The 576,716-nt window shown below is 38.9% G+C and overlaps 2 protein-coding genes and 3 pseudogenes across 6 annotated transcripts; 2 read left to right on the top strand and 3 right to left on the bottom strand.

Moving 5' to 3' along the window:
* Positions 1 to 19,591: 19,591 nt before the first annotated feature.
* Positions 19,592 to 50,272, bottom strand: ARHGAP36 (Rho GTPase activating protein 36). Of its 2 annotated transcripts, XM_045537663.1 has the most exons (12): positions 50,215 to 50,272; positions 27,249 to 27,401; positions 25,950 to 26,015; positions 25,206 to 25,444; positions 24,772 to 24,964; positions 24,496 to 24,551; positions 24,099 to 24,249; positions 23,435 to 23,583; positions 23,091 to 23,267; positions 22,751 to 22,848; positions 22,498 to 22,604; positions 19,592 to 20,835 (listed from the first exon to the last, which is right to left on the bottom strand). In XM_045537663.1, the coding sequence occupies exons 1-12, from the start codon at positions 50,270 to 50,272 to the stop codon at positions 20,681 to 20,683; spliced, it is 1,602 nt and encodes a 533-aa protein (XP_045393619.1). In that variant the 3' UTR covers positions 19,592 to 20,680. The 2 variants fall into 2 exon arrangements, with proteins under 2 accessions (XP_045393619.1, XP_045393618.1); XM_045537662.1 differs by lacking the exon at positions 50,215 to 50,272 and having other exon boundaries at positions 27,249 to 27,495.
* A 148,969-nt stretch (positions 50,273 to 199,241) lies between these two features.
* LOC123627955 lies at positions 199,242 to 200,888 on the bottom strand (annotated as a pseudogene). Its single transcript, XR_006731557.1, has one exon. The product of XR_006731557.1 is annotated as an etoposide-induced protein 2.4 homolog (transcript).
* A 719-nt stretch (positions 200,889 to 201,607) lies between these two features.
* Positions 201,608 to 502,462, top strand: ENOX2 (ecto-NOX disulfide-thiol exchanger 2). 2 transcript variants are annotated; one of them, XM_045537544.1, is made up of 15 exons: positions 201,608 to 201,809; positions 203,126 to 203,185; positions 338,962 to 339,105; positions 422,659 to 422,793; positions 435,484 to 435,639; positions 445,608 to 445,814; positions 458,980 to 459,213; positions 461,451 to 461,663; positions 463,460 to 463,566; positions 471,362 to 471,476; positions 482,432 to 482,613; positions 491,370 to 491,477; positions 494,840 to 494,948; positions 498,385 to 498,470; positions 500,907 to 502,462. In XM_045537544.1, the coding sequence occupies exons 4-15, from the start codon at positions 422,697 to 422,699 to the stop codon at positions 501,036 to 501,038; spliced, it is 1,746 nt and encodes a 581-aa protein (XP_045393500.1). In that variant the 5' UTR covers positions 201,608 to 201,809; positions 203,126 to 203,185; positions 338,962 to 339,105; positions 422,659 to 422,696; the 3' UTR covers positions 501,039 to 502,462. The 2 variants fall into 2 exon arrangements, with proteins under 2 accessions (XP_045393500.1, XP_045393501.1); XM_045537545.1 differs by lacking the exon at positions 498,385 to 498,470 and having other exon boundaries at positions 500,907 to 501,006.
* On the bottom strand, positions 331,881 to 332,604 carry LOC123627985 (annotated as a pseudogene). Its single transcript, XR_006731562.1, has one exon. The product of XR_006731562.1 is annotated as a ubiquitin-conjugating enzyme E2 C-like (transcript).
* On the top strand, positions 428,130 to 428,538 carry LOC123627986 (annotated as a pseudogene).
* Positions 502,463 to 576,716: the final 74,254 nt, after the last annotated feature.

The raw sequence follows: 576,716 nt of genomic DNA, 5'->3' as shown, positions 1-576,716 counted from the left end.
GTCTCGGGATACAAAATCAATACACACAAATCAGAGGCATTCATATATGCCAATAACAGTCAAACGGAGCACCAAATTAAGGACTCAATACCCTTCAAAATCGCAACAAAGAAAATAAAATACCTAGGAATATATTTACCTAAGGAGGTAAAGGACCTCTATAGGGAGAACTACGAAACATTGAGGAAGGAAATTGCAGAACATGTAAATAGGTGGAAAACCATACCATGCTCGTGTTTCGGAAGAATCAACATTGTTAAAATGACTATTCTGCCCAAAGTTATCTACAAATTCAATGCAATTCCTATTAAATTACCAACATTATTTTTCACAGATATAGAAAGAATAATTCTACGCTTTGTGTGGAACCAGAGAAGACCCCGTTTGGCAAAAGCAATTTTAAGCAACAAAAACAAAATGGGAGGTTATAATTTACCAGACTTCAAACTATACTACAAAGCTGTGATTATTAAAACTGCTTGGTATTGGCACAAGTGCAGGGACACAGACCAATGGAACAGAACAGAAAATCCAAACATGAAACCATCCTCATATAGCCATCTAATCTTTGACAAAGCAGACAAAAACATACTTTGGGGAAAAGAATCCTTATTTAATAAATGGTGCTGGGAAAACTGGATAGCCACATGTAGAAGACTAAAACAGGATCCACAATTTTCACCTCTCACAAAAATCAAATCAAGGTGGCTAACAGACCTAAATCTTAGGGGAGAAACTATTAGAATTCTAGAAGAAAATGTAGGAAAGACTCTTACAGACATTGGTCTAGGCAAAGAATTTATGAAGAAAACCCCTAAGGCAATCACAGCAAAAACAAAAATAAACGAATGGGACCTGATTAAATTAATAAGCTTCTGCACAGCCAAAGAAACAGTCACGAAAATAAACAGACAGCCTACAGAATGGGAAAAAATTTTCGCATACTACACATCAGATAAAGGTCTGATAACAAGAATCTATTTAGAACTCAGGAAAATCAGCAAGAAAAAATCAAACAACCCTATCAAAAAATGGGCAAAGGACATGAATAGAAATTTTTCAAAAGAAGACATAAGAATGGCCAACAAACATATGAAAAAATGCTCAACGTCCCTAATCATCAGGGAAATGCAAATCAAAACCACAATGAGATATCACTTAACTCCGGTGAGAATGGTCTTTATCAAAAAGTCCCAAAACAACACATGTTGGCGTGGATGTGGAGAGACAGGAACACTCATATACTGCTGGTGGGAATGCAAACTAGTGCAACCCCTGTGGAAAGCATTATGGAGATACCTTAAACAAATTCAGATAGACCTACCATTCGATCCAGCAATCCCATTATTGGGCATCTAACCAGAAGAAAAAAGTCATTCTACAACAAAGACACCTGTACCCGAATGTTTATAGCAGCACAATTCATAATTGCAAAGATGTGGAAACAACCCAAATGCCCATCAATCCACGAATGGATTAGTAAACTGTGGTATATGTATACCATGGAGTCTTACTCAGCTATAAGAAATAACGGTGATACGACATCTTTTTGGTTCTCCTGGAGAGAGTTGGAACCCATTATATTAAGTGATGCATCCAAAGAATGGATAAACAAGCATTACATGTACTCCACAGAAAATTGGTTTCCCTGACCATCACCTAAATGCACATCAGGGAAGGGTACCATTTAGATATCAGATTGAGATGGGGGGTGGGAGGAGGGGATGGGTGTATGCCTACATGATGAGTGCGTTGCGCACCGTCTGGGGAATGGTCATGCTTGAGGATGAAGACTCCGGGAGGTGGGGGGTGGGGGGAGGGGATGGAGGTATGACTACATGGTGAGTGCCAGGCGAACTGTCTGGTGAATGGACACGCTTGAGGCTCTGACTCAGGGGGATGGGCAGGACATGGACATTGTATATAACCTGAACTTATGTACCCCCATGATGAGCTGAAATAAAAAAAAAACTCAGTTATGTTTCTATACACTAACAATAAACTATTCAAGTAAGAAATTAAGAAAAGAATCCCATTTATAATGGCATCAAAAATAATAAAATACTTAGGTATAAATTTAACCAAAGATATGAAAGATCTCTACAATGATAACTATAAAACATGGATGAAAGAAATTAAAGTAGGCATAAATAATCCAGTGTTCGTGGATTAGAAGAATTGTTTAAATGTACATACTACAAGGCCGGGCGCGGTGGCTCACGCCTGTAATCCTAGCACTCTGGGAGGCCGAGGCGGGTGGATTGCTTGAGGTCAGGAGTTTGAGACCAGCCTCAGCAAGAGCGAGACCCCGTCTCTACTAAAAAAATAGAAAGAAATTATCTGGCCAACTAAAATATATATACAGAAAAAAATTAGCCGGGCATGGTGGTGCATGCCTGTAGTCCCAGCTACTCAGGAGGCCGAGGCAGGAGGATCACTTGAGCCCAGGAGTTTGAGGTTGCTGTGAGCTAGGCTGATGCCACGGCACTCACTCTAGCCCCGGCAACAACAGAGTGAGACTCTGTCTCAAAAAAAAAAAATTATAAATGTACATACTACTAAGAGCAATGTACAGATTCAATACAATCCCTAAAAAAAAATCGCAAAATTCCAATGTCATTTAGAAAACATAGAAAAAACAATCCTAAAGCTCACCTGGACCACGAAAGATCCCAAATAGCCAAAGCAAACTTGAACAAGAACAAAGCTAGAGGCATCACACCTCCTGATTTCAAATTATATTACTAAGCTATAGTAATAAAAACAATATGGTACTAGCATAAAAATAGACATATAGAATAGAGTGGAACAGAATAGAGGTCCCAGAAATGAACCCACACATATATGGTCAACTAATTTTTGACAAAGTTGCCAAAAATATGAAATGGGGAGAAGATAGTCTCTTCAAAAATGATGTTGGAAAAAGTGAATATCCACATGCAAAAGAATTAAATTGGACCCATATCTTACACCATACACAAAAATAAATTCAAAATGGACTAAAGACTTAAACATAAGATGAGAAACTATAAAATTCTTAAAAAAATAAGGAAAATCTCCTTAACATTGGTCTTGGCAATTATTTTTTGAGTATAATACCACAAACACAGGCAACAAAAGCAAAAATAAACAAGCAGGATTACATCAAAGTAAAAACCTCTACACAGTAATAAGAAAAGAAAATCAACAAAATGAAAAGACAACCTACAAAATGGGAGAAAATATTTGCAAACCATATATCTGGTAAGAGGTTAATATTTAAAATATACAAGGAACCCATACAACTGAATGGCAAGTTATAAAAATGGTAACAACCTGATTTTAAAATGGACAAAGGAGCTGAATAGACATTTCGCAAAAGAAGACACACAAATGGCCAACAGGTATACGAAAAAATGCTTGACCTCACTAATCATCAGGGAAATCTAATCATCAGGGAAGTACAAATCAAAACCACAATGAGACATCATCTCATACCTGTTAGAATGGCTATTATTAAAAAAACAAAAACAAAAGTTAACAAGTGTTGGTGATGATGTAGAAAAAAGGGAACTCTTATACACTATTGGTGGGAATATACATTTGTAGAGCCATTAAAGAAAACATTTGTAGAATTTTGCTTACTTCGAAAACTTCAGCTTCTTGGTCTATTTTAAAATCTTGCCATTTTTAAAAACTAATTTGGTCATTTATATTTGTCTGGAAATGTATCCATTTTATTTATATTTTCAAATTTAGATTCCTGAATTATTTAATAAAATTTTTTATGATTTTTAAATTCTAAATGTACATGTAGATTGATTTAATGTCTTTATTTTATACTCAGTATTGAATTTTGGTGGTATCTTTTATGGTATTTGTTTGCTTGTTATGTTTGTTTTGGCTTTGATTAATCTATTCAATAATTTTTTTTTCCTGTTATGATTTTCAAAGAATTACATTTTAGTTTTGTTCTACCTTGGAGGGCAAACATTTTTATTCCTTAACTCATTAAATTTATGCATACAACTTAAAAAAAAAGAAAACAGTATGAAAGTTCCTCAAAAAGTCAAAAATAGAAGTATCATAGGATCCAACAATCCTCCTTATGGGTATGTATCCAAAGATATTGAAATCAGAATATCAAAGAAACATTTGCACTCCCATGTTCATTGCAATATTGTTTACAATAACCAAGATTTTGAACCAAATCTAATTGTCCAACAATGGATAAATGAATAAAGAAATTGTGGTATATACTTACAATGGAATACTATTCAGCCTCAAAAATGAAAGAAATCCTGTCACTTACAAACAACACAGGTAGATTTAGAGGGCATTATGTTAAGTGAAATAAGGCAGACACAGAAAGACTTATACTGTATGATCTCACTTATACATGGACTCTAAAATATTAAAATTCACAGAATCACAAAATAGAATGGTGATTGCCAGGGGCTGGAGGAGGTGGGATGAAAAGATGTTAGTCAAAGGGCACAAAGTTTCAGTTATGCAAGATAAATATATCTTGGGATATAGTACATAGCATTGTGCCTACAGCTAACAATAATATATTGTATATTTAAAATTTGCAACGAGGGTAGATCTTATATTAAATGTTTTTACCACAAAAAAAGTAGAATAAAAGAAGCAGAATGAAACTTTAGGAGGTGATGGATATATGTATGGCCTTGAATTTAGTTCTTGTATAGGGATAAATATTTGAATCAATTGAATAGAATTGAGAATCCAGGAATAAACTCTATATACATGGTCAATTGATTTCAACAAGAGTGTCAAGACGAAGATGGGCATAGAATAGTCTCTTCAAAAACTGGTGCTTGAACAACTGAATATCTACATGCAAAAGAATGAAATTGGGCCTCTACGTCACACCATACACAAAAATTAACTCAAAATGAATCATATACATAAACATAAGAGTTAAAACTATAAAACTTTCAGAAGAAAACTTAAGAGTAAATCATAACTTTAGTATTAACTGGTAGTTTCTTTAATATGAAACCAAATACAAATGACAAAAGAAAACAGATAAATTGAACTTCATCAAAATTAAAAAAAAAAAAAACCTTTGTATTGTGAAGGCTATCATTAAGGAAGTGAAAAGACAACATTCAGAAAGGGAGAAAATATTTGAAAATTATATCTGATCAAAGACTTGTATCCAATATTTATGAAGAACACGTATCTCAATAATAAAAAGACAAATCAATGTAATATAAAAATGAACAAAGGCTCTAAATAGACATTTCCCTAAAGAAGATACACAAATGTCCAATAAACACATGAAAAGATCTCAGTACCATGAGTCATTAAATAAATGAGATTCCACTTCACACCCACCAGAATGGCTATAATCAAAAAGACAGAAAATAATGAACATTGGCAAGGATATGGAGAAATTGAGTCCCTTTTACAGGGCTAGTGGGATGGGGAAATGGTGCAGCTACTTTGGAAAACAGTGTGACATTTCACCAAATGTTACCCATGAGTTCTATTTGACCCAGAAATTCCTCTCCTAGTTATCTACCCAAGAGAAATCAAACATACACCTGCACAAAAATTTGCACAAAAATGTTCATAGTAGCACTACTCACAGCAGCCCAAAGTGGAAATAGTCCAAATGCCAATCAACTAATAATGGGATAAATAAAATATATGTCCATAAAATAAAATATTTATTGCCAATAAAAAGTGAATCCAGTATGTATGCATACTATAATATAGATGAATCTTGAAAACATGTTAGTAAAAGAATCCATGCACAAAAATTCACACATATTAAGATTCCCTTTATAGGGAATGTCACAATGGGCAAATTTATAGAGACAAAACTTAGAGTAGTGTTTTCCTAGGGCTATGGATAAGAAGGAATGGGGAATGACTGCTAAGGTGTGTGACTTTTAAGAGAGAGGTAAATATTCTAAAATTAGGTAGTGGTGAAGGCTACACAACTCTATTAATTTACTAAACCATTGAATTGTGCACTTTGAATGGATACATTTTTGTGGTATGTAAATCATATCTTTATAAAGTTATTTTCAAAAATGAAAAAAGAAAACTGGAATAGCCATATTAATATCAGAGAATATAAACTTTAAAACAAGCAGTATTAATAAGGATGAAAAGGGCCATTATATAATTATGAAAGGGTCACTTCATCAAGGAGACAAAAATCCTAAATGTGTATGTACCTAACAGCAGAGATTCAAAATAGATGAAGCAAATATAGAACTTAAAATGAAATAAACAAATCCACATTTATAGTTGGAAATTTCAATACTCCTTCCACAAGTACAGAGAAATAAATACATACAGTACATAGATGACTTGAGTGATACTATTAACCAACTTATCTTAATTGATTTATAGAAAATACACCACCCAAAAACAACAGAAAAACATTTTCAAGTACACATGCAACATTTATCAAGATACACCACCCAAAAACAACAGAATAAACATTTTCAAGTACACATGCAACATTTATCAAGATATTTCTGTTTGATAAGTCAAACTTCAACAAATTTAAGATTTGGATAAATCAGACAAAATATGTTCTATGACCAAGCAGAATTAAATTAGAAATAAATAACTCAAAGATATCTAGAAAAATCCCTAAACAGTGTGAAATTAATAAATACTTCTGGTTTTCCTTTTGAACAGGAAAGAGTAACAGAGACCAAATTTATCATCCCACTTGACACAACTTAAAAAAACCGTCAAAATATATGCAACAATGGTTCTCAAGGGGTTAGATATCATGCAACAAAGGATATTGATCCCTGAAAGTTGAAAAACGTATCAGATGAGCCCAACAATTGCTCCATCTTGCTGCCCAGAAAAGGTACTAGGGTGAACTGCAAGGGATAGAAATTGAGGCATTTCCCAGAATCCAAGCATTCTCCCTGAGTTGAGATGGAGATGGAAGTCCTGGGAAGCCAAGACAGCTGAAGTTCACAGTGCAGTGTACCTGAGAGGAGAGAGCTCTACAGATAAAGAACTGAGATCTACAGAGTCCTTATCCATTGTTTAGCTCAATGGGTTTGTGCATATAAGGACCTGAAGGGATTATAGAAAATAGTACCTGATATTCACACAGGACAAGAAATAATTCCTGTACCTACCAGCCAGAGTGGAAAACCTAATAATTCACGGGACATAGAGAGAAGTACTCAGAAGGGTCTTGCCTCAGTAGTGAAAAAAATGAACCCTAGACTAAATGTTGCTCTGGTCCACCTAACAATGTTTAAAAGCAAAACCTGTAAGTACCATCCTTTTTCCAAGTAATTTAACTGCATCCTAGAACAAAGCTCGAGAATATTTATAGCAATGCAAAATATACAGCACCTACAGGTCAAAATTCACACTTGGCATCCAATCAAAAAATTGCAAGAAGACAAATGTAGCAGGAAAATACTATCCATAATAAGGAAAAAATGCAGCCAAACAGAATAGATACAAAACTGACACAGATGGTAAAATTAGTAGACAAGAACATTAAAACAGTCAATTTGCTTGTATTCCATATGTTCAAGAAGATAAAGGAGAGACTGAACATGTTAGCTAGAGAAATGGAAGGTATAAAAAAGACACAAGTCTAACTTCCAGAAATGTAAACTACAATGTCTTTGTTAAAAAATACAGTGCATGGGACTAACAACAGATTAGACATCTCCAAATAAAAGATAACTCAACACAAAAATACAGAAATCAAAACTTTCCAAAATGAAATGCAAAGAGAAAAAAATGGGAATAAAATAAGGAATATCATTGAGTTGTAGGGTAATTTAAAGCAGCATATATACATGTGATTGGAGTTTTGGAAGAGGAGGAGAGAAAAAAAAACAAAATATCTGAAGAAATAATGGTGGAAAACTTTCCAGAATTAATGAAAACTATAAACCCACAGATCCAAGAATCTCAACACACCCTAGCACAAGGAACATGAAAAAACACCCTAAGGCACATCATAATAAAATCAATCAAAGTAAATGATAAAAAGAAACTCTCAAAATGCACCACAGGGGGAAAAACACATTATTGTAGAGGAAGACAGATAAGGATGATAAATAAATTCCCATCAGAAACCAGAAAACCTAGCAGACAGTAAAGCAACACCTTTAAAGTACTGAAAGAAAAACAAAGTGAATCTAGAATTCTATACCCAACCACCAAAATATGTTTCAAAAAGGAAGGATAAATAACATTTTAGGACACAGGAAAGCTGAAAGAATTATTCATCATCAGACCTGCACTAAACAAATTTTATAGGAAGTCCTTGAAGTGTGTGTGCGTGTATGTGTGTGTCTGTAAATATGGATAAGTACTAAAGAATGAAAAGCACTGGAAATAGTAACTGTGTGGGTACTTATATTATATATTTGTTTATTACTAGTTTATTCTTTCTAAAAGTAGTCTCTTCAAACAAAAATAATTACAATGTAACATAAGGTTTATACCACATAAAAAGTAAAATACATAACATTTGCAAAAGGATCAGGAGGGGAAAATGGCAGTACACTATTTTAGGATTTTTATGTGACAGGGAAAGTTTTAATACCGTTCCCTTGTTTTTATGTCCTTTATAATCCTCTGCCCTTGAGTGTGGATGGAACACATGATATTCTTCTAGCCAATGAATATGACAAAGGCAATGGGATATTACTCCTTTGATCAGGTCACATTATATGGCAAAGATGATGGGCTGCCACTCCTATTATTACATTGTGTTGTAAAAGTCTCTGTCTTACCAGACCAGTAAGTGAGATTCTCCTGCTAGCTTTAAAGAAGAAGACAAACATGTTAACAACTGCCTATGGAGATAGGCACATAGTAAAAAGTTGCAGGTGGCCTCTAAGACCTGGGGGCCACCTCCAGTTGACAACCACCAAGAAACAAAGGCCCTTAGCCATACAGTTGCAAGGAAATGAATTATGCCAACAAACTCAATGATCTTGGAAGCATAGTCTTCCCTAGTTGATTCTCCAGGTCAAAATACAGTCAACCAAAACCTTGATTGCAGCCTCATGAAACCCAGAGCAGAGAATCTTACTAAGCCATGCCCAGACTCCTGACCTACAGAAATTGGGAGATAATAAATGTGTATTTCTTAATGCTGCCTCACTAGAGTTTGCAGACAATGCAACGACAAGAAAAATAAGAGGTGACTCTTTATTCCAGTCTTCAAAGGAATAAAGAATACTTTATTTTCAGATACCATAATCATCAATATAGAAAATCAAATAGATTTCACAAAATGAAACTACTATAACTAATTATATGCAAGTTCAACTTACAAAAAATAATTGTATTTCTATTTATCAAATACTAACAATGAATAATCAGACGTTAACCTTTTTAAAATACCATTTACAAAGGTGTCAAAAATGTGAAATACTTATAGATAAACCTGACAGAAGAGCTATAAGAATACTGAAAATTATAATATGTTGCTGATAGGAAATAAAGAAAATCTAAATAAGTGGAGATTTTCCTTGATAGTGGGTCAAAAGATTCAAAATTGATCTACAGATTCAATGCAATAACAAGGAAAATTCTATGAGGCTTTTTTGCATAAACTGATAAACCAATTCTAAAATTCATATTGAAACTGAAAGAATCAAAAATATCCCAAACAACTCTGGAAAAGAAGAATAAATTTGGTGCCTAGCACTACTCAATTTAAAGATTTATTATAAATTTACAGTAATCAAAACAGTATGATACTGACATAAAAATAGACAAATAGATCCTTTGAACAGAGAAAGAATGAAGAAATATACACAAAGTGAATGACTTACACAACCTTGAGAGTGAATTCCTCCTTAAATTTTGTGCTCTAGGTCCCTCATCTTCTCATACTTATGTTGACCTGAGAGAGACTGCTTGTTACTTTCAGTTGGCAAAGATTTCTTAAAAATGACACCAGAAGCAAGATTCATAAAATTGAAATAATAAACTGAATTTCATTCAAATTAAAAAATTCTGCTCTTTAAAAGGCCTAATTAAGAGAATGAAAGTCAAGTCACAAACTGGAAAAAAATTATCCAGATTGTATAAAGAATTATCATCACTCAATCAAAAATCTCAGTTAAAAATGGGCAAAAGATTTAGACAGATAAATGACCAAAGAATAGGGGAAAATATTAAAAAATTACCTACATGATCATTTACTAGGTAAATGAAAATTACACATGGTATAGTCATACAATGAAATATTATTCAGCATTAAAAAGGAATGATGTTCTGATACATGCTACAACATGTATCAAAATGAATCTTGAAAATATTATGCTACACAAAAGAAGCCAATCACAAAAGATCATACATTGCATGATTCCATTTATATGAAAATCCAGAATAGGCAAATCAATAGAGATAGAAAGTAGTTTGGTGGTTTCCTAGGATTGGGGGATAGGGAGGATAGAAAATCACTGTTAATGAGTACATTGCTTTTGAGATGATGAAAATATTATTAATTTAAATTATGGCAATGGTTGCACAACTCTATGAGTATAATAAAAACATTAAATTGTATACTCTAAATGATAAATTGTATATGGAAATAATATCAAAATAATTTTTTAAATAGCCATGAGACTGCTTCTCAGGACAAGATCACATAGACCTTTTATTCCAACCTCCTGCACACTAACTATTATATAAACCTGGAAATAACTAAAGAAACAACCAAAGGAGCATTCTGAAAGGTAGAAAGTGTCCTGATGTGGGACCTTGGGACTACAGAAACAACACAATGGTAGAGCATCTTATGACTTCTGATTCAACATATAAAAATAACCCAGGACAGCCATTTCCTCACTACCAGCTTAGCAACAGAAGGTGGCCCACATAGGCTCATTCTTCCTTAGGATCAAATAGAAGTGCCACCTACAACAGGTGAACCAGATGACACTGCAAATCAATAACAGATAACAGAAAAATCTTCAAATTCTTGGAAACTAAACTAAACTTCTAAATAAACCATGGGTCAATGAGAATATCTCAAGAGAAATAAAAAATGCATCAAACTGAATGAAAGGGAATATTCAATATATCAAAACTTGTGGTATACTGTTAAAGCAGTGCTAAAATGAAAATATATAATCTTGAATGCTTACATTAGAAAAGAGAAAATCAATATTCTAAGTTTCTACCTAAAGAAACTAGAAAAAAAAGAGGAAAATAAACCAGATGCAAGCAGAAATGAGGCAATAATAAAGACACCAGCAGAAATCAATGAAATTGAGAATAGAAATACAATAGAGAAAAATCAATTAAACAAAAATCTGGTTCTTTGAAAAGAGCAATAAAATTGAAAAATCTCCAGCAAAATTGATAACCAGAAAAAGAGAAAAGACACATATTACTAATATCAGGAATGAAAGAGATTATATCACTATAGACCCTGCAGACAATCTAAGACTAATAAGGTAATACTAAGAACAAATTTATGCCCATAAATTCTACAATATAGAACAAATGAATGTAATCCTTGAAAACACCAAAACTCAACCAAAATGAAATAGATAATCTGAATAATTTTATATCCACTAAAGAAATTAAATTCATAATTTAAAAATTCCCCCCAGAAGAAATCTCCAGTCTCAGATGGTTTCACTGGAGAATTCTACCCATATTTTTTTTATTTCAGCTTACTATGGGGGTACAAAAGTTCAGGTTATATATATTGCCCATGCCCCTCCATCCCCCCAAATATTTAAAGAAGAATTAGCACCAACTCTACACAATCTCTTCCAGAAAACAGGAGGAGTTAACAATTCCCAAGTCATTTTATGAAGCCAGTATTATTTTGAAACCAAACCCAGATAAAAACAGAACAAAAAAAGAAAACTGCAGATCAATTACAGACTATTAATCTAGGCACAAAAATCCTCAAAAAACATTAGCTTAGTTGCCAAAAACAAAGATTAGCATAGTGAATCCATCGATGTAAAAAAAAAAAAAAACTTAAACACCATGACCAAGAAGAATTTATTCCAGATATGTAAACTGGCTCAATATTCATAAATCAAACAATCCAAACTATAGTATCAACAAGTTAAAAGAAAAATCATATGATCACATCAACAGATACAGAAGAAACATTTGACAAAATTCCACATTCATTCACGATTAAAAGAAATGCTCTCAGCAAGTTAGGAACAGAATGACACAGCCTCAACTTAATAAAAAGCATCTACAAAAGACCTACACCTACCATTATAATTAATGGTGAAATGCTGCATGTTTTTCCTCAAAGATTAAGAAAAATGCAAGGATATCTTCTCTCATCACTCTTATCCAACATAATATTAGAAAATCTAGTTGCTGCATGTAAAAAAGCAAAAGAAATAAAATGCATATGAATTGGAAAGGAAGATATAAAGCTGTCACTATTTGCAGTTGACATGATTGTACATAGAAAATCCCAAGTAAAAAAATACCCTCTTAGAACTAATAAGGAAGCTCATCAAGGTCACAAAATACAAGATCAACACACAAAAATCAATTTCATCTTTATATATTAACAACAAATGTGCAAAAACTGATATTAAAAATACAATATTAGACATCTGGCTTCAGTTCCAACATGTAAAGAGCTTGGAATTTGTCACTCCTGTCCTACAACAAGAAAAGGCTGGATAAACTAAAAATTAACAACTTTTCTTGGACCCATCAGAGAACCGAGTCACAGGGAAAACTACCATCCCCTAAAGCTGGAGAGACAGGCACATTAAAAAATATACAGGAATGGGTACAATGCACATTATCTGGGTGATGGGCACACTTATAACCTTGACTCAAATGGTACCAAAGCAATTTATGTAACCCAAACATTTGTAGCTCCGTAATATTCTGAAGTAAAATTTAAAGAAATAAATGACTGAATAAATAAATAAAATATTAGCTATTAAAATATACAGGAACTTAAATCTGATTAAGTAGAACAAAAGCCACTGGACCCAAGTGGAACTAGAAATATTTAAACGGTAATTTGGAAAAATTGCTGGAGGCTGAGTATAGACTAGAGTAAGAGTCAGAAAAAACTCGTGATATTCAAGTCTTAGGAGGGTCTCCACATTTTTATCTGGTTTCCCTCCAGGAACCCCATCAGGTTCTCACTATAAGGATATAGGATCCAATAAAAATCCCCTTATGGCTCTGGAACTGAGAATAGAAGAGTAACCATTCTGAAATACATCTAGGCCCTTCTCTGTAACAAAGACTAACTCTCTGGGTTTCTCCTTTGCCATAGCAAAATTCAGAAACTTTATCCCAACTGAGAGAAGAGAACTCTCCTCTGCACTCCAGTACTTTCCAGCCTTCCTGTCTCTTGCAAGGGAAAAATAGTCAACAAGGATCAGGCTTTGAAGAAAATAGATTGGAAACATTGCAGCCAAGGAAGGGAGCATGGAACAGTAGAGGAAAAGCTCTATCACCGGAAAAACACTTGTAAATGTCATAGCCCAAAGGCATAGGCCCATTAAAAGACAGATTTAATCAGAAGATGATAAAATGCTTCCCTGCTCTACACCTTAACACCACACCAACAGGACTCCAATATAACAATAGTGGATTACAGCTGAAAGAGCTGCAAGACACAGACTCTCTCTCAGAGGAGTACTTACGAAAGCATGACTGTCAACTGGGGAGACAAAAAGAAGAACACTAGAAAATTTTAAGCCTGAGGCACCTATAGCAAGAGGAAGATTAAACAAAACCCAATTCTTTTTTTTTTTTTACTTCATCATGACATCCTACCACTGAAACCAAAACCCAGTTCTTGCCAGATTAACATAAATCCTCACACTGGAGGCCTATTTACCTTAATTCATAATAACAGATAAAGTATGTTCAGCTTTAAAAAAAACTCACAAGGCACACCAAAACACAAGAAAAATTAAAGTCTGAAGAGACAATGTAAGCATCAGAACAAGACTCAGAAATATTATCAAGGTTGGAATCATCAGACAGGAATTTTAAAATAACCATGATTAGCATGTTAAGGGCTTTAATGAAAAAAGTAGACAATATGCAAGAAGAGATGAGTAATGTAGGCAGAGAAAAGGGAATCTAAGAATTTTAAAACGCCAGAAATGAAAAATTATCACAGAAATGAAGAATGCTTATAATGGGCCCATCAGTAGACTGGGCACAGCCAAGGAAAGAATGAGTAATCTTGAAGATAGGTCATAGAAACTTCTCAAACTGAAATTCAAAGAGAAAAAAAGAATGAGAAAAGAGAAGAGCATCGAAGAACTATGAGACATTTTTACATGATGTAACATGTATAATTGGATTACCAGAAGAAGAAGAAAGAGAGAATGGAGCAGAAAAAATACTTTTAATAATGGCAGATAACTTTCTAAAATTAATGATAAACACTAAGCCACAGATGCAGGAAGCCCAGGTCACACTATGCCGGCTAAATATTCAAAATGCCATACTTAAGCATACCATATTCAAGTTCCTTCAAAAAACCGAAGGTAATTAGAAAATCATGAAAGAAGCGAGAGGGGAAACACTTTGCCTATAGAAGAACAAGAATAACAATTACAGTGGACTTCTGCCTAGAAACCATGCAAGAAGAAGTGAGTGGCACAAAGGCAATTCAATGGAGAAAGGATAGTCTTTTCAACAAATGACACTGGGGCAACTGGACATCCTTACAAATAGACATTTCACTGGAGAGTATACAGATAGCAGATAAAGACATAAAAAGATGTTTGACCTCATTAAGCATGAGGGAAATACAAATTTAAAGAATAATGAGATATTACTATGCAACTATCATGATGGGTAAGATAAAAACTAATGACAATACCAAATGTTGGCAAGCATGTGGAGCAACTGTATGACTCATGCATTGCTTGTGGGAATATAAAGTTGTATAACTACTCTGGGAAACACTTTGTCAATTTCCTATAAAAATTAAACATGCAATTACCTAGGACTCAGCAGTTGCACAGCTGGGCATTTATTTCAGAAAACTGAAAACATATAAGTACCATGTGCTGGATTGAGCTTGAGCCCATTATCTGCAGTGAGGTATCACAAGATCGGAGGAATAGTCTACACAAATACATGCCGTCAAATTGGTACTAACTGATCAACACTATGGTGCTCACATGGTAGTAATACTCTCCAGGGATTAGGGGTTGGGGGGACAAACTCTCAACTAAGGGTCACAGACATGGTGAGCATTGCAGAGGGAAAAGACATGCATCTAAACCTCACTTGGGTGATGCAAAGTCATAAAACGTAATCAGAAGATATTTGCACTTCAGTGTTTATTGCAGCATTATTCACAATGGCTAAATTATGGAATCAGCTTAAGGGTTTATCAAGGGATGAATGGATAAAAATGTTGTGGTGTATATACACAAAGGAATATTATTTAGCCATGAAAAAGAAGGAAATTTTGCCATTTGCAGAAACATGGATAGATCTGGAGGACATTATTTTAAGCGAAATAAATCAGGCACAGGAAGACAAATATTTCATTTTCACACTCATATATGGGACCTAAAAAAAATTGATCTAAAGGAAGCAGTGAATAGAATGGTGGCTACTAGAGATTGGTAAGGGTGGTGGGATGGAGTAATGAAGAGATGTTGGTGAAGGGGTAATTCTGTTTAATACAAGGAGGAAGTTCTGATGTTCACTGGTACAATGGGGCAACTATAGCTGACAATAGTTTATTATATTTCAGAATAGCTAGAAGTTTTCAAATGCTCCCAACATAAAGCAAGGAGGAATGTTTTAGGTGAATCTTGTCCCAGTTACCCTGATTTGATCATTGTTTGTTGTGTGCTTGTAGCAAGATGTAACATGTAATCCATGAACATGTACAATTATTATGTATCAATAAAAAATTAATAAAAAAACCTGAAAACATATGTCCACTTGAAATCTGTACATGAATGTTCATTGTTCATGGAGGTCTTATCTTTATAGCCCAAGGCTGGAAACAACGAAAATGTCCTTAAGCAGGTAAATGGTTAAGCTAACTGTGGTACATCTATACCAGGAAATACTACTGAGCAATAAATACGGATGAAGTATTATTACACACAACAATCTGGATGAAGCTCTAATCATGCTGAGTGAAAAAAGCCAATCCAAAAGTCACATATGTATGATTCCATTTATATAACATTTTTGAAACAACAAAATTATAGAAGTAGAGAACAGATTCATTGCCAGGGGTTATTAAGAAGAGGGGGTAGTGGGGGATGAAAGGCAGTTTTTTCCATTTTACTCTAAAATGGCAACAGGAGGAATTCTCATGGTGATGGAATTTTACTGCATCTGGACTGTATTAATTTCAATATTTTAGTTGTGATATTGTACTACACTTTTGCAAGATGAGATCATTGGGGAAACTGGGTAGAGGGTACACAGGATCTCTCTGCATTGCTTCTTAAAACTGCATATGAATCTACAATTATCTCAAAATAAAATGTTTGATTTTAAAAAGTTTTAAATAAAACATCAGGAGATGATAGTGTCACTGAGATAAAAGAGAATAAGTAGTACCACCAAAGATTATTGAATGTGTATTAGGGTCATTGGTGGTGACCACTGCCACCACCATTTTACTGGAGTAGTGGGAACAAAAGTGTGATTGGTATGGACTGAAGAATAAATGGGAAATAAGAAAGGAGATGCAGAATAGACTTCTTTCAATGAGCTTAGCAAAGAGAGAGATACGGTAATTGGTACAGGGTGATGAATGAGAAGGAATAGTTTCTAAAGATCAAGATACCAGACCTAAGGTAAGGGAAATAATAGGGAAGGAGGGATTGAAGATTCAGGCAAGAGAACTGATAATAGTGTAAGCAAAGTTTTCGGGGAGGTGGGAAAGGGAAAGCAAAGGGGAGGGGCGACAGAGCAAGGGTAGAGGAACTATAATAGACTGAAGGAGTGTTAGCAATATGAAGTCAGAGCTAGTGAAGCCAAAGAGATTTTGTAGGTGTGGGAGCAAGAAGTCGAAGTTAGCCTCAATTTCCTTTATGAAGTGAGAGTGTAAGCCATTGTATGGGGTGAGGTGAGTGTAGAATGAGAGGGGCTGTTATTTCAGGGGAATGATGAAGAAACTTGGAGTACAGGTGGGAGGAAAATTGGAAAGAAATGACTCAGGGCATGTGAAAGGATTGCTGAGTGGCCTGAGGGCCCAGCTGAAGTTGGAAATTCTGACTTTTAGAGGCACCCATGTATGGGGTGCTGCTCCTTTCTCCCATGATGGTCATTATGGGATTGGAGAAATCAGGTCCTTGGAGAGACCCAGAACTGGGACTAAATACTGCAGACATGGTATTTGGAGGACCAGGGGTGAGGATGCAGTCAATACTAAATCAATATGCTCAAGATCCTGGCTGGATAAGGGAAGAAGGGAAGAGAAAAGGAAGGGCTTGGGAGGCTGGACCCCTCAATGAGGCCAAAGAACAGATGGCATGGGACCCAGCCAGCCTTTTCCTAGATTCCTAGATTTTGTCCCAGTCGGATGTTGGCACTGATCCTTTTTGAGGTAAAGCCATGCCCAGTGATGCCAAGTGACTGGCCAGGAAGTTAAAGGTCAGAATGGTGTGAGGCCAGGGGGTACGTGTGGCTCTTCCACATGGATATTGTTGAGGGCACCCAGGATGAAGACAGGACTTGGAGTGTCAAGGAAGCCTGTGAGCTGGTCCCTAGAGTAAGAGGATGAGTGAAGGTAATGCCCACATCTATGAACACTCTCAGCCTCGGTCCTTTGGTTAGTAGCCAGCACTGGGAAGGAATATCAGATCAGGAGAAAACCTGGTTTTAGGGAAGGCCAGAAAGTGAAGCGAATGTTCTGAAACAATCTACTTTCCTGTTTGTTATTAGCTTTATTTGTTTGTTTTTAAGCTGAATGAAGAAAGTGCAGATCAACTCTACATGGGGGACACATTATATTATTTTGACCCCATGAAGTCCTAGAATTGCAGTAAGAAGCCTATCTAAATCTTACCCCCAGATCTCTGACGTCAGGTACATTTTTTCCCAGCCTGAGCCCTAATATGACCATTCATATAACAAGAGAATTGGAATGGATGAGATCTACATTTTCCTCTGGCTCTAATATCTGTACGCTCCAGATACAACTCCTAGGGTCTTCCTGAGATACCACAGTTAATGCCTAACAGCTTGTCCTATCTAGAGAGAAAAAGCCTATAAGAAGAAACCTGAAGCTTGGTTGTTGAAAATGCCAATCCCAACCCCCCAAAAAATATTACTGCAGACATCACAATGCATCTTTGTGTCAGAGACAGAATCCCAAGATGAATAGGCTGGTATAATTTATTATTTAAACAATCCAGCTTTCGAAACTGGCTGCTTTTCCAGTAACAAGCTGCGTAATTTGGGCAGGTTATCTAACCTTTCTGTATCTCATGTCCCTCAAGAATAAAATGAGGATGACAGTAGTGTGTACCTAACACGGTTATTGTGAATATTAAATTAAATGATGAATGTAAAGTTGTTAACACAGTGCCAGACACTTTGGAAGAACTCAATGTGTTAACTATCATAATTATTATAATAATAAATTTATTATTATAAGAGGGCCCCAATGCTACATGTCTGCTGTCTGAAAATCTCCACACAAAGAAATATCTTAGAGCAAAGTGTATAAAAATAAATAACACACACCATTCCAAGTTCTCGGGCCCTGTACCTGACATGAGAGATTTCCAGGTATGTCATGAAGCCATAAACTTTCAAGAAAGGTTGGAGGTCCCATCAGTCAAACAGCAATACATTCTTCCTCTTTTACCCTTGGAAGTCATATATCTTCAAATGTTTCTAGGTTTACATTGTTCGAGGATTCATGGGAAATTCCTCAGTTGAGAATATCTAGTGGTCTCCCCCTTTATTCCCTTCCCTTCCCGCTTAGAGGCCCTCCTTTTAAGCTTCCTTCCTTTCTTCTACTTCTCCTTCATCCTCCTTAAACTTTTCTTCTACTTTAACCCTTTTCCTTTATTCCGTTTTATTTCCCTTTATTCCACTTCACTCCATCCCCTTTATTCCATATCACTCCTTCGCTTGTTCCACTGCACCTCTGCCCTATATTCCTCCTCAACCCTCCCCTTTATTTCACTTTACCCCCCTCCTTTTTTCCTTATCATCTTTTCCCCTTATTCTACCTCACTCCTCCCCTTTAATCCTTATCACCTCTTCCCTTATATTCCACCTCACCTTTTTCCCTTTATTCCATATTACTCCTCTCCTTTACACCCTGCCCCTTATTCTATACCATCCCTCCCCTTTATTCCTTATCACCCTCTCCCCTTCCTTATTCTTTATTCTACCTCACCCTGCCCCTTTTTTCTTTATCACCCCTCCCCTTTCTTCCTTGTTATCCCCTCCCCTTCATTCCACCTCACTCCCTCCCCTTCATTCCATGTCACTCCTCCCCTTTATCCCATATGTCACCCCCTCTTCTTATTCTACATCACCTCTCCTCTTTATTTTTCTTCCCCATCCCCTTTTCCCCTTTAGCTCTCCAATCAGAGCTTCCCAACTCACCCCCCAAATTAAAAAAACACACACAGTAAGCCATGAATATGCTGCTGTCACAATACAGATGTTTATTAATGATTAAATGCCAGAGAAGTTTTAACAATCACAAATCTTTGAGCTCTGCAGTTGTTACCCATTGTATGATCAATTTCTATCCCTCAATACAATACATACTTTATTCTATGGACCTTAGCAGTTGTTATCCATCAATATCAGCTATAATTTTGGATGTCACACATAACCCATATCTGTGTTACCAGAGTATGTCCCACAAATTTGTACCACTCTGCATAGGGGAACTACAGAGATGATAAAGAACATTTGTAATTAGGTGATTTTAACTACTTGGAACTATGTGTCCTTACCTAACTAGCTGTTTTGCTGGCAACAGGGTGTGAACACCAGCTGTCTTTAAAACAAATCCAGGTATTAAAATCTAATTTTTCCTCTAATTTTGACCCCAAAAAAGCTAATTAGACTTATACTTGAGGTTTCCCTGTTGGCACAACCTGAGCAAAACTGCACAGAATTTTGGGAGTGGCTGTTTGATGAGCCATTGGTCTAAATAATTTGGGAAAAATATCCTGAGGTGGTGGAGTTACTGTGGGGGACACGGCTATGAGTTGGTGTGACATGGTTTAGCATCAATTGTTTGTCAGCTGTCAGTAGGCTCACCTAACGTTCTAGCATGCCTCTTGAGGGCCTTTCCAATTGAGCTCTTGAGAGGAGGGTAGGAAAGTCAGGAAAAACATGCAATCTCCTTTGGGGGAGGGAAAGCACCTCAAGATTTGTGAGCTTCTCTGGGACAGGTGTTTACCACAAATGTCACATCCATTGAAGGAAGGGCTGTAGTGAGAGACAGCCAGGATCAGGAGTAAAAGAGAAAGGCAAGGTAGCACCAGGGAATCTGGGCATGACACAGAAACATCTCTGCTTTTACTAGCTGAAGGACCAAGCATACCCAGTGAAGGGGCTGGCAGTGTGTTTGGAATTCCCCTCCTGCCCTGAGCATCAGGTGGAACACCTCACCCTCAGATCTTTACCTTCAAGACTCTCTTTAATGTTTCCTGTGACATCCCAGGTCTACCCCCACCCTTTCCCCCTGTCCGGCACTGTATAGAAGGGAAAACATCTAATGAAAGAAGTAGCTGATGCCAGTTTTGGCCTTCTTCTCCTGGGGCACACGGAGCAATGGGCGGTCTTGCTCTGGAATGGGGAGTTTACTCGATCCTTCCTCATCATCATAGGAACGGGCAGTGCCAGGAGGAATGGGGAGTTTACTCACTCCTTCCTCATCGTCATAGGAACAGACAGTGCCGGGGGGCACAGTTGGCTCTTCAAAGCAACCTGGAAAATAGTAACAATGTTAACTCCTTGTGTTTCTAGACTTCATACTTTGCACAGCACCCAAAACACTAAGACCTAATTTTGAGTTTCAAATACAGTATGAAGCAAGAAGGTAAGGCAAGAATGATTATCCCCATTTGACATGTAAGAAAACTGCAGCCTAACAGTAGAACACAGATCTCTAAATCTAGGAGAGCACTGTGGAAGCTGAGGGAAGAGCTCAGTTAGGGAAGAGAAATACTAGACAGATACCCTGTGCTCATAGCAAATGGACAATACCACCATGGGGGAGATGGGGAAGAGGACGACCTCCTAATAACCACCACCACCCTACAAGTAGCCTGACTAATTGCACCAAACAAATGAGTAACAAAGCTGGAGCCAAAAGCTTACAATACTATATGGAAGGGAGAAAGAAAGTGTCATTCTTTAATGACTCTGGGGAGGACTTGTAGTCTATGACTGGGCCAAACTGAGGCTTGTTTTTAAGGACAGTGTCATCTACAGGAAATGCAACATCTGCATCTTCTTTATGAAATTGAATTGCCTTTTGGATTCCAAACTTCTTTAGGGTCGAGATCTTTAGGCACTGAGACTTCTTCCACATTCAAGACTTATTCAAGATTGACAACCAGGTCTTGTGGAGGGTCTGAAATTGTATTGAAAATAGAGACATCTTCAGTCTCTGGAGCCACAGTGGTAAACTCATCTTCAAACTCATTGTCTCGGTCTTTCTGGGAATCTGAAATTTCACTGTGAATTTGGGCATCCTCAGGCTGTGGGACCACATTGAGAACGGAGTCTTCTTCAAGATTGGGATTTTCTTCAGAGTCTTGGTTTCCACTGACATCAGAGGCTTCTTCATGTCCTGGAATTTGTTCAGCAGTTGAGGCTTCATCATTTGGGACTTCATCAATAGCTGGGCCCTCTTCAAGATTGGGGTCTTCTTCAGAATCTTGAGTTTCCTCATATCTGAGGCCTCTGTGTGGTCTGGGATTTCATCAGTATCTGAGGCTTCTTCATTGTTCGGGATTACATCAAGATAGGGAACTTCTGCAAGGTCAAGATTTGGGTGGTCTTCAACATCTTATCCTTCTTCAAGGTCACGGTTCAGGTTTTCTCAAGAGTTCAGAATTTCTTGCACATCTGGGGCTACTTCAGGGTCTGGGACCATATCAAAATATGGTACTTCTTCAAAGTTTGGAATCTCAATGAGTTCTGGAATTTTGTCATCAGGTTCTAGAATATCTTCAAGGGGAGGAAGATCATCAAAATTTAGGTTATCATCATCATCATCATCATCATTATCATCTTCTTCATCCTCATCAAGCTCTGGTATGCCTTCAAGATGTGGGCCTTGAATCTCAAGGTCATTTGGGATCTCAAGACCTTGAACTTTCCCAAAGACTATACCTTGATTGAGATATTCAAATACTAGCTCTTCATTGACTGACACATCTTCCTCAGAGGACTCATCTTCCTCAAGGGACCCATCTTCAGCAAGGACCTGGCCTTCAGGAAGGGCATGACCTTCAGCAAGGGACTGACCTTCAGCAAGGGCCTGATCTCCAGCAAGGGCCTGACCTCCATCAGGGTACTGACCTTCATCAAAGGACTTGCTTTGAGCAAGGACAGCAGCCTGGACTTCATGAGAAGTTTCCACCAGATCAGAAAGTAAAGAATCCTCTTCCATCATTATGTGTGCACTCCTGAATGGGAAGAAATTTGAAAATGTCAGTTAGTTTGTGGACTTGCATTAATTAATATAAAGATGATCTGGAGTTGAAAGATCCCGTAACAGAATGTGTTTCAGGCTAAGATAAACAAACCCCCCCCCCAACAAAAAATAACTCACTGGATCTTCCTCAAGTTCCTGCGTCTGATAAAATCAAGGGCTTCTGGGCTGGATTTCCACACACTCTTAGCAACCTGATTCTGAATATGGGGAGGCACCTGAGGGTAAAATTAGTAACATTATACTTTATTACACAGCACCTTTTCATTTAGACTTATCTCCTCTCTATCAGGTACTCAGGACTGAAGGCACCACGACCAGCTAATGCTGGAGGAATTTCTAGACTGAGATTTTGTGGCAGCCTGCTTTGGCTACCCTCAATGATGCAAGTACAACTGTCCCCTGCCTTGGGAACAGGAGAGGAATGTGTACAATAAGTGCATTCAAAACTTTCACCTACCTGGAAGAGGACATCCCAGTTATCAATCATTGCTCGGACCACATTGACAGAAGCAACATAGGGGTCAATCCCCGTGCTTGTTTTCCTGGTCTCCCTGTGGCCAAACTGTCCCCTCTTCAGAAGAGCAGATCCAAATATCAAGGCCAAATTGGTGGAAGTCATACGGTTGCCTGGAACCTAGGTAAAGGGAAGCAGAACGTGATTGACCCTGAGGTATATTGGAAGTTGTACAAATAGATATATCTCTCTCATTCCCCTCACCACCACCACCCCCGCCTTGCTCATATACTCCCACACATATCCCACACTACATTCCTCACTAACCCTTTCCCAGATCTTTTTACCAATTGTCCATCAATGCCAATGGAGTCCTCGCAGTGTTCAGTGATTTTATGCAAGGCCCTCAGCAGACGCTCCAGGGTGTCACTGTGGCAGGATGGCAGCATGTAGACCAGCAACTGCAGGGCAGAAAGCTGATCCTGAGGCTTCAGACCTAGAGGAAGGAAATAGGGGCTGGCTCAGGGGGCTAGCCTTGGCAGCAGCCTGATACCAAGGGGAATGAGATTCTGCTTGAAAATTGCTAACAGCTATAGAGAAAGTACCCAGGCAAATTGCCTTTGCTCATTTCCAAAGCTTGAGCTCAGGAGCCCTGAAAGCAAGTACTCCCATCAAAATCCGACCTCCTCTATAGAACCTGGGTTTTCCTTTGCCCTGAGAGGGCACACACAGCTTCAAAAAGCTCTAGAGAAATTTCCAAGCAAGAGACTTATAATGGAGTATTAAGAGATACAAAGGAAAGTAATCTGCAGAGGGTTTTTATTAAAATTTTTATTTGTAATTGACAAATAATAATTGTATATATACAGGAGAGGTTTTTTTTCTTCATCTTATGTTCATTCTGCCTTGGTTTCTTGAAGTCTTGCAGCCTGAGCTCTGTCCTTAGACCCCGCCCCCAAACCCCTGTAATATTTCCTTTCCTTGCCCAACAAGGGAGGGCAGAAGACTCACTTGCTGTCATGAGGAAGGACATGTACAGATCATCTGGCAGCACAGAGTCCTTCATGTCATGGAAGAACTCCTTGAGGAGTGCGGCCACATCATGCACATTCTGATTGTCATCCAGCACTACATCCACACCTTTATCAAATTCTTCACGGAGCTAGAGAAAGGGAGAGAAGACATGGACTGTCTGCCTGGCTCATGACAGGCTCCCTCTTAGTCATTCCTTCAAAAAGTTCTAGGCTTCAGTGGAGGTAGCTGGCAATATGGTGTGTCTGAGTGACTAGAAAGATCTCTCTCCCCCCCACACCCAGGTATAATGCTCCTCTCAAGTGTATGGGTGAGCCCCCACCTCCTCCTGCTTTTTCTCACCCAAGGAACAAACATGTAAACATAGTCAACTTACCTTACTCACTCTCTGCACAGAGTATTCAAGAGTGAAAATGCCCACTGTGTGTAAGCCTGAAAGAAAAGACGAGGGGATACTAAGCATCTCTGATCTCCTTCCCCCAACCCCCGCCCATGGCATTTCTCTTTTCCTCCCCCACTACATCCCAACCTCCACTGGTGCCAACGGAATGTTATCCAAGCCCTTTTCTAGAACCCAAGTCCATTTCTAGAACACCCCTTCTTTCCCCTTAATTGCCTCCTTCTTTGATTTAACCATTTGCAGCTCTCTTACCATGCTCCTCAATGAAATCGCAGCAAGCCTCAACAACCTGTGGGATCTGCTTAGCAATCGGATTGAGACTCATCTTCCTTTTCGATCCCAGAAGCCTCCTGCCGATCCCGATGGAAACTTTTGAAAGATGCAGAGTCTGCAGCAGGAGTGCCCCGTCTTCCAGTTCAGCCAGGGAATCCACTGATATAGCACCCTGTGGAGAAAACCAGATCATCTTAAAATGAGGGAGAAGGAGGGTCAATTCCAACCTTCTTGAGCACTGCCTGACATTCAGAACAGGAGGCATTTTCTCTGTGGCAAGCCAAACACGTCATTTCAACATGTTGTGTTAAGCTCCCCCCTCCCCGTGAGGACACAAGCCTTAACTCTCTGGCCCCATATTCCTGCACACCTAAGGAAAGGTCCCTGCCTGACACCTGGAGGATTTAACTTACCCGACGCCCACGGCGCGTGAACTCCCGGGGCAAGGTGGGCTCTTGCCGTCTGCGATTGAAAAAGTGCCTGATGCGGCCAAACATCCTCTGCACCACGTTTCCCCGACGACGACGGCCAGCTGGCTGGCCCGTGGCTTCTTCAACCTGCATCGCGGCTGTCAGTTCAAGATACTTGCGGCGGGTAAGCTCATTCACAAGCACCTCTTCCAGGCGAATGCCAAATGTCTTGAGTGATGCAACTGGGGAATAAGGGAGAGGAAGAATGAGAAACGTCAAAGCCCTGCAGCGCCTAAATGAGGAGGAACTGCAGAGGCTGTTGCACTCCTCCAAGCAACCACCCACAGTCAACCCCACCCCTTCAGAGCCGCAGCGCCCCTCCCAGAGGAGCGAGCCAAAAAGACCCTGCAATGGTTTGGCAAAAGGAATCAGCTCCACTCAACTACCCAGAGGGGGCTCAAAGTCCCTGCCTTAAGTCTTACCAGGGGGTGACCACCTTAAAGCAAAGATTTCAAGTTGATCTGGCTGGGTTGAGTCCACTAGGAAGGCTCTGGAAGGTCTGGGAGGATCACCCCATGTACCTGCCGCTATTGTGCAATTTCCCCGATATCACCCCCTATGGGGTTTTTTTTTGGGGGGGGGGAGAAGCGGTAGTGTCACCTGGAGCAGTGGGCACTGCCCGGTCTCCAGTAGCCAGGGGGTGCTGCATTCTATTTCTTTCCCAAAGAAAATACAGGAGGCCCTTACCCCTCTGTTGCCCTCTCAGAATCACGAACCACTTCTCCAAAGTGTTTGGACGGTCATTAGGTACAGCTATGGGAAGAGAAAAAAAGACACACACACGAAAATAGGACTTGATAAGTGACTAAAACATAGCAATGCATTGATCTGCAGCAGAGGGAGGGGCGGCGGGGGTAGGGGGGAGCTCAGCCCAGTGGGCAAAAACTGTTTTGCTTTCTCTCAGCCTCAGTTTCCCCGCCTGACAACAGAACCAATCCTATCTGACACATAGGAAACTCCAAGAATTTAACCAAACCAGACAATCTAAGGCGCCACGCGCACACCGCGCATCTTGCTACGCACCAGTAGTCTCACATCACAACACTTAAAAAAGAAATTCGAGAGCTCTGCGGTGCAGGGATCATGCAACAAGAGAGGGGAGGGGCTCTGGGGGTAGGGGTCGCCAAGTTACTGGGGCGCGCTCACACCCCAGTTGCCGTCGGCTCTCCTCGCTGCGGCATAAGCGGCGACACCTGGCCGAACCCGGTAGAGGTGGCTGTCCGCGGGGTTTCCTCGCCTTTCTCTTTATCCGGTTCAAGCTGTGTCCGCTGCGCTCGTCTTAACGAACCTGCCGCACTTTCCAATCTTGCTGGGACGCCCCTCGGCCCGCGCTACCCCTTCTCTCCTCCCTTTGGCTCCTCCTTGCAGATCCGCGCCCTTACCCTTGAGATCCCCTGGTGCTCTCGAACCCGATCCTGCGCAGTGTCCCGCTCACTCCCCGCCGCCAACTGAGGTGGGCAGCGCTCACGTCGCACCTCCCGCCGCCACCCCTCCTCCCGCCCCCGCGCCCCGCACAGCCCTCCCTCTCATCGCATGGCTTGGCGTGTTTTACCCTCTCTCTCTTACCGTATCCCTATCTCCCTCTACTCTCCGACTCTCAACTGTGTTGTCTCTGTCCCAGTCCTCTCTCAGAGTGTCCCTCTGCACCTCTTTCTTGCCCTGACTGATTCTCGCACCACACCTGGTGCGTCTATCTCTTCACCTGCCCTCTGTCCACCTGTCTGTCCCTGACATCTGCCTGTCTGCTTTACTGCCTCTCAACCCTCAAGCTTCGACCTAACTCAGCTGATCTTTACCTCTTGTACAATTCAACAAACAGCCTTCAACTCCTACTTTCTGGGTTTCCCAGGCGCCAGGAGAATGGACCAGGTCCGAGACCAGGCGCGAGCTCCTCCCACTCTCCTGGACGCCTGATCCCTCCCGTCCTGCCTAGAGGACCAACTCACCCGAAGGTGAGGATGCCACGCTCCGAGGGATACAGCTTACCCCTGTCAGGTTTGAATTCAGAGAGGAAATGTCTGGCCACGAGTTCGTGGTAAGCAGTCTCTTGCAGCTTCAGACGCTCCAACTCCGAGAGGCTGTGTATAGATACCATCTTCATCCTGCCGTTGTGTCCTGGGGCTCCTCCCAGGACATTCACTAAAAAAATGAAAGCGGACAACAACAGCAGAAGAGGCATGATTCTGGAGCATAGTGTCCTTGCTGCCTTCCAAAAAGGAATGCAGCCACCCATTCTGGAATCGGATCATTATCAAGCCTGCATCATCCAATTGTCACTGGACCTGGTGGAGGGAACTATAAGGGGAAAGTGAAGGGGGAGGGCAAACTGGGAGGTGGCCTCACCCTCAAGCAGAGCAGCCTCTGGTTGCTTATTTTAAAAAATCCAACTTAAAAAAAAAAATCAGCCCTGAACGGATAGTCCAGAAAAGAGAAGACATAATTAACAAAAAATGTAGAATTAAATAAAGAAAAAGAAAAGAAAAACAATTTCTTTAAAAAGACACTTTAAGACAAGAGAAATATAGCATTTTCATTAATTAATTAGAACATTGATAGAGCTTATTTTTATTTTTTCATGATGCTACTCGATGCTGTCCATGTTAAGTCAGAAGGAGACTTTCATCTAGGTTTGGAGCACTGCAAATTTATACAACTCTTCCAGAAAACAAACTGGACACATGGATATGGAGCCAAAAATTGTACCCAGGCCCATTGACCCAGCAATTCCCCTTTTAGGAATCTATCCTAATGAAATCTTCCTCCAGACAGGAGAAACCATATGCACATGAACCGTAACAGTAAAATAAATAAATAAATAAAAATAAGGAAAGAAAAGCTAGCACAGTAATGAGACTAGTTAGGTAAATTATGTAATGACCACAGTATGGAAAATTATGTAACCGTTAAAGTGATATTTACAAAGAGCTTTTAAACAACAAATAGAAAATGCTGAATTTGCATTAATTATGATTACAACTATGTGAAGAAAAACATGCATAAAAATAAAAGACTGAAGGAAATGCACCTAAATGCTAAACAGCATCATATTAAGCGAGGAGATTTTGTTTGCCTTTTGCCTTTTCTCTATTTACCAAAAACTGTATGACTTGGTTATATTACTTTTTCATGAAAAAAATTGATTTGTACCAAAACAAACATCATTTCCAGTCCATTGCCAGTGAGACTTCTTATACAGAATCAGTGATAAAAGTAGAGTTTGTCTTAGTGTAATGGTAAACTTGTCTTAGTGTAATGGTAAACCTCTTTTATATGGTAAGCCTTCTCCATGGTGCCCACTATCCCATGCTGCTTCCAGACTTCATAGCATCTCCCACTGGGCATCTCCTTGCACCCCACATAGAATCTTTTCCTGAACATTCTTTATTACTTATTTGTTCTTTCATTCATTCATTAAAAGAAAAAAACAACCTGTATTAATTGCCCACTTTGTGCTGGGTGCTATAGATTCAAAGAATGAGCAAGATAATTCTACTCCTTTCATAAAAGATTTAACAGTACAGTGAAGGAGATACACAGGTTAGCAACAATTTACAAAACCATGTGGTAAGTCAATCTGCCAAGATATAAACAAAGTACTGTGAGAGCAGAAAGGAGGAAACATCTATGTCTGCCTGGAGACAGGGAGGGGGGAGTGTCCAGAGAGAGAGAACAGCTTGTGCAAAGGCAAAGAGATGGGAGAGAGGGTGTCATATTCTTGAAGCTGTATAAAGGGATTGGAAGGAGATAAATTTGGATAGGCAGGGATGAGATCATGAGTGGCCCTGTAAGCCACATTAAGGAGTTGGACTTTCTCCTAAAGGCAATAGACAGCTACTGCAGGGTTTTAGGCAGGGAGTGACAGAGTCAGAGCAGCACCTTGGAAAAATCACAGAGAGCCTTGAAAAAGCCTGGTTTAGGTAGAAAGCCTGAAGTAGGTAGCAGCCAGGAGGCAAGGGATGCTGACACAAGTCAGTGTCACTGGGGCTGGAGTAGGGGATGAATTTTACAGATGGAATTGACAGGACTTAAGGCAATAGTTTAATTATAATGGAAAGAAAATAATATAGGATAGCTCCAAGTTTATGTTTTGGGTGAATGTGTGTATGCAAGTGCCTGATAGAGAAGATACTTCTGGATATGGGGAATTAAACTTTTTGACAAGAAGAAAAGTAGTTGTTATATGCCACTTTTCTGAGCTTCCTTTTCCCATGAAATTTTACAATAATATTCTATATATTATGGGGGAGGCTTATTATGGGGAGCAGAGAAAAGCTAGGTAAGGGTTTATAACATAATCATCTAAATAAATGAGCTATCCTCTGTCAAAAAACAAAAGAAAAACAAAAAAAACAAAAACCTCACACCTTGTATTTTTTTCCCAAAATTCTTTTATGCCCACTTTCCTTAATGGCCAAAGTCACAGATGTCAGAAATAAGTGCAGTATAAGAAAAGATGAGGCATTTTTCTATGGCTTTTGAACTAAGCTAAGAGGAAAACCCCTACTGTATTTTAAAGCTCCTTCAACTGCAAAGCATCATCCTCTGGACCCAAAGTGAACACCTAAGCCCAAGCACTAAACTCCAACCACAAAGTGACCATTTTAACTAAAGGTACATGCATCTAACCACAGTCCCAGACTACTAAGCCTCTAGCAATGCCCCTTCGAGATAGCAGGTCCAGAGTCTATTAGTCAAAGATCTCATCCATTACAGCCTTGTTCTGGCTTAATTTTTCTAACATCTCTCCCCTCTCCCCAATCCAGACATTATTTGGTATCAGTCTTGGTACCTAGGTATCTAGGTACCTAGGTATCTAAGCTTGCCAGATCTGGCCATCCAAAGAACACAGCTGGTTCTTTCATCCAAAACCAGGATGAAAATCAATCCCTTCTCTCCACCCAAAATAAGGTAACAATGAACAGTAAAACCCCCAAATCAACAACAGCCCAAAAAAGAGAGAGAGTGACAGAGAGAAAAACCTTTGAGAGATGAGTCAGCCTAGAAGCTTACAATTCGAAAGGAAATCAAAGGCCTTAGAATAAACCATTTGTCATTGCCTCCCTGATCCTACATACAGGGCTAAACTTAAGAGCAGTTATACCAGCAAAACTGTCACTGTCTTACTTGCCTTCAATCCTCTCCAAGGCACCAGTAGGATACAAGACAGAAGCAGAGTTAGGAAGATCAGTGTGCCCAGAGGAGAAACAGATGGGTGGGTGGAGGGGAGATGAATAGGCTCGCTTCAGCACTATGGGAGGTTCTCCAATTTGAATACTCATCCTTGGGCCTGACTTTGCAAGCTGAACACTAAAGGAGGCTTCCCACAGAGAATGAGGTGCCAAGGGACCTCTCTTGCTGCAAAGTGTCTTCCCCTTTCCCCTTTAGCATGCCATGGCACTAGCCTGAAGTGACAATGAGATAAAAAAAGATATTCAAAAAGGAAGGTGAAAGCAATCTGACTTAGTTTCAGTCTAGAATTCAAGACATCTGCAAAAACACTATCTTTAGACAAATATCTGTACTGGGCACTGGAGTTAGAGGCAAATAGAACTGATTTTGAAGCCAGGCTTTATAGTTTTTGAGCTGTGTGGCTTTAGGAAAGTTAGTTGAATTCTCTAAAACTCAGTGGTTTCCTCTATAAAATGGGGAAATGACATAGTACTCATTTCAGTGGTTGTGTGAGAATTGAATGAATAATGTATATGTGATATTTAGCATTGGTTTTTAATAAACATATTAACATTGAAGGTCCTTTGCAGAGGACCTGAGTTTACCAGGTCTTTGCATTGACTGACCTACTCTGTTCAATCTCTACTAAATTTGAATTAAATTAATACAGAGTATTAACACAGTATTAATACAGAGTAAAGAGATCTTAGAAGACTATTGGAAATATATTTTTCTTCTTCACTCTCCAATTTCATCAGGGTCAAGTATTAAAAAATCATCTTATAAAATTTAGAAAAAACTAACTGCATAGGTCAATATTTCAAATGTTATCATGCAGATTAGTAAAATGCCTGTATGTCCCAAAATTTATTTCTCTTTCAAACCATCCAAATTTACATTGTCACTACTAAACATTTGGATCAGTAAAGGGGCTAGAATATTAGCAGATCCCAAGAGGGAGCATTTGAACAAAGAGTAGAGAGACACCCAAATCAAGTCCCCAGCAATACAAAAAGGGGAAACACATTTGGGTGGCATCAAGCTTACACTTTAGGGCTTCCCAAAATGCATAGCACAGATGGAGAAACACATTAAGGTCAGAAAGGTCACCCACTTTGACATTGCAAGGAAGGAAATGCTTTCAGCTAGGCATAAATCCAGTCTTCACAATTTGGAGGACTCATTTACTCCATTGCCTTCATCAAATCATTAGAAATGTTGCAATGCTCATATGTAAATACTTATGAGAAAAAGACAAGGACTGCATTGACGCTGTGGCTTGAATCTTTATAAATTAGGGCACTTTATGGCACAACAAGAATTTTGCTCTAAACCTCTGAGAGCTCCTCAGAGTTTAGGTCATTGATAGTAAATGGGGCTGGATGCCTAAAATGTATTGCATCTACATTATTCAAATGTCTACAGGCAGTGACAATGGATAAAGACATCCCTATTAATATATCACAACATGGGAAAGAGATATGGGTCTCTATATGAAAATATTTGGGCACCAATTTGGTTTGCTAACACATTACCTCATTCATCTCTGAGCATTAATGAGTTAGCCTTTAAGTTGTTATCCCATAACCTCCATTTCAGCAAAGGCTGCAGATGCAATGAATAAAATGGATAATTTTATGCAATGTGGTGGGTGGTGATATCCCAAGAAAATTAAATCTGGGGACAGTGTTCACCAGTACATGGAGCCAGCCCATCATGTCATAGCAGAAGCTCATAAGCTGGAGGTAGTACTGTTAAATTATATTCAGAAAAGCCTTGGCTTCACACACATACACAAAAAGAGTGTTTTGGGAACTACTTGGAATATTGGAATGGTTCAGAAATAAAATGGACCTTAGCCATCACCTAGTCCCAAACCTCTGTTCTAAAGTTCAGAAAACTGAAGCTGAGAGAGGAACAGGGGTTTTCCCAAGGCCATATAGCAATTTGACAGCAGGGCCTGCACAAGAACCCAGTTTTCTTCAGTCTCAGGGCTCTTTCTATTGCCCCATCCACCTTTGCTCTCAGTAGCTGCAAGATTCTGCAACACTAAATAATGAAATCAAAAGAATATAAACATAATCAAAGCCTGATTCCATAAGCCAGGGGAGGTCATATCCGAAGGAAGGCATCCACCACAAATTACAACATCTTTATAAAATAAGTACAGTCGTCATTCCATCGAATGTGGAATGCTCTTTTTAAATTTCATTGACTAAGGAAACAACTCAAGCTCAGCATGGTGAAAAGCAATTTTATGCTATAGAGCATAGTGTAAATAAGGCAGTGTGACATCAAATACAACAAGATATAGATATTGTCACTATTATTTGCAGTATGTGTCAGGGTGCCTAAGAGTGCTGGCATCACAAGCTGTGGCACATATATCTTTTTTTTCCTTTTGATTGCTGCTTCTACTAAATTGTGGTGGAAGAAGTAAAAAATAAGATGTTCTATCAATAGGAGGTAACATGTTTTAATGCCTAATTTGTCTTGTATTTTTCATTTTCTTAAAAGCTTTCCATATGTCCATTATCTCCAGATGCTAGCACACAGTAGGGTGTTCAATAGAGTTTGTTGGGTGAATCATAGGATTAAAAACTCCAAGCATTTGAGAGAACATAAAGCTCTTATAATTAAAACAGCTACTCATGATTCACAAATAAATGAATCATGCTATTTTATTCTCACGACAACCCCTGGGAAGGAGGTAGGTTGAAAATTATTTCCCCCCATTTTACAGACAACAACAAACTAGGGCTCTGGAGAGATTGTGACTTACCTAAAATTGCACAAAAATGCCATGGAGGAATTTCATCTGGGAACCAGCTATCCCTTCCTATTCCCTGGGCCAGGACTTGCCCTTCCCACTAAACCATTGGTATTTCTCACCAACATCTGCTTTCTGGAACTCGGAAAGTCCAAATCAAGACTACCTTCTTTCCTAAGGAAGTGGCTGGATTTTTGGGAAATGGGAATGAAGATAGATGGAGATACATAAGTATGTATGTATATAGCTTCAAAAAAGACTATTATGATAGGTAAGGTAGAGGAGGGGGCTGGATAGAAGGATAAAGGCACCAAAGGGCCTATGTATTCATCCCTTCACTTCTCTTAGCCCAGCTCACCCCCAACCTGACATCATGGTATCCTGGAAAGCTCCTGAAGTATGGACTGGAATTTGGGTTCAAATCTCAGCCTCACTACAATTAAGTTCACACACTCACCAACTATGTGATTGAAACCAACTTATCTCACTTCTCTGAGCCTCAGATCCACGTCCTTACAAAAGAAAAATCATGATACCTACTAGGTATGGCTGTGGTGAAGATTACATGAGGGACAGGGAGGAATGAAAGAATCCTCCAAAGTGTACAGTGCTGTACCAAGGTGAGGGACTATGGCCCCAAAGTACCGGGGAGTCAAATTTGAGAGGAAGACTGAACAGGAATGCTACTATCTGGAATGAGACAGATAGTACACCATGCTGAAGAATGCCCCTGCACCATCCTTCGAAGGTGAAAATGGGTACTCACTCATTGTCAGCAGGAAACACACTTTTCAGATGGGATGAGATGAACTGTTTCTTCACTGGGTCTTTCATGATGACAGACACAAGGCAGCTAACTGTGGGGTATGAGGGTATTAATCTAGTCTGTGAAATGTAGAAAAAAGCTAACTGGCCCACAAAAGGGATTTAGTCCCTACCTTTGGCTTCCTCAGCACAATAAGCAAGCTATCCCTGCTGGGGATGGTGGAGGGAAGGGGAAAGCCATCTGGAGTGGAAAGCCCCAGTTCCTGCCCTTGGGATCCTGAAGCCTAATTGAAAGTCACATAAATGTCAAGTGTCTGAAAGACTATTAGGAAAGGCCTGTGGATCTATCATCATCCTTCCCTGCCCTAATATAAATATATTTCCTCTTTTTTGTTTCTTTAAGGAATATTAAGAATTGACTATTTCCCCAGGCCCACCAGCATTGGGCAGACACTTACTCAGCTGTAGATTTTTAGTAAATTCTGATTCATTGTTCCCATCTTCTCAACTCCCCTGCCTCCCCTCCCACAAAGCTTCCCTCTTTGAGACACACTCCCTTTCAGACACACACATACACACTCCCACTCACAGACATCCATCTACACAAATGCATCCTCGCACTATCTCACATGTGAATTTTCACACACATACAGAACACTCCCTCCAATAGGCTCACTACAAAAGAGGGAAAGGGGGAAATGAGACTCTGAATTAAAGGCAAGGCCATCAACATTTGCCTCTCCAGACCACATCTGTGGCTTCTACAGAGTGGCATGAGAAAGACAGACCAATGGGGAAACTCCCCCAAACCGTCTGAACAGAGGCCATGTCAAGGAAACCTTCAGAATAAAGAAGTTCTCAGAATCTGTGCCGAGAGCTCCTTCTCCTCTACCTTTCCCCCCCAATTCCCACCAGCTTCTCTTCTCCCTTGATTGTATCTTCCCCAACAAGCATCCAATTTTCTGCCGGTTTTCTTTTTCAAAATCCTGTCTGAGTGGCTGTCATAGGGAATTAATTGGTACTGTGAGAGATGTTTTTCCCTGTAATTTTCATGTTAGGAATGGTATTTTAAAACGATACTAAAATAACTATATTTTTAAAATATCATTGTCTGTCTGTCTATCTATCCCCCTTCAAAAGTAGACCACTGTCTTGGCTATGTGGTGAAAAAAAAAAAAAAAAAAAAAGCCCTAGACCAGGAGTCAGGAGACCTGCTCAGTTACTAAGCAGCTGGGGTGGCCTTGGGCAAGTCACAGAGCATCTCCAAACCTGAAACACAACTGCCATAATTTATTATTATCCTGTTTATTTAAGAGCCCTCTCATCTACAGAGGCCTCTCGATTCTTCTAATATTACAGGACTTAGCCAACTCCAGGACATAGGGCCAAGAGGCTGCTTATCCATAGTTGGAGAGAGAGTCCCCCAGCCTTTCTGCAAGCCTCTGGGCGACAGAGTGCCGAGGGAGGGGGGTCTGAGCTGATCTCCCTCCTCCTCCCTACCTGAGTCCTCGCCACCGCAGGCCCTAGGCCCTGAGCTAGGGAGGAGCAGGGAGGTGCGGACTCTGCGCCCTCCATGGCATGGGCGTGTGGGCTTGTCCTCTGCCTCTGGCTGCCCCCGCCCCCATCCGCTGCAGAGCACGGCCTTCAGGCTGGGTTGGGTGGCGCCGCACGCGTGAGTCCTGCCCTTTATGTAGTTCAAGAGATCGCAGTACTTACAAAGTTAAACCAAGCCCCCCGCGGCGCAAAAACCACCCTCCACTGCCTGCCCCTCTGAGAATTCGAAAAATTAAATCTTTCTTACGAGTTCTGTGTTTCAGCCATTGAATGCAAAAGCTTAGGCAACTTGTTCAGCACTCTCAGACCTCCTCTCCCTCCCTCCCGTTGGGGTCTCCACTTGGAGTGCTCTCATCTCCGTTTCTCGCCCCGCAGGGGGAGGCACTCAGGCTTCTGGTGTCCTGCCCCTGCACTACCTCTTGGAGACCCTCCTGATGTGGGCAGGGAATAAGAGGCTGCATGACCTCGACACCGCCAGCACTTGGCTCTGTCGCTCAGACTTTCCCCCACCCCTCGCGCGCTCTGCAAAGCTTTCCGCGGTGGGGAGGGGGCTGATTCAAAGCAATTTTCTACACAGCAGCTAGCTCAATGCCTTAGGCATACTAGTTTGCTGAATTCCCTGGGCCACTACCACTGTGTCTTGCTGTACCCCACGATCTTCTCTCCCCTTATTCAAAGCTGATCTCTTCTTCAGGATTAAGCCCAAAGGTCCCTTCCCTCTCAGTGCACCGAATTTCCCCTCCCCTGGCCATGCCACACAATCTCACAGTACAGGTGAAGAAAAAGCAGAAGTGGAGGTTCAGATGGCTAAGAAACTTACCCAAGGACACAGCTAATTAGTGGCAGAGCCAAGGTGAAGGCCCAGAATTCCTAGATCCCAGCTGAGTACACTTTTTGCTACACCATATTGATTCCCTTCTGCCCTGACTTATGTAGCATTCCAGGGCAAGGAACATGCTTTGTACACAAGGACTGCACAAGGAACAGCCCCTTCCCCTCCTTTCCTCACTCTTTCTGCTCCTTGCTTCCCAGTCTTGTCCAGGGCCTCCTTTGCTCTTCCAAACTCAGATACAAAAAGGTCATTTTGTTCAAAGTTCAATGAATGAGCAGCAAGAACAAACAGAAGCTGACTTCACAAAGTTCTCCACCCACCTGGATGGCAATGGTTTCAGTAACTTCTCTCCTCTCCTCCCCTCAACACACACACACCACTACAGTCTTCATTTTTCATGTTTTGTCTTCTTTGCATATCTAGGCACCTAGGGAAGACAGGCCATCCACACCCACTCAAACCATCTTATCTTTTAATACTTCTAATCTGCAGCCCACTAATCATATATAAAAATCACAATTCAACCGAGCAAAAATATATTATTTACAAGAGCTAAGTGTTTTTATCTGATGCAACAAGGGCAATATGGGGTTATAAATGCAAGATCTCAAGAGAGGGAAATTTCAAGTACATAATTACACCCCCTCCCAACTGAATTCTCTCCTCTCTTGGGCCAAGTAAATGGACAAAGGGAGAGTGTTGTTGACAAAGAAGGACAGAAATGGAGAAGAAAGAGGAGAGAAGAGTCAAGAACGTCAGAAACCAAGGGCCAGCCCAGCAAGAGGTAAGAAGGAGAAACAGATTTAGGCTCAGGGAGAAGGAAGAAAGGGAGGGGAAGGACAGAGTTCAGCTGCTGGCTCCAAACATAGCTACTGTGGAAGCCCAGAAAGATCTAGACTTCTTCCCTAAAGGTTCAGAGATGTGGCTCTTGGGTTCTGGATTGGAAATGAGATCCACAATCCCAATGGCAAGTTTTTCTTATCTCCTAGTAAAGAAAGAGCTTCTGGCTCTAGCTACAGCTTTGGTGATGCTCTTGTCAATTTAAGTGCCACCTCGCTATCATCACTACCACCACAATGCCCTTGCCCTCCTCCCTCCTGGAATTAAATAAATCTTACCCAACACAAGAGTGTAATTTGAAAGCTCAAGACAATTTCTTTTTCCATTGAGGGACAGGATCTCCCCCTCGCCTCCTGTTGGAAATGGGCTGGGTACTGCCCCTTTATACATTCTAGAGCGCCAGATCAGGAGAAGGGGAGAAAGGGAGGAAGGTAGCAGAGTTTGAGGCTGGTCCAATTTGTCACAGGCACTCATATTCATATTCATATTCTATTTCCTATTTTTCTCTCTCTCCCCTTCCCCTCCACTGGATTTTTCTGCAGCCCCTCCTTCTGGCCCCAGCAGCTCTGCTCTCCATCCTCACTGCAGCATCCTGCAGCCAGTCTCTCCAAACCTGTGATAAGGGGCTGATATTTGGGTGTATCTTTCTGGTGATGCTTGCTTTTTAATGTGGGATTTTACACTGATATGCCAGGAAAAGACTTGTGTTGGGGGGGGGGATGTTTCATAGGAGATGAAAGAAAGATCAATCCAGGTAGCCAGCAACATGGGTTGGTGTTGGGGGCAGCTGGGAGACATGACTTGAACATGAGTGCACAGAGATCCAATTTAGGCAGAGGACTGGCAGGTTATTGGCTTAGATTACAGCAATTGCCATGGTAACATAAATATACAAAGACCTCATGATATGTAGAGAGAAGGTAAATATCACTTAGCCTCAGTTTTTTCCACTAAAAAATAGAGGAATAAATGCTTCCCTCATAGCACTATGGAGAAGAGCATGTGAAATTAACATAGGTAGAGTACTTAGCATTTACCTTGCTACTGAAGCCCAGAGAGGGAAAAGAGCTTGCCCAAGGACACAGAGTCAGGATTAGAACCCAAGTCTCCCAAACACTCCCCTCTGCAGAAGGGGTGCTTTCCACTCTACTTCCTCCTCTGCCACTGCTATCCTTGGGGACTTGGCGGGGGTGGAAGTGGGGAGGTGGGTTAGGAGCTCACTCTATGCATGTGAATACAGACACTCTATCCCTTAGTGCCAGCCTCAAGGGCTCAGGTTCCTGCCTCATCCCCCTTCTCCTCATCACTCAGGTACTCTCCCCATGCCATCTTGGACAGATCCACTGTCATTTTCAGCACTACCTCTGCTGCCCAACTCTGATGCAGTGACTCACCCTCTAGCTGTCCAGGGCCTCTGCCCTCCAGGAAAGAGGCTTTTTTCTTAATTGACTGCAGAAGCCTCAGCCGCAGTGAAACAACACCCTTCCAGACAGGCTTAGAGATGGAAGGCTTTGAGGAAGAATGCAATAGTCCCTTATCCAAAGCCACTGGCCTCCATTCCCACGGTGCCTGGGGTGCCACTATTGGACTCCTCTCTCTAGGTTCCTTATGATAATTCCTCATGTACACTCAAGTCTCAGTGTTTCCAAGGGATTTCACCCCAGACATCTCTTTGCTGCATGTATAAAGCCTGTGCTGTGTGTCTGGCACTGTGCTAGGCACTGGCAGGGCATAAGGTAACAGGAGACATCTCTAGCATCCAATGAGTGCTCACAAGTTTAAAAATATTAACGTGGTACCTTGGTAAGGAGGTGAATGAATCCAAAGTGGTGAGTTAGGAAATCTCTGTGAGGAGGGGAAGTGATGGGCAGAAGGGCTTTATCCCAACCCCAAGGTGTGGAGGTGTGACCTGAACTTTCTTGTAGCCAGTAAGTGGCGTCACTAAATCATTGGTTCCCTTAAACACAATACATTGCAAGTTAACTGAATCCCTGCCCATCCTCTGCCTTTCTGGCTTAGTTTGGGGGCGTTAGCTGGTGGCCATGACCCCCTCCCAGCCTCTGGTTGCCTTTACTCCAAACTCCCATATCTTTATCTTTTTAATGAGGGTGGGGGAAAGAGGGAAGGAATAGGCATCTTCAGTATCTTGACTGTGATAAATACTTCATGTATATTACCTCCTCTAAACCTCATAACTATCCCGCGACCTAAGCCAGTGACTTGCCAAGGTAAACAGCTACGAAGTGGCAGAGCTGGGATTCGAACCTATAGTAACTCCGAAGTCCGTATACTTTGCGCAGCACTTTAAACAATGCGCCACTGGGTAGTGGAAAAGGGAAGGGCTCCTTTTCCTCCACCTCCCTTTCCCCTACTATCCAAGTCCAGATCCTCCAGAAAGGAGACAAGCGGAGGACAGGAGCCAGACGGTCATCTGGCCGCGGACCCTCCTGGAGTGACCCCTGTAGCCCACCTATGGTGGGAGGGGACCTCAGAGTTTTCTGCGGGGTTTGGGGGTGGTATGCAAAGCACCTTCAGTCACTCTAACGCCCCCTGCCGCCAGTGACTCCCTGTCCGAAGTCGCTATTCTTAGGAGGGTTTGTGTGCTAAGAGAAAAGCCCATCAACTGCCCAAGAGCTGTCGTGGGCCGGTGCTAGGCTGAAGATAGCCTCGCCAGATTTGGTGACATAATTGGGAAGGAAGATCATTTCTAGCGCCCTACTATGTGTCCAGCTAGGGGTCAATGATTTCTAATAGTCATTGCCTTTTTTATAGAAAATGTATTGCTTTGCAAAATAGTGAGCTCTCCATTAAGAAAAATCTTCAAGCTAGATTAGAACCGGTTTCGCAAAAAGCTTTTCTGCTGATCTCAACTTCTTACTTCTTGAAATCAACAAAGCTCTCCAGCCCTAACAGTCACCCGCTCCCTCCCGTAGGGGAGGAAGAAGCAAGTGGGGAGGAGCGGAGAACAGAGGTCTAGGCGGTGAAGGGGCAAAGGGGCCAGAGGGAGGGTGCGGTGAGGAGGAGCCTCCCGTGGGTCGACCGCACTCGGAGTCAGGGTCCCCGCAGAGCCCTCTTTCCCACCCGCTGACTCGCGGACCTTCTCCTTTTCCCGGGTTCGGACTAGATTCTGCCTGCACGCAACTCATTCACTCCGCTTGCTTGGCAATGGGGAACATAGGGGCAACACCCCTGGTCAAAGGAAAAGAACATCTGTGGCAGCCCCGCCTTGCCCGCCCATCCCCCCTCCCTTATTCCCCCTCCTCTCCTCGCCCCCCTCTCTTCCGCCTAGAGAGATGGCGGGGGCGAGCGGTGTGTGTATGTATGTATGAATGTACTTGTGTGTGTGCGCGCGCACGCGCGCAAGTGCGGCACGTTTGTGTGTGCATTCGGTGTGTGGCCGGGTGTGTGGGGGGATGTGTGCGGGTCACGTTTTAGCCGAGTGCTTGGTGTGGTGTGTATTTGGTTTGCTTTGATATGGAGCGTGTGTCTATGTGTGCATGCTTGTAGGTTGTATGTTTCTGCCGGATTATAGTGTGACTGTGTGGGTGCGGTCTGGATGTGGGTGTGTTTGATGTCTTTGCCGGGGTTTGTGGTCGTGCTGTGCTGAGTGTATATATGTGCTAAGTGTGCAGTGTGTGTATGTGTGTGCTCCCGTTGAACCTGGGGTGCATATGTGTGTCTGGTGTGTGTTTATCTTTAGATGCAGGGTGTCAATGTGGGTTTACAGGTGGCGTTTGTTGAGGTGTATAGTGTGCATGTTCGTTAGCAAAGTGTGTCTATAAGTAAGTCTGCTTTAGGTGTGTGTGTTCAGAGGTTTATGCATGTGAGGGTGCAATGTGTCTTTTGGTGTAAAGTGTTCATGTGTGTGGTGTGGACGCATGTGGCCAGCGTATGTGCTCGGATGGAGGGCTAGAGATGGTGTGTGTCTTGAAGGAGATTGCTGCGTGAGTGTATGGGTGCTTTGTGTGAGAGTACAGGGTTGTCTAAAAGAACTCAGGTGACCGTGTGTGGTTGGGGATTTGGGAGGAAGGAACGTTGGGTCAGTACTGGAACAAGGAAGGAAACAGGGGTCTGAGACCCCGGCAGCGATGCCGGCTGACCTGACTGCCTGCCCACCTCGGTGCCTGCAAGACCTGCTGGGGCAGGGGGTGAACTTACCAGCTGCTTAGAAGAAAGAAGAAGAGGGCACCGGACGTGATTGGCCAGGTAGGGTGCCTAGGGTGCGGTGGAGGCGCTGGTGGGAGTAAGGTGGAAAGATTCTTGTTCATTGACTTGACACTCCCCATCCCCCAGGAGATTACCACTTGGTGCCCAGCTGAGCCCAACTATTTGCTCAGGGCCTGCTGTTTCACACCTTTTTGGCTTTGTGTGGGCAGATCCAGTTGCCTGGAAGCCCTTTCCCCTGGGGCCTTGTAACAAACTCCTACTTATTTTTTTAAGACCTAACTTAAGAATCACAAAACTTTCTCTGCTATTGGGTACCTTTCTCTTCCAACTGAGGGCTCCCTCCTTTGAGCCACCACAATTACACTCTTCATACTTCTCATGACGTGATCATACATAACTGCAATTATTTGTTTCTCCTTTCAAACTCTGAGCTGCTGTAGAGAATACCTGGTATATAGTGCAAATAATAGTTGTAATCATAATAATGTTGCCATCTATTAAGTACTTATTGTGTACCAGGCACTGTGCTACGTGCTCTTACTTGCATTATCTCCTCGAGTCATCACAATGCTCCTGTGGGGTAGATAGAGCTATTGGTTGTCACTATTTTACACTTTGCACATCAGGCTCAGTGTAGTTAAGTAATTTCCCCAAGGTTACACAGACCATAGGATTCAGAGTAGGTATTTGAACTCAGATCTGCCATATTCCCTAAAGGTTTCTTCTATACTAAGTAGCATGATTAAGCGTCCCCTGATTCATGCTAGATGCTGAAGTCTCAGTAAAAGAGTACCATTTCTTGACAAATCTTTCTTTTGAGTTTACTGACAGTACCAAGAGTACTCAGCATAATTACTTTCTTTGTCTCCCAGACAGCTGATACTTTCTCCACCCAATTACCTGCTTTGTTGACACCTCAAAGTCTAATTACTCTAGGCACAGGAGCACCTCACCAGCTCCAGTTCTTGGAGCTCTCCTTAGGCTGGTGCTGAAAGAAAGAGCTGAAAATAAGCATTTTCTAGCCATAGGGTTAGGGGAATTGGGTTTGGAGGGAAATTGGGTTTGGAGGGGAATGGGATCAGGACGGAGTAAGGGAATGATTTCACAGCTCCCACTAGACCCGTTTTTACAGCATCACTACCAGAAGTTGGTATTCAGTGAATTTCAAACAGACCAGCCATCTCCATATCAAACTGTATGTAGAAAAACATGCAGAACCCCCTCAGAAAAGACTACCAAATGGGTCCCATTTCATATTATTCATGAGCGTGGGGAGCACTGTGCTTGTCTAATGGGGCTCATGCTGCTTTAATGCCTTCCAAGCAGCCTCATCTGAGAAATCCAAATTAAAACAATACATCGCATTTTGGGGAACACATTTATGGGGGGCATGGTGTCAGCCCAGTCATAGCTAAAAAGCCCCTGGAAGCACTGGCTTCCAGATCAGCCCCCAGGGACCCAGCCTAGACTGCTGCAAAGAGGTCAGGGGGTGCATAGAGAAGGACAATTCAACAGTGGTGAGTCACTTCACCACTTTTCAAGGGGGAAAGCGAGAAGCACGATTTAAATTGCCACTGTTATTATTGTGCCCTTTCAGCTGGCACAAATGAGCCTGGTGCCTGGATGAAAAGCAGCTGGAACATCCATAAAGCTTCCCCCCCAGCTGGGCCTGGGTCAGCACCTCATCCCGGGTGGGCAGGAAAAGCATTGCCTAAAGTATTATGTAGCCAGAAGGTCTTTTTCAGAGGAAATGGTGGGGGCTAGAAAGGCCAGTCTAAGTCATGCAGGGCACAGACCACCTGAAGCCCCTTGGTTTTGTCGCACTTAAGTCCATACAAGGAGTTCATGCACACTTTGGTATCTCCCAGCATCTGGTCTCAGGCACTCAGCTTTTCTGCTGCTGTGGGGCTGGTCTGACACCTCCTCTCTTTCCTCTGAGTATACCAGCTTCACTTCCACTTCCTCACAGCCCCTCATGTGAGCCCTATCCATCTTCCTGGAAGGTTCTTTACCTGCCTCTCATCCCCAATAGACACACACACACACACACACACACACACACACACACACACACCCTCTAGACTACCTGTCTAAATCCAGTTGGGTAATTTCCACTTGGATTTGTGAAGACTGTCTGGTTCACTCCAGCTCAGTGCTCAGTACACAGCTCAGTACCTGTGAAATGGGGGCAAAGCTTCCAACTTTAAAGAAGCCAAAATCTCCAGGCTATGGCTCCAAAGATACAGCCCTGGGCCAGAGGCAATTAGCATAATGGAAAGCTCCCCTTACTCCTCTGACTCCTACCACCCATATAAATGACGGGATAGGAGGGGATACCAGAACCCCTGTCAACACTACTACTGCTACCACCATGGGATGAACAGACACACACACACACACACACACACACACACACACTTTCCTTGGAGCTTAAAATCACCACCATAAGTCAGTCTGTCTCTCCCCGTCCCCCCCTTCCGCTTTCCCCAGAGTTCAGGGAATGTGTCCCCATAACATGAAGATAATATGAAGAATTGTAAAGGTGTAAAATGCTTTAATAAACCCCATTACTGTCCAATATAAACAGAGATTTGCTTGTTTTCACCCTAAAAACAAGAATCTGTAGGGGCAGGGCACCAAAATGTGAATTTTATTGAGGAGAGAGATCTTGGTCTCCCCATGAGTGTAAAACCCTTTAAGATCAGGTCTTTTATCTTTTCCATGAGGGAAAAGAAAGAGTACAGGCTTTGGAGTAAGACAAGTTTGAGTTGGTATCCCAGCTTGATCACTTACTTGCTGTGTGATCTTGGGAAGGTTACTTCACCTCTCTGAGCCTCTATTTCCTCCGCTGTAAAATGGAGATGTTAACACCTGCCTTAGAATTGCTTAGGTGACTAAAGGAGGTAAACCATGGAAAATGTCAGCAAGTGCCTAACCTATACAGTAAATGTTTAAGAAAAGCTTAGTTAATTCCCTTACAAATTTTTTATTTTTCCTTCACATGTGGCACAATGTCTCAACCTGGGTGTTCAGGGAGTGGAGCCAACTGACTAAGCTGCCAATTTTCCTCATTACTGGTTTGTCTGACACTCTTGAAATAGTTCCTCTTCTTTTAGGATGATGTTTTGATCAGCCTAATGCAGCCCCACGAGAACTGGACCTTAAGTCCAATTCTCACTCTGCAGTTTTTTCTCGCGGTGTTAATGAAAGCAAGGTTTCAGATGTAATACTCCATACAGGAAAGTTTCAAACTTTCTGCTCAGTGTCTAGACTTCCCTTCACCTCAGCTGCAGACCCAGCCCCAACTCTGTCTCCTAAATATGTGCCTTTGTGCTCAAGAAAAGGAAAGAATGACTATTTTCTAGCCAAGATTACCTTATGACTTTTGGGTTGTTTCCCCTCACCTCTACTCTAGAAATTAAGAAAAGTTCCTAAAGCCACCTAATTTCTAGCAGCCACCTAGATGTAATGATGGGGAGAGAGACGACGGTTCTCTGAGTTATGCTATGCAGCACCTAAAATACATCTCCAATTAGTTCCTATTTGTTTTTCTCAGTTAAAGGAAAATAAAGTCTGTCTTTTGCTAAAACTGCTGAAGACCCCAATCTGTGCCCCTTCCTCCCTGATGCTGTTGCCTCCCTCTAGAGACAAAAGCAAGTTACTACAAGCTAAAGCTGCATTTAAGCAGGGAGTGGTAAGGGAAGGTTAAGAAGCTGGGGGTAGGGTGGTGGATATAATCCCAGGGAAGGATAAAGAGACTACAGAATAGAGAAGTATTGAGATTCATGGCAGAAAACGCTCTGAGAGACTGGCCTTCAGATGTTCCCAGTCTCTGGAAGATGCCTTCAACTCCTCCCTCTCTTTCACCCCTCTTATTCATCCTGCATGCTACCCTCACTGACCCTAGACTGCTCCCTTCAAAATAATCTATTAGTGAGTCCCACTGAGGATTTAGGAATGTAGAAAAACTTCTCTAGCTCCTACCCCCGTCTGCTTCTATGTAAGTCCTGTAGTCCGCGCTTTGGGAAGGGCAACTGGAGGGGTAACAATTAAAGATCAGCCATATCACACAGAGAATAGGTGGAGCAGGGGTTCAGGATAGGCTCATACCCCTTAAATTTCCATAATAAGCAGGCACCTACCGGCTGCTGGGTATTTACTGGGTGCCCATCCGGAGGAAGCTTTGTGATTTCTCAAGAAGTGCATCTGAGACGTGACAGTAGCTGCCAAGACTCATCAAATATGCCATCTACCTACTTCTGCTGATACATGTGAGAACAAATGATACTGCCAGAAGGAAACAAAAATCGTTTCCTAGTGACTCAGAGCCCCAGCTATGAGGACACAGGTGGTGTTTGCATTGCATCTTCCAGTTGAAATGTGGACCTTTTCACAGAAAGGAATCTATAGGTAATCAAATAGATCAAAGACCAGAGTTTGGGCTCTGGGCAAGGGATCACTCACAACATCATATTGACCACCTAGGAAATGTCTGTTGTATGTCAGCAGAGTGCTAGGAGCTTTGCAAATGTTTATCTCTTTTAATCTCGTTCAAGCTTTGAAGTCAGACCAAAAGGGATTGCAATCTTTGCTTAGCCACTGTGTAGCAGTGGGCAAGTTACTAAACTTCTCTGAGCTTTTGTCTTTAAAATAGAGATTAATAATACTTACCCCAGAGAGTTGTTATGGTTAAATGAAATAGTTTATGTTGGATGACTGGTATTTGAAAATGGCAAACATGTGAATAAAAAATAAAACATATCTTTTGATACCTGAGCCATAGAAGACATTTAATATAATGACATCTACAACAATAATAACTGTTGTTATTATTTATAACCCAAAAATATAGGCATAAAATATATCACTTTAAGAGACGTCAAGTAACTTTCTCACAACAACACTATAAGAGCAGGCCTAGGATTCAAACCAGTTGTGTCTCTTCCCACCCAGCATTAGTGGATATTTCATGATCATTGGGAAGATCATGTTTGGCTGGCCTGATCTAGTCATTACATTTAAACTAAAATTTGAAGAAAAAAAAGTCCTTGGATTAAACTATGTAGAGTGGGAATCTAGATCACTGTATAGGTTATTTGCATATCATAGGTCCTCAATTTTCCATTTTAAAACCTTTTTAAATTTAAATTATAATAGTATTTAAGAACAAATTTTATACAGACTTTAGAAAACAGAGAAAAAAAATAACTATTATCCCACCACCTTACTAGAATCTCTAACTTTATCTTATTGCTGAATTGTCTTCCAATTTTTTTAAAAAAACATATTAGACACAGCTATAATAGCACTATTTTCCATGTTGTTACATATTCTTCAGAAACACCATTTTAATGGTTGTATAATATCTAGCAAGTGGATATGTCACAGAGTTTATTTACATTCCACTATTGTTGAACATTTAGGTTGTCTTAGTAGATAAGTGTGAAAAAAGGAGTGATGTTGTTTTTACCATTGCCATAATCACCCTCAGTAACCTGGTTTCATGCTCTATCAATGCTCAATATGCTTTCAGTCATTTGATATTTAAGCTTGATGCATGTCTGCTCTACTGCTGGAGATACATTTGCAAAAGTATTATTTTCTGCCAGCTTTCATCACGCACATGCTGTATTTTATCCTCATGGTGGTAAAATGTGAGCTAACCTGGGAACCTAAGCTCTAGAGCATCACATTATTTTGCTAGAGAGGAATGTCTTTTGAGGTGCAAACAAGTAATTCACAAAGGAACTTTGGGACGTCCTCCCATTGGTGAATGGAGGTGTTTGTCTGACACCCTGACCAGGGGAGTGGTGTGTCTCATTGGCAGTCTCTCCCCATTTCTGGAAAATGATTCTGCTGCAGCACAACCAGGACTGGCCTCAGCAAATCGATTGTGTCCCATCTCCAAGAAAAGATCAAATTTGTATGTAAAGTGGGCCCCAGGGTCCCTTCCACTTTAGTTTTGGCTGCTTTACAGAAGCCTGATTGTTTGAGGCCAAATCCAATGCCAAGAGTGAACTTGGGAGAGAATTTCAAGTGGGTCAATCGTGCTCTTTCCCTGGGAAAACAGGCCTTTCCGGGGCCCCATTCCTCCAGACCTCAGTGATGCCTCTCCCAAATGCCTTCATATGGTTGGCCACTGCCCACTGTCACTCTCAAATATTGCTCTGACATACTATCTCTTTAGTAAGGGGGACGAGGGTGAAGGAACATTTAGGATACCTCCCCCATTTTGCCCAGTCAGTGCCAGCTACTCCCCCTGACCCCCACCCACCTCTGATTCCTGAAGATTTCTGAAAGGCATTTGAAGGGAGGCACCAAGGGCAACTATAGACCCACAGAATATCAATAGTTACCCACAAAGTCACCCTTCACATTGTACAGTATTTCTCAGGGGGAGTGCAATGAAGTGTGCTCTTATCTGGTCAAAAAATTGTACCCAAAGATTATTTATTTCAAAGTGATGTTGTGTGACTTAGGTAAGATCGTACATGTAAAGAACTGAGCCTAAGGGTCCAGCATCTGGGAAGTACTTCACATAAATTAGCTGCAATTGTACAAGTAATAGAGCTGGTGTGGGCAGTGGTATGTTGCAGGGGTATGTTGGGAGACAGATCTCACCAGACTGGAAATGCAGCAGCAGATATAAGGTTTTGCACTAGAGTTCAAAAATCAACTAAATACAGAATGGGAATTCTGAAAAGAACTTGGGTTTACTTTTTTTTTTTTTTTAAAAAAAGAGTAGCTTTAGTTGAAAGTAATCCCAATGTAAATAAAGTCTTTGTGTGAACTGTGTGGTATGTGCATGGGATTTGTGAGTGGTACAGGCATATGTGATGGGAATATATTGTGCTATGTGTGGAAAGTATGTGATGCATATAAAATGTGTGTGTGTGTCCGTGGCTTTGCATGTGGGCATGCATGGGTGTAGTAATGTGTATGTATGGGTGGGTTTATGACTATGTATGTGTGTATCTTGGGTGTGCCATGGGCTTCCAAAAGAGGGAAAGTCAGCCATCCAGGATGATATTTATAGGGGCATAGCTGGAAATCCTCTTTTGGCCAGGTCATTGGGCATTTGTAACTTGCAGCATGTTCAAGAAAAAGCAGCTAGACGCGGGTAGGGGCCTTGCAACCATGTGGCATGTTAAACAGATGAAGGAAAGATTGGCCTGGATAAGAACAGGCTTGAGTGGGGGATGGGAAAATGAGGAGGGCTGGCACTGTCCCCTAGGAAGGAGGATCATGAAGGTCAGCACCAGGGCCAGAAGGTGGAAGCTCCCAGGACATACATTTGGATTCAGGTTAAGGAAAAGCATTCTAATTCTTATAGACATTGTTGCTTATAGATGGGGGTGGGCTTCCTTGTCTAACACAGACTCCCTCCCATGCAATTATTCATAAAGGAGCCTTCATATCCTTGATCTCATTGGAGTCACACAACAATCTTCTAGTTCAGGCAGGAATAAAATGGTTCCCCCACCCTCTTTTCAAAAGTAGGGTGTTAGAGCAGTAAGGCCTTAAGAGGCATCTTATCAAACTCCCTTATTTTTCTGACTCACGAGGATCACATAAACTTAAAAAGTATACGAAAGAAAATAGTAAATTCTCTGTGTGTATGCACATATCTTTTCTTCTCGGAGACTTTGTGGCTGGCCAGAGACTGTATTAGAACTGGTTAAGCATGCTGTAGTCTCTAAGCAGGAGGTCAAACTCCTATGATGGTTCTCAGCAGGGTGTTGGGGCTGGCAAGGACTAAAAACAGGTCTCTGCTGAATTAAGTTGCTGAGGTCCCTCCTCTCCCTGCCTCCCCTCCCCTGCCTGTGAGGGGGCAGAGGAAAGAGGAGACAACCCCAGGTTTGGTCTATGGCTGGTGACCAATGACGCACTCTAACCAATATAGATTTTGGAGGTGGAGACTATGGAAAAACAGGTGGCTGTGGGGGCAGGTGGCGGGCTGGAGGGGGTGGGGCTTATCAAGGGGGAGTGAAGGACAGTGTGGGTGGGGGTCCTGGGAAATCTCAAAAAGAAAATATCAGTCTCCTGAAACTTTAAGGAGGAAAAAATTATAAGTTTCTAAAATGTTCTTTGTAGAACCAGTTCCAGCAAAGGGGTGAAATGTGACCCACGCACCGGTGCTGTGATCTTTGAACGCTTATGCTCTCAGTTCCACAGGTATAAGGGAACCAGGCGTTGATCTCAAGTACCCAAGGAAAGACCCAGACTAAAGACTCCAGACCTCTGCCATCGGGCAGTTTGAGGCAGTGGGCAGTTGGCAGACCCAGATGTGCTGCCAACTTTCTGGGTGACCTTGGGCAGGCCTTTCCCATCTCTGGGCTTCAATGTCACCATCTCTTAAATGAAGGAGTTGAATTCGATGACTCCAAGGGTTCTGTGCTGATATTCTGTGGTTGACATTGGGACAGAGCGACAAGCTTCAAAGCAAAAAGAATCCCCACCTCCTTCTTCGGGGTCCCCGGGGGTCTGGCTGCCCTGCCAGGGACGTTCATCCTTAGGCCTTTAGGGCCCTTGGGTTGCAGAACAGCACTCCTGAGTGTCTGGCCCCAAGGCTCTGGCTGTCCCTGCAGGCGACTGAGCCAGGGACTCCGCCCCCGAGCTTGCCCCGCTTCCCGCCGAGCCATTAGCGCGATTGCTGGCTGTTCCCGGCATTGCTGGTGATTTATGCGGGGCCTCGACGGGGCATTCCCTTGAGCCAGGAACAATTAGCTAAAAGCCAGCGGGAAGGGAGCTGAGGGGGCGGCGAGTCAAGCCCAGGGCGCCCAGCCGGGGCTGTAGCCGCCAGTCGCCCCCCAGGCAGAGCACTCCAGCCCCCCGACTCGGTGGGCCCCACTCACCACGGCGGGGGCGGGGCTCAAAGGCCGACGCGAAAAGGCAGTCCAGTATCCACGCCATGACCCGCGCTGAGTGCCCTGCAGCTCGCAGCTAACCTCCGCGCTAACCTCCGCGTCGTCCCCGCACGGGCTGCCTTAAGTAGCCCATGGTGACCACGCCCTGGGCCGCACCCTGCACCCAGCTAAGAGTGTCTTGGTCACCGGACACCTCGAGCATGTCACAAAGGGGGCAGGGCCTCAGGAGAGCCCCCCCCCTCCCGCTGGAGGAGAGGCCGTTTGTCCCGCAGCCCCTTGCCCCGTGCAGAGGGCGGCCAAGACACAGCTCCTGTCCCGGGAAGCTCTGACTCTGAGGGCAGGACCCTGCCCCTACCCCAGGGAGCTCAGAGGGTAAGGGGAGATGCCATCTCAGCCCTGGTGAGCCCCGAATCTCAGAGGGAGGGAAGGTCTCTGCCCGCCCCCCCAGCCAGGCGCCCTTAATCGGGCACTTAAAAGCAGGCTTGTACCCAGAAGCTGGAATTTGAAGACAAGGTGGTGCACCTGTCCCAGGGAACCTAAGATCTGAGGGTGAGACTGTATCCCAGATGTAGAAAAGTCTACGGTTTAGCGGAGATGTTATCTCAGCCCTCAGGAGGCCCAAACTAAGCGAGAAATGGTGCCTGTCTTAGGAGCCCTGAATCTGAAGGGGAGGCATCACCTCAGCCCTGGGTAGCCCCAAGTCTGATTTTAAGTCACTGCTCCATTCTAGAGGACCAAGAATGTGAGTAGGAGAAATGATTTTTGCCCCTCGCCCCCCCCGCCCCCCCACGCCACAAGGGGTTCAGATCTGAGGGTAATTTTACTGCCCCTGCCTTAGGACTCCTTCAGGGAAGAGGGAGATGCTTTTCTGCCTGGGAACTTTTATTTTGAGAGGGTTGATCACCAACTGAGATAAAAGAATGCAGTGTCAAGTGGGCTTAAATGTGGGGTGCCCCCCCCAGTTGCTGCTGTCTTACAGATTCCACTGCCTATACTTTGTTTGGGGCACTGGCATAGGAGGGGGATCAACATTTATTTTTAGAAAGAATTTGATATTTGATATTTCAATGGGAGGTGGCACTGTGTTGGATTTTCTTGTACTTCTTTTATGGCTTTGTATTTTAAAATTTTAAATTCATATTGGGGCACATGCCACAGCTGGTTTTGGGCCTTGGGTGGTGGTAAACTATCCCTGCCCCCCAAATCCTGGGGTAGTAGCAGCCACCAGAGATGGACCACATTGGGCAGGAAGGGCTTCTAAACAAAATTTTCTTTTCTCTTCAAGCCCAGGGGCCCAAATTAATTTCTCTCCTGATTCTCCATTGGTAGCTGTACAGATGTGACTCCATGCCTTGTTTTCCTCCACTGGGAGAATGGGGCTCTGTCGATCAAAATGCTAGCGAGGAGGTAGAAAGAAATATGGAAAATTCTCTTCCAACAGCTCGATTGTCGGCAATCACGGTTCCTTTGGGGAGAGCAGTTATTACATTTGCTTTGCTAACCACTGATATTAGCATTAACGCTGCAAAAGGGGCACATAAAATGGAAAAATTGCCTATACTTTGCCATGCAATTCTTAGCAAAGCAGAGCTGCAGTCAGAGTTTAAAGGCCTTCCACTCATTTTTCTTCCTTTCTGGGAAACATAGTACCTCTCTGCCTTTGCACCAATTTCTAAATCATTTCCAATTTTCTCTGTTTTCTAAAAGCAATCAAAGACAACAAACATTCACCAGACCTGCTCTTTTACCAATTTCTGCTTTACAAATACTTAGTCTTCCAAGCCAAACAAGTCTGACATGTAGAAATGTCCAGTTTCAGGCTATAGATATAGAAATCTCAGCCTAACCTCTTCCCAGGAGCTTATCCAGCACCAGCTTTTGAAATAGCCTCAATGGGTTCCTTTTTTTCCAACTGAATGAACTACTTCTTCTTTTTTTTTTTTTTTTGGCTCCCCCATGGCACAAAGGCTGCCTGGTCCAATCCCAGGGTCCTCAATAACTGAAGTTTCTCTGCTTCCAGAGCAGCTCCACCTAAGGGACAAACCCATGACAGCTATCCTTCTTTGTTGCCTTTTTCTCAAAAGATGTGATGTGTAAATAAACAAAGATAAGGACATTCAAAACTGGATTGGAAGCCCAATTCCACTACGTAGTAGCTTGTAATCTTGGGAGGGTTATTAATCTCTTTTAGGCTTGGTTTCCTCATCTGTAAAATGGGGATATTAATACTTATGAACAAGCTCCAGGCAGGCCAAAGTATTTAATATCTACTTTTTTGGAAAAAAAGAAAAAGAAAAGGGAAATATATAGATCAGAATTCTAAAAAAAGTTATTTAGTAACCAGGTTAGCAATTCTCCCCTCTACTTTTTCTTTGACCTGCCTACTCTGCCACTTAATTACTCAGTGTTAAATTCCCTTTGAAAATCTTTATCCCTAACTAAATGTCACATAATAGGAGAATGCATTCATCCATCAATCCATTAATTCAACAAATATTTCTCCAATGTCCTCTAGGTACCAGATATTGAGCTATGCAAATAATGTTGATTCATTCAATGAATTATTGTGCAATTATTTTTAAGTGTATAATTTGGAAGCTTATATGATAATCCAAAAATACATTTATGATACTTTTAAATGAAAAAAAGTAGGATGCAAAATGTGTGCACACACACTGTAATATAAACAGTACAAATAAATAATAAGCCTATACATAGGGAAAAAAGGCTAAAAAGAAACACACCAGAATCTTAATTGTGATTGTATTTAGGCAATGCAATTATGGGTAATTTTTAACTGTTTTATTTTCATATTTTAGCATTTTCCAATTTTTCTTTAATAAACATATTATTTTCTGGATTTGATTTAGAAAACACTACTAATAAAAAAATCTATAACTTTGTCTCTGCTGAATAAAAGACTAAGCTAGACAGGGGAATGACTGGGGCTTTTAGGTTGGGGTTGTGCTAGCAGCACAGGGCACTTGGGCTGGCTTTGGTGACCCAGCAAAAGTTGAGGAAGTTGGTCTGTGAGTAAAATGCAGAACTCCCTTCCTGTGCAGGGGCATATAACCAGTTATGGCTCCTCCTTTCCAAGGATGCAAGGGTCCTTAGTGGCCCCATCAAGCAGCCAGGAACCTGCTAGCCTGGAGCTACAACCTCTCATCCCAAGGTGTGTGCTCACAAAGGGCACATGGGGCATCTTTATCCTCACCCTGACAGTCAAAAGCCTAGAGCTAGACAGCTTGCTGCATCTCAAGGGTCTCCCATTGTAATTTCAGTTAAGAACCAAGCACCCTGCTCCTAACTTAGGTCATTGTCTGCCTAGAGGTCTTTGGCCATAATGATGAAGTCAATCTGGAGGCTTGTTGGCCTTGAAAAGATAGGCTTCAAACCTTCCTATCTTTTTTCCTGAAGCCCAAAAGTGCTTGGCACCCAGGCAAAGGATTGCTACTAAAATGGGACTCTAGGAATCAGAGGCTTTTAAACCTTGTCATGGATCAGTGTTTCCCAAAGTGTGGTCCATTGAGCCAGATGTATCAAAATTACTTGGAATGTCCTATAACAATGCAGATTCCCTGCTCTCACTCCAGTCCTATTGAACAAAAATTTCTGGTCATGGGGACCAGAAAATAGCATTTTTAACAGCCTCTCCATAAGGACCTTTATGCCCACTAAAGTTAGAGATACTTTAATATAGAGGAAAGAAGTCCATGCCTGAAAACCCTCCACAACATCTCTTCCTGTTGCACCCCAGCTACAAGGAACACTGAGGCCACTATCTGGGGAAATGGATCACTTTAATCTCACTCTACTTCCTTTGGGTGCATGGGCAAATACATAGCATGCAAAATTGACCAAACCTTAAAACTTGACTCCTGATAGGGTCTAGGTGTGTTCAAAATGAGCATACTCCATATTGGTCAACCATTTGGATTTTCTAAGAATCCTTATGTATATGTCTACATAGTACCTCCCAGTCAGATTATTGAACTCCCTACTTGTTGGGATCCTTGCATCAGGCAAGAGACAGCTGAAACACAGTGGAAAGAGCAGTTAAAATATCAGGAGCAAGGCTGGACTCACTGGCTGACTGGCTGGCTGAATGTAAGTATGTCTGCTTCCCAACCCAAGCCTCAGGCTCCTTCTCTATGAAATGGGAAGCTCAGTCCTTCCCCACCTCCCTCTGCAGGTTGTTATGAAAGTCTCTGTATTTTCAGCAGTGAGATAACAAAGTACCCCACCAGGGGACCCATGGAGGGAATTGGCCGAGTAGCAACCCTGCCTCCCAACATCTCCTTTTGAGAAAAACCATCAGAAGGTCCACATGGAGTACACAGGGACCATGTGTACTCTCTAAAGGGAACTCCAAGCTCCAGGACCTCAAGACCTTGCCTCCCTGCTTTTCTGTTTAGGAAAGATTTAGCTGCTATCATGGTGAACATATCATTGAAATCATGCGGGACCTTTGTGAGACCTCTTCGAACCTCAGAAGTGTTCCCTCATTTCTCAAATGGGGTTGTACAAAGAAAACTTGAATTCATTTCTAGCTACTTAACAGAATTCTTAGGATATACTGGTTCCATAGCACTTCCTTTTTCTTCTGTAGCTCCATTACTTCCAAACATTTTCATATCACCAAAGCCTGACAAAGTCCTGGCACCATCTTTGTGAGATAGAAATGGGAAAGAATTATTCCCACCTTTTTAAAAGTTAGAAAAGTGAGGCAAAGTAAGTGACTAGCCCAACATCAGCCAGGGGAGGAGAGATGAGCTGAGACCAGCCTCCACATGTCTCTCCCCTTGCCCATTCTTTTCCAGTACTCCTCGCTAGATCCCAGGAGCTGTCTGTCAGTGTGCTGACACCACTCCGGAAAATGCAAGTTTCATCCTGACACCAGAAAGACAGCTACGATTACACTTCAGTCCCCAAGGAGGCAGAGAAATTGCTTTTAGTTGACAAGTGCATCTCCCACACACGTACCCCTCTGGTTGAATGAAAAGATAAAAATAAAGTTAAAAATCCCAAATGCTCACTTAATTTTGTAAAGCATTTTGCTCTTTGAGCTAGGGGTAGGCAGGATGAGAGAATTTTTAAACTCCAGGAGTCTCGACAGGGTGGGGTGGGAGGAATAGTAGGAATTAAGGAGGCACAGAAAAAAAAATGTCAGAAAGAAGAAAAAGTGGGGATTGATCTTTTAGTTTTGTGCCATAATCAATAAGAGAAAATGGAGTTATCTGAAAAAAAAAACTAGAAAGAACCGAGGTGTGTGCCTATGCTTTTGAAAAACTACTCGAGATCTAAGACACTGAGATTTCCATTCTAGATGAAAATCCTGTGCCTTCCAGTAACAAGGGTCTGGGGGCTGAGCAGGGGGAACATCCACTTTCATGTGTTATGAGAGACTCCAGGCTTGTGGCCAAAGAAGCATTGCTTTTGAGCTTTACTAGCTCATATCACTTGCCTGCATATGTTTAAGTGTAGCAGCTCCCAGTGTGCTCTCATATCTATTTTCACACCTGACTCTCATATAGTTTGGGAGGTTAATAGGACAGAGATTAGCACACCATTTTATAGATGAAGCGATTGAAGTTCGAGGAAGGGAAGTGACTTGCCCAAAGTCATTGCCTTTTTGTTTGTTTGTAACCTGTGCTTGAACCACTGTCTGTGCCTCCTTCTCTTGTGCTCAGCTCCCTCTTATATTATTCATATCCAGACTGAAATCTGGTCTTTAGACCTCATATATCTCCTGACCCCCTTTGGACTCCAGAGACTGTAGACTTTCCCCTTGCTGAGAATTCCAAAGCCCTTAGAAAGTCTGAGATTCATCCCAGCTAAGAACATCCTTATTCTTAGAAGATACATTCTGAAGTATTTAGGGATGAAGTGCAACATATTTTCAAATGGGGGGGGAGGGGTATCACGAGAGCGAATGGGAGAGAACAAGAGAAAGAAAGCACACAAATGTGGCAAATTGTTTATGAGAGTATGTACAAGTATTGATTGTGCTATTCTTTCAACTTTACTATATATTAAAAAGTTTGAAATACAAAATTAGGGGAAATCTCCTCTTAGGCAGAAGCTACTAAAATCTGGGAGTCAGTGGTGCATCCCCTCCCACAGGGCTCCACCTGAGGACTCCATCATCGTGGCCCCAGCCCCCCACACAGAACTAGCTCACTAGCTCAGCAGGAGGGGAAGGCTAGATCTATAAGAGGTCTTTTTTTTTTTTTTCTGAAACAGAGTCTCGCTTTGTTGCCTGGGCTAGAGCTAGTGCCATGGCGTCAGCCTAGCTCACAGCAACCTGTGAGTGGTCTTAATTTTGTAGCTGGAGCTTAGGTGCTGGGAAATGGCTGCATGTACTGAGTGGGAGTTTAGGGTGAAGGATTTGGTGACAAAACAGCTAAATTGGAGCCCTAGAGAAGGAGTCCCAAAACAAATTCAAAATAGAGCTGGACATTTTCCAAAAATAATTGATTTTTTAAAACTTCACAATTTGCTTACCAGGACTGAAAGTGTCATTAGGGATAATCTAGTACAGCCTCCTCACATCACGATGGGGTGGGAAGAAACATTGAAATCCAGAAAGGGAAAGCGACTTACCCATCGCCTAGCAAGTTATTGGCTGATAAGGGACTAAAAGCCAGGTGTCCAGCATCCTAGTCCAGGGCTCAGTCCATTACATCACACTACCATCCCACCTTGGGTTCGTGGGCTCTTGAAAGGTCATCTGCCCACCCCAGGGCTTGCTCTCTTCAGACCAGCATGGCAATAGGGGGATTTGCAGTCAGCGACAGTCCCTGCTGCTGGGAGCAGAGCCAGGCGCCTGAAGATGGCACCTGTCACATCCCATTGGAATGAATGACCTCCCTCTGAAACTGAGACAGGCCAGGCGGAATCTGGGAGCGGCACCTCGAGAGCAGAGTCAGTCCTGGCCCTCGTGGCTGGTGCACCATGGACATTCAAGGCAGAGAAGGTCATGGAAAATGTCCTGAGCACTGTTTGCTGGGAAGTTTTCTACCTCTCTTGGACCCCAAGTGATTTATTGATTATTTTGGGGGCAGCCACTCTGGTTTATTGGTTTAGCTGCCATTACCCTGAGGGGGTGGGGTGGGGGGCTGTCTGCCTGCTGCTTCCCCTGGTCTGTCCACTCACAGGATTCATTTATGGGACACCTTAGCTGGACCCTCGTGAGCCTGTCGGGATTAATGGCATTTGACCGTAGATCATGAGAAATCACATCAGTAGCTGTGAGTGGGGGTGGATGGAGCAAGCAGGAGGAGGGCAGGGGAGAAGCTGGGAGAAGAGCAAAAAGGGGAGGCAAGAAAAAGAGAGGGAGAAGAGGGAGAGGGAAGCACAGTGAAGGAATTTTCTTGCACACCAACCGCTGACACTTTTGAGCCTGTAGCTTCTCTCACTTTTAATAACCCCCTCCGTTAATTGCCATTTGTCAATGCAAATAAGTCTTTCTCCTCCACTATAACTCAATCCTAGGGCAACCCAATCTTTTTTTTTTTTTTCAGCTTATTATGGGGGCACAAAAGTTTAGGTTATGTATATTGCCCATGCCACCCCACCCCCACCCCCGAGTCAGAGCTTCAAGCGTGTCCATTCCCCAGACAGTGCACATCGCACTCATTAGGAAGGCATACACCCATCCCCTCCCCCCCCCCACATCTGCCCAGCACCCAATTGGTGTTATTCCCAAATGTGCACTTAGGTGACGATCAGGGAAACCAATTTGCTGGTGAGTACATGTGGTGCTTATTTTTCCGTTCTTGGGATACTTCACTTAGTAGAATGGGTTCCAGCTCTATCCAGGAGAACATAAGAGATTCTATATCACTGTTATTTCTTCTAGCTGAGTAATACTCCATGGTATACATATACCACATTTTACTAATCCACTCATGTATTGATGGGCATTTACGGAGATATAGGGCTAGCTCCAGAGCCCTGGTTTCCCTTAGCTATGGGGTTGTTTGCCCTTCCCTCCCTGTGTTTCTCCCTCCCAGGCACCATAGAGACTGCTATGTGAACACCAGAACTGGCCCTGGGACAAAAGATGCCGATGACTCGTTATCTTCTGAGTTGCTTTTGATCTGGTGTTTGCCCAAAGCCCCCCTCTCCTGCCTTCTGGGGCCCAGCACCTTCCTCTACTTTCAAGCACCTAGAGTTTGTAACTGTCCTGTGGTTTTATCCTCCAGATCCCAAGGGATTTGTCAGACTAAAGCTTAGGGGCAAGGCAGGAAGGTACCATCAGAGATGCATCTGCCTAGGACCAGAGAGCAGCCATGCTAGGGGAGAGGGGCTGTAGCTGGGGCCAGATCAAGTGGCAGGAAGGCCATTTGACATATTCAGCAGGCTGTGTACACATGTCAAAGAACAGAAGACCAGGTTATACTCAGAAAGTCCTTTCTCTTGCCTTCAGTGGAGGAAGCATTTGGTCAAATCATAGGACTCTAGGCCCCCAGTGCCTTAGCAAATAACAGAAAAACAAGTCTCTGAGAGACTGAACCCTGACTTTGTTTTCAAGAGGGGTTCTGGGGTGCCAATGTCAGCAACAGGGAAGGAAGAGACTGTGTAGCATGGGTACAGGTCATGAACTGTAGGCTTTCCCCACTAGGCCAGGGTCTGGGGCCTGGTATCCTGGGACTGGGGCTACAGCTCTCTCCCACCTCCCTAGGGAAAGAGCCACCAAAATATCCTCTAAATATATTGCCTTATCTTGCTGTCCTCAGAGGCTGTTCTTCAAATTTACTCAGTGATAGTGAGATACCCTGAAAGGTATGGGGTCAGAAGTGGTGATATTAGTGTTCAAGGCAAGGTTCAGGGACTGAATGCAGAACCTTGACCCCTCTGCTTTTATTTACCCTTCCTTCCCACATCAATGGAAGAAGGGACCCTCTCTGGGGCCCCCCTCACTGGTATTCTGAAACTCGGTCCCTCCTTCTGCTGCCATCTCAGCCACCAAGGAATTTCTTACCCTCTTGTACCTTCAGCCTCTCCACTTCCATTGACTCCCTCCCTCTGCCTATGCACATCTTAGCCTTCCCCATAAAGTATAATAATTCCTTCAGCCTGTTCTACCTGCACCTGGGTCTGCAAAACTTCTCAAATGTGTGTTCTCTGCCATCGACACACTATTTTACCTCTTCCTGCTCTGGAAGGCCTTCATAGCTTCCTAATTCTACGTGCAGTGGCCCCTTGTCAGTCCTCAGTTCTCTTGGCCACTTAGCAGCATTTGCCACCCTGCGATCCCATCTCCTTATTGATTGCAAGTCCCTCTTCTCTTAGCCGAAGCTCCCAGGTATTAGCTCTCAGAATTCTTCTTCTGCCTGTTTAAAAATCCTCTCTCTCATTTGCTTATTCATCTTCTCTTCTTCGTCCCCATAGCCCACAAGGACATTGAAACACTCTTATATGGAAACAACCTTCCCATGACCCTGACTCCCCTTCTAGCTATCATGCAGCCTTACTTTCTCAACATTAGCCTTTAACACCTTGAAAGAGTATTCTAGATGTGCCCTCCTCACTTCCCCCCACACTCTTTCCTCTGTCCACAGCTAGATGGCTTCTGCCCCTGCCACACATGGACATACACACATACTTGGCCCTTCTCAGTGCAGCTACCAATGTCCTTTTGGAGGCCTAACCCAAGGGCCACATCTCTGTCCTAATCTGATTTGCATTCTCTGCAGAATGTCACATTGTGAATCTCTCTCTATTTATCAAAATTCTCTCCTCCCTTGGCTCTGAGGACTCTGCACTATACTAGTATTCTTACCTCTCATTTCTCCCCATGGCTCTGCATTCTCCTCTAGTACTCTGAATGGACATATCCCTCAAGGTCCTGTCCTTAATGCCGCATTCTTGTGTGGAGGGGCTCATCCACTCTGATGGCCCTTATCTCTCTGGATCACTTGCACTGCCTAAAACAGTGTCCTGCATATAGTAGACACTTAATCAATGTTTACCTAATTGATTAACATTTGTTAATTGCACGGTGCCTGGTACATAACAAATGTCCTATAAAGACTATTATTGGGGTTTTACAGTTTACAAACATTTCCTGTATATTTACCTAACTTCATCCTCACAATAACCCTGTGAGGTTGACACTTTCTTATTCCCATTTTTATAGATGAGAGAAGAGGATTGGAGCTAACATTTGTTGTCTGCCTATTTTATACCAAGTGCTTTATACACATTTTAATTTAATTTAATTTTCACAATAGCACTGTGAAGTAAGTGTTCTCAGTCACATTCTACAGATGGAAAAACTGAAGCTCAGAGAGGAGTCCAAGATCACAAGGCATATATAATTTACCTCCTCTGCTATTTCATTGTTCTGTAAATTTGATCACACCAATTTAGTGAGCAATACTGGGAGGCATACAAAAGGTATCACAGAGTGATATTATAATTATTGTTTATATACAAGTATATTTTTTTTGGTTTGCATTCCCATTAAATTTAATGTCAAGCATATAAAGATCTGAAGAGGAAAATAAAAACCTTCTATTTCTAAACATTTCTGCCTTTCCTCCTGTATATTATAATATTAATAAAAGAAACTTATTATTGAGTGCTTACCATGTGCCGGGCACTATGCTTAATGTTTTACGTGTGTGTTTTCATTTAATCCTCACCACAACCCCAGGAGGTAGGGGCTGTTATTATACATAAAGTAATTGTGCCTCATAGGAGTTAAGTAACTTGTTCAAGGACCTCTAGTTAGTTTGCGAAGTAACTGAAATTTTAAGTCAGGTTGGTCTGACTCCAAAGCTAATATTATTTCAATGATACTCGACTGCTTTTCCAAGACAATTGGGAAACCAAGACTCAGAGAGATTGTGACGTCAAGTCTCCTGACTCTATATATTTTTTCCACTTTGTTCCAGCTGCTAGCATCTCTTTGTTGAGGGGTCTGTTTTGTATTGTCAATAATGCTTATATATCCGTGGTCTGTCTCCTCAACCACATTGTCACCTCTGCCAAACCTCTTTAGATCCCCCACAGAGGGTTCTCACTAAATACTTGTCAACTGATAAACATGGGGCTCTCTTCAGTGGAGAGAATTATTAATAAACCATCAGGCTTAGACAAAGCCTTTCTCATCTCCAAAGGAGTTGAGCCCTTGGTGCTTAGGAGATGTATCAATTACTCGCGTTCCTGCAGCTTGAAGTCAGGAGCCCACACTGACCGCCTCCGCACAGCATCCATTCTCCAGGGAGCTTCAATAGCATCAGCATCATTTCACCAAAGGCTAAATTATGTGTGTGACTCTGGGAGGGTGAGGTCTCTGTAAAGGGGGAGAAGAATGTGGGCTGTGCTTCTGCATACAGATGGGCCCTGGGGATGTTCGTCACCATCTGAGATGATGTGTCAACCTCTCACAGCCACACTCTGTAGAACCAGCTCTACTGTTATTGTTGGGAATATTAATAATAGTTCTTACATTTGTACAGTGAACTTCCACTTACGCAAAACGTTCCTGCACAACCTTTCATTATTTTTAGCCTGTGTTGGCCTTCTAAAATATATTTTGGTCTTCAATACTTCCCAAAGAAAAAGTCCTCTGTCCAGATTTTGGGAATGGGACCCACCCTAGGGAAACAGAAATAGCTAAGACCCTGAGAAGGAGAACCTTACTTAGCTGGCTGGAATTAAAGGCCAGCAATGGGTCCTGCTGAGCCATGAAACATGTTTGGAGCCTCAACACAGATCCCCAACCTCCTTTCTTCTCTTTGCCTGTTCTCAGAGCTGGCAGGATCTCCCAGTCCGAGCAGAATCCTTAGTTCCTCCCTCAGCAATCAGAATTCACCCTTCTTTGTCCCTTCTTCCATCAGTGGCCTCAGGGAGACTTCTGTGGAAGCAAGCTCATCAATTATCTCTTCCCCTCCTCCAGACCAATTTTCTCATGCATTTGTATGAGTTCTCTTAGCATCCTGCAAAGAGACAGGCAGTAGTAATAATCATTGCTAACATTTACACAGCTTTTACTATGAGCCAGGCACTATAATAAGCTTACATATATAATCTCTCTTCATCCTCATGATAGCCCTATCAGGAAGGTTTATTGGGATCCTCATTTTAAGTTGAGGTTCTGAGTGAGTAACCAACCTTTCCAAGGCCACACAACTAGCTAATACAGAGACAGGATTAAAATCCAGGTCTGTCTATGAGCCCCTTCAGTATTCTGTCTCTTGGTATTGGCTTTCATTTCCCAGATACAAATAGTGAGACCCAGAGATTGGAAGGCCGTATGGCATTCAGAGGAAAGAGTCTCTTCCCATTTCTGCCAGTAACAGGCTAGATGACTCTGGGTGAGTAACTTAAACTCCCCCTTTTCTGAATCTGTAAACAGGGTCCACAGTGTGTGAGATTCAAAAGAGATGAGCCAAGGAAGGTTAATCTCCTCCAAACCTATAGAGTTTAAAAACACCATGCAAATGCAAAGTGTTCTTACCATAATCCTTAACATTATTATTCCAGCCTATTCATCTACCAATGAACTTGGGATAGATTCCTAGCTCTGCCCCCGGATTCTAGTGCCATTTAAGTGCCAAGACAAATGGTCTCAGGGAGTCAGGGGTGATCCATTATCTGGATATGGATTATTTCTCAGGAGTAAATCGTTAGCCCTGTTGGGTGGCTGATGAATTCTCCCACTGCACCTGGGCGCTCATCGCTCTGCATGGGATGTGCAGGGAATACAAGCAGCACAGCGGCTAGAGTCACAGTGTGACTCTGCAGATGGGGTTCTGGGGGCAGAGAACAAGGATGTACTGGTTAGGTTCCAGGGAGCAGCAACAATCCCACCCAACACTGACTGAGAAGACAGATGATGAACCCCATCCATGCACAGCCCAGTCCAGGGCAGAAAGGGATAACTCCTGTTCCCTTCTGATGCTTGAAGCATCTTTGCAGAGAACAAAGCACAAAAGAAGCTGACAGATTCATATACAAGCAGCTACTGACAGAGAGATGAGAAGAATGGGCAACAGAAAGAGAAAGGGAAATAAAGAAATGGAGAAAGGGATAAAAAGAGGGACAGGGAAAGAAAGAGAGAAAAATAAATAAAATAAAGCACCAGAGAAAAGAGACACATAGAATAAAAGGAAAATAATAAAAAGAAAAACCCAGAAAAAGGAGCTAAGAAGAAAAGGAGAAAGAAAGAGAAAGAAAAATAGACTCAGAAAGAATCCCTCCAAAAGGAAAAAGATCCATAGAGAAAGGAAGAAAAATAAGAAAAAATGAAAATACATGGGAAAAGACAAATCTAGAGAGAAAACAAATAGAAACGGAGGAAGAGAAAGGGGGAGGAATAAATAAAATAGAAAAATAAGAAAAGGATTTAGAGAAAATTTTGAAAACTTTTAGTGAAAAATGCCACTGTGTAAAAAGTGAGTTTGAAGAAATGCGGATTTTTTGCCCTTGAAATGCTTTTTAATGAAAAAAAGCTAAAATTTAAGCAGTTCAAGTTGTATGATATAATTGACTCTCTAAAGAAGAAATAAAAGATCTTTGGGGAAAAAAGAAAAATAGAACAACCAGAGACAAAAAGACATAGTAAAAAAAGGGATGGAGAAGGGAGGACGACTGGAAATAAATAGATGAAGTAAGTTGAGAAACATGGAAGAGACTGAGGTCTATAGGGGGACCAGAAATGTTTTTTCCCTTCCCTCACTGCCTCCCGCTTTCACTACTGGTCATTCTTGTTGGGTAAATCACTGAAGACAGAAACAGAAATGTAGAAACAATCATTTACAAGAAAAAAAAAGCCACAGATAGAGTTCTGAGCACATAGAAGAACACATGCACACACAAGCATGTGCACATACACACCCCAGCAAAATCAGCCAGACACAGACACACATTCTGAGAGAAACAGGCACACCTGGAAATACTTGAGACATAGGCAGAGATGGACTCACAGCAGACAGGTATCAACAGAGCCAACCTGCACACAAGGATGGATATGGGCAGAAACTGACAAGGATAGGTACACTGCTGCAGAGGATGACACAGAGCCATGGCAAAAGATGGACATATGAAGAGATAGGTACAGAAGCAAATAACAGCCAGGGTGGGAAGAGGAGGTTTGGCCTAGCTCTGTTCCTCCTCTCTTCTCTTTGCCTTCATGAAGTACCCTAATAAAGGACATTTATCTCCCAGGGTCTCCTGCCCTCAAAATTTTCCTCTGGGCTTTGTGACAACTGGTAGCAATGTGTTTTATTTAAGTAAACTCACTCCTGCTAACAAATCTGTTAGTTACTATGTCACTCTCCCCAGGGAATGGATGTCCCTTACCAGTTTAAATGACCATATCCAAAAGGCCCCTTCAGGCATGAGTTAAATGGTATAATATCAGGCCATGTGGCTAGGACAGAGTTGGAGTCTGTCTTGACTCTTACTTCAAGACTAGGACTCTTTTTCCCCAGTCTGCCATGATCCTTCTTAACTTCATTAGACTTTCTTTTACTCCTCTGCTGAATGAGAGGACTGTCGTAAGAGTCCCCTAGCTACAAAGTGTTTCTTGCAAAAGGAAAGTTTGAAAACCTCAGGGTTATACAGGGCCAGACAGGTTATAAGGGTCTTTCCAGCTCTGACATCTGGGATTCTATGACTAAGAGCTAATTCGTTCAAACCTAAACCCACAATAATTGGACAGAACTTGATTGAATTTTCCAAGCAAACATGGCGTCACTGTCTGCCCCAATAAATATTTAGCTGTGGCCCCAGTTTATTGATTTTTGCAGAATCAATATTTCTTGGTGTAGTTTCCAACACTAACTGGCATACCCATGATGATATGAGACATGCAGGCTCAAAATGCCCTCCCAGGAAAGCCACAGATGGTTGTTGGTGTGTCCATCTGGCTTGGGCTGACACACAGACTGCACCACCCTCTCTGGCTAGTGCTGAGCACATGGAGGGGTGAGAAAACTGCCTTTGAAAGGGGCATACTGCTTGGGTGGGTGGATCAGTTTGGCCTAAAAGCTCAGGGACGCTGTAGCCAACTGATCATAAAGAGAACCTCAGTGAACAGGGCTTGCCTTGTGCAACTCAACTTTGATAATGAGAAACATTCCAGAGAGCATCTGCCTCACTTAATATCCATTCATTAATTCACTCATTTATTCTACAGAGAGTGCTTTTTTCCATGCCAAGCTCTGTGCTAGAGCTAGGGAAACAGACACAAACAAGATACAGTCAATATCTCTGAAGTATCTCATCTAAGAATCAGAATTGTGATGCAGTCAGGGGGGCAGTATATGAGCCAAATCCAAGAAATATTGATGCTGCTCAGCATTAACAAACTCAGGCTAAGGATAAATATTTATGAGAAGAAATAATTTGGTAGGGTTATTACTGTATATGCACACTTTTAATTATTCCCACTGGCAAAAACAGAGACCTTTTTTGTATGCAATATTCAAGATGCATAGAAGTCTTGTAATTAGTTCAGGTAAAATAACTTGATTGATTCCTAAGTACAAGTCTAAAAAGTACAAGTTAACTTAATACTTTTTGTTTATCTTTTAGTTACACATTCTTGGTTTGTTTATCTTCTAGTTACACATTCTTGGTGACAGGGTTTCATTTGTTGGTGATGGTTTGAGAGCATTGTTTTTTTGGAGAGAATTAAGGCATTACTGGAAGAGAAGAGATTAATTCCTCTCTTTGATGCTGCCGTGACACTAATCCTGTCACTCCCAAACAGACACACTTGTGTAAGTTTGTGAGTTTGTTCTCTTGGTCACTCATTCTTATGCTTATTTAGTCTTTCATATATCCACCAACCATACACTAAGCACCTTCTCTGATGAATGCACTGGGCCAGGTATGGGGACACTGGAAAGATTGAGACATAGCCCCTGCTCTTGAAGGCTTATGCTCCATAAGCGGAACCAACAAATCACTTGAGGGTCTTATGATGAGTGCTGTAACAGAGGTGTGAACAAAGGGAAGCTGAAAAGAATAGGGGCTAAGAGATACGAGGTTAGGTAGAAAAGCTTTAAAAGAAGAGGTGATCCATGGCGGGGCATGGTGGGGGAGGTCTGAAGGTTGACCTTATTCATCATTGTGGGGCTATACAGAGCCATCCCCATTCCCCAAGCTCTTTTTATTTTAATTAGTAGAATGTATTTGTAAGAGCCACAAAGCTACACAACAAGCAGGTCTGTCTATGGCTAGGATTAGCCCAGTAGCCTGTATCAGTTTAAATGTTTTGATTTAGGATGAAATATAGCCACTCTTTTTGAGAAACACAATGGGAAGGGGAGGATGGTTAGAGTCTGGTTTCTATCCCCTAATCCAGCTTCTTGAAATCAGACTTTTCTTGCCCACCCAGCACCCTTATCTAGAAGAATTCTTCTTTCATGGGGGAAAAGCGGTTTGAATAGTACTGGGTATGATGGTGGCTTTCAAATTATTCACATTCCAAAGGAGCTTTAATGATTTCTAAGATAATTGGTTGTAGAAATAAGTCCTTCTAAAAACCCAGCAATAGAATGTTCGTGATGCCACAGGATGATTCAGAGCATTTGGCCTTAATTACTTTGATTGTCCGCCAGGATTTAATATATGAATATTACATTGCGATCTTCAATTTAATTTCTTGTGTAAATGGATTGTGGCAGAATCCTGTAGTCCTGGAACTGGCACATAATTCAGCGTGGGAGACACTATCTTAACTCATCTCATTACTCAAGCCATTTATTGTCCTTCAGGCTTTGACAGTTGGGAGATGGGAAAGTAGCAGAGGTGATGTGATCTCTCAACCTGGGTCCAGACAGACATGAGCCATAGTCTCTACCGATTACGTTGTTACACAGACACAGATGGCACTTATTTTCAGAAGAAAAAAAAATGTTCCAGTCAACGTGCAGCTGTGTGCCCTGATCTTTCTTAGCATAATGAAGTGGAAAAAGCTGGAATGTGCATGCAAGAGACCTGAGTTCTAGTCTTAGCTTGGCCACTGACTTGCAGTATGACCTTGAGCAAGTCATTTGGTATCTCTGAGCTTCAAATTCCTCACCATTAAAGAGAGAACTGTATGATCTTCAAGTGCTTTCCAGAGTGAAAGCTTTCTGACCCATTAGTAGCACATGGCAAATCTGACAGTCTTGGCACCATGGGTGAAAGAAGGTTGTTTCTATCCATCCTGTGAATAATAAGCAACCCCCCAAGAATTGGCAAGGTTTGAGAGAAGGGAGGTAAAAAGGAAGGGAAGGTGGAGGGAACAGCCCTTTAACTTCAGTGAGGTGTCCCTCAGGGCCCAGGTGAGCTTGTTAAGACCTTAGCAAAATGGGGATCATTTGGGTTTGGGAAGAATGATGGAAATTAGAGGAAGAAAATTAGACTCAAAAAGTATTAAATGGGAAGCTACAGTGCTGGAGAATTTATTTATGACACATATAACAAAGAACTTGCATCTAGAATGTATAAAAACTCCTATAAATGAATATGAAAAGGGCAACCCAATAGGGAAAAATGGACAAAAGACTTAAACAGGAATTGTACAAGAGTATATCCAAAAGGCCAATGAACATATGAAAAGATGTTCAAACTCATTAGTCACCAGAGAACTGCAAATTAAACCACAATGAGATACCACTACACACCCACCAGAATGATTAAAATTTAAAAATCTGACAATAATTAGTGTTGATAATGATTTGGCAGAATTGGAGAGTGTAAATTGGTACACACTTTGGAAAACTGGCAGCATCTAGCCAAGTGGAACATGTGCAGACTCCATGGCTCAGTGATTCCACTACCAACAGAAATGCAAGTACATGTGTACCAAAAATCAAACAAAAATAACCATAGTAAGTGTTAATCATTATAGCCCCAAACTGGAAATGGTCCAGATACCCATCTATGGTAGAATTGGTAGAATGGATAAATCAATTGTAACATATTCACAAAAGGGAATATTATACAACAATGAGAAGGAACAATATAAGCTTCATGTAACAACATGGATAAGTCTTATAAACATAATGTTGAATGAAAGAAGCCAGAAACAAAAGAGTACACACTTATTGGCAAAACTATAATGTCTAGGGATGCATGCTAAGATGTACATGTATAAATAAAAGCAAGGAAGTGAATTATGAAAAAGTCAGAATGGGACTTTTCCCTTTTAGGAGAGAGAAAGGAGCTGTGATTAGGGAAAGGGCATAAATTGAGCATTGGGGTGCTGATAATACTTTATTTTTTAACTGGGTAACAATTAACACAGGTGTTTCATTGAATAAGCTGTACATTTATGATTTGTGCACTTTATGTGTGGTATATTTCACAATTTTAAAATATAGCTTTAAAAATACAGAGATAGGAAACAGCCAAAGACAACTTTTGTCTCAGACTAATGTGACCCCAATTTCTATCCATCCTCTCAGGACCCTGCTCCCAGATAATGGAATTCTACACTTTAGACAAAGATAGGGCAGAGATTGTGTCTCATTCCTCTCTGTATTTGTCTGCCACAATTCTCTGTCTTTAAAGCCAGCCTGACCCAAACTTGTACCTTATATCTGTCAGCCAATTGGCTGGAGTCCCTGCTGCAGTCTAGATCCCTTTTCATTTCCATCATTCTTAAACTATTCTTGTTCCATTTGAGTTCTGTCTTTCTCCTGAGTTTTTATTCTGTTTTCTCTTTGCAGCCTTGCCCTTTGGAAAAATGGCTGAGTGACTCAACTGGGTTTCCTTGGTTGAACTTCAGTAAGCCCTCCCTCTCTAAAAACTTGGATACCTACTACCTTCACTGTGTGTGATTTCCTCTGCTCCTGGCCAACTCAGGTAGGGTATCCACTGTTATTCCTCCCCCAAGATCTTACAGGGCTAAAATGCCTTGTCCAAAATCCTTGGGGCCAGATATGTTTCAAAATTTGGGGAATTTTATCAAGGTACTCATGTGCATTTGCCTATATCACATAATACCTCTAGCAGGTATTATGCTAGCAGGTAACATAGCTCCCCATCATTAAATACATTAATATTTTTGTCATGAAATCTATGAGTATTCACACTAAGTGGCTTAAAGAATGACTATCGATATCTTAATATAAGTTAAAACGAGTTTGAGCCTCAAACTTATGTGAAATTTTCTGGTTTTCAGAGTTTTGTGGATTGGGAAATGCAAATAAGAATAAATGATCTGTAGTAGGAACCCAGTGCTTTTTTGGTAGATGGATGGAACCATGGAAGCATGGATGGATACAATGCATTACACGTGTTTATCCTCCAAAATAAGTGGCAAATGTACATTTAACAAGAGTCTTCATAGCCTTATCCAAGAGTGCCCAATTATAGGCACATTAGATTCCACTGCTGGCAAGAGAAACACTATTAGAAAACTCCACCACCTAGGTCTACTGCCAGATTATACATGGCTTGCCTTGCATCAGGTGGCCACACCTGGCCCAATCAGTGGCCACTCCTGTGCATAAAACAGCCAGCCTTTTTTCTGGCTGTGGATGAGGTAGGCCTAACTAGAGAAGGGAAAGTTATGGGCCTGGCAGATATCTGGGTCTAGTTTATTGGGTCCAGTGTGAAACAAATTGATGGGCTGCATATATTACTTTCAAGTGGCCCTCCTTAAATAGTATTTCTCTTAGCCAGGCTTTGCAAAGGTATGGAGTGGCAATGAGTTCAAGATTACCCTTCCCAGCAAGGATTCAGACTGCTGAGTTTATGTGGCTAGTAAAGAGTAGAGCTAGGTGTTTTTCACTTCCAACTACTGGGGGTGGGTATACTATATCCTATTGTGCTGGGATGCTCCAGAGGCAAAGCAGAGAGTTACAGGAGAAGCTGGCAAAGGACTGAAGAGTGAGTTAAAGGCAAACTTTCAGACTTCCCCACCCAGGAGACATCAAGTAATCATGGGAAAACTCAGCAGGAGAAAACTACACAGTCACTTCCAGGACCAATGCCTGGAGGGAAAACCCAGAGAGGAAGATGGATTTGAGGAGAGGGTAGGGGGCTCAGCCTTAGAGCTCCAGAACACTGGGCTGTTTGCTGCTAGAGAGTGGAGACTGTGGGGTACAAGCTCTGTATCTCCCATGGCAGGGCCCCAGGCTTTTCAACCTCAAAGCAATAGGACAGGACTTACACAAACTCTACAGTCTCTTCCTGTTCTACCTTTCAGAACCTATGAATCTATGATTCCCTTTTAAATAATGCTTATTGTTTCTCATAAGGGTAGTGCATGCTCCTTGTGGAAAATCTGGAAAATCATGTAAATAAATGAAAGTTTAAGCTCACCTATCATCCCACTTCTCGCACATTTTAGTGTATTTCCTTTCTGCTCATTTCTGATTGTTTTCTATCTCTTTATAAAACTGTAGTTATAGAGTATTGTATTTCTGGTTAGACACTTAAGTACATCATGAGCATTTTCCATGTCATTACAAAAGCTGATGCTAGTCTAATTTGAACATCCTCCAGACATTGTGGGGTACACTTAAGTATAAAATGTGTACCCTGCCCTATGGAACTTACAATCTGGTTAAGAAAATGAGACTAATATACGTGAAACCAATAGTGAGAAATACAAAATGGAATATAATTGAATGTCATTTGGGGGGGTTGGTCTGGAAGGACAGTAAGAATTCAAAGGAAGGAGAGATTAATGTGGGCAGCACTAGGTGAGGAAAGGCTCCTGAAGAAGGCAGGACTTAAATTGACCTTTAAAGGATAAGAAAAGGAGAATGAGGAAACCAAATGGGGGAAAGCTGGATTGAGCAATCAAAATCTCTTTATGCTTATTGTTGTTGTTGAGGATACAGAGCTACTTATGGCCAGGATTTCAGGACTCTTCAGGGGCTCGTGTTACATATGAACAAATAAACCCAGGTCTCTAACCTAAAGGGGATTTGGAGGATAAATGCATGACAAATGAAGCACTCATAGTAATGTGGCAGTAGCTTAGGCTAGACCGTTTTCCATTTAGTAATTGACTTGTTTCTTTGCTGCATCTCAAACATTGATGGCTCAAATGTCAGGATGCTAGTGTTCAGAGTCCCCAGTTGGACAACTTCCTAGATAGATAGCTGGCTATATGACTCCAGAGCCCTTGTTACAGTCAATTAACTACTGTGGGTTGGTAATCACAAGAAGAAAGTAAACAATGAGAGAAAGCCCATGGTGCAAGTTTTTTTCTTCATCCACTGAAGGCATAACTAAAAACTTGTTGGAAAAGTTAATTAAGCTATATCTGTGGTCTGAAGACCTTCCCAGTGGGACTAGGAGCTTCCCAAGGGAAGAAAACCTGTGGTTTGAAGAACAATAGAAAGGTCCATGAAAACAACTGTTCAAGATTCATTTATGATGCGTCAGAAATGCCTTGCTTATGATCAGGAGACTTGCCATTAACTAGCTGTATGCTTTTGACCAAATTCCATTACCTCTTGGATTTCACCTCAGTTTTCTTCCTCATCTATAAAATGAGAACTATTTCAAAGTTCTCTTTGGCACCAAAATTCTATGAACCTACGATTTATTTGGACCACCACATCCTTTCAGATTTCAGAAATCCCCTACAACAATGCAAATAACCCTGAGAAAAGGCTACATCTTACCCTGTGTTGCCAGTCACCACCATACCTGGGAATCGAAGTCCTTTGGGGAATAGGACCAGGAGAGCAAGCAGGCCCAGCCTGAGGGGAGAGGCACGGAAAGATGTAGGTGGGCCCCAAAGATGTCACCAGTTAAGCAGAGGGAGGATCTTGATATCTCCTTCTCTATCTGCCTGTTCCCTGACTGCCCAGCAGCAGACTGTGCCTGACTGCGTGCCTACGTAGGTGCCTGCTCACCACAGAGTGCCCTGGCTGCCAGCATGCTATTCCAGACCAATAGGAGAACCCTGAGGTGAAGTACCCTGGGGCCAATCATAGGTGGAAATGTCTCTTTAATGGCCAGAGAGACTGTATCTTTGGCTCCTTTTCATTGGTTCAGGCCAACTGAAGGCTTTCTCGACTCTCAGCCAATGCTGAGCCATCAGCCAACAGGAGTGGGCTTGGCTCCTGGATCTTGTTTTCCTCTGGGGCTGATGGGTATCCCTGCCTTAAGGGCTTCCCTGTCTCTTCATTGTCATCCCTGACTGAACATTTTTGACATGAACACAGAAGGCATGAGCAGCAGGACCTAATCAACGCCACCCAAAGAGAGGTAGGCATGCTGGGGGCCAGGGGCCATGCCTGGGCCTGGCCCCTGGAGATGAGTGCAGGTGAATCAGCAAAGGGAGAGAACAAGCAGGTAGAACTTATGAGAGTGGGCACTCTGAGATTGAAGCTAAGGGCATATCCTGACAGGTCAAACTCTTATTCCTTCCTTCCCACAAGCCATGAGTATCTAAGTGGCTCCCTCAAAGTTTTCTGACTTGGAGGAAAGAAAAAAGAGAAGAGTATCTAAGTGGCTTGTCCAAAAGCTTATGGTGCCCTCTCTGCTCTTGCCCTATAGCCCCAACCACAGCCAAGGAAAGGTTCCTCCCAAGAGAGTGAGAGAAGCTTGTTGGATAAAGTGTGTTAGCTCCCAGTTGGGAGTTGCATTCCCTGTCTTAGGATGCCCACAATACCCAGAGATAGACTCTGCACTCCAAAGACACATGGATTCCATAATATTTTCTTCTAACACATCAGACTATAGCTTAACCAGCTCCTCATATGCTTCAAGGAAGTCTAGGATTGTGTATTCAAACCTGCATAAACTGGGCAGACTTCATTTTGTTCTCTGACCACTGACACAATTATTAGTCCCACCAAAAGTCAAAGTCCCTAACCTGACCAGCTATTTAAGCAACCTGACCACAGGAGGAAGAATGAGAGAGAGAGAGTATGAAGGGTTCCATGAAAAGCCCTTCTCTATTTTTGGATATATTCAGTCTTCCATCAAACACCTACTGAGTGTCTTTTATGAGGCAGGCACTCTGCTAGATGCTAAGAGGACAAAGAGGAATAAGGTACATAAGTTTTGGTGACTACCACAAGAGCAGAGCAAAGGAGGAGAGTGTGTTTTGAGAACTGGTGATAGACTACCTTAATTCCTTTAATGGTTGACCTGCTGTTATAGTTGGCTTTGCAATGCTCCATAACTGGCCCTTGGCAAAACTGGTCACAAACGTCTGTCTTCAATGCCTTTAAGGTGCTCCCCTATTAAAACTTTCTTTCAGGATAGAATTTGCTACAAATTTGCTGTAAGACCTTGGGCAAGTCAATTATCAGTTCTCTTCTCCTTAAAATAAAGACTCTGCACTCGGGGCTGTGAAGTCCTTTCCAAATCTAACAGACCACCTAGGAATCTGTAGTAGCAGTCATTTATTCCTTACTATAAATTTAAATAGTTATGTTCTTTCTAGATTTAGTTACATTTTAAGCTTTATCTCCAACTGTAGAATGAAAGACTTTGTCATTTAGTAAATAAATTTCAGGGATCTGCCTACAAGAGGGAGAAGTATTTGTGGAAGGGAAATGAGGAGGAAAGGAGTTATAATAAACCTCCCCAATATCCTAACATCCTCTTTTCTCGGGCTATAGGACCCTGCATTCTATTGAGGCTAATCCCAACAGATTACTTAGTTCCTGATAAAAATAATCATTAAAAAATAATCCCTTTTGGAGGATTACAATGCTCGAACACCAAGGAACTGTTGCAACAATGAGCACGAAAAGTTCTGAGCACATATTACACAGGCTCAGGATACAGGGATTTCAACAGCATCTTTGTGACTGCTCTTCCCTCCTGCCCATTTTGGGTTCTTTTGGAGCCTGGATCTCAGTCCTACTGGCCATGAATATTTTGAATGATGCAAGGTCAGAAAAAGGGACAATGATTCAGAAATGCACATCATTCCTTAAGTATACTTAATTGTAAAAGACACCTAATCCATCCGATCCCCTGTACAAACGTGGCAGCTTAGAGAGGCAAAGGAAAGCTTTCGCATTTCATGCCAAACCAAAATAAGGAAACAAAGGGGGGAGGGAAGAGGTGAGGATCAATGAATCCAATCACTGGTCTATATTAATGTTTCTTATATGATAGTGCTGATTTTCAGCTCTTCAGGTGCCAAATGGCATCTGGGAAACATTACTCCATCTCCCAATTGACGTAATAATTAGATTGCATAAATGGCTGCTGTGTGCTCACTGCCAACCCAAGAGACAAATGTTATTGGTGAGCCAATCAATCTTTTCCCCCGTTAAAGTTTCAACCTGCGTCAGCAATTATGCTATGGAGGTCGAAAGCCACCCAAATGAGTGAAAACTGGCAAAGATGAATTTCAGGAGTGGATTATAATGTACTATTATTTCCCAGCAGGGTGTATAAGATCAGAACCTGAGCAGGTACATGAACAGATTTTCAACTAGACATATCCCCTAGGGCCAGAAGAGGAAAGCACAGGCATCTTCTGCAGGACTTTGCTTTTTCTCTATTTCAGGTGTCTTCATATTTAAACCAAGGGGCTGAGAAGAGCATGGCAGGGGAAGGCATTAGACATTTGGTATTAGTCTTTGTGATAGGCTGAATAATGTCCCCCCAAAATATCCACATTCTAATTCCAGGACCTGTGGATATTATCTGCTATGAGACTTTACAGATGTGATTAAATTAAGAATCTTGATATAGGGGGATTATCTTGGATTATCCAGCTGGGACCTAAATGCGGTAAGTGTCTTTATAAGTGAGTCAGAGGGAGAGACAAAAGAAGAGAGGAAGGCCATGTGACCACAGAGGCAGAGACTGGAGTGATGCGGCCACCAGCCAAGGAATGCCAGCAGCCCAGCAGCCACCAGAAGCTGGAAGAGGCAAAGAACATATTCTATCCTAGAGCCTCTGGAGGGAGCTCAGCCCTGTCAGTACCTTGATTTTGGCCCAGTGAAACTGATATTGGACTTCCGGCCTCCAGACTGTGAAGTAATAAATTTATATTGTGTTAAGCCACAAAGTTTTCAGTCATTTGTTACAACAGCCCTAGGAAACTAATATAGTCCTCCATTACTAAGCCCTGGTTACAGGTAGAATGATAAACAGGCTTCCTGCTGTAGTGTGAAGAGCATCGAAATCCTCCTGTAGCCAAAATAAGTCCTCTATCTATCATGAAGCAGTGCCAAACACTAGAAATAAAAAATTCACATATATATGTCAGCATTTCCACTTTATTTTTGGTAATTCTTTCTTGCTGCTACATTGCAAACAGTTCATATAAGCCCTTGTCTTCCATTAGTCCTTTTGCATGAATTTATATATCCAATTACCTCCAGCCACCAGGCAGGCCTTGAGGGGACAGGGAGGGACACTGAGCAGGTAGGGAAGTACAGTAAATATATCTAAATTGAAACCACAATTGGACTCAAATCAAATCTCTTTTAGTAATAACACTAAGTAGGGCCTTTAGGAAAACAAGTCATGGCAGAACTAACTTAATTTACTCTTTTGATAATGTTACAAGGCTTGTAGATCAGGAGAATGTTGTAGACAAGATGTATCTGGATTTTCACAAGGCTTTTGACTTTGACTTCCATGAGCCCATTGTAGATCAAGTGAAGAAATACAGACTGCAGGTGAGACTACTGAAGTAGTGGACAGCTGCTAATATAGTGAATCAGGGTATCTAGTGACAGGTCACAGGTCTCTACATCAGTCCCATTCAAATCACCCTTATCCAATGGCTCATGTGAAAATGAAGACAGACAGCATGCTATCTGAGAGTGAGGATGCTGGGAAGCTAGGGGTCCAGTTAACAGATTGAATGGGAGAGTCAGAATCCAAAACAATCTCAGTAGGCTGGAGCAGAGCTGACCTCTGTGAAATGTAATGTCTGGCATTAGGAATCCAAAACTCACATGTACAAAGACAGGTTTATATACAGAGCAGCCTTCAGGGTACGGAGGAGATCAGCAGGAAGACAGCTGGATGAGTCGGAAGAATGGTGAGGCTGGTTAAAAAAATGAAGTTAGAATGTGTCTCTCCAGAAACAGAAGTGAACTATGTTCCCACTTGATTATTTCTCATTGTCTGGGCCATAATGGGGTTCAGTTCTGGACAAGATTCATTTTGCCTCCCAGATGTATGTTTTCTTTAAAAAAGTAAAAAAAAAAAAAAACAAGGGAAGGAGGGAAATGGTCAAAGGGTATGAAGTTTCAGTTAGGATAAGTTCTGGAGATCTCTTGTACAGCATAGTGACTATAGTTAATAATAATGTATACCTGAAAATTGCCAAAAGAGTTCTTAAAATGTTCTCACCACACACATACACACTCAAAGTAAGTGTGTAAGGTGATGAATATGTTAAATAGTTTTATTTAATCATTTCATAATGTATACATATATCAAAACATCACATTGTACACTGTTAATATATACAATTTTTATTTGTCAATTATACTTCAATAAAGCTGAAGAGAAAAAATATTATCAAAGTATATAAAGTAAAAATTGGCAGTCTTACTCCCTTCTAGCCCCTAACCCTAAATGTAATCACTGTTAACAGAATAGTGAATATATTTTGACACTTGTTTTTCTATGAAATTATTTATTATATGCAATTTATTAACACAAATGAAAGTATGCCATACATATTGTTCTTGGCCTTGTTTTTAATTTGGCAATAAACATATCATGGGAATTTTCCCATGTCAGTGATCATAAGAGCTAATAATTATTGAATATTTTCCATGTGCCAAGCACAATTCTAAAAGTATTTCATGTTTTCATTCATTTAAAACTCACAATAACCCATGAGATAAGTACTATTATTATTATGCCCATTGTAGAGAAAAGTAAATAGATTCAGAGAACTTTCCCAAGATTACACAGTTTAAAATTGCATAGGTTGGATGAGAGTTCAGACCTCTCTGGTTCTAAAGCCTTCTCTCTTAACATCTACACCAAGCTGCTTGTTAGTGCTTTAAGGGTTACCTTATTTTAAAAAATAAAGCATAGGAGTTAATTGTATCTATTTCTTAATTTGTTTAATTAATCATATATTAGTGGATATAGATTGTTTTATTATTGAAACACTTCTCAGGACTTTTAATATGCTAATGTGCAATGAATCTCCTAAGAAGGGGACATGGAAGGCAATCTGTCCAAAACTTCCTTAGCCATGGCATCCTTTTTTTCTCACAAAGTATTGGAGAGACTGGAGGTTTGGGTATCAAATTTTGGTGTGCATCTGCATCATCTGGGATGCTTTTCAAATGCAGATCCCAGGCCTCGATTAAAATGCTTCTGATGTGCGTAGTTTATAGACCACACATTGAGAAATGCTGCTGTGTGTTATGGAATTAATCTCTGATGTGCAAAGTGAATGTGAGTGGCTACATAACCACAGTTTTAGATAGACCAAAGGCATGAGTAGCTGAGGGAGAGAAACACTCTTCCCTCCTTGGGCCACCTATCATCAGAACCTTATTCACTCCAATGCCAGAAACCCATAGCTCAGTGAAGCATTATTTTGGGGTTCCAATTGGTCTAAATTCCCAGGGTACCAAGGTACCAGCGGCCATCAAACAATTTCATCTCCCTCAATGCAGAACTGTGCCACCACTGAAAGTATAAGATAACAATAGTTGAAAATTTCTAGGGTGTTCTTTCCATGTAGATTTGAACTCTTACTACTGGGATCACTCTCTTTCAGTTTCTATTATCTATATCATCTATAGAAACATTAGGAATAGTTTCTAATGCAAACATCTGCAGACCAAGAATTAACCCAATAAAGACAAAAACAAATATGGGAGAATAAGTGGTTTTGATATTTTTTTTTCTTAAACAGTGCGCTTGGAAAAGTACAAGATGACCTGTTCATGCTTTCAAGTTATATTTAATATCACCAAATCCCATTTGCCCTTGCAGGTTATTGCTTAAGGGTCACCTGGGGTTGAATTGGAGAAGGAGGACTGAGGGGGAAAAGATGGGAGGGGGAAGACAGAGCCAGACTGACCAAGTGAGTGTTTAGCAGGGAGGCTCCTGGAAACGCTTATCTCAGGTGCGTGGTCAGGGGGCTTAACAGAGAAGGAGCCAGAGTAGCCAAGCCCTGCACTTGAGACCATCTCCACAAATCACATGCTGGGATTTCCAGACTACCCTTACCTTTAGAATCTCAAAGGATTCTCATCTGAGCTGGGAGACCAATGGGACATTGCTACGAACCCTATTTGACACAAGGGAATTTGAAAGTTACAGGGTTTGGAAGAGAATATGCCTAGTATAAAACACATATCCTGACAACCTACACAGATCATGATGCATTAGAAAGTATACTGGGATACACATTTTTATATTTAGCAGAATCTCAAGCATGTCAAATTCCATAGAAAAAAGCTGGAAGGAAATATGGATCCCCTATTGACAGTTATCTCTGGGAGGCTGAATTACGGGTAAATTATATTTTCTTGTTTATACTTGTCTGGGTTTTTCTCTCCCTGAAAAAGTTTTACAATGGGCATTGTTGCTTTTATACATAGTAAAAAGGTAAATATTAAAGAAAAATGGGGCATCAGCCTGAAGTTGAAGTTACAGCTCTGCCCCTTGTACAAGTTGCTTCACTCTCTGAGACTCAATTTCCACAGCCATCCTCAAGGCCTTAAAGTTAGGTGATGATATTGGCTGAGAGAAAAGGGAAAGGGAGGGAAGGTTAAGACTGAGATGCTGCTCTAGTTTGGGGTTACCTTAGAAAGTGGAGAAACTGTTTTTTGACCTCAGAGATGGTGGCTATGAGAATGCTTTGCAAATTGTCAAGAGCTCTTATGCAAATGACAACAGTTATTGCTATCAAAGACCCCTGCTACCCCTCAGACATGTTCATGCACACACACACACCCCTTCCTCAAACTGCTTGAAAATCCATACTTTGGCTCAATTTTCCCTTCCAGTTCCCTGCAATATTGCCCTGATGATCTCATTACCAACTGCAGGCAGTGTCTATTCTTTGCTTGTTTCTAGCCAGTCTAGCTACCTTGGACTCCCCACCATATCTGAACTCTTCCTTCTATAGATTTTTCTGTCATTAACAAATGTCATCTACATAACTTAAAGTCATGTCCCAGGGCTCTGCAGCAGCCAGCATGGTGATTAAAAAAAGCAGCCTGGTCCAACAAGGACAGAATCCAGCTCTCTTTATTCCAAGCCAGATTAATTACCTCGTTAATGGCAATTCCTCACCTGTGTCCAGAGTCTATTGTTTGCAAAGAACCTGTTTACTTCATATCTTTCTGGGGCCTCACAGCAGTACTTGGGGGGAGGCAGGGCAGGAATGGGCACTCTTGTTTACAGTACACAGAGAGGGCAAGTGACCTGTCCTAGAATCACAGAGAGTGGGTAACAGACAATATTAGGAGACAAACCACACCTTATCCCATGCCCAGGTCAGGCTCTTTACATCATACCATGCCATTAGCTCACAGCTGGATGTGGAGAAATGAGATCACAGAAAATGAGTAACTATGCACCTGACCATCAAGAGACTTGGCACAATATGTAGCAAAATCTTTTTCTTATTGAAGTAAGACAGGACACATGACTTAGAATAAGATCTCATTTGGGATCCGGGAGCCAGAGATGGGAAAGTTCTCTCTCTGAGGTTAGCACTGGACTGTTCCACGAACCATCTTTTCCTTCATTCATTCACTCACTTATTCATTCTATAAGCATTTATTGGACACATTGTGTGTGTCAGGCACTGTGCTTAGTGCTGGTAGATGAGACACAAGAAAGGGAGAACATGGTCCAGGCAGACCCTCGAGGAATTCATCATAGTCTAAACTGGAAACCAACATGGCTAACTCCAAATACACAGTAAAGTAGGATTTGTGCCATGAAAAAGTAAAATGCTCTGGTAGTCTAGAGGGAAGATTCAGATTTTTTGGGGGATCTGGGATGACTTTATGGTGCATGATATTGAAAATAAAGGATGAGTAGAATTTGAAGAAATAGGAAATGGGTGGGGGTGGGGAGCTGCCAGGAAAAGAGGACAGCATGATGTCGGCACAGAGGGAAGAAACCAGACAGATTAGATGGGAACTGGTGGATAATTCTATTTCGATGAAGCTGGGATTTGATATAAGAAAGAAAAGATAAGATGGGAAGATATGTTTGGACCAGATTGTATTAATAGTAAGTTTTGAATACTGCATCCCGGCATCAGCTTCCATCCTTCTCAGAGGCCAGCAGTAGTGGCTGCATAAGGAAGAATCTGGGAAAAGCCATGAAGGATGGATGCTGCTCACTGGGATCCAGAAAAAAAAGAAAAAAAATAGTGATGCCTACATGGCTTCAAAACAGAGGAAGCCACACTGAATCTCCTTGGCAGGGTGAGGAATAACAGCAAATTGCTTTCAGAGAAAACTCTTCAGTTTCCTGAAATTTTTGCCTTGTCACCTTCTCCAGTTCCCTTTCTATGCCTTTATTTATGCTAAACTTTATACCTGTAGTTTCTTCCTCAGCATCTTTCCCATCAATTCCATTTGTTGAGAACATGGATTCATTTTTTCAAGGCATCTTCTCTGCCCTTTGCTCCAATGGTCCCCAGTTCCCCATAATTAAAGTCACTGATATCTGTTTCTGCTCAATCTCCTTCATGGCTCTTCCTTGGCTTACCCCTTGAGAGTTAATCTTCTCCAGAGTTTAGTTCTTGGTCCTCTTTTCATAGCCTAATTTGAATATACCATTCCTGGGCAATACGGTCCACACCCATGGTTGCAACTACTATGTCAATTACCTGTCAATCTACATCTCCTCTTTTCTGGGTCCCAACCCCACACCGCCATTTGCCTATTAGACATCTCTACCTTGATGTACCACATTTAACTCCAACTCAAAATATCTTCCACCATACCAGCAGAAATAATCTTCCCACACAAAACAAGCTTTTCCACCTAATCTACCATCATATACTTTGTCACTCAAATCAGGCACCTCAAATTTTTCTTGACACTCCCCACTCATTGTCCCTCAGATATCCAATCAACCAGTAAGTCTTGAAGATTCTACTTCTTTAATATTGGGTGAATATGTCTGCTTCTCTCCACCTTCCTGCTGATATCTCATCTGAATTCCTAAAATAACCTTCTAACCGATTTCCTTGACACCAAATAATGTGCCACAATTCTCATGCAAGCCCTGAGTCAGCACTCTTCTCAAACATCACCTCTTCCAGGAAGAATTTCCTGATTCCTCCCAACCAGTTCTCTCTTCACATAGATCTTGCACAGGAAATAACGGAATTAAATAACATCCCATAGCCAAAGAACCTCACAAATGCTGATGCTATGTCCTGTTTCTATAAGAGGATATGAGGACAAGGGAGATCAGCACTTCCAAAAATGTTTTCCGGGTGTACAGTGCTGTGGAGAATCCTGAGGGTACATGTGTGCCTAAGGGAATAGGGGCTCAGGGCTTAGGAGTAGGCTTTACAGGAGCATCCAACTCTGAAGAATCCACACTAATCCATCTCCAAACACTCTGAATTTTCTAATTTCACCCTTTTTCTTTGGCTTTCTCAATGAAGATGTGACCCACTGCTGCAGGGATTTGGGAAATAAAATGCATCATTAATCAAAAGTTACTCTTCTCTAAAAAAAAATTAGCCTTTTTGGGTAGTTAACTGCATTATCAGAATGAACAGTTCATCCTCTTTTACAAGGGCTTTAAACCCTGATCGTCTAATAAGTGCAGGAATTTTAGTTAATCTAGCTCGAAATTTAATTATGATGAGTCATACATCACAAAGCAAAGCATACAGGGGCAAAAAAATCTCTGGTGAAGTCATGTCCAGCTGACCTTGACCCCAGGCCTGCTGGCTCTTTCTAAGTGAGAAATTCGAAATCCTTCCTGTTTGTGAGATAGCAGGGCCATCCAAACAAGACCCACCCCAGTCTACCCCAGAAGTCTTACAGGAAAGCCTGCCTTAATCCAATCTTACCACGAGAAAGCCCAGAGGCAATTCTCCTTCTGGATTCTGCCTTTCCCAATCTTGTTAGAGTGTTATGCAGTTAGATTTGAAGAACACCACTACAGTAGATCCAGGCTAGGACAGGGTATTGAGAAATTGTGTGAGACCTTAAATTTCAAGAATGCATCTAAATATAGTTTCCAAGACTCTCCAAGTTGACAGGGACCTAAAACGTCAACAGTTCTCCCACGTGATATGACTGTGTGTTCTCAAATTCTCTTGATTGCTCACAGAACTGAAGATAATCTTCCAGGTATTTTCTGAGTAAAAAAGGATAATCAGCCTCCTTCATTTGAAATTTTCCACTTCTAATAACGTGGTTTAAGAAGTTATTATCTCTCTGATCAGTTACTGGTACCTAAATTATTTTCTCCCTGATTGTTTAAATTATTTATTTGTGTATATATATATATATGCAGGTTGTACTCAATTGCATCACTTTTCATTAATGGCTGCTAAATTCTATATTTCATATTTAACCCATTATTCCAGCTTGTCATAACTTTGGGGAATATTCTTTCTGCCTCCAAAATAACTGCTGCCTTTTCTTGCTCCTTGCCATCTGTACTATTGAAAAGCAATCCCTTTGTTTCCTGCCTTTTTGGAAGTCATTTATATTTCATCTCCACCATTTCAAAGGGCACCAAGCTCCATATATTTATTTCCAGCTGAGAGTATTAAGAGAGCCTATTATTTGTCCTTATCTTTCTTTTCAGCCTCTAAGTTGACTTCCTTCTCTTGGTATTTTGAGGCTTAGAAAAAGAAGGTTTTGCTCTAAACCTGCAATGATGATAGACGTGTTAGTCATATTCTCCTCTCCTCCATTTCCCTTATCTATTGTTGTGTAACAAACCATCCAAAATATAGTGGCCTAAAGCAACAATTTTATTTTATTTACAATTTCATGGATGAGGAATTTGGGAAGGCCGTGCCTGGCGGTTTGTCGCTGATTCATGTGGAATCAGCTGAAGAGCTAAGGCTAGACACTCCACTTTCATTATAGCTTCTTCCCCTACATGTCTGTCTCCTCAAGCTCTGGAATCTTGGCCTCTCCCTCTCAACATGACATCTCAACCTCCAGGTCCTCTTAATATGACTTGAGTTCCTCATAGCATTGGTGGTCTCAGGTTAGTCACATGTTGGCTAGCTTTCAAAAAATAGGAAGTGGAAATCACCAGAGCTGTTAACATATATTCCAAGAACTGTCACAGCATCACTTCTATTGTATTTATTGGCCAAAGTGGTCATAGGTCCCACCTAGACTCAAAAAGGTAAAAAAATAGACTCTACCTCTTAATGGAAAAGTATCATTGCAGAACAACATGTGGAATATGAGATATTGCTGGAGCTATCTTTGAAAAATACAAATGTCTATATCTTCTATAGATTTCCAGACTTACTTTAAAATACATGTGGAAAAACTGGACAAGAACAGAGGAACCTCAAGGAAGACAGATTTAAGGAATTGGGGTATTTAACTTAAAAATAGTATAATGTAGTAGATAAAGCAAGGATTTAAATTCATAAAAATCTAGATTCAAATTCTGCCACACCTCTTACCAATTTTATACCCATGGAAAAGTAACACTATATATCAATAAACATCTATTAAGCACCTTTCATATTCTAAGCCTGTAGTCCTCAACCCCTGGACTGCAGCCTGGTACTGGTCTGTGGCCTGTTAGGAACCAAGCTATGCATCACTGTGTTAGCTCTTCCTCCCCAGCCACCAGCCCCCTGACCCCCCATCTGTGGAAAAATTGTCTTCCATGAAACTTATGAACTGGGGCTACAGAGCAAGAGGTGAGCAGCAGGCAAGCAAGCAGATGCTTCATATGTATTTACAGCCACTCAGCTCCCCATCACTGGTATCAGCACCTGAGCTCAACCCCCCACTACCCTCCCCTCACCCCTGCACCATCCATGGAAAAACTGTCTTCCATGAAACAGGTCCCCAGTGTCAAAGAGGTTGGAGACCACTGTTCTAAGCATTCTGCTAGAAACCTAGAGATACATAAATGACTAAAACAATGTTTAAGCATGAAAGAAGCTCAAAGTATAGTAAGGAAGACTGGCATAAATAAATACTTGCAATAGAATATAATAAATAATATAATAGAAGTACATGAAATTTGGTGGCTCAAAGAAAGGAGTTGTTCCTTGGTTGCTGAGGAAGTGCTTCATAGAAAACTGAACTCTTGAGCTGGGACTAAATGAATAAGTAGGAGTTTGCCATACAGAAAGAGGAAAAGAATATTTTAGGCAGAGGGAACAGCCTAAGCAAAAACAGAGGTATGAAACAACATAGCTTCTCCAAGGAACAGAGAATAGTTCATCATGGATTATGTACATAGAGGAGCTGTAAAAACATATATTAGTGAACTACACAAAGGATTATGGGAAGCCTATGTGAAGAAGCTCAAACTGAATCTTGTTGGCCATAGGGAAATTAGAGAGTGACATGATCAATTTTGTGTAATAGAAAGTTATTCTGCAGCAGGCAGAGTGGAAGAAAGATTGGAAGAGGCTTATAAAGGCGGGGAGATTATTGTAATAATATTGATAAGACCCAGAACTTGAGCCAATGCAATGGCAGTTTTAACAGAGAAAAGTAGAACCACGTGAGTTATGTGAAGAAGACAAAATTGACAGAAGTTAGTCATCAAATAGATGTTGAGGTTGAATAATAGTAAGGGTCCTGAATGAGACCCATGTTTTACCTTTTGCTAACCAGTTGTTTTGTCTCACTATTTACTGTGATAAAACATATAAGAGGAGATAATAGTTTCTGTATGAACTAATGTGTCTTTGGATCAAGCAGGGGAAATGTCAAATAGGCAGTTAGTAATACTGGAATACTGAATTATCTGAGCTAAAGACACAGTTTTGGCTGTGATCAGAATAGAATGGTAACTGAAGCCCTGCAAGTGAATGAGTGGCACAAAAAGATTCCTGAGGGAACATCAGTGTGTAAGGGATAAATGGAAAAAGAAGAACATCCAGAGAAAAGATCACTGGTTTGAAGACATAGTATTAGAAATTTAAAATTAAACAAAGAGAGGAAAAATGAAAAATATTGACATAGAGTTAGTGAGCTGTGAGATAATTTTAATCAGCTTAATAGACACATAATTAGAGTCATCAAAGGAGGAGGGAAGACAGAAAAAATATTGGAAGAAATAATGGCTGAATATTTTCCAAATTAGACAAAACTTATGAATCCACAAATTTAAGAATATGAACAAATCCCAAACACAAAAAGCATGAAAAACTAAACCAAGGCACATCATAATTTAATTATTTAAAATCAGTGATAAAGGTAATCTTAAAAGAAGGGAGTGTAAGGGAATCAGGCGGTGGGGTCAGAGGGTTAGAGACACGTTACACACAGAAGAACAAATGTAAGAATAACAGCAGATTCCTCAATGGAAACAATGCAAGTCAGAAGACATCAGAAAAATAATACCTTTAAAAGAAAAGCTGTTAACTGTGCTAACAACAGATACAGGAAAGCTAGAGTGGCTATTTCAGTACATGCAAAGTAGATTTCAGGTCAATAAGGGTCATTTCATAATGTTAAAGGGGTCAATTCATCAAAAATACACAACAATCTTACATGTTATGCATCTAATAATAGAGGTTCAAAAACACATGATGCAAACACTGATAGAGTTTAGACAGATTCACAATTATAGTTGGAGATTTCAATCCCTTCTGTCTTAGTGCATTTTGTGTGGTTATAAAGGAATACCTGAGCCTGGGTAATTTATAAAGAAAAAAGGTTTATTTGGTTCATGGTTCTTCAGGCTGTACAAGAAGCATGGAGCCAGCATCTGCTTCTGGTGCTGACCTCAGGCTGCTTTCACTTACGGCAGAAAGCGAAGGGAAGCCAACATGTGCAGGGATCACATGGCAAGAGAAGAAGCAAGTGAGGGAGGGAGGTGCCAGGTTATTTTTAATAACCAGCTCTCCAAGGAATTCATTAGAGTGAGAACTCAGTCAGGAAGGGCACTAATCTATTCATGAGGGTTCTGCCCCCATGACCCAAACACCTCCCATTGGGCCCCACTTCCAACATTGGGAATCAAATTTCAACATAAGGTTTGAAGGGGTCATACATCCAAACTATATCACCTTCTCTTAATAAATGATAGAAAAGTAGACAGAAATTCAGTGAGGTTAGGGAATACTGGAAATGAAATTGACTTAAATGACATTTATAGAATACTCTGCCCAAAAGCATCAGAATAAATATTTTTCCAAGTACATATAGAACGTTTATCATTATAGACCATATTCTGGCCCATGAAACAAGTCTGAATATTTTCTTTAAATATTAAAATCATACAAATATGTTATCTGACCAAAATAGAATTGAATTAGAAATCAATAACAGAAAGACATCTGAAAAGTCCTCAAATATTTTTTTAAAAAAACTAAACAATACACCTAAATAACACATAGGTCAAATAGGAAGTCACAAAAAATTGAAAATATTTTGAACTGATTGAAAATGATAAGGCAGGGTACTAAATCCTGTAGATTGCAGCTAAGGTAGTACTTAGAGGGTAATTTATACCATGAAAGGCTATATTCAAAAAGAAGAAAGGTCTCATATCAATGATCTAAATGTCCACCTTAAGAGATTAGAAAGTAAAAGCAAATTAAGCCCAAAGTAAGGAGAAAGAAGGAAATAATAAAGGTAAAGGTAAAAATCAATAAAATATAAAACAGAAAAACAATAGAGAAAAATCAATGAAATCAAAAACTAGTTCTTTGACTAGATCAATAAAATTGATAACCCTCTAGCCAGACTGATCAGGAAAAAAAGAAAGAAGACACAATTCATCAATATCAGGAATGAGAGAGATGACATGACTACAGATAATAAGGGATAGCAAAAGAATATTATAAACAATTTTAGGCTGATAATTTCAACAATTAGATGAACAAATTTCTTAAAAGACATAAACTGCCAAAGCTCACTCGAGAAGAAAGAGATAACTCATAATTCCCAATATCTATTAAAGACATCAAACTGGTAGTTAAAAACTTTCCCACATAAAAAAATTCTATGCTTGGATGGATGTTCTGGTAAATTCTACCAAACATTGAAGAAAGAAATACCATATGTACATAACATTGCTAAGAGAAATTTTAAAAGACCTAAATAAATGGAGACATATATCATGTTTATGAATCAGTATTCAATATTGTTAAGCTATCAGTTCTCTGCAAATTTATGTAGAGATTCATCATTATTCCATTCAAAATCCCAGCAGGCTTCTTTGTAGATATTGACATGCTGATTCTAAAGTTTACATAGGAATTCAAAGGACCTATATATGCCCAAAACAACTTTAGTAAAGAACAAATAACCAACTACTTGTTTCTAAGATTTATTATAAAGGTATAATAGTCAAAACAGTATAGTACTGGTGTAAAGACAGACATATATAGCAATAGAACAGAATAAACAGTCTAAAGCAGACCCACACACATAGGGTCAATTGATTTTTGACAAAGGAAGGTATCAAGGCAATTCAATAGGGAAATATTTTTCTATAGTGATAAAACTATAGAATGACTATGTACAAAAAAATTGGACCCCAACTGTTATCTCATGCAGTTTACACAAATTAACTCAAAATGGAACAAAAACTTAAAAGAGCTAAAACTATAAAACTTCTGGCAGATCACACAGGACGAATTCTAAGTGGCCTTGCATTTGACAAAGATTTTCTAAATAGACTATAGGAAGCATGAACTATAAAAGCAAAATCAATCATTGGACTTCATCAAAATTAAAAATTATTGTTCCCCCCAAAACACTGTTAATAAAATAAAAAGGAAGCCAAAGACAGGGAGAATATATTTGCAAACCATATATCTGATAAAAGACTTGCATCTAGAATATATAAAGAATTCTTATAATTCAGTAATAAGAAAAGAAACAATACAATAAAAATGGGCAATATATTAGAATAGACTCTTCACAAAAGAACAAATACAGATGACAAAGAAGCACATAAAAAAGATGTTCAATATCATTAGTCATTAAAGAAATGTAAATCTAAACCCCAATGAGATATCACTGCATACCCATTATAATGTCTAAAATGAAAAAGGCTGACCAGACCAATGTTGGTGAGGTATGTGGAACAACTGGAACCTTCATTTATTTCTGGTGAAAATATTAATATAAAATGGCACATCCACTTTGGAAAACAGCCAGGCAGTTTCTTAAAAAGCTGAACATATACCTACCTTACAACCTACTCATTCCTCTCCTAAGTATTTATCCAAGAGAAATGAAAGCATATGTCCATACAATGACCCACGAATGTTCACTGCAGCTTTACTAAAAATAGCTCCAAACTGTAAGCAACCCAAATGTTTATCGACAGGTGAGTGAATAAATAAATTGTGGCATAGTTGTACAATGGAATGCTACTCAGTAATTTAAAAGAGCAAACTGTTGATGTATACACAACATGGATGAGTCTTAAAATTCATTATTTTGAATGAAATAAGCTAGACAAAAGAGTACATACTGCCCAAATTCATTTACATAAAATTCTAGAAAATGCAAATTAATCTTTAGTGAAAAAAGTAGATCAATGGTTGTTTAGGGACAGTGTGTGGGACATTTGATTTACAAAGGAGTATCTTGAAACTTTTGTTAGTGATAGATGTTCATTACCTTGATTGAGGTAACAGTTTCATAGGTGTATACATGTGCCCAAACTCATCAAAATGTATATTTTAAATGTGTGCAATTTATTGCATGCCTCAATAAAGCTGTAATAAAAAGGAAGATCAAGACTAAAGAGTAACCGTGGTGAGTGCAGCACAATGGAATATACAACTGAAGGCCAGATCACACTGAGTTTAGAAGAGAATAGGAGATGTGGAAGCAGAATTGAGTATAGACCACTGATTTTAAAACTAAAACGATGGGAACAGCTTTGATAGTAGATGAAGAGGGCAATGGTGTCAAGGAAAGATTTATAAAGAAGAAGAACTGTTGAGCACATGAATAACCTGAGGTAAGGGAAATAGTAGGGAGGGAAGGACTGAAGACAGGCAAGAGAACTGACAATAGGGTAATCAAAGTTTTAGGGGAGGTGGAAAGGGGAAAGCAAAGGAGAGGGGTGACAGAGCAAGGGTAGAGGAACTATAATAGACTGAAGGAGTGTTAGCAATATGAAGTCAGAGCTAGTGAAGCCAAAGAGACTTTGTAGGTGTGGGGGCAAGGAGTTGAAGTTAGCCTCAATTTCCTTTATGAAGTGAGAGTGTAAGCCATTGTATGGGGTGAGGTGAGTGTAGAATGAGAGGGGCTGTTATTTCAGGGGAATGATGAAGAAACTTGGAGTACAGGTGGGAGGAAAATTGGAAAGAAATGACTCAGGGCATGTGAAAGGATTGCTGAGTGGCCTGAGGGCCCAGCTGAAGTTGGAAATTCTGACTTTTAGAGGCACCCATGTTTGGGGTGCTATTTCTTTCTCCCATGATGGTCATTATGGGATTGGAGAAATCAGGTCCTTGGAGAGACCCAGAACTGGGGCTAAATACTGCAGACATGGTATTTGGAGGACCAGGAGTGAGGATGCAGTCAATACTAAATCAATATGCCCAAGATCCTGGCTGGATAAGGGAAGAAGGGAAGAGAAAAGGAAGGGCTTGGGAGGCTGGACCCCTTTAGTGAGGACAAAGAACAGTTAGCAAGGGACCCAGCCTTTCCTAGATTTTGTCCCAGTGGGATGTTGGCACTGAGCCTTTTTGAGGCGAAGCTGTGCACAGTGATGCCAAGTGACTGGCCAGAAAGTTAAAGGTCAGAGCAGTGTGAGACCAGGGAGTATAGGGTGGTTCTCCCATGTGGATATTGTTGAGGGCACCCAGGATGAGGACAGGACTTGGAGAATCAAGTAATCCTGTGAGCTGGTCCTTAGAATAAGGGAAACATTGGCCAAGAATTCAGAAAATGATAATCACAAGGGTGGTAGATTTTGGTATAGTATTATGCCTTATGTCTTAAAGGGGCTTTATTTATGCCTTCATATTTAGTACAAAGAAACAATACTGCTACTGAAAAGATTCATCTTAATTTGATTAAATTGTAGGGGCAGGTTTTTCAATGCAGCCAATTTTGTTTTTCTCTTATGCCAGTTTTTTAAAGAGTTGGTTTGAGGATGGTTTTATATTTGGATTTTCTGTTCTGTTCCACTGGTCTGTGTCCCTGCTCTTGTGCCAATACCAAGCAGTTTTTTTTTTTGACATTATCATAGACTATTTTATTGTAGGGAGCCAAGGACATAACCACAGCCTTGTAGTATAGTTTGAAGTCTGGCAAATTAATACATCCCATTTTGTTTTTATTGCTTAAAATTGCTTTTGCTATACAGGGTCTTCTCTAATTCCATACAAAGTGTATAATTATTTTTTCTATATCTGTGAAAAATGATGTTGGTAATTTAATAGGGATTGCATTGAATCTGTAGATCACTTTGGGTAGTATAGACATTTTAACAATGTTGATTCTTCTGATCCACGAGCATGGTATGGTTTTCCACCTATTTACATGCTCTGCAATTTCCTTCCTCAGTGTTTCGCAGTTCTCCCTATAGAGGTCCTTTACCTCTTTAGTTAAATATATTCCTAGGTATTTTATTTTCTTTGTTGCTATTTTGAAGGGTATTGAGTCCTTAATTTGGTTCCCCGTTTGACTGTTATTGGCATATATGAATGCTTCTGATTTGTGTGTATTGATTTTGTAACCTAAGACTTTACTGAAATCAAACAACCTTATCAAAAAGTCGGCAAATGACATGAATAGAAATTTTTCAAAAGAAGATATAAGAATGGCTAACAAACATATGAAAAAATGCTCAACATCCCTAATCATCAGGGAAATGCAAATCAAAACCACAGTGAGATATCACTTAACTCCAATGAGAATGGCCTTTATCAAAAAGTCCCAAAACAACACATGTTGGCGTGGATGCGGAGAGACAGGAACACTCATACACTACTGGTGGGACTGCAAACTAGTGCAACCCCTGTGGAAAGCATTATGGAGATACCTTAAACAGATTCAAGTAGACCTACCATTCGATCCAGCAATCCCATTATTGGGCATCTACCCAAAGGAACAAAAGTCATTCTATAACAAAGACACCTGTACCCGAATGTTTATAGCAGCACAATTCACAATTGCAAAGATGTGGAGACAACCCAAATGCCCATCAACTCATGAATGGATTAGTAAATTGTGGTATATGTATACCATGGAGTATTACTCAGCTATAAGAAATAACAGTGATATGGCATCTCTTTGGGTCTCCTGGAGAGAGTTGGAACCCATTCTATTAAGTGAAGTATCCCAAGAATGGAAAAACAAGCACCACATGTACTCACCAGCAAATTGGTTTCCCTGATCATCACCTAAATGCACATTTGGGAATGACACCAATTGGGCATCAGACTGAGGTGGGGATTGGGGGGAGGGGATGGGTGTATGCCTACATGATGAGTGCAATGCGCACTCTCTGGGGAATGGACACGCTTGAAGCTCTGACTCGGGGGGATGGGCGGTACATGGGCAATATATATAACCTGAACTTTTGTACCCCCATAATAAGCTGAGATAAAAAAAAGAGTTGGTTTGAACACTTAGTTCATTGCATCTCTGAGAGAACAAATTAAGATAATGGATTTAAAGTGCTCAACGTAGAACCTGGAACCTAGTAAATGATCAGTAAATGGGAGCAGTAGCTATTAATATTATTGTACTTTTGGTTTATTTTACCCATTAATGCTATTCCTTTGAAAATTTCCTTCTATGGGGTAGGGGTTTTCCTTTGGAGCTACAAGGCATAGTTCTGTCTCTGCAAATGACAAATCCTCAGACATCTAGAGACAGCCAAGACATCCCTCAACCCTAGGCAAAATATCCCCAATTTCTTACCTGTTCCTCCAAGGATTGCCTTTCCAAAATCCCAATGAACAAACACATAACAAGTTCAGTCATGGAGCCTGACACATAGTAATTTCTCAACATGTCTCTTTCCCTTCTCCATTACACTGGCAACCACTCATAGCCCTAACCCCTAAAAAGATGGCACTGATATGACTATATGTTGCTTTATTGGCTTCAAAATGCCAAAGTTAGGTTCAATCTTGATAATCTAGAAAATTGATTGACTATAAATTTTTTGAGAATTGAAATCATGTTTTTTTAATCTTTTTAAACTCAATTCTAGGCTTACAGAGGATATTCAATAATGTTCCTTAAAATGAAACAAATCCTGGCTCCATGCCATGACCTTAGGACAAACACTCTTCTCATTAGTCAATTTCGATGGGCAAAGAATGTGCTTTATACTTAAAGTCAATTAACTGGCATAGCCACTCACACTTATGATTCTGGAACTTTCTTGGCATTCTTTGTGCATTTTCTCAGTCTGTCATTACCTCTCCCCCCACCAGAATGGAACCCAGTGAGCTAGAGAAGCCAGCTTTGACAGTGACTGCATGTTCTATCCCCAACAGCTTTCAAACCACATTCTGTTGTCACATGCACAAGGCAAGGAAGAGTAGTAACACTGCACAGTGGAGGGTGTATGTGTATGGAGGGATCATCAAGGTGATCCTCTCAGGCTGATAGGTACCTAGGCATGGGAGACTAAGAATGGATCACTTAAATGTTAGACCCTCAGGTCCTATTTAGAAAAGTCACTGTCTCCCGCTAACCTTCAATCTAGCACAGTTTCTAATCCCCAAGTCTTCTCCTTGATCAACCCAACTTCTACTCTCACTGTTCTTATCCAGAATTATTTTTCTTCACCCTGCTCTCCATTTTAGAAGAATTTCCTCCCTGTCCCAAATAACTTCTCTTTTTCAACAGTACCCATTTCCTTCCTCTCTACCCCCACTCCCCAAGCATAACAGTAGCATACACACTGGGTATCATTTATCTACCTTTTTTGGGCTAGATGCTCTTGAATTGAATTTTGAGATGCTCCTCTTCAGAGATCACTTTCCTATCTACAAAAAACCTTCCATTATTGCAGTGTCTTTGGGAAAAAATGTACCCCTACTTCAAACATCATTCTCATACTGAACATAAGGTAAGGCTTGATTTTTGGAATCCAACCCCTCATTTCCATGGAAGTCACCTTCACTCCTTGCACACCATGCATATGGTCCTGAGGTGGGCACAGAGATTTTCTTCATCTGTAGAATAAAAACAATTCCAATAAAGAGTCCATAATTTAAAGGCTGGGATGTTTTGTCATGTATTTATAAGGCTAGTATTAAACACTTAAGACCCCTTAAGTTTATAAATATTTTTTCAATTATTTTGACTTCAAGATTCACAGACTTAAGTTATTCATATTCCTTGGTTCATGGCACACAGTCTTCATTGCAAAAACTTTCCTTTTTATTTTAATTAATTTTATTTTTTCCTCTTCACTCTCCATCTCTAATCCCATTTCCCTTCTTCCCCTCATATATATCCATTCTCATGTACTTAAAAAAGATCCTTGTAATCCACCATCCATATATTTATTTAGCTACATGTGTAATCTTAAAATTTTATAGTATTTTGAATAAATTGTATTGTACTATGAAACTTTATTATTTTTTCATCAATATTATATGTTTTTAAATACCTATTTTTGTTGCTATAGGTGTATTGTTATGGACTGAATGTGTTTGCCCCAAATTTATACATTGAAGCCCTACTGGCTTCATATGCTTTTGTTGTTGCTGTTGTTGTTGTTGTTCATTTTCTACTTTAATTTTTGGACATAAACATCATTATGTTCCTGTGGCAAGCATTGTTTTCAATAACTGAAATTTGCTACAGAGATCTGAAAGCTTAAGTTTTAACACCTCATTCATTAAAAACTGTGCTTCAAAATTTCAAAAAGAAGCCAACATTTAAAGGACACATTTACAAAAAGTGCAATTTCATTGTAAATCACTTAAGTTAGTTTAAGTTCTAGCATTTCTAATATCTGATTGTTGGTAGGTAGCACAGGGAGAAAATATGTATTGCCATTTTAGGATTTTTTAATTTAATGTCAGCTTTTTCACACCAAAAATTATAGTTCAGTTATCTAAATGTATATTTATATAACTATAAATTTTAACAACGAATTCCAAATAGAGATCTACTCTATACAATTCTGAATTTTATAAGAGCACTATATATGCCATGACAAGATGCTCCACCAAAATCTGCATTCACAGTATTAGAGATTTTACATTCAGTGCTGAATTTTTAAATTGAATTTACAATAGGCTTCACCATGAGTAGTATTAGCTTCATTCCTAACATCTCCTACCCTAATTCTTCCTCAGAGCCTTGCTTCAACAGAATCTGTGAAAATCCTGAAAATTATTTTTATGTTATTATATAAAAGTTTGAAATTTCCATCTATAGCAACTCTAAATTTTATTTTCTTAGAAATAAACCTAAGTTGAAATAAAATCTTAAATGAACCTTAGCATAGGTTCTGGCACTCGTATGTTGAAACTCTAATCTGACTAGGACAGATTTTGGTACTGAGAAGTGGGGTGTTACTGTAACAAATATCTAAAACTGTGGAAGCAGCTTTGGAATTGGGTAACAAGTAGAAGCTGGAAGAGTTCTGAAGTCGATGCTAGAAATATGGATGTTAAGGGCAATTCTGGTGATGTCTCAGATAGAAATAAGGAACGTGTTATTGGAAACTGGAGGAAAGACAATCCTTGTTATAAAGTGGCAAAGAACTTGGCTTAACTATGTTCTAGTGTTTTGTAGAATGGAGAACTTACTAGCATGAAATTGGATACTTAGCTGAGAAGATTTCAAAGCAAAGTTGTGAAGGGGTGGCTTGGTTCCTCCTGACTGCTTATAGTAAAATGCAAAAGGAGAGAGTTGAATTGAAAGAATAGCTAAGTAAAAATGAACCAGAACTCAGAGATTTGGAAATTTCTCAGCCTATCCGTACTGCAAAAATTGAGAAAACTTATTCTGAAAAGAAGAACACTGAGGATGTGTTTGAGCAATGGTTTGATAAGGGGACCATAGGGGTGCCTCATGGATTTAATCAGCCATCTCAACAGAAGCCAAGAACAGAGATGGGATTATACCAGCAGAGTATAGTTTGAATTACAGGGGACAGAGAACACAAAATGGAATGAAGGAAGGTTGTCAGACATCTTGGATTTTACAGGACAGGACCATAGGGCTGTTTTACTGCAAATATGTGCAGTTCTTCAAGAAAGGGAAAAAATGAGCCCAAAAATATTTCAGAGATCATCAGGACTGCTTCCTCAGTTTCAAAGGGTGTGGCCATTGCCTTGGTTTCATCAAGACAGATGATCTGTGCCCTGAAGCCTTGGGTGTGAGACTGTTCTGCAAAGCCTTGGGGGCAGGGTGCCTGCAGCCTTGGGGACAGGACTCCCACCCTAACAGCCTTGGGCGCACAATCCTAACTAGGCAGGGCAGTTGTGGGCAGGACCACCACCCCAGTGGGTCCAGAGGACAGAGCTTCAAACCAGAGAGGGTTATTCTTAAGCCTTAATCTAATGGAATTTGCCTTGCTAAGTTTTGAACTTGCTTGGGCCTTATCACTTCTTCCTTCTTTCTTATTTCTCCCTTTGGAGTGAGAAAGTCTATCCCATGCATGTCCCAGCATTGTATTTTGGAAGCACAACTTGTCTGGTTTCACAGTTTCACAGGTAGAGAGAAATTTAGCCTCAGGATGAATTGTACCTTGAGTCTCACCCATATCTGATTTAGATGAGACTTTGGACTTCAGATTGTAGAGATGATGCTGGAATCAGTTACGACTTTTGAGGCTGTTTGGATGGAATGAATGTATTTTGCACATGAGAAGGACATGAATTTGGGAGGATCAGGGGCAAAATGTTATGGAATGAATGTTTATGCCTCTCAAAAACTCATACGTTCAGGCTCTAACCCCCAAGTGATGGTAGTTGGAGAGGGGCCTTTGGGAAGGGTTAGATGATATAATGAGGGTAGAGCACTCATAATAGAATTAGTGCCTTTATGTAAGAAGAGATACCAGAGAATGATCTATCTCTCTCTCTCTCATTCCTTCCCTGCTGTGTGAGGACATGTGAGAAAGCAGCCAACTCAACCATGCTGGCACCCTGATCTTGGACTTCTAGTCTCCTGAACTGGGAGAAAATTAATTTCTGTTGTTTAAGCCACCTAGTCTATCTATGGTATTTTGTTATGGCCTCCAGAGCTGACTAAGATATGTATCTAGACTAGTGTTCTGACCTTACATAGTATTTTTAGCCTGTGTATGTATCATATTTTACTTATTCTGTCTCCTAGTGACATATATCTAAGTTTCTTTCATTGCTATTGCAAACAATGATTCTATAAACATCATTGTACATGTCCTGTAAGGTATCTGTTGAGAATTATAAACTCATTTTTGCATATTTAATTTCATTAAACATCTCCAGATTACTCTTCAGAGTGGCTCTACCAGTTCACATTCCAACCAGAAAAACATGAGAATATATGATTTCTTATGTCATCACCAGCTCACAATATTATCTGACTTTCTAAGTTTGCCAGTCAAATGTGTGTTAAGCAATTTCTCATGGTTTTTCAAATTTGCATTTATATGAGTACTACTCCAATAGGGCACCTTTCCATAAATTCATATTTCCTATTCTGTGAAATGCTATTTCAAGTATTTTTCTCATTTTCTACTGAGATTTTTTCTTATTTGTAGATTTTTGAAATATTTATATTTTACATGTCACTAGTAGATCCTTGTACATCCAAAATTGCTTTGAAGCAGATTGACATAAAGTTCAGAGAAACAGGGAAGATAAATAAAGATCAAATGAGTGATAAGAAAATCATGTAGAGGGTTTCACCAAGGGTGAAATAGTTACCTCTACCTAACATAGCTCTGAGTCTCCTGACAGCCAAGACAAAAAAGAAAAGATGATTCATTTATTCAACAAATGTTTTAAGTTGGAGCTTCAGATTTTCTTAGTCTCTTCACTGAGTCTGAAGATAGAAAATAAATATGGTTTTGAGAAAATAATTTGGCTAAATCAAGGCCCCAAAATACAATCATCAGAACACCACTAGAGAAAATATTCTTTCAGGCTGAATCATCTCTCTAATCATCATATCTGCAAAAAGCTTTTGAGACATTTGTTTTAGTTTGAAAAATATTTTCAAGACATGTTGATTTTTAAGATTTTTTTAAGAAAAAACTTTTGTTTTGAGCAGTGGGAAGCAAACTGCATAAAACCGTTTTGAAAATGTTTTCTCAAAACACTGTGATGCTGAACAGTGTTTAAAGAATTTTGATTTCCAAATGTTGGTTTCAATGGCTGTGAAAATTGCACTCCTTAGGAAAAACTATGGAGACAGTAAAAGCATCAGTGGTTTCCAGGGCTTGGGGGGAAGAGAGATGTACAGAGGATTTTTAGGGCAGTAAAAATATTCTGTGTGATACTATAATGGTGGATACATGTCACTATACATTTGTCCAAACCCATAGAATGTATAACACCAAGAATGAACCCTAATATAAACTATGGACTTTGGGTGATGAGGTTTAAATGTAGATTCATCAATTGTAACAAATGTACCACTCTAGTGAGAGATGTTGATAATGGGGGGTGAGGTGCTGTGCATGTATGGGGGCAGTGGATATATGGGAAATCTCTGTACCTTCCTCTCAGTTTTGCTGTGAACCTCAAACTGCTCTAAAAAGATTGTCTTTATTAAAAAGAGTTTTTGTGCTTTGTCACAAATGAGTCCATTACTACTGGGCCGGGGCCAGCCTGCCATTGCTCCTGCCCAAGGGCTACACAGGGTCCTAGCTGGGAGCATGGATCACTAGATATTAAATCTTATGGATAAGAAAAGAGCAAGTTTGGGGTGCTACAGAGGTAGTCCTTAGCCCAATGGCCATTGGTATTGTCAGGGGTGTCTACTAGAGAAGGGTAGAGGGGCAAATGAAGAAGTGGCCCCTTGAGCATCAACAGTCATCTCAGGAGCTCTGCTACTTGTTCAACTGGAGTAGGTGAGGCCTTGTAAGCCACTTAAGTAACCCTGGTTGACTAGTGCCTCTGGATTTTTATGAATCCTTATATCCCAAAGCAGAAAAAACCCTCATCAAGTGTATACTGTGTTCCAGTTCTATACCAGGCACTTTACACGTGTTGTCATATTCAATGTCACCAGCAATCCCACGAGGTAGATAATAGTATTATTCCCATTATCCCATTTTACATATAAAGAAACTGAGGCTTAGAAACATTATGTGACATCCCCAAGGTCACACAGCTAGTAAGTGGGGAAACTGGAGCTAGAACCCAAGTTAAAAGACTCCAAAACCTATGTTTTTAACCATTTCACTGTATTGCCTGCCTCCTCTCCACTCTGCAGTGGAATTGGTAATTAACATTATTATATTCATTATATTAATAATACCTTACATTCATATTGTCTTTACTTCTTACCAAGAACTTTACATACTTGTCTCCCTACCTATTATAGATTATAAACCCTTTCTTTAAAGGTTATGGACTACTGCTATAGTTTGGATGTTGATCCCCTTCAAACCTCATGTTGAAATTTGATCCCAATGTTGGAGGTGGGGCCTAATGGGAGGTGTTTGGGTCATGGGGGTGGATCCCTCGTGAATAGATTAATGCCCTCTCTGGGAGAAGGTGAATGAGTACTCGGCTCGTATTAGTTCCTGTGAGAGCTGGTTGTTAAAAGAGTCTGGTACCTCCCTCCCCTCTCTCTTGCTTCCTCTCCCATCATGTGATCTCTGCACACACTGTCTCCCCTTCCCCTTCCATCATGAGTGGAAGCAGCGTGAGGCCCTCACCAGATACAGATGCCAGTGCCATGCTTCTTGTGCTGCTTGTATAACCAAATAAACCTCTTTTCTTCATAAATTACCTAGCCTCAAGTACTGCTTTATAGCAATACATACTGAGACAATTATCTTCTATGCTTCCCTTATATCCCAATAGCACCTAGCACAGCTCTAAAAACAGAAAGAAGAGAAGGGAAGGACGGAAAGGACTAATATTTGTTAGTATACACTATATCTCAGGCACCATTTTATGTGATTTATCTCATGAATTCTCCACTCCTCTCAGATATAAGTGCTATTCATATTCCTATTATAAAGACTCACAAAACTGAGTCCTAAAGAGTTTAAATGACTTGCTCAGAATGAAGCCAAATACAAGAATACATTCTGTATAATTCTATTTACATGATGATTACAAATAAGCAAAACTGCTACATAGTAATAGATTCTATAATAGTGGCTACCTCTCCAGAGGGTACTGACTGGAAGGGACATGAGGGAGCCTGTTGAGGTGCTGGGAATGTTCTACCTTTTACCTGGGAGATGAATACATGGGTGTACGCATCTGTAAAAAATTCATCAGGTTGTGCACTTAAGATTTATATACTTTTTCTTTATAAGTTGTACCTTAATTAAAAGCAAATGAAACAACTAAAAAATGCTTGTTCTGAGGACCATAAGTAGTAAATGGGAGAGCTGAAATTTGAACCCAGATCCATATGCTACAACTCTCATGCTTCAAAAATCTTTGCCTCCTCTCACTTCTGCGATTTTAATAAATATCAGCTTGGTCCTCCTCTAGATAGATTTCAGTTCCCCTCACAACTTCCCTAGCTGAACGTGAGCTGAGAGAACAGGATTCATTCAATATCCCACCCTCAAGCACTCTCCAAGCCCCTCACTCAACATATGAGCTTCTTTTTAATTAAAGGATCACATTTTAATCCTCATGATGTCAATAATTCAAGCAGAGGCATCCATCAAGTGGACTTCAGTAATTAAAAGCTGGTGATGCTGAAATAATTTGTCTGCTTACTTTCTAATGATTGGAGAATTTTGCAACTATACACTGAATGCAATAATAAACAGCTTCAATTTAGTTAATCTATTCAATCTCACCAGTATTTATTGGCCAACTACTCTGCATAAATCAATGTACTGGGTCTGGTAAAGACTGGAAAGATGACCGTGACAGAGTTTCTGAGGAGGTCTAAGTTGAGTGAGGGAGGTAGATGTGTACAGGTCACTCTGTTCTGCCAGAAGGTAGAATGCTTTCACTAGCACTATAGAACTGCAAAGTGATATGGGCATCCAGGGAGAGACACTGATTTCCATGGTGGGAAGGTAGAGAATGTCAGGGAGGGCTTCCCGGAGGAGATGGCTTTGAACTGAACCATGAAGAATGGGACTTTAACTGAATACAATCCTCAGAATCATCCCTGATTCCTCTCTTTCTCTTTCTCTCCTACTCTACATCTAAACTGTCCACAAATCTGTTGGCTCTGTATTCAAAATATATCCTGATTCAACCACTCCCTCCTAACTTCCACTACTAACACTGGACCAAACTATCGTCATTTGTCACATGGCTTATTGCACTAGCCTTCTGACCAGGTTTTCTCCTACTCTTGCCTCCAGGATTTTCTTCACCAGGGTTCACAGACCTATTAAAAACATAAATCAATAGATGTTGCTTGCTTGCATTAAAGTCTTTTGTTGGCTTTAAATTTTACATAGGACAATCTCTCAACTCTTTCTTATAGCCTCCATAGCCCTACATGATCTGGCCCCTTCTCAGCTCTCTGATCGTGTCTCCTGCCCATCTCCTTGCTCACTGTACTTTAGCCATACTGGCCTCCTTACTATTCCTGAAACTTGCCAAGCACATGCCTGCATCAGGGCCTTGGCACTTTTAGTTCCCTCTGTTTGGAATGCCTCATCACTCACCTTATTCGGGTCTTGTTCATGTGTCAGCTTCTCAGAGAGATTGCCCCTGAAGTCCCTAGCTAAAATAGGAATCCCCTCCACCATTCTCTACCCCTTTGCCCTGCTTCATTTTTCTTCATAGCACTTATTACTTGACATTTGCTCATATGAATGTGTCCATTGATTTATTGACTGTATTCCCAATAGAATATAAGCTCCATGAAACCAGGGGCTTTTGTCTGTCTTGTTCACTGCTAAATTTCCAATGCCTAGAGAACAGTCTTGCACATAGTAGGTACCCAATCAATAACTGCTGAATGTGCAATCAGAGATGGAGGGAAAATACATTCCCAGTGAAACACTGATTCATGCATTCATTCAACACAGTGCAGAGTGCTGGGTGTAACATATGTCAGGAAAGGTAAACCTGACAGATGTGGTTCCTACCTTCAAGAATCCCTAGTCTAGGCCGGGCGTGGTGGCTCACGCCTGTAATCCTAGCACTCTGGGAGGCCGAGGCGGGTGGATCACTCAAGGTCAGGAGTTCGAGACCAGCAAGAGCGAGACCCCGTCTCTACTAAAAAAAAAAAAATAGAAAGAAATTATCTGGCCAACTAAAATATATATAGAAAAAAAAGTTAGCCGGGCATGGTGGTACATGCCTGTAGTCCCAGCTACTTGGGAGGCTGAGGCAGTAGGATCGCTTAAGCCCAGGAGTTTGAGGTTGCTGTGAGCTAGGCTGACGCCATGGCACTCACTCTAGCCCGGGCAGCAAAGCGAGACTCTGTCTCAAAAAAAAAAAAAAAAAAAAAAAGAATCCCTAGTCTAATAAACAAGCAGTTACAAACTGTGGGATAAGTTCTTTGATGGGGCAAACACTGTGGACTGTGGGTGCACATGGGAGGACCACTCTATGATGACAAGTACAGTGACTGGTCCATGGTATTTATTCATTCACTGATTCATCTATCGAACATTTATTAAGCACCTTCTCTAAGAAAAACATGGCATTTGGCAAAAGGAAGTATTAATTAACAAGATGACTCAATCCCTTCTCTCACATAGCCCACAGTCAAGAAGAGGGGACACATGATCAATGTTGGGATATAGAAACATAAAGATGAAGGGTGGTGAATGTAACAGAGGCAAAAAGCTAGAGGCAAAGAGGCTTGGGAAGAGGCTGTTGCAATAATCCAGTCAGAAAGAAGAGCTGGTCTGGGCCAGAGGGGTTAGGAGTGCAGAGGAGGAGATTAACCTTGCCCATAACCAGTCAAGTAAGATATGGCCACTTTTCCCCAAGGCACACTTAACTGACCTGAATGAAGAAACCCATATCAGGCCTTTGACTCTGTCTCCCCTCCCACCATCATGCATGCTGGGTTCTCAGTCAGGAGACCCCATTAATCCTTCCTGACATTTCATGAGGTCTGTAACACTGGCATATTCTGTCATGCAGAACTGAAATTTCCGACTGGAAATAAAAATGGGGTGTGCAAGCATTTCCCCCACTGCAAGGCAGGCTATATCAGCCCTAGTAAGCAATGAAGTGGAAGGGAGGTAGACAGGAGCCAAGAGGGATGTGAGAGGTGGAAAGCCCCTCCCTTGAGCCAGCCAACTGGGCCAAGAGGGCCAGACTCAGAGCTGAGTTTCTAGGGGTCCGTTCCATGTCAGTCGACTTATTTAGGCATTACTTTATTTGTACCCCTGCCTCATTCCACACTGTCTTCTGATCTGATCTGTTGATCCCCTCCCCTCCCCTCATGCTTTCAAATTAAAGGTTATTAGGATAGATTTCCTTGGGGGCCCAAGCTACACCTGTTTCTTGCATGTGCTCAAATGGGAAAGTGGCCAAGGACTAAATACAACCACTTCGTTGTTGGGAAGGAAATTGAGACACAGAGAAGTTGACTAAACATCTCAAGGCTGCAGAGCTAATAAGTGGCTACATCCTGATTTTGCATAGATGTGACCCTAGGTCTTCTGGTATTCTTTTTTTGGGGATGAATTTTCTTATGGTTCAAATTACAGAAACTCATTTCCCAGTGGAGACCTTTCCTAAATGAAGTGAGAATGTCCCTTAATGGAAAAAGAGGATTCCCTTTATAAGGAGTTACATTCAACTTTGCAGGAAGCTAGGCTTGTAAGGAGAGTGTGGAGAAAAATTATACACATGCCTATGTAGTAGTTTCAGTCAACTCCACACATGTAAATACACACACATGCACGTGCACATACACATACATTCACACCCTTCAGTTGCCCAGAATACTAGGCCAATCACCAATGCAAAAAGCTATCTTTTTAGGATGCAGCAACAATTTGAAGCCTGATTACACAGTGGTCTGTAGGGCCAAAGTGGCTGAGAAATGACCTCACCTCTTCAGCCTCCTGTCCAACTCCAACTTCAGGCTCCAGCCTCTCCCTTTTCTCTCTCTCTCTCTCACTCCCTCTACTGTCTCATTTTGTCTGTCACTCTTGTCTGTTGCTCTGGTCTCTTTCACACTTTGTCTCTTTCCTCTTTCTTGCTTTCTACTCTTTCCTCTCTGTTTTTCTCTTTTTTGCTCACTTGTGCATTTGTGCTCTCTCTCTCCTCCGTCCCCTGTCACACTTTCGTGCTCTCTTACTCAACTGCACACTCTCTCTGTGTCTCTCTCCTTCCCTTCCTCTCTCTTCCAAGAAGACTTCAAAGAGTCCCAGGCTTCTGAGTTGACCAGCCAGAACTGCCCTGTTCAGCTCTTAACTGGCTATCTTCCTTAATCTTCCCACAAAAATAAGTCCCATTTCCAACCTAGATTAAAAGCTTCCTTGCCTGGAGAAAAAAAAAAAAGTCTTTCACTGCTGCTGGGCACCTCCTCCCAGGACTTGACACATGGTTGGTACACACCAGGTACTCAAAGAATACCCATTCTCCTGCCTTGGCTCACCCCATCAACTGCTTAGCAATCACAAAGCTATTCTTAATCTCAATACCTCCTCTTTGGAGCTGGGATCATTCATGGCAGCTTGGAAAAGAAAAGAGCCTCCCAGAATCCAATGAGCACATGTGCCTAGAGAGGTCTCCTCGGTTCCCCTCCCTCCAGCAGCAATACAGCATTTGCACCAGGGCCTGGCCTCCTGGAGTCACGCTAGACCAGTCATGAGCAAGAGTATACTGGTCTGATTCCCACAGCACCTATCACCTCAGCCCCCTCCCCATCCTTCCCCTACACTAGATCCCAGTCCTCATCTCACTGCTTACTAGTTGTGTGAGCTCATGTTTAATGTTTGTCTCTCCCATTAGATGGGCACCATGAAGGTAAAGTGTGTGTCTGTCTTTTTACCATTAAAGCTCCAGTGCCTAGTGCAAAGCCTGGCACAGAATGGGCATGCAATACACATTTTTTACTAAATCAGCAAATAAACCAATTATGTCCTGTAAACCTCCATTTTCTCTCCTGTAAAATAGGGAAAATACCAGTTACTTCCTAGTATTCTTAGAAGGGTTGAAATACAGTAATATATGTAAAGTGACTGACATACAGCAGGTGCTTAATATGTAAGCACCTTATAGTGTCATCAGGGGGACAAAATATGGTGATGTGTGTAGAATTGACCAACACAGTACCTGGCTCACAGGAGGCCCTCAATAAATGTCCATGCCTTTCCACGTCTTCACCACAGCCTGAAGCCAGAGCTGCAGGGGGACCAGCTGGGAATGAGCCCTCTCCAAAATGCCTCCAGGAATTGGGGTCTGTGCCCTCTGGTAGTCTCTCTCAGCAACCCTAAGTGGGTGGACAAAGTCTGTAATCTCCAAGGCCCCATCTTCAGCTTCTGCCCAGCCTTTCCTGGCTAATTAGATGAGTAATGGTGTTTACTGTCTCTGGCTGGGCAGCTGACGGATGGTCAAGGCTGCAGATCATTAACCTTTCCCGGGTTCCCAAATGTTCTCATTAAGGAGCCCTGTCCTATGTCTTTTTCCAGCCCTGAGCTGAGGACTGTGGAGCTGGCTGGCATGGGGAGCGAGTGCTGCATGGGACATGACTGCAGTGGTTCTGGGCAGAGTTCTCTGCTATAGCCCCAGGATTCTTTCTGCTCTTTCCCCCCCTTACACCTTTGTTCAGAAAGCTGCCTCCTCCTAGAGACATATGCTCTTGGAAACCCCCCACCAAGAGGCTTATCCTGATTCTGCCTCTGACTGGCTCTGAGATTTTGGGCAAACCATCTTTCCTCTCTTGCCCTGTTTCCCTACCTTTGGAATGAGCCTCTTTGCTCTTTAAGGGCTCTTCCAGCTCTTGGGATCTCTGTTTCAGGGGAAGGAGTGGTGGCAGATTACTACAAGACAGGACCCAAGAGATGGAGCTCACCAATGGTGACCCCATGCCAGTTCACCAGCCGATCTAGTTTCTAAGCGAGTGCTTTACCCCCTGATACTCCTCAGGAGGGCTCTATGCAGGAGCCTCTGGACTAGATGAGAATGAATGAATAAATGAAGGACTCCCTGGACTAGATGAGAATGAGTGAATAAATGAACGAATATAATTCTCTAAGCACTCATGGCAGAAATATGCTTCCAGGTTCTGCATCTAACGACTTGTATGATTCTGAATGAGTTGCTTAACTTTCCTGGGCCTTAGTTTCATTAATTGTAAAGTAGGAATATCAACCTGAGTGGTTCAGGATATTAAATAAGACAATGGATCTAAAACTAGCCCAGGGCCTGCATTTTCACAAAGGACATCAGGACGCACCCCATTTTATCTTCATCAGGACATCTCCTTCTCACTGAAATTGAAGGGACAAAATTATAGCAGAGCTTCTCTCAACATTTCCCCACCAGTCAGCCACAGAGGCTTGAAATTTCTACCAGAAGAGCTACTCTTTGAAGGCCTCTAGGACATGTATTTTTTAGCTGGGGATAGCACAAGGGGATATGGAATGCAGGGAGCTAACACTTTTGCAGGAAGTTTAGCTGATCAGCCTATTAGCACCCAGAGAATAGCAATAGGATCCAAATCAGTGAAGTGGAAATGACCAAAATGAAAGTCATAGAAAGGCTATAATATGGAACATGAGAGGAGAAAATCTTTCATGGCTCTTCTTTCCCCTTTCCCCTCACCAAATCCAATCCATTATAGAGCCCTGTCTACCTACTGAAACTCAACATGTCCAAAGCTGAATCTGTGGTCCCACCCCCAGCCTGCTCCTCTTTCCTCAGTCCTCCGCATTTTAGTGGTGGTACCACCATGCGCTATAAGACCCAAGTAAGACACTGAGCCACATCTCTCACTCTCTCCTCTCCCTGTAGTCCACAGAGAGTCTCCAAACTCAGGATATTCCACATCCAAAATACCTCTCACATCTATCCACTTCCCTCTGTCTTCATTCCCAATGCCCAGGCTGTACTATAGGCCAACTGAATCAGAATCTAAAGAGGTGAGACTCAGGAATCAGTAGTTTTTAAAAAGCTCCCCAAGTGAGTACAATGTGCAGCCAAGGATGATAACCACTGCTCTACATATTAGGAAAAGTGCTATTTTCATACTCTGCCACTGTCTCTTCAAAAACCCTTTGTTTTATTCCCATTGTGCTTAGAATAAACTCCAAGCTGCTTCTTGTGGCCTACAAGACTATCTAAAAGATGGTTCTTGTTGTTCTTTCTGACATCATCTATATCCTTCCCCTTTTTCCCCCTTACATTTCACCCATATTAGCCTTGTTCTGTACCTACAACACACCAAGTTCATTTCCATCTCAGAGACTGGCATTAATAGTATCATCAATATTCTGAAGCTAAAAGGCCAACTTTGAGGTCCTGGCTCCATTCCAAGGAGAGAACTATCTTGTCTGCACAAGGGAGAATGGTGAACCAAAAAAAATGAAGAAGCTTGGATTTTTTCTTGAATATTTACCTACCCTTTCTCCATCCAGTGCTCCACCATACCATTTGAGCTGGTATGTGCAATGTTCATGCCATCTTTCACTTGTTTGAGGACCCTGTACTGGGCATTCCCATTACTACTAATAGTTTTACACTGCGTGATCTAGTTAAATCCAAAATGCAAATTAAAACCACGATGAGACAGCACTACACACACACACACATACACACATTGAATAAGCAGGCTAATTTTTTTTAAAAAGTACATTGATACAATATTGGCACTGATAAGGAGCCCCTGAAAGTCTCATACTCTGCTGGTAGGAATACAAGTGGGCATGATCACTTTAGAAAATTGTTTGGCAGTATCTAACAAAATTTTATATATAAATATATATATATATCCCTAACCTATGATCCAGAAATTTTATACATAAGTATTTAGGGAAATAGTGTATATGCCCACCAAAAAGCATGTACAACAATGTTAATACCAGAAATAGTATTCATAATAGTACCTAACTAGAAATAACTCAAATATCTATTAATAGTAGAATAAATAAATAAAATAGCACATATTTATACAATGAAATGCTACAAATACAGCAAAAAAAGAAAAATAAATTACTGGTATGCTAAATAACATGGATAAATTTTACAGGCATAAGAATGAGTAGAAGACAGACAAAAGTATATGGAAGAACAAGCAAAACTAATCGATGCTGATAGAAATCAGACTAATACAGTGGTTCTCAAAACACCAGCAGCAATGGAATATTTGTTACAAATGCAAATTCTGAAGCCTCACTCAAACAATGAATCAGAATCTCTGAAGGTGGGGCCCAGTCATCTGTGCTTTAAGCCTTCCAGATGGTTCTGGACTAGTGGTTACCTCTTGGGGGGGTATTAACTGGTAAAGGGCATGAGAGAGCCTTCTCTATGGTGCTTAAATGTTCCACAACATCTGAGACAGTAGGTGTTATAATATATTCAGGGAGAAAAAATTCAGAAAATAATGGGGAATAGGCTAGGGTATGAAAACAGGACATAGACTGACTGAGGGAATTGAAAGCAGCAGGGGTGAGGAGTAGAAGAGGGTAGTTCTGATTGGTGCTAACTACATTTGCCAGGCTGGTGCTCTCCACTCGAGCTCAGCTGCCTTCTTGCTCTCCAACTTCCACCACCAAGCCTGGAGAATCCCCCCATTTGTTCAACCCACAGAGTAATGCTTAGCCATGGGCCTTGGTTGCTGACCTGCCTGCCTTTGAAACTTTCTTTCCAATTAATAGAAGAACTCTCATCTCCTTAATGTAATGAACTAGTTCTGTTCCAAGAGTCATTTCATTTGGCTGTAGCTCTGGGTGGTAGGGAGGAGAGTAAAGGATCTCACTGAAGTCTGCCAGAATCATCACTTTCCTCTCCATTCCATCAGTCCACTTACTTTAAGAGCCTTTCAGGAAGAAGATAAAGCACCCAAATTGTTGTGATGTCCAAAGCTGCTGCTTGGGTATTTGGCCCTGCTGACAATGACCTGGGAGCTGGCTGGGGAAATTCACAGCACTCAACATGTTAGCAAACAATGGGTGTTGGCTTCTTGGGGACCTAGAACTATAGAAGGTTTCTGGTCTATCTCCTCACTGGGTTTATGGGAAAACTGAGGTCCAGGACCACACAGGGAGTTAGTGGTGCCTTCCAAAAAGGATGCTTAGTATATGTTCCAGCTATTAGCATTCGTGTGTCTCCCAAAAGAGGACCATATGGAAAAGGAAGTGGCTTTGGTTCTAGCTCCTATCCCTGCTCAATTTTTGCCAGAAGTTGTCTCCCAGAGCAATAGGCTTGTAAGGGTAATATGTTTCCTTGTTGAAAACTTACTTTATTCCCAGGGAAGTAGCTTCCCCCTGAAACCCTGAGAGTTAAAGATGCTTACCTCAAGGACCTGAAGAGGCAAGTCCATGTGCTGCAAAATGGCCTGGCTCTCCTTAGGACTGCTTTCACATCAGTGCCTGGCCCTAAAGTTTGGATTGGAGCATCCTGGCTTTTATACTCTTGTTTGTCTGTACTTCATGCAAAGCACCATTGTGGATAATGATTCTTCTTGCCATGGGAGACACAGCCCTCCTGCTTGAAGGACTCTGGTCTGATGGGGGACAAAGAGACTATGTGGTGTGGTTGAAAGACTGCTGGGCCTAAAGACAGACATGGATTCCTCATCCCAACTCTGCCCCTTACTAATCATGAGATGTTGATCAGATCACTTCATCTCTGAGCCCTGTTTTCCCCATCTATAAAATGGAGATGATTATATCTGCTTTTCAGAGTTTTATAAGATAAATAATGTCCATAGAGTACTTTACATAGTGTCAGGCACATAGTAAGAACTCACAAAATGATATCTGTTATTTTTATTAGCTGAGTAATCTTGAGTAAGTCCTTTCACCTCTGGAGCCATCAGGTTTCTTATAATATTTCAAACTGAGATGATAATATCCACCTGATAGGGTTGTTATGATGATTAAATGAAGTTAAGTTTCTAAAATGCCTTGCACCATGCCTGGCACATGATAGGCACTCAACACTTATCTGTTGAATTTGAATACAGACCAGAGAGAACATAAAACTAGGTAGCTGTTGAGCAGGGATGGCCTAAGCTACTGGTTTTCCAAAAGCAGGGGTCTCAACTTTCAATTAGAAGAGCTGGTAATTGCAGAGCCATCAGCACCAGGTCATTTATCTTGAAGGCAGGAAGCCGATTAGGGTTTGTTATGAGAAGATCTTATCTTACTGCACCACCTTGTTCAGTATCAGTTCCTGTCACCTGGATTTTCTACATTTCTCAAGTTCCCTGGGGGACTGTGACAGGGTTTGTTTTGGACTCACTAGAGAAACAAGTAGAGCAGAGTCCAGAATATAGACCAGCCATAGCCAGATGTCCCGATTCTATTCTTTGAACTATGGCAGCTTAGTGTCACTACTGCATGGAGACAGGGAGCACTCAGAGCAGTGGGATACATAAATACATCCTTAAACAACTTTTAGATAACAAGAGAAGTGCTGGACATGGGGCCTGTATGAGCGGTATAAGAGTATAAGGAGGAGACCAAAACGTCCACTTGGGAGGGACAGGAAGGGCTTCCCAAAGGACGGCACATTTGAACCTGGCTTTGGATGAGGAGTTCAGCAGGTGAGAATAGAGGAAAGAAGCAACCTATTCAAAGGCATGGAGAAGTGAGAGAGCATGGCATGTTTAGGGAAGAGACTCAAATGAGGCTCAAATGCACAATGTGTGAGGAGTGGATAGGAGGCTGGAGAGGAAAACAACTGTGAATTTCCTTGTAGGACAAAATAAGGAGAGTAGACTTAATCTTTAGGGAAATGGAAAGTTTTAGAATTTTTAAGCTGGAGCACAGTGCCCTGATCAGATTCACACTTTAGAAAGCTTATCTGGGCACACTGTGGAGAATGGACTGCAGAGAGGAGAGACGGAGGCATAGAAACCAGTTAGGAGGCTGTTGCAATTGTCTGGGCAAGAAATGATGAGGGTCTATACTAGGGGCAATGTGGGCTAAAAGGGATTGAGAAGAGGAACTAGACCTCAGTGTTTAGTTGAATGTGGGGGTTGAAGGAAAACAGGGGAACTGAGAATGTCTCTGAAGTTTATAGTTTAAGAAACTGAGTTAATGGTGATGCCATTAACTGAGATAAGGAACAGAGGGAGGGCAAGTAATGAATTATGTCAAGATCAAGGTACATGAAATATATCTGGGTAGAAATGACAAAGGTTGCTATTTATTTTCCATAATCCAGGCATAATATATTGTCTATGTTTTCTAATCTAATCCTTAAGGCAACCATATGAGGTAGACACCATAATTACTCCCATTTTGTGGATGAAGAAACTAAGGTTGGGTGGCATGTTTGTATAACTCCAGATTTCTAGTGTCTGTACTTTACCGCTCTTCCAAAGGACAAAACCTTAAGGACAGCCTCTACTGCAGAGGTCCCTGTATACAAGCTGTGAGATACCTATCATTGCTCCACAAATGATCACCCAGAACCTAAATTGTTGCTGTGGCCATTTCCAAAGTCACATCCTATCATTCCATTTAAAACATCTTCTGGGAGCTAATCTGGGGAAAGGTGCATCTAGACTGGGAGGCTCTATGCCACTTGGCTATTGACAACAGAGAAGACCGTCAGATTCCCTTCCACTTGACCAATATCTAGGGGCTTTCATGGGGCATCATAGCTCCTCTCATTTGCTCTGGACATAGGCCCACACTCATTCCCGGTGGCTATTAGGAGAACAGCTACAGTCAGGCATCACCCCATTTAAGGAAACATGAAAAGGTTGGGGAGGTTTTAATACCCAGGGGAGGCATATCAGGGAATATGTTTTAGAATTGGAGTATTTTGCCTTTTTGCCTATTCTCAGTCTTAGATACCTCTCCATGTAAGAGACATCCCTTCAGTGATTACCCCCCAAATGGTCTTTCTTGGTTTTATTCTTTATTTGCTGCCTATCAACCACTTCCATCCTCAGGGGCTTTTAAGAATCACTGTAAGACCTCTGTGGTTTTAATTAACCAAGTGGTTTGGTGCCATCAGCCTCCTTCCATCAATTTATTAGTCATTTCCTTCTTGGGCTCATTAATGAACATGCTTAATAATACTGTTTCCAGCCCCAAGTCTCTGGAGCCCTCCCCTCCTCCCCACAATGCCATTCTCCTTGCCAGGAACTGCTGGACACTCATCCCCTGGCCCTTCCTTCTACATCAGTTTGAAATTCATAAATACGAATTTATTCTCTGGAGTTGGAAAGGAGTCTCTGGGCATGTGTGTGGGTGTAGGGATGCATATGCATATGCGAGAGGGGGAAGGAGGGAGGAGCCAGAGAGAAACAGTCATAAAGAGAACAACAGGGAAAGATAACGAAAAATTTTCCATAATAGGGTTTTTATCCACAGGCCTTTTGAAAATCAGTCAATTACATATAATGTGTATTCTTTATCCCTTCATCCACAACCTGCTCTCACTACTGTCGCTGTGTCGCCTCTCCCCCAAAAGCATGAATCACAGACACATAAAATGTCACAACTGGAAGGGGCCTTAAAGACCATCTAGCCCAAATTCCTAATGGTATGGATGAGAAAATTGAGGCTTAGGAGGGGTCAGGCTATTACTCATCTGAGATCACCACGGAAATTACTCTTCCAACTTCCCCCATGGAGGCCCCCCAACCAGCTTCCCTGCCTGGGTGTGAGATGTAGTAGACAGAAGGAGTTAAGAAGACAGACTCAGGAGCCTAATTGTTTAGGTTCAAATCTTAGCTCTGAAAGTCACGGCATTCATTTCCTGGTGTAACAAATTACCACAAATTGGGTGGCTTAAAACAACAGAAATTTATTCTCTCTCAGTTCAAGAGACTAGAAGTCTGAAATCACAGCATCTGCAGAGTTGGTTCCTTGCTAAGGCTCTGAGGGAGAAACTGTCCTGCACCTCTCTCCTAGCTTCTGATGGTTGTCTGCAGTCCTTGTTGGTCCTTGGCTTGCAGACACATCACTTCAATCTCTGCCTTCATCTTCACATCCACCTTCTTCTCTGTGTCTCTCTGTGTTTTCTCCTTTTCTTATAAAGACACCAGTCATTAGACTTAGGACCCACTCTAAATCCAGAAGGATTCCATCTCAAGATTCTTAACTAATTAAATCTGTGAAGACTTATTTCCAAATAAGGTCACATTCTGAGGTTCTGGGGGGACATGAATTTTGGGGGATGCTATTCATTCAACTCACTAAAGTCATGAAACCTCTCTGAGCCTTAGCTTCCTGATCTGTAAAATGGGAATAGTATTCCTTATATTCCTTGTATCATGATATTTTGAAGACTAAATAAGTTAATAGATGGTAAAGCACTCAGAACAGTGCCTGGCATGCTATAAGTACAGTACTGGCATTTTAGTCCTATTGAATCATGAACTCCTTAGACAATTCTTTCTGTTTTTTCTTTTCTTTTTTTTAAACTGTGCGTCTTAGACTGAGAACTGTGTTTGGCACATTAAATATTTTTGAAATGAATACATGGGTGTTTTGGACTCACACCCAAGGGAAGCCCATCTCCATGAGCTGATGGGACCCCAGAGAACACATCCACACATTCCTCCAGCTAGAGAACTAGAATTCATCCACCCCCTTGGGGAAACAACTGAAATGGCATGGGGGGTGTTGAGCATGCAGGGTAAAAGCTCACAAACAACACTGGGGAAGGGCACCTCTAGGCCACACACAGCACTAAGGGAGACCACAGATTAGCGGTATTTGAATCACTTATCTCTGTTGGTACAGATACAGCCATTGGGGTGGGAAGAGAGAGCTAGAGGGAAGACAGGCAGGCAAGCAGCTGCTGGCTGACCGGGTCAGTGAGTACCAGCAGGTCTCTAAATACATCCCCCAAAAGGGTTCTGGGGACATTGCTAGCCGGGCTAAGAGAAACAGTCATGGAGCTCCCTGGGCTGCATCTTCAATTGGATATTGTCACCCAAAGGATGCCCTTACTAAGAAAAGTGCCTGGCAGGGGCTGAGCCAGCTGTCCAGCTATCCTGTAGGGCTCAGTTACCTTTTACTCCCACCCCACTGGGCAGGGATTTGCTCCTAGAGTTTGGGTGGAAGAGGCCTCTGTGTGTGTGTGTGTGTGTGTGTGTGTGTGTGTGTGTGTGTGTGTGTGTGTGTTAATATGTGTCAGTATGTATGTGTGAATGTGTGTGGCATACATGTACCTGTCTGTTTGGGAGTAGGAGAGAGCTTGATCTCCAGGGTAGGCACATGTAATCTAAGCCTGCCTCCAAGACCAAGGCCAGCAGGGGAGCTGAAATCCAAAATTAGCACACTGACCTGAAGCCTTAGCCTGAATACATAAGGGTGCACATGGTAGGAAGCTGGCTAGGGTGGAGAGGCATCAGGAAACCTCAAGTTGTATCTCCCTTAGTGGGCATGTAGGGTCATGGAGCCTTCGCCCACCATTCTTCCCACTACTGTGCAATGCGAGATGGCCAGTTGAGAGACAGTCTGTAGCTGGAGCTCACTGTATGACCTGATTAAGTTGCTGGCCAGGACAAGGGCTCAGAAATAGCTAACATTTATTGAGAATGTACCAGGTGCCAGGCACTGTGTTAAATTCTTTACAAACATTGACCCATTTGTTCCTCTGAATCTTCCTGAGATAGTTACTGATAGTATTCCCTCTTTTCAGTGAAAAATCTGAGGCTCAAAGTGCAGGCTGCTGGGAAGTGATAGAACCAGAATCAGAATCTAAGCAGGTTGACTCCAGAAGCCATGCCCTTAACCATTTAGCTGTAGTGTCCTGAGAATACAGCACATGTTGAGGCCAGGGTACAAGGCTGAGGCTGTGGCTAATGTTAGGGGTTTGGTCTCCAGACAAATTTGGGGGTCTGTTTACACGTAGTTAATATTCTGCCACTGTCTCAGGTTTTGATTAATTGCTGCGGCAAAAATGTAAGGATTATATGTGAGGTAGCACCCCCTTGTGGGTAGAGTGGTGGTAGCAAGTAAATAAAGGGTTTTGAAGATTTTTTTTCACTATGAATTTTTAGTGCGTAGTTGGGCCTAGGTTGCTTGTAGTTCCAGGAGGGCGGGCTGATGGAAAGGACAGAGTTGCCATGAAAGTACTGAGAGAAAGGCCTTAAAATGAGTTGAACTGAAGACAAGGGCCTGGGGCATCTAATGTGCTTTAAAACCAAAGATGCTAAGAGAGTTGAGAGACAGTCAGTAGCTGGAATTTGGAGCTCATTGTCTGACCTGATTCAGTTGGTGGCCACTCTTTACAAACATTGGCCTGTTTTTTCCTGAGAATCTTCCTGAGATAGTACTAATAGTGTCTATACTGATAGTAGCCCCAAGATATCAGGCTGAGTTTCTCAGGGAAACTAAGAAAGCAGAAATGAAGAAAAGCCTAGTTGAAAAATCACTAGGTCCCACCTGTTACAAAAATAATATGTTACTGTAAATTAATCAGTAAGTATAAATATTAATAATATTAGATGTTATTAATGACAATAGCTCTAATTTGTGGAATCCCTACTATATGCCAGGATTTTGACATATATAATCTTCACAGCAACCCTGCATAATGGAAATTGTTTTTTTCATTTTACAATTCAGGAAGCTGAACCCCAGGGGATTCAGATTGCCTATGTTTGAATCCTGCCTCTGCAATTTACCACCCATATGACCCTGGGTAAGTCATTTAACGTCTTTGTACCTTAGTTTCCTTATTTTTTAAATGAGGATAATAAAACGTCAACTTCATAGGGTCACCATAAGAGTTAAATTAGAATCGTTAATCCACATAAATCTCTTAGAACAGTGCTGGTACATGGTGAGTGCTTAGTAAATGTTAGTTATTTTTATCTATATGGTGAAGAGTCCCCAATCTCTCCTCTGAGTTTCAGACCGCGTATCCATCTGCCTTCTTGGCATCTCCAAATGGATGTCTCAAAGACACCTCAAAGTTGATATATTCAAAAGCCAAACTCACGTCCACCCCACCCCTATCTCAAACTAGTCCTCTTGTAGTTGTCTTCATGAATAGCACCACTAAACACAAACCACGTCCCAGGAATTGTTATTGCCACATCCTCTGGCTCAGTCCCCAATCCATTCACAAGTCCTATAGTAATGAGTGTAAGTAGCTTAGTACCATGGTCAAGAACAGAGATTTTGGTGTCAAACATGATCAAACATACCCAAAATTCTAGTTCTACCACTTACGAGCTGTGTAGCCAGCTCTCTCTGAGTCTCAGTTTCCTCATCTGTAAAACAGGGACAATAATGGCATCTATTTCATTAGATTGTTGTGAGGATTAAATGAATTAATACATACAAATATCTTAAAACAATGTCTACTACATGAAAAGCCCTTGGTATCTGTTAGGTACTTTTTTATTATGTGAGTTTGTTTTCTGGGTTTTTATTTCGGTAGCTGTAGCCTTGGCCTCCTCATTACTGTGGTCGTCCCTCCATGTGATTCCTTCAGTAGGAAGCAGAACTACAGGAAACAAATGTATGAAATGCTAGTGGTGAAATCTGGATGGTGAAGCCACAGATGACCTTAAATCAAACACAACAGCACAGATGGCTCAGACCCTCATCTATATTCTATATTTGTTAGAGGGAGGTTGGTGCAGACCTGGAACACGACAAGACCTGGCATTTAGAGCACAAAGCCAGACCAGATGAAAATGATCATTAGAAACAGTCATTTCATCACCAAAATGTGTGAACTGAACCCCTACTATTAATATGTATAGACAGTGGGAGATAAGTGGATCGGAATCAGCCCTACCCTCAAAGACCTTATAGCATCTGAGGACTGGCACAAGAACTGTGGAGGCTTCAGGTCACTGCTCAAATCCCCCACAGGCTGTGACTTAAGCTAGTCATTGGAGATTTCTCAACATCAATTCTGTCATCTTTGCAATGGGGCAGTTGTTAGAAAAATCTCTCTATTAAAACCCTTACTTAGCTGCTCCAAAAACCCTGCCCTGAGTAGTAGATAGCAACTCCAGATCTGGAGTCACATAGGCCAATCCTAGTTTTGCCACTTAGTAGCTGTATGACTTTGTAGTGGTCATTCAACCTCCCTGAGCCTTTATCACTTCACTTGCACAATAGAGTTAATAATAAAACCTACCTCATAGGACAGTGGAAGAATAAAATAGATCATCCACATACGTCAGTGAACACAGTGCATAGCACAGAGGAAGAGCTTCATGCCCATTGCCCATTATTCTTAACCTGAAAGCATACAAAAATATTCCAAAAGGAACAGAAAAGACCATGAAAATGTTCATATATTGAAAATATGGAAGGATGTTCACAAAGGAAAATATCACCACAGCCCAGGTTTATCACACGACAGCTATTCGTGTCATATCAGGGCTCCCAGCGTGAAAAGTTGAGCTAACCTATGGGTTTGAAATAATGAGATTAGAGGTCAGGAAAGCCTAGGTTTGAATCCCACTTTGGTATTTCCAGACCCAGCTTTCTAGAAGTAACATACTTGTCCCATGGTACTTTACAGTGTCATTAAGAAGGCAGTAGCCCTAGATTGGGGGGTCTCATGGGCCATAGAACCGGGATTATCATACCTCTTTGGTGGCAGGACAGAAATAGAATGGTTTTTCATTCAGTTTTGTTTTTGTTGTTGTTGTTTTGTTTGTAGGGAGGCAGTCACTGTCGGGTAATTGCTATAAGTGTGTGGTCTCTGGATCCAGACTGCCTGAGTTCAAATTCCAGCTCTGCCACTTACTTGCTCTGTGACCTTGGACAAGTTACTTAGCTTTTCTGAGCCTCAGTTTTGTCACTTATCAAATATTGGAGTAATAAACGTCACAAGATTGCACTGAGGATGAAATGAGATCCCACACAATAGTACATATAAAAATCACCTAGTCCGATGACTGGTACTCAGGAAGCTGACAGCTCTATCATGCAGGTGAGAAATTAGAGGCAGGGGAGGCTGACAAATCCTCTTTATTTCAAAGCCTCTCCTCAACAGTGCCTAAAATTCTGTGAGTTTAGTCTCATAGCTGAGTTTTCCAGATGCTTCCTATTGAAGGTAAATACACCGGGGAGAGACCACATCTCAACTGGGCCCAATCTGAGCAGAGCCTGCATAACTGGCAGCATCTTGATGGCTGGGCACAGAGCTAAGGTAGTCACCAAGGGGAGAGGGATCCAAAAGAGAGGTGATCAGGTCTCAGAAAAGAATTTCACCAACCCTTCAACTGTACCAGCAGATGCCCTGATGAGAGGGCCCTAGTGAGAGGATTGGAAAGGACTCTGTGCTAGATGAAGGTCCAACCATCTGCCTGCCAAGCTCAACATTTGTCCAATTATGAGAGGAAGTGATAAAATGCAATATTTCCCTCTGCATATGCAGGGCTTTTTTAATTAACTTGTCTTTGCACTATTAATTTTTATTGCTTGTTCTCTCCTGACCCTCAATGCCCCTAATGTGGGTACACCAGCCTGGCATTTTTAATCTTGTTCCCACAATTATTCTTTCCTTGGAACTGCATTGTGCAGTCCCCTCACCCTTGCTCTGGTGGGTCCTAAATGGGCAGAATTTCATTCAACAAGTATTTTTTTCAATGTACCTGGGATTCTGTCTGGCACAGTGGAAAGAGAATGGGCTGAGTAGCCAGGGATTTCTAAGTTTGAGCCTCAGCTTTGCTGTGTTATCTTGGCTAAGTTGCCTAACCTCTCTGAATTTCAGTTTCTTCATCTTTAAAATAGGTATTATGATATCCAACTCAAAGGAGTGCTGTGAGGATCAAATGGTATGGCATATATTAATATGCCCTTCTCACAGACTACCCCATCTAAGCCTGGAATATTTGCATGTAATAGGGAATGGAGATTGGATAGGGGGCAGTGAGTAGAGCCTGGAGGGAAAAGAGAAATAATAAAAGGAGATGTAGAATGATTTTGTCAGACTAATTAACATATCTATCACCTCATACATTTATTCTTTCTTCATAGTGAGAACATTTAAAATCTACTCTTTTAGCAATTTTGAGATATATAATTATTACTAACTATAGTGACCATGCTATGCAATAGATCACTAAAACTTAGTCCTCTTGTCCAACTGCAACTTTATACCCTTTGACTGACATCTTCCCTTTCCCCACCCACCCCTTCCCCCAGCCTCTGGTAACCCCCATTCTACTATCTACTTCTATGAGTTCAACATTTATATCCACATATAAGTGAAATCATGAGCTATTTGTCCTTCTGTGCCTGGGTTATTTCACTTAGCATAATGTCCTCCAGGTTCATCCATGTTGTTCCAAGTGACAGGATTTTCACCTTTTTTAAGGCTGAAAATACTCTCATGCCCGTGTGGGTGTGTGCAGTGTGTGTGTGTGTACATGACATTTTCTTTATCCATTTATCTGTTGTTGATAGGCACTTAGGTTGTTTCCGTATTGTGAATAATTAGCCTGACTTAATCATTCTAAAATGTATACATGTATCATAACTTCACATTATACTCCACAAATATATATAATTTTTATTTGTTGATTTAAAAAAAGAAAAGGAGATATAAGTGTAAATAGAGGAGTGACAGGGGTTGTGTACCACCTGACAGCTTCCATGTTCTTCATGAGAGAGGCCAACCACTGAGTATGAGGGAGTGGGGCATGGTGGGCAGGAGGACAGAGGAATGAATCAGTCTTCAGCGAGAATTCTCACATGGTTGATTGTGTATGACTGTTGGCCTACTCCAGTGGCCTCACTTCCCACAGCTCTAGAAATTACCTTCTACTCCAGAAAACCTTCTTGGGTTAGGCACAGCATGGATTCTCCATGACAGACATTGTCTGTACATGTACTGCTACTCTTTCCAACCACTTTGTCCCAAAGGCAACTTTGGCCCCATCCTGAGCTCTTCCAGATACCTTGTATGCTGTGGCTTGTCATGAATTTGTCTCATACACTGGACTTATGCTTATAAATGCAGTGACTCATCAACAGGGTTGTTTGGACTGGAAGCTTCCTGAAGACAGGATCAGGCTGGTGTTGTTCTCTCCATGTAGGAAGCACAGCACAGACTGGATGACAGCATTGCCTCCTGTCATCCTCTTTCTCAACACCTGAGGCAACACAGAGGCCTAGAAGCCTCTCCCTGCCTTGCACTTGACTTTTCTATAAATTTCAGTGTGTCTTTTACATTTTCTATTACACTTTCTTCTCTCTCCTCTTTTCTCCCTTTCTACTTCCTTCACTTCTTTCTCTTTGGTTCTTTTCCTGTGTTTCTCCATCTCTCTCTCAATAAATATCTCTCTTCTTCTCTCTCTGTCTGTTTCTATTTCTCTCTCCAGATATATACCATCTCTCTCTGTAAATAACTTTCTCTGCCTCTCAGTCTGTCTTGCTCTCTGTATCAGTCTCTTCACTGATTCTCCTTTCACCCTGATAGAAGAGCCATTCTCAGAATTTCTTGAGCCCTATGGAATTCCCTCACAGCAGGTGGAGAACACAAGAAAGTGCTCCAGGGGAGTGGCAGGGGCCAGGGCTGAGGAAGATTTAATGCTGCCACAGAAGGAAAGAGAAAGAGCTTTTCTTCCCTCCATCTGTAATTGACCTAAAACAAGCATTTTGGAAACAAACCCCCACACCCCAATTCCACAGCTTCAAAAAAGACCCTACTTTCTCTCACAGCCCCTCTGCCCCATGATAAACAGACTACCCACTAGGTTACAATACAGTGAAAGGAGCTGTGAAGGACAAACATCATCGCAGGCCAAGGGGGGCCATGGCAGGTGGTCGGAGGGTGGAGGAGATTACTAGGGACAAAGGAGGGGATACATTTCCATGCACTTGGCCACAGGACCTTTTCTGCTTGTCAAATGTTCACATGAACACAGCCAGAAAATATCCCAAGGAATCTTGGTTGTCAAGGGACATAATGTTTGAATCAACCTTGCCTGCCCCAATATGTTCCATGATGTCACCAAACTGCCAACCTCATCCTTACCCACTGACCCAGGCACTTGGCTTATAGAGAGGCTCAAGCTTCAGTCAGGGGGCATTCCATGTGACCTTTATGCACACTTCCAATGTTAGACTCCTCTGATCACATGCTATGTTTAGGTTCAACACCTGTTTTGCAGCACTGTTCTACCTCCTCCTCACCATCTCTGGGGTGGTAGTGTGAAAAGAACCCTGATTTTGAAACCAGAAGCCTTAGTTTGGGGTTTCAACTCCCACAGTCCTCCTGTTTGCTACGATGGTCCCCAGTGGCTTCAGGAAGCATTTCCCAGCTGAGTAACCCCTTTAAAAGGATCTTAATTATTGACTCATTTTCATTACAGTGTTAAACTATGAACAAAGAAAATAAGCTGCAAACTTTTTATGCTTATGGCTGATCTGCATTATAAAGCTGAAACAAACTTCCAAATGAAATGTAAACAAAAATACAAAACCAATAAAAATCAAATGAACAGCAGTTATTTTAACAAGGTAGATGACGTTGTTTTTCTAAAATTAAACTGCTGTTCAGATCGTGACTATGGTGCCGACTGGGACACAGATTCTTTTGAGTTCATCAGTTCGTCGTGCTATATTACTGTGAGCCAGGCAATGACTCAGCTCTCGCACCACTTTTATTTCCATCAGATCTACTGCTAACTTGTCATTCCTACAGCCCTCAGGGACATCATTTGGACTTCACTGGGACTCAGACATCATTTATGTATTACGTCCTCCTTTGTTCTTTTCTCATTAGTCCTTGACAATGCAAATAGAACATTGTGAAGCTAATGAGTTCTTTTACACAAAATGTGGCAGAGATTGCTAGTTATCCATCTCACAACCCACCCCCTTTCTCCCCTAATGTGCCCAACTAAAATGTGTACTATATTCCACAGGCTTCCTTGTAGCCATACCACAAAGTTCTGACCAGTGAGATATAAGTGGAAGTGTCATTTGGGATTTCTTGGAGACCTTCTAAAAGGGGAGAGGGCTGGCCCTTCTTTGCCCTTTCCCCCATCTTCCTGCTTGGAATGAGCAAGTATTAGCTGGAGCTACGTCAATCAGCTTGGATCACAAGCATGAGGCCATATCTTTAGGATGGCACAGCAGAGCTCTGGGAGGACCTGTAGTACCTAACAACTTCATGCAGCTACCACACCAAACCTGCACATCTGATCTCTGAACTTTTTTGACATAATAGAGAAGTCATCTTCTATCTTGTTTAAAGCACTGTTATTTTGGATTTTTTTCTGTTACGTCTGATCCTAATACATCAAGGCAGTTGTAAATGAGGGCCCAGAAATCCTATGGCTGCCCTTAGTTATAAGGTGGCCATCAAGATGGATGACACAGAACAGGCTTATATCATTACATTTAGATTTTAATTGTAATAAAAACACAATTTTAATTGGTATAGCCATTCTGGAAAACAGGATGGAAGTTCCTCAAAAAATTAAAAATAGAACTACCATATGATCCAGCTATTTCTCTTCTGGCTCTATGCCCAAAGGAAGTGAAATCAGTATGCCAAAGAAATATCTGCAACTCTCAGGTTCTTTGCAGCTATTCACAATAGCCAAGATATGTAATCAACCTCAGTTTTCATCAACAGATGAATAGATAAAGAAATTGCGATATATATATATATGTATACAATGAAATATTATTCATCCCTTAAAAAGGAGATTCTGTCATTCATGACAACATGGATTAACCTGAAGGACATTATGCTAAGAGAAATCAGCCAGAAACAGAGACATGTGTGATATGTGATCACTTATATGTGTGATCTTAAAAAAAAAAGAACAAAAAAGCCAAATACACAGGAGAGTAGAACAGTTAGTTGTTACCAGGGGCACGGCAGCTGGGGGATGGGGAGATGTAGGTCAAAGGGAGCAAAGTTATGTAGGATAAGGAAGTCTAGACAGCTAATGTACAGCATGAGGATTTTAGTTAGTAATATTGTATTGTATACTGGAAATTTGCTAAGAGATTTTAGGTACTCTTTCCTCAAAAAGATAACTAAGTGAGATAATAGATACGTTAATTTGCTTCACAATAGTAACCATTTCACTATATATGTATATCAAAACATGTTGTACACTTTAAATATATACTATATACATATGTATATATACACCAAAAAAAAAACACAGGGAAAAAATTCCACACTTTAAAAATTATCACAGAAAACTCTTTAACATCTAAGAATATTCCATATACCCAGAAGTTGTCAGAGCCCAGAAGAAACTTTGGCTTAGTGGATTCCTAGTTGTCACCCAGAAAGGATATAGGAACCTGACATTGAGGTGATGAGATACACACCATGGAATTTCTGTTGGCAACCCCCAGACTTTGATCTTGTGTCTTAGGCAGGCCCCAAAGGAAAGAAACCAGAACAAGGCTAAGTGGGAAGCTTGGATGAGGAGGGCACTGGTTTGGAGAAGCCAAGCAGCAACTGGAGGAGGAAGGCAGACATCAGGTCCATCTGCCTAAATCTACTCCTCGGGCCTTTCTCAGACCAGCTCCCTTTGTCCTTGCCTCACATAGCTGCCCAGAAGGCTGCTTCTGATGACAGGAGAGACTATTAGCCAAAAGAGTGACTCTCGTTGCTTCCTAGAACACCAGGAGCATGGAGCAGGTGACAGAAAGGTTGGGGCCAAAACGCTAGCCAGGAAGGGTCAGCTTTCTATCCCTCCGTGGGGCCCCAGCTGCTGGACATAGCCATGGCCCTGGAAACTTGACTCCTCTGACTGAAATCTCCATGTTAATTTCAAATTTAGCCCTGGGCCTTGGGCCACATCATAAACCGCCTCCTCGTTTTTTCCCCACCCCACCACTTCCTCAGGGTTCAGGGCCAAAATTTGGTAGGCAGCGGGGGGAGGGGGGAGCTACGAAATATGAACCTCAGTTTGGCTTGTTCAACCTGTCTCCAAATAATAAATCTTAATCAAGTCGCTGGAGATAATTCCTCCTGCCTTTGCCACAATTCTTTCTCTCTCTGTTCCCCCTCTCCCACTTCCATTCCCACCTCTGCCTCTTTGGAGTCTTTGCCCTTGGCCAGCCAGCCTTCCCTTCCCCTGCAGTCTTTTCTAGGCCCCATCAGGTGAAGGAGTGGAAAAAGCACGTGTTTGGGCTACAGAATGAAAGTTAATCCCAGATCTGTCACTAACTAGCTGTAAGATCCAGGGCAAGTCACTTCAATCCTGAGTCTGTTTGCACTCCTGGAAAATGAGAATAGCAATTCTCCTAAGGAAGCTACCATCATGACTTAATTAAGTGAGACAAATATGTAAATGTCCCTTACACCTAGTAGGGGCTTTTAATCAACATTAAAAGTGGTGTATCCCCCACCAGCCACAGCTATTCCCCATACCTGACCCTCCTCCACTGCCGCTGGCCTTGGTGAATGGCACTTGCTGCCAGCCAGAAACAAAAGAATGATTTCTGGCTCATTCCTCTACCTCACTTTCCAAGTTCAATCTGTCACCAAGTCAGTCCTGTCAATTTTACCACGTTGTCTAGGTCAGATACTGTCTCATAATACATGTACCTCTGTCACTACTTTGAACAGTTGCAATTTTACATTTATGGGTATTAATATTTGTGCTTATCTCTCCTCTCATCATCATATTCCTAGTGCCTAGCATAGTGCCTGTCATGCAGTTAGGGGCTTAATAAACATTGTTGAATAAATGAATGAGATAGAGCTAAACATTATTTCCATTAACTGGTAAGCCACTTGAGATTCAGAGAGGTTAAATAACTTGCCCAGAGGCATACAGATAGTAAACAGCCAAGCCAGGATTTGAACTAAGATTTGTCTGATTCCAGAGTTGGTGCTCTTTTTTTCAGCTTTATTGAGATATAACTGACAAATGATATTGTATAAATTTAAAGTGTACAACATGATGATTTGATATACATATATAATACAATTGTCCCTCACTATCCATGGGGGATTGACTCCAAGAACCCTGGTGGATACCAAAATTCATGGATGCCCAAGTCCCTGATATAAAATGGGGTAGTATTTGCATATAACCTACAAATATCCTCCTGTATACTATCATCTCTAGATTACTTATAATACCTAATACAATGTATATGACATGTAAATAGTTATTATGCTGTGTTGTTTAGGGAATAATGACAAGAAAAAAAGCCTATACATGTTCAGTAGATTGCAACCATCCATTTCTAAATATATTTGATCCACAGTTGGTTGAATCTATGAATGCAGAACCCACAGATATAGAGGGCCTGCACATTGTGAAATGATTATTACAATTAAGTTAGTTAACTCATCTATCATCTCACATAGTTACCTTTTTTGTGGTGAGAATATTTAAGATCTACTCTCTTAGCAAATTTTAAGTATACAATACAGTATTGTTAACTATAGTCATTGTATTATGCATTAGATTCCCAGAACTTATTCATTTTATAACTGAAACTCTGTACCCTTTTGTAGTAATAGAAATGCTTTATCAACAGCATAAGACATGGCACAGGTAGGACATATGGCAGGAGGGCTCAAAAGTAGCTTTTTGTATACTTTTGTTTAGCGAATGGTCTTTATAAGTTGAACACTTCCCCTTTTCTGGTTAGGGCCTGTGTCAGTATTTAAGTCTGAGTCAGTATTCTAATCTTTTTGAGATGGGGTCCTCATCCTTGTTCTTGTCCATGCCACCTTGACCCGGGTATAGGAATATATGCGTGTATGGAGGGAACAAGGGAAAGAGAGAGGCAGGCTTAGACCGGTAAGATGGAGCGAGATATGGACCTATACAAACAGGCTGCCCTGAAGCCTGAAGGCAGTGGCGATGGGGGTTAGCTCCACCTGGAAGACAGATAGAAATTCCTCAAGGTTCCAGTTTCATTTCAAGTAGAAAATGAATGGTGAGAAAAATGTTGGGATGTCTCAGGTGGAAAGGTAAGAGTAGGAATAAGAGTTGTATTCATTATTGAAAGTTTAGTGTGAGCAAGGCACCATCATAGATGCTAGTTTAATCTTCACACTATCCCAGATAAGAAAACTAAAAGTCAGAGTGATTAAGTGACTTGTTTGAGGTCCTACAGCTAGAGGGGAAGGCAGAGCTAGAACTTGGACTCAAGTCCGTCTCTACAGAGCTCATGTTCTTTCCACTATGCACTAATGATGTATGCTAAAACCATGAGGAGCATGGGAGGGAAATTTGAAGGAAGAACAGAAGTCAAAACCCAAGCCAGTTCTGCCCAAGAAAAGCACCAAGCCACAGGATCCCATACTCTGAAGAACAGTTGGCAGTAATGTCAGGATGACCTGTCATGTTCCAGGCGTCTTCCACACTGGCTCAGCACCCTATCCCTAGGCTACCCCACCTCACTCCTCTCATTTGAAGCATGTTCTTGATGCCCTAGTGTCTCAAAATGCTAAGGGATGCTATCTTTGACCCCCTTCTGTCCTGGCATCTCTAGGCTAGGAAAATAAAGAAGGTTTAGAAAGGCCACCCATAAATCAGAGGAATTTGAATTAAAAATAATTTTGTGTCTATTCTAGTACAGCATTCTAATTTGTGTTTATATGGTCTTTAAGATTATGAAATAGACATGTACTTGAAAAAAATTTGTCCTGGCTCTACTACTTACCACTGTGGGATCTTAGGTAAGTCATTTCCTTTCTCTGATCCTCGGCCTCATCTGTAAGTGGAAATCATCATTCCTTCCTTTCAGGAGCATTGGGAAAATAAGAAATAATGTGTATAGAGCATTCTTGCACAGTACCTGGCACATAGTAGGTATGCACTGTTGTTATTCATAACCAGCTGCATCCAGCATAACATCCTGTTTCAGTAGTTTTTATTAATCAAATGTGAAAGGGTTTCATTTATTTATTCCAGACATATCATTGTAAACACAATTAACGATCTTATTCTTTTCAGATACAATCCCTCGTGAACCCAATGATCAAACTTCTGAGTGATCAGACTCCTGAGAGACCAGTGTATCCATGACAAAAGATAGATTTGGATATAAGCACTTTCTGTCAAAGTTCTGTGATAGACTCAGAAATACATATAAGGCTATAAATGCTTTTATGCACTTATTAGTTTTCAAATAGGTAAAGCATATTTAATACTACACATCATAGGGAAATTTTCTGATTAATTTTTTAGAACAATAAGAAAATAATTGGTCAGAAAGATCTTCAGTCTCATACCTACAATCTGTCAGTATCAACATGTACAAATTGGAAGGCTTGGTTTTCTCATGATCACTGGATACTTGGCACACATATTGGCTGAAGAGATCCATGAAAACCTCATCATTCAACCTAGCTGAACATCAGGGACTACATCTGAATGTTTTATCTTGCTAGAAGAAGATAGAAAATTGGCACACTGGAAGCTCCCAGTGATCACAGCTCAGCCTGTAGGCTTTCAGAATGGGATGGGAAGGGAACTTCTGGGTTGAGGGATGTGGCCAGTGTAGTTGAGCATGACAAATATGAATGAATATACAGAAAGATACACAAGTGAAACTGCAGAACAGAAGCCACCATATACATTAGTAGCAACTCCAGAGGCACCATTTATATATACTATGAAATGAAATGATGCCCTCTGGAGTTATGCAGTGTGGTGGTCCTGTGCAGAACAACAGAGGAAAAGGGAAGATATTCTAGGTGAACAGATAGAAAATATATTATCTAGAATGTGTGACTTGTCTGGGCTGGCCAGGGTCTAGCCTGACCATCCAGACCAGTCCATGGGTCTGCTTGGTAGGTAGAGTTATCTTTTTTGTATGTATGGAGTTATCAGTCTCTCTAGAGTAGTCAATGTTTCTAGTTTGTGTGTCCAGAGCGGATTGTTTGTCCAGCAATCCCAGCCATTGGCCTTACATCTGGATTTCTTCTGTACCTTTCCTAGGCCTGTGTGATGTTTCTCCAGCTGGACATACACGCTGATAGTGGCCATGGTTGTCCCTGAACAGGGAAAGTTTTGGGATGACTTAATAATTCTTTTTGGGACTAAGGCTTCTTTGGCCCTAGCAATGTACCTTTGGGTTGGCCCCTTAAAGGAACTGTCTCCAATGGGAGGCAGTGATACAGCTACCTTCAGAGAGAGGCCCAACCCACTCTAACATGTACTACAGGTGAGCTGGGCAAAAGGGCTCCCCTTCCCCTAACTACAGCTTCACCCCAAACCAGTCTCTTGCTCCAATACAGCTCTGCCTTCTACATGACATCTGTGGACCCAATATCTGCCCTCTCTGAAATTTAGTACAGAAAGATCAGGTTATGAAACAGCCACAGCCATCCAGTTATGAGTGAGCAAGCTTCTGGAGTCAGAAACTCTAGACTTGAGCTCCTTCTTTGCCAGCTACCCAGCTGTGTCACCCTGAGCAAGTTGCTTAACTTCTCTAAGTCTTGGTCTTCCTGTCTATAACATGGAGTAAAAATAGCATCTACTTTCTAGGATTGTTGGTAAGATTAGAAGAGATAACCCATGTAAACTACAGTATAATCTCGGGCAAGTTACTTAGCTTCTCTCTGCTTCAATTTCCTTATCTTTACGATGGAAAGAATAGTAGTCTATCTTATAGGGATATTACGAGAATTAAATAACTTAAAATTTGTAAAGCACTTAGAGGTTGGCACAGAGTAAGTGCTATATAGGTATTTGTTAAATAAATAAATGCCGGGTTCTTCTTCACTCATTCCACAAATATCTGTCAATTACTACTGTGTGCCAGACATTGTTCTAGTCACTAAGGATAAAGAAATTAATAGGATCAACAAGAATCCCTGCTTTTGTGGAGCTCAGAGTCTAGTGGGGGAAGACAAACAATAAATAAGCCAATAATAAAATAAACAAGGTAAATATAATGATTTTCAGGAAGGAAATGAAACAAGGTAATAGGAAAGAGAGTAATGGGGAGAAGGTGCAGGGCACTATTTCATAAGGTGGTGTCTTACTCTGTTTAGTGTTGCTATAACAGAATACCTGAGACTGCGTAATTTATAAAGAAAGGTGGTTTATTTAGCTCATGATTCTATAGGCTGGTAAGTTCAAGGGCATGGCCCTGGCTTCTTGTGTGGGCTTCTGTGCTGCATCATAACAGTTGAGAAAATCAAAGGGGAAGTAGACATGAGAGAGAAAACCCAAGAGGCATCCTGGCTTTATAACAAACCACTCTCAGGGGACTAATCCATTCCCACAAGAACTAATCCAGCCTTGTGAGAGCAAGAACTCACTCACCCATACCCCCATAATATTCTGAAATTTAAAAATTAAAAAAAAACAGGAACCTACTCACTACTGTGAGAACAGCACCAAGCCACTAATGAAAGATCCGTCCCCATGACCCAAAAACCTCCCACAAGGCAGGCCCCACCTGTCAATTTCAACATGAATTTTGGTGGGGACAAAGAAACCATAGCCAAACCATAGCAGGTAGTCAGGGAGGTGACATTTAAGGTGACACCCAAATACAAAAACAGAGCCAGATCTTGGGAGCTAGCCTTCCAGGCAGAAGGAAGAGATAGTGCAAAGGTCCTGAGGTATGGTTGGAATAGAGTAAGGGAGAGGGAGAGTAGTAGGAGATGTGGGTAAAGAGGGAGAGAGAAGCCTGATCACATAGGGCTCTGGAGTCCATGTAAAGGAGCTTGTTTTATTGTAAGTGTAACAGGGAACAAATTTCACAGACCAACCATTCATTTTGTACTTGGGAAAAGTATGGCCCAGTGAGGGAAAGCAATTGTCCAAGATTTCACAAAGAATTAGTAGCAAAATTGGGATTAGGACCAAGATTCCTTCATTCCCCAGCATCATGCATTTTATTCCCAGCCATATCATATTCTCTGCAAATTATATCACAACATTGAAGATTAGCTGAATGCAGTTTCCACAGATGAAACTGATATACCTGAAAATGCATTTCAGGTGATTTGTTCAGCAAACCCTACCCTGCACATGCTACTTCTTAGCCCAGTGCTAGCCAGACACTGGTGATGGGTAAGTGCCACAGAGTTTCTGCACAGAGGGGCACTAAAAACAGCCTGCCCAGCCCCTCTCCTTCCAGTCTCCAGAGAAGGAGCAGGAATTTTTGCATTAGTAGGTAATATGTAGGAGCCTTGTAAGAGGAAACTGGAAACTGTTCTGCACGCAAACAGGCAGATGAAGTTATCTGTCCTCTGGAGGTCAGTTTGCCGTGGGAAACTAGGCTGAAGCCCTATATGTTCATTCCCTTCTCAAGGCAACTAAACGAAAAGCATTGATTTGTAAGGGAATGCCATCTCAGATGGCAGAGTCCAGGTTTAGCCAAAGGAAGAGCATGAGCCTAGCAGCCTGGACTGCTAGTTCCTTCAGGTTACTGCAGCCATCTCCTTGCTGGCCACAGGAGAGCAATGCTGTACTCTTACAATGCTCCACCACTTAAATCAAGCCTATCTAAGGCATCCTGTCATTTCCTCCCCTGAGCTTAAATAATCTGGCATTTTCAAGAAAATTCTGACAAATATTTATTTATAACAAAAAATAAATAAGTTTAGAATGCATGAGGGTGACAATGATTTGGTTTACAAATTATTGGTTTATGACATGTTTTCTTCTCTGATTATTTCAATAATATATCTACTTTGTAAACTATTAAGAAATTACAAGATTGCTTGTAGCCCTGGCTTGAGTGAGACAAATGCATTTCATGTAACCAAAATGTTTGTAACCCCATAACATCCTGAATTTTAAAAAAGGAAATTACAAGATTATTAGGAAGAAATTTAAAATCACCTGTAACTCCATAACCCAGAGATAACCACTTACAGTTTTTCTATAGTTTTTTTCCTATATACAGAAAAAACTAATATTATATTGTCTATACAAATGTGTATCTTGTTTTCCTTATCTAAAGTTGTGAATACTTTCCCAATTCATCAGTCTCCAAAAAACATGATATATTAATATAATAATTAATGAAATTGTTATATAATATTCCAATTGAAATATATGCCATAATCTATGTAATCCAACCCCTAGAGCAACGGTTTCCAAAATGTGAAGACTTTAGTAGTGTTTGGTTAAAAAAACGGTATAAAAAGTGACCATGGTCAAACGAGTTTCAAAATCTGCTTCTAACAGAACTGTACAAGTTTGTTTTCAGCACGAGTGATCTCAGAGCCTTATTACACCAATTTATATTGGACTCTTCGAGGGAATATGGTATGCAGCATTTCTTGTTTATATATGTGGAACATCTCATTGCACTGGTGCTGTGTAGAACAAACATAGTGAGATACCGCCCCCGTGTGGACATTTACGATATTGCAAATCAATATCTTACAAATCATTCTGCAGTGATCATATTTGCACTGACATTTTTATGCACTCATCTGGCTTTTTCCTCAAGAGAGACTCACAGGAAAGAAATTATTGGGAAAAAATAAATATGTAGTTCTGATTCTATCCTACCTAGCTTTTTCTCTGGGTCTCCATGGGCCCCAATCCCACAAGGGATCCAAAAAAAAGTCTCAATCCAACCGAGTTTCTGCCCAGTTCAAGGTCTACCTCCAAGGTTTTTCTCACAAAGAAACTTATTTTTATTCTAGAACTATTTTTGGTAAGAACTTGTAAGATAGTACAAGGGAGTTCCCATATACTCAGCACCCAGTTTCCACTATTATTAACATCTTACATTAGTATGGTACATGTGTTATAATTAATGAAACAATATTGATAATATATAATAATTAAAGTTCATGATTTATTTATGTTTCCTTAGTTTTTACCTAATGCTTTTTTTCTGTTCCAGGATCCTATCCAGAATACCACATCACATTTAGCCATAATATCTCCTTAGGTTCCTGTTTGCTGTGATGGTTTCTCACATGTTGCTTGTTTTTGATGACCTTGAAAGTTTTGAGGAGTGCTGGTTAGGTATTTTGTAGAATGTTTCTCAAGTGAAATTTGTCTGATGTTTTTTTCATGATTAGACTGGGATAATGCGTTTTGGGTAGGAAGACCTCAGAGGTGAAGTGCCATTCTCATCATATCAAGAGTATACACTATTAATATAACATCACTATTGATGTTAATGCTGATCAACTGGCTTGAGATACTGTTTTCCAAGTTTCTCCACTATAAAGTTACTCTTTTTCCCCCTTTCCATATTGTATTCTTTGGAAGAAAGTCACTACACAGAGTCTAAACTTAAAGATTGAGAGTTATGTCCCATTGTTGAGGTTATTTTAAAATATAAGGTATAGCTATCTATTTGTGCCTTCATTAGTTGAATGAATTCTTTGGGCCCATAAAGTTTACAGGATGTTATGATTATATTAAATCCATGCAGTCCTCCTCTATTAATAAGAAATTAATATCTATTTAAGCACATGGTTCAAGGATATCATACAGGCACAATGTATCATTGACAACTACAGATGGTATTTTCCTAAAATTAAGAATTCCCCTCCAGTCATAGAGAAAAACAGGCATCTAAAAAAGTATATGACAATGACAGTATTCACTTCCAAGTGAAACAAGCATAACCGGTAAAAGTTATTTTTAAAAACAATCATTTAAAGTATCTCAAAATTATCCTAAATCAAGACATCAATTGAAGAAATATTTATTTAATAAAATCTACTAAATCTTGGTAAGAATGTGAGGGTCTGTGACACTTGAGCCATGACCCCACTCTCTCCCTATGCCCTTCCCAGCTGAGCCTGCCAGAAACTTCATTCTGGGTGAGTGTGGCCAAGAAAACAGGGCTCCCTCTCTCTTTATCTCCCAGTCAAGGGATTCAGTGTCTCACCAGGAAGGACAAGCCACTAGTCTTTACCATCACCCACCCACCAGCCCCCTGCTATGAGTTACAGAGGTGAGTGTGGCCAAGAGGAATGGTGAAGTTTCCTTTCCTCCACTCAGACTGAATCCTAGGGCAAAGTCTCTAGACTCAGGTATGGCTGGATAAGAATACTGAGACACCAGTTGCCCTTGCCCAGCTCCCTCATTGGGCAGAGGCTCAACACTGTAAGAGACAAGCTGAGAATACCAGAGGCTACTGGTCTGCCAAACATCCTGGTCATAAAGCATGGATGTTTTTCTAAGAAAAGTGGGCCACTATCCCTGCACCCATCTCTGGAGTTGTGGCTCAGAGATTTTGGCCCAGCAACAGAAGCAGGCCATAAAAACAGAGTGATCTGAAGCTCTCCTAAAGAAACTGACTTTATTTGAAACAGACTGTAGAAGTTCAAGCCTAAGGGCACTCTCAAAAACAAGGAATATTTGGTGGTCAGCAATTAAGAGGAGACTGGGAACTTTCTTAAGATTGACAATCTAAAACAGAGGCAAACTAGTTCACCAGCAAGAACTGGAGGAGACAGCAAAGATGAGCCCTCCTGAGACCTGAAAAAGCCTCAAAGACTTGCTTCAAATACTACCTGTGAAAAGGGTCCCAAATTTAATTGGATCTGACTGTGGAATAATTTATGTCCCAGAACATTGTCAAAAATAATAAAGCAACCACCCAGCAAGTAGTGAAGCCTCACAGCTGGGTGTGACTCCAGCAGATGCACATAGCTTAACTGAGAGGTCAAGGAAAGAGACAGTAATAAAGAGCTCTGTCTGCTTTGTCAAAGATTAGATGGCTATATGAGGATGGCTTTACGTTTGGATTTTCTGTTCTGTTCTACTGGTCTGTGTCCCTGCATTTGTGCCAATATCAAGCAGTTTTAATAACCACAGCTTTGTAGTATAGTTTGAAGTCTGGCAAATTAATACATCCCATTTTGTTTTTATTGCTTAAAATTGCTTTTGCTACATGGGGTCTTCTCTGGTTCCATACAAAGTGTAAAATTATTCTTTCTATATCTGTGAAAAATGATGTTGGTAATTTAATAGGGATTGCGTTGAATCTGTAGATCACTTTGGGTAGTACAGACATTTTAACAATGTTGATTCTTCCAATCCACGAGCATGGTATGGTTTTCCACCTATTTACATGCTCTGCAGTTTCCTTCCTCAGTGTTTCGTAGTTCTCCCTATAGAGATCCTTTACCTCTTTAGTTAAATATATTCCTAGGTATTTTATTTTCTTTGTTGCTATTTTGAAGGGTATTGAGTCCTTAATTTGGTTCTCCGTTTGACTGTTATTGGCATATATGAATGCCTCTGATTTGTGTGTATTGATTTTGTACCTTGAGACTTTACTGAATTTACTGATCAATAAGTAAAATGTGGTATATGTATACCATGGAATATTACTCAGCTATAAGAAATAATGGTGATATAGAATCCCTTTTGTTCTCCTGGGGAGAGTTGGAACCCATTCTATTAAGTGAACTATCTCAAGAATGGAAAAATAAGCACCACATGTACTCACCAGCAAATTGGTTTCCCTGATCATCACCTAAGTGCACATTTGGGAATAACACCAATTGGGTATCGGACAGAGGTGGGGGGTGGGGGGAGGGGATGGGTGTATACCTACATGATGAGTGCGATGTGCACTCTAGGGAATGGACATGCTTGAAGTTCTGACTCATGGGGATGGGGGTGGCATGGGCAATATATATAACCTGAACTTTTGTACCCCCATGATAAGCTGAAATAAAAAAAAAGAGCTCTGATAAAAATCACTGCCATCCCAGGGTGATGGTGCACATGCTCAAAACTGTACTTTCTGAAGATCAATACTAAAGACTTCACACTGAGGAGGAAATTGATTTCACTAAAATAATTTAATCAAATCACTAAACAAGAAAATAACAGTAAAAACAAGCCTTGGAGACGGGCGAAGAAAATCAATATCTAGTTGCTACAATGTATTACCTAAAATGTCCAATTTTCAACAAAAAAAAAATTAGGAAACAAGCAAAGAAACAGAAGAGAGTAAACTAAATGCAGGGAGGAAAAACAGGCAACAGAAACTGTGAGTGGGCCTAGATGTTGGATTTCACACAGACTTTAAAGCTACCATTAGAAATATGTTTAAAGAACTAAAGGAAACCATGTTTAAAAAAGTAAAGGAAAAAAGTGGTGTAGTGGGGATCTCCAAAATTTCTCTTCTCCATAAAAGTAATCAGAAAACTAGCAAAAATTGTCAGAATTAAAATTTTCAAAACTCTAGAAATTATCTAAGGATTTATAGCAATCCAGGGTGCATTTATTCAAGAAAAATGGCTGAAGCGCAGTAAGAAGAGTGAGATTTGTGGTGTTTTAACTTGTCCTAGTCTGATCACTACACTCTAGCACCAAAGTAGTCTTGAAAAATAACATCCTGGCAGACACCAGAGAGAGAAAAAGGGGGCTAGAGTTCTCTCTAAGAATTATTCCTAGAGAACTGTCATTATTTAACTGACCTAGTGGTTCCCTGGAAGAGCCCACTTACAAGCTTGTCTGTATTTAAACTTTTTTTATTTTTTATTTTTTTGAGACAGAGTCTCACTCTGTTGCCTGGGCTAGAGTGCCGTGGCGTCAGCCTAGCTCACAGCAACCTCAAACTCCTGGGCTCAAGCAATCCTTCTGCCTCAGCCTCCCAAGTAGCTGGGACTACAGGCATGTGCCACCATGCCCAGCTATTTTTTTTCCTCTATATATTTTTAGTTGTCCAGATAATTTCTTTCTATTTTTAGTAGAGATGGGGGTCTCGCTCTTGCTCAGGCTGGTCTCAAACTCCTGACCTCTAGCAATCCTCCTGCCTCAGCCTCCCAGAGTGCTAGGATTACAGGTGTGAGCCACCGTGCCTGGCCTGTATTTAAACTTGATTCAGTGCTCTCCCAATGCAAAAAGGCTTTCACCTGAAGGCATTTGTCAAAAACAACTCCAGGCAATTGATTAGCTTTGCTGCTATGTCAAATGATGGGTAACAGTTGAGGCAAACAATAGAGTACCCAAAAGTCTTAAAAGCAAAAACTGGGGAATGAGATGTTCACAAGGGCTTTGAAAAGCTTTTTACAAAGGTTCCGAGACAAGTCAATGTAAAAGAATAGTCCTTTCAACAAATGGTGCTGGAATGGCTGGATAATCACATTCAAAGGAAAGATTATGACATCTATGTTTTCTTCTAAGAGTTTTATATTTTTAGCTATTACATAAGGGCGTTTGATCTATCTTGAGTTAATTGTGTGTATGGTGTGTGGCAGAGGGTCTGTCTTTGTCCATTTTGTGCTTCTATAACAGAATACTACAAAGTAAGTAATTTATAAAGAACAGAAATTTCTTTCCTTACAAATCTAGAGGCTAGGAAGTCCGAGACTGAGGGAAACGCATCTGGCAAGATCCTTCTTGTTGCATCATCCCATGAAAGAAGGCAAGAGGGCAAGAGAAGACAAAAGAAAACAAGAGATCAAACTCTCAGCCTCAAGTCCTTTTATCATCAGCATTAATCCATTATCCATTCATGAGGGCTCCACCGTCATGACCTAAATTTCTCCCATTAGGCCTCACCTCCCAACATTGTTGCACTGGGAATTAAATTTCCATCAAATGCCTTTGGAGGACACATTCAAATTATAGCAAGATCTATCTCCATTCCTTTGAATGTTATTATCTACTTGTCCCAGCACCAAAAGTCAGGGTTGGGAGGCAAGCACAAAAATGTCAAGAGAATGGGAGTAAAGATGCTGCCCAGAGGGAAAGGGAAAGTTATAAGAAGGAATTTTCAATGATGAACAGCAGCCTACACTGATCAATTAACAAACCAGTCACTTAGGCCTCAAGTACTAGTTGAAGTATGAATATGCCTCAGTGGTTAAGATAACAGGCTCTACTTTTAGACTGTCTGGGTTCAAATCCTAGCACACCACTTACTGTGTGACCTCTTTGTGCCTTAATTTCCTCTTTTGTACAACATAGATAGTAATAATATACTTACCGCTTAGTGTTGTTGAGGAAATTAAGACATGTCAAAGTCTTAGAACAGTGCCTGCTGCATAGTATGAGCTCATTAAATATTAGCTCTTAATGTATACCTACTGTGTACACCACCCTGGAGTTCTATATGTGCTCTGCCTTTGGGAGTGTGTTGTGGTTGAAATATTCTTACTTAATATTCAAGAGATATTTTGTGCCAGACACCTCTCCAGGTACTATGGGAAATTTAAAAATGAATAAGTTCAGTCCCTGGCTTAACTTACTACTTATTTACTAACAACTCTCAAATCTGTAGCTCCAGGTCAGACATCATCTTTCCTGAACTCCACACACATCAATGGATTCTTGCTGACCTTCTCCGCCTGAATTTCCAACAGGTACCTCCATATCACCATGTAAAAATAAATAAATAAACTTACTTCCAGATAGCTCCCAAACTTGCCTCTTCTCTTGTGTTCTTTATTGAAGTTAATGGCACCATTATTCACCTGGTTACCCATTGGGCTAGATATTAGCAATCATCCTGGAGGCCTTGCTCACTCCCCACATTATATCAAATACTAAATCAATTGATAGTACCTACTAGACAATCCCAATCATAATCCTGAAAGACACAATCCCAAATGTTAAAATCCCTAAAGTCTAAAATCCCTAATGTCTACAATTCTGAAAATCACAATCCTGAAAGATTAAAATCCCAAATGTTGAAATCCTGAGAGCTGAATTCTGGGGAAGGAGTTAGTTTTTGTTTGTACACAGGATAATTGTATCATGTTAGTTACATCATGTTAGGTGGAACTATTACCTTGTTACTGTCTTTATTTAGAAATTAAGTATGATTTAGGGAGATGTGGGTGCCAATTCCCCTAATAAATCAACTCTCAAATATCTACATATCCTATTGGTTCTGTCTCTCTGGAGAACCCTGACTAATACAAATTTAGTATTGGAGAAGCTAAATATCATTCCTTCTTACTGTATTTCTTACAACACAATGGAAGAGATCTGTGAAATTGTCCCTTCACAAAAATGCTGTGATAGGTGTGCAAGGCTACTTAATGGTGAAAGATGAAAATTTAAAAGCTAATTATTATTGGTGCTGCAAAAGCAGAAAAATCACTTCATTGCAATAGCCAAGCAATAACCAGGCTTTTGAATGGACAGCTTATACTTACATAATTTGTAGACCACAACCACTTTTCAAATACAAGTGCAGTGAGTGTTTCAAAGATCATAGAAGTAAAAATGTAGGTGAAAAATACAAGAAATCTCCCCTACTAAATTATTCAATTGTGGATGATTTCTGCCCTTCACGCATAATGCCAATTTACTATGCTATGTATTTCGTTTTTGCATCATGTCCCATACAGGAGGTATAAATTGAGCAAAGACTTTTAGAGAGTTCTAATTTGTTTTATGCATTTTTATTTGCAAATTTGACTCCACAAAACTGCATTATCACAAACTTGACTTTGTGTATAAGCATTGTGCATGTACATAAAAACATTGAAACTTCCTCGATAAATGAAGAGATGTTCTTTTTATACATATGCACCTGTGTGAGGTAAAATTTCTCAAGATCTCAGTTCTTTGGGCAACTGCATATGTGGTGGTCACGATTTTTGATCAATCTCATCAAGACTTTGGTTGTCCATCATAGTTTTTCAGATAACCACAGTTATAAAACTGGGTGCACACAATCACTAACCATGGTAATATGCATTTATACATTTTTCTTTTTGACCTATTTCTTTATGAATCCAGTTCACATGCTCATAACTATTATGCCCGTGCTACTGTTGTTAGTATACCTGAGTGTTTATGCTTGCAAAAATTGTATATCGTTATTGCCTATTTTATTAAGTGGCCAGCCTATGAAGTGTTCTGTTGCATTTTTATGTTCTCAAATAAATCCCCTTTTAAAAATGTAAATAAATGTCTCTTAAACAATCTTTAAATTAATTTTTCCAGAATTAAATTTTTGGGATTTTGATATTTTGGGAATATTATTTTTAGGACTTTAGTGATTTTGATCTTTCAAGATTTCAACATTTGGGATTGTGCATTTCAGGGTCATGGCTCAAACCCCCTACTAGATATTTCTCGAATACATTCACATTTCTCAACATCCCCTACAATTACCCTAGGCCAACCTACCATCATTACTTGCCTGGATTATAATAGTAATACTTGTACTCACTGCAATACATTCTCTAGTGAGAAGCTGCAATGAACTTTTAAAAAATATCATATCACACACACACATACCCTCTATGGAAAAAAGTAAAAATTCTTCAGTCTGGCCAACAAAGCCTTTATCTCTCTCTGAAGTCTCATCTTAGCCATGACCCATTCCACTCCCCTGACACCTTCATTCCTGCTGTTTCAGACTGACTGACTGTCCTTCCTTCACTTCTTCTGAGATGTCAAGCTTTTCCCAGCCTCAAGACGTTCACTATGCTGTTTGCCTGCCTCCATAACTAATTTTTACTAGTCTTTCACATTTCATATAAAATAACGCATCATGAGAGATTTCTTCCCTAATCCTTCAGATTAGGTCAGACCTCCCAGTTAAATACTTTCATTTCTTAACACTTACCATGTGCATTTAATGTCTGTCTTCTTTAGTAGGCTGTAAGTTCACTAGGGCAAAGACCATGTTTTAGTCAACATTGTATCCCCAAATATTTAACACACTGCCTTTGCACATAGTAGTTGCTCAATAAAAATTTGGGAAGAGGAAAGAAGGAAAGGAGGGGAGGAAAAATGAAGGGAGGGAAAAAGGGTGGTAGGAAGGATAAGGAGACATTGTAAGAGGTAGAAAATAAATAAAACATTTTCCTTGACTTTGGGGAGCTTCTAGAGTTGAGTGAGAGTCATGCAAGCAGACAATTCCATATAGGGGTATAAGTACTATGGCAGAGGTGTGTACAGGTGGTAGGGGAATTCAGAAGAAGAAGATACTGCTCTATCTGGGATCACAGGAAATGCCAGAAAAAAGAGATGACATTAGGGATGGCTTTTTTTTAAAACATATTCATTGATATATAATTGACATACTATGCAATTTAAAGTGTAAAATTCAATGGTTTTTAGTATATTAGCAGAGTTGTGCAGCCATCACTGCAATCAATTTTAAAACATTTTTATTACACGCAAAAAGAAACCCCATGCCCATTAGTAATCATTCCAAATTTCCCCTCCCCCCAGGTCCTGACAACACTAATCTATTTGCTGTCTCTATATATGTTTGGCTATTCTGGACATTTCGTACAAATGGAATCACACAACATGTGGCCTTTTGTGTCTGGCTTCTCTCACCTAGCATAATGTTTTCAAGGTTCATCCTTGTTATAGCAGGTACCAACATTTCATTAATTTTTATGGCTGAATAATATTCTACTGTATGGATATACCAGATTCTGTTTATTTATTCATTAGTCAAAGTACATTTGGATTGTTTACACCTTTTGACTATTATAACGCTGCTGTAAACTATTCACGTACAAAGTTTTGTATTTGTGGATAGTTGGTTCTCAATAAACATTTGTTCAATGAATGAAGAAATGTGTGTACATATAAAGTAGCTATTACAGTGCTTAGCATGTGACTGATGCTCAGTAAACATTAGCTGATGCTCTTGTCATTACTGTCATTATCACCATCATTACTACTAGAACTGAGCTACATCTATAAAATCGGACTTTTTTTTATTCTTCACTTGCTATGAACATACTGGATCGACTCCAAGAACAAATGGTATGTGGGACAACTAACTATAGTGGCTTTAGGCAGGTTACATCTCTTTTCTTCCCAGAACCTCTGGTTCATTTGTGTGTGTGTGTGTGTGTGTGTGTGTGTGTGTGTGTGTATGGCAGTATTGGATTGTGGTTCCATGCACAGCTCTGAAGCTAATGCCTGGGTTCAATAATACCACACTTTTTCTTTTACTAGCAATGTGACCTTGGACAAGTTACTAATCTTCCTTAGCCTCTTTCCTTATCTTTAAAATGAAAATAATAATAGTACTAACTCCACAGGGTGGTTGTAAGGATTAAATGAGATGGTGCAGGTAAAATGCTTAGCACAATAGCTGGCACAGAGTCAACATTCAAATGATAACTATGACCGAAAGATTCAGCGTCCAGTGGATCCTGTGAAAAAGTCCTCATCTAACCATGGCAACTCAGGTCAGTAGGTGGAAAACTGCCAACCCTCAAGTGCTGCGCCTGGATTGGAGATTCTGGAGTGTCTCTGCAGCAGACAGTGCTCCTGGCCATTTGATCACTACTTCCTGGTGACCCAAGTAGTCTCACTGCCAGGGCTTCATAATCTGAGCCAAGCCAAAATGTCAGGGAAAATTGCAAGTTATATCCTCCATGCTGATGGCATAGCCCACATCCCTACACCTTTCTCTATCAAAATACCATGGTATGTGTCTCTAAAGGCCAAGATATATCATTTGGGTACTGTTGCAGTTCAAGATATCTGCAAACATGTTTACCTCCAACAGAGGAAATAATTAAAATCTCACATACTTCCTTATAGCAATATTCTTTTACACTTGATTCAGTTGGGTAATCATGATGATAATTCATGATAGAAATCACTGGAGAGAGAGTGCATCCATTTGTTGGGTCAGACCTCTTGAAAATCCATGGAGAAACAAAGACAGACACAGTTTGTTCCCCCCAGCACTGTAATCAAATCAAGGAGACAAACAAGTAACAAGTACATTTGCATAGCTCGATAGCTTTCAATGAAATTTCGTCTTAATCACTTGGAAGCGTATAACCAACTGTGGGATGGGGAGGGTTAGAAATATTCAGCCATTTTGCAACTGAATAAACAGATGTCTCTGAGCTCCTGACTTTTAGTCTGGAGTATTTATCTTTGGTACCCTAATTCTCTGGGGAAGACTAGATCATTTACTGCTCTCAACAGTTGGAAAGTGATCTTTTCATCTTGTAACAAAATCTCCCCACTCCCTTACCTAGCAATTTTTAGCCACCTTCTGAGTAATCCATATCTGGCCCTCAGTGTAGGTGACCCTTCTGGATACTGATGTTCTCTTTCCTTTTCCTTACCACCTCTGCAAGCAAACTGCACTTCATCCCTCTCCGTCTTGATCTCTGTCAGTTTAGCCCATTTGTCAATTTTCAATCTTTAGTTATCACTCTCCACCCAGGTGCTTATTATAGGCTGCCAGTACATTTCCATCTTGTCCATCTTCTCAGCCTCTGAATCCACTATGTGAAAGGTCATATTTCTCTATTCCAATTTCTGCTAATGGCCTTAACAACACTTAATGGGAACAGAAAAGGATTTCACCTTTCCAAAAGTGTCAATCAACTTTCAACAAGTTGCCCATTAATTCCGACTGTGTTTCCAAGGATTAACTGAAATAGGACTATTGATGTCTACTACCATGGGGCTGCTTCATGACATGCAGTGCTCTGTTGGATCCATTCTACTGTCTGTGGGCCAGTTGTAGACTGATGAGTTATATTTAATCATAATCATCTTGCTTGACAAATGGCCTTAGGGGGCCAGTCATCTCTCAAGAACATTAGCTGTCCTCTTACAATTGAATGGCACCCCAGAGCTACCACCAAGTTACCACTTTTCTCACCAAGCTCAGATCAGACTTCCTAAGCTTAGGAATTGGCAAACATTTCCAATGCTCTGCCATGGTTCTTGTGTGTTTGAAGGAGTTGAAGCAAGGAATGGTACTCACCATGCAGTGCTCACTGGGTTGGTGGTGAGAGGCTGGGACATGGAGCAGTATATGCAAGGAGCCTTACAAAGAAACATTTTGGTTCTTGCAAACAAGGTTGTGGGACAAGACCAAAAATAGTTCTTAAGAGTTGTTCAGAAGTAAGTGGCTTGCATCACATTTTGGACACATGTTTCTGCCCTCTGTCTCAACATTTCCCACTAAACAATGGCTCCAGCAGACATCAGAAAGAAATCACTGAAGAGAGAGTGCATCCATTTGTTGGGTGAGACCTCATGCAAATCCATGGGGAAACAAGTTAAAGACAGACACAGTCTGTGCCCACCAGCTCTGTAGTGAAATCAAGGAGACAAACAAGTAAGTAACTACATTTAAAGGACAGTGAGAAAATAACTATTAAGGGTGAAATACAGGGTGCTGTGGGAACACAAAAGAGGGATACCTAATCTGTACTTGGGAGATCATGGATGATCTCTTTGAAGAAGTAACACCTGACAAAGAGCCTCTCCTTCACCAATCTTTAGTCAGGTGCTTCTGAATCCTCTAGGCCTCAACTTTTGAAATTCCATATTTGTCTTTGCATTGCCCAATTTTAGCAAGAATTCTGCTAATTGGTTTAGCCAGAATCCCCCACCTTAAATATATGATCACCCACAATATCTGATTAGGTTCTTCATCCTCCATCACCCCCAGGCGATGTCTGATCCCCTGGCCTGTCTTCAGCAAGAATTCTGTTAGGTCAATTTAGCCAGAATCTCCCTTACCCCTAAGGTTTTCTCTTAGTAATATTCCATCCAATGACCCCCCTCACTCTGCTCCTTGGTTATAAATTTCCCCTTTTCCTTGTATTTGGAGTCAAACCCAATCCCCATCATGCATTGCAAAACCCCATTGCAGTAGTCCCTAGATCTATCATGATAATCCCTGTGAAAAAAGTCTACGTTACCGTTCTTTGACAAGGTTCATGAATAATGTTTCCTTTAACACACTCAGGCTGAGCTCTGAAGCATGACAAAGAGGTAGATTGGTGAAGGCAGGTGGGAAAAAAGTGTTCTAAGCATGGAGAAAAACATCTTCATTGAGCTGAGAGAGAGAGAGAGAGAGAGAGAGAGAGAGAGAGAGAGAGAGAGAGAGAGAGGATAAATGCCTGGCATACACATATATTACTGAATATGGCTGACATTCAGAAATGGGGCTAGTGTAATGTGTAGGAACCAGACCACAGAATTCTACCTTCACAGGCTATGCTGGAAAATTAGCTGGGATTTGAATGGCCCCACAATTTCTGCTATCTGCTGTGTATATAGCATCTACATGAAGCATCTCAAGGCCAGAAGATGAAGTAAAAGAAATTGTTGATATGGTCCCTGTCTTCAAAATGTTAAGAGTTCTTTTGGAGTGAAGAAATATGAAAAAGACTTCAGAAGTCTACAAGGTATAGTGACAGGGATCTGGTGTGTCTGTAAAGCTTAGATAGTTACATAGTAACTAAGGTACCCAAATGAGCCCTAGAGCGTAAGGAAAGGTTTCAGGAAAGGAGGGGGCCTTACTGAGAGATTCAGGCTCCATCAGCCCCTTCATACCAGTCCCTTCATACTAGACCCCTCTCTCCTTTGGGGTCAATCACATAGCTCTAGTAAGCTAACTAGGGTCCTTGTCAACACTGTGATACAGACACTGACCTTCCGTAGCTTCTCATGCTCTGAGCCTGAACATATTTATCTATAAAATTGGTATGGGTGAAAGCACAGTTGGCTTTAGTCACCCTGAAAGTCATTTCCAGAGAAAACTTGCTATACTCTGCTCCTCAAGCACCTCATACTGCTTCCCCATGGTGGTAGTTTGTCTTCAACATAATCAAGATTAATTATGTCTTTCTGTGTATGCTGTTGCCTTTTCCCCAAGCAGAGGTAGCATTTAATCCTCAAGTCTCCTTGAGTGTGGACTGGCCTGTGAGTGCTTTGACCAATTGAAAAAGGTGGAAGTGTCATTACAACAGTTTCAACTCTAGGATTTAAGAAAATTGGCAGTATCCAATTCCTAATTTTGAAGCATTCCCTCTGGGAGTGTAGGTGCCATGCTGTGAGAAATCCAGCCTAAAAGGAGCAGCCACATGTATGTTCTCCAGTCAATAGATCATGATGAGCTCCCAGCTGAAATCCAGCATCAACTGCCAGCCATGTAAGTTGACCCATCTTAAACGTTCAGCCCAGTTTAGTCTTCAGATGACTGTAGCTCCAGCTACATCTGACTGTAAATGCATGAGAGAAACCAAATGAGAACTTCCCAGCTGAGCCCACTCAATCCACAGAACCATTACAGATAATAATATATTGTTGTTTTCGGTCACAAACTTTTGGTGTCATTTGTTAGGAAGCAATAGATAAATCTCAGAGCCTTGGTATATTGGGTAAATCCAGGGCTCAGCAAACTTTTTCTGAAAAGTGTCAGATAGTAAATATTTTTGGCTTTGCTGACCATACAGTCTGTCACAACTACTCAACTCTGCCATTGGAATGCAAAAGCAGTCACAGACAGTACATAAATAAATGGACATGGCTATGTTCCAATAAAACCTTATTTATAAAATCAGATGGAAAACTGAGGCCTCTGCCATAGTTTGCAACCCCTGGGATAATAATTCATAACAGAGTAGGAAAGACTGATAACCAAGTGGGTTTCTACAATAATATTAGCATTTTGGCAAGAGTTTTCTGGAAATCCAAAGCTTTAACAGATTGTTTCCCAAAATGAATTTTGTGAGAGAGGCATGGGGAGTGTTCTGCTGTCAAATAATTTTGTTAAGCTCTAGATTAAATCTAAGTTATACAAAGTTTTATACTGAAGGATTCATCAGAGCCTTTACATGCTTATCCCAAAGAAGTGTACTTCTAGAATTTCAGAGCCAGTGCCAGGCTGCCGGGGGGAAAATTTTAAAATAAACGAATTTGGAGGATGTGTTCTTCCTATATGTAAAACCACAGCTGATGCTGCTTATCTCTCTTCATTCGCCTTTTCTCTCTGATACTCAGTCTCACCTTCAGATCTTCATAATGCCCTGACTCTACCAATAATACACTGTTTCTTATTGGTATTTAATTTCTCCATGCCTTGGCCTCCCTGATATTTAAAGTTAACATTTTTTGCAATAACTGTACCCCGATACCCCATTCCAAAGTGGAGGAGCATTCCTGGCAGAATGAACAGTTAGAGTAAAGGCCCTAAGAAGGCAATGTTCTGCTCAAAGAACATCAAGGAGGCCAGTGTGGCTGCAGAAGAGTGAGTGAGGAAGAGATTAGTAGGAAATGAAGTTGGAGTAATTACCAGGAGCCAGTTTTGTAGAACCTTATACACTATCGTAAAGATTTATTCTATTGTTCTGAATGAAATATGGAATCATCATGAGGTTTTGTAGCACAAGATAAGCATGACCTAACTTAGGATTTAAAAGCACCACCGTATACACACCAAAATACAGAACCTCAAAATATATCAAATAAAAATGCACAGAGCTAAAAATATAAATAGACAAATCCTTAATTATAGTTCCAGACTTTAACACCCTCCTCTCAACAACTGATACAATTACTAGACAGAAAATCATCATCAAGGACATAGAAGATCTGAAAAACAGAATCAGCCAACAAGATCAAATTGACATGTGTAAAATACTCCACCCAACAACAGCAGAATATACATTCATTTTAAGAGCCTGTAAAACATTTGCAAGATAGACCATATTCTGGTGCATAAAACAAGACTCAATAAATTTAAAAGAATTGAAATCACACAGAGTATGTTCACTGACCACAATGGAATGAAACCAGAAATCAGTAACAGAAAGGTAACAGGCAAATGCCCAAACACTTGGAAACCAAGTAACACTTTTGTGAATGATCCATGGGTTGAAGAGAGAGTCTAAAGAGAAATCAAAAAAATACCTTAAACTGAATGAAAATGAAAATGCAACATATCAAAATTCGTGGTAAGCAGCAAAAGCAGTGCTGAGAAGAAAATTTACAACATTAAATGCTTATATTAGAAATGAGGAAATGTCTCAAATCAGTAATCTAAGTTCCTACCTCAAGAAATAAGAGAACAGGCACAAGAACAAATACATAGACCTTTGGAACCGGACTGAGAATCCAGAGATGAAACCATCCGCATATGGTAATCTAATCTTTGACAAAACAGACAAAAATTTACACTGGGGAAAAGAATCGCTTTTCAACAAACTGGATAGCTACATGCAGAAGATTGAAATTGAATCTCCACCTCTCACCTCTCGCAAAAATCAATTCAAGATGGATAACAGACTTAAACCTAAGGCATGAAACCTTAAGAATTCTAGAAGATGTTGGGAAGACCCTTTCAGACATCAGCCTAGGCAAAGTATTTTTTAAGAAAACCCCCAAAGCAATCACAGCAGCAACAGAAATAAATAAATGGGATCTGATCAAATTAAAAAGCTTTTGCACAGCCAAGGAAACAATCAATAGAGCGAACAGACAGCCTACAGAATGGGAGGAAATATTTGGTCTCTACACATCCAATAAAAGGCGGATAACAAGAATCTATCTAGAACTTAAAAAAAATCAACCAGAAAATATCAAACAGCCCCATCAACAAATGGAAAAAAAGGAAATGAACAGAAACTTTTCAAAAGAAGACAGAATAATGGCCAGCAAACATATTTTAAAAATGCTCAACATCTCTAATCATTAGAGAAATGCAAATCAAAACCACAATGAGATATCACCTGACCCCAGTGAGATTGGCCTATATCAAAAAATCCCCAAACGACAGATAATGGCGAGGATGTGGAGAGATGGGAACACTCTTACACTGCCGGTGGGACTGCAAATTAGTGCAGCCTTTGTGGAAAAGAATTTGGAGATACCTCAAAGAGCTAAAAATAGAAGTACCATTCAATCCAGCAATAGCACTATTAGGCATCTACCCAACAGAGCAAAAGACATTCTACAACAAAGACATCTGCACCCGAATGTTTATGGCAGCACAATTCACTATTGCAAGGATGTGAAAACAACCCAAGTGCCCATTGATTCATGAGTGGATTATTCAAATTTGATATAAGTATACAAGGAAATATTGCTCAATTATAAGAAATTATGGTGATCTAGCATCTCTTATATTTTCCTGGATAGAGCTTGAGCCCATTATCTGCAGTGAGGTATCACAAGATCGGAAGAATAGGCTCCACATGTACTCGCCATCAAATGGGCACTAACTGATCAACACTATGGTGCTCACATAGTAGTAATATTCTCTAGGGATTAGGGGGTTGGGGGGGAGGTAAACTCACAACTAATGGATGCAGTGAGCATTGTAGAGGGGAAGGGCATGCCTCTAATCCTCGCTTGGGTAAGGTAAAGACATAAAATGTAACCAGAATTTTTGTACACTCGTAATATCCTGAAATTAAAAAAAAGAAAGAAAGTATATGAGACTTTTTAAAAAAAAGAAGAAGTAAGAGAAAAAAATAAATCCAAAGCAAGGAGAAGGAAGTAAATAATAAATACAAGAACAGAAATCAATGAAATTGATGATAAGAAAACAATAGTGAAAATCAATGAAACAAAAGGCTGGTTCTTTGAAAAAAACAGTAAAATTAACAAATCATTAGCAAGACTGACAGAAAAAAAGAGAGAAGATATAAATTACCAATATCAGAAATAAAAAAAGGAATATCATCACAAACCTTGAAAACTCCAAAAAAGAATAAGGGAGTACTACAAAGAACTCTCTATATTTACATTTGACAACTTAGATGAAATGGAACAACTCCTCAAAAAACACAAACTATCAAAACTCGACCAAGAGGAAATGGGCAATCTGAATATTCCTATAATCATCAAAGAAACTGAAATCATAACTAAAAACCTCCCAGAAAAAACTCCTACCAAACATTTAAAGAGGGATTTACACCAATTTTATAAAAGCTTTTCTAAAATATAGAAGAAGGAACACTTCCCAACTCATTTTATGAGGTTGGTATTATCCTGATATCAAAAACTAAGCAAAGACAACACAAAAAAAGAAAAGAAAGTACAGAATAGTATCCTTGATGAACTTAGATGCAAAAATCCTTAACAAAATATTAGCAAACAGAATCTAGCAGTGTAAAAAAAGCATTATATACCTATAACATGTGGGATTTATTACAGATATGCAAAACTAGTTAAATAGTTGGAAATCAAATTATATAACTCACCACATCAACAAGCTAAAAAATAAAAATCATATGATTAAAACAATTAGTATCAAAAAGATATTTGAAAAAATCCAACACCCATTTATGATAAAAAAAAAAATAGAAAAATAGAAATAGAAGGAGAATTAATTTATAGATCATTTGGGGGAGAACTGACACATCTACTATGTTAATTCTCCTAATCATAGTCTTCTAATCCATCAACACAGTATACCTCTTGATAGGATATGAGCACTTAATAAGAAGCATTTACAAAAAATCTATAACTAACATAATATTTTGTGGTGAAAGATTTAATACTTCCCCCTAAACTCGAGAGCAAGGCAAAGATGTGTACTCTCACCATTCTTATTCAACATAGTACTGGAAGTTGCATTAAGGCAAGCAAAAAGAATAAAAGGCCTACAGACTGGAAAAGAAGAAATTGCAGATGACATGATGGCTTAGGTAGTAAATCCAAGGGAATGTATTTTTAAAACTCCTAGAACTAATAGGTAGTTCAGCAAGATCTCAGGATGCAAGGTCAACACACAGAAATCAATTGCATTTCTGTATACTATCAATGAATATGCAGAAACTGAAATTAAAAACACAAAACCATTTGCAATTGCTCCAAAGAAAACGAAATACTTAATACATACTTAATAAAACTTGAGGATCTGTTTGCTCAAAATAACAAAATGCTAATGAAATAAATCTTTTAAATGAACTAAATAACTGGAAACACATGTCATGCTCATGGATTAGAAGACTCAACATAACAGAAATGTCAATTCTCCCTCAAAATGATGTGTAGGTTTAATGCAATTCCTAGAAATATAACTGTGAGGATTTTTTATAGACATAGACAAGCTTCTTCTGAAATTTGTATTCTAAAATTTATATTGTAGGTACAGTCCCTACAATAGCTAAAACAATCTCGACAAAGAAAAACAAAGTAGGGAGAAGCACTGTATCCAATACTAAAGCTTACTGTATGGCTGCAGTAATCAAGACTATGGCATTGACAAAGGGATAGGCACATAGATCAATGGAACTGAGTAAAGAACTAAGAAGTAGACCCACACAAATGTGCCCAACCGATTTTTTTTTTTTTTTTTTGAGACAGAGTCTCACTCTTTTCCCCGGGCTAGAGTGCCGTGGTGTCAGCCTCACTCACAGCAACCTCAAACTCCTGGGCTCAAGTGATCCTTCTGCCTCAGCCTCCCACATAGCTGGGACTACAGGCATGTGCCACCATGCCCCGGTAATTTTTTGTATATATTTTAGTTGTTTGGCTAATTTCTTTCTATTTTTAGTAGAGACAGGGTCTTGCTCAGGCTGCTCTCAAACTCCTGAGCTCAGACAAGCCTCCTGCCTTGGCCTCCCAAAGTGCTAGGATTACAGGCATGAGCCACCGCACCCGCCCCCTACTGATTTTTAACAAAGTTTGCCAAAATATTTCAACAGAGGAAGGGTAAACTTTTTTCTTTCTTTTTTACAGATAGGGTCTCGCTCTGTTGCCTAGGCTGGAATACAGTGGCACCATCATAGTTCACTGTAGCCTCAAACTCCCAGGCTTCAAGTGATCCTCCTCCCTCAGCCTTCTGAGTAGCTGGGACTATAGGCACATGCCACGATGCCTAGCTAATTTTTTTTTCTTTTTGTAGAGACAGCGTCTTGTTATGTTGCCCAAGCTGGTCTTGAACTCCTAGCCTCAAGTAATCCTCCAGCCTTGGCCTCCCAAAGTGCTGGGATTACAGGTGTGAGCCACTGAACCCAGCCAGGAAGGGTAAACTTTTTAACAAATGGTGCTAGAGCCATTGGACATTCATGGACCAAAACAAACAAACAGAAAATGAACAAGAGCAAAAAAAAAAAAAAAAACACTGAGAGATTATCTCAATTTAAACCTCATACCTTATAAAAAATTCAAAATAGGTCATTAGATCATGAAATTAAATGTAAAATATAAGATTATAAAACTTATTTTAAATGTGGGAGAAAACCTTCAGGGTCTGGGGCTAGACAAAGATTTATTAGGCTTGACACCAAAAATGTAATCCATGAAAGGAAAACTTGATAAGACGTCATCAAAATAAAAGAACTTTTGTTCTGCAAAGGACCCTGTTAAGAGGATGAAACAACAACCTGTAGGAGAAAATATTTGCAAACAACATATCTGACAAAGGACAATATTTAGAGTATATGAATAACTCTCAAAACTCAACAGTTAAAAACAATCCAATTAAATAATGGCCAAAAGACATGAATAGACATTTCACCGAGGATGATACATACATGGCAAATAAGTACATGAAAATATATTCAACATTATTAGCCATTAGAGAAATGCAAATAAAACCACAATGAACTATCACTACACTCCTATCAGAGTAGGTAAAATAAAAAACAGTGACAAAACCAAATGCTGGCAAGGATAAGGAGAAACTATGTCACTCATATGTTACTTGTGGGAATGTAAAATGACATAAAATGATATAGCCACCCTGGGAAAAAGTTTGGTACTTCCTGGACATGTTAAATATGGAGTTTTCATATGACCCACTGTTGTTGTAAATGAACCAGAGATGGCCTCTGTATATTAGCCCAGTGTTTCTTCTTTACAGCAGGCCAGGACTTGTTAGCTCAAAAGCCAATTAGCGTGAAGGTCAAATTTTCACACATAAATGTAGCACAAATAAACAGATTTTTAGTCATTTAGAGTCTGTCTGCTTTGCATACCCCACAAAACTGCACTCAATATCTGCTAGCCATAGATAAACCATGGGGCTATAAAGGCCCCATGCCACTGTTGCTCTTTAGAATCCTCTGACTAAGAGACTCCCCACCATGCTGCTGAGTGACATCACCTAGACGTTTAAGCTCCCTCTTCAATCTCCCTTCTCTCCCAAGAGTTCCCTTGCCCTCCTTCCCTTAATAAAATAAATAGGGGAAATTTGGACACAGAGACAGGCACACACAGAGGAAAGATCATGTGAAGATGCTCATGTGATGATATAGGCAGAGATTGAACTAATGGCAGCAGCGAGCCAAGTATTGCCAGCCATCACCAGAAGTTAGGACTTGGTAAGGAAGGGTTCTACCCACACAGAGATACAGAGGGATCTGACACCTTAATTTTGTACATCTAGCCTCCAGAACTGTGGGGCAATAAATTCCTGTTGTTTTAAGCCACCCAGTTTGTGGGTACTTTGTTATGGCAGCCCTATCAAACTAATACATCATGGAATATTACTCAGCAATAAAAGGAATGAACTATTGATAAACACAGCAACTTGGAGAATTATTCTGAGCCAAGTTACATACTGTATAATCCTATTCATATAACATTTTTGAAATGCCATATTTTAGAAATGGAGGACAAGCTAGTGGTTGCCAGGGGTTAGGGATAGGGCGGGGTGGTGGTGAGCAAAAGGGCTGTATATGTGGCTGCAAAAGAGCAACACAAAGGATCCTTATGGAAATGTGTGTATCTTGACTGTGGTGCTAGATATATGAACCTACACATGTGATAAAATTGTATAGAACTTAATACACACACACTCGAGTATAAAGTAAAACTGAAGAAATCAGAATCAAATCAGTGAATTGTATGTCAACATCCTGGTTGTGATATTATACTATAGTTTTGCAAAATGTTGCCATGTGTGGAACTGAGCAAAATATCAGTGGGTCTCCCTGAATTATTTCTTACAATTGCATATGAATCTACAATTATCTCCATAAAAATTTCAATTAGAATAAAGCCTGACTTAACTATTGAATTAAGAACAAACTTTAAAGAGCAAGGGTAGTATCAGGGAGAAGTTAGGAAACTTTTGCAGAAATCTAGAAATATAAGGAGGGTGTTTTCAACTATGATGTTAGCAGTAGTGTAGAAGTAGGGAGAAGTAGTTGCATTATGGACATAGTGTTTTAAAAATAGAACTAACAGAATTTACTGACAGGTGCATGTAGGATGTGAGAGAAAGAGAAGTGTCAAGGATGATGTCAAGGTGTTAAGATGGAGAATGCTGCAGGTGGAGAAGGTTTGGCAGTAGGGTGTGAGGAAGAGATTAAGATAGTAAAGCTAGGGGACTGGATGAGATCATTAAGGGAATAATAGAGAAAATAAAACCTAAGAACTGAGACTTCAAAGAAGGTTCTCATTGAAGGACCTCAGAAGGGTATCTCAAAAAGTTTGTTACTCAATTACAAAAGTATGGAACATCCAAGTGTGTGGATTCTCCAACTATTTCCAGTAAGGAGTCTACAACCCACAGACTAGGGATTATTAGTCTGGAATACCTTATGTAGGGGCATGGGCATCTGAACTTGAGTTCATGTGCCACCCAAGGAACCCAGGAGGAAAATACTCTCCTTATCTTCCTCAAAAACAAATAAGCAAAAACAAAAAACGAGCAGGTCCAAAGTGGCTGCTTTCATATTCTGCAAAGGGATCCCTGAGTGGGCAGAGACTTACTGTGTAAATATCGTGAAGAATGACTTCATTCTGCCACCTGAACGAATCTTTCCCTGGGAGCTTGGATGCTTCCCCCAGACCCAGCCTGTCAGTCTTATGGTTGGTACAGACCTGCCACCCTTCTCATCATACTTCTAACCCCATCTATCAGCCTGTTCTTAATTCTCTGCACTGGTATTAGAATTTCCCCTTGGAAACCCAATTAGGGCATGCTCACCAAGAAAACTAATCTGTCCTCTGTATGATTCAACATGTTGGTTTGAGGGGACTCAAAGCAGCAAACTGGCAGTGCTTCCATAATGCCTGTCACTTCTGGGCAGGATCAGAGGGGGAGAAGAAAGGAGGGAGGAAGGGAGAGAAGATAGGGACACTTTGGGACACAGCTGCCACCTACTGCTGCTCTGCCAAGCCTGGCAAAGCAATGAAACGCTGAAAGCAAGAACTCAGTTTCCTAGCCCCCTGGTGAGGCAATAATATCTCTAAGCCAATTAGTTACACAGAGCATGGTAAGGTTGCTCATTCCGGAGAAACGAAGCATGGAGAGGGCTGGATGGAGACAGGAGTTGTCTTCAGTTGTTAGGAGGCATGGCTGTCACTGTTGGTGACATGAGAATGAAGAAGAAAACTGGCTTCTGCATTGCAGCTTCAAAACTCAAACCTAGTGATGCCAGTCAGTTATGGGAGGCAGAGAAAGTGGGCTTAGATGGGGACAAACCTTTTGACAGCTGGAGTCTACCTGCCCATCAACCTGCCTCCCCATCCCTGATGTAGGTGGCTGGGGCCCCATAGGGCATTCCACGATTGTGGGCATGGTGGGGCAGGGCAGAGGGGCAGAGGGCCAGAATCGCCTGAGGCACAGGTCAAAGGCACAGATTCCCAAGGCCAACCACAAGCTTCCTGAAACAGAATCTCTGTAGGAGGGGCCTGGGAAATCTGCATTTTAACAAGTTCCCCGATGCTCATGATCTGAAGCCTGTACAAACAGTGGTCTTTGAAAATCCTTGAACCAGAGTCCCTCTAAGACCCTTTCCAGCTTCAAGAGGCCAGGACTATAGTTGATAGCCCCAGTGTTAGCTGATGTAGCTTGGGCAAACGTGAGTCCAGGAGAAGCTGCTTTGCAGAGCCAAGGAAAAGGACAGGAATGACCCCAGGGAAAAGACTGGATTCCTAGGAGGCTCCAGCCCTCCTGGTAAAGGAAAGCACAATTAGGAGCACTGTCAGGAGTCACACACTGCCCCTGCTTTTGATGACATGTTAAGCATGAATAATACCTCATATATATTGAGAATCTATTATGTGCCAAATACTAAACACTTTACACTCTTTTTCCTTCCTTACGATAACTCTCTGAGGTAGGTGTTATAATTGTCCGATTTTATAGAACTGAAACTCAGAAAAAGAAGCAACTTGCCCAAGATCACACAGCTCTTAACCACCGTGCTAGGTCTAAGTTTCCTCACCTAGGTAAAAAAGGAGTGCTTTAACAAAAGCCATTTGGAGTCATTAAAACTAAAAGAGTCGGCCGGGCACTGTGGCTCACGCCTGTAATCCTAGCACTCTGGGAGGCCGAGGCAGGCGGATCGTTTGAGCTCAGGAGTTCGAGACCAGCCTGAGCAAGAGCAAGATCCCATCTCTACTAAAAAAAAAAATAGAAAGAAATTATATGGACAGCTAAAAATATATAAATAAAAATTATCCGGGCATGGTGGTACATGCCTGTAGTCCCAGCTACTCGGAAGGCTGAGGCAGGAGGATCGCTTGAGCCCAGGAGTTTGAGGTTGCTGTGAGCTAGGCTGACGCCATGGCACTCACTCTAGCCCGGGCAACAGAGCGAGACTCTGTCTCAAAAAAAAAAAAAAAAAAAAACTGAAAGAGTCACTCTCATAATTGGACCCTCAAGCTCAGGCAGAGTTGAAGATAAGGTTTGGAAATGGCCTGAGTTTTAGTAACCTAGAAGTCCCACTTGGTTAACCGTATGGGTATCCACCTTTGTGAAGTGGCCTTTCTGTCTGCCCTGAGTCCCACCTCTTTCCTACTGTCTCCACAACAAGACTCACACTAATCCACAAAGTGCCTTTGTGAGAATTAGAAAAAGGTGTCCCTCTAATACATGCATCCCTATGGGCATAGGCCATGGGGAGCAGATTGAGACTCTGGGCAGATTAGAAAAAAAAAAAAAAATGGTTCTTCCTCTGGGTAGATGCAACCCTGAATCAGGTGCATGGCTTGGAGAGTGGAGAATGGGCTGTATTATAGCCCCCTTGAGCTCCCTTGGTCTTATACCCTTGTTCAGAGTTCAACCTGCTCAACTCTGCAGAGCGGACATTCTTGCCACCCTGCCCAATACTTCTGGTCTCTAGACCAGAAGAGAGATGAAAAAGGAGGGAGTTCCTCCATAAAGGACACCTAGCCTTTGGAAAAGAAAACTAAAGGAGATCTTCTTGAGCTTCTTGGATATGTGGATTAATGTTTTTGTAAAATTTGGTAAGTGTTTGGCAGTTAACTCTTTGGAATAGTCTTTCTGACCTTTCTCCCTCTTCTAGGGACTCTCATTATGTATATGGTGGTACACTTGATGGTATTACGCAGATCTCTGAGGCTCTATTCATTTTTTTTCATTCTGTTTTCTTTCTGCTCCTCAGACTGTATAATTTTGATTGATCTAACTTCAAGTTTGCTAACTTTTTCTTTTGCCAGGTCAAACCTGCTGTTGAGCCCTTCTACTGATTTTTTTATTTCAGTGATTTTACTTTTGAATTCCAGAATTTCTATTGTGCTGTGTTTAAAATGTTTATATCTTTATTAATATTCTCTATTTGATGACAAATTGTCACCATACCTTCATTTAATCATTTAAATGTGGTTTCCTTTGGTTCTTTGAACATAATTTTAATAGTTTCTTTGAAATCTTTATCTGCTGGGGCCAATAGAAATTAGAAATAGTTTCTAACGACTGCTTTTTCTCTTTTCGGTGGCACTTTCCTGTTTATTTGTATGTGTCATGTTTTTATTAAAATCTGGATATTTTTGATAGTAGCAATTCTGGATACTAATCGCCCTATGGGGCTTGTTGTTGATGTTATTTGTTCTTTTGTTTATTTCTTTAGTGACTTGACTGGACTAATTCTGTGAAATCTGTGTCCCCTGCAGTGTGTGCCACCAGATGTCCCTGCTGATATTTTTTTTCTCTTGTTTTTTATTTTTAAGACCAACTTTCTAGGGGTTGCTCCTAGGTCAGCATAGCTTAGTGATTAGTCACTGACTGGTCATAAGTTGTATTTAAGTCCCCAAATCCAGTAGTTTTCATCCTTTACCATTAGATCTGTATGTGGCATGGAGACTGCTTTGACAGTAAAGGGGAAAACTGCTCAACAAGGGACTAGCATTTTAGAAGTACTGTCTCTAGTTGTTCTGAGAAATCTTGGTCTTGAGAACAGAAGTCTTCCCAATCACCAGGAATGAGTGTGATTTTAGCAGGGCCATTCTTAGGCTGTCTCTTTCCCTGATCTCCCTGTTAAAGTTATGGCTGGGTCTCCCTCTATTGCTATTGCCACACTATTATCCTCCTCTGATTGCTAGCCACTGTGATTTTTATAGTTTTTCAAACACACCCTTGGGCATGAATTCTTTCACTCTGATGCAAATAAAGTCTCCCTGCCAGAGTCAGACCTTATAGTCTTTGCAGTTTGCCTGCCCACTTCCCACCCAAGGAATAACCCCAGTGCTACGGCATAAGAGGTGTAGGACATTTGAGAGACACTGTTCTTCACTGACTGCTCCACCTAGGTCCTGCTTATGGAGTGAGTGCTATGGGTCGAGGAAACAGACACCACCACCTGGCTGCTGCCACCCAACCAGTGTAGATTTCTGCAGCACAGATATGGGGGAGGTGAGGCAGATGGGGATGAGGGTGGGTATGGGGGTGATTGGGGAGGTGGAATCTGCTGATGTTTACCAGCTTCCACTACCTTGCCAGTATAGATCTTCCATACCAGGGAACTAGGGGAGATACAAGATGCCTACTTGGCTACAGCTGCAAAATCCACCCAGTCCTCCCAGTCTTCCCAGTTTGCCTGGAGTAGTTCTTCCACACACAGTACTGGGAAGGGATGGGTGCAGCCTCTGGCTCAGGTGCTAAGATGCTATGGGCTGCCATTGTTTCAGTCAAATTTGTTGAATAAATGCTTCCCAATCTTGTGTAAACTCTTTGGTCAATCTCCAGAGACTTTAAAAGATTTTCTTTGATAATTTTTACCCATCTAACAGGTGTCTCTGAAGGAAAAGATTCTCTGAGCTCCTCAAACCAGACAAGGGATTGTGCAAAATTTTTCTCTAAACCTGAGATCAAGACCACAGCTACAGATGATTGAGAACCAGAACCAAAGTTGGGTAAGTAGCTGGGTGGGAAAGTAACAGCCACCATCATTAATAGCCTTGATAAATAGAGAAGCAGACAGGAAGAAAATGCAGCCATGACTCATACAAAATGTATGTGCTATAGCCATCCTTGAACTGGGTATAGGCCTATTTTATCTTCATAGGGTGTCACAAATGGTTTTGTTTGTATAGCCAACAACAGATTTATAATCCATTAAACTTCCATAGCCTCTGCCTTCTGGGAAGCATGATGCTTTATTTGGGTTCACCCCCTCACCATCACCAGGGCCAGCACATTCTGGCACATTCCTAGCCAGCACTAGGAAGAGGAAAAAGCTCTTGGAATTTCCACAGTATGATGGGGAGACAAGACACACATCAGAAAAAACAAAAACACAACTCCAAGTTGCATGGAAGAGGCAAGGGAAGCAATATTATGAGGCAAAAAGAGAGCTAAGCCAGGAATCAGATTGATATAAGCTCAAATCCTGGCTTGATTTCTCATTAATTTTGTGACTTGAATAAGACATGTAACCTCTCAATTTCCTAAATTGTCCTGACCTTTAAAATGGGAATACTGATGCTTACTTCACAGCGTTCCCGAGATAATTAGATAATCTGGCCTCTGCTTATCTCCTAAACCCATCCCTTCTTGCTCAATAAACTCAAACCACACTGATTTCTTTGTGTTCCTTGAACATACCAAGCTCTTTCTTGCCTTGGGGTCTTTGAATATTATATTCCCTCTGTTGGAAGTGTATCTTCACCAATTAGTGAGGCTGGCTTTTCTCTCACCCTTTGGGTCACAACTCAAATATTACCTCTGCAGTGTGACTTACCCTGACAATTCAACTTAAAACATAACAAACAAAAAAATTCCTGACTGCTCCATACTCCAGTCATTCTATCACATTTTCTTATTTTATTTCCTTCATAGCACTTATGAATATCTGAACATAGAAGCAATATAGCTTAGTGGGCTAGTGCCAGACTGCCTGGATTTGAATCCTGGCTGTACCACTTTCTAGCTCTGTGACTTTGGGCAAGTTATTTACCCACTCCAAGCCTCAGTTTCCTCATCTATAAAATAGGAATAATGATAGTGCCTGCTTCACTGTGTTGCTGGGAGGACTATGGATGAGGTAATACACGTAAAGAGCTCAGCACAGTGTCTGGCATATGGTAAGACTTCTCTTAGTGTTAGCTATTGTGGTGCCAGTCTCCCAGGTGGCCCTCCAGTGATCCCTGTCTTCTGGAATTCACACCAGGTTTTGTCTGTGTGATAAGGCAGAAGTGATGGAATTTCACTTCTGAGATTAGGTTATAAAAAACTTCAACTTTCATCTTGGGCATTCTCACTCATTGGTGCTCTTTGTTTCACTTGGATCATTCACTCTGGGAGAAGGAAGCTAGCTGCCATGTCAAACAGCCCCATGGAAAAGTCCAAGTGGTATGTAAATAAACAAAGGCCTCTCACAACCACATGATTGTGCTTGGCAATAGATTCTTTATCCCTTGTTGACAGCTTCACTGCAACCTCATGAAAGAGACCCTGGGCCAGAACTATCCAGCTAAGCTGTTCCTGGACTCCTGACCCTCAGAAACTGAGATAGTAAATATTTTTTGTTTTAAGATTCTAAGTTTTAGGGAAATTTCTTATGCAACAGTAAATAACTAATGCAGCTATTAAATTATCTTGTTGGTTTACCTCATTATTATCAGCCCTCTCTTTTCTGCTCTATCCCTAGAACTTATTAGGGGACTGCTGAGTTTAGAGCAAGCACAAGCATTTTATGGGGTGAGTATGCTTCAAAATTTGACTAGCAGGCTTGGATAGGACTTATTTGATTGCTATAATACTGTTTCTGATGTCGTGGAAAGACCACTGAGCTAGGAATGGCAACTACTTTCACTGGATGCATGAGTGATCTTGGATAAGTCATTTCATATCTCTGAACACTCTCATCTATCAAATAGGAAAAATAATACCATTCATACATACTTGTAAAGGTAGTTGTAAAGAGGAAATGAAATATTAAATAGATGAAATGAAATAGATGAGGAATAGAGTAGAAAAATAAACAATGTCAGGACAACTTCATCAAATTCCCTCTAACAACTGCTTTTTGTTGTTCACAGCTATGTGAAAAAAATCTTCTGAATCTTTAAAAAATATATTATTATTAATATCTACATTTGTATATGGAATTACAGACTCTGAAGTAGTTACATTATACCAGTACTTTTCATTTAGCCCCCAACGTGGCAGTTCTACAAGTAGTGATCACTCTACCAAAGAGTGATCAGAGATTTTTTTTTCTAATTAACCAAGGCATCATTCTCTTTCAGTTGTTGCAATTTCCCCCCATCATGTTAATTCCCCTTACTTTAGGCTGGAGTATGCAATTCCTTCTTGCCAGCAAACAGCTCAGGATTGAAACGATGCCTCTCCATTTGAGCAATTTCCTCTTTGAGCAAATAATTGCCCATAATTTGGAATTGACACTTTTTCTTAATGGCCTGGTTGCCACATTTCCAAACTTGCTGCATGACACTGTTCCTATTAAAGTACTCTCTTCAGAGACTGATTGAATAACCTACTTACAGCCACACAGTAAAAAATTATGCAGCTGTATAAAAGAATGAGGAATCTTTCTATGTACTGCTATTAAATGATCTTCAGGACCTACTGCTGAGTTAAAAAAAAAAATTACAAAATAATGTATATAGTATGCTACCTTTCATATGAGAAAGAGGAAGAATAGGAATGTGTATTTATGTCTATATGGTAAAACAACACTGCAAGGATAACCCCAAAATAATAAAAATGGCTACTTAAGAGAAGGGAGACAGCCGAGTAGAAAGAACAGGGAAGGAAGTTAAACCTATGTAAATATGACTTATTTCATAGATTTGTCTTTGGCACCATGTAGTGGTTTTATAAATTATTTAAAAGTTAAATAAAAGAAAATAGCAAAAGAATCACCAAAAATAAAAGCACAAAATGAAATTGATGAACTTAACAGTACCTTGAGATGGTAACCTAACCTAACTGTAACACACAGAAAGGCGTTATTTCAAATGATCATAAAACACAATAATTTGACTATGCATCCCCAGTGGGATATGCCTTAGGAACAAAAGCAGCTGCAAATAAATCTTAAAGTGTTTTCAATAGCTATATTGTTATTAATAGTAATGATATTAGCAATGTTGTAAAACTGTATGTCTTAGTTCAGGTTGCCATAACAAAACACCATGAACTAGGTGGCTTTATAAACACCAGAAATTTATTTCTCATAGTTCTGGAGCCTGGAAGACTGAGATCAGGGTACCAGAATGGTTGAGTTCTGGTGAGGGCCCTCTGCTAGATAGCAGATAGCCACCTTCTCACTGCATCCTCACATGGCAGAAAGAGAGCTAGGTGGATCTCTGGCCTCTTATTATAAGGGCAATAATCCCATTCATGAAGACTATACCCTCATGACCTAATTATCTCCCAAAGGTCTTATCTCCAAATACCGTCACATTGGGATTAGGGTTTTAACATGTGAATTTTGGGCACACAAACCTACAGTCCATAGCACTATAATACATATTTTAGAATAAAGCAAATAAGTAATTTTACTAATGTCATTGGGAACAAAGATTTCCAGCATTTGAGAAAAGAGATATAAATATAAAATAAAATCATTAGTCTGGTGGTAGTGGGTTATCAGAACTTATTAACATTATTGTCACTAAAGTTGGTATACAGTCCCCCACTGCTCAATTTGACTGGCTTAAAATATATATATATAAAATAAAATGATTAAAAAGCCTGTTATTCAATATTTGAATTTGAAATGTTAATATGAATTCATGATATAGTTTTTTAAACAAGCATTTATTTCATAGCTCTGATCATAGAAAATGCTTAGAAAATATGAACATAGTACCAAACTAACTGCCATAGCACTCAGTCTAAACACTGTTTCCTATTAAAAGGAATCAGACTTCATTGAAGAAATAGCTGATACCAAGTCTGTGGAAGGAAATATACAAGATGAGCCTAGAAATATACAGAAGAGCCCAGCTTTCTTGTCACACCAGAAAACAAGAAAACTAACAAACACTATTGAGGTTTTGTCAAAAAGGACACAGAAGCCAATTTAAAGGGTTTCCAATGTAAGATGGAAAAATTTGATCATTAAAAAGAATAATAACAGCAATTTTTATAACACACAAAAATGCTTAAAATATATGAGCTCATGATGATATTAAAAACACATCTATTTGGTCAGCTTTGGGAGATGCTAGGGAGCCAACTCAGCTATTCTAAAAACAGAAGACAAAATATATAAGAAATTTCTACAACTGAGTACCAAAAAGAAAAATATAATGGACAAAGGACTTGAACAGACATTTCTTCAAAGACAACATACAAATGGCCAAGAGGTATATGAAAAGGTGTTCAACATCACTAATCATCAAGGAAATGCAAATCAAAAGCCACAATATGATACCACTTCACATTTGTTAGGATAGTTATTATCAAAAAGACAAAAGATAACAAGTGTTAGTGAGTAGGTACAGAAAAGGGAACCCTTGTAAACTGTTGGTGAAAGTGTAAATTGGTACAGCCATTTGGAAAAACAATAATAAGATTCCTTAAAAAACTAAAAATAGAACTACATATGATCCAGCAATCTCACTTCTGGGTATATATCCAAAAGAAATAAAATTATTAATAGTATTTAAAAGAGATATCTGCACTCCCATGTTCATTTCAGCATTATTCACAATAGCCAAGATATGGAAACAACCTGAATGTCCATCAGCAGATGAATGGATAAAGAAAATGTGGTGTATATGCAATAGAATATTATTCAGCCTTATAAAAGAAGAAAATCCTGCCATTTGTGACAACATGAAGAACCTGGAGGACATTATGTTAAGTGAAATAAGCCAAACACAAGAGGACAAATATTGTATGATCTCACTTACATGTGGAATCTAAAATAGTCAAATTCATAAAAGCGCAGAGTAGAATGGGGTTACCAGAGGTTTGGAGGTGTGGGAAAATGGGGAGATTTTGCTCAAAGGGTACAAAGTTTTAGTTATGCAAGATGAGTATGTCCTGGAGATCTAATGTATAACATTAGATCTATAGTGTCTATAGTTAAGAATACTGTATTGTATACAGTACTTGAAATTTTCTAAGAGGCTGGATCCTAAATGTTCTCATCACCAAAACAGTGGTAACTATTTGAGGTGATGGATATGTTAACTACCTTGATTATAGTGATCATTTCACATATATCAAAGCATCAAGTTGTATACCCTAAATACATACAATTTCTATTTTTCAATTATACCCCCAGTAGAGCTGGAGAAAAGAACCAGAAATTATGTGCCTCCAGGTGTAATGAAATAAGAACTACACAGAATCATCTATTATGTATATGTACCAAAATCAAACCTAAATCTAGTCTAGACTCTACGTCTAAAATGCATTTCACTTTGCATGTAATTGCTGGAATCTCTATGGGAAAAATTAATGAATGAATGAATCTGTTCTTCCTAAACAAAATTGTAAGGAAAAAAGTATGACAGATCAAATTAAAAGAGATGTAAGAATATTTCTGTTTCATGAAGAATAACAGTGGCCACTTAAGTATGAATCTTTCCATATATCCTGTAAAAACAACACATACACACAAACATACACATGCATGTGTGTATATATATACATATATATATATATATATATATATATATATATGTCAAAAAGAAGAAAATAAAACTAACCATAACCCATGCTTGCAGTGTAATTAGGAGACAGAGAACTTTAGCAACTTCAAATTATCTGTAAGTGGGCAAACACCCAAATCCAGCAGACTTCACTTTGGAACCTAAGCCTGAGGGCCGAGTTGAAGATAAATTATAGAGTACACATAAAAGAGAAGAGAAATATGGAGGTCCTAGGGGTGAGAAAACACAGATAAAATCACCCACAGAAAAATAAAATATGATTCAAAGTAAGAAAATATTGAGAATATTTCTGAGATCTAGCATATCAAAATATCGGCCACTGGGAAATCTAAAAGAAGAGAATTAAAATTTCATGGCTTGGACCTCTGCTTCTGGGAAAATGGAGTAAATGTACTTTTCTCTATTCCTCCCAGTAGGCATAACTAAAAATCCTTGACATTATATATAAAAGGGATAACACTCTGAAAAGTAGAAAGAAGTCCAAATGTCAATGAAACTAGGGACTCTAAGAATGAAACAGTAGTGAATTCTCTAGATTTTCTTTTTGCCTTATATTTCCCAGAGGCTCAGCTGAAGAAGCTGGCAACCTGGAAATGCCAATAGGCACAAACAAAAAATACACCAACAAAAGTCTCTCTCTACAGCCAAAGGATCAGGAAACAACAGCCTAGCAAGATGGAAAACTTTTAGAGAATAGCTACTCTATTCCAGCTAAACATCACAAAACAAAAAACTGTGGCCTCATCTACACTCTTCCCAGATTGTAATGAGGTACCCCAACATCCACTACCATGATATCATCAGAGAAGGCTGAGACTTTAATCCCCACTGGGTAGCAGTGATCCCAGCTCACACTTCTGCAGTGTCAGCAAAAACCATGCATGGACTTCCACCCTCCCACCTGACAATAAGGAGGCACACCTCCCCCTCCACACTAGGGTGGTATCAGAGGAGGCCTAATGGAGAATTACAGCTGTCACCGTGACCAAAGTGATAAAGTGGTCACCCCACCCAGTGGAGGCCATGTGGGGAGGAGTAAGAAGGCACTCCTACCCCTCCCAGTCAAGGAGGTAGCAGTTGAATGCTAGTGGGAAGCCAGAACTCCCACTCCTACTCAATAGTAATGGGGAGCCCTTGTCCCTTAGTGTCAATACAGCCCAAATGGGAAACCTGGAATTCTACCATAACCTGGAAGTAATGAATTAATATGCCCTCACCCCTTCCTGACCAGGGTCAAAGGAAGCTAGCTAAAATAAAACATTTTGATAAAAGATAGAGTCTATTCACATAATATACCAAATGTCCAGGTTTCAATTAAAAAATTACCCATCATACCAAGAACAAGGAGGATCTCAAACTGAATGAAAAAAGACAGTCAGCAGATGCCAACACTGAGATGACAATGATTTTAGAATTATCTGACAAAGATTATAAGCAGCCATCACAAATGTGCTTCAGTGAGCAATTACAAACACACTTGAAACAAATGAAAAAATAGAGAGACTGAGGAAAGTGATAGCAACTCTCAGCAAAGAAATGGAAGATACAAAGAATAAAAAATTGGAAGTTTTAGAACTGAAAAATACTACAACAAAATTTTAAAACTCAATGGATGGACTCAACAGTAGAATGGAGAAGACAGAGGAAAGAATCAGTGAACTGGAAAATACAACAATAGAAATTAGCCAATCTGACCAGTACAGAGAAAATAGACTGAAAATAATGAACAGAGCCTTAGGGACTTTTGGAACTACAATAAAAAGATATGACATTTATGTCATTGGATTCTATAGGGAGAGGAGAAAAAGGAAAGGGCTGTAAAAGAACTAAAAGAAATAATAATAATGGCTGAAAACTTCTCACGTTTGTCACAAGACACAAACCCACATATTTAAGAGGCTGAGAAAACCCCAAACAGTATACATCCCAAGAAATTTATATGAAGACACAGTATAGTTAAACTTCTGGAAACTAAAGAAAAAGAAAAATATTGAGAGCAGTGAGAGAAAAATGACATATTATCTATGGGAGAAGCACTATTCAAGTGACATCAGATTTCTCATCAAAACCAATGGAAGGCAGAAAAAAATGGCACAACATTTTTCAACTGCTGAAACAAAAGAACTGTCAACTCAGAATCCTATATCCAGAGAAAATATAAAATCCTTCAATAATGAAGGGGAAATCAAAATATTCTCAAATGAAGAAAAATTAAGAAAATGTGTCACCAACAGAACTACCCTAAAAGAATGGTTTAAAGAAGTTCTCTAAACAAAATGAAATGACAAAAGAAGATATTTCAGGACATCAGGAAAGAAGAAAAAACAGAAAAGCAAAAATATGAGTAAATACAACAGACTTTTCTTCTTCTCTTGAGTTTTTAAATTATATGTAACATGTGGAAGAAAAATTATAATACTGACTGATGTGGTTCTAAATATATGTGAAAAATAATTAAGACAATTATATCATAAATGGGGAAGGACTCAGAAACATAAAAGGAGGTAAGGTTTCTACATTTCACTTGAACTGATAAAATAACAACCTCTGTAGATTTTGATATACAGTTGACCTTGGGGTCCACATTCATGGATTCAACCAACTGTGAATTGAAAATATTTGAAAAAATGGATGGTGGCATCTGTACTGAACATGTACAGACATTTTCCTTGTTATTATTCCCTAAACAATACAATATAACAACTATTTATATAGCATTTACATTGTATTAGGTATTATAAGCAATCTAGAGGTGATTGAAAGTATGCAGGAGAATGTGCATAGGTTATATACAAACACTACACCACTTTTTATAAGACACTTAAGCATCTGTGAATTTTGGTATCCGAGGAGGATCCTGGAGCCAATCCCCACAGATACTGAGGGACCACAATATATATTTATACTCAATTCTTGTTATTCACAGTCGTTATGGTCTATAAAGTTGCCTTGAGCACTGAATTCATGAGTACTGAAACATTGCTCTTACAGCAATAAATTTTACTATGTATTTATAGTATAGTACAATATTCTATACATTGTTGGATTTGATTGGCTGAAAATTTCAGGATTTTTGCATTCATGTTCATAACAGATATTGGCCTGTAAATATTCCTTCTTTATAGTGTCTGTCATATTATGACAAAAAGTTATGCTGGCCTTATGAAACAAGTTGCTAAGTAAACCCTGTTTTGCTTTCTTCAAGGAAAGTTTGTGTTAGATTTTCTTAAATATTTAGAATTCACCGGGGTTGCTATCTGGCCTAGCTTTTTTTTTTCCCCCTGTGGCAAGGTTTTAATCATGGTTTTGTATTTCTCTTTTTTAAATTTATTTTTTATTCATTTGGTTTTTTTAGAGACAGGGTCTCCACTCTGTCACCCAGGCTGGAGTGCAGTGGCATGCTCACAGCTCACTGCAACCTTGAACTCCTGTACTCAAGGGATCCTCCTGCCTCAGCCTCCCAAGTAGCTAGGACTACAGGTGTGCCACCACACTCAACTAATTTTTTTTTTTTTTTGTAAAGACAAAGTCTCCCTATGTTGCCCAGGCTGGTTTCAAACTCCTGGCCTCAAGCAATACTCCCACCTCCACTTCCCCAAATGCTGGCAAAACAGGCATGAGCCTCCAGGATGGGCTGGGTTTGTATTTCTTTAATAGACATAAGACTCTTCACGTTTTCAATTTTTCTAGCATTGCTTTTGGTAAATTATGTTTTTAAATGATTTGTTTCATCTAAAATTTCAAAGTTATGAGCATAAAGTTCTTTATAATGTCTTATTATCATTTTAGTACCTGTAGGAAGTATAGTATCTCCTTTTTTATTCATGAAATTGGTAAATTTTGTTTTTTCTCTTTTATTTGCTTGATCATTCTTGTTAGAGGATTAATCCTTTATCTTCTTGAGTTAGACATGTAGATTGTTGATTTTTTATCTTTCTTCTTTTCATATATATACACATATATATATACACACATTTAACTGTACACTTCCCTATAAGTACTGTTTTAATATCTTATAAATTTTAATGTTACTTTTGTTTAGCTATAATTACATTTTGTAAAATGAATAGATCTTCAGTGTACAGTTTGATGAGTTTTAATAAATGACTATACCTGTGCTATCAAAACCCATATAAATTCATATAAAGACATAGAATATTGCTAGCACCTTAGAAAATTCTGTCATGCCCCTTTTCAGTTTATCATCCTCCTTCCACCCAGAGACAACTACTATTCTGAGTATTATTCAATCATGTAAATACACCGCAATTTACTTACGCATTCTTCTTTTTAAGGACATTTACGTTGTTAAAAATATTTAGCTATTCTTAACAAAGTTGCAATAAGCATGCTTGTTTTAGACTTTTTTTGTGGACATATTTCATCATTTCTTTTAGTAATTACCTATGAGTGGAATTGCTGGATTCTAAGGTAGTTATATGGTTAATTTTATGTGCCAACTTGACTGACTCATAGGATGCCCAGATATTTGGCTAAATATTATTTCTGGGTATGTCTATGAGAGTGTTTCCAGATTATATTAGCATTTGAATCAATAGACTGAGTAAAGACCATCATCCTCCCCAATGTGGGTGGGCATCATCCAACGCATTGAGGGCCTGAAAAGAACAAAAAGGCAGAGAACAGGTAAATTTGCTCTCTCTGTGCCTGACTGCTGAGCTGGGACATACATCTTCTCCTATCCACAGACTGGGACTTGTACCACCAGCCCTTCAGTTTTCAGAATTACACTGCTAGCTTTCCTGGATCTCCTGCTTGTAAATGGCATATAGTGGGACTTAGCCTCCATAATCACATGGGCCAATGATTCAATTCCTTATAATAAATCTCTCTCTCTCTCTCTTTCTCTTTATATATATATATATATACACACACACGTATATATATACATATATGTGTGTATGTATACACACACATATATACATATACATGTGTGTATACACACATACACATATACATATACATGTGTGTATACACACATACACACACATATACACACATACATATTTAATCTCCTATTGGTTCTGTTTCTCTGGAGAACTCTGAGTAATACAGCATGTGATGGTTACTTTTATGTGTCAGCCTTACTGGATTAAGGGATACCCAGATAGCAGGTAAAACAACATTTCTATATTATTTCTAGATGTGTCTCTGAGGATGTTTCTGGAAAAGATTAACATTTTAATCAGTAGACTAAGTAAAGAAGATCTGCCCTCACCAATGTGGGCTGGCATTATTCAATCTGTTACGAGCTCAAATAGAACAAAAAGATGAAGGAAGGGTGTATTCTGTCTTCTCTCTCTTTCTCTTTTTGAGCTGGGTCATCTATTTCTCCTGCCCTGGGACATTGAAGCTCCTAGTTCTCAGGCCTTTGGACTCTGGAACTTACATGAGCAGATCCCTTCATCACTCCCACCCCCCTTCACTATTCTCAGGCCTTAGGCATCAGACTAAATTATACCACCTGCTTATCTGTTCTCCAGCTTGCAGATGGTAGATTGTGAGACTTCTCAGCTCCATACTCACATGAGCCAGTTCCCATTATAATTTGTCTTATTAATATATATCCATATATGTCCTATGGGTTATATTTCTCTGCTGAACCCTAACACATATTATATGTTTAGAGTCATAAGAGTTTTGAAATGTGATTATACCATTTTCCACTTCCACCAGCAGTGTATGAGAGATCCAGTTGCTCTTCAACCTCTGCAACATTTGGTCTTGTCAGTCTTCTTAATTTTACCCATTTTGGCGTGTGTGTAGTAGTATATTATTATGATTTTTAACTCAGTGTCTAATGTCGTTGGGCATCCTTTCTAAGCCATTGGTGGATATTCATCTATGAAATGTCTAAGTATTAAGTTCATTTATTATTGGGTTTCTTATTGTGATTATTGATTTGCAAGAGTTCTTTACATGTTCTGAATGTAAATCATTTATCAGTTTTATATTTTGCAAATATATTTTCCAGTACAATGGCTTGTCTTTTCATTTTCCTAATGGTATCTTTTCATGAGTGAACATTTTTGGATTTTATGAAATACAGGTATCATTTTTTCTTTTATCATTTCTTTATACATTTTAGTATATATTTTTATTGTATTTACTTATGTTTTCTCGACAGACTTGACATTTTTGAAAGTTATTTTTCATAATTATTGTACATATTTATAGAGTACAGAGTATTACTGCAATACTTGTTTACAATCTGTAAAGATCAAATCAGGGTAATTAGCATATCAAGCACGTCAAACATTTATCATTTCTTTGTGTTTGGAACATTCAAAATCCTCTTTCTACCTATTTGAAACTATAGAATATATTATCATTATTATTATTATTAATAGTCACCCTACAGTGCCATAGAACACTAGAACTTTTTTTTTTTTTTTTTTTTGGCAGAGAAAGGGTCTCACGCTTGCTCAGGCTGGTCTCGAACTCCTGAGCTTAAAGGATCCGCCCGCCTCAGCCTCCCAGAGTGCTAGGATTACAAGCGTGAGCCACCACGCCAGGCCCTGAACACTAGAACTTATTTATTACTCCTATTTAGCTGTCATTTTGTATGTTAACCAACCTTTAGCTATCCCCCTCCCCCCTCCCCTTCCCATCCTCTAGTTGCCACTTTTCTACTTTCTATGAAATCAACTTATTTAAGTGCTTAATGAACTTGATTTAAGAAAACTTTGCCTAGCCTCCAGTTCATAAAGATAACCTTTGATGGCTTCCTCTAAGAGTTTTAAAGTTTTAGTTTTCATATTTACATTTATGATCTATATTGAGTTATTTTTGTATATGGTATAAAGGACGAATCAAGGCTCCTTTTTTTCAATATTGATATCTAGCTGTTCTAACACCTTGGGCCTTTGTCAAAAATTGTTTGGTAATATGTGAGTTGGTCTACTTCTTGACTTTATTTTTTTCCATTGATCTATTTTCTTATGTAAATACCATATTGTCATAATTACTGTAGATTTATTTTAGATATTAAAATCAGATAGTGTAAATACTCATAATTTAATCTTTTTTTCAAGATTATTTTGGCTATTCTAGCCAAGATGCATTGATGCATAAATTTTAAATACAGCTTGCCAAGTTCTACCAACAAAAGCCATTGGAGTTTTGATCAGAATTCCGTTGAAAGTAGGGATCAATTTATGAATAATTTAAATCTTGAAATGTTGAGTCTTCCAAGCCATAAACATATTATACTCTTCAGTTTGTTTAGGTCTTCAGTGTTTTGAATGTTCAATGTAGAGGACCTACACATTTTTCATTAAATGTGCACCTTATATTTTTGATGCTTTTGGAAATATTTTTACATTTCATATTCCAACTATTTGTTGATTATGTACAGAAATATAATTGATTTTTATATATTGAGATTTTATTTGCAACTTTCCTATTTTTTGAAGATTCTCAGGATTTATATGTAAATAATTATGTTGGATGTGTAAAAAACAAAACAGTTCAATTTTCTCCTTTTCAATCTGTGTTCTTTTTACTTATTTTTCTTTCTATATTTCACTTATGAGGGCCTCCAGTATAATGCTGAATAGAAATGGTGAGAACAGACATTTTTGCCTTATTTCTAACCTTAAGGGGAAAGCATTTAATATTTCACCATTAAATATTACATTAGCTGTTGGTTTTTCTAGATACCCTTTTCAGGTTGAAAGTGTCCCCTAGTTTACTGAGTTTTTCTTTTCATTCTGAATTGATATTGAATTTTGTCAAATTTTTCTGCCCTTGTTGTGATTAGCATACAGTTATTAAAATCTTTCTTCTGTTAATATTAAGTTGATAGATTTTTGAACAATAAATAGAGCTTTGATCCTTGAGATAAACCCTAGTTGTTCATAATGTATTGTGCCTTTTATATATTGCTGGATTCAAGTTGTTAATATTTTGTTAAAAGATTTTTTTGTCTATGTTCATGAGGGATATCGGTGTGTAATTTGCTTTTCTTGTAATGTTCATGTCAGGCCAAAGCAAGGTACATAATTTGTGGGACCAATTGCAAATGAAAATGGAGGGAACCTTGTTCAAAAAGTAGGCAAAAAAGTATTTATTATGTGTTAAAGGTACTAAAATGTCAATATTTTCCTTAAAATATTTTATTATATGTAAAATGTAATAGAGATAATAATGATACATGAGTATCTCTTGAAGAAACCTCAGCCCTGCTTTTAAGGCTTCCTGATTGATTTATTCAGGCCCACTCAGATTATCCAGGATAAGCTCCCTCACTTAAAATCAATGGATTAATGGCTTTAATTGCATCTGCAATGATACATGATATATGTATGATACATAAACTTACAAGTTGTAAAAAAACTGGTATTGAAATTTTACATAATACAATAAACAATATTTTATTAATGTGATATTTTGATCATAAGATTTTTATGGTTCACATTTATGAAAATTATTAGATCCTCAAAATTTATACTTTTAACAACCTAATGTTTAATTGACATAATGAAAGTAATATGCATTTTTTAGGCTATGATAACATTGGAATAAATTTATGATAAATTATTTTGAAATATAAATTGTATTGCACTTTGAGCTGATGATTCTTGAAGAACAATTTTTCTAAAAAGATATAACTCTTCATATGAATCTGTTTTCTGTATGTGTGAATTTAACTTTAAATGTATATTAATACAATGGTGTGTTAAGCAGAATTTTTTAAGTGGCCACTAAAATGTCATGCCCTAATCTCTGGAACCTGTATAGATATGTATGACTCTCATGATTGTGTTTTATGGCACAGTTGACCTTAAAATACAAAGATTATTTAGGTGACTCTAGTCAAATCACATGAACACATTTAATTGCAGAGAGTTTTCTCTAGCTAGTAGCAGAAGAGGAGGTCAAAGGGATTTGAGGTATGTAGGGGAGTCAATATGAAGGATCCTGCTGCCAGCTGTGATGGTTTCTCCACTGTAAAGTTGATGTTTTCCCCCATTTGGAAGCAAGTCACTAAATCCTGCCCAAACTCAAAGGGTGGTGGTGATGATAATAATTAAGCTTCATCTCCTGGAGGGGAAAGTCTATATAAATTGTGTGGAATTCTTTTGTAAGGAAGATTTGTCTCTATTCTCCCATTTATGTATTTATTCAATCATTTATTTGTACCAGTAAGAACTCAAATTTTATAATTTGAGTTGTAATCCAGTACTACGTTATTTACTTTGTGGTTCAGATTTTCCCATCTTTGGACATTGGCAGCTCTTTCAGATTCACTTCTGTGTCCTTTTGATGTGCTCTACCTTTTTTTTTTACAGCACTTCCTTACTTTCTGATACTACAAGGTGTTCCAGGCTCATCTTGTATTTTTTCTGAATCTTTTTTTCTAAATAGTGAATTAAGCCCATTCACATCTATTGATATGACTGACATGTTTAATTTCAACTCTGTCATACTGTTTGATTTTATATTTATTGTGTGCATTAGTCAGATTAAACAAGAGAAGGAGAATAAGTAGGGGGTGTGTGTGTTTGAGAAGAGATTTGTTACAGGAATTGGCTTATGTAATTGTGGGTGCTGGCTAAGCAAGCCTGAAATCCTTAGGGCAAGCAGTCATAAAGGGAAGATCACCCACAGGCTCAAACTCCACAGGCACAGGCCAAAGGGCCAAAGCTGTTCTCTACAGGCGGAATTTCTTCTGCATCTTGGAGAAAACACAGCCCTGCTTTTAAGGTTTCCTAATTGATTTAGTTGGGGCCACTCAGATTATCCAGGATAATCTCCCTTACTTAAAACTGATGGATTAGGGGCTTTAATTGTATCTGCAAGAACTTTTTGCAGTAACATCCAGATTAGTGTTTGATTGAATAACTGAAGACTGTAATGTAATGAAATTGACATCTCACAAGAGCCATCATGCTGTGCATGTTATATTTACTGTGTTTATATACATGGGCTCTTGTCTTGGCATTTAGGCAGGTTTGTAATTTTGTTGTAGTGGTTACCTTTATACTACTGCCTTTTATAATACCCTTACTCTCTTTTTCTTTATATAACCTTCTACTATCTGGTTTGTCAGATTTATTCTTTATTTGATATCCTTTTACATCCATGTATTCCCTATGCAACAATAAAGCAAAACTGATATTTAAAAGTATAATTAAAAGAAAAAAATCTTCCAGAAATAAAACAGGGCCTGCATCATCATACTTCTGTGGTCCACCATGTACTTGGGAAAATTGATCCAGAACAGTAACACCAAGAAAAATCTCAATGCCAACTATTAGACTTTAAATGTAAAGAAATAATCCTTGGAGCGTCTTGGAAAAAGTTGAAGTAACTTTGAAAGAATGAAAATCAGCTTAGCATCAAACTTCCTAACAGCAACATGGAAAACAGGAAAACAATGGAGTAGCACTTTCAAGAAACTCAAGAAAATGCAGTGTAAGCCAAGGATTCTACCTCCAGCCAAGCTGTCTTTCAACTATCAGTTACAATTTAGTCCTCATTTCTACGATGATTTTTTCTTTAATTACTTCCCTAAATTCAGTCAATTCTTATTTCACATCTTTTTGGTTTTATGTCCACTTCTGCTATGAGCTTTGAATTCTTAATTTAAAGTATTTTTACTGAGGAAAAAAGAGGGAGGGCAAGATGGAAGACAAGAAAAACCACCAGCCAGAGTGTCTCTGCAAGAAAGACAGATTTTAGAAGAAAGTGAAAAAAAAAAATAAACAGGCAGATAAACATAGATCAGACGAGGGTCAGAAGGAAGGGTTCCTGAAACTACAGGAGACTCCACAGGAAGAAGTTGCGGAGATGAACTGGAAGGAGAAAGGCCCCCGAGAGGCTTGGGGACCAGGAACAAGGGTAGGTGGAGCAGCTACATTTCCCCTCCCTTGCCTTTTGGACTGCAGGTGGGCTCCTGAGCAGAGTGACCGGCCCACACCAGCCCAGAGACAGACGCCGCCAGTGAGCCATGAGCCTCTTGCGGACAGGGCACCAGGCTCCCAGCTCCCTCGGGGCGCCTCCCGGTCTGAAGACCCAAGCCAATTGGCAGGTGCCATATTGCTTCATTTGCCCCTCCCCCTTTGCCTCCCGGTGACTGCCGAGAGAGAAAATTTAGCCACCACCTGGAGGCATCTGCAGGGAATGGGACCTCTCCTTTTGGGGACGTACAACAGTCTGAGGGGTACTAAGATTGTGAGCTCCCTACCCACCTGCCCTCCCAGGTGCTGCTTGCCTGGTGACTCCAGGAGAGCAGGGCAAATTCCGAGGTGGAGAGACATCAATCCAGCTTGGGCACCTCGTGGGTGACTTGAGAACAGCACTCCTCTCTCTGGAAGGGTCAGGGATTTGTCTCCAGGGCCCAGGGGACAGGACTGCAGACCAGATCCCATACACCTAGGCCTCAATCGCATTGCCCTGGGACACAGAAGGGTTATTTGTGAATGACCCTACTGAGTGTGTGTGCCTTCAGGGACAGATCAGCATGCCTGAGGGGCAACCCTCCTCTCACAGGAAGGCCGTGCACCCAGCCCAGTCTGCGATCCTGGGCAAGGAACCTCCTGGCCTGCATGACAGCCAGGGTAGATCCACTGTCTTGAGGCCCTGTCTGCTGACAGAGGCCCCGGAGAAACTGCGGAATAGGGGAGGGTGGAAAGGAGCAAGGCCTGCTCTAGACTGTATGTCTCAGACAGCCCCACCCCCCACATGCAGACTTTCCTGCTGAGAGGGGCCATTCTACCCCTCCCTGGCAGCTCTGCCCAGAGGCAAAGAACAGACCTTTGACCCCTGCTAACAGCATTTGTGGAGCTTGAGGGCAGGCTCACTCAACCCAGCTCTGCCCAGACTCACTCCCCGACCTGCCTCCTCTGAGGTGCAGAATAAGGACACACCTGGAAGTTCCAGGGCCTCATCCACCACGTGAGGCACTAGAGTGCCTCTCCAGAGGAAGAGCTGATTACAGGACCCAAAAACAACACTGCAGCCAGCTCCTCCCAGCAAGCGCCACTTACTGACAGGGAGATCATTCTGCACTTCTTTTTACTGCATCTACTGACTCATCATATAGAGTGTGGTCGAATCTCACCCACAAACACCACCTAGTGGCTCAGAGACTAAATAGGGTGTGTCATCATCCAAATGAAAATCTAAAGGCAAGAAGCAGCAGCTGATCCAGATAAGAAGGAATCAGTGAAAGAACTCCGGAAGTATGAAAAATCAAATGGAAAGCATACCTCCAAAGAGGAACACCAGCTCTCCAGCAATGTACATTAACCAAATTGAGAACACTAAAATGACAGAAGAAGAATTTCAAACATGGATCATAAGAAAACTCAATAACATGCAAGAAAAAAATGGATAACCAACACAAAGAAACCAGAAAAAAAAGGACTTGGAAGAAAAATTCACTAAAGAAATTGAAATATTTAAGAAAAATCAAACCAAACTCCTGGAAATGAAGAATTTATTTAGGGAACTATAAAACACAGTGGAAAGCCTCAAGAGAAGGGTAGATCAAACAGAAGAAAGAATTCAGAGTCTGAAGATAACACCTTCCAATTAAGTAAGTCAGTCATAGAGATAGAGCAAAGAAATAAGAGAAAAGACCAAGTCTGCAAGAAATGTGGGAGTATGTGAAGAAGCCTAACGTGAGAGTTATGGGCATTCCTGAAGGTGAAGAAGATAATACGCAAGGGTTGGTTAAGCTATTTGAAGATATAATTGAGGAAAATTTACCAGGCCTTGCTAAAAATCTAGATATATAGGTACAAGAAGCCCAAAGGACCCCTGGGAGATTCATTGCAAATAGGAAGACACCACATTATGCAGTCATCAGACTGAGACCAAAATATCCACTTAAGAGGCCCTTCTTTGAGCTGTAAGGTGAAAGAAACAAATAGCATACAAAGGAAAGCCCATCCAAATAACACCAGACTTCTGAACTGAAACCTTACAAGCAAGAAGAGACTGGGGCCCCATCTTCACTCTTCTGAAACAGAATAATGCACAGCCTAGAATCTTGTACCCAACAAAACTAAGTTTTGTATATGAAGGAGAAATTAAGACATTCTCAGATGAAAAAAGACTGAGGGAATTCACAAAGACAAGAGCAGCCTTCCAAGAAGTTCTCAAAACCGAGTTGCACACAGACCAGAACAAGAAACACTCATGAATGTAAAACTACTCAAAAGCTAAAGACCAAAGGCCAGATACCACAATGGCTCAAGGGAGAAAACATGCCAATGAAGTTCTACCCAAGAGGATGAACAGAAATCTATCCCACCTATCAGTTCTCTCAATAAATGTGAATGGCTTGAACTCCCAACTCAAGAGACATAGGCTGGCCCAATGGACAAAAAAAAACCACAATCCAACTATATTCTGTCTCCAGGAAACTCATCTAATCTGCGAAGATGCATTTAGAGTGAAAATAAAGGGGTGGAAATTTATATTTCAAGCAAATGGAAGCCAAAAGAAGGCTGGTGTGGTGGTTTTAATTCCAAATAACTTACTTTTTAAATCAACAAAAGTAATGAAAGACAAAGATGGTCACTATATAATGATGAAGGGTACAGTGCAACAAGAAGACATAGCTATACTTAATATATATGCACCCAACTTAGGTACACCCAGATTCATAAAGCAAACCCTACTTGATCTAAACCAACTGATAAACAGCAACACCATAATAACAGGAGACATCAACACCCCACTGACAGCACAGGACAGATCCTCCAAACAGAAAATAAACAAAGAAATAATGGACTTAAACAGAACACTAGAACAAATGGGCCTGACTGACATGTACAGGACATTCTATCTAAAATCCACTGAATATATGTTCTTCTCATCGGCTCATGGAACATCCTCTAAGTTTTGACCATAACCTAGGACACAAGGCATGTCTTAAAAAATTTAAAAAAAAAATAGAAATTATACCATGCATCTTCTCAGATCACAGTGGAATAAAAGTAGAAATTAACCCTAACAGAAATTCTCATTTCTACTCTAAGTCGTGGAAGCTAAACAACCTTCTCCTGAACGATTATTTCATAAATGAGAAAATCAAGACAGAAATCAAAAGATTCTTTCAACTAAATGACAAAGGAAACAACAAGTTATCAAAATCTGTGGGACACAGCTAAAGCAGTCCTGAGAGGAAAGTTTATTTCCATAAATGCCTATATCAAAAATACAGAAAATTTACAAATAGACAATCTAATGGATAGACTCAAAGAGCTGAAGAAAGAAGAACAGACCAACCCCAAACCCAGCAGAAGGAGTGAAATTAATAAGATCAAATCAGAACTAAATGAAATGGACAACAGGAAAACCATACGGGAGATTGATAAAAAAAAAAAATGTTGGTTCTTTGAATAGATAAACAAAATTGACATGCCCTTGGCTAGACTAAGAGCAGAAAAGAAAAATTTCTAATAAGCTCCATTAGGAACATGAAAGGAGAAATTATAACTGATGCCACAGAGATACAAGATATCATCTATAAATTCTGCAAAAACCTTTATGCACACAAACTGGAAAATGTGGAGGAAATGGACAAATTTTTAGAAACACACAGCCTCCCTAGGCTCAACCAGGAAGAAATAGAATTCCTGAACAGACCAATATCTAGAACTGAAATTGAAACAGCAATAAAAAACCTTCTGCAAAAGAAAAGTCCCAGACCAGACGGTTTCACACTGAATTTTACCTCACCTACATAGAAGAACCAGTGCGTATCCTACAAAAGTTATTCCACAACATTGAGAAGTACAGAATTCTCTCCAATACATTTTATGAAGCCAATATAACCCTGATACCAAAACCAGGAAAGGATGCACCAAAAAAGAAAAACTACAGATCAATATCCCTTATGAATATAGATGCAAAAATTCTCAGTAAAATCCTAGCAAACCAAATACAGGTGCTTATCAAGAAAATAATCCATCACGACCAAGTGGGCTTCATCCCAGAGATGCAGGGATGGTTCAACATATGCAAATCTATAAATGTAATTCACCACATAAATAGAAGCAAAAACAAAGACCATATGATCCTCTAAATAGATGCAGAAAAAGCATTTGACAAAATTGAACACCCTTTTATGCCAACAATGCTTAACAAAATAGGCATAGATGGGGCCTACCTAAAAATGATACAAGCCATGTATCACAAACCCACGGCCAACATCATACTGAATGGGGAAAAATTGAAAGCCTTCCCACTTAGAACTGGAACCAGACAAGGTTGCCCACTGTCCCCACTGCTATTCAACATAGTGCTGGAAGTCCTTGCGAGAGCAATCAGGCAAGAGAGCAGAATCAAGTGTGTCCAGATGGGGACAGAAGTGATCAAACTCTCACTCTTTGCTGATGATATGATATTATATCTAGAAAACCCCAATGATTCAACCAAGAGACTCCTGGAATTGATAAACGAATTCAGTAAAGTCTCAGGATACAAAATCAATACATACAAATCAGAGGCATTCATATATGCCAATAACAGTCAAACTGAGAACCAAATCAAAGACTCAATACCCTTCACAATAGCAACAAAGAAAATAAAGTACCTAGGAATATATTTAACTAAGGAGGTAAAAGACCTTTCCAGGGAGAACTATGAAACACTGAGGAAAGAGATCGCAGAGCACATAAACAGGTGGACAACCATAGCATGCTCATGGATCGGAAGAATCAACATTGTTAAAATGTCTATACTACCCAAAGTGATCTACAGATTCAATGCAATCCCTATTATATTACTGAATTCTATTTGCTAAAATACTGTTGAAAATTTTTGTGTCTATATTCATGAGGGATAGTTGTCTGTATTTTTCTTTTTTCACAGACGTTGTCTGGTTTCGGTATCAGCATAACACTAGCTTCATAAAAAAGTGTTCCTTTCTCTTTTATTTTCTGGAATAGATTGTATAGAATGCTTGTTAATTTTTCTTTAAACATTTGAAAGCATTCTCCAATGAAATCATCAGAACTTGGAAATTTCTTTTTTGGAAACTTTAAAATTATGATTTCATATCCGTAATAGTTATAAGGCTATTCAATTATCTTTTCATATTTGCTAAGTTGTGGTTGTTTATGCTTTCCAATTAATTGGTCTATTTCATCTAAGTTCTCAAATTTATGGTCGTAGAGTTTTTCATACTATTCTCCATTATACTTTTGATGCCTAAAGGGTTTAAAGTGATATCCTCTGTTTTATTCTTGACGTTGGTAATACTTGTTTTTTCCCATTTTGTTTTTGTCAGTATTGCTAGCTGTTTGCCCCTTTTATTGATCTTTTAAAAGAATCAGCTCTTTGTTTCATTGATTTTTGCTACTGCTTTTCTGTTTTCAATATCATTGATTTCTACCCTTGCCTTTATTATTTCCTTTATTCTACTTACTTTGGGTACATTTTCCTCTTCCTTATCTAGTTTCTTGAGGTGGTAATTTAGATTATTGATTTCCAACATTTCCTCTTTTCTAATGTATGCATTTAGTGCTATATATTTCACTCTCAGACTTGTTTTAGCTGTGGTCCACAAATTTTCATATAATATATTTTCATTTTTATTCAGTCCAATGTATTTTTTATTTTGTAATTTTTGAAAAGTTTGCTTGGAACTTCCTCTTTGGCTCATGAATTATTAAAGTGTGTTATTTACTTTCCAAGTATTTAGAGAATTTTCTATTATCTTTCTGTTATTAATTTCTCAGTTTTTCTCCATTGTAGTTGGAAGACACAGTATGATTTCAACTTTTAAAAATTTTATTGAGGTTTGCCTTATGGCATGGAATATTGTTTATCTTGGTATATGTTTTGTGGATGCTTAAAAAGTTGTGTGTTCTGCTATTGGATGAGATATTCTACAAATACCAATTAGATCCTGTTGGTTGATGGTACTTTTGGGTTATTCTATATCCTGGTGGATTTTCTGTCTAACTGTTCTATGGTTATTGAGAAAGGAGTGTTGAAATCTCCAGTATAATTGTGGACTTGTGTGCCTCTCCTTTCGGTTCTGTTAGTTTATGCTTCATGTATTCTTTTGCGACTCTGTTGTTTGTTGCATGCACATTTAGGATTGCTTTGTCTTGGTGTATTAATCACTTTATCATTATATAATATTCCTCTCTGGAATTTGTTTTTGCTCTGAAGTCTACTTTATCTAATATGTACACAGTAGCAAAAATTTTGAGTCACCCAAAGTATATGTGAGCAACATAAGGCTCCACTGTCTTGTTTCAGCTCTTATACAGAGATGATCAGTGTATGGAGATGGTAGGGGGCAGTGCAATGTAATAGAAGAAGCTCTGGCTCTGAGGCTGGTTGAATGGATGGGGTTTGAATCCCAATTATGGCACCTTTAATGGGGCAGCTGAGGGCAAGTCACTTAACACTTCTGAACCTTGTTTTATCTTTTGTAAAATAAATAGATCCTATCAGAATGAGCTGTTTTTAAGATTTAAGATTATAACCTATGTTAGGTATTTACAAGTATGTACTAGGAGCAATAATTAAATACTTGCTTCCAGTCAATAAATTATACTATCTCAAAATTAAAATATTTTCTCTTTGAATGGCACCAGAAAGAAAATTAAATGGAAAACCACAGATGAAGAGAAAAGTGTGTAAAAACTGAATATCTGACAAAGGAATTGTATCCAAAGTACATAAATATTTCTCATAGTAATAAAATAAGCAAAATATTTTAACAGACATTTCACAAAAAGAGATAATTTGGATGGCAAATAAGCATATGGAAAAATACTCAACACTCACCAAAATTAAGACTGCTAGTACCAAGTGTTGCCAAAGATATGGAGAAAGAGGTAATCTCATCAATTGCTAGAGGGAACGTTAAGTGGTATAACCACTTTGGAAGAGAATTGGAGAATAGTTTGCAAAGTCAAACACACACTTAAGATATAACAGCAATTAAATTCCAACGTATTTACCCAAAAGAAATAAACTCTGAGGATACACAAATACATTTATACATAAATGTTCATAGGACCTTTATTCATAACAGTAAATAACTGGAAACAACCCAAATGTTCATCAACAAATGAATGAATAAACAATATTTTGTATATCCATGCAATTAAAAGGAACATACTACTGAAACATGCAACAAAATGGATGAATCTCATAAACATTTTGCTGAGTGAAAGAAGAAAAAAGGGAGTGCACACTATATAATTCCATTTATCTGCAATTCTAGAAAAATCAAACTATTGTGAAAAAAGCAGATCAGTGACTGTCTGGAGTTAGGGGTGAAAGATCTGACTGCCTAGGGGCAAAATGGAATTTTGGGTGGGGGAGTGATGAAAATCTCCTATGTTTTAATTGTGTTGGTTACACTGGCGAATATAATTGTCAAAACTCATCAAACTGTACACTTTAAGTGAGTGCATTTTATTGTATGTAACTTATAATTTGATAAATGATTTTTTTAACAATTAGAAAAATACTTAGGTATTTCTCAAAAAAGGATATCCAATGGTCAGTAGGGCATATAAAAATGTGCTCTATATCAATACTCATCAGGTAAATGCAAATTAAATCCACCAATGAATTATTAATATAACTACATGACACTAAGAATGACTAAAATTAAAAACACTGAAAATAGCAAATGTTGGCATGGAAGTGGAGCAAATTGGAACTTTTATATGTTGCTTGTATGAGTGAAAATTAGTTTAGCCACGTTGGAAAACTGTTTGGCAGAAAATATTGAAATAACCCATATGCCTACCTTATAATGCAATAATTCCACTCCTAGATATATTTTCTAAGAAAAATGAGTACACATGTAAAAAAAATATGTACAAGAATGTTCTCAGTTGCTTTATTCATAATAGTCTCAAACTGAAAACAACAAAAATTCCATTAACAGTAGATTGAATGAATAAATGTTAAATCCATACATTGGATTACTACACAGAAATTTAAAAACAGACTACTAGTACATGTGACAACATAGATGAATCTAACTGAAATATATTGAGTGAGTGAAGAAGCAGAACAAAAGAGTACATACTGTCATTCCATGAGCATTACATTAAAAATAGGCAAAACTAATTTCTGATGATAGATGTGAGAACAGTGGTTTTCTATGGGGATAACTGATTGGGAGGGGGAACAATGAGCCTGTTAGATGGTGGAAATATTCTACATCTTGTTCTGGTGGTGGTTACAAGGAGTTCACATGTATAAAAATTTGTTAAGCTGTACACAAGATTTTTGCTCTTTACTATATGTATTAATAAGTGATACTTCAATAACACATTTAGAAATGCAAATGGAATAAGCAATTTAGTAAAAAGACAAAGATTTTCAAATTAGATTTTAATAATCTAACTCTATGCTCTTTAAAAGAGATACTTTGCATAAAGTACAGAGAAAAATCAAATGTAAAAGTGTGGGAAAAGGTATATACCATGCAAGCATTAACTAAAATAAAGCTGATATAGCTCTATTATTATGATTCAAAGTATACTTAAAGAAAAACAGATATTTCATAATGTCAAAGGGTCAATTCAACAACGGAATTCAAAGCAGATGCAAAAAGGAATTAAAAGGAAGATACAAAAATCATTGATTAGTATGGACATAATAACATACCTTTAACAAGAAGTTGTAAAACTCATAAATTTTTGTGCACACAATTTCACATCTTCAAATAACATAAATTCAACACATAAGTTGATGTAACTTAAAGCAGAAATAGACAAATCTATAACAGTAGGTGGAAATTTTAACACATTTCTCAAAGTAACTCAGAAAATGCAGATAAAGTCAATAATTTTATAAAGATATAAACAACACAACAGATGCAGTTGATCTAATTGAAATATATAGAATACCATTTTCAATACAATTTGCAAAAATTGCAGAAAACACACTATATTCAAGAGCTCACAGAAGATTTCCCAAAAGAGACCATAGGTTGAGTGATGAGGTAAGTTTCAATTTTAAATATTTAAATATTACAGGAGAGGTTCTGTTACCAAAGTGGAAATAAACTAGAAACCAGTAACACATAAATAACCAAAAGTCTCCAAATGTTTGGAAATTAAACAATACTTTATAAATAATTGATGGGTCAAAAAATTATAGTGGAAAGTTGAAAATATTTTGAACTGTATGATCTATTTTGATACATATTATCAAAATGTGGGATTCTGCTAAATCAGTTTTTAATGGGAAGGTTATAGTTTTAAATGTATGTATTAAAATGGAAAAAGTTGAACATCAACGATCTAATTTTCCTCAAAAAGCTAGTAAAACAAATTAATCTAAAGAAAGTAGAAAAAAGGAAATGATAACAAGTACAGAAATCATTGTAATAGAAAATCAATGTATAATATAAACATTTTTAAAAGTCAGAATTTAGAACTTCGGGAAAATTAAAATTGATAAACCCGTAGCAAGACAGATCAAGACAAAAAAGGCACAAATCACTAATAATACGAACAAAATAGGGTATGTCTGCAGATTTTATAGACATTAAAATGGTAGTGGACATTATGAAAATCTATATCCATAAATGTGACAGTTTAGAAAAAGTAGACAAATTCTTTGAAAAACACCACTCACCAATACTGGCATTAGAAGAAATGGAAAATATGGGTAGTCTTCTCTATTAAAGAAAGTGAATCTGTTATTAATATCCTTCCCCCATTCAGTACACCCAAGATTGGAGAAGAATAAAAAAAAGAAAGAAAAAAAGAAAAAAAGAAAATCCTTCTCACAAAGAAAACTCCAGGCCCACATGGTTTCATAGATAAATTCAATCAGATGTTGAAGAAAGAAATTATACCATTATAAAATATATTCTTTAAAAAAATAGATGAAGTAACATTTCCCAACTAATTTTATAAAGTCTGCATTATCCTGATACCAAAACCAGATAAAGATATTATAAGAAAAAAAGATCATTACTCTTTATGAAGATACATGTAAAAATCCTAAACAAAATATTAGCAAATTAAATCTACCAATATATAAAAAGTATAACATGTTATGAAAAAGTAGGGCTTATCCTATGAATATAAAATTGGTTAACATTAGAAAATCAATATAATTTGCCATATTAATAGAATGAAAGAGCACATCTATATGATAATCTAAATATTTGCTGAAAACACATTTGATAAAATTCAGCACTCATATCTCAGCAATTAGGAATAGAAAATAATTTCTTTAACCTGATAGAGGACATCCACACAAAACGTAATCCTAGCATCACAGTTAATGGTGCAAGACTGAATGCTTTCCCCCCCAAATCAGGAACAAGGCAGTAATGTCCACTCACCACTTTTTTTCAGCATTCTCTGGAAGTCCTAGCCAGCACAATAAAGGAAGAAAAAGGAATGTAAGGAATACAGATTAGAATGGAAGAAGTTAAAATTCTTTATTTGCAGACAACATGATTATGCTCATAGAAAATTTCAAGGAACTTACAAAAAAGAAGCTACTAGAACTAATAAGTGAATTTAGCAAGGTCATTAGATGAATGATCAATATACAAATATCAATTGCATTTCTGCATAGCAGCAATGAAAAAATGAATAATGATGTTAAGAAAACAATTCTATTTACAATAGCATCTAAACATAGAAAACAATTAGAGGTAAATTTTACAAAATATTTTACAAGCTCTGTACAGAGAAAACTACAAAATACTGCTAAGAGAAAGTAATGAAGACCTAAATAAACTCAATATGCCAGGTTTATGGACGGGAAGACTCAATATTGTAAAGATGTCAATTCTTCCCTATTTCAATTATATATTCAATGTAATACTATTCAAAATCCCAGCAGGTTTTTGGAAATTGATAAGCCAATTTTAAAATGTATTTGAAAAGTCAACAAACTTAGAATGGCCAAGAAAAATAAAGAGGAGGAGAAAAAGGAGAGAGAGGGAGGAAGAGGAGGAGGAAGAACTACTACCTCCAACACCACCCCCAAGCTGGAACACTTATGCTACTAGATAGCAAGATTTATTATAAAGCTTTAGAAACTAAGCAGTGTGGTATTGATGAAACTGTGCAAAAACAGAAGAGTGGAATAAAACAGAGGGCAAACAAGCATATCTACACATATAGTAACTTGCTTTATGACAGAGGCACAACTACTACTCAGTGGTGAAAAGATAATTCTGGGCCAAGGGAATGCCCATATGAAAAAATTAACCTTGACCTCTATCTCACATCATATGCAAACATTAATTCATTCTAGAAAAAATATAGTAGAATATTTTCATTACATTCAGGGAAGCAAAACTTTCTTAAATAAGGCCCAAAAACACCAACCGAAAAGGAAAGATAAATTGGACTTCATTAAAGCTAGGAATATATTTTAATCAAAAGACAAGATAAAAATAAAGAGTAAAAGGGGCAACCACAGACTGGGAGAAGATATGAATATATGCTAATGCATACCCAGAATGCATAATGAACTCCTACATATCAATAAGAAAAAAATTAACAAAGGAGAGTTTTTAAATAATGTACATACAAAATGGACATCCAAAAAGATGCTCTCAACATCATTAGTCATCAGAGAAATATAAGTCTACAAGGAGATACATCTATCCTACTCACCTTCCCAGCCTAAAACTTAAAGTACTGACAATACTTAGTGTTACTGTGGATGTCAAACAACTTAAATTCTGATACATTGCTGGCAGGAGTGTAAATTTGGTGCAACCTCTTTGGAATATACTTTGATTATACAGACATATACCCAGGCAAAAATGTGTCAAGGTATATATGTGAGATTTGTACATTTTACCATATATAAATTACATGTCAATAAACAAGAAAAAAATCAGAAAAATGAGAAAAGACATGACATGATAGGATAAATTTGAACACAAAATGTATATTTGATCATGTGAAAGAATTACTATTAATTTTGCCTGTGTGATAACTGTATTATAGTCATGTTTTGTTAAAAGTCCATATCTTTTAGAATGCATCCTGAAAATTTTATGGATAAAATAAAATAATGTATGGAAGTTACTTACGATAATCCAGTTTGGTAGGAAGAGGAGAATGGGAGTACAGACAAAATAAGATTGATGATGTGCCAATAATAGTTGAAACTGGGAGATGGTTTATCAGGGGTTAGTGATGTCCCCGATAAATTCTGGGTTCCCAGGCAGAATGCGTTGCAAGAGATGAGAGAAACAAAGACATAGACACAAGAGTGATATTAAAAGTGTGGGGAAGTCAGGGGACCACCAGCACTCAGGTGCCAAGGTGGTGTTGACTGAAACCCAGCACTTGCTTTTATTCTCTTTGTCATGCTACAAAGTACAATGATCTCATGTGAAAAAAGTCATGGGATACAATGAACAGAAGTTTCAAGGCTCCCCCAAAATCACAAGGTGTCCTAGTTAATTGCCCTATCTTTTATATAAGCAAGAACACATAACTCTTTAGTAGGTACAGCCCTGTCCTAAGGTAAACTATTTTTTTTTATCCCAAGCACACGCTATGTGCATAGATAAGAATCTCTAACTTCAGTAGCTGTGACCCATTTGATCAAAGAACAAAGAAACTACATGTTTTCCACTGGGAGATTAGCTTTATATTAACCGAGGCAGTGTTCTGAGAAAGGGAGGGAAGGAACTTAGCCCAGTGTTCTAACAATTGGAGCTTGAAGTCCCTTTGCCCAGGCTGACAGATTGCAATCTTCCTCTACAGCCCTGAGAAGCTTTCATGTCAGGCCGCTCCGTGGCTTTTCAGGCATGAGACCCCTCAGGCTCTGAGGTTGGAGCACGCTTTGCTGTACTCCCAGATCGCTGATATGGAGTACAGCGATGTTAACTGTCCCAACTAGGCAGTTAACACCTGCCCTTATTTCAGGCTCCTGTTCAAGCCATTCCTTCATCTCCTCTCCTCCCACGGCCTCAGATATAGAATCCCCAAGTCCAAGTGGTCTTATTCCCATCAACGGCTAAAAGGGATTTTATTATACTATTATCTTTATTTTTCATTGGATTGAAAATTTTATAATAAAAAGGAAAAGAAAACCCACCCTCCTCCCCTTATTCTAAAAGAGCACATAATGAGTGCGATGCGATGCGCACTGTCTGGGGAATGGACACGCTTGAAGCTCCGACTCGGGGGGATGGGGGGGCATGGGCAATATATATAACCTGAACTTTTGTACCCCCATAATATGCTGAAATAAAAAAAAATTAAAAAAAAATAAAAGAGCACAGGTTTTGTGGTCATACAGAGCTCGCATACTGATTAGCTGTGTGGCCACAGAAAAGCTGCCTAACCTGTTTGATACTCAGTTATCCTTATTTTTAAATGGTGGTATTTATAAACCCTGCCTCACAGAATTGGGGAGTACTAGATTAAATTTTGCTGGTAAACACTCAGCACAGTGCCTAGATAGCATATAGCAGGTGCTCAATGCTTGCTGATTCCCTTTGCTTCTCCTTTATTACCAAGATATTCCATAGTTCCTTGATCAGCAAAGTTGGCATTTGTTTTTGGTCTTTTGCTCCCTATGGGGCAGTGTTTTCTAAAAGACACACTGACTCATTCCCCAACCTAAGGACTTTAAAAGATCTGGGATGGGAGTGAGAAAAAACAACACTGGCATACCAGGACTCCTGGGAGGAAATGGCCTGAGTGGAGTAGGGGCCTCAAATGTGCTTACTGGGTGAACTCTGGATCAGTTTTTGTCTGGTTTCCCCATATTTTAAGATGGCAATGGCAGAGATGGTGGTGTATATGACACTTCTTCCCTTTTCCCTCACTAGCAACAGAGCCTACCTGACTCAGACTCAAAGTACTTAAGGCTCCTCCTTGGTATCTCCCATTTCACATCATATCACTACCATTGGTAGCAGTTACAATTTATGGCATAATGTTTAAAAACTTCAACATTGGCCACACGCAGGCGCAGTGGTTCATGCCTGTAATCCTAGCACTCTGGGAGACCAAGGCGGGAGGATTGCTTGAGGTCAAGAGTTCGAGACCAGCCTGGAAAGACTGAGACCCCCATCTCTACTAAAAATAGAAAAGAATAGCCAGGGGTGGTGGTGTGTGCCTGTAGTCCCAGATACCTGGGAGGCTGAGGCAGGGGGATCACTCAAGCCCAGGAGTTGGAGGTTGTGGTGGGCGATGATCATGCCACTGCACTCTAGCCCAGACAACACAGCCAAACTGCCCAGACAACACAACCAAACTGTCTTAAAACAAACAACAACAAAACCCCCCACTTCATTCGACATTGTCTCTGCCACAAGCTAAGCCTGTAAGTTACTTAACCTTTCTGAGACTCACTTTAAATTGTCTGCAAAATGGGAATACTGCAAAGGGTAGTTATAAGGATTAAATTAAAAGAAAGGCATGTAAAGTTCTTATCACAGTCCCAGCACGTAGTAAGTTGTAAATAGTACCTTTTGATGCTGTTACAGTTGGGCCTATTTTCTCTAACGTTCTATGTTCCTCAGCTCCACTAGCCTCACCAGGCACCCAATTGTCCTTAGGGCGCCCTAGACCGCTTCAGTGCCAGCCCACTACAGCACTAACCCCTGGTCCAGCCTCACTTCCCCACTCCTCCCCTCCAAACTTAATTGCTCAATTCTTATATCCCATCGCATTACCTCATTTTGGCCACCAGGTGGCACCAGAGAATATGAAAAGCCCACAAGCTGGGTGCAAAACTTCCCAGAAGCATTTGAATTCTGAGGGGAGCTTCCTGGACAACCAAACAAGACTTTCTTATGGGAGGATTTTTGTTGTCTGTTTAGGGCTTGCCCCAAACCACACTGCACGGGCCATCTTAGCCCAAAAGTCAGATTACAGCCCTGCCCATACTTTTCATTCACGTCCTTTTACCTTCCCTTACCCTTCCTTCCCAGCACGTGGGCCAGGAGGACTTTTTTTAAAAGCCAAAGTATCCTCCTTACACACTTTCAAAGGACTATGTAAATCCTCTTAATTTCTTTTGCTGAGAGACTACTGTTCCACCTGCATTTCTAACGATCTCTCCGTGTCTCCTCAAAGCCACTCACTGGTAATTCCTGGAAGAGGTCCCGTTGAGGACATGTCTGTCTATGCAACTGAAGGGCAGAAAGGAAGATTGGGTTAGTTGTAGGTGGCTAGATTTCCAAGGCACTTTGGAATCCTCAAAAGTTTAGACTTTGAGCATTTTATCTTGCATACTAGAACATTATCGGAATATAATGTTATCCACAGACAAGGATAACGCCCTCATTGGTGAGGTTCAGGATAGAGGGACAGAAGGAAGAAAAGAACTCTGTGAAAAAGGAGTGGATATAGAGCGCTTAATATGCCTCAGTTTCCACAACCATAAAATGGGGAGAATAATAGTTGCTATCATATGAGGTTATTATAATGTAAGGAATAAAAGAGCTACTCCTTATAAAGCACTTGTAACAGCACCTGGCATGCAGCAAGTGCTATCTTTAATTTATATAGCTTATTAATACACTTATCTTATTATTAGCAGTCCATGGTCATACTGAAGCCCTCCAGACAGGGTGTTTTAGGAGGCTAACCCTTTCCTGGTTCTCAGTCACTTCAGTCTCCAGGTCCCTACTTATTCTGAATTCATTCTGCCATATCACAGAATCTGCAACATCCTCCTCCAAGGTGTCCTTGTTTATTAATCTCCACTTTCAGCTAAAATCAATGAGCAGCAAGGGGGCTGATGATGAATGAGTAGAGTGGCATCTCAAAGAGCCAACATGTAGCCTATTTGTGGGACCATTCACTGGCTCAAGGTAGGTGTCAAAGTGAGCAACTAAAAGTTGCTAAAAGCACCAAAAAGACAGCTAAGGCCTCCTTAATCCCATTTCCCTCCTTCCTTCCTGGCAGTAGCTCTAGACTTTGGACCCTGAAGCAGCTTCCCTAGGCTGTCCTGAGTGATTTTGCCTCATTCCACCACACCGTGTCATCATGCACTGCTTTCTGTGTCTTTATGATTGCTTATTTCTAGGATGAAAAATGTAACGTGCAAACCATCATTTTACAGAAAAAGCTTCAAGCTAGAGAGGGGAGGAGACTTGCTTAAAGTCACAATGCTAGTATGTTTGTTTCTTCCAAAGACTCCAGGCTCCTTGAGGGCAGGAACCATGATTTCTACTAGATTAATATTTCTCTTTACATGGCATCTTACATGGTGGTGGGTCAGTGAACATCACCCCAGGTCAAGCCTTCCTAAAACACAGGATCCATTGTCCTTCCAGTCCCAAATGCAGCTGAGGGCCAGATTGTAAATGCGGTTGTTTATGACAGGCTGCCTTGCAGGCCTGAGGCAGGCTGAGCACCCCCAAAGCCACTCTTACCCCCATTCATACTGCCTGCAAGCCCTCGACCTTTTTAGCTGTTTAGGTGAGGTCACAGGCTACAACCAAAATCCCTGGACCTTGAAGCCCCTCAGGAGTTGATCCCTCTCACCTCTTTACTACTTACTAGCATGTACTCAGGCCATCTGGACTGCACTGTTCTGGGTGGGAAGCATCATTATACTTGCCATTATCCTTGTGGTCTATGTGAATAGTGTCCTCTGGTGCACAACTCCAGAAATACAATGTGATTGGTGTCCTTACATGTGTTCTCCATTCCTGTCTCTAAGCCCATCCACAGGCACCACTTCCTTTACCTGGAATGTCCTATTTCCCTCCCCTCTACCCATTTAAACCCTCCCCATCCACTGAGGTCCTGCTCAACTTTTAACTCCTCCATGAAACTTCCTCTGATCTCTCAAGCCCAAGTTGACCTCTTCCTTCTATGAGCACCTGGCATGTAGTAAGTGCCATATTTAATTTATATGATTGCAATACTATACTTACCTTACTATTAGCAGTCCTTGGTCACACTGAGGCCCTCTAGACAGGGTGCTTTTAGAAGCTAACCCTTTACTGGCTCTCAGCCACTTCAGTCTCCAGGTTCCTACTTACCGCTCACACTTAAAGTCAACACCCCACAATTTAACATGTTTAAATGTTCTCTCATTTTTTTTCATGTGCTTTAGTAATCTCTCCTTAGCTATAAGTACTAAGGGGAAGAAACCATCTCTTAGATTATTCCTAGAATAGTGATTAATGATAATATAAATATTCACCGTCAAATTGGCACTAACTGATCAACACTATGGTGCTCACATGGTAGTAATATTCTCCAGGGATTAGGGGGGTGGGGGGGCAAACTCACAACTAACGGTCACAGTGTGCATTGTAGAGGGGAAGGACAAGCCTCTAAACCTCACTTGGGTGAGGCAAAGACAGAAAATGTAACCAAAACATTTGTATCCTCATAATATCCTGAAATAAAAAAATAATAATATAAATAATATTACAGGAACAGTAAGAGCTATTATTCATTTATCACTTGTGATGGGTCAGGAACATCAAATGAAACATGCTTTAAATAAATATATGTCATTTAATCCTCACAGCAACCTCATGAGGCAGGTACTATTATTATTCATTTTCACAAATAAGTAAACTGAAGTTAACAGACACAAGTGACTAGCCTAAGCCTAGAACTGAACTACTTGCCAGTAGCCTGGCTTTACCATGGTCCCATCATTTCTTAAAATCTGGTCTACACAAACCATCTGCATTAGAATCACCTCAGGTGCAAATAACAAACTTTTATGTCCCATCCCAGCTAAACTGAACCAGAATCTCTGTGGGTGAGACCCAGGAATATTTGCAATTTTATTCAGGTATTTGAGATTAGACTAATGTTTGAGAACCAATGTACTAAACACACACACTATCACAGAGTCATACACGTAAACACATATCGGTGCATGCACATAAATAAAAATATACCCATCAATGCATAATATTTTACATCAGAGTAGTCCTTAGGGATCAGTGAGGGAATGTTTCCATAGGGTCTGCTTTTCTGGCCAGATCATCACATCAAGAAATCTGCGTAATGGATTTCACATTTGTCCCTCCATAGGAAAAATGGGTATGAAAATATCTTGGCCTTACTGGATCCTGGCAGGGGGGCATTGGTGGCTCATAGCCCATCATACTCCCCCTACTGTCTATGAGTCTGTCCATTATCATATGCCATATGCCAATTTCAAAAGAAAGTGAAGATGCAAAGGAAGCACAAGGTATATCAAAATCCTTGTTGGCTAGTTCTTAGCTGTGTGTATTTGAACAAGTTACTTCATCCCTCTTGCTTCAGTTTTTTTCACCTATAAAATTGGAATGATAATATTAATAGTACCCATTTCATTAGATTTTTATGAAGATTAAGTGAGCCAATACATTGAAAACACTTGGATTTTAAGCCCTTTAACAAGAACTTGGCAAGTTGCACTCAATGTTAGTATAGTAGTAGAAGCAGTAGTAGTTATCAGGTTTTGAGCTTAGCATCCAGACCCTGCTTCCAGCTACATTACATATGGACCTTAGAGAGTTTGTCAATATAGTATGGGAGAATATGTTTTGGGATCTGAACCTGGGATGGAAGAAAATTATGAAGATAATTTTCTCTTAACCTCTCACAGGTTCAAATCACTGTAGTGAATGGCATAATACAAACCTAACATATTTCCTAGCACTAAATCCTTCCTTATATCAACCTGCACCAAAGTCCAAAACATCCATCAAAAGCCATTCCTGGAGGCTGAGGTATTCTGAGACAGCATGATAAACCAGGAAAAGCCTTCAACTAATGGTTGAACATATTTGGGTTCTAATATTAGCTCTGCCACTTATTAGCTGTATGGTATTGAGAGAATAACTTAAGCCTTCTGAACATGTTTTATCAATTGTAAAAAGTGGGTATTAATAATTTGAACCACTTTTTAGAGTTGTTGTGAGAAGTAAATAAGGCAAAGTTGATAAAGTCAAGGGGTGAAGGTGAAATGTAAATCTCACACACATTATAGAGGACAAGTGGTATCGTGTAAAGAGCATAGGAGATTGGAGTCAGATAAAACAGGATTCAAAACCTGGCTCTGGATTTACTAACTGTGTGACCCTTTCAAGTCTTTTAATTAGTTTAACTGGTTTTCTAATCTGTATAATGGGGATTAATAACACTTATGGTATAGGACTATCATGAAGCCTCAATGGAAGAATGTAATTGAAAACAAATATGCACTCCATAGACATTTATTGAGCATATAGTGAGTGTGATGTGATGGAGATCAGTGTAGCATGGGGGAAGGGGGGATAGTTTAGAAATAGTGCTCAGGAAAGCCCACTACTGGCACAAAGAACATGGTGGAAGAACTTGACAAATAGGAGTTTCCATCCTTTGCAAAATTTTCCAACTTGTACTAATCCCACACAGAGAACTTATAAAAAATTCTCTTCTTCAAGGAGTGTGTATCTATTTCCCTGGGGTACCAGCTCCCTACTAACCGGTTCTTTCATTTCTGCTCAATCTCATGTGCCTGCCCTGCCCCACTTAAGCATAAAATTCTGAGGCACCAAACAGTAATCAGCCTCTCTCCATGGTTCCTTTCTTGCATCATGCCTATTATTTCATTTATAGGAATCCACTTTTTATTTTATTTTATTTTTTCCCCTCGTATCATTTTTATTTATTTTTTTTATTTCAGCTTATTATGGGGGTACAAAAGTTCAGGTTATGTATATTGCCCATGCCCCCCAAGTCAGAGCTTCAAGCGTGTCCATTCCCGACAGTGCGCATCACACTCATTATGTAGGTATACACCCATTCCCTCCCCCCACCCCCCACATCTGTCCAACACCCAATTGGTGTTATTCCCAAATGTGCACTTAGGTGATGATCAGGGAGACCAATTTGCTTGTGAGTACATGTGGTGCTTATTTTTCCATTCTTGGGATACTTCACTTAGTAGAATGGGTTCCAGGAATCCACTTTTTAAATCTTTGTATGACAACTTTACTGAGACATAATTAACAACCACTGTCTCTTACCACAGGCTGAGCAGTTGGTCTCTTAAGCCTGGTTACAGACCAAGCTGTCAACACCAAATGCAGGTTCTGTGTTTAACTCTGACCATTAACCAAACGCTGAACACAAGAGGTAGCTTGAGCTCCTAACTTCGGACTTGAAGACTTATCCCTAATTTCAGACCAAGCCCTTAAACTTGGCCACAGATGAACACCTTAATTTTATCCTTAAATTGAGACTCTTTCTGGCTACACTCCAAGGTCTTAACCCTGATTAAATCAAGTCCCTAGGCCTAGTCACATACTAACTGCTTATGTCTGGCCCCAGAGTAAATACCTACAATTGGTGCCAGCCTGAGTCGCTATCCCTGATCTCCTATTGAACCCTAACAATGGTCACTGAATAAGTTCTTAATTCATGATGTAGAACTCCAATCTAACAGCAGACATAGCCCCTAAAACTGTCTCCAGGCTGAATCTCTAAACTAAACTACAGACTGTGACCTAACTCTGGGATATACTTAATATCCTACACTGATCACAAAATGAGTACTCAGCATAGATACTAATTGAGCTCTAACCCTGACCACAGACTGAGTCTCTAACTCGGACACAGCCTAAAATCTGATCTTAGAAACCAACCCAGCTACAATTTCCACAGACTTAGCACTAACCAGAAAATGACCCCAACATTGGCAACAGAATGACTACTAAACTTGGCCTCATAGAGAAACATAAACATGTACAGAGACTAAGCTCTTAACTTGGCCCAAGACTGTGCCTTAATCATGGCCAAGAAGTGAAACCAAATCTTCTACAAAACTTAAGGATATTCTGACCACAGCATATGCCCTAATCCTGCTCATAGACAGAACGCTGAACATGGCCACAGACTGAGACTTAACCATGTTCAAATCCCAAGTTCTAAAACTGGCCAGAGACTGGGTTCTTAAGTCTGACCGTGATAACCTCAAATCAAAAAAACCTACAACAGATATGCAAAAAAAAAAGAAAAGAAAAGAAAAGAAAGAAAGAAAGAAAGAAAGAAAGAAAGAAAGAAAGAAAGAAAGAGAGAAAAGAAAAGAAAAGAAAAAAAGAAATGAAAATCAAGAAATTAAAACACAGTCACAGAGATGATCACTTTTAACAAAGGAAGACAGTAAAGATGTAAGAAAGAAAGAGAGGACCACAAAACAACCAGAAATCAAATAATAACATGACAGTAGTAAGTCCTTACCTATTAATAATCACATTGAATGTAAATGGACTAAACTTTCCAATCAAAAGATACAGAGTGGCTGAATGGATAATAAAACAAGAGCCAACCATATGTTGTCTGCAAAAAACCATGCTTCACCCATAAAGACACATATACACTGAAAATAAAGGGATCAAAAAATATATTCCCTGGACCATGCAGATCATAATGGAATAAAACCAGAAATCAATGACAGAAGAAACATTGGAAATTATACAAACATATGAAAATTAAACAATATGTTCCTGAATGACCATGGGTCAATAAAGAGATTAAGAAGGAAATATAAAAAATTATCAAAACAAATGAAAATGAAAACACAACACATCAAAACCTATGGGATACAGCAAAAGCAGTAATAAGAGGAAAGCTTATAGCAGTAAGTGCCTACATCAAAAAAGTAGAAAAGCTTCAAATAAACAACCTAATGATGTATTGCAAAGAACTAGAAAGAGCATACCAAAGCCAAAATTAGTAGAAGAAAAGAAACAATAAAGATCAGAGTGAGAATAAATAACAAACTAATTAAAAAAAGATCAGAGTGGTAATAAACAAAACAAAGCAAAACACAAAAGATCAATGTAACAAAAAGTTGGTTCTTTGAACATATAAACAAAATTGAGACAACTTTAGCCAGACTAAGAAAAAAGAGAGAAACCCAAAATAAATAGAATCAGAGATGAAAAAGGAGACATTACAACTGATACTGCAGAAATCCAAAGGATCATTCAAGACTACTTTGAGCAACTATATGCCAATAAACTATTCCCAATAAATTGGAAAACATAAGAAATGGACAAATTCCTAGATGCATACAACCTACCAATATCGAACCAGGAAGAAATCCAAAACCTGAACAAACCAACAACAAGTAATGAGAAAGAAGCAGCAATAAAAAGTTTCCCATCAAACAAAAGCCCAGGACCTGATGGCTTCACTGCCAAATTCTACCAAGCACTCAAAGAAGAATTAATACCAAGCCTACTTAAACTATTCCAAAAAAACTAAGGAGGAGGGAATACTCCCAAACTCATTCCACAGGGCCTGTATCACCCTGATACCCAAGCCAGAAAAAGGCACAACAAAAAAAGAAAACTATAGGCCAATATCTCTGATGAACATACATGCAAAAATCCTAAACAAAGCAATAGTAAGCCAAATTCAACAGCACATTAAAAAGATTATTCATCATGATGAAGTGGGATTCATCCCAGGGATGCAAGGATGGTTCAGAATATGCAAATCAATCAATGTGATACATCATATCAATAGAATAAGGGATAAAAGCCATATGATCATTTCAACTGATGCTGAAAAAGCATTCAATAATATTCAACATCCTTCACGGTAAAAACTCTCAAAACACTGGGTATAGAAGGAATTTACCTCAACATGATAAATGGTATATATGACAGACCCACAGCTAGCTAGTATCATGCTGAATGGGGAAAAACTGAAAGCCTTTTCTCTAAGATCTGGAATAAGACAAGGATGCTCATTTTTAACACTGTTATTCAACATAGTACAGGGAGTTCTAGCCAGAGCAATCAGACAAGAGAAAGAAATAAAGGGCATGCAAATTGGAAAGGAAGAAGTCAAATTATCTTTGTCTGTAGATGATATGAACTTATATTTAGAGAAACCTAAAGACTCCACAAAAATCTATTAGAACTGATAAACAAATTCAGTAAAGTGGCAGGATACAAAATCAACACACAAAAATCAGTGGGATTTCTTTATGACAACAGTAAATAATCTGAAAAAGAAGCCAAGAAAGTAATTCCATTCACAATAGCTACAAATAAAATAAAATGTCTAGTAATAAACTTAACCAAACAAGTGAAAGATCTCTACAATGAAAACTATAAAACATTGATGAAAGAAATTGAAGAGGATACAAAAAATAGAAAGATATTCCATACTTGTGGATTGGGAGAATCAATATTGTTAAAATGTCCATACTACCCAAAGCAATTTGCAGATCCAAGGCAATCCCCATCAAAATGCCAATGACATTCTTCACAGAAATAGAAAAAGTAATCCTAAAATTTATATGGAACCACAAAAGCCCAGAATAGCCAAAGCCATCGTGAGCAAAAAGAACATAACTGGAGGAATCACATTACTTGACTTCAAATTATAGTGCAGAACTGTAGTAACCAAAACAGCATGGTACTGGCATAAAAATAGACATGTAGACCAATGGAACAGAATAGAGAACCCAGAAATAAATCCATACACCGATAGTGAAATTATCTTTGACAGAGATGCCAGGAACATACATTGGGGAATGGACAGCCTCTTCAGAGTCCAGAGTACTAACCATTACACCATGGAACCACCGAAAGGATAGTTTCTTCAATTAATGGTGCTGGGTAAACTGGATATCCATATGCAGAAGAATGAAACCAGACCCTTATCTCTCATGATATAGAAAAATCAAATTAATATGGATTAAAGACTTAAATCTAAGACCTGAAATGATGAAACTACTAAAAGAAAACACTGGGGAAACACTTCAGGACATTGGTCTGGGCAATCATTTCTTGAGTAATACACTCAAAGCACAGGCAACCAAAGCAAAATTGGATAAACACGACCACATCAAGCTAAAAAGTTTCTTTACAGCAAAGGAAACAATCAACAAAGGGAAGAGACAACCCACAGAATGGAAGAAAATATTTGGAAACTACTCATTTGACAAGAGTCTAATAACTAGAATATATAAGGAGCTCCAACAACTCGATAGGAATAAAATCAAATAGTATGATTAAAAAATGGACAAAGGATCTGAGTAGACATTTCTCAAAAGATGACATACGACTGGCCAATAGGTATATGAAAAAATTCTCAACATCATTAGTCATCAGAGAAATGCAAATCAAAACTACAATGAGATATATATATATATCTCACCCCAGTTGAAATGGCTATTATCAAAAAGACAGGCAATAATGATAATGAATGCTGGCAAGGATATGGAGAAAGGGAAACCTTCATACACTGTTGGTGGAAATGTAAATTAGTTTAACCACTATAGAGGACAGTATGAAGTCTCCTCAAAAACCGAAAATAGAACTATCATAGACCCAGCAATCCCCCTGCTGGGTATATATCCAAAAGAATATATCAGAATATCAAAAAGATACTGCACTCCCATGTTTTTGGCAGTACTATTCACAATAGTTAAGATTTGGATTATCCTTGGTGTCCATCAATGGGTGAATGGATAAAGAAATTGTGGTACATATACACAATTGAATATTACATAGCTACAAAAAAGAATGAAGTCCCACCATTTGCAACAACATGGATGGAACTGGAGAACTTTATGTTAAGTAAGATAAGCCAAGCACAGAAAGACAAATCTCACATGTTCTCACTCATATGTGGGAGCTAAATATTAAATCAATTGATTTCCTGGAGACAGAGAGTAGAATGATGGTTACTAGAGGCTGGGAAGGGTTGTGGGTGGGGAGGGGGGAGATACAGTGGAGATGGTTAATGGGTACAAAAATATAGTTAGGTAGTTAGATAGAATGAATAATATTTGATAGCACAACAAAATAACTATAATCAACAATAAGTTAGAGTATACTTTAGAATAACTAAAAGAGTGGAATTGGAATTTTCCTAATACAAAGAAATGATAAATGCCTGAGGTGATGGATACCCCAATTACCCTGATTTGATTAATTAACATTGTATGCCTGTATCAAGACCTCACATGTACCCTATAATGATATACAACTATTGTGTACCCATAATAATTTAAAAAATTAAATAATTTTATTTGTGGGAACCAGCTCACGTTTAATTGTGAAATTTTAAAATCGTACAAGTATTTTGACATTGCCCCCATATTTAGTCTCTTATAATGATAGGAAAACACCAACCAATCACAGGATTTAATGGGTTTAATAGTTTACCCCTTCAGTTACTATTTGCAGCACCCAATATTCCTTTGAAATACCAGACAGACCTGCAGTGGCCAACAGTAAATTTCTGCTCTCCCAGAGTTGAAAAGTTCAGGTTCTCTGAGTATTGTATTGCAGTGGCACTTGCCAGAATTGGTACCTCCCCATAGTTGGGGGCTTTAAATGTACCAGTGAAAAAAACTTTTTCCCCTTCAAGGGGAAGAAAAAAAATTACTCCAAAACCTGGCAGATCTGGCTGTGAGGTCTTTCCTCCTGTCTCATTGCTTCATCTCTTCAGGCTTTTTTTTCTTTTTTGCAGTGGAGCAAGGGAGACCAAAACCTACCCTGAGTTACAAGAAACAAGACAGTGATGGCTATAAAAGGAGTGACCAGGAGCAACTGAGATACTCCCTTACCTCCCACATCCAACATATGTGCTTCACAAAAAAACAACAAAAATAACAAATCCACAAAATACAACAGCTAGGATTATAAAATTCATTCATCCAAGGGTGGTAGAAGGCAGGAAAGGTGGGAGGGTAAAATGGCACAGGGAAAAAAACAAAGTATTCAAATCAGTCCAGGCACAGGGGATGGCAAATGCTAGAAAATAGCTGCAGCAAAACCTGTAGTCCTTTCAGACTCATGGTAGTGTTAAGAATCCACACACTGGTGTCAGGAAGATTCTGCCTTATGTGCACCAGAGACAAACTTTCCAATTCCTCAGAGAGAAGTGAACATGCAGAGGTCCCTTGGCAGCGTGGGTCCTGCCTTCCCTGGCAGATGGTGTTGAAGCAGGGAACAGAGCTGCCACAGCCTCCCTCCAATCCCACCCATCCCCTTTGGGTGGCAGGCAACTCAGTGGCCTGCAGCAGCCTTCAGTTTGGCAGGAGATGGATGCAGTGAAGGGAACTTCTCTGCAGAGGTTGAGCTGCTCAGGGCAGACTGCAGATGCACTGTCTTGTGGAAGAGTCTGTTGCTTAAGAAGACCACCAAGGAGAAGAGTCTCAACTGGAAGAGGTACGCTTTGCCAGGAGTCTTTGCTTCATTGGTGCTGATAATGAATCAAGGAAAGAGGATAGAGAAGAGGCATCCACTGATAATGTATGAGGACTGCATTGCTGTGAGAAAAGCCAAGGGTAATACAAACCCAAAGTAGTAAGGCCAGTTCCTTTCTATGTTTGACAACCGTTGGTGCATTTCAATTCCTTTATTGAACCAATGATATTCAAAGCAATATAGTGAGTAGAGAAGGGACATATGCAGGAGACTAACCAGCTGACCAACAAGATGGATGGGAAAGAGACTCACAAACATTCCCTGGATAAGGAAAAGAGCCTGCAACAAAAGGTTGAAGAGCATGTCAGCAACTATTTTGCTGACACTAGGAAATGGGTGAGGCTTTCTCCCTGATACCTCAAATGCCAGGTCAGCTATATCTTGAAACCAAATGGCATTCACAACTTTGCTAAGCACAAACAGGGGCAGCAACCAAAGATCACTGAAAATTGATGTGAGGAAGAATTCCAGCCATGACCAAACATCTCCATGTAGTGATGGACCACCGATAATTCGGGCTGTTACTGACTGAAGCACAGGAATAAACACTCGATAAAATAAGAGGAGACTAAACCAGAATACTCTACCATTCCTAGCACAACACTGGAATATTCTACTAACAATACGTGGCTCACTCTCTTGCTTCCACTCTATTCTCTGGGCTCTCCTCTGTGCCAGTACACTAGTCGCCCTTCTTCGACGCTGCTCCTCTCTCTTTTGTTGGATTCAAGCATCCAGCTTTGAGATGGTACAAATACCCCATATGGAGTCTTTGATTCCCCTGCCAAGGTCCTGGAGAAAGGTTTTTACACTGTCAGCCATCTCTTCACCACCCAAACTATCAACTACACAGAGGAGAAAGAAGCACCCCAAAATCTCTCATCATGAAGGACCCGCAGCTCTGCCACCGCGGCTCCTGCCCGGCCCCGCGCCCTCCGGGGGCCCGCTGGACTCCTCCGCGCCCAGCTGCCCGCTCTGCCCCGGGCGCTCCCAGGGCCGGGGCCGCTGTGCCCGCATTGGGCATCCCCAGGTCGCACGGGGCCACCGGGAAGTCGGGAGACGTGGAGGAAAAAATTAAATAATTTTTAAAAATTAAAAAATAAATGTGACCATGAAATAATCCACTGAATCTGGGATAAACTGAGCCCCATCAGTGGCCACTGATTTGACCCTTAACCTCACAGCCTGTAACTGGTTGCAGACTACACCTCTAACTCTAGCCACAGGCTGAACTCCTTTCATCACAGACGGAGCCCATAAGCCTAACTACCAACCTGAGCTTTCAACCTGAAAATAAGTCTGATCCTCCCAAATGGCTAATGACTGATCTGTCAGACGGTGCACACCAGAACTGCAACACCCAGAATACCATCCTCAGTCTGAACTCGGGGTGCGGGGGGTGAAAATCAGAAGGGGAGGGCGAATTGTGGGTATATAGAAACAAGTGTCTCAACTCCATCTCCCATAATCCTCTGTTTTCGCTTGAGTCTCTCCGCCAATGCCAATATTGGCTTTCTCCAGGAAGAACAGCCTCCAGTGACCTCAAACTACATTTCCCATGAAGCCAAGGGGTTGGGCCACTGGCATCCCTAATGACGAGTAACCAATAGGAGACCACTGTATGGATGAGAACCCAGCCTGGAAACAGAGTGCAGGGCCTAGGCCGCCCAGCGCGAGGCGGGGACTTCAGAAGACAGTTGCGCCGTGTAGCGCGGCCTGGGGCGCTACGCGGGCACTACGCTCCCAGGAGCTGCCCCGGCGTCCCGATTTTCCGCGGCTGTATAAGGAGTAGCGCTTCGGTAGCCGGGGAGCTGGAGGTCAGAGAGGCAGAAAGCCCAAGTGGCCGTGGCTGGGGACTGTGGGACTGATGGGGCCTAGGGAGGATGGTGCTTCCGGGGCTGCTGTTCTCAGCGCCTAACTCCGCCCAGCTCCGCCTCTGCCGGGGAGGGGGGTGTCAGACTGGGAGTCAGGGGTGGGCTTCTAAGCTCTCCGCACCAGTTTCCTAGAGCCTTGGGAGCGCGCTCTCCTTGCTCCTTTTCTCTTCAATCCGCTCGCTCGCTTTTTCCTCCACAATGCCATCGCCCACCCCCACCCAAGCTTTGTGCCTCTCTCAGAGGCCCGAAGTTAGGGTTCAGGTCCAAGGTTTTGCGGAGGCGGTGTCCGGACTCTCCTTGCTGCTTGCAGGAGTTGGGTGATCTCTTTCCTCTTTTCCCTCAATTTGCATTTCAGTTTTGGGCACACACCCCTCCCTATGCACACACTCCTCGTTTCCTCTGGGATCATGGGAATGTGGTATGGGTGGGGAGTGACTTTTTGTCAACACTTTCTCTTTCTGCCTCCTTGATAGTGGGATAAAGATAGCCATCTCTTTACTGGACCCTCAGCCACCCACCCCTTCCCCAAGCAGGTCGAGTGGAAAGGGTTTCCCCTCAATTTCTAGAAGGGGAGGGGAGCAGAAGAGGGAAGGAATCTTGCTTTTGAGAAATGTGTGTATAAGGTTCAGTGCAGGATTCTGGTGAGCGAAAAATGCAAGTTAGACCTATTATAAAAACTGAGCGCTTTAGGGGTTTCCAGCAAAGACGGATAGCACTAATGTTGGCAAACATTTAGAGGGCACACCAACTACAGAATAAAGTAGACCGTGTGAAACAGACTGTATTAATTATTACAAACGCGTGCAAAAAGTGCTGAGGGGGGGTTAGCGGCATATTGATGGGGTTGGGGATTGATCTGTGGAAGGTCAAGCCTAATCCGGGAAGTGCTGAAGTCTTGAAACCCTCATCTGTTTTTCAGGCCAATCCTAGTAGGCTTTATGAAAGAGATGAATTTTAATTTGGGCTCCAACAGAGTAAAGGAGATTTGAAGTGGGTGAAGAGGAGTGAGAAAATGCTTCCTTATACTGGTGCTGGGTTTTGAGAAGGGTAGAGAGGGAGGAGTACTGTGTAACTGGTGGGCTTGCCTGATTGGAGCACAAGTTGTCAACGGGGATGTACTGGGAAATAAATAGGGTTGAAAAGCTTGGGGTCATAATAACATGACACTTTGAAGCATCCACATAGTTTGGATATTTTTCTGTATCAAATAAAATTAAAGGCAAAAAATTAAGATTGGATGATTTTTCTTTTCATCCTAGGGTAACCTGATTTGAGATCAATTCTTGGAGAACACAAAGAAGTGTGGTGGTATGTTCCAGGTGTGAGTTTAATTGAAATCCAAGAAGAAGCTTGTCTTACAGACGTTTTGTTTGTGGCTATTCTTAGCTACAATCTATAGCTGTCAATTTTAAAGCCTAGTAACATAAATTTATTTCCTTAAGAAATGTATTCACTGTCCTTGTACATCATATTATCTGAATTGTAGTCATCTCATTGGGTGACAGTAATGACTGCTATTTATTGAGCCCACAAAATGTCCCAGGCATCATCATAAACACTTTGTTGCATTACCTTAAGACTATTATAAAGTAGATACTATTATCCCCATTTTATTTCTTGAAGAAAAAACTAAAACGCAGAGAAATTAAACAAGCTATCTAAATTCATACAGATCATAAGGAGTTGAGTTGAGGTTTGGGTATACAGATTTCTGACCTCACAGCTCATGCTCTGTCCACCATGGTTTGCTGGTCCCAATGCTTATTTTTGTTCTTGACTTTCCAGTTGTGGTAAGGGGAGATTATTGTGAGGTATAGTTGATCATCCTGGCAGAAACCCAATGATTTGCTTTGAATTTCTCTGTCTGAGTGTGTCTGCTGTAAAGTACCTGCCAAAACCAAATTAGCTTAACTGCTATTGTGACCATAGCTAATTGTGTCTGCCAAAACTATAGTCAGTATGGCTATTTCTGAATTAGATGATTCTCTTTATAAAACATGTCATACCTGTAAGCAGTCTGGACCTGGAAAGTACATTGGGTTTTATTTTAGCTTTTTTAAAAATTACCTGGGAGACTAGATCTCTTTCCTGACCTAAGCCCACATGAAGTGCTGGAGATGCAACACAATACAAAGTGTGAGCTCTTCCTGGGTCTAGTTGGAGAGCTAGATGCCCACAATTCTGAGATAGTGTAGTATAACAGAGACAGGTACAAAGTGCTGTGGAGGGATAGAGGAAGGAGTGACTGGCTATGAGGGAGAGTCAAGGAGAAGGCTTCTATGAGGAGGTGACATGACAGATAGGTCTTGAAGGATAATGAGTTTTCCAGGCAGGAATAGTAGAGGGGAGGCATTCCAGATAGAGGGGTCAGTCTGTGAAAGACATGTGGCTGTATGAGAGCAGGACATATTCATTCAATGTGGAGGAATTCAGCATGGCTGGGGTACACATTGTTTGAGAAAAGCAAGGTATAATGGTAGGAGAAGAGTCTGGAAAGATAGGTTGAGGCTGATTTGTGAGGAACCTTGATTGCAATTCCAAGAAATTGGGATGTGCTACCATAAGCCAGTGGTTCTCAAAATGTAGGGCATCTGCCAGGATGGTTCCATTGTGTTCCCACAAATGTTTTAATTTGACTAGTTACATATTCAAATATATCTTATAAAAGGTAAAACTGAATTAGGTCATCAAATCTAAAGTTACTGAGAATTTTACTTAGTAAAAATAGAAAACAAACCAGTTTCACATAGATTTAAAGACCAATATTAAGTAAATAATAGTATACATGGTGCATGAATGTGATAAAAAACACTTAGTAATACTTTAATGACTGAAATTTGAGAAATGCTGCTTATAGGCAATAAAATACATAAAAATGTTTTAGAAGAAGAGTAGAATGATCAGATTTTTATTTTTGGACAATGACGGTGGGAAGGATGCAGCAGAGGTAGATACAACCAGTTAGGAGACTAGTGCTCTGTTCTACACAGAGATGATAAAGACCCGAAAGTGGTGACATGAGAGGAGGGAACAGATTTGGGACACATTTAGGAGGCAGAATTAGTAGGACTTGGTAGATCTGAATATTATTATATCAATGTCACCAGAATTGTTTTAAAAGTCTGTATGCACCACTTGCCTGTTATCCTTTATATTCTATGATGAACATAATATTGGTAAAACGTGCTATGTTTATATGTGCATTCAGATAACAGTGGAGGCTATTGTTACCATTCAGGAGCGGGTTTGAATTACACACAAGCATCCTTCCTGCCATACTGAGTGTCCTTAAGAGCACTGGCACATACAGTCAAGGTATTGGTAAGGAATATGAGTGTGGTCCTTGACCCTTACCCATCTGAGGAACTCCTCAGCCTTCAAGACTAAGCTCAAATATCGACACCTCTGTGAAGTCTTTCCAACACTTCTCCCACCTCACCCCCACACACATATATGAATGCACACACAAAGCAACGTCAGGCCTGGACTTAACTCTCTCCTAGCCTGTACCACGCTGTAGTATGTCAGTCTGTGGATGTTTCTGTCTCCCCCCACTAGACTGTGAGCTCCTTGAGGGAAGGGACCAGACTTCATTCACCTCTAGACTCATAGCATCCAGAACAACACTTGGCACATAGTAGACACCTAATAAATGGTTATTGGATGAAAATAATGGATCAACAGATTTGCATGAATATAACTCTGGACCTGGGTAGCACAGAGTGCCAAATGCTGTAGAGAGACTAGCTGTTTGCTACATTTGCTACTTTTGCTGAATAAAGCAGTAAATGAAAGTGCCCATAACTTTACTGGAGATTTTTTTCCCATTTTTTCCTCACTGTCCCCTGGTTATCTTACCTTTTTCTTTGTCATCCTTTACCCAGACAGTTTCTTAGGCCTGCCATTGTTTTGCTCCTCTTGGCAGAATTCACATTGCTCCTGTCCTGATACTTTGTGAGGAAACAACCCTCCCCTCTACCCACAAAATCCAATTGACTCCATCTTTGACATCACTCTCAAATTCATTTCCTCCTACTCCTAGATACTTCAAGTGGGACTATAATTTGATACAGCCCACCTAGAGAGCAATTTGTTAATATATATATCAGAAATCTTAAAAGTAAGCATAGCTTTCAACCTACCATTTCAACTTACAGGGCTCGATGCTGAAGAAACAATCATGTTGTTTCCAAAAATTTAACTCCAGGATGTCTATCCCAGAGTTGTTTATAATAATGTCAAAAAAGAGAAAAGAAATAATGTCTTAAATGTCCAGTACTAGGGGTTTGAATGAAATTAATTGTGGTATATCCATAGGATGGATTATTAAGTAGCCATGTAAGTCAATGTTACCAAAGAATATTTGATGATGCGAAAAATCATTTATGACATAGTAAGAGAAAATTTGGGTCATAAATCTGACACTACAGAGTGGCAGATCCCAGTTTAAATACATACACATACATATACATCTATGCAGGTATATAGAGGATAAATCCTATAATGTTAAATGTAAAAATATTAATATGGACTTGCTATAAATGGTAAGATTACTTATGACTTCTATTTTTAAACTTTTGCATATTTTTATTTTCTAATCTTCTACAATGATGCATCTGTTGCTTTTTAGAAAGCTATTTTAAAATATCTTCCCCATGTCCACCCATTACCGTTGCCTTAATCTGGAGCACACTCCTACCTCATAACACACATGCATCACTTCTAGCCTGGATTGCTACTGCTTCCAGCCTTCCTCCCTTCCAATCCACTCTCCTCCAGTGCTGATAGAATTATTTTTATAAATTGCAAATCTGAAGCTATCTGGCCTCTATATAAAATAGTTCAAAAACTGTTCGTTGTCCTCAGGGTAATATTTAAATTTCTTACATGATGAGTGTGATGGGCACTGTCTGGGGAATGGACACTCTTGAAGCTCTGACTTGGGTGGATGGGGGGACACAGGCAATATATATAAACTGAACTTTTGTACCCCCATAGTAAGCTGAAATAAATAATATAAAAAATAAATAAATTTCTTAGACTGGCTGATTAAACGTTTGGAAATCAGCTCCCTGCTTTCCTCTACAGCATCAGTTTTTTCTCCTATGATTTACTTTTTCTTGAGATCTTAGGCCAGTGCCAGGCACCTAATAGGTGTTAGTAAATGTTAGCCAAATGTTGATGTGGGTTGTGTGGATTAACTATTGTGTGCCAAGTAGTCTACTGGTATTTTATTTAATCCTTAGAGCAAAAACATTAAATACATACAATAGTTATTTTATAGATGAGGAAACTAAATAAATAAAAGTGAGAAAAAAAGTTATCATAATAAAGAACACTTGTTTAAAGAAAAAGTTAAAACCCGCTGCTATAATGCAACTCTCTTTGTTCTGCAATCTCTGACGGTCATTGTCAGTAAGAATACAGACTTTGTACCTTCCTTTGGGCAAGTTATATGTGACCACAGCATAACAAGGACAGCCCCAGACTGACATGATCTCACCATGTCATGGTTCACACTGTGTTAATGTACAGAAAGCTTTCTTTTGTGTATCTAATACTTGGTACAGGAGAGACGGAATAGTTCCAATTGCTGTTTTTCTTTCTATTTTGAAATTCTGTGTCTTTTGGGAAGGGAATGTCAGCAGAGAGCTACAGAAAACTGTGATAGAATTGAATGTACAAGAAACAATGTGTCTCATGGGAGCCAATGTCATTGGTTAATTTATTTTTTTAAATGTCATGTAGATGTATTTTCCCGCAATCTGTCTCCAGGAAAGACCTTGGTTGAATTCAACAGTTAATCCTATTTAAAGAATGCAGCCCATGTGTGCACTATATTCTTGCATTGTTAAGTGATTTTAGACATATGTAGTGGATTACCATAATAACATACGTTCGAGTGTGTGTGGTATATCCGATTTTCTCTACAATAATATATTGTTGGTCATATTGTTATTCAGGATCCTACAGTGTGGTCTTCCTTTCATTTTCCTTACAAGTAATATCCATTGTGCAAAAATGGATGAACTTTAAAGAACAGAAGTCCTAAGCATGATTCATCTGAATAAAATGATATTGCTTTGTAAGGAATTGTCACTTTTAAATACTCCAGTAAAAAGAATCTACATTTTTTCTGCTTCACGATCAAATAAGTTGAATATAGAAATAACAGTTAGGGTTTCAATTCATTTGATGAATTATTGTAGGCTTACTATGTGAAAGTACTCCATTAAGCACTATACTAGATACTCGTAAATACCCCTTTAATGCCTTCCAGACAGAAAGAAAAGAGAGAGCGCACGCGCACATGAGACAGAGCACACACAAGAGAAAGAGCATTCAGGAGTAAATGAAAGAAAGAGAAGATTTTAACAAGCAAGCCCATCATATAAACAAAAATTTATCCAGCTGAAAATTGGGATGTGTACCAATGGGGATTTATTCTTTTTTTTTTCCTCTGTGGAATATCTAAGCAAAAATGAGCCACCAAATAGCTGATAAGCAAATGATCTAATTCTCTGTTTACAAACAATTTGAGAGAAAGAACAGTGACTTTCTGTGCATCTAGCCCTGCACAGGCCTGCTGGTGATGTTGTGAGAGTTATGATTGTGTCAGCTTTTCCAGGGTTTTTGTCTCTGCTGCAGAGATTTGGCAGACACCTCAGAGAAATTTTATGTCTCTTAAATCTTCCTCAAGCTAGGCTTGGCTCTTAGATTTATATGTACAAAAAAATTAAAGTGTTTCCCAAGTTTGACATTTTTGAAGATCAAAACCGACTCAGTTTTTAAAAGAAAATCACCATGTACCTCACTTTAGTCACAGAATGAGCTAATTGATTTTTGCTATTTTTTTAAAACAGCCCAATATTTACTTTTCAGAAGTGGCTATGATCATATGTCTAAAGATTTATATCCCAGTCCTCAGTGTTGCTTCCTCTTTTTCTTGCCTACAAAATGTAAAGTTTTGCTGAAGTCTTAATTTTCCTTTTTTGTTGTTACTGTTACATAGTATAAAACATTGTAGGGTGGAAGGCATGGTGAAATAAAAGTTTTCATTAACTCTGCTTTCCTCCCCTTTTTGGTGTTCTGGTTTTTGGTGATCTTTTACCCACAAAATATGGCATAATAATGATAGGTGAGAAGAACTGGAGAACTTTCAGTAACACTCATTAACAAGGCTGGTCCAAATGCATCTGTAGGCAGAACACAAATGAAAGTGTGACAGTAATTCAGAGGAGTTGAGACATTGTATGGAGAATGTTACATAAACAATATTGCTTCAGTGGTGAACTGTGAAAAATAAGGATAGGGAAATCCCCAATAAGGGCCCTTCTCATCTGCTCCAGCTGCTCTTCTTTTTTAGCCAGCAACAACTGCCAGTGAGAGTTTCCTGGGATAGAAACCGTCTCACACTAAGCCTCATAAGATGTCCTTCTACCATTTCTTCTTCAATCAAGTCCTCAAACACACTTCACCAGGATTACTTTGGTCACATAGTATTCTAATTTTCACTTTTCAAAGATGCTGAGTTTGAATTCAAGGGGCACTTGATGTTCAAACTCATTCATTCAATAGATATTTGAGCACATATACAGGACCAGACCCTTTGCTAAGTGCTGGAGGTTTAATAATGAATTAGATGTAATCCCTGCCTGTCCTTAAAGAGCTTGTAGTCTAGTGGGGGAGATAGACACTCAAACCAATGACTATATTCCAATGTGGAAAAGGTGCTCAAAAAGAGAGGTATGTACAAGGTGCCCTGGGAACATGGTAGAAGGAATTACATTACTTCTGGGGGTGGGCAAGAGGTCAGAGTCTACAGGTCAGAGTCTAACTGTGCTGAATCATAAAGGGTAAGTGGGCATTGCCTAGACTCTAGGTGGACAAAGAGATGGTGGGCAAGGATTCCAGGAAGAGAGACCACCAACATGTATAAGTCAGTCACATGTGTAAAACTGGATAGTTCAGAAAAAGGTAAGATACTGTGTGTGAACTACTGGGAGTGTGGGAAAGGGGGACAGGATAAGAGTCTGGAAAGGCATCTTGTGGCCAGTTGGTGAAGCAAGTCTGTTTGCTAAGAAGCATGGCCATTGTGTTATATGCAGGGATGAGTGAGCACAGGGTTTTAAATGGGGGGAGTAACATGATTGGATTAGAGGATGGGCTTTATGCGGAAGGCAAGGGGACTGGAGGCAGATAAAGTGTACTTTCTAATTTGGCAGTCTTTGAGAGGTCTTGCCCTAATCACTTGCCATTATTCAGCAATGCCATCTTTGTTAGGTTTTCTTTTGGTATAGAGATCACTTTGAATAATTGTTTCCTTCTACACACAGAACATACCTCCTTATACTCCTTCACATGTTACTTAGCTGAATATTCATTCTTTCCAACTCAAAATCAGTGATCCCAGCAGTAATTGGGGTGTGATTATCATGGAGGAAATCAGAGTTTTGAAGTGTAGCAACTTCATTTCAAAAACATTATATGAGGCTTATTTATTGCATGCTGAATCAGCAGGACTGAGGCAAGTGCTGGCCTGCTCCCCTTGGAGGAGGAGGGAGGGAAAGGGACAGAGGCTGAAGAGATGTCACAGAGTGGCTGTTTGAAAAATGGGCAGCATCCAGAATGCTAGAAATCCCTTAAGGCCATGTCCAGATACGGGAAGTAGACATAAGGGCCAGAAGCAGTATATGAATATAAAACATATGCCTGTCAAAGGTACCTGTGCCCCCCCCAATTCTATTATCTAGCCAATCAGTTTTAGATCATGTTCTTTTCCTGACTCAGATACTATAAATGGCTTCCCATTATCCATAGGATGAAGTCCAAACCCTTCAGCCTGGCAGTCAGTAGTACTCTCTGCAATCTGGCTCTAACCTACCTTTCCAATCTCTGTACTTTTCTCTTTCAGAACTCTGGTCCAGCCAGTTACCCTTTCAAACACTGCTTTGTCATTCCCTCACCTATATTGTCAGCCCTGTCAGGGTGGACACTATGTTTTTACCTCTTTGAATCCTCCACAGTGCCTAGCATAGTGTCTTGCATATATTAGGCACCCAAGGTACATCTTTGGGTGACTATTGTCATTACTCATCCTTCTGCCTTTCTTTCTAATATCTCTTCTACCAGTGACCACATACCCTCTCTACTAAAAATGGCAACTGAGACACTAGGTAAAAGGGGTTGATGTTCAACAAGCTATCTTTTAAATTTTTAGTCTGAAATATGTTAGTATAAAGAAAAAATGCAAGAATAATGCAAGAAATCTTTCATACCATTCACTTAGATTCACCATTGTTTAATATTTTGCCCTATTTGCTTTATGCTTCTTTATATAAATATGATTATTTTGTGCTGAAACATTTGAGATTGAATAAGCTGTACCCTTTACCCTCTCTCCTTTTTCTCAACCTTTTATTGTGAAAATATTCAAATATACAGAAATGTTGAAAGAATTGTACAATGAATACCCAGATACCCACCATTTAGATTCTACAATAAACATTCTTTTATATTTGCTTTATCACCTATCTATCTATGCATGTTTTTATGCATTTTAAGTTAAGCTGCAGACATCAGTACAATTTTTCTAAATTCTTCACTATGCAAATCATTAACTAGATAAAACTATTTTGTGCTCTGAAGTCAACCAAATTATCCAGTTATATCTGCATTTACTGTGTTGCCAAAATTCTAGTCTACCTGTGTATCTTAGATCTGTTTGGCCACAGGACACATATCTCTTTGATTAACTTTAGGATGCTCCTCTATTTCACCTAGTGCAGTGCCCGGCACACATTCCGTAGATAACACTTGATGCTGATGAGCAGAAATAGAGCTAGAGCAAAGGGAAGAAACACAATAAAACTATAATAGAATAAACTGGAGGAGGAGGAGAGAAGGTAGTGTGTATGCAAAGAGGGCCACAGGTAAACGGGAGAGAGAGAAACCAGGGCTTGAAGAATTGGGGGAAGAGGGATGCCTTAGTACTTCCAGCAGTACTTCCACCTGCTACTTCCTATCTCTCTCCTTAGAAGGATAGGATCCAGGAAACTAGGGACGCTTGCTGCTTAGCAGAGCACGTGACAAGTTTCTTTGCTACTACTTAGGAAACATCAATTAATATATTCATATTTATTCATGAATATGCTAATCTGCCATAAGGTGCCACTTAGTTTTGAAGAATGTAGGTGGGCCACAGAAAACCTCTTTCAAACTATATCTGTGCTACAGCCAAAGAGGACTTGAGTTCAATGAATCCTAGCTTCCTTTTTCTTTATAACCTTTCATTTTTGTGTTGCTTATGAATGCAAGGATAACTCTAATCTGTATTTATTGAGTAGTTATTTTGTGCTAAGTACTGTGCTAGATGCTATCACATCGCTGACACTTTCTGACAACCTGACGAGGTAGGTACTATTTCTTTCCCCATTTGCCACACAGGAAAACTTGACACTCAGTGTGGTTAAACATCTTGTCCATAAGCCAGAATTCTCAGGTTTGTCTGACTCTAGAGCTGAGTAGTCCTAACCATTATATCACACAGTCAGATGTAGTTTTTTCAAAAAGTCAATCCAATATAAATGCAAGGAAGTTTACGTTCACTGTATTGACTCGGCATTTGATTTATTCACTAAGCAAGTCCTACTGAATCATTGGATCAAGAAGGAAGTATGCCTTTAATCATTAGAATGTTGATATGGTTGTGGATTCAGATTGCTTACATTCACATCCCAGTCCCATCACTTACCAGTCAGATGCTGTAAGAAAGTCACTTAATATCAGTAAGTCTCAGTTTCTTTACCTATAAAGTGAGGATTAAAATGCCTATGAGATAGCTGTATTGTGTGGACTGATTAAGAAAATTATGTAAAGTATCATGCCACATCTGGCATGCAGTAAGTGCTCAGCATATTCTAGATTACTGTCATTCCTTCCTTCTTCCTTTTATTGGACCAGACTACTCACCTGTAGCTTTTACTTGAGGAAAACAAACTGTTCCTGAAACATTTTTCTGATGAGAGAAATTCTGAAAAAGAATCTTAGGTTGATTATTCCTAAGGCTGAACAAGGACAGCTACCAACTCCTATGTGAAGCATATTTCAAAGTAAGGTAGAAACATGAAAACTTAGGAGAGCTGGGGTGGTCCATCTCTCTGCTTCCTGGAGATCAGGGCTAAATCATGACTTTGTCTATTTTCTCACTAGACTAAATTTCACAACTGGCATAGACTATTAGACCTGGGATATTGGCAGTCCCAGCCCAGCCATTTCTAGGCAAGCAAGCTGAAGCTAAGAGAATAGAAGTGACTTGACTAAGGTCAAAAAGTGAAAAAAATCTGGAGAAATCAATTCTCCCACCTCCTTATGCAGTGTTCATTCTGTGTTTCCTTTGTGTTCTCTCAGGAAGGTGAAACCAAGCCTTGATGTGTGCTCTTTGCAAGAGATTGAACTGATTGGACTCTCAGGGTCTGGTGCAAGTTTGATTGATTCAGAAAACATGAATCTTTGTTCTGGTTCAAATAAATTCACTAGTTGTTATTGCTTTCAAACTGTTAACCTTTCTATTTTGTTTGGAATTTAGCAAATTAGTGTTGTTTCTCTCCATTTAGGTTCACAGTTTGGTTCAAGTTCTTGGTTATTTGAAATCTTCCACTGGGATTTTTGTTTTTGACAAAAATACTCAGAATCCAAGGTGGCAAATGAGGGGAATTCATTTGAAAAGATCAGTCAGGCTTGGTGACGGCTGCTGAGGAGGAGCTTGGGTGCTTTAGGGAACCATTAGCGCTTACATTCTGGAGCCTTAAATCAGGATAAAGGAAACATTGCAATGGTTTTTGGTGTGTGTGTTTGTTTTTATCAGGATGCTCTGATACTTTCATTTCCATTCTTGTTAATCTGGGTTGAAGCTGCTGATTCCCACCTCATTGCCTTTTGGGACACTCTGTCAGTCATGTTCTTGATAAGATCCTTATTTTTTGACTGTGGGAAAGAAGCTAACAAAAAAACATCTTTCCTGTCCTTTTCCCTTCACTTTGAATGGCCCTTCTGAGGAACTTGAGGAATATGAATTTCAAGCTTAAATTTGCAGAGGAGTTTAGTTGCAATGCCCAAAGGCAGAACAGCCTGATTCTGAAATACAGCCTTTGTTCCTTTCTTACCAATGTGGTTTTAAAAGTCTCAGGCAAGCCTCCTTTGCCAAACCTGAAATTGAGCTGACACCTTTCTCGGTGTCCAGCCATGCTGCAGGTGAGGCTGAGGGTTGCAGTGATGAGGCCTCTGGAGAATTGTATCCCACGTGCCTGACTTTCCACATGCCAAAGGAATGTGAGTTCTGGTGCCAGGGCTGCCAGTACCTTTTCAAGCTCTTGACTGTTTACCTAAGCAGTTGAAAGGCTAGGATTGCAGCTGTAATGGTAAAAGGACCATTCCTAATACCACAGAAGGCAAGCAAGCACTTTCTAGAAGGTAAGATTTTAGATGATCTCAGCAAGTATGTTTCTGATTAGAAAGAAAATTCTCACTTTAGATTCATTCTCTTTTTTCCCTCCCTTTCCCTCTCCTCCCTTCTCCTCCCCTCTCCTCCCCTCTCCTCTCTCCTCCCCTCCCTCTCTTCTCCTCTTTTCCCCTTCCCCTTTTTAATAGCTTGGTTGCTCTTAGCTCCCAGTCACCTAACCCTTTGTGTTTCATATTATCCATTTCTCCATTGATTTAACATGGATTTGGGATATATATTTTACTGGCACTTTCAGTAGTAGCCATAACATTCAAAGGGAAAATTAGAAAAAAGTTTTCTTTCTTCTCACAAGAAGTACACTGGGCACTGTTTGAAGACACAAATGGCATTGGAGGGGGCCAAGGGGAGCTGACATCTGATATTTCTGCTATAGCCCCCACCTTTCTTTTGGCCTCTTCAGATTTGGCCCATGTGGACAAACACACACTTGGGTAACCACCATGCAGATGGAAATCAGGACATGTGGGATTTGGCCAAACCAAAGGTCCCCAAACATTGCCTGGATCATTTAGTGCCCCAGGTGTGGCTACCCCAGGACTTCATATGCTAAAATTGTGTCCAAGCTTAAGCCAGCTGGTCACTGTATATATAGTATCAAGGCAGCTTGGAGCCTCATAAAGCATGACTTCGGATTTTTACCTTGTGAATTTAGATTTAGCTAATCAACTCGAATCCTTCTCCACGCACTGGGCAATGTGGATGTACCGGGCAAATAGAATGATTTAACAAAAGGAAATGCTCATTGTCCAGTATTTTGCATCCTAGATGGGACATAATACTAGACCATATGTAGAAAAACGGACTGACTTTTCAGAAAGGAAAGAGGGAATGAGAGGACTCCAGTCTTTTTAATAAATTTTAATGCATTATTTTTAAATTTTTCTTTTCAAAAAATTTCCCCTCTATGGAATTTTAAGAGCAAACAGTGATTCCTTCCAATGCTAAAATTTGAAGAAATGAACAATGTTTTGTGAAATTATATTAGTCCTGTCTTTTTATTTGCCTTATGTGATAGAGGTGTCTCACTTCATTTAGGCAAGATTTGTTTCAGGGTGTAGTAATAATAATCCCATATAATTGTATAGCCCTTTCCAATTTACAAAAGGGTTTTTGTATCCATTACCTAATTATCTCTTCATAGAAATCCTGTGAAGCAGTCATGTTAGGTACTATTATCTCCAGTTAATAAATAAGGGAACTTAGGCTCAGAGAAGTTAGTGACTTATCCAGAGTCACACAGCTAGAAAGTTGTAGATTTGGAAGCTGAACCCAGGTTTCCTGATACTTATCCCCAGTGCTCCTTCAATTGTATCATGCTTCCTTCCTAAGAGACTATCTCCTTTTTGTTCCTACTCATGATTAATTTTAAAATTAGTCTAAAAATGTACTTTAGCAGATGAGTAAAGCTGAAGCACTTACAGGTAAAGTGCCTTCTTAAGATCACCTATCAAATAGGTCCTGCATATAGCTCTTGGCTTTTCTCCTTGATTTTAACTGAACTATTTTTAGGTAGACATAGATTTGCTTTTCAGTGTTAAATATATGCACAAAAGTTGTGTGATCCACTGATTATAGGTGTGAAAGCTACACTTGGGGAATGGGACTAGGGATAAAAAGTTGGCTTAAAATAATTAGCTTCTTCCCTTTTTTCTAAGAGATGTCATGTTCAATAGAATTTAATTTCTTTATACTTCCTTTGCTTCCAATATAATTCTTTAGGGAAAATTAGCAAATATTCATTCTGAATGTTGATTTCTCAGGAACCAGGGTAGCTGGAGGAAAGAGAAAGTGGAGGGGTGACTTTTCATACCCTATAAGAGTGGGCAAACATTATTTTGTTTTGAGCTGCGAGCTAAGATTTCTAAGGCATGCAAATTGTAAAGTTCTGATTTGTCAAATGCATGCTGTTTCTTTAGGCACTGATGTATGAAATCCCAAAGAATTCTCCGATGAACATACTGCTAATTGCTTCTCCACCTGCTCTCCAACCTCCTCCACCCCACCCCCTCCACTCCCAATTCAGCCTATAAGTGTCCGTCATTGGAGATGGATGGTGACACATGCAGTAATAGCAATTCATAAAAGCCAGTTCCAGCCCTTGTCTTCAAGGCTCCTGGATTTTCCACTGCCTGCTTTTGTGTAAGTGAAGTGGATGGAAGTGCTACTGGCATCAGAATCCACCTCCCTATGTTCCGTTGCTAAAGCTCAGTTGTTCGGCTGGAGCTGAGCTAAACAGAAGCATCGGATCTGAGCTGAATTGTGGCTGTTTTTTTCCCCCTCAATGGGGGGGTGGGTTAGGGATAGTGTGTAGTGGGGGTTTGAGGTGCTTTGGCTTTTCTTTTTGTGGAGAGAAGAGGGTAAGGAGAGAATAACTCACGATAGGATACAACGTGAAACAGTTCCCTGAAGAGTGTCACAATGTTCCTGGTACAATATACAGGTACAGTATGTTTATTTTATCTGAAATTTCCCTTTTGTTTCAAAGTGCATTTCTCTTTCTTATTTTGCCTTCAGTTCAACTCTGCTGAAGGAAAAATAAGGTTCTAATGAGCTAAATAAAATAGCCGCATAAAACATGCCTGCCCCCAGCTATAATGTTTGTAGCAGATTGCTGTGTAAAATCTGGGTTTTCTGTTAAATTCGTAGTCCCGATCCCTTAATTGTGCACGCTTCTCTGCTGTATTCTTGTATTGAATTTCCGAAATCTGATGTCTGCAACTGGTAGTATGTGACATAGCTTTGAATATTTGCACAGAAGACACAGTGCTTTGGAAGCGAAAAGCAATTTCTAAACACTTAGTATGTTATGTTTCTCTTGAGTTTATTAACTCCTGTATTTGTTAATTGGTTGTATAGATTTGGGATATAGTTAAGAGTAAGGAAACTTCAAATAGAAAGTATTCTAGAACACGTCTGTTTGGCAAATTTATTTTTATTTTATTATTGAACTTAGGTTGATGAACATTATATATTATTGTTGTTTGTTTATTCTCCTGATAGAAAAAAAAGTGCTGGGAACAGCAAGGCTAAAAATACCAGCCCCAAACCATCTGTATTGTAAAATATCATTGGATCAAAAGTGTTTCTTAAGTATTCTCTTAAGCTTTCAGAAACATATTGGTCCATAATAATGAAGAACTTGAGACCCTGATCAGGCATTGGTGAATGTTGTTTGAAAGGCTTCTTATACACAGTTAGACAGAAAGTATCCTTGCAAATGAAAAAACCCCGAGAAAGTTTCACTTTCTTGCTGAACGGAACAGAAGCTTAGTTCCTACAACCACATGTTTTGATAAGTTTGAATATCATTTATTGTCAAGGATTTTCATCTTCATTCTTGCTTTATTATTCTAAAAATATTGTGCTCCTGTGCTTAAGAGCTAAAAGATCATGTTCTGTTTTGATGCGTGGTTTGACAGTTGATTTCGCTCCTCATTAATTGGACAGCATGCAGATGATGTGGAGAAGTGAGTGAGTGACAATATTTCAAGGTTACGTTGAAGAGCATACAGTGAAGCTTAGTGCCTGGACCAACAGCTGCTGAATTGAATTGTCTGCAATTAAAGCAACAGCAGGTTTGTGTAGTCTCCCTGCAGCCCGTTTATTTGAATTTATAGCTTCAGTTTCTTCTTTGGGTGTTGGTTGATTTGTTTTGCTAAGTGTTGGAAAGTTGTGCTTGCGAGATTTTTTTCCTATACTCCAATGCATGCTTGACTCTAGAAGAGCTATCTCTGTACATTTTAATGTGAGAAGTTGTTGAGGTTTTCTCTTCTGGTTAAAACCAGAGATGGTCTCATTTTCTCCACGACAAAATTAGATACATTCTCATGGAAAATATTGCTTTGTTCAATAAATAGAGGTTTCTCATAGACCAGTGTTACTGGTTTAAGTTTCTGGCAGTGAAAAATGCTGGATTTTGTTATGCTACTGGAATTACTATATCTGGGAAGAACTTCTCTATGCTAATATTAGTAAAAAATGTTTGCATTAAAAAATGATAACCTTGTCTCTTTGCCATCTCTCAATTCCAGAGTGACCCAATGAATAATTTCAAATTTAAGTAGGTGACTTTTATGACTGAATTGTATTTGTATGCTAATAGTGAATACATGTTTAATTCCTTAATGGTTTTACTCTATTAAAATGGTTTTATTTTACTAAAAAATTATAATTGCAGTATAGTTGTTGGTTATTGAATCATAGTGGATGTGATATAAAACGTTTATATAGTGATTTAACATGTACGTTTTTAGTTCATTCTCATGACAACCTTGTATGAAGTCAGTGATGATATGACCTCCATTTTATAGGTAAGAAAACTGAGACTCAGAGGATAAGTAACTGGCCTAGGTCTCATATCTAATAAGTGGCAGAGCCTGAACTTATAGGTTATCTTATCTGATTCAAGAATTTGTGCTTTTTCTTTCCCTTACACCAGGATGCCTCTCAGTTGATGGATCCAGGGTAAATTTGATTTATTCTACTAGTCAAAAAGTCTAAATTCAATCATTTTCTGAAAAAAATATATTCTTTGATAGGACTTCAGAGATTTTTTTCAAAACCATTTTTAATCCAACATTTATTTTAATATGTAAGTGACTTCCAGATTAATTTTATAGATGTATAAGAAACAGTAGTGTTTTCATTAATTTATACATCCATATGAACAAAAGTAGAGCCTTGTGATGTTTTGGGGAAGCAAAATGTTGTCCAATCCAAAAGGTTAATGTGGAATATTTTCCTTCTAAACAAGCTAGTTTGTTTTTAATATTCTTCTCAATGAATTTGTAAAATTGTTTTCATGAAAATATGTGTATTTTAAGGTATGCTGGCCGTGAATGTGATGTGCTTTGTGTTTTAAGATCATTTTGTTCAGATCAATAGAGAAAATATATAGCTAACTCAGTTTCACACTTTTCTTTTTGTCTGTCTATCTACTAGATCAGCCTTCCCATCTTTTTAAATTCCCAAATGGTTTCTCAATTTTAAATTCATTAGCTTTAGGAAAAAAACATACTTTCTGTCCCACTGAAAAAGGGAATAATACTATTTAAAGCTGCATTATCAATTAAGCAAATGGACTCAGATACTTGAGTAGCTCATACTAGCTCTCTGGTAAAACTTTCTTTAAAACTCTTCAGGAAACATTCTTGAAGGGTCATTTTTGGATCTGAATTTATTAGAGACTATCCCATGTACTGGAGAAATAAATGGATGGTTAAACTATAGACAACTCTTCTTCAGCATTTGACAATGAATATTTGAGAACATTGTCAAGAAAATGAGCCAGAGATAGGACAAGTATTGTTATAACCTGTTTATGATAATTTTGGAAAGAAGGTAATGAATATATTATCTCAGATACCATGTAATTGTAATTTCTCCTTATCTAAGATGGTATCTTTATATTGTAACATATCTTAAAGTAAAGCTATCCTTGTATTATTTCCTTCTGGCAAAAAAGAAAGGAGGATGATATAAAGCCCTTTCATCATTCTTTAACCTTATATGTATTTGACACTTAAAAAAATACAGGAGGGAACTTGGGGGAATAGATCAGGATTAATAGGAAGGAGAACTGGGCAAACTAGGCATGTGATTAGAAGTTCCATATTAAACTTGGTTTCAGGTAACAAATTTCCTGTGTAGTTGGAAGCTGTGGCTAACACCTCTCACTCTGTTCCTTTTTTCTGGGAACAAGCACTCTGAATATAAATGAAAAAAGAGCTTACTTGTGCTTTTAAGAAAATTGATGTTTTCTGATTGGCTAAAGAAAGTATTCTGCTAAGTAATCACCTTTTTAGTGTCGTGTTTGAGGCTCAGAGAAATTAAAGAGGGGTAGATTTCTAGGTTCTGGTTGTTTAGGGAGCTGAAGTTGAGTTGTCTGATGGATTTTTTTCTCTTCAGTACACCTGTGAGTGCGTTTTATGGGAGTGAAAGGCAGGTCTTACGGACGGGAGTATAAGCGTTAGTATATACCAGCCAGTGGTGTGCTGGAGCCAGCTTGCACTAGCTTACTTAAGGGGATCACTAAGAATATTTACAAATTCGAAAATTTATTCATATCTGCCTTTTTCCAAAAAGGACTTACTATGATCATTATGAATAATACGATAATTAAGGCATGCTATCTATGCAGGACAGTATTCTGCAGATGCTCCTTGGGCTGATAAACTATACTGATTAACATTATTGGGCATAGCACAGTTAAGTGTGTGTTCACCACCCATATATGCACACAATAATAAGAATAGCTAACATTTATTGAATGTTTACTCAGTGCCTGGCTATGTTATAAATGTCTTACATGTATGAACTTACTAGTATTCACAGCACTCCCATGAAGTGGGTAGTATTATTTCCATATTAAGGTTAGAAAAACTGAGACACAGTTTAAGTAACCTGTCTACCACATGACGCAATTACTAAGCAGCAGGATCAATATTCTATCACAGGAAGTTTGTCCTCATAACTCATGCTCTTAACTACTGTGGAATATGCTGTATGTATGTAAAGGCACTTCATTGAAGAAGCTGTTTGCCCATCCCTGTGTTACCTAGAGCAGATATCCCATTGTCCATGACTTCGAAAGACCTAAACAGTTTAGACCTGTCTGCTCACCAGACTGCTGAAAATTTTTACTTTCTTTCTCACCTCCATCGCTGGTACTCTCTATCAACAAAGTCAGGGTGGATCATTGAATCTCCAGCCGTTTCTAAACATTGCCACTACTTGTATTCTTTTTTCAGATTTTCAGCTTTGTTTTAAAAATCTCTTTCATATTCTGTTGCTTCTCTCTATTCTCAGCTTTTTGAAAAAAGAAACATTGCCAACCAGAGTGTAATTTTTCTTCCATGCAGCTAAATGACCAATCATAGCACATCTTCTCTGCATCTACTCCTTCCCTACTCCATTTTATGCCTAACTGTTAGAGTGTTCTTCCTAAATACAGATCTTATCTTATTGCTCCTCTCCTCAAAAATCTTCTAGAGGATTTTGTTTTTTTTCCAAATAGGCTTTCAGGACCATCCATATTCTTATCCCAGCTACCCAGAATGCCTCTACTTCCTTATCTCCCACTACACAGCCCTCTCAGCACCCTATTTACCCACCACTCTGGACCACTTGTGGGTCACCACATGCACCCCAAATTTTAAAGTTTGTATTCTACATGCTGTTTACATATACTGATTAATTGTCTTGAATATATAAACAGTTTCCCCATGCTGTTTTCTACATTTAAATTGCCGTCCTTCCACTTCTCCAGCAGCCCTAGAACTTACTCAATAATGGAGGTTCCACTCAAATCACACCTGCTACTGTATTATAATACTTATTTTTGGTCTGTCTTCCTCCACTAGACTCAGTTCTTAAAGTCATAACCATATTTTACTTGTCTCTTAGCACATAGCCTAGTGCCTTGCACGTAGTGCTCACATGCAATATTCAGGCCTTCAGCAGCTGCACCACCAAAGCTTTTTCTCTTCTCCTGCTAGCTCAATGTTCAGACTTATTCTAAAGCCTGAGATTTCCAGAAGCCAAATGGCTAGATCACTTCTGCTTTGCATAGATATTCTGGAATATTATGTTCAAAGGGTTTGTTTCTAGTACAAGTGTCTTCTTGATTTTTTTTCTCTATACTCATCCTTGCCTAGATATACCATAGTTTGAAAGCTCCTTCTTTTGCCTTTGTGGAACACTTTGCACTTTTGTAGAGAGATAAGGGCTTGCCTATGTATATATATATGAATACTTATATATTCAAGAAAATTAATTAGTATATGTAAAGCAATAATTGGAATTTTTGATGCATAATCACAGTGTTTCTCAAAATGTGGTTTAGGAACTACCCATGACAGAATTACCTAGGACATATGTTTAAAATACAGATTTCTGGATCCTCATCCCAGACCTACTGAATCACTCTCTGAGTGATCTGCATTTAGCAAACTCCCCAGATGATTTTTCTGCACATCTGAATTTTGAGAACTACTGTTTAAAGTCAAAAATAAAATGTTAAATCCTGATCTATAATCTCTATGGATATGAATATTAATATTAATTACATTGTAGAAAAACTATCATTAAAATGGTTTGAATTTTTTGTTCTAATGCTGAAAGTCGTGGTCTCCTGGTATCTAACCCATGTGATGATGCTATATTCTGTATCTTCACTGCCCAACACAGTAGCCACTAGCCACATATGGCTACTAAGCATTCAAGTGTGGGAACTGCAACTGGGGAACTGAATTTTTTATTTTATTTAAATTTAATTAAATTGAGATTTAAATAATCACATGTGGCTATTGGATGCCGTTTTGGAAGTGCAGCTAGAAAAGGTTTGGGTATCCAAAAAGAGAGTACTTCTCTTAGGAGACTAGATGGCCACAGTGATAATTGTATCCACAGGAAATCAAACTGAAGTGTTGTTTCCTTTGACATATAGGACATTGCAATACTTTTTATGGATAGTTTAAATTTTTAAAATGGCCTAAAGTGAGTTATCCACAGAAGTGATTTAACAAATTATGATCTCAATTAAATTTAAATGAAATCTACACTTTGCATTTCTCATCAGTATTATTTTTCTCATCATACTGGCTAGCTGTTGAGAGATGGTTGTTAAGTTTTGATTTCTTAGTTAGGTACAAGAAAGTTGAGTTAATCAAAAGTAAGAGCTCCTACCTTCAATGTTTAGGTCATGGATACTTTTATACATTTTGGTTTTCGTCGACCTTTTCACTATTCTCTTTTGGATTGTTCAGCCCCTTGGCCACTCATAACTCACCACTTTTCAGCTTCCATTTCTTCCTCTGACAAATCTTCCTTGAACCAGTAGTATACCCCTTTCAGGATGATTTCATTATTTAAAATAGCATTAACACTTTGGAAGAATTTAATCGAAAGTAGACTGTAGTCTCTACATAAAGAGACATAAATCTAGGTCATTTTATGTTTTATTATTGTATAGAGTTCATCATGTGTATTAGTTGTAGTTGGTGGCTAAAAGGAACCCAGTGTCAGAATCTGTAATATTGGAAAAAAACCCATGGATAGAGTAATGTATTTGACTATTGTTATCTATGGAAACTATATGGTAAATAATTATGCCTCCTTGACCAGCCCTCTGTTGCCTAGATCCTAGTTCTTTGTACTCTTTTCAATTGCTAAAATTTTTAACACATCCTAAAATTCCCTTCTGTCCCTTTGCATTCTTTTCTTTCTTTGGCTCTGCTTTCTGTTTTCAATGGACAGAAGACCACCACCACCCCTTTTTTGTACCATTCAAACTCACTCCCAGAATCCATTGTTGTATCCAGCCTCATTGAACTGCCTGGAGGAGTTCAAAACCAGTGTTTTAAAGTGCCACTCAGGGCCACCCTGGAGTACTCTGCAAATAGGTTCTTTTGTTTTGAGGACCAAAGAGAAAGTACCACAGCTACGGTTTTTGAGAAATGCGTAAAGACAAAACCCGTTTGGATGTAAAGGAAATTTTTAACCTCTTATATCTCCCTTCCCCTAGACTACATCTACAAATTTCAATGACATTTTTACTTTGTTTAGAAAGCCAGACATTTCTACTTTCAATGAAAAAGTTCATTCTGATCAGGACTCTTCATAATTTAAACCAGAGTGGAGATGAATGGAAATATGTTTTAAAGGACTATTATAGGATAGCCTAGGATATTTACATAAATTATTGTATTTAATCCTTATTAGCACTCTCAATAAATGTTAGTTATTCTTCTTTCTCAAGGCTGTATATACCACTAACTTGTCTACAGCTCTGCCTTCAGACTCCAAAGCTTGCATCCCTGTTGCTTTTTACTTATACATGCAATTGTGAATGGTTGCCTTCTCTCCCTCTCCATCTCCCTCTCCGTCTCCCTCTTCCTCTCCCTCTCCCTCTCTCCCTCTCTCTTTCTCTCTCTCTCTCTCTCTCTCTCTCTCTGATTATGGATGTGGGAGGGAGAGAAATGGAGAGAGAGGGAGAAGAGAGAAGAGATGTTATTAGTACTAGGGTGTTCCCTCACAAAAGTCCCATGTCAGTGTAAAGTGGGAGAGTATAAACACTTCCTGTGTTAACTGTCTACTGAGCAGGAATTGAGATGTGTTCAATTAGAGCTAAGAGACTGTAAAAAAAAAAAAAACACAAACCTTCTTTAGATTCTTTATACACTCTACTCATTGCCCCCCATCTCCTGCAGTCTAACAGACTGCTGACTCTTACTGCCAAATGTGGTTGGCATTTTCCCAAACCCTGGCCTTGGGCTTGAAGATGGGACAGGAATTGCAAAGAACCACAAACCCTTAGACACTCTGCTAAGTCATGAAAATTTTCTCAGCTTACTCAGTGGAAGGTATACTATTTGAATTCACCTCAATTTGTGATAAGGAATGTGAAGAATGTAAAATAATTGTGACAATCCACATTTAATAAAAATGACAATAATCTGAAAGTAAGTCAGACCATTCTGGAAAACTTTTGGGTGGCATATTACATTTTATCTGGGTTATAAATATCAAACAAATAGATATAAAACAAACAACATCACCGAAAGTAAATTTGATTCATGCTTTTATACATCTAAAAGTGACAGGGGATAGTAAAGTGTATTCAGAGTGTGCAATATGATATAGCATTTTAAAAGCCAATATGGTTTGAGTTAGTGACATGGATACGGGCAAATAACTTCTTAGAGCAAAGTAGTGAGAATCCCTTTTTAATTGGTAATAAGACTATGCCCAAGTTTCCATTCTCTGGAATTGAGATGCTTGAAATGGAAAAGAGCAATTGAAATGCTTACAGGACCTAGGGAGAGTGGTTTATGAGGGTGAGACACAAAGTAAATACAATAAAGACAGCTTGAGTAGTTCGTGAATATTGGCGCTCACGGCTATTTTGAGTAGTGTGAGCAATAAAAAGCACAATCTGGCAGAAAAAGGGATAAGCACAGGCAGAAATATGACCATTGGAGAAATGAGCCTGGAATTCTAGTAGTATCTCTCCCCTTCTCAAGTAGTGTTCCCTGAGTGCCCTACCCACAGGCCTTGTGAGACTTTTAACAAGAAGGGAAAGAAATGGTCTGAAGGAATTGAAATCAGAAGGGCATAATTGGTTCGTCAAATATTTACAGCTATTTAAAATAAAAAGAACCCCCACCCATCAGCAAACTCTCTAGAACACTTCTTTTGTTGGCCTCACATCAAGGCGAGATAAAACACAGGCTGTAGAGAAGAAGCTCACTCTAACATGGAATATGATCTAAGGCAATGCCCTTCTTGGACCTTCTCCACAGGGATTTATTACTGGAAGTAACAGAAGGGCTATGTTAGAACATTAGAACACAGCTCCAAGGCATGAACCCTGAGGTTGGGATTTATAGTAAAGCTCTGGTGTACTAGATAGACAATGAGTACAATTTCATTGCAGATGTTTTCTATTGGAGATTTTTGAAATAGGTTTTTGTGTGTGTGCCTAAGATGTCGGTGAGCCAGGATAAGTCAGTCAGCACTACTTACTTAGCTATCACCTACTATATGTATTGCCTATACTTGACCAATCCAGTGAGGGAGGCCATTTCTGATCCCTAGGGAACTACTGGTAAGCTGCCCCTCCCAGGATATTAAACTGCCCCTTTCTACTGTGAAACAGGTGATGGATAAGCAGCTTTGTTTCATAGTATCTGCACTTCTCTCTTTTCAGTATAGAATCATTCCCAGTAGTTTTAAAGTGTAAAGTGGAGTAGAGAACTATTACCCCATGAGGTTTTAAATCTAGATCATAATGGACCACCTGCCAAATGCTTTCCCTTTATGATACCAAGTTAAAGTTATTGACAGAGAGAAAAGCATTGCAGAATGGAGTGCCAGTTTCTTATGGCATTTATGAACTTAAGCCAAAATATTTGAAACCTTTAGCCAAATGGCTTATTCTGGAACTTTGGGAGCAACTTGTAAAAATCAACAGCCTGCATATTCTATACTTAGTGAAAGGACAGAAGAGGGAGGAACGAGAGCAAAGACAGAGTCCAGAATGATTTGTATTCATTAACTATTAGCAGTATTAAGTATTAATACAATGTAGGATGTTGTTCTTATTAACATTTTTAAAGTGATACTCTTAAAGCTGCAGATTTAAAAAGAGCAATCCACTTAGATGGGCCCATTGCTAAATGACTGAGCCACAAATATAAATATTAGAAATGGCCTAGACTATAGCATCAAGTTTTATTTTTTCAGAGGAAATAACTATTGGGACTTATAACTCTAGTGGGAAATGTAAGTACACATTTATTCCTGGCTGATGAGGAAATCATTAAGAATGAAAAACTGGTTTACAGATGAAAGTTCAAAAGGGCTTTGTAATATATGCATTTTAATAGAATTTTAGGGTTATAAGAAACCTTAAAGGTTATTGAGTCTTGTCTACCTACCCACTTCCATATACAATCTGTTACTTGTATCTGCTTCATCCTCAAATTGTCAATCAAGTTTATGCTTAGATACTTCCAATAATTTGGCACTCTATACTATGAAGTAGGACATTTGATATTTGACTAGCTTCATTTATTGAATGTTTGCATAAGTGAGCCAAAATCTCTCTCCCTTCAGCTTCTATCCATTGCTTCTACTCTAAGGCATAGTACCATCCACACAAACTACAACATGAATGGAGGCCTCTGGAGTTGTATAACATAGTGGCCCTGCTTCTGCTTACCGCTTGAAGCTGCACCAAGCAACCCCACCCTGCTTCCTTTTGATAGCCCCTCAAATGTTGGGAAACAATCATCATGTGCTCCCTGAGTGACAGATTATTTTTATTTTATTGAGGTATGATTTATATACCATATAATTTACCTGTTTAAGTATATAATTCAGTGATCTTTAGTATATCCATAGAGTTGTGTAACTATTACCAAAATTATAATTTTATAAAATTTTTATTATACCCCCCAAATAAGTAAACCAAGATCCCCTTAGGCATTACCTCACAATCTCCTGTACACATACACCCCAGTGCTAGGCAACTACTAATCTACTGTCTCTCTATGGATTTGCCTATTCTAGACATTACATATGAATGGAATCATGAAATATGTGGCCTTTTTCTTTTCTTTTCTTTTTTTGAGATGAAGTCTTGCTCTGTTACCTGGGCTAGAGTGCCATGGATGTCAGCCTAGCTCATGGCAACCTCCAGCTCCTGGGCTCAAGCCATCCTTCTGCCTCAGCCTCCCCAGTAGCTGGGACTACAGGCATGTGCCACCACACCCACCTAATTTTTCTATTTTTTGTTAAGATGGGTCTTGCTCTTACTCAGGCTGGTCTTGAACTCCTGAGCTCAAGCAATCCTCCCACCTCAGCCTCCCAGAGTGCTAGTATTACAGGCATGAGCCACCATGCCCAGCCAATATGGCCTTTTTCATCTGGCTTCTTTCACTTAGCATAAATGATTTCAAGGTTAATCCATGTTGAAATGAATCAGTATTTCATTTCTTTTTATGGCTAGTTAATGTTCCATTGTATGGGCATGCCACATTTTGTTTCTCTATTCAGCATTGATGGGCATTTTGGTTATTTCCACTTTTTGGCTCTTGTGAATAATGCTGCTGTAGCATTAATGTGTAAGTTTTTGTGTGAACATATGTGTTAATTTCTCTTAGATACATACCTAGGAGTATATACCTGGGTCATATGGTAATTCTGTGTTTAACTTTTTGAGGAGGCACCAAAATTGTTTTCCAAAATGGCTGCATAATTTTACAGTCCCACTATTAATGAATAAAGGTTCTAGTTTCTCCACAATCTTGTTAACACTTATTATTGTCTGCCTTTTTCTTTTAGCCATCCTAATGGGTGTGAAGTGGTATTTCATTGTGGTTTTGCAAATATTTTCTGCCACTCTATAGGCTGTCTTCACTTTCATGATGGTATCATATGCATCAAAACATTTCTAATTTGATGAAACCCAGTTATCTATTTTTTTTTCTTTTATTGCTTGTGTTTTGGTATCATATATTAAAAGAAACATTGCCTTACTCAAAGCCATGAAGATTTACTCCTATATTTTCTTATAAGTTTTTAAAATTTTAACTCTTAGATATAGATCTGTAATCTATGTTTAGTTAATTGTTGTGTATAATGTGAGGTAGGGGTCCAACTTCATTATTCGTGTGGATATTCAATTGTCTTGGCACCATTTGTTGAAAAGACTATTTTTCATCCATTGCATGGTCTTGGCACCCTTGTTGAAAATCAGTTGAAGGTAAATATAAGTGTTTATTTCTGAACACTCAATTCTGTTCTGTTAATCTATAAGCCTACTCTTACTGCATTATCTTGATTACTGTCACTTTGTAGTAATTTTTGAAATCAAGAAGTGAGAGTCCTTCAACTTTATTCTTCTTTGTCAAGATTGTTTTGGCTATTCTGGATTTCTTGTATTTGTATATGAATTTTAGAATCAGTGTATCAATTTCTTAAAAAAAAAAAAAAACCCAGCTTGGATTTTGAAAAGGATTGCTTTGAATCTATTAAAAGGCATATACCTCACTTAGAATAAGATCCGATGAGGGGTGGCTCTGTGCACAGTTTCTCTATACCCTTTGTCACCATTAACACCACTTGAAAACCAAAGCCTATACTTTTTACTACGATTTTGTTTTCTAAGTAGCCAAAATCCCCATGGTATAAGTATGTAATATAAGAGAACCAAAATGAGGTGCCCTGTTCAGTGACCCACCCCACACACCTCTTAAATTTGATTGGAATTATTCATGTCTAAGTGAAGAAGCTAAGAACAACAGTTGAAGGAGAAAATTAAGTCATAGTTTCCTTTCACTCAGACCCATCCTGGAGTGAATGTGCATGTGTGTTGTGCACACACACACACGTATTAATGTTGGTGTCTGTGTGGGTGCTGAGTGGCTGTGTGTGTGTATATCTGTCCATGTTTCTATTTTAATCCTTGTGCACAGATATGTGTGTATGCATGCATGTGCAAAAATATGTATGTGTTGTTTTTGTGTCTTTTGTTTTTGCTCTTGAACCCTAGCAAGGTTGCCTTTTGATAATGGAATAGATTATTACAAACAAGCTTTGTGGCATTTCATCCTTTTAGCAGAGCTCATTGAGATTTCAGGTTACATGTGATTTTGGCTTTTCTACTTCAAAAGGGTGTTATATTTTATTTCTCTGCTTTCCTTCCCCTGTACCTCATATCCTTGCCTAACATTACTTTCTGCATTTGCTTCTTGATTATTAAGCTGTAGCTCCACAGGATTTCCATAGTATGCACCCACGCCCCTGCACTGCTATGATCACCTGTGATGCCAGCCCTGAAATGCAGGTTTATTGGCCTTTTCCCCTTCTTCCCACCCTTTACTACCAAAGATTCAATTGTTCTATAGAACCTTTTTAATTCCTCCACACCCCATGCTTTAGATGGTGCCAAGAGTGCCAGGTCATGTGTTTCCCAATTACAGATGGAACAGAGTATTTACCATGTGGTTTTCTAGGCCATGACAAACACAGCTTAGCACACTTCTTAGTCAGAGTATGGAGAATAGAAAGCCAGTCCTTAAGAATAGAGATAATTCAATCAGGATTTTAAAGCTTAGTCAACTAGAAAGCTAGTGTTGTATATTGCTTCTAGCTTAAAAAAAAAAAAAACACAATTCTCCTTGCCTTTCTTTCTTCTTTCTTTTCCTTTCTTTCCTTCCTTCATTGCTTCCATTAGCATGATGACCTGCCATGCAGAGGTATCTTAGTAATGAAGGTAGGTAGTAGTTTGTAAGTATTAAGTCTAGGCTGATGCTGAAATCAAGTAGAGAGGGGATATGCTACCACAGGGAAATATCAAAATATAAAAGGTTGGGGAGACATAGTTTGAAAAAGATTTCTTGAAGGTTCTGATATGATCTTCAAGGGGTATCATACCAGCCTGGCTTAGAATCACTGAGATAAATAAAAATGACTACTATATCATTCATGAAAATTTTATTTTTATCAACCTTAAATGACTTCCTGTATCTTAATAAATGCTTTTGCCTTACTAAATAAAATAGAACAAAACTAATGCTGAAGAAAATGGAAACTTACTTAGAACAACTTCTCAGATGTTTTTCAGTATTTTCAATTTGCTGTATCTATCAACTATGATTAGCTAATGAGGTAAAGAGGTACTTGGAAATAAGGGGGAAAGGTATATACAACCCCCAGTAATCCTGCATGGATGAAGAGAAGAAAAATGCTTTCGGAGGCTTCTGCCGGCTTCAAAATACTTTCCCCACATGATTACACTAATTAGAGATTCTGTATTGGTGATGATCTCCTCTTTTAAGATACAAATGTCTCATGGGAAGCTTAAGCCTCAATCATATTTTGGCATCAATTACTTTAATCAAATATTCAGATCTATTCCTGTTTGAGGTTTCTGTTCTTCAGTAGCTTAGAAAGAGAGGTATAAGAGAAGTGTGTATATCTCCTTATCTCCTTCTATACCTGTTTGATGGGGTTATGGGGAAGGACTTTCAAAACACTTTTGTGGTAAAGAACTCAAGTGTTAGATGAAGGCACATGCTATAGATTAATTTGACTCTTTGTTTATCCTCCTCCTTCACCTTTCTAAATCCTGTCCAACTTACCCAACTCAAATCCTATACATCAGAGAAAGCCTTCCCTTCTTCTGCTAGCCTATGTCAATTTTCCCCTTCTCTGAAGTGCAACAGTATTTACTATCCATACCATCCAATCCAATGTTATATTTGTTATTGTATATCCTTTTGTTCTTTAGTGAGTTTATATGTGCCAAACTTATTCCCCTGATACAAGACTAGTGATGTATGTGTACTATAAATGACTATTGGGAGGAAATGATTGTACGTTCTTTAAGGCAAGGACTATGCCTTTCTTATTTCTTATTTTAGTATTCTCCTTGTCATATAAAATAATATATTTTTATCTAGGGAAAAATCAACTATAACTACTGTTATAATTAAAATTTCACTCAATATTGTTATTTACCTTTGAACATAAAACATTTACAAGTGAATGCTATGATGGATATGCTGCACAGAAATGGCTTTAGTCACTCTGCCTAAATTGGCAGCATTCTTTCCCTGCTTTTCACTAGCCTTAGCTCATGGTACTGGTCATTCCTGGTGGCCTTGATACTGGCTCCTTCTCATAGTGACTAGTGAGAACACTTAGAAATGCCATTCAATAGCTTTACACAGTAGAATAGGAACATTGAAGAAACTATAGCCTGCCTCTCTCTCTCATCCTCTTTCATTTCCCAGGTTTTCAAAGATCTAGACCTGGTAAGCCCAATATAGGTTTCTTTGTTAAAGTTATCTCTGTAGAACATACAGAAAAAAAGTTCATTTAGTTAGAATCCCCCTTTTCTGACATAGACTCAATAGTACAAAATAAGAATGTCCTTCTAGAAAGATAGAACGGCCTTTAATTCTCAGCACTTGCTGAAACAGTAAAACAAGTAGCCATTGGCAGAGTGTGTGTTAAAGGGGTTTATGTATTTAATCATTTCTCTGCACTTCCTCACCCTTGTACTCTTCCTTGTAACATCAGGTAGAACACAGTGCTGATGATTGCTTCTCTTCCCCCCAGTTGAAGTTTAAAATTATGAACACTATGTAATGAAATGGTGATTTTTATTCTGTCCTGGTGGTAAAATGGGATTTGCTGATGTGTAAAATGAGACAAAGATAAATAACAAACAGATGTTCTCACAAAATGTTCATTAAATCCCTGCCTAGCAGAAGATGCTGGATTACATGTGTTCAAACTCTAAATGTGTTAGAGAATAAGGAGCTTTTATACCTTAATGCTCAATTTAGGAAAGACTATATAGCTTTCTCTGTAAAAATTGTAGTAATCAGTAACTTACAGTCTCTTCCTCATTTCAGAGTGCCTTGTCATGACTGTTTTTAAACTTTTCTTATTGATTTTGACAGTTCCAATTATCCAAACAGACATCACCTTACTGAGGGATTATGAAGAGGGTTTAAGCCTCTTGGATTGTAAGGTCCCAGATAAGGGTTATTCAACATGTGGAAGTTATGGCTTTTACTTAGATAATCTCTAAAGGACTATCTGACGTGGGGATATGATAGTGATTTGGGAGGTGTGGGGTTGGGAAGGGACATCAGGAATAAAACCACCCTCAACTTGTTCCTCTAGTTCTTTCATTAAAAGTAGAACTTGTAGTTGTTGATATAGTAAGGCCTACTTACTACTGGTAAGCCACCGTTCTGCTGTGCTAAGCGTTAGGAAGGTGTTTATTTCTGGTAAGTTTTAATATGTACTTTGTGTTCCAAAGATGGGAAGGAATACCTAGATTTACCTCAGTAAGGAGGTAGTCAGAGAAGGTAGCTCAAAGAGATGGTATTTGATCTGAGTCTTAAAGGATGGTAGAAGTGTGTTAGAAAAGAGAACAAAAAGCATTTCAGTCAGAGGGAATAGCATATGGAAAGATACAGAATCCTGATACAATATGAAAAGCTTTCAATGAACTCCTAATGATTCAATTTGGCTTTGTATCTCAGTTTCCTCATATGTAAAATGGACTTAGTAATGATGCCTATCTTACATGGTCATGAGGATAAGATGAGGTAATATATATATAATTTAGAACAGTACCTGACACATAAGAGCTAATGAAGAAGTCTTGGCTCTTATTATGATTTTGATAGCTGGAGTGTGGAAAAGCCAAGTTGAAATAGTAAGTGGGGTGGGGGCAGATTATAGATTTACACTGTGCTAAGGAATGTGAATTTTTTTTTCTCGTAGGTGATTGAGAACTATTATGGAGTTTTGAGCTGGAGTTTTAAATATGTGACCAGTAGTGCATTTTGGAAAGACCACTCTGCCTTCTAAAAGATAAATCTAGATGGGGCGGGGGGGGGATAGGATTTGTGAAAAATGGAGATAGAGATATCAGTTATAAGACTATTTGCAATAGTCCAAGTAAGAAATGACAGAAGATCTAAATTATAAGAGTGACAGTCGGAATGGAAAGAAAGGTACAAATTCAAGAGATATTTCAGAGTTATCAGGTATCACAGAATAACAAACTAACAAACATGTTTTGTTTGGCCCATACAGTGTTTGAATTTGAATGCCCTGAGACGGAACATGCATTTTCTAATTTGACTTAGGCTCTATAACTCCATATTGTATTATATAACATATTGGTCTTGCCTGGCTGGCCATTCTATGGGTGAGAAAGAGGAAGGACTTAAGGATGACCCCTAGATTTCTAGATTGAGTAACTGGATGAACAGAGGTGCCAACAGCCTAGTTTGGGAATTCAGCAGTATGAACAAATTTGGGAGAAAGGATGAATTATGTTTTGGGTATATTAATTTGGAGGTAACTATGATACCAATCAGAAATATAGATCTGTGGGTCAGGAGATAAGTCTGCACAAAAGATATAGACTGGGGAGTTCATTAGTTTACACGAGGTAGCTGAAATCATCTAGGTGGATGATATCACTCACAGAGTATTTTTCAAATGCTGAAAGAAGAAGCCTGAGCTCAATATGAAACCAGCAAAGTGATCAGAGATAATGCTAAAAAGGGGAAAGAATTTCAAGCATAGTGTAGACCAGTGGTTTTCAAAGTGTGGCCCATGGACTCCTAGGACTCCTCAAGATTCTTCCAAGGAGTATGAGAGGTCAAAACAATTTTCACAATAATTCTAAGATTTATTTGCCATTTTCACTGTTTTGACATTTTTACTGATGGTGGGTACAAAAGCAATCTTGGGTAAAACCGCTGGTGCCTTGACAGAAATCAAAATCAAGGGAATGGCACATAACTGTACTAGTTAGTAATTGTACTCTTTTTTTTTTAGATATACCACATTTTGTTTACTCATTTATCAGTTGATGGATATTGGGTTTTTCTTTTAACCTTTTGGCTATTATGAATAATGCTACTATGAAATTTTGTGTATAAGTATTTGTATGGACATACCTTTTCATTTCTCTTGGGTAAATACCTAGGAGTGGAATTGCTGGATAATATGTAACTGTATTTTTAATTGTTTGAGGGACTGCCAAATTCTTCCAAGTAATTGTATTCTTTACCACCACACACTCACTTTTATGTATTTGTGGTTAGAACACAGAGATATTTAAATCAGGATGGGAGAGAAAAAAGGAAATGCTAAATGTGGTAGCAGATAATTGTAGTGTGTTGTTGGATACTCTCCTGGGAGGACATTGAGTCCTCCTGAACCTGTTAAAGTGAGTTTTGACCAGATATAGTTATTTATGCTATATTGCAGTGGATCTTAAAGGATGACATTATAAATTTTTTATAAACTGACATTGAGAAATTAACTAGAGTGGTCATTTGTGTATACACCAAATATTCACTGTACTATTGAGTTTAATAGCTCAAGGAGTTTAATAGCTAAATAACATTAAAAAAGTGGTTAACTCTTTTTTTAAATATAATTTTTACAAATGAAGAAAATTATTAATAACCTGCATGAATGTAAGTCATACATTTAGTTACTGGCGATAAAGTATGGAGAGGTATTCAATCAGGGATAACAATTTATGCCTGAGTAATAGAATTATCTGATTTTAAAAATATGCTTATATCATAAATGTTTTCTTTTCTATGGATGGAAATAAATGTACCTTGTGGAAAGTAATTCAAGGTGGCATTATATTTTATAAAGAAAATAAATTCTATGTTTTATTAAAAAAAGTGATTTCACTTAGTAATGTCTTTTATAAGCCAGTAAATATTATTAATTTTATTAAATCTTGACCCTTATGTACATTTTTAAATATTCAAAGTATCAAAATGGGAAGTACAGATAAAGCACTTCTGATGTATACCAAGGGTGACAATATCTTAAGGTAAAGTACTTGCATAGTTGAGTTGCAAACTGAACTAGCAGATTTTTATATGGAACTCCAATTTTACTTGAAAGAACAACAGCGAAAAACTATGGCTATTCTGTGTCACTGGGTATTAGGCAGCAATTTTTTTCAAAAATAAAGTGAACATGTCACTTTAAGGAAAACAGCTGACAGTATTTCTTGCCAATGTTAAAATTTGAGCTTTCGAGCGAAAATTACAATTTTGGAGCATGTATCTGACAACACGAGCTTGAGAGTTTCCCAATACTTGCAGAATATTCTGAAGAGGCCAGCATTCATGTTAACTAATATGTTTTTTAAAAATATTGTATTATGAAATATGTCACCATTTGGAAGATCTGTATAACTCAGTGAACCAATATTTGTCAAATGGTCAATGCATAATGTTGTAATATCATGCCTGGGAAAAATCCATTTAAAATGCAAGACTGACCAGTGATTTCAATATAATACAGCCCCAAAAGTTCATGAATGTAGGTTCAGATTCCCCATTGCACTAAAAGAAACTGCCACTGTCAAATTTTGGTGTAGTATCAAAGAATAATATCTATAATAATTTGAAAAGACTATTCAAATATTCCTCCATTTTTCAACTACATATTTACATGAGGCTAAATTTTCATTCTATATTTTAACCCAAGAACACACCACAACAGATTGAATGCAGAAACAGACACAAGAATCCAACAGTCTTATATTAAGCTGTCTTCCATAAAAAAAATTTGCAAAATTCAGAAACAGAAAAACATCCCATGCTAATGGATTGGAAGAATCAACATTGTTAAATGTCTATACTGCCCAAAGTGATTTACAGATTAAATGTAATCCCCGTCAAAATACCAACATCATTTTTCACAGATCTAGATAAATTAATCCTAAACTTCATATGAGAAACCAAAAAAGAGCCCAAATAGCCAAAACCATCTTATGCAAAAAGAACAGATCTGGGGGCATCACATTATCAAATTATACTGTAAGGCTCTAGTAACCAAAACAGCATGGTACTGGTATAAAGGTAGACACATAGACCAATGGAGCAGAATAGAGAATCCAGAAATAAAACCATGTAGCTTGGACCAACTGATACTCAACAAAGTGGAAAAAAACATACACTGGGGAAAGGACACTCTATTCAATAATGGTACTAGGAAAATTGGATAGCTTCATGCAGAAAGAATGAAACAGGATCTCTATCTCTCATCATATACAAAATTCAACTCAAGATGGATTAAACACCTAAATGTAAGACATGAAGCCATCAAAATTGTAGAAGAAAATGTAGGAAAAACTCTTCTAGACATCAGCCTAGGCAAAGAATTTGCAACTAAGACCCCAAAGCTAGATACATCAACAACAAAAATAAATCAATGGAACTTAACTAAGTTAAAAAGTTTATGCACAGCAAGGGAAATAATCAACAGAGTAAGTAGACAACCTACAGAATGGGACAAAACATCCACAAACTATACATCCAAACAAAGGGCTAATATCCAGAATCTACAAAGAGCTCAAACAAATCAGCAAGAAACAAATAACATCATTAAAAAATGGGAAACAGACACGAATGATCTTGGTCCAAGCTATATGGTTTTATTTATGGATTCTTCTTTTTCAAAACAAGATAGACAGATTGGCAACAGACATGCTCAACATCACTAGATCACCAGGGAAATTCAAGTTAAAACCACAATGAGATATCACCTTACCCCTATCACAATGGCCATTACTCAAAAATCAAACAATCAAACAATAGATGTGGGCAGGTATGCCATGTAAAAGGAATGCTTATACACTGGTTGGTGGGACTATAAATTAGTACAATCTCTATGAAAAACAGTATGGAGATTCCTCAAAGAACTAAAAGTAGACCCACCATTCAATCCAGTAACCCCACTACTGGATATCTACCCAAAGGAAAAGGTCAATATCAAAAGGTTTTGGAACTGTTGTGGTAGACTACAGAAAAAGAAGCAGGGGAACAAAAGATGAAATGTGTCTTACTATTAAGTAGCCTAGAATTTGATTAATATAAGAAAGCTGAGACAATGAAAAAACAGAATATTGAAAAATATGACAGAGTGCCAAATTTAGTGACATAGACAGTAGGCACTAAACAAGTTAAGAAAAAGAGGAATGTGGGTGAAAGTGGTAAGGGATTTGTTAGAAAGAGAGACTTGAGCATATGTAGGCTTCTGTAGAACAAAAGAATGGAGAGGTTGCTTTCCACGCATGATGACCAGCATGAGCAAAGTCTCAGAGGCCAAGATAAGCATAATATGCTTTGGGAACATCCTGACTGGAATAAATAGTTTGCATTGGTGAATAGCAACAGATTAGTTGGATAAGTAGAGCGAGATTATGGAAAGCCTTAAATGTCAAGATGAGGGGTTTAGATTTTATGGGAAATGGGAAGGTATTAAATGTTCTTGATTCAGGATAATGACATAATGATAGTGATATTTCTTGAAAATTAATTTACAAGTAGCATAAAGGAGAAATTGGCAATAAAAATACTCAAAATCAGTTAGGACAATATTATAGTCATTCATGCCTGAAGTGATGAGGACCTAGTTGTGGGAATGGAAAATAAATGATGGATATGAGAGATACTGTAATGGCATAATGAAAAGTACTTGACTGATTAGAAAGGGAGAATTAATTTTTAGACTGGATGACTGAGAGAATGGTAATGCCATTGATGTAAAATGAAAGAGCATAGAGAAACCCATTTTAAGTAGTTGATGATGACTAGGTTATTAACTTGTCTGTCCAAAGTATGGGATTACCTAACAGAAATATGCATGCATAGGGAGTCTCTATATAGGGGGTTGGATGAGAACTATAAAATTGAGAGGCTACATATAGAGAGATGATCATTGGGTTTTAGAAAATGAATGAGTTCTCTGGTAAACAAATTATATAAATCAGGAGCCCAGGAACTAAGTATTATGATCTACAGCTATTACATTTTGATAGGAAGAACCAGTGAAAAAGCCCAAAGAAACAATTGGAGACTATTAGAAGAATAGAATGATATTAGATTTCAGAAGCCAATGGAAAACAGTTTCGAAAGGAAATATAAATCAGCCATATCAGATTCCACAAAGAATAGGAGATTGACTATATAATGTAAGCTGTTTGAAAGCTCTCTTAAAGTGCTCTCTGTATGTTTTACTCAATGATGTTTCCTGAGTACCTAGAATTGGCACATAGTATGTGATGAATAAATAAATGAACACTCTTGGCTACTGCTGCTAAAAGTTTTGGGCAAACCTTATAAATATAAGCACATGGATGGAAAATAATTAATGAGAAACATCTTTAGATTCAAACCTCTGTAAATATATTGATTCTCTCTATTTGCTTATCAGGCACTCTTATTGGAACCAGCTCAGTATTGTTGAAATGCACAGTGAAGATGGAAGTGGATCGTTTAGCCTTCTTGACTCACATGTGAGGCAGCCAGAGGGAGGTAGATAATGTATGTCTATTTCCGTAATTATACAGACCAATACATAGCTGGTAGCCTTACTTTCTAGACCTTTTAGGATGTGCTCTTCATCTGAATAGGATATTTTTTCTTTTTGCTGGTGGTGTCTGGTACAAAAAACATCCTGCATCAAAATGAATAACTATGTTAGAATTTAAACGGTGATAATCATAGTCATTAAGAAATCTGATTTTAGTTTAAACTTATTTTGGTGTTAGTTCATAAATTTTATTTAATAGCTATAAGTCTTTCAGAAGACCAGTGCATTGGTTGGGTTGAAAAGACTATGCCTAATTTGGTAGTTAAAGTGGTTTATTTATTTCAGTTTTGGCATGAGTAGCCATAATGAATAGAAGAAAGTATGTGATTTTATTGGAAGAAACAGTATGGATTCCCCCACAAACTAGTTATATAGCAATGACTGTGTTTTGAGCTTGGATTTTATATTAGTTATCAACTGCCCTGGAGCAAATCACCCCCAAAGTTAGCATGTTAAAACAACAAACATTATTATCTCACGGTTTCTATGGGTCAGGAATCTAAGAATGGTTTAGCTGGATGCCTCTGGTTCAAGATCTCTCATGAGGCTACAGTTAAGCTATCAGCTGGGTCTGTCGTCTCATCTGAAGGTTTGACTGTATGGGAGTCCAAGCTCACTTTTGTGGTTCTTGGCATACTTTGGTCCCTTGCCCCATGGGCTTCTCCACCAGGCTGACTCATGAAATAGCAGTGGCTACCCCAGAGTGATCCGAGAGAGTGAGAAAAAATTCCCAAGACAGAAGCCAGAGTCATTTTATAACCTAACTCAGAAATGATATCCCATTGCTTTGGCCACATTCTAATTGTTAGAAGAAGTAAGTCAGTAAATCCAGACCACATTCAAGGGGAGGAGATTGCACAAGAGGAGGTATGGATCACTGGGGACCATCTTAGAAGCTGCCTTACACATATTCATTGACACCTATTTTACCTTCAAGTCACAACTGAATTTGTAGAAAGAGCAAAGATAGAGAGCTAAAGTCAACTCTATAGTGATGAAACCAGGAACACATTCTGTCTCCTGAAGTATGAAAAGTTAGATCTTCTTCTATGAGGAATAAAAAATTTTAAAAATATCTAAAGCTCAAAAACATAAATTATATATGTAATACACACACACACACACACACACACATATATATATATATGATTTTTAAAGACATGCACTTACTAAAACAGCCTGAGAAGAAACTGAAAGGCAAAGTGAGAAAAAGAAGTTTATAGGAAGAGATAATTCATCTTCAAGTGACTCCCACAATTACAAAACCACCCAGAAAGACAGTAGAAAATGTTTGAAATTAACAGCAACTCCATTTTAATTGTAATGCCCTTATTCAATTAATATAATTTAATATGAAATAAGATACAAACTATACTTAAATACAGTCCTTGTATATTGTTTTTAGTGTGTATTTTAAGGTAGAGATAGAAAAAGTAGACTAAACCAGTAAGAAACTGGATTTTAAAACAGATATTATAGATTACCTCATGGTTCATATCTCTTCTTCTTACCTTTTCTTCTATTACATTTGTATTTAATAACTGAAATTATAAGATATACATTTTTGATGATAGCATGGTAATTTAGTAGGAAGCAGAACAATGCTGTCTTGCAGCAGATCTTTAAATTCAATTTTTAACTAAATTAATTTCATGAAATCTAGGTTGTCTATCTAAATTCAGAAATTATAGGTATTCATTTAGATTCATAAACCATATACCATTTATACCAAATAGAAGATATAATCCTGTCCTTGTCCACAGAGAGTAAAAAGAATTAAGATAAGAGAGAAAAGTGCTTTATTAATCATAACAACATGAGATGCCTATTTGAAACTGAATGAGAAGATATGTATAATATTTAAAAGGACTATATTTGTGTATGTACATTTCAAAAAGGATATGCTTCTGAAATAGTCATTTCTTATTGGAAAGACAGACATCTTTGTGCTCAAATGTGAAAAAGGATGAGTTTGGATTAGGTGGTCTTTGAGGTTCCTCCCAGCTGTAACATTCAGGAGTCCATGTTCAGAATAGACATTTGAGTTATAGGTCTTTGTTATTTGTGTTAAGGAGAATGAGAAAACATGCATAATTAAAATATATAGCATATAGATCATCTATCAACTTCATTTTAGCCTAAACTTTATTAGAGTCAATACCAAATGTGTGTGTGTGTGTGTGTGTGTACGCACACACATGTTTTCAAGGTGTCTTGGAGATTATGAGAATGTGGCAGTGCTGCATACCTTGCACTAGGAGGCTTACTCTTTTGTGTAGTACCAGGAAATGTAGATAATTGCTTTACAGATATGAATCACTTTTGTATTCTCTGTAACTCAGAAATCAGTCAAAATAAGAGGGACACTGTGATTAAGCCACCCTGTGCCCCTTGGGTATGTTTTTCAAATAGGTTTTTGATCTCAAATTCTCTTATTCTTCTTAGGTTTAACTTAGGTGTCTTCTGCCTGTTTTCTCATCTCCCATAGATTCTGTTTCATACTCATTAGTTTATTTATCAAATAATTATTGAGTGCCTGCTATGTGCCTGGCACTGTTTTAGATGCTAGAAGTACATCTGAGAGAAAAAAAAAATCCCTGCCCAATTGCTTAGGTTCTAAAACAGGGAGATAGGCAGATATTACACACATGTGCACGAACACACACAGACACACACACACACACACACACTGTCTTAATTGTTTAAATGTAGTTGGAAGCTGGTGATTATATATGTATGTATGTGTGTATGTACACATAATATATAGTCAGTGATATGGAGGAAATTGTTCAGGATTAGGGGGATTGAAAGCATTGGTGGGACACAGGCTGCAATTTTATTTATTCATTCATTTATTTTAGAGACAGAGTCTCCCTCCGTTGCCCAGGCTGGAGTGCAGTGACATCATCATAGCTCACCGCAACCTCAAACTCCTGGGCTCAAGTGATCCTCCCGTCTCAGCCTCCTGAGTAACTGGGACTACAGGTGTACACCATCACACCAGGCTAATTTTTTAATTTTTTGTAGAGACAGGATCTTGCTATGTTGCTCAGGCTGATCTTCAACTCCTGGCATCAAGTGATCCTCCTGCCTCCACCTCCCAAAGTGCCAGGATTACAGCCACAATTTTAAAGAGAATGCTTGGGGTAACGTTATTAAGAAGGGACATTTAAGCAATTATTTGGAGGAGTTTAGAGGAGAGTGACTATCTGGAGGAAGGGCATTCAAACAGAAAAAACAACCAGCACAAATATCTTCAGTCAAAGGAGTGTCTGGATTGTTCAAGGAGGATAGTGTGACTCAATCAGAGTGGGCAAGGGGAATACTGGTGGATTCATTCACAAGGGTTTAACTCAGGGAGGGGGCATACCTTATAGGGTCTTGAGGCCATTGTAAGCACTTTGGCTTTTACTCTGAGTAAAATTAGGAGTCTTTGGAGGTTTTTGAGCAGAAGAGTGATGTGATCTGGCTTTTAATAGGATAATGCTGGCTGCTATCATTTTTGTTCTGCTTAAACTGCTTTATTGGTATATGATTGACATACAAAAAGCTGTACAAATTTAATGTATACAACTTGAAGAGTTTGGATATAAGTATATACCATGAAACCATCACCTCCAATCTATGCCATAGATCTACCTATCACCTCCAAAAGTTTGTTCCCGCTCTCTTATTTATTATTTATGTGTGTGATAAGAGCACATAAGACCTATGCTCTTAGAAAATTTTTAAGTATACAATACAGTATTGTTAACTATAGGTACTATGTTATACAGTAGATCTCTAGTACTTACTCATCTTGTATAATTGAAACTTTGAACACTTTTGACTAGTACCTCTCCATTTCACTCTTATTCTAGTCTCTGGAATCTCTGGCATTCTGCCTTCTTCTATGAGTTTGACTATTTAGACTTGTCATATGAGTGATATCATGTAATATTTGTCCCTCTCTGCCTGGCTTATTTCATTTAACATAATGTTTTCCAGGTTCATTCATGTTGTTGCAAATGGCAGGATTTCCTTCTTTTTAAGGTCAAGTAATATTCCATTGTATACATACACATGTTTTTTCCTTGTGTTTTAAATAATTTTTATTTCAAAATATTAGGGGGTACAAGTGTTCCTGTTATTTGCATGAATTGTCTAATGCTGAAGTCAGGGCTTTTAGTGTGCCCATCACCAGAATAGCGTACATTGTACACAATAGGTAAGTTTTTATCCTTCACCCCCCTCCCAACTTCCCCCTTTCTTAGTTTCCAGTGTCCTTTGCACCACTTTATGATGAAGTGTATCCATCGTTTAACTCCCACTTATTAGTGAGGACATGTGGTGTTTGTTTTCCATTCCTGAGATACTCTACTTAAGATAATGTTCTTTGGTTCCATCCAAGTTGCTGCAAATGACATTATTTCATTCCTTTTTGTGGCTCAGTAGTACTGCATGGTATATGTATAGCACATTTTCTTTATCCACTCATCAATTGATGGGCACTTAAGTTGATTTCACATCTTTGCAAATATTACATGATATCACTCATATGACAAGTCTAAATAGTCAAACTCATAGAAGAAAGCAGAATGCCAGAGATTCCAGAGACTGGGAGAAGAGTGAAATGGAGAGGTATTAGTCAAAAGTATACAATGTTTCAGTTATACAAGATGAATAAATACTAGAGATCTACTGTATAACATAGTACCTATAGTTAACAATACTGTATTGTATACTTAAAAATTTGCAAAGAGCATAGATCTTATGTGCTCTTATCTTTGCATCTTTGCTGCAATAAACACTTTGGTGCAGATGTCTTTTTGAAATAATGACTTCTTTTCCTTTGGGTATATACCCAGTAGTGGGATTGCTGGATCAAATGGTGGGTCTACTTTTAGTTCTTTGAGGAATCTCCATACTGTTTTCCATAGAGGTTGTACTAATTTACAGTCTCACCAACAGTGTATAAGCATTCCTTTTACATGGCATCCATACCAACATCTATTGTTTTTTGATTTTTTAATAACAGCCATTCCGATAGGGGTAAGGTGGTATCTCATTGTGGTTTTAACTTGAATTTCCCTGGTGATTAGTGATGTTGAGCATTTTTTCATGTCTGTTGTCCATTTGTCTATAATCTTTTGAGAAAACTCTATTCATGTATTTTGCCCACTTTTTAATGAGGTTCTTTGTTTATTACTTGCTGATTTGTTTGAGCTCTTTGTAGATTCTGGGTATTAGCCCTTTGTTGGATGTATAGTTTGTGGATATTTTCTCCCGTTCTGTAGGTTGTCTACTTACTCTGTTGATTATGTCCCTTGCTGTACAGAAATTTTTAAGTTAAATTAAGTCCCATTTATTTATTTTTGTTGTTGTTGTATTTTTCTTTCAGGTCTTAGTCACAAGTTCTTTACCTTGGCCAATGTCTAGAAGGGTTTTTCCTACATTTTCTTCCAGAATTTTTATAGTTTCATGTCTTACATTTAGGTATTTAATCCATCTTGAGTTAAATTTTGCATATGGCTAGAGATAAGGATCATATTTCATTTTTCTACATGTGGCTATCCAATTTTTCCAGCACCATTTATTGAATAGAGTATCCTTTTCCCAGTGTATGTTTTTGTCTGCTTTGTCAAATATCAGTTGGTCCAAACTGTATGGTTTTATTTCAGTGTTCTATATTCTGTTCCACTGGTCTGTATCTCTAACTTTATACCGCTGCCATGCTGTTTTAGTTACTATAGCCTTGTGGTATAATTTGAAGTTAGGTGATGTGATGCTTCCAGATCTGTTCTTTTTGCTTAAGATTGCTTTGGTTATTCAGGCTCTTTTTTGGATCCACATGAAATTTGGAATTATTTTTTTCTAGATCTGTGAAAAATTACATTGGTATTTTGGTGAGGATTGTGTTGAATCTGTAAATAATTTTGGGCAGTATGGACATTTTAATGATGCTGATTCTTCCAATTCATGAGCATGGGGTGTTTTGCCATTTGTTTGTATCATGTCTGATTTCTTTGATCAGTGTTTTGTAGTTCTACATGTTGAGATTTTTCATCTCTTATGTTATGTATATTCCTAAGTAGTTTATTTTCTTTGCAGTTATTATAAATGATATTACATTCTTGATTTGACTCTCAGCTTGACTGTTATTAGTATATAGAAATGCTATTGATTTGTTTACATTGATTTTGTAGGCTGTGACTTTGATGAATTGATCTATCAATCTAGGAGTCTTTTTGTGGAGTCTTTAGGGTTTTCTAGATACAAGATCATTTCATCAGCAAACAGGGATTTAACCTCCTCCTTCCCAATTTGAATGCCCTTTATTTCTTTCTCTTGCCTAATTGCTCTGGCTTGGACTTCCAGTATTATGTTGAACAGAAGTGGTACAGTGGGCACCCTTGTCTTGTTCCAGTTCTTAGGGGGAATGCTTTCAACATTTTCCCACTCATTATGATGTTGGTTATGTGTTTCTTATATACGACTTTTACAATTTTGCAGTATTTTCTTCTATGTCAAGTTTGTCGAGAGTTTTTTCCTGAATTTGTGCTAGATTTTATCAAATGCTTTTTCTGTATCTAATGAGCTAATTATATGGTCTTTGTATTTCCTTCTGTTTATGTGGTGAATCACAATTATTGATTTTCATATGTTGAACCATCCTTGCTTCCCTGGGATGAAACCCACTTGATCATGGTGTATTATCTTTTTGATGTGCTGATGAATTTGGTTTGCTAGTATTTTCTTAAGGATTTTGCATCTATGTTAATAAGGGATATCAGTCTGTAGTTTTCCTTTTTTTGTTGTGTCCTTTCCTGCCTTTGGAATGAAGGTGATACTGGCTTTATAGAATGAGTAAGCGAGGGTTCCTTCCTTCTCAATACTGTGGGACAGTTTCAGCAAAACGGGTGCCAGTTCTTTGTAGGTCTGGTAGAATTTGGCTCTGAATCCATCTAGGCCATGGCTTTTTCTTATTGTTGTTAGGAGATTTTTTTATCACCACATAAACAGAAGTAAATACAAAGACCATATAATTTTAATCTCACTACTTCTTATTGATCTGTTCAGGATTTCTATCTCTTCCTGATTAAGGTTTCAGAAGTTGTGTTTTTCCAAGAATTTATCCATTTCCTCTAGGTTGTGTAAATGTCTGTTAAGTCCATTTGTTCTAGAGTCCTCTTTAAGTCCAATGTTTCTTTGTTGATCTTCTACCTTGATCTGTCTAGTTCTGTCAGTGGTGTGTTGAAGTCCCCAGTATTATGGTGTTTCTGTTTATTTCTTTCCATAGATCTAGTAGAATTTGCTTTATGAATCTGGGAGCTCTTGTGTTAGGTTCATTTATATTTAGGTTTGTTATATATTGTTGAATTGATCTCTTTATTATTATACAATCACCATCTTTGTGTGTTTTTACCATTATTGATTTAAAGTTTATTTGATTTGAGAATAGCTAATCCTACTAGCTTTTGGTTTCCATTTGCATGGAATATATTTTTTCACCCATTTACCTTGAGTCTTTGGAAATCTTTATGAGTTAAATGAGTTTCTTATTGACACCATATATTTGGGTTATGTTTTTTAATTCATTCAGCCAGTCTACATCTTTCTTTTTTTATTTCAGCTCTTCATGGGGGTACAAAGGCTCAGGTTATATACATTGTCCGTGTCCCGCCCATCCCCCTGAGTCAGAGCCTCAAGCGTGTCCATTCTCCAGACAGTGCGCCTGGCATTCACCTTGTAGTCATACCTCCATGCCCTCCCCCCCCACCTCCCCAAGTCAGCACCTTCAAGCATGACCATTCCCCAGATGGTGCGCAATGCACTCATCATGTAGGCATACATCCATCCTCTCTCCCCACCCCCCGTCTCAGTCTGATATCCAATTGGTATCCTTCCCCCATGTGCATTTAGGTGATGATCAGGGAAACCAATTTTCTGGTGAGTACATGTGATGCTTGTTTTTCCATTCTTTGGATACTTCACTTAATATAATGGGTTCCAACTCTCTCCAGGAGAACCAGAGAGGTCGTATCATCGTCTACATCTTTTAAGGGGTACATTAAGATGCTTCACCTTCAATGTTAGTATTGATATATGAGATACTGTTCTGGTCGTACTTTGATTGTTACCTAGTTGATTTGTTCTCTCCCTACTATTACTGTTTTATAAAATATGGGAGTTTTAACTTTTGCTGTTTTTTTACTGGTATCAATTGTTTTATTCCATATATAGAACACTTTTAAGCATTTCTTATAGGGCAGTTCTAGTGGTGACAAATTCCCTTAGTGTTTGCTTCTCTGTGAAAGACTTTATTTCTCCTTCATCTATGAGACTTAGTTTTGCAGCACGCAAAATTCTTGGCTGGCAGTTTTTCTGTTTAAGGAGACTAAAGATAGGGCTCCATGCCTTTCTGGCTTGTAAAGTTTCTGTTAAAAATCTGCTTTTAGTCTGATGAGTTTTCCTTTGTAAGTTATTTGATGTTTTTGCCTCACGGCTCATAGGTGCTCCTCCTTCACATTGAATTTGGCCAACGTGATGACTATATGACTTGGTGATGCCTTTTTTGCAATGAATTTCCTAGGTGTTCTTTGAGCTTCTTGTATCTGGATGTCTAAATCTCTAGCAAGACCAGGGAAGTTTTTCTAAATTATTTCCTCAGATAGGTTTTCCAGGCCTTTTGATTTTTCTTCACCCTCAGGGATGCCTATGATTCTTGTATTTGGCCATTTTACGTAATCCTATATTTCTCCTAAACTTTGTTTGTTCCTCTTGATTCTGTGATTTTTATTTTTGACTGACTGGGTTAATTCAAAATAGTTATTGCAAGCTCTGAAATTCTTTCTTCTGCTTGGTCTTGTCTATTCTTAAAACTTCCCTTTGTGTTTTGTTTTTCCCTGATTGAATTTTACATTTCCAGAAGCTCTATTTGGTTTTTTTTTTTTTTTTTTTTTTTGAGATAGAGTCTTGCTCTGTTGCCCGGGCTGGATTGCTGTGGCATCCTCCTAGCTCACAGCAACCTCAAACTCCTGGGCTCAAGCAATCCTACTGCCTCAGCCTCCTGAGTAGCTGGGACTACAGGCATGTGCCACCATGCCCGGCTACTTTTTTCTATATATTTTTGGTTGGCCAGATAATTTCTTTATATTTTTTTTTTAGTAGAGACGGAGTCTCACTCTTGCTCAGGCTGGTCTCAAACTCCTGAGCTCAAATGATCCACCCGCCTCAGCCTCCCAAGTGCTAGGATTACAGGCTTGAGCCACCGCGCCCGACCTATTTTTTTTTTAATGTATCTATCCCTTTAGTAAATTTTTCATTCATTTACTGAATTACTTTTCTGGTTTCTTGTAGTTGGCTTTCCATTATCTCTTGGTTCTCATTGAGCTTCCTTACAATCCATATTTGGAATTCTTTATCTGTCATTTTAGTATTTTCATTTTGCTTAGGGTTCATTGCTAGAGAACTGGTGTACTCCTTTGAGGGGTTCCTCTCATTCTGATTTTTCATACTTCTGCAGTTCTTGCACTGATTCCTTCTCATCTGGAGTAGCTGTCACTTCTTCTTTTTGGATTTTCTTTTCTTTAGATGGCACTTTTCCCCCCCTCACTCTTAAGGGCCCCTAAGGGTGTGCCTATAGCATATGTTGGGTAAGGACCTTTGGCTTTGTTTGTGGGTGCTTTGATGGATATCTATGTTCTGGATGGATTCCTTGGTTATAGATAGCCTTAGTGTGGTGGTTTTCAATTGCTAGTTATTTATAGGCTGTAGCAGTGGTATACTGTGTGCATGGGCTGATTTCCTGTCTCTTATTGACAAGATGCAATGGAGGTCTTTGAAATCCTTTCTCTTTCCCCAGCCCTGTGGTCTTCTTAAAAGTATTAATTATATTGGGATACCCAGTTTAATTTCTAAGTCAGCAGGTGGTGCTTGTAGGTAAGAGCCAGCTACACCCTGTGTGATTTAATCAGTAAATGCTGTAATGGGCTGTACAAATTGTCCTCCCTGGCAGTAGGTGATGATTGAAGGAAAGAGCCAGCAGCAGTGGTATTTTCTGGAACCTGTGACCAGCTCAGCTGATCAAGAGAAGCACTCAGATGTCCTAGACAGTGTGTGGGGCCTTGGAGCTCCCAGGTCACTCCTTTTTGTGCTGCACCATAGCTGAGTTGGATAGATAAAGGAGTGAAATTGGGTGGGGTTGGGTTGGGTGAGCCTGCATTTAGGCTTCACAAAGGCAGGCATAAGACCTGTCTTGGCAGAGCTTGAGGGTCAGCTCCCAGGCCACTGGGGAAAGCCACCAAAGAGGGGATGAAGTGTCCCCACTAAACCAGAAAGTCTGTTCTTCATGGAGGGGCAGTCTGGGATTTACAGGAGTGAGTTTCACTCTTCTCCCTTTTCCCTTGCCCCATGGATTGCCTTCCAGCATCTGGTGGTAAGCAGCAGCCCAAACTAGCTGAGCTCACCAGCAATGACACCAAATGCTCGGAGCTTCCCTACCCAGGATCCCAATCTGGACTGAAAGTGTAGCTTTCCTGTGGGGGGAGGGGTGCTCCTGAAGTATGCCATGGCTCAGACCCATACCACAGTCTCCTTTTAGTTCTGCCCACGAGGGCTCTGTTACCTCCCAAGATTAGTTCACAAATCTCCCCTCCATGCCCCCAAGCAACATGATTCAGTCCTGGGGGTATGGGATCTGGCCTGTGGGCCTGTCCTCTGATCTCCCTAGTTCAATTCTTGACCATGCCAGGGAGAAGCATGCTGGTCATTAGTTGTCCACGGAGTACTCAAGCAGGTTTAACGTCCCTCCATTTCAAGGTAGGCCCTGTTCTGCTAGAGCAGCCAGGTGGGCAACACCAGGGAGGGCTGGCAGGAAGGGAGCTCACAGTCTGAGCACCCCTTTGTCCTTTGCAGGTCTTTAAGAGGAAAGGCATGTGACCCACTCTCTGTGGAAGCCTCAGTGTGGCAGATACACCAACAAAGGAGAAGCAGCCACTCCTGAGAGTTCCAGCTCAATTGTCCCTTGGGACACCCATGGTAACTCACATGGGAACTGCCAAGGCTGCATTGGCAGCTGTGGTCAGGGGATGGGAGGGGGAGGAGAAGAGTCTGGATGGAGGAGAGCTGGCACTCTGGTCCCCTTTGTCCCAAGGGGCTCCCCTGGTTTGCTGTACTCTCCATTCCCCAGAAGGCAGCCTGCCCTGAATATCCAAGCTCTGGGATCATACACTTGTCCCGGGACCCACTGGCCCCTGTGGCTACTGCAGTCTGGGCAGGTGTTGGAAAATGTTTGTGTGGGGACCAATGACAAGAAAACCTAAGGGCTGAAGCTCCTTGGGCAGGACAAAGGCACACAATCAGTGGAAAAGCAGTATGGCACCCACTGCCTCAGCTCGGGTCTGTGGTGAGGGAGAGAGCAACTCTGAGGGGGCTGGCAGCCTGGTGTTCTGTCCTCAAGAACCTCCCAGTTCCCTGGCAGCAGCAGCTTTGGGGCTCATGAGGGTAGAGAAGCTCTCCAACAGTTCAGGAGTCTGAAGTCTGCCAGAGGTGTGAGGGGAGGAAAAACAAACACTTTTACCTACCCTTTCCATGGGGCTCCAAATTCCTTGGCGGTTGATCTCTGCCAAATTCTTATTCCTTCTTGTTCTGCTCCTCAACTTCTTTCCATGGAATCTCTGCTAAGTCTGGCCGCTTTTCCCTCATAATTACACCTGGACTATATTTTCTTTCATCTAAAACTTTTCCTTCTTTCTGAGACAATCTGGTGACCAATGAATGTCTCTAGTCAGACATCTTCCCTCCCTCTTACCACATTTTCTTTATTCATTCATCTGTTTATGAACATTTAGCTTGCTTCCATGTCTTGGCTATTGTGAATAGTGCTGCAATGAACATGGGAGTGCTTGAGATTGTTAGATCATATAGTATTTATATTTTTAATTTTTTAAGGAACATCCATACTGTTTTCCATAGTGGCTGTACCAATTTACATTTTCACCGGTGACATACAAGGGTTTCCTTTTCTTCACATCCTTGCTAAAATTTATTTTTTGTTGCTGTTGTTTTCATATTAGCCACCCTAGCAGGTATGGGGTGATATCTCATGGTGGTTTTGATTTGTATTTTGAAAGTGATGCTGAACACCTTTTCATATACCTGCTGGCCATTTGTATGTCTTCTTTGGTGAGATATCTATTTGAGTACTTTGCCCAAATTATAATTGAGTTGGGTGTTTGTTTATTTGTTTGTTTGTTTTTTGCTATTGATTTGTAGGAGTTCCTTATATTTTTCAACAATAACCATTTGTTATATATATGGCTTACAAATATTTTCTCCCATTTTGTAGGTTGCCTTTTCATTTTCTTGATTGTTTTCTTTGCTGTGGAGAAGCTGCTGCTATCTTGAGAAGAGGTTATAGGGATATGAACAAGGCAGAAGCAGACAGACCAGATAAAAAGCTGCTGTAGTAATCCAAGCAAGCGATGATGATGGTGGATTGGAGCAGGGTGGAAAGAGTGTTCAATGGTGAGAAGTAGATAGATTCAGGATATATTATGAGGGTACAAAAAATAGGATGTGCTGATAGATTGGATATGGGATGTTGAAGGGAGAAGTCAAGGATGAATCCAAGGTTTTTTGGACTGAGGAAGGAGGTGACATCTACTGAGATAAAAAAAAGACTATGAGGAGTAAGCTTGGCATGTAGAAGTTTAGTTTGGGACATGTTGGTTTGAGATGCTTACTATATATCTAAGTGGAAGTGTCAAACAGTTAGGTGGGTATACAGGTCTATACTGCAGAGGAAAGGTCTGAATTAGACCTATGCATTTAGCAGTGTTAAGCATATACATAATATTTAAAGCCAAGAGAGTGAAGACAGAGAAGAGATCCTAGGACTGAGCCCTGGGTTAATCCACTGTGAAAAAGCTGGGGAGAAGAGGAAGAACTAGCAAAGAAACTTGAGAAGAAATGACCAGTGAGCAGTAGGAAGAAAATCAAAAGTGGTATCTTAAAATTAAGTAAATTGACCATCGACTATAATCTCTTCTGTCTTCCCTATTGCCATTCCCTTATCCCTCGTTCAGCACCATGTCAGTGATTATCTAAACAAACCACCATCATCTTTTAATTGGTCTTCTTGCCTCCCTTCTTATTCCTTCAAACGCATCCCCCACACTGTCAGACTTTTCTATTTAAAACACAATTGGATCCTGCCATTCCCTTACTCAAAACACTTAACTATTTATAGTTTATGCACACTCGGCTGCTTCTCTCCTCTATGCCTCTGCCTTTACCTATGTAGTCCATCATGTCTGAAATGTCTCCTCTACATTCTTCATCACCTGGCAAACTCCTACTCATCCTTGAAGACACAGTTCAGGTACTATCTCACTCAGAAAGCCTTCCCTGATTTTTCCTCTGCACTTCAGTTTGCCTTGTGCATATTTTTATTATTGCCCCAAATATACTGTTTTATAATTATCTGTTTCTTCCATTAAGGCTATTATTTCTTGGAGTACAGTGACCATATTTTATCCATCTTTAAATGTTTGGCACCCAGCACAGGGTCTGACACATGGTATGCACTTAATAAATGTTTAATGAATGAATTAATAAATGAGTGGTCACTTTTTTTCCTTGCTCTGGATATGTCAGTTTCATTTTAGAAGGTTATAAGTTTTTCTCTACAACTTTGAATTGCTTCCAATTCTTCAATTTAAAATTCTAATATAACTAGTTATGGGACAGAATTTGCATCCTTGATGCAGGAGCAATATGCAGAATAACAATATGCTGTGGGTCTGATAGCACCAGAATATCATCTCCCCCAGTGTCATCAATACATCTGAGTTACTGTAATACAGCCAGTCCTCACAAGTTGAATTTGTTAGGTTACTGCATTTACCTCTCTGGGATATTTTTACCATGTAAAATAAGTTCTTATGGAAAGACTCAAGTTTGCTTGTACCTCTGGGGAGAAAGAAGTTATTGCCATCCTAGACCTTTGAAAATGTATTTAATACTAATTTATCATGAGACAAAAGGATAAAGCTTGATTTTTTTCACTGGTGGGCTTTGTTTCATAGGTAGAAATGTAAAACTGCTCATTATCATACATACCTGTCATCCAGCCAATCTAGTTTTCTGTTTCTGAGAAGGCTTTATGAGGAAATCATCATATAACTCCCCAATACTAATCTCAAAATAAGTAGAAGTATCCCTGGGAGAAAAAATAATTCTAATTTCTTTCAGTAGTCCATCATGAATCTATTGTCTGTGATTTTATCTAAAATATATTTGCCTTTTTTCATTTGTAATTTTTAAAAAATTTCTATATTTGAGACAAAAGAGTTCTCTAATTACATTTTGCTATTTAAAGGAATAATTTTTCAAATTCAACATGCTTTTTAATTTAATTTTTTGACATACAGAAATCTGTTTATATTTAATGTCTACGATCTGATGAGTTTGGAGATAAGTATATACCATGAAACCATCACCTCAGTCTATAACATTAGCCTATCCATCACCTCCAAATGTTTCCTCCCTTTCTCTCATTTATTATAATTTGTGTATGTTTGTGTAGATAAGAACACCCAACATAAGGTCTTTTCTCTTAGAAATTTTTAAAGTATACAATGCAGTACTGTTACCTATAGGCCTTATGCTGGACAGTAGCTGTCTAGGACTAATTTATATAACTGAAACTTTGTACCCTTTGTACACCTGGAACCCCTGGCATTCCACTCTGCTTCTATGAGTTTGACTATTTGTATTCATCATATGAGTGGTATAACATAGTATTGTCTTTCTGTGTCTGATTTATTTCACTTAGCGTGACATTCTGTAGGTTCATTCATATCACAAATGGCAGGATTTCCTTCTTTTTAAGGTTGAATAATATTCCATTGTATATGTATACACACCATATTTTCTTAATCTATTCTTCTGTAAATATACATTTAAATTACTTCAATGTCTTGACTATTGTGAATGACGCTGCAAGAAATACTTTTTAAATATTGAGGTAAAATTTACATAATGATATGCACAGATCTTAAGTGTACAATTTGGTGACTTTTAACAAATGCATACACCCTTGTAATCAACATCATAATAAAAAACATAAAACATTTTCATCCACCAGAAAGTTCCCCTTTGACTCCTTCCAGCCAATCTCCAACCTATATAGGCAACCACCATTCTGACTTATATCACCGTAAGTTGACTGTTACTAAACTTCATATAAATGGGATCATACACTCTGTATTTTTGTCTGTCTGGCTTCTTTCTCTCAGAATTTTTATAATTTTATATTAACCTAAGTTGTTGGGTGTTATCAGTAGTAAGTTCATTTTTATTTTTGAGTAGTATTCCATTACACGAATGAACTACAATTGGCTTATCCATTCACCAGTTGATGCACATTTGTGTTCTTTCCAATATTTGTCTATATTATGAATAATATGAACATTTAAGCACTTAATGCTGTATACTCCACTCTAAGCATTGTTTTACCTCATCACACAAATTTTGATATGGTATATTTTCATGTTAATTTAGTTCAAAGAACTTTTTAATATCCTATGTGGTTTCTTCTTCCACCCAAGGATTATTTATATTTTTCAGATATCTTTCTGTTATTGAATTCTAATTGAATTCCATTGTATCAAAGAACATGCTCTATATGGTTTAAATAGTTTCAATTATTGAGACTATTTTATGGACTTGAATAGAGTCTATCATGAAGAATGTTCCAGGGACTGTAACCTTAGTTCCCTTTAGAACTAAGACCTGTAGACCAGCAAAGCCTAAGTTCATGGGGGCAGAAAGCAAAAATTTTTGCTTGGGCATCACTAAGGGTAATAGTTTACCAAGCCACTCCCATTTTCACTTCTAATAATTATTCCTGGATCCATGAATCCTGGCTACTGGAGAAATAACACCATATATTGGACATTAATTTAGAGCATCATGAAAGACATTGCTTCTGAAAGGCACTGCCAGCTAGCTGATACTATAGCTCAATCTTCAAAAAGCCATTCCACCGCTGTAGCAATCCTACTGCTTTGGGATGATGGGAAATATGGCAAGACTGGTAAATTCCATGAGCATGGCCTCATTACCACTCTTCATTTGCTGTGAAATGACTTTCTTGATCAAAAGTGATGCTATGTGTAATACTATGATGAAGAATTAGGCATTCTATATTTTTTTAATGAAACTGAAAAACCACTTTCTACAGTGGCTATGCCATTTTACATTCCCACCAACAATATGTGTGATGGAGTTACTTGGTATTTTCGGGAGCATTTGGTGTTGTCACTGTTTTTTACTTTAGATATTCTGATAAGTGTGAGTGATATCTCATTGTGATCTTAGTTTGCATTTCCACAAGGGCTAGTGATACCAAATATCTTTTCATTTGCTTATTTGTCATCTGTATATCCCCTCTGGTGAAATGTCTTTTCATGTCCTTTGTCCTTTTTCTAATTGATTGTATTTTTACTGTTAAGCTCTGAGTATTCTTTATATACTCTACGTACATAAATCATTTGTCAGATATGTACTATGCAAATATATTTTTGCCAATCTGTAGCTTCTCTTTTCATCCACTTACTAGTCTTTCAGAGAGCAAAAATTTAAAGTTTTGATGAAAATAATTTACCATTTTTTTTCTTTTATGGATTGTGCTTTTGGTGTCACGTCTAAGAGCTCTTGTCCAAGCCCTAGATCCCAAAGATTTTCCTTTGTCTATGCATATAAAGTTTAGAATAAGTTTGTCTATGTCTAAAAAAAAAAAACCTTGCTGGGATTTTGACAGATATTTCATTTAACCTATATGTCATTTTGAGGGAGAATTTACATCTTTAATATGTGGAGCCTTCCAATCTATGAGCACACTATATGTCTCTACTTATTGATATCATCTTTGATGTGTTTCATCATTTTTTTGTAGTTTTCAGCATATAAATTATGTACATGTTTAGTTAGATTTATATCTAAGTATTTCTATTTTTGAACAATTGTAAATGGTATTGTATTTTTAATTTGGGTTGCCAAATGTTCATTGGTAGTATATAGAATTAAAGTTGATTTTTGTGGTTGGTATTCATTGTAGCATCTGACCTTGCTGAATTCCAAATTAGTTTTAGGAGATTTTTATGTAGATTCTCATGTCATCTGCAAATAGGGACAGCTTTATTTCTTCCTTTCTAATTTTTATGTCTTTTATTTCATTTTCTTGCCTTATTGCACTGGCTAGCACTCCTAGTATTATACTGAATAAGAGTGTTAACAACAGATATTTTTGCCTTATTCCCAATAATAGAAAGAAAGTATTTAGTCTTCCACCTTTAAATAAGATGTTAGATGTAGGTTTTTTGTAGATATGCTTTACAAAGTTGAGGAAGTTACCCTCTACTCCTATGTTTTCCAAGACTTTTTGTCATGAATTGTTACTGAATTTTTCAAATGCTTTTTCTGTATCAATTGATATGATCATGTGATTTTTCTTCTTTAGCCTGTTAATATCTATTAATATATTGATCTAGTGATTGATTTTTGATTATTGAACCAGACTTACATCCCTGGAATAAACCCCACTTGGACATGACATGTAATTATTCTTGTATATCTGCTGTCATTCTCATTGTTTTTCTCTTATAGATAAAGGTATTGTTTCTCTCTTGCTGTTTCAATATTTTGTTTTATTTTTAGTTTTCAATAGTTTGATTATGTGTGTTGGTATAGATTTTTTGTGTATGTTTGTCCTATTTGGGGTTAGTTCCACTTTTGGATTTGGTAGGTTTATGTCTTTGGTAAAATTTCTGACATTTTTACCCATTATTACTTTGATTACCTATTCTCTTGTTCAGAGAATTCAATCATACAAATTTTTGGTCTTTTATTATTGACCCACAGGTCCCTGAGGTTCTGTTCATTTTCATTCACTCTATTTTCTTTTTATTGTTCATATTAGGTAATTTATACTATTCTATCTTCAAGTCCACTGACTGTTTCCTCTGAGTTGAGCCCATCTAGTGAATTTTATTTTATTTTGGTTATTACAGTTTTGGGTGCTAAATTTTCCCTTGGTTCTTCTTTACGTCTTCTATTTCTTTACTGAAACTTTCTATTTTTTTATTTGTTTTAAGTATGTTTATAATTGCTCATTCAAGCATTTTTATAATGGCTGATTTAAAATCCTTTTCAGATAATTTCAACATCTGTGTCACCTTGGTATTGGTACCTGTTCTCCTTTAAATTGAGATTTTCCTGGTTCTTGATTTTTTATTGAATCCTTGACATTTTGGGTATTATATTATGAGACTCTGGATCTTATTTAAATTTTCTGTTTTAGTAAGTCTCTCCTGACATCATATTGACAGGGGAAGTGGTCACTACCTTGTTACTGTCATGTGGAAGTAGAAATCCAAATTCTCCACTCCTACATTAACACTCCTGGGAAGTTGTGGGGTGGGTACTTTATTACTGCTGGTTGGGAGTGGAAAGTTAAAACTCCCCTTTTAGGGCTTTGTTGACACCACCTCGGGTGATGGATGGAGGGGCATCTGATTCCTGCCCACCACATGGCCTCCACTGACATTGCTGGTGGGGATGAGAGATTTAGCTTCTCACATTGTCTTCTCTGATATACTACCCCAGTAGGTTGGTTGAGGCACCTCATTAGAGCCTGGAGAATGTGGAAGTCTAGGTTCCCCACTCAGTGTTTGCTCATGGGGATGAAGGTAGTACTGCCATTTTTCTTGTGTTGTTTGGCTAGAGTAGGGTGACTGTTATATAAGTGTTTTCTGTCTTGCTAGGGTGCCCTTCCTTGTTCCTTTTTCTATAGAGACCTGGCTTTCACAAAGCTTTTTTTTTTTTTTTTTTTTTTGTCTCTGCCCATTGGCATTTCTAGGTTGCTGCTTCTCCAATACCCTGTCTGGGATATATGAAGTAAAAGAACAACCAGGGAACTCCCCACTTTGTCATTCCTTGGGTCTTTTTTTTTTATTTCAGCTCATCATGGGGGTACAAAAGCTCAGGTTATATACATTGTCCACGTCCCGCCCATACCCCTGAGTCAGAGCCTCAAGCGTGTCCATTCTCCAGACAGTGCGCCTGGAACTCACCATGTAGTCCTACCTCCATCCCCTCCCCCCACCCCCCAACTCCCCCTATCAGCACTTTCAAGTATGACCATTATCCAGATGGTGCGCAATGCATTTCTCATGTAGGTATACACCCATCACCTCCCCCCACCCCCCATCTTGGTCTGATATCCAACTGGTATCCTTCCCCAATGTGCATTTAGGTGATGATCAGGGAAACCAATTTTCTGGTGAGTACATGTGATGCTTGTTTTTCCATTCTTGGGATACTTCACTTAATATAATGGGTTCCAATTCTCTCCAGGAGAACCAAAGAGATGTCGTATCACCATTATTTCTTATAGCTGAGTAATACTCCATGGTATACATATACCACAGCTTAATAATCCATTCGTGGATTGATGGGCATTTGGGTTGTTTCCACATCTTTGCAACTGTGAATTGTGCTGCTATAAACATTTGGGTACAGGTGTCTTTGTTATAGAATGACTTTTGTTCCTTTGGGTAGATGCCCAATAATGGGATTGCTGGATCGAATGGTAGGTCTACTTGAATCTGTTTAAGGTATCTCCATAATGCTTTCCACAGGGGTTGCACTAGTTTGCAATCCCACCAGCAGTGTATGAGTGTTCCCGTCTCTCCGCATCCACGCCAACATGTGTTGTTTTGGGACTTTTTGATAAAGGCCATTCTCACCGGAGTTAAGTGATATCTCACTGTGGTTTTGATTTGCATTTCCCTGATAATTAGGGATGTTGAGCATTTTTTCATACATTTGTTAGCCATTCTTACATCTTCTTTTGAAAAATTTCTATTCATGTCGTTTTCCAACTTTTTGATAGGGTTGTTTGATTTTTTCTTACTGATTTTCCTGAGTTCTAAATAGATTCCTGTTATGAGTCCTTTATCTGATGTGTAGTATGCGAAGATTTTTTCCCGTTCTGTAGGCTGTCTGTTTATTTTCGTGACTGTTTCTTTGACTGTGCAGAAGCTTTTTAATTTAATCAGGTCCCATTCGTTTATTTTTGTTGTTGCTGTGATTGCCTTAGGGGTCTTCTTCATAAATTCTTTGCCTAGACCAATGTCTGTAAGAGTCTTTCCTACATTTTCTTCTAGAATTCTAATCATTTCCCATTTAAGGTTTAAATCTGTTATCCACCGTGATTTGATTTTTGTGAGAGGTGAAATCTGTGGGTCCTGTTTCAATCTTCTACATGTGGCTATCCAGTTTTCCCAGAACCATTTACTGAATAGGGATTCTTGTCCCCAGAGTATGTTTTTGTCTATTTTGTCAAAGATTAGATGGCTATATGAGGATGGTTTTATATTTGGATTTTCTGTTCTGTTCCACTGGTCTGTGTCCCTGCCCTTGTGCCAATACCAGGCAGTTTTAAGAACCACATCCTTGTAGTATAGTTTGAAGTCTGGCAAATTAATACCTCCCATTTTGTTTTTATTGCTTACAATTGCTTTTGCTATACGGGGTCTTCTCTGATTCCATACAAAGTGTATAATTATTTTTCTAAATCTGTGAAAAATGATGTTGGTAATTTAATAGGGATTGCATTGAATCTATAGATTACTTTGAGCAGTATAGACATTTTAACAATGTTGATTCTTCCAATCCACGAGCATGGTATGGTTTTCCACCTATTTACATGGTCTGCAATTTCCTTCCTCAGTGTTTCATAGTTCTCTCTATAGAAGTCCTTTGCCTCTTTAGTTAAATATATTCCTAGATATTTTACTTTCTTTGTTGCTATTTTGAAGGGTACTGAGTCCTTAATTGGGTTCTCCGATTCAATGTTAGTGGCATATATGCATGCCTCTGATTTGTGTGTATTGATTTTGTAACCTGAGACTTTACTGAATTCATTAATTAATTCCAGGAGTCTCTTGGTTGAGTCCTTGGGGTTTTCCAGATATAGCATCATATCATCAGTGAAGAGTGAGAGTTTGATCTCTTCTTTTCCTATTTGGACTCCCTTGATTCTGCTCTCTTGCCTGATAGCTCTCGCAAGGACTTCCAATACTATGTTGAAAAGTAATGGGGACAGTGGGCAGCCTTGTCTGGTTCCAGTTCGAAGTGGGAATGCTTTCCATTTCTCCCCATTCAGTATGATATTGGCTGTGGGTTTGTCATATATGGCTTGTATCATTTTTAGGTTGGTCCCATTGATGCCTATTTTGTTAAGCGTTCTTATCATAAAAGGGTGTTGAATTTTGTCAAATGCTTTTTCTGCATCTATTAAGAGGATCATATGGTCTTTATTTTTGCTTCTGTTTATGTGGTTAATTACATTTATACATTTTCGTATCTTGAACCACCCCTGCATCTCTGGGATGAAGGCCACTTGGTCGTAATGAATTATTTTTTTAATAAGCACTTGGATACGATTTGCTAGGATTTTATTGAGAATTTTTCCGTCTATGTTCATGAGAGAAATTGGTCTGTAGATTTCTTTTTTTGTTTCATCCTTTCCTGGTTTTGGTATCAATGTTATGTTGGCTTGGTAAAACATGTTGGGGATAATTCCATCCTTCTCAATATTGGAGAATAGTTTATGTAGGATGGGCACCAGTTCTTCTTTGTAGGTGTGGTAAAATTCAGGTGTGAACCCATCTGGTCCAAGGCTTTTCTTTTTGGGAAGGTTTTTTTATTGCTTTTTCGATTTCAGTTCTTGATATTGGTCTATTCAGGAATTCTATTTCTTCCTGGTTGAGCCTAGGAAGACTGTGTGTTTTTAAAAATTTGTCCATTTCCTCCACATTTCCCAATTTGTGTGCATAAAGATTTTTGTAGAATTCATAGATGATATCATGTATCTCTGTGTCATCAGTCGTGATTTCTCCTTTCATGTTCCTGATGGAGGTTATTAGAGATTTTTCTTTTCTGCTCTTGGTTAGTCTAGCCAGAGGTATGTCTATTTTGTTTATCTTTTCAAAGAACAAACCTTTTGTTTTATTAATCTCCCTTATGGTTTGTTTGTTGTCCTTTTCATTTAGTTCTAATTTGATCTTAATAATTTCTCTCCTTCTGTGGGGTTTGGGGTTGATCTGTTCTTCCTTCTACAGCTCTTTGAGTCTATTCATTACGTTGTCTATTTGTAAGTTTTCTGTCTTTTTGATATAGGCATTTATGGAAATAAATTTTCCTCTCCAGACTGCTTTAGCTGCATCCCACAGATTTTGATAAGTTGTTTCTCCTTTGCCATTTAATTAAAAGAATCTTTTGATTTCCATCTTAATTTTTTCATTTATAAAATAATTGTTCAGGAGAAGGTTGTTTAGCTTCCATGACTTTGAGTAGGAATGAGAGTTTCTGTTAGGGTTCATTATTACTTTTATTCCACTGTGGTCTGAGAAGATGCATGTTATGATTTCTAGTTTGTTTGTTTTTTTTATTTTTTAAGACATGCTTTATGTCCTAGGATATGATCAATCTTAGAGAATGTCCCATGAGCTGATGAGAAGAATGTATATTCAGTGGATTTCGGGTAGAATGTCCTGTAGATGTCAGTCAGGCCCATTTGTTGTAGCATTCTATTTAAGTCCATTATTTCTTTGTTTATTTTCTGTTTGGATGATCTGTCCTGTACTGTCAATGGGGTGTTAAAATCTCCAGCTAATACAGTATTTTTGTCTATCATTTGGTTCAGATCAAGTAGGGTTTGCTTTAAGAATCTTGGTGCACCTAAGTTGGGTACATATATATTAAGTATGGTTATGTCTTCTTGTTGAATTGTGCCTTTCACCAGTATGTAGTAACCATCTTTGTCTTTCATAACTTTTGTTGGTTTAAAAACTAAGTTATTGGAAATTAAAACTGCCACACCAACTTTCTTTTGGCTACCGTTTGCTTGAAATATCGATTTCCATCCTTTTATTTTCAGTCTAAATGCATCTTTGCAGGTTAGGTGAGTTTCCTGAAGACAGCAGATACTTGGTTTGTGTTTTTTTATCCATTGGGCCAGTCTATGTCTCTTGAGTGGCGAATTCAATCCATTCACATTTAATGAGAGAACTGATAAGTGGGACAGATTTCTGTTCATCTTGTTGAGTAGAACTTCATTGCTATGTTTTCTCTCTTGAGCCAAGGTGGTGACTGGAATTTGATCTTTAGCTCTTGAGTGGTTTTACATTCGTGGGTCTCTCTTGTGTTGATCTGTGTGTAACTCTCTTTTGAGTACTTCTTGGAGAGCTGGTCTTGTCTTGGTGAATTCTCTGAGTTTTTGTTTATCTGAGAATGTCTTAATTTCACCTTCATATATAAAACTGAGTTTAGCTGGGTATAATATTCTAGGCTGGGCATTATTCTGTTTCAGAAGAGTGAGAATGGGGCCCCAGCGTCTTCTTGCTTGTAAGGTTTCAGTTGAGAGATCTGGCATAATTCTAATGGGCTTTCCTTTGTATGTTACTTGTTTCTTTCTCCTTACAGCTCGAAGAAGGGTCTCTTTATTGGATATTTTGGTCAGTCTGATGACTACGTGGTGTGGTGTCTTCCTATTTGGTATGAATCTCCCAGGGGTTCTTTGAGCTTCTTGAACCTGTATATCTAGAGTTTTAGCAAGACCTGGGAAATTTTCCTCTATTATGCATTCAAATAGCTTATCCAACCCTTGCTTATTATCTTCTTCACCCTCAGGGATGCCGATAACTCTCACGTTAGGCTTCTTCACATAATCCCACATTTCTTGTAGACTCTGATCTTTTTTCTTATTTCTTTGCTCTATCTCTGTGACTGACTTATTTAATTGGAAAGTGTTATCTTCAATCTCTGAGATTCTTTCTTCTGTTTGATCTACCCTCCTCTTGAGACTTTCCACTGTGTTTTGTAGCTCCCTGAATAAATTCTTCTTTTCTAGGAGTTCAGTTTGGTTTTTCTTCAATATTTCAGTTTCCTTAGTGAATTTTTCTTCCAAATCCTGGATTTTTTGGTGGTTTCTTTGTGTTGGTTATCTATTTTTTCTTGTATATTATTCAGCTTAATTATAATCCATAACTGAAATTCTTCCTGTGACATGTTGGTATTTTGAATCTGGTTTGTGTCAATTGGTAGAGAGCTGGTATTTCTCTTTGGTGGTGAGGTTTCCATTTGGTTCTTTGTGCTCCCCATAGTTTTCCACTGAGCCCTTCCCATCTTGATCTATCATTAGATCTTTTCTCACAGCTTTAGTCTGGCTAACAGTACGCCTTGTACTCTGTTCTTATGCTGTGAAACAATCTAGGTATGTTGCCTCCTTTGTCCAGAGGGGGAGACTGTTGTGTGTTGTTTAGAGTTTTTTCTATCTCAGTTGGGGGGCTGCTTCTGATGGGTCCAGCCCCAGAGGATTGGTTTTACCTAAGACCGATTCGGCAAGTTAAGTCACTGTGTTGTGGACTTTCAGTTAGCAGGCAGGATTCACATGATTTGCAAGCATAAAGTCTCTCTCTCTCTTTTTTTTTTTCCTGTCTTTTGGTTCTTCCTCTAGAGGGGTGCTTTCTGTCTCTTTCCGCAGGAAAGACACTGGCTAGGGGGAGGAGGCGGTGCCCTCACTTGCTCAGTGCACCAGCTGCTACAGCTCCCACGTGCAAATGTCTACCCTGTCCCAATGTCCCCAAGGTCCAAGCTCCACACTCTTGCATCTGGGGAAGCCCTCAGTGTTCATACACGGGTGAGGGACCTGGAGTGGGTCCACAGACCAGGGGAGGGAGCCGCCTGGGGAGCTGCCTGGCACCCTATGGCCCCACAGCAGCTAGGCCTTGGATCTCACAATGGCGACTGCTCGCCCATAGATCATTGGCACTGGGGATGAATTTCAGGGTCCGGCAGGCACCAGAGCTAGGGGCCTGGTGAGCTTAGGAGTATACAGTAGCTCTCCGGCTAGAAGGCCGCTGAAAAGAAAGAGGAAAAGAAGAAAAAAGAAAAAAGAAAGAAAAAAAAATCTGTAATTCGGTGACCCTTCCCTGCTTTTCGCCTTAGCGCTGTTCCGTCTCTCTCCTTTCAAGAGCCACATCCCTGCGGAGATCCCCTAGAGACTAAGCTGTTTCCCCGCTGATGTCTCCTGTCCACAGAGTTCACACAAAGCCAGAGCTCTTGGCGTGGGTTCACAGACCAGGGGAGGGAGCCCCCTGGGGAGCCACCCAGCACCCTTTGGTTCCGCAGTGGCTAGGCTGTGGACCCCAAGATGGAGACCGCATGCCCGCCGATCACCGGTGCTTGGGGATAATGTCTGGAGTCCAGCAGGCACCAGGGCTGGGGGCCTGGTGAGCACCAGAACCCACAGTAGTTCACCAGCTGGAGGGCCACCAAAGAGGAGAAAAGAAAAAGCAAGGAAAGAAAGAAGAAAAAAAAATAATAACACACACAAAAAAAAATAAAATAAAAATAAGATAAAATAATAATAATAATAATAAAAAGAAAAAGAAAAAGAAATAAATAAATAAAAAATAAAAAACAAAAAAAATCTGTAATTCCACAACCCTTCGCGGCTTTTCGCCTTAGCGCAGTTCTGCCCCTTTCCCTTTAATTGCTGTGTCCCTGAGGAGATCCCCTAGAGTCTTAGCTCTTTCCCGCTGATGTCTCCTATCCACAGAGTTCATACAAAGCCAGAGCTCTTGGGGTGGGTTCACGGACTAGGGGAGGGAGCCGTCTGGCACCCTATAGTTCCACAGCGGCTAGGCTGTGGACCCCAAGATGGCGACCACGTGCCTGCAGATCGCCAGCGCTGGGGGAGAATGTCCAGAACTCAGGAGGCACCAGAGCTGGGGGCCCGGCAAGCACCAGAGCCCCACAGCAGCTCCGCAGCTACAGGGCCGCTGAAGAAGAAAAAGAAGAAAGAAAGAAAGAAAGAAAGAAAAAAAAAATCTATAATTCCATGATCGTGGTCCCTCACCTTAGCGCAGTTCTGTACCTTTCCCTTTAAGCGTTGCATCCCCATGGAAATCCCCGAGAGTCTAAGCTCCTTCCCATTTATGTCACCTGTCCTCAGAGCTCCACGTCTCCCGTGGTGATTCTGCACCGACTTCAGTCAGATCCCTGATTGAGTGGGTGTGGAGGTCAGTGGGGAGAACAAGCCGCTTTGCTGTGGGGCTGAACCCACCTCACTCGTTGGTGAGGCAGGTACAGCCCTCCCGCACTCCGCTGTCTATTTTCCGTCCCGCACTCTCCAAATTATCTCGGTCCGATTTCCCATTCGTCTCTGTTTTTTCTAGTTCTCTGTGTCCCACGGTGATTCTCCATGGGTTCACACCACCGTTCTTGCGGGAAAGCGATCCTCTAGTGTTGTGGCAGGTCAAGATCCATGCCTTCCTCTCCAGGAGCATGAATCCAGGAGGTCACTTCCACTCCGCCATCTTCCCCCTCCCATTCCTTGGGTCTTGACGTCCCTGGAGAGTCTGCCTTCTTTTCCCCACCTTTGAGATTCTTCTGTTTGTTTTATGTACAACGTCCAGGTTTTTATCTGTGCTTAGTTGGAGAACTAGGGAGAAGTACAAATACTGTGTCTTATCCTAGAACTGGAATCTCAGATTTAGTTTTTATTTTTCTAACTTACCATTTTTAAGATGTTATCCTATCAGGTTACAAACTCCCATTCATAATGTTCATAATGGTCATTGAAATGGTATATTTCAATCATGTCCCCTCTCACCCTTCTTTCATGCTTTGAATCATTTAGTTGATCTTTAGTAGATGATCTTCAGCTTGATTATGACTTCTTTAAATATCCTGATGGTATTTCTCAACTGCCTCAACTCTATGACTGTTTTTACTTCCAACTTAGAACACAGTAATTTTAATGACCTCCTGGATTTTTTGAATACAGAGAAAAATCATGACAAGTCCTCATTAAAGCCATTTCATTTAAAGCTCAAATGTCACCTCTTCAGAACAGCCTTTCATGACCATTCTCTATATACTTACCCTGCTTTAGTTTCTTCATATCATTTATAACTATTTGTTATTTTATTCTTCATATCACTACTCTCTGTTATCTTGTATCTATCCATTTGTTCATTGTCTCTCTCCTTTCAAAGTGTAAGCACTCTATGAGGGTAGGGGCTACTTTGCTTACTATTGTATTGCTAGTGCCTGGAAAAATCCTTGGCATATTGTAGACTCTAAATAAATATTTTGTCTGGTTGAATGAATAAACACTTCACAAGAAATTTGGGTGGAGGAGAGAGGAAAAAATAGAAAATTCTGGGTACTTAGTCTAAACAATTTCAACGAACTTACATAGTACTAGACAACAACATTAGATTAGACCTATACACCAAACTTAGATCAAAATGTGTGAGGGATGTGGAAACAACCCAAGTGCCCATCAATACATGAGTGGATTAATAAAATGTGGTATATGTATACCATGGAGTTCTACTTAGCCATGAAAAACAATGGTGATCTAGCACCTGTTGTATTATCCTGGATAGAGCTAGAGCCAGTTCTGCTAAGTGAAGTATCATAAGAATGGAAAAACAAGCACCAACACCTGTACCCACCATCAAATTGGTATTAACTGATCAACACTTAAATGCACATATAGTAATGACATTCATCGGGTGTTGGGAAGATGGGAGGGGGAGGAGGGGATGGGTATATACACACCTAATGGGTGCAGTGTGCACTGTCTGGGGGAAGCTCTGACTTGGGTGGGGCAAGGGCAATATATGTAACCTAAACATTTGTATCCCTGTAATGTACTGAAATAAAAAAAATTAAATGTGTAAGGGGAATGAAATAACTTCTATTTTCTCTCTTTAATTGTTCTTTGTTCTTCTCATCTAAGCTACATGTCTTGTTCTATAAAAATCACGTAGGATAGGGGCAAGGTCTTCCTGAAAATGACAGCTGTGGCCCTCTGATGAGAAGTGGTAAATCCACAAATTGGAGACTTGACCAGAAATTTACACGTTTTGCTTAGATGATAGAAGAAAGTGACAGTTTGGCTAGCTGCCCCAGGTGCATTAACACTCATGTGATCCCTGGAGTAACTGGATACATTCCAAATGCAGGTATTTCAAATGAAGCTCAAGACCTTGAATTGAATCCAGACTTTACAGGGAAGTAGTTAAAATGAATAAAAGAAAGTAGTGTTGTCATTCTTTGTAGTCAGAACCCTGTCATATTTTCCTGTTCAATATGACTTTTGATGTAGCTACCTATGGAGCCCCATATAGACTGGGATCTCTATACTTGTCACAGCAGAGGAAAGGATGTAACCTTTTCCCTAAGATGTCATTGCACCTTGGAGGAAGACTAGAAAGGAATGAGATATTTCTCATTTCATCTGTTAGTTTGATATCTCACTAAGCAACTCAGATATCAGGTACCACAGATTGAAAAAGAAAACTATTTTATATTCTCCCGGGATGTATAATGTAGAAAATATGTTTTATAAGGCATTTTCAGAATAAGGATAGTGTGTATTATACCATAATAAAAATTAGGGCAATGCTCAAACAAAAATGGAATTAAAATTCACCTTAATGTCCTTTTAAATGTAATAGCCTTCTTGGGAAAACAATTCAGGTTTGAGAACATTAGTTATGTACAATACTTGTCCTAGATAAGTATTCACCTGAGCCATGATATCACCTGATCCATGAAACTACAGAGCTACCTGGTCCTTTCCAGAAAATCTTCCTCCAGAAATTATATTGTTTCTTGAACAGACAAAGCTTTTACTCAAATGAGCTGTCTCTATTAAGCTCTCCATCAAATTCTCTGCCCTTGGTTTAGTTGTCTTAATTTTACTTAAGTGCCTGCTGGCTGACTTTGAGTCCAAAAAGATAAAGCATCTTATTTGACAGAATTTAAGTTTGGGTGGAAAAAGAAAAATAGTTGCCTTCTTCTTGACCTCCTTGCCTTCTTCCCACTACTAATGGAGATGAGGGGAAGGGGGAAAGAAAATAACCCTCATTTCTAATTTGATTTACCTGCTTTGGAGACTTGTTTACTTGCAGCATATGAATGACCTCCATAAAAACAAGTTCTTTGAAAGAAAGATTTCCTGCCAAATCAAAGGTCAGTCTGATGATTTGCTCCCACAAAATTATATTTCAAATGGTTTGGCAGAATTTTGCCTTTATTTATACTGCTGACTCAAGGAAGGGGCAAACATAATGGGGTATGCTTTTTTGCTTTGTTTTCATTCTAATAAAATATCACCATTTGTAAGTAGTTGTAGGTAGTGTATAGTAGGATGAATAGTGGAGAAATTTGGTGGCTTTTCCTGTAATCCTGTGCATATAAGAAAAAAATATTCTATAAAATAGGGAAACTACTTTTTACTCTATACCTTTTGGCTGAATTTCAGTGAACATGAGTAATAATAGCTTTATGCATACATCCATTCATTCATTTATTCAATATTTATTTGAGTGCCTGCTGCCCCAGGAAGATGATATACCCACAAAAAAGATACAAAAGTGTACCTTCTATTTAAGAGGGCCCTTGATAGTTTCTTGCTCCTTAAAACCCTCCTTCCTCTGAAGTGCACTCCTATTTTATTTATTATATTTTGTTTTCCCCAACAAGATGGTGAGCTCCTCTATGGCAGAAATCCTATCATGTGTTTTCTGTGATGCTAGACATTCAACAAGTACTTGTTGGACTGGATTGAACAAAGACTTTTGAAGATGGAGGAAAGGAAAGTTTCAGAATTAGTCATAAGATGTTAGATCTAGAAGGGACCTTAAAGATTATCTACCTTATATATTTTCAAACTGTGTTCCCCAAATCCCTAAAGATATCTGACAGGTACCTTTAAGGCTGCTTTCAGGGAGAAGAGGAAGTCCAGCAGAAGGATTGTGGAACTGTTATGACCTTCACTATGTTTCAAGCATCAGATTTCCACTTTCAGCTCTTATATGTAGGACATTTCTATAAGAGGTCATTTGAAGAAAGGGTTGGCTGCTAAAAAAAATTTAAAAACCACTGATTGGTCAAACACCTCTATCTTACAAGTCTTGAAAAAGGCAGGGTAATTTGTTTGAGGTCATAAGTATAGTTAATAATACTCTTCTAATTTCTAATCTGGGATTCTTTCCATGACATTCTGCTATGTACTAGTTCACAGCTGTTGCATGATCAGCACAATGCTTGACACATAGATGGCATAATTGACAGAATGAATGTTAAAATCGACTTTGACAATACTTCATCTCTCCTTGGATGTAGTTCAATATCTATGCACTGTGATACATCTTGTTTTATTTTTATTGTCGAGGTACATCCTCAGTCTTTCAAATGAACATTTTGGCTTATGATCATCTTTCAAATTTTTTAAGAGCAATTTTTGTGAAACCATGGATAAGTCAAAAATTTGTGTTATTTTCAAATATGAGTTCCGTCATTGAACCAATGCAGTGCAGACAGCTCGAAATATCAACAATGTGTTTGGGAAGGATGTGGCCAATGAATGCACAGTATTTCAATGGTTTGAGAAGTTCCATGCTGGTGATTTTAATCTTGAAAATGAGCCATGTGGGTGACCTGACACCAACGTGGACAATGATGACCTGAAAGCTGTAGTGGAAGCAGATCCATTTCAACCTAAGCGTGACTTAGCAGCAAGGTTTGACCTTACTATTCCAACAATATCGGACCATTTGAAACAAATAGGCAAGATAAAGAAGCTGGATAGATGGGGTCTGCATGAATTAAACAAGCGTCAGAAGAGAAATCACCCTGAAGCTTGCCTTTCTTTGCTGTCATGACATAAAGGTGAACCATTTCTACACCAGATTGTTATGTGTGATGAAAAATGGATTCTTTTTGACACTTGCAAGCATTCGGCACAATGGTTGGATAAAGATGAAGTGCCGAAACACAGTCCAAAACCGAATATTCATAAAAAAAGCTAATGGTGTCTATTTGGTGTTCCCACACTAGTATTATCTACTATAGCTTGATGAAACTTGGTCAATCGATTATAGCAGATGTCTACTGCAGCCATTTGGACAAAATGATGAGGATGCTTGCAATTAAGCAGCTGAGATTGGTCAATAGAGGCAGGCCAATCCTCTTGTAAGATGACGCTGGACCACCTGTTGCACAAATAATGCTGCTCAAACCACAGAAGCTGGACTTGGAAACTCTCTGTCATCCACTGTATTCATCAGACCTTGCACCAACTGACTACCACTTCTTCCAGGCTTTGGACCACTTCTTTTTTTTATTACATAACAGTATATATACCACATTTATTCATTCTATAAATTTTATTCATCACCTACTATATACCAGGTATTGCTAGCAGCTTCATATATAGTGAGACCCATTGTTTTTATCCATAATTGGGTATCTAAAAAAGAAGGCAAATATTATGAGAGTTTTTCTCTGGAGGTGGTAAGATTACAGTTGGATTGCATTGTTCCTTCTCATTGCCAATGAAAAATATTCAATTATCTACAAGCTGAGGAAAATACCTTTTGAGATTTCATCACCGTTCACTCTCCATGCTTCTTTGCTGCTGGCATAAACAAGCTATCATTAAGATGACAAAACTGTGTCAATAGTTTAGACACCATACTTTGATTAATTGTACTGCTTCTTGTTTGAGATATAATAAACTACACTTTTGATTCGAAATTGGACATTTCATATTTAATGACCTAATAAATGGATAGGTTTTCTTAGAGTAGTGTGTCTGTTATGGTGTAGATTATGATATTATGTATTGAGAGTTCATAGTTCAGTCTTTGCAGGTGTTCATCTTTTTGTCTGAACCTTATTTTTATTTTTCAAAATATTAAGGGGGTATAAATGTTTTAGGTTACATGGGTCATTTTTGTAATGCTTGAGTCCCAGCTATATGTGTGCCCGTCTTTATTCAATGACATTGATAAATACAACTGTGGTTCTGTATATTCATAAGAACATCTAACCGTATATAATTATTGTACAGCTTAATTTTTTTCTTTTTCCCTTAAATTTGGGGTCTCTCTAGGCCTTGCTATGTTGCCAGGCTGGCCTTGAACTCCTGGTCTCAAGGGATCCTCCCTCCTCAGCCTCCCAAGTAGCTGGGACTATAGGTGTCTGCTACTGTGCCCAGCCTACAGTTATTTTTAAAACTTAGAAATTTGGAGAAACCAGGACCATTTTTATCATTTTCCAAATAGTAGATGACCAGGCTGTTTTTAGAGAGATTTGAAAGTGAGGTTATTAGATGTTTTGAGGGTCTAAGACTATGACTAAGTAAGTTAGAAACTTGTCTGAAGTTTAACAGACTGACAGCTATTTTCTAGCCTAGAATCATGCTGGAACTAAGATTTATGTAAGCAGAGTGACTTTTATCTTTAATACAATAGAATCCTTGAATGTTATATAATGTAAGACAATGATTTATATCATACTCAACAAACATTTATTGATTATAATCATTCATTTTAGGAGTTTAAATATTAGTTTCATAACAGCTGATTTAAATTTGTTCTGTTACTAAGTCAGAGTTTCATACTGTTGACGTAAAGAGATTCTTCTTTAAGATGTGTGTTTGGGTTAGACAGAAGAATAAACAACTGTCTGGGTTTTAGTCTTGATTTTTCTATGAATCCTCTGTCATCTGGCCTTTTTTTCTTAGAGGTCACCTAGCAGATATGACTCTGCTAATGTATCAACTTGACTATTTTTTATAATTGGATTCAAGGCAACATCTGTCACAACTGGAATTAGTATCTAGGTGTTCTATCTATGTAGTATAATAATATATTTTTACAAACTTAGGACATTTTTTAGAAATACCATATACAGATAGAAGCTACCAGTAGCACATACAACCAGAAATTATGCTTGTATATTAATATGCATAGACAACCAAGACAGAATTGGGGGGTCCCTTAAAACAATCCTATATATATTTATTTATTCATAGGTCTTAAGTTTGTCTAATACTTAGATATAGTATAAAGATATAGTATAAAACTTTATCCTTCATTAAGTATACCTCAGTGTTTACCTCATTATGAACTCACTCCAGAGATTCATCTTTAACACAAATGTGAACGTACACTTCTTTCCAAATATAGACAATACAATTCAACCTCTTCAGGAGATTTCTGGGGACCTTGCCTCTCATTTATTACATTCTCCTGAATTTGGCCTCAGGCCTTTAAAATGTTTCAAGAATGTTTTCTCATTCACTTTTGTGACAAAATTCTACTTCCTCAATGGGGACTTGTTGGACATAATTTCAGTTTCCTTGTTTTGAAGTATGGGTTTTCTCTTTCTGCCTGTCCCCCACAGAATAGGCATTCTAAGCTTTAAGGAGACTCATTATGCCAAAATACAAATTTATAAAATAAAAGTCACAAGGAGGTCCACATGAAGCTTGGTGATACAAGGACACCTCACTATATACCAAAAAAAAAATGTGTTTCTAAGAAACTGAATGTATAAATCCCATATCTGTGGAAGCAAATTTTACTTAAATATACAATGTTAGCCTAACATCTTAAAAGATTGCCATGTGGAATGCTTCTGTAATACAAATAACTGCTCCTAACTTTTCTGATTTGTAGACTGCATAAGGGCATGGTGGATTTTTTTAAAAGCTTATACTCTATATCCCCACATAGAGTTTTTAATTTCAAGGAATGACCCCTTTGTTAGACCCTGATTTCTTAATCTGATCTCTCATAATCTCTCGTGGTTTCTTCCTACTTCATTAGCCTGGTGACTCAGGTGTACTTTCCTGACCCCTGATCTTTGCTTGGCTATCATATACTATATACTATGTCAAAATATACTCATATATTTATATGTGAAGTATGCCAGGAATTTGTATAGGAGCCCTACAAACATATGTATTTATCTAAGTTCCATGGTATTCAAGACTAGTAGGCATAGTGTGCATTGCTAAGATTTTCTTTTCTTTATGTATTGCTTTTTATTCTAAATATTTTTATTTTGCCTCTTAACCTTTCATATGGCATACTAACTCTATCCACTACTGAAGTCTAACCACTTCTGAAGTAAAATGATATCTATCTGACCATGTTAAAAATTCTATTAGTTTTGTTTAGAATAGGAAGCAGACGCACTTCTTTCTTCTTTGCACTGAAAGAGTTTAACCTATCTTCAATGTTGGCAAGGATAATGGTTCTTTTAATTTGTTTTTAAAAGAGTATGCACTAGTAATCTCATTTTAGCCTTTCATTTTCCTCCTTACTGCTCTGTCCTTTAGCCTCATTTGCCTCGTTATGGGGAAGAATGCATCTGAGGCTTTCTTTGCTTCTACCCTTACCATGATATGTAGACTAGTTTATGGAGAAATACACTGGCTGCCTGCTGTGTATTTAAATTCCCCGCTTCCCTGCTGAATTTGTGTGCAGCAGCTGAAAGACAAATAGATGCATGCAGGGCCGTTTTTGTCAGCAGAAGTTTTTGGATGCATATATTACCAAGCACACGTATCATTAAATATGAGTTTAATATCTGTAAGCAAAAGTGGTAGTACATCAACTTTGTCCACAGAGGAGAAAAGGGGTCACTGTTTATGAGAACTAAATCGAAGTGTATCCTTCCTTATCAATCAAAGAAATTAAGAGATGAGAATTGGTCTTTTAGGCCATCTGGTTCCTTCCTCAGGGATCAGTAGATGATTGGTCCTTGCATTATTATATTCTTAGTGCTGGTTATTATTGTTACATGTTTCCATAGATTTGCAGTAACTTCAGATGCTTCTGTAACCATAGTTCCTCCACTTCTCTTGACCAGGGAAGTTTAGGCTGTATCTCATTTCGAGGATTTCTCTCTTTCTTTTCAATATTCAGTAAACTTTATTCTACCAAACTATGTCAAGTTACTGTGATTCAGCCTTTTTAAAATAACTTGTGTCAACTTAGTTCTCTAACTTTTTTCTTACCTTTTTTTTCTGGTATTCCTGTTCTGAGTGTTCCTAAACAATTTTAGGAATTTTGTTATTATATAGTAATTTAACATTGTGGACATCTTAAAATTGGACCTCTAGGACCAACTATCATTCTTTACAAAGGATTGAAATGGGACAGGAAGGGTGATTGCCTCAATATCTCATCTTTCCCTCCCTCTCTCCTTTTCTTCCTCTTGCCTGCTCTCCTTCTTTCTCACACATACATACATGCTCATAGTATCTTGGTTTTTACTCATCCAAACATGTCTAAACAAGATCATTACAGTGCCGTTTGGATGACAAGTGAGGGGGCAGTAGGGAAAGGAGTGGAAGGCCTGAGTGAGTTTTGAAATATGAGAATTAGATATGTTAAAGAAGCAGTGAAGTACAGAATTGGAAATCCATAAGGAATTACAGAGAATTCTCCCTTAGGTATACAAGTGAGGAACATGAGGCCCAGAGAGTTAATGCCTAAGTCAGCTGAATTTTCTGGAGTTCATTGTTTTGTTTCCTACACTAAGATAAAGGCAAAGATTGTGGGGATTAAGAATATGGGGTCAAAATCCTGAAATTTCTACCTTCCCATTAATTAATTCAGTTAATCAACATATATTTATTGACCAAACTATGGTATACAAGTCACTGCTAGGTGCTAAAGGCACCATATGGTCCCTGACCTCAAAGAACTTATAGTTTTCTCACCTAATTCTAGTAGGAAATATAGAAGCAGAGAAACAGGCGATCATAATACAGAATGATATATTTCCATTGCACATGTAGGATGCTATCAGAGCATATAAGAGGCACCCCCTAACCCATATTTAGGTGGTTACAGATAGCTTCCTGGCAGAGGTTACCCAGGCCAAGGTGGGACATGGTGTTCCAGGTTGATGTGATGTTAAATTATATGTAAATCCCTGAGGCAATAACTGCAAATATTTCAGTATGACTAGAGAGTACCAACAATCAAGTGTTAGGCCAGGGTGGGGTGGAGGTTAAAGGGGTTGATTGAGCTATAGAATGTGGATGAGACTGTAGAGATAAGCAGGAACCAGGTCATAAAGAACCTTATTTACCATACCAGGGAATCTGAAGTTCTGTGATCTAAGATCAATACAGAATAAACTGAAGAGTTTTTAAGTCAGAGAATGACATGATCATGTTTACCTTTTAGAAGTATCACTCTATTATATATGTAACTGGAAAGTTGGTTGGAGGCAGGAAGACATGTGAGGAGGCTGTTGGAATAATCTGCCTGAACTGAGATGATGGTGGTTGGTATGAAGAAAAGATTCACATTTGAGATAGTAGGTAGAGTCCATAGGGATTGGTTACTGGATATGAAAATGAGGGAGAGGCAAGAATATGGATAATTCCCATGTTTCTGGCCTGAGTAGCTAGGTGGGGTATGTGCCATTTACTGACATGGAGAACATGGAAGAAAGAACAAGATTGTTGAGTAAACATACCCATGGGATGCCCACACTGAGAACAATTTGGACTGGAGATATAGATTTGGGAGTTATCAGCATTTATAGAGAAATGATTTGAAGTTGTGAGGTCACCCAGAACTAATCTGAGGATCAATTGCCCTTGGACCTTATTTTGCTTTATCTTCCTTTATGTATCTGACAACTATAGACCCTCTCTCCATAAAATTTACACACAGAATTCTGCATAGAATTTTAGGAAGGTTCACAAACCTCTTGAAGCATATCCATGAACCCTTACGATGTCCAGACTAAGAACCCCTAATTGTAGAATAAGAATAAATGAGGCATAAAGATGGAACACTAGGAAACACTGGTATTTAAGAAATGGATAGAGGAGGAGAAGTCCATGAAAGAAACTGAGAAAGAGAAACCTGAGAGTTAGGGGGTTTCACAGAAGGCAAGGGAAGAGAGAATTTCAAGAAAGAAATGATCAATAGAGTTAAATGCTTCAGTGAGGAAGAGTGAGAGATAAGGACTGAAAAGTGATCATTGGCTTTAGCAACAGAGTGTCAGTAACCTTTGCAAGGGTTGTTTCAGTAAAATGCTGTGGACAGAATCCAGAATGCAGTGATTAAGGAGTGGATGAGAGGAGAGGAAGTGGAACAGCAAGGGCAGGCCACATGCTTCCAAGGGGGTGGAGTTAGGGCGAGCACTTGTCTTTTGTTAATTTAAGTTTGGATTGAGGGTGTGTCTTTTGTTAATTTAAGGTTGGATTGAAGGTGTTAAGAGTTTCTTTTGGTATTGTCTTTGAATTAATCATCTCTTTCTGATTTCTGATCATAAAATGAAAAAATAAACCAAAGAAATCATCTACATAAGAAATGGTGTTTCACAGACTTCCAATGCTTCTGTCTGATATTAATAAATGATGAATTATTTTAAATCCCTACCATTCTATATCTCTTCCTCAGCTTTGCTTAGTGTCTGTCTACCCAGAATCTCCAATGCCTAAGGCAATACTAAATTAGCACTATAGGTGTATTAAGGCCAGCCTGGCTGGGGATAAAAGAGGTAATAAGTCTGGCTTTAGACCCTTGATTGAGGAGCCAGCTTTGTAATACCCAGCTTAGTAATTATGGGGCTTTATGTTTGCATGTGTGAACCTTAGTTAAGCTTTGTCATAGGTTTTCTAAAACAGCTGGGACTTTTGGTCTATGTGAAGACATTAATTTGCGTCTCCAGGGGCTATGCATAAATCAAACTGGAGAAGAAGGGAGGAGGAGAGAATTTCTTTTTGTGTGTGAATCCCAGCTCCCTTTTAACTGTTTAATTGAGGTGAAAGAAAGAGTCCTATGACAATTACTGAATTAGTGATGCACTATTATCTTCTGCTTGATGTATTCTTGCTTGGTGTATTTATGCTAAGAGAGGCAGTAAACCTTGCCTTCCCTAAGAAAGCCCTGCTTTGTTGACCTTCAACAGAAATATACACTCAGATTTCACAGTTCCTGTTGTTTCAAAGGGAGACTTAATGTTGGTTGGTGATGGTTGTTAATCTAAACTGTAGTCCTCTTTTTTTTCCATCTGCTGTATAGTGGTCTCTTAGTCACAGTTCAGGAACAACAGCAAGGATCCCACTTGGGGAAAGCAGAATAATAACATAGGCCTTTGGAAATTCTGCTGTTTCTTCATTTCTAGCTATATAAAAGATTATTGGGAGACCATGTCATCATGGAAGATTGTCATGTTGGAGTGAATTAAGGAGGGGAAGTGATCCTGAACCTAAATTCTTCTGACTTTTGGAAATTTCAACATAAATGATGCTGTGGTAAGCCAAGGTTTTCCCCTCCCCTACTATTTTGGTTTTATCTTTTAGGCACTGCATGAATCTAACTGAAGAATGCCAAAATGTAGAAAAATGGAGGTTCTTTGTGGTTTCCTTGTTTTCTTTTTTTTTTCCAACAAAAATGATGAATTTATTATTAATACACTTTCAAACCAAAATATTTCAAAACAAATTTCCAAATTGTAATATAGCCATTACTTTTTCATTACTAGGAAAAAAGAATCATTAGTCTTTTAAAATTTTTAGTTTAAAATAAAAAGGAAGAAACTGAAAAGAAATAAAAGTGATTACCTGGAAGCATTTCTTTAAGTAATTTAATGTCAGAGGACAAGGCATGGACCATTTTTTAATTATTATCTGTAAAAATAAATAGAATCAGCAGATTATTTCTTTTTTTTTATGTGGTGAATTACATTTACAGTTTTGTGTATGTTAAACCATCCTTACTTCTCTGGGATGAAGCCCACTCCTTGTTTTCATATTTGCTGCCTTTTTAGTCCAACAGAGCTGCGGTCCCCAATCCCCAGGCCATGGCCCAGTACCAGTCCGTGGCCTATTAGGAAACAGGCCACACATTACCACCTGAGCTCTGCACCACACCCCCACCACCCACAACACAGTTATCCCCAGTCCTATGGAAAAATTGTCTTCCATGAAACCAGTCCCTGGTGCCAAAAAGGTTGGGGACTGCTGCAATAGAGAATAGATGACATCAAATAGAATATACTCTGCAAAAGAGTATAGGAAGTCCCACCCCACAAATATGTGTGTATGTGTGTGTGTGTGAGAGAGAGATTTATTTAACATTCAAGGGCATGCTCATGGAGAGAAAGAACCATGTTCTCCTATAAAACAATATTGTCAATGTCCAAATACCAGAATTCATAGCCTATGACTCAGGGTGGTGTTTCTCAAGTTAGAAGCCAAAAAGACACAGATTTTTTTTAATGGGACCTTTTTTCCTTAATAAGTATAATCAGAAATTTTGATTCTTAAGCTTCTGTTGGGTAGTGTATAAGTTTCATATGAGCAAAGTAAGAGTTTCAATAAACTTTTTTCTTAGAGGATTGTTAAAAAAACTAGAACCTATCCAATAGGTCAGCCTGTACATTGAAACTCTCTTATAAACCAATAGGTTTTTTTATTTTTTTTTATTTCAGCATATTATGGGGGCACAAAAGTTTAGGTTACGTATATTGCCCTTGCCCCCCCCAAATCAGAGGTTCGAGCGTGTCCATCCCCTAGACGGTGCGCATTGCAATCATTATGTATGTATACACCCATCCCCTCCCCACCCCCGACATCTGCCCGACAACCGATTAATGTTATGCACAGAGACAAAAAGGCATTACCTGACAGTTTTGACTACTACCTTAAGATTTAAATTAAAAAGAAAATTTTTAATATGCTTATTGCATGATTGCCGATGCAAAGTCATGAGTGATATATGTTCTCAGACTTTCTCACAACATATTATTAGGTCTTGAACTGTGAGGAATATCATGCCTACTGAAGGTCAGGTTCCAAGCCATTTCCTATGGTTAATACATTTTAAGTGGCCTTGTTCAATGCAGCTTTCTCTGTTGTACCTCAGTGGTAAATGTTGAACTCTTCCCTTGAGCTTGGATATATAATGATAATCTTTGTAAAGCACAATTTAATTAGCTGCTATAAAATTATCTAAGCAAGAGGTTAGGAGGAGAAATGTTCAACTGCTTCAATTCTCTATTAAGATTAAAAAGTTGTTTAAAACTCCCACTTTGCCTGGGCTATTCCTCAGCAATAACTGATTAAAAAGGCAAGCCTGGTGTGGGAAAATATAATACTTTAATTAACCATAAGGCTACAGAACCAAATTATACATTATTGGACCCAGAAGAGATATTAAAATTTAAGTAGTCTAACCATCTGATTTTATTAATGGGGAAACTATGATCCAAATAGATTAAATGACTGATCCAGGGTCATACACGAAGTTAGTGGCATAGATAGGGCTTGATCTCAAGTGACTCTTAGTGATCTTTGCAGTGTTCTATACTGCTTCCAGAAAATGGGAAAGGTAGAAACCGAACTCCAGCCTTATACTTTCAAAGCATGTATTCTACCTCTCTATAATATATGACTGGAGGTGCTTAATGAGTACTAACCAACAGGATCAAATTTATTTTCTTTTTTAAATTCAATAAATTGCTTTGGAAAGCAACCACATAAAATGGATTGGAAGAGACACTTTGGCGGTAATGCCCCTCAATATATGTGGCAGGAATTAGATTCATTGCCTTATGCATACATCACAACCTGCTAAGAAAGCAGAGTCCTAGGAAAGAGCTACAGGAGCTGGCCGGTGCATCTGCTCGGATTCAATAAGTAACTTGAAGTTTTGATGGAATTGATCACTCATTAGCCTGTGGGCCAGGAAAAAAGGAAATCAATGAACAAAAAGAATCATAGTGATAAGAGAACATATGTAACCCCTGCCTTGCCTGCATATGCCTTTCTTTAGTAGATTTTCATCTTCCCAAGATTAAGGAACACTCTACTCTGCATAGCATACTTGGGTCATACCTGGAATAATGCTTTCTATCCTGGAAACTACCTCTTAAGAAAGACACTTGACAAACTAGAATGAAACAAAGATGGTCAGGGGCTAGAAAAAACTGTCATATAAAGAAAGGTTAGAAATTGGGGCTTTTAGTGCCTATAAAAGAGAAAACATAAGAAACTTCATTCCTAACAGAAGGGAACGGACATATTTTTAAGTAGCTTCTGTGTGCCAGGCACTTTGCATATATTATCTCCTTTCATCCTCACAGCCACCCTATGCTGTAGGTATTATCTTCCTGGAAGGTATTTGATTTGAAGGTATGAGATAACTTGCCTAAAATAGAGTTAATAAGGATCAGAGATAAGATGCACACCTCTGAAGCTCATGCTTTGGATACGAGTCTTCAAATATTTGAAGAACTGCTATGAAGAAGAGGATTGAGGATTGATACGTGTCACTTCAGATGGTATCCTTAGTAGTGATAGCAGTAGTTGTAGAAGTAGTAGAAGTATTAGCAATAAGAAATTAGTTATTGCTGTGACATTTATTGAGTACTCATTTTATGCCAAGAACTGTGCTAAGATCTTGACTTATATTAACATGTTTAATCCCTGTAGCAATCCTATGAGGTAGGTACTATTATTATATCCTTTTTACATATAAAAAACTGAAGCATAGAGAGATTAAGTGATCTACTCAAGATCATGTAAGTGGGGGAGTCCGGATATGAACCCAGGTACCCATAAGAAGGCAGATTTTAGCCTAGCCTAAGGGGAAACCTTTGAATTCAAATTGTCTGGAAGTATAATTGGTATTCTTATGAAGCAGGGGCTTTTCCATCCCTGAATGTATTTAAGCAATGTCTAGATGCTACTGTTAGGCATGCTATGAATGAGATTCCTTCACTGGGAGCAAGGTTAAAAGTAAGATAACCTCAAAGGTCCATTTGAACTCTAAAATTGTATCAATCTGAGTTGGCACATCTACTGTTTAGTGAGCAACCATGCCCTTTTTAATCCATTTGTGGACTTAGTTGAGTGCTCAGAGCTCATGGTAGGCAGGCTTCATTTCTGTTACTACAGATGATCTATTGGCACAGAAGAATAAGTTAATGCACTGTGCCACCAAATGGAGAGGCACTGTTCCAAGGGTCTGTTGCAAGAGCAAATTCAGAAACCAATGAAAAAGGTCAAAAGAAATCCATTAATCAAAATTGATTGGCTTCCAGGGTTCTCATTTCTAATTGCAATAATTTATAATCTGAATAAATTTAGTAACCACTTTCAAATTCCAACTGTCAATTTTATCTTTATAATTCCTTGCATTGACCTCCTATGTGGTTCTTCCCTTTCCAACTCTGTGATAATGTAACTTATCTATTCATTCAGACACCTTTGTATTTCTAATATTGGTCAATTAAAAAAGCCATCTGTGGAGTCATATAACATACTCACCTAGAGCATAAAGGGTTTCATTTAATTTAAAAACACAAGTGTACCAAGCCATGAGGAAAATAATCCACAGATATAGCTAAATAGCTTATCCTTTTTCCCTCTCCCTCAGCCTTTCTCCACCTTTCTTTGGCTGCCTTTCTAACATAAAAAAGTATTTCAGGAGAAAAATGAGCTCTCTAGAAATTCCATCATTGTCACTGGTAAAAGAAGAAGCTATCATTAACCTCCTTTGCTTAATGGCTCTTGTGAACATTGGAAAGGCAACTAGAAGCATGGCTTATTACTACTTCTTATGTCAAAGATAACAGCAGGTAGTCACCTGGGAAGGCAGTGGGGCAGAGAGAAGCTAGCCAAGAACTGCTCCAGAGAAATACAAACATAAAAGCTTAAGACTCTTCAATCAGTTGCTCCTCAAACTAACTGAAACCCCCTGTAGAAGGCCAATTGAGTCTTTGAATGTGTCCATTCTTTCTGGAAACTCACTGATCAATTGGGCATTGTGAATTGTACAAAGGATCAAAAATCAGAGTCTGCCTACACTGACTGTGATTCCATGTGTTTTGCAAAGGCTGTGTGATGTTTTCCACAGATGCTCAGTCCCTAGAGAAGGGAATTCTCTAACTGTGGTCTAGTTATGTTTCACAGCTAACCTTTCTCTCAGTTCAACTTTACTTAAAGCACCAGTGATATTTCAGAAACAATGTGTGAGGCTTATATGATTAGAACCATTTTTATTGACCTAACTGAGGCCTTTGATTTAGTCACCCATAAACACTTTCTTCAGAAATTCTGTGATTCTGGGCTTAGCAATGACCCTATAAAATGGTTTTCTTTCCATTTAGTTCTTGCCAACTTAGCCTCGACCTGGAGGTCCAAAATGCTTGCAGACTGTCATTTTTAGTGAAGATTAACTGGAGCCTCTCTTTGGCTGATGGTGAAGGAGAGTTCAAAGACTACGCTGGCAGCTCCATTTGCTATCACAAAAAGTTTCTTCTTTTGAAATCATCTCCCTTTTTCTAGCAGGTCTGCTGTGTCAAGGGTGCACTTTTTAGCAGAATTTGTTCCTCGAGTTGCTTTCAGTGTATGTTATACCCAAAGGCAAAACATTCATGGTGATTTGTGACGTAACTTATTTCAGTAGAGTAATAGAATTGCAGAGCTAAATAGGATGTTATGGAAGCTTTAGCTTGATATCCTTGTTTTATAGATAGGGAAACTGAGGCTCAGAGATGTTAAATGACTCACCTGAAACCATACAACTAGTTAGCATGAGAACCTAGAGTAGAGCTCAGGTCTCAGGACTCCTAATCAAGTGTTTTTCCTACTTTGTCATGCTGCTTTCTGTCTAGTTAATTCATTTGGAATTTATCTATCATAAATATGCATATATATTACATATAAATATATCTTAGATAGACAGATGTACCTGTTATAGGTAGCAACATAGCCTAGCAGTTAAGAGCAAACCTAGATCTGAACTCTACCATTATTACCTGTGTGAATTTATGCATCTAACTTAATCTCTAAGCCTCAAGTTGCTTCATATGTAAAACTAAGACAATAAGAGTATCCACCTGTTAAAATTATGGTGAAAATTAAATGAGAAAATGTATGTAAAGCACTTTGCACAGTGCCTTGCACATGGCAAACTCTCAGTGAGTAGTAGCTATTTTTACTATATAACTTTTTCCTATGTAACTCATTCAGTTTCTCTTTCCCCCTCCCCAGGATGAGAATTCCCATGGAAATCTTAATTTTATGAAACTATCATGCAAATGTGTTTAAATTCAGCAACGTTCTTCTAGCTAGACTGAGTCTAGTGTATCAGGTTTTTTCCTAAGTTAATTGCAGCCTGATTTGGTTCTGTTCAGTATCACATCTATTTCCACAAACAGGAAATTGTCTTTTCTATATTTTGATTTGCAGGGATGGTTTTATAAACTTTATTGAATTACATTAGTGTTGCTCTATGGTAGAAGAGATACTTTCATTATAAGCCTCTGTTCTTAGGTGTTTATCTTTTTCATAAAATTATCCTTTGGACTGAAATATTTTCAACTTGTTTTCTATTTCAGATGGGGTGGAAAAAATGGAGGGTGTGAAAAATGGAGAAATTTCTTATAACATTTTATTTGACTGCCGAGTAATCACATTTAAAGATTTTCCTGTTTGTTCCTGCAGTTTCAAAATGTTAAAACCCCATAAGAACCCAGAAACACACAGCACAATTATTTTAAAGAACAGCTTGCAGAAATTCCACAAGAAACAACAATGCATATATGAGATCAGAGTGTTATGAAGACATGGTACCTGGCCCCAGAAGCTTTTTTTTTTTCCAAATCATCTTTGACAATCTAGATTTTTGTTTAACCAAATAGATTTCTTTAAATTGGATCTTGCTCTTTCATATTCCCAATGACCCTTCTTTCTCAACATGGTTGAGAAATGTTTATCAGGGAAAACAAAAGGTAAAAAGTAAACAAAAAGTAAAGGTTACAGAGGAGTTAAGAAAGAGATTTGTAAATGGAGTTGGAGGCTCAGCTACCGGGCTAAGAAAAGACTATTCAGAGATGCCCAAGACCAGAAGCCAGAGCCCAGTGCCCTGGGGGATTTTCGTCAAATTTTGGTTGCTAGGATCTGAGAGAAATGGGGTACCATTGCAATGAGAGCTCCATTCATTAGGGCTAATTCCAGCTAAAGCGGGAATGCCTGAGCACCTGAAAGGGGGCTGGAGTCAGCTGAAAGAGACCATCAAGGTTATGTCTAGGGGTTGTAGAATAGAAACTTCAAAAGTAGCAAGAAGACATAGGCCCAAAGGTTGGGCTCTAGAGTAGGAAGCTAGTGAATGGAGGAACAAGAAGGGACTGTTTAGTCACTTAAACCAGTATTAGTCTGTGTGGGTATTACAAAATTGCCTGTAATTGATCTCAGCAACCCCTATTTAAAATGTAAGTTCCATGAGATCAGGGCTTATTGTCTGATCATTGTTATATATCCAGCACCAAAAGCAATTCCTGGCTCATGGTAGGTGCTCAGTGAACATTTGTTGAATGAATGAATGATGGAAATTTACTTAGAGGTTTCCTCCCTATAAAATAATTTGCTTACTCGAACTGCCTCCATGTGCTACTTTGGATTGATGAGGAGTAAAAAATAAAGAAGGACCTTAAACCCAAGATGTAAATCAAGCAACAGTGGAGACCTGGGCTCAGAGCAAGGTTGTTTTGGGGGGCTGCCTTTAGAGAGTGTTCTGTTCCATTTGTCTTAGTGAGTTGGCAGCAAAATTGCCTTCATTTTTCAGATATCCTTTCCCTGAATCCTGAAATGTGCTATGCTGGAAGTAGAAAGGAGAGAGACTGAAGTCAGGTAGTCCTGAAGAAGAGACTCCCTATTTGTCACCTGCTACTGACAGCCTATGGCAGTTACTGTTTAATTGCTTGATTAAAAACAAAAAAAAGGAACAGCCTTAGATGTCAGAAATTCTTCTTTCCTTGTTACACTCCTAAGCTAATTTGAACCTGCATAACCTCTCTGTGGGCTTGTTATGCCAGCTCCTAGAACAGTGCCTGGCACCTAGCAGGCACTCAACAAAAATTTGTTGAATGAAATGACCCTGTGTGGTCATACAGTTTGAAAGACCACCTGGTGTGTGTTGGGCCCCTTTCCATACTTCCCTAGAGAAGATAGACATATATCAGGAAGAACAATTATGGGGAAATTGGAGAAAAGGAATGGAAAGTAATTGCAATTTCATGTGTGCCCAAATTCCAGTGCACTTTGGGAAATCCCCTAAGTATTTCATATGAGTTGCAATTCCAAATCAATATGCAAAACAGTTACTTTAAATGTGCAATGCTAAGATTCAAGAAAGTTTAGCACCTACTTTCCTTCTAGGGTGAAAAGACAATCAAGTTTCCGTGTATGTGTTATTATACACAAATACTTACACATGAGATAACATTATTAAAATATTTGTGGGTTTCTTGAGTTTTGGTGGCCCACAAGTTAGGGAGTTATACTTAGATATGTAATTCAAGACTTCCTCATGCCTAATCCCAAAGCATTTGAGCATAAGCAACATTTTGTTTAAAGAAGGTGGTGTGTAAAGGCAGATGTGCTTTCTACAGGCTGAAGGTTGGAATTTGAATCCCTAAATGTTTAAAGGCAGGCCTGGGAGGCTCCTGCTCTAGAAGCCAGGAAGTAAAATATCCTGGACAATATTTTTAATGCTGGAGCTAGATGTGTAGGATGTGAAACTAGTACAGGAAATGTAGAACAGGAATATTTGGCAACCTTGTGCTTCCTGTCTAAAATAACTATTATGGAACATTAGTGGGAGGTGGTAGGCTATAGTGAATTCTAATGTTTTTCTTATTAGACTCTCATACTACTGAATTTTTCGTATATTATAGATTTTTTTCTGTTTTTTTTTTGCTTTTTGTTCTTAGAAAGGTCAGTTCCCAAGTGTACGCGTATAAGGGAATATCTGTATTTCATTTCTGCCTTTAGGTGCATTTGTTTTCCAGAGTTACTTCTTCAACAACTGACGTAGTATTGTTTGGGAAAGTCATTTATTTTGAGCACTTTAAGATTTCTGATGGGAGTGCTATAAACTCAAGCTCTAAATTGATGTTGAAGAATCGATAAACTACTTAGCAGAGGAATAAATGGCTTGAGATAAAAATAACCGAGTAAAATGTGTCTCTTTCTGTTCAAGTGTGTATAGTGAGAGGGAGCATGTTTGACAAAGAGAGGCTTAAATGGCTATCACCCTTGAGGTCCTGCCCCTCATCTGGGTTAACTTTGCAGATTATTTTTTATTCATTCAGAAAAAGATCACCATGAAAGGAGATGAGAACCTGCTGATTACACTTTGGCAAAGGGTCCAGGATCAAGAAACCAACCAGATTATTTTCCTAAAGAAGTCAGGATTAGTTTCCCCTGTTTAGAGTATCTTTATTAGATAGCAATGTGTTGACAAGTGATTAAAGAGGACCTGAATAAGAGCTCTTCAGGTGAATATTTCTAACTGGTATAATTGACTTTTTCCTTTTCTTGGTTTATTCTAAGAACTGTCTCTCCCCACTTGACCCATTGTCCCAGAAATTATTATTCAGTGGGATCCAGGAATTAATTAATTTCCTAATTCAGCAAAAATGTATTGAACACCTGCTTGGTGCCAGATACTCTGCTAGATATTATAAAAACAACAGGGAAAAAATTATATGCAAAGATCCCTGCCCTCATTCAGCTTTGAGACAGACAAACATGGCAATACGTAAATATATGCATAAAATACTTATTGATTGTAGGAAGTGCTAGGACAGATATGGATGAGAATAATATGAGAAGACCTACTAGATATTATAGAAAAAAATTTCTCTAAGGAGATGAATTTCACAATAAGACCTGGTGACTGAGAAGGCATCTGTCATGCAAAGAGCCTGGGGAATAACAAGCACAGGTTTCTGAGACAAGAAAAGATTGGGCATGTTTCAGGAACAGAGGGAAGGCCAGCATAGTTGAATGAAAGGGAAGATGGCATGAGATGAAGTTGGGAGAGGTAAACAGGGGCCACATCATACATGGCTTATAGGCCCCAACAAGTTTGTATTTTATTCTAAGAGCAGTAGAAATCCATGGAAGGGTTTTAAGCATGGGAGTGATTTGAATTGTTTCGCATTTAAAAACTACTTTGGAAGCTATCTATGGTATGAATGTCCCTTCCAAAACTCATGTTGACATTTTATTGCCAATGTAACATTATTGGGAGGTGGGACTTTTAGTAGGTGATTAGGTCATGGGGGCTCCACCTTCATGAATGGATTAATGCCACCAGAGTGGGTTAGTTATTGCAGGAGTAGACTCCTGATAAAAGGATAAGTTTGGCGTCCATTCCCTCTCTGTCTTGCATGCTGCTTGCCCTTCTGCCCTATTATGATATAGCATGAAGGCCCTTGCCAGATACATCCCCTAAATGTTGTACTTCTCAGCCTTCAGAACCATGAACCAAATAAACTTCTTTTCTTTATAAATTACCCAGTCTGTGGCATTCTGTTATAGCAATAAAAAATGCACTAAGACAGTAGCTCTGTGGAGAATGAGTTAAAGGTGGGCAAGAATGGAAGCATGACACCCATTTAGGAGGCTACTATTTATTTATTGCAGGAGTCTAGATAAGAGAATATGGTGACTTGGATGATGTTAGCAAAGATGATGAGAAATGAACAGATTCACGATATATTTTGGAGTTAGAATCAAAAGACAGGATTTACTGATGGTTGGGATATACAGGATATTGAAAGGGTAGGAGCAGAGGATGACTTCCAGTAGAAAGGGGGAAAGGATGATGCAGAAAAAAAGGAACAGCTGCAAAAGCAAGTCTGAGCAGCAAGAAGGAGTGGGATTTAGGGGCACTTGTTCGATTTTAATAGGACAGAAGAGAAAGAATATAGATAGTGATATATATAGGTTTGCAGAACTGGTGGTGGGACAATGAAACAGATCTTTCTTCTGATGGCTTTTGTTTTCTCCATAAAATATGAGGCAAGATCCTTAGCTAAGGGCAAGAAGCAGGAGTAGAGTGGGGGAATATATAGGAGGATTGAGGGCAGGAGTGAAGATATTGTCACTTTGAAGAGTGGGAAAGCAAGTTTAATGCAAAAGTAGCATTGCTGGGCATAGATGAGTGCTCAGTAAAGGCTTGTGATCATGAATACTTTAAGTGAAAATGAAGCCCATCTGCTCACCTATGTAAATTTTGTTCAGCCAAGTTCAGTAGCTCAGGTACAGATTCAGGAAGGCAATTTAATTGAATTCAACTCATATTTTCCCATATGAGCACATCAGGAGTGCATCATATCATATAATACGATATAATGGAATGGACACATGATTAAAAGTCAGAAGATCTGGACTGTAATGCAGGCTCAACTACTTGCAAACCAGTTAATCTTGCTCTGCCTCACTTTTCTCAATGGGAAGATAAGAAGCTGGAACTAAATCTTTAAGGTTCTTCCCAGCTCTTAAACTCTGTAATTATTTTTTTCCCTCTTGGGACAATTCCTGATCTCAACCAGCTGTAGACTCTGGAGCCAGACTGCTTGGATTTGAATTCTAGCTCCACCACTTTCCAGCTGTGTGATTTTGAGTTAGTCATTCCAATTTTCAGTGCCAGAGTGTCTTCATCTTTGCCATGAACATTATAATAGCATGTACCTTAAGAAGGTTATTGTAAGAATTAAATGAGTCAGCGCATGTGAAGCTCTTAGAACAGTGACTGACATATGCTGTGCCTTCAATAAATATTGGCCATTATTATTATCCCAAGGTATACATCATCTCTTTGGAATTTCTTATGCTTACAGGCACACATACCACCTGAAACCCTACTTAGAATACCTCATTTTCCTTCAGGGTGGTAGTGTGGCATAGAAAAAAACATTTTGGAACCAGATGAACCTTGGCTTAAACCCTAGTCTGACGTTTACTTAGCTGTGATACCTTAGGTAAATAAATTAACCAGCTAATTTTCAAATTCCTTTTCTGTAAAATGAGGACAATAGTAATATTTATCTGATAGTTTGTGGGGAAAATTAAATGAGATAATATGTGTAAAGTACCTGATAGTATAGGCATGTAGTAGAGATTTAATAAAATCAATTATCACTGTTTTAATATCCTGCCCTAATATCTGACTTCTTATACCAGCTATTGAGGAATAGGTGACTTGTCCTTAGTGCATGTTATTCTCGTGGAGCACAGAGGAGCAATAAATAGCCCATCAGAGACAAAGACCTGAAAGTGAAAGCAAGATCAGCCAGTATATTAGAGATGGGGTAAGGCTAGAAAGGGCTAAATAAAGGAGTATAACATTGTTATTTGTTACAATAAATAGTATTAATACAAACACATAGATTTCTTTTAACATTGAAATCTTCCTTTTGAGTTTGAATGAATGTGAGTGAGTGAGAATGGATTAATAGAGAGCCCAAGACAATAGTATGCCTTCTCTGCTCAGCTCTCAGTCAAGGAAGGCCACCATTGCCTTTCAGTTATGGATAAAGACACCTTCCACAGAGCCCTTCTGGTAAAGCTCCAGGGCAGTGCCATTCCTTTAAGGTCCTTGAGCTCCGTGATGAACAGGTATCATGTGAGGTTGAAAATGTAATAAAATCTCATTCTGAGCTGACTCTCAGAACTGTTTTGGGAGCAGCACCTATTTTGCTTCTTAGATTTGGAAACATCTTACTGAGGTGTATTGATTTTTTTATGAAAAATAAATATGGGAGAGAGCACCTCATTTAAATGCCTTTATGTAATGTTAATCAAAATAGATCATATAGGGCTCAAAAAAGAGCTCAGTTAATATAGCTATTTTAATCCCAATGTTGCTTTTTATGTAGTATTAATTACAAAGGTAAATCAGACCAAAAGTATTTATTTTCTTATCAATTGCATTTAAGAAAAATATTAGATTTAACTACTCTAGCTGAAATCTTGGTCATTCTTGTTAAATGCATTTCATTTATTAGTCTGTTAATTTCTTATAGTAAACTCAATGACTAATGTTAATGAAAAATTTTATCAACTTAGAATGGAAAGTAAACTTCCATCCCAGCCCTAATTTCCCCTTGTATGTGCCAGTTAAGTAAGTAATTTGAACTCAGAAGCTAAAACCTTTACTAGAGCCTGCAAAGCAGATTAGTCAGTATGAATTACAGGCTTGCTTTCTGTTTCAGATATTTGCTCATATCTATTTTTCTTGGTCCAAAAATATTGTGATAATAATTTTGATCTTACCAGAATATACTGCTCTAGTGACTAGAGCATCAGCTTGGATGTTGGGAAACCGTTTTGCAGTTGGGCAAGTTCACTTCACTTCTCAATCCATTTTCCCTTCAGAAAAATGATAATGATAATATCTGTCCTTATCTCTTTTGCTTGGAGGTTGTGAGAATAAACAAAACATGGATGGAAGCAGTTTAAACATGAATACCTAATTCTGAGGAATTATGATGCCTCAGGAATTATTTAGGTATACTGGTGTTTGTGTTTATATAAAGCCCCTCCCTATTCATAAACACATGCATAACACAACCCATCATGATCATCAGACTTAAAAAGACATGTACACACAAACCATCATATAATCTAACATACTTTTTTTCCCTCAATGCCTTTTTTAAAAATGGTTACTCCATACTGTGTGTAATTTCACTGATATTAATATACTTGTATCTGGCTATCTATGCATCCATCTATTTATTCATTAATATAGTCAACAGATATTTATTGAGTTCTTACTATATGCCAGGTACTGTACTATGCTGGGGGAAAATACAATAATCAAGACAGGAATGATTCTTGGCTCATGAGCTTATGGCCAAATAAGAAAGATAACCGACACTTAAAGCTTAAGTAGTGTACTGTGAGATTGTTAAAGTGTAATAGAATACCTAGCAAGAGTGTAGAACCTGAAATGTGGAGAGTAGAGTAAAGAAGGTAGAAAGGCTTCCCATAGAAGTCATGTTCATGTTGAGGCTTAAAGAATTAGAATTATTTTTAGGTATAAATTTTTATTTTTTTAATTTTTATAAATTTTTTATTTTTCATTTTAATGGATATATAATAGTTGTACATATTTATGAGATACATGTGATATTTTGATATATGCATACAACGTATAATGATCAAATCAGGGTAATTTGGATATTCATCACCTTAAACATTTATCATTCCTTTGTGTCAGGAACATTTTAATTCCATTCTTCTAGTTATTTTGAAATATACGATAAATTATTGTTAACTATAGTCACCCTGTTGTGCTACTGAACACTAGATCTTATTCTTTCTATCTAGCTGTATTTTTATATCCATTAACCAACCCCTCTTTATCCCCCTCTCCCTGTTAACTCTTCCCAGCCTCTGGTAACCACCATTCTATTCTCTAACTCTATGAGATCAATTTTTTAAACTCCCACATATGAGTGACAACACACAATATTTATCTTTCTGTGCCTGCCTTATTTCACTTAACATAATGTCCTCTAGGTCCATCCATGTTATTGCAAATGATAGGATTTCATTCTTTTTTATGGCTCAATAACATTCCATTGTATACATTTACCACATTTTTTTTATCAATTCATCTGTTAGTGGACACTTAGGTTGATTCCATATCTTGGCTATTGTGAATAGTGCTGCCATAAACATGGGAGTACAGATATCTCTTCAACATACTGATTTTCTTTCAAATCTGGAGAAACTTCATGGTTTTTCAAAAGTTGTGTATTATTACATCTGTCACTGAATACACTGTATGAATGAAATTCTGCCCTAGCATGAACTGGTTTTGCTCTTTGATTACTTTTCTAACTCCTAAAACTCAAGTTGGAAACATCTTGAATGTTTTTAGGGCTTTCTTTTGGTTTTTAGTGTTGTTTATTTTGGTTATCACAACTGTAGATAACTGCAATTTGCATTTAACATGAATTGAAATACTTTTTCAAATCTATTACTATTATTTTGTTTTATTACTCTTTCTATTGTTTTACTTCTAAGGACTTCCAGGGTTTTTTTAATTTCAAAATATTACAGGGATACAAATGTTTTGGTTGTATGGATTGTTTTGTACTTCTTGAGTCAAAGTTATAAGTGTGCCCATCATCCAGATAGTGTACATTGTACCCATCTTGTATGATTTTACCCATACCCTCCTCCCACACTCCCACCTGCATGATTTCCATTGAGTTTTACTTCTATCTCTGTACATGAGTGCTGATCGGTTAGTTCCAATTTAATGAGTATATGTGGTGTTCATTTTTCCATTCTTGCAATACTTCACTTAGGAGGATGGTCTCCAGTACCATCCAGATTGTTGCAAAAGGTATTAATTCATTTTTTATGGATGACTAGTATTCCATGGTATACTATACCATATTTTATTAATCCATTCGTGAATTGATGGGCACTTGGGTTGATTCCACATCTTTGTGATTGTGAATTGTGCTGCTACAAACATTCGAGTGCAAGTGTCTTTTTGATAAAATGACATCTTTTCCTTTGGGTAGATACTCAGTAGTGGGATTGTTGGATCAAATGGTAGGTCTACTTTTAGTTCTTTGAGGAATCTCCATACTATTTTCCATAGAGGTTGCACTAGTTTACAGTCCCACTAACAGTGTATACGTGTTCCCTGCTCTCTGCATCCACACCAGCATCTGTTGTTTGGGGGCTTTTTGATAACAGCCATTCTCACTGGGATTAGGTGATATCACATTGTGGTTTAGAGTTGCATTTTACGTTGAACATTTTTCATGTTTCTTGGCCATTAGTCTTATCTTCCTTTGAAAAGCTTCTGTTCATGTCTTTTGTCCACTTTTTAATGGGGTTGTTTAATTTTTTTTTTTTTGCTGATTTCTTGAGTTATTGATAGATTCTGGTTAATAGCCCTTTTTCAGATGTATAGCATGTGAATATTTCTCCCCATTCTTTAGGTTGTCTGTTTGCTCTGTTGATTGTTTCCTTGGCTGTGCAGAAGCATTCCAATTCAGAACTGAAAGAAGACACAGATGCCCACTGTCACCATTTCTATTAAAAATAGTGCTGGAAGTTCTAGCCAGACAGGCAAGAGAAGGAATTTAAGGGTATCCAAATGGGGAAAGAGGAGGCCAAACTATTGCTCTTTGCTGGTGATATGATCTTATATCTAGAAAACCCCAAGATTCTGCAAGAGACTCCTGGAATTGATGAATAAATTCAGCAAAGTCTGAGGGTACAAAATCAATGTACGCAAATTAGTAGCATTCCTATACACCAACAACAGTCAAGCTGAGAATCAAATCAAAGACTCAATACCTTTGACAATAGCTACAAAGAAAATAAAATACCTAGGAATTATATTTAACCAATATGGTGAAAGATCTCTACGAATATAACTATGAATCACTGAGAAAGGCAATTGAAGATGATGTAAACAGATGGAAAAACATATCATGCTCATGGATCGGCAGACTCAGCATTGTTAAAATGTCCATACTACCCAAAGTGATTTATAGATTCAATGCAATCCCCATCAAAATACCAACGTCATTTTTCACAGATCTAGAAAAAATAATTCTACGCTTCGTTTGGAACCAGAAAAGAGCCCAAATGGCCAAAGCAACCTTAAGCAAAAGGAACAAATCTGGAGGTATCACTTTACCGAACTTTAAGCTATACTACAAGGCTATATAGTAACCAAAACAGCATGGTACTAGCATAAAATTAGAGACATAGACCAATGGAACAAAACAGAGAGATATAAAACCATTCACATATTGCCATCTGATTTTTGATAAAGTAGACAGCAATATACACTGGGGAAAAGAATCCCTATTCAATAAATGGTGCTGGGAATATTGGATAACCACATGTAGAAGATTGAAACAGGATCCATATCCCTCACCACTCATAAAAATTAATTCAACATGGATAACAGACTTAAATCTAAGATACAAAACCGTAAGAATTCTAGAAAAAAATGTTGGAAAAACTGTTCTAGATGTCAGCCTAGGCAAAGAATTTATGAAGAAGACCCCAAGGGCAACAACAAAAATAAATAAATGGGGCTTGATTAAATTAAACGCTTTTAATGAGTTTCTGCATTTTGACTGAGTTAATTAGTCTATTAGTAGAGTGCTATGTCACATCAACACTCAGGCTGTTTTATTTATATTATGTAAGCCCCAGGAAGCATGTATGATTTCCTTATATTAACATAGACTAAGAAACTACTGATCTATATGATTTGGTTAGTGACCATTTATTTATAAACCATTTTTAAGACAATTTAAATCACTTTTTAAAATTAGTTGAAATCATTTCCCTCCTAAACTTTCTAGGATTTTTCTTCTTCATTGAGCTCTGGCTACTGAAGAGCTTTCAATTATATATGTTTTAACTATTTCTTCTTTTAAGAATTTTTCTGTACCATTTGCAAAGCAACAAGCTGCTGTATTGTGTTTTCCTCAACCTAAAAACAGTTTACCCTCCAAATTAATGTCTGGACCCAATCCAAGCACAGTAACGTTCACCTAGAAAGTAGAGAACATTATATGTAATTAACAAAGAGCTGTAGTGACTCATCTCATTGGCTTGAATACAGAGCTGTCTGCAGATACTATCACTTTTGAGGCACAGAAAATGAATGGTTTAAAATGTGATCCTGGTATGCACTTGACAGTACGTATGGTGAAAGTTTATAATCTGTAATTACATATGCTCATCTCTTTGTGGGACTTTGTTTACTTTTTTTTTGCATCCTTGCCAGCATTAGTTATCTTTTGTCTTTTTGATAATAGCCATCCTAACTGAAATGAGATGATATCTCATTGTGGTTTTGATTTGCATTTCTGTGATGATTAGTATAGAATTTATTTTATTTTTTGTATTTCAGCTTATTATGGGGGTACAAAAGTTTAGGTTTTGTATATTGCCCATGTCCCCCCACCCCCCCTGAGTCAGAGATTCAAGTGTGTTACTCAGCTATAAGAAATAATGGTGATATAGAATCTCTGATGTTCTCCTGGAAAGAGTTGGAACCCATGCTACTAAGTGAAGTATCTCAGGAATGGAAAAATAAGCATCACATGTACTCACCAGCAAATTAGTTTCCCTGATGATCACCTAAGTGCACATTTGGTAATGACACCAATTGGGTGTCGGACAGATGTAGGGGGTGGGGGGAGGGGATGGGTGTATACCTACCTAATAAGTGCGATGCGCACTCTCTGGGGAATGGATACACGTTTACTTTCAAAAAGGGTACTACAGCCCAGCTCTCTCTAGGTTTGGACTATATAAGCTAATGACTGATAAAACAGTGTTCCGTGTTGACATGATGTCTGCCACAATGTTAAGTTTAGTTTTTGAATTTGACCATCAATAGGTAAAGGAAATGCACTTCTCTGTTCTTTCATAAAACATTACATTATGAAAATCTTTAAATATGGAGGAAAAAAGCATGGTATACAGTAGTACCCCCTTATCCACAGGGGATGCATTCTAAGGCTCCCACTGGATGCCTGAAAACCTCAAGATGTTACTGAATCCTATATATACTGTGTTTTTTCCTATACATACATACTTAAGATAAAGCTTAATTTATAAATTAGACACAGTAAGAAAGTAACAGTAATAACTAATAATAAAATAGAACAACTAGAATAATATACCATAATAAAAGTTCGGTGAATGTAGTCTGTTCTCCCTCCCTCTCTCTCTCTCTCTCTCTCTCTCTCTCTCTCTCTCTCTCTCTCTCTCTCTCAAAATCTTATTGTACTGTACTCCCCCTTCTTCTTGTGATCCGTCAATCAGATAACTGAAACAGCTACTAAATGACTTACGAGTGGGTAGTGTATACAGTGTGGGTACACTGGACAGAGGGATGAATCATCCATGTCTTGGATGGATAGAGTGGGACAGTGAGATTTCATCATGCTACTTAGAATGGCGTGCAATTTAAAATGTATGAATTATTTATTTCTTTAATTTTCCATTTAATATTTTTGGACTGCAGTTGACCATGGGTAAGTTAAATTATGGAGTGAAACCACAGTTTAGAGGGCACTACTGTACAGTTATACCCACCATATAGATTTATCGAACATTAATATTTTATATATTTGTTTCCAATCTGTTAAGAACACAGATACAGTTAACCACTTGAAGTTTACTTTGTGTCCCTACCTGATCATATTTCCCTCCCTTCATCCTCAGAGGCAATACAACCCTGAAGTTGGTGTGGGCCTTTACCATCCATGTGTTCGTACACATGGATGCATCTAGAAACAGTATTTGGCATATTTTTAATGTTTATAAAATTTGCATCCTACTGTATGTGTCATTAAGCAACTTCCTGTTTTCATTCAATCTATTTTTGAGATTTATCTATATTGACATATATAATCTGTTCATTTTTAACAGCCATAGAGCATTTTATTTTATCAATAAATATTTCTTTTTTTTTTTTTCACAGTTTGCAAATATTTTATTTTTTTTTTTATTATTTTTTTTTTATATATATATTTTTTTTATTTCAGCTCATCATGGGGGTACATAAGTTTAGGTTATATACATTTTCCATGTCCCACCCATCCCCCCGAGTCAGAGTCCCAAGCGCGTCCGTTCTCATTCTCCCGACAGTGCACCTGGCACTCATCATGTAGTCATACCTCCATCCCCTCCCCCCCCCACCTCCCCGGGTCTGCACCTTCAAGCATGGCCATTCCCCAGAGGGTGTGCAACGCACTCATCATGTAGGCATACACCCATCCCCTCCCCCCACCCCCCATCCCAGTCTGATATCCAATTGGTATCCTTCCCTGATGTACATTTAGGTGATGATCAGGGAAACCAGTTTTCTGGTGAGTACATGTGATGCTTGTTTTTCCATTCTTTGGATACTTCACTTAGTATAATGGGTTCCAGCTCTCTCCAGGAGAACCAAAGAGATGTCGTATCATTGTTATTTCTTATAGCTGAGTAGTACTCCATGGTATACATATACCACAGTTTACTAATCCATTCGTGGATTGATGGGCACTTGGGTTGTTTCCACATCCTTGCGATTGTAAATTGTGCTGCTATAAACATTCGGGTACAGGTGTTTTTGTTAAAGAATGACTTTTGTTCTTCTGGGTATATGCCCAATAATGGGATTGCTGGATCAAATGGTAGGTCTACTTGAATCTGTTTAAGGTATCTCCATATTGCTTTCTATAGGGGTTGCACTAGTTTGCATTCCCACCAGCAGTGTATGAGTGTTCCTGTCTCTCCGCATCCACGCCAACATGTGTTGTTTTGGGATTTTTTGATAAAGGCCATTCTCACCGGAGTTAAGTGGTATCTCATTGTGGTTTTGATTTGCATTTCCCTGATGATTAGGGATGTTGAGCATTTTTTGATATGTTTTTTGGCCATTCTTATGTCTTCTTTTGAAAAATTTCTATTCATGTCCTTTGCCCATTTTTTGATAGGATTGTTTGATTTTTTCCTGCTGATTTTCCTGAGTTCTAAATAGATTCTTGTTATCAGTCCTTTATCTGATGTGTAGTATGCGAAAATTTTTTCCCATTCTGTAGGCTGTCTGTTTATTTTCATGACTATTTCTTTGGCTGTGCAGAAGCTTTTTAATTTAATCAGGTCCCAGTCATTTATTTTTGTTGTTGCTGCGATTGCCTTAGGGATTTTCTTCATAAATTCTTTGCCTAGACCAATGTCTGTAAGAGTCTTTCCTACATTTTCTTCTAGAATTCTAATTGTTTCCCATTTAAGGTTTAAATCTGTTATCCACCGTGATTTAATTTTTGTGAGAGGTGAAATCTGTGGGTCCTGTTTCAGTCTTCTACATGTGGCTATCCAGTTTTCCCAGCACCATTTATTGAATAGGGACTCTTGTCCCCAGAGTATGTTTTTGTCTATTTTGTCAAAGATTAGATAGTTATATGAGGATGATTTTATATTTGGGTTTTCTGTTCTGTTCCACTGGTCTGTGTCCCTGCCCTTGTGCCAATACCAAGCAGTTTTAAGAACCACAGCTTTGTAGTATAGTTTGAAGTCTGGCAAATCAATACCTCCCATTTTGTTTTTATTGCTTAAGATTGCTTTTGCTATACGGGGTCTTCTCTGATTCCATACAAAGTGTATAATTATTTTTTCTAAATCTGTGAAAAATGATGTTGGTATTTTAATAGGAATTGCATTGAATCTATAGATTACTTTGGGTAGTATAGACATTTTAACGATGTTAATTCTTCCAATCCATGAGCATGGTATGGATTTCCACTTATTTACGTGTTCTGCAATTTCCTTCCTTAGCGTTTCATAGTTCTCTTTATAGAGGTCCTTTACCTCTTTAGTTAAATATATTCCTAGATATTTTATTTTCTTTGTTGCTATTTTGAAAGGTATTGAGTCCTTAATTTGGTTCTCCGATTGAATGGTATTGGCATATATGAATGCCTCTGATTTGTGTGTATTTCTATTTCTTGATGTATTTATCCATATCTTTGTTGATGGACTTTTTAGATTCTCATTTTTCACTATTACAAAAAGTGCTCCAATACACATCATTTTTGCATGTATCCTTGTGCATGTATTTGAGATGTTTTTCACCTTGAAGTGGTGTTGCTGGGTTGCAAAGGGCATGTGTCTTCAACTTTACTAGATGTTGTCAAATTGCTTTCCAAAGTTGTTCCACTTTATACTCCCACAAGTAGTGTATGAGGGTTTCTGTTTCTCCACATGCTCCATCCCTCAGTACTGTCAGTCTTAAATATTCTCTCAATTTTGTAGGTATGAAGTAATGTCTCACTGCGTTTTAATGTGTATTTTCCTATTCATTAGTGAGGTTTAATAGCTTTCTATGTGTTTATTGACCATTTGGGTTTCCTCTTTGGTGAATTACCTACCCATATCGTTTGCCCATTATTCTATTTGGTTGTTAGTCTTTTTCTTATTGATTTGAAGGAGATTATTTGTTCTGGATACTAATCCCTCAAGCTATGTAAATATCATCTCACAGTCTGCAGCTTATCTTTTAACTTTACTTACTGCCTTTGTTAAATAGGAGCTTTTAATTTTAATTGGATAAAATCTATCAAGGTTCCCATTCTTTAAATATGAAACTGTGTAGAAGAGAGTATTATTCCCTTAGAAACCCTTCTAATTAAATTGAAATGAAGCAACTTGAAGTGTGACACAAGATTATATTGATATGACTTCATATAAAATAAGTTTGGGAGGTTACCTGCAAATGCATGGTTGCCATCACTAAAAATGTAACTTCAGTAGACTATTAAAGAAAAAACGAAGTAAAGGTACGCAAGATGAAAAAGATCTAGATATCTGCCCTACAATAGTGTGCATATGGTTAATAGTACTGTATTGTACACTTATAATTTTTTAAGAGGGTAGATTTCATGTTATATGTGTTTTCCACATATAAAAAGAACCTAAGTAAAAAATTCAGTACATTTTTTTCAACCTGAAGCAGTTTCCTAAGAAATCTGTTAGTTCTTTTTTTAAATTTTTTTTTTTTAATTTCAGCTTATTATGAGGGTACAAAAGTTCAGGTTATATATATTGCCCATGTCCCCCCATCCCCCCGAGTCAGAGCTTCAAGTGTGTCCATTCCCCAGACAGTGCACATTGCACTCATCATGTAGTTATACCCCCACTCCTCCCCCCAGCCCCATCCCACCGAGTCAGAACATTCAAGCGTGACCATTCCCCAGACAGTATGCAACACATTCATCAGGTAGGTATACACCCACCCCTCCCCTCACCCCTCACCTCAGTCCGATACCCAATTGGTGTTATTCCCAAATGTGCACTTAGGTGATGATCAGGGAAACCAATTTGCTGGTGAGTACATGCGGTGCTTATTTTTCCATTCTTTGGATACTTCACTTAAGAGAATGGGTTCCAACTCTCTCCAGGAGAACAAAAGGGATTCTATATCACCGTTAATTCTTATAGCTGAGTAATACTCCATGGTATACATATACCACAATTTACTAATCCACTCATGAATCGATGGGCATTTGGGTTGTTTCCACATCTTTGCAATTGTGAATTGTGCTGCTATAAACATTCAGGTACAGGTGTCTTTTGTATAGAATGACTTTTGTTCCTTTGGGTAGATGCCCAATAATAGGATTGCTGCATCAAATGGTAGGTCTACTTGTATCTGTTTAAGGTATCTCCATAATGCTTTCCACAGGGGTTGCACTAATTTACAGTCCCACCAGCAGTGTATGAATGTTCCTGTCTCTCCGCATCCACGCCAACATGTGCCATTTTGGGACTTTTTGATAAAGGCCATTCTCACTGGAGTTAAATGATATCTCATTGTGGTTTTGATTTGCATTTCCCTGATGATTAGAGATGTTGAACATTTTTTCATATGTTTGTTAGCCATTCTTATATCTTCTTTTGAAAAATTTCTATTCATGTCCTTTGCCCACTTTTTGATAGGGTTGTTCGATTTTTTCTTCCTGATTTTCCTGAGTTCTAAATAGATTCCTGTTATCAGTCCTTTATCTGATGTGTAGCATGCGGAAATTTTTTCCCATTCTGTAGGTTGTCTATTTGCTCTCATGACAGTTTCTTTGGCTGTGCAGAAGCTTTTTAATTTAATAAGGTCCCATTCATTTATTTTTGTTGTTGCTGTGATTGCCTTTGGAGTCTTCTTCATAAATTCTTTGCCTAGGCCAATGTCTGTAAGAGTCTTTCCTACATTTTCTTCTAGAATCCTAATAGTTTCACACCTAAGGTTTAATTCTGTTATCCACTGTGATTTGATTTTTGTGAGAGGTGAAAGCTGTGAGTCCTGTTTCAGTCTTCTACATGTGGGTATCGAATTTTCCCAGCACCATTTATTGAATAAGGAATCTTTTCCCCAGAGTATGTTTTTGTCTGCTTTGTCAAAGATTAGATGGTTATATGAGGATGGTTTTATATTTGGATTTTCTGTTCTGTTCCACTGGTCTGTGTCCCTGCACTTATGCCAATACCAAGCAGTTTTAAGAACCACAGCCTTGTAGTATAGTTTGAAGTCTGGCAAATTAATATCTCTCATTTTGTTTTTATTGCTTAAAATTGCTTTTGCTACACATGGTCTTCTCTGGTTCCATACAAAGTGTAAAATTATTTTTTCTATATCTGTGAAAAATGATGTTGGTAATTTAATAGGGATTGCATTGAATCTGTAGATCACTGTGGGCAATATAGACATTTTAATAATGTTGATTTTTCTGATCTATGAGCATGGTATGGTTTTCCACCTATTTACATGCTCTGCAAGTTCCTTCCTCAGTGTTTCGTATTTCTCCCTATAGAGGTAATTTATCTATTTAGTTAAATGTATTCCTGGGTATTTTATTTTCTTTGTTGCTATTTTGAAGGGTATTGAGTCCTTAATTTGGTTCTCCATTTGACTGTTATTGGCATATATGAATGCCTCTGATTTGTGTGTATTGATTTTGTAACCTGAGACTTTACTGAATTTATCGATCAATTCCAGCAGTCTCTTGGTTGAATCCTTGGGGTTTTCTAGATATAACATCATATCATAAGCAAAGAGTGAGAGTTTGATCTCTTCTTTTCCTATTTGGACTCCCTTGATTCTGCTCTCTTGCCTGATAGCTCTCGCAAGGACTTCCAATACTATGTTGAAAAGTAATGGGGACAGTGGGCAGCCTTGTCTGGTTCTAGTTCGATGTGGGAATGCTTTAAGTTTTACCCCATTCAGTATGATGTTGGCTGTGGTTTTGTCATATATGGCTTGTATCATTTTTAGGTAGGTCCCGTCTATGCCTATTTTGTTAAGCATTCTTATCAGAAAAGGGTATTGAATTTTGTCAAATGCTTTTTCTGCATCTATTAAGAGGATCATATGGTCTTTATTTTTGCTTCTATTTATGTGGTGAATTACATTTATGAATTTGTGTATGTTAAACCATCCCTGCATCTCTGGGATGAAGCCCACTTGGTCATGATGGATTATTTTTTTGATAAGCACTTGGATTCGATTTTCTAGGATTTTATTGAGAATTTTTGCATCTATATTCATAAGGGATATTGGTCTGTAGTTTTCTTTTTTTGATGCATCCTTTCCTGGTTTTGATATTAAAATTATGTTGGCTTGGTAAAATGTGTTGGGGAAAATTCCATCCTTCTCGATATTGGAGAATAGTTTATGAAGGATGGGCACCAGTTCTTCTTTGTAGGTGTGGTAAAATTCAGATTTGAACTCATCTGGTCCAGGGCTGTTTTTTTTGGGAAGGTTTTTTTTTTTTTGCTGTTTCGATTTCAGTTCTTGGTATTGGTCTATTCAGGAATTTGATTTCTTTCTGGTTAAGCCTGGGAAGGCTATGTGTTTCTAAAATTTGTTCATTTCCTCCACATTTCCCAGTTTGTGTGCATAAAGATTTTTGTAGAATTCATACGTGATATCATGTATCTCTGTGGCATCAGTTGTGATTTCTCCTTTCATGTTTCTGATGGAGGTTATTAGAGATTTTTCTTTTCTGCTCTTGTTTAGTCTGGCCAGAGGTGTGTCTATTTTCTTTATCTTTTCAAAGAACCAACTTTTTGTTTTATTAATCTCCCTTATGGTTTTTTGTTGTCCTTTTCATTTTGTTATGATTTGATCTTAATAATTTCTCACCTTCTGCTGGGTTTGGGGTCATTCTGTTCTTCTTTCTCTAGCTCTTTGAGTCTATTTATTAGGTTGTCTATTTGTAAGTTTTCTGTCTTTTTGATATAGGCATTTATGGACTTGAATTTTCCTCTCAGGACTGCTTTAGCTGTGTCCCACAGATTTTGTTAAGTTGTGTCTCCTTTGTCCTTTAATTCAAAGCATCTTTTGATTTCAGTCTTGAATTCTTCATTTATAAAATAATCATTCAGGAGAAAGTTGTTTAACTTCCATGACTTTGAGTAGGAATGACAATTGCTGTTAGGGTTAATTTCTACCTTTATTCCACTGTGATCTCAGAAGATGCATGGTATAATTTCTATTTTTTTAAATTTTTTAAGATATGCTTTGTGTCCTAGGATATGGTCAATCTTAGAGAGTGTCCCGTTAGCTGATGAGAAGAATGTATATTCAGTGGATTTGGGGTAGAATGTCCTATAGATGTCAGTCAGGCCCATTTGTTCTAGCATTCTATTTAAGTCCATTATTTCCTTGTTTATTTTCTGTTTGGAGGATGTGTCCTGTACTGTCAGTGGGGTGTTAATGTCTCCGGCTATTACAGTATTGTTATCTATCATTTGGTTCAGATCAAGTAGGGTTTGCTTTATAAATCTGGATGCACCTAAGTTGAGTGCATATATATTAAGTATAGTTATGTCTTCTTGTGTAATTGTGCCCTTCACCACTATATAGTAACCATCTTTGCCTTTTATTACTTTTGTTGGTTTAAAAACTAAGTTATTGGAAATTAAAACTGCCATGCCAGCTTTCTTTTGGCTTACATTTGCTTGAAATATCAATTTCCACCCTTTTATTTTCAGTCTAAATGCATCCTTGTAGGTTAGATGAGTTTTCTGAAGACAGCAGATACTTGGCTTGTATTTTTTTAACCATTGGGCCAGTCTATGTCTCTTGAGTGGGGAATTCAATCCATTCACATTTAATGAGAGAACTGATAAGTGGGACAGATTTCTGTTCCTCATGTTGGGTTGAATTTCATTGTTCTGTTTTCTCTCTTGAGCCATTGTGATAACTGGGTTTTTATCTTTATCTCTTGAGTAGTTTTACATCCGTGGGTCTTTCTTGTGCTGGTCCATATGTAACTCTCTTTTGAGTACTTCTTGGAGAGCTGGTCTTGTCTTGGTGAATTCTCTGAGTTTTTGTTTATCTGAGAATGTCTTAATTTCACCTTCATATATAAAACTGAGTTTAGCTGGGTATAAGATTCTAGGCTGGGCATTATTCTGTTTCAGAAGAGTGAGAATGGGGCCCCAGCGTCTTCTTGCTTGTAAGGTTTCAGTTGAGAGATCTGGCATAATTCTAATGGGCTTTCCTTTGTATGTTACTTGTTTCTTTCTCCTTACAGCTTGAAGAAGGGTCTCTTTAGTGGATATTTTGGTCAGTCTGATGACTACGTGGTGTGGTGTCTTCCTATTTGGTATGAATCTCCCAGGGGTTCTTTGAGCTTCTTGAACCTGTATATCTAGAGTTTTAGCAAGGCCTGGGAAATTTTCCTCAGTTATGTCTTCAAATAGCTTATCCAACCCTTGCTTATTATCTTCTTCACCCTCAGGAATGCCGATAACTCTCACGTTAGGCTTCTTCAAATAATCCCACATTTCTTGTAGACTATGATCTTTTCTCTTATTCCTTTCCTCTATCTCTGTGACTGACTTATTTAATTGGAAAGTGTTAACTTTGATCTCTGAGATTCTTTCTTCTGTTTGATCTACCCTCCTCTTGAGACTTTCCACTGTGTTTGAGCTCCCTGAATAAATTCTTCATGTTCAGGAATTTGGTTTGATTTTTCTTCAATATTTCGATTACTTTAGTGAATTTTTCTTCCAAATCCTGGATTTTTTTGTGGTTTCTTTGTGTTGGTTATCCATTTTTCTTGTATATTATTCAGCTTGTTTATAATCCATATTTGAAATTCTTCCTGTGACATGCTGGTATTTTGAATCTGGTTTGTGTCAATTAGTAGAGAGCTGGTATTCCTCTTTGGGGGCAAGATTTCCGTTTGATTCTTTATACTCCCCGTGTTGTTTCACTGAGCCCTTTCCATCTGGATCAATCATTAGATCTCTTCTTACAGCTTTAGTCTGGATAGCAGCATGCCTTGTACTCTGTTGTTAGGCTGTGAAGCAATCTAGGTGTGTTGCTTCCTTTGTCATTAGGGGGAGCCTGTTGTGTATTGTTTAGAGTTTTTCTACCTCAATTGGGGGACTGCTCCTGATGGGTCCAGCCCCAGAGGATTGATTTGACCTAAGACCAGTTTGACGAGTTAAGTCACTGTCTTGTGGACTTTGAGTCAGCATCCAGGATTCACACTAGTTGCAGGCAAAAAGCCTCTCTCTCTCTCTTTTTTTTTTATTCTTTGGCTCTTCCTCTTGAGGGGTGGTTTCTGCCTCTTTCCACAGGAAAGACACTGGCTAGGGGGAAGGGGCGGTGCCCTCGCTGGCCCAGCGCCCCAGCTGCTGCAGCTCCTGCCGGCAAAGTTCTGCCACGCCCCAATGTCTGCAAGGTCCACTCTCCACACTCTCGAGACTGGGGAAGGACTCAGTGTTCACACAAGGGTGGGGCTCCTAGAGAGGGTCCACGGACTAGGGGATGGAACCACCCAGAGAGCCACCCAGCACCCTATGGCTCCACAGCGGCTAGCCTGTGGACCCCAAGATGGTGACTGTGAAATCTGTTAGTTCTTTTATCAATAACTATAGGCCTTGGACCAATCATTGTACCTCTTTTCTCATATTTTTCACATATAGAATCAGGAAATTGTGTTGTATGGTCTCTAAGACTCATTTCAGCTCTAAAAGTTTTATGGTGTGAAAAATAAAGAATGATTTAGATGTATTCTAATAATTTCAGATGTTCACTAAGCATTTCCCCAATTTCAGATCATGCAGATTTTAGGAATCACTAGTAACTCTTGAAGGGCTTCTAGGACACATTTGTAGTCCCTTTTGAACTGTAGGGGCCATCGATAGTGTCAAACAATTCCCATAGATGCTCTTGGAATACCTAAGCTAAGAGAAGAGGAAATAATGAAGAAAAAAAAGCCAACTGTAGGAGATCAGAATGGGAAGAGGGAGTGAGGATAGTGAGGTGTCTTTGGAGGGGAAGACTTAGTACTATTCTGTAACACCAAAGCCATAGGTTAGTGACCTGTGTTCCAAAAAGTCAGAAAAATCCTTTATTTTGATAAAGAACAAAAGGTCTAATAAGTGGATGTGGGCTGAAAAAATATGTGAATCTTGGTCAAATGCATCCATCAGCAGTATCTGCCTTACAAATCACTGCCTTTTGCATTTAAAGATGACCCTTACTGAAAATAATCCTTATTCAATAAGTGGTGTTGGGAAAACTGGATAGCCACATGTAGAAGACTGAAACAGGACCCAGAGCTTTCACCTCTCACAAAAATCAAATCACGGTGAATAACAGACTTAAACCTAAGGTGTGAAACTATTAGGATTCTAGAAGAAAATGTAGGAAAGACTCTTACAGACATTGGCCTAGGCAAAGAATTTATGAAGAAGACTCCAAAGGCAATCACAGCACCAACAAAAATAAATGAATGGGACCTTATTAAATTAAAAAGCTTCTGCACAGCCAAAGAAACTGTCATGAGAGCAAATAGACAACCTACAGGATGGGAAAAAATTTCCGCATGCTACACATCAGATAAAAGACTAATAACTAGAATCTATTTAGAACTCAGGAAAATCAGGAAGAAAAAATTAAACAACCCTATCAAAAAGTGGGCAAAGGACATGAATAGAAATTTTTCAAAAGAAGATATAAGAATGGCTAACAAACATATGAAAAAATGCTCAACATCTCTAATCATCAGGGAAATGCAAATCAAAACCATAATGAGATATCACTTAACTCCAGTGAGAATGGCCTTTATCAAAAAGTCCCAAAACAGTTCATGTTGGCGTGGATGCGGAGAGACAGGAACACTCATACACTGCCGGTGGGACTGCAAACTAGTGCAACCCCTGTGGAAAGCAATATGGAGATACCTTAAACAGATACAAGTAGACCTACCATTTGATCCAGGAATCCCATTATTGGGCATCTACCCAAAAGAACAAAAGACATTCTACAACAAAGACATCTGCACCTGAATGTTTATAGCAGCACAATTCACAATTGCAAAGATGTGGAAACAACCCAAGTGCCCATCAATACATGACTGGATTAATAAAATATGGTATATGTATACCACGGAGTACTACTCAGCCATAAGAAATAATGGGGATAAAGCACCTCTTGTATTTTCCTGGATAGAGCTGGAACCCATTCTACTAAGTGAAGTATCCCAAGAATGGAAAAATAAGCACCACATGTACTCACCATCAAATTGGATTCACTGATTGTCACCTCAGAGCACATTTAGGAATAACATTAATCAGGTATCGGGCAGATGTGGGTGGGGGAAGGGATGGGTGTATACATACATAATGAGTGTGATGCTCACCGTCCAGGGGATGGACACGCTTGAAGCTCTGACTCGGGGCAGGGGGCAAGGGCAATATACGTAACTTAAACTTTTGTACCCCTATAATATGCTGAAATGCAAAAAATAAAGATGACACTTACTATGGCTGTCGATCTCTATTGGCAAGTGACTGTCTTGCATGCTGCTTCCATGTGAAAGCTTTAATTTTGTAATGAAAGCCACTGCTAGAAGATTTTTTTCTATATGTAACTGTGCTTCTGATATTCTGGGCCCAAATCCTTGATCAGAAACAACCATCTTATCCTTAAGGTCTGCTGCCACTCCCCAACACTGTCTCAGGTATTTTGAGTAGAGCATTCTTAAACCATTTCTCTACTTTCCATTATCTCATTTATTTTTCCTGATTATCATTCACTTTGAAGTTTTTTCTGCCCCATATCTGAGAATAGCCTAGTTTAGTTAGAGGATTTTAATGTGGATAGTGATCTTCTGTAAGACTTCTAGGTGATGTTGATGAAACTATGCAAGAAGTCAGATAGCATCCAAGTCTAACACTAAAATAAAATGATGGCCATGGGCACTCTACCTGTCAGCACCCTTTTACATTGCAGACGTTCCTTGACTGACTTGGGCTACATCTACATAAACTCATCGTTAGTTGAAAATACAGGAAGTAAAAAATACATTTAATACACCTAACTTATCAACCATCATAGCTTAGCCTAGCCTACCTTAAATATGGTCAGAGCACTTACATTACCCTATAGTTGGACAAAATCATCTAACACAAAGCCTATTTTATAATAAAGTGTTCAATATCTCATGTAATTTATTGAATAAGATACTGAAAATGAAAAACAGAATGGCTCACTGCCACTGCCTAGCATTGAGAGAGAGTATCTTAGTGCATATCACTAGCCTAGAGAAAAAATCAAAAGTCAAAATTCAAAATGCAGTCTCTATTGAATGCATGTTGCTTTCATACCATTGTAAAGTTGAAAAATCGTAAGTCAAGCCATCATTAAGTCAGGCACCATCTGTATATTCAAGCCCCACAGGACCACTAATTATTCCTTGAATTTACTTTTGCACTTTTCACTCTGTGCCTTTGCTCCAGCAATCCCTTTTGCCTGAAATGCTCTCCTCTCTTTTTCCTTCCCCCATCTGCTTTATGCATTCCTTAAGAACCAGCTCAAACATGACTTACTGAAGAGGTCACCTCCCCCCAAAGTATTAGCCCCTCCATTTCTTTTCTTTTTTTAGAAATTATTTTTTAAATTGACAAATAAAATATTGTGTGTATTTAATAACACCATGCTTTGAAATGTGCATACATTGTGGAATAGCTAAATTGAGCTAATTAACATATGTGTTACCTCACATACTTACCATTTTTTTGTGGTGAGAACACTTAAAATGTACTCTCCCAATGATCTTCAAGAATACATTATATTAATGTTACTAAAATCACTGGGTTGTACAATAGATCTCTTGCATTTATTCCTCCTAGTTAACTGAAATTTTGTATCTTTTGACCATAATCTCCACAGTGCCCCCACCAAGCTCCTGGTAACAACCATTCTACTCTCTGCTTCCACGAGTTTAACTTTTTTAGGACACTTGTTTAGATCTCACATATAAGTGAAATCATGCAGTATTTTTCTTTCTGTGCCTGGCTTATTTCACTTAACATAATGTCCTGCAGGTTCATCCATACTGTTGCAAATGACAGGATTTCTTTCCTTTTTAAGGCTGAATAATATTTCATTGTGTGTATATACCACATATTCTTTATTCATCCATTGATGGACACTTAGGTTGATCCCATATCTTGGCTATTGTAAATAATGCTGAAATGAACATGGGAGTGTGGATATCTCTTCGACATACTGATTTCATTTTCTTTGGATATATATCCGGTAGTGAGATTGCTGGATCCTATGTTAGTTCTATTTTTAATATTATGAGGAACCTCCATACTATTTTTCTTAATGGCTGTAGTAATGTGCATTCCCATCAGCAGTATGCAAGGGTGCTCTTTTCTCCACATCCTCACCAACACTTATTTTTCATCTTTATGATAATAGCCATTCTTACAGGTATGAGGTGATTATGGTTTTAATTGACATTTTCCTAATGATTAATAATGTTGAGCATCTTTTCATATACCTGTTGGCCACTTGTATGTTTTATTTTGAGAAATATATATTCAGGTCCTTTCTCTACTTTTAAATTGGATTACATGTTTTCTTGCTATTGAATTGTTTGAGTTGCTTATATATTTTGGATATTAATTCCTTATCAAATATATGGTTTGCAAATATTTTCTCCCATTCCATAGATTGTCTCCTCACTCTATTGTTTCCTTTGCTGTGAAGAATCTGTTTAGTTTGATGTAATCCTATTTTGTCTGTTTTTGCTTTTGTTGTCTGTGCTTTGGGGGCATATACACAAAATCATTGCCCAGACCAATGTCATGGATCTTTAACCCTATGTTTTTGTCAAGTAGTTTTACAATTTTATGTTGCACATTTAAGGCTTTAATCCATCATAAGTTGATTTTTTATATGGTGTGAGATAAGTGTCTAATTTTATTCTTTTTCATGTGTATATCCAGTTTCTCCAACAGCATTTATTGAAGAAACTATCCTTTGGTCATGTTCAATTGACTGTAAATGTATTGATTTGTTTCTTGGCTCTCTATTCTTTTTATATGTCTGTGTATCTGTTGTTATACCAGTACAGGTTGAGTATGCCTTATCTGAAATGCTTGGGATCAGAAGTGTTTTAGATTTTGGATTTTTTCAGATTTTGGAATATTTGCATTCTACTTATTGGTTGAGCATCCCTAATCTGAAAATCCAAAGTCTGAAATACTGCAATTAGCATTTCCTTTGAACATCATGTCAGCACTCAAAAAGTTTTAGATTTTAGAGCATTTCAGATTTTGGATTTTCACACTAGGGATACTCAATGTGTACCATGTGGTTTTGATTACTGTAGCTTTGTAGTATATTTCAAAGTCAGGTAGTGTGATTCCTCCAGCTATGTTCTCTTTGCTTAAGATTATTTTGGCAGTTTGGGGTCTTTTGTGGTTCCTTATGAGCTTTAGGATTTTTTTTTCTATTTCTTTGAAAAACATCAGAGGAATTTTGATAGGGATTGCTTTGAATCTATAGATTGCTTTGGGTAGTAATGGGTAGTATGGACATTTTAATAGTATTGATATTTTTTCAATCCACAAATGTGGGATATCTTTCCATTTATTTTTATCTTCTTCATTTCTTTCATCAATGTTTCATAAATTTTCAGTATACATGTCTTTTTCCTCCTTGGTTAAATTTATTCCTAATTATTTTATTTTTAGTAGATACTATATGTTGGATTATTTTCTTGATTTCTTTTTCAGATAATTTTTTTGTTAGCATATAGAAATGTTATGGATTTTTGTATTTTTATTTTGTATTCTGAAACCTTACTGAATTTGTTTATTAGTTCTAACAGTTTTTTGGTGGAGTCTTTAGGGTTTTCTATATATAAGATGGTGTCATCTGCAAACAATTTAATTTCTTCCTTTTCAATTTGGATGCCATTTATTTATTTATTTTGCCTAATTGCTCTGGCTAGGACTTCTAATACTATGCTGAATAAAAGTGGTAAAAGTCAGCATCCTTGTCGTGTTCCAGATCTTAGAGGAAAGGCATTCAGTTTTTCCCTGTTCAATATGGTACTGTGAGTTTGTCATACGTGGCCTTTATTATGTTGAGGTACATTCCTTCTATACCTAATTTGTTGAGAGTTTTATTTTTATCATGAAAGGATATTGAATTTTGTCAAATGCTTTTTCTGCACCTATTGAAATTTGCTTAATGTATTTAGATGTTCTGATGTTGGGCACATATATATATTGACAGTTATTATGTCCTTGTGATGAATTACCCCTTTATCATTATATAATGACCTTATTTGTCTCTTTTTAAAGTTTTTGACTTAAAGTTTATTTTATTTGATATATGTATAGCTACTCCTGCTCTCTTTTGATTTCCATTTGCATGGGATATCTTTTTCCATCTCTTCACTTTCGGTGTATGTGTGTCCTTACAGGTGAAGTGAGTCTCTCATGGGCAAAATATAGATGAGTATTGGTCTTTTTCAAATTTATTCAGCCACTCTGTGTCCTTTGATTGAAGAATTTTGTCCATTTTCATTCAAGGTAATTATTGATAGGTAAGAATTTACTACTCCCATTTTGTTCACAGTTTGTTTCTAGTCATTTTGTAGATCCTTTGTTCCTTTCTTCCTCTCTCACTATCTTCTTTGTGATTAGGTGATTTTCTTTAGTGGGATGCTCTGAATCTTTCATTTTTATCTTTCGTGTATCTACTATAGGTTTTTGCTTTGTGCTTACCATGAGGCTTACATAAAACATCTTATAGTTATAACATTCTATTTTAAGCTGATCACACCTTAACTTTGATCACATACAAAAACTCTACATTTTTACTCTGCCCCACCATATTTTGTGGTTTTGATCTTACAATTTACATTTTTAATATTGTATATTACCTTAAAATTATTGTAGTTATTGTTATTTTTCATATTTTTGTCTTTTACCTTCATAATGAATGTATAAGTGATTTACACACCACAATTACAGTATTAGAGTATATTGAATTTGACTGTGTACTTACTTTTACCAGTGAATTTTATGCTTTCATATGTTTTTGTGTTACTAATTAGCATTATTTTCTTTTAGCTTGAATAACTCCCTTTAGCGTTTCTTGTAAGCTAGATCGGGTGGTTATGAACTCTCTCAGCTTTTGTTTGTCTGGAAAAGTCTTTATCTCTCCTTCATTTCTGAAGGACAGATTTACCATATAAAGTATTTTTATTTGGCAGTTTTTTCCTTGAGGACTTTAAGTATATCATCCTACTCTCTCCTGGCCTGTAAGTTTTCTGCTGAGAAATCCACTGCTAGCCTTATTGAAACTCTCTTATATGTGATTTACTTCTTTTCTCTTGATGCTTTCAGGATCCTCTCTTTGTCTTTACTTTTAGACAGTTTGATTACAACATGTCTTGGTGTAGTCTTGTTCTGACTGAATCTGATTTGAGACCTTTTACCTTCTTGTACCTGGATATTTATATCTTTTCCTAGATTTGGAAAATTTTCTTCTTTTTTAAAATAAGTTTTATACTCCTTTGTCTCACTCTTCCTCTTTAACTCCTGTAACTCCATTATTTGTTCTTTTCATGATGTCCCATAAATCCTGTAAGTTTTCATCATTCATTTTCATTCTTGTTTCTCTTCTGACTGTACAATTTTAAATAACCTGCCTTTGAGCTCACAGATTCTTTCTTCTGCTTGATCAAACACTGCTGTTGATACTCTGTATTACATTTTTCATGTTATTCACTATATTTTTCAGCTCTAGAATTTCTGTTTGATATCTTTTATAATTTTAATCTCTGTTAAATTTTTCAATTTCTCATTTTGGTCATTTATTGTTTTCTTGATTTCAATAAATTATTTCTCTTTATTTTATTGATGATTGCTGAGCTTTCTTAAAACAATTATTTTGAATTATTTTTCAGGCTGATCATAAATCTCTAATTCTTCAGGGTTGGTTACTGGAGATTTATTTTGTTCCTTTGGTAAGATTGTGTTTTCTTGATTGTTCTTAATCCTTATGGTCATGCATTGGTGTCTACACATTTAAAGAAGTAAGGACTTATTCTAGTCTTTGAAGACTGGCTTTGTCTGCAAAGCTCTTCAGCAGTCAGTCTATCCAGAGATTCTGGGAAGACCGACCATTTGGAGTAGTCTGGGGCCTGTCTTGCTATTGGAACCCTCAGGCAGGCTAGCCTGGTATCTGGGTCAGCAGGTGGGTGGACCTGGTGCCTGGGACCATGGCTTTGGGTCTAGAGTCTGGATCCACCGGGGTGTACCTGTTGATTGAGTCTGCTTGGGTGGGCCTGGAGCCTGAGTTCATTAAGGCAGGCCTGGAGACTGTATCCATGGAGACTGGCCTAAAACCTGGGTTCACAGAGGCTGGCCAGGTGTTGGGATTGGCCTTGAACCTGAGTCTGCAGGGGGTGGCCAGGTGCTGGGATGGGCCTGGCACCTGGGTACACTGGTATGAACCTGAAGCCTGAGTCCATGAGGTATCGCCTGGCACTGAAGTGAGCCTAGTGCCTGAGACCACTGGTATGGGCCTGTAGCCTGAGTCCATGGGGCTGGCCTGGAGCCTCGGTCTGCAGGGATGGTCCTGGAGCCTTGGTCCACTGGGAGCTAGCCTGGGACCAGGAGATCTGCTTGGATAGGTATGGACCCTGGGACCACAGGAGCCTGGGATCTCAGGGACTAGCCTACAACTTGAAGCCAGTCTGGTGTTTAGGCAGGTATGGAGCTTAGATCTCCAGGGCTTGGTATGGAGCCTGAGATCATGGGGGCTGACCTGGTGCCTGGAGCTATAGGGGCTTGTTTGGAACCTGGGCCTGTGGGCACTGGCCTGGAGCCTGGGTCTGTGAGGGGCCAGCCCAGCACTGACATCTACTGGGTTGGGCCTAGACCATGGGTCTGCTGGAGGAGCATTGAGCCACAGGGGTTGGCCTATAGTGGGGGACTTCAGGGATAGGCCTGGTACTGGGCAAGCCTGGAAATTATGTCTATTGTTGCTGGTCTAATGCCTGAGGTCAGGGGTGCCAACCTGACATTGGGGTGGGTATGAAGCCTGGGATTGTGTGGGCTAACTTAGCTCTGGGTTGGTCTGAAACCTGGGGTGGGCCTGGAGTCTGGGGCTACATGGGCTGGTCTGGTACTAAGTGGTCCTGGAGCCTGTATCCAGGGGTGCTGGCCTGATAACTAGGACTATGGGGGCTGGTCTGATGCTGGGGTGGGCCTAAATCCTGGAGCCATGGGGACCAGCCTGGTGCTGGGGGCAGACTGGAGCCCACGGCTCAGGACCAAGGCTGGCCTGGACCTGGGGTGGGCCTAGAGACTGAGTTTGCAAGTTGGGGCTGCAGACTGAGTCTATAGGGGCTAGCCTGGTGCTGTGATGGGCCTGGAGGTTCAGTCTGTGTGTACCCACCTAAAGTCTGGGTCCATGGGGGTCTGCCCAGCAGTGGGTTTTACTAGGGCAGCCTGGTATTGGGGTCTGAGACAGAGTCTGGCGCTCACTTCCTTCTCCTTCCACCAAGTGGAGGTTATCTCTCATCACACTGCTGCCTGGGGGTGGGGGAGGAGTGATGCAGGTAAAGTAAAACTATCCTTCCTACCCTCTTCAGTGAGTTATTTTTTTATTTCTGCGTTCCACCCAAGTGCTGCAATCTCTCACCTGGTTTTCTTCATGCTTATATAAGTATGTTCACATGTGGATAGTTGTTCAAATTGATGTTTCTGTAGGGAGATGAGTGCTAGAAAGTTCTGTTCCACCATTTTGCTCAGGTCTCTCCACTTCTAATCATCTCCATTTTTAAGTGCTTTTTAAATATTTATCATATTGTATTATAGCTACTTGTTTGCATCTGTTCTGCATGTCTGCAAACACAAACACCACACACACTTAGTAACCTTCTTTGGAGGAGAATTAACTTTAACTTGTAATAAAAATGTACCCTCTTCCTAACAGTAACCATGACATTCTTTATAAATTGTTCTACTCACAATTTTAATATATAAAGGATGAGAAGAGGGAGACAAATCTAAGGATTAGCTTAATTGTGGACAATTAAAACAAATTTCATTTTATCCCAGTCCAAGTGCTATAAAGCTTACTTTTTGGACCACAAAAAGCAGCAATCTTGTACATATGCCTTTGCTTTGTTTAAAGGACCATGAAAGAGAATTTTCATTGTCACCCCAGTAGAATCTAGTACTATAGCAGTGACACCAATTTTGGCAAATGTAGAACTAGCATCGTTACTTTAGGTAGTGTACTGTAAACTTTCTTCATGACAGTGTTATAGATGTTATCTGAAGTGGATATGCCAGCGTCAACACTTGTTAAAATTGTGGTTACTGGTTCATTGTGTTTTCAACAGCTGCACGTAAATCAACTCCTCCTCTGTAATGGAATAGCTAGTGCAGCTACCAACAACGATGAAACAAATTGTAATTTTCTGATATCTTCAGGTAACTAAAGCAGTGTCTCTGTTAATAAACTTAATAAAAATCTCATGAACATTGTCACTTGCTCCTTTTGTCACCTTTATTGCTGTTTCTTGTTGGTCAATAAGAACATAACAGGAACTCACTTCTAGGCCAGAAGAGTTTGAAGAAAATATTGACCAGCCTTAGCTATTTAAAAACAACTACAAACTTACTGATCTTTATATCACACACAAGGGCAAGTAGGAGCCTACCATAAAGAGGTGCTCTATGATGTGTAAAGAGAGACATCAAATTAGTAGTTTAATCTCTAGTTCTCTGAGGGGAGAGACAATGCACAAAATGAAGATCTATACATTTCATAGCTAAATAAGGTGCAAGTGCTTGGAGAATACAAATTAAAGATCGTTATAATATAGGCCCTTTCCCCAGAAGGTTTTATAGTCTTGCTAGGCTATTTACTATACTACCCAATCACATTTGCCAGATTTTGGGATACACCCTTCCTGCTACAATGAGTAGCAGAGCTCTGAGAGCTTTGCAGGTGTTACAAATTGTGAAATTTCTTTACAAGGTTGCTTATGCCTAATTTGTGGTGCTTTTGTTTACATTTACATTTTTAATTCCAGTTTTATGGCTAAATATTGGAACTTGTTCTCCTATGAATTCAATTACCAGAAACATTTCTAACTTGTTCACACATATAACTCACCTATCCATATTCTATGCCATTTACCTTTACATCCCAAGATTAGAAGGGGCTATGTAAAGAAGCCTCAGCTTTTTGTTGTTTTAATAGCTCTTTAAAAAAGAAGTGAAGAAGGTGAGGTACCACATGTTTCCTAGAAAGTGAAGTCACAGCTTTTGCTAACAAATCTAATCTACTATACTTCCTGTATTTGCACAGAACACTTTATCATTGACATATTATATGTTTTACCTGTTTATTGTGTTTATTTTCTGTGTCTGCTACTAGAATGTAAGCTCCATGAGGGGAGGGATTTTTGTCTGTTTTGTTCACTATTATGTTTCCAGAACCTAGCATGCAGTAATTGCCCAATAAATACCTACTAATTGAGCGAAAGGAAAGTCATCCAAGGTTCACTTGATCAGTGTTATCTCAGGTACCTAGGCAACTACAAGTTAGGAAAAGTGAGTAAAAGGTAACTAATTTTTACTGAGTATTTTGCTATGTATCAGATTCCTTGTTGACTATGTTTTACTTGGATTATCTCATTTAAGTACCACAAAAGCTCTGTGAAGTATATAATATCCCCATTTACAGAGAAATTAATGTTCAGGGAGTTAATTATCGTGCCTAAATCTGCACAGTCAGCAAGTGGCAGGGCAAGATTGTCATGCTATACACTTTGACTCAAGATCCCTTGTTCTACTACTACACTACTGTGGCTTTCTGGGAAGGCTAGAGAAGCATTTAGCCATAAAACAATGTTACTACTTAAGCTGTACTGTAAGGGAATCATATGTTCCCAAGTAGGACTACATGGTGGTCACCTTAGTTAGAGAAGGACTTTAGACCATAAGAAATCACTTTAGATGCCACCTATAGAGAGGATATAAGTCTCCAGCTGCTCCCATGAGGAGTTCTGTCAGTAAGGAGACAGGGACTAGTCGTGGATCTGCCGTTAATTAGCTGTAACTTCCAGCAAAATGGCAGCAGTGATGGGGAGGAAGAGATGGCAGTTAGACTAGATAACTGCCGAGGTCCCTGCCAACTCCAAGACTTCTTTCTTCTCTGTCTGTGAATGAATGGAAGACCTGACAATTTAGAGACATTGTTTATGTTCATGTCAGGAGCTCAAATCCTTTCCAAATCTTAATCTGCTTTTCTAGTCATCCTTATGAATCCTTTCTTGGGTCCTTCCCCAAGAAAATAATAATGATAAACAGTCCATCATTTTTAAACAACTCTGAGAAATTTTTACCAACTCTTTTCCAAATTTGACATCAGCTAGGTACTGAATATCTTATTCTTTTAGCTCATGGGCCTTATGCTACCAAAATACATAGCTGAATTAATCTTCACAATAGCTTTTTGCTTTCTTGTAATGGAAAGGAGATGACCTTATCAACTACTCTGGAATGTAACTATAGGAATGTTTGCAAATGAGTAAAATTAGGTCAAGTATAGTTAGGGGAGGTAGTATGATATATTCATTCATTCATTCACTCAATAAATACTAATTGAGTACCTGTATGTGTTAGGGACTGTGTACTATGTGCTAGGACACTAAATTTGGAGTCTTGAGACCAGTCTAACACTCAATAAGCTATATTGGGCAAATTAAGCCTCAGTTTTTTTCATTTTTAAGAGAAAGTAATAATAATGCCTGCTCTAACCCCCATGAAATGATATGAATACCTTTGTAAATATGAAATATCTTTGTAATCTGTAAAGTGCTAATTGGTGTTGGTAGTTTTTATCTTGGACTCCACATGAAGGACTTTAATTAAATAGGTTACCTCAGTCCTTGTACCTCATTAGGCTATTTTGGCATAAATATCATGAACATGAAATCTGATTGAATGATTTGCCCAAAGCCACTTAATGAGTCAGAGGTAATTCTAGAAGGAGAACTCAGGCTCTAATAATGGTAAAAGTTACATTTTAGTACACCTTGCTGATTTGGAAATATTTATTTTAAAAATCTTTATGATGCATTGTTAGTATTTTAGCATTCTGTTGTCCACACATTTTTCTTCTTTTACACAAGAATTTATACAAATATTTATGCCATTATGTAGTCCTTAGTCATTTGTTTTAATTACTGTTGTTAGCACATGGTGTTAAATTGTTTTGAATTTGTTAAGTGGAAGATGCTTTTTCAGTAAGTCAGAGGTAGCAATTCCCTACTCAATCACACATGGCAGTATTAACAGTGACAATGTTCTGTAACAGTAGAAAGGTTTGAATGAAATAAGAAAGTGTGATATAGGCTGCTGGTGTGGCAGGTAGCAAATTTTCTTTTTCCCTAGCAAGTGTTAAATACCAGCCAAACTTTGTACACTAGGGCAAGAGCTTTGCTGGTTCTATCAGCTGTGATCATAGAATCCTTTATTTAAATGAAAATGCACTTTGAGACCACCTCCTGCCCAGTCTGGCAGAAGGAATTGCCTACAAACAGATGCTAGTGTATCTGTTGTGAACTCTACTAGTTGAGCATACCACTGCAGTTGATGTATAGCAAATTATGGATTACTTGTTTCTCATAAAAATTGCTTGTTTCTTTACAGTAAAACCTTGAAGATAAACATTTCTAATTTGGTTTTCCTCTTACTGCCTTCAACTGCAAGCAGGAACAATCATTGTCATCACAGAATAGAACTTTGCTTTGGGTTTTGACATTAACATTACTCCTTAAGTGAAGGAGACAGTAATTCCATTCACTGTGTCTGCCTCAGTTCCATGTCTCTTAATGAAACAAGAATAAGGGGTGATGGAAAGAGAATGAATTGATACCAGGGAGAGATGGCCAGAGGACCATTGTAAAATATGTCACCAGGCATGTGTTGAGTATCTATGAAGTTTGTGATATGACATATTGCAGCATGTGAATGTGTGTCTATGCCCACACTTGTGCCAGGGAGGTTGAGTGTTAAGCAGACAAGATGCTATTAGCTTAGGAGAAAGAAACTGTACCTACACTATATGACTTGGAAGCAATTATAAAAGAAAAAGGAATACAGGTAAAGCATAGAAAGGGAATCCAGGGTAGGAAAAAGGTGTTAATAGTGTTGGCATGGTCACAAGGAATACTTAGTTACTGACACTGTCTCAGACATCTTCCCTAGGAAGTTACCTTTCTATGAATTTAGGAATGCTGTACCATTATTACCTGCCCTTTCACCACATTCAGCTTAGATGTTCTTCCAGAATTAACTGTTCTGAATTAACAGAATTAACGGAAATAACTGTTTTCCCTTTATTCTTGGCATTATTTGTTGAGCAACATTTTTGAAAATATAAAAAAGCAGTTTTGAAGTCCAAAAGCTGCCTTGAAAACATCACTGTAGTGGTGTCTTAGTCTGTTTGGGCTGCTATAACAAAATGCCTTAGACTGGGTAATTTATAAGCAGAAATTTATTTCTCACAGTTCTGGAGGCTGAGAACTCCAAGATCAAAGTACTAGCAGATTTGGTATCTGGTGAGAGATTTCTACTTCATAGATGGCGCCTTCTATGCATCCTCATGTGGTGAAAGGGACAAATAAGCTCCCTCAGGCGGGCCTCTTTTATAAGGGCACTAATACCATTCATGAGGGGTCTCGACTTAATTACCTCTCAAAAGCCCCACCTTTTAATACCATCACTTTGGGGATTAGATTTCAACCTATGAATTTTGGGGGATGGGGCATAAACATTCTGATCACAGGAAATGGAATGGCCAAAGTTTTACTAGGACATGTAAGATATCTGGGAATTGAGGAATTAATGGTTTATGTACCAGGGACTATACATGGTTTGAGAACATGGAGTTGAGAAATGAATCTGGATCTAGATAAAGTAACTATAACAGGAAGCCTGTTATAAATTGACAGGAATTCTAAAGATGAGATCACCTATTTAATGGTAGGGGATAAATAATATTTTTGTGCAGAGGCCTCACAATTAAGAAATGACAAGGAAGAGAAGGAAGAAAACTCTAAAGCAAAATCAAAGAGAAGCATTTTAGGTGAATGCAGTGGAACCCTACAGCTGAAGTCTGGTACGTGCATTGACAGGGAAACCTGATTGCTAATTTCTAAAAGGCAATTAGCCAATATCTCAATATACTAATATTCCTGGAATATTAACTCCTAATTAATCAACTCATTATTATTTCAGGGAACAAGCGGTAGTAGTCCAGTTTTCAACCACCTCTTATAGTGTTCAGGGCTCCTACAAAGGTTAATAACACCTTCAGGTGCCCAATCCGAGGGAAATAATGGAGTGTCAAGAGAGGCTGCTAACAATGGTCCCAATGCTAAAGTTTAGCCATCAGTCCCTGCCCCCATTCCTACAAATGAGGACTTAGAGATTAAGTGTAGTTCTGTGGTAATTCTGTGTTTAAGACACCAAAGAAAAGTACAGCAAGAAATAATTGAGCTTTAAGTCAAATCTTGATTATTCAGGAGCTCATTATCTGGTTTGTGGGTTATCCATACCCTTGGTATTCTTTATTCTCCATTCTGCTGTCTGATTTTGGGTAATTTTACTGCTCATTAATTCTTTTACCAGAGGGTGGGCAGGGAAGGAATAGAAGAATGACGCTTCTATCAGCGAATTTTGCTACCTATTAGTGCTCTGGTGGAGTTTCTGATGGGGAGGGAGGCAGAAACTATATGCCAAAATGAGAGGTTTGAGGTCTATATGAATTTCATTTTTCTTCATAATCCCTTACCCTGTGAAAAGGTGAACTCATTGTATAGCTTTTGGAAGAAAGACTTCCTGATAAGGGAGGAAAATGAGCCTCTTAAAGAAAGTGCCAAAAGTTCCAGTTTTCAGACCCTTTTATCACAATATTGTGTTAGAAAATAACACTATACCATGCAAACTTCCTCTAGGGAGGGGTAGGTTAAAGTATTTGGTGTGGCATTTTCAATAATATGCTGTGGATTTTTTGGGTAGTGGTCAGCATTTTTCAGTTTTTTTGAATTACTTTTAACAAGTTTGTTATTCATTAACACTCTCATATATGTTTGACCTCTCCCAAAGTTATACCAGCTCCTATCCATAATCCCTTTAGCTAGGATGACCGGGCTGCATTCCATTTAATTCATTTCCTTGCTCCCAAAGTAATTATTGGTGTTGGTAATTAAGCCACATATGTCATTTTCTGGCTTATTTATAAAGTACATATCTAATCATGTTATAATACATATTTTTGAAAGGTAAAGGGTTTTTACTGTGGGTGAATTGACTTGGATCACAAAGGGCTATTTTTTGTTGTGGTCCAGAAAGCAATGAAAGTGACATTTATTTTAACAAAATGTATGTGCATAATATAGCTTGTGGTTTACTTACAATGAAAAAGGAAGAAACCAGAGGCTTCAAAAAATGTGTTAATAAAATCCCAGGTAATCTTGAAGAAGAAAAGGATTAAAATGATAAGGAAATGTAATTTTGTTTAGTAAAACATTTTTAAAACAAAATATTGGGCAAGTCTACTTTGTAGAACTAAATAATAAATGATAAAAGTTGGAAGACCTGGATTTTTTAAAATAAATTCTTGACTTTCAAATATATTACATGTTAAATATTATATATGATCTAAAAATATTTTGTACCAAATATGCACGAAGCCCACATTCTTATATTTTAGAGGAGTCTAGAAACCACAGAAATGCCCCATAAATGATATCAGCAATGCCTTCATTATTTGTGAATAAAAGAGCTATTATGGCATAACTGGCTCTACCATTGCAGAACTAAAACTATTTCTAATACAAAGTATACTATTGTTTTTATTTAAACTCTAGGTTTTTGAGCTTAATTAATGTTCAGTTTTGAAGGATTGCAATTAAAGCTCAATCCACCTGAAAGAAGTCTCTTGATTAGAGTTGCCTGCTTATTATGATAGGGTTTCCTTACTTCTTGTTTCTAAGAAATCATTTCTAAATAATTAACCAGGCAATAGTACAAACTGAGACAACAAATTACTTCTTTGTAACTCCTAGTGAGTCTTGAAAATGCAACTCTCCTGTTGACTAGGAGCCCGGCCCAATCCCTGGAGTGGTAGTTGGGAGACCAAACTCTGCAACTGGCTTGCTGTGGAACTTTAAACAAGTCACTTTAGCCTCTCTGAGCTTTCGAGTTCCATATTTTATCTGTACAATCTTGTCTTCTGTGGTCACCTCACAAGGTAGCTGGAAGGTGGATATAAAGGAGAGTTGAAAAGATAATAGCAATCTCTGAATATAAATTGTTATTGTTGTTAAAACAATAAAATCGAGCATCTATTTAGTGGTAGCAGTAAATGAATGTCCCTACTTTTGCAGCTGCATCATATTTATCTGTATCTTGTCTATAAGCCCCAACTTCTTCCTGATTCAGACAAGACAATACATTTGGTGATACAGTTCACCTCTGTGCTGAAGGGCAGAAGCAACCATTTTTTAAAAAAATAATGTAACTTGCTAGAGGATATCTTGGAAGCAGCAACAGATAAATTGCCGTTTTGAGCCAGATCATTTCGTTGACCACAAGGCAGAACGGCAGCAAACTCAGATGGGAGAACTGTAGTCATTATCAAAAGGTCAGACTTGATAAGCAGACTCTGCTATTTCTGCCCCCAACTCACATATGTCTGGAGGGGCACGTGGGCGGCAGGGGGAGCCAGAAATCCCACTGCCAAAAAAGTATTTCATTGATTTTCTGCAAATAGAACTGGCTATATTCTGTGCAGAATGACAGGATCCCCTGTCTTCAAGGGGATCTTAGTCTAAGGAAGTGTAAGGCAGCAACAGGAACTTCAGGCAGAGTCCACCTCTGTCTTCTTGCTTGCCTCAAAATAGGCATTCTGTAAATGTCATTTGGATGATTGGATGAATGAATGGGTGGACAGACGTGTAATGAATGAACAATGAATTTTGAAAGGTAATTCCTTGGAATTACTATTTGGAAAAGACAACTTGAAAACATTTAGCAATGGAACTTAGAAGTACCCACTTCCATTAGAACTGTAAATACCTGAAATTCAGAATAAGGGTGAGGAATACATTTATTATTTTTATTAATTTGTATAGAAAATAAAAACAAAACTTAAGATTAAGGATTTCATCTCTTTTATGTGAAGTTACACTCCAATGAATTACTATATTACAAATTTATGTTGAATAATTTATCATAATATTTTTCAGACCAATTTGATTTATTTCCTCTCAAGACATCCTGGAGGTAACATTTACACTTTTTCCATCAATGGTTAACCATGCATCAATAAAAGCATTTATCTCAACCCAACCCCACAGGTGAGGTAACATGGTACAGGAGTAAAGATTGGTAGGCAGAAAATCTGGATTCCAGCTCCTACACACAGCCATGTTATGACCTTGCAGAAGCTCATCTGAGATACAGTTTCCTCATCTACAAACCAACAACATTAATACCTTCCCCACTGTAGTAGGGATGTTGTGGAAGCACTTGGTAAACTGTAATATTCAATAATAATGTCAGATATTATTAGGGCAGGAGTTAGAAATAATGTGCTATTGCTCCAAGATTTGGTTTCTGGCATTCTGGTGTAGAGAATGGCATGCAGTCCCTGAATGTTGGCCACTACCTTAAGAATATTCAGTTTAAAAGTAGTTATGTGAAAAGTTCCTCAAAGTTGCCATTAAACAAAAATGGATTGAATATGGCAGTTGGATAGATTGTAACAATTTTACACTCCATTTACATCGTACTACTCATTTGAAGACTTCTCTAGACTTCACTTATATTTGCCAATCCAAATGGCATGTACTATGCATTGCTCTGGTTTACAGTGACCGAAGGGTTGTTTCATTGATAGGTCCTCATAGCATTTGACAAGCACCAAAGTTATTAGAAGCCTTGCTTTAATATAATTGTCACTCTTACTAAACTGTAAAATGACCATTTCAGTTTGGAGGATTATTATCCTACTCAACACAAATCAATTCACTATCCTCTAAAATGTAACTATGTTTAAGAGCAATAGGCAAGCTACAGCCATTCCCTGTGTGCTCGATGAGGTTGTAAATGTGTCACCAAATGCACAAATCAGGTTGTCACTGAAGCACAATCCTATCTTCAAGAGGGAAGACAATTATTAAGAAAGAGTTTTAAAAAAAGACATTTTGTAGATATATTAAAATAGGAAACATAAGCTGATTAGGCAAAGTTCCAAAGATTCATTAGTTTATTAAATTAGATTGAAATGAATGTTTGAGAGATTTAAATAAATTAACCTTTAATGAGTACCCAGGGGCCAAGGAAAAAGAATGACAGAAGATTAGGAGTATTTTGTCTGATTGTTGCATAATGCGCTCTGATTAGTTTTTTTTCTGAATACTCATTGCTGTATAACAATACTAATAAATAAAAAAGATTAAATTTAAAATATCTCTAGATTGTAATTGTTGCCTGCTCTTATGTGTACACAAATACTATGTTTGGCTAAATTTAATAGCAGTCCCTATAACATTGGCAGAGGGAGACAGGAATTTTTGTTATTACATCATTGTGTTTTGGAATGTCTCATAAGTGAGCAAAGCTTTGGTCAATTAGGGTAATTTATTCCTACCATGCTGGACATACCTTTAGCATTTCAGCATTAGACCCTTATTCTGAGTTTCACACCACTTGTATGTACTCCAAATAATATTAATTGATGGCAAGTTACTTAGAAGATATATTGGTATTTAAACATCATTTTTAAAAAACTTTCCTGTGCTTCCTTACAAGTTCTGGTTTATAATTAGCAAAATCCTTAAGGAGGCTTTTTTGGGGGGAGCAATGTTGGAAATGCTTTAATTTTTTCAGGGTGCCTTAACTGTACCATTATTAAATCATTCACTGATGCTAAATAAGTTTTGTGTAGGTGGTACTAGAAAGGCATCCTTCCAGGGGCCCCCCAGCTCTCCTTTTCTACTCCTATTATTGACTTTTATTTCAGGTTTCTATGGATGTCTTGCATCTAGGCTTTTTTTTTTTTTTTTTTTAGACAGGGTCTTGATCTGTCACCTGGGCTAGAGTGCAGTGACGTCATCATAGCTCATTGTGACCTCAAACTCCTGGGCTCAAGCTATCCTACTGCCTTAGCTTGCTGTGTAGCTGAGACCGCAGGCACGCATCACCACACCTGGCTAAATTTTCTATTTTTTTTTTTTCCCGTAGAGATGGGGTCTTGCTCTTGCTCAGGCTGGTCTCAAACTCCTGGTCCCAAGCAATCCTTCCAAAGTGCTACTAGGATTACAGGCTTGAGCCACCATGCCCAGCCAAGCTTTTTTTTTTTTCTTCTTTATGTTAAACTCAGAGCTTGCAGATCACATAGTTCAACCCTCATTTTTCTGATAAGGGAACTGACCAAGAATTTCTCACCCAAGGTTACTCTATGACTTGATGAAACAGCAGAGACCAGAACCTGTGTCTTCACAGCCTGTTCTTCCACTATACCTAACTGCCACCTTTGCATTTTTTACATTTTACGAGATCTTTTCTAAAGTTCAGTGGAATTACTGAGGTGACAGGTGACATAGGCAAACCACATTCAGTGTGATTTTTAATCAAATGTAGTTGTAATTTAGATGTAGTGCTTCCCAACATTTTTCATGACACTGTATACACAGTGAGGTAAGTGAATGATTTACTTGAGGACAGGGGTCCCAAGGGTTGTGAGATTCAAGGCTAATCCCCAAAGGCAGTTTGGAATCTTTCTCTGGAGATGAAAAAGAAACAGACATAATATTTCTGAAGTATTTAGCTGGTTCTTCTGGAAGCAAGGAAAGCAACTTAATCCTATAATTATACTTTGCCTAATTTTTTTCCCAAGACTTGGTTCTTTTTGTTTTTGCCAGTAACCTTTATAATCTTTCTTTCCAAAAGGGAAACCCATCTTTTTCCTAAAAACATCATAATCTGGCAAGTTTAGGTCTAACATATTTATACCACTCAACCAATACAGTTCCCTGAAGATTGTAGGTGATGAGCAAATAAACTTCTAAGTGTTATCTGGCTTCAAATTAAAAAAAAAAAAAAAAAAAAACTTTGGGCAGTGAATACTCATTTGCTGGCCTTAAATTAGAAAACCATTTACAGCAGTGTTTCTCCATCCTGGCTGTACATTGGAATCACCTTGTGTTTTTTTAAAAAAAACTAGGTGCTTAGGCCCCAACCAGTTGTGTCAGTATTTCTAGGGGTAAGGTCCAGGCATTGGTAGTTGAAAAAATCCCCAGGTGATTTTAATATGTAGCCAGGGATGAGACACATTACCCAAAACTCTCAGTCTCCTCTGGAGACAACACCCGTCACAAATCTATGAGGTAGGAGACTGGGTTGAGGCAGGTAAATAGCTGATAAAAAACAAAAGAACATGAGAGCTCCTTTTGCCTCTGTTTGCTTTGTAGAAAACCAGATTTGAGTCACGTGTGTACCAAAGAAAACAATTGCCTTTCAGAAGCCCAAAGGAAGGATCCTTGAATAGAATTGTTTTCTTGTACTGCTGCTATGTGGTCATGATTGGCATCTGCCCAGGAGGCCAGGCTGCTTGGTCAGGTATTCAGAGCTTTAGTTCATTGCTATTCTCCTTCCCCCATTATCCCACGCAAGTGTCCAGTTTCCAGGAAATCCTGAGTCTGTAAATTTACCAAGCCTGTAAATTTACCTAACCAAATATGTCTCTGAAGGATGAGTGTCCCCAAGCCGAAGGAGGGGGGTGGCTGTAAAAAATAATGGAACAACTACAGTGGAAGGTGGAGACGGATTCAGTTAGGGGCAGAATGAAAGTGGAAATGATCTTTCAAATCAGAGTAACACCTTGGCTTTTGAGACCTATTCCAAGATCCCAGTGACATCGTTGGATTGAGAGGATGTTTAGGTCTTTAGTGGTCTCGACTTCTTAAATGCACTTTTGGAAAGTTACTATGCTTTTACAGTCTGACTTTGCCTTGTACAATAGCTTCCTCTGTTGTTTAGTCAAAATAATTGGGTTATACTTTTCCTGCCTCTGGGGTGTCTAGAACTCTTAGGTGTCAAGAATCCATGCAGTGTTTAAGTCCTATCTTCCATGATGTGACATGATTCTAACTCCCATACAATGCTATTTTGTTACAGAGACACTCAAGTTTAAAATGCTTGTAGAATTGAATTTGGCTGTGGCATTCTCTTCAACTCAATCCATCACTTTGCAATCTCCTAGGAGCCCTGATTTGCTCTGTCAATTGTTTGTCTCAGAGCATCTTCCTAAAATGAATTTACTTTAAAGTTAAAGATGATTAGAGTGCTTCTTCTCCAGGAGACAATTACACTGCTATATTCTTTGGCAGAGAGAAAAACAACATAGCACTAATTTTTCCAAGCTTTCTTTGAGTATTGTTAAGAGGAGAATTGTTAGCTTAATCCAACATACTATAATAACAAAAAAACAAAAACTGCTATTAAAATGTAACATTTTCTAATAAGAACATTTTGAGGAGTTGTTGGGAGGAGAAGAGAAAAGAGAAAGAGGAAGGAAGGAAGTAAAGGAATCTATTAAGTATTCCTGACTTTCAAAGACACTTTTGTCAGTGAATGCAATAGACAAAATAAACTAAGTCTGAGCCCTAGTATTAAAATCCCCCCACCCTTAGCCCAACAGTATGTTATTCTGCCTCTTAGACTATTATGTTTTATTTTTTTCTGGATGAATTAATATCTTTTGACAAGCTTTAGGAATACATAGTAAAGGTCAAGTATAAGCCATTTGTTGGTGTTTCCTGGCATCCTTTATGCTATGGTAAATAAATAGATTGGCAGAGGTTTTATTTTTCAGCATAGCTTTATGGATATGTTTTCAATGGATTGTGTTTTTTTCTCATACCAAAGCCCACAAACCTTGCAGGATTTTCAGGACTGTGGCTTAAGAATTTTTAAATGAAGTCATCTCAGAATTCTCTCTTCCCCTCAACTCCCAGATCCAATCAGACACTAAATGCAGATGATTATACTTCATGAATATCTCTGAAATCCATTCATTTCTTTCCATATCACTTCCACTGTCTGAATTCATGGTACTGTAATCTCCCCATTGTATCACTGTGGTTTTCTCCTAATTGGTCTCTCTGCCTAGGGTGCCTTCTCACCTCCACTACATCCTTCATCCTACCATAAGAGTGACTTTTCTAAGGTACAGATCAGATAGTGACAACCGTCTACCCAGGATACACACACACACACACACACACACACAAACGCAAACATTTAGAATGAACTCTGAGGTCCTACAATAAGTGTTCTGATATAGTCTCTGTGTATTCCTATGGAGAGAGCCTTGGGGGTTACGGAAAACTTCACTGAAGAGGTGACACTTGAGCAGGATTTTGAAGGATGAGTAAAAGCTCTCCAGGTGAAGAAAGGGAAAATTGTATGTTAAGCAGAAAGAATGGTATGTACAGAAACACAGAGACATGACAAGGCTTAGCATGTTTGAGAACTTCGGTATGAGTGAAGCAGAGAGTACTTAGGGGAAGTTGCAAGAAATGAAACTGGTGCAATAATTTGGGCCAGATTTTCTGTGTATGTATCTGCCTTCCTTTCTGCTTGCTATCTCCTTGAGGAAAGAAACTATCTTATCAAGTCCTAAAATCTTCAAGCCTCAAATACTGCCAGGTACACAAAATTGTTCAAGCGGATTGGATGAATAAGGAGAGGTACTGTTGTCAATATTAATTTATTGATTCATTCATTCCAATATGTGCCAAATACTTCAATTAGACTATGGGCTGGAGTAAAATTAAGATCCTACTTATTTTTTATACAACAGCAATGGTACAACTTATTTCAAACACAGAATTTTTTTTTTTGCAGGCTTTTTCCTTTACAGTCACACTGTCTTCTCAAGGAGCAGATTCTAGCTTTCTCAGTAGTTAGTAGGTTTGACTTCCGCTCAGACAGGGACTTCTCTAAAGCAGTTAATCACCTGTCAACACCTTGTATTGTTACTCCTGAGGTGGAATTGTTATAGGGGAGGTATGATCTATAAAGATGCATTAGCATATTACAGGAATCTCTGTTTTCTCCTGTGTGTTTAATTTCACAGCCAACAGCAAGGGCTGTTGTTTATTATACGTTATTGAAAAACTAGTCCAAATGGGGATAAAAAATTAGGAATGCAAAAAGCATAACTCCAGAACATTAATGATACAGTAGAGCAAAATTAATGTGATAGGGGGAAGGAGACAGGATAAAATTTTGAACACGTAAATGAAGATTTACCGTATTTATGTAGTTCTGACTTTAGGGAATGCTAAATTACAAGCTCATCATTGGCTAATTACAAGGTAATTAAAATTGTAGCACAGTGATTGGATAAATAATAAATGAAGGCTGAATAAACAAAGAAAGGAAATCTGGTGAAATTAGTGTGTACATTTTGGGCAAAGCAAAGATACAAATGTTATTCATGCAGTGCATCAGTCTTAAAGGATACCAGCATCCTTCTAGCATTAATTGATAAAATTAACTCTCCAAAGACCAAAAGAGTTCCAGCTCTCACTCTCCTCTTCAAAGCATCTTATACTGGAATGCAGATTTATCTGACAGCAACTTCAATTTTCACTCACTCACAGCATGTCAAATTATTGTGCTGAACCTTGTTTACAGCTTATTTACTGGTGTCTTAAGAATCTATTAGAGGAAATTGGTGTTCTTGGTGTGTAGTAACTGTTCCTACTGAAAGGGCTGCCTCAGCCTAGGCTCCTGACCAGATCCAGCTGACAAGCTAGTTTTCAAAACCAGTGGAGTGGTTTCCGCAAGGAAAACTGTGCTGGCTTTTGATAATTGCCTCAGCTTTATGAAATCAATCAGCCTGAAGGGAAGACCTCATTGCAGATCTGACAAGATAGACTCCAATTGCAGTACTAGAACAACTCTCTGTCTTCAGGCTCTAAAATCTGCAATTATTTATTTTATTTAGACAGAGACCCCCACAATACGATACCTCTGGGCACATTCTCAGGCAAATACTAAACAGATAACTTAATGGTCAGTGTGTTAAGAACTTGCCCTTTTTCTGTCACTCAGGTGGAAAATTGGTCAACAGGAATTGCAGCATGGCTTAGAGCCAGCTCAAAGCAGGCACTGATGAATCACCATCTTTCTAATCCCCACCCCGAAAGATGTGGAGAGAAAGGTAGTTGCTTTAACTGTTCCCAGGGCTAAACTACAGCAAAATAAGGCTTTCTCGTCTCAGTTCCTCTGAAGACTGCCAGACTTTATCCTAAGGAAATGATAGATCGCCCATCTACCATCTGTCACTTTGAACTGTTCTATCAAATCAACATTTTTTGAACTTTGTTTTCAATGAGGAATGTGATTTTGCTGTATTTCTCAAGTCTTAAATTGTACAGGAGAAAAAAGTCCTGAAGCGTTCTTCTTCTTGAAGTTGGAAATATGTATTTTGCTTTCCTGCTCACGGAACCCAAACACCTTAACAGATTTAGTTCAGACTTTTCTCAAATAATTCACCTTTACCAGGCCTGGGAGATGTCAGCCCCACAGAAAAAACACAGGGAATATTCTGAATGTAGGAAAATATGAATTTAGAGAGAAACGGCCCTTCTCCAGTCCAGCTCTAATGTCACTGATAGCAGTGTTCTAAGAGTACAGCACCTAGCACCCCGCTGGAACTGAGCACTCATGAAAGCTTTGGGAAGAGGCCTTTTTGTTGTAAGGGGAAGTATGGTTCTTTCATTTTGGAAAGTTCAAGGTAGTGACAAATACAATCTCTTGAACATAATCCAAGCAAAGAGCGATCACTGACTACTCCTAGCATTATTTACTAATGATTTACCTTAATTGCTTTGTATTATCTGTAAGAAAAAGTAGGTTAGAAGAGGAATGCAAAGCTAACATCTTCCAAGCCAGAAATAGGATGTAGCCTAGGAGCCACACTACTCAAATGTTCTTATTTCATTTTTGAGGCAAATTCACATAAATCCCCAGCTGGGTTAGTAGAAGGGTGTTAACACTTGTTTAATGTCTAGTATGTGTTAGACCTTAAATATACATTCTGTTGTTTAATTTTCCTCACTTTGCTGTGAAAGGCTGGAGCATTATCATCCCCATTTTACAATGCAGAAACAGTCTGAGAAAAATCAAGTGACTTGTTTTACATACCTTATAAGTGGGACACTTAGTAAGTGGCACACCCAGTAAGTGGCAGAGGTGAATTTGAATCTAAGTCTGACTTAAAGCAGCAATGTTCAGTAAAACTTTCTGGGGTAATTGAAATACTCTGTAGCTATGCTGTCCAACATGGTAGCTACTAGCTACATGTGGATAGTGAACACTTGAAATGTGACTAGTGCGACTGAGCAACTGAACTTTTCATTTTATTCCATTTTAATTAATTTAAATTTAGATTTAAATGGCTACATGTGGCTAATGGCTCCTATATTGAACACTACGTCTCTAGAGATTGCCGTTTCTTAACTGTAGTGTATAAAGCAGGATATGTAACCTGGTGTGCATAGAACTATTAACAGAAAACCCATATATGAGATCTCTTTTATAGTGTTTTCTCACGTGAGAGTCTTAGTCAGTGGAAGGACTGTTATGCCCCTGAGAAAGGGAGAATGAAATCATGGTACAAGATTAGGGGTAGAGTGTCTGATAATCTACCACCACTCCCCAAAGAGTCTTCAGGAATCCTAGGATAAGAAGCCTGAACTGAAGGAACCCCCAAACCTTACTTCCTTTTTCCCTTTACAACCACCCTAGCAACAAGTCAGTTGGTGTTTGGGATGGGAAACACAACTACAGATGCTCTTTGACTTATGATGGGGTTACGTCCTGATAAACCCATTGAAAATTGAAAATATCATAAATTAAAAATGTGTGGCAGACTGGGAGCTGCGGCTCACTGCTGCTGCCCAGCATCTTGTTTGAGAGAAGTGTGGTTTCTACTGAATGTGTATTGCTTTCATACCATCATAAAGTTGAAAAATTACAAGTCAAGACATCATAAGTTGGGGACTGTACTGTACCCAAAGTTGTAGCTGAGTTCAGTTCCATACACATTTCTGGAATGCTTATAATATTGTACAAGGTGCCATGTGACATCTTGGGGGAGGGGGGATTATAAAATGACTGGGGCATAAAGTCTGTCCTCAGGGAGTTTACAATTTATTGGGGGTGCGATAAGGCAGAAGGGAAGAGAGGATAAGACAAAATATATTCAAAGAACTATAACACAAGGCATGCTCTGAAAGGCATAGGCAAAGTACAGACTAACAATAAAGGAGGGTCAGAATAGTGTTTTATTTTTTTTAAACAACCAAAATGTATTTATTTAATATACATCACAAGGGCTCAACCAGAGACTTAATTTAAAAAACAGAAACAAAACAAAAATAACACCACAGCTCCAGATACAGAGTCCTATACAGAAATCAAGGAAAGGACAGACCGTCTAAGGAAAAAAAATGACAACACAGGGAGAGTCTGGATAGCCGGGGTCAGGGCTCCTGGCTGGACACCTGCTTTGAGTAGGTTTCCTGCAGGTACTTCTTAAAAGCTGTGGAGTTTTTCCAGAGCTCGGCAGCATGTGTGTTCAAAGGACTATCAATGTTGGGTTCTTCTAGCAGGCTCTGAATGGAAAGCAGGATGGTCCTGACATCATACAGGGCAGACCACTTGTCCTTCAGGATGTCCAGGCAGATGTTACCCTGGGTGTCCACAGTGGGGTGGTAGCACGGCGTGAGGAACTTCACTGTGGGTGCATTGCAAGGGTAGCCACTGGGGAACTCTAGGGAGAGCTTATACCTCAGGTCTTCATATACTGTGCCAGCTGCTCCATGGATGGTCCCTACCCATTTGAAAAGGTTGTCTGATTCAGGGAAGGCAGAAATTCCTTTGTCACCGGACATCATGAGGGTCATCAGCTCCTGCTGTAACCTTTTGCCCACCGGGCCCGGGCGGCGCCCCCGCTGGGCTCGGCTCCTTTACGGGCCGCCGCGACGCTGGCAGCTGCGATCGCGATTTTGGGAGGCCATCCGGGTGGCGCTGGCAAGGAGACAGGAACTCGGAAAACAGGGCTGCAACTGCGAGAATAGTGTTTTTTTTTTTTTTTTTTTTTTTTTTTTTTTTTAAAAAAAGCCTAAGTTCTTTGCGCTACTGCTTATTAGCTGTGTGACCTTGGGAAATTTACTGCAACTCAAGTTTCCCAGTCCTTGTTATAAAATGGGAATAATAACTAGAAAACAAAATAAAGGGATAATGTATATAAGTGGGACACGTTCTAAACAACCAATGAATGGTAGTTCCCCCGATGGGCAGTTCCCCTTTCTCCATTGCTATGTACCTATTGAGTTGGGTAGAAGTGAATAAGAAAAGGCACCATGAAGGAAATCGCATCTGAGATGAACCCTAAAGGAAGGATAGTATTGTAAGGGTCAGAAATCAAAAAGCAAGTACAGGAGTGGTGTGAGACAAATTTGTGGAGATAGGAAAGTACTGGATGGATTCAGTGTGTGCTATAGTCCCATTTTGCCAGAGTGCCAGCCTTTCCTACTCAAAATGTGATTCCCACACCAGCAGGATTAGCATCATCTGGGAACTTGTCAGAAAGGCCACAACTCAGACTTACTGAATCAGAATCTACATTTGTAACAAGATCCCCAGGGAATACGTGCGCATATTAAAAAGTTGTAGAAGTATTGGGTAAAGCATAAGCTGATGGGGTCTTCTTAGGAGAGACTTGAATGCGTTGAACCAAGTAACGTCAGCAATCACTAAAAGTTACTGAAGGATCATTGCCAATAAAAACTGGCCCATGACCTAGGCCTGTATTACACTTTGAAAAAAGCAACTTAAGAGTAAATTTGGCTCCGAAAGTTTTTATGTCCACCACCATTCCAGCAAGCCCCTTAGTGGAAGAGGACTTTTGTCCTTTTCTTTCTCATTTCTTTCCTGTTACCTTCACTCACCCATTAATCTTTTACAATTACCCTTGCTTCAGCTAAACCAGTTATACAGTATATTGAACTCATGAAATTGACAAAGTATGTTTCATTTGTTTGACGTCATTTAAGACCTGGAACTGAGAAATGTTCAGCTGTTTTGGCTGCTAACTCCTGTGGCTGAAGAGTGATATTGCAGTCCGACTCTTTTGGACATTGTAAATATTTCCTCAGAAGAAGGTGGTGGAACAACTGGGTAGTGAGAGCTGCAAATGTGGAGTCAGGGGTTTTGAGGCCGAGACTGAGGAAGGAGGAGGGGTAAATGAAAGTGAGGAGGGGCTCCTAGAGATGGATAAATCCTATAAAAGCACCTGCCAGAACACGAAGAGCCTGGCCATTATCCTAACTTCTTATTTCTCCAAAAGTTTTGAATTAAAAACTAATTTGGAGACCCTCCCTCCTACCATGGTGTCCCATATCTGACTTTAAACTGAAGTCATTTGGAAAATAAGATTCAGGTTATGGAAATTTGTTTTATAGACAAATTAGCTTAAATGTTCTTATTGCCAAAAATTGATATTTATTTTTTGAACACAAATTTCTGTCTGGAGATTACTGCCTTGAATTTATTAGATTTCTCAGGACTTTAACCATTTTCTTTTAAGGAGAACTAATCCAGGGCAGAATTGTGTTTCTTCTTTCTAACGTTATATACCCTATGAGCCACAGCCATAGATAAGAAGTGGCATGGACCCACAGGGTCACATTTCAGTACTATAACCTGGGGTAATCATTAAAAGTGTTAGATTGCATCATGAAGGTTGGTCCTAATTTGACCTGATAGTGGAAAGCTATGTAAAGTGAATTGTGACAGTAACTGTTACGGCAGCTGAGCACAAAGAGATCATTGATCTTCTTTCACAAGAGTCAGGAAAATTCTTTAGTGCTTTCCTCAAAGCCCACGAATCATTTGCATCTGTATAACAAACATCATTGCATGTGAACTCCTCGACCCAGATTGGAGTATTCACTGAGAACCACACTTCATTCGGAGATGTTTAACCCCCTTGGTTCCATTGGATGAAAAATGGCATTCTCCAAGGACCCCATCCCCTCCTCCAATATGCATACTTTCTAAAGTGGCCTCTCGTCTGTGTTACGAATTCAGATAATCTGTATTTTGACATGATGTGAAATAACAGCTGGTCAGCTGTCTACACCAGTCAACTTGGTTTTAGATGAGATTACATTACCACATGGATTTGTTTATTGCCAACATAAGATACAGAAATAACAGAAATCTATAACACTAATGTTTATTGTCTATTTGTCTTTATTTTATCAATTTGTGCTTCCCTTTGGACAAACTAAATTTCGTGGGCTTAGGGGATGAGGGGATGAGATGTGAGGGAAATGAATGAGCAGGGTACAAGGCTTTATTAAGTTTATCCTCAGGAATAAAAGAGCAAGGACTGTGAGAAATGTATAAGACTTTAGAAAATTTCTGACTTTATTCTTAGTTGTCCATTACTCTCTTGTTTGTTTTGCCTGCAATGATTATCAGTAGACTCCTTAAAAAGTTAGATATCCCATGTGTTCATTTTAGGAACAATAAGCAAGATGACATTTGAACAAAATGCATCCTACTACACAGGCAGTTTTGGGGAAATAAAAGGAACCCCAAAAGAGAGTAGATGGTACTTTTAAAAAGATAAAGAAAATAAGCCAAATGCCTAGGAGCCTAGCAAGGAATGGGCCCCAAGCTAAGATGTGTCCCCTAGATTTAGGCTATAGATAAGATTCCTGCTTTGCATAGAAGAATGAACCAGGTTAACTCAAAAGTTTGTTCTAAATATAATGTTTTCCAATTTCATCATATCTAGTAGAAATTGCTTCCATAAGAGATTTAAAGACCGATTCCATAGTTTGGGTAAGAATTATAATATGGTTATCTCTAATACTTTTACATTTATGTCATAATTAAAGTTTCAGCAATAAGAGTTCTTGGAATTAAAGTGGTGTTTTTCTTTTTAGGATTTAATAATTTTAATGGGGCTATTTTACTTAAAAAAGCACTCGGCATGGGTCACATATATATGACACAGAAAAGATCCTGTAAATACATATTGATTTACTGATTTATTGGTTTATTTGGTGCTGTCTTAGGGGAGGAATGAAACAATACAATATAAGTAGCTAGAAAGCACTGATGTCATAGGACTTTGCTGTCTCTATAGCCCTTGCTTTCGAACTACAAATCTTTGCAGACTGTATTGGGTCCTGGGTAATATAAAACGTGGATTTGTGTTCAATAAATCAGCTTACTGAGTGATGTCTCTCTCTCTCTCTTCCATATGAGATCTTTCCTTATAAAAAATTAGGCCTGAAATGTTGCACTGAATTAGGATTTTCAGATATCTGGATCATATATGTGGTAGAAATTCATGAAATCTCTGTTTTCTTCAGTGCCAAAAACAATCTGTATATTAGTATGAGTAACAAAATACCTGATTATAATCAAATGTCTGTGACTGAATACTTTTAACTCACCAGATTTATTTTCCTAGATTTCTTCAACTTTAAAAAAAAGGTACAAACAGCAATGAAAAGGTTCAATGTGAAAAGTAGGGTATATACTTGCATCAGGGAAAATTCAGACCAATCTCCTCACATTATATACATCAACAATTCTGTACATTAAAAATGGAAATCCAATATTATCATAGTAGCAGTTAATAGTTACTGAGCATCTACTATGTGCCAGATGTTATGCAGAATGTTTTACATATATGATCTCATTTAATATTTTTAGCAGTACTATGACTTAGGTACTGTTATTGGCCTCTTTTTATAGATCATGGCTCCAAAGCTCTGTAAGACCCTCAGTCATCTACTTAATCAGGCAGAGAAATGGACTAATATATCATTCTATAAAATATTCAAATGCAAAACAAGGCTGGGTGCAGTGGCTTACGCCTATAATCCCAGCACTTTGGGAGGCCAAGGTGGGAGGATCAGTTGAGGCCAGGAGATCAAAACCAGCCTGGGCAACATAGTGAGATTCCATCTCTACAAAAAATAAAAGAAAAATTAGCCAGGAGTGTTGGGACACACCTGTAGTCTCAGCTACTTGGGAGGCTGAGGCAGGAAGATTTCTTGAGCCTAGGAGTTCCAGGTTGCAGTGAACTATGATCGTGCCACTGCACTCTAGCCTGGGTGACAGAACGAGACCCGGTCTCATGCAAAAAAATGCATGAGAAATGCAAAACAAAATAAAAAAAGCCTTTCCTGTTAACCATCATTAATCAGAACTCCTAATCTCTGAGCATTCCTTTTAATCAGGATTTTACCATCGTGCACTATAGTACTCAAATGATAGAGATGCATTTAAAATCTAATTATTTTAAGTAATGTTGATATAATCAGCATCAGAACTTTTAAGGTGTGGCATTAATTCTTGATCATCAGCTCTGAAGTCTTTAATTATGTGAATTAATGGAATGAGTCATCTACCCCCACTGTATTGAGAATTCATTTATTCATTCAACACTCACTGTATATAAGGCATGGTGCTAGCCACCAGTGATAAGTTGGCAGGGGAGGGGAGAGAAAGAGATAGGAGAGAGAAAGAGAGAGAGAGGGAGAGAGACAGAAGAGAAAGGGAGAAAGTTTCTTCCTTAGAATAATTTTCAAGCTTGTAGAGGAAATTTTTGTTTTTAATTCGCTTAGAATAATTTAATTTTCATAAATATATATATTTATCTTTTCAACAACCCTATGCAGTGTTCTCACTCCCCTTTTACATATTATGAAACTAAGACTAAGAGAGATTACATAATTTACCGAAAGCTATCCAGCTGGTAAAGGACAGCCAGGATTTGAACCCCAATCTGTTGGGATCTTTCAACTATACCATCCTATCTTTCATGGAACTTGTTTTGATCAGTATGACATTGTGGAAAGAAATGCCAAGAAAAGTTTTGAAATAGTGCACTAATCATATTTGACTCCAGGACTACTCAGGTGCAAGAAACATCTTTATTTGTAAATGATATAAAAATCTAGTCTTCTTTGAAAATAGTCTTGGTTATGATCTCAATATTTTTTAATATATAGCAATTAATGTTTATTTCTTTAGTTCTAGTCATAGTAGGGATTTAATAGGACATGTATATGATGCAGTAAACAGTTGGCTTAAGATACAGAAGCAAGTTTTGTTCTTTCACTTAGTTACTCACATGATGTAAAGGAAAAATGTTTGACAGGGCCCAGAAGACATTTAATGGAGATGTTCCAAGTGGAGTTTGATTGCTGAAGAAATAGTACTTATTATGTGGGCTGAAAACACTAGCAAGGGGATACTCTTTATTTAAAACAATAATGTAAAAGTCATTTTATTAGAACCTTAGCATTCATTTTACTGAAACTTGCTGCTGACCTTTACCTGACTGGATTCCAAGTTTTTTATTGACAATTTATAACATTACCTCAAGAATTGTATAGCTGCAGGCCATAGAAAAATTGGGGGTTAAAGAATGAGCCAAATCAGGCTAACCTGACTCCCCTTTTGATAGGATTGGAGACCCAGTGGAGAAAAGGCTTAGAAGAGATGTCTGAACTTTGAGTTTTAACAAAGCTTTTGATTTCACATTTCATGAAGTTTTAAGTGAAACACTTGAAATTCCAGGTGCTGCTACCAGAGGAGTAAGAAACTATCTCTGCTTGCCCCTGGTTGAACTATGTAAGATTTAGAGAGTGGAAAATGCCTTTTGCCATTTTATATGGTACAGCAGCAACTAGTAAAGTGACCACACTTCTAACATTATTTAAAAAGAATGAGATTAACACTACCCAAACCTGAGTCATAACTCCTCATCGCTCCAACTACTAAATAACGCCCTTGCAATTTTTATATCTTTGTTTCCTTTTCTCACTTGCCATGAAGTTATTGTTTTCCTTTTTGGAAGCCTCTATATCATCATTGGAAGTGACTTTGACACCAGGATACTCTGATGACTATATCTACATCAGTTCAACAAACCTTGTAAAGAAAGAATGGAAAAGTGTCAGGAGATAATCCAAGGAATACAAAGCCAAACTTTTTCAAAGGAAGAGTGGGTCCAACCACAGCCACATTTAAAGAGTATCCTATCTCTTTAAGGGAGAAAGTAGAATACAATTGCTAGCTTGTGGCCAGAAATGTTAAGTTGCCACAGAAACAGGAGGGATCTTACAAATGACAGAGCCACTGTCTTATATTTTAATTTCTGTACTTGTCAACGAGATCTGTAAAAATTACAGAGGGCAACTGTCTTTAAGGAATTCACGTGTTACTCCTACCTAGGCCCTTAAGATTTAAAAGGCTTTCCACTAGTGGCTCATATAATAAAATCTGGAGACCATCCCAGTCCTTAATGGAGTCTGGACTTTGGCTTTCTTTTTCTTCTTTAGGATTGAACCAGCTGCCCTTTGACCCTGCCAACAACAACGAGCCCCTGCAGTTTGGTAGTGCCAGTGGCCCTCTGGTCACAGAAGGCCTCATTGAGAATGGAGGGGAATCAAGCAAGAAAAGAAAGAGAACAAATACTCCTTCAGGTAAGCTAGGTGATAATGCACTGTATTAAGTCAGTGCTATTGAGTCAACATCTTCCCAGAGCCTAGTATGTGGTGAGTCACATACTATTCTAGGACTAGTAGGAACTACAGAAATGAGAGAGTCCCCTGCCCTCAAGGAGCTCATGATGGGATTGAGGAAGCAGAAAAACACAGACATGAATAACTCCAATAACACCATAGAGTATTGTCAGTCCTGTGGTAAATGTGTAAAAGGAAAAAAAACCTATGGGAGCACAAATGAAGAAGACTAATTCCACCTTAGGGATCATGGGATGCTTTATGGCAGAAGTGACATTTTTGGCTGATCTTTGAAGCATAGGTAGGCTTGAGACAAGAGGAGACGAGTAAAGAGCATCGATTTAGGTAGAAGGAATTGCACAAGTGAATGATTTTACTATACATTTGTGTTTGTATGTATGTGTGGTAGGCCATCCTCACTTTTACTTCTAATGCAGATAACTGCATATATTTGTATCTCCCCACCTCCACCCATTTCCCCCATTACACACTATGCCTACAGGTGTTTTATGCCTTTATAATTTTCTTAGAACAGCTGGCAAGCACATTCTCCTAAATACTCTATAACAGCCCAACTGAATTTTTATCTTCCCTTGCAATCCCCCTCCATCCTCATGTCCCATTGGCCTATTCTCATCTTAATTTTTTTTAAAAGGAGTGAGGAAATAATAGGAACCAGATATTAACTGATCATTTGATATTTTAAAATTTCAGCTTTTTGTTGCTTGGTTATTCATTTGGAAATAGAATTCCTAGCATACGAAGACTTATCTGGGATTTGGGGATGGGCCTAATAGACATGTTGATAGTTATTTTTGGTTTTGTTTTATTTTTTACTATTACTTTTACTTTCAGTGTGTGAATGGAGTATGTTTACAAACATATATCATATCTGATGCTTATATCATAGGTCTTTCTGGTTATAAGTCAATATATTTGTTAAACCTGAGTTTGGAAAATGGAAATACAGTAAAACATTAGCTATATGGAGCTCTCAAGTAACAAGTGATTCTTAGAGAGCTGTATTTTCTGGAGCATAGAAAGACATAGTGTATAGACAAGGAACTGGCCTCAGTTCTAATCTTACCTCTATTTCTCTCTGTGGCCTGGTGTTAGTTGTTTAACCTCTCTGAGTTTCACTTTCTTCAATGTAAAGTAGAAATGATACTAAAACCTACCTCTTAAGATTATTATGAGAATTCACTGAAATGATGTAGGTAAAGTGTATCTGTCCTAATCACCAAATAAATGTTGCTATTATTTTATCAGCATTATAATATAATAATACTATGAATGTCATCTTTTTAAGCATCAACGTATTTCACATTTTTAGGTTAACCATTATGGGTACAAATTGTGTGTGTGTGTGTGTGTGTGTGTGTGTGTGTGTGTGTGTGTGTAAAATTATCTGCCTTTTTTTTTTTTTTTTTTTTGAGACAGAGTCTCACTTTGTTGCCCTGGCTAGATTGAGTGGCGTGGCGTCAGCCTAGCTCACAGCAACCTCAAACTCCTGGGCTTAAGCAATCCTACTGCCTCAGCCTCCCAAGTAGCTCAGACTACAGGCATGCGCCACCATGCCCGGCTAATTTTTTCTATATATATTTTTAGTTGTCCAGATAATTTATTTCTATTTTTAGTAGAGACAGGGTCTTGCTCAGGCTGGTCTCGAACTCCTGACCTCGAGCGATCCACCCGCCTCGGCCTCCCAGAGGGCTAGGATTACAGGCGTGAGCCACTGCGCCTGGCCCCTTTTTAAGGCATATGTTCAACATAATTTGAACTTTGCTTGATCATTTAGGGGCATAATTCTAGTCATTACATGTAATACTGCACTCTAATAATCTATTATAATTTTCAGGGTTTACTAAGGAACATACGCCTTTTACCTCTACACTAAATTGTGCTAGACTGTAGTAGTTTTTTAGTTATTACAGCCACATTTACACATGACCTTTCTCTTTTCTGCAGTATGCTGTCATTTCTTATTCCTTTCAGTGTCCCTTCCTGTAGCAGCCCTTTTCTCCTTCTCATCAGTTATGAGCTTTAAAAAAACCCAGCCAGCTCTCCAAGTTGATGGGTCAGATTAGTGTGATAAGTAAGAGTTAAATCAGCTATAAATGGAACCTGCCATGGATAGAGTGCATGGGATTTAGGGAATCAACTTTAAAATATTTTTTTTGGCTATTCTGAGGCCTTTTTTGATCACTTACTAGTTTTTCCATTATATTCGTGTTACGTGATGTGCTAGTTTAGGCTAATACCTATGGAACTGTAGTTAACTCATGAGGGTAGGGAAAGGGCTTATGCGTTAATCTGAATTGTGAACTAACTGTAAAGAATTGCCATTTTATTTTTAATGAGCATATTCAGTGAGAGCAAAGTAACTGTTGCAGATATAGGATTTTAACAGTAGATTATGCTAATCTATAATTAGCAGAACAATTTGCATTCAAATAATGAATATGCTGAAGTTCTTTAAAACAGTATGTTCTTTAAAATAGGTGAAATAAGCCCCTGGCAGGCTAAATTAGCTCTCTTGAAATCTTGTTCACGCTATTTGCTTAGTGAACCCTTTCTTTGTAGGTAGGGTTACCCCAGCCCAGGTTAAAGTGCCACACATTCCAAATTAGTGTAGTCCAAATTAATGAGGTTTTTCTATACAGGGAGTCTCTCATAATTGTTCAGCAGCAATTTTGTGATATTGTAAATGGGCAGATTGCTTTATAATATTATTTTCTTCCTCTGCAGTGCTAGAAAAAAGGAAGAGGGAAAATGCTTTTTGTGTAGGAACTTCCTTTTTCCTTTGTCAGCATTCCCTGAATCATGACAAGGAGGGAAGCTAGGTAGGAGCTACCAGCCATTTCAGTTCCAAGCTGAGATACACGTCTAGCCATTGCATCACTCAACCACGTAACACAATTGAGTCAAAGCCATCTCTTCTCTCCTTCACTGCAAATGAGGGAGGGATCTTTGCCTGCAGCTCCAGTTCCTCACTGCCCATTCTTTTTTCCTTCCTTTCCCATCTGTCCTACCTCATACCTTTTCTAAAAACTGCCTCTCTTCTTTTGTACCAAAATGATTTCTTAAAGGTCACTAGTGCCCTTCAGATTATCAAAGTCAGTGGCCTTTTGGCAGGTCTCAACCACCTTGACCTCTTTGTTTCATTCGATGCTATTAATATTAACAATCCCCCTTCCTTGAATTCTGTCTACTTTTACATTCTTTGATAATATACTTTGCAGATTCTTCTTCTTTTTCTGTATCCTCCAAGCCTTCTTTTTCCTTTTTTTCTCCCTCGACTGTGAGTATGCTATTATCCACATTTATAGATGAAGAAATAAAGGTTAAACTTACCCAACGTTGAACATCTAGAAAGCAATTTAGCCAGGCCTTCAACTCCAAAGCCTATTTCTAACTACTGTGCAATACTTACTATGTCTGTAGATAGTAGGAATCTAGGTTCATTACTAAAATGTATATTAAACATTGGTGGCAGACTAGGGAAAACTGTGTTTGTGTGATAAGTAGTGTAGAATAAGGTGAGCAGAGCTTGGATTTGATATTCTCTAGGATCTCTTCAAGCTCTGAGATCTCATGGTTCCTATTTTCAGCTTTCTTTTCTTTTCTGCTACTCCCCAAAACAAGTCTTATTTATATTTATTTCAGCCAAGCTGATCCACTACTTTTCTTTAGAGGCATTGTGCTTACCTACCTCAGTACCTAGATTATGCCATTAATTTCCCTTGCCTCATATGTTCTTTCACCTGTCAAATCTTGTCCAACTATAGTGCCTAGTACAAGTCTTGCCTTCTCCAAGAAGCCTTTTGGATCATCCTAGTTAGAAGTATTCTCTTACTGTACCTCTGAAATCCCTTGGTCATTATGTTCATGTGATTCACCTGACACTGATTACAAACCACCTTACACTATTGCTTATCTCTTTAAATGTATATGTCTTAGCCTTTCAACTCGGTCATCAGCCCCTTATTGGAAGGGCCCCTGATTTATGTCTTTTAGCAGATTTGGTGTCTTGCACACAGTAGATGCTCAAGAAATATTTATTGATTGATCATGTATTTGCTTTCTCTCTACCTTTATATTTTTTATTTTTATTATTTTCTTGTCACTCTCAGGGTGGAACTTTGCACAAAACTGGGCACTTGGCATCTGATGTTGATCACAGGCTCACTTGTCTCTAAAGGTCAAACTCAAGCAGCCACAAATCAAATCTGGGTGTATGTGAAAAGAATATCTGGCCCTAATGGAATCCTTGCCTCATTACCAGATGAAATTTCATAAGTGCCCAAGGTAAACTGATAGGTGGAGTTTGGGTATCCTGCCTCAACTGTCTATGAAGTAGATCAGTAATCTGAATTAGATATTACTGCCATATCTTACCATAAACTCTTTCTTTGTGGATCTGGCTGCTATATAACTTTTATCCTAAGGTGAGCTCAGAATTCTTCAGAGTGTGTTTGCTCTCAAATTTTACCCTCTCCTCAAGGAAATGTTTCCTTGGTGATGCTGCAACTGCATAAATTGTCTAAGATAGCAGTGAATCCACTTAGTCAGATGGTACTCTATGGAAAAATAGTAGAAGATTGTTAAATCCATGTAAAATCACAATGCCAAGTTCCTTTTCCCAAAGATACCAACTGCCTCCTGGTTTGAGAGCCATCTGGATTTGTAGAAGCAGAGATACCAACCCTTTCATCAAATACTTCCACTAAAGTGAAAGAATCCATGAGTCAACAAGGCCAAACATATGATGACTAAAATCGAATGCATTGTTTTAAACAACATCATGGTACACTGATACTCAAGTGTCAGCTTTGTTTCTGGAAGAGTAGGCAACTAACTGGGAATAATTATGGTATCAAAGTGAGCATACAGATGTGGATGTAGTCCTATTTACATTGTCTTTTCTCAATAGGCCTGTGTTAAAAGATAGATTTGCACTTAAATACATGATACCCAGTACTGAGTAGTATTGCCAAAGTTCATGTGAATAATGAATAGCTCAGTATGAAAAGAGAGATCTTCAACAAATTTCTATTTGAAATAATAATAATAATAAATAATAATTTTCCATTTGCAATAATAATAAGACCCTTCAAATCAATAATAATTGGTATTGGTGTGGTGATTCTTTTTCTCTTAATGTACTTTCATTCTCACTTCATTTTACAGATGAGGTGCTAATAACCAGGGAGGAGAAATGACTTTGCCTAAGGTGGACTAGCATCACCAGGAATGTTATATTAAGATAAGGATCCCCAGAAAGTATCTAGTCTTGATCATAGACCTCCTAACTCAGTTCTCAAAGTTTCCTTTAGAATTTCTCAAAGTCAAAATGACACTTGACTATGTAAAGACAGTGCTAGCACTACCAAGGCTAGTTTAATAATAGAAAGTGGGCCTGCAGAGCAGCAAGAAGACATTCAGTTAGACATAAGAAAGAACTATATCAGACTGTGTTATCAGAGAAGTTGTTTAAGCTCACTTGGAAGAGAAATATAAAAATGAGATGAACACTCATCTGCCTGGGAGTACTTTTGTTTCCTTTCTTACCTAGAAGGGCTATGAACCAGGATACTTTTCTATGACACTTAAAGCCCTTTGATTTACCTCAGACTCACAGGGCTGAGCCTTTTATTTCACATGTACTTTGAAGTCCACAAATGAAAGCATTGATTGTTTTTAAAGAGAGAAAATGCCACCATTTTCTATCTTGGTGTGTGGTATTTCTAGCATGTCAGCTGAATTATTATATTGCCAAAGGCAAGAAGAGCCTATTGTTCCTTCAGATGGAATTAAAATAAGAAAAAGAGTAGACTAATAGCCCTACTCCGTTTCTTTAGTCCTTCAGACATTTTTATCTGATTACAGTTTCAAGAAATAAAATCATTATCTCAATAACTAGAGGATTAAAAAAGTAAGCTGATTTCTTTGTTTCTCAGGTCTGATAAAAAGTCAGTGTGAAATTTTTCATCTTAAAGGACTATCCGGGGGAGGGGAGACAGGGTTGCACAAAAGAGGCAGGATAGAAAAATGCAAATACATCTCTCTTAAGTTGTTCCAATTATTGGAATAGCTTTGGAATGATTTTGTAACTTCATTGTACTTAAGTCTTTAAGAGTTCTTCTCTTGACAGACATATAGTATAAGTCAGCCTCATATGTTGGTAATATAGAGGCTAGTGGGTAGATGTTTAATCCTAGTATTTTAGAGTTGGAGGAAACCTCATCTAACTTTTATAATTTTTACAAACTAAGAAACTGAGACCCTGAGAAAGGATTTGTCTAAAGTCACATGGTTAATTCATGGCAAAATGAGAACTAGTTATTACCTGACCCATATAATCATTTCAAATTGGCTAGGACTGTGGCATGTAATTGATTCATTTTTACTGTAGCAAGTTTATCTATAACCTAAAAGTGCTAGCTTCCCCCATGCTAATAGTATTATGGGATTTGTAGCAAGCTACCCGAGAGGTATATGAGGCTCCATATCCATTCTGGCTGCACACAGGGAAAGGCCCTTTGTTCTCAAGGTAGAAAAGGAGTTTGAGACTGGGAAACTCCTATGAGGGAATCACTTCTGTAAAGATGAACTCAGGCAGCTCAGCAAATCACAGAAGAAATTATTTGTGACACCTGTTTACTAGGCAGGGGACAGTTTGTATCCCCCATCCAAGCCCACTCTTAAGGCCACTCCATCCAAATAGGAAAAGATGTTATAATTATGTTTTTTCTGTGATTTAAACTTTGTTGCATAATTTTGTCTAGAGGATGTGTTCTAATTTTTTCATCGTTGGACAAAGACTTATCTGAAAAAAATCAATTTTAGGTGAGAAAAACTAAATTTCAAAGTAAAAGGATTCTCAGATTTTGGAAGGTTGTTTTTATCTCCTGTTCGCTTAGCAAAGTGCTCAAAGCAACTGTCATCCTTATCCTTGGGGCCTGTACAGGCCTCCCTGACCTTAATAAGAGAACTGAGCACACTCAGACTTGTAGTGAAAAATATCCTGAAGACTGTAGGTTTAGTACTGGATTTGCCACTTGTCATTAGTCTTTTCACCTTGGGAAAATCACAGAAGCCATTTATAAGCCTCAGTTTCCACATCTGTTTAATGGGAAAAGCATTTTGAAATCTGTCAGGTAATACTTTTACGGTTACTGCTCTGCTTGTTAGGGCTTGAGAGCATGCAGTAACCACACTGCTTTTCTCCTTCCAGTTCTTAACTAAATTGAGAAAAAAACACAAAAAGCCATGTGAGGAACAAAATATGGTGTGAGCCTTATTATAGGAAAAACTGAATTGAAGAACATGGCTGGTGCCTAAGGCCTAATGAGACTTCCTACCACCTCCAGCTCCAAATGCATACCTTGATACCCACCTGTGGAGAAGATTGAGTCTTCAGGGCAGACCACTTACCCTCCCAGTGCTACTGAGAGTGATGGCCTGTGTCACACCTCAGTGAAACCTAGAAATTAAGAGCAAAGTGGGCCTGTAGACCTTCCTCTAGAAGACAGTGAGTGCCTGTGCCCTGAATAAGCTCTGCTCACTTTAGCAGAGAGAGAGTCATCTCAGTTGGAAGGTGTTCAGAGCTGAGAGCCAGAATGCACAGGGTAGGCCATGAATGAGCACTTATCTTTATTCTAATCTTACCAATCAGATAAGTCCATGCTGAAAGCCCAGAGAAGTTTCTATAGTACTCTATCCCAATTCACAAACACAATGGAAATTTCCTCCTACCTATGGAATGGTGACAAGTGGGACAAGAATCCCCACAACCTCCAACATCACTGTTTATTTTAAGATTAACATGACTTTTGATTTTTCAAAGTCCTATCCCTGGGATTTATTTTTTTATAGCAGGGGAAACTGGCGATAACAGTCCATAGTATGGTATAAATAAGTAGGGTTGTTCTAGTACACATATGTTATACTTAGATTTTTACTTTTCCATATATAAAATCAAGACAAATTGTAAATGAGCCAACTTCATATCATCTAATGTAGCCTCAAAATAGTACCTTACACTGAAGAGATATCATTTTCATGAATTTTATTTTTACTTATTTTTTTTTTGAGACAGAGTCTTGCTCTGTTGACCAGGCTTGAGTGCTGTGGCATCAGCCTGGCTCACAGCAACCTCTAACTCCTGGGCTCAAGCAATCCTACTGTTTCAGCCTTCCAGAGTAGCTGGGACTACAGGCATGCACCAACACACCTGGCTAATTTTTTTTTCTATCTTTAGTAAAGACAAGGTCTCACTCTTGCTCAGGCTGGTCTCAAATTCCTGACCTCAAGCAATCCTCCCACCTCGGCCTCCCAGAGTGCTAGGATTATAGGCATGAGGCACTGCACTCAGCCGGCATTTTCATGAATTTTAAACACAGAATATTTCTGCTGTTATTTCAGTATTGTCTTTCACATGTGGTTGCAAACTCTACAAGTATTCCCTTCTCTTCCATAACACCAAAGTATAACAATTAAAATATTGTTTCACTGCTACTAATAATAGCTAATACCTATGGAACACCTACTGTGTCCCATAGAGTTGTAAGTATTTCAAAAGTGTTAACTTATTTGATTTTCACAGCAACCCTATGAGGTAAATACAATTATTATCCTCACTTTGCAGATAAGGAAACTTAAGCACAGAGGCTAATTTGTCCAAATAGTAATTTGTCCAAATATTAAGTAGAGGTGAGATTCAAACCTAGGGAGTGTAGCTTCAAAATTGGTGCCCAGAATCCATTAAATTAGAGTGGAGATGGGGGCAGGTGTCAGCGTTATTTAAGAGCACTCGAGAAGATTCCAATATGCAGCCAGGCTTGAGAAGCAGTGCAGCTAATTATATAGTATCAGAGGAACTGCGTGTACCTAGGCCACGGTGGTTCAGAATGTTGGATGTTTGTAGTATTCTATGACAGAATGTGTGTAGAGTCTTATGTTAAGAGCTGAAGTGATAGAAGTGACAGTGAAGGAGTAGACTGATATATGATAAAGTGGTTGTGTAAATGTTGACCTCTCTAGGTATCTCAACACAGAAAGAAGAGACCACCTAATTTGAAATTTCCTCTTGTTCTGTTATTTCCTGATATCCATTTATTATCTATAGAAATAAAAATCCACGATGATGAAATTCCCTCTTGTGGGCTAGGGAACAGCCTTAATTTTTTTTCCAATCTTCAATATCCTCAATAATGTGAGCTATTAAATTTAAGCCATGTAGGTTGTAGTATTTCACATTGAGCAATTGCTGGTGTAATAGAATTAATTTTAAAATTCTTTGCTTATTCTGCATTTGAATTTTAAGCAAAAACAACTTTCATGTGCAAGCTGTTTTATGGAATGTGGTGAGAGTTGATGAGAATGGCACACAAAGCCATTAGAGATATGCTTAACTGAAGAAACGAAGTGTACTAATTTGGGGGGGGGCAGGTTTCAGCAGGTGGCATTCCCTACCTACAGTCACTTTCTTCTACATATTTGATTCAATAGCAACAATAATAGCAGTAGCAGCTTTTATTAAATATTGATTATATGCCAACCACTATGACCAAGTGCTTTACATATACAAACTCAAGCAAATTTCACAATAAATCTATAAGATAGATACCATTTCCTCCTTTGTTTACAGTTTAAAAAAAACTGAGGCTTAGAAAACGTAGGAAATTTTCCCAGGCTACAACTAATAAGAAGTAGAACCAGACGTAAAAGAAGGAGGCAGAGTAACCATTGTTAAGAGCATGGCTTCAGAATCCTGGCTCTGACCTGAGGCAAGCTATTACAGATCTTTGAGCCTAGTTTCCTCACCTACAAAATTAAGATAATAATACCAAGTGTACAGGGTTGTTTTAGGATTCAGTGAGAAAATGAATACACAGTACTTAATACACAGTGTTCTTTTGTTCACTAAACATTTATTTAGTCTTAATAAGTGTGAGGCATTGTGGTAGGCATTATGTTACTCTCATAAGCTGTGAATAAGACAGACACCAACCCTGGCCTTGTGATGCTCACAGTATAGTGAGGAAGCCAGCCATTAAGCAAATAATTATATAAGTAATGAATTATTTGCAATTATGCTAAGTGCTATGAAAGAGTGACTACTCATAGTGAATTCCTAGTAAATAAGAACAAATATTTACTGAGTGGCTATTATGTGCTAGGCACTACGCCAGGTAGAGAATTGAGTGCAAGTGCACAATTGGGATGAAGAGTGGAGGCATTTCATGAAATTTTGTGTCAGATTGGTGTGAGGTTAAAGAAGCCATCTGCTTTCCTCTCATCAGTCTAGGAAGCTTTGGGAGAAGGAAGTAAAATTTCAGAATATGCTTAGTTTATTTCACTGGAAAGAGAACAGATCAAGTTGAAAATGTGCCTTCTTTCCCCTTAGTTCCTAGAGATTGTGTAAGTCTTGTAATGTGAGGAGCATCCCTAGCATGTGTGGCCTTTGTATCTAGCAAGAGAGAGAGAGTTTAAGAGGCTTGTGTGACAAACCACAGGGACCAGACTTTCCCTCTGAGATGAATGCTAAGTGATGAATTTGTTTTCTAATCTGGCCTTTTTCATTCCCCTTCATAATTACCCTGATCTAGGATGAACAGCCTGAGAAACATTGACTAATGCATCCTGAATTATCTCAGCAAGCTAACCACAAGATTTCAGCTTCTCTTGATTTTGTGCCAAGTCTCTGTTAAGCAGTTCTTACCACATTAGGTGTGTGCAGAGAGGACTATAGATCCTCCAGGCTGGGGCTTGCCATCAATTAAGACTGTTGTCCTTTGCTGTGGGGTGCCACTCTCCCTGTGGCATAGCCTACAAAGACAGAGATGACTTTCGCTTTTTGTCCTGTCAAACAGCCAGGCAGTCGATTGGAAAGCTTTGTGTTGCAGCTCAGACGGCCAAGAAGTGTTTTACGCCTTGATTGGGGTGAGTCAAATAGTGGTAGCTAAGGAACTTGATTATCTGCCTTCCCTCTGGGCCCTTAGGTGATGAAGTTGTGTGTGACTTAGGACTCGACACCCCGATACGTGAAAGTCTGTTTACCAAAACTCTGTGAAAAAAGTCCTATTTGTACTCTCATTTTACACATGAGATTCAGAGGTTCACTGGCTTGCACAAGAGTGGACATCCAGTAAGCTATTCAAACCCGTGTTTTTAGATGACAGTGGGTCCTATGCACTTTGCACTGTGCCCCACTGCTTTCTATGGTTTCTGAAGAAGGCAATGCTGTGATCTGAGCTGTAATTTCTGAAGATACTCTAACTGAAGTATCTTTATCATGGATTGTAAAGAGGCAAAACTAGAGATGTGGAGACAAGGTTAAAGTCTTTTGAAATAGCCCATGGAAATGAAATATGGGCCTGAATTAGTGGTATGGGAATAGGGATGGAGAAAAGGGGGTAGATCCAAGAAATTTAATGGAAGTATATCATCCTGAACTGGTAGGTCCTGAAGAGTCATAAAGCCTATGAAATGAAAAAGATACTAAAATCATCTGGCCTAGTTGTCTATCTTTAAGCAGATATAATTATGCCCACTTTTAAAAGTAAGTCAACTCAACTGTGATTCAGCCTAAATCACTTGTCCAAAGTCCCAAGCTATTTTGGACAGAAAGGAGCTGGAACTCACAACTCCTTCTTCCTGCTGCAGTCATCTTTCCATTAAAGCATCAAGTCTCCCAAATCTGTTTTTTGTTCATCTGGTTTTTTTATTTAAAGATATCTTTACTGAAGTACATAAAAGTTCACAAATCATACGTGTACAACAATGAACTTTAACAAATAGCACACTCATGTAACAAGCACCTGAAACAAGGCACAGATATTTCTGGCACCCTGGAAGACTCCTCTGTCCTTTTCCAGTCACTCTCCCACAAAGATAATTTCTATTCTGACTTTGTCTCCCTCTTTTAAAATATTGCCTCATGGGCCATATCAGGGATTGGGAAATTTACTATTGGGATCCTCCTGTTGATGGATATTCAGATTATTCTTGTCTATTTGCTGCCACCACAAATAGTGCTGCAAAGAACAGCCATGAGCATGCTTCTTTGTACATGTGAGCAAGTATTACTGTAGAACAGAGTCCAAGAAGTAAGATTGCAGGTTTGAACGGTTAAGGGCTTTGTACATTTTGATGACTAATAATACCATGATGATTTCTGCAAAGGCTTTCCCAAGTCACATTCCCAACCATGTTATCTGAGAGAGTCATTCCCCATCTTCTTGCCAGCACACGATATCATCAATCCTATGAATTTTTGCCAATTTGACAGGTCAGAAATGACAGCTCCTTATTGTTTTATTTGCATTTCTCTGATGAATAGTGGAATTGAGCATATTTCTCAAATGTTTATTAACTCTCTGTGTTTCTTTTATCAACCATTTGTAATATCCTTTACCCATTTTTCTTTGATTATTTGTGGTTTTTTTATCATGGACTTGTGAAGGTTCTTTTTATGTCATAGAAATTAATGATTTTTCTGTTAAATGTGTTACAAATGTTTCTTCATGTATTTTAACATTGTTTATGATGTAGTCTTTCACATTAAGTCTGTTTTATAAAGTTATTTCCCTCTTGTAGATTTCCTTGTCATTCATATAAGTATGGAAGAATCACACCTTCTGGACTTTTCAGAGCAGCCCCAGTATCACATTCTATCCCATTGTCCCAAAAGTACAAGTACATACATCACATTATGTTTTCCTAATTGTAGAGTCAGAAATTTTAGTCATTCCACCTATAATGGTTGGCAGCTTGGTCTGTTTTCCAGACTGGATCCAGGTGCTCTTTGAGAGAAAAATAGGGTAGCAGGGCACACCAGTCTTATTGCTGTGGAATCTGGTATGTGCTAAAGGGAATGTGAATATGGTGTAAACTCCGGTCATTCTAACATTGTGTCCCCAGCTGTCTTCTGCTATGACACTCAGACAACTTAGGCACTTTGGAATGTTTGGTTGCCACGTGAAAGTGTTTGGTTACATAGAATGAGGTCTGGAAAAGTTCTGTCTGGTATCTATAAAGGGAAATGGAACTTCTTCTTTTGGCACATGGAAAATCTCTTAAATTCCCATCCATATTATTAAGAACTATAAAAATTAGACTCATCTAAGAAAAAAAGAGTTTTCTAATCAAACGTTTAAAAACTGTCAGGATAATATCGAGCCTATTTATGCAACCAGTTTGGGAGTATTCTCAGCAGTAGACAATTGCAAACAAATAATATGCTAATATTATTCAGCAAATATTTATTGGATGTCTAGTGTGTGTCAGATGATGTTGGATAGAAGTGTAGATAAATATGCTAATTTCTAGCAGAAACTGAGACCTGAATAAGACCTAGCTTCAGTCTATAAGGTGCATATATCTGGTGAATAGAAATTATTCCCTTCCATTGATGAAAAACTCTTCCCTAGGAATCCTAAAGGGACCACATTTGTTGGGTTTTAGTTAGAATTACTGAGTTTGCATGAAAGTAATAAAGCTGAATTCACCCTCACTTAATCAGTACCAGCGCCTATTTCCTGAATTTTTCTCTCAGGAGCCCAATTATTATACTCTGTTCTCAGAAAAAGCTGATGTGGGTATTCAAGTAAGCAAAAAAGATGCCTTGTCCTTTTCCAAAATTTCCTTTGTCCAAGTGTTACTGACACCTTTCGGTTATATAAGTGGAAATGATCTTGGTTTGGATTGATGGGTATTTAGATGGCAAAAATAAGAAAAAAAAAAGGTAAGATGAGGGCCTAAGCCTGCTTAAGCTTTAAGTGTCCTAAGAAATGACATATTTTTCACTGAGAAATGTTCTGGAGTGATAATTGGCTTCCTGTTGTAGACTGAATGTGGCTTGAGAAGAAAGTACTTCCCCTAGATTATGAAACAGGCAGTGTTGGTACTGTACTTCTAAAATTAATTCAGTAAACATTTGCTCCAATAATTAGGCTCCATAGAGTGTCATGCTGAGGGTACATTTTCATTTGTGTGCAATTTAAAACTTTTTTGAGTGTAGGTCAGCTTAAAAAATGACTATGAATATTGAACTGATCATCTTCCCCTCTATCCCCTATCCGAACTTCCCCTCTATCCAAGCTATGTTTGAGGTTTAGACCCCATGAAGAAACTTCTAAAGAATCAGATCTTCAAGGGTGGTTCTATAATTTTGAATTCTATCTCTTTGCACCCTGCCCTCCCCACAACACACATACTCATACCATTTCTCACAATTATTCTTTGAAAGAATCTTTGCTTCTAAGAGAGCCCCTGAGTTATTTTTACAATTTAGCAGCAGCCCAGTAATTCTATCCCCTTCCCTGTGGAGCAGGTGCTCAAGTATTTCAGATTTCTTTGTCCACTCATGGTTAGTTTTCTCCTAGGACAAGAATTTGTAGCTCTGAGCATCTCCAGAAGGGCCAAGAAATCCCCACAGAGAGGTCCACTGCTAGGCTGAAAACTTAGTTGAGAATAAGAAAAGTATCAGAGAATACAACAAGGTGGTGGGGAGTGGGCTGGGGTGATGGAAAAGAGAGATCATCTAGTTCAGTGGTTTTAACCAACATGCCTGAGAGGTGCACATTTATATCTGTTTGGCACTACAGAAGTGATCCTTGTGAGGGGTTGGTGGTGACTAGAAGCAGTTATTCCTACTGGAACAGCTTATTAAAAAAAATTTTCAGGGGAAGGGCATATATTTAATTTTAGAAAACTGCCTCCCCCCATCTTTTAATTGAACTAAGTTTCCAAACATCATACAACAGTTCAGTGGCATAACTATGACTGGAGCCCATGTCTCAGGACTCCCCTTTTCTTTTTTGTTGTACTCTCCTACGGGAAAAAGAAAAGAGAAAGGAAGTAAGACAGCAGGGGAGAAAGAAGGGGGAAAAAAACAACTACCTGTGATGGCGTGCCTGCCTCCATTGTCACTTAGTCCCACAAAAGTTTCAAATAGCCTGAACCAAGGATGGGGAACTTTTGGCCTTAGGGCCACACATGGCCTTCTGGATCCTTGAGTGCATCCTTTTGACTGAATCCAAATTTTATAGCACAAGTCCTTTTAATAAAGGGATTTGTTCTGTGAAGTTTGGATTTGGTGGAGGGGCCATAGTTGGGAATTTGGAGGGCCACATGTGAAGGCCCTTGACTTCAAATCCCACCACTATTGTCTTTTACCAGGCAACCTCCCTTGAGCTCTGTTACAGTAACAGTAGACTGCTTGCCAGAATGTGCCCTGTGCTTTCAGTCCAGTCCCTCTACCCAGAGTATCCTCCTTCTCTTAACCAGGTGAAGTCTAATTTGCTTCCCCAAATGAAAATGATTTGCAACAGCTTTGGATACTTTTTTGCCAAGATATCTGTAAGTATTAATAGTAACATTGCAGTAATATGCATTGCACTTCCACAATTTTCATCTTATTTGAAGAAAAACATTGCCAAGACCCAGCTCCAACACAGCCATCTTTACCATTAAGCCTACCACAATCTCCAAGTCTGAATTATATTCTCCCATGTTCAAATTATTATAATGCTTTTTTTCCTTTTATAGCACTTACTATTTCTTGTCTTATAGGAATTTATATACACATGTAGATTCTCCCAGCTTATAAATTCATGAAGGCAAGGGCCATGTCTTATTCATCTTTATGTCTTGCAATCACAGTACTAATCACAGTGTTACGTGTATAGTAGGTACCTAGTAAATGTATTCAGTGAATGAGTAAATTTTTCTTATTTTCATAGGATTTCTTTTCTCGAACCCAACATATTCTCTGCTAGATTGCCCATTCTGCAATGACAGAAGCCTCATTTGCTTATTCATCCATCCATCCATTCATTCATTCCACAAATAGGTATCACCTGCCTACTTTGTGCCAGGAACTGTTTTAGGTGATAGATATACAGCAGTAAATAAAACAATGTCTGTGCCTGCTGTCATGGAGTATACATTCTAGTGAGTGAGACAAATATTAAATAGATATATAAGTTCAGGTACTTAGTTGCCAAAAAAATATATAGGAGGTTAAGGGTACACAAAATGAACAAGGGCTTCAAGTTAGATAGGGTAGCTGGGGAAAGCCTGATTGACTTTCCTGTACAACACTACCCCTGACCCTACCTCCCAGAAGCTAGTACAGAGCTAGTACAGGCAGAGTTTACTGCCTGTGAAATATGCTAAATTTTACAACATCCTTGTGAGGTAGCAGGATAAGAGCCAGTATTGATTATGGCTTTAAAGTTTGGGCTCTGGAATCCTGGGCTTGGAGCCATGAACTACTCTGTGATCTTGAACAAGTAACTAGAGTCTCTAAGTCTTAGTTTCCTAAATCTGTAAAATGAAGAAAATAGCACCTACCTCATAAGGTGATTTTGTGTATTACATGAAATAATCAATGTTAGATTGCTTATTTTGAAGACTACATGAAATAATGAATGTAAAATTCATCGGAATGTAACAGCCCAGAAGTAGAAAAATGGTTTTCCATATGGAAAAAGATGAAAATAAATCCTTTCTTATAGTATATGCAAGTTCAATTAAGAGTATAAATTTCACAAACAAAATTTCAAAACTTTCAGTAGAAAATGTTAGTGAATATCTTCCTAACCTTGGAATAGTGAAAGATGTCTTAAGGCACAAAGAGAATTGACTATAAAATAAAAAATTGATAGATTTAACTATATTAAAATTTAAAACTTTGTTCACCAAAATACACCTTAAAGAATGAGAAAAGACAAGTTATAAACTGAAAGAAAATATTCACAAAACACAATTAACAAAGAAAATAATATCAAGGATACATAAAGAAGTTGTAGGAATTATTAAGAAAGGATAAGCAATCACATAGAAAAATGGACAAAAGACATGAACAGACATTTCAGAGAATTGCAGACACATATGGCCAATTAGCTTGTGTAGAAAGATTTAACATTAGTATGAAAAAAGAAAATGAAAATCAGATCACAATATCATTTTATACCCAACTGACTGACAATAAAAAATGACAATACCAGGCAGCCTTTCTCAATTGGGGTTCCTGGAAAGAACAAAGTGCTAATGCCCTAAGACATCCATTGTATATAAAGAATTAACTTTTCTCCTATGCATCTAGAATGATATTAGATATATATTATGTATACATACATAATGAATACGATGCACACCGTCTATAGACATGCTTGAAGCTCTGATTCAGGGCGGGGAGGAGGGGCAAGGGCAATATATGTAACCTAAACTTTTGTACCCCCATAATATGCTGAAATAAAAACAAAGATATATACTATCCTTGGAGAATTGAGGAGATAATCACTCAAATATCTTTTGTGTCCTGTGGTTCAGATGAGATACCAGGCCTGAAAAAGCCAAGTCTTAGATATGTAAAATTCAGAATGTAATAGCCCAGAAATGAGGAGCTACATGATTTCTTATATGTTACTGGTAAGAATATTTATATAAATTGCTGCAAGCACTTTGGAATACATTTTTGTGTTATCATATGAAAGTTGAACATTCATATATCCTATGACTCCAAAATTCTACTCTTGAATACCCAAGAGAACATTTTACTCATGCATAACAGGAAATACATACAAGCATGTTTATAGCACCACAGTTCAAAATACAAAAATATAGAAACAAACTAAATTCCCATCAACATTAAAAATGGATTAATAAAATGTGGTATATTCATGCAGTAAGCATATTATACAGCATTCAGAACAAATGAACTACAGTCACACACAAAAGTATGGATTAATCTTAGCAATGTAATATTAGATGAAAAAGAAAACCCTAAAAGATTACATAGAGCATGTTATATTTTTATGAACTTAAAAATAAAATACAAATATATAATTTTGAGATTACCTATAGGTCTAATAAAACTGTTTAAAAAGAAAAGCAAAGGGATAATGAACATAGGATTTAGGATAATAGTCACCTTAGCTAGGAGGAGAAGGGGCATGTGGGTTGGGGGGTACAGGGACCCTTAAAGTTAGCTATGGATTATTGTCAAGATCTTAGGTTTTATTTTAGGTTGTGAGTTTGCAGGTGCTTATTAAATTATTAAAAATAACTGGCTAAATAATTAGGAGACCAGTGCTGAGAGTGTGTCATGAACAAAGTGTCATGATTAATCCAATTTTATACACATGAGACCCTAAAATAAATACATAAATAATGAAGTGTTTAGCCCAGTGCTTGGGATACAAAATAAGACTGGGTAAATGGCAGTTGTCATTGCTAGCATTTCTTCCTCCTATTCCTCCTCAATTTTCCTTCTGTCAAGCAATCATTATCTTCCTATCGCACCTGAGAAATAATGATTCTGAGAAGTATTAATTTGCATGAGGTTGCCCCAAATGAGTAAGAGACCTAGGCTTAAAATTTAATAGTTCCTGAATTTTCAACCTGTTATAAATGCATTAAACCTCTTTCGTTGAATTGTACTTTTTAAAAAATTTTGAAAGTACTCTGCACATGTACTTTTGGGATGTTACCAACACCAAAAGCTTTAGCCTCTGCATATTATGATTTTGGTACTCAAAATCATAATAGTATATTAATCTAATAGTGGCAGATGGTCTTGAATTAGGGCACTCTGCTGGAAGATGATAGTGTGTGATGAATGGGTGGTTAGAGAAAAAATTGTGCTTTTAGTCTGGATCTGTAAGTCTGTTGGCTATGATTTATTTATTTATTAGACTTTACCTAGCACTTTCTCTTCCCACCAACATTTCTCTATTCTCACCACTAAAATAGCTGGACTATATCTTTTTAGGAGAACACATTTTTAATGTCACAGTGGAGAAAAATTGACTTGGAGGTGGTTGTCTGATTTCAGTGTTCTTTTTGGGGGGAGGGTTCAGTACATAACAGGAAAGAGAAAACTGAATGACTAGCAGAAAATGAAACCATATGAAGGAATTAAACTATATATGTCCCTTTAAGCATAAGCATCTTAAAATTTAAGACAAATAGGGGAACTTCTACTTCCAGGAAGACAGAGTTGGATGTGCTTTTTCCTATTTCTCCCACTAAGTACAACGTAAAACACTGGATATTATGTATTTAAATATCACAGAAAGACTGAAAGCTGCAGAGAAGACAGAGTGTCTAGGTACCTCAGAACCTAAATAATGCCATGGTGGTGAGTTACCTGGATTTTCCTTTTGCCTCCTATATCTCATACTTGGAGGTGAAAAAACTGATATCTCAGAAACCCCAATAGGTATAGACAAAAGCTCCAACAAAAGCCCATGTTCCTTCACCAAAGGACCAGGAAAGAGAAGCCTAGAGAGATGGAAAACTTGTAAATAATAGCTAATCTCTCTACTCCAGTTAAACACCACATAAAAGAACTATGGCCAAGTGAGGGAGCTAGATTTCCACCTTCACAAAGCTCTAATGAGGCATATCAATACCCCTGCCAGGGACACCCACCAGGGTACTGTGAGAAAAGGCAAAGTACCAAGCTGAAACTTTCATCCCCACTGGCCAGCAATGAACTTCCCCCACCACACACAATGTATCAGGAAAGAGTATTTGGGGAGCCTGGACTTCTACTCCTTCCTGACAATTGACAGTCATGAAGCCACTCCTACCCACTGAGGTTGTGTCAGTGGAGACCTAGTAGAGATTCATGATTGTCTTCATCACCCAGAAGCCCATTCCCACAAGGTGTCATTGGAGACTAATAGGGAGCTGGAACTCCCACCCCTGCCCATCAGTAATAAGAAGACCATTTCCCCCAGATGTCAATGGAAGTCAGGTGGGGAACCTGGACTTCTGCATTCACCTGGAAGTAATGAGGCAATGCCCCCATCTCCTGCCAGAATGATGTTAAACAACGCCAACAAAGCAGAAGGTTTAAATAAGATCCATAATCTCATATAATAATACCCAAAATATCCACATCTCAATTGAAAATAGCTTATCATACCCAGAACCCAGAAGATTTCAAACTGAATGAAAAATTACTATAAATAGATGCCAACACTGAGATGAAAGAGATGTTAGAATTATCTGGCAAAGATTTTAAAGCATCCATGATACAAATTCTTCAATGAGCAATTATGAACACTCTTGAAACAGATGAGAAAATAGAAGGCTCCAGAAAAGAAATGGAAAGTCTCAGCAAAGAAATGGAAAGTCCCAGCAAAGATATAGCAGATATAAAGAAAATACAAATGGAAAATTTACAACTAAAAATATTAGTAATAACCAAAATAAAAAGCTCTATGAATGGGATAAATAGCAGAAAGGAGAGGACAGAGGAAAGAATCAGTGAACTGGAAGATGGAAAAATAGAAATTACTCAAGCTGAACAATAAAGAGAAAATATACTAAAACATAAAGAATAGAGCCTAAGGGACATGTGGCACTGTAACGAAAGAGCTAACACTCATGCTGTCAGAGTTCAGGAAGGAGAGGAGGAAGATGATGGGTCTAAAAAAAACACCTGAATAAATAATGCCTATAAATTTCCCCAATTTGACATGAGATATAAATTTACAAATTTAAGCAGGTGAGCAAATTTGTAACAGGATAAACTCAAAGAAATTCATACCAAGACACATCATAATGAAACTTCTGAAAAGTAAAGACAAAGAATCTTGAAAGAAGACCGAGAAAAATAACACCTTACCTACAGGGAAAAAACAATGAAAATGACAGCAGGTGTCTCATCACAAACCTGGCACAATCCCATACCCAGTGAAAATATTCTTCAGAAATGAAGGGGAAATCATGACTTTCTCAGATGGAGGAAAAATAAGAGCATTTATCACCAGCAGACCTACTGTAAAAGAGTGGCTAAAGGAAGTTCTCTAAGCACAAAAGAAATGATAAAAGAAGGAACACTGGAACATCAGAAAGGAAGAAAGAACACAGTAAGTAAAAATATGGACAATCAAAGGAAAGCAAGAGTGACTATTTTAATAGAAGACAAAGTAGACTTCATAGCAAAGAAAAATACTAGGGATAAAGAGAGCGTCAATTCACCAAAAAGATATAGTAATCCTAAATGCTTATGTATCCAAACAAAATTGCTACAAAATGTGTAAAACAAAAACTGATAGAACTGAAAGGAGAAACAGACAAATGCATAATGATTCTTAGGTACCTCAATACTCCCTCTTAACAATTGTAATAAAAACTAGACAGAAAATCCACAAGAGTATAGAACTCAACAAAACCTCAAACAACAATAAAATACACATTCTTTGCAAGTGCCCACAAAACACATACCAAGATAGACCATATTCTAGGTCACAAAATAAACCTCAACAAATTAAAAAGTATTGCAATCATACAGAGAATTACCTTCAACCACAATGGAATAAAACTAAAATTCAATAACAGAAAAGATAGGAAAATCTCCAAAGAATTGGAAAATTAAACATCGCACTGCTAGATAACCCATGGGTCAAAGTAAGTTTCAAGCAAAAAATGTTTTAAAAACCTGGAACTAAAAGAAAATGAAAATATGACATACCAAAATTCTCAGGAAGCAGCTAAAGCAGTGCTAAGAGGGAAACTTTTTAGCTCCAAATATATGTATATATATATATATATATATATATTTATATATATATTAGAAAAGAGAAAAAGTGTTAAATCAATAATTTAAGCTCGCGCCTTAAGAATGAAGAAAAATAAGATCAAAATAAACCCACATCAAGAAGGAGGAAATCATAAGAGCAGAAATCAATGAAATTGAAAACAGAAAAACAATAGAAAAAAATCAATGAAATTAGTGACTGAATCTTTGAAAAAGTGAATAAAATTGGCAACCCTCTAGCAAGAATGACAGAGAAAAAAGAAAAAAGAACCAAATCACCTATATCAGGAATGAAAAAAGGATATCAGTAAAAATTCGGCAGATATCAAAAACATATGGGAATGCTGTGAACAATTATAACTACATAAATTTGACAACTTAAATGGGCCACTTCTTTAAGAAAGACAAACTACCGCAATTGACCCAAGATGAAGTAGATAATTTGAATAGCCATATAAATATTAAGGAAATTATATTCATAATTTAAAATCTCCAAAAATCAAATCTGTAAGGTTAAATGGTTTCACTGGAGAATTCCACCAAACTTTTAAGAAAATATTAGCACCAATTCTATACAATCCTTTTCAGGAAATAGAAGTGGAGAGAACAATTTCCAATTTAAGCAAAAACAAAGAATGTATGATCTGAATAGATGCAGAAAAAGCATTTGGTGAAATACAGCTCCCTTTCATGATAAAAACTCTCAACACACATGGCATAGAATGAACATTCCTCAAAATTATAGCAGCCATATATGAACAAACCTACAGCCTATATCATACTTAATGGGAAAAAGTTGAAAACATTCCCCCTAAAAATTGGAACAAGACAAGGGCCCACTATCACCACCTCCATTCAGCATAGTACTGGAAGTTCTAGTCAGAGCAATCAGGCAAGAGAAAGAAGTAAAAGGCATCCAAATCTGAGGAGAGTATGTCAAACTATCCCTGTTTGCTTATGATATGATCTTGTATCTGGAAAACCCTAAAGACACCACCACAATACTCCTAGAATTGATAAATCAATTCAGCAAAGTCTCAGGTTACAAAATCAATGTACACAAATCAGTAGCATTTCTGTATACTAATAACAGTCAAGCTGAGAGTCAAATCAAGGACTCAATACTATTTACACTAGCTACAAAGAAAATAAAATACCTAGGAATACACTGAACCAAAGAGGTGAAGGTTCTCTACATGAAGAACTACAAAACAATGGTGAAAGAAATTGTAGATGATACAAACAAATGGGAAAACATCCCATCCTCATGAATTAGTAGAATCAATATTGTTAAAATTTTTATACTGCCCAAAGAGATTTACAGATGCATCATGATCCCCTTCAAAATACTAATGTCATATTTCACAGATCTATAAAATACAATTCTAAGCTTCATCTGAAACCAAAAAAGGAGTCCTAATAGTCAAAGCAATCTTAAGCCAAAAGAACAAATCTGGAGGTATCATGTTATCTGACTTCAAACTATACTACAAGGTTATAGTAACCAAAACAGCATGGTATTGGCATAAAAGTAGAGACACAGACCAATGGAACAGAATAAAGAACCCAGAAATAAAACCATAGAGCAACTGATAACTGATCTTTGACAAAGCAGACAACAACAACATACACTGGGGAAAGGAAGCCTTATTCAATAAATGCTGCTGGGAAAATTGGATAGCCACATGCAGAAGAATGAAACAGGACCCCTGTCTCTCACCATTTATAAAAATTAATTCAAGTTTGATAAAAAACATAAGTGTAAGGCATGAAACCATAAAAATCCTAGAACAAAATGTAAGAAAAACTTTTCTAGAAATCAGCCTAGACAAAGAATTTGTAAATAATTCTCCAAAGGCAAATACAGAAACAATAAAAATAAATAAATGAGAATTAAATTACAAAGCTTCTGTACAGCCATGCAAATAATCAACAGAAAACTACAGATTGGGAGAAAATATTTGCAAACTATATATCTGACACAGGGCTAACATACAGAATATGCAAAGAGCTCAAACAAATCAGCAAGAAAATAAAACAACCCCATCACAAATTGGGCAAAAGACACAGACAAGTTTTTCAAGAGAAGATAAACAAATTACCAACAAACATATGAAAAAATGCTCAACATCACTAATCATCAGGGAAATGCAAATTAAAACCACATTGAGATACCACTTTACCCCTGTCCAAATCACCATTATAAAAATGTCAAGAAACAATAGATGCTGGTGTGGTTGCAGAGAGAAAGGAACACTTACACACTATTTTTGGGACTTCAAGTTAGTACAATCTCTGGAAAACACCATGGAGATTCCTCAAAGAACTAAAAGTAGACCTACCATTCGACCCAACAATGGCACTACTGGGTATCTACCCAAAGAAAAAGAAGTCATTTTTTTCAAAAAGTCACCTGCACTTGAATGTTTATCACAGAGAAATTCACAATTGCAAAGATGTGTAATCAACCTAAGTGCCCATCAATTCATGAATGGATAAAGAAAATGTGTTACACACACACACACACACACACACACACACCATGAAGTACTACTCATTCCATAAAATGGTATGAAATAATGTCATTTGCAGCAATGTGGATGGAACTGGAGACCATTAGCCTAAGTAAAGTATCTCAGGATTGGAAAAAGAAACACCACATATTCTCACTAATAATTGGGAGCTAAACAATGGGTACACACAGGCACAAAGAAATGTAAAAGACATGGAAACTAAGAAGGGGAGAGGGTGAATGGGGGAGGGGTAAAAACTTACCTATCGGGGACAATGAACATTATTCTGGTGATGGGCACACAAAAGCTCTGACTTAAGCATTATAATAATATAAGCTATCCATGTAACAAAAACACTTGTACACTCTTAATATTTTTAAATTAAAAAAAAGAAAATCAGTGCAATTCACCATATTAACAGGCTAAATGTGATCATATCCATCAATGCAGAAAAATAATTTGAAAAAAATTGAACATCATTTATGATTAAAACTCTCAGAAATATAGGAATAAAGGGCAATTTTCTCAATTTGATAAACAACATCTACAAAGAACCTACAGCTAACATTGTACTTACTGGTGAAAGACCGAATTGCTTTCCCCCTAAGATCAGAAACAAGGCAAGGATATACATTCTTACTCAACATAAATACTGTTGGTAGTTTTATCCAATGAAATAAGGTGGGAAGAAGAAATGAAAGGCTTACAGATCAGAAGTGTAAAACTGTCCTTATTTGCAGATGACATCATCTGCGTAGAAAATCCCAAGGAATTTACAAAAAAAAGAAAGTAAAAAAAAAAAACCTGCTAGAAATAATAAGTGAGTTCATCAAGGTTGCAAAATATAAGATGAGCATATGAAAATCAATTTTATTTCTCTATATTAGCAATGAACACATGGATACTGAAATTAAAAATGTAATATCATTTAACCACCCAAATAAAATGAAATAGTTAAGTATAAATTTACCAAAACATGTACAAAATATGTATGCTAAGAATTACAGAACCTTAATGGAAGAAATCGAGTAAGACCTAAATAAATGGAGAAACATCCAATGTTCATGTATCGGAAGGCAGTACATAGTAAAGATGTCAGTACTCCCCAAATCTATATTTAGGTTCAATACAATTCCTACCAAAATTTTGGCATGTTATTTTTAGAGACAAAGCTTATCCTAACATTTATATAGAAAAGTATAAGCTCTGGAAGAGCTAAATCAACCTTGAAAAACTAATAAAGTGGGAAGAATCACTCTACCCGATATTAAGTCTTACTGTATAGCTACAGTAATGAAGACTGTGTGGTATTGGTGGAGTGACAGATACATAGATCAATGGAACAGAATAAAGAACAGAGAAATACACCCACATAAATGTACCCAACTGATTTTTCAAACGTACAAAAGCAATTCAATAGAGAAAGCATAAACTTTTTAAGCAGTGATGCTAGAGCAATTGGACATCCATAGGCAAAAAAATGAACCTCAATCTAAACCTCACTCCTTATATAAAAAGAAACTGAAAATGGATCATGGACTTAAATTTAAAATGTAAAATTATGAAACTTTTAGGGAAAAAATAGAAGAAAATCTTCGAGACCTAGGGCTAGGCAGAGAGTTCTTAGACTTGACACCAAAAATACAATCCATAAAAGAAAAATTTGATAAATTAGACTTCATCAACCTTATTCTGTGAATGACCTTGTTATGAGGTGAGCAGATGAGCTACAGAATTGGAGAAAACATTTGCAAACCATATATCCAACAAAGAATTAATACCTAGGATATATAAAGAACTCGCAAATAATTTAAATAAATAAATAATTGAATTAGAAAATTGACAAAAGACATAAACAGACACTTCATGAAAGAGTAGGTACAGATGGCAAATAAGTTTTTAAAGACACTCAATGTCATTAGCTATGAAAGAAAAGCAAATTGAAGTGACAATGAGATATCACTTATCAGAATAGCTAAAATAAAAAATAATGACACCAAATTCTGGCCAGGATGCAGAGAAACTGAATCACTCATGCACTGCTGGTGGGAATATAAAATGGTATGTATAGTCACTGTGGGAAAGTTTGGCTGTTTCTTAAAAAACTAATCATACAACTATCATATCACCTAGCAGTTATACTCTTGAACACTGATCCCAGAGAAATGAAGACTGACATACACACAAAAACCTGTACATGAATGTTTATAGCATTGTTAATTCATAATAGCCAAAAACTACAAACAACCCATATGTCCTTCAATGGGTAAATGGTTAAACAGTGGTATATCCATACCTTGGAATGCTAATTAGCAATAACGAGGATAAAAATTTTGAGATATGCAATAAAGTAGATGAATTTCCAGAGAATTATGCTGAGTGAAAAAGGCCAAGCCTGAAAGGTTGCATGCTATATGATTCCATTTATATGACATTCTTGAAATGACAAAATTATAGCAATGGAGAGCAGATTGGTGGTTGCCAGAAGGGAGTGTCAGAGAGGGAAGTGGGTATGACTCTAAAAGTTGAGCAACACAACAGATTCTTGTGGTGATGGAAATGTTTTGTGCCTTGACCATACCAATGTCAATATCCTGGTTGTGATATAGTACTATAGTTTTGCAAGATGCTACCATTGGGGGAAAATGAATAAAGAATAAAGAATACATAGTAGCTTTCTGTATTATTTCTTATAACTGCAGGTGACTCTACAATTATCTCTAATTAAAAGTTTATTTAAAAAGAAAAAAAATTAAAACGAATGATCACTCAAGGGTCAGGATACTTAAATACAGCTAAATCCCCATTCTGAAAAGCAGTGGTAAAAGAATTGAAACAATAGGAATTAGGCAGGGCTATTTTTGAATTGTTGCCCTCTTCATCATACCCCTTTCCTCTCTGGCCATCTTAAGGCACAAACAAAAATTCAGCCACAAGAGGTTATTTTTCTGCTGCTTGTCACACCTTTGTGCAGAGAATGTGAAAGTACAAGAACTAAGCAGGATGTTTCTTGGAGCTACACTGTGTAAATTCTATAGATCTGCCCCTCAAGGCCAATATTCCTTAGCTACATGATCTTGTTCTTTCACCTGTACACTTGGACAAAATGCATTCTGCATGTCTGCAGAGGTGGGAGGCATGAGTTTGTAAGGGAGCAGCATGTGCATGAATGAGCATGAGTATGTTAATGCTGGCAAGGTTAGGGGAGCAGGGACAAGACAGGCATTAGTGATAGATACATGTTGCCACATCCCCACAGGGAATTTGACATCCTTATTCTAAGAAAAACATTGAAGATGAAGAGACTAGAAGCATGGGTAATTAAGATTTGAGAATTCTTGTAGAATATGGAAATTTTATGCTTTAGTCACAGGAAATATTCTGAAAAATTATGTAGCATTGTGCCTCCAAAGGTGAAAATTCATTTACCACAGCGTAGGGTACATTATGCCAAGACATTTGGAAGTAACAGCCTTTGCCTGCATAAATATGTTTTGTGCTTCCCCAGTTTTCACCTTTTTCAGAGGCAACCATTGCCAATTGCCTCACCTTGCTAATAAGTTAGGATTTTTATGCTACAGACTGTTTTCTGAGTCCCAAGGTCAATTTGCTGATTAATATTTTTCCTTTTCCCCAGTAGGCCCCCACCTCCAGATTATCAATACAGAAAATGGGCAGAGTATGCCAAGAGATTATATTTATTGAACACAGTTTTAAGAGTGAGAACCATTCAGTCTGGAGAAAGTATTAATGAGCTTGCCAATAATCAAATTACAAACCCAAAAGTACCAGAAACATATTCTTAGTTCTCCCTCAGAACCTGTACAGGAAAAGTAGCTTCAAAGAGGAAATCAGTGTTGAACAAACAATATTGGAGAGTCCCTTAGGTTGGGAAATGGTTTAGCCACAAAGAATATCCAAAGTAAAGTGCACTGTCCATAGACAGTGTTCAGAGGCAAAGTTCAATATCTACAGACAAGATTTCCAGGGAAGTTAGAATATCCATGGACAGTATTCCTAAGAAAGAAACAACATCCATAAGGCAGTATTTCCAGGAAAGGTGTAATATCCATGGGTGGTCTTCCCAAGAAAGATCCAACATCCATGAATAGCATTCCCAGGAAAAGTGCAACATCCACAGGTAGCAATTTGAAGGAAGGTACAACATCCTTATTAAAAAGTGTAACACTCTAGCTATCAGGCGTCCAAGTCCACATCTCTTTGTAGAAATGTCACCTACCACAACTGTCAGATATGGGCAGCACTGGAGAAAGAATTAGAATAAAAGTTGTTCCTGAATTTATATATTTTGTTGTGATCCCATAAGAGGTAAATAAGTCAAAGAAAAAGCAGAGGTTTGTAGATGTCGGGCTAGCTTTAGAAATGTTTGAAAATCAGAAGTTTTCTCTTGTGGCTTTTTTCTTTCCTTTGTAACTTACAGGTCTGACAAACTTTTAAAGATAAAAATTGCATCATGGAGCCTGACCTAAAATGACCTAAAATGTGACCCCAGACACGTGGGATGCTAGAACCATAGAACCATAAAGATCATAGAGTTACATCTTCATTTCTTAGATGAGGAAACTGCACAGAAAGCAAACTTGACCAAAGTCACATAGCTCTCTCGATTCCCACTCCAGTGCTGTTTAGATATTTATATGATAATAACAATGATAACAATTGCAATAATAACAATAGAAGTTGTAATAGCTATCACGTTTTTGAACTCCTTCTATACTAGGCATTGTCTTAAGAGCTATACATGAATTATCTCATTTATGTCTCATAACAACCCTACAAAGTCATTTATTATCATAACCCCCATTTTATAGACAAGGAAACAGAGACACAGAGAGGTTTAATGATGTTGCTCTATACTGCCTTTAAAGAATTCTTTGTTACTGGGGCTTGGATCATAAGATTACCAAACTAGATTGTGAGGCTAAAATCAGGTGATTGTTCTGATATAATTCAGTCTGCAGAATTCTTTGCTGTGTTGTATTTCAATGAAGGTGTAATTTTCAAGGGCAATCTGTCAAGGCTCTATATTTTATGTGGCATGGTCTGTCCCTTAACTCCTATTCCCATTAGAATGGAGTTTCTCAAACTTCTTGACTTCTGGAAGCTTACTTAAGATAAAAGCCCAATGAAAGGTTTGCAAGACATGCTTTGAGCACATAGATTTTGTTATATTTTTCACTAATGGACACCTAAGTTACAGTGTTTGAAAGATATCACAGTTAATGTATACCTGTGTTTTAAAGGTAGCAAGTTGACGTATTAGACTTTTATTTAATAAATCAGTATAATCTATGCAGTTTTGGCAAGCCAAGGACTGTAAGTTCATTCTCTTAGATGCATGTGTTCAACTGTGACAGGTAGGGAGGAGATTTTATAGTTTGGCTTTTTCTTTTTTTACTATTTAATTTTTTTCTTTTATTTTTAGTTTATACATAATGTGCATATTTATGGGATGCAGATTGATATTTCAATACATGTATATAATATGTAATGATCAAATCAGGGTAAATAGCATATCCTTCACCTAAAACATTTATCATTTGTGTTGAGAACATTCAAAATTCTCTATTCTAGCTTTTTGAAACTATATAATAAATTATTGTTATTATTCACTCTATAGTGCTACAGAACACCAGAACTCATTTCTCCTATCTAGCTGTAATTTTGTATTAATTAACCAAACTCTCTATATCCTCCCTTCTCCCCTGCCATAAGATCCAGCAATCCCACTATTGAATATTTATCCAAAAGAAAGGAAATCAGTATATCAAAGGGATACTTGAACCCCCATGTTTATTGCAGCACTATTCACTATAGATAAGATATGGAATAAACCTAAATGTCCATCAACAGATGGATGGATAAAGAAAATGTGGTATATATACACAGTGGAATACTATTCATCCATAAAAAGAATGAAATCCTGTGTTTGGTGGCAACATGGGTGTGCCTGGAGGACATTATATTAAGTGAAATGAGTCAGGCACAGAAAGATAAATACCACATGTTTTCACTTATATGTGGGGACTGAAAAAATTGAGCTAATGGAAGTAGACAGTAAAATTGTGGGTATTACAGTTCAGCTTTTATGAAAGATTAGTGCCATTCACATCAATCTCCTTAATGTTTTCAAAGAGGAGGCAGAAACAGACAGACAGATGGCCAGAGAGGGATAGACAGGCAGGCACAGAGATGGGAATGGACAGAGATGAACAGAAGCAGGGATAGGCAGACAGCGAAGGTTAGACCAAGGCAGACAGAGACAGATAGATGGAAAAATAGGCAGAGAAAAACATGAACAGATAAAGGGATAGAAATCAACAGACAAATATAGAGAGGTGGAAGTATATCAAGAAAGAGGGACAGACAGACACAAAGAGGCAGACAGGTGGAGAGGAAGGCAAACTGGCAGACAGACAGGGAGACAGAAAAAGAAAGAGGAAAAAGGAGGGACAGAGACAGAAGTAAGGAACAGGGAGAGAGAGTTGGAGATAGACTGAAACAGACAGAAAAGATAGAATGGGGAGATCAGAAAGAGAGAGAGAGAAAGGAGTAGAGAGAGAAAGAAAGACCCAAAGAAATGAAAAGAACTAGAGGGAGACAGAAGGAGAGACAGAGACTGAGGGAGGAAGAAAGTCAAGGAGAAAAGAGACAGAATGAAACTGACACAGAGAGAGAAAAGAAGAGAATCACACTCATACAGACAGAGCCTAAGAGAGAGATAATCAGAGAAGTGGGATTGGGGTGTTGCAGAGAGTGGGGGAGATAGAATGACAGACAGGAAAACAGAGAGAGAAGCAGAGAGAATACATAGACTGAGTGAGCAAGAAAGAGCAAGGGACCGAGAGAAGAAAGAGAGATATAGAGCCAGAGCCAGATCAACATACAAAGAAACAGACACTGTATGAGATCGACAGAAAAGAGACGGTGAGATCTTAAGAGAGAGTCAGTGAAACACACAGAGATAGTTAGCCAGACTGAGCTATATACTAAAAGCAAGGGGGGGGAGAGATGATATGGGAAAATAGACAAATGGCAAGAAAAACTGAGAGACAGACTAGAGACTAACAGGTAAAGAAACAGAAAGATAGAGACAGGCAAGGAGAGAGAGAAACAGAAAGAGGCAAAAGAAACTGTTACAGAGAGACAAGTAGACACAGACAAATTATCAGGAGAGTCAGAACATGACAGAGATTGTGACTGAGAGACAAACATTCAGAGAGACAGAGAGGGAGGGAGACTAGACAGAGGAGAAAAGGCAAATACACAGAGAGATTCAGATGGAGGCAGACAGTCCAGCAGAGACAGGGGGAGAGAGATAGAGTGATAAGCAAACCACCTGATAGACAAACCAACAGAGAGAGAATCAGAAAGACACAAAGAGGAAGACAAAAAGCAGTGAGCTAGAGAGAGAGCCAACTAAATGGATAGACAGAGAGAGAGACTGAGAGATGAATGAGGGGAGAGAGAAATAGTGAGAAAAAGGGACTCAGAGACAGGGAAAGAGGGGAGGAAGGGAGGAGGGAGAGAGAGAGACACAGAAAGAGAGAGAAACTAAAAAATAAAACAGGAGAGGGGGGAGAAGAAGAAAGAAAAAAAAACAGAGCTTTACAAAGACATGACAGAGACAGGTTGATATAAAGACACTAACAGAGAAGTAGTCAGAAAGAGACAATCTAACAGATTCAATCTGTCAGAAAGAGACAGAGAGAAATATAATGAGAGAAAACAGACTGGGAGAAAATATTTGCAAACCATACAACTGTTAAGGGTCTAGCATCTAGAACATATAAAGGACTCTTACAACTCAACAACAAAAAGACAAACAACTCAATCAAAACATGGGCTAACGACTCAAATAGAAATTTTCCAAAGAAGATATATGCAAATGGCCAATAAGCACATGAAAAGATGTACAACATTACTAGTCATTAGGGAAATGCAAATCAAAACCACAATTAGATACCACTTAGCATCTACTAGGATGTCCAGAATCTAAAAAATGGAAAATATTAACTGTTTATAAGGATGTGGAGAAATTGGCACCCTCCTAAATTTCTCGTGGGAGTGTAAAATGGTTCAGCCACTTGGAAAACAGTTTGGTGGTTCCTCAAAAAGTTAAACATAGAACTATCATATGACCCAGCAATTCTACTCCTGGGTATATACCCAAAAGAATTGAAAATAGGTACTGAGACAAGTACATGTTCATAGCAGCTCTATTCATGACAGCCCAGAGGTGGAAATAGCCCAGATGTCCATCAGTGAATAAACGGATGAACAAAATGTAGTACATCCATGTAGTGGAATATTATTCAGCCATAAGAGGGCAATATACGTAACGTAAACATTTGTGCCCCTGTAATATGCTGAAATAAAAAAAAAATTTAAAAAGCACTGCCAAAATAAACTGCTTGGTATCAGAAAAAAAAAATAATATTTCATCCTCAAAAAAAAGAAATGAAACAATTATACACACTACAACATGGATAAACCTTGAAAACATTACTCTAAGTGAAAAAAGCCAGACACACAATATCACATGTTGTATGACTCCATGTATATGAAATATCCATAGTAGGTAAATCCATGGAGACAGAAAGCAGATGGGTGGTTGACAAGGGCTGTGGGAAGGGTGAAAGGGGTAACAACTGCTTAATGAATACAGGCATTCCTTTTGGAGTAATGAAAATGTTTGGGGACTAGATAGAGGTGGTGGTTGCATATACAACATTGTAAATATACTTAATACCACTGAATTGTTCATTTTAAAAATGGTTATTTTATGTTATATAAATCTCACTTCAGTAAAAAGAGAGAGACAGAGAAGAGAAAGTGAGACTAGAGAGTGAGGGAGACACAGAGAAAGAAAGGGAAGAAGGAAAGGAAAGAAAGAGACAATGTGACAGAGAGACTAGAAAACAGCCTGAGGGACAATGAGCCAGCCAGATAAACTACTAAAGGGAAGGATAAACAGACAGTTACCAAGACAGACAAGCAGGCAGAAAGAGGGAGACCAACAGATGAAGTGAGATATTGATGGAAAGAGAGGAACAAATAGAGTCAAAACATGGAGATAGACAAAACAGGCAGACACAGAGAGAGAATACAGAGAGAGAGAGAGAGAGAGAGAGAGAGAGATATTAATGTGATGAGATGCACAAAGTAGGGGACAGACAGAGAGAAACAGACCAATACAGAGAGAGAGAGAGAGAGAGAGAGAGAGAGAGAGAGAGAGAGAGAGAAATGAAAAAACCAACAGAGAGAACAAGGAAAACAGACTGATAGAGGGAAGTAAATAGACCAAGAGGCAGACCATGAAACAGAGAGACAGACTATTAGAAAGAGAGATCAATAGACAAGCAAAGATAAAGGAGAGACTGACAGACAGACAGACACCATGTGTGATAGTCACTTGCTGGGACTGTCCTGGAGGGAAGGAAGGGGTTCAGATAGAGGAGACAGGGAATGCAGCTCAGGTGTAGGTCATAGAGACAAGTGCTGGTGCCTGCCAGGGACCTCACCAGGGAAAATTGTGAAGCAGAAGATGAAGAGGATAAAGGGAGAAAAAAAAGATACTGGCAAGGATCAAACCCAGAGAGGCTCAGAGCCCAGTGAAAGGGTAAGGGGGAATCCCTTTCTCCCACACTCCTTTGATGGTCAGCGGACTACCAAGTTACTTGGAAGCTTTTCCACTCCCACAAGCCCAAACACTGCTGCAGCCATGGAATTGTGGAGAGAACTTGCATGATCCCAGAGCCTGGACATTCCGTGCAAGTTTCCCCTTCAAGGAGAGTGATCTAAGAGGCCAAAGAGCAGGGTTTCTTCCATTCATACTCTTATCCTTCCCTGTCCCTCCCCAACCCATTGCAACCTGCAGAACAGTTTGAACCAAGAATTTGGCGAACATCCACCTCTCCCCAGCTGGTGCATCCTCCAGTCTGAGGTTTACACATGAAGTGGGGCATACGCCTTTCCCAGTGAGGACCTGAAGTGGACCTGGGGTGCCCAATCTTGGAGCTCCCTGCCTGCCGGCATTTCTCAGAAATGCATGCCAGCAGGTCAGACATTCAGGCCAGATCCCATGCCCCCAGGACTCGAGCAGGTTGCCGGGGGACAAAAAGGAGAGGTTTGGGAGCTGGACTCAGGAGTCCAAGGAGCCTACATGGGCAGAACTGATAGGAGAATAATGCGGGGGTCTAAGACAGGGAGATCTGGGAGAGCATCCATCCCCCCTTCACAGGAAAGCCACTCTGTTGGACTAGGGCAGGTCCTGCGGCAGGGAAAATGCCAGCCCACAGCGACATAGCAACCAAGTGCAGGATGTTCAGGTGCCTGGACTGTTGAGGAATTGTGGTCCCTTCTTCACGAGCAGTCTTCCTGGTCTGGAGAGCCTGCCTGACCCTGCTCCCAGTGGCTTTCCCTATGGACTGGGAAAGCAACCTTGGAGCCTTGCTGAAGCTCAAAGCTGTGCTGTCAAACTGGGGAGGGTCCCCTGACGGGGAATATCTTAGTCCACAATGACATAGCAACCAAGGGCAGCATGTTCAGGCTCCTGGACTGTTGGGGAATTGCAGCCCCTTCCTCACAAGCAGTCTTCCCGGTCTGGAGAGTATACCTTGACACATGTACTCGCTATTAAATTGGAACTAACCAATGAGCACACATGTGCACAGAGGGAAGTAAAATTCATTGGAATTCATCTGGGGACAGGGGAAGGGATGGGAAAAAACGAACCTGCTGGGTACTGTGAACACTATTTGGGTGATGGGCACACCTATAGCTGGGACTCAAACATTACAAAAATGATCCATGTAACCTAAAACATTTGTACCCCCTTAATGTTTTGAGATTTAAAAAAAAAGACTGAGATAAATACATGCAGACATCCAGAAAAACAAGAAGACTGATACAGGCTGATGGAGAGACAGGCATACAGTTCAGACAGATAGCCAGAGCACAAACAGACATACCAGTGACACACAGACAGAGAAACAAAGAGACACATAAGAGGGACTGACAGAAAGACAAAAGAGGCAAAGTCTTGACAGAAAAACAGAGAAAAGGAAATGAACAAAGAGGCACAGAAGGGCAGAGAGACTGACAAAGAGACAGGAAGGAAGACATAGAGCACCAGACAGGCCTACCAAAAGACAGACAGACTGAGAACCAGACAGGGACAGTTAAACAGAGACAGATATTCAAACAGAGAGAGAAAAACAGAAATGGTCAGAGGCCATTGATCAGAGATAGACAGAAACAGACCAGAAAGAGACACAGACACAGCTAGACAAAGTGAGATGTAAACAGGCAGAGGGAGAAAGGGGAAAGGGGGCGGGGAGGGGAGAGAGAGAGAGAGAGAGAGGGAGAGAGAGAGAGGGAGGGAGGGAGAGAGAGAGAATGCATGATAGAAATTGACAGAGTGACAAAGACAGATCAAGAGAGAGACAGAACCTGAGAGAGACAGAACCTGAGAGAGAGAGCATACAGAGACAGGAGAGCAAGAAGGTAAGCAAACACAGGGAATGTCAAAACAGACAAGAACAGACAGGCAGAGGGAAATTGATGGACAGCCTGGGAGACTGACAGAGAAACAAGAAAAACTAGACAGAAAAACAGCCATGCTGACACAGAGACAGACAGACAAAAATGCAGGCAAAGAATCAAATTGCAAAATAAATGGAGAGACACTCTCTTACCCCTCACCCCCACTCTCCCCACCATCACCACTAGAAATGCCCTTCACGTTGAGCCTTAGATGAGTGCAAACAGGGAGAATTTAACACTGTGCCTGGATCATGGTAAAGATTTGGGGAAAGATGGTGTCTAGCAAAAATCATTCAAATCATACTGAAAAGGGGACTGAGTCTGAACATCTTTGCCTTCTGGAAATATCCCATGGCCCATGTGCTATTACGTAGGAGAACACTTGTCCCATGTCAATATTGTGAGCTTTTGTCCCTTGTCAATACTGTGAGATTAGGTTGTTGTTATTTTGGTTTTTAAGCAAACACTAGAAATCTTTCAGAAGTCCATTGTTTGTAGATTTCCCATCATGCTTCCTTTCTCCCTGGAGGCAAATGCTTTGTTTCTTTGATAAAGTAAACTTATCACTTTTCTCTTTTACACTTTTCTACTGAATGTATTGTTTTCATAGTTTAGAATTCATATAGCTCTCAGGCAAGTTTCTCTAAGATGTTTCTATTTAATATTCAGCCACAGCACCAAGAAGTTTAACATTATTTTCATTTTTTTAAATAAAAAATCTAGGGGAAACCTGTCTTCTTCCTGTAGGCATTTCACCTTAAATGTCTTCAAGGGACTTTCGGTTTTTTTAAAAATTATGACTGGTATCTGATATTTGCTGCCACCAACTGTATAAAAATGTGGAAATAAATAAGAAGGTAGACTCCACAGGTGGCCTTTTTGTTGTGCCAGACTTTCAGGTGATCTTTGCCAGCCGAGATACTGCCCAGAAATCAATGAAACGTGAGCTAGCTAAATGCTGAGGACCAGGCTCAGCTACACTTCTAGAACCATGGGGGCATTTGCCATTTGTCCTGAGGGAACTGGAAAATGAGAGTGAGTCTGCACTGTTTGTGCTTTGCTAAGGTTGCATTCAGGGAACAGCAGTGGCCTGATTTCCGGGAAAATTCCCCAGCCTGCTTTGTGGAGGTTGCCCCACCCTATAGAGAGATGATCAAGAAGTGCAGTCCTCCAGAGCATCAAGCACCTAACATTTGCAAGAGAAAAAGTCACACAGCATAGGATTTAAGATCCAAATTGAAATGCTGTCTACCAGAATTGTATCTACACTTGCCTGGGAAAAAGATAGCCTTTCCCCCCTTCCCCCCCCCACCCTGAACTCTTTATGAAATTACCGGATTTTTAGAATCAGAAGGGTTCTACGATCATCCAGTTCAAATGTCCCACCAATAAGAGAAAAAACTAAAGAACAGGGGCGATATAGTTTAGTAAATAGAGTAGACTACTAATTAAGGAGCTTCTTATGGAAGACAGGCAGTGATGCAAAGAGGTTAAGAACACAGGTGTAGGCATCAGATTAACCTGGGCCCTGTGTAACCAGTATGACATCAGAAAATGTTTGACCTCTCTGGGCTTCCTGTATAATAGGGAAAATATTAATAATAGGACTCCTAGGGTGGTTGTGAAGAAATAAATGAGATAATGTAAATAAGGAGTAATTTGCTTCCCACAGTATCTGGCACATAATAGGTATTTAATATGTTAGCTCTTATTAGCTCAGAAAGAGGTGACTTGATAGTTATGGCCTCCTGATTCCTGGTCCCATTCTCTTTGAAAACCAGGATGAACCCAATGTGTAGCAATGTATTTACTAGGTACTCTGACTTTGCAGTCCCAGTCTTTTGTGCTCTTTGTTGTCATTTTTCTGAATTTTCACAACTTTGGGGAAAACGAGAGACTAATGAGCATTTTCCTCCAACTACATCACTCCACATTTGCTTCTAATCTTTGTTATTGTCTGCAGGCCTTTTAAAATGGTGGCTACAGCCTGAGATAAAATCCAAATTGCCCACAGGCCTCCACATACATGTTGAATAAATACATCTGTCCAAAGACACTGAAGACTCCAAACTCAATCAGAGTTACTTCCCCAAGTTGGGGATTTGGTAGACCTGAGTAGTGCTCCAAATCTGGTACACGTTGCTGCAAATCTTTGTTATTGGAAGACACATAGGGTGGACAATTGTTTGTCTTCTGGTTGAGCCTAATTGCAGTGTGCAAACAGCTTGCTAAGCAGAGCAGCTCTTTGAAAAGCTCTGCTTCAGGGCCACAAGGCCCACAGCTCAGAGCTGCTTTGTTTCTTAAAACAGGTCATCTGTACACAGTACTAGGAGTCACCCAAGGGGTGAAACTCCAAAGTAAATTCAGGGAGATAATAATCAATATTCTGTTGAAACCAGGAGGCACTTGAGCTTCTTTTATCTGCATGGACTATTACAAAGTTGAACAGGGAAATTAAATTCTGAAAATAAGTTGAAACTCTTGGTATTTAAAGGGTTTTAAGCCAAATAATTGATTCCAATTTCTTTTATAGTTCAGCCTCTTTCATTTGAAAGGCTATTGCCTATATAAATAGATTTGGGGGAATTCAAACTTTCTACTAAGTACTAAATTGCTATCTTAAGTACATTGAAAAAAACCAGAAACTTGGTAGACTTGTCTCTTGGCTTCTAGGAGAGTACAATCTAAGACTTCATGTAACTTATAAGGGCTTCATTTAGAGTAATTGTTTCAGCTGTGATTCACAGATATTCTTCATAACCTGACTCCCTTTCCTCCCTGGCCAAGGAAAATGTTTCAAATCACCCTTCTACATAAACTTAAAAACTTAGGTTTGATGGTACAAGTTACTATTACTATTAGTTAATATTAATATTATCAAACAACTTGGATTAACTCCATGGCATCATCCCCCTTCTTCATATTCCAGTTAATATTTAAGAGTGGGAGATAAGCATGGATAATTGTGTCCCTTTATATTTTCACTGTCACCAGCCCATATCATACTTTCATAGCCGCTTAACTGGCCTCCTGGCCTCCAGATGTTTATTCATCTCTGGCTTACACAGAGCGGTCATATTGTGATGGAGAGAGAGATCCTCACTGGAGCCCTGGTTCTGACTGTGCCAGTGCCTGCCCCACAACACAGACACAACTACCCAGCTTAGTTTGGGGTTGAAGATAATGGACCAAAATGTAATTATCTTCCCATCCTCCCTTGATTAGACCTTTGTCTCACTTTCACATTCCTCATCAGCTAGTTGGAAATGGGATTGCTTTGTGCTTTGAGACTACTAGCTTGATTGTTTGTTCAGCTTTCCCTTGTGGTAGGCAGTTTAGGCAGTGGGAAATTCTTGTTGAAGGGAAATGGGGATCCCAGGTCCATATCAAATTGGAGATGATGGCAGTGATATTTAAAAACAGTGCTAATTAAGGCAGGAAGAAATATGACTTCTAGTAGACACCAGGAACTGGTTTGCAACTGTTACATTACTATCCTCAATATCTAAAACAAGGAGGGAATCTCAACTAAAGCATAAGAAAAGGCAAAAAGCAAGGTCTCAAATATAAGGAAAGATGAGATTGTGAGGTTATGAGGACTCGTGTGTTGGCAGTGAAGCAGTTACACATTAGTCCACCAGGGAAATGAAGCTATGTCAGGCAACGGATGTGGTTCAAGTTCATGATTCTGTAATTGTTCCTGGAGTGTCCTGTCCGGATGGGAAAAATGGTGAGTACAGTGTCTGCTGGCAAGTCCATTGATGCTCATTAACGGGAAGCTTAAGAGGAATGTGTAAGCTGGGAAATGCACTGGTCTTTCACCAGTTGCTTGAATCGTCACAGTAGCAATTTCTCTTCACATGATGGATGCCTTCTTGGAAGTGAAAACTTGTGGTCTGTTTGATTCAGAGGTTATAGTTCACCACAGGCTGTGGAGAATAAATGACAGGTTCTGACCAAGAGCTTAAAGTTGGAACTGGCCAACCAAATCTTCTTTCCTGGCAGTATTTAGTCCTTTGCTGCCATCTTTTATCTCTCCTTCTTTAAGTTTTTGATTAAGAACAAGTTGAACTCAAGACTTTCTCTAAACTTTAATCATTTATACTAATGGGGGAGGGAGGATGAACATGAAGTTCCATCAAAAAGATGACTATCTTTACAGCATTAGTTTTTATACTGGTCAGGAAATTCACTTCATTGCTTTACAACCTTAATTAAGGGCACCCTTCCACTGGGAGCTCCCCTGTGGAGAGAACTTGGTCTTCTTTCTCTGGGTTTTCATAAATAGTCATTTCAGGGTTCTGCGTATAGTGAACAAGCAATAAGCAATATCACATGGACTCCAATATCACATGGTATCCTATCTTCCTCATCTCTCAGCAATTTAGAATCTAGATTATGGGAAACAGAGCAGCATTTTTTATTGTGCCTTCTTCCTCCAATAGTTCTTCAGACACATTCTTTTGATCCTAAAGTCAAACCTATACAACAGGCCAGGAGCCTCCAAATGTATCCCCATCTGTATTACAGAGACCAAGCTTTCTGTTAGAATGTAAATTTTTTTCAAGGCAGGGATCAAAGTTGTTTATTAATGATAGCCATTACTATTTGTACTCTACTTGACATTTTCAAAATGCTTTGTGTTAACAGAGGATAGAAAAGAGAAGGGAGGTACTGATTTAGCATAGTAGATGTTATGAAGCAGAAATACCTGTGTTCTAATCCAGATACTACTATGTCTTAACTGTGTTATCTTAGATACGTTGCTTCTCTTTGAGATACTTTTTCTTCATCTGCAAAATGGAAATATCATCTTAATACCAGCTTTGTAAGGTTGTTTCAAGGATTAAACGTGGTAATACACTTCAATTTTCTAGCACAGTGATGGATATAAAGTTGAAGTTAGGGCTTTATAAATTCTTATGCCTGTGCTCCATAGAGAACAAAAGAATCATCCTATAATCTAGTCATTCTGATGAAATCCTTCTGAAATTTACATTTTCCAAATGGACAAATTTTTAGAAACACACAGCCTTCCCAGACTCAACCAGGAAGAAATAGAATTCCTGAATAGACCAATATCAAGAACTGAAATCGAAAAAGCAATAAAAAACCTTCCCAAAAAGAAAAGCCTTGGTCCAGATGGGTTCACACCTGAATTTTACCACACCTACAAAGAAGAACTGGTGCCTATCCTACATAAACTATTCTCCAATATTGAGAAGGATGGAATTCTCCCCAACACATTTTACCAAGCCAATATAACATTGATACCCAAACCAGGAAAGGATGCAACAACAAAAAAAGAAAACTACAGACCAATATCTCTTATGAATATAGATGCAAAAAATGCTCAATAAAATCCTAGCAAATTGTGAATTGTGCTGCTATAAACATTCGGGTACAGGTGTCTTTTTTATAGAATGACTTTTGTTCCTTTGGGTAGATACCCAATAATGGGATTGCTGGATCGAATGGTAGGTCTACTTGAATCTGTTTAAGGTATCTCCATAATGGTTTCCACAGGAGTTGCTGAACTTTTGTACCCCCATAATAAGATGAAATAAAAAAAATATAAAATATATATTTTTGCCTTAAAAAAAAATCCTAGCAAATTGAATCCAAGTGCTTATCAAAAAAATAATCCATCACGACCAAGTGGGCTTCATCCCAGAGATGCAGGGATGGTTCAACATATGCAAATCTATAAATGTAATTCACCAAATAAATAGAAGCAAAAATAAAGACCATATGATCCTCTCAATAGATGCAGAAAAAGCATTTGACAAAATTCAACACCCTTTTATGATAAGAACATTTAACAAAATAGGCATAGATGGGACCTACCTAAAAATGATACAAGCCATATATGACAAACCCACAGCCAACATCATACTGAATGGGGAAAAATTGAAAGCATTCCCACTTCAAACTGGAACCAGACAAGGCTGCCCCCTGTCCCCATTACTTTTCAACATAGTATCAGAAGTCCTTGCGAGAGCTATCAGGCAAGAGAGCAGGATCAAGGGAGTCCAAATAGGGAAAGAAGAGATCAAACTCTCACTCTTTGCTTATGATATGATGTTATATCTGGAAAACCCCAAGGCTTTAACCAAGAGACTGCTGGAATTGATCAATGAATTCAGTAAAGTCTCAGGATACAAAATCAATACACACAAATCAGAGGCATTCATATATGCCAATAACAGTCAAATGGAGAACCAAATTAAGGACTCAATACCCTTCAAAATAGCAACAAAGAAAATAAAATACCTAGGGATATATTTAACTAAAGAGGTAAAGGACCTCTATAAGGAGAACTAAATTTTTATCATTTTCTATTTTTGACAACATGGTATACATTTCAATGTCTGCCCATCATAAATGCAGCATATGCTATTTTCTCACTTTGTTTCATGGCTTAATTAATACATTGAGTATTATTAGGATTCCAAATTTTGCAAAGCTTCCGTATATACAGATGGTATCTTTATCTTTCCCCTTAAACCCTGGCATTTGATTTTAAAAAAATAAATGTGTGCATGTGTGTATGTATGTGTGCATATAAACACAGAGACATATAGCAGCAATCTTATGTAGAACTCAAAATGCTATATTTGGACCATCAGCTTGCAATGCTTAATGTTATAAAGTTGCAAACAGGTAATGTAGAATCTTTACTGAGTCTTATATTAGACAGAGATTCACAGAGCCATCTAATTCAACTCCCCCTACTACCACCTCAGTGTAAAATTACATATGACATATTCCACAGGGATCACTGCTTTATGATGTAGCCATTCCCCTGTCCATGGCCCTCATTGGGCTCTTGTGAGGACTCTATAAGATGGTATGTCAACAGTGAACCATAGTTCTGGGCACTTAGGAAGCACTCATTAAATGTAACCTATTATCCTTATCACTCGATGGTTGGAGCATGCTAATTGTTGGGAATTTCTTTCTTATATTGAACCAAAAGCTGCCTCCTGGATCCTAGTTTTGTCATATAAAACACATCAGACCAAATCTAATCTTTTGTCCACACAATAGTCCTTCAAATATTTGCATACACCTCCTATGTTCCCGAGTTTTCCCCTTTGTAAGCTAAATGTTCTGCTTACTTCAAAATATCCCTCCTAGGAAATGGTTTTCAAACACTTCACCCCAGTCACTTCCCTATAATGATGTTAAATGTTGCCCTTATTATCTGCCCATCACAGCAGAACACAGTGGTCAGAGCAGAAGACAATGTGGCTGTTACTTCTCAGCTTCTGGAGGCTACTTAGTGCTTCTAATAATACAGCCTGAGTTATATCTGCTTTTCTGGAAGCCATTTCATGTTGTTGGCTCATATTAAAGTTACAAACTAAAGCCCCTATGTCGTTGTAACATGAGATACAGTGAAGTCATATTATTTCCATTATGTTCTATAGTCACCCCCCTTTTTTTCCTATATTCCATTCAATTTTTGTAGTTTTAGGCCCATCATTCTGGACACTTTTTCTCATAAAAATAGATATAATAACAAAGCCAGGAAGTACCAACATTCACTGTCTTCCAGCTCAGAATATTCTCAGCAGTTTATCAATCCAGGTGCTGGGTTTCACCATCACCTTAGCACCACTCTGATACTCAGGAAAGCCACAGCCACCTCTCTTGAGTCCATGTGGTCTAATTCTTTCTTGTTTCCAAGAGCCTCTAGCCTCTGCTCAGTTCTGTTTTATCTGCAGGAAAAAGCATATTCTGGTCTAGTTTGTGATGGCAATGTAGAGTAATGGCTAGCAATGTAGTGTATTAGAAAGAGCATAGGCTTTGATAGCAGACAGACTTGGGTTTAAGTCCTGGCAGTCCTACTTACTAGCTCTGTAACTCTGGATAAGCTATTTAAAACTTCTCTAAGCCCTAGTTTCCTGTGGCTTTGAGATTTCAATGAGACAGTTTATGTATAGTAGTGCCTAGAAGATACTTAATACATGATAGTAACAATTATTTTTGAAACTCAATTCTATCACCAAGTAAGTTAAATATACTCTCTAGTTTTGTCTTATCTACAGTTACAACTAGAAAGTGCATTATACCTTTATCTAAAAATTGTAGATTAAAATATTGAACAAGACATGGGCAAGTAGAGAGCCCTGTAGTGACTATTAGAGACCTCCCTCCAAATTGTTGTCAGCCCATTCATCACCACTTTTTGAGCACAATTTTTAAACCAGTTAGGAATCCAGCTAACTAAGTTACCATCTGATCTACATTTCTCCATCTCTTTTTATAAGGCAATTGTGAAAAATTTGCTGTAAAGCTGTCATTCTAGTAGTCCTGTCAAAGAAAAAAATAAATTATCTGTACTTAACCAGACATCTTCTCACATTGGCTTTACTGGCAAGCACTTACTTTCCTAAGTGCTTATACATCATCTTTTTAATAAGCCATTCTTTAAACAGTGACAGCCAACAAGCTCAGCAAGCTGTCAATTTTAGAATCTGAGTTTCCCCTCCCTTTGAAAAAGAAAAGGGAGAAAAACATAAGCACGATGATGCATGTGGTCATAGAAGGTTGATTCCTGAGCTTTCTTTACTTCAAAAGCAAGACTGCAGTCTACCCTGGACAAAGGAAAATTATATTTGAAGGCTAGTCAAAAACACTTGATTTGGCGTAGGTTTCTGGGGGTGGTTAAAGCTACCGAGAGTTAACAGGATAATTTTCTGTATCAGAAACAGAGCTAGTTTGACTCTCTTGAGTTCTTCACATTTAAACATTACATTGTTCTCTGTCTTTCCCCCTTTAATTAGTGTATCCATCTGTTTTTCTGGTACTAAGGGGAGGCTCATTGGTTGGTAATTACAGCAATGTCCCTGGGCTCCTACTTTGAAAGCGTGCTCCACATTCATGACCTTCCAGGCTCAGGTAACAGCTGCTCTTTCTGGGATTCTGTTGCTTATTGTTGTTGGCACCTGTTATTTCCTCCTACTTCACTCAAGCCAGGGATTTACTTCGCTGGAGTTTCTCACCTACTCTTCAGTGTATCTTTGAGCCTTTGCTTAGACGTCCCTGACCTCTTATTAGAAATTAGTTATACTCAGGACCTCCAGGGCAAAATGCTGGTCCAATGTTCTCATCATCAGACAGTATATGAGGGAAGGTAAATGTGCCCAGCATACCATGCCTTTCTCCCTCCCTTAAAAGGAGAAAATGAAAGGAATTCAGAGTATCAAGTGGATGGAAATAAGGATGAACAGTTTGCTGGCATGGGCCACTTTTGCCAACAGTTTGCTAACTGCCTCTGAGCTGATTCCTGTGGTTCTTTCTCCTTATTCAGATGGCATATGTATTCCCCACAATGCAGTCTCCTCAGGCCAACCATGAAGGACCTGCAAGATCTGACCATAACTTTCCTGTTCAACACCATCTCCCACTACATCCCCACTACTATGGTCATCATGGTTTTCTGAATCAAAATTTGAATAAAAGATGGAAGCAAGCGATTGGACCACAATTTTTTATTTTTGAGTTTATCCATATGAAAAGACTTAACAAAAAGTATAAAAATGAAGTCTCATTCATTGGATCACCTTTATTATAGTTCCCATTTAATGAGTGCTTACCGTGTGCCAGCACTTTGCTCAGTACTTGATGGGATTTATATCACAGCTCCATTTTACAGAGGGGGAAACTAAGCCCCAAGAGGTTAATTAATTAACCCAAGATAATGCAGCAGGGAAGTAGTAATCTGGGAAACTCAAACCCAGGTCTGTCTGACTCTAGAGCCCAAGCTCTTAACCATTGTTATGTCTACCTTCAATGCCATTTTATTCATGAATGAACAGAACAGAATGCTATGAAAGGCAGACAGCCCTCTGCCTAAGCACTTAGGGTGAACCATGTCTCTACCAGACACTCTCCTACTGTTCTCTCTCAAATCAGTATCCTCACAGGTGTGCGATCCCATGCGTGCCTGCCACTCTGGTTTAACTCATGCTGTTCTCTTCCCACACTCTTTACTCACCCTTTAATCTGGAATCATCCTCTTCCTCCTCTCTCCCAGTTAAATTCTGCCCATCCCCTACATGCTTAATTCAATTGCATTTCTTTCATGAATACTTTCCTCACTGACTTCTATCTTCCCCATGCTACTATAGCATTTACTGTTGCAACTACAGTATTTAGCATTTCATTATATACTATTTAGTGCTTATGAATCTCTGCAAGGTCAGGAACCATGTTTTATATTTTATATTTTGTATAACACTCGCACAGGGATCAGTTATATAAATGTTCAGTAAATATTTGCCTTGACTCTAATAGATACATAATGATCAATCAAATTTATCGTGTAATATGTATTTTCTCAGAGCCCTCCTAACCACTGATCCCATTATGAGAAATTAAACCTAGGTACCTACGTCGAAGGTCACCACATGAGTGTAAAATTACTTTGCAATATCTAGACACAGTACTAAAATCTCTGATTTTTAACTTTCACTCCCAACAACCTAACAAGTATGACAAGGCAGTTGGAAAAGTGTATTGATGAATTAGCTGAACTAGTCAAGATATGGATTCTACTATCAGCTCTGCCACATACTTGAGACCTGGGACAAGTCATTAACTCCTCTGAGCCCTAGTTTTCTTATTTGGTAAATGGAGATATTAATACCTATTCTCTTCACCTCAGTGTGTTAAGAAAATGTAATGAAAAAATACATTTATTGGCATAAGTTGTAAAATGTAAAACATTGCACAAAAATGGACTGTTATGATTACTATTATATTCTCTAAGCATTTTTAATTGTCTAGAAAAGAGAACCACTGTTATCAATTACAGATACTCCATGACTTAAGATGGGGTTACATCACAAAAAACCCTTTATAAATTGAAAACATCATAAGTCAAAAAAATGAATTTAATACACCTTTTCTGCCAAACATTATAGCTTAGTCTAGCCTACTGTAAACATGCTGAAAACACTGACATTAGCCTACAGGTTGGACAAAACTATCTGGCAATACAGTATACTATAGAGTATTGGTTCTTTACCCTCATGATTGTGTGACTCACTGGGATTTGTGATTTGCTGCCACCGCCGGACATGGCAAGAGAGTCTCCTATCAAATATCACTAGCCCAGGAAAAGATTAAAATTCAAAATTTGAAATGTGATTTCTACTAATTTCATATCACTTTTCACACCATTGTAAAGTTGAAAAATTATAAATCAAACCTTAGTAAGTTGGGGACCTCTGTATTTAGAAGTAATTCCATCACTTCCTTGTGGAAGGGACTCTAGCTTAGTCCTCAGAGCAAGCGTTAGACGTTAGACTTGGCACAAGGTTTCTGTGAGTTGGCCAGGATTCCTTCAGTGATAGAACCATATGTTCCTGATCTAAAAATTGACCAGTGTGGGCACAAAGAGGAAACCACTTTGTTTTCACTAGGTAATAGGGCAGCTCTCTCTAGCTGCACAGTTGGGACCTTTTGTAATAGTACATGCTTGCTGTGCTGCCCATGGGGTGAGTTAATGAACGACTAGAGAGCTGCTCTGAATTAAAAAGGTCATACCTGACATGAGACATTTCTGCACAAACATCCTGTTCTTTTCCCCTCTTCAAGAGGGATATTTTATTTTAGACCATCTGTGATTTGCCAAAAACTTAAATTGTTCTGATGGCATAATGGCCCTTGCAAATAACTGTCAAGAGAGAAAACATACCAGGAATTACAGAATCATAAAATGTTAGAGGTAAAAGATCCCTTAGAGCTGTGGTGTCCAACCCCAGACCACAGACCAGTACCAGTCCATGGCCAGTTAGGAACTGGCCCGCACAGAAGGATGTGAGTGGTAAGGGAGGGAAGCTTCATCTGTATTTACAGCTGCTCCCCATTGCTTACATCACTGCATAAGCTCTGCCTCCTGTCAGATCAGCTGCGGCATGAGATTCTCATAGGTGCATGAACCCTACTGTAAACTGAGCATGTGAAGGATCTAGGTTGAGTACTCCTTATGGGAATCTAATGCCTGATGATTTGAAGTGGAGCTGAGGCAGTGATGCTAGTGCTGGGGAGTGGCTGTAAATACAGATTATCGTTAGCAGAGAGGTTTGACTGTACAATAAATGTAATGCACTTGAGTCATCCCAAAACCATCCCCCACCCAGTCCATGGAAAAATTGTCTTCCATGAAACTGGTCCCTGGTGCCAAAATGGTTGGGGACCACTGCCTTAGAGATTATCAAGTCCCACCCTCTCATCTCACAAGTGAGGAAACTAACATCCAGAGAAAGGAAATGACTTCGTCAAGATCACACAGTAAGTTTAGTGACAGAGCTGACACTAGAAGCCAGTTTTCCCCAAGTCTTTGTACTTCTTGTTAACTTTGCTTTCCTCTACATCAGTTCATTTAAATTACACATTTGAAACTTTTTAAGTAGTTATAGAGATTTTAGTGTCATTCTCTGAAATGGAAATGCTGGAATGTCACAGCCCCATTAATTCAGAATCTAGCACTTACAGGTTTTAGAGCAATCAGTTTGCACAACTTAAAATTTCTCCCATCTCCACAAGAGGAGTTAAGCAACCACTTCACACCTACATAGTACACAATATTTTTAGGTTGTTTAAATCTTTAGGAAAATGAAAAGGCACCAGCTTCATGAGCAGCTGGATGATATGGTGGGATATAACATCAGAGTAGAAACTGAAAGAGTGAATTTACATTTCAAGATTATTGATGGCAACCTTGAACAAGTCACTTAATCTGCCTCTATCAAATAGAAACCATAGTACTAGTAACATGGTTGTGCTCCTTCTCTGGTCCTCTCTTTTCCCCTTAGATCACACTTATACCATCCAGCACCTTGACTCCATCCCCTCTCCCTGTTTGAACCTTTGAAACATTGTCTTTTGAACTTTCTTGGTTTCCTTGAAGACTTTATCCTGCTTCCCTTTTTCTTGCCCACCTTAGCCCACCTTTTACCCACTCCCTACTCTTCCAAATGGCCTGTGGTGGGCTGTTCCACAAATTCTCTGGGCTGCCTGTAAATCCTGAGATGAATAAACATTTAGTACTATATGTCAGAAGTTCCCAAGTTAGGAATTCAGGACATCTGGCTCTGCCATAGCCCAGAATCCTGAGTCGTTGGCTCTGGTTCCCTGAATCCTGAACTAACTTTGAGTAACAAGAACACTAAATGTGATTTAATAATATTTTTGATGGCAAGATTGTGGTGATCTGGAAGCTATGTAATTTGGAATCATCTCAGAAGTGTGTGGGTGGTTGTGTGTTTGTGTGTGTGTGTGTGTGTGTGTGTGTGTGTGTGTGTTCATGCATGTGCAATAGTTTAATCCTCCTTACTGTGAAGAGAAAAGAAAGAGTGGAAAATACTCTTTATAGATTGGATATGTCAAGTAAACTACTTTAAGGAACTGTACCATTGATTGTAACTTAAGGCAAAAACAAAAGAGTGAACTAAATTCACAGTTAACCTTGTTCCATTATTATTCTGAGAATCAAAGATGCTCTCTGTGACTAGGAGTGCCTGACCATCTTTAGTTAAGATGTCCTTCTTTTTCGCCATGTGTATTTTGCTCAGCTATGTAAGTCTCTTAAGAACTCCTAAATTAGGCTGTTGTTGAACATTTTAAGACTCCTTAAAAGCTTTTCTGCAGATAGACTATAATGATCCATCACTTCAGAAAATTGGTTAATGGAGTATGTTAATACTGGTGGGCTATAGAAAGCACTGATTCCTTTGGACTTTCTGGTTCTAGCTAATGTCACTCCATGGTTTGGCTGTGAATTCTTCAACCCTTCTGAGTCTCTTAGAGACTTCTCTCACTATAGCTTTATCTGTAGCAGAGCAGATAAAGCTTTTGTGAGCAGGGTAGCCCTAGATAAAGCATGGCCAATGTATGGAGTAGGAAAATTCTCATCCCAAGTAACAAAAATGAAAAGTTCCAGTGATGTTCCATTTTGGCTTCAACTCTAGAGAGCACCAATGAGTAATATTACCTGTATTGACCCAGGATAGCAGAGGAAACTAGCTTAATTCTCAAGGCACCCAGGACTCCAGGTTCCTCTAGTTAGCACTCAAGAACAGGGGTCAGTAAACTACAGTCTGTGGGCAAAATCTGGCCCATTGCCTGTTTTTGTAAATAAAGTTTTATTAGAATACAGCCACACCAATTGTTTTTCAGGTTGTCTATGGCTGTTTTAGCACTGCAAAGGCATAGTAGAATAGTTATATTAATAACAGAGGTTATTTGCATGCTACACATCTGATAAAGAGCTAATAACTACAATCTGCATAGAAGTCAGGAAAATTAACAAGAAAAAAATCAAACAACCCTGTTAAAAAGTGGGCAAAGGACATGAACAGAAACTTTTCAAAAGAAGACTGACTAATGGCCAACAAACATGAAAAATTGATTGACATCTCTAATCATCAAGGAAATGCAAATCAAAACCACAATGAGAGGCCAGGCACGGTGGCTCACGCCTGTAATCCTAGCACTCTGGGAGGCCGAGGCAGGTGGATCGCTCGAGGTCAGGAGTTCGAGACCAGCCTGAGCAAGAGCGAGACCCCGTCTCTACTAAAAATAGAAAGAAATTATCTGGACAACTAAAAATATACATAGAAAAAATTAGCCGGGCATGGTGCTGCATGCCTGTAGTCCCAGCTACTTGGGAGGCTGAGGCAGTAGGATCACTTAAGCCCAGGAGTTTGAGGTTGCTGTGAGCTAGGCTGATGCCACGGCACTCACTCTAGCCAGGGCAACAAAGCGACACTCTATCTCAAAAAAAAAAAAAAAAAAAAACACAATGAGAGATCACTTAACTCCAGTAAGAATGACTTTTACCAAAAAGTCCCAAAACAACCGATGTTGGCGTGGATGCAGAGAGATAAGAACACTCATACACTGCTGGTGGGACTGCAAACTAGTACAACCTCTATGAAAAGTAATATGGAGATACCTCAAAGAACTCAAAGTAGAACTACCATTTGATCCAGAAATCCCACTAACTAGGTATTTACCCAAAGGGAAAGAAAGACATTCTATAATAAAGACATCTGCACTTGAATGTTTACAGCAGCACAATTCACAATTTCAAAGATGTGGAAACAACCCAAGTGCCCATCAATACATGAGTGGATTAATAAAATGTGGTATATTGATGCCATGGAGTACTACTCAGCCTAAAAAACAATGGTGAACTAATACCTCATGTATTATCCTGGAGGGAGCTGGACCCCACTCTTTGAAGCGAAGTATCCCAGGAGTGGAAAAACAAGCACTAGATGTACTTACCATTAAATTGGAACTAACTGATCAATACTTATGTGCACATATGGAAGTAACATTCATCAGGTGTCAGGCAAGTGGGAGGGAAGAGGAGGAGATGGGTAATTTCATACCTAATTGGTGCGGTGCACACTGGGTGTGCAGTGCACACTTGTAGCTTTGACTCAGGTGGTGCAAAGGCAATATATGTAACCAAAGTGTTTGTACCTTCATAATATTCTGAAATTAAATTTTATATATATATATATATATATATATATATATATATATATATATATGTAACAGAGACTACATGGGCCAAATAGCCTAAAATACTTATTATGTGGCCCTTTACATAAAAGTTTGCCAACCTCTGCTCTAGATTTAAAAACAGAGTTTGAATGTAAAGATAAAGGTCATTTAAATTACAATTTCAAGTAAAAGTAATTTGTAAGTTGTATGGCTACAGTTCCACAGTATTTTTTTTTAAAAAAATAATATTTCTGTGCATGCTTTTTAAAAATTTAGACAGTGAAGAAAAATATGAAGAAAGATGTGAAAAATCATTCACCATCACAATACCCAGAGAGAACCTCTACTAACATTTTGTTGTATAACTTTTCTGGCTTTTTTTGCCAGTGTATCTTTTTTTTATTTAAAAAAATGAGTCATATTGTATAATACATACTATTCTGTAGCCTGATTTTTTCATTTATCTGATTTTTTCAATGTATCTTAGCATCTACATTATCATTCCTACTGGCTACAAAGTATTCCATTATATAAATATTTCATCTAATTTATTTATTTATTTTTTCAGTATACAACAGGTTTTTTTTGGGGGGGGCAGGGAACTTAAAATGGAGAAAGTTACATTTCTTCCAAGAATGTTAAAGAAACCTTGAGAATAGAAACCATAGTCTTATTATTTACCCACCATGGAACATAGATCCATGTTGTATACATACTGGGTGTTAAACACTTAGAGTTAAAATGTCCAATATGGTAACCTCTCACCCAGGTAGCTAGTTCAAATTGAGATGTGTTATAAGTGTTAAACATACACTGATTCCAAAGATAAAATATGTAAAAAAAATTAAAATATCTTATTAATACTTTTCATATTGATTACATGTTGAAACGATAATACTTTGGATGTAGGGGGTTAAATAAAATACATTTTTAAAATGAATGTCACTTATTTCTTTTTATTTCTTTGATGTGGCTACTAGAGAATGTACTATTACATATGTAGTTTGCATTATATTTCTTCTTTTTTCTTTTTTTTTTGTTTTTTTGTTTCCCTTTCCTTTTTATTTTTATTTTTTTTTATTCAAGCTCTTCATGGGGGTACAAAACCTCAGGTTACATACATTGTTCGTGTCCCGCCCATCCCCCTGAGTCAGAGCCCCAGGCGCGTCCACTCTCGAGACAGTGCGCCGGGCATACACCAATTTATTTAACCAATCCTGTATTGTTGGACAGTTGGGTTGTTCCTAATTTATTTTCTTCTTGTAGCAATGCTATAAGAAGACATTCATCACATATACAAACTTTTTACACTTGTATTTTTATATTCTTTTTTGATTTTTTAGAAATCATCAGTTACTTTTATGATGTCAGAAAAAAATCCTATAGTCTTCTCTTCTGTAGTGAATGGATGTTTTCATAAATGGCAAGAGGTTTCCGTTATATTAATGTATACACAAAGCCAGAGGGATCAGGAGGTCACCTTCCCTCACGGGTAGGTTGAATTAGTGTACCCACCCGAGATCATTAAATAACAGCTTTGCCACCTAAAGCATGTGAATCTCAATAGGTTTTTGTGAAAGCTTCTAGTCACATTAAATATTAATGACTGAAGGCAAAGCACTGCTTCAGAACATAATGGCCCAAAGGAAACTGGAAGGCTGTGTTAAAGAAATAGACCAAAAAAAAATAAAAATAAAAAAGCAAAACAAAACACAGCACTTCTAACAGGATCAAATTTCTAATGAAGATAATAGAGCTGGCAGCCAGGAGATAAGGTGGGAACGGCAAGAAGGTGCTATGCCCTGTGGAAATGAGGTAAACACAAAATGTATTCAGAAGCCCAAGATTCTCCTCTCTGCCTTGGAAGCATTAGGGAAGATGGGAAATGGGCGCAGAGGTGGAGATATCCCCCTACTGCTTCTGTGAGAACAGCCAGATCCCGATTACTGTAGGAGGCATTCACATGAGTGGGATTGTCAGTTCACCTTAGAATGTCTTAATTCAGACACATTGGTTGTTTACCTGACCCCGAGGATCTCTGCTGATTGTAGGTAGACAGCTTGGGCATTTTTCCATGGATTTGATAAACAGGGAGCCAGTGTATGGGAAGATCTGAAAGTCAATGTTAATCTAATGTTTAATGACATCACAGAAGAGAAGAGAGCAGCAAGAAAGATTATTATGTCTATTTGAAAATACTCTGCCAGTGGTGTGAATGCCTTTTCCTTGTAGATCCATCATCCAGATGGAAAATGAAGGTGGTCTTTAATATTCTGTGCAATCATTCATGTGTGAACAGTTAGCCTTTTAAAATGAGATGTCAATGCTCAGTTGGTCTTTACCCAACACTTTTCTTCCAAGTTGCCCGAAGTACTGCATGGCATCCATGATAGGTAAATTGATGCCCGATTACCCAGACACATGGAAGCAGAGATATTTCTGCTTTCTTCCTTGTAAAGCTTATGATTCTCAGTCATTTCTCCCCTACCACTCTCAGGCCTCTCTTTTCCTTTGCCATGCTATCTTCAGATAGAGAGCTGTCATATGGCCTGCTCTTCCTTGTCTCTGTTCTTCAGAGGCAAAACAAAATAATGCCCCTATTTCCCCTGAGATCAATTCTGTTTAAATTATCTCTAAGGAGGCCTCTGCAGCAGCAGCCTAGGTCCCAGCAACAGAGCTGCTTGGAGGACTTTCAAGAACTTTAGTAGTTCTAACTCTAACCCAGAGCTTCCTAACCTTCATTAATTGTGATAAACCTCTTGGTTTCCAAGCTTGTAAGAGAAATAACTAATATCCAAGTGAAAGGAGCAAGTGCTGTCTCTTCAGGAAAACTCTGCCTTGCTTTCCTACACCAGGGGGATCTCTGAAGTTTATTGGATTAGCCTGCCAAGCTGGAAAACCCTGCTATAATCTGGGGCAAATGTCTGAACTGTATTGCAAACAGCAGGGACTATTTCTACTTTGCTCCTTCTGTCTATCCTCATCTTTTTCCCTTTCATTGTTTTTTTAAGTGAAACTTTTTTATTTTGAGATAATTGAATATTCACATGTACTCATAAGAAATAATACAAAGATCCTATATACCTTTTACTCAGTAACATCTTGCAAAACTGTAGTACAATATCACATCCAGAATATTGACATTGGTGCAATCAAGATGCAGAATAATTCCATCACCACAAGGATCTGTCATGTTGCCTATCTCCCTCCTGCCTTCCACCAACCACGAATATGTACTCCATTTCTAGAATATTGGCATTTAAATAATGTTACATAGATGGAATCATACAGTATATAACCCTTCTGCATTGTTTTTTTCCACTCATCATAATTCCCTCGAGATTCATCCAGGTAATTGTGTGCATCAGTAGTTGGTTGTATAGCATTCCATTTATGGATGGATGTGCTACAAGTTTAACCATCCACCTGTTGTAATTTTAATTTTAGTAGCAAAATACTGTTTTGATTACTTTAGCTTTGTAATATATTTTAAAATCAGGAAGTGTGATGCCTCCAGCTTTGTTCTTCTTTTTCAAAATTGATTTGGCTATGTTTTATCTTTTGTGGTTCCATATGAATTGTGGAATTGTTTTTTATATTTCTGTAAAAATATATCATTGGGATTTTGATAGGGATTGCACTGAATCTGTAGATCACTTTGAGTAGTATGAACATTTTAACAATATTAAGTCTTCCAATCTGTAAACATGGATGTCTTTCCATGTGTTTGTGTCTTCTTTAATTACTTTCATCAGTGTTTTGTAGTTTTCATTATATAAGTCTTTTACCTCCTTAGTTAGGTTTATTCTTAAGTATTTTATTCTTTTTGGTGCTATAGTTAATGGAATTGTTTTTATAATTTTTCTTTTAGATAGTTTATTGTTAATGTATAGAAATGTAACTGATTTTATGGTGATTTTGTATCGTGCAATTTTATTAAATTTCTTTATTAGTTCTAACAGTTTTTTAATGGATTCTTTAGGATTTTCTATATATATATAATCAAGTCCTTTGCAAACAGGGATGGTTCTACTTTTTCCTTTCCTGTTTGGATTCTTTTTCTTTTTCTTGCCTGTTTTGGCTAGGGTTTCCAGTACTATGTTGAATAGAAGTGATAAGAGTGGGCCTCCTTGCCTTGTTCCTCATCTTAGAGGAAAAGCTTTCAGCTTTTCCACTATTGAGTATGATGTTACCTGTGGGCTTGTCACATATGGCCCACACATGGCTAGGGCCAAGACTGGAAGGAGCAAACATAAGAAGGGAAGCAGAGAGTTGGACTGACCTTCTGAAATTTCAGTTGATTAGTTTTTTAACAGGAGAATCATATTTATGTAGCTCAAGCTTCTCTTTTGCCTGTGCTAATTGGGACCTTTACCCACACATGAACATACAGTGCCTTGGATGATCTGGAGGACCATCTGGAAGCCTCTCAAAGACCATAGATATTCTAGGCCACTCTGACTAAACACCCTTTATTAAAAGCTGCTGTGGCTCCTAATGTAGTTGTTATTGCTGTGAAGCCTCTAACACATGGGAGATATGTATATATTGGAACCTTCTTAGTGATTGGGCAGGGTATCTGATTAGCTATGACACCTTTAGTGTCTCTGAATTTGTTCTGGACCAATGCTTCCTAAATACTCCAAAGATGAATTTGTATCATGTACAGGGAGCATTTTAGTTGATTATCAGACCTTGAGATTTACATTTCTTTATTCTCTCCTATTTAACTATTTGCCCTCCATTTTGCATTCATTGAGCTTTGGGGAGTCAGTATTGTAGTTTGAGATAGTTGGAGCAGTGGAAGCATAAAGAGAACAAAAGTAGAAAGGTAGTGGTTAATTAGCAACAAATGTTTTAGAAAATATATTACTCAAATTCAAAAATAGCTCAGCTGCACAAATCCATGAGTAATATAAGAATTATGATTATGTTCTGTCACTGGTGAAAACCATTTCTCCTTATGGTACTTGGAAAACATCCTGACATACAAACTCCAAACACCTAACTTCTATCCTGAGGTTTAAGAAATTTTTCCAGAATTCATGATACTTCAAGCTGTTAGAAAATTTGTATAAATACATCCATGGGAAAGCAAAGTGGAAAAATAAAAGGAAAATATTTGATCTCTTACAGTGGAGGGGATACAGCCTTGAGCTTTGAAGAAGGGTTGTGTGAGCAATCATAGAGATTTTGGGTCAGTATTAGTCATTTAATTAAAGGTGGCTGCTGGATGCGGTGGCTCACACCTGTAATGACAGCACTTTGGGAGGCTGAGGTGGGAGGACCACTGGAGGCCAAGAGTTTGAAACCAGCTTGGCCAAAATAGCAAGACCCTATCTCTACAAAAAATTTAAAAAGTAGCTGGGCTTGGTGGTACGCACCTGTAGTCCTAGATACCTGAGAGGCTGAGACAGGAGGATTGCTTGAGCCTAGGAATTCGAGATTACAGTGAGCTATGATCACCTTTGCACTCCAGCCTGAGTAACAGAGAGCCTGTCTCTAAAAATAATAAATAAAAATTTTTAAACATAAAGATGGTGGTAATTCTGAGGCTATCATCACAAATACTCACTCCCCTGTTAGAGTACCTGAGCTATAGAAATTCAAGTACTGTTTGGACTGGGAATTATCATGAACCCTTTCAGTACCATGCCCCAGGCAGTTCACAGACTCCAGCTGCCTTTCCTGTGTAGCAAGTTCTTTCCTAACAAAACTTAACATTGTGCCAGCTCTCAAAGGATAAATATTTAAAGAGTCCAGAACCCTTTTCAGAGAGCAGGCAACAAGGATGAATTTGGAGCTAAAAGACAATAAATTGATAACTGGCACACCTAAACAGGTCAGGTAATAGTAACTCTCTAATAGTGTTATCTCCCAGCCCTAGCTCATATTCTGAGTGGTCTTTCTCTTATAATTTGGGGATGAGGGGATAAAATCAGTTACCCCTTATCTCCCTATGTTTTATCTTCCCTCCCCATATCCTGTTTAACACTAGCCCCAGGAGAAAACAGAAGATACAGTTCTAGTTCAACTGTGCAACCTCTCCTATTCTGACTACCAAATCTAGGTTGCCTTCAACTCTTTGTCATCCATATACCTTCACTGTACCATTCAGGATGGGGACAAACATTTGATGAATGTCTAAAATATATTAGATTTTAGTAGAAGTGGCAGAGTTGTACGGTTAAGAGCATAGGCTTTGGAGTCAGGCTTAGATTAGAATCCCTGCTCTGCTACTTACTGCCTGTGTGATCTCGGGCAAGTTGCTTAACCTCTTTGAGCCTTCATCTCTTCAACTTTAAATGGAAATAATCATACCTGCAACTCAAGAGTGTTGTGAGGATTAGGCATAAGTAATGTACCAAACGCAATGCCTGACACCTAGGGCCAAAAGAGAGGAATCTGGCTTCAAATCTTGGCCTCATCTTTTACTAGTTGTGAAGCCTTTGAGCAAGTTACATAAACTTCTGAGATTTAATTTGCTCCCCCATAAAATGAGAATCATAACAATACTGGCTTTGTAAGGTATTTGTGAAGATAGAATACATATAAAGTGCTTATTGCAGTAGTTAACACATAGGAGGTGCTCAAAAAGTGGTAGTTATATGTGGACATGTGCCTGTCAGGCATTGTGCTTTATACTTTGCATCTGTTAATTTATTTACTGTTTTATTTCCTTTGTCTTTCCTTCACCCACTCTTGCCTCCCTACTCCAGAGCTTCTGCCTACAGAAAGAACATGAGCAATATTCTTGACCAGCTGACTGCCTGCTGCTCCTGTGAGCAAACTTAGACCACCAGCCAGACACTCCCCTCAGCCCAGAGGCCCTCTTGAGATCAAGTTGGAGGGCTTAGTTATTCCTTCTGGCTTATGACAAAAGATCTCCATCCCTTGGAAAAGAACTAATTTCCTTGGTAGTTATACAATTGCTTCTTTGAAGTTGGTCACATACCATGGGAAGAAAGCCAACTCACAGATCTCTAAATCATCATAAAATTGAAGTCTCATTCTACTTCCAGTCATTAATGAGAGATTGGGAAGCAAAGGGAAATGAGACTAAATCTTGTTAAAAAGAGCATGTTTTTCTAATGTCAGCACAATATGCCCCTGGCAGAGTGCAAACCAAGTAACACATCCAAATTCCTTCTTTATTGGAAAAACTTCAGGTGCTTCACAAGCAATCATTTGTACTCATCTATAAATGTTTGGTTGGTATATTGCATAAATGAAGTTCTGGAGTAAGACATCTTAACCTTTGTGTTTGAAGCTGATGCAACTTAGAAGGAGGCAGGAGTAGGCATGAAAATTGAAGAAGCTTATACTTGTCCAGTCAGTCTCTTCCACTAGGCATGCATGTCACAGCTCTTCTATGCTGTAAACCCCCAGCCATTATTTTCAACGTGTATTCTGTAGGCATCGATCCTACCCAAGGAGCCTCTGCTTCACAAGGAAATCCCATAGGGGAAAGGGCTTTGCTTTGTTGATGATCTCTTTATATTGTAGTTAAAGAGAGGCAAAGGGGTTGTTTCAGGATATTTCCTTGGAACTCACAAATAAAGACTTCTAGTGGGTCTTCTGCCTCTAAGCTACTATGTAGCACACCATTTGAAACTGTTCATTATTGTGTACTCCAGCTTCTTTTATCTGTCCAGCTCGCAACCTGAGAAGTGTCCCAGACAGTAAGGTATACATGATGCTCTAAGCTTTTCTTTTAAACATGTGTTTGTGAAAATTCCTACTTTGTCATTTGATGTTATCACTAAGCAGGAATCTCAGGTTTGACTTCCCAGCACTAGGGTATGACGAACACCTCATGCCTAATGTTGTTTAGACATTCCCTACAGGCAGAAATTTAAAAACTCACTCTTTTACCCAGCCTATACCTAAGGAACTTTGCAACTGGCATCTATTCACAATAGCTGCAGTCATCACCTCTAGAGAAATAGGAATTTCTCACCTTGTCAGCTACCCATACTTGACTCACCTATTGCATGGGCCGGAAAAGCTACAGATTGTAGGGATCTGTTTTTCTTTTTAGGCTCAAAAACAAGTGGGAGGCAATTTTAAATAATAATTTCTTTAAAGAAAAAAGTTTAACAGATTAAAAGGTGATTAGAAGTTAATCCCCTGGGAAGACAGATGGGTTTTTGCATTTGGGTTTAATATAAAGAATAACTTTGATCATAATGATTTCCTTGAATGCTGAGGCAGATTTCTTAAGGAGACTGCAGCTATGAGTAGTAGTATCTGCTTACTTATGCTGCATATTCAGATGAAAAGTAGGCCCTCTACTTCCAGGCCAGTATTCAGCCAATGTGCACTGGACAGCATCAGCTTAAAAATATTTAAAAACTCCAGTAACAGTTGGTAAATATGCACTTCCAGAAGGCCCCAAGTGATAACCTGTCCCCGAGGCCACACTGATCCATCTGGTATTTCCAAAGTTTTCCTACAGTCTAGCAATAATGGATTAACCCCTGGCACAGAAAAGGGTCTCCTAGACCCTGTTCCACTGCTAAGGTTCAGTGTACAATTCTGTTTGGCAGCCCATGTCATACAGGTGTTTAAATATCATTCCTGGTCCCTTGATATTATCCCCCTGACTTGAAGCCATTTTTGTAGGCAGAATCAACCAGCTTACCAGAGGACCCCTAGTAGAGTTTATTGCTCTTATATAGGCTAAGTTCTCTTAGAAGAAAGAGAATGAATATGGAAAATATTAGCAAAATTAACTTGAGGAAAATTTTAATAAAAGTTGGGAAAAGAATTTCTACTTAAATAAATAACCAACAAATAGTGTGAGCCACAATTATTGTCAGGTATTACAATACTGTGTACAGATTGAAGGAGATAAAAAGTGATAGAGCTATATGCTGGCTATTTGTTTATGCACTATGCCGTATTCTTGGAGGTAATTCAACAGGATATTTGGAGCCATTCCTGCCCTCAAAGTTTTTTTCAGTCCAGCAGGGGAAATATCACAGGTATCAGTTTAACTATTAATACAAGGTAAAATGCTAATAACCATTTAAAGAATCACATTAGTGCTAACTATCTCTTAGAGAGATACAAAGTCAGCATACTTTCAGTGGTACAAAAGAATGCCAAGACTAGAAAATGTTCTGTTCCTGGGAAACAAAATGACAGGTTTCCTTAGACAAAACCAGATTATCCCTGTGATGTTAAATTAGTACTGACTGCAATGATGAGTAATATTTAATGCTATAATCCCTGACTATTAAAGAAAAACTTATTGAAATCAATACAATGATGCAAAACAGACCATTGTAGGATTCCTTCTGCTGCTATGAGGGAAACAAATTGGATAATTTTGATTCCCTTATCACCCTCTATGAATTATATTTGCTAATAGAATGCAAATATCATTGGTAAAGAAAGAAGAACAAAGATGAATCATTATAATGAATGTTCAAATAAAGAGCTTCAGATTCAGAAAGCTACATTAGTGTATTGCCTAAATAAAACCAGCCAGGATTTCCCACTGCAAACGTCTTTGGCCTTTGTGTATAACATGTTTGTTAAAGTGCGGTGACTGGAACACTGATTCCTCCTGGGTAGTAGTGTAGTCAGTACTACTGTTGCAAAGGCTTTCTGGAAACTCAACAGAGTTCTCCTATTGAGGTTCTCTTAGCCAATTTTGGGAAGGTGCATCCCACCTGATTTGTTGGTGTCCATTTGCTTTCTTTGATTCTGAATAGCAATCTCCTGCCCCAGACTTCCTACCACCAACTAGAATGGAAAGGGTAATGCAGAAGGATAGTATGTCTTGTACCAGTCCCAACACACCTGCCATCCTCACCCCAGGATCTCTGGGACTTGCTAAATGTCTTTCTGTGTGGGAAGCTCATGGAGATTGAAGTTGCATCTGTGGGTGGTAGGGAAGGGGCTCCCTAGGTGTCAGACATCAGATTATTCTTACTTTTTTACCTTATTTACTGAATCAGTTCTCACCTACTATGCACCAAATGTAGCCCCTTACACTTTAGTCCTAGAAGCCTATCTGCCTTTCCTTTCCCCACATGGTTTGCCCAATTCACTAGTGTCCTGAAATGTATCAACCTCAATTCTCTCCTCTGATGAGCTTAAGTGGAATTTAATAATCCCTGCTAAATTGTCTTGTGACTCTGTCATATGAATAAAGGCTATGGACTCTAGGTTAGATTATAAGCATCAAATTAATTTTACTGCAAAGGTCAGGCTGCTCTCCTGGTGTTCTGTTGTGCTTGAAGGTTAGTCCACTGCATGCTTGACCAAAACCTTTCTGCCTGAGCTGTATTCAAAACAGATTTCAGAATATAGCCAGATTGAAAACCAGACATTTGGAGATAAAAGGTTGTGTACTCTGACCCCCTGGAAATAGCAAGCTGCTGCAGTGATTTCGTGTGTGTATACAATACATCATCATCTCCAGGAGATGATGGGCATTAAGCTTAGCACCTCTTGCTCCCAAAGCAAATGTCTGCTCGTCTTTTCCACCTAGTTGCTCATGTCAAAGTAAAGAAATATTTCTTCCCAAATGGCTTCTAAGCTTGCATGTCTGAGAAGTGCTGCCCCTGGGGAAGCAAGACCTATCAGTGGAGTTTGGCTCTAAAAAGATATAATCATATTCAGATAATGGCAGACACCTTATCCTGGTTCCCTTTAACCTTCATCTGTCTTCTTAATTTACCACGGGCTTTCTCTTTCCAGTTCACCTCCTTTGGCCAACCCTGTTGTGAGTTCATGCACTCCTGATGTATGTGTCTAATATACTCATCAGTTTAAGCTCTACAAATAACATTCATGTAATAACTTGCCATTTATACTCCTGGAAAAATCCAAAGATGGACTCTGAGGCTATAAAATAGCACCTAGGCTATTGTCAGAGCTACGATACCTTGAAGCTATAGGGGCTTGAGTGACAAACAGAATTCTTACAGAATGACAGTTCCTTTGGGCATAATTGTAGTCTTTTTCAAGTATCCTAAAAAGAGATAGCAGTGGTCAATGTTCTACACCAGAGAATAGAACCTATGGAGGGAAATGCAATCAGCTTGCAATTCTAAATTTTATTATTCCCAGTGAGAAATTTACAAGTAGATCTAGGGACATTCCATAGTCTGTTGCTTGTTACAAAATTTAGCTTTTGGCTGTAACAATAACACTGCTGACCCACTGTGTCCAGGATAATGTGTGCAGTCAGTGGTTGCATTCCCTAGAACAATCCACATCCTATGCCCATGTCTCCTACAGCCAGTAGTGTTTGCAAGACAAGGCAAGGTGAGGTGTGTAGCCTGTGGCTGTGGAGCAGAGGAGAATGGAAAGTGAAGTGGCTCAAGAAGGCTTCATATGGGATACCATGAACCCCAGCAAAGGTGCTGAAATGGATCCAAAGTGCTTTTCTGAGGAAAGTTCAAGACCTTCCTGCAGATGCCCTGTGAATGGAACAACACTCTATCTGGACAAGCACACAAGTCAAATGCCCTAATTTCTGAAACAAAATGACAATTTGGCCACTTTATATGTCTTAAAAGCTAAAACAAGTGGCTCTCTCTCTTCAGCCCACAGCATAGACTATCTGCCTTCCCTTTGCTCACCAGAGCACTCAATCTTGAATTAGCTGCCCTCTAGCTCTTGAATATATGAACGTGTCAACCAGTAGTACTTGCCTGAGAAGCACTGTTCCCAGGGAAGCAGGCCCTATCAGTGGAGTTTGGTTCAAAAATGACATGATCATATTCAGATAATGGCAGACACCTCCATCCTGGTTCCCTTTAACCACATCTGTCCTTCTAATTTTCCTCACGTTCTCTTTGTTCATCTCCTTTGGCCACCCCTGTTGTGAGTGTATTTACTGCTGATGGAAATACCTACCATGCTTGGCAGTTTAAGTTCTACTGGTAACATTCACGTGGGAATTTGCCAATATCCCACTTTTCAGGTTTTGTCATTTTTTCCCCTCTGACCAGTAGGACAAACTGGTCTTGTCACTTTATACTTAGGCTTTCCATAGACGCTTGTTTGGTCTTTGTGTGGTAATTTGTCTACCCCACCCCCAAGTAAATGATAAGCTCTCTGAGGGAAGAGCTTCAGTCTTCTGAGGGTCTTCTGCTTCTCTTGTGTTTCTCTCAGCCACTAACAGAAAGTACCGTAGCGGCTCAATAAGTACTTGTTAGTTCATTTGGAACTAGGAAATGCTATCCCAATAGATTGTACTGGTTTCTGAATGCAGATATGCTCTTTGTTTTTCTTCTCAGCTGTAAACTTTTACTCTGAGGTTGTATTTTACTCTGCCAGAAGTAAAAATGTACTCCGTGGTTCTATGCTGCAATCAGATTTTCCAAATGCAGTGGTTTAAGGATTATGCTGTTTTCACTGTAGCTCAGAGGGTGACTGGAAACCCTGAGCCACTGCATTCCATAGGTGCTGCCATGATGGAAAGAGCAGCTCAAAGGCCTTTGCCTCCTTACCTTGGCTCCCTTTAGAACCTAAATTCTGTTATGGAATGGTGGGGCCACCTCTGCTGATTTTCACTTAACCTCTCCAAGCCTTTCTGTTTTCCTCAGAAAAGCCCATCAATATCGACCTGCTTTCCAGGGATGTTTTGAAGATGTAATGCTGATAAGAAAACACTCTCTATGAGAAAATATTGATGACAGTTGTTTTGTGGCCACAAAAGGAGAGGGCACTCAGCAGTAATTGGGGGCCATGGTTAGCTACCCAACCACCCATTATCGTTAGTCCTCAGATTGATTCTAATGCATCAGAGTAATGCAGCCTGTAATCCACATGTAGGGGGTAATTTATTGTCAGGTGGTGATTGTTAGTAATAACAAACTGTTTGAACATATTCAGAACATAGTTGTACACATCTGTTTCTCTTCCTTTTGTTTGCAAGTCTAATTTTTACTGCTTTGCCTGTCCTTTTTCTCCATTTACACTGCATGTTGTAGTATTGTTTTTATTCTTCTTTTTTTAAAGAAGCTTAGTGTCTCAATGAACAGCTAGAACACAGGAGACTGATTTGGAAAAGCAGTTTAAGTAGCCAAGTCCAATTTAAGAATGGTGGTGGATTTTATCACTCAGCTTTATAAATGGACCTCATTCCCGCTATATTGTGTTTCTTTCTCTAATGCATTTGTACAAAAGCTCTTGTCTCTCCCATTACCCCCTGTGGCTGGTGTTAACTCATTCCTGGGCATTTGTTGCCATAGCTGCAGCCGCTCCTCAGCTGGAGCCCCTGTGCTAGCCCCTACAGAGGCCATGTGGGGCTGGCCTGCTTGTTCCAGGCGTCAGCTGTTAGACGGAGGGCAAGAGCCTTGCAACCTCAGAGGTCAAACAGCCTGTTCTGTGTGCTTAAGCCCTGTCTATTATGTTTTTTCTTAGCAGCAGATGGGCATGTGGCTGTCCAGCCTCAAGGCTGGGAAACATGTGTGGGAACATTACCAGCATTCTTCCTCCCTCACCCCCTCCTGGGCACCTAAGCAGGTAGCCTAACTCCATATTCAAAAAGATGATCAATATTTCCCCTCTGTTGTTTGAATCTCTTCCTTCAACACCTGAAGCAGCTGTGGGGAATTGTGCACAACTTGCGTCTGTTCGCTGACATAATTGCCAGCAGTTTTATGGAGCGTCTCTTGTGTGTGTTTTTGTGCATTTACAGATTTGATTATATCATTTGCAGAATGGAAACGTGGCTTTCCACTGCTTACTCTCATTCTCATAGATCTTCAAGGAGAAAACCTTTTAAAAACAAAATGGAAATGACATGCAAATGGTTATGTTAATATCACACAGGCAAAAGTCAGGACCTTCAGAAGGTTCCTCAGGCGCAAATTGATCAGGTGATGAGCGCATCTTGCATACATTTCTATTTGAGTCTACTCCATCCTATGAGAAATGATTAGGGAAAGAAAATGTTTCATGCCCATAATGTGTGACTACTTTCTGCCTTGGGCTCCAGCATTGACGTAGACCAGAGCAAACCCAACTCCCACACATGCAGATTGGGCAGGTACAATGGGATTTGAGGAAGATGTATGAAGATGGAAAGTTTCCACATAGAACAGTGATACAGTGTTGGAAAAGAAATTTTAATTTTGTCTGTGCTGTGCCAGCTTTGCCAGGCAGCTGGCAAAGATAAATCTGTGGATTAGCTCCAGACAGAAAATTCATAAAACATTTAGTCCTTTACCTTGACTTTAATAGAACTGATATTATGTCATCAACAACAGCAGCAGAACAGCAGCATCAACAACTAACCTTTACATAGTATTTTTATAGCTTTCAAAACACTTTTTCATTTAATATCCCTTGTTGAACCATTTCGTCAACCCTGTAAGATCAGTATTATTGTTGTCTGCCTTTTTGTGATGAGGCAACCCAGGCCCAGAGACATTAAGTGACTTGTGCAAGGTTACATAGCCAGTAAATAGCACAGTCTTCTGACTCCAAACCCCTGAGGTACCCATGCTAAGAAATACTCACAGCCCTGTCACCTCTACTTCACTGCTACCTCAATGTCCTCTAACCACCTCTGAACCTCCAGGTAAACAAATTAAGGTCTATGCAGGGATTGACTTAAAAAACAAAGGGAAAGTAGCCATGTCACAAAAGAATTCTGTCTTTACATATGGGATTTACTGCTGAATGATATCCTTGGCACTCATGTTTGTCCTTAGATCACTAACTACTCCACTAGCTGGGTGGGGAAGGGAGAAGGGAAGGGAGGGGAAAAGGAGAACTATGAAGGGGAATAGCACAGAAAGCTCTTGGCAACTAAAGGATCCTTTAGAAATTGAGATAAAACATTTCTAAAGAGACAGCATCAACATATGTAGTAGCTGTAAAGATGATCAAGGAATGATTAACACAAAACTCAGAATAGTGGTTATCTTTGAGGGGAGAGGCACATGGTGGACTTTAAAGGTAATATTTGTGTTCTTTTTCTTAAACTGCATATTGGATACACAATTTTCATTGCATTCTTGTTTTTTATATTTTAAACTTATCTCTTATAAATTCATCATTTGTACCTGTTCAATATGTAATTTCAAAAATTAGAAAAAGACAGTGTGAGCCACTGGAAAAATAGGATTTGATATACAGAAATTAGCTTTACGTTTTCAAGGAAGATAGCTGCTCTCAAAAACTAGATACACTTTGATAAAAACCTTAGCCAGTTTGCTCTGCCAATGTCTCCCAGTGACATACCAGTTAGTTTCTCAAGAAGTGGTGATTTGTGAGGTGGGCAGGCTTTCCCAGAATTTTCCCAGGGTCTTTGAGCATTTCAGCTGCCTTGCCCCTCACCTCACCTCCTTTCTGACAGTGAACTTCTGGCTTCTGTGAGAGACAAGAACAGTGGCATGGTCATTTGGGAATTTGAGGTTAAGTGCTTGAATTATAACCATGGATTTATGAGTTGTTATCCAAAGACTTGTTATCTTTATGGCTTTCCTTTGTGTTGGACCTGACAGAGAATGCAATGAACGGGTTAGCTTGTGTATTTATTTTTATCACCAGTTGGTTTCTCTCTGGCCAAACTAGACAACACTGTAAGCACAGGCTGTCAGGAATTACAGCTTTTCTTCCATGTGGAAATAAGTGGATAAGCAAACACTCCCAGCCTGATTTTCTTTCCAATTTATTATTTACAGGGAATTCACTCTTTGTAATCATTTTCAAATCAAATTTGCTCTACCAATTCCTGTGAGGTTTGCTCTGGAGATCATCGCCAACCTAGATGTCTTTTATTTTTCAACAGCTTATTCGCCTCCATGTTAATGCCAATTAAAAGAAAAAACACAAACGGATTAAAGGTGATATCACTAGTTGGTGGCCTATAGGTTCACTCAGGAAGAAAATTTAAGTTACAGCAGAAATGGATAAAAGAAAGTCAATAACTCACATGTGTTTGCTATTTGGACTACTGTTGATATATTAAAATATTCAGAAGAGCTATTGAATTAAATGGGGCAAAATACATCACATGTTAGATAGATTCCAGGAAAGTCACTATTATTAATAATGTTCCAGAATCACAAACTGCTAACCAAATTCACTTGCATATGGATTGTCCCTGGAGTAGGCTGATACAGTAGGTGTCTTTTGCCCAGCTGTCACAGAGGTAATGGCCATGACCATAACCTCCCTTTGTATTGCTGGAAAGCTAGCCGTGAAAAGCAAGTTCTTCTGCCTACCCCACTACTTCCCAACCTTGTCATGGATAATCGAGATGTGACATTAAATAATTCTGGCTTTCTTCCACCACAGATGGGGAAATCAGGAGGGAGAGCATGAATACAAATGCTACCCATGTTTTTAGAGAAAAAAGCAAATGGGTTTTGGCAGCAGGTCTGATGGGTTTGGGGTATATACAGCGGAGGAGGAGGGTAACAACTGGAAAATCTTTTGAGGATTTTATTAGCAGTACCACTTTTAGAAAATGCATCAATCATATGAGAGGACTACAAATTAGTCCTGCTGTTCTTTCTGGCAGTGTTCATGGTAAAGAATTTGTTAAAGAGAAGCCATCTTTTCTTTTTTGTTGTAAATACATTAATTACTATTATTAACGGGTGATCCTACACTGGTATTTTCGTGTCCTTTTCACCTGAAGGAATTATAACATTCCCCTCTCTCCTCACCACCAATGGTCTCTGTTTTCCATAAGATATCAAAGGTGATGCCCACCATTGTCAATATATTAATAATTGTATTGCTGTACAAGTACTTATTGAACTAGGCATTGCAATAGACCTTTTTCATATATCTTCTCCTTTAATCCTTACTACAGCCCTGTAATACAGGTACTGTTATTATCCTCATTTTTCAGATGTGGAAAATGAAGCACAGAGACATTAAGTCACTTCCCTAGCATCACACAAGTAATACGTGGTGGGCTAGGATTTGAATTTAGCTCTAATCCAAAGACCATGATCTTAATGGCTATTATAACCTCATTTTTTTCTTCATTCAGCATCATTCAGCATTAAGGGTTAAAAGTGTATCATACTTGGTCTGGCTAAATGCATGCTAGTGGTTGATAGGAGTGTGTTGTGGTTTTCAAAAAAAAAAAAATCAGCCATTTTGAAACATGAAGGGTGGTGGGGGTACTGTGAAGTTCTGTACAGTAAAGGCTGTTGTCTTCTCATTGTTTGTCAAATTGGGGTGGAGTTTGAAAACTCCAGTTAGGCTGCCTGCAGAGGTGAAGGAGCTAGAAAAGGGCCAGGGCTGCTGGCCCAAGGCAGAGCCATTAGTCACTGCCTCCCGCGGCTGTATGTGTATATATAGCATTATGGCCCTGCTGAAGCAGCTAGTACTCAAGCCAATAGGCCCATTATCAGGAGGACTTAACATTTGACTTATTTATAGTTGTCATGGCCAGGGTCCCACTCCCCCTGACTTAGACTATGGCCTTGTAGTTAGTGACTTGCACAGCACGTCAACAATATAGTCTAATCCCCATCCTTTCAGAGTCCAACCTTCTGGAGAATACAAAATGATTCCAGTTGTTCCACATTCTACTTTTAGGAGAGAGGAATGATAAGAAAACTGATATGGAGAATATTCTACATTCACTCCCATCCCCCTAAACAAGAACGATTTCTATTCTAGTTTTTAGACTTAGCACAAATATAGCCTTATTCTATACCGTTTAAGATATCTAAGTGCCATGATAAGTGGCTTCTCTTTCTAAACCCAATATAAAGTCACTTCCTCCAGCTTCACATCACTTCCCCTTTGCTCCCTTCCTTCCTCCACCACCTCCTCTCATTCTAGCAAAGGAACTGCTTCCCCCCTCTTCATATCTCTGTTTAACCATCATCAAACTATACAGTAGCTTTTGTTTTCATATCTGCCACTCTCACTAGTCTGTGAGCCCCTCAAAGTGCAGGGAAACATAGTTTTCACCTGGGTACCACCACATAGTACATGGATTTAACAAGTTTGTTAAATTAACAATCAGAATAGTATTCTGAAGCCCTGAAATAACTTCACTCAAAGATTCAGGTACAACTAGTACATATTGACCACCTGTGTTGGTTTCACCACAACCACGTGACGGGGGTGGTGACATTCTTATTTATAGATGAGGAAACTGAAGCTCTGTGTTTCTCAAATTTGTGATGGGTGTAAGAGTTACCTAGGGTACTTGTAAACAGGCAGATTCCTCAGTGCCACCTAGATGAAAAACTCAGCAGTGGACCCTGGAAATCAGCCTATTTACAATCACCCCAGGGGATTCTGATGCACATGGTTGGAACACACATTTACAAACCATAGGTGTGATTGCCACATAGCCAATGACTGGTCGAGCCAGAGTTCACACTAGCCCTCCTGATTCCAGATCTAGTTCATGCTGTATTTGTCTTTGTCATACTCTATCTCCTATGGCAAGGAAGTGGACTGAAACATGTTGGAAAGATTTTCAACAAGGGCTCAAGCAATACGGCTTGTGGATTAACCCCAGGACTGTTTTTTTTTTTTTTTTTTTTCCTGCAAGAGATCTTGACAGACTTCCAACAACATAGCAACAGGGCTGCCAAGTCACCTCTTACACAACTTACCTCGAGAAAGCATAGACCACAGAGCTATGGGAACTCACAGAGTTTATGCTTTTATTTTTTCTTTCTCCATCTGCCCCCCTCCCGCCACCACCATGAGGCATGCCATTAACTTAAAGAGCATGCTCATTACCTGAAATTCAATTACTTCATTTGTTAGACATTAAGATTTCTAGTTGAAAACCAGTAGCTACAAAATCTGGGGCCCTGACAGTAATATTAATGTCTCTGTTTCAAAATCGGGGAAAGAATTGTGTGGCTTAACAAGCAATTAGTGCAGATGTTAAAGTAGCTGGGGTAGGTAGCACTGTTGAGGCCCATCTATGATTTTTGTTGTTCTTTATCTAAATATTAGGTGAGGAAATATGGAATAAGTGTGATGATGCAATCTGCAATCCTAAAGACTAGAGGGACACAGTCAACCATTCACCCTAGGACAAGGTAACACTGGTTCACTGGTATCTCAGAAGTCTAAGAAGCCAGGAGTTGGCAATTATGAACTGTAGTCCAGAAAGGTCCAAAGGAGCCTCTCCAGCGGAGTCAGCCATTGCTCATACTACATGAGGAAGCCCTCCAAGTTTCCCACAGTGTGGCCTGATGATGTTCCAGGATCCAATCTCAAACTATTCTCCTGGCTCAGATTCACCTAATAACCTTTAAGTGACAAGTATCATCCCTGAGATTCTTCAGCCCATGCCAGCCCACATTGAAATAACAAAGGAGGCCCTTGCCTCCAGCTCAGAGATATTTGAAAAGAGACCCCCACAGGACAGCTTAATAGTTTCTTCCTTAACCAGAAAAAAGAAAGGGAAAGATAAAAGAAGTGGGGTTAAAATCATGATCACTTACTTGCTCTGTGTCAGATATTGGGCTCACCATAGTGATGGTATATAGCTCAGTGGTTAAAAGTGTGGGCTCTGGAGCCATACTTCTTAAATTTGATTTCCACCTCCAGCATTAACTATATCTGTGACCTTGGTGACCTATTTTTTAATTTCAAAGTATTACAGGGGTACAAATGTTTTGGTTACAAATATCACTTTTGTAATCCTTAACTCAGGGTTATAAGTGTACCTGTCACCCAGATAGGGTTCATTGTGCCCGTTAGGTAGGTTTTTGCCCATCCTCTCCTCCCCCATCCCTTCTGTTTGATTTCCATTGAGTTATACTTCCCTCTGTGCACATGTGTGCTCATTGGTTAGTTCCAACTAATAGTGAGTACATGTGGTGTTTGTTAAAAAAAAACGGGACATAGACAACCTACAGAATGGGAGAAAATATTCACAAGCTATACATCTGATAAAGGGCTAATAACCAGAATGCTACTATAAACATTCAAGTGCAGGTGTCTTTAGTCTTTTATCCATGTTGAATTAATTTTTCTGAGTGGTGAGAGATATGGATCCTGTTTCGTTCTTCTGCGTGTATCACATTATTTAGATACTTGACTTAGGATAATGGTTTCCAGTTCGATCCAGGTTGTTGCAAAAGGCATTAAGTCATCCTTCTTCATGGCTGAGTAGTATTCCATGGTATACATATACTACATTTTTTTAATCCACTCATGAATTGATGGGCTTTGGGTTGATTCCACATCTTTGTAATTGTGAATTGTGCTACAATAAACATGCAAGTGCAGGTGTCTTTTTGATAAAGTGACTTATTTTCCTTTGGGTAAATACTCAGTAGTGGGATTGCTGAATTGAATGGTAAGTCTACTTTTAGTTCTTTGAGGAATCTCCATACTATTTTCCATAGAGGTTGTACTAATTTGCAGTCCCACCAACAATGTATAAGCGTCCCTTTCTCTCTGCATCCACGCCAGCATCTATTGTTTTTTTATTTTTTAATAAAAGCCTTTCTAACTGGGGTAAGGTGATATCTCATTGTGGTTTTAATTTTCATTTCCCTGATAACTAGTGACATTTAGCATTTTTTCATATGTTTATTGGCCCTTTGTGTATCTTCTTTTGAAAGGCTTCTGTTCATGTCTTTTGCCTACTTTTTAATGGGGTGGTTTGATTTTTTTCTTGATGATTTTCTTGAGTTCTCTGTAGATTCTGGTTATTAGCCCTTTATCAGATGTATAGCTTATGACTATTTTCTCCCATTCTGTAGGTTGTCTGTTTGCTCTGTTGATTATTTCCTTGGCTGTGCAGAAGCTTTTAAATGTAATGAAGTCCCATTTATTTATTTGTTGTTGCTGTGATTGCCATTAGGGTCTTCTTCATAAATTATTTTCCAAGGCTGATATCTAGAAGAATTTTTCCAACATTTTCTTCTAGAGTTCTTATGGTTTCATGCCTTACATTTCTTTTAAATTCATATAATATTTTTATCATAGGATTTTTTAAAATTTATTTCAGAATATCACAGGAGTACAAACGATTTGGTTACATATATTGCTTTTATACCGTGCCCATCCCCCAAATAGGATGCATTGTACCCATTAGATGTGATTTTACCCATCCCCTCCTCCCTGCTCCCACCTGCTTGATTTCCGATGAATGTTATTTTTATATGTGCACATAGGCATTGATTGATTAGTTCCGATTTAATGGTGAGTACATGTGGTGTTTGTTTTTCCATTCTTGTGATACTTCACTTAGAAGAATGGTCTCTAGTTCCATCTAGGTTAATACAAGAGGTATTAGTTCACCATTTTTATGGCTGTGTAGTACTCCATAGTATACATATGTCACATTTTATTAATCTACTCATGTATTAGTGGGCATTTGGGTTGTTTCCACATCTTTGCAATTGTGAATTGTGCTACCATAAACATTCAAGTGCAGGTGTCTTTAGTCTTTTATTCATCTTGAATTAATTTTTATGAGTAGTGAGAAATATGGATCCTGTTTCATTCTTCTGCACGTGGCTATCCAGTTGTCCCAGCACCATTTACCAAACAGGGCTTCTTTTCCCCGTGTATGTTGTTGTCTGCTTTGTCAAAGATCAGTTGGCTGTATGTGGATGGTTTTATATCTGGGTTTTCTGTTGTGTTCCATTGGTCTATGTTTCTATTCTTGTGCCAGTACCATGCTGTTTTGGTTACTGTAGCCTTGTATAGTATAGTTTGAAGTCTGGTAATGTGATTCCTCCAGATTTGTTCTTTTTTGCTTATGATTGCTTTGGTTATTCAGACTCTTTTCTGGTTCCAAATGAAGCATAGAATTTTTTTTCTAGATCTGTGAAATATGATGTTAGTATTTTGATGGGTATTGCATTGAATCTGTAAATCACTTTGGTAAGTATGGACATTTTAACAATGTTAATTCTACCAATCCATGAGCATGATATGTTTTTCCATTTGTTTGTATCATCAGTGATTTCTTTCCTCAGTGTCTCATAGTTCTCTTTGTAGAGATCTTTTACCTTTTCGGTGAAGTATATTCTTGGGTGACTTCTGAACATCTTTGTGTTTCATTTTACTTGTCTGTGAAGTGGGTATAATGATAAATATCACCTGTCTCATAGGGTTGTTGTGAGGATTAGATTATATAATACATGTAAAGCCTTAAAAGTGTTTAGCATATAATAACCATTTAATTAATATTGGGAATCAACATCATTATTGTTGTTTTAGTACATGAAAGATAGTTATCATTATCCCTAGCTACAAGTGAATAAGCAGGTTAAAAAGTTTGTGGAACTTGCCTGAAGTCACATAGCTAGTGAGTAGTGGAGCTAATATTTGATTTTAGATCTATCTGGCTCCAAGGTCTGTATTCCTTCCACTATACCTTGTTGCCTTCATAAATATAGGGTATGTGCTGTGAGTTCGTGGAGAGGCACATGCCAAAACCTGTGGCCTTCTTCTTCTTCCTCACTATGCCACACCCCCCTACCCAACTGCAACTGCCATCTGGTGGGCTGGCTTGTCTCCCTGGCTTTTCATTGATCTAATTAAAAACATTGAACACCTGTATAACTGTTCCAATACAGAGGTGGCCATCTCCAGGACCCTCCAGCTTATAGACTATAACCATGAATCTTACAGGATGGGGTTTAGTTTGTGAAAACACCTTCTTACCAGCATACCTTAAGAATCAAGTTACTATCCCTTACCCCCACTCTGCCACACTCATTACCCATGTAAGAATGACTACCTACTGTATAGGCTAGCAGAAATACCCTTCCCTTGCCTTCCCTTCCCTTCTCAAGGAAGAATATGTTGTGACATCCTGATTCTCTTGAGTGGTTCTTTGATTCATCCTTGCTTGTCCGATAGCGTCATCTCTCTCAAGCCATCAGGGATCCTTGTTTTATAAGAACCGCTGTCAGTCTTCTTACCCTGCATAACCATGATGCAAGCTGTGGCGTCACTGTGGTGATGTCTGCAATAGGACCGAGAGTGGGGTATGCCTGGGGCTTCAATGCATTGTTCACAAACAATAATGGATTGTTAACTTTCAAGGAAAATAAAGGAGGATTCAAAATGACACCTGCCCTATATAGTATATTGCTTCCTGAGCAATAAATACCAAGTAAAAGATAAAACCTTGAGCCCTGGGCTTAACGCAGACCCAAAATGTGTTTTGTTTGTTTGTTTGTTTGTTTGTTTGTTTGTTTTTTGGAGACAGAGTCTCACTCTGTTGCCCGGGCTAGAGTGAGTGCCGTGGCATCATCCTAGCTCACAGCAACCTCAAACTCCTGGACTCAAGCGATCCTTCTGCCTCAGCCTCCTGAGTAGCTGGGACTACAGGCATGTGCCACCATGCCCGGCTAATTTTTTCTATATATATTTTTAGCTGTCCATATAATTTCTTTCTATTTTTTTAGTAGAGACGGGGTCTCGCTCTTGCTCAGGCTGGTCTCGAACTCCTGAGCTCCAACGATCCGCCCGCCTCGGCCTCCCAGAGTGCTAGGATTACAGGCGTGAGCCACTGCACCCGGCCCCAAAATGTGTTTTATTCTGCTGTTTCCTTTCCTTAGCCAGAGAACAGAGAGCACAGTGGTATTGAGTGGTAGGATATCCAACCCTCCCCTTGTGTCATAATCTTTCACAACAAATACTTCTTGAGTACCTACTGTACACAAGATCCTGTGTGATATGCCAGAGATGAGATTTTCTTCTGTGTTCTGCATAAGCATTTTCTAAACTTCCTCTCTCTTTCCTTTGTCATGATATACCCAGTGCTGTTTCCAGGACCTCTTTAAACAGCACCCCATCAGCATTCAATGATACCTAGACTCCCCATCACAGGGATCATTTCTTTGGTGTGAAGCATAAAAGTAACCATGCTAAAAATGTTACTAGATTCTTGAGGTGGAGGGGGTTGATCAGATTAGTCTTAGTAGCATAGTAGCATAAAAGAGTATAACATAAACTATGGAAGTTGTGATTGGCTATACATTTGGTGGATGGGAAAGGGTTGTGAATAAACCAGGGATAGGAAACACTCTTCAGTAAGAACACACAAAAATTGTTGCAAGTAGAGCAGGGTTTCTCAGCCTCTGTACTACTGACATTTTGGGCCAGATAATTGTTTTTTTGTAGGGGGCTTTCCTGTACATTGTAGGATGTTTAGCAGCATCTCTGGCCTCCACCCACTAGATGTTGTCAGTAGCAACTCCCTGCCCCAGGTGTGACAACCAAAAATGTCTCCAGATATTGCCAAATGTTCCCAGAAGGGCAGACTTAGGCCCAGTTAAGAACCACTGCAGTAGAGGAAATGGAGAGCACCCATCTGTATAATGATGAGCTCTATAGCCCTCCAAGCTCAAATATTCTATAACTTTATGACTCCCCTGATTTAATATAGCATAATGGGTAAGTACATGAATTGTGGAGCCAGAATGCCTGGGTTTGAATCCCAGCTCCACTATAAGATATTATGTATGACTGTGAATAGCTTGTTCTCTGTTCCTGTTACTTCATCAGTAAAATCAGGATAATGAGAGAACCTACTTCATAGGATTGTTGTGAGTTTTAAATTGAGGTACATAAAGTGCCTACGACAGTGCCTGGTGCAGGTAAGCATTATGTAAGTGTTAACCCTTATTAGTCTTACTATAATTACTATCAGTAACACTATTATTTACCATTTATCTAAGTCCTGGTATGTTACAGAGGTCCAGTGTTTCACCCAGCTTTGGACCACTGTCTTTCTTCAGCGGAAATAACTAGACGGCTAAGTCCACAGTCCAGGACCCACAATGCAAAGAGATATTAGATGGCTATGGGTCTACTAATAAATAGGCAATGAAAGTAAGCACCACTTTGTACACTTGCTGCATTCTTGCAGAGTTCTCTTACTTAAAAGCATACTTATTAGCACTTACTTTGACATAGGCACAGTAGAAGATACAAAAGTAGATGAGGTTTACGTCCCCTGCCCTCAAGGAAATAACAAATATGGTTGCTACATGCATGTGTATTTTAGTAAATTTAATTACCTTAAATTCTCAAAGAAATTTCAGTCATACCCTTCTTACCCATGAAGAATTGTTCTGTGATAAAAATTATCTCCCCATCCCCAGAGTTATCTCTCTTAAAGTTTATATTTCTGAAATTGTGACTTTCTTATGTTATCAGCATGTAAGGATTATAATACTTCAAATTACCATGATTTTATCTTCCCTTCTTTCTCTATTTAAAATTTTTGTTTGATAATCAGCCCTCAAAAGAAACCCCCCAAAAGTGATTTTATCTTAATACAACAAAAGAATATTACCTAATCCTGAATAGCTTGACACCTGCTTCTGTAAAGAATGTCTGTGCAGGACTCTCTTATATACACTCATACATTGTCTCATTTATTTGTTTAATATAGTTCATTGAACATCTATGTCAGACATAGTATCTAGGCACTAAGAATAACAAGGAGGAGTAAAATTACAGAGTCTAGGGAGAGAGACAGACATAGAAAGAGGTGAGAAAAATATAATATGGTAAGGTCTATGATAGCAGTATGTTTAGTGAGCTAGGAGAACACAGAAAATAAAAAGGACTCTTTGGAAGGGACTTTAGTGTGATGAGTAAGACTGTGAGCACTGGAATCAGAGCTGCCTGGGTTTATATCCTTAGGCTACCACTTATTAGCTGTGTGATATTGAGCTGATTACTTAATTTCTCTTTGCCTCAGTTTCATTATCCATGTAATGTATTCTAAAAATTCATGTATATGCTTGGTTCTCTCAGTAGACTTTTTTTTTTAATTGAATTTTTTTTTTTTATTTCAGCTCTTCATGGGGGTACAAAACCTCAGGTTACATACATTGTCCATGTCCCGCCCATCCCCCTGAGTCAGAGCCCCAGGCGCATCCACTCTGGAGACAGTGCGCCTGGCACTCACCATGCAGTAATACCTCCATCCCCTCCCCCCCACCTCCCCGAGTTAGCACCTTCAAGCATGACCATTCCCCAGATGGTGCACAACGCACTCATCATGCAGGCATGCATCCATCCCCTCCCCCCACCCCCCGTCTCAGTCTGATATCCAGTTGGTTTCCTTCCCCGATGTGCATTTAGGTGATGATCAGGGAAACCAATTTTCTGGTGAGTACATGTGATGCTTATTTTTCCGTTCGTTGGATACTTCACTTAATATAATGGGTTCCAACTCTCTCCAGAAGAACCAAAGAAATGTTGTATCATCGTTATTTCTTATAGCTGAGTAATACCCCATGGTATACATATACCACAGTTTACTAATCCATTCGTTGATTGATGGGCACTTGGGTTGTTTCCACATCTTTGTGATTGTGAATTGTGCTGCTATAAACATTCGGGTACAGGTGTCTTTGTTATAGAATGACTTTTGTTCTTCTGGGTATATGCCCAATAATGGGATTGCTGGATCGAATGGTAGGTCTACTTGAATCTGTTTAAGGTATCTCCATAATGCTTTCCACAGGGGTTGCACTAGTTTGCATTCCCACCAGCAGTGTATGAGTGTTCCTGTCTCTCCGCATCCACGCCAACATGTGTTGTTTTGGGATTTTTTGATAAAGGCCATTCTCACCGGAGTTAAGTGGTATCTCATTGTGGTTTTGATTTGCATTTCCCTGATGATTAGGGATGTTGAGCATTTTTTCATATGTTTGTTAGCCATTCTTATATCTTCTTTTGAAAAATTTCTATTCATGTCATTTGCCCATTTTTTGATAGGATTGTTTGATTTTTTCTTGCTGATTTTCCTGAGTTCTAAATAGATTCTTGTTATCAGTCTTTTATCTGATGCGTAGTATGCGAAAATTTTTTCCCATTCTGTAGGTGGAAAACCATACCATGCTCGTGGATTGGAAGAATCAACATTGTTAAAATGTCTATACTACCCAAAGTAATCTATAGATTCAATTCCTATTAAATTACCAACATCTTTTTTCACAGACTTAGAAAAAATAATTATACACTTTGTATGGAATCAGAGAAGACCCCATATAGCAAAAGCAATTTTAAGCAATAAAAACAAAATGGGAGGTATTGATTTGCCAGACTTCAAACTATACTACAAAGCTGTGGTTCTTAAAACTGCCTGGTATTGGCACAAGGGCAGGGACACAGACCAGTGGAACAGAACAGAAAATCCAAATATAAAACCATCCTCATATAGCCATCTAATCTTTGACAAAATAGACAAAAACATACTCTGGGGACAAGAATCCCTATTCAATAAATGGTGCTGGGAAAACTGGATAGCCACATGTAGAAGACTGAAACAGGAGCCACAGATTTCACCTCTCACAAAAATCAAATCACGGTGGATAACAGATTTAAACCTTAAATGGGAAACGATTAGAATTCTAGAAGAAAATGTAGGAAAGACTCTTACAGACATTGGTCTAGGCAAAAAATTTATGAAGAAAACCCCTAAGGCAATCACAGCAACAACAAAAATAAACGAATGGGACCTGATTAAATTAAAAAGCTTCTGCACAGCCAAAGAAACAGTCACGAAAATAAACAGACAGCCTACAGAATGGAAAATTCTCAGTAGACTTTGAGCTCCTCAAGGGCTGGGACCACTTCATTGTCATTATCATAACTGTTACCATGTTATTATTACCATTTACCAAATGCTTAGAGCCAGAAGCCATGCTAAATTCTTTACCCACACTATCCAATTTAATATTCAACAAACCTTTAAGGTAGATACTATCATTTTCCTAATTTTGTAGTATGCCACTTTTCTTATCAAACCCAGTTCTTTACTCATAACACTTTTTACAATGTGTAATTATTTTATAACTATTCATTTGTATTTTAATGTCTGTTTCCTGCTCTAGAGTGTAAGTTCCATAGGACCAAGGATGAGGTCTGTTTAACTCACCATAATCTCCCAAGCATCTAAAATACTGCCTGATGCATAGAAAATGTTCAATGAGTATATAGTAAATATGAAAGGAAGACTGGAAGGCAGGCAGGTAAGAAGAGAAAAGAAAAAAAGAGAATGAGTATGTTACAGTTACTGAGTAGTACAGCCAGACTCTAGTCCAGAGCCATCTGACTCCCAAATCAATGCTTTTGATCACTAGGCAGGATTGCTTCCTGTTCTTAACAGGATTTCAATAGTTGTTTGTTGACAAAATCCTCTCCTCAACTTTGCACAATACTGCATACAAAATTACAGTAAGCATAAAAACCAATGTATATACACCTGGGCATAATAAAGAGAATTATGAAAGGGTAAATTGTCGGAGAAGGAGAGTTTTTGTCTTAATAAAACAATATAGTTGAAGAGATGGCACCACATACTGTTCTTGTTTTAGAGAAAATAAAGGAAATCTTTGAAATAATTAACTGTACTACTGGATGGGTATATCAAAGAATATGTGTGTGTGTAGTCTTCAATATCAAATAGCTTTGACAGTAATTGACAAGTTAATCAGTGGTGAATAAACAATACAAAAATAAACAGATGGCAATGATTTGATAGCTATGAAGTGATACCAAGTTAAAGTGGGTGATCACTTCTAAATCTTTTATTCTTTTGGTGCTAAGAAACTCATATTCCAAAGTGCCATGTCTTCAGTCAAATTACTTAGAAGGCACTTATTCACAAATATTCTGCAATATCTGACTTCTTGAGGAATTGTCACATAGTAGACTAGGAGAACCAGCATGGCAGGGCATGTTTTTCAGAGTTGGGGTAGGCATTTTGAAATCCGTTTGAAAACTACTAGCACTTGCCTTCTGAATATTCTTGGCCACTGCCAGTGGTTGTAGGATTCATGGGAAAATGAGCAATGTCCTCCTTTAGGGATGTGGGACTACTTTGATAAAACACTTAAATAAATTTTTAGATGTCCATTTCTAGTCTGGAAAGTGAATCAGACTAGGACTCAACTTTTCTGCCACTAAGTGACGATTCCAAACAGATGTTTAGCACAGCGTGTTTTGTTAGTGTGGACCTTAAATCCAGATTGCTACCAGAGATGATCATCTGGCGTTTCTCTTTGAAAGTAAAATTTTACAAGTTTTGCTTATATATATCATTATGCCTATATGGGAAAAAGATTATAGCTAATGAAATCAAACTGAATTATTAGTTGGATATATCTATCCCTGGTTGTATTAATAACTCGAAGCAAATTTCTACAAGTATTCAGTTGTCCTAGAGAAAGAATCAGCTTAGCAACAATGCCATCTGTTTTAAGACAATTTATCATTCTGAAAAAGTTTACAAATAATCAATGAGTGCCATTGAATGGATAGTTTATTGTGCCCTAAATAAATGTAAGTTAATTTTCTTTATTTATCAATTCAAATATTTGTTGAAAACCTACTTTTTACCAGACACTAAACTAAGAAATGGGCAAAGATGCCTCAAACCCAGTTCCTTACCTAAAAGAGGCATGCAGGCTAGCAGAAGAGACATGTGTACCCAATAACTATAATTCAAGGCAGTTAATAGTAAATGCTCAGTTGTTCTTGCTTCCTGGGATATTCTTCCACCCTAATCCTCCATTTACTACCTGGAAGAAATTCCTGTCCCTCTTTAATGACTCATTTCAAATGATTCTTTCCCAGTGAAGGCTTCTCTGACATTCCTTATTTCCTCCACCCCCAACCTCAAACATATACACCCAAACTCATTCCAGCAGCTTTAATTACTCCTCTGTGTTCCCATAGCACTTTACTCATAGTTTTATTACAGTTCTTATTATAATAGTATATATTTAGTTGTTTATATGTCTGTGCCTCTCACTATATTTCAAGTTCTTCCAGAGAAGTAAATGGGTTTTGTTCATCCTGTATTCCTAGTTACTAGCACACAGCCAGGCATGTAGTAAGACCAAAAAAAGTTTAGTTTGGGGGAAAGGAGTGAGAGCATAAACAAACATATGAACATAAAATTCTAGATAAAATGTTATGAGAACACATAGGAAGAAGTAATTAATTCCAGTGAGGTGGTTTCACAGACAAGGTGGCATTTGAGATGACCCTTGAAAAATGAGTAGGGTTTGACAGGTGGTGATGAGTGTTGGGGGAGTAGAAGAAGAAATGAAAAGGACATTTAAGGCAGAATGTCTTAAGAATTTAAGAACTGCATTCATTGAGGCAAAATAATGCTGTTAATTACACATGTTTCTTATCTGTTCATATAGACAAGCCTAGCCAATACTCTACTTGCTAACATTTTAACAGGCACTTTGAACTACAATACATTTCGGAAAATAGTAATACTGTGTTGTCCTTTCAAAAAAAAAACTTGATAATTTCGAGCATTGTCTCCCCCCAAGCCCCTACTGCCTCCCCAAATTAGTTCAGAATTTGGCTAGGTTGGTACATTGTAAATTCTCATTCTTTGACCTCAGAATTTTTTGTGGATAGGGGTTTCTGGTTTTCTTATATTTCCCAAGACTGCAGAGCCAATGAGTAGCCAAACCGTTGCAAGAAATTATTTTGGCATTGGGGCCCAGTCCTTTTAAAACTACTTGTCATTCTAGGAGTCATTCTCCAGCCACCAGAGAAAATCAAGGTGCAGACTCCATAATCTCTAAAGGCCCCTTCCAGCTATAACATTCCCAAAAAAATCTTGTCTCTCCTAGCTAGGGAGTTTGGGAGTCCACGTGGATCTTATTATCACTCTCAACCAAAAGGATATTTGGTGCCCCATTTTTGTTTTCTTGATAATATTTACAAGAAGGTTATTTCTAGCCTTTGGGTATACCTTTGTGAGAGAGCACTGAAAGCTGGATATGAGGACTAGAGTTTTCCTACAGATGGAGAAGTCACCCGTTCTGAAATGTGACTTCTGACTGCAGTAAATGAATACTTAGCACCACCAATCGCTGTGTGTGTGTGTGTGTGTGTGTGTGTGTGTGTATGGTTCATGGGGGAGGAGGCAGAGACCTCATAGACGAAAGACAAAAACTAATATTTCAGAAATAATGTTTTTGGACACTTGCATTTGCTTGTTCTGACCAATCAGTGACCAAAATAGCACATGTATAAATAACCTGGCCAAGATCATCCCTGATGTTGCCTTGAACTTTAGCAAACTCCTATTAGAACAGAGTTGCCTTTAGGGATATAATTGGTAGAAGTGTATACCGGGAGGTAGGAGAAAAGCCATGGAAAGTTTTTTTCTGTGGCTATCAGTAGTCAGAGGAAAATTTCCCAAAATAAAAGTCTTCTGTGCTCAGGTGACCTATATCTCTCCCAATAGTATGTACATGCATATGCATAAATAACCTACTTCAGTGTCTTTGCTTGTCATTCCTGCTCCTGGGATGTCTTCCTTCTCCCCTCTTCTCTACCTATCTAATAACTACCTATAACTCAAGACCTGCTCTGTAGAAATCTGGTCCATTCTTTCAAGCCCTATCTTGTCTATAAAGTATTTCCTACCTACACAGGCCACAGTAGCACTTCATTCCTTAAACTTTAGTGACATTTCTGGTCTATACCCTTCATGTCTTTCATTGTTTCCTAATTATTTAATTGGAGATAGTAAAGCATAGTGGCCAAAAACAACCTTGGACAATATATGTGACCTTTAAAAACTTCTCACTTATTAAATGGACATATAAATAAATAGTCCCTACCTCATAGGGTTGTTCTGAAAGTTCAACGAGAATAAATCTTTGCCAACTGGATATGACCTGGCATATGGTAAGTGTTCAGCAATTAATGGTAGTGGTGGGTGGAGGTGGTAAAAGTAGTGATAATGGTAATAATCATCACCATCATCATCAATCTCTTCAACTAGATTGTACAACCTTTGAGGACAGGGGCCATAACTCCTGTCTGTTTTTTCTCTGGTATTAACCCCCAAAATACTCATTTGGCTAACTTGATGTCTATGATTGTGTGTCCAGCTCTATTCAATAGTACTGCCTCAAAGATACGAAATTACATCAGGAGCATAATTTTCACATTTTATTGCCAACTACGGAAACCCTGGGATGTTTTCCCTTGGTTTGCATGTGTGAGTAGTTTGGATGGAAGCTGCTAAAGTAATCATATACTGGTAGACTATGAAAAGAATAGGAAACTTCTTAATCATTCCAAGCTCCTGGGGTGCGTATACTTGGAAAACAAAAAGGAGAGAAGGAAGGAAGGGAAGGAGGGAGGGAGGAGAGAGGGAAACACTTACACTAAAATGCCATCTGGTAAATTGCTTTCAAATTCCATGACTTACTTCCAGTTCAAGCTGTATTATTTTAACCCTTGTAAGAAAGCTAGCATTGAGGTCTTATCTACCACTTGTCTATCAGGCCATTTTTGTAAAGAGCTTGCCAGAATTTATGTTGATAACTAAACTAGATACTAGAACCTTAACATAAAAAAATTATTTTGCTTGTCATTTCTTTTCAGCTGATAGTAATAGAACTCTGAATGTGGATTCCACTGCAATGACACTACCTATGTCTGATCCAACTGCATGGGCCACAGCAATGAATAATCTTGGAATGGCACCACTGGGAATTGCCGGACAACCAATTTTACCTGGTATGTTATTTTTAATCACCTCACAAGTGCTTCTTTTATTGACCATGTGGTAATAAATATAACAGTATGACACAACTTATTTTGAAGTTGACATTTACCAGATTCTGCCTAGAGTGCGCATTTTTGTAATATGAGCTTTATAGCCTGGGTGGCCAGTAGTTACTAGGATACTCCCTATTGCATTTTGGACGAGCTTGGGGTACACCTGATGAAAGATAGGGTCATTGAACATTTAAACATCTCATTGAAGTAGAATTTTGGCAAAGAACTACAAATCTTGTGTAATTTTATAGATTTCACAGAGGAGGCAAATAAACATGGAGATGGAAAGAGAACTGACTTAGACATCCCTAAAATCTTAGATTCATAGAGGAGATGGTGGGGAATAGCCCAAAGACTATTTTTAACATTGAATAACTGTGTGTAAATATGTATAAGTATATATTTACATACACACGTATACATATATACATACATATATATTAAAACAAAGTGACCCATAAGAGAATAGGCCTGGTGGACTAACTCCCTCTACACTAAAGATTAAATCAGAAGAAAAACATCACAGAATATGAAGAGTTTAGTTTAGGCACAGAAATGTTTCTTGGACAGTCAGAGCTGTTTAACCATTACAGTGAGTTTGTGAAGACATTAGGGAGTTGCCATCTCAGGGAGCCTGAGGTGGCTTTTTAAATAGCCTAAACATTAATCTGCCCAGATTCATTTAATTGTGATCCTACTTAAAAGCACAATAGGATCATGCCAGTCTAGAACCTCGCTACTCAAAGTGTACTCTGCATAACCTGGGAACTATTTAGAATCCCAGAACCGCAGGCCTCAGACCAAACTTACTGAATCAGAAGCTGCATTTTAGCAAAGGTGATTCACAGGCACATTGAAAGTTGAGAAGCAGATCTAGAGTGATGCCACTTTGCCATGCCATTTGTTTATATAGTTAGCTATTCCCTCCCCACCAAAAAATAATTTCACAATCCCAGCCTAGATTTTAAATCCTTACAGGTTATAATGAGGGTGAAGTAGTTTAGGCAACAACAATACTAATAATAAATTAAGAAATTACATTACATTGAAAGCCAGGAAACAAGCATAAAAGTGGAAAAACATGAAGAAAAAAAGGTATGTGAACAAGAAATTGGCGGCGAAAAAGGAGCCCTAATTCTATATATGGCAGAGGCAAAGAACTGTTTCACCAAAGTATAATTCATAGCATGGGCTGTAGTTGGCTAAACCACATTCTTCTCCATTAGACTAACTATGATTGAAATGAACAGCCAGGGATCCTTTGAGGGCTAGGATGATTGGGCCATGGATCTCCTTAGATTTTAAATGACTATTTGGGCCAATCTGGGATCAACAAATATTACCATAGGAGCCAGTATTGCAGAGTGGTTAAGCTATCAGATTCTGGATTCCATCTGCCTGGCTTCTAAGCCAGTTTCTTTCACTATTTGATCTCAGGCAGTTATGTGATCTCAGAAGATATTTCTGAGACTCAATTTCTTCATCCACAAAGTCACACTAATAATACCTAACTGCTAGGGTTGTTATGAGAATTAAATCATGCTTAGCACAATGCCTGGTACATAGTAGGTACTCAAAAATGTTAGCTATTAAGATACTTTAAAAATAATTAATATACTTCTCATAGACATTTCTAATGGGAGTAATGACTTTGTATTTAGTGTTTATTATTTTATTATAATAGAATTCATTATATTATTTTATAGCTCCACGTGGAGTGGTCCTGAGTCACAATTGCTTCTAGTCTAAGGCGATAAGACAATCTGATTTAGCTTAAATATTCCCAGTTTTTGGCAGTCTTGACCATATGGGTAGATGTCCCCAGAAAAATCTTGAGGCCACATCTGCTCTGAGGCCAAGGGAACTAAATGTTAACTGATAACATATTATTTATAAATTACTACATGTAAGCATAAATCTACACTGACAAAGTAATCTTCAGTACTTAGCCACCTATCTATAACAAAGAGCAGAAAAGGCCTAGCATTTAAAACAAAAATGCTTCTGAGCAATCATTACAGGCCCAAAGTTTGAACTGGGGTCAATAATAGAGCTAGAAAATAGGGATGGGCTTTCTTAACAGTGGCTCACAGGGCTGCTTCTACAGAGATAGTATCTTGCTTAGTGCTTAACAACACAGGCCTTGAAGTCAGACTGCTTGGGTTTGAGTCCTTGCTCTGCCTCTTGCTAACTACATGACCTTGAGCAAGTTATTTGACCTCTCTGTTCCTCAGTTTCCTCATCTGTAAAATGGGGATAATTATAGTATCCACCTCATAGGATTGCTGTGAAGATTAAATAATATACTTAGCACAATGCTTGGCATATAATAGGCACTCAGTAAAGGTTAACTGTTAGTACTATATGCTCTCTGACATAAAGTAAGTACTAGCATACTTCCTTCAAATGGTTGCTAAGCTCCCACTTAAATTGAAAGTATGTGGGTGCTATGCAGCCACTGTCAACTCTGATGAGTGTTCTGCCCATCCAGTTCCAACCCAAACATTTGAAACCTCAATAGTGGTTTTAATTTCTACCTCTAGCCCCTTTCCTTATATCTTATGATCTTAAGGACTGCAAAGAAATGGCTTCATTAGAGTCTCCTTCAACCTGTGATTCAGTGATATTACCTGTTTCTATGCTCCAGGGAAAGTTACTCTTTGAAAACCTGGCCTTACAAATGATGATAGGCTGGGCACAGTGGCTCACGCCTGTAATCCTAGCACTCTGGGAGGCCGAGGCAGGAGGATCGCTTGAGGTCAGGAGTTCGAGACCAGCCTGAGCAAGAGCGAGACCCCATCTCTACTAAAAATAGAAAGAAATTAGATGGACAACTAAATATATATATATAATTATATATAATATAAATATATATATATATAATTAGACAGGCATGGTGGCGCATGCCTGTAGTCCCAGCTACCCAGGAGGCTGAGGCAGAAGGATTTCTTGAGCCCAGGTATTTGACATTGCTGTGAGCTAGGCTGACGCCATGGCACTCTAGCCTGGGCAACAGAGTGAGACACTGTCTCAAAAAAAAATGCTGATAATTAGTTCAAGAGTTCCCTTCTTGTCTTAAAGCACATGGGGCAGTAACATTGGGCTGAGGCATACTTTGTAAAACTATGTATAAAATCACTTGAGTTATGCATGAACTGATTTTTCTCCTCTGTATTATTTTAGGAAGGCATTTTACCATGAGATTAGAACAAGGGTTCTGGATCCAGATTGCCTAAATTCAAATCCCTGTCTGCAATTAACTAGCTGTGTGACCTTTGGCAAATTACTTAACCTCTCGATGCCTCAGTTTCTTCATCTGTAAAATGGAGATAATAATAGCACCTATGTTATAGAGTTATGTGGATTAACAAGGTAATACATGTAAAGTCTTAGAATGATACCTGGCTCACAGTAATCCCTCCATTAGCTCAGCTATTATTATTGTTTCAAGTTCACATATGATACACGGCTCACAAATAATAGAATTACCTTTACGCTTAACAATAGTGAAGGACAATGAATGCAGGGGTGAAATTTTTGCCTGGTGAAACACCGGACAGTGGCAGCTGATAACAGTATGTGTCTGACATGCTAACACCTGCTCATTATAAATCTGGTGGGGATTTCCACCAGAATGGAAGGTTGGCACCACACTCCAATGCTGCCTATGCTTCTTGCCAAGGTCTGGAGGACAGGGTGCCTGCTATCTTTAACGATGTTAAGTTTTAACTAAATGGGTTAAAACATCTCCCTAATCTTCTCATCCCACCCCCAAGATTCCTTAAAATAGAAAAGGCAGAAAATAAGCCTCATGGAGCTGATCCCTGAAGTCACCCATTGATGTCTCAGTAATTCAGCTACTTTTCTGTCCCCCAGGAAACTTCCTACTGAGACAGCAGGCCTTTTTTTGTCCTGTCTCATCTGGCCTCTTTGCAATAAGAGAAAAGGCCTTTGGAATTGATGAAAAACAAATGATACATCAGCCTCCTTGACTTCCCCCAGAGAGTTCAAATCTTTACTGTCATGGATGTCTCTTGGACACACACTTGTCATGAAGGCAATGTCTGGCATAATTATTATATTCATTGAGTGGGGAGTAGAGACAGGACATCTCTTGGGTTTGGTGTGGAACTCCCTTTCAACTACCATGGTGTTTTGTACAGCTGCTTTTCAATAAAGTTAATCCACAATGATGGAAGATCAGGAGGACCCCTCTGGCTGACAGCTATGTTTCCTGCAAGAGTATTTGCTCTGCCAAACTGGTCAAATAAGACTAATGTTAGTTTTCACATGAAGAAGGTCACCTGCAATAGTCAGGCCTTCTGGTTAAAGAGCATTATTCTGCCCAAGTCATCCCAGATGAATCAAAAAATGGACCCATTAAGGAATACTTGCTGAATATTGCTTTCTGCTTCCTTATTTTCCCCTAAATTAAAATATTCTTAGCAGCCAAGTGTAGAGCCTGTAAAGTCCAAAAGGAAGAGTCCCTCATTGTGCTATCTCCACTGTATTCACTATGCGTACTGCATAATGAAAGATATGGGAAAATGGACCTGTGGGCCTTATTCCCAGAGCAAAACCTTGCCCATTCTTCAGGAGATAGTTCTCACTGGACACAACAGACCAACTGTGATGGGAATAGAAAGAAAGAATGAGGTTATATGACAAATGATACACCATTGCTCCGTAAACTCCTCAAGGAGGCCTGGACTTGAGTTTGTATTATTATTATTATTATTATTTGAGACAGGGTCTTACTCTGTTGCCCAGGCTAGAGGGCCATGGCATCAGCTTAGCCCACAGCAACCTAAAACTCCTGGGCTCAAGCAATCCTTCTGCCTCAGCCTCCTGAGTAGCTGGGACTACAGGCATGCACCACCATGCCCAGCTAATTTTTTCTATATATTTTTAATTGTCCAGCTAATTTCTTTATATTTTTGGTAGAGATGGGTTCTCACTCTTGCTCAGGCTGGTGTCAAACTCCTGAGCTCAAATGATTCACCTGCCTTGGCCTCCCAGAGTGCTAGGATTACAGCCATGAGCCACCACACTGGGCCATATTATTTTTAATATCGTCTACAAATAGAGTATTCTTTCAGTGACAAATAAGTTGAGATTCTGAGAAAGGAGAACATTGTTCATCATCATTGTAGACCAAGAGCCAATAATATGTAAAGATTATACCAAATAAAATTGTCTCTCCAAAACAAGCTTGAATCCTACCCAGTGATAATACTCTCAAGACTCCTCATGGAGCACGTCCATGCCTAGAGATATCCAGTTAAGCCTCCGAGATGTCGTACATGCTCCCACACCTACTCAAATGGCTGGCAGGTAGATTAGGTCATCCTTTCGAAGAAAGATCAAGCTGTCATCATTTGGTTTGGACGTGATTAGGACACCATTTGTAAGAATATGGATGAGATTCTATACAGTATAGCTGGAAAGGTTAAAAATCTTGCAGTTATTTATCTTGTGGATATTACAGAAGTACCTGACTTCAACAAAATGCACGATTCATGTACTGTCATGTATTTCTTCAGAAACAAGCACATCACTATTGACTTGGGTAGTGGCAACAATGACAAGATTAACTGGCCCATGGAGGACAAATAGGAGATGGTCAACATAATAGAGACTGTGGATTGAGGTGCCCATAAAGGCTGAGGCCTGGTCTTGTCTCCCACAAAATACAGATACTGAGGCACTAATCTTCACAGTATGTGTAGATAAATGCTGTGGGGCTGTTTTCATGTGGAAATATTTTAAACTATTTAAAGCTTTTGGAAAAGTACATGAAGCTCTAGAGCTAGAGAATCTTTGAGATAAGGATTTCATTGCCTTAACTAACTGAAATGAATAAATACACAGCGATAGAACAATCATTAAAAAAAATGACTCACCATGAAATCTATTAGGAAGGGGCTGAGTGAGGCCTCCTGTATGCAAGGTACTGCATGAATCCCTGGGAAGAAAGCAACAAACAAAAAAGACAAAGATTCCTGCCCGCATAATGACTCCAGGACTTTTAGCACCCCCATATTCTCTTCCTAATAAAACCTGTTCTCAGGTATAAACTGCCTCTTGACTGGCAACAGCTCAAAGGATTCCCTTTCAATTTGTTCATTTGTTCCTTTATTCATCCATCTATTCATTAAAAATAAATTGAACTAGATCAAGAAGATCCAAAATTGGCATGGCACAATCCTTGCCTTCAAGCTCAGAGTCCAGTGGCAAAGGCAACAAAGTAAATAGCACTACTCTACAGTGTAGCAAGTGTCATAGTAGAAACATGTACAGAAGTATTGTTTCATCCAGGGTGTGGTGAGGGGGACTGTTAGGTAGATGGTGGGGGTCAGGGAAGGTTCAATGAAGAGATAACATTTGAGCTAGGTGTCCAGGAATATATAGGAGTGTGCCAGAGGGAAAAGAAAGAACTAAGAACAATGTAGGCAGAGGAAACAGTGCATTAGTGACTGGAAGGCATGCAAGAGTATATAGTATGGAGAAAATGGTTAAATATTGAGTTGAATTACATCAACACATTCCACAAAGAGTTTTAGGCAGCTTATAAGAAAGATTACAATATATGAAAAAATTACAAATAAAATAAATCAGCATATAGGAAAATACAAATGAGAATAAAAGGTGAAGACCAGGTAGGAAAGTTAAGTAAAATTCAGATGTGAGGATTATAGGATCCCATCCAGTTTCTAAAGTTGAGCTGCACCTGTGATCGCGTAGCCAAAAAAATAAAATAAAATAAAAAGGGGGAAACCTGGCCAGTTATATAATTTACATTTTCCATGACAAGAAAATATACCATTCCTCAGGGAAAGTGAAACTTTCATGGCCCTTAATAATGTATGTGTGTGACATTCTAGTTCTGAAAGAAATTTTTCACAGGGAGTTTCATGTATAGGGGAACACACTAAGTGAAACAATTGAGTGATCTCAAAAGCCCAAATACTGGTTTGTAGTCCAGGACCAATCAATATTACTTTCCATAGTCTGCTGCAAAATGTAAAAACTAAAAATATAGTGAATTTGTCATGAATCTAAATTTGCTTGATGGAAAGGACTTCCCTTTGTTCTGAGATTATAGACTTCCTGAATTTTCAGTTTTAAAATGTTCTGTCTTTTATGAACTGCATGAATGGTACGTTGGTTAGTTTCTCTGTTATTTTTTCCCCACATCTTTTCTTAGCCAATTAAAAGGCTAGCAACCTTAAATATATGTATGCACAAAATTTTATTTTATTCAATTCCAAAATCCAGAAATCTGGACATCCCACAGATATAGTGGGAAATTCTCCTCCAAAGGTGTTCACAGAATCCTTGGATGAGAGTCAAGGGCATGACTCTAAAGCTGTTAAATGGCAAGAACACAGTGTAATGAATAGGAAGGATAGGGGAAGATGGTCTAGAAAGAAAGATTTTTCAGAACCTTGCATTAAAGGAATTAGTAGAAATTTGGGATCAAAGTTGAGATACATTGGGGAGAACCTTTCTGAACTGAAATTGTGCCACATAACCCACCCAAGCCCAGTTTGCTAGCTTGTTTGCCATTGTACATGAGCCAGGCCCTGCCTCAACTTTCCAACTGGGCTGAAACAAGTGTTCTGATGATCTTCTGGGGAATCAGGCCAAATGTTGGTAGAATTTGAGAGTCATTTTACAGAACTCTGGGAATTTGTACTTCCAAGAGGGCTGGTGATAAGTCCGAGATTATCTCACAGCTCAGCCAGGCTGACTTTAAAAATCTGTGTTCTCTATTCAAGTTGGCTGTCTTTTAAAGGATCTGTGTAAAGAAGAGGTGTGAGTGAGGATTGTAGTGGGTTAAAATTTCTCAATGCCCAGGCATAATTTTTAATTCTCCAATGAATTTTGTAGGAACTCTAAAGAAATAACAATAATGCCCCAGAAATATATAGCTGAATTGAAATCATAATTTTCTATAAAATAGCTTAATTATGCATATATAATTAGATCCTATTTGAAACACTTATTTTGAAATAATCTATGGTTGCATTTCAGCAGTTTTGCTGTGAGTACAAACTACCTCCTGAGGCTCAAGGGTCTCTGGAACATCTAAAAGATTAGAAATGCCTTTATGATGCCATGAGGACTTGGATGGAGAGAAGTCATTAAGTGCAGGCAGAGACTTTCTGAGGTTGTGAAGGGGCTTCCAGCCAGCCAGAACCAGGATCCATATGGTTGCTCATATGCCATGTTTTTCAACATATCTGTTTCACTTTATACCTGCAATTAAATTGATTCATTACAACAATTTTTTTATTTCAGCATATCACAGGGGTACAAATGTTTAGGTTACTCATATTGCCCTTGCCCCACCTGAGTCAGAGCTTCAAGCGTGTCCATCCCCTAGATGGTGCATGCTGTACCCATTAGGTGTGAATATACGCATCCCCTCTTCCCCACCCCCACCTGCCCAACACCCAATTAATGTTACTACTGTATGTGCACAATTGTCATACTACATTGAGAGGCACTGTACTGGTTAAGAGCATTAGAATTAAACCAAGCTGAATTTGAAACCTAGGTCTGCCTCTTACTGGCTATGTAAACTTGAATAAGTAAGTAAACCCCTCTAAGCCTCAGCTTCTTTATCTATAAAATGAAGAATAATGGTACCTAACTCACAGGTCTATTAGAATGAGATTATATAAAATGCTTAACACAGAGTGTAGCACATTGTAATCACTCAATAAACAATTATAGTGATGATAATCATTGATGGTACAGCATTATAACCATTTGTGTGGCTGTTTCCAAAGTAGAGTATATGTCAAGAATTTTGTCTTACTCATTCCTTCAACCTCAATACCTGGCACAGAATATTGAATGGATGGACATATGGATGACTGATAGCATCATAGAAATGACATTTGCCTCCATTGTAACTCCCTGGCTCACATGTGTACAGAGAATGGAGGATAATAGTATTGCCAGGTTAAGTGTAAGTTGCTAGGTAGTAGGAAGTCTACATGGAAACATTGCTTGAAATCGTGTGGTAGAGCTGCAACTCTGAGGAGCAAGCTGGCCCAACTAACACACCACATTTACAGGATTAACAATGAGCTGGGGCTTGGAAAGTGCATGAATCAGAAGAGGGAGTACAAATCAACACCTTATGGCTCTTCCAGCAATAGTCATGCCAAGAGTCAAGAAGGCAGTGGGAAAAGGGTACTAGAAGAGATGGTAAAAGCAAAACAGAACAGACTATTTATTGTGAAAAGGACTTTGGAGGAATATCTTGGCCTTTTCTATAACCCTTTTATATGACTTCAAATCTTCAGTAGTTTGAATTCCCAACCTAAGTGGCAGTAGTGTGTACTTGTTGGTAGTACTCCTCAAGCCAGGCCAGGGGCCTAGAAAAGGGAGAATATTTCTCTGGTGTTTTATTCTCAATGTGTTTAAAATTGTTAGACTTCTTTGATTTTTTAGGTTCTGCAATACATGTATAAGGCCCATGATTTCAAATGGTTTTCTTTGTTGACATTGGAAATCCACATCCACTTTGGTGCTTGATGGTTAAAAATAAACAAACAAAAAAATAATCAATGTGATAGGAGCCTTTGAAATGTCATGTATAGCCTGCCCTCTAGCAAGCCCTGCTGGGCGGTGTAACCTATGGAACTCATGGCATATTGAACCAAAAGAAGAAGAGGAGTTTGTTTACTCTGGCTTTAGCCATATGTCATGAATACATTTGTTTTAAATGAATTTATAAAATATTAATGTAATCATACCAAACAACAGAGTGGTGAGTATATCAGTCAGGAGTTATATTTATGCTGTGTACTTGTTTTTTGTTTGTCTCTATTTATTAGTAGACAGTACATGGAGACAGGTATTTCCTTCTCAGTCAAAGTGGCAGAACTTGTTTAATGAACTGATGTTTCTGTAATCTGTGGTAAGATGGAATTGTGAGTGACAAGAGCTATATGAATAACAATGAGGAGACAGGCAGAACAATAAAAGGAAGACAAACATTTCAGTAGGAGAGGGAAAATAGATGGGATTGTTTAGTTGGCACACAATCTAATCTGATCTTTTCCTAAAGAAAATTAACAGTTTGTAAATGGGCAAGATAATGTTAACAATTTCTTTAAAATCTTCTGTGTGAGAAATCAAATTTTCCAAAGACATAAATGGCATTCTTAACCACAGTGCCTTTATTCTATAGCATAGGACGACAGGGTATCAGGGACCTTAAATTCTCCAAGATCAAAAGAGAAACCTAGACACCACCCCCCCCAACACAACTGCATAGAGCCTGACATATAGGAAGCCTATCACGAATGTTTGTGGAATGTGGGAATGAATGCCTGAATCAGTAAATGTATCAGTGTGGGTTTGCACATGTTGAATGGAAGGAAGAAAACTTACCTATCAGGACTACCTGTCATGCCAGAGGTCTTCATATCCTCTCTGTCCTTTCATTCTTTAAGCTAAATGTCATTATTTGTCCTCACTTTTACTGAAAATGAGATAGAGGCACACAGATATTAAGAAACTTAATCAACTTCTCTCAAGGTCATATAACTACTGTGTGGAGGAGACTAGAGATATGAGAACCACAGGAGGGAGGGAGGGAAGGAAGGTTTGTGTGTTTGCATGCATACACACATGCATGTTGGGTGAGATGACATAACAGGGCTAAAAGTAAATATTTTCATAAGAATAAAAATTCCTCTTGGGAGAAATTTTTTTCTTCCCAAAATTTCCAGAACCTTGATATCTCAGAATGGCAGGCATGTGAGAGGATGGGGAATGCCCTAGCATGATTAGGCTGGTTTTGCAGTAAAGGATGCCCATGTGCCCAGTCACAGGACTCCCTCTTACTGGGCTTGTTGGACCTGAAGTTCTGTTTCTGTGGGAATCACAGGTTCTTTCTGCTATTTAGGTCCACCTCTTCCAACATCTTAGAGAGCTATCCAGGGACTTCTGGGCCACCTTGAGGACATGCTTACAGGCATTGCCACTCTGGCCTGTGTAGTGAGCATGGTAAAGTCTTTGGGAGTAGGGCCTACTACTGCTACTGTAACCACAACTGTATTACCAGAACTCATTATGCAATACTTTGTTTATAGTCCATTGTGCGTGGTTCTATAGTAAAGGCAGAGGTGGGGAAACAAAGTAGAGTATATTCCCTTCTCTCAAAGAAAGGGCATTTTGATATAGAGATAAGATTTAAACAGTGAAAGCAGTACCACCGTTAGACCAAAGCAAGTGAGGCTTCCATCCTGGGCCCACCCCTCAGGGGGCCCTATGCTTTGGAATGCCTACCTCCCTATTTTCTAAGTCCCTCTCCAATTCCAAACACTGGCCAGGCAGGCAGTGCCATCAGGGCAGATGCTCTGAGTCCAGAGCAGGTCCTGCCTGTGTTCTAGTCATAAGAAGCACATTTCCTAAATTTTTCTAAGTTCCCCTGTACTGTGTAGGACTAACCAGAGCAGGTAACGTCATCTGACTAAGATGCCCCAATCTTGAACTGGACCCATGTAGGTCCCAGTCTGAATTTCTCCCCCTTGGGGTGCTCTCTAATCCTCTACCCCACATGTGCAGTCAACTAGATGCCCCAAGAAGCTTCAGGACTCATGCCTGTGGAATCCTCCCCAGAGTCTTGGTTCCAGGAGAGTGCCCTGGCAAGTAAACCACTCCAGCTGGCTGGTGTGATATTTCTTTCATGATATCACATGAGATTGTGCCACCAAAATGCTATCAACAATGATTTGGAGTGAATCAAATTGTGTACATAGATGGGCCCCACAAAAAATATTTGTGTGGGTGCCCTCACACATTCTAGAAGCATGCCTGAATAAAACAAAGGATGATGTGAAATAAAATTCTATAGCAATGAGTGTAGAACTAACAGTTTTTGAATACAGTGTTAAGAATGAACCAGAATTATCTGGAAAGGGCTCTTCAAGAAGGGTGACAATTAAGCCAGACCTTAAAGCATGGGGAGAATTTGCGGAGGCTCAAATGATTCCAGGCAGAGAAAACAACATGAACAAAGGCACAGAGAGTAGTTATTTATTGCAACTTTTTGTGCTATGTGCTGTGTTAAGCACATTAGATTCATCATTTTGTTTACTCCTCACAGCTCCCTGTAAGGTAGGTGGTATTAACCCTATTTTGCAGATGAGGAAATGGAAGCTCATCCTGCTAAGCAAATAGTAGAACTAGCTTCCAGGTCTGCCTGGTCCCCCAAACCGTGGGCTTTTAACACCATGCTGTACTGTAAAAAAGACAGGAAGTGTGTACAAAGGACAGCAAGAAGCCTTACTGGAATGGAACAGAGGGTGTGTGTTTGAAACTAGTAGAGGCAAGATCAATAGACAAGGCACAGTCATGCTATAAAAGACCTTGTATGTCGAAATGAGATGGAGAGACTTAAATAGGCCCTGGTCAAACAAAGCAAACAGCCCCATCCCAAAAGGAAAATGGACAACTATAATATAATATTTAAGACCTGGGAATACTAAGCACCATGTTTTTAAAATATTTTGCCTCTGTCCTATAGAAAGACCTTTGATTTGATCTTATAAGGTAACATTGTGCCTCTACTTAACCTTGCCTGGTATCATTTAATGTTCTCTCTTCCCTCTCCTTTTCTAGACTTTGATCCTGCTCTTGGAATGATGACTGGAATTCCACCAATAACTCCAATGATGCCTGGTTTGGGAATAGTACCTCCACCAATTCCTCCAGATATGCCAGTAGTAAAGGAGATCATACACTGTAAAAGCTGCACGCTCTTCCCTCCAAATCCAAGTAATCTGTTTTTTCCCCACACAAGTCACAATGTCTTAGTGTATAAGAAAACTGTCTTCTTTTCCAAAACTATACCCAAGGGTTTCATAGATGCATATACAGAAGCTTCACCTAAAAAACAGAAGGCAAGAAAATTTTCTCTTACTAGACAAGGCTGAATTTTATGCACAGAACAGTAGATTTTTTGTGTGCTGGTTACAGTACAAATGATGCAACATGTTTCTAAGCTGTCTGGTGAAGAATTCAAGTGTGTTCATACAGAAGGAAGCACCCAACACAAATTGCTCAACACCATCATTTTCAGTCTTTCCTTTTCATAACTGGCGCACATGCTGGTGATAGCAGAGAGAGTGTGGTCTGGACCTACTTGACACACATGAGAATATACATTTGGTGCTGAAAGTCTTCTCTTCCATCACTACTACCTATTCACTCAAACTACTTATCTTCAACAAATGGGCTGCAACACACAAGTGACATGTGGTTCAATTTATTGGAAGGGCAAAGAGGAATATTGAGACTAAGTCAAACTACTTGTAGCAATCTAGGTCAATGCTGTTCATATGGAAATGATCTACGAATTTGAATTGTCAGTAATAAATATGCTTCTCCTTAGATTTGCTTCAAAACATCTATAAAGATATGGTAGCCATATTTCAGTTAAAATGTGGCAACAATAATAATTGACTCAAGCTTTTTTTCCAGATTCATTTGGGGTTTTAAATACTTTAAATGAGCAGAAGCTACTTATGCATGTAACCTAAGCCTCATTAATGATTTTTCCATAGTTCTAGTGGTGCTGGGTGGCATACCAACAGAATCATTGTTGTAGTGCAAATATTAGAGCTGTTTGTTAAGGGATAAACTCGGGGTTAGGTCATAGATCAAATGACCTTGCCTTATCAAGATAAATATGAACCTTTGACACATGAATTCAGACAAATATTTCATTTCCTACCTTAAATAGGAATCAATTAATCATGGAATGAGGCCCTGGCAGGGACCCAGATTCACTTAGTATGGTCTGCTGAGAGCTGAGAGGATTTTAGAATCAGTCAGGGTTAGTTGGACAGATCATCTTGACCCCTTTTGCTAGTGAAAAATGGTCTTATTGCCTTCTTCTGAATTTTGAAGTTGGTTGTCAACAGGGGACATCCTACCAGACCAATAAGAAATCTAGGAGGGCAGCATCTCATAAGACTGTATTGGGAGATGAGCTAGCATGTCACAAGAATTAGGGAATGGAGAATAAGATGTCCTTTGTAGGCCTTACTTGCCAGCTCAAATGGCCATTTCTGGATTTATGTTTAGAGCCTAGGTGAATGAGCAGAACTGTTATATCTTTGTCTCTTACTCTTAGTTCCGCTATCCCTACAAATAGGCAATGGCCTTTTTTATCTTTCTTTCAGTGTTTTCCTTTTGGATTACAGAAAGCTGTGCATCCCTGTTAGTATATTTTTCATGTCAAAAGCCATGAATTTAGGCATTGCCTGTGTTAAAACTTCCTGCTTATGCAAAGGCAGAATTATGCCGATTTAATCATTCGTTTGTCACAATCAACTGCACAAGGTCTTGATCAAGTCTAGGCTAACAGCATAGCTCATAACCTGTAATGTCCAGGTTGAGTGCAATAGTTGACTTTATACAACGTTCAGTTTTTAAATTTCTAAACAGCATAGACGCCTTGTTTATGACACATAGATCACATTGTTGCAGTCTTTAGATGAATGTAGGGATATATGGCTTAAAGAGGCTCTAACTTTTGATAGCCTCTAATAAAAGAAGCAGACAGACATCTCTCAAATACATTTTTTTATCTTTCCCCACCTGTAGCCATGCCTTCTCAGTTCTGAATTGGAAGGGCCACAGAGTGAGTGGGTAACATTTCACCTTCATACCTCAGTCTTTTAGTTCTTCATCCTTGTATTAATAATGCTGACAGAGCAATTAGTGCCAGTAAAGTGGTGGCTTCTAGGAAGGAACTTGGCCTTGGGATTGAATTAAAACATAATATTTCTGACACAGCTTAAAGTAAACTGGTGTTCTGTTTGCTTTTTAGAACTTGAACTTTGTTAAAATGGGGCTTGGATTACTTGGGTGGGGAAAACACTAACAAAGGTACCTCCCTTAGTTCTCTGCTGAAATCATGGCAAAAGTGTCATTTTTGTTAACAGCTCTAAGACTTCAATTTGTAAGGCTGAGATAGGAAGAACAGGGTAAGAAAAGAAGAACAGGGATTTGGTGTGACCAAACCCCTTATGTTCTCCACAGCCCACCAACCCTGCCTGATAAGGCCTTGATTATAAACCCCACTCCTTACTCCTGCCTGCCTCTAGTATATTCTCTTGTACTCAGTGACCTCTGAAATTCCTCCCAGCAAGGTCCTGTGATTCAGGGACTCTTACAGTCTAGTCTTACGATCTAGTCTGCTTTCCTAATCTTGATGCTTTATTAAAAAATGTCTTTACCATTAATTCATTCCCCTCTGTCCCACCTGACACTAAATCCAAGTGTTTCTCACATATACAGAACTATAAAATTGTCCTGGGGCTCCCATTGTCCCCAGATTTCATAGTCCAACCCCTGACCTCAAAAACCTTTCACTGATCTGCTTCATGTGACTGTCTTCAATCCATCATTTCTACTTGCCACATACCCACACTTTAGTCAGGTTTAACTGATTCCTGACCTCACACCTCTCACACTCTCCCCCAGCCCAGTTTCAAGAGTACCCTCTCCTAGAACACGTCCACATGGAAAGTACATGGAATTAAAACCATGGTGAATTACTCTAACACATTTCCATTAAATATTGGGTGACAAATCCAATGGATACTTTTTAGTTCTTTAATTTACTATATATCCCAACTATATTTCGTACTATTGACTCCTTCATCCTTCTTAAACCTTAGGTCATTTAAAAGTGTAAGATCTCACTGAGATCACCAGAGAGATTGTATAAACAGATAAAAGAAGACCACATACAATACCCTGAGAAATTCCACATTTCAAAATTTAAAAGAGCTAGGGGAGTTTTCACTTCTGTATACTCCTTAGCAACAAAAGTCCTCCAAAGACAGTCTATACTAGCTGTTTCTACTTCCTTTATTCTCTCTTAAATCTCCTTCATTCATGCTTTTGTCCATACCTCTCTATCAAAATGGCCCTTACTTAAGAACACTGATGACCTTAAATCCAGCGCTAAATCCAGTGGTCAATGCTCAACTCTATTCCTAATTTTGGGTTCCAGGACACCATACTATTGGTTTTCCTCCCATTCCACTGGTTGCTCCTTCTAAGTCTCCTTTACTGATAACCTTCTGTTCCCCTGACTTCTTATCATTGGAGAGCCCCATGGCACAGATCTTGGACCTCTTCTGTATCTACACTCACCTTTGATGATCTCATCCAATCTCATGGCTTAAAAGCTATCTACCATGTAAGCCAATGATACCCAAATTTATATTTCTTGCTCAGATGTAGCCTCTGAACCCCAAACTCTTATCCAACTACCTACTTGACATCTCCACTAAAAAGTCAAACAGACATCCTCAAACTTAACATGTTCAAAATTAAACTCCTAGTATTCATCCCCCAAACCGCTCCACCAGTATCCTTCCCCATCTCAGGTAGTGACAACAGCATCCTTTCATTTGCTCAGGCCAAAACTTAGGGGTCATTCTTGGCTATTTTCTTTTCCTCACATACCACATTTAATGTTAGAAAATTATGTTGGTCTACCTTAAAATATATATCTAGAATCTTCCTACTCTCACAATAACCACTACTGTGATTGAGTTTGTATCTGCCATGATTCATTTTCTGAACTATTGCAATAGCCTTCTAATTAGTCTTCCTCCTTTACCCTGACCCCTATGGTCTATTCTCAACAGAACAGGCAGAATGATCCTTTAAAAACCTAAGTCAGATCATGTCACTACTCTACTCAAAACCCTTTAATGTCTCCCCATCTCACCACTTCACTTGCAATAAAAGCAAAAGTCTTTTTAGTGGTATAGAAGGTCTTATATGATCCTCCCAACATTGTGTCTTTGATGTTATTTCCTACTCTCCTCCCCATCACTCACTCTGTTCTAGTCACACTGACCATGCTGTTCCGTGAACACTCCAGGCACTCTCTCATCACAGGGCTTTTGCACTGGTCCTTCCCTCTGTCTCGAATACTGTTCCCCTAAATATCTCCATGGCTAACACTCTCACCTCTTTCAAGTCTTTGCTCAAATGTCACTTTCTCAGTGACCCTGATAACCTATTTAAAAGTGAAGCTCTCCCTGCCACACTCCTAATTCTACTTACCTTCTTTATTTTTTATATAACACTTATTACCTTTTACCAAACTATGTAATTTGTAGAATATAAACACTACAGAGGTGGAGATTTTTGACTGTTTTGTTCACCAATGTATTTCCAGAATATAGAAAAGTATCTTACACATAGTAGGTATTCAATAAACATTTGTTGAATGATGGAGGAAGTGAGGAATGTATAGATGGATTGTGACAGGAGGAGGGGTCAAAGGTCTAGAAAGCAAACCAAGAGAGTATGGGGTAATTACTACCACATGCTGATAACTTCAAATCTATATTTTTATTCTATATCTCTTTTCTGAGCATCAGACACATATAACCAACTGCCTACTAGACTTTTCTAGGTGAATCTACATGAAATGTACAAACAAATGATATTATGGTATAGCGGACAGACTATCAGAGTGTTCTACTCCCGGGTCTCTCACTAACTACTTGTAGGATCTTGGTCTAGTCATATAACCTCCTTGGGTCTCTATTTTCTTGTCTTAAAGCAAGAATGTTAGGTTAAATTAGTGTATATACCTCTAAGGTTTCATCCAGCTCTAAAATTATGATTCTCTACATTAAAAATGTAGATACCACAATAATTATTTGCATAGGCAAAATCCCGTGAAAATGTATTAGGAAAAATAAGAACCAATTGGTAGGTAGCACATACAGCTTTGTACCTTCATTGGATAATGTTTAAGTGTTCAAGCTCTAAAGAGACACAGGCCTTGTTTCATATCCCAGCTCTCTACCACTAAATAGCCATTAGATCACTGGTAAGTAACTTAACCTCTCTGATGTAGACTAGGCAAAATCAGACCTGGTCTAAAAATTCAATTGATTAAATTATACTGGAGCAGACCAAGCACCAGTCTACTAAAGATAAATGGTAAGAGAGTACCCCATTGTTCTAGAAGCAACATCCTTTGATTCCCAGGAGTTGGAGATAGGGCAAATAAAGCTCTATGGAACACACTTACTTTTTTTTTTCACAGAGTGGCTATCAGAGTTTTACTGAATTCTGAATTAGCAATCCTCGGTGGTGAGAAAAGAGGGCAGCACCATCTCTTCAGAGAAGTAGATTTTGCCAAGATTTCTCACTTCAGCTGCTAGACCTTCTGTATGGAGAGGTCACATTTTGAGTCTACTGGGAAATAACAGTGAACAGGGAATAAATGGTGGGATATCATCTGCTGTCTTTGTCAGGCACACGGGAAATCAGGAGCCAAAAAAAGAGCAAGGGCAATTTTTTCATTTTACCATATCAAAACAGACAGAGCCCACTTTGGCTCTCAGGACTGGATTCTATAAAAAGAATTAGAGAAAGTGGGTAAATTGAGCATTAATAAAGATTCACCAGCCTTCTGATTCTTTCTAATCTGTTGGGATTACATTAAAATACATTTGAACCCTGCTGATTATCCAAGGGGCCTTCAATCTTGAGCTGTCTAATAAAATCAACTAAGAGACTTTTCAGTATATAAATTCTGGCAAACCAGCTGAGTGATCTGTGATGCTTCTTTGAAAAGCAAGATGCAAGTGGATTATAGGCCCTCTATGTTGCTCCCTGCCTTACTTTTCAAAGATCAGCAATGACTCTGATCCTAATGCTGATTGCCCCAACATAGCTCCCCAGAGTGGATGCTTGGATGTAATTAGAATTGCTAGAAGCCCCTCCTTTTCCATTATTAGAGATTAGAGTTCTTTATATTCCCAGTTATCATGAATCTTTTTACGTGAGAGTTTTCTTTGTCTCCATCCTGAGTAGTGATTTGGGTGCTACAGAGTTTAGCACATTACCTGATTAATAGGTGGGCTTCGAATTTGCTCTCCTACGGGGTTATCGTTGCTGTATCCTGGTCACTGTATTTGAGTGGGATTAGAAAATCAGGCCCAGACAACAAAGTACTTGAGCTATTAATTAGGGGATGGGTACTATCCGTTAAGGAAGATAGTACAACCCATTGCCTTGCTTGGTGGCATGCACCTAAATCTCAGCAAATGCTATCAAAGAGGCTTTCTACATTTACCCAAGGAAAATAAATAAATCTCCAGAATTCTTGACATTACTCTTACTGGCTTTTATGCCCTTTTAATTAGCAGATAGTCAACACAGAAAAGTCATGGCATCTAAATAGAGGGATGACTTCATCACAGAATTTTTAAATCCCACAAATGTAGCCAGTGGAAGGAGCCTTTGTGTTTCCAGTGTTACATGTAACTGCAGCAGTAACCAGACACTCCTTAGAGTTTCTCAATGGACCTAAAGGCAAACCTGAGTAAACTCAAGTGATATAAAAAGGTGACTGTTTGGTTCACAAAAGGATTCTTTACCATCTAATAATTCCCGTAAATAGTAAACTTCATAAGCTTTTTATTCTAAAACAGTATTTTATTCTAAAGCCTATGATTTTAAAACATAGCTCTAACTATACAAATGCTCTTTAAAATTCTTTACCTGTGTAGTCAGTGGCTGGGTTGTGTTCCAGGGTCAACCCCACATGTGTCTTCAGAGCTACAGATTCCTCTATCTGTAAGTGATTCTTTCTCAAACCCAGGCTTGTCTAAAGATCTCGGTAAAGCAAGGGAGCTGCGAGTTTAGAAGTTCAGGTCCTAGCTGCCACTTCACTTCAGACTTCTGGTAAGATTTTAGAAAGCCCCAGATTGAGAATTAGGAAACACGGATTCTATAATAGTAAATAATAATAACACTATAATGACTACTATTTATTGGTAACCTGTCAAGTGCTAGATATTGTGTCACATGGAATATAGATAGTATGTTATCAATTATGCTACAATAACCCTTGTAAGGTAGAGAATAGTATCCCTATTTTAAAAATGAAAAAAAAAAGATTTTCATAGGTTATATAATTGTCCCTAAATCATACAAATAGTAATTAAGTTAAGATTTAAATCCAGGTTTACCTGCTCCAAGTTCATGTTTCTTCTTTTTCTATCTAATGTGATAACCTTGAATGAGACATTTAACCTCACTCAGCTAATTTTCCTTTGTAATATCAGAGATTTAGATTAAGTGGTTTTCAACTCTAGCAAGATATTAGAACTGCCCAAGGAGCTTAAAACACAATAACAACAACCAAAAAAACTGCACAGGCTGCACCCCAGACTGATTAAATCAGACTCGTTGGGGTGGGGCCTAGGCATTGTTTGTTTAATTCCCAAATTGACTCTAATGTGCTGCCCAAGTTAAGAATCACTGCAAGTGTGGTGGCTAGAATCCCTTTCAGTTCTTAAAAAAACTCAAAATCATAAGTCTCAAGCAACTTTGGACCTCATCTTCCCCTTTTTGGTTGCAACTACAACCTCTTCAGTGGCCATGACTAAGACATATAAGATTCCTGCTCCCTAAGTTATTTTCTCTTCCCGTCTAAACTTCTCCTATGGAACAAAAAAACAATACAATGATCTCTTGAAATTACAGACTTTAAAAAATTAACAGAAAGTTTGTAAGTTACTTGAATCCCTTTACTCTTTTTATTGAATAAATAGAGGAAAAGAGAGCATCGTGAGAAACTGATGATTCTTAGCAACACCAATAAGACAAGAGTGGTAGCAAAGTGAGGACGCTAGAAATGCTAATATCTGAGGAAGCTCCCAAATCAACTGCTTGCCAATTTGGGTAAGACTCAAATTGGGGGCCTTGGCCTAATCTATGAGCAAGACTCATTTATTTTGCATGTGAGCTGTAATCACTGGTTGTTGAGCTCTCCAAATCTTGAGCTGGGAGAATTGTTGTTAAGAGCTGAATGGAAAGAACGGATTACACAAAATAAATCCCTGCAGATACAAAACCAACACTAGAAAACCCATGACCATCATGCTTTGTTTTGTTGGGCTATGAACTGTAGGAGTTTGCTTGGAAAATACTCTGATACATATAAATAGAAATAAAGAGCTGGCAGATAGGAGAGACGTTATATATTAGTATAAGATGAGTGCATATTTTTTGAAGCAGAGAGAGAATCATCTCATTAAGTAGATTTTTAATGACTCTCTATGGCCAAATTTATCTCACTTTAGTTAATGATTTCCCAGATGAGCTTACTTTCTCTGCTGTCCTTCATACTTCCCTCTAAATGCTGCAAGGTTGGCTCTGGACCTCACCTCTCCAGTAAGGAATTTGAGGAAGGGCTCGCTAGTATTAAAAAACAAAAAAACGTAAAAGGGATGGCTTATACCCTGACTGACTTTGTTAAACAAAATCATTCTAACAGCTATAAACATTTTTGTAAATATTCACCCCATCATTGTCAAATTAATCTTGAAACAGTTCTTTCAGTAAACACGAACAGAGAGAATATAGTAACTACAATCTGAATTAAACAAACCCTCTTTCAGGGACCCTGGTTCTGAGAACTCCTGAAAATAAATAAGACTTTAAATTGAGTGGGATTTTCTTCCACTAACTGTCCTTTTAATATAAATGACTGAAGCTTTGGCATAGCCAGATTGTCACAACAAAAGTAAGGAACGAAACTAAAGAACTCTGGATGGGGCATACAGATGGGCCTGGGTCTCTTTAGCCTCTAGACGACATGGTCACCAAATCATTGAGTAAAATGATCTTTAGGTTTGTGCAATCAATTTCTGTGAAGCAGAGATGAGCACCTTGGAGGCCACATACTTCGGTCACTCTTAGGCAAAAGTTTGGTGGGGATGGTAAGGTTAACTCTGGGAAATGTTAGGTTTCAAAGAGATCTGTCCCAAGCAAACATTCTTTTTTTTTTATTTTTTTTTATTTTTTTTTATTTTTTTATTTCAGCTCATCATGGGGGTACATAAGTTCAGGTTATATACATTGTCCATGTCCCGCCCATCCCCCCAGTCAGAGCCTCAAGCGCGTCCATTCTCCAGACAGTGCGCCTGGCACTCACCATGTAGTCATACCTCCATCCCCTCCCCCCCCACCTCCCCGAGTCTGCACCTTCAAGCATGACCATTCCCCAGAGGGTGTGCAACGCACTCGTCATGCAGGCATACACTCATCCCCTCCCCCCACCTCCCATCTCAGTCTGATATCCAATTGGTATCCTTCCCCGATGTGCACTTAGGTGATGATCAGGGAAACCAATTTTCTGGTGAGTACATGTGATGCTTGGTTTTCCATTCTTTGGATACTTCACTTAATATAATGGGTTCCAACTCTCTCCAGGAGAACCAAAGAGATGTCGTATCATCGTTATTTCTTATAGCTGAGTAGTACTCCATGGTATACATATACCACAGTTTACTAATCCATTCGTGGATTGATGGGCACTTGGGTTGTTTCCACATCTTTGCGATTGTGAATTGTGCTGCTATAAACATTCGGGTACAGGTGTCTTTGTTATAGAATGACTTTTGTTCTTCTGGCTATAGGCCCAACAATGGGATTGGTGGATCAAATGGTAGGTCTACTTGAATCTGTTTAAGGTATCTCCATATTGCTTTCCACAGGGGGTGCACTAGTTTGCATTCCCACCAGCAGTGTATGAGTGTTCCTGTCTCTCTGCATCCACATCAACATGTGTTGTTTTGGGATTTTTTGATAAAGGCCATTCTCACCGGAGTTAAGTGGTATCTCATTGTGGTTTTGATTTGCCAAGCAAACATTTTAATTTCAAATGCTTTTGCTCTTACACTTAGATCTTCCACCTCCTGCAACCCGAGAAAGACCACCAGGATGCAAAACAGTATTTGTGGGTGGCCTGCCTGAAAATGGGACAGAGCAAATCATCGTGGAAGTGTTTGAACAGTGTGGAGAGATCATTGCCATTCGGAAGAGCAAAAAGAACTTCTGTCACATTCGCTTTACTGAGGAGTACATGGTGGACAAAGCCCTTTATTTGTCTGGTAGGTGTTTGGATGTTGGGATTGTGCCCCGCCTCCCCTCCCCCGAGGCACAATGCAGCTATTGGTGATTGGAGTATTTGCATCTGTTGCAGCTAAAGTTTGGGCTTAATATTACCCTGTTTTGCCTTCAGATATGGAAAACGTGTGTTCCCACCCAACCTCTTCCTTTGAAGCTCTTCAGTAGCTCCCAATTGTCTATGGGATAACACCAAACTCCTTACATGTGGGATCTGAAGGCCTTGTTTGTGTGCTCTACCTCTCAGCATCATCTCCCAATCCTTCCCTCACATGCCATATCCCAACCACAATAAATGAATTTTGGTTCCCATAGTGTACCATGGTGTTTTGTGCCTTTTCCTCTGATTAGAATTACCTTGTCCACCCCTATCTACCACACACACACATTTTCACACCCTTCACACTCTAAAGCTCCAGCTCAAGCAAAACCTCCCCTGGAAAGCTTTCTCTGACTTATATTCCCAGTCTTCCCCCGGACTGCTTTAGGCACTCCTTCTTTAATGCTTCCATAGCACCTGGTGCTTCCTCCCAACATGACACCTATTGCACCATGCTAGGACTTCTTTTCACATCCATCTCCCCAACCAGAGTGTGAACTCCTTAAGGGCAGGGACTGTATCTTACTTAATGTTGAATCCCCCAGCACCTAGCACATAACCTGGCACAAAAGTAGATACTTAAAAATAGGTATGGAAGTCAGTTACCAAATATTTATTGACTGATAGGCAGAATACTAGGTTGCTGGGGATACAGCAAAGACCATAACATCATGGTCTTCCTGACATCCTGACTTCCTGACATCAAAGATATTACATTCTGGAGTTGGAAAAATATAATATGTATAAACAAATAAAGAAGTTAATTATCAGTACTGATAACTTCTCTGAAGAAGATTAAAATGTCTAATGTACCCAGGCTTGTTAGGAAAGGAAGTCTTCTCTGACATTTGAACTGAGACTTGAATGATGTGAAGGGAGGTTGCCATGTGAACATCTTGGGGAAGAGCATTCCAAAATAGGGAATAGCAAGCCAAAGGCCCTGAGAAAAAAGTGGATTTGGCATGTTAAAGTGGACAATAGGTTAGCATGGCTGGAGCACAGTAAACAGGAGAGAGAGTGGAGGGAAATGAAGTCTGAGAGATAGGCAATACCAAATCATATTGGGCCCTGTAAACTCTGGTAGTGAGTTTTATTCTAGAAGCTACTGGAGGATTTTAAGGAACAGAGTGACATTATCTGACTTGCATTTTAGAAATGTTACTTCTCAGTAGAAGATGGACAGAGGGATATGGGCAAGGGTGGTGACTGGGAGCTAAATTAACCAACTGTAACATTAGTCTAATCCAGAAATGATACTGCCTTATATAGTACAGTAGTTGGAGTGGAGATAGTAAGAACTACTTTGCATAAAATCTACTGTTCATCATGAAAGTAGATTTGAAGTGTGTTTTAGTCTGTTTTCTGTTAGTTAGAATATCTGAAACTGGGTAACTTATAAAGAAAATGAATTTATATCTTATAGTTATGGAGATAGGGAAGTCCAAGGTCAAGTGTATGCATCTGGTGAGAGCCTTCTTGCTGGTGGGGACTCTCAGCAGAGTTCTCAGGTGATGCAGGGCATCACATTGTGAGGGGGCTGAGAGTGCTAGCTCAGGTCTCTCTTCCTCTCTTACAAAGCCACTATTCCTACTCCCATGATAACCCATTAATCCATGAATGGATTAATCCATTCATGAGGGCAGCCCTTCATGACCCAACCACCTCTTAAAGGCCCCACATCTCAATACTACATTGGGGATTAATTTCAACCTAAGTTTTAGAGGTGACAAATATTCAAACTGTAGCAGAGCGACTGGAACAAGAAATTGGAATTGGAATGATTTCTGATGACTATTACAAAATTAAGCAGCTTCTTTCCTTGTGAGTTGGTCTCAAGATAATGTTTCGTGGCTGATCTTTGCTTAGTTTGAATTGATATTGTTCTTTGTGGGGCAGTAGACAAATAAGCCAGAAGGAAGAAGACAGGGTAATTGGAAAGAGTATAGAACAATTAACTACTTCCTTGTTTAAGAGTAATGGTTTGGAAGAATTGGATCTAAGTGCTAGATGTTTTATGATGGGAGCATCTTCATTCTTGTAACAGGCACATATTGGACGTCTCCTTTGTGTAAACTATTGTGCTAGATATTATGCAGACTAGAAAATGAATAAAGCCTAGCTTTTCCCCTTAAGGAACTTAAGTTTAGTATGCAGTCATACATTCATTTATTAAAGAAACATGTATTTAGTGCCAGAGATTATTCAAGACACTGATAATGACACACTCACTGATAATAAGAAAAAGAGTTTGAAAGCTGCAAGTGCCATAGAAGTGGAGGCAGGGGGAAGGGTGGGAGAATGAGGATATTTCTGACTCCTAACTGGGGTATCAAGAAAGGTAGCATTTGGACAAAGTCTTTGACTAAGAGAAAACGTTTGCTTGTGGACAACGGGGCATAGAAACAGCATGAGCAAAGGTACAAAGGTGGTAAGCTTTCGCAAACATTCAGGAAACAGTGAGCAGTGGTTTGTATATTAAGTAGACGAGGAGGAGGAAAAACATCAGTTGTTAGCACACTGTGAAAGGCTTAGCAGTTAGGTCTTTATTCCTCAGGTAATAGGGAATTGTTGAAGAAATTTTTGAACCTGGAAAATAATTGTTTCTGAAAGATTAATTTCACAGCTCTGTGTAAAACTGTATTAGAGGAGAAAAGAGGAGAGGAGATAAGTTAGAAGCCTGTTATAATAGGCCAGGGAAAAGGTAAGGAGGGCTTGAAAAAGTAGATTAGTAACATGGGCAAGAAAAGGAGGAGGTAGATATAGAATACTCTTATTACAGTTGCTAAGTGCTGTAGAATGTAACTACCAAAGATTCGACAGCACTTAGTGACAATAATAGAGCATTCCACAATAGACTATTTTAATAAGAACATAAAGGTCTCAAAAAGCTCTGCATAGTTATACATAAAAGATGGCATACTGTTCAGGAAGCATTCATCTAAACATCACTAAAATCAGCTCTCTCTTAATAGCCACCTCCTAGAAACATTCTTATGGCTGCCAAAGGAAAGGGGATCTTGACCAATGATGTGAAAACAACTAAATTTTGCTCTTTAAATTTGAACCTGCTCCCTGAAAATTCACAAGTGCAAGAAATCTCCTCAGTGAGGTGGCTATTATCTCACATTGTAAAAGAAAGCAGTTAAACAAAAATCCCTTAAAAAGAGGGCTAGAAAATGTGGGAGAGTTGAAGCACCTTTGGGAGCTGGCACGGTGCACAGCATACCCACTCCATAGCATCACGGCATCATTAGTGGGGTTTATTTAGAGCTTTCATATTGTCCTCCTTTGATCTTCTCTACAATTCGGGGAGAATAGGCAAGGCAATCATTAGTAGCCCCATTTTTCTGATGGCTCCGATGATCAAATAAGATGAATGGATGTACAAGTACACTGTGAACTGTAAAGGGCGCTAGAAAAGTTGGCTTATGAAATGTGTTTATGTTTCTTCTTTCTAAAAAGAATGTGTGGAAGTTTTAGTGTTACTGGGTATTATTTTTTTAATAACAGCTTTATCTAGGTATAATAATTGACATACAATGAACTTTACATATTTCAAAAATTTAATTAACATTGTATGTATATATATACACAGCCATGAAACCATCAGTAACAATCAAAATATGAATATGTCCACCACCCCCAAAAGCTTGCTTCACATCCTTTTGAAATCCTGTCCTCCTACCCCTTCCCACTGCCTCCTCAGGTAGCCATTTATCTGTTCTCTCTCAGATTAGTGTGCATTTTCTAGAACTTTATATAAATAGAGTCATACATTATGTATGCTCTTTCTTCCTTTGTATAGATCCAGATTTCCATTTGGTATCATTTTCCCTATGCTTGAATTTCCTTTAACATTTTTTGTAGCACAGATCAGCTCCTGATGAATTCTTTCAGCACTTATATATTTGAAAAAGAATTTATCTCACCTTTATTTTTTAAAGATAATTTTCTGGGTACAGAATTCTAGGCTGACAGTTGTTTCCCCCACCGCCTCAGATGTTTTCCCAATACCTTCTTGCTTGCATTGTATCCAATAAGAAATATGATGCTATCCTTGTTTCTCTGTACATAATGTGTCTTTGGTCTATGAATACTTTTAAGATATTCTCTTTATTGATACTATTGAGCAATTAGATTACGATGTGTTTTGGTGTAATTTCCTTCATGTTTCTCATGCTTGGGGTTCATTGAACATGTTGGATCTGTGAGTTTTCATCAAATTTGAGAAATCTTCTCCCCTTATTTCTTCAAATATATTTTTGTTCCCTCCCCTCTCCCCTCTCTTTCATGGCTCCAATTAGGCATGTTTTAGGCCCCTTGAAGTTGTCTCACAGCTCACTGGTACTCTGTTCATTTTTTTCTTCAGTCTTTTTATTCCCGTATTTCATTATGGATAGTTTCTACTGCTATGTCTTCAAGTTCATTAATCTTTCTTATGCAATGTCTAATTTGCCATCAGTTCTATCCGCTGATTTTTTCAACTTAAATATTGTAGTTTGAATCTCTAGAAGTTTGATTTCAACTCCTTTTATATCCTTTGTGTTTCTACTTAATATGTTCAATCTTTTCTCTAGCTTGAGCATATGAAATTCAATTTTAATAGTTGTTTTTATGTCCTTACCTCTTAATTATATTATCTGTATAACTTCTGGGTCTGTTTGGATTGACTGATTTTAAATCATTATTATGAGTCATATTTTCATGCTTCTTTGCATACCAGGTAATTTTTTTCCTTTTTTTAAATTCTTATTTCAGCATATTATAAGGGTACAAAAGTTTAGGTTACATATATTGCCCTTGCCCCCCCAACCCCCCCGAGTCAGAGCTTCAAACATGTCCATCCCCTAGACAGTGGGCAATCATTATGTATGTATACACCCATCCCCTCCCCCACCCACATATGCCCGACACCCGATCAATGTTATTCCTAAATGTGCTCTTAGGTGATGATCAGTGAAACCAATTTGATGGTGAGTACATGTGGTGCTTATTTTTCCATTCTTGGGATACTTCACTTAGTAGAATGAGTTCCAACTCTTTCCAGGAAAATACAAGAGGTGCTATATCACCATTGTTTCTTATGGCTGAGTGGTAATCCATGGTATACATATACCACATTTTATTAATCCACTCATGAATTGATGGGCACTTGGGTTGTTTCCACATTTTCACAATTGTAAATTGTGCTGCTATAAACATTCAGGTGCAGATGTCTTTGTTATAGAATGTCTTTTGTTCTTTTGGGTAGATGCCCAATAATGGGATTGCTGGATCAAATGGTAGGTCTACTTGTATCTGTTTAAAGTATGTCCATATTGCTTTCCACAGAGGTTGCACTAGTTTGCAGTCCCACCAGTAGTGTATGAGTGTTCCTGTCTCTCTGCATCCATGCCAACATTTGCTGTTATGGGACTTTATGATAAAGGTCATTCTCACTGGAGATAAGTGATATCTCATTGTGGTTTTGATTTGCATTTCCCTGATGATTAGAGATGTTGAGCATTTTTTCATATGTTTGTTGGCCATTGTTAAGTCTTCTTTTGAAAAATTTCTGTTCATGTACTTTGCCCAATTTGATACGGTTGTTTGACTTTTTCTTGCCGATTTTCCTGAGTTCTAAATAGATTCTAGTCATCAGTCCTTTATCGGATGTGTAGCATGCAAAAATTTTTTCCCATTGTGTAGGTTGTCTGTTTGCTCTCGTGATGGTTTCTTTGGCTGTGCAGAAGCTTTTTAATTTAATCAGGTCCCATTTATTTATTTTAATTGTTGCTGTGATCGCCTTTGGGGTCTTCTTCATAAATTCTTTCCTAGGCCAATGTCTATAAGAGTCTTTCCCACATTTTCTTCTAGAATTCTAATAGTTTCACTCCTAAGGTTTAAGTCTGTTATCCACCGTGATTTGATCTTTGTGAGAGGTGAAAAGTATGGGTTCTGTTTCAGCCTTCGATATGTGGCTATCCAGTTTTCCTAGCACCACTGATTGAATAAAGATTCTTTTCCCCAGAGTATGTTTTTGTCTGCTTTATCAAAGATTAGATGGCTATATGAGGATGGTTTTATATCTGGATTTTCAAATTCTGTTCCACTGGTCTCTGTCCCTGTTCTTGTGCCAATACCAAGCTATTTTAATAACCACAGCCTGGTAGCATAGTTTGAAATCTGGTAAATTAATACCTCCCATTTTGTTCTTATTGCTTAAGATTGCTTTTGCTGAATGGCATCTTCTCTGGTTCCATACAAAGCGTAACATTATTTTTTCTGTATCTGTGAAAAATGATGTTGGTAATTTAATAGAGACTGCATTGAATGTATAGATCACTTTGGGTAGTATAGACATTTTAACAATGTTGATTCTTCCGATCCATGAGCATGGTATGGTTCTCCACGTGTTTACATGCTCTGTGATTTCCTTCCTCAGTGTTTCGTAGTTCTCCCTGTAGAGGTCTTTTACCTCCTTAGTTAAATGTATTCCTAGGTACTTTTTTTTGTTTGTTGCTATTGTGAAGGGTATTAAGTCTTTGATTTGGTTCTCAGTTTGACTGTTATTGGCTTATATGAATGCCTCTGATTTGTGTGTATTAATTTTGTATCCTGAGACTCTACTGAATTCATTTATCAGTTCCAGGAGTCTCTTGGTTGAATCCTTGGGGTTTTCTAGATAAAATATCATATCATCCGCAATGAGTGAGAGTTTGATCACTTCTGTCCCCATCTGGACACCCTTGATTCTGCTCTCATGCCTGATTGCTCTTGCAAGGACTTCCAGCACTATGTTGAATAGCAGTGGGGACAGTGGGCAACCTTGTCTGGTTCCAGTTCTAAGTGGGAAGGCTTTCAATTTTTCCCCATTCAGTATTATGTTGGCTGTGGGTTTGTCATATATGGCTTGTATCATTTTGAGGTAGGCCCCGTCTATGCCTATTTTGTTAAGTGTTCTTATCATAAAAGGGTGTTGAATTTTGTCAAATGCTTTTTCTGCGTCTATTGAGAGGATCGTATAATCTTTGATTTTGCTTCTATATATGTGGTGTATTACATTTATAGATTTGCATATGTTGAACCATCCCTGCATCTCTGGGATGAAGCCCACTTGGTCATGATGGATTATTTTCTTGATAAGCACCTGTATTCAGTTTGCTAGGATTTTACTGAGAATTTTTGCATCTATATTCATAAGAGATATTGATCTGTAGTTTTTCTTTTTTGGCGCGTCCTTTCCTGGTTTTGGTATCAGGGTTATATTGGCTTCATAAAATGTGTTGGAGAGAATTCTGTACTTCTCAATATTGTGGAATAACTTTTGTAGGATAGGCACCAGTTCTTTGTAGGTGAGGTAAAATTCGGTGTGAAACCATCTGGTCTGGGACTTTTCTTTTGCAGAAGGTTTTTTATTGCTGTTTCAATTTCAGTTCTTGATATTGGTCTTTTCAGGAATTCTGTTTCTTCCTGGTTGAGCCTAGGGAGGTTGTGTGTTTCTAAAAATTTGTCCATTTCCTCCACATTTTCTAATTTGTGTACATAAAGGTTTTTGTAGAATTCATAGATGATATCTTGTATCTCTGTGGCATCAGTTGTGATTTCTCCTTTCATGTTCCTGATGGAGGTTATTAGAGATTTTTCTTTTCTGGTCTTAGTCTGGCCAAAGGCATGTCGATTTTGTTTATCTTTTCAAAGAACCAACTTTTTGTTTTATTAATCTCCCATATGGTTTTCCTATTGTCCACTTCATTTAGTTCTGATTTGATCTTATTAATTTCACTCCTTCTGCTGGATTTGGTGTCAGTCTGTTCTTATTTCTCCAGCTCTTTGAGTCTTTTTATTAGGTTGTGTATTTGAAAATTTTCTGTCTTTTTGATATAGGCATTTATGGAAATAAACATTCCTCTCAGTACTGCTTTAGCTGTGTCCCACAGATTTTGATAACTTGTGTCTTTAGTTCAAAGAATCTTTTGATTTCCATCTTGATTTCCTCCTTTATGAAATAATCATTCAGGAGAAGGTTGTTTAGCTTCCACGACTTTGAGTAGAAATGAGAATTTCTGTTAGGGTTGATTTCTACTTTTATTCCACTGTGATCTGAGAAGATGCATGGTATAATTTTTATTCTTTTAAATTTTTTAAGACATGCTTTGTGTCCCAGGATATGCTCAATCTTAGAGAATGTCCTATGAGCTGATGAGAAGAACGTATACTCAGTGGAGTTTAGATAGAATGTCCTGTAAATGTCAGTCAGGCCCATTTGTGCTAGTGTTCTGTTTAAGTCCATTATTTCTTTGTCTATTTTCTGTTTGGAGGATCTGTCCTGTGCTGTCAGCAGGGTGTTGAAGTCTCTGGCTATTATGGTGTTGCTGTTTATCATTTAGTTTAGTTCAAGTAGGGTTTGCTTTATGAATCTGGGTGCACCTAAGTTGAGTGCATACATATTAAGTATAGTTATGTCTTCTTGTTGAACTTTACCCTTCACCATTATATAGTGACCATCTTTGTCTCTCATTACTTTGTTGATTTAAAAACTAAGTTATCTGAAATTAAAACCTCCATGCCAGCCTTCTTTTGGCTTCCATTTTCTTGAAATATTGATTTCCATCCCTTTATTTTCAGTCTAGATGCATCTTTGCAAGTTAGATGAGTTTTCTGGAGACAGCAGATACTTGGCTTGTATTTTGTTATCCACTGGGCCAGCCTATGTCTCTTGAGTGGGGAGTTCAAGCCATTCACATTTATTGAGAGAACTGATAGTTGGGGCAGATTTCTGTTCATCCTGTTGGGCATAACTTCATTGCTATGTTTTCTCTCTTGAGCCGTTGTGGTATCTGGTCTTTGGTCTTTAGCTTTTGAGTAGTTTTACATTCGTGAGTGTTTCTTGTGCTGGTCTATGTGCAACTCAGTTTTGAGTACTTCTTGGAGGGCTGGTCTTGTCTTGGTGAATTCCCTCAGTCTTTGTGTATCTGAGAATGTCTTAATTTCTCCTTTGTATACAAACCTTAGCTTTGCTGGGTACAAGATTCTAGGATGGGCATTATTCTGTTTCAGAAGAGTGCGGATGGGGCCCCAGTCTCTTCTTGCTTGTAAAGTTTCGGTTGAGAAATCTGGTGTTATTTGGATGAGCTTTCCTTTGTATGTTACTTGTTTCTTTCACCTTACAGCTCAAAGTAGCACTTCTTTAGTGGATATATTGGTCAGTCTGATGACTGCATGACGTGCTGTCTTCCTATTTGCAATGAATCTCCCAGGGGTCCTTTGGGCTTCTTGTACCTGTATATCTACATTTCTAGCAAGGCCCGGGAAATTTTCCTCAATTATGTCTTCAAATAGCTTATCCAACCCTTGCATATTTTCTTCTTCACCTTCAGGAATGCCCATAACTCTCATGTTAGGCTTCTTCACATAATCTCACTTTTGTTGCAGACTCTGGTCTTTTCTCTTATTTCTTTGGTCTATCTCTGTGACTGACTTACTTAATTGGAAGGTGTTATCTTCAAACTCTGAATTCTTTCTTCTGTTTGATCTATCCTTCTCTTGAGGCTTTCCACTGTGTTTTATAGTTCCCTAAATAAATTCTTCATTTCCAGGAGTTTGGTATGATTTTTCTTAAATATTTCAATTTCTTTAGTGAATTTTTCTTCCAAGTCCTTTTTTTTCTGGTTTCTTTGTGTTGGTTATCCATTTTTTTCTTGCATGTTATTGAGTTTTCTTATGATCCATGTTTGAAATTCTTCTTCTGTTATTTTAGTGTTCTCAATTTGGTTGATGTCCATTGCTAGAGAGCTGGTGTTCCTCTTTGGAGGTATGCTTTCCATTTGATTTTTCATACTTCCGGAGTTCTTTCACTGATTCCTTCTTATCTGGATCAGCTAGCTGCTGCTTCTTGCCTTTAGATTTTCATTTGGATAATGACACACCCTATTTAGTCTCTGAGCCACTAGGTGGTGTTTGTGGGTGAGATTCGACCACACTCTATATGATGAGTCAGTAGATGCAGTAAAAAGAAGTGCAGAATGATCTCCCTGTCAGTAGGTGGCGCTTGCTGGGAGGAGCTGGCTGCAGTGTTGTTTTTGGGTCCTGTAATCAGCTCTTCCTCTGGAGAGGCACTCTAGTGCCTCACGTGGTGGATGAGGCCCTGGAACTTCCAGGTGTGTCCTTATTCTGCACCTCAGTGGAGGCAGGTCGGGGAGTGAGTCTGGGCAGAGCTGGGTTCAGTGAGCCTGCCCTCAAGCTCCACAAATGCTGTTAGCAGGGGTCAAAGGTCTGTTATTTGCCTCTGGGCAGAGCTGCCAGGGAGGGGCTAGAATGGCCCCTCTCAGCAGGAAAGTCTGCATGTGGGGGGTGGGGCTGTCTGAGACCTACAGTCTAGAGCAGGTCTTGCTCCTTTCCGCCCTCCCCTATTCCGCAGTTTCTCCGGGGCCTCTGTCAGCAGACAAGGCCTCAAGACAGTGGATCTACCCTGGCTGTCATGCAGGCCAGGAGGTTCCTTGCCCAGGATCGCAGACTGGGCTGGGTGCACGGCCTTCCTGTGAGAGGAGGGTTGCCCCTCAGGCATGCTGATCTGCCCCTGAACGCACACACACTCAGGAGGGTCGTTCACAAATAACCCTTCTGTGCCCCAGGGCAATGCAATTGAGGCCTAGGTGTATGGGATCTGGTCTGCAGTCCTGTCCCCTGGGCCCTGGAGACAAATCCCTGACCCTTCCAGAGAGAGGAGTGCTGTTCTCACGTCACCCATGAGGTGCCCAAGCTGGATCGGTGTCTCTCCACCTCGGAATTTGCCCTGCTCCCCTGGAGTCACCAGGCAAGCAGCACCTGGGAGGGCAGGTGGGTAGGGAGCTCACAATCTGAGTACCCCTCAGTCTGCTGTACATCTCCAAAAGGAGAGGTCCCATTCCCTGCAGATGCCTCCAGGTTGTGGCTAAATTTTCTCTCTCGGCAGTGGCCAGGAGGCAAAGGGGAGGGGCAAATGAAGCAATATGGCACCTGCCAATTGGCTTGGGTCTTCAGACCGGGAGGTGCCCCGAGGGAGCTGGGAGCCTGGTGCCCTGTCCGCAAGAGGCTCAGGGCTCACTGGCGGCGGCTGTCTCTGGGCTGGTGTGGGCCAGTCACTCTGCTCAGGAGCCCATCTGCAGTCCAAAAGGCAAGGGAGGGGAAATGTAGCTGCTCCACCTACCCTTGTTGCTGGTCCCCAAGCCTCTCGGGGGCCTTTCTCCTTCATGTTCTCCTCCACAACTTCTTCGTGTGGAGTCTCCTGTAGTTTCAGGCACTCTCCCTTCCAACTCTCGTCTGATCTATGTTCGTCTGCCTGACTATTTTTTTCACTTTCTTCTAAAATCTGTCTTTCTTGCAGAGACACTCTGGCTGGCGGTTTTTCTCATCCGCCTTCTTGATTCTCTCTCCCCAGGTAATTTTTTATTGGATACCAGACATCATAAATTTTACCTTATGGGATGAAAGATATTTTTATTTCTATAAATATTCTTTAGCTTTGTTCTGGAATGCAGTTACGTAACTTGGGAAACAGGATCATAGCTGTTTAGTCTAGAGTTAATTTTCCTCCACTGTTACGGAAAAACCCTCCTGATTACCCAATACTCTATGAAATGTGAGTTTTTCTACTCTGGCTGGTAGGAAAAAGAACTATTCCCACCCCTATGGAAGCCCCAGGGTTTGTTACCTCTAATGTCCAGGTAGTTTCCACATATATGTAGACATTAATATGCAGCCAAATAATAGTAGCGGACCCTCTGCAGATCTCTGAAGTTCTTTCTCTATGCAGCTTTCTTTTTCTGATACTCTGCCTTATGAACTCAATTTGCCATAGTCTCCCTTGACTCCCAGTTCAATCTCCTCAATGTGGGGAGATCACTATGCTTTGCCTGAGTTCCCTTCCCTGTGCTAAAGCTTGGAAACTCTGTCCAGACAATAATCTGGGACAATTGTAGGGATCACTTCATTTGGTTCTTGTCTCTCAATGATCACTGTCTCCATTGTCTAATGTCCAGTGTCTTAAAAACCATTATTTAATATATTTTGTCTATATTTTTAGTTGTTTATGGAAGAAGGTTAAATCTAACCCGTTACTCTATCTTAGCCAGAAGCAGAAGTCTATGGTGGGTATTATTCTTGAGAAGCAAGTTGGAATAGCAGAAAGCACAAAGGATTTGGAGTCTTGCTTCCTGGATTCAAGCCTCAGCTCTGCCATTTGCGAGTTGTTTGACCTAGGGCAAGCCACTTAACCTCTCTAACATCTTTGATGCTTAGTTTTCTCTTTGGTAAAATGTTTACCCTGCAAGCTTGTGCTGAGAATGAAATGATATAAATGCATGTGAAAATACCTAATAGCTCCTGAAACTTAAAAAGCACTTAAATTTTTTCCCATTTTTTTGTTAAGAGACATAACTTGGGCAGTATAGCCAGCACAAAAAAGTGGAGGTAGGGAGTTGAATCCTGGTTTCCCTGAATCCTAGTCTTGTATCACCGTATTATAATCACACTACCTCTTTTTTTTAAAAAAGATCCTAAATAATATGTAATCTGAGTCACACACCACTGCCCATCATATTTAATTTTTTTCCAGAAAATACGGTTTGGAGTTGCCAAATGTTTCTAGGAAGCAATTTTAGGGATTGAAATACCAAGTTCATGTATTTAAGTTTTACCAAAATCTGTGTGACGATATGACTGACACTCTTGAAGTTCTTCAAAGACCCCATAGTTTGGGGCTAACTTTTCCATTCCTACCAACCCTTGGTGCCATATAAGACTCATTCTTGATACCATTACCCACAGAGCCATCCTTAGCCAGAGGTAAGGTGGTAGATGGAGGAATGAAACTCTTAAGAACAAGACTGATCCAACCTATAGAATAGTAATCTATTATAAGGGATGAGACTATAATCCAAGTCTTTTGATGATTCACCTTCCTAAGAATGGAAAGAGATTTTGGGGTTATGTGGTCATTTGGAACTGCTGCAGTTACATCTAAAATACTGAACATGGAAAGGTATTTACAGTTGTCCACACACTCCTCTCTCTTCCTTTTGTGAACATAGGTTACCGCATTCGCCTGGGCTCTAGTACTGACAAGAAGGACACAGGCCGGCTCCACGTTGATTTTGCACAGGCTCGAGATGACCTGTATGAGTGGGAGTGTAAACAGCGTATGCTAGCAAGAGAGGAGCGCCACCGTAGAAGGATGGAAGAAGAAAGATTGCGTCCACCATCCCCACCCCCAGTGGTCCACTATTCAGACCACGAATGCAGCATTGTTGCTGAAAAACTAAAAGGTGTGGAATGCAAGCTTCATGATTAAAAGAATGCTTTTCCTTAGGGGAGTGTAATAAATACAATTGTGTTGTTGGCGGTTACCCTTTGAATTTTCCACTAATGGATTCTAAGAATTTCTTGTCTTGGAGCCTTGCAGATAGAGAGGTATACCTAGTAACTAAAGAACCAGGAAATTTGTCCCTGCCACCTGTGTCTCTGCTCCTTCATTGTCTCAAGGGATAGCATTTTTTCTCTCCCTACATCAGGTGACTAGGAAAAAAACAGGTTTTTCCCACTTTTGCACATCAGAGAATTTTAGGTGCGATCTATGACTTGGGACCTATAAGCATCCCCTTTCATAGTAGATGCCAGTTAGTTTTGAATTCTAAGTCAAATAAGTGAATCAGGATGCTAAAACTTGATATGACTCGGGAAAACTCTGGTAAAATCCCCACTTTAAATATGAGAAAGTGGAGGTCCAGAAAGTAGTCACATATACATTCTTCTTAGATTACTCAATGACTTAGCCACCACCAACTACAAAAAGACTTTTTCATCACTTAACAAGGCCAATTTGTTTCTAACAGCGACTATGGAAACTTTTAGACATGGCTAAATCAGACTGCTTTCCCATCTGTTTTGATTCCTGTTCCCCTTGTTTGATTCCCAGAGTCATTTTGCTAATTTAATATTAATTGCCCTGCCTGATCTCCTGTCTTAGTAGCTCAAATCTAGTCTTTCTCATTTTCTGAGTATGGTTGATTTTATTGAATGAGTACTGGTGTCCCATTGATCTTATTGATGACACCAACCCTGCTGTAATGGTACGAATTTCCCCTGTTTCTTGTGCTCTCAGCTCAGCAAGATACTGCTAATTCTACTTTCCAAATAGGTCTCATTCACCAGACTTGTTTACACCACATAGCCTAAGGGATTCACACATTTAAGAAATGTTAAGAAATCTCTTCTGATCGATTTTGACTTCCTGCAAGGGAAAAGCGATAAACATAGAGTCCAGAATAAAGACAGAAATAATGATACATTTTGAAAAACTCAGAAGGCTGAAAGCATTGGTAAAATGCCAGGTCCAAAACTTGCCTATTCACACAACAACAAACAAATCAGTTTAAGTTACAAACAAAAATAAAAAAACAACAAAACATGAATCTGCTGGTTGTAGTATATGTCCCTCAAGAAAAGCAAAAACTGAGCATAAACGTAAGTATTTAAGTAATGAAATGAAAAACTGCTATGAAGGGGAGGCTAACCTCTTGTTATATGTCTGCACACACACACACACACAAAAGACAAGGGGCAAGAAGTTCAAATTGTTGTGAGAGAAATTTCCACTTGATGTAAGGGTTTCTGGCCAGAGAGGGATACCCCTAGAATGGGGCTGCAGTAGGATGCTAATGGACTGTCCCTCTCAGGAGTCTTTAACAGCAGAATAATTGGCTATCTTGGGGAGCTAGACCAGCAGCTTTGGAAGAGCTGTGTTACTATCTTCAGTAATCAGAGAATAACTCCTAACTAGCTGCAGAAATCTACTTGGTGGACAATTCCTCAGGCAAGAGAATAAGGATGTGTAGAAATATAGAAATAAAATGAATTGCATCAAAATAGATTATGACTGGGACTGAGTGGAAATCCTGGGGCTGTGGATAGGATGCAGGAGTGATACTGTGGAAGGTCAGAGATATAACTGTTTATACTTAAAGAATTACTCACTTACCTCTTTCCTAAGGCCCGTCTAACACTCTAATTCTACGGGTCCAGGGTAAAGTTACTGTCAAATTCAAGTTAAACTCAGGACTCAAGTTTGCTTTTCCACATTAAAACATAGGACTATAGAATTCTAAAGTTTCCTCACTAATTCATGTCTCTCTCTCTCTCTCTCTCTCTCTCTCTCTCTCTCTCTCAGACACACACACACACACACACACACACACACATAGAGGTTAAGAAATTTGTGATTTGTGAGAACTATAATATCAGTATAGAAAATTTTTTTAAAGGAAAGAAGAAACATTTCTTTTTTAGAACTCTTCATAGACCACAAACAATCCTACTACTTTTGAGTCTTTCATTCTTCCTGTCTTTCTGCCCCTCTGCTAGCTGTGTGTGCACATATGTGTATGTGTGGCTCCTTATCCTCAACAATTCATTTACCACCACTGCCAAAAAGACATGGTGTCCTCCTTGCCAGCATGTTGGGAAAATAGATTTCGGTTACCTTTGATGATTTGCTTTTTTTCAGATGATTCCAAATTCTCAGAAGCTGTGCAGACTTTGCTCACTTGGATAGAGCGAGGAGAGGTAAACCGTCGCAGTGCCAATAACTTCTATTCCATGATCCAGTCGGCCAACAGCCATGTCCGCCGCCTGGTGAACGAGAAAGTGGCCCACGAGAAAGACATGGAAGAAGCAAAGGAGAAGTTCAAGCAGGCCCTTTCTGGAATTCTCATTCAATGTGAGTGGAATTTAGAGTTCTGCTGGAGTATGAGAGGACATTTCACTTAAGTCACCACTTGCTCTACACAGGAGCCCAGAACTACAGAACCATCCTGTGTCAAGGGCCAAGGCTCCCTTCTTCATTACCTTCTGCTCTCCTTATATTGCCAAATGCCCAAGAAAGCTCCGGTTTCACAGGATACATGTGGGAACCTCCTATTTTCATTTATTCTGATATATCTACTTCAGCTCCTTAGAAACACAGATATTATACTTAGGCCACATCCTATAATTTTACAGCCTCAGGCCTCAGTGGAGGGTTGGATATTTTATTCCTGAAGTTTAGGATGTAGCATTAGGAATATAAAGCTTCTTTTCTTCAGGTTTGTATTATTATCATCATGTAATATGTTTTCTATAAACTCTATTTTAGTGATAAATATGTAATTTTATTTCCCAAGATGACTGAATACAAAACAAATTTGCTACTTCTATATTTTGTACTTAGTTTTCTTTCTTCCACTACCTTTGCTGGAGGTCATAGACATTTTGATCGGGTGAGAAGCCACTGAAATGGCCATTTTCAAAAAGAAGTACCAGTCCAAATCTATCCAGGTCTCTTAAGTGAGGTCAAATAAAGTCCCAAGTAATGTTTTTTTGTTCACCATATTATAAAATTATCCACTCATGTCTTTTCAGTAAGTAACTCCATTTATCTTAAGAATAAGGGTACAATTTTATGATTTTGCTTTTAAACAATTATGGTGTACTCTTGCCATACTTCTCATATTTGACTCATACATAATTGGTATTAAGGAGGAGTTGTTCCATTTGCCATGTGTATTTTGAAAGCATACATGGGCATAAAATCTAGAAGGTGAAAGCACATGTCTTCAGGACTTCAGAATAAGTAGAAAAAGAGAGCAGCAAGCATTATGGGAATATAAATCCTTAAATTACTAGAGGACAGGGTATAAACAGGGCCATAAAGAGAAAAATAACACCTCTGGATTTTCGGCCTGGAACACCCCACCAGGCATGGGCTCCTGTCCTGCTTTTCTTTTCCCAAAAGAGTCATGTCTAAGCTTCCCCTCTGTTGAACTGATTAGGATAATGCCCCAGAATATTTTTACACATTTCCCCATTTGACATTTTAAGTGACTCTGGAAAATACTCTTTAGTACTGTACTTACACAGTATTCTTCCATAAAACATATATTTCTCCAGTCAACAAGCATATCTAGGTAGACTTAAAAGAGATTCAATCCATCGTAGGTTTTGATAGATGCTTCTGGTTAAACATACCTCAGAATAGTAAAAGGATGAATTCTGTTGAAATGAAGCATCCAGCTTTATTTCATAAGGCATGTTTATGAAAGAAGTCAATAGTAGAAAGTTGTTGGTGCAGTGTGCCATTTGCTTCCATGCTGTGTGGGGTCAGTAGTACTAAACTAAACACAAGTACTACACTAAAATTTACTACTAAAAATTTACACATTTATTATGACTCTTGCATCTCCTGACTGTGTGAATACACACTGCCTGTGTTAAAAATTTAGTCATCATTTTACCCCAAACCTTCTGGAGTTTCCTTTTTTCTTTCTGTATATTGACATCTCTTTGAGTCCCCAGTAAAATCGCAGTACCCCCACACATGTAGCTTTTGCTAAGTACAACCACACAGCCTAGTATAGTGTCATAACAAGAAGGTACAACAAGCCTTATGCTTCTCTTTTATTTTATTTCTTTTCTCCTCTCTTTTGCCATCCCTGAATGATATCCTGGCCCGATCCACCTGTTGATTCAATGCTGCAGTTGAGCAGATAGTGGCTGTGTACCATTCTGCTTCCAAACAGAAGGCATGGGACCACTTCACAAAAGCCCAGCGTAAAAACATCAGCGTTTGGTGCAAACAAGCTGAGGTTGGTAACTTTTTACTCTGGTAGTCCCTCAAGCGGACAATTTTTCTTTAACAAGTTATTGATTTGGAGTTTAGCCAGAATTAAATAGTGCCAAGCTTCCGTGGTCACAACAAGGCCCTAATGAAACACTAAGATGTGTTCTATAGCCTGTCACTGTGTCCAGACCACCTGCTGTCAAAAGGTTAAAAAATGTTCATGTGTAGAGTCTTGAATGCATTCTGCTGGATGGAAACCTTAGTAGTGGAAATGTAGCTGGGATAATTATAAGTTTACTTCTCTAAGCTAGCTAGTCTTGGGTACAGCAATAATTACTGACCTGTGCTTCTAGTGTTAGTAATATTAGGGCTGTCTTACATTTATTAGAGTGTCTTGACCATTGAGGCTAGAAGCTGCCTGGTGTCGCATTGGAGCTTTGATATTTCTGAGCTTCTTTTATCAAACCCATTTAGTCATCTTTATAAGTGGCAGCTTTAAAGGTAACAGAGGACTCTGATTTCAGGTTAAGGTTGACACACCTCTCTGCTTGTACTCAAGTGACATTTTTAGCCAACACTAGTATATATGTGATGTGATTAGGTTGCTATTATGAATCAGAGATTACAAACCAAAATGGGAGGTTTCACTGATCTGCCACTGGAAATGGTGTTACTACATATGCCTCAAGTTCTTCTATTCCTATGGGCAGCTTCCTTACCCAGCCCTGATATTTTTAATTTATATATGTAGGAACTTTTTTAACTATATTTCTGAGTCCTCTTTGCCAGTCTAGTAGCACTCCCATTATATCTATCAATGCAAGTTGTCATATTCCTTAACTTTTAAATAGCATTTATAAGACATTTATATTTATAAAGTACTTTCAACTGAGAGTGGGACATAGTTCATGACCTTCCTCTGGCTTTGCATTCCATAAACCTAAAAGAACCTTATATTGGCATCTCTCTAAGTCATGCTTTGTTTATTTTTGTTTTTATTTTCATTCTTGTTTTATACCTCTGCAAACTGTCACTTGATAGCAGACAACTCTGAGGAATGAAAGGAGGTATCCTGTGGGAAGTGAAGAAACTGTCCTCTTAAATCGTGGCTACCTCTTAGCACCCCACTGAAAATCAAAGCATCTCAAAAACTTAATCAACTAGACTGGTTCTTTCTTGACCTAGGCATCAAAGCTATGACTCATAAGTCAAGGGTTTCATCAGGGTGGAAGTTTCTAACATTTAACCTTTTTACAAGTTGCCTCTGGGAACAAGTCAGCCAGTGACCTCCTCATGTCACAAAGTACCTGTTGCTTGTCTCATTTTCATCCTTCTACCAGCAGCCAACACTGTCTTACTCTGCTGAGAGAGAGGGTATGGAGTAAGAAGGAAAAGTCTTGACCTTCGGGGAGCTTAAGTGCTAGCTTTGGTAGCATATGTCAGACAGATTAGTTTTCTAATGAGTCTTTTTCATTGCTTACTTTCCCTGATTTATGTGTGTGTGAGGCTCCTGCTAATACAATTGCAAAAGGTAGTAAGAGAAGGCTGAAGTCCCTCCCCTTATTAAAAGTTAGTGTCTACAGTGACTTTACTGGCAGTTCAGTGTGTTGTGGGAACACTTTCTCTACAGAATCATTTAAAACCTGCATGTTTCTCTCAAACTAGCCTAGATTAGAAGCTAAACCTTGTATGATGATAAAAACTAGAGCCATAGCAACAAATGCTAGGAGATACTCCCTTTCATCCTCCCTAAGATGAGGTTTTACACCACTGGGCTAGAGGATAGGGGACTTGATGATTGCTAGTATTCTTGTAAAATGAAATACTGTGATTGCTAAAATAACTTTTTCTCTAGATTTACAGGCCTACCATTCCAAACTCTGAAGAACTGTTTGCATATAGATATTCAAGTTATCCACATATCCTTGTTTTAGGATCCTTCTGTACTAACACTAGCTGTTGGCCTTCAGCCATCAAAAAACATACTTACACAATTTGGATCAACATAATTTGTATTTCCATTATGTATCGTACAATAGACCTTAATTAAGAAACTGAGTTTGTGCTTTGCTTCATTGTATTAAATGATATCTCAGAATCAAATTTCTATGTAAGTGTAGGAGCTATCTCCCTATCCTCTGCTCCCTTCCATTCTCTCATCTGACCCATCCCCCACCAAGTTTCCTGTTAATGTTGAAAGTCCAGGTAAGTAGAATTTTGTTACACATTTAATAAGGAACTTTGATTTTTTTATAATCATATTCCTATCATAAAACATGAATAAGATGAATTTAAGTCCACATAAACTTTTGTCAAACTGTAGATAATATGTAATGATTCATAATTTACTTACTTTGTGATAAATCAGAAATGTCAGTTGGCACAAAAGTGGTTCTTTTCATGCATTTTCCTTTGTCTCGGGTTTCAGTTTTATTCTATAGGAAAGTGCTCTGTCCTCCATTGTAGATCAGTGTGTGAACTGCTAAACTTCAGGAACAGTTACTGTTAGAACAAACAAAAAGTCATTATAATGAGTTTTCAGAAATCACTAACAGTTCACTGTTTAAACGAAAAATACCACAGATCTACTGTGGGCAGAAGAGTGATAGAAAAACTTTAGGAGGGCTATCTTACCTTTTTTGATATAGTCTATCAGTGATGTGACCCAGTCAATTTTAGGTAGAGATTTATAGATGCAAATTGCTGAAAAATGTTTCTGCATGCCATTTCTACTCTTTGGTTTCAGCACTGGATACAAATGTCAGAATGGGAAATGGGCAAATCTGGGAGGCAGCTATTTCCTTTGCTGTCTGCACTTTGGTGGCTCAGACTCCTCCCCATGCCTGCACCTATGTCCAAACTAGGTAGAATGCTTTCCTCAGGTACATGCCACCTTTTAGCCCTTCACTCTGAAGGTATTTGCTAGAGTTTGCTTCCCAAAGTAGAGCTTTTCTGATCCAACCAGAGAATGCAGAAAATAGATATCTCCAATATCAAGTGCTTTAATGATAAGGTTTTCAAAGTATTAAAATCTCTTTCTATTTTGGGGGGAATACTGTCATTTACTAAATGTTCCCCACAAGTTTACAACAGTATGGTACCCCATAACCTCTGATGTTCTTTTTGCCTTTTATCCAATTCATGTGATATAGTATTGGGTATTTATTGAAGACTATTGATAAGAGCCTGAGTTTCCTTGTAATTAAGAAGGGTTGTCTAGTGGGTGGAGGGCTCTGGGTTTTCCTGACAGACTGAGCAACTTAAGGAAAACATTGCCTTAGTTTTTCTTACCCTCATTTCATTATCAGCTAAATCAACTGGTAATTCTTGTTCCTATAGTATTTTAAGGCATTTAGGTAAAATTTGTCCATAGGTCTATTGTATTTCTAGGGATTTTTGAAGATGTGAAAGACTACTAGATAAGCCATATCCCATGTAGTTGATTGAACTTTTTATGTTTCTAAGAAGAGATTATGCTTTCTTGTCCAGCTGGAAACAGAAAGATGCTTTGTGGTTGCTGAGAAGCTACAAGACATGTCTTAGCACTCAGGTCTTCCTGCCATGGGACATTTACCTAGAAGGAACACAATTTACTATTCTGAGAAACACACTAATTTTCCCAGGGTTAGGTGACATATTTGTGAATTGAGAATTGGTCTCTGCTTATACTCCCTGACGGTCTACATTTTTATTAGGCAACTAAAAAGCCATGACTTTTCCTGATGCAATAAGTTGTACAATATTTGAATTTTCCAATGTCAAACCTTCTTATAATCACCTTTCCAGTAACATCCCCTTGATGATAACTGAAACCCAGACTCCTGAGATAGAATGAATTCTCAGGAATGAGAAATTTCTTTATTGTTCTCTGTGCAATGAGTTTGAATAAGACATAGAAAATCTCTCTCTTGACACAGCCCTTTAAATTTCATTTTCCTCAAGCAAGTCATTATTTTCTTCTATTTTAAGAAATGCCCCTGCAGGACATGGGAGATACTATGTTAGCATCTGATTTTTCTATTACTTCTTAGCTATCAGTGATAATCTTGAATAGCTCACTTTTTAAAAAAGGGTCTTTTATTTATTTTTAGCGAAAACTTGAGATAAAAATCATTATTTTTCTTGATAAAAGGAATACAAAGGAGGATATTAGTTGGGATAGTGACTAACTGCAGCATTAATTATTAAGAAATCCATTTGAAATACTTTATACCCCCATAAATGGAGGCAATTTTCACCAGATAGCTTTGGATGTTTCCTGTATACAGCTAAGTAGGGGCTAACGTAGGCAAGGAATTCTCAGCTCAGTGCTGAGGACCCTCTGACAGGCATCACATTGGCCTCTAAATGACTGCAAACTGCTCCAAAATCCACAGTTCTCATGTTTACTTTTTTAAAGTGACTTTTCCAGTGTGCTCTTGATCATTTATTTCCACTGTTCTCCCTGCCTTCCTGAACATCTGTGTTTACAGCTGGTAGCACTTCCCTTCAGCCTGAAAAACTTTCTTCATCATTTCTTATAGTGCAAGTCCGTTGGTGATAAATTCTTACATTTACTTTTGTCTGAAAATCTATTTATCTCATCTTCATTATTGAAAACATTTTTTTCTGATTATAGAATTCTGAATAAACAGATATTTTTATTTCTTCTTGAACTTTAAAGATATTATTCCACTGACTTTTAGCCTTTATTGTTTCTGAAAGAAAGCAAAGTATTCAAATTGTTGTTCCCCCTTATATTGTTTTTTCTGGCTGCTATCAAGAGTTTATCTTTAGTTTTAGTTTTTTGAAGTTTGACTATGATGTTCCTAGACATAGTTTTTCACACATATCCTGTTTGGGGTTCACTGATCTCTTTGAATATGTACATTAATATATTTCATCAAATCTGAGAAATCATCAACCATTATTTCTTCAAATTTTTTTTTTTTTTTTTTTGAGACAGAGTCTCACTCTGTTGCCCAGGCTAGAGTGAGTGCCGTGGCATCAGCCTAGCTCACAGCAACCTCAAACTCCTGGGCTTCAGCGATCCTACTGCCTCAGCCTCCCGGGTAGCTGGGACTACAGGCATGTGCCACCATGCCCGGCTAATTTTTTCTCTATATATATTTAGTTGGCCAGATAATTTCTTTCCTATTTTTTAGTAGAGATGGGGTCTCGCTCTTGCTCAGGCTGGTCTTGAACTCCTGACCTCGAGCGATCCACTCGCCTCGGCCTCCCAGAGTGCTAGGATTACAGGCGTGAGCCACCGCGCCCAGCCTATTTCTTCAAATATTTTTAAATCTTTTTCTCTCTCCTCCTTTTCTGGGATTCTGTTTACATGTATGTGAGACATTTGGATGCAATCCCACAAGTCCCTGAGGCTCTGTTTTTTAAAAATATATATCTTTCTCTCTGTTCTTCAAATTAGATACATTTATATTGTTCTCCTTTAAGTTCTTTATTCTGTCACTTATATTAATACTTTTAGGCTCATCTGGGTTTCTTTTCCATATATTGTATTTTTCAGTTTTAGAATTACCTAGATATGGTAATTATCAGACAAGGAGTTAAAGCAGCTACTATAACCATGCTCAATGATGTAAAAGAAATATGCTCATAATGAATGAAAAGATAGGAAATCTCAGTAGAGGAATAGAAACTTAAAAAAAAAAAACTTGGTTCTTTTCATTTCCAGACAAAAGAATCCTTGTTTTTTTTTTATTTCTAAACAAAATAATCCTTGGTTCTTTTTATTTTCAAACAAAAGAACTCTTGGCTTATGTTTAAAGTTTCTACTCCTCTGCTGAGATTTCCTCTCTTTTCATTATTATGAGCATATTTTCTTTAAGTCATGAGCATAGTTATAATACATACATTAATTCCTTGTCTTCTAAATTACCACATCTCAGTCAGGTGTGGTGGCTCATGCCTGTAATCCCAGTACTTTGAGAAGCTGAGGTGGGAGGATCACTTGAGGCCAAGCATTCGAGACCAGCTTGGGCACATAACAAGACCCCCAACTCTACAAAAAAATTGTAAAAATTAACTAGCCATGCTGGCATGTGCCTATAGTCAAAGCTACTCAGGAGGCTGGGTCAGGAGGAGTTCTTGAGCCCAGGAGTTGCAGGTTACAGTGAGCTATGATCATGCCATTGCATTTGAGCCTGGACAAGACCCTGTCTCTAAAAAATAAATAAATAAATAACCACATCTAGGTCATTTTGAGGTCAGTCTCTGTTGATTGTCCTTTCTCTTGGAAATAGGCCCTCTCATCCTAATTCTTTATATGTGAAGTAATTTTGGACTTTATCCAGGATATTATGGATATTATGTTGTGAAGATTCTGGATTCTGTTTTGTTCCTCCAAAGAATGTTGACTTTGTTTTATTTTAATGGTCAATTTACTTGGTTATATACAAGCTGGAAATTCTGCCTCTTGAATGGCATCTCAAATCTCAGTTCAGTTCTATTAGCCTTAGCTGTACTATTTGGACTTTTCCTTGTGTTTTTGTGGGTCAGAGGTCATGTGGAAATTTGAACAGTTCTTATATACAGAATTTGAAGTGCTCTCGTCTCTCTCCTCTCTCTCTCTCTCTCTCTCTCTCTCTCTCTCGTTGTCTCCTTTCTGGGATCCCCTCCTCACTTTCCAGTAGCTGTAGTTGCCCTGAATTCTCTCCTGAAGTTTTTTCATCCATAAAGACTAGGGGTTTTCTATCAGAAATTTACCCTCCCTGTGATGTCCTAACTCTGGTCTGCCCTCAGACTAAAAGGCCCTTTAAAAACTGAGAGACTCACCCTATGCTGTTCCCTTTTGCCAAGTGTCAGCTCGTTTTCAGGACACTCCTGCTTTTCTTCACTCTCCAGTGTCATCATGTAGTTATGGGTTTTGTTTTGTGTTGTCCAAAGACTATAGTTATTACCCATGGGAGGGTTAGCCTAGTAGAAGCTTACTCCTGACAGCTCATTTTTGCTATAACTTCTAAAACTGCTAAAAATCAATAAAGAGTTCTGCTGAGTAAAACTATAAGAGGAGAGGGAAGAGGATGGCAAGCACCAAAATTAAAGGGTCCAACATGGGAAGGTAAAAATGGCAGAACCCTTAAGGGACAGTCCAGAAATCCACATGAGTAAGAGATAAAGGGTCATTCATAGCCAAAAGTGCTGTCTAATATGAGGAGGATATAAGAATCATAGATTGCTAGGGCTCTGGGTCTGGAAAGAAAGCAAAACATAGTTTAACCAAGTCTGTTTTGTCTTGTGAGATGGAAACAGTCTGTCTCAGTCCAATTGTGTTGCTATACCTGAGGCTGGGTAATTTATGAAGAAAAGAGGTTTATTTGGCTCAATGTTCTGCAAGCTATACAAGAATTATGACACCAGCATCTACTCCTGGTGAGGGCCTCAGGAAGCCTCCACTTATGGCAGATGGCAAAGGGGAGCAGGCATCACATGGTGAGAGGAAGGAAGCAAGAGAGAGAGAGGGAGGTGCCAGGCTCTTTTCAACAAGCAGTTCTCGTAGGAACTGAGAACTCACTGATTACCATTACCATGTAGACAGCACCAAGCCATTCATACAGATTGGCCCTTGTGATCCAAACACCTCCCATTATGCTCCACCTCCAACATTGGAGGTCAAACTTCAACATGAGATTTAGAGGGAACAAATATCCAAACTATATCACAGTTTCACTATGCGTCTGCCTTTGCTTTAAGAGTACTCTGAGGTTTTTGTCCTAATATGTTAAAAAAAAAAGTTGCTTTATCTTATCCTTACCTCTGATCATGCCCTCAGCATTTTCAAGGCTTTCCCACCTAAAAAGCATATCTTTTAACCTTAGGAAATTCGCAACATTCATAATGATGAATTGATGGGAATTAGGCGAGAAGAAGAAATGGAAATGTCTGATGATGAAATAGAAGAAACAACAGAAACAAAAGAAACTGAGGAATCAGGTAAAGATAATTCTGTTTTGTTTTATTTAACAAACATCTGTTTGCAAGGATGATATTTTCAAACCTTTCATACCCAATGAGGGTAAAGTCTGACTATCAACTCATTAGCCTAGACACCAGCTTAAAATAATTGGTGAGGCCATCTAAGTGTACACTGGCTGAATATCAAGCCTGTGGCTACAGGATTTTCTGTCTTCATTTATCTCCATATTCCATTGAAGTGCCTAATTAAAAGTGGACTTTCTTTTCCAAGAAGTGCTGAGCATTTAGGCAGCATTGTTCTATATTTGGTTTGGATTTAATAATATGTTCTACAGTGAAAACCATAAGACAGCATGTGCATAAATAGGCAACTAGTCAACCTTTCAGGAAAGATAGGAAAGATCCCTACATCACTTATACCTTACACCAAAATTAATAACAGGTGGATTTAAATGTTAACAAGATCTATATAGCAAAGGAAAATATGGAAAATATAGAAGATGGTTATGTAATTTGGGGTGAAGGTCTCCAAAGATAGAACTCATAAAAGATTTTTCACAAATGTATCTACATAAAAGTTAAATATTTCTGTAAAAAAAAAGTCACAAAGTTAAAAGAGAATTTACAAACCAAGGGGAAATATCTGCAACATATAACAGTATACCTATCTTCTGCCTTCCATTGTGGTTACTTGAGCATATACTGGGAATCAAACAGGAGTCCACAAACAGTCGTCTGGGTAAAGGCTTTTGCTTTTTGCTCTTGTATTGTCTGGACCTCACTATGAGACAGAGGGCATGATGTAGGTCCCCAGTGGGACCCATAGGGTAAACTTTTTGAACAGTAGGACAACAACCTACCCTACAATTTCATAATAAACTATCTTGGATGGGAGATTACCATGGGGAAGAATAAAATATCAGCCAGAAGACTAGTCCTTTCAGGCAAACCATTCCAGACAATCATAGGAGTTAGATCATAGGAAGGTACAGTAGAAAAAGCACTGGGTCTAAAGTTGAAATACCTGAGTTCTAGCCCCAGCTCTGTCCTTCTTGACCTAGAGGATCTTCTTCCCCTCTGAGCCTCAGCTTCCACACTTGTAAAAAGTACATTATAAAAACCATCTAATAGGGATTTTTTGATGGTTAAGTGAGTTCATCCATTCATTTAATAACTATTACATGTCAAGCACTGTGCTAGACATTCGAAATATAGTGATATAATATCCCTGCTGTGTGTGTGTGTGCACGTGTGTGTGTGTGTGTTTATGAGAGAGAGAGAAAGAAAGAGGGAAGGAGGGGAGGGAAGGAGGGAGAGAGAGAGAGAGAGAGAGAAAGAGAGATGTTATAATTCTAATCTGAATTTCCTGGTTCCAGTACTTATATATTGAAGTCAGCAGCTCTGTAGCCACTTCAGTGGTCTTAGAATCTCCATTTAATAAACAGAAACTCTCACGGAAAGAAAACCACCAATTCAGACTTTTTAAAAGACATTCATTAGCTGTCACATCTGAATTTCCTCTGTGTTTGCCATATGTTAGATCTTTAAACATACAAACTGCTATCTATGTGAATAAACCCTTTGTAATCAGTAGTTAGCATTTTCAGAATAGTGAATTAATTACTGCAAATAAATACTATAACCTTATAGCCAAAATAAACAAAAGAGTTAAGAAGAATTGCATTATTCAGATTATTTAAGTGCTTAGCCAGGGTGTTTTATAGCTGATTAATCTTTGACTTATATGATTGTCTCCATCTTAGTATCTACAGTATTGTATACAGAATTTATTCAGTGTTGCCATGAAATAAATGCAACCATAAGTTTGAGCATCCACTTGATAAATTGCTGAGTTTGAGAAGTTATTGAGGGAGGAGAGGGATGTATGGAAGATTCAGATTGAATGCACTTACTAGGGTTATATAATTGAATTTTGCTTCTGTATCTCTTTTGAGTTAAAAGCTATATTGGCTACTGCACAGAATCTTATTCGTTTAGAGACTGGAAACTCCCTGACAGATCATCTTATAGCTATTTTCTTTCCTGTTCCACATGCCAGGATGCTGCTTTGTCAAATAAAGCTATCTACAATAGACTTAATGGAGCTTACCAAATAGCTTTTCTCCCAGAAGGTTTCAATTCATTTTAATTCAAGGACTTTTGTGCATTTCTCTTCCCCTCGATCGTATCTAATTCTGTTATCTCGCTTCTGTAGTACTCAACTGCAGAAATCCTGCTCAGTGTGAGCCAGTGAGAAAGAGTCCTCAGTTTTTATCTAAATCAGCTACATGTTTTAGCTATCACATGGTTCCAATTAAAAGCTTAAGCAACTAGATCTCAGAGTTGTTGTTTTTTCCCTCCTTCCATGCTACCAAACTTGAATTTTAGGAAGCTATGGCATGCTTCTGGTTAAATTTTACTTCCCAAAGAAAGTAAAACCAGCCTAGTAGTCTCAGTTACCTTTCCTTAGAGTGGCACAAAATTTCTGTTCTTCAAGAGATTCTATATTAGTCAGCCCATATTTGTGATGCAGTACTTGAAATACCTTGCCATGGAAGAAAGGACTGCTGTGTTCAAAGAAATATATTGAGGAGGGAGAATCACATCAAAACAAATCATGATCATGTGAAATTATTTCATTCTATTGTTAGATATGATGGAAGGTATGTGTACCCAGTAAACATAAGAACAGCTGTTCCCTTTTCAGCATCTATCTTCTGCCCTCTTCACTTAGACTAGTGGTTGTCAGACTTGGTATACGTAAGAATCATTTTAATTACCTTTAAAAATTCAGATTTCTGGGCTGCAGAGTCTGATCCAATAGGTCTGTAATGAGGTTTAATAATCTGTATTTTATCAGGCATCCTAAATGATTAAGATACTGGTGGTCCAGGGAGCACATTTGGGAAACTGACTTAAACTAATGCTCCTTGATTTTTCTGGCCAAAAATTTCTCTTCCTTTTGTATCCATTCTCCTTCTTCCTCTCCTCCCCTCCACCTCCCATTATTCCCACTTTAAAAGTTTGATCAACTAATTAACAAGTGCTATGCCCTATAAGCTGATGGAAATAAAGATGTAAATATGTGTAAATCCCCATAAAATATAAGAAATGCCACTTGGTGCTAACATGGAAGGTACCATGATTAGAATTCAGCAAGGGCAAGAGATATCAGTATGGGCCAAAGTAGTCACAGTCAGTGAAAATTGATAATGGCCTTGAAAGATGAACAGGTTTGGATGAAAAGAAAGAAGGTAAGAAAGTATCTTGATGCGGGGAAGAGCAGAAGAAGCAGGGCTCAAAGAGGGAAATAAGCATGATGTCTATAGGGGGATAGAATATTGAATGGGTGAGATGGGTCCAAATTATGGGGGACCATGATTGCCAAACTTAGATTTAGCATAGTAGGCAATATGGCACTATGAGCAAATCTTGACTATAGCACTAATATGATGAAAACAAAGTAAATTATATGTTTTAGGAGGTAATTTTGGATAAAGAGATACCAGCCAGAGACTTTTATAGGAATTGAAATACAAAATGATGAAGGGTGGGACTAGAGTGAAGGCAACAGGAACTAAGATAAAAATGGTGGAAGAAAAGGAGGCAATGGAGTATATGATATTAAAGATGTTAGGAGTCATTTTAGAGGAATAAACTAAAGTCTTTAGCTCCAGATTGGATATAGATGAAGAAAAGGAAAGAGCCCAGAATGAGTGTAGCTTTTCTAGTCTGGGATATTGGAGGATTGGTGGATGTATTAGTTCACTAGGGCTGCCGTAACAAAGTACCACAGACTGGGTGGCTTAAACAGCAGAAATTTATTGTCTCACAGTTCTGGAAGCTAGAAGTCTGAGATCAAGATGTCAGTAGGATTGGTTCCTTCTGAGAGCTTTGAAGAAGAATTTGTTCCTTTACTCTCTCCTAGTTTCTGGTTGTTTTCCAGCAATCTTTGGGGTTCCTTGGCTTGCAGATGTATCATCCCAATCTCTGCCTTCATGTTCACCTGGTATTTTCCCTCTGTGCATGTCTGTCTCTGTGTCCAAATTTCCCCTTCCTATAAGGACACCAATCATATTGGGTTAGGCCCCACCCTAATGACCTGTAACAGGGTCTGTAAAGACCCTGTTTCTAAATAAGGTCACATTCTGAGAGCTTCAACGTATCTTTTGTGGGGGGACACAAAGCCATAACAGTAGAACTGACAGAAATAGATTGATGAATGGGACTGATTTACAGAACATGATGAGATCAGCTTCAGGGAGTAGGTAGTTAGGAAATAGACAGGGTTTGTATTGAAGTCATAGTTGAAGAAAGTAGAAGGAATAGAAAATGTTAGTGTAGAGCTATTTTCTGAAGCCCTGAGAACATTAATAAATGGATATGAAAGACAAATGAACCAAAGAAGGGCAAAGGACTGAATACAGAACTTTGGGGTGGTGGGGAGCTATCCACAGTAAGGGAGAAGGAAAGAAAGAGGAGTTTGCAGAGAAGTTTGAAAAAGAGCAGTTCTGAGAGAATGGAAGAAAACTAGAAAAGAATTGGGTTGTGGAAACCAAGGAAAGCTTTTATGGGAGAATTGAAAAAAAACAGTATTGAGCAAGAGCTTTTTTAGTAGAGTGATAGAGGTAAGGGCCAGAATATATGACATTAATAAGAGAGAAAGTAGACAAAGACCACAGATCAAGAAGTTTGGGTACTAAGCCAAAGGAAACACAGATGTTATAAATGGCAACTAGAATTGGTAACAGAGTTAAAGTTAAGTTGTTTTTCATTGTTCAGCAAAAAGGAAGGAGGCCATTCAGAGTGTGAGATTGAAGATACTAGAGAATGAAAGAGTAGTAATTATGAAGTAGAATCCTGGAAAAGAACAATGGTAAGTGATCCAAATTCAGGTGGAGTTACCTTTAGAAAGGAGAGAACCCTCTTTCTCTGAGATAAGGGAGGAGAAGCTGAAAGTATAAAATATATATGGCCCAGACTTCTCCACATAGTAAGAGATTGCGCACCCACTGAGTCCATAAATGATTAGGAAATGAGACTATGAGGAGAGATGAACAGATCTGGAATGAATATTATGGGCAGTATGAAAGGAAGAACTTAGTGAAAGGTGAGAGACCTATCAGCAATGGCCAACATGAGTCTGTACTGATGTAGCTACATAGCTCGGCAACTTCCTATAAGAGTTCTCTGTGGCCCAGGATAAGGAGCAGAGCAAGTTGAGTCAACTGATTATGAGTTGGTGATTGGCACGATAAGCCTAGCAAACAGGTTTTCAGGAAGCTGAAGGAATATGGGGTACTGAGGAGTTTTCAGTGGAATCTGTTTAGCTAGAAATCAATTAATGGACTGGGTGAAGTTCGCCACTCCATAAGATTAAAGGTCTCAGCAAGGAAAGAGAGCAGTCTCAGGGTGATAAGGGGCAGTGAGAAAACTGGCAGATAAAGATTCTGTGTTTGAGAGGGAAATTTAGAGATCTCAGTGGGCAAACAATGAGGTCCCAGGTGAATCCATGCTGGCAGAAACCCAACTGGAATGGAGATAATGACCCATAAGAGGCAAGGAAAGCAAGGTATTGTGAGGTCAAGGAACTCATTTGAGATTTTGCCTGAACTGGCCTGCATCCACCCTAATGGGTCGTATTTCTATCATCTCCCTCTCATACTTCCCACTCTTTTTTCTTTTTGGATTTTTCCCTTTATGAATCACCCCAGCTCAAACTTTCTTCATGAGCCTTGAAAGGAATGTTGTACATTCTCCTTTCTACAATTTTGTAACATTTTTAGTATCTCCTATAATGGACCTTTAAGTGGGTGGCTGACTTCCTGAATTTACTTCTATTAATTTTTTTTGTTTTCTTTGTACTATTGAAAAGACCTAGGCATTAATTTTTTTAATGGCACAAAATCCTTTTTGATCTTTTCTTGTACAGAAATGTGTCTGGGATTTTGCTCTTAGTGACTCTTCTAAAAGGAAGAGTTCACAACTGCCTTCATACTTTCATATTGTCATGATGAACTGGCAGCTTTTAGATCTGAGGAGCAATCCCCATAAAGAGAAATATTTTTCCCACATAGGAAATAGTCAAAACAGAGAAGCTGAGAACTAATGATGGCAGGATATGAATACATTCACTGTACTATGCTCTTTAGTATCAGGACTGATGGATTCACCTACTCAAACATATTATTAAAAGGTAATATTGAACTTTTCAATGTTCTGGCAATGTACAAAGAATTCCAACTTCAGAAATGGACCCAATTAATATTAAGTCTGTGAAAGGAAAGACTTGGTGTCCTCATTAAAATGACAAAAACCCTCATTTCAGAGAGTGGGAAATACATTTTGTAGGTAAGTTCCCCTCAGTAGCATTACAGATGATCACATTTTCTTTTGCTTGGTGACAGGTCCAAACTGAGAAGATTATTATCTGTTCCACTTGGCTGCAGGTATCCATTGCTGCTCATCAGCATGCCCTTTACCCCAGGACAGAAGCAATCTCTCCTTCTCATTTTCTCAGAGGGAAAATATTTTCACATTTAAACTGGAGAATATGCCTCTAATCATTTTCCTAGATCTCTGCCCTTTTCTCTTCCATGTAGCTCCACATGACATGTAGAACATGAGCATAATTACTAGACTGAAGTATAAGAAGAAACAAAAGGAGGAAAATGAAACATCATTATGTGTACTGCCAGAGGAAAAAACATGCTAACCAAAGCAGTAATAAATAACTGTCCATCTGTAGAGGAGTCACTTAATTTACAGAGTAACCTGTGTGCCATTCTGCCAAATTCCAGCTCAAGATGCTGTCTTTGGTACTGACCCAGCAAGCAAACCAAATATTTTTTCCTCTGTTTGGCAGATAGTTAATGTCCCTTTTTCTATACAGTTTCATATATGCAATTATCTTCACTTGTAGCATCTCCTTTTGGTGTTGTGCTTGTTAGGAACACTGCCTGTCTGATGAAAAATATCCCAGCCACTGGAAGAGATGACAAGGATAGATATTATTTGGAGTGCTGGGAATCCGAGTCTCTGTGTAATGGCTTTCTCTTCAAAGACATAACATATGTGTGATTACAGTAAGAATTAAAATCAGTAATAAAACCAAACATAAAATGAATGTGTTATGCCAAAGGTTTTTTATAAGTTTTTAAAACTAAAACGCAAGATTTAAAGCTACCACATCAGGATCATTGCATGGCTATCCACAGAAAACAAATGTGGACCACAGAGAACATCTCAATATTACTAGAAGATATTTCTAATCAAAACCCTTCCTATTGTATTGCCACTCTCTGCTTTCAGTAGACAATCTGATCACAGTAGCCTTGAATAGTACCTAATAGTTTTAGGAAAACCCTAATGTTCAAGGTATTTGAATTAAACCCAGAACCTCCCTAAAGTCAGCTTCCTTTCAGAAATAGGTAATGTTTTCACCATCAGAATATGGTTTTCTTTTATACATTTGTCTTAGTCTGTTTTGTGTTGTTATAAAGGAATACCTGAGGCTGGATAATTTATAAAGAAAAAAGGTTTATTTGACTCAGAATTCTGAAGGCTGGAAAGTTCAAGATCAGGTAGCTGCATCTGGTGACAACCTTAGGCTGCTTCCACTCATGGCAGAAGGCAAAGGGGAGCCAGCATGTGCAGAGATCACGTGGTGAGAGAGGAAGCAAGGGAGACAAGGGAGACGTGTCAGACTCTTTTTAACAACCAGCTCTTATAGGAACTAATAGAGTGAGAACTAACCCCCCACACACACACCAAGGAGGACACTAATCTATTCATTAGAGATCCAGCCCCATGACACAAACACCTCCCATGAGGACCAACACCACCACATCAGGGATCAAATTTCAATATGAGTTGTGGTAGGGACAAATAAAGTATTTCATCTTTGTAATGTACAAGTGTATTTCATTCATCATGTAGAGAATGAATCCTGTCTTTTAAATCCTTTTAGAAAACTCTTCCACTATTTATAGATAATAATTTTGATGTTTTGACTACCATTACTTTACTTGTTTCCATCCAAAGTTCCTTCCCATAGGTAACTGGGAAAATTCATATCTTTATCAAATTGCCTTTTAACTTTCTATATATTTAATATATAGATTTATAATTTTGATCCATTTTGATAATGTCTCTTTTTCTGGGCTTTGTGTTTCATTAGTAATGAAAAAGGAATAAACTATAAATGTTTCCATTAATTTGGCATATAAACAATAGAGATTAGTAGAATCACATTTATTTTACCATAGTCATAAACCTGGAACATAGAAGGTATTCAGTGAATGTTTGTTCAATGAATGAAAATCCTCTGATTAAATATTTTGAAATAGGTTTTATGATTTTAAACCTTGAAAAATGTGCCCCAAACCATGAATAAATTTAACTTAGGTTTCCCTACATGTCTTCATTTTTTAAAATTAATAATCTTTATTTCTTAGAATAGTTCACAGCAAACTTGAAAAGAAAATAGCGTGTTCCCACATAATTCCTGTCTCTACAGAGGCACAGTCTCCCCCAATATCAACATCCCCCACCAGAATGGTACATTTGTTACAATTGGTGAACCTGTATTGACACATCTTTATCTACTCAAAGTCCATAGTTTACATTAGGGTTCACTCTTGGTGTTGTACATTCTATGGGTTTTGACAAATGTATAATGACATGTATCTACCATTGTAGTATATCATACAGAATAGTTTTACTGCCCTAAAAATACTCTGTGTTCTGCCTATTCATCCCTGCCTCCCCACTAACCACTGGCAACCACTAACTTTTTTACTGTCTCCACAGTTTTGTCTTTTCCAGAATGTTATCTAGTATGTAGGTAGCCCTTTCAGATTGGATTTTTTCACTTAGTGCTATGCGTTTAAGTTTCCTCTGTGCCTTTTCATGGCTTGATAACTCATTTCTTTTTAGTAATGAATAATATTCCATTATCTTGGATATATAGTTTATTTATTCATTTATCTACTTATGGACATCTTGGTTGCTTCCAAGTTTTGGCAGTTATGAATCAAGCTACTATAAACATCTGTGAGCAGGTTTTTGTGTGGACATAAGTCTTTAATTCATTTGGGTAAATGCCAAGGAGCATAGTTGCTGAATCATATAATAATAGTGTGTTTGGTTTGCAGAAAACTGCCAAACTGTCTGCTTACTTTGGATTTAATTTGTTTAATTTGTTCTTCTACTTCTAGTTTCCTAAGGTAAAATCTTAAATTATTGATTTTAGAACTTTCTTTATTTCTAATATATACATTCAATGGTATATGTTTCCATCTAAGCACTGCTTTCACTGCATCCCAAAGATTTTGATAATTTCTGTAGTTTATAAGCTACCCAGTTTATGTTATTTTGTTATAAAAGCCCAAATGAACTAAGACAGGTTTTCAGTTTTGGAAGTTTCTATTGTCATATCCTCAACTCAGACATTCTTTCCTCAGCCATGTCCAGTCTACTAATGAGTGAGCCCATCAAAAGTATTCTTCATTTCTGTTAGTGATTTTGATCTCTGGTATTTCTTTCTGATTCTTTCTTAGAATTTCCATCTCTCTGCTTATATTATTCATCTTTTCATGCATGTTGTATAATTTTCCCATTAAAGCCCTTTTCATATTAATCATAGTTTTTTTTTAATTCCCAATCTGATAATTCTAACATCCTTGCCATATCTGGTTCTGATGTTTGCTTTATGTCTTCAAACTCTATTTTTTGCCATTTAGTATGCCTTGTAATTTTCTGTTACAATCTCCTTTAGTAATGTCGTAGTAAGGTGTGGGAGGAAGGGAAGTGTTCTCTAGTTCTACAATAGGTCTCAGTCTTCATGAACCTGAGGCGCTGGACTGTGAACTTCACCAGTGCTTCTTAGTTTTGTCTCCCTCCCTACCTTAACTTGGACAGGATGGCTGGAAGAGGCTAGAGTTGAATATTTCCCTCCCTTCCCCTGGGTCTATGAGGCTCTTCTAAAATCCCAACAGGTTAGGCTCTGATAAAATAGTTTATCCAGAGGGCAGCCCTTATTAAAAGGAACAAAACACTCTGCCATTTCAAATATCAAAATGGTTCCTTTTCCCCTCCCCATGCCAGAAGCGTGAGGGGATTTTTCTCTGACATTCACTGTGAGGACTTGGTAGATCTTCTGGAAATAAAACTGAAAAAAGTGTGGGGGCTTCCCTGTGACTGGGTCCCCCCAGAGTTTTTAACTCGCAGACTTGTCCACACTGAGCCTCCAATGATTCATCAATTACAGTTTAGGTTTTCCTACCCAGGCACTAGTTCCCACAGAATTTTCTGCTCATTGGTTTCCAGTCTAGTACACTGTGATTCTCTATAATTGCCTGTTTGTGTCTCCAAAGGGGGGCTGGGGCAGCGGATTGCCCTGTGACATTAATTCTCTGAAAGATAAAAGAATAGTTGTTGATTTTTCAGTTTGTTCAGCTTTTTCCTTGCTGTAAGACAGAGTGGCAACTTTTAAGGTCCTGACATGCTTGAATAGAAACTGAAAATCTTGTGTCTTAATTTTTACATTTACCTTTCCTCTATAGAACTAGTCAATGCTACATTCTTCAAAAATATCTGTCAACAAAATTATTATGTAGTCAGTTGTCAGTGTGAGCAATTAGTCCTATATTTTATTATTACAGGGCTCTTATCATTTGCTGTATTTCAAATAAAAGTAATCAATGCTACCTGGAGATATCTTAGTTATATTTGGGGTAGGGAATACGAACTATGATGAGAACTTTTGTATGTTGGAATCCTGGTTCATCTATTTAGAAAAATGGGCCTGTGTGCTTTTGTGTCCATCTCTTATTGCCATGGACAACTCAGACCTAAAGTTCTTCAAGAGGCTTTTTATACATGTTAATTTAAAATACCAACTTTTCATGGTACTTAGATGAACCACAAAGGAATCTGGAAATATGGTTTAATATTTTACATTGATTGTTTAGCCTTAGTATCACAGGCAGAAGCTCTGAAGGAAGAAAATGACAGCCTCCGTTGGCAGCTTGATGCTTACCGGAATGAGGTAGAACTGCTCAAGCAAGAACAAGGTAAAGCCCACAGAGAAGATGACCCAAACAAAGAACAGCAGCTGAAGCTCCTGCAACAAGCCCTGCAAGGAATGCAGCAGGTAAAGGCATTTGGGTTTTCTGAGCTTCTTGGAAGGATAGCATCATCTCCTAATCTGTAGAAGGGTCCCCTGCAAGCAAATGAAGTATCAAACCTGTTATTTTTCTTGATGCCATATTCTCTGGCATGGCTGAGGAAGGAATTATGTGTTATGGTAAATGAACTATTCTGGTTAATACAGAGATAGCAATGGATCACCAATTTTCAAAGAATGAGCTTTCAATGAAAAATACTTAATATCAAAACTACACTGAACATAATCTGATTTTTTCTTGAAGCTTCAGAAGATACTTCAGGATCTAAGCAGGATCTCAGGGTCTTTATGAAGAACCTTAATTACTTATTAATAGAAATGAAGAAGTACTGATAAATCAGTATCTAGTTGATAGAATTCCAAATAATACAGTCTTTTAGAAGGAATGGAAGGGATCCTACCCTTGATTTGGTTGTAAGTAGGGACATTATGGGTTTCTAAGTATCAATGGTTTGGGCACCTATTACCAATTTTTTTTATTTTGTTTTGTTTTGTATTAACAGCCATTTATGTGAATGGGTTTACCTGCATATAATTTCAAGTATAAAAAGTAAAGTAGCACCCACCTCTGCTGAAGCAGAGAATAAGGACTCACCTGGAAATTCCAGGGCCTCATCCAGCACCTGGGGCATACGAGTGCTTCTCCTAAGGGACTAGAGCCATACACAGGACCCAAAAACAACATTGCAGCTTGTTCTTCCAGCAAGCACCACCTACTGACAGGAGGTCAATTTGCATGCCCTTTACAGCATTTACTGACTCAATTTTACAAGGTATGGCAGGGGTCCAAGGAGTGGCCATTTTGGGGAATGCCTACCCTTCCCCACAGAAAAACCACTACTAGGTAAAGGTGGAAAGATCTCAGCCCAGGGCCTTAGAATACAAGTATTTAGGACCCTCCCCCATGAACAGCACTCCCCATTTGGAAAGGTTCTCCTGACCCTCTTACTAGCGGCTCCCCCTAGTGGCCAGAAAATCAAGTTCTGAGCCCTGCCCAGGCTTTGCAAAGCCTTTCAGGCTCCTGCAATCCAGCCACAATTTGTCCTGCTCCTCCCTGACCTCAGGGGAAATAGGGATCAAGCCAACCCCTGGTAGCTACATTGTCCCTCTTAAAGCTTGGGGCATTCATATGTCCCACCTGAGGGACCAGAGCTTATCACAGGCACAAGAAACCATCTCAGCAGCTGACTCTTCCATGCAAACATCAATCAATGATGGGGGAACAACCCATAGCTGAGCATACCACCTCCCAACTCAAGCAAACAGGGAGCAGCTGATTCATACTCACAAGTACCACCCACCATCACTGAGATTAAGCTGGGGGACCTAATTCACTACACACTGTTGGGAAGAGATGAAGCCAGCAGGTCAGAAGTAACCTGAGAAGTACACCAAACCTACTAGAACACCCCATAGATAACTCAGGATCAGGATTCCTCTCCCTGGCGTACTCAGGGATTGATCTTTGGGGACCTGGAGACAGACCCATAAGCCAGGCCTAGCACTCCCAGGTCTCAACTGAGAAGCCTGATGAGAAGGAATTAGCAAAAGAACTCCAGAAACATCAAAAATAAGAGCAAAAGGATGCCCCAGAAGAAAACAATAACTCCTTACCAATGGATACCAACCAAAACAAAAGGATTAAAATGGCAGATGAAGAATTTTGAATATGGAGTGTAAGGAAAGTCAATGAAATACAAGAAAAAAAAGAAACCTAACACAAAGAAACCACAAAAACAATGCAGGAAATGAATGAAAAATTTACTGAGGAAACCAACTTCTTTAAAAAAAAAAATAGAACTTCCAGAAATGAAAAAGACTTGGGGAAGTAGGGGGTGGGGGGAGGGGATGGAGGTATGACTACATGGTGAGTGCCAGGTGCACTGTCCGGGGAATGAACACGCTTGAGGCTCTGACTCAGGGGGATGGACGGGACATGGGCAATATATATAACCTGAGCTTTTGTACCCCCATAATAAGCTGAAATAAAAAAAAAAGAAAGAAAATACAAAACAGAATGGAAAGTCTTAGGAATAGGCTACATCAGGCAGAATAAAGAATCTCAGAGCTGGAAGACAACATCTATAAGTTAAACAAGTCAGTCAGAGAGATAACTTACAAATAAGAGGCATGAACAAAACCTACGAGAAATATGGGATTATGTAAAGAGGCTTAACACAAGAATCATAGGCATCCCTGAGGGCAAAGAATAAAATACACAAGGGTTGGAAAATCTATTTGAGGTAATAATTGAGGAAAATTTCCCTGACCTTGCTAGAAATACAGATATCCAGGTACAAGAAGCTCAAAGGACCCCTGGGAGATTCATTGCAAAAAGGCAATCACCACAACACATAGTTATCAGACTGGCCAAAGTAAGCACGAAAAAGGCTCTCCTATGAGCTGTAAGGTGAAAGCAACAGGTACCTTACAAAGGAAAACCCATCAGACTAACTGCAGACTTCTCAACTGAGACCTTACTCAGTTGGGACCCCATTCTCAGGCTTCTCAAACAGAATAATTGCCAGCCTAGAATTTTGAATACTGCAAAACTAAGTTTCTTATATCAGGAAGAAATAAAGACTTTCTCAGACAAGCAAACGCTAAGGGAATTAGTCAAGACCAGACCTGCCCTGCAGGAAGTACTCAGAAAACCATTATACAGGGATCAGCACAATAGTCACCCACTGATATAAAACACCCAAAAGCTAAAGCTCAGAGCCCATATACTGCAATGACTCAAGTGGTAAAACAAAGCGATAAAGTTCTACTTGACAGGATGAACAGAAGTCCACCCCACTTATCAATTCTTTCAATAAATGTGAATAGCTTGAACTCCTCACTAAAGAGACATGGGCTGGCTGAATGCTTAAAAAAATACAAGCCAAGTATCTGCTATCTCCAGGAAATGCATCTAACCCACAAGGACTCATTCATACTCAAGGTGAAAGGATGGAAAACAATATTCCATGCAAATGGAAAGCAAAAGAAAGCTGGTGTGGCCATTCTCCTATCACATAACATAGACTTCAAATCAGCAAAAGTAAAGAAAGATAAAGATGGTCATTGTATAATGGTGAAGGGAACAATTCAACAAGAAGACATAACAATCCTAAATATTTATGCATAGGAGCACCCAGATTCATAAAGCAAACCCTACTAGATCTAAGCAAAGAGATACACAGAAGCATCATAGTTGCCGGGGACTTCAATACCCCACTGACAGATCTGGACAGATCACCTAGGCAGAAAATAAATAAATAAACACTGGACTTAAAAGGGACTCTAGAATAAATGGGCCTAACAGACATGTACAGAACGTTCTACCCAAAAACCACTGAATATATATTCTTTTCATCAGCTCATGGAACATTCTCTAAGATTGATCATATCCTAGGCCACAAAACATATCTCACCAGAATTAAAAAAATGGAAATTATACCATATATCTTTTCAGACCACAGTAGAATAAAATTAGAAATCAATTCCAACAGAAACACTGAACTCTACACAAAGTCATGGAAATTAAACAACCTATGGCTGAATGATTATTGGTCAAGGAGTAAATTAAGATGTAAATCAAAAGATTCTTCAAACTGGATGACAAAGGGGATACAAATTATCAATATCTCTGGGATTCAGCAGAAAAAGTCATAAGAAGAAAATTCATAGATATAAATGCCTATATCCAAAAGACAGAAAGATCAGAAATCAACAGTCCAATGAATCATCTCAAGGAATTGGAAAAAGAAGAGCAAACCAATCCCAAACCCATCAGAAGAAAAAAAATAGCTAAGGTCAGAGCAGAACTAAATGAAATTGATAATAAAAGAATTATACAGAAGATTAATGAAATAAAAATTGGTTCTTTGAAAAGATAAAAATAATCAACAGGCCTCTTGCTATATTTACCAGAAACAGAAAAGAAAGGACCCCAATGAGGTCAATCAGAAATGACCAAGGAGATATTACAATTGATACTATGGAAATATAAAATATCATCTTTGAATACTAGAAAAATCTCTATGCATGTAAACTAGAAAATGTTGAGGAAACAGACAAATTCTTGGAAACACACAACCTCCTTGGGCTCAATCAGGAAGAAATAGAATTCCTGAACCAACCAATATCAAGTAATGAAATTGAAGCAATAATACAAAAAATCTCCCAACAAAATAAGTCCCAGACCAGATGGTTTCACAGCCGAATTTTATCAGACCTACAAAGAACTGGGAACTATACAGCAGAAATTATTTCATAACATAGAGAAGGAAGGAATCCTCCACAACTCGTTCTACAAAGCCAATATCACCTTGATACCAAAGACAGGAAAGGACACAACAAGAAAAGAAAACTACAGACCAATATCCGCTATGAATATAGATGAAAAATTCTCAATAAAACCTAACAAGCTGAATTCAGGTGCTTATGAAAAAAATAATCAATCCACCATGATCAAGTGGGCTTTGTTTTAGAGATGCAAGCATGATCCAATATAGGCAAATCTATAAATGTGATTCCCCACATAAATAGAATCAAAAACAAAGACCATATGATCCTCTCCATAGACACAGAAGAAGCATTTGACAAAACTCAGCACCCATTTATGATAAGAACTCTTAATAAAATAGGCATAGATGGAACATACCTCAATATTATAAAAGCCATATATGACAAGCCCACAGCCAACATCATGCTGAATGGGGAAAAACTGAAAGTATTCCCATTCCAGAATTAGAACCAGACAAGGTTGCCCACCATCACAACTTCTGTTTAACATACTATTGGAAGTCCTAGCCAGAAAAATCAGGCAAGAGAAGGAAATCAAAGGTATCGAAATGGGGAAAAATTAGGTCAAACTATCACTCTTTGCTGATGATATGATCTTATATCTAGAAAAACCCAAAGAATCTGCCAAGAGACTCCTGGAATTGATAAATAAATTCCTCAAGTCTCAGGTTACAAAATCAATGTACACAAATCAATAGCATTCCTATACACCAACAACAATCAAGCTGAGAATCAAATCAAAGACTCAATACCTTTCACAATATCAACAAAGAAAATAAAATACCTAGGAATATATTTAACCAAGGAAGTGAAAGACCTCTACAGGGAAAACTACAAAACACTGAGGAAAGAAATCACTGAGGATGTAAACAAATGGAAAAACATATCATGCTCATGGATCAGGAGAATCAACATTGTTAGAATGTTCATACTACCCAAAGTGATTTACAAATTCAATGCAATCCCCATTAAAATATCAGCATCTTTTTTTTTTTTTTTTTGCAGATCTAGGAAAAATAATTCTACACTTCATATGGAACAAGAAAAGACCCTGAATAGCAAAAGCAACCTTAAGCAAAAAGAACAAATTGGGAGGCATCAATTTAACAGACTTTAAGCTATACTACAAGGCTATAGTAACCAAAACAAGATGGTATTGGCACAAGAAAAGAGATCTAGACCAATGGATCAGAACAGAGAACCTAGATATAAAACCATCCTCATATTGCTATCTGATCTTTGAGAAAGCAGACAAAAATATACACTGGGGAAATAAATCCATATTCAATAAATGGTGCTTGGAAAACTGAGTAACTACATATAGAAGACTAAAACAGGATCTGTACCTCTTATCACTCACAAAAATTAGTTCACGATAGATAACAGACTTAAATGTAAGGCATGAAACTATAAGAATTCTAGAAGAAGAGGTTGGAAAAACTCTTATAGATATCAGGCTAGGCAAAAAACTTATGAAGAAGACCCCAAAGACAATCATAGCAACAACAAAAATAAATAAATGGGACCTGATTTAATTAAAAAGCTTCTGGACAGCCAAGGAAACAATCAATAGACCGAATAGACAACCTACAGAATGGAAGAAAATATTTGCATGCTATACATCAGACAAAAGGCTGATCACCAGAATCTATGAAAAACTCAAGTGAATCGGCAAGAGAATATCAAACAACCCTATTAAAAATTGGGCAAAAGAAATGAACAGAAGCTTTTCAAAACAAGATAGACTAATGGCCAATAAATATATTAAAAATGCTCAATGTCTCTAACCATCAGGGAAATGCAAATCAAAATCACAGTGAGATATCACCTAACTATAGTGGGAATGGTTTTAAGCAAAAATTCCCGAAACAACAGATGTTGGCGTGGATGCAGAGAGAAAGGAACACTTATATGCTGTTGGCAGGACTGCAAACTAGTGCAACCTCTCTGGAAAGTACCATGCAGATACCTCAAAGAACTAAATGTATACCTACCATTTAATCCAGCAATCCCACTACTGGGTATTTACCTAAAGGAATAAAAGACATTTTATAAAAAAGACACTTGCACTCAAATGTTTATAGGAGCACAATTCATAATTGCAAAGATGTGTAAACAACCCAAGTGCCCATCAATACATGAATGAATTAATAAAATGTGATATATGTATACCATGGAGCATTACTCAGCCATAAAAAATGGTGAACTAATACCTTTTGTAACAACCTGGATGGAACTTGAGACCATCCTTTTAAGTGAAGTATCACAATAATGGAAAAACAAACACCACATGTACTCGATACTAAACTGGAATTAATTGATCAACACTTATGTGCACATATGGACATAAAACTTAACAAAAATCAAGAAGTTGGGAGGGCGAGGAGGGGATGGGTAAATTCACAAATAACGGGTACAATGCACACTATCTGGGTAACTTTGACTCAAACTGTACAAAAGCAATTCATATAACCAAAACATTTGTACCCTCATAATATTCTGAAATAAAATTGTGAAAGTAGTAAAGTAAATAAGTGTTTCTAACTGTAATTGCACTCAGATACAACATTGTGTTGTATCATCATCAAGAAGTTTTATGTCACCATCACCACAGTGAGCCTACAATTTAAAAGATATCAACATCTGCTTTCACTACAGTAAAGGATTAGTGTTTCTGAGTAAGAGTACTATCCTCTGTCATACTAGACTACCAGCCATTTTCCTTATGACTTAAATTATACAATAATTTTTTAATATATGTCTTGGAATCAGCTAGGGCAAAGCTAATTGCTGGTGGGAAATTACAAATTATGAACAAGGAGCTTCTTCTGGCACTAGGAGCTCCATGTTATTATTTCTGCCACCATTGTCTTCCTGTATGACAAGTAATATCACATTAATATTTCACCTTTCTTATTAGCAAAATGTGTGAAGTAATGCTTACCTTCCTTTTACTGTCACCATGGAGTTTAATTAGAACATGTAAATTATATCAGAGATCTTTCTACCAGAAAATGCATCTCCTCAGCTAGATGTCAAAGAACTTTAACAATATATTAATATATTGTACCATTTTTATCCCTTTCAGTGGTCTTTTGCAAGCCTCTGACAAGCAAGACTGTGAAAACATTTTTATTGTTGTTGTTTTTACCCTCTTACCTTGATTTTGTAACCATTTCACATGAGGATAGTTCTGCTACTCAAATGCAATTTAAAAATGGTGAACATTTTTCATTTCATCACTTCAAAGACCTCAGTGAGAATTAGGTTTCTACCTCCCCCAAAATTAATTTCACTCATTTTGATTATTTTTATTGGAAAAATAGCCTTGTAAACATGATAAAATTTCTTCCATCTTATCCCAAAAGATGTATAGTATAAAATGGTAGTTAAGAATATGGACTCTGAGGTTAACCTGATCTGGTTTTATTTATTTTATTTATTTATTTATTTATTTTTGAGACAGAGTCTTGCTCTGTTGCCTGGACTAGAGTGCCATGGCATCAGCCTAGCTCACAGCAACTTCAGACTCTTGGGCTTAAGCAATCCTTCTGCCTCAGCCTCCCAAGTAGCTGGGACTACAGGCATGCGCCACCATGCCCAGCTAATTTTTTTTCTATATATATTTTTAGCTGTCCAAATCATTTCTTTCTATTTTTAGTAGAGACAGGGTCTCACTCTTGCTCAGGCTGGTCTCAAACTCCTGACCTGGAGCGATCCTCCCACCTCGGCCTCCCAGAGTGCTAGGATAACAGGCGTGAGCCACCATGCCCGGCCCTGATCTGGTTTTAAATCCCATCTCTGTCACTTACTATCTGAATGGCCTTAGGGAACCCACTTAACCTCTTTAAGCCTCAGGGATAATAGTATCGTAGGTTTATTGGGAGCCTTAGATGAGATTATGCATATAAAACCCTTAGCACAATACTTAGTACATATGAGGCACTCAAGGAATATTACTGTTGAAATTATTAATAATGATAAAACCAGCTCCCTGCCTACTGATAGGGAAACTAACATATGTAAAATTTGTATTCTTGACTACCTTCCTAACAGAATGGCTTGGCAAATGGCTATTTATGAGAATGCTTTACAACATTAAATTCACTTCTATGCAGCAATTAAGACATTGCCCACACAGTATTAACTGCACCCTCCCCTTACTCCTGGCTAGAATAGGGAAGAAGTTAAGTGATTGGATCAATTAGTTTTCAGGCACTTTCTAAAATATGAACAAGTTCAAAGGAAGTTCATAAGGGCCAGATAAAATAACTTAAAGTGAGAAATATCTTGATTTTCCCAATCTCTGCATGGAAAAATGATTGTGTGTGCTGAGGAAAAGTGAAACAGGTTCACCTGATCTAACCTCAGCCATGGATTTTAAGTGAAGTGCAGATCCTTAGTGACTTGACTATCTTTTGTCTTTCTTATAGCATCTACTCAAAGTCCAAGAGGAATACAAAAGGAAAGAAGCTGAACTTGAAAAAGTAAAAGATGATAAGTTGCAGGCGGAAAAAATGTTGGAAAATCTTAAAGAAAAGGTACATGTGCCCTAAGTGAACCTTTTCCCTTGACCCTTTTACCCCCTTTTAGTGACAATGAAAATGCTCTGGAAGTTACTGTGATAGGAATCAATGTGGAATGTTTGGCTGATTAGGGATTAAAAGCCCTTCTCCATGGTAACTTGTATTAAGGGATCTGCTTTTAGATATGAGTCCTTGGCATTTATAAGGGTTCTAGAGAGTATACCTTTTGATGAATAAGAGGTCAGTCCATCCCTAAAATTCCTCATTCTTCCCCCTTGGAGAAGACCAAGTGTACACCTCTTCCCTGCTTCATGTTGTCAAGCAAATAGCAATACAGAAAATTTGTGTGAGCCAAGATAACTTTGAGCATTTCGTTAAAGGAACACAAGAGCAACCTAGAATGTTGACATTTCATTGCAGACACTTCATCTAGTGTAATAGTGAGCAGCTGCAAGTGAGAATAGAAGCCAACACCAAAAGGAGGGAACCCTTGGATAGAAACAAGGAGACACAGTATTCTAAAGCTAGATACTAGCAACAGGGAAGTCAAGATAGAACTTTATAAAGTGAAAGCCCTCAGTAATAAGAGCTACCAGTGAGGACCTCTGAGAGCATCTGCTAACATCTGGATGGATTAGTGTATCACAACCATGAATCGGGTGCCTGGTCTGTTCAAGGTGTATAGAGTCTACTATTGGCTGTCTCCCTGTCATACCTCTTCAAGCTGATGCGTTATCCTCTGAAAAGAAAGGCCCACTGACCAGAACTGCCTGATTTTAATGTCTCTGAAGGAAGAGAATGTTAGAAGCTTGGACCAAGAGTCAGAAATCAACAATGATATACTTCCTCAAGACCTCATGCTCTTTATCTTCTGTGTTCAGCTCAGGAAGATGCAATGCACACAGGTCCTGGGTGTGTTTACCAGTGCAGTGTCTTCCCCCAGAGTGTCATTAAGAACTGGCAACTTTGGTGTAGTTGAAATATATGATTGAAAGTGTTTTCTTCTAGAGGCCATATGCAATATGTTTTTAATTCTTCCACTTCATAAAACCAACTCACTTTCCAGTTTTTGTGGATACTATTAAAGAAACAAGCACAATCCCAGAGAAATTCATTTATCAAGCATTTAATTGAAATGTGCCAAAGCTGCCCTCCTAATCAGGATTTCCGTCATGCTATCAGAACTTCTAAATGTCCCAGAGCTGCCACATAGCTGTTTTACTTTGGGCATAAAGTACATGAGTATGTAGCCAGAAGACTATGTAGACCTGGGGTTATGCTCATGACATTATGCTTAAGATCACTCTTCAGGATTTACATCACAAATTGACTTAAGGATATTTTTCATGTAAACAGCTTTCTGCTTTGTAAAGTATTTCATTTAAAGAAGCAAGAGGCCAAATGGCATAGGAGAAATGTGCCATTCTGTGCCTAATGATAAGTGTTTCTTATTTGAAAACTGAATAGACCATGAAATGGCAGCTAAAGAAAACAGGGAAGGAGATCCAGCTGATAATCAAAAAAAAGTCTGTCAAAATATGTTTTCCCTGTTATTTAAGCAAAGCTTCTTTTAGAGAAATTCATGACAGTTCATTATAAACTGATCTTCTCTGGGAAGCTGATCTGTGACCAAATATTTCAACCTGACACAATTAGGTTAGAAAGCAAAGTACCATCACATTAGACTGCAAAAATAACTTCAAGTTGAAAGGAAAGCAATAAGTTTTGGTGAGGATGGATCCTTTTTTGTTTGGTTTTGTTTGGGTTTCTTGACAGTAAGCTACAGTGTGAGTTATTGTCAGTGTTTTGCAATATAACAATGTGACTTATGTCTGTCTTACTGCTGAAAGAACTAGCTCTTTGAATCAGCTAGTAAAATTCAAGGTGATAAGCATCCCTTCAATATATTATCTAATTTTTTAAATGCCAGCTATAATAAAACTGAAGTCAGGTTTCAGTAAGGCTGCAGTTCTATTCAGGATGGCTAAAACTTCTCAGAATATCTTCACATCTTAAATCAACCCCAATCTGTTAAACTTTCACACTTGAGAAATGGCTTACTGGATCATTTAATGTTTTAAAGGGGTTAGAAGCAGATGTGAAGCCCATGGCTTAGAATTGAGCCAGTAGTATAAATCAAACGTGGCATAATGGTTACTGCCTGGATTGGATTCTAAGGGCCAAAGATTGAGTAGATCATCCAGAAAGGGTTCCCTTCTGACTATAGTCAGGAAGCCTGTAAATCCTCAAAATAACATGTCTTGCTGCCCAGACCATTCATTTCATTCAGAGACAACATCCTGGAAGCTTTGAAGACATCTTTCAAGGAAACAGAAGGAATCCTGTCCCTGCCAAGGGTTTGTGGAAGGGAAGAAGTAACAAAGCATGAGTCAGCCATGATATCTGCGCCCCAAGGAGCATTTTACCAGAATTTTCTTTTACAACAGTAAGAGACTGAAGCAGTGATTTCTTTTATTTGTTCTTCTGAAGGTTCTTCCTTCACATTTGTAATACAGAAAAGATGTTCTCGGTACCCAAAGAAAGAAAGATCCATGAAAGGTCTGGAGGTATTTTTCAGTTTAATTGCTGCTCATGGATTTCACCTGAGTTTCCCTTATGACACCTACCTGCTACACTCAGAAAGAGAAAACCTTTCAACAACAAAGAAGGCCATTGACTAATGATATTTTTGGTCATGGTCATTTCTTGCTATAAAATCACAAATATTCTAACTGATAATGTCATTACAGAAAGAAGAGAGAGTTGCTAATCAATAGATAAAGGCTCTGGTTTTTAGTTTAAAAGCCAACAGTTGATTATCTGTGAGTGGATTGGCAACACTGTAGATTCTCTATTCAGAAATGGAACTTACCATTAACAGAGTATGTACCGAAAATCAAAAAAGAATGGTCTTTTAACAGTAGATGACCTGGAATGAAATCCTGACTCCACCAATTCCTGGCAATGTCATCTTAGCCAATTTTTCTAATTTATCTTAGCCTCACTTTCCTCATCTGTAGAATGGAGATAATACATATCTAATAATGCCTGGCATCTAGGTAGTAGACAATAAACGTTGGGTCTGGTTCCCCAGATTACTTGTACAGAGTCAAGAATGATAAAGGCAGAAAATAAAAGTGGGGAAGATAAATGTTTAAATTGTTCTGTGTTTTGAAGCCATGTAAAGAAGCTTTGGAATATCTGTGATGCTTTTTTAGTTTATGCTGTTTTCCCTCCCATTCAATAATCCAAATTGAATAATAATCCAAATTGCTTTCATGGTCCTGTGTTAAAAAAGTACCTGTTGTGTAGTTAATTAAAACCAACTCTATTGACAAATAAGGTGAACTGACCCAGGAGGCATGTTATTCCCACAGGAAAACTGTGCTTCCAGACTGTGTGCATCAAGCCAGGATAGCGAGTACCCTCTTGAGAAGACCATGAACAGCTGTCCTATCAAATCTGAACGTGAAGCACTGCTAGTGGGTAAGAAGCTAACAAACATATGCAATGCATAGGGTACAGCAGACGATGGGAAGGGTTTACCTAATATTAATAAGCATACACCAAGCATTTATGAAGCATGACAGTGCAAGAACTCAGAGTCCTGAAGATGAGGGTATAAGAACAAGTACAAATGTCCATAAAAATTGTAACAGCAGCTCCCAGCCCTCTTCAAACTCCTTGTAGCCACTGCTGCATGAAGTGTGTCAGTACCAGCACAATGCCAAGAGGGGTCAGCTGAGAAACATATTGGAGATTTTAAAAAATCTTTATGCAAGGATAGCTAAGCCCTCTCGTGTCCACTCAGGGAGCCAGTGCAGACCCTTTTTGGCAAAGAGCTTTTCCAGATGAGCCTCTGGAACAAGCGTATGCCTCTCGAGTTTTTCCAGGTTACTGACTAAGCTATTTTTACTCACAACATTTCAGACACCACATGAGAGGGTTTTGTTTTGTTTTGTTTTGTTTTGTTTTTTTACTTCCTAACACCAAATACATGTGGTCTTTTCTAATACCATGTCTCCAACTCTTTGACACTAACTGGGCATCCTACAATGTAATTTAATTCAATTCTGACATTCACTACCTGAACTTACCATTACACTCCACAGGTTTAAGAGCTCAGTCCCACAAGACTGACTTCACTTTAGACACCAGTCTCAAATATCAGGTCCCCAAGTTACCCACACTTCTGTCCAATTTGGCTACAACGTCAAGAGTTCCCATGACCCCCCACATCAGGTTTGATAATTTGCTAGAACAACTCACAGAACTCAGGAAAGTGCTTTACTGACTATTACCAGTTTGCTGTAAAGGATACAATGGAAGAGATGGAAAGGGCAAGGTATTGGGATGGGGTATGCAGAGCTTCTATATCCTTTCTAGGTGTGCCACTCTCCCAACTTCTCAATATGTTCACCAACTTGGGAGAGCTCTCTGGACCTTATCATTTAGGGGTTTCTATGGAGGCTTCATTACGTAGGCACTATTGATTAAATCATTGGCATTGGTGATTAGCTCACTTTCCAGTCCCTCTCCCCTCCCTGATGTTGAGTGGGAGGCTGAAAGTTCCAACCCTCTAATCATGCCTAGGTCTTTCTGGTGGCAGGCTCTGCTCTAAAGCTAAGGAGGGGCCTCCAGCCACCAGTCATCTCATCAGCATACAAAAAGACACTCTTATCACTCCAGAAATTCCAAGGGCTTTAGGAACCAGGGAAAAAGACCAAATATTTGTTTTTTGTATTATATAACATTGGCAGATGACTCAGGAGACAGTGGTATGTTGGACACAGGTGGGCTCTGATGAGATCAATGCAGAATTGCTCTCTCTATTTATAAAAATTCATTTTGAGAGGCAAGATAGCAAAATGGTTAAAGAATCAGACAGATATGGCTTCCCATCTTTACCCCACCATTTGTTTTCTGAGCTTCAGTTCCTCCATCTGCAAAATGGGCATAATGATATTGCCTACCTCAAAGGGCAACTACGAGTATTAAATAAAATAACTCATCTAAATCACTTAGCACAGTGCCTGGGCTGTAGTAACCCCTCATAAATGGAAACAACTTTACCCTTAGAGCACTATTCGCAAATGCTTGTTGACTTCATATTCTATTTGGACAACAGTGGCAGATTGAAATTCTAAAATATTTAAGAGGGACTAATCATTTAAGAGGGGGTGGTCTCGGGCCACAGGAGATAATCCCAGCTGCCTTCTAGGAAGCTCAGCCGACATTGGCCCCACCCCAGTCTTAACAGTCCTCCACACTGACTGGTTTCTGCATATTTTTAAGATATATCTGCCTCCTTTGGTAATAGATATTATCCTCAGATCTAACACTTTGATATGTTAAATAAAGATGCACAGGGGGATCTTCCATTGAGTCTTCAAGAAAGCGACAACTTATTAATGTCTTCCAACTCAAAATTCTTGACAAATTGGCATGGCAACAGGGAGACCTGTCAGAGAAGTACTGAGGGTAGAAGGAAGCCTCTGTAAATGGATAGTCTTAGGAAAAAAAGATTCTTAAAATAAGTATTTATTCTCTTGTTTTTAAAAAAGGTAGTCTTGGGTTGGCAGAGAGGAAGGAAAATCTGTTTTTTAAATCAGTTCTATGGGTTTGAACCCACAAAAACTGCTTAGTGTTTTTAAAACTATGGACTTATTTCTTGGCATTATATAGCCTTTTTTGGCCAGAACATCTAGAATTTCTTTGAATGTGGACTCTCTTCTTCAGAATTTAAGTTTCGCAGCTAGAATCAGTGTTTAGAAATTCGACCTACCTAGTCATTTAAGAATAAAGTAGTGTTATAAGTAATAGCATCCCTTTTGAACAGATTTTTGATCCCTCCCCCAATTTGTCCCCTTGCCATCTAATATTTGGAAGATTTTCACAAAGAACTGATTGAACTTCAAGCTACAATTTAAACTTGTGCTAGTCTTTGTCAATCTCTTAAAGGAACAGAGGAGTTGTAGTTTATAAACCAAATCAAATTTCGCATTTATTTCCTGACAGTTTTCGGCAAACTCAATTCTGGGTCTATTTGATGTACCTAAGATCTTATGAAAGGAGGTGAACTCAAAAAAATTAAAGTGAAAAATAGTACACTTTTGAGCCATTTACTTTCCACCTGTTGCCAGAGAAAGAAGTATTAGAACAATTAACCTGCTGGCCAGAACAATCAAGGCAGTATGTGAAGCTGACAATCACCCCAGAGTCATGCTGAGTAGAAATCACATGCATTCCTGAAAGCTGTAAACTGCTATAATAATTCTGTTACACAAAGAGATTCGGGGCTTTATGCACAAAATGCTAGCGACCACTTGAGTCAGCCATGAATTAAATGTTTGGCCTTTATTTACAGAGCTACTCACAAAATAAAACCCAAATACAATCAATAGATTGTCTTGTGAGAGGCACTGTGTTAATCAGGCAAAGTACAACAGCAAGGCATTATTAACACCTAAGAGGCTAAAGTCTAATTTAAAGGCCATGTGAAGAAGCAGCAAAAACCCAGCATAGCCTAAAATCATTGTAAAATTCTAGAATTCAAATGATGTTTAGCCATCACAAATAATGGAAGTGACTATTCAAATGCCAGCCTTTCTACGTGTGATATAGTACAGTGAGAGGCAGTCTGTGGTCAAGAGTGACTGTCTGGGTTCAAATACCAGCTCTGCCACTTACCAGCTATGTGACCTCGGGCAAGTTACTTAAACTTTCTGTGCCTCAGTGAAATGGGGATGGCAATACTGACCTCACGAGGTTGTTAGATTAAATGAGTACAATATATGTATACTTAGAATAGTGTCCAGTATGCTTATGTTGTACATATGAATTGCCTCTTACTATTCACTATCACGTGGAATCTCAAGGACTACAAAGCTCAAGTGTAACCTCTATGATATTGTCTCTGTAGGGATTATCTCTACATTCCTTCATGTTCACCCATTTGGAGCAAGCATTGAATACATCTGTTCCTACCTGCACCGTCTTGATAATAAGGTATGTGAGGGCAGGGATGCAGTGTTCTTTGTGAACAGGTGACTTGACTTAAGCATAAATAGGCCATTAATTATTGCTCTAAGGAAGTTTCCCTCACCTGCTCCCACTATGATTCAATACAGAGCTTCCCCTTTGCAAATAGGGTGACCATCTGTCCCAGTATGTCCAGGACTGAAGGGTCTCCTGTGGCTTGAGACTTTCGATGCTATAACCAGGGAAGTCTCAGGCAAACTTGAACAAGTTGGCCACCCTACTTCCAAAATACATCTTAGAAGAATTTTCCTCCCTTCTCTTAATTTACATATAAGCTGCAAATTAACCAATATCAGCTTTCTCACCCATTAAACTTTTGTCCTGAATTTTTCTTTTTTAAATTTATTTATGTATTTATTTATTTTTATTTCAGCATATTATGAGGGTACAAATGCTTAGGTTACATATATTGCCTTTGCCCCACCCGAGTCAGAGCTTCAAGCATGTCCATCCCCTACATGGTGAGCACCACACCCATTAGGTGTGTATATACCCATCCCCTCCTAACCCCTCCCACCTGCCATGTCCTGGATTTTTATCCATTAGCAAATGTTAATTTCCAGAATTGGAAGTCTTACCCCATCCACCTCTCCCACCATCACCGCTGCCATTATCTATTACAAAACAATCAAGGCAGGGCCAACAACAACAACAAAAAAGAGAGAGATGGAGCAATAAGCCGAGGGCCTCCGTAGCACAGACTGAATATTTGCTCACAGATGATCTCATGGGCTATTCTTTCCCTGGATGCTCTCCTTTAGGGGAACTCCCAGGGCACCTGGAGCAGGGGTAAGTGCTAATTCTCTAGGAAGTCAATGATGCCTCTTAGAGGCAAGAGGGGACTCTTGATTCCTCAGAATGAATCGATTTATGACACATTTTTTCAGAAGCAGCATTCAGTTAAAACTCCTCATGGAATATATTCCTTATTTTACAGGATCTGGGCCTTTTGAGACGTGGCATTGAATGCAGATTCCTGACATGTGGATGTCCAAACTTTTAAGCCATTTAAGCATAAATCCTCATAACAAAGACACCGGCCCACTTGGGAATCTCATTGCTCTCACTATAGTCTAGCTATATACATCCTCCTCAATGGCATTTGCTTTAGTTCTGACTAGCACCCCCCTCATTTCCCTCTGGGAATTGCTGCTATTCTGCACTTAAATAGCCCATTTGGCAGTGGAGGGGATAATGGAATGTGAGTACCAGGACCATGCAGTGGTATGAAAATGAACTATATGAACTATACATCAGTAAAAACTATCTGCTTCTTTTTTAACTTACAAAAATAAGACATGCACATTATCTTTAAAATGTAAGCATTATAGAAATATGGTAAAGGGAAAGTAAAATTACCCAGAATCCTACTCTTCAATGATAACTACTGTTAGTTTGGCATATATTACAGACCCTTTTCTATATATATGCTGTACCTATATCATATATATATATATATATTTATAAACATTATCTATGTTTTTTGAAATGGGGATTCCACTCTATATGATACCCTGCAATGTGCTTCTTTCATGTAACTGGTTACAGTCTACTACCAGCACTGGGAAGAAAGCATCACTTCACTCTAGGCCCAGTTCCTCCTTACCAGCTTCCTGCCACAGTAGTGTCAGGGCCTCCCTAGGAGAGCCTCAGTGATACCAACAGAATTTGGGCTCCATTCCTGCAGCTTCAGGCACATTTAGTGCGGCAGTAACTATGGACTTCTTTAAGGATCCGTTGGTGTCCTTCAGCCAAGCCCTGGTGCCCAGGTTCACAGTTAGGAAAGGTACTTTACTAACGTTACTAATGCAGAGATGATCACCTAAAAACAAGCTCTGAAGGAGTCCACAGATTTGTTTTTGTATTTAAGTGTGTGTGTGTGTGTGTGTGTGTGTGTGTGTGTGTGTTTGAGAGAGAGAGAGAGAGAGAGAGAGAGAGAGAAATGGGATGAGACAATGCACAGAAATAAGAACACAGAGCACTCCTAATTTCTCTTACTTTTCCTTTGTGAACTAACAAAAGCATGTGAAGAATTGTGCTCTGGTTGCAGCCATTTCTGCCTCCCTCCCCTCCCTAAAGACTTGGCAGCTTCAGTGGGTCTGCACATAGCATCACTAGCGCTGAGCAGCCGTCATTCAGCTGGCTACAAACCAAAGCCTCTCCATGCGACTGACCCCAGCTCTTTCCAATAGCAAGCTCAGTAGAGCCTGTCTGGTGGTCACAACAGAGGAACACTGTTGTCTGAAAGCCACTTTACCAACACACAAATGCACAAGGACAGGGAGGAGGCTATCTCCCCAAAAACACACACACATGCACATCAGCATTGTAAAGTAGGCAACACTGGGAAAGATTAGGAAAGTGGAACTGATTTTGAATGGAGATGCTCTCTCTGTCCTGCAGATCTGCACCAGTGATGTAGAATGTCTCATGAGTAGACTCCAGCACACCTTCAAGCAGGAGATGACTGGAGTTGGAGCCAGCCTGGAGAAGAGATGGAAATTCTGTGGCTTTGAGGGCTTGAAATTGACCTAAATCTCTTTGCCTAACAACCTGGGATCCTGAAAGTAACTGTGTGTTGGACAAGCTTAGAAAGTGATTTGTATTTTCAATGATTTTCAAGTAGAAATTGTTTTAAATTTGTCAATTCGTTCCTTGAATATGTTTTGAGTTAAAATAAGGATCCTAGAACAGCACCTCGAGCTACAGGCCCTAAAAAGAAATTGCCTCAAACCTCAAGTGCTGTAACTTCCTCCCCTTTCTGTCAATCGGTTGTCTTTAAGTATTGAAAAAGTCCTGAGACTAAAGAGTATTTGCAGTGTTTTTGGTGTCTGTACTACTGTTGTAGACTTTGCTATTTTTAAACACTGTTAACTGAAATGTTTCAATGATTTGTATGTGACTTGTGTTTCCAAACTTCTCTTTACATTAATGTTGTTACTGGTGAAAGGAATGAGAGCAGCAGTGCTTGGTACCCTGTGTAACTGCCATTGTCTTTCCAGTCCCCAGTAAACCTGTAAATGAATAGCACATCAGTGTCTTCTAGAAGGTGCTTGACCAGGTTCACCTTTCAAATGACAAAGCATGGATTGTGGCTTTTTGCAAAATTACTATAAACCAAAAGTTGACAAATGTTCCAAAGTTATTTTGTCTAATATATCAGATGAAAGGTCTATTTCAAAATGTTAAAGAATAGGTCTAGATGTATTCGCGGAAAGCAAAGTAACCAGTATGACTGGCATGTGTTCGTGCTATTCAGAATCACTTATAAATAGTCTGCTTTTAAGGGAGGGCATGTTTAGTTTTCTATGAATTAAAACACACTCATGCGTGGGCGTGCACACACACATACACACACATTAGTAGAGGGATTGATTTTCATACTTTCCCCTCTGGCCTTCTTACAGTCTGTTGGCCCCTTTTCTTCTGCTGTCAGTGTGTTGAATTACAAACCGTGTACTGCTGTAAATGTTGTGTTTACTTCATGCTGAATGTTTGCAAAGAGTTGATATAAGTATTAATAGTAATGAATTAATGAATAAATAATGAGCCAGAGTGTGTGAGGCTTCCTGCAAATAGGTCAGCTCCACCTGGAGTGCTGATTGCTGGGGACACTTTCAGTTCTGTGGTGCCCATCAGCAGATTGCAATGGCAGAGTATGAGTGGACCATTCAGCTAGCTCTGCTTTACTTCCTGAAAAGGAAAAAGAAAAGGAAAGGATCAAGGTTTGGGGCTAACATCCTGAGGCAAAGATGGTCTTTTTCTTGTGGTGGTGGTGGTGGTGGCAGTGGTGCTTATGACACAATTATGCCCTCTCTTGAGTCTCGATTGAGGATAAGAGAATGTATTGAGTAAGCAAAGCCAATGGAGAGTATTTCACGAAAATACTTTGTAAATGAGTTGTCAGTGGTGTTCAAAGTTGTATTTTTAAAAGATAAATATTCCTTTTTTATACCTCAGTTTGTGTTCTGTTTTTAATAACTTGCTCTCTAAGTGATCCTTTAGTAGATCATTGAAATTTCTTCCTCTGGGTTATCAGGATGTTGGAAGAAGATGCCAAACCTGCCTTGACAGCTAGAAATAGGGTTCCCACGACAACGCATTCATGCTGAAAATTGGCTTCCCCCTCAAGCACCCTGCTGTGGCACCAGCAGGAAGCTAGGGCTGTTTTCACACTAGCTTCCTCACTGAAGCATCTCTGTCATCAATGCTACAGAAAGCTTTGATTCATCAGTCTCAGGGGCTCCTGGAATACTTTATTTTAATAATATCCATGAAATCAAGGGAAACTTTCCACTTATCAGTTATTAATATTTCTTATTTAAACAAGCTAAAATTAAACCAAATTTTAAAGAAACAGCTGCCACATCTAAACACCTTGATCTCCTTCACTGTATCTATTTGTATTCTAAATTGTCTCTATTACTGTTTTTGTTTGTTTGTTTTTTGGAGACAGAGTCTCACTCTGTTTGTTGCCCAGGCTAGAGTGCCGTGGCATCAGCCTAGCTCACAGCAACCTCAAACTCCTGGGCTCAAGTGATCCTCCTGCCTAAGCCTCCTGAGTAGCTGGGACTACAGGCATGCGCCACCATGCCCGGCTAATTTTTTTCTATATCTTTTTAGTTGTCCAGCTAATTTCTTTCTATTTTTAGTAGAGACGGGAGTCTCGCTCTTGCTCAGGCTGGTCTCAAACTCCCGACCTCGAGCGATCTTCCCGCCTCAGCCTCCCAGAGCGCTAGGATTACAGGTGTGAGTGTCTCTATTACTTTTGCAAGTTTAGAATAGGTGTACTCCCCCCAGCCTGCTTCATGTGTTGTGATGATTAATTTTATGAGTAAACTTAACAAGGCTGTAGTGCCCAGTTGCTTGGTCAAACACCAGTCCAGATGTTACTGTGAAGATATTTTTTGATGTGATTAACATTCAAATCAGTAGATTTTGAGTAAAGCAGATTACCCATCCTAATGTGGGTAGGCCTCTTCTGATAAGTTGAAGGCCTTAAGAGAAGAGATCCAGGTCTCCCTGAGGGAGGAATTCTGCCTCCAGACTGCCTTTGGACTCAAAACTGCAGCATCAACTCTTTCCAGAATTTATAGCCTGCTGACCAGCCCTACAAACATGAAAATTGCCAGCCCCCACAATTACATGAGCCAATTTCTTAAAATAAATCTCTGTCTCTCTCTCTCTCTCATACATATATATATATATATATATATATATATATATATACATATGTGTGTGTGTGCGTGTGTGTGTGTGCGTGCATATGCATTATCTTACACACTGTGGCACATACCGTCTCTCACAAGCCTTTCTAATCACCATAGAAATCTATTAATGAAGCTATTTTTCTTACAATTTCTCAGTGCTATTTATGGAGTTCTGTTGTTCCTACAGAATTTTGAAATATTGCTGTTTTGTTATGTTTATGAGATACAGTAGTTAGATTTTTCTAGATAACAATGAATAGAAGCTTTCTTTTATTTTACAAATGCTTGTCTCATCTCCCTCCTTCATCCTCTAATTCTGATTTTTTAATATTACCAAATTGCTTGTTAAATGTCTCCAATACAAATTAAAAGGGTATTTGTCAGAGAAGACTAAACACATATCTGCATTCAAGTTATATAGTGTTTTTTTTTAATTGGGCCCAAAATGTACAATTTTCATATAATGCAGAACAAACTGTATTATTTGAAAAGGAAGCATAGATGTGCAAGAACTTTTGACTCACCCAGTAGAACTGTGTAAGCCCTTTGGATTCTCAACTGTGTTGGACAGTCCATCAAATAGATTTGGCTTCATTATTCACCACAATTGCTACCATCTGCTGAGCACCTATTATGTAGTCATGCTGCCCAAAGTCACTTCCTGTCTGTGTGTCTCATGGACACAATGAGAGTTTCAATTTTCTTATAGGCAAAATTAAGGATAAATAGTACCTACTTCACAAAGTGGTAGGAGACATTCAACAAGATGATAATATCTGCAAGTTGGCCGACCAGTGCCTGGCCCATAGTGAGTTCCCAATAAAGAATTATGATATATGGTTATGATTCAGCCAAATTTCATGACCTTGCCCACATTTTTTAAAAATGTTTTTGTGTTCATACCTGGAATTGTGGGCTACATCATGTTGCTGGACCTCAAGATAGGAAATTCAGCAGTTCAAACATATACCAAACATTTACTCAGTCCCAGACACTCTGCCAGGCACTGTGGGACACAAAAGGAGCATGGCTGGCTCTTGCCTTCAAGGAGCTTGAAGGGCAGCAAGAACACAAGCCTGAACCGAAGTCTTTCACCCTTTGGCCAAAACCAAAGAAACTCAGTGTGAAAACATTCAGTGCTGACCAACCATGAGTGGTGTGGATAAGGTGGTAATGATGTCTGCTCTTGAGACCTGAACTATCACTGTCTGTACCTGTACCCCACCTCCATGAGTTCCATGAGATTGTGGTCCTCATTTGTCTTGTTTACTGCCACATCCCTAGAACCTGGTGCATTGTAGGTGCTCAGTAAAGGTTTATTATGTGAATATTTGTGTAGCATTCTAAACTACATTTGTGTGCACTAATAATAATAATGATAAAAGTTAGCATTGATTAGTGATTCACACTTAGGAGATGACACACACACACACACACACACACACACACATGTACACATTAATTTTTTACTACAATGTGAAAAGTAGATGAGATTAGCCTCTATTTCAGCTAAGCATTGGAGATGTAAAGTAACTTCCTTACATTTCTAAGAGAGAGATGAGATTTGAATCTTGGTCTCTCCAACTGTAAGCTCAAACCCTTCTACTGCTTCAATATTTTATTTAACCTTTATATCACCCTAAGTGATATTATTATAAACTCCACATCATTCATTCATGTGGCATTATAAGGCACCTGATAAGTGCAAGTCTTGGTCCTAGAAATTCAAAGGTGAACACAACATGACTCCTTCCCTCAAGAGCTTACACTCTCATTGGGGAGCCTGCTAAATGACACAGTCATGGTACCCCAGGTCACTTTCTAACACTTTCTAACACTTCTCTGAGCCTTTTTGTTAATCTATAGAGTGGAAATCTACATATATTTTCTTAAAAGGTTCATTTAATGACATTTTGTTCAATGTAAAGGGCCCAGTTCTATGCCTGGCAAAGTAAGTGCTCAATAAATAGCTATAATCCTTATCCAACTAATAGTCATATTAACAATGCTTTAATGACACCAGAGCTGCCTTTACAGTAATGGGAACCCTGAGAACTGCTGACTCAGAGAAATTCAGGAGGTTTTACTGAACAATGTTCTATCAAAGGCAGGTAATGCCTGGCCCAAGCCAGACACAGGGAGGAAATTTCATTCTGCTATCTTCTGGTAATCTTAGTATCCTTCCAATCCACCCACTCCCATCACAGAGAGACGATATCCCATTAACAGGGAGGTCAAAGGGGCCTTATTGTCCCTCCCATATCCCAATATCTATAACATCATCCCAATCTTTCAGTTTGACTATAAGGTTTGAATATTTCAACTTGTCTAAATTTTTTATCTGAGAGGAAAATCTCAAAGGCATACTTAAGCCATTAATTATTGGGGCAACAGCAGGAAGGAAATAGAATTGATTACACACAGGTATGAGCATTCAAGGCTATAGAGTCTTTTGGAGATGATATCATATCTTCGGTAGGAAATGGTATGCAGGACATATTAAAGAGTGTTCTGCCCAACTGCATTCATTCCAACTCTGTTTGAATATTAGACTACCCTAAATTTAATAGACCTCTGTGTCATCATACCTCTCAAACCTTAACTCATTCCTCAATAAATACCTTATATGGCACTTTAAAGTGTTTTCAAAGTAGCTCTGTGCAAAGGCATTATGTCATTTGATCTTTACAACACCCTGTGAACTAGCAGGGGCAGATGGCTCCCTCACCATTATTGCAGCTAAGGAAAACAAGTCTCAAAAGGATGAAGACCCATACCCTATGTTGCACAGCTAAGTGTATGATGGAGCTGGGATCAGAATGCAGAATTCCTGAGTCCATCCAATCTCTACCCCACTTCAGCTCCAGCCTCTGGCAAGTATGACTGAGAGAACACAAAGTATGGACCCCTTGGGAAGTCTGGTGAAGCACATGAACCCCATATCAGCATACTGTTTTTAAATGCATGAAAAAAAATACAAAAGATTTCAAAGGAAACCAACTACAGATGCTGCTCAACATACTATGGGGTTACATCCCAATAAAGCCATTGTATAATAAGTTGAAAACATCTTAAATAAAAAATGAATTTAATACATCTAACCTACTGACCATCAAACAAACTTAAACGTGCTCAGAATATTATCTCACAGTTGGGCAAAACATTTAACACGAAGCATATTTTATAATAAAGTGTTGAATATCTCATGTAGTTTACTGAATGCTGTACTGAAACTGTAAAAGAAAATGGCTGTATGGGTACTCAAATACAGTTTCTACTGAATGCATATTTCTTTTGCACCATTGTAAAATTGAAAAATCATAAGTCAAGCCATTGTAAGTTAGGGACCATCTTACATTGAAATACTACACTTACCAAAATATTTTAAAAACACATTTGCGGTATAGTAACATATATGCTCCTTTAACACCTGAAATAGCAATATGTAATGACAGGTCTAATAACTACTCCAATTTTGAAGTAGTGATGAGCATAAACATTTTAAGAAATCTGCACCTGTGGAAAGCAATATGGAGATACCTTAAACAGATTCAAGTAGACCTACCATTTGATCCAGCAATCCCATTGTCGGGCATATACCCAGAAGAACAAAAGTCATTCTATAAGAAAGACACCTGTACCCGAATGTTTATAGCAGTACAATTCACAATTGCAAAGATGTGGAAACAACCCAAATGCCCATCAATCCACAAATGGATTAGTACACTGTGGTATATGTATACCATGGAGTACTACTCAGCTATAAGAAATAACGATGATACAACATCTCTTTGGTTCTCCTGGAGAGAATTGGAACCCATTATATTAAGTGAAGTATCCAAAGAATGAAAAACCAAGCATCACATGTACTCACCAGAAAACTGGTTTCCCTGATCATCACCTAAAAGCACATCGGGGAAGGATACCAATTGGATATCAGACTGAGATGGGGGGTGGGGGAGGGGATGGGTGTATGCCTACATGATGAGTGCGTTGCACACCCTCTGGGGAATGGTCATGCTTGAAGGTGCAGACTCGGGGAGGTGGGGGGGGGGAGGGGATGGAGGTATGACTACATGGTGAGTGCCAGGCGCACTGTCTGGAGAATGGACACGCTTGAGGCTCTGACTCAGGGGGATGGGCGGGACATGGACAATGTATATAACCTGAACTTATGTACCCCCATGATGAGCTGAAATAAAAAAAAAGAAATCTGCAATATCATGTGATATGATAATATCTATGATACTGGTGAAAAAGTCACAAGTACTGCTAATACCTCTGTAGTTTGTTGCCTACATTTATAATGGAAGAAAATGCTAAATTTCAGTTAGAGGTTAGTGAAAATTTAAATTTAACTTTTCAATCCAAATTCACACACTAAATTCTACCCAGTCTCTAGGTGAAGAACCACTGATAGGAGAGGCTGATGAAACATAAAGTGAGAGTTCCCAAAGTGGGATCAGGATTAATTTGATTAAATGTGTTAGTATTTATAAATTACTTAGAATAGCCCCTATTACATGATAAGCTCTACATAACTGTTTATTAAATAAAGTCTATTTTGAACAATAAAATTTATAAATGATTGAGATACTGAATCTTCACACATTTTAAAATTCTAAGTCAATGCATACAATGGCAGGAGGTTCCCTCATGTCTGTGTTTCCATGTGAAGAAGTAACAGATGAGCTTCAACGTGAGCAAGTATAACATAGTGCATTTAGGAGAAAATAAGCCAAATGCTGTTCATAAGATGGTTAGTCTCCAAGCCACCAGTTCTGGCACATGCAAGGGATCGGGGAGTTGTTGGAGAGAAGTCCCTGAAGACATTTGCCCAATGTATGGTTGTAATCATAAAAAGGCAACAGATTCTAAACAGAGTTAAAAAAAAAAAAAAACATAAGGCATTATCTCATCCCCTTTAAAAAAATAAGTGTTGTGCCCACACCAGCAAAACAATGTGTTTCATGTGCCTGGGCCCCAGGACATGAAATTCAAAATTTCAATTCATATGTTATTCAAGTGCTTACTCTGTCCAAGACATCCTGCCAGCCAATAGGGGATGCAAAGATGAATGCAACATGGTACTTATCCTTGAGGAGTATGAAGAGGAGCTCAAAGAATCAAAGGTGTGAGTGACTTTTAATACATTAATGAAACATCTTCTACATATCAATTCAGGAGAGAAAAACTTGGAATGCTGAATTCAATGTTTCTGACATAATACAGCTCTCTCTCTCTCTCTCTCTCTCTCTCTCTCTCACACACACACACACACACACACACACACATACACACGAGAGAGAGAGAGAGAGAGAGAGAGAGAGAGAAAGAGTGAGAGAGATAGCAGTGCATGCAGCACTTGGTAAAGTCAGTATTACAATCATGCTTTGTTTATTTTGGGTTTTTAATGTAAGTGAGTTTACCAGATAACTGAAACATGCCCCTTTCCAGTACTGATCTTCTATTAAAATCATTTTTTTTATTTCAGCTCATCATGGGGGTACATAAGTTCAGGTTATATACATTGTCCATGTCCCGCCTATCCCCCTGAGTCAGAGTCCCAAGCGTGTCCATTCTCCAGACAGTGTGCCTGGCACTCATCATGTAGTCATACCTCCATCCCCTCCCCCCCCACCTCCCCGAGTCTGCACCTTCAAGCATGACCATTCCCCAGAGGGTGTGCAACGCACTCATCATGTAGGCATACACCCATCCCCTCCCCCACCCCCCATCTCAGTCTGATATCCAATTGGTATCCTTCCCCGATGTGCATTTAGGTGGTGATCAGAGAAACCAGTTTTCTGGTGAGTACATGTGATGCTTGGTTTTCCATTCTTTGGATACTTCACTTAATATAATGGGTTCCAACTCTCTCCAGGAGAACCAAAGAGATGTCATATCATATTTATTTCTTATAGCTGAGTAGTACTCCATGGTATACATATACCACAGTTTACTAATCCATTCGTGGATTGATGGGCACTTGGGTTGTTTCCACATCTTTGCGATTGTGAATTGTGCTGCTATAAACATTCGGGTACAGGTGTCTTTGTTATAGAATGACTTTTGTTCTTCTGGGTATATGCCCAATAATGGGATTGGTGGATCAAATGGTAGGTCTACTTGAATCTGTTTAAGGTATCTCCATATTGCTTTCCATAGGGGTTGCACTAGTTTGCATTCCCACCAGCAGTGTATGAGTGTTCCTGTCTCTCTGCATCCACGCCAACATGTGTTGTTTTGGGATTTTTTGATAAAGGCCATTCTCACCGGAGTTAAGTGGTATCTCATCGTGGTTTTGATTTGCATTTCCCTGATGATTAGGGATGTTGAGCATTTTTTCATACGTTTTTTAGCCATTCTTATATCTTCTTTTGAAAAATTTCTATTTATGTCATTTGCCCATTTTTTGATAGGATTGTTTGATTTTTTCTTGCTGATTTTCCTGAGTTCTAAATAGATTCTTGTTATCAGTCTTTTATCTGATGTGTAGTATGCGAAAATTTTTTCCCATTCTGTAGGCTGTCTGTTTATTTTCGTGACTGTTTCTTTGGCTGTGCAGAAGCTTTTTAACTTAATCAGGTCCCATTCATTTATTTTTGTTGTTGCTGTGATTGCCTTAGGGGTTTTCTTCATAAATTCTTTGCCTAGACCAATGTCTGTAAGAGTCTTTCCCACATTTTCTTCTAGAATTCTAATCATTTCCCATTTAAGGTTTAAATCTGTTATCCACCGTGATTTGATTTTTGTGAGAGGTGAAATCTGTGGGTTCTGTTTCAGTCTTCTACATGTGGCTATCCAGTTTTCCCAGCACCATTTATTGAATAGGGACTCTTGTCCCCAGAGTATGTTTTTGTCTATTTTGTCAAAGATTAGATGGTTATATGAGGATGGTTTTATATTTGGGTTTTCTGTTCTGTTCCACTGGTCTATGTCCCTGCCCTTGTGCCAATACCAGGCAGTTTTAAGAACCACAGCTTTGTAGTATAGTTTGAAGTCTGGCAAATCAATACCTCCCATTTTGTTTTTATTGCTTAAGATTGCTTTTGCTATACGGGGTCTTCTCTGATTCCATACAAAGTGTATAATTATTTTTTCTAAATCTGTGAAAAATGATGTTGGTAATTTAATAGGAATTGCATTGAATCTATAGATTACTTTGGGTAATATAGACATTTTAACAATGTTATTTCTTCCAATCCATGAGCATGGTATGGATTTCCACCTATTTACGTGTTCTGCAATTTCCTTCCTTAGTGTTTCATAGTTCTCTTTATAGAGGTCCTTTACCTCTTTAGTTAAATATATTCCTAGATATTTTATTTTCTTTGTTGCTATTTTGAAAAGTATTGAGTCCTTAATTTGGTTCTCCGATTGAATGTTATTGGCATATATGAATGCCTCTGATTTGTGTGTATTGATTTTGTAACCTGAGACTTTACTGAATTTATTAACTAATTCCAGGAGTCTCTTGGTTGAGTCCTTGGGGTTTTCCAGATACAACATCATGTCATCAGTGAAGAGTGAGAGTTTGATCTCTTCTGTCCCTATTTGGACACCCTTGATTCTGCTCTCTTGTCTGATAGCTCTTGCAAGGACTTCCAATACTATGTTGAAAAGTAATGGGGACAGTGGGCAGCCTTGTCTGGTTCCAGTTCTGAGTGGGAATGCTTTCAGTTTTTCCCCATTCAGTATGATGTTGGTGGTTTAAAACATTTCTAAGATGCTTTGCATCCTTTCCTCCTCTCCTGTGTTGTTAAACAGAAGGTGCCAGACCTGTCCTGACCTCTCTGAGATGACTCTCTGCTGCCACTGAGAACCTTAGTTCTTAGATTGCACAGTCACAGAGGTGCTAAGCCTGTAGTTTAGGATTTCGTTTTCTTCCTTTAGGCCAAGCAGTCATCTACCTCTTCCTTCCCTGGAGCTTTATCTGTTTTCATATTCAATCTCTCACCCCTTTTCTTGTTTGCTTCTTATCATCTGTGGTAGCTTAGAAACCATATCATCAAGCCCCTAATGAACTTAGTAAGTAAGGGAAAATTATTTGGGTTAAAAAAAACAAAAGTTAAATCAGAGAAAATCACTGATTGATGACTCAAATTTTTACCACCATTTCTATAACATGCATATCCACTCTATTTCAGACCATACCTAAAGGGAAAGCTCCTCAACCTGACATTAGGTGCTCTTGACAATTTGCCCCAGACTTAATTCTAATCATGTTCCCCGTCTCTGATACCCTTCAAATACCCTGATTCAGCCTGAGTGAACTTCCTGTGCCTCTCCATATGTCCACAAGTCTAAGTCCTACCCATCTTTCAAGGTCCAGCTCAAATGCTACCTCCTCCATTAAAGCCCTCCTGGATCCCCCTCCCTCCCCATATTTGAATGGACACTCCATTCTCTGAGCCCCCCAGAACTCTTTATCTGTATCATCACTGTAGCACTTAACTATGGTCTACCCTAGAGTTTGCTCATGTATATGTCATCCTCTCTGCAAGGACCGTATCTGAGTCATCCACTCACGCATTCACTTAGCAAATATTTACAGAGCATCCACTGCATGCTACACAATCAATGCAATTCTGATGATATAATAGTAAACAATCAGACAAAACTCCTTGTACTCTGGTAAGGGGAGTTGTTTTAGTCAGCTGGGCTGCCATAACAAAATACAATTGACTCGGTGGCTCAAACAACAGAAATTTATTTCTCACAGTTCTGGAGACTGAGAAGTCCAAGATCAAATTGCTGGCTATTTGGTTCCCTGGGGAGAGCTCTCTTCCTGGCTTGCTAATGGCCACTTTTTCACTGTGTCTTCACATGGGGGGAGGGGTGGGGGGAAAGAGAGAAGGAGAGAGAGAAAGTTCTCTGTTACCTTTTCTTGTAAGAGCACTAACTCTTATAAGAGCCCTACCTTCATGACTTTTTCTCACCCTGTTTACCTCTCAAAGGCCCCATCTCCAAATACCGTCACATTGGGGATTAGGGATCCAACAACATATGAATTATGGGGGACACAATTCAGTCCATAGCACACGTAGACTAATAATAAACAAAGTAAATTATATAATATATGAAAAGGTGCTAAGTACTAAGGAAAAGACAAGGAAGGGAAGGAGGATAAGGAATATTGGTGGCAGCATTAAATTTTAAATAGTGTGATATTTGAGCACCTGAGAAAACATCCATTTAAGCAAAGATTTTTAAAAGGTAAGGGAATGGGCTCTGTATATATCTGGAAGGGAAGTGTTTTACACAGAGGGAAATGCAAGTACAAAATGCCTTGAAGGAGGAGCTTACCTAATGTATTCGAGGAAGAGCAAGGAGCACAGTATACCTGGAGTACAGGGAGAAAAGAGGTAGTAGAAGAGGAGGGAAGAAAGGTAGCAGGGGCTTAGATCATGTAGGATCATGTAGGCCACTGTAAGGACTTTAGGGTTTATTCTGAGTGAAAAGTCGAGCCATTGTAGGGTTTTGAGCAGAGAAGGAACATAACTATTATTTTCAAGGAATTGCTTTGGCTGCTGAGTGGAAAGTGGATTGTAAATGGTAAGGAAGGAAGTAGGAAAACCAGTTGGAGGCTACTGCAGTAATCCAGGTGAGAAATAAAGGTGACTTTGAACCATGGTGGTAGTATTGAAAGTAATGAGAAATGGTAAGATTCTTGTTGTATTTTTAAGATATGAATAAATTGAATATAGGATATAAGAGAAAGTGGAATGAAGAATGAGCTTCTTGGTATTTACTAAGGTGGAGAAGACTACAGATGGAGCAGATCTGAGAAGGAAGATCACATTTGGACATGGTAAGTTTGAAATGTCTAATATCTCTTTCAGGTGGAAATATCAAGTCGGCAGTTGGGTAAAGGACTCTGAAGGTCAGAAAAGAGGTCCAAGTTGTAAATATACAATTGGAAATCATCAGCTTTTAGATGATATTTAAAATCATGGAACTAAATGATATCATCAAGGAGATAACCAAGGTCAAGGACTGAGCCCAGGAGAACTCCAAGATTAAAAGATCAGAGTTATAAGAAAAACAGCAGCAACACTGAAGAAGAGCAGCCATGGAAAACCAGGAAAGTGTAGTGATCTAGAAGCTGAGTGAAGAAAGTGTTTGAATGAGGAAGCAGTGAATATTTCAAATGCTACAAAAGGGCAATTAATGTGAGGACTGAGAAACAACCTCTGGATTTAACCAAGTGGAGGTAACCAATGTCCAATCTCTTGCAATTTCAGTAGAGTCATGGGGAGTGCAAGCCTGATGAGTAGGTTTAGGAGAGTATGAAAGGAGAAGAATTGGAAACTGAATGTGCATAACCCCTTTTAAGAGTTTGGTTGTCCACAGGAACAGAGAAATGCGGCTGATGCTGAAGGGGAAAACAGTTGAGAGAGCATTTTTTCTTATGGAAAAAATGATGATACTACTGCATGCTGTTGAGAATAATCAAGATAATAGAGAGAATAGTCAACCAATAAATTTCAAAAAGGGAGGGAGTGAGCTAGAGAGAAGGAAGAAATAAAAGAAGACAGTAAGCGCAAGTGAAAAGGAGAAGAAAGGAGGCAGCAAGGGAGAAAGCCAGAGAGAATTCTTCTAAAGAATTCTAAACTTCTAAAGGTGGAAATACAAAAGGTAGTCCTGTCCATGAGGATCCTTTCTCTTGTCTAAAGGTGCTGGTAGGATGCTTGAACTGACTTAGGCAAGGGGGATTTAGAGAATTGCTACAAAGATTGGCAGTATAAAAGAGCATGGAACCTGAATGCAAGTACAAGGCCTGACTCTGTGGTCTTGGGGAAGTTACTCACTCTTCTTGAGCCTCAGATTCTCCACCTGTAAAATGGGGGTGATGACATTATCTTCCCTGGGGTTGCTATGAGATTTATGTTATTTAAAGTGCTTGGAGCATGATGTAAATGTGAGCTATCATCCTTACTATGTCAGGGAATCAAAAGCCAGGATCTCCCTGGGCCCCAGAAGCAACTACACTGGAACCACAGAATGAGCCAAGCCTCTGCATGCCTCTTGTCACAATTCCGACCTAAATTATGACTTCATTCTTATCTATCACTACTATCACTAATAATTCCAGAGCTTCACATTTTAACAAAGCCAACTGTACAGAGAGGGATAACTGAACTACACTCTGATCTCAAATACAGAAACTCTGAGAAAGAAACTCATTGATAAACTTGTTTCAAGTGCCCAGACCAGCTGGCCACAGGGGTAGTGAAATGTAAGAAAATGAATACTCTTGAGGGAACCATATAAGCAGATTGGGATGCAGAGCAGCACCTGGGAGAAACCAAGGTGGCTGGGCAGGGGTCGGGGAGGAGAGGCAGAAGAAGATTGAGAAGGGAAGTGCCAGTCAACCAAAACAAAAATTGCCACACCCTCCTCTCTCCATAATCTTCCTAGTGCCACCATCAAAGAAAGGTGAGCAAAGGGCAAGGGTAAGGATTCTCCATAAAGATTCTGGTAATAACCAGAGGTTTCTCTCTGGTCCAGACCCTTGATAAAAATTGTAGCCTAAGTGTTAGGAACAATGCATCTCCTAATTATAGGTGGCCCTTAGGAGGCCTGCATGCTGGTCTCGTTGCTTTCTCTGGTCTCAGCCCTTGGTAAGTCACAACCTGGGTACTAGACTCCCTCTACCCCTGCCCAAGAACATCTCAACATGACTGCCTTTCTGAGGGCTGGTGGTTATCTCTGGACTAGTTGAATCTGAAGGCTGATGAGTGTTCTATCCTTCTTTCCTGATCTCCCATCTTAATCAGTCTCTTGCCTAAGCTGCTTGCCTAAGCCCCCAAGTTATAAAACCATGGTCTTCCTGCTGTGGTCTGAATGTCTGTGCCCCCTTCAAAATTCATATGTTGAAATCATAACCCCCAAGATGATGGTATTAGAAGGTGAGGCCTTTAGGGGTGATTAGATCATAAGGGTGAAGCCCTCATGACTAGTGCCTCTGTAAAAGAGACCACAAAGAGCTAGCTAGCCCCTTCCACCATGTGAGGACACAGCTAGAAGGTGCTATTAAGAATGGCCCTAGAGAGCCACCTTGCCCCTTTCTGATGTGAGGACACAACTGGAAGGCACCATCCATGAACCAGAAATTGGGCCCTTGCCAGACATCAAATGTGCTAGTACCTTGATTTTTGATTTCCCAGCCTCCAGAACTGTGAAAAATAAATTTCTGTTGTTTATAAGCCACCCAGTCTATGGTATTTTGAACAGACTAAGACACTTGCCAAGATGCAGGATAATTAGAATATGAAGATACATCACAGAGAAAAAGCAGCTGGAAGCCAGGGAGTCAAGAAGAAGGCTAATAATGTTTGCCAGGCATAAGATGATCAAATCTTGGACCAGAGTCATGGAAATAGGAGTGGAGAGGAAGAGACAGATTTGAGAACCATTCCACAAAAAATATAAATGGAGAAGTGGTCTCAGAAGCATAATTCAGTTATACTAAGCCAGTATAACTTAGCATCTTAAAAGAAAAGGGTAAGAGAACGTTTGAAATATGAGAAGGCGACTACCAATATAAAGTGCAACAGAGCTGAAAAAAAGGAGAAATATTAGACAATGTAAATTGAAAGTGTTTGCCACTGGTTGCTGTGACATTATTCTCAGGTAAACAGGAGTGAAAATATATAATTATAAAAAAACTACCATGAGTTGCAGACCTAGACTCCCTCACTTTATAATTTCTTCCATAACTTCTCCCATTGCTTATGAAAGAATAAGGGTGGGGAGGATAGGGAGAATGAGGGATGACACAGCCATTACAAAGATAAATATAAAGTATATTAGTCATATTCCTTCAGAACAACAGAATCAATAGAAGATTTTATATAGAGAGAGAATAAGGAATTGGTTCACATGATTATGGAGGCTGAGAAGTCCTATGATCTGCAGTTGGTAAGCTGGAGACCCAGGAAAACTGATCCAAGAGAACCAATGGGGTAAGTTCTAGACTGAGGGTAGGAGAAGACCAATGTCCCATCTCAAGCAGTCAGTCAGAGAGAGAGTTAACACATCCTCCTTCCAAACTTTTGTTCTACTCAGGCCCTTGACAGATTGTATGATGCCCACTCACGTTGGGGAGGGCCATCTGCTATACTCAGTCTACCATTTAAATGCTAATCTCATCCAGGAACACACGCACAGACACATTCAGAAATAATGTTTAACCAAATATCTGGGCACCATGTGGCCCAGCAAAGTTGATACATAAATAAACCATCACAACAAACAATCTCTCCACACCTTCTTAGTATAAAGCAACCCAACCAGATTGACACTGAGTGTTTATACTTCAAGTTCCTCCATCATTAAAAGTTTTATATTTATTAATATTTGTTATAAGTTGGCTAACAAAAACATTATTTTTGTAATTCCATTATTTGATATAAGCAGACACTAGGAACCATATAGCCACTAGATTGGGTGGGCCCCTGATCCTACATTACTACAAGTCCCAATGACCTTTCATCTTTACATTGTCTCATTGAGTCCTGGTCACTCAGACTTGGATAATGCTTTCATTCATTTATTCATTCAACAAACTGAACACCTACTATGTTCCTACCGTGGTTCTGGCCACTGGCAATACAGCAGTGAACAAAACAGACAAAAATCATTTTTCTACTTCTACTTTTTTATGTATTTAGCAGTCTAGTGGAGGGAGACAAACAATAAATAAACACATGTACGTGTGCATATGTATGTATATATATGCATATATATGTATATATGTGTCTTAGTCCATTCCTACTGCTATAACAAAATACCTGACACTGGTAATTTATAAAAAACAAAAATTTATTTCTCACAGTTCTGGAGGCTGGAAGTCCAAGATCAAGGCTCCAATAGTTTCAGTGTCTGGTGAGGGCCTGGTCTCCACTTCCAAGATGGCACCTTGTTGCTGCATCCTCCAAAGGGGATGAATGCTGTATCCTCACATAGCAAAAGGAGGAAGGGCCCAGATAATTCCCAGGAGCCCTTTATGAGGGCAGGAATCCACTCATGAGGATGGAGCCCTCATGACTCAATCACCTCCTAAAGGTCCCACCTCTTAATACTATCACACTGGCTCTTAGGTTCTAATATATGAATTTGGAGAGACACATGCATTTAAACCACAGCAATGTATATTATATTATGTAGTAATATATATGTATATATACCATTAGATTGATAACTGTTATGTAAAAACTAAAGCAGAGACTGACCTAAAGAAGATGAGAGACTAGCATACTAATAGGGGAAGGTTATTCCTGCAGAGGGAACAGAAAATACAAAGGCTCTGAGACAGGAATGTGTCTAGTGTGTTTCAGGAACACAAAGAAGGCTAAAGCCACTGGAGCAGAGTGAGTGAGGGGGACATTACTGAGAGACAGATGAGGCCAGAGAGTTCACTGGAGGGGAGGAGGCAGATAATGTTGGGCCTTATAAACCCTGAAGAACTTTGGTTTACACTCGAAGTTAAACGAGGAGTGTAGGGGTGAGGGTGGAGGTTGAGAAGGGATAATGTGATCTGGCCTACCAATTGCAACAATTACTCTGAAAGTTCAATTGAGAATACACTGCTGGGAAAACTGGATAGCCACACGTAGAAGACTGAAACAGGACCCACAGCTTTCACCTCTCACAAAAATCAAATCATGGTGGATAACAGACTTAAACCTAAGGTGTGAAACCATTAGAATTCTAGAAGAAAATGTGGGAAAAACTCTTATAGACATTGGCCTAGGCAAAGAATTTATGAAGAAGACCCCAAAGGCAATCACAGCAACAATAAAAATAAATAAACTGGACCTGATTAAATTAAAAAGCTTCTGCACAGCCAAAGAAACTGTCATGAAGGCAAACAGACAACCTACAGAATGGGAAAAAAAATTTAGCATGCTACACATCTAATAAAGGACTGATAACTAGAATCTATTTAGAACTCAGGAAAATCAGCAAGAAAAAATCAAACAACCCTATCAAAAAATGGGCAAAGGACATGAATAGAAATTTTTTAAAAGAAGACAGAAGAATGACCAACAAACATATGAAAAAATGCTCAACATCTCTAATCATCAGGGAAATGCAAATCAAAACCACAATGAGATATCACTTAACTCCAGTGAGAATGGCCTTTATCAAAAAGTCCCAAAACAATAAATGTTGGTGTGGATGCGAAGAGACAGGAACATTCATACACTGCTGGTCGGACTGCAAACTAGTGCAACCTCTGTGGAAAGCAATATGGAGATACCTTAAACAGATACAAGTAGACCTACCATTTGATCCACCAATCCCATTATTGGGCATCTACCGAAAAGAACAAAAGACATTCTATAACAAAGACATCTGCACCCGAATGTTTATAGCAGAACAATCCACAATTTCAAAGATGTGGAAACAACCCAAGTGCCCATCAATACATGAGTGGATTAATAAAATGTGGTATATGTATACCATGGAGTACTACTCAGCCATAAGAAATAATGGAGATATAGCACCTCTTGTATTTTCCTGGATAGAGCTGGAACCCATTCTACTAAGTGAAGTATCCCAAGAATGGAAAAATAAGCAGCACAGGTACTCACCATCAAATTGGTTTCCCTGATCATCACCTAAGACCATATTTAGGAACAACATTAATCGGGTGTCAGGCAGATGTCAGGGAGGGGAGGGGATGGGTGTATACCTACATAATGAGTGTGATGCGCACCATCTAGGGGGTGGACACACTTGAAGCTCTGACTTGGGGGGGGAAAGAGCAATATATGTAACCTAAACTTTTGTACCCCCATAATATGCTGAAATAAAAAAAAGAGAATACACTGTTGAGGTGGGGGTAGCAGGAGAGGGGGAAACAGGAACACCAGTGAGGAAACTATTACAATATTCCAAAAGAGAGATGAGGGTAGCTTCAGGACAACAGCAGTAGAGGCCAAAATTTGTCAAATGCAGCGTATATTTTAAAGGTGGAGCCAACAGGACTTCCTGATGGATTGGTTGTGAGGAGTAAGAGAAAGAGAAGAGTGAAGAATTAACCATGTCAAGGTTTTCAGCCTGAGCACCTGGAAGGACAGAGAGCCATGATCTGAGATGGAGAAGATTTGAGGATGAACAGATCTGAGAGAGAATTCAGTTTTTTATGTATTAAATTTGAAACACTGACTACACATCCAAAGCACAAATGTCAAGTAGGCAGTTAGATATATGAGTCTGGAATTCAGAGGGGAGGTCTATGCCAGAGATATAAATTTGAGAGTTGTTAGCATATAGATGATATCTAATGACATAATACTGGATGAAATCACAAAGGGAGTGGGTATAGCTAGAGAAGAAAAGAAGTTCAAAGACTAAGCCTTGCAGCACCCTGATATTAACAAATTGGAGAGTTCAGTAGGAAATTGCAAAGGAGACTAAGACAGAACAGACAGAAATGTATGGAGAAAATCACATTAGGGGCTGCATTTGCCCAGTCTGCGTGAGGAGCAGCAGAGTCCAGGGTGTTACCTATAAAAATGAATGGACAAATGAATGGATTAAAGTTGAAACCTTTCACCATTCTTCAGCTGTTTTTATGCATATGCCAGTATATTAAGTAGCTGTGTGGACTTTGGAGGAGTACATGGGGTCATCAACAAAACACAAAACCCATTATTTAGGGCATCCTATTTACTTTTTAACTCCCTTCCTCCTCCCAAACTTCTGGGAATAAGTCCCTGGTTCTTATTTGATCCATATCTAGATTCCCTTTCACCAGATTCTGTGCCCAAGGTTGGCCTTGGAAAATAGATTCTTAATGAGCTTAATTTTCAACTGTTAAACCTGATGGACTCACAGATATGTAAAAAAAAAAAAATCAACTGTGACAGCCCTGACAGGAGATAGACTGCTATTAGCAGTCCCTATTAGCAGTGAATGAGTGCCCAAATGTATGCTGATCTCCCTGGGCAGTAAAACACAGGTGGTTTAGCTGAGAAACAATCACAAAGACAGGATGAGACCAAGATTAAAGGAGGGGGCTTTTTTTTCTTTCACTCATTACATTTCCACTTTTCTTACCACTAAGACACATTAGTTATATAAACACCTCTGCATAAAGAACCCAGAGAGAAACAGCCAAAAGATCTTCAAACGTTATTTGCTTTTTTAGATATACAGATAAGAATATTAACTCTAATTGTACTCCCGTGATAGTACTATCATTATAGCTGCAGCCTGTAGGAAATTCTAATTTTGAAATCCCACCTCTGAGGCTTATTATTGAGAGAAAAGAAAGTGGGGGGAAATTGGCTAGTGTTAAAATGCCAATCTTAAAAATTCCCTTTTATTTGGTAAAAAAAAAAATCTATCAAAATGGCATATTTGATTGCAATGGTAAAACATCAAAGCTGGAGGGGCCCTTCAAGACCATCCAGTTTGAGCCTCTTCTTTTACAGATGAGGAAATTGAGGCACAGAGAGGGAAAAACGACCTGCCCATGGTCACAGACTAAGAAAATGCCAGCTCAATGCTCTTTTTTTCACTACACTTGAGCATGGACTAATGGAAAACAAATTAAAGCAGAAGATTGCAAAGGGGTTAGAAAATCTGAAATTGCTCATAAAGGATTGCTATTTTCTCAACTGGTTTTCTACGGCACCAGAAATTCTAGCTGCAGTAATCCTCAGAGCAAAACAAAGTGGATGACAGTCAAATACTAATCACTACTTTCATTTGAAAGCATTATATTATATTTACAGCCTTTTTTCCTCACAGGGTGAGACTCCACATATGTAAAAACTGAATTTAATGTCATTGAAAGTTTGTTACAATGATTACCGAAAACCACAGGTGATTCATGGTCCCCAGGCATGCCTGCTATGCCATCAAACAGCTAAAATTCCTCACCAGCAAGAATGGATCCCAAGGGTCCATCCTTCCAGAAGATGGACAGAGCAGATTAAATCACTGATGACATAAAACTGGAATTTTTATGAAGGACAGGGAAAGGCAGGGCCACGGAGATTGATTGTGTGTGTATGTGTATGGGGCCAAGTGTGAGGAAATAAACACCATTCTTTCCCCAGCTCCATTGGGACACACTGGGATCCACCTGGAGAGTGCTGTCCTTCACAGCTCCATTGGGAGCTGAGAGAGTTCAAGAGCCTCTTTCATTGACAATGTGTATGGAGAAAGGAAAGTAAGAGTGCATTTCCTTGTGTATTCTTCTCCTCAAATATTTCCTATATGCACTTTAAGAATGATAATTTAGAAAAATATTTTCCCAGTTAAAGCTAGGAAATAGCAGCCACTGCAGCTCCTTTGGAAAGAGTGGTCTTTATCTTTGCCAAGGCAACCAAGGGTTAAATAAGGGGCCAGTTGCTTGCCTTTTCCCGATGTCTGGGAGAGAGAATACTCACTCTCCAGCCATCTGTCTCTTGCTTTCCAGTACACTTCTGGCCTGGAATTAGAGAATATTTGCTTTCCATCCACCTCCAAACCTGTGGAGAGAATCAAGAAGTTGAGAGTGAAGTTGCCATAGTGTTCCTCCCATAGAAATCCTCCTTTCAAGAGAGCAAAGTTACCAAAACCAACAGGGGAAATGGAAAGGCAACTCTAAAAGTAAAAAGTAACTGTTTTATTTCAAATTGACAGTCACTCTAATCAGGGAGTGAAAAATGCTAAAATAAGCCAGAAAAGCATTTATGTGCTTAGCATTGCAGAAGAGGGAAGAATATGAGATATAGTACTTATACTCACACAGCCACTATCCCAGCTGCAAAGACAAGATGTACACATTCAATAATAGCAAACAGTATAAGAAAATACAGAGGCTGGCTGGAGCATGTGACAGGAATTCATAATAAAAGGACAGTGACGAGGCTAGAGACCTCACTGAAGGCTTTGCAGAGGAGGTGGCATGTGAGAAAAGACCAGGAAGACTGCATGAATGAAAAAGCGCAGGAGCAGGAATGAACACAGGATGTCTATGGAAAAGTGAGGACACCTGCCCATTGGGAAGGAAGTTAGGTAGAGCAGTGGGGCCTTGAGAACCAGACAGAAGAGTCTGGACCTGATGGGGCTAGAGAAAAGGACGTGGCGAAGGTCTGAGCTTAGGAACAATTCAGGGAAAGCAGCATTGAAAAAAAAAGTAGTCTGCCAGGATGGATTTAGGATAGAAACAGCCAGGAAAGTGGTTATGGTGCACCCAGCAGGAGACGATGAAGGCTTAGATTATAGAATTGGAAAGGAATTGGAGTTATCAGCGTAAACTGTGCCAAAGCTAAAAGAAGGGAGAAAGGTTAGACAATTTGGATTTAAACTAATTTTGTCACTGGTTGCTGTGTACTATGATGATGATGTCATATCACCGCTCTTGGGCAAACAGGATTGAGAAAATTCTCCCCCTCTCTCTCTCTCTATCTCTCTCTCTCTCTCCCTGATCCCCCTCCCACATGTGGAGTGTATGTGTAATTGTGGTGCCTTACACATTTAGGTAATTTCCCCTATGCCTTCTCCTGTTTTGGTTTTTTTTTTTTTATTTCAGAATATTACAGGGGTACAAACTTTTAGGTTATATATATTGTCTTTGCATTGCCCGAGTCACAGCTACAAGCATGCATATCCCCCAGACAGGGCACATCACACCCATTAGGTGTGTATATACCCATCCTCTTCTCCCCCCACCCACTTTCCCAACATCGAATGAATGTTACCTCCATATGTGCACATAAGTGTTGAGCAATTAGTACCAATTTCATGGTGAGTACATGTGGTCCTTGTTTTTCCACTCTTGTGATACTTCACTTCAAAGAATGGGCTCCAGCTTCATCCAGGATAATACAAGAGGTGTTAGTTCACCATTGTTTTTTGTGGCTGAGTAGTACTCCATGATATACATATACCATATTTTATTAATCCACTCATGTATTGATGGGCACTTGGGTTGTTTCCACATCTTTGCAATTGTGAATTGTGCTGCTATAAACATTAAAGTGAAGATGTCTTTATTATAAAATATCTTTTTTTCCTTTGGGTAGATGGCCAGTAGTGAGATTGCCAGATCAAATGGTTGTTCTACTTTTAGTTCTTTGAGGTATCTCCATATTACTTCCCACAGAGTTTGTACTAGTTTGCAGTCCCACCAGCAGTGTAGCAGTGTATGAGTGTTCCTATCTCTTCGCATCCACACCAACATTTGTTGTTTTGGGACTTTTTGATAAAAACCATTCTCACTGGAGTTAAGCAATATCTCGTTGTGGTTTTTATTTGAATTTCCCTGATAATTAGAGATGTTGAGCATTTTTTCATGTTTATTGGCCATTAGTCTATCTTCTTTTGAAAAGTTTCTGTTCATGTCCTTTTCCCAATTTTTAATGGGGTTGTTTGATTTTTTTTTCTTGCTGATTTTACTGAGTTATAAATAGATTCTAGTGATTATCCCTTTGTTGGATGTATAGCATGCAAATATTTTCTCCCATTCTGTAAGTTATCTATTTGCTCTAGTGATAGTTTCTTTGGCTGTGCAGAAGCTTTTTAATTTAATCAGGTCCCGTTTATTTATTTTTATTGATGCTGTTATTGCTTTTGGGGTCTTCTTCATAAATTCTTTGCCTAGGCTAATGTCTATAAGAGTTTTTGCAACATTTTCTTCTAGAATTCTCATGGTTTCAGGCCTTAGGTTTAAGTCTGTCATCCATAGTGAGTTGATTTTTGTGAGAAGTGAGAGGTGCGGATCCTATTTTGGTCTTCTGCATGTGGCTATTCAATTTTCCAAGCACCATTTATTGAATAGGGATTCATTTCCCCAGTGTATGTTTTTGTCTGCTTTGTCAAAAATCAGATGGCTATATGAGGATGGTTTTATATCTGGGTTCTCAATTCTGTTTCATTGGTCTATATTTCTATTCTTGTGCCAGTACCATGCTGTTTTGGGTACTATAGTCTTGTAGTATAGCTTGAAGTCTGGTGAATTGATGTTTCCCAATTTGTTCTTTTTGCTTAAGGTTGCTTTGGCTATATGGGGTCTTCTCTGGTTCCATATGAAGTGTAGAATTATTTTTTGAGATCCGTGAAAAATGATGTTGGCATTTTAATAGAGATTGCATTCTATCTGTAGATCACTTTGGGTAGTATAGACATTTTAACAGTGTTGATTCTGCCGATCCATGAGCATGGTATGGGTTTCCATCTGTTTGTGTTCTCTGCTATTTCCTTCTTCAGTGTTTCATAGTTATCCCTGTGGAGGTCCTTCACCTCCTTAGTTAAATATATTCCTAGGTATCTGGTTTTCTTCTTTGCTATTGTGAAAGATATTGAGTCTTTGATTTGGTTCTCACTTTGACTGTTTTTGGTGTATATGAATGCTACTAATTTGTGTACATTGATTTTGTAACATGAGACTACACTAAACTTATTTATCAATTCCAGTAGACTCTTGGCAGAATCTTTGGGGTTTTCTAGATATGAGGTCATATTGTCAGCAAAGAGCAATATTTTGACATTTTCTGCCCCCATTTGGATGCCCTTGATTTCCTTCTCTTGTCTGATTGCTCTGGCTGGGACTTCCAGCACTATGATGACTAGAAGTGGTTATAGAGGGCAACCTTGTCTGGTTCCAGTTCTAAGCAAGAAAGCTTTAAACTTTTCCCCCATTAAGTATTATGTTGGCTGTGGATTTGTCATATATGGCTTTTATCATTTTAAGGCAAGTCCCATCTATGCCTATTTTGTTAAGCGTTCTTATCATAAAAGGGTGCAAATTTTGTCGTCCTGTTGTTCTGAGTAGAAATGTTAGGGGGAAAACAGGGAGGTAGTCATAGGAATTAATATATGAAGATAGTTTGGGGCTTAAATTAATATTTACTTTTTATTATTCCATGTAATAGGAAGTCTGAAATAGAGCAGATTCCAAGCAGAGTTCAGCCAAGTGCTGGAACAATTGGCTTTCATATGACACAAAATTAATCTCCACCCTTACCTCACACCATACACAAAAAATATTTCAAAATGATATTAACAATTCAAATACTTGACACAAGACTGATAATACCAAGTGTTAGTGAGCATGCAGATCAACTGGATCTCTCATACAGCTGGTGAGAAAATAAAGTGGTACAAGCACTTTGGAAAACAGCTTGGTAGTATTTGGTAAAGTTAAATATACCCTTACCATATATCTCAGAAATTCCACTCCTGGCTATTTATCCAAAAGAAATGAAAACCTATGTCCACAGAAAGACTTGCATATAAATGTTAATAGTAGCTTTCTTCATAATGGCAAAACAGGAAGCAATCTAAATGCCCAACAGTAGATAAATAAATAAATAGGGTTATATTCATACAATGAAATACTATTCAGCAATACAAAGGGACATACTACTGATACACTTATTAACATGTATAAATTTCAAAAGCTTGATGCTGAACAAAAGTGAACACAAAAGTGAACCTAGTGCATGATTTCATTTATATCAATCTCTTTAAAAGGTAAAACTAATCTATGGTGACATAAAGGAGGTCCATGGTTATCTGGGGCCAGGGTGGTTAGACTGACTACAAAGGTGTATGAGGGAACATTTGTTGTGATGGGAACGTTCTACATCTTGATTGTGGTGATGGAGTCATGGGTGTATATATTTGTCAAAATTCATCAAATTGTGCAATTTAAAACAGTGCATTGTATTGTATGTAAATAATACTTCTGTAACGCTGATTTTAAAATCTTTGTTGAGCATGACAAAAACAATGGCAGTAGTACAATAAGTCCTCACTTAACATTGTTGATAGGTTCTTGGAGAGTATGATTTTAAGCAAAACAATGTATAATGAGACCACAGGCTAATTGATTGGTATAAATAATAGATAAGTTCCTACAGCCTATTTCTGGTCACAGAAACATCACCAAACTCTAAATGAAGATCCCAAACACTTCTAATATTAAACATTGAAATAGATGTAAGCTATACATACATTTAAGAAATATTAATAAAAACAAGATAATTGTTTAACCCATTATTCCCTTTCAAGGTAGTGGTGGCCTGAGCCTCTTCCAGCAGCTCAGGATGCCAGGCGGGAACTGACCCTGGACAGACCACCATCCCATCGTGGGGTGCACTCATGCACATACCCACACTCACACTGGAACCATGTAGACACGCCAGTTCACTTATCATACACATGTTTGGGATGTATGAGGAGACAGAAGATCCTGGAGAAAACTCATGCAGACTGGGGAGAACATGCAAACTCCACATAGACGGTGGCCCTGGAGAAGACTGATTTTTGTTCTCATCAGCATTATAATGAAACGATGTTACTCGAAGACCTGCTATATGTTGTAGTGATTAATGAGTGCAAATCCATGACTTTCCTTTGTTTTCCTTTTTTATTAAAAATTGTAAAATATGAATAATTCAAGCACACAAATTATAGGCAGTAATATAGCAGACACCTTTGTGTCTACCACTAAGATAAAACACATGTAAACACTTTGTTTTATGGATCTCTAAAAAAAGAAAGAACAAAATAACAAAAGAGATTAAACATTACTATTGCAGGTAAAGTGCCACTTCCACTCGTTCTCCCTTCTTTTCCCCTCCCTAGAGAGAACTGTTTTCCTGAAGTTGATGTTAATTAATCAGCTGCTTGGTTTTATTCATTTACCATAAAAATATATGTCCATAAATAATGCATACATCATTTTGTATATTTTTGAATGTATATAAATGGAATCTACTGCATATATCTTCTGCAAATTGCTGTTATCATTTAACAATATTTTTCAGATTATATATATTGATACAGATAGATCTAGCTCATTTATTTTAACCACTATCTGAATAAGCCACAGTTTATTTAGTCATTCCCCAACTGAGGGATAACACATTGCTCCAACTTTTTCACTTTTATATAGAGTATTTCAATAAACATCATCATACACATTTTTTATTCACATGTGCAAGAGTTTATCTAGGGTAGACATATAGAAGTGGAATTGCTAAATTGAAGATTATTGTAATTATTCATACTGCATAACAACCCACCCTAAAACTTTGTGGCTTAAAGCAGTAGCTATCACGTATTTTTACTCATAAATAAGCAATTTGGGTGGGGATGGCTCATTTATGTTCTATACAGCATCATCTGATGGCTCTACTAGAATTGGAGTATCCACTCCTAAAACGGATCATTCTCATTACTGGCAAATTGGAGTTGGGTGTCAGGTAGAAGTTCAGCTAGGGATGTCAGCTGGAAAATCTCAATTTCTATCTACATGTGGCTCTCTATGTGGTTACTTGGACTTCCTCACTGCATGGCAGGTGGATTCCAAGAAGTCCCAAGCAGAAGATCAAGGTTTCTTCTGATCTTGTGACTAAAATCCTAGAACATCACATCCATTGCATTCTATAAACCAAGCAACTAAAGCCAGCCCAGATTCAATGGGAGGAGAGACAAGGAATTTGCAACCATTTTAAGTCTATCCATTCTCCCCTCTAAGCATAGATTATTTATATTTCTCATACATGCAAAATGCATTCACCCCCTTCCAAGGCCCCCAGAAGTCTCAGCCTATTTTGGCATAAGGTTCAGATTTGAGGACCAGAGTTTCATTAACTAAATCAGGTCCAGGTGGGGATGTGGCTCCTCAAGTGAAGTTCCTTGAGTACAGATCCTCTAGATGTGAAAACCTATGAAATAAAGAAACAAATTATGGTGGCCAATATAAAATAAGACCCAGACCACATCCAAGCCCTTTTATTTTTTTGCTTTCTCCTTTTTGCTATGACAGTGGGTCTGGTCGTCATCTGTGGCATATTTATCTCGCTCTGTAAACCTGTATCTTGCTCTATAATCCTATTTTTCTCTTCTCAATAAACCTCATTTTCCTGCTTTCATTAAAAAAGACACAAATTATATTCCCCCACATACTCAACATACAATGGTGATATATAAACATGGTAACCACAGTAGACACTCTCATTCACAAAGCAGGGGAACAGGAGACAGGAGTCCATAGCACTTCTGAAACCCAGCCAGGTATATATCACTAATTCTTTCATTAGGGTCGAGTCCTGCTCTCTGGAAATGATGCTTCATAGCTCTTGGCTCCACCCTCTGAGATCTCGGTTCTTTCCTCTGAATCATTCTTTCTTACACACAAGAAATGGCCCATGGACTGGCAGAACTTCCGGAATGGTGGTGTGAGTTCAATGAACTGTTTCCACAGTGAAACAGCCATTTAACTACTGAAAATTATTTTTTTTAATTTAAAATCTCTGGAAACTGTCCTAAGGACATACAGTAAACTAAGAAACATTTATCCAAGAAAATCTACTAAATCTCTGTAAGAATAGTGAGGTTCTATTCTATCTGAGTCACTGCCTGCTCCCATGCCTGATCTCACAAGCTCTTTGCAATAAAATCTCTATCTGGGAAGATGTGGACATAAAGACAGTGTTCCCCTTCCCCACAACTCCTAGACAAAGGCTATAGTTTCACCCTGGTAGGGGCAGGCTTCTGGTGTCTTTCATCCTCCCCGATCTCATGTTGCAAAAGTTGAATTCCTGGCAGGCAAGTCTGAGAGGACTGGAACGTCCTTTCCCACTTCAGCTTTCACTCGTAGGGCAAGGGTTCTGCCTGAGTCCTCTGGGCCTGTCACCCAATTTGCTCTACCACAGCTCATTCATAGGATAGAAGTTATATTATGGGACAGGCAAGCTGAGAAGACCAGGGGCTACCATTATCCCCAGTGCTCAGGGGTAAAGCAGGGATGTCACTCTGGAAGAAGCAAGCCACTGTCCCTGCCATCAGCTCCAGTGCAGTGGTGCAGAATTTCTGCCCAAGGGGAGAGACAGGCCATAAGAATTGAGAGTTCCACAGCTCTGCTGAGATGATGGACTTTATTTAAAAGAGAACATAGGGAAGTTCACCCCTAAGAGCATTGTCAAAACAACGGATTCTGAATGTTCACAGCACAAACAAATGATAAATATTTGAGGTGATGGATATGCTAATTATCCTGATTTGATCATTATACAGTGTATACACATATCAAAGTATAGCACTATGTATCTCACAATATGTACCATTATTACATGTCCCTAAAAATAAAAGGGGAAAAAAAAACAGAAATTGTGCCAAAGGGGAAAAATTGGAGATTTTGGTGGCAAGCTCCTTTCTTTACTACAGGCTACAAACCCTTGTCTTCCTCTCATCTCCTTCCATAGTAGCTATCACCTCTGCTCTCCCTTAGTTGCGCTTATGGAATAAGCCACAGCTTCCCTAGCTTCCCTGCTTTTGAGGGTTCCAGATGATCACCCACATTTAAGTGCTTTACAAGCTCATTTTAAGGGCTGTACAAGCTGATCATGTGAAGAAACATACAGAGGCTAGCAAAACATGAGACTGGTATAATATCTTTTAGTTATGGTCCATGTTCTGCTGACCTTTTACAGAAGGGGATCCCTGACAAGTTTTCCCAAACTCTGAAGGCCAGTGGACAGTGGACCCCAGAGAATCAGCTTGGTTTTCCAACCCTAGATCAATTTCTCTTGGCTCAGCTCTGCCCCTTGTCCCTACTCAATGAATGATGATTCTGCTATAGGGAACAATGGCATTTTAAAACAGTTCATTGATTATGCATCAACATCTGTATGGCAAATGCACCCTTCAGCAGCAGCAAGTAGGGCACATTGAAATTCTGATTTAATGACAAAGAAAGAAAGAAATATGTTCTTCACAGATCCATTTATGTGCCAGATTACTAGAACTGTCGGAACATCTGCAACACATTATATTACTTTGGGATTTTGATTTTCTGTAGGGGAGAAGGAGGTGTATATGTTTAGAGGAAGTTGTTAATTTCATACCCATACATTTAAGTAAATATTACATATATATATTTCTATAAATCAGTCTCTCAGAATTTGATTAAGTCTCCCTTGGGAAGTTTCATGCCAGCTTGCCACAGACAAAACAAAATGAAAAGAATTAAGAAAAGTATCCCCCAACCGACTTTGTGTAAATAAGCCATTTTATTTTGACTCGTGAAATCAAGCCTCTTTGATGCATTTTCACATGTTTCTTTCTGGAAAAGGAAGACAAACCATAATTAAATTGAAATATTTGAATCCATAAATTTACTGTTCGTGTGCCCTGAAGCCAGGAGTGAAGGGCTCTATGTTCAAAATCTCACAATAATAATAATAGTAATAATAATAATAATAATAAGAGGCTTCTTCTATTAATCCAGGGATTCTTATGCTGGTGTCCAAGAACCTCTAAAGGATCTATAGCAGACTTAATGAAGACTTTGAACTCTCCAAAATTGTGTACTAAATTGTATGTGGGAGTGGGGGGGTTAGGGATTATGTGCATTCTTTTGGGAAGGAGGCCCTAGCTTTCATAAGATTCTCCGAGGTATTTAGAACTCTTAGTAAAATGGCTGGTCCAGTAGATCAAGAAAAATGGTTAAGCTTTTGCCCCTTTATACAAAGACCTGGAGTTTTATCCCATGTGATTCAGGAGGCTTTCCAAGTGGCTAGATTTCATGAATAAACAGTTGCTGTAAATAGGCTAAGACTTGCCAAATATTATCCAAAATGGCATGCATGGGTCATGGATCCAGGACTCATCAAAAGTTATTTTTATGTTCCACATAGCATGTGGAATGTGGATACTGATGAGTTTAGGGCAGATGAGTCTTACAGTTTGACCTCTTCCTCTCCAGGCTCCTAGAACTCTGCAGAGCCCTAACAGAACAGTGTATGCACTATGCTTTCCAACTCAATATCTTGGCATCCACCTAGCTGCTGTGCTCTTGACCGGGAGTGTCAAATTTCAAAAGTAAAAATGACATCACGTAACAATAGCTAATATTTATTAAGCATTTCCTCTATGTCAGGAACAGTGCTCAGTGTTTTATATATTTTATATGTCATTTAATCCTAATGAAAACCCTGTGAAATTGGTGTTATTATTAGTTCCATTTTACTTATAAGGAAACTGAGGTTCAAAACTGAGGTCATGACTGGCCCAAGGTCACACAGCTGGTAACAGGTAAAGGTGTCAAAGTTCATGGTATTTACCACTGGAGTAGATTGCTCCCCACCTCTTCCCCACGTGCGGTGGTTCCCTCCTATAATCCCAGCACTTTGGGAGGCCGAGGTGGGAGGATTACTTGAGGTCAGGAGTTCGAGATCAGCCTGGTCAACAAGTGAGATCCTGTCTCTACAAAAAAAATAATTTCCCCCTCCATTCAGAATACCTTTTCCTATACTTATGCAATACAGTCCATATGCTCTCTCCAGGTGTTATTAACCCCAGAAAAAAATTTTAAAGTATTTTAAAATATTTACTATATGCCAAGCACTGTACCAACATGTTTTTTATACAGTATCTTATTTAATGCTAACCACAAAATCCAGTACCCCATCGCATAGTGCATAATGAAGCAATATGGTTAGTAGTTAAAAGCATAGTTTTGGGAGTCAGACTGCCAGTTTACAGATGAGGAAACCAATGCCCATAGAGGTTAAATAGCTTGCCCAAGGCCAAACAGCTAGTAAGTGGCAAAGCTGAAACACGAAGTTAAGATTAGCTGACTCAAGACGCTGTGCTCTTAAACACAAGAAACATCTTTTTAAAAAAATTTAATGTAATGTTGAGATAGTCATCAAAGTTTACACTATTTTAATGAGATGAAAAACAGGGGTAGACACCTTGCTTCATTTTCCCTTTTCTGTGACATTTTGCCTTTCCTGTGTCCCTTTCCAGGTAATAGAGCCTCACATGCAGTAATTTGTGCTAACACAAGCATAATGAAACAGAGCCTAGACACTGTGCATACATAAGCCAAACAATACACAAAACTTCCAATCAACCAAACCAGTCATGCCAGATTTATGAAGAGAAAAGAAAAGGCAGAAGACGTGACCAAAATACACTCTCACTGAGAAGCACTTTTTGCCTCCCCTCACCCCTGCTTTATTGCCTTGTTAAACAAGAATTATGGCATAAAGCACATGGCTTATATCGCAAGCAGGTCACATATGGTGTTGGTGACCTGCAGCTCTTATCTACCCCTAGCAGATTCACTTACAGCCTTCTTTTGTCTCTGCACACTTTCCTGAATATAAACGTGCTTGCTAAGTGTCTGTACCTTGCTTCCATTCTTGCCATTCGCTTGCCTTGGGTATGGAACACACAGAATTCTGGGACCAGACATAAGGATCCTTTAGTGAGACAATAATCTTGGTTTTAATAAAAAAGAAGGAGGACTACCAAGTCCTGCTGCAGATGACATTAGGGGAGAGGGAGAAGTAGTCAGAATATTAAATCGCCTTTCTTTGTATGCATGGTCAGATTTGCTATTCAAAATTCAGCAAGCTTTGAAAACATGTCGGCTACACACTGCCTCCAGATTTGGCAGCTCTTCCTTTTCTGTTGGGATGAGTGCCCAACCTCAGGGAATACTTCCTTTAGATGTCAGCTACACACCTTGCCCAGACAAAGCTTCCAACAGCTTGACTTATCCCAAAGAAACCCCCATAGCAACTGAGAGGCTATTAGCATTGTTAGATGTCAGGTAGGCCGAGCTGCATCCACAGAAAGGGAGAGAAATGGAAATGAGAGGGATATTGTCAATAGAAGGTTTATAAGGAGGAGTGGGGTGAAAGGAAGCCACTGAGAATTTGTTGTAGTAGAATCTTATGCTCTTTTCAGCAAGGTGCTATGAAAGTCTACATTGAGGTTAACTTCTAGAGAATTTTTCAACTCCAGATTTTAATGTCCCAGGGAAACTGTACTCCTTAGGAAAGACTGGAACTTTTCCAGTATCATACTTGAAGGTACCATTATGCAACAGTCGACTTGAGGATGTCAGCATTACCACCATACACATTCACTCATTTGCACAACCCTTAAGCAAATATTACAAAAATATCTCATATTTATAGAACATTGGGGATTTTTCCAAGCACTTTCACAGGGCTTACTTTATCAGATAAAGGCAGAACTTATCTGCATTTTACAGGCTAATGAATCAAAAATGTCTATTATGAACCCACTATAAGCATAGGAAACACAACCATAGTACTGTACAGAACATAATGAAGCGATGGCTTTAGTGGGTAAGAGAATGGGTTCAGGAGTTAGGCTTACCTGGCTTTGAGTCCCCTCTCTGTCACTTACTGACTATGTGACCTTGAGCAGATGGGGCTCACCCTTTCTCTGATTCAATCACCTTATCTGTAGAATGGAGATTATAACAACCTCATAGAGTTGTTGTGTGTATAAAATGAGGAGATAACATATGTATAAAGTCTTTGGCACTGCACCTAGCATATATCAAGGGTTCAATAAATTGTAGCTCTGAGTAGTGGTGATGTTTTTATCACTAGTCACAGTGGGGAAAACAATAGGTATGAGACAGTCCCTGCCCTCAAAGAGTTCCTTCTCTAGTTAGGGAAATAAGTTATCCACACACGGAAAAAAAATATCACCAACACCAGGCAGTAAACATTAAGTGCCACATGAGCTGTAAAGAAAAAAGTGCTACTCAGTTGAAGACAAATAATCATATTTTAAAATGAGCAAAAGGTCTGAATAGACATTTCTCCAAAGAAGATACGAAAATGGCCAATAATCCAATGAAAAGATGCTCAACATCATTACTCGTTAAGGAAATGCAGATCAAAACTACAATATACCACATCCAATAGGATGGTTAGATAATAACAAGTGTTGTGAGAATGTGGAGAACTTGGAACCATCATACACTATTGATGGGAATGTAAAATGATGCAGCCACTGTGGAAAATAGTCTGGCAGTTCCTCAAAAAGTGAAATATAGGCCAGGCGCGGTGGCTCACACCTGTAATCCTAGCACTCTGGGAGGCTGAGGCGGGTGGATTGCTCAAGGTCAGGAATTCGAGACCAGCCTCAGCAAGAGTGAGACCTCGTCTCTACTAAAAATAGAAAGAAATTATCTGGCAAACTAAAATATATATATAGAAAAAATTAGCCAGGCATGGTGGCTCATGCCTGTAGTCCCAGCTACTGGGGAGGCTGAGGCAGTAGAATCGCTTAAGCCCAGGAGTTTGAGGTTGCTGTGAGCTAGGCTGATGCCACAGCACTCACTCTAGCCTGGGCAACACAGCGAGACTCTGTCTCAAAAAAAAAAAAGTGAAATATAGAGTTATCATATGACCCAGCAATTCCACTCCTAGGTATCTACCCAAGAGTACTGAAACATATGTTCATGCAAAAAAACTTGTACACAAGTATTTATATCAGCATTATTCATAATAACAAAAAAGTGGAAACAACCCAAATGTTCATAAACTGATGAATAGATAAATAAAATGTGGCATACTCATATAATGGAATATTATTTGGCAATAAAAAGAACTGAGTTACTGATACATGGAACAGCACATATGGATCTTGTGATAGAAGCCATAGTAAAAGTCCACGTATTGTATGATTCCATTCATATAGAATGTCCAGAATAGGCAAATCTGCAATGACAAATACATGGATGCCTATTGCTGGGGGTGGGGATGGAAGTTGGGGAGTGATGGCTAAGAGGTGTTAGGTTTATCAGGGGAAAGGGAGGAATGAAAATGTTCTAAAATCAATTGTGGTGATAGATGCACATCTCTGTGAATACACTAAAAGCCATTAAATTGTACACCTTAAATGGGTGAATTGGGTGGAAATTATATCTTAATAATTTTGTTTTTAAAAAGAAAGTTCTATAAAATTTTTGAGGATAATGAAATAACTGTATATTAGAGGAGTAGTTCTAGAGATGAACTGAAGATGGGCAATATTTTTAAAGCTAGAGAAGAGAAGATAGGGAATATGTATCAGTCAGCTTTGCTGCAGAACAAATCATTTTATAACTCGTGGCTTAAAAAAACAAACACTTATCCTCACATGTCTGAGTGTTCGCTGGGGATCAGCTGATCTCAGATGGGTTTTACTCCAAATGGTAGATTTAGATTCAGGTCTTTTTTACATTTCTATCATTCTCCTCAGACCAGCAGGCTACCAGGGCAGGTTCTTCTCAGATGACACCAGAAGCACACAAGGGCTAGCCTGATCACATAAGCCTTTGCTTACATCATATGTAGTAATGTCTCATTGGTCAAAGCAAGTCAAGTGGTCAAGGCCAAAGTCAAAGGGTGGGAAGAACTACAGAGCCTCATGGCAAAGGGAAAGACACAGGGATAAGTGGAGTATTAGAATCAATCATCCAATCTAACACAGTATTCCAGATAGAGAGAACATTCATTCATCCAACAAACACTGTCTACTCTGTACCAGGTGATTCTGAGAACCAGGATACAACAGGAAACACGTTATATTACTGTTTTTTTGCAGATCACAGTAGTCAGTGATCCCAAAACAGCAGGTTTAAGATGGACCTGTAAACTAGAAGCAACAAACCAAAGTACCCAAAGGATCCAGATTTATGAAGCAAATGAGTTGAAATGAGGGTCAGGACTAAGGTGAATTGGGGAGCACAAATGCAGCTGAAAGGAGGCAACTACTACTTAACTGCAGCTGACTGTTACCAAGAGGAAATATGAGCTTAGTCCTTATGCCCCTCACATAATAAACCCCACTGTGCAAGCCAAACAAAACTCCTGAGGGCAGGATATGGCCTGAAAGCCACAAGTTTGTTGACTTCTATGTGAAAAATCAGTTGGGAGAAAATATGCTAATTGTTGTAGTGGAGGTCCATATAATGTGCAATGGGAGCAAAAGAGAAGACATACCTGTCTGTGACTGCTTTGGGAAACTAGGAAGCCAACAAAGAGGAGGTGACATCTAAGTGGACTCTGTGAGGGCAGAAGGCAGGGTGATCAGGCAGAAGAAATGTGCACAAAGGTATGGAAGATTGAGAGAGCATAGTGTGTTCAAGGAACTGCCAGTAAGTTGATAGGACTGGAGGCTAGGGTTCTAGAGAAGGAGGTAGGCGGCAACAAGTGAAGCTAATGAATTAGACAGACACCATATCATGAAAGTTCTTTCAGGTCATACTAAATTGTTCAGACTTTATCCTAAAGGGTTGTAAGCAGGGAAGGTCTATGATGAGATTATCTGTCTACTGTGGATGTGATGATTTAAGGGATACAAGAATGGAAGCAGGAAGGCCAGGGCAGAGGCTATTGTAGTAGTCCAGGTGAGAGAGAACAAGAACTGAACTAAGACAGTGACAGTAGGGATGGAAAAGTCAGACTGATATGAGAGGTGAAAAGCAGGTAGGATCTACTAAACTTGGTTACATATTGAATGTGGGTAGTAAAGGAGAGAGAAAAAGTAGAATAAGACCCAGGTTTCTGAGTTGGGCAAGTTGATATGATAAAATGTTATCCATTTTATGAATGGAAAACAGAAGGATATTGGAGTGGTGGCAGTGATGACTTTAGTTTTGGACACATTATCTTTGGGGACTGAATATGCAAGTCTAGAGCTCAGGAAAAAAGTTCGGGCTAGAGATGTGGATTTGGGCATCTTTAACTACCAGATGGTAATTGAAGCCAAGGGTTTTAATGAACTTACAGGGAGTTGAGAGTTTAAAAAGTAAAGGAAATCCTAGGGAAGAAGAATGTTTGAGGAGCGAGCTAAAAAAGAGCTTGCCAAGAATATTGAGGAATAATCAGAGATGTAGGTGGAAAAACAAGAAAGAATGCCAATATAGAAATGAAATGTAAAGATAATTTCAAGAAAAGGAATGGTTATCATTAACAAATGTGAAAAGTGCCTGTGTCAAATGGGAATGCAGAGTCTATTCGGTTTGACAAAAAGGAACTCATCAGAGCCGATGACCTAAACTCAGAGAAGTAATGGGAAGTGGGGGTGGGGAGGGCAGAAGACTAGTGATCATGGAATAAAGAGGAAGTAAGAGGTGAGAAAGTGAATATGATGAATGTAGGCCATTCCCTGGAGAAATTGGGATGAAAAGTAAAAAATATATATAGGGGGAGATAAAGAGAGATATCCATAGTTAAGGAAGTTTTATTTCATTTTGGTTTTGGTTGCTTTTTGTTTAAGATGGGATATCTCTGAACTTGTTAAATAAGCATGCAATGGAGAGGGGACGATTTAATGCACAGGAGTTAGAAATGATAATACATGGGGTGAGATTCCTAAAACTGCCAATGGAAAGGATAAAGCAATGGCTCTGATGGAATCCAAAGCAAAGTCAGAGGGACTGGCTTTAGGAGAATAGACAACTCTTCTCTGATAATAGGAGGGAAGCAAGTTTGAAGTGTGTAGATGCAAATATATTGGTAGGTTTAGTGGCAAGGAATTGAGGGAGTTCCTGTTTGATGGCTTCTATTTACTATGCACAGTAGGAATCAAGTTTTCTTCTGAGACTAAGGAGGGAGGTGGTAAGATAAAGGGTTTGAGAAGAGTGGAAGATTTGAAAATAGCCCCTGAGGAGAATGGGAAAGATGCTGATGAAGGACAAAGAGCATGACAGCCCATTAGCACTTAGCACTAAGAACCAAGGGTCCCACTAAGGTTAGAAACTATGAATTGGCAATGACCCCAATCTGAAAAATTGTGTGATTTTTCTCCAGCAGTGCTCAGCAGCCTAGAAAGAGGAACACGAGATGTGGAAGTTTGGATTGGCTTGGAGTTTGGATTTCCCATGGTGGACAGGCAGGTGGAAAAATAAAAGCAAGACTCGAGGGTTGATGTGATGAGCCATGGGCTCTGTGCCCCAGAGGGAAAACAGTGAATTAGGAGGAAAAGGAAGTGGTTCCAGTTACATCAGGGAATGGATATGGTAAGAACGTGAGAGTGAGAGACTTGAGGGAATAAAAAATCGTGGACACAGGATTAGATCAGAGTTAGATATCAGAGGTAGATATCAGAGGATTAGATATCAGAGGTAGAGTATGACAAGTTCTAAGGTGAATGGCTGAGGTGGAATGCAGGTGGAGTTAAATAAGGGTAAAGAAGGGAAATACTGGGAGGTTGAATAGATCATCCAAAATGATGACATTTGCATGAATATGAAGATTGTGATCTGAGTGACAAATTCTTCACCAAATAAAAGTGACTATTCAAGGGGTTACAAAATGAAAGCAATAAAAGAGAATAGAAGGTAGTGTATTAAATGACATGAGGCTTAAAGGGGAAAAGTCATTTGGAAGTGGAACTTGAAATCAAGTGTAATTCTGACCTGACTCCCAGCCCTGCAGTTCAGGGCCATAGAAGAATGTGCAGCAAGTACTTAGGGGGTCACAGAGAGCCCTTAACATGGGAGAGAGCCAGGACTCAGTCTGAGGGCTCCAGAGGCATCGTGGAAAGTATTGATAGAGAAGGAAGTAGATGAGTGAATCCAGAGTGGGGGTGGTGTGGAGGAAGCACAAGGTGGTTTGAGAATGACCTTTGAAACTTAAGATGGGATGACCAGAGAGGTCAGCATTTGGGGAGATGCCAAAAAAAGAGCAAAGACGAAAAACCTAATGGGGTTGGCTGGTATTAAAGTTCCAAAAGGAACTATGAGGAACATTTCCTTGCCAAAGGAGACCTATGCACTGAGGACCACTGAAGTCATGTGTTATTAGCCCTCTATGCTCTCATCAGCATTCTGTGACTGAACTTCCTTGGCTCAGGGTTTCAAAAGACCATGGGCTCAAGAGTCAGATTTGTGGAGGTTTAGTCCCAGCTCTACTCTTTCCAACTGTGTGACTTCAGAAAAAATTACTTAACCTCTCTAACCCTCATTTATAAAAGAAAGATAATAGTAGTGACCTCACAGAGTTATCAAAAAGATTAAAGAGATGTCATGTGTGAACTGGGTGGTACATGGTAGGCATTCAATAAATGTTAGCTATACTTTCCAATTGTGGCAAAAAGTAATTTTGGCTTCTCCACTGAGTTCTGGGCTTATGTAACCAAGTTTTTTTTTTTTTTTGCCATTTCAGATGTCTCATGGGCACTTTCAATCACTTTACTCAAGATCCCCTCACCGATTCTCTTCCTGCTCCCCACTTCACTTGATGACATCTCCACCCATCCTATTTTCCAAATCAGAATCCTAGATATTGTCCTTAGTTCCTCCTTATGGATTAACTCTCCATATAAAATCATCACCAAATCCTGCCATTTTTATCTACTAAACATCACTGAAATCCAGTCACTTCTTTCCATCTTCACTGCCACAACCTTATGCCAAGAGCCTGAAAATCATCCTAGATTTTTCTCTTTTCCTAATACCCTGCACAAATCATCAGCAAGTTCCTTTCATTCTACCACCTAATTATATCTTTTCTCAATTATTTTGTGAACTTTCAATAGTGACAGATATCATACATGGAGAAAATTATATAAAATATGCACAATTTAAAGAATAATTCCAGAGTGAGCACCCATTAACCACCAACCAGATAAGCATTACCAGACCTTTAGAAGTGCCTTCACACTAAGTTACCCCCTCGTCACATTATTCCTCTCTTCCTGGAGGTAATCACTATCCTAAATCTTATATAATAAATCCCTTGCATTTGTTCATAACTTTACTACCTATGTAGTCATCCTTAAACAATATAGTTTAGTTATGGTTAAAAATTACAGAAATGGAATCATCCTTATATATTCTTTGGTTACTTATTTACTTATTTTACTCAATGTATTTTTGAGACTCATCTGTGTTGGCATGTGTAAATTGTGCATTCACTTCCATTGCTATATCGTATTCCATTGTAGAAAGATACCATAATTGATTTATTCATACTACTCTTGATGGACATTTGCATTTTTTTCTAGTTTTGGGCTATTACAATGTAGCTATGCACATATATATACATATAAGAGATATTCTAGGGTACACATCTAGTAGCCAGGAGTGTCTTCTATCAGATAATGACAAACTATTTCCAAAGTGTTTGTACCAATTTACATTCTTATTGCCAATGTACAAGATTTTCCATTGCACCTTATTTCTGAACTTAGGGGAGAACATTCAGTTTTCACCATTAAGTGTGATGTTAACTGGATTTTTTGTAGATACCCTTTATTAGGTTAAGGAAGTTCCCTTGAATTCTCGGTTTGTTGCATCATGAATGTGTGTTGGATTTTGTCAAATTCTGTTTCTGCTTCTTGAGGTGATCATGTGTTTTTCTGTCCTTCATACTACTAATATACTATATCATATTAATTGATTTTCAGATGTTAAACCAATCTAGCATCACTAGAATAAATCTCATTTGTTTCATGGTACATAATCCTTTTTATATGTTGCTGGATTTGGTTTGCTAATTCTATTAGTTTTCTAGTGCTGCATAACAAATTACGACAAACTCAGCAGCTTAAGACAACATCCACTTACTAGCTTACAGCTCTGTAAGTCAGAATTCAAGCACGTCATAACTGGGTTCTCTGCTCAGGGTATCAAGGTGCCAGCTACACTGTGTCTTACCTGGAGACTCTGGGGAAAAATCTGCTTCCAATCTCCTGTTGGGAGAATTGACTTCCTTGTCATTGTTGGACTAAGGCCCTTGTGTCCTTGCTGGTTGATATTTGGGAGCTTCTCTCAGCTCCTAGAGACTGCTCATATTCTCTGCTTTCTCCATTTTCAAGCAGCAATATCATATCAAATCCTTGTCATGCTTCAAATCTCTGACTTCACCTTCTGAGACCAGCCAGAGAAATCTCTCTGCTTTTAAAGGGCTCATGTTATTAAGTCAGGCCCACTTGGATAATTTCCCTATCTGTCAACTGATTTAGAACCTTAATTACATCAGCAAAAATCCCTTCACAGCAATACCTAGATTAGTGTTTCATTAAATAACTGATAAAAGGTGTGTGTACACCAAGGGCCAGAAATCTTGGAGGGGGGGATCACGTTAGAATTCCGCCTACCACGCTAATATTTTGTTAAGGATATTTTCATCTATTTTCATGAGGGACAGTGGTTTGTACTTTTCTTTCATTAGGATATCTTTTTCTGACTTTGGTATCAGGTAATACTGGCCTCATAGAATAAGTTGGGAAGTGATCCCTCTTCCTTTAAAAGTGTTTGTGAATAACTAGCATTATTTCTTTTTTAAACATTTGATAGAATTCACCAGTGAAGCCATTTGGATGTGGACTTTTCTTTTTGAAAAATTTTAATCACTATTTCATTTTCTTTACTTGTTATAGGTCCATTCAGATATTCTATTTCTTCCTGAATCTGTTTCATTAATTTGCTTTTATAGAAATTTGTCCATTTCACCTTAGTTGTCTAATTTGTTGACACAAAGTTGTTTATAATACCTCCTGTACTGGATTGAATATTTGTGTCTACCCAGAACCTCAGAATGTGATCTTATTTGGAGATAGGGTCTTTGCAGCTGTAATTAGTTAAAATGAGGTCACACTAAAGCCAATGACTGTTGTCCTTATAAAAAGGCCATGTGAACACACACACAGTAGAGAATTCCACGTGAAGACAGAGACTGTAATTATGTTGCCATAAACCAGGAATACCAAGGATTGGGAACAACCACCAGAAGCTGGAAAAGGCAAAAAAAAAGATTTCTTCCTAGAACCTTTGGAGAGAGTGTGACTCTGCCAACACTTTGATTTTGGACTTCTAGCCTCCCGAACAATGAGAGAATAAATTTCTGTTGTTTTAAGCTATTTAGTTTTTGGTAACATGTTGTAGCAGCCTTTAGAAACTAACATACCCCCTTTATAGTCATTTTAATTTCTGTAGTAGTGGTATTCTTTTTATTCCTGACTTCAGTAACTTTTTTATTCCCTCTTTTTTATTTTATTTATTTACTTTTGTTAGTCAGTCTAGCTCAAGGATTGTTAATTTTTTGGTCTTTTCAAAGATCAACTTTTGGTTTTATTGATTTTACTCTATTATTTTACTATTTCCTCTGTCATTGGTTTCCACTCTAATCATCATTTTCTTCTGCTTGTCTTGGATTTAGTTTGGTCCTCCTTTTCTAGATTATTATCACAGAAATTGAGATTATTGATTTGACTCTATTTTATGACTTATTTTCTGATATAGGCATTTAAAGTAATAATTTTCCCACAAAGCACTGCTTTAGCTATATCCCATAAGTTTTGGAATGTTGTGTTTTCATTTCCATTCAATTCAAAATACTTTCCAAGCTTCCTTATGATTTCTCCTTTTACCCATGGACGATTTAGAAGTGTGTTGTTTAACTTCCAAATATTTGGAGATTTCCAAGACTTTTTTTTTGTTGATTTCTTATTTAATTATGTTATAATCAGAGAAGGTAGTTTGTATGATTTCAATTCTTTCCAATGTACTGGGACTTGTTTTATAGCCTAACACATAATCTATCTTAAAGAATGTTCCATTTGTGCTTGAAAAGAATATTTATTCTGCAATTCTCAGGTGCAGTATTCTATAAATGTCAGTTAAATGAAGTTGGTAGACAGTGTTGTTCAAGTCTTCTATGTCATTGTTAATTTTCTGTTTAGCTGTTTTATCAATTATTAAAAGTATTGAAACCTCCAATAATTGTCAAATTGTGTATTTCTCCTGAATAATTATTTTTAGGTGTATATATGTTTATAATTGTTAAATATTCCTTATGTATTAACTCTTTTTTCCTTATGAAATGTTTTTGGTCTAATAATATTTCTTGTCTTAAACTCTATTTTGTCTGATATTAATATAGCCACTCCAAATCTCTTATAATTGCAGGGTATATTTTTTTCCATCCCTTTACTTTCAACCTATATGTGTCTTTGAATCTAAAGTATGTCTCTTGTAAAAAGCATATAGTTGGATCTTCTTTTTCTTTTCTTGTCTGACAATCTTTGCCTTTTGTTTAGGGTATTTAGATTCCACTTTAATTTGATTCTTGTTATATTTTAATTACATGTGTCATTCTCAAGTTGTTTTCTATATGACTCCTGTCTTTTTTGTTCCTCATTGCCTGCATTCTTTTGTATTAAACATATTTAGTGTACCACTTTAATTTCTCTGTTGATTTTTATTACTACGTATTTTATTCTTTTGTGAGTGGTTGCTCTAGAGATTATAATATGAGTCCTAATTTATCACAATGTACTTCAAATTAATACTAACTTAGTTCTGGTAAACTACAAAACCTGTGCTCCAATATAGTTCCATTTACTTCTCCTTCCTTTGTGTTACTATTGTCATATATAGTATATCTCTGTATATTTTAAACCCAGCAATACAATATTATAATTATTGCTTTATACAATCTTAAGACCCTTAAAAAGAGGAAAAATGAGAAAAATATATTTATAGAGTCTTTTATATTACCCCACATGTTTACCATCTGTGGCACATTTTATTTCTCCCTATGGATTCGAGTTACCACCTGTTGTCACTTCCTTTCAACCTGAAGGACTTCCTTAAGTCCTTAAAGATTTGTTGTAAGTCAGATAAGCTGGCAGCAAATTATCTTCGTCTTTATCTGGAAATGTCTCTATTTCACTTTCATTTTCAAAGGATACTTTGATAAGAAATAAAATTCGTATTGGACATTTTTTTTCCCTTCTACATTTTGAACTTATCATTTCCCTGGCTCCTGGCCTCCATGTAAGTTGACATTAATAATTGTATTGATGCTCCCTTGGACATAAAGAGTTTTTTTCTCTTGCTGCCTTCACAATTTGTACTTTGCTTTTGAACAGTTTGACTATGATGTGTCTAGGTGTGGATCTCTTTGTAGTTATCCTACTTGGGGTTTGTTGAGGTTCTTGGATCTGTATATTGTTGTTTTTCATCAACTCTGGGAAGTTTTTGGACATTATTTCTTCAAATTTTCCCCCTTTCCCTTTCTACTCTTTTTCTGCCCCATTTCTTTCTACCCTCTCTGTATGTTTGCCTATAGGCCACCACCAGTCTCTGAGGCTCCATTCGTTTTTGTTCAGTCTCTTTCCCTCTGCTGTTTATATTGCATAATTTCTATTGAAATTACCCATCTTCAAGTCCACTGATTGTTTCTTCTGCCATCCAGAATATGCTCTTGAGCCCCCGTAGTAAATTTTTCATTCCAGTTATTATACATTTCAACTTCAAAATTACCTTTTGGTTCTTTATTATCATCTCTGTGTTCTTATTGAGACTCTCTTTTTGTTGATTCATCATTGTCATACTTGCACTTATTTTTTCCAACATAACTTCCTCTAGCTCATTGTATATATTTATATAATAAATGCTTTGAATTCTTTTTCCTCTAAATCTAACTTCTAGGAACAATCAGATACAGTTTCCATTGATGTATATTTTCCTGGGTATGGGTCACACTTTCCTGTTTATTTACATGTCTTATAATTTTTTTTCTTGAAAATTGGACATTTTAGATTGATTTTTGTAGCCACTCTGTATTCTAATAGTTTTTTTCTGAATGTTTTTGTTGTTGTTGTTTTTCTTATTTGTTTCTTTATGTCTTTGCTTAGTAACTTTCCTGGGCTAAATTTATTAAATTTGTCACCTTTGCATTGTGCAAGTACATGGCCACTGATGTGTCTTCTCAGTTATTTTTCAATATTCTTATTATTTTTAAGCTCTGGCTTCCTAGGGGTCATCTCTATATTTGTAAAGCTGGATGGTCAGAGGTGCTCAAACACTTTGAGCTGGTATCATCTGTGGATCTGTGCCTTGGTATGAGATTGCATTCAGAGTCAGACTGTTTTGTCACATCTGCCTCTGGTTTTACTTTCTGTCAGGCCCTTTTGCCTATAAGCATAGCCTCAGAGTTGGCCAATAGTAGGTGATTAGTTTGGGGCCTCCCGACATCTCTGCTGTGCATATACCCATCCTCAGCTAGAAATATGTTTTCCCCAACCATAACTATGATTTCAAGCTAATAGAAACAAGCCATTGGCCTTCTCTCACTGGCCAACCTCCTAGAAGTCAAGTCCACTGATAGTGATGCTAAGCATGGGAATTTTTCTTTTCCTAAAATAGAATGAGTCCTGCCCCGTGATCTTGGCAGAGAAGCTACCAAGTCAAGATCTGATAGAACCTCTACACTAAAGGAGCTAAGGTGAGATAGGAGCAACCCTAGACCAGAATGCCAGGTTCCCACTGTTCTTACCGAAACTGAAGCAGTTTCTCAAGGATAATTGCTTCTCAGATTTTTGTATGTCTTTGATTAATTTCTGGAGTGCAAAAAATGGTTCTTTTTATTATTTTATCCAGCTTTATAGTTGCTTTGGGGGGGTTGGATTTGCCTGTCTCCTCAATCAGCCACAACCAGAATGCCCACTCCTGAAAGACTTTTTGATTTTTGCCTGTCAAATAGGGGTATGTAATGGTTTCTCATTGTGGTTTTCATTTGCATTTTCCTGACTACTAATCAAGTTGAGCACCTTTTCACATTTATTGGCCATTTGAATTTTCTCTTTTATCAAGTGCCTGTTTAAGTCTTTTCCTAATTTTTCTATTGTCTTGTCTTTTTTTTCTTGACATCAGCATTCTTTTTTTTTATTTCAGCTTATTATTGGGGTACAAAAGCTCAGGTTATATATATTGCCCATGTCCTGCCCATGCCCCTGAGTCAGAGCCTCAAGTGTGTCCATTCCCCAGACAGTGCTCCTGGCACTCACTATGTAGTCATACCTCCATCCCCTTACACCACCCTCCACCTTCCCAAGTCAGCACCTTCAAGCATGACCATTCCCCAGACAGTGCGCAATGCACACATCATGTAGGCATACACCCATGCCCTCCCCCCACCCCCCGCCTCAGTCTGATATCCAGTTGGTATCATTCCCCAATGTGCATTTAGGTGATGATCACGGAAACCAATTTTCTGTTGAGTACATGTGATGCTTGTTTTTCCATCCTTGGGATACTTCATTTAATATAATGGGTTCCAACTCTCTCCAGGAGAACCAAAGAGATGTCGTAACACCTTTATTTCTTATAGCTGAGTAATACTCCATGGTATACATATACCACAGTTTACTAATCCATTCGTGAATTCATGGGCATTTGGGTTGTTTCCACAACTTTGCAATTGTGAATTGTGCTGCTATAAACATTAGGGTGCAGGTGTCTTTTTTATAGAATGACTTTTGTTCTTCTGGGTAGATGCCCAATAATGGAATTGCTGGATCGAATGGTAGGTCTACTTGAATATTGTTTTCCATAGGGGTTGCACTAGTTTACAGTCCCACCAGCAGTGTATGAGTGTTTCTGTCTCTCCACATCCACACCAACATGTATTGTTTTGGGACTTTTTGATAAAGGCCATTCTCAATGGAGTTAAGTGGTATCTCATTGTGGTTTTGATTTGCATTTCCCTGATGATTAGAGATATTGAACATTTTTTCATATGTTTGTTAGCCATTTCTATATCTTCTTTTGAAAAATTTCTATTCATGTCCTTTGCCCACATTTTGATAGGGTTGTCTGATTTTTTCTTACTGATTTTCCTGGATTTTAAATGGATTCATGTTATCAGTCCTTTATCTGATGCGTAGTATGCAAAAATTTTTTCCCATTCTATAGGTTGTCTGTTTACTCTCATGACTGTTTCTTTGGCTGTGCAGAAGCTTTTGAATTTGATCAGGTCCCATTTATTTATTTTTGTTGTTGCTGTGTGTGCCTTAGGGGTCTTCCTCATAAATTCTTTGCCTAGGCCAATGTCTGTAAGAATCTTTACTACATTTTCTTCTAGAATTCTAATAGTTTCACACCTAAGGTTTACGTCTGTTATCCACTGTAATTTGATTTTTGTGAGAGGTGAAAGCTGTGGATCCTGTTTTAGTCTTCTACATGTGGCTATCCAGTTTTCCCAGCACCATTTATTAAATAAGGAATCTTTTCCCCAGAGTATGTTCTTGTTTGCTTTGTCAAAGATTAGATGGCTATATGAGGATGGTTTTATATCTGGATTTTCAGTTCTGTTCCACTGGTCTGTGTCCCTGCACTTGTGCCAATACCAAGCAGTTTTAATAATCACAGCTTTGTAGTATAGTTTGAAGTCTGGCTAATTAATACCTCCCATTTTGTTTTTGTTGCTTAAAATTGCTTTTGCTAAACGAGGTCTTCTCTGGTTCCATACAAAGTATAAAATTATTCTTTCTATATCTGTGAAAAATGATGTTGGTAATTTAATAGGGATTGCATTGAATCTGTAGATAACTTTGGGCAGTATAGACATTTTAACAACGTTGATTCTTCTGATCCACGAGCATGGTATGGTTTTCCACCTATTTACATGCTCTGCGATTTCCTTCCTCAGTGTTTCATAGTTCTCCCTATAGAGATCCTTTACCTCCTTAGTTAAATATATTCCTAGGTATTTTATTTTCTTTGTTGCTATTTTGAAGGGTATTGAGTCTTTAATTTGGTTCTCCGTTTGACTGTTATTGGCATATATGAATGCCTCTGATTTGTGTGTATTGATTTTGTATCCTGAGACTTTACTGAATTCATTGATCAATTCCAGGAGTCTCGTGGTTGAATACTTGGAGTTTTCTAGATATAACATCATATCATCAGCAAAGAGTGAGAGTTTGATCTCTTCTTTCCCTATTTGGACTCCCTTGATTCTGCTCTCTTGCCTGATAGCTCTCACAAGGACTTCCAATACTATGTTGACTAGAAGTGGAGAAAGTGGTCAACCTTGTCTGGTTCCAGTTCTAAGTGGGAATGCTTTCAATTTTTCCCCATTCAGTATGATGTTGGCTGTGGGTTTGTCATATATGGCTTGTATCATTTTTAGATAGGCCCCGTTTATGCCTATTTTGTTAAGCGTTCTTATCATAAAAGGGTGCTGAATTTTGTCAAATGCTTTTTCTGCATCTATTGAGAGGATCATATGATCTTTATTTTTGCTTCTATTTATGTGGTGAATTACATTTATACATTTGCATATGTTAAACCATCCCTGCATCTCTGGGATGAAGCCCACTTGGTCGTGATGGATTATTTTTTTGATAATCACTTGGATTGGATTTGCTAGGATTTTATTGAGAATTTTTGCATCTATATTCATAAGGGATATTGGTCTGTAGTTTTCTTTTTTTGTTTCATCCTTTCCTGGTTTTGGTATCAAAATTATGTTGGCTTGGTAAAATGTGTTGGGGAAAATTCCATCCTTCTCAATATTGGAGAATAGTTTATGAAAGATGGGCACCAGTTCTTTTTGTACGTATGGTAAAATTCAGGTGTGAACCCATCTGGTCCAGGGCTTTTCTTTTGGGGAAGGTTTTTTATTGCTGTTTCGATTTCAGATCTAGTTATTGGTCTATTCAGGAATTCTATTTCTTCCTGGTTGAGCCTGGGAAGGCTGTGTGTTTCTAAAAATTTGTCCATTTACTTCTCATTTTCCAATTTATGTGCATAAAGATTTTTGTAGAATTCATAGATGATATCATGTATCTCTGTGGCATTGGTTGTGATTTCTCCTTTCATGTTCCTGATGGAGGTTATTAGAGATTTTTCTTTTCTGCTCTTGGTTAGTCTAGCCAGAGGTGTGTCTATTTGTTTATCTTTTCAAAGAACCAACTTTTTGTTTTATTAATCTCCCTTATAGTTTGTTTGTTGTCCTTTTCAATTAGGTCTGATTTGATCTTAATAATTTCTCTCCTTCTGCTGGGTTTGGGGTTGGTCTGTTCTTCCTTCTCCAGCTCTTTGAGTCTATTCATTAGATTGTCTATTTGTAAGTTTTCTACCTTTTTGATATAGGCATTTATGGAAATAAATTTTCCTCTCCTGACTGCTTTAGCTGTGTCTCACAGATTTTGATAAGTTGTTTCTCCTTTGCCATTTAATTCAAAGAATCTTTTGATTTCCGTCTTAATTTCTTCATTTATAAAATAATCGTTCAGGAGAAGGTTCTTTAGCTTCCATGACTTTGAGTAGGAATGAAAATTTCTTTTAGGGTTCATTATTACTTTTATTCCGCTGTGATCTGAGAAGATGCATGGTATAATTTCTATTTTTTTTAATTTTTTAAGACATGCTTTATGTCCTAGGATATGGTCAATCTTGGAGAATGTCCCATGAGCTGATGAGAAGAACGTATATTCAGTGGATTTTGGGTAGAATGTCCTGTAAATGACAGTCAGGCCCATTTGTTCTAGCATTCTATTTAAGTCCATTATTTCTTTGTTTATTTTTTGTTTGGAGGATCTGTCCTGTGCTGTCAGCGGCCAGTTAAAGTCTCCGACTATTAACGTGCTGTTATCTATCATTTTGTTCAAATCAAGTAGGGTTTGCTTTATGAGTGTGGGTGCACCTAAGTTGGGTGCATATATATTAAGTGTAGTTATGTCTTCTTGTTGAATTATACCCTTCACCAGTATACAGTAACCATCTTTGTCTTTCATTACTTTTGTTGCTTTAAAAACTAAGTTATCAGAGATTAAAACCACCACACCAGCTTTCTTTTAGCTTCTATTTGCTTGAAATATCAATTTCCACCCTTTCATTTCCAGTCTAAATGCATCCTTGCAGGTGTGATGAGTTTCCTGAAGATAGCAGATACTTGGCTTGCATTTTTTTAACCACTGGGCCAGTCTATGTCTCTTGAGTGGGGAATTCAATCCATTCACATTTATTGAGAGAACTGATAAGTGAGACTGATTTCTGTTCCTCATGTTGGGTTGAATTTAATTATTTCTCACTGTTTTCTCACTGGAGCCATTGTGATAACTGGGTTTTAATCTTCTCTTGAGTAGTTTTATATTTGTGGGTCTTTCTTGTGCTGGTCCATGTGTAGCTCTGTTTTGAGTACTTCTTGGAGAGCTGGTCTTGTCTTGGTGAATTCTCTGAGTTTTTGTTTATCTGAGAATGTCTTCATTTCACCTTCATATATAAAGCTGAGCTTAGTTGGGTATAAGATTCTAGGCTGGGCATTATTCTGTTTCAGAAGAGCGAGAATGGGGCCCCAGTCTCTTCTTGCTTGTAAGGTTTCAGTTGAGAAATATGGCGTAATTCTGATGGATTTTCCTTTGTATGTTACTTGTTTCTTTCTCCTTACAGCTCGAAGGAGGGCCTCCTTAGTGGAAATTTTGGTCAGTCTGATAACTGCATGACATGGTGTCTCCCTATTTGGTATGAATCTCCCAGGTGTTCTTTGAGCTTCTTGAACCTGTATATCTAGAGTTTTGGCAAGCCTGGGATATTTTCCTCAATTATATCTTCAAATAGCTTATTCAACCCTTGCTTATTGTCTTCTTCAGCCTCAGGAGTGCCGATAACTCTCACGTTAGGCTTCTTCACATAATCCCACATTTCTTGTAGACTCTGTCTGGTCTTTTCTCTTATTTCTTTGCTCCATCTCTGTGACTAACTTATTTAATTGCAAAGTGTTATCTTCGATCTCTGAGATTCTTTCTTCTGTTTGATCTACCCTGCTCTTGAGACTTTCCACTGTGTTTTGTAGCTCCCTGAATAAATTCTTCATTTCTAGGTGTTCAGTTTGATTTTTCTTCAATATTTCAATTTCTTTAGTGAATTTGTCTTCCAAGTCCTGGATCTATTTTGTGGTTTCTTTATGTTGGTTATCCATTTTTTCTTGCATAATATTCAGCTTATTTATGATCCATGATTGAAATTCTTTCTGTGACATGTTGCTATTTTGAATCTGATTTGTGTCAATTGGTAGAGAACTAGTAATCCTCTTTGAGGGCAGGGTTTCAGCTTGATTCTTTATACTCCCAGAGTTCTTTCGCTGAGCCCTTCCCATCTGGATCAATCGCTAGGTCCCTTCTTTCAGCTTTAGTCTGGATAGAGGCATGCCCTGCATGCTGATCTTGGGCTGTGCAGCAGCCCAGGTAAGCTGCCTCCTCTGTCACTAGGGGGAGCGCTTCATGTGTTGTTCGGGCTTTTGCTACCTCATCTGGGGGGCTGCTCCTGTTGGGTCCAGCCTCAGAGAATTAATTGACCCAAAACCGGTTTGAGAGTCCAATCACTGGGCTGTTCTAATTGCAGACATAAAGCGACTTTTTCCTTGCCTCTTCCTCTCCCGAGGTGGTTTCTGCCTCTCTCTGCATGAAAGACAGTGGCTAGGGGGAGGGGGCGGTGCCCTTGCTTACCCAGCGCCCCGACTGCTGCAGCTCCCGGGGCGATGTTCTGCCCCACCCCAATGTCCGCAAGGTCCACACTCCACTCCCTCACGACTGGGGAAGCACTCAGTGTTCACGCAAAGGTGGAGCTCCTAGTGGGGGTCCACGGACTAGGGGAGGGAGCTGCCCAGGGAGCCGCCTGGTTCCCAGTCACTCCACAGCAGGTAGGCTGTGTACCCTGACAATGGCGGCTGCCCGCCTGCCGATCACTGGTGCTGGGGGTGAATGTTCAGGGTCCAGCAGGGGCTGGAGGAGCCGGGGATTGAGGGAGCCCAGCCGCCCTCGTAAAGGAAACAGTTCAGCATCCCCCAGGTGGCTTTCACTGCAGCCTAGCGCAAACCCTCTCCCGCCAGTGGCAGTCTTCCCACAGAGCTCCAGGGTCCAAAATGCCTCCTGCTATTGTCTCCTCTCCACAGAGCCCCACATCTCCCGTGGTGATTCTGCACCAGCTTCAGGCAGATCCCTAATTGAGCAGGTGTGGAGGTCAGTGGGGAAACAAGCCGCTTTCCTGTGGGGCTGAACCCACCTCACTCGCTGGTGAAGCGGGTACAGCCGTTTCACGCTCCCCTCTCTATTGTTCATCCCACACTCTCCAGATTTTCATGATCTGATTTCCCGTTCACCTCAGTCTTTTCTTGCTCTCTGTGTCCCATTCTGATTCTCCGTGGATTCTCACTGTTCTTGTGGGGGAGCGATCCTCTAGCATTGTGGCAGACTGAGATCCATGCCTTCCTCTCCAGGAGCACGAATCCAGGAGGTCACCACCACTCCACCATCTTTCTCTCCCCTGTTGTCTTTTTCTTATTGATTTTGAGGAATTCTTTACATATTCTGGGCACGTGTCATTTATTGGTTTATAGGTGTTGCAAAATTTTCTCTCTTTTTGTCACCAGTCTTTTCACTCTCTTATGATGTCTCTTGATAAGCAGAACTTAATTTTAATGTCTTTGAATTTATCAATATTTTCCCTATCTCTGGGCTCTATTCTGTTCCATTGGGTTATTTGTCTCTCCCTATGAAAATACCACCCTGTCTTAATTATTACAGTTTTATAGTAAGTTTTGTTTTTTTTTTTTTTTTTGAGACAGAGTCTCACTCTGTTGCCCGGGCTAGAGTGAGTGCCGTGGTGTCAGCCTAGCTCACAGCAACCTCAGACTTCTGGGCTTAAGCGATCCTACTGCCTCAGCCTCCCGAGTAGCTGGGACTACAGGCATGAGCCACCATGCCCGGCTAATTTTTTTTTTTTGTATATATATTTTTAGTTGGCCAGATAATTTCTTTCTATTTTTAGTGGAGACGGGGTCTCACTCTTGCTCAGGCTGGTCTCGAACTCCTGACCTCGAGCAATCCACCCGCCTTGGCCTCCCAGAGCTAGGATTACAGGCGTGAGCCACTGCGCCCGGCCTATAGTAAGTTTTGATTATACTTAAACTGTAGATTTACTTGAGGGAGAATTGTCATCTTCCATATATTGAGATTACATCAGATTTTTCTCGTTGAGTATGTCAAGGTGGAATAATTACATCAATTTATTTTCTTGTGTTAAAGCAACTTTGCCTTCCTAGGATGAACTCAACTTGGTTATTATATTTTTAAACATTGCTAGTTTCAATTTTCTAATACTGTGTTTAGAATTTGTGCACCAATGTTCATGAATGAGATTGCCCTGTAGTTTTTTCATAGTTTCCTTGTTGGGTTTTGTTATCAAAATTAAGCCATTTTCATAAAATTAGTTGGGAAATGTCCCCTTTTCCTATTCTCTGGATAAGTTTGGAACTATTTCATTCCTGAATATTTGGTGGAATTCACTGGTAAAGCCATCTGGACCCAGAGTTTTTCTGTATAGGAAAAATTTTAATGATAGATTCAACATGTTTAATGCTTATTTTTAAAAATTCAGGTTTTCTTTTCCTTCTTGAGTTAGTTTTGCCAAGATGTCTCACTTCCTCCACTCCAGCTCTCCCCAAATCACCTTCCACATGTGAGCTGAAGGAATCGTTGTTCTGAAAAACAAAACAGATTATGCCATTCTTCTATTTGAAACTTTTCAATGGCTTTTAATTTAATTAATAAACAGAAACAAGAACTATTTGCCTTAGCTTACAATACCCTTCATGAACTAATCATTCCTAACTCTCCAGCCTCATGTTTTTCACTCTCCCCCTGGATCACTCAGCTCTAACCACAGTGGTCTTCTGTCTGGCCCACAACATGGAACCAAGCTTGTGCCTGCCTCAGGGCTTTGCATTTGCTGTTTCCTCTCTCTAGAATGCTCTCCTCCTGAATTGTAAAAATGCTGGCTCCTTCTCATTCTTTATTTCTCTGCTTAAATGTCACTTACTCTGAAAGACCTTTCCCGACCACTTCATCTAAAGGAGGTTCCTCTGTTATTTTTTTCCTTCATGGCACTTAAACATAATTTGCAGCCCTAATTATTTTGTTTTGTTTAATTCATTTAGCCTCTATTTCTCTCTCTGGACTGTAAAGTCTTTGAGACCTGGGAGGCTGGCTCTCTTATTTACTGTTACAATCCCAGTATCTTGCCCAGTATCAGGAACATGCTAGACATGCAATGTTTTTTTCTTTTCATGAATAGTGAATGAGCCTAATCAGAGCTAAGGCATGGATGAAGGGCATAGCTTGGTTAGGGATGAGTCAGGATATAAGCAAATTGACCCCAAACATTAGTAGAGTAAAAGAAGGGAAAGTTCACAGGATTTCATATCCAACAATAGTAAACAAACCAGAATTGAATAGGGGCCTTGAATGCCAGATTAAGAAACTGTGATTTTATGCCAAAGGCAACTGAGAGCCTTTGAAAGTATGGTAGGAGGAGATTAAACAAGGTGCCTAGGCTCTAATGGCTAATTAATGGCTGAGCCAGACCTAAAAATCCAGGTCCTTGACTCTGATTCTTCTGTATTCAGTTGTTTCTCTAAGTAACAGCAAGCACTTGGAATAAAAATATAAAGGCACAGTGGTTAAGAGATTGGTCTCTAGACTCAGACTGCCTGTATTCATATCTCAACTGTAGTACCTCTTAACAGTGTGACTGTGGACCCCAGTCTCTACATTTGTAAAATGGAAATAACAAGATCACTTAAGTAATTAGACTGTTTTGAGGATTAAATGAGATAGCATATAAAGATTTAACACAGTGTCTGGCACATGGTAAGTGGTTGCTGTTAACCACATGTCTCCTATTTCTTTTTATTTAACAGTATTTTCTAATTTTTCTCCAATGAGCATGTCTTTCATGAAAAGACTAAATAGTGGAATTTAGATAGATGAAAAGTGATTTTAAAAATAGTATTCCTTCAGCCTAGGAAAACCATCTCATCTCATTTTTTTTATCCTCACCCACATCACCTTTTGAAGATACTCACATGAATCCTCATCAATAAAATCTCATTGTCTCTCCTGAACTTCTTTTGTTTTGATACAATATTAGCTGGAGGAGCAACCAGATTATATTTGGAGCCCCTGATTTTTGAATATTATAATCCATGGGGATCCGAGATGCAGTAGCACGAAAATTTAAAGGGGGAGTCTTTGTTTTGCAATAAAATTTCTGAATGTCTACATATTCCTTTGTTTAAAAAGGTAGGGAAGATAGGAAGAGTTTTCCAGCTGAAGAATTAACTTTCACCAGCTTGGAACTTCGGGAACCACTCATGTGAACAAACTCAATTTCACACTCTGTTCTTCTCATCTTCAAGATCCGAGAAAGTAAATCCAACAGGAAACAGTTATTTTAGGCTAGTGCCCCGCCAATTTACTTTGTGTTTCTCAAGTGTAGATGCAGCAGGAAGGCAACTTTGCTCTATCTGAAACAGTATGAACATGAGCATTTCTGCTTGCTGGCATGCAGCACCCCTAGTGGTCTAATGGGTGTATAAAACACGCCAGCCCACTTTCAGTTCTCCTTCCATTTCTGGTTTCCAAAGTTGAGTGGCCTAGATACTTTTTAAGTAACAATTTCTTAACCTGGGACCCATTGATGAACTTCAGGGAAGTCTATGAACTACTGAAATTGTATGCTAAGTTTGGTATGAATGTGCTTTCATCAGATTTCCAAAGGACACCATGATCCAAAATCATGCACTGATTTAAGAGATGTGGCTTTACATCTATCATGAGTATAATTTATAAGGGCAAAGAACTGAATCCTTACTATACTGAATTTTTAAAGCCATTATAAGGAGGAGGGCCACATCATGGATGAGAGAGCTGCATAAATGGTTTAAATAGAGAGACTCTGAAAAGGCCTTTTTCCTTAAATAGATCTCCTTCACTGGTTTACCAGGGTGCACAAAATTCTTTCCATTAGCATAGACCTGTAAGGCCTCCCTTGATTAGGTTCAAAAGCTTCCAAGGACTTCCATTTCCTTTAGTGACAGGCTAGGTTATTCAGATGAACCCTCCTTCCCAAGATAACAAAATATGCTAGACAAAATACAAAAACATTCCCTTAAAAACATGATTAAAAGGTAAAGTGGGAATTGCCATGTTAAATTTTCCAGAAAAAGCCTAATCCCAGAGAAATAAGCCGAATATCAGTATACCAAAGCCACTTGTTATTTATTGTATATTTTTGTACCCCCTCCCCCAAATTCATATGTTGAAATCCTAGCCCCAAATGTGATGGTATTAGAAGGTGAGGCTTTGGGAAGTGATTAGGTCATAAGGATGAAGTCCTCATGAATCAGATTAGTCCCCTTATAAAAGGGACCCTAGAGAGCTCTCTCTGCTCATCTCCAGGTGAGGATACAAGAAGACAGTAGTTTATAAACCAAAAGAGGGCCCTCACTAGAACCCAACCATGCGGTCACCTTGATCTCAGACTTCCAGGCTCCAGAACTGTGAAAAATAAATTTCTATTATTGAAGGCACTCAGTCTGTGGTTCTTTGTTATAGCAGCCCAAATTGACTGAGGCACGACTTATATGCTGGTACTGCATAGTTTGAGCATCAGTTCCACAGCCTCAAGGGAAAAAATGCAGAGAAGTCAAGGCTCAGGTCCCACTTAAAGTAAGGAGTCTTACCAGAAACTCACCCCACATGAAGCTGAGACTCTGAAGGGTTCTAAGTTAGGATGTGGATGAACCACAACTAAAACGGGCTCCCTCCATTAGCCAAAGTTTGGTCAGGAAAACAGAAGGCACTCTATGTATTCCAAGTATAAAGAGTTTTAATACAAAGAAACAGAGATCTACATGTCTCTTGGAAGAGAGCTTGGGAAGCAAAGGTCAAAGAACCTGCTGCCAGAGTTCTCAGCCTGCAGTACGTAAACAGGTGATTCATAAGTGCTCACCTCAAAACCACTGAGTCTCAAGAACCTCTGGGTATCTCCCATCAACATAACATTTCCTGACTCTTTTATAGTAAAATCTCAGTTCCTAATAAAACTAATGCACTTATTTGCTTTATCCCATGATATACATAAAATTGTTTCAAAATTAAAATACTATTAGCAATAAATATAATGAAGAAAGTTAAGATGTCTTTGTGGTTTTTTGTCCTTAGAATTTACCTCATTAAGTATTTATAATGAGAGTACTGTGTTCAAAGTTACGTGAAAAATTATTTACTTCTATTATACATATACAATTAGGTTCTTTGACTATGTGGTAAAACTCCAGTGGAGCCATCTAGGTCAGAAGTTTCTTTGTAGAACAATTTTTTTTTAATTTTTCAAACAAAAAAAGTTTAATGAATTATATAATGCACACCCATATATTTTCTACCTATATCCAACAATTGTTAACATTTTGCCATATTTGCTTTACATAGATAAATAGTAGATGTACATATTTTATTTTTGCTGAACCAGTTAAAAGTGAGTTGCAGGAAGCATGACAGTTTACCCCTAAATTCTTTAGCATGCATTTCCTAAGGATAAGGACACTTTCATGGAAATTACTATTCTGCCTGAAATTTCAAGAACATTTTGTCCATCTTTAAGAATAGTACAAGAAAGGGACTCTGAATAAATTCTGTAAAATACAAAAGGGAGGAAAACAAGCATCTAGGAAAAACTAGAAAGACTGAACTGAAATTGAATTTCAGCATTCGGGGTTGGTTGTTTCAAGCATTCGCCCACACACTGTAGTTGAGAACTGGATTCCTAGAATCCAAGTCTGACATGACAGCATGACATTTTAAGTGGCTTTTTGAGCCGATCCTCACCTCACCCCCTCATACACATAAAGCATAGGAAAGTTAAGCTTGAGAGAATATTCGGGAAGACCCAAGGACCAAGGGTCATACCTGTAAGAGTGGGCTCTACTGATGTCCTTAGTGATATGCAAAGGTCTCTTCCAGCTCTACAGTTCAATGTTTCTGTGACATTCTGATTTGGGATTCATACCTATTTCACAAGTAATATGAAATGAGTTTTAAGCTTAAACATAATGCAAAAATAGAACAAAAACATGAAACCAGAACAAAAGCCATTAAGAAAGCAGAAAGATTCATAGTTACCAGAAACCACAGGAGACAAATAACGAGATAACATTTTTCAGAAAAGCAAGAAACTTTAAGGCATTTGAAAGCCATTGTTACTATCCAGCTAAACAAACAAAGGTGCCACTATCTATTTTTCTTCTGTAGAAGAGGATTTTGAATTGCTGGCCCAGGACCTATGCTACAATCCTTGTGAACACAATGTATGGTCGGTGTTCTGTTTCAACACCTATGAATCTAGAAACTGGAACCTGGAGCCAATGGTTGAAATGGCAGCTTCCTGATTCCCCACTATTCTGATTGTGACAGAGGCAGCAGCCCTTTAGGTAGGTTATGTTTATGACATGTATCAACTGCCCACAACAATTCTGTATGTCAAATCATCCCCAAACTCAGTGGTAAAAAAAAAAAAAAAAGACAATACGTATTCATTTGTTATTATGAGTCTCCACATCAGCTGGACAGTTCTGATCTTGGCTGGGCCTGGATGAACAATTCTGGTCTCAGCTGAGCTCACATCACATACCTAGCAGTTGGCTGGCTGTCAGCTGAGGCAACCAAGGTGACTGGGCCACATGTTTCTTATTATTCAAAAGTCTAGCCTAAGCATATTCTCACGGTGAAGGCAAGGAAACAAGAGGGAAAGTGGACAGGTGTAAGCAAGTACTCTCCCAAGCCTCTGCTGGCATCAAGTTTGCTATTGTCTCATTGGTCAAAACAAGTCACGACAGTAATCCAGAGTCTAATATAGCCTAGAGGTTGGTTGTCTCTAGGTGCAGTCCCTGTTTTTTGCCCCATGCCAACCTTGAAACAATAATCAGCACTTCTCAGCGTCTCTAAATACTGAATTCCCTCCACAAAGTACAAGTGAGCAATGCTGATTGTGCTGACAATTCTGTAGAGAAAAAAGGGTTTATACAGCACAGCAAACAGCAAATGCTTTAACATGAAATCCCATTAGACATTTTTTGTCTTGAGTTCTCAATCATCCCTCTCTCCCTTGTCTTTGCTTCTTTCCTTTCCTCACCCGTGAAGTAATTTCTTTCTCACTTTTATGCAGAACACTTGATTCTCTTCAGACAGCTCCAAATTTTCATTAACCACACTCACTGCATCAATAAAGGACTCTTTAGTGATTGGAATTAACAGTTCTTAGAAGGTAATGAGATCATACCTAACAATGTTTCCTGTCACAATATTAATTGTACTTTCCTGTTGCTGTCCACAATAAAAAATCACATGGCTCCCCTGCTCAAAACCCATCATTGGTTCTCCCTCTCTTACAGAATAAAGCACAAACTTCTCAGTGTGGCATAGCAGGCCTTCCGTGATCTGCCCCTCCCTGCCTTTCCAGTTTCATGTCTCACACTAGGCTGTGGACATACAGAAGCATTTGCACTTATCCAAATGTGCCAGGCTACTTCAAACATCCATGCCTTTGCTCCTGTTGGCCCCTCTGCCTGGAAATAGCCTCGCCTCCACCACAATCTATCTGTCTAGTGAACACCTAGTCACCTCTTCTCTGTGAAGCCTTTACTGAATCTTTGTGGTAGAACTGACCCCTTCCCAACACTACGTTGATGGCTGTGCCATACATTGGGACACTTTAAATAGCTTAAACATTTCCTACTGCAACACTGTGAGTTCCTGAAGGGGAGAGAACATGGCTTTTCATCTCTGTATCCCCAGGGCCTGGCACATAGCAAATGACTAAATTAATCAATTTTGAGGCTGGGTTGTAAAACAAATTTCATAAGTGTTTTGTACATAATTTAAATTATTATATAATTCCACAGTGACTACTTGGAAGACAAGAACATTAATTTGAGGGATTATAAATTCTGGCAAGTTGTTAAAAATCAGTCACATTAACTTTATGCTCGCTTTTCATACTGTGCTTTCAAAGTCACCACTAAGTATTAAATTAAGGGACACTCTGCTGTCACCTTTGGGGGCATATAAATCAAGATCAGCCAGGTTATGCTGAAATACCAAACAATTTCAAGATCTCAGTGGGTAAAAACAGCATGGGTTTCTTCCTTTCCCACATAGTCTACTGCAGGTCTGGGTGACTGTCTAAGGCAGCTGTCCTCCATTTGATGGCTCAGCATTGCACCTCCATTATCAATGAGTATTTCCCCATTTGACAAAGCAAAGGAACAGAGCACTGGAGAGTTGAGGACCAACAATTAAATACCTCCACCTAGAAGCAATTTTCATATTTCACTTGCCAAAACAAGTCACTTGGCCACATCCAACTTAAAGAGAAGAAAGAAGTGTAGTCATACTCTGTGCTCATCAGGAAAAAGACTGGCAACATGGTTGAGCAGCACTAACACTTTCCACCATGGTACACTACTGGACCCAAGTGAGGCAAGGAACTATATTCCTTTGGCAACGTTTTGAATTATGAGCCCAGTTCATATGTGTTAATTTCACTCCCCCAATATCTCTTCATTTTCCTTTATCATCCCTTTATTGAACACCTACTAGGTGCCACACCCTACACTGGGTGCTTTCTGTCCACTATGTCATTGAATTCCCACAACAACTCCAAGAAATAGGTATGATCATTACCCCCACTTGCCAGGTATGGGGACTGCAACTGACAGAGATTAAGTGGCTTGAACAGGGTCATAAGTTAGTAAAGAGTAGAACCAAGAACTGAGTCTGTGATACTCTGAAACCTGTGTTGTGTCCATTGCACCACACGCTTCCTCCTGCCCAAAGCCAGGCTCTCCAACTCTGCTCCCAGCCCTGCTCTCCTCTCAGCTCCCCTGGGCACCACCCCCACTCACTGACTTGCTTTAACCTTCAGTCTCTTTTCTGCTACCTCCTTCCCATCAATCACTCAGAATCACTTAGTATCCTCCTCTCTGAATTTGTTTTCTTCAACCAGAGATTTTGCCCCCGTCCTCTCTGTCCATTGTCCACCACACCTCTGCATCCACCCGTGCTCTGCTCGCTCAGCTTGGGCTGTCCTCAACCGCTACCACTCTGCTGGTTACAACTACTCTAAAATTTCCCGAGTCTAGGCACTTCCATGTAACTTTGTCCACTGCAGTGACTCCACGGCATTGAACACTCCTGGCCCCACCCTCCTAGAAAAGCCTCTTTGCCATATCCTCCAGGGCACTCTACCCTTCTGACCATTGCTCCTTTGCCTCCTCCAGTCTGCTCACGAGGGCACTCTCCCAGGTTCTGTTCTCAGATTGTTCCCCCTTCCTGTCCCTTCTAGACTGAATTGTGTACCCCCTGCAAAATTCTTATGTTGAGGCCCTAACCTTAAATGTGATGGTAATAAGAGGTGGGGCCTTTGGGGGTAATTAGGTTTACATGAAGTCATGAGGGTGGAGCTCCCATAATGGAATCAGTATCCTTTTGAGAAGGGGAAAAAGAGATCAGAATTCGCTCTCTCTCTTCCATGTGAGGACATATACAGCTGTAAGCACACCAGAAAGAGCCCCCTCCCCATCACTTAGAATCAAAATTGACTAGCACCTTGATCTTGGACCTCCCAGACTCCAGAACTGTGAGAGATAAATACTTGTTGTTTAAACTACCCAGTCTATGGTATTTTGTTATGGCAGCCTGAGCTGACTAACCTACCTTCCATCCCACTTTCCTTTCCTCTCCTCTCCTCTTCCTCACTCTCTCCCCCTCATTAACTTCCTCAGTGACCACATCTACTACTGAAGCTTCAATTATCACCATGATGTACACAACTATGCAATATATTCAGAGTACAACCTTAGACAAGTTACTTTGCCTTTCTGAGACACAGTTTCCTCATTTATAAAATGAGAGTAAATACAGTGCCTTCCTTCCAGCACTTCTGTGAGGGCTAAATAGCTACTGACATGGAACAATTTGTGTGGTTTGTGGTACATCATAAGTGCTCAGTATATATGCAGCTTTTTTTGTTGTTGTTGTTGTTGTTGTTGTTTTGTGTTTTGTTTTGTTTTGTTTTGTTTTGTTTTTTTTTGATGGCTGAGCAGATAGTGCCAGTGGAGAGCAAACAGTTGAAAGTAAAGTAGAGAGGTAGTAGAGAGCTCAGACTCTGGCACCAGTTAAACCTCAGCCGAATTCCAGTCTCACCACATACTAACTTTGCAACCATGGGAAATTTTCTTAGTTTCTTTGAGCCTCAGTTTGCCTGTCTGTAAAATCAAGATAATTAAGCACAGATTCTTCAGACAGGCATTTAACTCACTCCCTCAATAATCTGGCCTCACTGAATTTTTCCAGTTTTCTGTCCCACTATTTTCCTATATATAATATATGTTCCAGCCAAACCAGACTACTCAGTGTTCCATATGAAGAATCAAAAAATTAAATTGAATTCTTACAAGGTAGCATGGTGTAATAGAATCAAACAAACCTGGGTTTGAATCCCAGCTCTGCCACTTATTAACTGTGAAATCATGTATAGATTATTTACCCTCTCTTGGCTTCAGTTTCCTTGCAGGTAAAAAGAAGGCAATAATGACAATCAAACATCTTTGTGCCTCAAACTGTAGTAGCAGGATCTACAAGCCCTTTATGATCTGGCCCTGCTTATTTCTCCAGCTTCATCATTTACTTTCCCATGATCATATCTAAGTTTCAACCTGCTGAAGTCTTTGAAGTTTCCCAAAAAGGTTATTTCTTAGCTCTGGATATTCATCATACAAACCTCTCCTTCTGCCTGGAATGTATTTCCTCCCTCCCCTCTTTCTTTGCCTGACTTTTAATTATGTTTCAGATCTCAGCCTATGTGTCACTTCCTCCAGGACACCTTCTCTGCCCCATTCCAGCCCATGTTAGGTAGCCCTTCTCTGTACTCCCACATAAAAATTCTCATGCTTCCAAATTATACCTTCTGTGTATGTCCTTGTGTCCCCAACTAAGTTGTAAGATTTCTTAGGGTAGGGGCCATAGCTGCTTCAGTATCACCCCCACAGTGAGGGCATCTCTGGCCACCAATCTGAAGTAGCACACCCTGTCACTCTCTACATATTACCCCATTTCAGTTTCTTTAGAGTCCTAATCATTATCTGGAATTATCATATTTGCTCACTCATTTATTTGCTTGTTCTTTTGTCTTCCTCACCAGTGTGTAAGCTCCATGAGAAAACGGACCATATCTGTCTTGTTCCCCACAAATTTTCAGCTTCTAGAAGATTATCTGAAACATAGTAGTAGTTGTCTGTGGTTGGGTTTGGGATATGCAAAGAGTAGAGGGTGTACTGTTCAAGTTTTTAAAAAGGCACAGGCAGAAGTGTTTGATATAATTTATTTGGAGCATAGGAGTATAAGGACAAAGTGGACAGGAAAACTTTGGACAGCTTGGAATGCCAGTCCAAGGCATTTTTACTTGGGCAGAGTGAACCATAGAGAGTTATTGCACTGAGGAGTGACATAAGGTGTAAGATACGTACACCTGCACATATATATTGGAAACCTAGGCATCAACAAGATGATTAGAAGACACTCACCGTTTCCCACTTTGGAAAACAAAACAGAGGCTGCCTAACCACTTTATTAGTCAGGGTTTTAAAACAGAACGAACACGATGTGTATACATATGTATACAGAAAGAGAGAGAGAGCAAGAGAGAGAGAGAGTTATTATAAGGAAATGGATCACATGTGATTGTGGAGACTTGGTAAATTCAAAATCTGTAGATAGGGCAGGCCAGCAGGCTGGAGACCCAGGGAAGAGCTGACATTGCACCTCAAGTCTAAAGTCAGTTTAGAGGTAGAATTCCTTCTTGCTTAGGGGAGGACAGTCTTTGTTCTCTTCAACTGATTGGTTGAGGACCACCCACATTATGGAGGATCACCTGCTTTACTCAAAGTCCACCAATTTAAGTGTTAACCTCATCCAAAAACACCTTCACAGAAATGTTTAGAATGACGTTTGAACATGATATTTGGCATCATTTCCCAGCCAAGTTGATACATAAAATTAACCATCACATCCACATAGAGACATGTGTACTGAGCACTCATTACCAGGATGAACTAATCTGGCCTTGTTCAGAACACCATTCAGCCTACTAGAAATCTAATATTTTCCTGGCAGATTCTAATTTATATTTTAAAAGTAGAAATACACTCCACGAGTTCCCTAAACAAGCCCTTTTGTTATCCTTTTGTCAGGTATATTAATTAACCCTGCAATGAGTCTCTACCAACCCTTGCCATTTCAGAAGCAATTTATTTTCTATATGTCTGAGGTTTTTTGAGTTTTCTGTATTAATTGTTTTGATACAAGTGGGACTGAGGAGAGTGGCAGGGAGGGAGCAGTGAGGGAAATGTGCTTGGGGAAGGATATACATGAGACTCAACTGTATTTGTAATATGCAATTATTTTAAAACTTGATGGCAAGTGCACTTATGTTTGCTACATTATTCTTTTCTGCATTTGGAATGTTTGGAATTTTTCATATTTTTAAAAAATCTCTGTTTCAGTCTTCTACATGTGGCTATCCAGTTTTCTCAGCACCATTTATTGAATAAGGATTCTTTTCCCCAGAGTATGTTTTTGTCTGCTTTGTCAAAGATTAGATGGCTATAGGAGGATGGTTTTATATCTGGATTCTCAGTTCTGTTCCACTGGTCTGTGTCCCTGTTCTTGTGCCAATACCACGCTGTTTTAATAACCACAGCCTTGTAGTATAGTTTGAAGTCTGGTACAGGACCCACAGCTTTCATCTCTCACAAAAATCAAATCATGGTGGGTAACAGACTTAAACCTTACATGTGAAATTATTAGAGTTCTAGAAGAAAATGTGGGAAAAACTCTTATAGACATTGGCCTAGGCAAAGAATTTATGAAGAAGACCCCAAAGGCAATCACAGCAACAACAAAAATAAATAAATGGGACCTGATTAAACTAAAAAGCTTCTGCACAGCCAAAGAAGCTGTGACAAAAGCAAACAGACAACCTACAGAATGGGAAAAAATTTTCTCATGCTACACACCTGATAATGGACTGATAACTAGAATCTATTTAGAACTCAGGAAGATCAGCAAGAATAAATCAAACTCTTTCAAAAAGTTGGCAAAGGACATGAACAGAAATTTTTCAAAAGAAGACAGAAGAATGGCCAACAAACATGAAAAAATGCTCAACATCTCTAATCATCAGGGAAATGCAAATCAAAACCACAATGAGATATCACTTAACTCCAGTGAGAATGGCCTTTATCAAAAAGTCCCATAACAATAAATGTTGGCGTGCATGTGGAGAGACAGGAACACTCATACACTGCTGGTGGGAGTGCAAACTAGTGCAACCTCTGTGGAAAGCAATATGGAGATACCTTAAACAGATACAAGTAGACCTACCATTTGATCCAGTAATCCCATTATTGGGCATCTACCCAAAAGAACAAGAGATATTCTATAACAAAGACATCTGCACCTGAATGTTTATAGCAGAATAATCCACAATTGCAAAGATGTGGAAACAACCCAAGTGCCCATCAATGCATGAGTGAATTAATAAAATGTGGTATATGTATACCATGGAGTACTACTCAGCTGTAAGAAATAATGGTGATATAGCACCTCTTGTATTTTCCTGGATAGAGCTGGAACCCATTCTTAAGTAAAGTATCCCAAGAATGGAAAAATAAGCACCACATGTACTCACCATCAGATTGGTTTCACTGATCATCACCTAAGAGCACATTTGGAAATAACATTAATTGGGTGTCGGGCAGATGTTGGGGGGGAGGGGATGGGTGTATACATACATAATGAGTGCAATGTGCACCGTCTAGGGATGGACACACTTGAAGTTCTGACTCAGAGGGGGCCAAGGGCAATATACATAACCTAAACTTTTATACCCCCATAATATGCTGAAATAAAATAAATCCCATAATATCCTGAATTAAAAAAAAATCTGAGGCTCAGTGAATATAGGTCATATTTCTAAAGTCACACAGAATTCAAACCTAAGTCTGAGTGATGCCTAAGCCCATGCTATTTTCATTCTGCTCTCTGGTACTCCTTAGTAATGCCCCTCTATAATATTATACCAATTTTTGTCAATTGCTGCAATCATAGCTAGATAACTCCTATTTCTTCTCTTTGACCTCAATGCAGTCTTTGTAGTACACTGTTAGCCATCTGACTTTCAGCAGCACTCCAAACATAGCTCTGGGAAAATACCATCAAGTGGATTAAAAGCAAAGATCCCTGTTTATGAAACTTTCCAAGCATCTATCAGGGAATCTGGTCTGGGTATTACCCAGTATAGATTAGCACTGTATGTGTATTGACAATTCTTAATAACCATACCAGTGCCAGGATGGAGAAAAGGATAGTTATTAGTATGAATCTCTTGGTTTTGATGCTTAGCAAAAAAAAAAAAATCATCCCTGGCTCCTGTGACTGTCCTGTGAGATTGCATGACAGCTGTATCACCAAGATACTGATATATTCACCTTATGTTAGTGTGGCCCAGATATATCATCTGGAAATCAAGATGAGGGAACAAAGGTGTATCTTGAGAGTGCCACACAAGTAGGGAACTTATAACAATTCTCAAAAACTATAGCCAGGCACGGTGGCTCACGTCTGTAATCCTAGCCCTCTGGGAGGCCGAGGCGGATGGATCGCTCAAGGTCAGGAGTTCGAGACCAGGCTGAGCGAGACCCCGTCTCTACTAAAAATAGAAATAAATTATCTGGACAACTAAAAATACGTATAGAAAAAATTAGCTGGACATGGTGGCTCATGCCTGTAGTCCCAGCTACTCGGGAGGCTGAGGCAGTAGGATCACTTAAGCCCAGGAGTCTGAGGTTGCTGTGAGCTAGGCTGATGCCACGGCACTCACTCTAGCCCAGGCAACAAAGTGAGACGCTGTCTCAAAAAAAAAAAAAAAACTATAGCTGCCCAGAGGAACACTATTGGCCAGCACATCTGCCCTATGCAACCACCAACGAAAACATATTCCTCAAAAATTCTCTAAGTCTCAACACAAGCATAAGCAATAAAACAACAATAAAATGATCTTACAGATTCAATCAAAGGTGTAATGGTTAATTTTATGTGTCAATTTGACTGGGCTAAGGAATGCTCAGATGGCTGGTAAAATGTTATTTCTAGATGTGTTGGTGAGAATGTTTTTGGAAGAGATTAGCATTTGAATCAGTAGACTGAGTAAAGAAGATCATCCTCACTAATGTATTAATAAGTGGGCATCGTCTAATCTGTTGAGGACCCAAAGAGAACAAAAACGTAGAGGAAGGGTAAATTCATTCACTGTTTGAGCTGGACATTCATTTTCTCTTACCCTTAGCCATCAGCTCCCCTAGTTCTCAGGCCTTTGGACTTGAGGATTTGAACTTAATTACAGCACTGGCTTTCTTGGGCCTCCAGCTTGCAGATTATGGTGGGGCTTCTCATACTCCATAATCATGTGAGCCAATTCCTATAATCAATAATCAATCTATCTCTCTCTCCCTATGTGTGTGTGTATAAAATAAACACTGACACCATGCACATTTTACTTGGCTCCCAAGTACAAATATAATGTAATCTAAAGAAGACAAGTCTGTGTGCTAGACATTTGCTCTTTTGACAAATTTCTCTGTCTGGCTTTAAAATATTTACCTTTTGAGGATTACAAAAGTATCCAGGGTGGGTGTATCAGTTTCCTAGGGTTACTGTAACAAAGTACCACAAACTGAGTGGCTTAAAACAACAGAAATTTATTGTCTTACACTTCTTAAAGTTAGAAGTCCAAGATCAAGGTGTCAACAGGGCCATGCTCTCCGTTGGCTCTAGGGGAGGAACCTTTCTTGTCTCTTCTACTTTCTGGTCTTTGCTGGCAGTCTTTAGCTTTTCTTAGCATTCTTTGGCTCACATGATGTGTGGCTTTGCATTATCTTGCCTCTGTGTCTATTTCTACATCCAAATTTCCCCTTTTTATAAAGACATCAGTCATATTAGATAAGGCCTAATTTTAACCTGATTACCTCTGTAAAGACTCTATTTAAGGTCACATTCTGAAGTACTGGGGGTTAGGACTTCAATGTATCATTTTTGAAGGACACAGTTCAATCCCTAATAGACGGAGAGCCAGAAACAATAGAAAAAAATAAAATGGGAGATTTTGTGATAGATAAAAGGAGCAGAATTGTTAGTAACTTATAGCTAAACAAATAAAAGGATCTACAAAAAACCTGTGCTGTAGAGGGATAAATACTTGAACAGATGTCAGGAACTTGGCCTCTAGCCCCAGCTATGTTATGAATCCCCTGCCTGGCCCTGAACAAATAAGTTGACATCTTTGGGTCTTAATTCCCTCAACTTTAAAATGAGTGTCTTAGACTTATGGTTTTTAAATGTCCTCCAAACTCAGATAAGCCATGATTTTTTCAATTAGAGAAAAGTAAGCTAGAAATCAAATTCAGTAAAGTACATGGTGTATGGCATAGGAATATAGCACTTGGGTTAGCACCTTCTCCAGCCTTGAATGCCACCAGGAGGAATATGCAGAATAAACAGAGTCAAGGATAAGAAAATGAAGAGGTGGAGGGTAGATGATGATTTCCAAAGATAACCTTTGGGTCAATCATCACCAAGCCCTGAAGCAGCACACACAGAGGCCAATATAGACCATAATGTAAGGATTGACAGAAGGAGGCCTATGCCACAAAGTGAGGGAGACACTTCTTCTAAGGAGTAGTGGGAAATGTTGTCTATTGCACTCAATTAGGTCAGGTACACCGGAAACATTTGACAATTTGACTGCATTTATGCAGGATGGCCTGATTATGAGGAGTCCTAAATGCTTGGTTTTGGATCCAATGGTGTTTCTTCCTTCTCCACATTCTGGATCTTATTTTCCAAAAAAGCAAATGGGAAGGGAGTAGTTAACTGGTGTGCAGCTACCTAGCCTGTGTTCTAAGCTATTTACACATTATCTCATTAAAACAAAACAAACAAACAAAAAACTTACATGGTAGGTATTAAAACAATAACCAGCATTTATTAAGTGCTCAGTCTGAGCCTGGCACTTTCATATGTATAATTTGTTCCTCCAAACAATATACTGCAGAGTACAAGATAGCGTAAGCACGATGATTCCCATCTTACAGACAAAGAACCTTAGGCTCGGGTTACTGAGATAATTGCCCAGCTTCACACAGCTAGTAAATGCCAGAATTGTAGGGGGGTTGGAAGAGGGAGAGAGGGAAAGAGGATGGGAAGGAGGGAAGGTGGGAGGGAAAGATCCATAGACCTGATTCTGTTAATAGAGAGAACAAACCATGAGAAGGACAGAAGGAAGGAAAAGAGATGCTACACACTGATGAAGGAAAATAAAAATTAGGCTTCTACAGAAATGATTCACAGATCATTTTTCTCTCAATTCCATTCTATGTGACCATGAGGATTGGAGGGATTGTTAGAAGAAGGAGGGTGCCCAAGAAGGAGGACTAGCCATGAGAGACAGCCAATTAAAAACAGATGCACCAAATGAGATTATATGTGTGTGTATGTGTGTTTGATGAGAAAATCAAGGCAAAAACAGCAGCAGATGCTGAAGTCATGCTCTCCCTTTGGGGGAAGGGAAGTGGGAAAAGGACACGCAGCCATAAGGCAAAAGCAAAAACATTCCAAGGAGATTGCTATTGTGAGCACTTATTATCCCATGGAAATGCCCTTCTATCAGGATGCATAATCACCATATTGCATCCAATTACAACTTGAAGATGAAACATGATTGCTGCTGTCATGTTTGTATCTAATCAGAAGTTGGGAGACAATTATGATAATGATGCAGGGTGCTGCAGGGCTCACGTCAGGAGGAGAGGGCAAACCTTGCTTAAAGGCTCATCCCTACTCTGCAGGAGATGAATAGAGGTGTACTGGCACTCTAAAGCCATGCCAACTAAAGGATACTAAAGGAACTCAGACCTCAGAGTTATTTAGGCAGCCAGGGTTGGACTGAGGTAGGGAGAGGCTGGGTCTTACTAACCCATGGTTTTCCCGTTCTGACTCTTGAACCCTTGGCATCTCAATCACCCATCATACTTGTGATTCCTGGGCCCCATTCCAATCCTCCTGAGCCCCAATCTCTGGCATGTGGGCTGAAAGACTGTATTTTTACAGGATCTCCAGGTGCCAACTCTTCTGATGTGTCCATCAAAAAAGTGATGGATCAGAGAGAAATGAGATGCTACATACCTCAGCTAATACCCAGTATAGGCCCCTGAGTACCAGCACTTGCTATATTTAAAAATATGTATTGTTATCTATAGTAATAGTGATGTTATAAGTTATGGGTAACAAAACACAGAAGTTCTTTACAGTCTTGACTTTTGAGGACTTTAGCAAGCGCAAATTATTGCACCTTTCTCATTCTAACTTAGTTTAAAAATCTTAATAATGAAACCCTCAGGTGCAAAGAATATAAACATATCAGATATATATTTCTTTACTTACCCCTCTGTCCTCACATTTATGCTTTCCTTTTCAAAGCACCTTTAATAAGGTCAAATAAAATGACTCACCCCTCAAGTTCACACACGTCCAATTCATTACATATTTGCTTTAAATGACTGTTATTGTTATCATTAAACAATTATAATTCATTTAGTTCTGTGTGCTAGACACTACACTAACCACTCCAAATGCATTACTTCATTAATGGTAATTCATTAAGTACCGTTATTATCTCCAGCTTACATAGGAGGAAGTGAGGTTCAGAGAAGTTAAGTAATTCGGTCAAGGTCACACAGCTGGTCAGTGGGGAAGCCAGGATAACAATAAACTCCTGTGTGCCTTGTCCTGCATGACAGAAGGAAAGCAGTAATACAGGTGATAACTAACAATAGAAAATCCACAAGCTCTTTATATTTGGCTCTGGAATGCACTAGGTGATTGTTGGCCACAGAACAGCTTCCCTAATTAAGTTTGTTTAGGCCAGCATTAAAATTAGTCTGCTGCTGCTGAACCCTTGTCAGCTGAGGGCAATGAATAATCCAAATTTGACAGTATTTCAAAGAGTAAAAAGTGATATGAGGTTAGGATAGAGCACGGAGCCTGAGCAGTCTGTAGAGTGGTTTGGTGTTCACATCTTGAACAGAAACACTTGCTATCATACTGCAATCTCCTACTTCTTCTAGCCAATTTATAGCTTTCATCTTGGTGCTCCCCACAGATTTACTGTTTATGGTAATATCCATGTCATCTAATGACAAGATGCGATAACTAATGTGAGGTTCCTCCTGACCCCTAATATTCCCACGCTGAAACTCTATTAGATTTCACATTGACAGCCCCTTCTGACTCCAATCTACCAGCTTCTCATTGAGCCAAAGAGTATAAGGTCCCTCAAGAGCAAAGCAATTTATTTAAATAACACAGTAAGTAGATGGAAAAGTATGTTGCATTCAGAAAGTCAACATTCTCTTGCCGAAAGTAAAAGGCCCAGTGTGGCTGCTCCTGATGCAGTGTTAGAACTGACGCACATCCCTCTGTCCCTCACGTCAGGCCTTCTGTTGGGTCATTTCCCAATTCATTTAAGTGGAACCAGCTAAATTAGTTTCTGAAAATTGTATTTACAAGAGGGCTGGAGCCTTTCTGTGGGGAAAACCCAGTCTCTGGCTTACTGCACTCAATACTCAGGGACCTCCCTTTGGAATGTCCAGAAGGACAGACATTGAGGAACTGACATGCCTGTGTCCGGATGAAAGCACCAGGGCAAAATGCTTGAGCTTCCCACTGTTTAAAGAGTTTCCTGAACTCCTTTCTATTCTGAAAGATTTAAGAGTTCTAATGAGTAAGACCTTCTGGGACTCCCCCTTAAAGAAAGTGAAAGAATCTATTGTTTCTAAGGTCATTTTTACAACTTCCCCTTGTGGTGGTTGGGAACTCCTTGACTGTAAGACTAATACATGTGAACATGGAAATGCAAAGTCTACTCAAGCAGACCTTGAACTGCCATTGATTCCCTTCAAATAATAGCAGTTTAATTGGTTGTGTAATGAGGCTGCCTAGGTGCCGAGCATAGCCTGCTCTCAGGGGAGAACCATATATACCGTCTTTGAAGCCCACCAGCAATGGTGTCAGCTCGCTGCAAGAAGGGCTGAGCCAACTGCAGCTGTGAGGTTGTCTCTGACTGAAGCTGAAGAGAATCAATCAGGCCATAAATATTGTGGAAGAAGCCTGGGCGATGGGCAACCTTTGAGAAGAGTGTTCTGAGCATTCTGCCAAAAGAACAAGGCTTGACATGTAGGAATGAACAAGCTTTTTCTTTTCTTTTCTTTTTTTTAAGAAAGGGCTAGAGTGCTGTGGTGTCAGCCTAGCTCACAGCAACCTCAAACTCCTGGGTTCAAGCAATCCTCCTGCCTCAGCCTCCTGAGTAGCTTGGACTACAGGCATACACCACCATGCTCAGCTAATTTTTTTCTATATATATTTTTAATTGTCCAGCTAATTTCTTTCTATTTTTAGTAGAGATGGGGTCTCGCTCTTGCTCAGGCTGGTCTTAAACTCCTGAGCTCAAATGATCCACCCGCCTCGGCCTCCCAGAGTGCTAGGATTACAGGCGTGAGCCACTGCGCCCTGCCTGAACAAGCTTTTTATACTCTTTCCTTTGCTTTTTTTTATGGTAAAAGCATTCTTTTTTATTTCAATAGATTTAGGTGGTATCAATGTTTTTTTGTCACATGGAAGAATTGTATAATACTGAAGTCAGGGCTTTTAGTTACCAGAATAGTGTACACTGTACCCAACACTGCTGCTCTCCTGTATCTCCCCATTTCCCTGTGGATGTAACAGGCCAAGCAGGTGCTGGGGGATATTTCTGTGGAGGGATTAGCTGGTCCCCAAGCTGCTGCTGAAAGCACAGGTGGATTCACCCACTTGTCTCTGTGGGTCCCTCTCCACAGAGACAAGTGGCCATCAGGGTTTGCTCCACCTGGGTCCCCCAGCAGCAGCAGCAGGAGTGGCTGGGTAGGGTGACCTAGGTGGCAGCAGTGGGTGCCAGAGCTGTGTGCATTCACTTCACCCAGATCCAGTGGCAATAGCAGCATTCAGCGGTATGTAGTGCCATGGCTACTGTTTCTTTTTCTTGTGTCTCATTCTCCTCCTCAAGACATTTCCTTTCATCTCTCTTCCTTTAGTCCCATCTCTAAAACAGAAAAAAAAATCTTACTTTGCAAGGAAAACCATTCCATTGATTCCTATCTTGGCCTCCTTCTCTTTGATCTTTTTGTATGAATCAGCCACTCTCTCCATCATTTCAGTGTCTCCCTCTGCAGACCCCTTCCTCTCGGCCTTCAACAATTCTCAAGACTCCACAAGCTTTCACTTCAGGCCCCTCAAGTTGCTGAGGATCTCTCCCCTTCCCTCCACTACCATACTTGTTCCTTTAAGTCTCTGAAATCTAGTTTCTAACCCCATCCTTCTACCAAAAGTGTTATTTAGGGAGGTCTTTAATACAGCCTGATCACCAAATAGGGTGGCCTTTTTCTTCATCTTCATTTCTTGACTTTTCTCCAACTATTGCTAAACAAACAAACAAATACAAAAAAGTTGGCCACAAGTTCTGTCATCAGAGTCATCTTAGGAAATAAATCTATGTCATCATTTTATGCTCAAGAATCTTCAATGATTCCCTAATGCCTGCTAAACTGAGAGCAAGATCCTTAGCCTGGCATTCCAGGCCATAATCCTCCTTTCTGGCCTCACCCCTACTCCTTCCTGACATATACCTTTTACTCTGGCCTAAACTACTTTCCTTTCATACACATTGTGACCATTCTTTCCTCTGCAATGTTGCATATACCCTTTACTCCACTTAAAATTCCCTTTGTCATATTTCATCTAATTGCAATTTATTTTTAGAGATGAAGTCTCACTCTGTGGCCCAAGCTGGAGTGCAGTGGCATGATCATAGCTCACTGTAACCTCGAATTCCTGGGGCCAAGTGATCCTCCCGCTACAGCCTCCCAAGTGGCTAGGACTACAGGCCAGCCACCATGCCTGGCTACTATTTTAATTTTCGTGTAGAGACAGGGTCTCACTTTCTTTCCCAGTCTGGTCTTGAATCCCTGGCCTCAAGCAATCATCCCACCTTGACCTCCCAAAGTACTGGGATTACAGGAGTTAGCCACCCACTGCACCTGGCTCCAAGTTAATAAATATTTTTTAGGCACCTACTTTGTACCAGAGCCACATCAGACATCACTTTCTTTGTGAAGCTTTACCTGATCCTACAAACACTGGATCCCCACAGAACTTTTCTGTGAAAGGGAAAGTATATTTTCCTTGTTGAACTTCAAATTCTACACAGACTTTAAAGGTTGTTTTGGCCTTTTATTAACTCATTCTCTGTAAGGACAGAGACCATGTCTTTGTGTTCCTGTAGTATTTAGCACAATTCTTTCTTCATCATGCACATTCAATAATTTTCTGTCAAATAAATTCAGACCATGCAATTTAAAATTATTCCCACTCACAATTCCAATAATTTCCTGAGACATTAATCCTACTGAATCCTTGCTCTCCTCAAGTTAAGCAAGATGAACGTGCCCCTTTTCACTCCTCTGCTGGGTATAAATGTGAAACTCTAGGAACACCATATGCCACCAGTACTAAATGAGGTATATGTGAGAAACACCTAAAAGGGCATGCTATTTCAAAAAAAAGAAGCAACACAAGAGCTGCAGAGAGTATCAGGTGCCAGATCCAGCAATGCCATATGTCAAAAATCTGAAGCCAAAGTTGTGAGTGTGGCATCATGTAGGAGATGAGAGAAGCATACAGGTCTCCTGAAAATGTGATGTCCAGAATTTCCTACACAATCTGAGCCCAGCACTAGCACAATTCTCACAAAGATATCAAGGTTCTAGAGAATCTTTAGACTTGAGACTCTTGTGTTTGGCGCAGCAGTAATCCACCTGAAAATAAAAAGCTTCCAGGAAGACAATGTTTAGCGAGAGATGAAAAGGCTGAAACATCAGAAACATATTTGTTTCTTGGAAATAACACCAATTTAGTGAAAAGGGGAAGTTGACTTTGGAGAAGAAAGAAAATAGCTCCACCAAACCATAGGTAACAAACAGCTCCATTTCCCTGGAGTTGAAAACAAGTGAAATGAGCAGCCAGAGTACCTCAGAGGCTAAGAAGCATGTTTAGGGTTTGTTGTTGTTATTATTTTAAGGTGATATCTGACCTCAAAGGGTAATTCTCATTTCTGGAATCAGAACAATGTTTCTGGAGACATCATGGAGCAGTAGAAGATCACAGGCTTTGGGGAAGAGAGATCTCAGTTCAAATTCTAACCTTGTGCCTAGTAACTGTACCTTGGGAAAACTAGTTAGCCCCTTTAAGCCTCAGTTTTCTTAGCCGTAAAATGAGGACAAACATACCTACTTTGCAGAAAGGTTGGAAGGATAGTAATAATAATAGTATTTGTTAGGTAGCAGGCACTCTAAGATTACTTCACACAATTATTATCTCACGAGTTTCCACACAACCATCTGAGCTAGATTCTATTAGCTCCACCATTTTACAGATGGGCAAACTAGAACTCGGAATAGTTAAGCAATTATCCAAAGTGACACAGCTTGTGAATGGCACACCTAGCACTGAAATCCAAAGCTGGATGTGCTCTTAGTCACTACAACAATAAGCCTTACTAGAGACCATTTTCAAAGTTACTCTCACCTTATCCTCAGGGCTGGATGGGGTAGGGGGAGAGACAGTTATCAGGGTGTTCCCTACTCCTCTGTTCCTTCTGGACCATTGTTCCTCTGCCATATTCCATGAACCTTGTACTCTCCTATTCCCCGTTACCTTGCTCTATCAAGCAGGAGTCTTGGTTATTAGACCCTGAAATTTGCTTTTTTCAAGACCATTGCTGTGGCCTATTCCAGTAACTCAATTGTAGTAGTAGTAGTAAGAGTAGTAGCAACAGTAGTATTAACAGTAGTAACAGCTCACTTATTGACAGCTTGCTATCTGCCAGGCACTGCATGAAGCACTTTATATACATGAGCTCACTCAGTCATCAAAACAACCCTGTGGGATGGGTACTATTATTAAATAAGATCATTTAGATTAAGTCCCTGGCACAGAGTAAGCTCAATAATTGCTAGTTTTCATTATAAATATTATGTTTCAATAGATATGTAAAATACAAAGCCCTCACAGAAGGGATGGGTACAAGTAATCTTTTTTTCTATTAAGAGCAACTGTCCCAAAGGTGGTAAAAACTAACTTGAAAAAATTTAACAAGGTTTAGGCTTTATGGGCAAGAAATATAGATCCCTCTTAATTGGTTTTATAATAAAAGGTAAAACTGTTCAATAAGTAAAAGTGAACAAAGAAAACTTTATTTTCATTTATGTCTAAACAATGGAGAAAGGAACTAAGGAAAAGAGAAGACTCAAAGAAAAAGGGAACTTTCAAAGAAGAGGGCACTAAAGGTGCATATTGAGAGGCTTTGGATTGGATGGGAGGCAGA

This window comes from Lemur catta, chromosome X (assembly GCF_020740605.2).
Source record: "Lemur catta isolate mLemCat1 chromosome X, mLemCat1.pri, whole genome shotgun sequence".
NCBI lineage: Eukaryota > Metazoa > Chordata > Mammalia > Primates > Lemuridae > Lemur > Lemur catta.
The sequence above is the reverse complement of the archived record's forward strand: the minus strand, read 5'-3'. Positions and strand labels throughout refer to the sequence as shown.

Excerpts from the sequence above, each read along its gene's own strand:
- ARHGAP36 (XM_045537662.1), bottom strand. The coding sequence starts at position 27,495 with ATGGGTGGCTGCATTCCTTTTTGGAAGGCAGCAAGGACACTATGCTCC. Across the intron at positions 22,849-23,090 it reads ACTGGGATGTCCTCTTCCAG|GTGCCTCCCCATATTCAGAA; the intron begins GTAGGTGAAAGT and ends TTTTACCCTCAG. Across the intron at positions 22,605-22,750 it reads AGGAACTTGAGGAAGATCCA|GAGTGCACACATAATGATGG; the intron begins GTGAGTTATTTT and ends CTTCCCATTCAG.
- ENOX2 (XM_045537544.1), top strand. The coding sequence starts at position 422,697 with ATGACACTACCTATGTCTGATCCAACTGCATGGGCCACAGCAATGAAT. Across the intron at positions 471,477-482,431 it reads AAAAGAAACTGAGGAATCAG|CCTTAGTATCACAGGCAGAA; the intron begins GTAAAGATAATT and ends TTGATTGTTTAG. Across the intron at positions 498,471-500,906 it reads TGCACCGTCTTGATAATAAG|ATCTGCACCAGTGATGTAGA; the intron begins GTATGTGAGGGC and ends TCTGTCCTGCAG.